General features: G+C 37.0%; 1 protein-coding gene across 1 annotated transcript; it reads left to right on the top strand.

Annotated features, from left to right (window-relative positions):
- Nucleotides 1-127,212: 127,212 nt before the first annotated feature.
- Nucleotides 127,213-548,427, top strand: pclob (piccolo presynaptic cytomatrix protein b). Its single transcript, XM_051920046.1, has 27 exons — nucleotides 127,213-127,676; nucleotides 131,157-132,207; nucleotides 144,926-146,230; nucleotides 320,391-321,002; nucleotides 323,157-328,335; nucleotides 328,702-330,665; nucleotides 355,418-357,626; nucleotides 361,404-361,430; nucleotides 364,504-364,625; nucleotides 368,690-368,770; nucleotides 387,440-387,566; nucleotides 412,629-412,737; nucleotides 415,632-415,699; nucleotides 417,019-417,230; nucleotides 440,276-440,326; nucleotides 447,159-447,289; nucleotides 452,307-452,333; nucleotides 456,838-456,931; nucleotides 460,100-460,171; nucleotides 462,586-462,766; nucleotides 464,761-464,955; nucleotides 466,721-466,903; nucleotides 469,800-469,935; nucleotides 491,004-491,089; nucleotides 536,585-536,719; nucleotides 539,435-539,580; nucleotides 543,918-548,427. Exons 1-27 carry the CDS (start codon nucleotides 127,495-127,497, stop codon nucleotides 544,059-544,061), a joined length of 14,829 nt encoding a protein of 4,942 aa, XP_051776006.1. The 5' UTR covers nucleotides 127,213-127,494; the 3' UTR covers nucleotides 544,062-548,427.
- The last annotated feature ends 7,010 nt before the right edge of the window (nucleotides 548,428-555,437 follow it).

Raw genomic sequence — 555,437 nt, 5'->3', positions numbered from 1 at the left:
AGCCTACTCATACGCCCACTTAGATGTAACTCGTCATGGCAGAACAGGTCTCATCTGTTCCAAAAGGAGCCCTAATGCCCCATAAACCTATACCCTTCTACCCTGCACTAAGATTTGAGCCACGCATTAAGCCTTCTAATCTCCTCAATCTTAACTGGACCATTGCGTGGCACAGACAGAACTTCAAAGATTGACTATCTTGTCAGTTTTCCTCCCCAGCCTGGCACCTAACTCTTTGAATTTAGATCACAGAACTGACAGACTACTCTTATATATCATTTGTTCCAAGTTGGACAATGACAACTGGACCCACCCCCACTCTGGTCAAGAGCCTATCCACCCTTCCAGGGAGGTCCCCCACCTGTGCACCTGGAAGGCAACACACCATCCGAGATTCTCTCTCTCTCTCTGGAGCAAACCTGCGCTTCACTTTCTCTAAGGACTGAGACTCTCATCCCTGCCTACCACCTCAGAATCATCAGAGACCCTGTCCAGCTCCACAAGGACCTGAAAGCGATTTGACACTTCTAATTCTGGGGTTAATGCCCCCAGACAGTGTGCACCCCTTTACCTTACACTTTGTGACTGTCACCCACTTGTCAGGTCTAGAATCTCCTCCGCCATCTTAGGGGTGCACACTATCTCTCTAAAGGACACATGGGCCAGGTCCATCAATTCTCTACTATAATGCAGGCTAGCCAACTCCTCCTTCTGTTCAGCAACCCTGAGCTCAAGGTGCTGGATCAGCTGGCATCTCCTGCAAATTTAGCTCTCATAGACGAGACCCTCTTCTCATAGACGAAAGCAAAAAAAGTTCTAAAGGGGAAAAATTTTAAAAAATTCCCACAAGGTTCCTTAGCAGCTACCAAAACCCAAGTTTATAGGAGCAAAATATATTTTCTTAATTAAATCTCACACCACAGAAAACACAAAATCTCACAGCAATTCCCAGCATCCTCTTTCATTTGTGGTTTATGTAAACCTGCTAGTTTAATTCCAGCTAATAAGGAATATTACATGGGTGAAGGTAAAGACCAATTGAATTGTAAAAGATGACAGACAGGACAAGACTCTAGTATAAAAAAAATCTCAAATGAAAAAAGTAAAGTTAAAATCAAAAATTGCAAGATAACGCTGTCATACTTTTAAAAAAACACGTGAAAGAGGAAGTTATGTTTTTATTATTGAATGAATAAAAAGCTATTCTATTTAGGAACCAGTCTGTGTAAGACACAAGCTATAGTGATTTAATATTTTATATTGTATTCTTCTCTTCTTACACTATTTAATGTTATATCTGACCAGGGAGATATGCAAGCTAGCAATCATCAGGCTTTGTGATTCTGTGCATTCTTGGAATTGTTTTTGCCATTTTCTGTTTTCTCTTTTTTATTTGTTTGGTTCTTTCCCGTTTCCGGATCTTATGACTTGTAATATAATATCTAATGTAGACGTAAGAAAACAACAATTCTCGAATTAAATAACTTCACCAACAATGACACTAAGCTGACACCTAACCCACTTTAGCAAATATAGGATAAACATGAGCCTGGTTATGATCTCTGGCTTTTGTTAAAAATGACTTAAAATATCTTGCTCTGTGCACTAATTCATTCCTTGATAATCTTGTGACCAGGGCTAATTATGTAACTGAGAATGTTGAATGAGATTTGAGAATTGTGACAGATATCTGACAGTTATCAGAAAAATATTTTCCCTGAACTAGTTTATGTCAAAACATCATATACAGTAATTGTAAGGGATTGTTAAATTAGTTGAGTCTCCATTACAAATCTGTGTGCCATTTTATAATTATCTCTTTTAATACATCTTTACAAATGCTTATTTTTATTTTATTGCGTGCTGTAACATTAAGAGCTTCTTGATGTAAATCATTGAAATTCCTTATTAAGTCACTGGGGTGAACTTGTAGAGGTGAAGAAAATGTTGAAATATTATTAGATGTTAAACAGATAATAGGTTTGGAATGAACAGGTCAAAATATAAGTATTTAAAGAGACATAAACAATAAAATTGTAGAAAATATGTAAATGATTTAGAAACGGATATATTCCTTTTTAATATATTCATATTCAGCCTGAAGAATAAAATCCAAATTGTGACTGTACTTTTGAGTAAAGTCAATAACAAGTGGCTTTATAATAGAAGATTCAATGAAATTTAAAAACTGAAATTAGTAATTTTCCAACCCGCTATATCCTAACACAGGGTCACGGGAGTCTTTTGGAGCCAATCCCAGCCAGCACAGGGTGCAAGGCAGGAACAAATCCTGGGCAGGGTGCCAGTCCACTGCAGGACATACACACACCCACAGGACAATTTTAGGATCGCCAATGCACCTAACCTGCATGTCTTTGGACTGTGGGAGGAAACCGGAGCACCTGGATGAAACCCACACAGACACGGGGAGAACATGCAAACTCCACACAGGGGGGACCGGGAAGCGAACCCAGGTCTCCTTACTGCGAGGCAGCAGCACTACCCACTGCGCCACCGTGCCACCCGAAAACTGTAATTAATATTCCAAAATGTTAACACATTATCATGCTTTCTTATTTGCCCTTTAATTGGAAGTTGATGACTTTTTGCTTAGTGGGTTCCATTACAATAGGTGATGGTACTGTGATTTCTGTCTGTACAATCCATTTTGTATCTCATAGAAGAGTAAAGGTCACTCTTCAGTAATGCAATAGCACTTCACTCTTACCTGGTGGAATGCAAGATAATTTTTTTCTATCACTTGCATAAAAATAATAGTACCACATATACGAATCAGCTCAGAATTTATTTGGCACAGAACAATACATTGCCATGACTAAAACAGTCTACTGTAACATCTGACCATGTAGGTCAGCAATGAAGTCACATGTAGAGATTTGGAATAATTTGACTACCCCGATCATGACATACTACCTCTTGGTAGCTCTTAGGCACATTAAAAAGCTAAACACGTCTACTCAGAAATAAAAAAGCTTAGAACAGTTTCTAAAAAAAAGTTTTTTTGTCCTATTATCTTCCCCTGGCCTTTGACCAGGCAACACCAAATGTACCACTCAGTGTTACGTGATGCTTTTTTTTTCTCATTTTCTCTGCTTTTTCATTGTTTTGTAAGACTTTTTGTGTTTTATTACATGAATACTACACTTACATTATTTATTCTTTTGTTCTAAGTGAATTTTTGATTTTGTATTTTTATTTTTCACTGTTTCTATCACCATTTTATTTTCTATGGAAGCCTCCATTTTTTTAAAAGACATGTAATAGTTTCAGCAGCAATGTTTTTGCAATAGCAACATATGACTTCCTTACACAACTGGATAAAATATCATCTTTTCCATATGTATCCAAGACTGAGAATATCAAAATTTTAAAGAACCTACCTTATTTAGTGATTTCTTATTTCTTTCAACGTATCTTTTCAAGTATGGTTTCTGTGGTTTGTTCTGCTTCTGGTAATTTTCTTATTGATTTCTCTTGTGTTTCATTCTTTGACTCAGTCTCATCTTCTGATCCCTAAAAACATTTGCTGCTATTACCATCGTAGCAGTACACTGGGCAACACTGTTTGACTGCATCTGGTTACTTGGAACCCGATTGTTGAACTAATACCAGTCTATCTCATCCTTACTTTTACCAAGGAACTCTACTTTCTAGGTTTTATCGACACCCCATGAGTATATTATTCCATAACAATATAAACGAATGCTATGTATATCTCACCTAACCATCAAGAAAGGAAAGGTACATAATATAGCAAGTCAAATACTACAAGTAGGTCACACCAATAACATTTGCCTCCATCTAATCGAGCATGTTTGCAATAACCATAATCTATTATGTGTATATGCTTTCCAGCATATCAGATGCAATTAGCCTTTTCTACTCATAAACTGTTGCCCTTTCTGTAAATGCCTCTGAACATAATGGTGTCTGTTCTGTCTTTCTCACTTGAGAAGATACAATTGAGATTGTTCTAAATATTGCATTTACTGTAATTTTAAGTCAGTACTTTGTGTCTTTGCGTAGGGACAAATACTTTTGTGCACATAATGCTTACCATAGATTTAGAATGCTCTTAAAGGGAGCTATCCTAGCCACTTATTATGCAGAGCCCTTATGATATAATGTGTAATCGCTATGCACATGTTACACTGTGTGACTGTGAGCAGAATCACATCCTTTTGTGTTGTTGTATAATTTTTCATTTATTTTAACAATGCTATATTTGAAATACGAACAGTGCTTTCAAGTTGTAAATTGGAATGTGCTATATAAAAAAAAACTGAAATTATAAATGATGCATATGTTAAAAGAGATCGTATTTGAACAATTATTCATTTAATTTAGAAAAATTACAAGTAAACAATGGTTGTAATTCTTTCTTATTTATTGGCAACAGTATTAGCATCCACCAAAGATGCTAAGAATTATTTGTAATTCCTGTAATACATACAAAACTGGAAATAGATTTTTGGTGTAAAATACATTAATCAAGAGAAGTTGTCATTGTGTCAACAGAAAACTGGTACTTTAAATTGTAAGATAATATGATATGTTAATAAGTGTTAATTGAACAACGTGAATTCAGAAGAGTGTAATACTTGAAAAATTAAATTTGTAAATAATATGGATCAAAAAAGTCACTGGGGAGAACACAAATGACAATCAATTTTTGTCTTCTAGTCCTGTAGCACGTCTTTCAAAACAGCCCCCCAGACTGATATTTACCTATGCTGACTTTTTTGTAAGTCATTTTGGAAAAGAGCGTCTGCTACATAAATAAATATAAATGTAAAAAAAGTTAAGCCTGCCCTCATGTGGAGATGCTCTTCCTACCTCACATTATAGCAATGAAAGAATGAATAATGCTACCAATGACATTTGCATGTAAATAGTGATACAAATTGTAAAGAGTTTTAAGTATGATGGCATTTCATCTATAGCAATTAAATTCAGATATTTAGCATCACATCTAGAAAGAGCCAGTTTTTAGTTACAGATGTGGAGATATATCACTTCATCCTTTTATTTTTTTAGCTCATTGAACAGACCCTGTCAATATGAATGAAATCTTACTTCATGTTTCCTGAGATGCCTTCAATTACACTTATTATTGGCTAGCTAATTAATGTTTTCAGTGCCCATCCAGATTTGCATCAAGATCCTTGATTAGTGCATTTTACAAATGCGGAAGTTGCATTTATTATACAGACAAGTATGAAAGAGTATTCCTTTATACATGTCTTTAGTTAACTGTTTTGTTTTAAATAAAAACAACTTTAAAATATCAATTTAATATGAGGTTGCTAGGGCCATTGTCTATCTTTATTTTAATATGTGCTTCTTGATTCTGAAAGAAATAAAAAATTGTCCATTTGGCGATTTGCAATAGTAACAGTAACAGAGCAACTAACTGGGTGCTTTAGTCAGCAAATTTTTGTAGCCTACATTCACCAACATATAGGCAAAGTTTTTTCAGATTCAACAAAATAGCAGCATAGCATGACATATCATCTTGAGGTCTGCCAGCAGCTTCCACCTACAAGTAATGAAGGGCCTAACGATGCTACGACTAAGAGATTAATGGCAAAGATGAAATTTCTGCTTTGATTTGACTGTTACAAAAAAAATGGCTTTACACTTTAAAGAAAAATAAAGTTCATGTTTCCTTATCAAAATGTAGGTGGGTTCATAGAACTAGCCCATGACACCCACGTATATTGGCTGAAGCATGTGTGCATACCTCCAGCTTTCCACTTTTAGATGGTGGTAGCCAAACCAGCACTGAATTGATTGCATACTGCCATTAGACTTTATACTTGGACAAAGTCTCTGGTGATTTGCTGCATTGTGCCAATAACCACATTATATTGTGCATACTGTTATGGGAGAAGGGTGAAATTGTTTTAGATTTGCTCCATAAAAAGCAATCAAAGATCAGCTCTAATTTGTTTTTTGTGATAGTAAAAGAAAAAAAATGCATGAAGCATTGCTCCAAATAAAATGTAATCAGAAAAAGAGCACAGGTTTCAACATATAACATGAGGTGACATGAGTAATTTAAACACATGTATTTCCTCTTCTATTGTATTCTATATATCTATTTAATTACTGAATACGTTTTATCCATTTCACAGAACCTTGAAGCATTTGGAACCATTTACAATTTAAACCACTTATTCTGAATACATCATTAAATTTAAATTAACTATATGAAAAATGGGAAACATTCTTTTGGAAACATGAATGTGTACAGGAAAAGCATGCCTCTGCCTCTTTTACATGAGCATATAAATCTTGGAGTGACATTCAAACAAGTGCAGCTTACTATATTTAGAACAAAAGGCGCAGAAAGCAGTTTACCTGCTTGACCTACATCAACAGATGCTTTGTGTTAGGCTAGCTGACACTCAAAATGCAATCAGTGGCGGAGTGGTGCAAATCTATTGATTTAGGAAACTAAAGTGATATTTTTGTTCATTTCAACCTAGAAGCTAAAACAATAGTGAACCAACTGCAGCACAAACACTCTTGAACATTCTAGTGAACATACAGAAAAGCTTCTTTTTGCTTTAGTGGATTGTGGGCAGTAGATAGGTTAGTTCTCTGCCCCATTCAGGCCTGGTTTATGCATTGTACCTGACTGTAATTAGCAGTCAGACATAAAAAAAAGGTTTGGGGGTCCACAATGGACAAATCCACTTTAATGCCATCAGAAAAGAACAAAGGGAAACAAATCAAAAGAAAAATAAATACGTTCTAGAAAGTTGATTCAGTTCATCTGGACATAGTTCTTTTCCAGGGAGATACATTACATCACTCATCCAAGTGACTTCCTCAGTTAACTGCAGGTTACGCAGTTAAGTGCCAAGAGGATTGCTGTGAATTATACATCGGGGAAACCAAACAGCCACTGGCGAAGTGGATGGCACAACACAGAAGAGCGACCTCGTCAGGCCAGGACTCCGCAGTCTATTTACACCTACAGGACAGTGGTCACTCAGTGATGAAGATGTACACATCCTGGGCAGGGAGGAACTTTTATGTTATGTCCAATAGTGTGGAGCAGAGGCCAGATTTCTCTATTGATGGCACCAATTTGGATTTAAATTTGCTTTTAGGAAATCAAGTAAAGCCCCTATGTGGAATAAATATTCATCTAAGGCAATGTAATATACAATAATTTGCCAAAGTAGGCCTAAGTAGTCTGTTCATCAGATTCTGAAAGGTCCCTGGAACCCATGCAGCCCAAAACATAGAACGCAGTACTACCAAAATCTGTCAAAGAAATCTACCAACACTTCTTAGTCATATCTGTGGTTAAGAAATGCATGTTACCAAGGTTGTCAATGAGACCATTAACCTTAGGCAGTGGGGTAAGCATCACGTCAAGAAAGTTAATTGAACTTCTTGAATCATTACATCATTACTATCATTATTACTTGAAATCATTACTATGCTCCTTCTTCACTTATGATTGTGTGGCTGAACACAGCTCCTTAAATTTGCTGATGACACCACCATCTCCGGTCTGATGCCTAACAATGGTTGGACACAATTGCATCCTTTATAGCAGGGGTGGCATTATTATATAGCAATAGTAAAAAAATTCAGAGACTAGGGCCAGATTGGTTCCTCACAAAAATCCAATCAATTGTTATCTGTATATGATAAAATATCATAATCATTAATTTTATTCACCTTTATGGTACCATGTGAATATATTAAAAAACAGAATTGTTACAGTTTTTAATATTTGTTTTAATACAATAAACATTTTTTTCTAAAACACTTTTATATTGCATATGACTAGGATATTTACTGAAAAAACAGGGGTATTAAACATGCTTCATGACAGCTTATACAGAATCTTCCCAGATTGAATGGTACACTATATATATCATTATATATTCAATAATAATCATGCCTAAAATATTCTAAAAGCTCAAACTCACTTTGTTAAATTGTATGATGAATATCACTTCTGTATGAAGAATATAATATAATCCATATAACTGCCATTAGAGTTATAACATTAGGCTTCTACTTAGAAGACCCCTGGCGGCTTTTGGCTTTAAGCAGCTCTTCAATATCAAGGGTGAGCCTCTGAGCAATGCCAACTTTCATAATATCATTTAAGTGTGTGTGTGTATGAGGCAAGTACGCAATTTTGACTTATTTACAGTATATTCATAATTGCAAATGCCTACTCACAAATATAAGTACTTCCAAAAATGCTAAAGATTGCTGAAGCAAAGGCTCTCACTTGTGGATATTTTGGCAGAAGATACTAGTAAAAGGTGTCCAGACATACAATGACAAATTTGTTTCTCAACACAGAGTTGCACTCTAAGTCAATCGATTCTATTTGCAACTGTGGGTGCATCACACTGGCTGATGATGAAACACCTTGATTATCGTAGCGAGTCTGTTCAAGATCTGAAAATGCTGCTGAAACTCAGTTTACAGTGATGTTATTTTGTTCTTATATTGACGCATGTTGTCATTCACTCCTTCGGTACTCGATTCTTTCAAACAGGAAAAATGTACAGGATTGTTAGTTGCAAGCTGTGTCTTCCACAGATTCAGTTTCTGTTGAAATGCATGGATGCTATCAAAGTACTCAATTACAAGTTTGTTTTGACCTTACAGATCTGTATTTAGAACATTTAAGTGCTCAATTTTATCCCCCATAAATGCCAGGTCACAAATCCATCTCAGATCATCCAGTTTCCTCACCCTGTTCCCCTTCAGATTTCCATGCACAGTTTGTAAAAACACTTGAGCACAGCTCTGTGCCTTAACCTCTTTATTGTTGTGTGGTACTGTAGGCTATGTCTGACATTGTGTTCATTAAGCAAGGCATCAAACTGTTGGTGGTTAAGCTTGTTTGTGTGGATGAAGTTCACAGTTTTGTTAACTACATTCATGGCATTATCCACTTTAAGTGATGTACTGTATAATGCTTATTGATGATTTCACTTATTCTTCGAATTTGCCGACAACCCCTGCTTTCTTTCCACACATCAATGGTGCACCATCGGTAGCTAGTATTAAAGCATGAGACCAGTTCATTTCTAGCTTATAAAAGCATTTGACTAAACATGTGAAAATGTCACTGGAAATTGTTGTGTCTATCATGGGAATAAGTACAGCAAACTCCACGTAAATGTTCAAACATTCATCAACACCTCTGAAGTACTAGGGTGTTGTACCGTGTTAGCCATTATGAATGTAGAGAAAAGCCAAGCAAAATGACACCTTTTATTGGCTAACTAAAAAGATTACAATATGCAAGCTTTCGAGGCAACTCAGGCCTGAAGAAGGGGCCTGAGTTGCCTCGAAAGCTTGCATATTGTAATCTTTTTAGTTAGCCAATAAAAGGTGTCATTTTGCTTGGCTTTTCTCTACATTCAACACCTCTGATAAAACATCAAGCCGGGCCATATCAGTCACATGGTGTTCTCATCTATTATGACAGAAAAACAAATAAATGTCCTTACTTTCTCCTTCAATTGCCAGTGCAAGTCTTGTGCCATATCCATAACTCTCTCTGCAACCATTTGTCTCGATAAACTTATATTCGTAAAAGCCTGTCGTAGGTCAGGGCAAACAAGTTCAGCTGCATGCTTTAACCATGCATGTTTTAATGAAATCTCCTTCAGAAAATGGCTTTTATGCCAATGCAGTTTCACTGGCAATAATAAAACTGGCCTTTACGGCTGCATTGTTTTCCTCACGACTATGACTGGAGACAGACTGTTGCTTTTTAAGAGCAGCAGTTAAACATTTGACCTTAACTAGTCACAAGTTTCCAGTATATTATTCTACTTTTTTCCATGGTTAGTTTTGTAATGTCACTTGTTGGGTTCAACTCATAGAAAAAAATATTTTGTCATGCATTCAGCATCCATCTTGACTTCTCGTTTAAACTGCAAATGAAAAAATTTGAGTTCACACATCTAAAAAAGCAGGGGCGCCAGATTTATAAGATGGTTTCCAACAGAAAGACTTGTCAAAGCAGCCACATTTATAAAGGACAGCTCAACCTACATTGAATTATATCCTAAGACACTCTTAATCTGCTGTTACCAGCCCTCCCCAACCCAATTTACCCTATTTTGTCAAAAAAACAAACAAACAAAAAATATCTGGCAACATAACAGATGCAAACCAGAACTGCCATCTACTGGATAAATTAGAAACTGCAGCTTACAGGAGCCAGTCAGTTTCCACCACCTCTGCTGAAGCATATATGACTATGCAAATGAGTACACATACTGTACATAAACAGTATTTCACTCATCAGATCTGCATCCCTGCTTTACAGTGTCAGGTAAAACTAAAGAGCTGGTCATTAGGACTTCAAGATGCTGAAGGCAGACCATATTTGATCTATGCTGGAGGGGATACTGTGCAGAGGGTCAGCACCTTTCTTTTTTTTTTTTTGGAACTACTATTTAAAATAGGCACAACATATTTCTGCTATCGCCAAGAAGGATCACTAATACCTCCATTTCCTCAGATGTCAAAGGAAAGCACAGGTACTGTATCTAGAACTATGCTCACCAACCTCAATAGGTGTGCAGTGGAGTTCATCCCCAATGCATTATATCCTGATAAGGCACCTTTTCAGCTCAGGACTGCAAAACATAACAGATGGTGGTGAAGCTGACACAAAATATCACCAGTACACAGTTCCCTTTTGTTTACAGCATGCCATCTTCTTATATAATATGCTACCGTGGCTGTCCGTTTGTCTGTTCAGAATGTTAAATCACCTATAGCTTGCAAACCGTTTGAACTATTGACCTGAAATTTGGTACACATATACTACGTGACGTCTACTATTCACTTTCAGGGTGATGATTGACCTCCAAGGTTATTCCTCTTTTTATTTTTATTTTATTCTATTGTAGGATCAACTTTCGGCAGAGGCCAGTAGTGCGGCCATGTGGCGCATGCATACAAGTGCTGTTCTCATTCCCTACCACCTTTGCCGTCACTTCCCCTACCTCTTCATATCTTAAATCATTCTTGAGGCAGATTGGAGACTTAAGTACCACCTTAAGTGAAAAATTAAGGAAAACGTACTAAGCAATTGCAACACAAACACTGACATAATCTGTTTTAATGCAAAAAGATGCTGAAAAAAAAAGAGAAGAAATAGGCCGCTAGAGTGGAGAAAAGAAGAGCTGCTCAGGAAGTAGCAAGCGTATCAACCTCTGAGCAAACAAATGCTAAACGTACAGAGAAAGAGTATGAAATCTATGAATGCTCAAGTCAAATGTATTCACTGCACGTTATTGGTAGACAGTATAATACATGCTCTCTTAACAATATTTTTAAAGATATCATCTATCTGGCACAGTCACTTCTCTGACTCCTCATTCAGCAGACTGCGTTGTGTTGTATGCATTGCTTGCTGTTCATATTACAGTGATGTGACTAGTCTGTGACATGCAAGTAAAACTTTCATTTTCCAATTTACACAGAGGCCTAAAAATCTGTACTTGAACTAGACTGTTTCTGGCAAGGCTTTGGATATAAACATAACTCATTCACACTATTTAAGGAAGGGAGATGTTTTCTTCAGAGCAAAGTAAGGGAATGTAGTATTGATTGTTGAAATCGTGCTGAATGAAACATACTTTCATGATAAGCTCTTGAACTGCTGAGAAACACAAAAATTTAAAGGTGTGCCATTATTTTAAATTTTCAGAGTGTTTGTATGATAATTCAGTCATTTAAAGATGAGTGCCATTATTTAAATTTTAGAGATGTCTATGTGATACATAGATTCTAATCTTCTATCACAGCTCCGGCTTATTCAAAACTCAGCTGCAAGAGTCCTTACTCAAACCAACAGCAGCGAGCACATCGCACCCATCCTGCTCCGTCTTCACTGGCTCCCTGTGTCTTACAGAATCGAATACAAAATCCTACTAATAACCCACAAAGCCTTAAATAACCTCGCGCCAAACTACATCAGTGACCTTCTCCATCACTATGTGCCTGTCTACCCAATAAGGTCCTCTGATTCTGGCACACTAATCTGCACTCCATGTGTGACAGGGCCTTCAGCTGTATAGCGCCCAGACTCTGGAATGACCTACTGAAATTAATCAGGTCAGCTGACTCCATGAATTCTTTTATAAAACAACTCAAAACTCATCTGTTCAGGAAGGCTTTTAGCTCTACTTGACTTTATTACCCTTCTCTCAGTTTACTTCTCTGTCAAGATGCTCATGTAACCTGTATGTGTGTGTGCTAGACCATCAATTATGTTGTTTGTTAGGCTTTTTGTCTGAATTCACTGTTGTAATCTTCTTTATTTATTTATCTGGTTTGTACAATGCTATATACTGTATACCCTGCCGTTCTTTCTTATATTCTGTAAGTGCCTTGAGCATGGGAAAGACGCTATATAAATAAAATGTATTATTATTATTATTATTATTATTATTATTATTATACATTAAGTTAATGCCTGTAATTTACTTTGGAAATGATATTTCTATTTTTCTAATATCATACATTTAAAATAAAGTCTTAGTATATTTTGCTTGCTTTTACTTTAGTATGTTTTTTTTTTTGGCATCACCACCCTACAACCTTATTTCATTTGTTTGGTGTCCATAGGTGATATAACACATATGCTAATGATGCTGGATAATGATATATGCTGTATGTAATGATAGCAACGGTACAGTGCTTTTCTCATTTAATGTGTGCCTGCATATGTGTATCTATTTATGTACCCGCGATCTTACCTGTCTAATGCAGGTTGAAATCTAAGTAATCAAATGCAGACCTCAGTGTTAACATTTGCAGTGCACCATCTATTGAAATGTATTTTGTAATGCATGTAGTAGTAAAATGCATTGCATTTGTCATTTCAACAGAAGGTACATCACAAACATTTCTATTAATAAAATTTTAAAATGGTTGTCAAATCAAATCCAAATGATTGTTATTTTGCCATGTCGGAATGACAGAGATTTAGCCACCCGATGGACAAACAAAACCACGACACTTATCATTTTAACAGGGTGGATACTATCATCTATTTCTATGAATTTTTGATTGGCAGTACACAATGCCTTGTAACTGGAAGCAGACACCTGACTCAAGGAGTGAAACTGGAATACCACTCAGAAATGATTTGAGACATTCATCAAAAAAAGGAAGGCATCAGGCTACTTTAGACTGCTTACAAGAAATTACGTGAGGAGTGTGGCATCTTGGAAGACAGAAACATTCTAGCTCCTAGGCTATCTATGGGATAAACCATCAGACTGAGATGGAGTAGAGGGGTCCTTTCATCGGTTTGGCTGGCCCAGCACTGTTTCAGCTGTGGAATGGTCAAATGGGGGAGGCAGCTTGATGGCTGGGGTCTCCAGGATTCTAAACAAATCCAAATAATATTACGTGATATCATCTACTGTTAAATTCTGGTCCGTACTTGTAAAATTTTTATTTTTATACTGTATTGAGGATTTGTTCTGTTCTGTGTCAGAGGTGTGACCAGAACATCATGTGTGGGTGGGCATTTGGCTTGTCTGGGGGGGCAAAAAATATCCATCCATTCATCCATCCCCATTTTTGTAGGGGGGTCAAATAATAATAAGAACATAGTTTTATATAACATAAAAGCAAAAATTGTGGCATAAATCATAACCTATTGTTCAATAAAATTAACAGAGGCAATGGAACTTGTATTATTATTTTTTGTGAACAAATATAGAACTACATCTACAAGGTAAATATCAAAAAAGTCAAATGTATACAACATATGAGAGCAAGAACAGAAACGTGGCTTATTGTAGTCATGGGAGGCTATAGGACATCAGTTTCCAGTGTTTAATCTGGATATTATCTATAGGACCGGTCTGCGGTTACTCTTGGCAAATTCTGAAATAAATTCATTCATGTCTAGATTTTCTGTGATGTTTTTCTCATGTGCCAGAATGACTAAATTTCTCTTCCTTGAATGCAGCATTGTTCGGCGGAGTGGAGTGAGAATGCGGTTCAAAGTAGAGAAAGAGCTTGCATGCAGCTGAAGACACCACCAATGATGAGTACTGTGATGCAGACATGGCTCTGATGTGCGGGATACTAGACGCGTGTTTGTACTAGACACCGTCTTTTTCTAGAGCTTTTTTCCAATCAGTGTAGCCGAGTTTGGTGAATATGTCCTCGCGGTCCGAATTGGAAACACTAAATTTGTGGCAAGCAAAGCAAAAGCTGCCATCACGGACAACAGAATATTCAAGCCATGGTTGAGACTGATACCAGCTTGCACTAAAACATCTGAGTGTCTTTCCGAATGCGTGCTTGGGATAATTAGTTAAAATGGGCAGGGATGGGCTATCCATATTTAAGTCAGGCAGACCAGACTGAATATTTTGTTGAAGGCAGAGGTTTGGAGTACCCGACACGGGTGCAGAGATGAAGGATTGTGTAGGCTTATACATCTTTTGGAGTTTCAGTTCCCGATGTGGGTGCGCTATGCTCTGTGTTGGTAGCAGCGGTGCTGGGCTCAACCATGGAGCCAGCTGCTTGCAGAGGGACAGAGGTTGAAGATGTCTGCTTTTTAATAAGCCACCTATGCATAGCCTTTGGTGTATATAAAAGAAGCAAAATAAAAGAAGAATGGAACTTATATGCTGTTTTAATTAAAGAATGCGGTCAACAGGTTCAAAACGTGCTGCAAAATGTGTGGCAAAGTGAGCATTTCACAGGGGGGGCACAGCTTGTCTCTGGGGGAGGCAGTGCCCACCCCAGCCCCCCCATGGTCACGCCTCTGATTCTGTGTATTGTATTGTATTGACCCCCTTCTTTTTGACACCCACTGCACGCCCAACCTACCTGGAAAGGGGTCTCTTTTTGAAGTGCCTTTCCCAAGGTTTCTTCCAGTTTTTCCCTACAAGGGTTTTTTTGGGAGTTTTTCCTTGTTTTCGTAGAGAGTCAAGGCTGTCAAGAGGCAGGGCCTGTTAAAGCCCATTGCGGCACTTCTTGTGTGATTTTGTGCTATACAAAAATAAATGGTATTGTATTGTAATAAAGATATTTGTGCATTCACTATGAACATGTGCTGTCAAACGGTGAACAGGCTTGTTTGTATGGAAATGTTACTTTTCGTTTACGAGAAATTTTATGGAAACTGTACTTTGGAGCTGCTAGGAATTAAATATCTGAGAAAAGGTGGATAACAGGTGGGGATACCTGACCATAGGTCACCTGTGATATTGTAGATTTAGACTCACTAAATCAAATGGTATGATTGGTATGTCCATTTTTGTATATTTTTTTTCCTGCTGGGCTTTTTTGGGGGACCATCCAGTTCGGACTGTTTATGTCAAATTTACATATGATGTAACTGCACTGTACTGCTGAATTATGGTTCTGAAGGAAGGGGTTATTATCTCATGTCTATACTGTAATTGTTAGGATTTGAGTGTTCATTGTTAAACTGATGGGATCAATGGGTTTGAACTGTTGCATATTTTGTACACAGTGTTAAACAGAGTTTCACCGTAGTCTCTGTCTTGACACTTATTCTGAATACTGAATTCTTATCCACTTATTTGGTTTCAGCACAGGAGACATTCTTGTCAGCCACAAGTGCAGGAAGCAGGAAGTTCAGCCAGGCAGTGAGGGTTCTGTTTTGCTTCTAGAGACATGGTATTAACTTATTTTTATTGAAGGGCAGTGTTTGAAATAACTAATTTGCCTGTACTTCAGTTACTGATAATCAACTGTAAGATTTTGTCTGCTAAGGGAATTAATGTTTGGCATTCTGGGTGGATGTTATGCTGTCTGTCAAATGTGCTGAAGTGAAACAAATCATGAGGACCAGATTTATCCTAGAGTATATAACAAGGTCTGCGGTGGGTTCGCACCCTGCCCGGGATTGGTTCCTGCCTTGTGCCCTGTGTTGGCTGGGATTGGCTCCAGCAGACCCCCGTGACCCTGTGTTCGGATTCAGTGGGTTGGAAAATGGATGGATATATAACAAGGTTATTGAGTATATATATATATATATATATATATATATATATATATATATATATATATATATATATATATATATACAGTATATACTGTACGTATAACCTTGACACTTATATATGAACATGAACATTATTATTGATTTCTAGATCTCTGACACAGACATAAAATTGATCAGCTGGTCTGAGGGGTTGCAGGTTGTCGGACGGTAGATAACCTGCCAATTAAACTAAAGAAGAAAATTATTTATTAATGTATAGGTTATATTCTATTGTAGGCACTTTAAAAAAGAATGAGTCTATTACAGTATCTACGTCTAACTACAGGAGACATATTGCATGTCCTCCTTCTTTGTTGGACTACCTCAAATTACAAAGTACCAAGTTAACCTGTTGACACATACTTTTATCAAGCAGACTAACAGAACACATAATGGTACTTATACAGAACATTTCAGGGTAATATTTGTATTCACAGAGCATTTCAAAATTGCCTCAAATAATACATTACAGTATGACCAAATATCGATCTTATAATAATTTAACTTTAGTATAAAAGGAAAATGGAGGTTATCCCAGTGAAACTGGGTATAGGCCTGTATTGAACAGGGTGTCAGTTTATCACAGGAAACACTCACTGATGCACAAACACGCACCAGGCCTATACATAGTTGCTAAATAGCTTAACACACACATTTTTGTAATGTGTAAAGAAAGCACCCATGCTAAACCCACAAGAACTCAGGGAAAGCATGCAACCTTCATACAGACAGACACCACACTATTGTGCACTACCCCATTATTTTATCAAATGCAATTTATTTTTATGGATGTGGTGACAGAGGACATGCAGGTGATGGGTGTAACAGAGCAATATTCAGATTACAGAAAGATATGGAAAAAGGTGATCTGCTGTGGCAACCCTTAACGGGAGCAGTAGAAAGAAGAAGAAGATTATTTTAAGACATGGAAACCGTTTGTTGTGTTTAATCGATTATTCAAATAAAGTATGTCTTACTATGTAAACACTATTAAAATTATAATATAGTGTGCTGCCTTGCCCCCTGTGTTGGCTTGGATTGGCTCCAGCAGACCCCCGTGACCCTGTAGTTAGGATATAGTGGGTTGGATAATGGATGGATGAATATATTTTGCTTCTTACTTGCTCAAATAAATGCTGTACAGTCATTACTAACTGTTATCAACCTTTTTCTATATTGCTTGGTAACATGCTCTATTATTTGATGCCACTGCTGCTTTTATAATAATAACTAGCAAAATACCCGCGCTTCGCAGCGGAGAAGTAGTGTATTAAAGAGGTTATGTAAACATATATATACATAAACATATATACTTATATACATATCTACATATACACATATCTACATATATACATATATATATATACATATAGACATCCACATATATATACATATATCAACATATATATACACATACATATACACACATACATACATACACACATATATATATATATATATAAATATATATATATACACATACAGACACATATATATATACATATAGCAAAATACCCGCACTTCGCAGCGGAGAAGTAGTGTGTTAAAGAGGTTATGAAAAAGAAAAGGAAACATTTTAAAAATAACGTAACATGATTGTCAATGTAATTGTGTTGTCATTGTTATGAGTGTTGCTGTCTTTTATATATATAATATACACACACACACACATAAACATATATATACATATACATATATACATATACAGTATATACATATCTACATATACACATATCTACATATATATATACATATACACATCCACATACAGTATATATACATATATATATACACATATCAACATACATACATACATAGATTGACACATATATATATACATATCTACATATATATATATGTAATTGTGTTGTCATTGTTATGAGTGTTGCTGTCATATATATATATATATAGCAAAATACCCGCGCTTCGCAGCGGAGAAGTAGTGTGTTAAAGAGGTTATGTAACCATATATATACATAAACATATATACATATATATACATATCTACATATACACATATCTACATATACATACATATACACATCCACATATACATATATATATATACATATACAAATTTACATATCTACATATATATATCTATATATATAAAAATGGAATGGGTGGGTCGTCGGGTGGGCCTTTTTTTCATTCCGTCGTTTTTTCGACGTTTTAAAAATGTAGAATGATTATTTGATTTTTTTGTTTTTATTTGATCGTGTCTATGTAGCCGCCGTCGTAATAAAGTATCGCTAAAATCGTCATTTATCGTAATTTATTTTTGACGTATAACGTCGCCGTCGTCGAGGTCAGTGATACCACTGCACAAAATCTGCTTACGGTTGAAAGACACGCCCTACTCACTGGACAGTTAAAAACACCAATCAAACTAACGATGACATCAAGTATTACCCAATCAAAAGTAGGAAAGGAGGCATCTTCATAAAATGCGTGTGGGATGATTTGCATGAGACGCTGCTTTAAAAAAAAAATTATAAAAAAAATACGGGATAAATCCCGTCCAGTATTGATTCAAAACGGGACGCGCAATTTCATTCTCAAACGCGGCACGATTCCATATTTTAAAGGACGGGTGGCAACCCTACAGTGCCAGGTAACCACCCATACAATCACATTGTGATTCAGACTAGGAATGCAATGAATGTAATTACCCCGATCTACATACAAGGCGAAAGTCTTGCAACATTCAAAGATGATGGTTTGGGATAAGTACACCATACAACATAAAAGAGCTTATGAAGCCTTGAACCGAAAAAAGCAACATCTCAGAGATCGTAAAAAAAAAAATTGGAGCTAATGTCGTTTTACTTGCTGTAGATTTTAGTCAAACATTACCAGTTATTTCACGAGGGAGACCAGCACATCAACTCAACGCGTGTTTAAAATCCATGCTTCTCCCACGCTCGGTTATATGTCGCGTGTTCTCGGGTAGGTGCACCAAAAAATGTATACATTTAAGCATGTAATGGGCAAACAAAAAATGAGGTATACCCGAAGGCACAGCAGTAGTACTTAATGTAACTTTACTTCTTAAATGTTAATGTTTTACTGTTTAATAATTTATACGCTTCTTATATGTTGTTCAAATTCTTTTAGCAAAATACCACTGACAGCGCAATGCACGATAACATCGAGTGAATACACCATACGCATCCGCCCACGGCTGCCCTGCTGTGCGCAGATAGGACTTGATTGTACAATAAAATAAAATAAAGATAAAAAGACTAAAACAATCATCACCCATAAAGCGGATAGTAGACGTGACGTACTATATGTGTACCACATTTCAAGTGTATAGGTGCAACGGTTTGCGAGCTACAGGTCATTTAAAATCCTGGACAGACACACAAATTGCCACGGTAGCAAATTACAGAAGAAGATTTTACTGTTTAATAATTTATATTTATATGAAATGTGCTTCTTATATATTACTTCATATTCTCATATGATAATGATGTTAATGTTTATATTGATTTCTGTGTTATTAAAACTGCATGTATGTGTGTATATATATATATATATATATATATATATATATATATATATATATATATATATATATATATATATACGAGCTGTATATACCCGGCGTTGCCCGGGGCAGAAGTAACCTAATCGGTCAAACACTTACATATATACCAAAGTAAACCTAATCGGTTAAACAGCTTCATATATACAGAAGCGAACCTAATTGGTCAAACAGTTATGAATGTGCAGAATGATTTTACAAACATTATGCGTGTTAACAATCATTAAAAAGAAAAGATTGAGGAACTGTTCTTCTATATGTGATGAAGCCACTAATCAGACAGATTTTTTTCAGGACCCAGCTGTTTCATAACTAAACTACTGCCACCCCAAAGTAATGCCTAATAGTGGTTTTTGGGGTAGCTGTGGAATAAAAAGGGTGTTTTTTAGTCAGTAAGAATCTGACAGTACCCTTCAGTACGGGCTGAAGGGTGCCTATGTAAGGTTTTACATCCTTCCCGTATGGAAAAAAAAACATACTAAACTTTTTTTTCATCATTACAGATAATCTCAGTCAAATCGAAGTACGCATTCTCAATTTATTTTTATCTAATTTTTACTTTTTCACAAAGCCATCCCATGCCAATTTGTATGAATAAACTTTTGCTAGAGAGTTACCAAAAGTTTATTCATGCACATATTTTAATACGGATAATCTATCTCTAATCAAGGTTCTCATTTTCATTCTAATTTAAAATAATAATAGATACTCATTTTTTTCTTCTGTTTTAGAAAAACCAATCTATGCCACCTACGTCTTCGTCAAGTCAGCTTCATCCAGCTTCATCACATATAGAAGAAGAGTTCCTCAATCTTTTCTTTTTAATGATTGTTAACATGCACAATCTTTGTAAAATTATTCTGCACATGCATAACTGTTTGACCAATTAGGTTCGCTTCTGTATATATGAACCTGTTTCATCGATTAGGTTTGCTTTTGTATTTATGTAACTGTTTGACCAATTAGGTTTGCTTATGTATATAGATTAGCTGTTTGTCCGATTAGGTTCGCTTCTGTATATATGAAGCTGTTTAACCGATTAGGTTTACTTTGGTATATATGTAAGTGTTTGACCGATTAGGTTACTTCTGCCCCGGGCAACGCCGGGTATATACAGCTCGTATATATATATATATATATATAGATATAAATATAGACATACATATATACATACATTTACATATATATATATATATATATATATATATATATATAGATATATATATATATATATATATATATATATATATATATATATATATATATATATATATATATACTGTATATATACATATCTACTTATTGGCTCCTGTATTTAGGATATAGCGGGTTGGATAATGGATAGATGGACATCTGTATGCATAGCCCTATTTGCCCATTTTCGTTTTTTTTCTTTCTTCAGTAATATTTCAGTAAACCCGGAGCTTGTCAGTTCAAATCCTGGTACTGACACCATTGTGTGACCCTGAGGAAGTCACTTCACCTGCCTGTGCTGCAAAAAACAAAAGTAATGTAAGAAATTGTACCTCAGATGTTGCAAGTTGCTGGAATAAAGGCATAAGTAAAATAGATAAATATGTATTATACACATAGGAACTATTAATTTATTTTCAGTTAAGTCATCTGCAGCAAACTTTTATAAATGAGGGTTTCTCATTTTTAGATAGTGCAAACTGTTTCTTCTTTATTGACGTTTTCTCTTGGAGAGGTTTTTTCATTTCATTGAAAATTAAAGCAGCAGCTGCCAAAATATGTAGCTTTCTTATTAATTTTTCAACATTGTGTAAAATAAATTTATAAAGTGACATAAAAGGTTTAAATACTGGTTATCCTTTTACACTAAAATATTACTAAAGAGAAACTAAAAAAGTAAAATGGATATGTTCTTTTTCTTTAAGAAGATTAAATATTACTGAAGAAAGAAAAAAAAATAAAACAGCCATATGGGGCTATGCATACGAACTTAAAAGGTTTAAATAAAACAGAAATATATATTTTATTTTTACTTGCTTAACTTGTGGAGGGTGTATCCTGTAGCAAAGCCCTAACTTTTTTCGTGAAAGCCCGTTTCAGTCAATAAGTCTTAAAAAAAGGTGTAAAGATATTGACAATAAGCTAAGCAAACCCAGGAAGACATGGAATCGTTTAAATCAAGTATTATTACATCTTCCTTTCTTAAAGAGAAGTAAGGCAGTACTTATAAGCTTACATATTTATATATAGACATACATACATATATATATATATCTATATCCGAAGCCGTGCAAGCACATTCTTGAGAATGCAACGTATAGTTGTACAGAAGAAAAGCAATCTTGCCTCAAATGAATGGCAACCTTTTGTAGGTCTATGAACTTAATTTAAACTTTAGGTTTACACGGTGCTTTCTTTCCGAAGTACCTGCACTCATGAATATGTCTGTATGTGTCAGTCGGTCAAATCCACGCGCTTCGCACCGGCGAAGTACCGCTTTTAAATTTTTATTAAGAAGAAAAGAAAACCTTTTTAAATTGAGGGAAAATATACTAATAACAGTTTGTTAAGGATCTGTTTTTTTGTGAAGCTGCCTTCACTCGAGTGATCACTTCGAGCTGACTTGTTGGCCAACTATAAGCGTTACCTGGTAGGTAACCACCCATACAATCAGATTGTGAATCAGACTACGAATGCCGTGAATGTAATTACCCCGATCTACATATTGTCAAATAAACGAACCACACGCCGTGGCGCAATTTTAGGGGCTTCGCCTGTAGCGCTGACGTCCGAGGTTCGATTCCCGTAAGGGAGTGAAGTGAGTGGCTGGTTACCTACCAGGTAACGCTTATGGTTGGCCAGCAAGTGAGGTAACATCAGCCACGGTGCCTTCAGTTGTGAGAAGCAGATCATAGAATGGTTGAAAATAGTTTACTGTCAAATAATGCAAAGAGTACGCGACACGTCTTTCCCCCTTATTCTTGGCTCATCAGGCGTACACACTCACTGCACTCGCTTACGGTAATCGAACCTCGGACTTCAGCGCTAGAGGGGCTTCGCAGCGGTGAAGTATTGCTTTTAAATTTTAATTAAGAAGAAAAGAAAACCTCTGAGGTTCGATTCCCGTAAGGGAGTGAAGTGAGTGGCTGGTTACCTACCAGGTAACGCTTATGGTTGGCCAGCAAGTGAGGTAACATCAGCCACGGTGCCTTCAGTTGTGAGAAGCAGATCATAGAATGGTTGAAAATAGTTTACTGTCAAATAATGCAAAGAGTACGCGACATGTCTTTCCCCCTTATTCTTGGTTCATCAGGCGTACACACTCACTGCAGTCGCTTACGGTAATCGAACTTCGGACGTCAGTGCTAGAGGGGCTTCGCAGCGGTGAAGTATTGCTTTTAAATTTTAATTAAGAACAAAAGAAAACCTTTTTAAATTAAGTCTTAAAAAGAGGTGTAAAGATATTGACAATAAGCTACGCAAACCCACCAAGAAATGCAATCGTTTAAATCAAGGCGCGAGTCGAAAAACACCATCCCATAATATTAGTTAACGATTAACACATTTCTATATGTATTGTAAGCATACAATACAACTGATAATATGTTGCGCTTATTTATCTGGTGTACCGACATTTTTGCGCGTTTAACGTCTGAAATCTAACGTGGTTTGTGCCCTTCAGAATGAAAACAGTTCGCATTTACCTTTTTAATAAAAGGCGAGCTTTTAAGCCTGAGAAATCACCCCGTAAATGCACATGTTTAATTGCACGTGTTAATATGTATGCTTACACAGTATTAAAAGACACTGAAAAACGTCATTTACCTTTGTTCCCGCGTTTGATAAAAGGCGAGCTTTTAAGCCTGAGAAATCACCCCGTAAATGCACATGTTTAATTGCACATGTGTTAATATGTATGCTTACACAGTATTAAAAGACACTCAAAAATTAACGTCATTTACCTTCGTTCCCGCGTTTGACTCGTGCTGTAAATCTCTTCCTTGTTTTTAGTTCACGTGATTACGTAGGAGGCGTGATGACGCGATACGTGACTCCGCCTCTTCCATTAGAGTATATGGACAAAAAACAGGTTCCAGTTATGACCATTAGGCGTAGAATTTCGAAATGAAACCTGCCTAACTTTTGTAAGTAAGCTGTAAGGAATGAGCCTGCCAAATTTCAGCCTTCCACCTACACGGGAAGTTCGAGAATTAGTGATGAGTCAGTCAGTCAGTCAGTCAGTCAGTAAGTCAGTGAGGGCTTTGCCTTTTATTAATATGTATAGATAATAATTCTTTACATTTATATAGCCCTTTTCTCACTACTCAAAGTGCTTCACGTAGAGACTGGGGAGCCACTTCAACCACCACTAATGTGCAGCATCCTGGAAGATGCTACAGCAGCTATTTTGCACCAGTACGCTTAGCACATATTAGCTGTTAGGTGGTGAAGGGGTGAGACATAATTAGCCAATTATAAACAGGAAATGATTAGGGGTCTAGAAAGACTAGGCTGTGGTTGGGCAGTTTAGCCAGGACATTGACATACACACTACTCTTTACAAAGGACACCCAGGGATCTTTTATGATCACAGAGAGTTAAGACATCAGTTTTGCACCTCATCCGAAGGGCAGTACCATTTTTACAGTGCAGTGTGTTCATCAATGGCGCATTGGGATTCACATTCAGACCACAGGGAAAATGCCCCCTGCTGGCTTTGCCAACAACTTTTACAGCAGCAACTTAAGCTTTTTCTCATCGGTCTACCATCCAAGTACTGGCCAAGCCCGAACATGCTTAGCTTCAGGTGGATGACCTGTTCTAAAATGCATGTGTTGATGAAACTACTGCTCTTGTCCATGGAATGAAACATCAGAGTGACTGGGAACATTTAGCAACAACAGTTAATGACCCAGGCCATCATAATTTTTTACGGTTACACTTTCAGTGTCGTTGTGGACTTCAGCATGAGTCGTATGAAATCACAGGATATCTGTATGGGGAGAAAGTGGTCAGCCGGCGTAAGTCAGCAATGTCTTTGACATCACCTGATACAAAAGACAGCAGTCACCCCAGAGGATAACTTCAGTTTTTATTTTCTTTTGCTCTGCTTTTAACAGGCCATATCACTTCTTGTCTGGTATGTAGGATAATACCTTTCATTAAAATCTAAACAAATGCATGCCTATAGCTGTATTATTTTTATTTATTTTGGTATATGTGCTTGTGTATTTTCCGTCTATATGCATTTTTTTGTTGTTATGTCCTATCTGCAAATAAGCGTGTCTTGAGCATGTTATCACTGAGAAGTGCTATACAGGAATAAATTAAGGTGAACTGAATTGAATTTTCAGAAACATAGCCACTCCAGTCCTAATTATACTATAATTAAAATATGTAAAAACTTTTTTACCCATCCTGAACCAGAAAAAGAAACACCCTGCCATGACCCAAGTGCAGACCCAAGTTTGTGTTCTAAGAGCACAGTGGCAGTGTGTAGTGTACAGAGTGTCTCCTGAGAGAAGAGGACTCAATTACATTGGATCCATGACCCGGATCGATCAAGGAGATGTGGCATGAGAAATAGCACACCTTAGAGGGTGAGCTTCTGTAGAGGTACTTAAATGGAGCTCGCCGTCTGTAAGGAAGAGTCTCCCTTACAGTAAAAAAAGGTATTTAATGACTTTTAAGCAACAGTTTTCTTTTGGCTCAAATTACTTACTCAGTTTTTTTTTCTACGCTCTGTGTAGGATTTGACCAGGAGCCCATGCGAAGAGAACCGTATTACACCTGGTGTCTTGTGTGCACTGGAGTTCTGTCTGTGCACTACGGTTTCTTTATGTATACCAAAGCCATTCACTGTCTTTAGATCGATACAATACATTTAAATGTAGGCAGTGGGTGCATCTAATAGCACGCTTTGATGGGCCTTTGTGTGAGTGTGTAATTGCTTTTGTTCCTGCCTTACTTACACTATATTCTTCTGGGATTAGCTCCAATTCCTGGCAAGCCTGTAATGGAAAGACCAGGATCAAAAATTTTATAAATGGAAGGATCAATAACTGAAGCATATTACTACTGTATATATCATAACAAGTAGCATGTCACTAAAAGATATGGGCCTCCTCTGCAAAACTGAGATCCTCACTGTAACTGGAATTTTTGAGGGTCTACCTTAGGGTACTTGAGGCGCAGGAATTTTTTTGTATTGTTGTTTCTTGAACACACTCTGGACCTGCTCAGTGCCCATATGTAGACCACATAGATTGATTAATTTGTTGCAGATTCCTAGAAATGTATGCAATTTGTAAAGATTTTAGATTTGGACATTCACAAATGTATAAATACAGGTAGCTAATTTATTTAGAAAATCAAATTATTCCAATTTAAACATTGAGATGTTTGCTGTCCAAAACACCCCATCACCACCGAGCTGTACATATCCTTGATTAGTCCAAATGTTTACCATCAGATTTTATTTTCCTGCTCTTGTCTTTCATGGTTTTATTGTGGAGCATGTTATCAGAAGGCTATTCATAATCAGCAGCTGAATTGAGGTTAGGGCAGTTGTCAAGATTTGTTTTGTGCTTTTAAGAGTGAGATTAGAGCCATTATCTGCAGTATCCATAGTAACATGTTACCAGCTTCCGAGTTCAAGACACTCCACAATTGACAAAAATACACTCCAGTAAAATGAGCAACAGGTAAGTGACATTACATTTGTGCCTCTTTGACAGCAAAAGATTTCATTGTAAATTGTAAATTTCTTCTGAAAATGAATCATGATTAAACAAAAAAAAGGACAAAACTGAACATGAAGCTAAAAAAAATCTATCCTGGGAAATCAATAGTATTTGATTACGACAGGAAGAGTACAGTATTCCTGACAGTATAAGAGGATTTATTCCATCCATCCATCCATTTTCCAACCCGCTGAATCCTAACTACAGGGTCACAGGGGTCTGCTGGACCCAATCCCAGCCAACACAGGGCACAAGGCAGGAACCAATCCTGGGCAGGGTGCCAACCCACCGCAGGACAAGAGGATTTATTACTTTGGTTAAAAAAATCTAATGCAACAACTGATTTTTTTCTGAAGAAATAAAATTTTATTAACTCCTAGAATATTGTTCGGGATACCTGCATAGTGATTAGATTTTCTTTACTGTAAAAGATGGTATCTACAATCTGCAAATGTCAGCACTGTGAGGTTGCTTTTGTAATGTATATTTAATATATTCATCATGTATTAAGTTTATGTTAATTTATTGGATTATAGCAATAGGTGCTATATAGAAGAAAGGCTGACAGCTATTTATCTCAAAAAACCAGCAGGGTTGATTGTAAGTTAAAATCTAATCTTTTATTTTAAGCATACAAGTCACACCTGTCTAACTTCACAGCTCAGTACATCCTCCGCCTCTTTGCTCTTCTCTGTCACCTTGAAATCCTCTCCTCCTCCTCCATCCTACTCCTAATTAACTGCCATTTCAAGATGCCTTTGCACATAGTTTTTTTTTTTTTTTTCCTTGAGGGAATCCCTCGAGTGTTTATTTAAATCATCCTATTCAGAGAACAGGTTGGATCAATTTTTTAAGTTTTATTTGATAGCTCTGCCATTCTCCAGCTACACTCCCAAATTAAGAGCACTAGTAACTAAGCCTTTGCAGTGTAAAAGAAATATTCACAGTCATATTCTGAGTCTGTTCTCACTGAAGAAGGCTATACAAGAATAAATCAAATGCTCCTCATGGGGACTACTTTTGAGGTATTTTGGTAGCCATTGATCCCAAGTAATGTAATAGATGAAAGGACACGAAAAACAAAACATCCATAAAAACGACAGGCAGCATGCTCTTATAGAAGATTACATTTAGAGCTGGGATGCCTCCTGTTTGGAGTATACAGCTTTACCCTGCTTTAATTCATTTTAAAACCTGGTTTATTCTGAATGTAGAGGGTCATTTTCAGAAAGAACAAATAGCATTGACTTACTCTTATGTGAATACCTGCTTGGCTGCTTTTGTTTCTACCTTGGGATTGACTGGGGTCCTATTAAATTGGTTTTCATTCTGGTAGTTCCCTGTGATTCTGACCCTACAAACAGCTGATATTTGGCATTATACTGTGCTTCTATAATATACCACACATTGAGAAAAAATACTGTCTACTTTTTATCATAACATAACATAAAATGGCCTAATGCAACTCAGGATTAAACAACTAACATAACATAACATAACATAACATAACATAACATAACATAACATGGCCAAATACAACTCAGGATTGCACAGCCTTTTTTTCTCATTTTTCTTTATTTCCTGTTTTCTTCTCAGAATTTTCTTGAGACTTAATTGCTACTTCTATAAAATGAGAAGCACAACTGAACCAAAGTTAATTGTTGATATGTGACATGTATTTCACTGAAAGAGTTTAGATATTTTGGAAAAATTATAAACTTGTTTTTGATTTTGACAACTATGCAGATTGATCAGTCTTTAGGATAAAGTGCTGGTACAATCCAGTGCACTGACTCAGTAAGTCAAGTTGCATAGAAATATGGAGCCAGTTGTATTCATATCTGAAAGTACCGTACATCTATTTTACAAAACTGCTCTCTGCATTGCAGGGTTCTGGGCACATGGATGATATGCTGGCTGCATTAACCATTGGACTATACAGAAATCCCCTGCAGTGAACAATGATGAAAATAAGTCATGCTGAACCAGGTTAAATTCACCAATTTTTATAACATGTACTGTGCATCTTTGGGATTTGATGGAAAAATGAAAGGACTGGATATAAAATCCATGCCCATGCTGTATGCAGTTTTTACAGCTGTGAGGCTACAGTGCTATTCACTATTTCACCATTGTGAGCCACTAGGGGGTGTACCGCCACCCTAAATCGGACACAGACAGGCAGGAGACAGGTTTTGCCACACTACACATGTTTAATTTACAGCTTAGACGTGCCCAAAATACCAGTCCACACAACACGCCAATACCATTCAGTCCCTTCTTGCCGCCAGTCCTTCTCCCTCCATTCCACTTCAGGCTTTGTCCTCTCCTCCTGACTCTGGCCATCCTATGGCGGAAGCGTTACCAAATAAGGCCCTGGAAAGGTCCATGCGCCCCCTGGCAGAGGCCACGGGTTCCAACAAAGTTGAGCTCCCATGCTCATAACCCGTGGCCCCACTGGAAACCAAGGGGGCTGCCCTCTATCGGCCTGGGGGAGACACTGTCCCACACATACTTTCTCCCCCGGTCTTTCCACACTCTGGCCAGGTAAGGATTCCGGCCACCCGCCACACCATGTTGTTCTACCGTAGCCAGTTTCAAGTCACCAATTAGACAATCATGCATATATTTTGAATATTTAATAAGAGTAAAGTACATGCCACAACGCCATGTAGAGAATGAGTAAAATCCACATAGACATCTCTGGAGATACGAGGGAGCAGCAGTAAGTACTGTGTCATCCATTTTGAAAATCAAGTTGTATAATAGCACTGGCTAAATAGTCGACCTTGAATGTTTTCATTTGTTGGGTTAAGACAAACAAAACATTTATGAGTCTTTACAGGCAGTATGGTAACTCTGGAATTCATAAAATAATGGGGGTGGAAATTAAATCTAATAAAAGTATATCTTATAGTTTCACTTTCACCCGACAATCCAAAGAAATTCAGTCAGGTTGACAGGTCATTCTAAACAGACTTGCTGTGTATGTGAGAGCCCTGATGTCATGGACTGCTCTTGCAGGTTGGTTTCTGCTATTAAATTGGTCCATAAAGGGAAAGTGTGGGGGTGTACCCAGTAGTGCCATGGTGGTCTGTTCAAGGTTTGCTTCCTGTTTTTGCTTATCTTTTTTTGCCTTCCCATCTTTTTCTCTATTTTTGTATTTTTTTCCAGTGATGTTGTCTGGCAGGCTTTGATCCATCATGTCCAACTGCTGGAGTTAGTGGGGTTAGAGTGTGGAATTTAGAGTGGATGACAAAAAACTTGATGCAGCTCCTTTATGAAGACAAAAAATAACTTCTCCCTAGGATAATAAAGTCTTTCTAACCTAACCTTCACACAGGGAACATCATTCCAAAGTACTTTACGAGTGCTCATCTATAGAAAAAAATATTTTCCACGCATAAACTTTTCAAGTTCCTGTGGGTGTTGTTTATGGATGAGAGTAGAACTGCTTGATAGGCTGACTAATGCAGTGGTGCAGCAGCAGCAGTTTGATGAACATTTTACTGGACTGTGATTTTGATTCAGGAGATGTCAATTTATTGGTCAGTCTAAATCCCCATCCTTAACTATTGTCATAATCACTGGGGAGTGACTAAAGGAATAAAATGGCAAGTACTGTACAGGCAGCTGCAGTGTGCTGCTCACTTTTCATGGCAGGGACAGCAGCTCATAGTGATAAGGGAAGCTTGGCAAATATTGATTTGCACCCAGTTTTGTGAAACTGACACTAAAATTAATAGTGCAGGTGATTTTGCAATTGCAAAATTCAAAACTCAATAAAAAGACTTTTAGATGGTTTTAAGCTTTTTTTTAAAGTTGGAAAACAATGAATACTAGTACCTAAAACCCTATGCACACTTTCATGTTTCCCTGTGAAATATGGGACACTCTTAAAATCTCTCTCTATATTACTATATATATAAATTTATACATGACCCCTACACACCCAGACCTATATATTATATAAAAGTAGAGACATACGTTAAAAACATAAAAAAAGGATTTTAATGGGTTATGAGGAAAACATTTAATACAAGCTAAAAAAAATTCTGTAAAAGTGAAACCATTTGAAAATATTTATTTAATACAGACATCACAGAAATATTATTATTATTTAATACAGACAGTTAGAAAAAAAGTGGGCCATGACAAGTAGTAACAACACACTTTATTGACCCTGTATGTTGCAATGCTGATACAGAACTACACAGCAGCGCAGCTGGAGAGCAAAACGGTAACAGTGTCGCTGTCCTCAGCCAACCATAGCAACTGAACAAGTTGCAGATAGGCAGCAAACACTAGTTTCCTCGTTACATTTGGGTTATTTTCATCAAGAGAATCTGAGAAAAGAAAGTATAATTACTTACAAAGTTACAACTAAGTACCGTAAGAAGGTAGTAAAAATATATTTTTATTACGAAATTTGAAAATAAACAAAATACGGGACATTTGGGTGTCCCTGAAAGGTCAGTACAGGACAGGGGACAAAATTATCAAATATGGGACATGTCCCATATATGTAAAGGATGAAGTCTGTACCACACCAGCAAAATCAATTCTTTTTATCACCATGGAGGAGTGCAATACATTATTAAAAATAAGACATGGTGCATATTTTCCATATGAAAACAAACAAATACACATGATTATGAACACCACATTGTCTTCTCCATGTTAAATTTCACTATATAGAAAGTTGCCACTTCATCCTTTCTGTTCCCACGATGACCTAGGTATTGACTTGTCTTAGTTGAGGATATGCGCACTTCCAACGATTTTATATTTTAGCACTATAAATCTTTATTTAAATAGTAAATGACAGTTAGGCACATGCAGAACTAATGTATGAACACACTTCCATACAGAATCAAAGCATCTTTCTTCTTGTGTGAATGGCACAATTTTCTCTGAAAGTAAAACTCAATGTATTTTGCTATTTTTCACTGAGAATTCAGTTTCACACAAATTGTTTTGCTCATCATTAGATGCTTGGTAATATGGGAGGTCCTGAGAGTAAAGCTGTTGTTTCTCTGATATGAACCCAGCCAATTTAGGTAAATTAGACATACGCATTCCAAATGTGCCCAGGGAGTCTCTCTTAAAAGGTATGTAAGGCATTCCTCATTGAGATATGCCCAAGGGACAGACTAATGCCATACTGGAGGGATTACATCTCTTGACTGTCCTGGGAGTGTCTGGGTATTCTCTAGGAAGGGCTGGAGGAAGCTGCTTGGCATATTGAAGACTGATCGGCTCAGATTATAGTGGTGATACTCTAATCCTTATTGGGAAGCAGAATGTGAAAGTTTAACTGAAGGAATGAACAAATCTTCACAATTTCCAGGTTGAGTAAGTTGCAAAGAGACACTTGGTGGGAGGTAAAGCAGGAACTAATGATTTAAACCCCAGTGACTTTTCCACCCTGCCTTGCAATTAATGCATAGTTTATCGACTACATAATGCATTCAAAATCTACTCATTATGTTTTGAGCACTTCGGTGGAGATGTCTGAAGCACACTTGACAGTCACTTTAAAATCTCATTACAGTTCTGCACCAGGAGGGGGCACTAAACATTACTGCTTCTCATCTGCATACAAAGAATCTTGCATTAAGCACAAATGAAAACATGTCCATTGTATTCCAAATTGTTTTGTGTAAAATAATGTCTTTTTAATGCGAATATACTATAAAAAAGCTCAGTCTACAATAAATGTTATTTTAACAAATATGTATCAGTTTAGAAAATTGTATTTGATTGTTGTAATATTAATAAATAATTTTGCCTAAGTGGAATATACAAAAGAACACATATATTTGTTAGTAATCGCAACCAATGCAAATATCAATATCAAATGTCACAGTTCAATTCCTTTTCTCATGCCAAATGCTTCAGGGGGTCATGGAGAGAGCACTATAAAGGGGTATAACAATTTCTAGACCCATTTAGATATGTCCTTCTCATTTCACAGAAATGCCTAGGCATCCCAAAGAAAGGGATGTAGAAGCACTGGAAACGTATTAACCACCCACAGGGAGAGTAGGACTGCTTCTTCTGATTAAACCTTTCCCAGGAGTATAAAGAGGAATGAATGCAGCCAGAAGGACCTTCTTCTCTCTTAGGACCAGAACTCTTCCCAAAAAAAATGCTTCACATATGTCAGAGGGACAGAAAAATGAATGGGGGTAGTAAATACTTGCTCTTATTGAAAACAACAATACTAGGTTGCTTGATTTCAAAACTTTACAGAGTACAGTACTCTAACTTATCAGTTACAATTGCTTACAGCTACATTTGTAACGGCCAAATTTTATACTTCTTTAAAAATGTTCTTATGTTAGGTTATAAACTGAATTCAAGGAGCTTTTTCTAAATAGATGCCTGTGTACTTGCACTCATCGGATTGCTGGGGAAAAGGCTTTGTAATCAATGGCTCAAAAAGATTTTCCTTTGTAAAAGGTATTTAATTTATCATTATATCTTTTCTTTAATTTTGCAGTGATAAAAGATGCATACAAACCAACAAGGATAACTGGTAATTTATGTAGAGTGTTCATTCGTGTTTTTAATATGTCAACTTTTTGATTTAGTTAACATGCATTCATCATCTTTTTTTTTTGGTCTTTTAAAACACATTCAAGATGACACTGTATGACAGATGCACTGTACATCTGTATTAAAAATAAATATATATTACATCAGTGAATTGCAACTGGTAAGATTTGATTTGTGAAGTACTGGAGACCTTTCAAATAAATTAAAAAGCCATTAGTGTTCTTGACCTCCAATTCCTAAAGCATTCTGGCTTGCACTTCATAGTATTTTATCTTAACTTTCCATGCCAGACATATTTTAGTGAGCATTTTTATTTTAACTGAAACATTTGCCTTTAGAGACAAGTGTTCACATGACACACTTTTTTGCTAAATGGATAAAACCTGAAATATGAAACTGAATTGAAATAGCAAGTGTTAAGTGGATGAATTGGCTTAAACTGCATGGCTGCTTGCATAAAGCATCATTCACATTAGCCAGCACTGGGATCCTGCCACACATAGAGAGCAGGTGCCAAGGACAGCAACTCCAGCAACCTGTGTGAGCTGATAAGTTAGCTATTCTTAACTGAAATATCTGTCATATCATTTTTGAGTTACTTCCATGACCAAAAACAGTATTTAGCATGTATTAACATACAAAAGGATACATAATGTGGACTGATGGATTCATAAGTATTCAGTATTTCACGTGTACTTGTGCATTCCAGAACATGCAAACACTTACATATACATGCAAATTTACAGAATTATGTACATAAACGTGAATATCCAAATACAGACTATCTAAAAAGCCCAACATAATTCAAAGAAGAAAAATATCCTACGCAAAATAACTAATACTGACATTATGATTAGGAATTGAAACTACAGAAAATAAGGACCTGTACATTTAGCATCTCTTTCAGCCTCTGTACTCTTCACCTGTATACATGTGTATATGTTGTTTATTTCTTGAGCTGGCTGAGTGATCCTGAAACAAAAATAATTTTTTACAAAACTGTTCTGCTAATATTAAATGATAAAACAAACTAAAGCATAATAAAATGTAATTGCTAATCTAAAATAACACGAAAGTATCAGCTTGCTGGTGGTAACCATTATAACTGCACACATCTCTTAATTATATACACTAAGTGTATCAACAGAGGAAGGCCTTCCTCTTTTGTCTTTCTAATGTTTTTTGGTCAAAGATAAAACGGAGAAATGGCATTAATGCTTAACATAATTTGTAAAGAGTAAGAATGGTAAACAATCATGCTATGTAAATAATTATTGTATAAATAAAAAGCCATGAATAAAAGTGTGGCAAAACCAATTGTCACTGTAACCCCTGATCTCTTCATCTGTCTCACCAATTTATTGTAGTTAGTTCATTTAAAGTTTATATTATTAGGGGGCGCTTTGTTTGCAAAAGGCTAATAATAATAAGTGCCTTTCATGACAATCAAGGACACTTTACACAAATATATTTAAAAAAAACATAGAAACATGAAACAAATAAGACAATCAAAATTTAAAACAGATAACTAAGAAATACGTTTAGCACATAAATGCTTGTTTAAAAAGAAAAGTCTGTAGTTTTTAAAAACAGCAATTGAAAAAGACTGTCTAAGATAATGAGAGAAAGAGTGTCATAATTTGGCCACTACAGAACTAAAAGAGTCATCACCCAGAGATTTGCATTTATTGTGTGAGACAACAGGAAATTAAACATTGCATGACCTTAAACTGTGACAGGGTATAAAGTATTGTAACATATTTGATCTTTTAAGAGATCTGATCCTTAACAGGAAGCCAGTACAAGGAAATCAATGAAATGGTCATATGTTCCCAAGGTTTAGTATGTGTTATTCTGGTTGCAGAATTCTGTATATGTTGTAATATATTCAGCACTTTGCTTAAAGCATGAAAGAGCAGAGCATTACAATTATCAAGCTGAGAGCTGATAAAAGCATAAAAAAGTATTTGAAAAGCATGATCAGTGAGAAAAGGTTCTGATTCATGGTATGTACTTCAGATGAAAGAAAGCAGATCTGGCAACATTCTTAACATGAGGCTCAAATGATGGACTAGAATCTAAAACAACCCCCAAGTTCCTAACTTCTGATGAAGGAGAGATGGTTCAACCATTATTATCAATGCTAAAGTTGCCAATGGATTTAAGAAGAGTTTTAGTAGCTGTCAGTAACACATCTGTCTGTTATGTTTTGACCAGGGTCCCCATTGATCACCCCGGCAGCAGGGGTTTAAATTCCTCATTTATGTTTGTTTAATTCATTTTTTATTCTTTTGTTTATGTTTTGTTAATCATTTCTATGTGTTTATGTATTTCTTATTGTGTTCCATGTATCTTGTGGGCTACTCACCAAGACATGGGGCCACTTGCCCATCACTGTTAAGGGACTGCCTGGAGCCTATAAGGTCTGGTGAAAACTCAGTCCTTTGTGGTTCATTGAATGCACTCATGGTGTTAGTAAGTTCTAGTGTTAAATGCTTTAATTATGATTTATTGTTCTGGTTTTTGAACTTTTGCTTTTTTTATTTATGTGTTGAGACATTATTTGCTACAGGATTGCCTTCTTTGTCTTGTGTGCCTCTCTGAGCCTTCTTTGCTTCTACATTTGCACTTTTCTTTACTAGCTGGGGGTTGACTGTTCTACTCCTTCTACCTGGCATTTTAAGGTATTTTGGGACTTTGTATGATACGGTTCTCTCCTTGTTCACTCCACTGTCTTGTCTTCATTAAGATTTAAATAATTATGGCACTACCAAATATCAATGTAACTAATGCAATCAACTAGCGAGTTTGGTCAGAAATCAGACGTAGCCTTAGTGTGCACATAAGTCTGAGTGCCATTTTCTAAGAGCAAAGACACCTGTAGCATGGTACAAGTTCCATCAGAAACATCAACATGGAAAAAACATCAAGATCCTTTCCAGGGTTGGCTCCTGACTTTCATTTAAATTTGTCAGGAAGAAATCCTGTGATGACCGGGTCAGCTCTATGCTTTCTTGTCACTTCAGGGAACCTTTTCGACCCATAACCGTTGATGCTCATAGACCAAGATGAGTCAGGCAAATGAGGACACACACTTACAGCAAGGGATAGTGTAACAGTGCTCTGTGATTTTATTAAAAATCAAACCAAAACCAAACAATGCCCAAACAGTTCAGTGCATTCAAAAAGTCTTCTATAAACAAATAATGCATAAAAACAGTGACAATCGTGGAGGATAAAATTCCTATAAGTAAATCTATAAAAATGTGGTTAAAATCCTTTAAAAAAACAAGGAGACAACTCCTCTAAAAAGCCCCAGTGCTTCCATCTAATATTAACATCTCCACTTTCCCCAACTGGGCTCTTGCAGCCAGAGGAGATGTCCACCTAAGGACCAGTCAACTATCTATTTCTGGCTCAGGTCCCCATTGCTGGGCCTTTGGCAACCATGGGGCACCATGCCAAACTTCACATGTCCTCTGACACCTGTCCCTCGCGTCTATGGGAGACAGCACACATCAGGTTGCTCCTACTCCCTGGAAATTGCAGAGGTGGAGAGCCTGTTTTTCAGCCTCAAGTTCCTGCAGCCCTGAGGCTCACACCTAACCAACTGCCTCCGTTCTCTTCGGCATGGCTTTCTGTCCTTTTCCCTAGTCTTTATTCCATCTCCTGCCTTCATCGGGCGCAGATGTAACCCTTTGCCCACTCCGAGGCGTGAATACGCACATGAGTGCCTGATCGTCCAAGCTACCACAATTAACCCCAGAATGGCACCATCTTACAAGCACACCTGCGCCCATTCTGAGAATGCACATTTTGACTATATATTTTAAAACTTGCACAACACCAAGGACCACTTATCACAGATCCAGATCCAGATCTGTAAGCTGAAGAACACTGTATGGATTTCCTATTTCTGACCACCAGCTTTCATACTGGCAATCCCAGTTGGGTTTTAAACCACATTTTTCCTTCTCTTTTTTTTTAAAACTCTGTCTAATGTACTGCGGTGGGTTGGCACCTTGCCCGGGATTGGTTCCTGCCTTGTGCCCTGTGTTGGCTGGGATTGGCTCCAGCAAACCCCCGTGACCCTGTGTTCGGATTCAGCGGGTTGAAAAATGGATGGATGGATGGATGTCTAATGTATGGATGAAATGGGGTCATCAACAGTCACACTTATACAATTTCATAAATATGTAAATTAAAAATTAAAGATCCACTGACTCATAATTATAAAAGCTCAAATAGTACAAATATTTAAACTTTTAAACAGTAATATTGATCTGTTTCCCATCCAACGAATCAAACAACAACAGCAGCAAACAGACCTTGCTTATTTATCAAACTTATCATTTATCAAGCACCTGTGCCTTGTGATCTTGTTTGAATGTATATTGATGGCAGGGCTGCAGGAATAAGTTAAGTTGTGCTGTGGACTAAAAAGACTATACAGTGTGCATACATGATCCTAATAGGTCTACATGACCTACATACACACATACATACAAGCACAAGAAATGCGTTGTTGTGTCTAGCTCGACTGTAGCAGTAGCCACCATTAACCCCAATTATCTACTATTATATATTAATATTATCTGAGAAAGCTAAACATTCCTCATTGTGGTCCCATAACAATTACACAAACAGTTCAATTCCTTGAAAAAACAAATACTGTAATATTCAGTGAATCGTTATTTTGTTGCCATTTGAGACTGCCCAACCACAACCACACAAGCTGCTACTATTGAGGTGGAAGTAAGGGCCCCTCAACTCAGTGGCATCTTTTTCAGTCATGGAAGAAATACTAGTTTTGGTCACCTTTAGTGATTCTGCAGCAAAAACTAAACTTGGAAATTCTTTTTGTGACATTTTGAAGGTAGCACAGGTAGGTGACTGGCTGCCTAATCCATGTACTTTTCTTTTAGTTGTTAAACCTAAAATGAATCTCATTCACAAAGTTATTTGAAAATTAATATGGAAGCATTTTATTTATTTAGTACATTAAGGAAAACATAATGCCTAATACTCTATTATTTTTCCAGCCACAAAGGGTCCTATATCACCCTCAGCATCCCCCTTCCTGTGTCCTTGTTTGATGATGATATTTGTAAATTATAACTGACAGAGTGATGGAGTTCACGTTAATCAATCAGTGGATGATTACACAAAAATGATGAATCTTAGAGGTCAACTGTATGGTGGATGTACTTAAAATAGAAGGTAATTTTTCCAAAATTGTTCTTAAGTGACAACATTTTGACCGAGTATAAAATAGTACTTTGTTAACCCTGCTGGTGACAAGGCACATCACAGATAGCCTTGTAGATGCTTGTCTTTAACTTTCTGAGATTTTTTTTCTTTCATTAACCACGGTTTTCACTTGCAGTCTTGCTGGGGAAGGGGTGGTGTTGCTAGAAGAGTAGTCAGTGGGGGTCATCAACAGCATATGGATGGATAGAAATATTTGAATCATGTGCAATAGTAATTACACCAGTTCCTATTCTGGACAGTAGGTGCCATTAAGAAGCAATCTGGATAATGGCAGTTTGCTCTGAGGTGCTTGCCTATAAATGACTAACAGCTTAAAAGATGGCATACAAATGGACATACATGGCATGTAACTCAGGAGAAAGAAGCTTCAGAGTGTCAGATGGCACTCCTTGGGGGTTTTAACAGATGGCAGCAGTGTTCGTGTTTAGTTTCGGTTAGGACAGGAGCTATTGGCAATGGTCAAGAGATGATGAATAAGCTATGTACTAGCAACCTGAAATTACAAGGAATGACACAAATAATGAAATGTAAAGAAGGTATTTGATTACGAAACCTAATAAACAAACCAAAATAAGTAGAGCTATCAACACCAACCTGCAGAAAAGTATTTAGCTTTGTGGTATAAAGAATGGTTTTTTTTGTATTTTGCAAGTAATTTCTTGATATTTTTCCTCTGCTTTTGGATTACACAATGGACTTATTTGCTTTCAGCTGTCTATTTAAGCAAGCCATTTTTAGTACCTTGTGATTCCTTTTTTGTCTCTTTTGCCTGTTTTGTTCTTCCTTTTCTTTTTTTAAATACATTTTTGAAACATATGGAACATTGTTTCAATTTTGTCTACAAGGCCAAACAGTTACACTGTACCCTGAAGGACATTTTGGGTATTTTGAAATTACTCTACTTTAAAAGCCAGATCCCCATTATGGCCAAATGCAGGCTGGACATTTGAGTTTGGGGTTAGACTGATTGGGATGAGGCCTGCTTCTGAACCCCACAGCTAGTGGAGCCCTGGTCTGGCTTTTGTTTATTTTGAGACCTTCTTACCATTTTTTGCTGTTTTGGAGTTACTGAAACACAACACCTACATACCATGTGTTCTGCTAAAAATAGTGGAGCCAATTTCACTTGAGGAGCAGAAAATATGCTAAATTCTAATATCAAGAATTCACGGTAATTTTTCATCAAACTAAAACAAAAACCCAAATCATACCTAGAAAAATGTGAAAGAATGAAATACCAAGAAGTAAGTGCTAAGAGTCACTTAAAATCACATAAAGAAGACATGATAAGCGCAACTTTTATACCATCACATGGCTGACCTCATGTGTCACAAATTCCAACTCGATTATCATAGTGATGGTGTAACAACAAAATGATATATCACAAAAAGGTTGCACCTGTAAAAAACAAAATTGCATCAGAAAAATAAAAGAATTAGAAATAAATTGTCAATATAAAAACAAATAGAATATAAACATTTAAATATTATTACATATTATATTTCTATATTAATAGAAATAAAAACAGAATAGGATTCAGTACCTCAAAAAGTCATAATACCAAAAAGGAGTAAAAATATTAAAAAGAACATAATTACAACAACATTGCACTAAAGAAAATGATGATAACTGAAATAAATTATTTTTTTTCATGCTTCAGTAAATTGTTATACCACTGGTCTCTTAAAATAAAGGAGAAAACCCTTGGTGTCCACTTTGCTAATTGATATTGCATTACCACAATCATCACATTAGGCTTGCATTTCATCAAGGTTCATGAATGATCTAGCTCAGCTATGATTTCTGTCTTTCCAGTCTGAGATTATTCTAAGGAAATGATGTCAGCAGTTAGGGAGCTTGAAGAATTTTAACTATGGAAATTAACTCAGCCCATTCTTGGCTGAATTTTACAGGCTCTGCTAAGACCACAACTCCCAACAATCTCAACACTCCTTTAGACATAAGTACCAGCGATAAAGATCCATATAGATTCATGTTCACATACACACACACTCACACAAAATTATGTTTTATACTGTAACTGATTCATGTTTTTGCAGAGGTAGGATAATGTAAGTGAAAATAGAGCACTTCTGAAAAAGTGAAGTGAAAATAGAGCACTTGACTGAGCACTTTTAAGGTGTGCTCATTTAATTGAACAGACTCATATCTAGAGACTAGCAAAATACCCGCGCTTCGCAGTAGCGAAGTACTGCTTTAAAATTTTAAATAATAAACTGAGGGAAAATATACCAATAATTATTTGTTAAGGATCTCTTTGTATACCATGTTGTCAGTTCGCCCCTCCAGTTGTAATATGACCAAGCTGTGCGCTGAGCTTACTCTTGAGCATGTAAGGTATAGTTGGCCATGTGAAAAGCAAATCAAGAACAGCAAGACTGCGTCAGCTGCTGAGTTCAGCTCGAAGCGAAATGAAGTGAATGAAATGAGGTGAATGGGAGGGGAGATGATCATGTGACTCCCCCACCCCCCCCTTAACTCTCCATCCCTCCAAAACACACAAAGACAGTCTCTCGGATCCCAACTCTCCTTTCGCACACCGCGTCTACTAAACACTAAGAAACACTAAGTAGAAACACTAAAGGAAAAAATACTATTCAGTAAGTAGCGCGTCTACTAAACAGTAAATCAGTAAAGGAGAAAGGACTAAACACTAAGGAAAAAGAACGGCAAGACCGCGTCAGCTGCGGAGCTCAGCTCGGAGCGAAATGGAGTGAATGAAATGAGGTGAATGGGAGGGGAGATGATCACGTGATTCCAACACCCGCCTTAACTCTCCATCCCTCCACAAACACACAAACACAGTCTCTCGGATCCCAACTCTCCTTTATATATATAGATGGATGCATGAGAGTACAAACTACCAAGTTACTTGTTAGCTCTTAAGCTTTAGGACGGTAGAAAATAAAGTGTCTAGGTTTACTATTGCTATAGCTAGGAACTGTGCCATTAGTTGAGTTTCCTAGAGGAGGACTGTTTGTCTACATGACTGTTAAGATAAAGTTTGACCAGCTGTCTTTAATGATGGAAATGTTCCTTAATCGGTGTTTATTCAACAATTTATTCATTACAATATTCTAGGCATTAATATTTTAAAATGCATTAAATTGCTGCCTACCTCCACTATCCAGTTCAGAGAGCAATATGAACAAGTCCATTATGACATAGTATTTCACATATATTACAATATAAAATTTAAGAATAGCATTTACTAGATTCTAATGAAGCTTTCCACCATTTTTCATAAGAAAAAAATCAGATTAATTCTAGTTAAAGATAATAAAAGATGTTGCTTGCCTATGGAGTTATGGAGTCTTCTTTCAGTAAAGTAAAATATGTCAGTGCATGAGTAACGTGATATAGGAGATCACAATAGATTTGGCATTGTGTAGTCAGTTTGTAATCTTGTATTATTCCAACTAAATCTATTACTGAATTAGGAATAATTGTATGATCAAAAACATCTGTCAAATAAGCAAATATCTTCCCACAAAATGCAGGGCAGGGCAATCCCAAAACATATAACCTAGTCAGCCTGGTCTTTGATTATATCATACACAGACAGAATAGATTTTTGATCATTGTAGTCATAATACACGAGGGCAGTTTACAGTTCTAACATTAATTTCCTTTGTGTGCTTTGCACAGTATGAAGGCAAGTATATATAATGAGATAGACAATTTTAGCTAATGATAGGTAAGTTACTAAGCATATGCATCTTGAAAGTAGCCAATAGAGTTGTTAAAATACTACTGAAATGCTTCCTCATTACTTTCTAGTATATTTTCAGGCGTGAAAACTAATGCAATATAAGGGTAGCTGTCAATGTTATTTTTGAAAAGCTTCTAACTTGTTTATAGAAAAGGTAGAGTGTTACTGGAAGATCAAAGATACATGCACATCATCAGTATAGCAGTCTGTGTGGTATGGACACCTAATGATTACGTAAGTTAAAGAAAACTGGAATATACAATTATCTGTCACTGAAATATCAGAAAAAAATCTAGAAGCAGTTATTAATGAATGGAGTGCAACACAAATCTAATAAACAGGAATAAAAACAAGATTTCTTTTCTGTGGTTAACCAAGGTGCTGCTTCATTACGTTCACTCAATATTTTGTAGCCTCAATGTACAAACTCTTGTGACCCAGTAGTAAAACAAAAAGGAGGCCACTCTCTCTTTTAAATCTTTCCAAAGTTGTATTTTTTTACCTGAATAGAGTGACTATTCTGCATTCCAGATGAATGAAATTACAAATGAATTAAATTTTTTTAAAGGAATTTGTTAATATATTGTCATACAAGCAAGTCTGGAGTGGGTCTCAAAGCTAATGGTTTGGGTTGTCTCAGGGGGATGAAAAAGAATGATGAACCATCATTAACATGGTTTCTATATCCTCCAGAATGGAAGAGAAGCAACTGGGAAGATAAATATCCTCACTTCTGGAAAATTGCCACAAACCCTGTCCCTTCCAATCACGTAGATACTTAAACTGCTCCTCTATTGGATGTTAGCATTTTTGTTGGAGTGCATGTTCCTTTTTATTTTCCTTTATTTATTTCACATCTTTATGGTTTTAGCCTTTGGTTTATTATTTTGATTTTGTGATATCTCCTGATATAATTTAAAACTGGGACTCCCCAGTGCAGGTAGTTCATTCATTAGCTTCAACAACTCTTCAGTTCTAACATATTTGGGAACCTGTAGTGACCTAAGGAGAGAACCTGGATGGCACTGGGCAAATCTATCTACTCAAATCATTTTATTCATACTTTTAACAGAGTGTAAACCTGATTTGAGCAACAGTTCAAACATCTTTAACCTTACCGGTTTCTTGGGGTCAGAAGCTTAGACGTTTCTGTCTTTCACAAGAATGAGACACTGAATATAATTAGCCAACATATTCTTATCTAAATAATAGCAGGCACAGAGGGCTTCTTTAGACAAAAATAGTGCAAGTAATAATACCAAGAATCCATGTGGCTAGAGAGATAAAAGGGAGTTCACAAGTATGGTTAGAAAGGCATTCACATTGTCAGTAAAATTGTTTTTTTGAGGACATTACATCCTCCTTAAAACAGGTATCCACCATACAGGCACAGCTTTCATACAGTGTCTGCAGGTTGGTGAGTTAATAATTTTATCTTGCAGCTACAGTATTTATTTCACTTCACATTGTCTTTATTAAAATATTTTGTGGTATTGCCTGAAATATGGCAGAAAGGTTAATACAAATTGTTTGCAATCATAGTGGAAATAATACCTAGCATTACTAATATTTGCTTACAGAACAGCCAGCAGTTTATATAAATTAATGCCTGAGCTGTAATATAAAATGTATCTGCAGATTATTTCTTTATTAAAGAGTTCAGATTGCAAAATAATTGAAACATGCTTTCAAAACTTCATGACAGAAAACATAAGTAATATTTTTTTGAAACTTTAAGCATGTAGTGATAGTGAGGCTGAGATGCGAAAAGCAGAAGTGTTATTAATGTATACAATTGAGTAGATACACATTAATGAACAAAACATTGCTCCTCAGTTTTGTGAACTTTTGTCATTTTCTGTTAATTTAGTGTAAAAATATTCGCAGCCCAACAATAAAACTAGAAAGTTAGGTGTTACCACTACCTTCAGCTTTAGATCTTTGTAGAATTGCCTTTTTGATGCAGGCCATTTTGAGTTCCAGATTACTGAGTCTAAAATTGAGTCTAACTTGTAAAAGGGATGGATTAAATTTTGGGAGTGTGAGGTAGTGATCTTAGGAGAGAAGATCAAGTCATTATTTGTATGTCATTAACTCCACCTTATTATTCTTTAATTTATATAATGCTTTATTGGTTTCAATGCCAACAATTGTGAAATTGGTTATAAAGATAAAATTCAAAAAGTCTGTTTTCTCATTTAATTGTATAAAATGTTATCTAGAAAGCAGGCAATAGTATAATACTGATCAATCAGTAAAATTTGTAAGCTGGAATGTTAAAGGTTTCAGTTACAATCTTAAGAAGGAAAAGTGCTCTTAAATCTCGCCTTCTTATGGGCAGTGATTTTATTATCACAGGAGTCCCAGATAAAACATAAGTATCAATTCTGGCTGAAAAAATAATTGGGTCCGTCACATTTTTCATTCTAACTATGATAAGAAAACCAGAGACATGGAAATCTTTAAAAAACAATTGCATTTGTAGCCTTTGATGTTGCCGACTCTGAAGGGCAATATATTATGGTGGTGGAGAATCTATATGAACTTAAATTAATTCTGACTAATATATATGCACCCAGTATGGATAACAGAGAATTTATGCTTAAGGCTTTTCACTAGTTCCCAGTATGAGCACTCATAATGTTATAATGCCTAGAGATTTCAATTGTGCACTAAATCCAGGTTTAGACAAATGTTCAGCAACTGTAACTATAACCTATAGTAATTTCACAGTTTATTGACGATCATAAATTCTCTGACCCATGGAGATTTCTATATCTAAACTCGATAGAATGCCTTTTCTTTATGCCTGTATATCATAGTTATTCAAGAACTGATCATTTTTTTATAAACAATAACTTACTAGCAACCAATAATTCTTGCAAATATAAAGGTTTTATTTTCCCTGAGCATGCTTAATTTATTTTGGGACTTAGATCATTATGAATCACAAATTTAAAACTCACAAATGGTTACTTAATACATTAATGCCATTTGATGAGGACTTCTTAAATTGAATTTCCATGTAAATGTATATATTCTTTGAAATCAACTCTTCATCAGAGTTTTCTGTGGAGATAATTTATTCCTATGTAGAATAGAGTCTTTTTTAACTACATAACAAACAGAGAAGCTTACTTTTAAGTTGTATTATCACCATTATGAACACAGAGAAAAGGCAAGTAGCATTTAGCACAACCGATACATCCATCCATCCATCCATTTTCCAACCTGCTGAATCCGAACACAGGGTCACGGGGGTCTGCTGGAGCCAATCCCAGCCAACACAGGGCACAAGGCAGGAAACAATCCCGGGCAGGGTGCCAACCCACCGCAGACAACCGATACATAAAGTTGAATTTCAGAACAAAATTATATAGATTAACATCATAGTTGTAAATAAGATCAAAGAGCACAAAGAAATAACTAACACATTTAAGGAACACTATAAATCATTTTATTCCTTGTGGTGTAAAGAAGGGAGGTTAAAACAAGGACTTTTTGATCAAATACAAATACCATAGTTGATATTCTCTATATTACAGGTGCCCCAACTCCGATTCTGGAGGGCCACAGTGGCCACAGGTTCTTATTCTAACAATTTTCTTAATTAGAAACCACTAGAAATCAATCATTTAATTGATTTGCTATTTAAGACTCAAACCCTTTAAATCTGGGGTGAGCAACGTTGGAGGGCCACAGTGGCTACACGTTTTTGTTCCAAGCTAATTATTTCATGAGAAGCAATTTATTGCTGACGAATCATTTATTGCTGAAGTGACATTCTTCTGCTTCATTTTAGTTGTCTCGCTTGTTAAGATTTTGAACCCTTAATGTCTCCTTTTAGTCTTAAACAACTACTTTCACTAGTTTTAACTGCTCCTTATTAGCAATAAGATGCAAATGACAAAGGAACCAGCAGTTCTCCATCAAGCTTGTTTCCATTTACACTGGTGTGTAGTCATCGTGCACTATTTGGTTTAATTGAGTATTCAGAAGGAAATTGAATAGAATGTGAAGAATTGAAAATGACTCATCCATTTTAAGTTTCAAATTGTTTAGATGATATTAGAAAGGAAAGAAATCCACAACTTAAGAATGACCTGACATTGCAGAATTAAAACACTAACAAATTTGATATTAAATCAGACCTGTTATTGTCAGGGATTATTTTCTAAATACGCAACTGGGTTGGAACAAAAACCTACAGCCATATGTAGCCCTCCAGGACCGATGCTGATCACCCTTGCTCTGCACAGAGGGGCTTGATAGATATTCAAGGTTCTCTGAAATTCAAGATGTTATAAACTCACCGCAAAGGTTAAAAGCTCCAGGCTCAGACAGTCAGCCAGTGATATTTTATAAAAGGTTAGTGCCATTACTTTTCTGAACAGGGAGAAAAATAAAATATTTCCAAAAACATTATGCCAAACATAAATCATTCTGTTTTTTTAAAAAAATAAACACATAGAATGTCCAGTTTCACTTCTGAATAATGATCTTAGGGTGGCACGGTGGTGCAGTGGGTAGCGCTGCTGCCTCGCAGTTGGGAGACCTGGGGACCTGGGTTCACTTCCCAGGTCCTCCCTGCGTGGAGTTTGCATGTTCTCCCCGTGTCTGCGTGGGTTTCCTCCGGGCAATCCGGTTTCCTCCCACAGTCCAAAGACATGCAGGTTAGGTGGATTGGCGATTCTAAAATTGGCCCTAGTGTGTGCTTGGTGTGTGGGTGTGTTTGTGTGTGTCCTGCGGTGGGTTGGCACCCTGCCCGGGATTGGTTCCTGCCTTGTGCCCTGTGTTGGCTGGGATTGGCTCCAGCAGACCCCCGTGACCCTGTGTTTGGATTCAGCGGGTTGGAAAATGGATGGATGGATAATGACCTTAGGATCCTAGAAAAAGTTTTACCTATCAGAATAGATAATGTGATTCAATCTATAATATTGTCAAATCAAATAAAAGTTATTAAAAAACTGGTACTTTACATATTTTATGTAACTTATTCTTGAGAATGTTGAGGTGGATGTGTGGAGTAAAAAAAGGACCCAATAAGAAATGAGACAGACAGTCAGAGGTACAACAAAAGTGGGACAGACATCTAAGGAACAACAGGGAAGTAGGTTGAAGTAGTATGCATATGTGATGAGGAGAAACAAAGAATAAGAGGGTAAAAGTGATGGGAATAGAAGTACTGGGGAAGAGAAAATACTATTAAATCTTTTGCTATCCATTTCTAAAACCAATAAGATAAAGAAGGGATCAAAAGGAAAGGACTTGAATAGAAAATATCTTTCTATGGTGTTATCTGTTTTAAGGCCAGATTCATCTTTATTATTGATTTGAAATTTGCAATTAAAATTAATTTAAATAAGAGCCAGCTTTTTCCAAATAAAATAATGTTAGAAAAAGCAGATGAAGAAAACAAAAAGATCTATTAAAACATAATTTCAATACTATAATGTAAAATATTAAACATATACCCATAAATATTAAAAGATGTTAATAGATGGTCTTCCTGTCATCTCCTTTTAGGTGGAATAATAAATGTGAAAAATCACTCTATCAGAGGTCCCTTAATTTTTTGAGCAGTGCACATTTTATATACACACACACGCACGCGCACACGCACACACACACACACACACACACATATATATATATATATATATATATATATATATACAGGTGCTGGTCATAAAATTAGAATATCATGACAAAGTTGATTTATTTCAGTAATTCCATTCAGAAAGTGAAACTTGTATATTAGATTAATTCATTACACACAGACTGATGTATTTCAAATGTTTATTTCTTTTAATGTTGACGATTATAACTGACAACTAATGAAAGCCCCAAATTCAGTATCTCGGAAAATTAGAATATCAATTAAGACCAATGCAAAAAAAGGATTTTTAGAAATGTTGGCCAACTGAAAGGTATGAACATGAAAAGTATGAGCATGTACAGCACTCAATATTTAGTTGGGGCTCCTTTGGCCTGGATTACTGCAGCAATGCGGCGTGGCATGGAGTCGATCAGTCTGTGGCACTGGTCAAGTGTTATGAGAGCCCATGTTGCTCTGATAGTGGCCTTCAGCTCTTCTGAATTGTTGGGTCTGGTGTATTGCATCTTCCTCTTCACAATACCCCATAGATTTTCTATGGGGTTAAGGTCAGGCGAGTTTGCTGGCCAGTCAAGAACAGGGATACCATGGTCCTTAAACCAGGTACTGGTAGCTTTGGCACTGTGTGCAGGTGCCAGGTCCTGTTGGAAAATGAAATCTGCATCTCCATAATGTTCGTCAGCAGCAGGAAGCATGAAGTGCTCTAAAACTTCCTGGTAGATGGCTGTGTTGACCTTGGACCTCAGAAAACACAATGGACCAACACCAGCAGATGATATGGCACCCCAAACCATCACTGACTGTGGAAACTTTACACTGGACCTCACGCAACGTGGATTCTGTGCCTCTCCTCTCTTCCTCCAGACTCTGGGACCTTGATTTCCAAAGGAAATGCAAAATTTACTTTCATCAGAGAACATAACTTTGGACCACTCAGCAGCAGTCCAAAGGCGAGACGCTTCTGACGCTGTCTCTTGTTCAAGAGTGGCTTGACACAAGGAATGCGACAGCTGAAACCCATGTCTTGCATACGTCTGTGCGTGGTGGTTCTTGAAGCACTGACTCCAGCAGCAGTCCACTCTTTGTGAATCTCCCCCACATTTTTGAATGGGTTTTGTTTCACAATCCTCTCCAGGGTGCGGTTATCCCTATTGCTTGTACACTTTTTTCTACCACATCTTGTCCTTCCCTTCACCTCTCTATTAATGTGCTTGGACACAGAGCTCTGTGAACAGCCAGCCTCTTTAGCAATGACCTTTTGTGTCTTGCCCTCCTTGTGCAAGGTGTCAGTGGTCGTCTTTTGGACAACTGTCAAGTCAGCAGTCTTCCCCATGATTGTGTAGCCTACAGAACTAGACTGAGAGACCATTTAAAGGCTTTTGCAGGTGTTTTGAGTTAATTAGCTGATTAGAGTGTGGCACCAGGTGTCTTCAATATTGAACCTTTTCACAATATTCTAATTTTCCGAGATACTGAATTTGGGACTTTCATTAGTTGTCAGTTATAATCATCAAAATTAAAAGAAATAAACATTTCATTAAACATCAGTCTGTGTGTAATGAATGAATCTAATATACAAGTTTCACTTTTTGAATGGAATTACTGAAATAAATCAATTTTGTCATGATATTCTAATTTTATGACCAGAACCTGTATATATAATGTGCACTGCTCAAAAAATTAATGGAACCCTTAAATCACATCAGATCTTGATGAACAAAATATTCAAGTGGAAAATCTTTACTGAGTAATACTGTGTATGTTGTTGAGAAAATGATGTAATGACACACAATTGAAACCAAAATCACCAGCTCATTGAGAGTTGGATTCAACATCACACCGAAAATCAAAATCAAAAACTGAAATCACAGGCTGATCCAACTTACGGCAACTCATAATGTGACTCAGTAGTATTTATGGCCCCCACAAACCTGTATGCACTCCCGACAATGTCTGGGCATGCTCCTGATGAGACAGTGGATGATGTTCTGGGGGATCTCTTCCCAGACCTGGATCAGGGCATCACTGTGCTCCTAGAAAGTCTGTGACAGTACTTGGCAGCATCAGATGCACTGGTACATAATGTCCCAGAGGTTCTCAATTGGATCCAGGTCTGGGGAATGTGCCAGTCATTAGCATCTATGCCTTCGTTATCCAGGACCTGTCTACACTCTCTGGGCACATGAGGCCAGGAATTGTTCTTCACCAGGAGGAACCCAAGGCCTAATGCACCAATGGCTCTGAGGATTGCATCCCAGTACCTAACAGCAATCAAGGTACTGTTGCCTAGCACATGGAGGTTTGTGTGACCTTCCAAGGATATGCCCCCCCCCCCCAAACCGTCACTGACACACTACCAAACCAGTTATGGTGGATGATGGTGCAGGTTGCATAATGTTCACCACATCATCTCCATACTCTTTCACATCTGTCACATATGCTCAGTGTGAACCTGCTCTCATCTGTAAAGAGAATGGAGTGCCAATGGCGGAGCTGCCAATTATGGTATTCTCTAGTGATTGCCAGTCGAGCTGCACAGTGATGGGCTGTGAGCACAGGTCCCACTACGATGTCAGACCCTTAAGGCACCCTGAAAGAGTCTGTTTCTGACAGTTTGGTCAAAAACCTGCACACCAGTAGCCAGCTGAAGGTCATTTTGTAGGGCTCTAGCAGTGCTCCTCCTGTTCCTCCTCTCTCAAAGGAGTAGATACTAGTTGTGCTGCTTGGTTGATGCTCTTCTACGACCCTGTCCAGCTCTTATCATGCACCAGCTTGTTTCCTTCTTGTGACAGTACATATAGATGTCCCATTCTGGAGGTGCTGGACTACCTGGGCAGCGTGAATCGACTGCAGTTACCACCCCATTCTCTCAGTAGTGACAAGGAAACTAGCAAAATGCAAAACTACAGAAGGATCAGTCGGGAAGAATAAGGAGAGAGCAAATGTTTGTGGCCAAACACCTGCAAAACCATTCTCTTTTTGGGGTTGTCTTGCTGTTGCCTCTCCAGTGCACCTGTTGTCACTTTCATTTGCACCAAAGCAGGTGAAGTTGATTCAGAATCACTTATGCTTCCGAACTGGACAAGATTGATATCTCTAAAGCTTAACTGACTTGGTATTATTAGACTGTAATGGTTGTGTTCTCTTAATTTTTTTGAGCAGTGTATATATGAAGACACACATGTGTGCCCAGGCGTCCCCTGGCAAGCTCGACTAAGGTAAGCACTACCACTCCAGGATGAGAGGGGGCACTCTTGCTAACAGTGTCCTTTTCTTTTTCAACAGCAGGTAGAAGACACCCAGTGAAGGCGCACTCGACTGGCAGTGATGTTTCGAACAAGACCTGGTTTTGGACTTTACATTTCAATTGAACAAGATTACCAGGGTGGTACCCTAACTTTTCTCTCTTCTCCCTACTGCCTCCTTGCTGCTGTTCACAATATATATATGTATATACAGTACTGTGCAGGTGTGAAAAAATGCTGTAAACAAAGAATGCTTTCAAAAATGGAAGTGTTAATCATTGATTTTCATCAATCAACAAAATGCAGTGAATGAACAAAAGAGAAATCTAAAATCAAATCAATATTTGGTGTGACCACCCTTTGTCTTCAAAAAAGCATCAATTCTTCTAGGTACACTTGCACACAGTTTTTGAAGGAACTCGGCTGGTAGGTTGTTCCAAACATCTTAGAGAACTAACCACAGATCCTCTGTGGATGTAGGATTCCTCACATCCTTCTGTCTCTTCATGTAATCCCAGACACACTCGATGATGTTGAGATCAGGGCTCTGTGGGGGCCATACCATCACTTCCAGGACTTCTTTTTCTTCTTTACGCTGAAGGTAGTTCTTAATGACATTGGCTGTATGTTTGGGGTCGTTTTCCTGCTGCAGAATAAATTTGGGGCCAATCATATACCTCCCTGATGGTACTGCATGATGGAAAAGTATCTGCCTGTATTTCTCAGCATTGAGAACACCATTAATCCTGACCAAATCTCCAACTCCATTTGCAGAAATGCAGACCCAAACGTTCAAGGAACCTCCACCATGCTTCACTGTTGCCTGCAGACACTCATTATTGCACCGCTCTCCAGCCCTTCGACGAACAAACTGCCTTCTGCTACAGCCAAATATTTCAAATTTTGACTCATCAGTCCAGAGCACCTGCTGCCATTTTTCTGCACCCCAGTTCCAAAGTTTTCGTGCATACTTGAGTCGCTTGGCCTTGTTTCCACATCGGAGGTATGGCTTTTTGGCTGCAACTCTTCCATGAAGACCACTTCTGGCCAGACTTCTCCGGACAGTAGATGGGTGTACTTGGGTCCCACTGGTTTCTGCCAGTTCTGAGCTGACGGCACTGCTGGACATCTTCCGATTTCGAAGGGTAATAAACTTGATGTGTCTTTCATCTGCTGCACTAAGTTTCCTTGGCCGACCACTGCATCTACGATCCTCAACGTTGCCCGTTTCTTTGTGCTTCTTCAAAAGAGCTTGAACAGCACATCTTGAAACCCCAGTCTGCTTTGAAATCTTTGTCTGGGAGAGACCTTGCTGATGCAGTAGAACTACCTTGCGTCTTGTTGTTGTGCTGAATCTTGCCATGACATGAAACTGTCTTCCACAACCTCACCTTGGTAGCAGAGTTTGGCTGTTCCTCACCCAGTTTTAAGCCTCCTACACAGCTGTTTCTGTTTCAGTTAATGACTGTTTCAACCTACGTGTGACATTGATGAGCATTAGCACCTGTTTGGTATAATTGGTTGATCATACACCTGACTATAATCCTACAAATTCCCTGAGCTTTGTGCAAGTGTACCTATAAGAATTGATGCTGGTTTGAAGGCAAAAGGTAGTAACACCAAATATTGATTTGATTTAGATTTTTCTTTTGTTCGCTCACTTGTATTTTGTAAATTGATAACAATAAACAATCATAATTTATATTTCTGAAAGCATTCTTTGTTTACAGCATTGTTTCACACCTGCCTAAAACTTTTGCACAGTACTGTATATATTGTCACGCTTGGGTCACAGATTTGCACAGAAACACAGGAGACTGTAGAGATAGGAACTTTAATCAAACACTTAAAATGAACATATGTCTCTTTCAAAAGTAAAACGAACTCCATGTGAAGACAGAGGTGAGAGTTCCGTCTCTCAATTAAAAGAATGTAAAAATATCTTCCTCATTATAGGGGTGCGCGTCAGGAGCGGGACTCCCAACAGGAGCAGAAGATGACTGGAGGAGGAGAGAGAGAGAGACAAAGCAAAGAGCCAAAAAGGACAGGTGCTGTTCAGGCTTTTAAGTATGCAAAGCGCTGCATGAGAAGCATATCACGTGACAGAGCGGCAACACCAGTCCAGCAAGGAAGGGAGCAAAGAGGAGGTAAACTGTATTTATTCCCATTGTATCAGCATTTAAGAGGGGGTTTTGGAGGAGCGTCCATGTCTTCTAGGGGTGTGTTCAGCCGCCCTGTTCACAATATAAAGAGAGAGAGAGAGTAACTTTGAAAATTACATTTTTGGCAATATTTGGTAACCTAAACTGCTTTTTTAGCCTTTGGCAGCATACCATTTATTTTTGCACCACTTTTGGTTATTCAGTGGATTTAAACTGATTAAATTTAAACAAATATGGAAATATTAAGGTGCTTTACAACTTTTGACTTGTGGTACAAAAAACCTCCACACACACAAACACACACATGCACAAGTGTGCACACGTTGTATGTATAGGTTGAAGGGCTACATATAGTTTCAAGTATGACCTGTAATTCTAAAACACATTAACAGAGAGTTGGATACAACACAACACACTTTTAAGGTTAAAAAAAATAAAAATAAGTAATTCACTCACATGAAAATAATACATCACAACAACAATATTTATTTATATAGCACATTTTCATACAAACGATGTAGATCAAAGTGCCTTACATGATGAGGAAAGAGAAAAAAGACAAAATAAATCAGAAAAAAACAAAAAAAAAAACAAAAAAAACCTGCAGGGGTTCCGAGGCCACGAGACCACCCAGCCCCCTCTAGGCATTCTACCTAACATAAATGACCTCAATCAGTCCTCTTTGTATTCAGGGTTCACATGGAAGAACTTGATGATGACGGTCATGTGATCACATTACAATGTTACACTATATGTTGTACTTTTTAAATTTTATATTATATGCATTTATAAAAGGTTAAATATCAGTTTTAAATGTAATACTTTAACAGCATAAACTTGAAAATCTAAACTCAAACAGCTGCACCAGCAACTGAACAGCCCACTGTAACAGCTTTCAAATGCAACAGCAACAGAATCATAAATAATAATCTTCCAAATTGTTCCTCTATAATCATATGTTAACAGAATTATCTACTTTTATCAAACAAGTGCTTCTTCTTTTTTTTGGCTGGTCTTCCATTTTTAAGGCACTCTACAACCTTGAAATCCCAATTGATCCTTTGTTTACTGGGACTTGAATCCAGGATTTAGAGTCTGTGAGACTGCCACACCAATGGCTGCACCACCGTTCAACTTGTGTCTAAACTATTTAAACTTTTTTTGCTGAGGCCATGTAATTTTTTTTACAGCCCACTTTTTGGTACATGCTTTATATTTTGAGATGCACTGAGGAACTAGAACAGACACAAAGAAAAAGGAATAATAATAAAAGAGAAGTGAAAAATCACAGTATCCATAAGCTCATTTAACAAGACTTTCTAAAGAAATTGCTTGTGGCCTATCTAAGGCTGTGATGGTATGAGAAAAGTATTATAAAATAATGCTGAGGCCAAAAATAACTTTAGCAAATGGAGTGCCGGTCCGCAGAAGCAGGGTGCATCATCAACATCACAATTGACTCTGCATGAGAGTCAATAACATTCTTTTCTATGACCATTTGAGTTAGCAAGTAGGGGTGGTACATATGACATTTCATAAAAAACCAAGATAGTTTAAATGAAGTTTAAAATAATGAGAGCGTAGAAAGATATTCTTTCTGCTGTGAAACAGTTATTGTATGACAGTTGTTAAAAGTAATTTATAAGATTAAATTTACTACAAATAAAAGTTTGCATCACTGTGGGATGACAATACATTGAATAGGCCTGAATCTTGAAGACAGTCTTGCATCTTATTTGTTGGTGCCATGAGAAATAATGTGTTATTTATTTGTACATTAAAATAGAATATAACAAAATTACATCATTACAGTGCACAGACAGACTTTTATTTATAATTTATGAAAGGAAGGAGCCTTTGTGGCAGTCTCCAGCACACTGATCAACACACAGGAGGCAAAAGGTAGAAAAAGATGGGAAGTATTCAACACATAAACCATAGCGACAGATAAATATTGGGACAAAATAAAAATAAAAATGGGGACAACATAACTAAATATTGGGACAAAATAAAAATAACATGAAAATAAAAATTGGGACAAAGTAAAAATATTGCTCCTCTGGAGAGAACTAAATCATTCCTGTTTCTGCCTACCACAGTAAACACCAAGCACTCCCTTTAACTGCCATCACTCTCTCTTTGTTTCTCTCCCTTGCCTCTCTTCCTGCCAGCTGTTTAGTGTTCTGCTCAACTTCCTAATGACTTTGCATTCTATGGACCTTTGGTTGTGAGGCAGCTTTATACCCCATTATGGAGTTACTCACGGCCAAAGCCCAGAATATTTACACCAGGCTTATAATGGTTATACCTGTTCAGACGGTTGTGGCGCGCGCCCTCTTCTACGCGGTGGTGTGCTGGGGAGGCAGCATTAAGAAGAAAGCCGCCTCACGACTGGACAAACTGGTGAGGAAGGCAGGCTCTATTGTTGGCATGGAGCTGGACAGTTTGGCATCTGTGGCAGAGCGACGGGCGCTGAGCAGGCTCCTATCAATTATGGAGAATCCACTGCATCCACTAAACAGTGTCATCTCCAGACAGAAGAGCAGCTCCAGCAACAGACTGCTGTCACTGTCCTGCTCCACTGACAGACTGAGAAGATCGTTCCTCCCCCACACTATGCAACTCTTCAATTCCACCCCATGGGGTTTGGGGGGGTAAACATTAACATTATACATACTTATTGTCTGTTTTTACCTGCATTATTATCAATCTCTAATTTAATATTGTTTTTTGTATCAGTATGCTGCTGCTGGAGTATGTGATTTTCCCCTTGGGATTAATAAAGTATCTATCTATCTATCTATCTATCTATCTATCTATCTATCTATCTATCTATCTATCTATCTATCTATCTATCTATCTATCTATCTATCTATCTATCTATCTATCTATCTATCTATCTATCTATCTATCTATCTATCTATCTATCTATCTATCTAATGTCCTCCAGCTGTTCCTTGTTTCACTAGACCCTTGAGCCTTCTGTTTCATTTAAACAGCCAGCTCCATCGTCTGCTATATTGGTAAATATGGCCCATAGGTTCTCTTCTGGGACTGTGTGCCATCTAGCAGTCTTTATTGTCTCCTTTTAGAGTTTTGGGTGGACATAGCTTGCTTGTACTAATACAGGTGCAGTTGCACCATGCCCATCAAGGGGACACAGCATACAGTACATATGACGCATTCCATTCAACAGTATCCTTGCTTTTCCACAATGCTGAAAAAGATTCTGCAATAATAACAGGTTTCTGATGCCTTTCAGCTCAAGGCCTGTCTGTGAGACCTACACATTCTCCTGATTTATGTTTTTGCTTAACCCTGGACACTCAGGATTACTTCCCTGTCTTAAAGATGTGTGTGTATGGTTGTGGGATTATGGCTGTTTTTGAAGTTAAGATGTTGTTAAGATTCCACTACGCGACTTGAGGGCACAGGCCACTAGACTTACTTCAGACTTACTGAAATCTAGTGCAGCTTGGGGAGATCCTCAAGAGTACCAGGAGACATTTGAATAACATGGACATATTTGTGAAAGGGTTCTGGGACTGCCACTGCAAATGGCTTGATAGTCAAAAATGTAAGAAGAAAAGTGGAAAGGCTCAAATGGTGATGTAAAGCAAGGGGTAAACAGGAGGCATAGGGTTTGCTATTTTTAATCCTCATGTGTGTGTTTTTTTTTGGTGGTTGATTTGATTGTCCACCTTCTGGTTAATAAAACCTTTTTTCTCTTGTTACTTTGGTCCTTCTGGTCACCATATGGTGGTTAGCCAGCGCACAGGCTAACTGCTGTGAGCATATGAAAGCCACAGTATAAAACACAAGTTTAATACCCAGCTTAAAGAACATGAATCGAAAGATTGCAATTAATAAGCTATGTGCCTTTATCTGTGAGAGAGAAAAAGATCTATCTAAACAAGAGATAGAATTCCTAAGTTTTGTTTTATGCCTTTTTCTATAGGAGAGAAAAGGTTAAACTAAGCCTTTGTAATTTTATGTTTTGTGCTGTTACTATCTTCTGTGTATTATATATAAATATATATATTTTGGAATTTTTGAGACTCCAACAGCCCCCAAGTATGCTGTGCACTGAAACGCTGTTAACATAGGCAGGGATTGCTTATTTGCCGCCGGTGCAACCACAAATTCGCACACCAACCACGTAACAGTTCTGTCACCCAATGGTTGATGGAGGAAACATTTAAAACCGGCCACTTACCTGGCCTTGCTCTTTTTTCTGTCTTCTCTCCTCCAGAAAGAGTTGGATCCAGCCACTGATCAGCAGCCACTGAACCTACCTGATGAGGGATGCTATTTGTTCTTTTAAAACAAGGAAGGGAGCTAATGCAGGACGACCCAAAACACCACTGCCTCATTGCTGTGTTTTGTTTGTGTTGAAGTGACAGCTCCCATGTGAATAAAAATCTGTTCCTGTTTTCACTGTAATAAAGGTGATTTTCTTGGAAATCTAGACTTACCTCCTTCTCTCTTGTGCAAGTCAGTGACTCACATATCACAATATATTTGTATATATCCATTATCTCTTATCCTTATATTATAAATAAATTGTTTTATTTTGTTTATTTCAACAAGCATAGCTGGGTATTTGTGAAAGCAAATTTTTGGCTATGTCTGAATCCTAACATATAAAGCAAAAGTGTTAATGTAGGCTTTCACCATTTCATAAATTGTACAGATCACTTCACATTCTGGGTATCCCTGCTGAAAAGCGAAACAGAGACCCCTCACTCAACGTACATATAACCTGATGTCCCTTGAGGGTCGTCTATTTGACTGTTTTAACTAATTAGTGTCATTGCCGAAGGTGATACTGAGAATTAATTAACTCTGTGATAATACGCCCCACACTATTTGAATTTGCCACCCTAGGGTGGACAACTTAAATCATTCCCTTTCCTACAATGCCCCAAGACCTGTGCTTCATGTTTAAGTTCTATATTTGAAATATGCAGATTCATTAAATTCATGAAGAGATATAAGGTTGGTTATGAAAGAAAAGAAAGAAGTCGAAAGAAGTCGAAGTCGAAAGAAGTTTTGAATTTTGAAAGAACCAGAAATGATGATTAAGTTGTGAACTTTGTTTCCTGCTATTTTTTTTGTTGCTTTAGCATATTTATTAATAAATGGGGATCTTGGGAGAACCCTAAAAATTTATCTTGTTGTGTCTTGTTTTCTTCACAGAGTATTTTAAAGAACTGTGGAAAACGATGCAATGATATATGAATTCATGTGTTTGAATATGATTTAAAAATTGACACTAATATTAAGTCCTTCTTTTGACTAAATAAAGAACTGCCCAACTTAAATGATATCATTTGAGGTGATGTTCTAATCTACTTAAGGACTCTAACCAAAACAATATAATTATTCTTAGTGGTTATGTTAAAATCATGTTATTTTTTAGGTTCAGAATCACTTTTGTCCTTTAAATGTGTTCTTCTATCCATAGCCTAGCACTTAAAATTTCATGTCACATGCAACTTTCTTTAATCCACAATACTTCATTCTACTTCTTCTCACTGAAATTAACTGAAGATTGTTTTTTTCCCAGTACTTACTAGTCTGAGATTTTACTGAAAGAAACCAAACTATTTGTGCCTTAGGAAAAAGCAAGGCCAGCTTATTGAAGAAGTCTTCTGGATTGTTCTCTTTCATTGTAGAATATAACTTGTTAATTCTAGGGAGGAAGACAGATGATGTAAAATTTGGTAAACTGATTTTACAAAAGGAGAAATTTATTACAGGACCAAACCGATATTAGCCTAGGTCTATTATGCAATTTTAAACAAAAGTCTTTGTAATAAATCTTCATAGGAAGAAATGAAAAAGCCTGAGAGGCAAAAGGAAATTGCATGAGATCTAGTGAACTGAGTGAAAACTAATGCCTACTGCAACCAATACAGTGACAGTTTTTCCTGTCAGCATAAAGCTCATAAAGAAATGAACTTCCACTTTCAAAAGTAAATCTTATGCACACAAACAACACCCCATTAATATAGGATTTACAGTGATCTGTTTTTGAGTAAATTCTCTACATTTTAAGATAATTATCTGGAAGAAGTTGTCTATATATCTATATAAATATGAAAATCTAGAATGAAATTTGCTGCAATAACATTATCAAACCAAACATTATAAATTCCTGAGCATTTGTGATGAGAGGAAAAATATGTGTTGCTGTTTAACTCAAATTTTTATTTTTTATGCAGATTAATGCAGGAAAAAAGGAAAGGAGTGTAGGCCTACACTGTGTGAAATAAATAGTCTTAACACACAGAAAAAAAGGTTTGGGGCAGCCACCTGTATACTTGAGCCATGGTTGCAAAAGGCAAAATAGGTTGCACAGATATGTACAGGATTGAGTCCAACATAGAACTGAGGGAACATAGAAAATGGTCTGAGTTTTAAGGCAGGGAACCGGAAGTGATGTGAGGGAGGCCAGAACCGGAAGCGATGTCCTCATAGCCGGACCTGGAAGTGACATCATCGTAGTTGGAACTGGAAGTGATAGCAGGGTGGCCGGAACCGGAAGTGATGTCTTCATATCCAGACTCAGAAGTGACGTCTCCGTTGTTGGACCCGGACATGATGTCATCGTGACCGGAACTGGAATTGCCATCATTGTGCCCGGAACTGGAAGTGATGTCATTGTGGCCAGAATCGGGCAGAATTTCCCGTGTCTGGTCTTCAGGGATAACAGAGAAAGAGTTAGCGCACCAAGTCACCGCCTGGCCTGGTGTGGAATTACCTTCATTTGGTCCTTTTAGCTGCCTTCCATGCGCACGTGTGTGAGAAGCTGATATTAGCAAATAACTAATACTAATACAATCCACCCATCCATTTATTACATCAGCTCAATCGCGTTTCAGAGTCACAAGAAACAGGCACCTTTCATGATAGGATTAAGCACAAGATTCCCTAAACCAAATCTATAAGACAGCACACAAAAGGTATATGGTGACAGAGCTAAAACCTAAACTACTACCCACAAAAAATAGACCAACACTGAAATTGATTCCCACAATACTAATAACGATATAAACAGCTATACACCTTGTTATTATTCCTATTCCAGAGCCTCATCTGTTGGTATACCCCTCAAAATTAGGTAAAGTATTACATACAATTTATTTAAAAACTTCTGTTTTATGTCTTGAATAATTTCAACAGCCTAATGCCCATCACTTTCATTTAAAACAATGTTAGATGATTAAACATGTTTTAAATTGCATTGTAAGAGGAATTGAACGAAAAGTTGACTGTCATTGCCACCGTATTGCCTTCTATACTTCTTGTTTATGTTGTTATCTACATATAACAATAATAATAATTCTTTACATTTATGTAGCACTTTTCTCACTACTCAAAGCGCTTCAGTGAGTGGGGAATAACTTCAACCACCACTAATGTGTAGCCTCCACCTGGATGATGCGACTGCAGCTATTTTTGTGCTAGTATTTTCACCACACATTACCTGTTAGGTGGTGAACTAGTGAGAGAGAGATAGCCACTTAGAGAGAGGGGATAATTGCAGTGGTGGGCAACTTAGCCTGGACTTTGGGATATACCCTACTCTTTATGAAGGATTCCCAAGGGTTTTTTATGACTACAGAGTGCCAGGACCTTGTTTTTATGTCTCATCCGAAAGACGGCACCATTTTTACAACAGTGTCCCCATCACTGCAGTGGGGCATTGGGATCCACATTCAGACCACAGGGTAAGTACTCCCTGCTGGCCTCACCAACACCTCTTCCTGTAGCAACCCAAGCTTAACCTATATGGTCTCCCATCCAAGTACTGGCCAGTACTTGACATTTACATCACAGAGATATAAAGTTTGCATAACAATTTTATATGAAAGGTAATTTAATGAAAAATGTTAAGGTTAAGTTCCATATAGAAGTTCTCCAGTTTAAAAATATGAAAATTCAGGGTCCTCCATATGAGTAGTTTTTATATTGCAATTGCAGTCTTTTAAATTAAAGGCTATATCTAAACATATTTAGAAAATAATTCTTAGTAGAACACTTACATAGCTAAAAATGTGCACATACAAAAGTCACAGTCGGAATTAATGCTATTTTGATAGATAGAACCTTTAAAGAAAAGATCAACATTTTTGACATATGGGAGCCCCTGTGCTCTGTGCGAGTGATCTTTAGTGTTCTCAGTGGACAGCCCCTCCTGCACCACCCACAGTATATATCTGCTTCAGTCCCAGCCTAGATTAACATGACGATTTATTAAACAATGGTACATACCAATTTGCTTTGATCAGCAGTAGTGTAAACATATTTGCATTGTTTAAACAACAGAATCAAAGCAGGTAAATATCTACAGTACCTCCTGTAGACAACTAGCAATAATACCCTGTACCACAATTACTCAGGAAATTTGCCTTAGGGGAAATGGAAACCAACCATTATACAAAAATGTTCCCCTTCTGACACCAAAATGTTCCCCTCTGATATATATGAAACACTTGCACTGACAATCTTAGGGGGTCTTTGTTTTATTTTAAACTGTTAACACTAAAATATATGTTTTGGGAAATCTATTGCCAGCATTACACAGGCTATTAAAACTATATCATTTAATACTAGAATAAGGCTTTATTTGAAAAAAGGTTAAATTCACTTTAAGCTCCCACTTTATACATTCCTTATTATTTTTGAAACAGTACCTAATTTTGTTATACTGTACAATATTAAATGATATAATTTTTACTCCATTTACTTTATTTTATTGTATTTTATTTGATGCAGAAGGCTGGTCAAACTTGGATTATCTTTGAGAAACATTCTGCCATGAAGGGATTTTGGCCATATGAAGATACATGTACTTAACCTCTAAAGGCATATTGTTCTCTAGCATTAGAAATTTGATAATAATCTCTCTAGAAGGGAACTCTGTTGATTCCCTGAACCCGAAGAACACCAAGAACCTAAAATAGAAAGATAAGAAACATTTCTCATTAAAAAATGTAACAATACAAAAGGGTATGGGACTTTGGAAGCAAACAGTACAAAAATAAAGGAACAGGTAGAATGAACCCTTTCATAGTCCCCTTCTTACTCTTTACATCTTTTTTCTTTCTAGGAGCTCTCTTCCTCATGCTAGCGAAACTCTTGCTTACTGTCTTTCCAACTCTAATTTCAACTGGCACATGCTCAGGAGGGCCTTATAAGACCTTCATAGAATTGCTTCCAGGGGTAGGCCAACCATCCCTTCCACAGCCAGAAAAGACCAAAAGAGGATCTAGGAGGATCTATTCTGACAGAGCCCACCCACTGGAAGCCCCATGTGTCTTATTTATTCCTTAATTTCAGCTTTCTTATATAGGGTTAAGGCAACTCCTTGAACAATTAAGAATTATATGAGGGTGCAAAAATATGTGTGTTAGATAAACAATTTCCCTGATTCCACCTAACCACATGGTAAACGTCACATATGCCTTTTTGGCCCCCAGTACCCTGGGCTTACATTGGAGTCTAATAAGTACATAATGCATAATATTGGGGTATAGTGCCCCTATGGATAGTGGTCTATTGTCACTGGCAATGAAAGTACTGTCCGTTTATCTGGGCCTCGTACTACCCAGCTCCTATCAATGCAATTGTTCCTGCCAGGCCTTCCTTTGCACATCATTATTGATTTTTGCTGTTTTCATAATGATCAAGCACAAATGCTTAAAACTTATAATTCACATAATTTAGAAAGACAAGGTAATCTTTGTCTACACTTCGGAATTCCCATATCAGGTTTAGGCTTAATTTTGATCAGTCGTAGTATGTCCACTGGTTCATTTACAGAAAAGTTTTTTCTTTTTGTTTTTTCTTTTTTTTAACATTTATGTACTTGTAGCAGCATCTGTAGTGTGGTTTGCTTGGTCACACCATCGGCTTTCTGAATTATTCACTTTAAAACAACCACACTGTAATTATACATCTGTCAAAATATATCTGAATATAATCCTGCATTAACTTACGATGATCTGCATTCAACAGAAGACAAATTACATGTTGAAATGTAATTTATTTAAAATATCTTCACCACATTTTCTGTAACACTCTTAACTGTGATAGTCACACTATGCGCTAACAGACTTATCAGAGTAGGCCAGACTTCCATATCCCTAACGTTATTTTATTAAACAAATCTTGGGTGAAGACTGACCAGCAGATAGAAAGCACATGAATTTTTAGAAATTCCAATAGTCTGATGCACATTAACCAAGTGAATCTTTTAATAAAACCTAAACACTATTCATAATTTCTCAGTCTGAAGTCAAAGTGAAACTAAAAGAATATTTCTTTTGTTTTTTAAATCTCATACCTACACTAAAACGGCATACTAATTTCTCATCCCAAAATCAATGCACAGTCATTATCATTTGTGTTACATTTGCTCTGTACTATTTCCTCCATAGCTTAAGACTCTGAACTTCATTAAAGTATGATGTTTTTTCACCAGGATATTAGCTAAGGACACTGAAAGCTGGTGATTAACCCAGCAGTACTTGGGACAAGCTGGCAATCAATCCTGGACATGGGCCCAGTTCATCACAGAGCATCTTCACACTCCTGTGCTCACTCTCATGGGGTCAATTTAGCTATTGGCCATAAGAACAAAATCCTGCCCTTGGTTTTCTTCATCCATGCTCAGATAACTTTGCTGGTAATGCTGCACAAGAACAAGTTTAAAAATTAAACAACTGGAAACTGTGCCTCTGAGACAACTTTAGAGGTTGTCAACTTGCAATTCCTTCTTGAGCCAAGGGATGGTGCTGTTTTTTAATGTTTCTCCTTTCCTTCCCTCTGCAGATCCAGGAACCAACACCTTGCAGGCACATGATCCACTTCCAATTACATGGCTCCAGCACCTGTCCTTTCCTCCTCACCAACTTCTTAACCAGCAATCCCACCATCTTTCTCCAGTCTAATGATAGACTTGCATCTGTGAAGACGCTTCTCACACTGCACATTAAATCATGTTTATTATTTTGTTCCATAATATCCAAGGTTTGAGTGAGGATACCCTAAACCTTTATCTTAGTTCTCTGTTTCATTTACAGTGCACTGTAAAGACAAAAGAGAGCAGAAAAAGGTTTGGGGAACTGCCCCCTATATTGTACAGCGTACAATACAACAAACATCACAATTTCAAGAAATGGCTCCAGAATAATGTCTGGTTCCGCATCTAAAATGGGACAAGGTGCTGGGCTTTTATAGTAGCCAGGAAAGAAGAAGTGGGGTCCAATAATTGAGGCCGGAAGTGACCTTGGTAGGAGGCATGGTTAGGAAAGGGAAGCAGGAAGTGGAGGAACTTTATGCTGGTTTATCTTTGGGGGATCAGTTGGAGAGGGAGAGGAAAGGTTAGTGCATTTCGAAAAAACTCTTGTGTTCCGCCCTCGGTTAAGCCCTTAGCCTTCTTCCCAAATGCACGTGTGTGACAGCACTTATATTTTCTTACTGTGATAAATACAACACTGAACGCTTAAGATATAATACACACCACTGAGTCCACTGTAACAGAAATATTATAACTTGGCATTGAGGATTTAGTAACAAATATGTTTCTCTTTGTTCAGATGGGGTTGCCGTCATGATGGGCAAAAGATTTGGAGTTCCTAGCAGAATGATATCTCAACAACCTGCTTTTCAAGCAATACACTGCTCATCATATTGTTTACAGCCTGCATATAAAAGAGGATGAAAACAACTTGGTTTTGAAAATAGGGCTGACATACCTCTGACAGTAGTATTTTTCTTTTATCACAACTGACCTAAAATGTGAGACAGAGGGTCCAGATATCCCAAGGAGGGGGTGGCACCAGGAAGATTTTTCATACGTATTTAGCAATAAATATTATTTCAAGCAGAATATTATGCATTTAAAAGATCAAAGCCAGGCTTGCTTCCAACAAGATTGACTCTGGCAAAGTAATGGTTAACCTAGCAAAGTCCCTGGAGATTTGTGAAATGTCTCTACAAGGTGTTCCAGAGGGTGTTGATTGAACTTGTTCAGACATGCTAGGAACACATTTAGTTGGTGATATACATGCCCTATACTCACAGTAGATTCATGCAGTTGCAAAGAAAACAGTTTTAACACTATAAGAATATCCAGAAAGATTGCTGGGTTGGACCTGTGGAATCCAAAGCCAGGCAGTTCACTGTTCTGAAATGATAATGTTTCCACCTTACATCATTAGGAAGATGGTGTGGTGAAGGCAGAGAATGAGATGGATTCTTTGGCTGTTGAATGGATTAATTCAAAAACAACTGTATACAAGTTCTTTGAAACTTGTAAAGGAAATGACTTCATGGAGAGCAATATAATTAGATGACACAGAACTGTCATAGGAATATTTTGCCATTAATTGATCTAATTTTAACCATGCATTCTAGCTCAACAGAATGTAGAAGGGGCTTATCTTTTATGAGGTTATTCAAAACTGACTGGAGAGCAGACTGCCTAATGAAACAGCCAAGACATTTGACTTCAGTAGGTCAGTTAATCTGTGGTATGAGGATTCTGTTCAGCTACAAAGACCAAAGGTGAACAGATATCAAAAAAAAGTATCACCATATCATAGTATGTAAGAGGAAATTATATTTGCGCAGCTGGCTAGTGATCACTTTTAGTTTTGCACAATAACTTTGAAATGGCCATGTTTTGCTCACTTTGAAATGTACGGTCAATTATTTGAAAATTAGGGCTGTTGCCTTTCCATGTATTTAAAGTATGCGCATGTACAATCTATCTTACTAAACCACAGTTAATATATGCACGGCGGACGCACCGAGGCACATGCGCACTGCGGCCTTGGTGCCCGCCCCAGAGTCCAGAGTCAAACGCAGCGGCTTTCCAAAACTCAGCGGCTTACCAGAGTCAGTAGGTGGCGCCCAAACAACACAACCTCTGAGCGCCCAAACAACACAACCTGTACAGTCAAACGCAGCAGCTTCCCAAAATGCGGCAGATTCCCAGAGTCAGTAGGTGGCGCCCAAACAACACAACCTGTAAGCACCCAAACAACACCACCTGTAAACTACACTTGCTCTAATCCACTGTGCCCGTAATGTAGATCACATAACGGTCATTCCGTTTGGCGCCTGCCCCAGAGTCTATAGTCAAACGCAGCGGCGTCCCAAAGCGCGGTGGCGCCCACCCCAGAGTCAAATGCAGCGACTTCCCAAAATGCGGCGTCTTCCTAGAGTCAGTAGGTGGCGCCCAAATAACACAACGTAATGCGCCGTGGTGCCCGCCCCAGAGTCAGATGCAGCGGCTTCCCAAAACGCAGCGGCTTCCCAGAGTCAGTTGGTGGCGCCCAAACAACACAACCTGTGAGCTACACTTGCTCTAATCCACTGTGCCAGTAATATAGATCACATAATGATCACAGACTCTAACCCAGCGGCTTCCCAGACTCAGTGGCTGGCACACGAACACCATAACCTGTAAACTAAACTTGCTGTGCTCCACTCTGCCAGCAGTCGGCGTCAGTAAAGGCAACGGAATCACGTCTCCACAAAACAAAACCGCTTTAGTACAGATATGCTTATGTAATTAAATGACATTTCCCCAGACGCACCCACCCTCCATGATATGTCATCCATCCAGATATCGGACGGAACAGAAACTGATTGCCATTCTTGGATTTCCAATTCGCTAGCGAATCGCGGGCTTACTTGTCTATACATAATGCAAAGCTGACTGACTGACTCAATCATTCATTAACAAAAATACTATTTTTTCGTTTAGTTAAAAAGCAGAAAATTGTCAGTTTGGTGCAACTAAGGTTGTAGGTAACTGTTAAGAAAGGATATTTCAGTATATCAGTATTTAGTTATAAACGCCCACCAGGGTCGTCTTAATGCATGGGCACGCTGGGCAGTTGCCCGGGGGCCCTACAAGCATAGGAGCCCCATACTAATCTATGCATGTTGTGACTTGCTGAGTGGTTGTGTAGGTAGGGGCCCCAGTGCATTGCTTTGCCCGGTGGCCTATAATGCTGTTAAGATGGCCCTGATGGCCACAGTAGAAAAACTATATAGAATTGAAAGTTGGTGAAGAAAAAATATTAGCCAGCCTGTTTTTTTTATTCCTGTATATTTTTGGTAATAATGGTGTATCGAGTGGGGTATTCTTAGGCAGTACAATCTTTTTTTGTCTCAGAGGTGATCATTTGGAGAAACGGGGTGTGCACTTCATGCCAATAAACACTACAGACAGAAGCTGCAACTGTAGTTGCACAGATAAATGAGGCTGCCAGTAAGTGAAGAAGAGCAGCTGCCCTGCAAAGAAAACAGAAATTCGTGCAAAATGAAATGTAATGTGGAAGAAGGAAAGTTAGGTGAAGCTCAAAGATGATGTGGTTTGCAAATTGACTCCTTGGGTACACACAGTACCTCCTAATCTTCAGGCTTCTTACTTCTCATAATGCAGTATAAAACACATTCAAATTCAAGCCAGATTAGATTGTCAACCGCGGTTACAGTATATACATTGTGGCAAGCGGCTGGGGGTGGTACCCAGTCGGGACGCCTGGAAGGACCGGAGGAGGGATTACGCCTCCTGCAGACCACGAGGGGGGCGACTACCCTGGTGGCTATGGGGACCACAGGAAAGGAGCTTGGAAGCTCAACCCTACAGGGGCCTGTGGTCACCGCCAGGGGACGTCCCGATGTCTGAGGAGCCCTGGCCCTCAGCACTTCCGCCACACCCGGAAGTGCTGGGGGGAAGAACACCAGGGACACTCGGAATGCTTCTGGTTGCACAGCCGGCACTTCTGCCACAATGGGGAGTGCCAGCAGGCGCTCATTGGGACGCACCTGGAGCACATCCGGGTGAGTATAAAAGGGGACGCCTCCCTCCAGAAACGGGAAAATGCTGGTACAGCATACCAACCCACTTCAAGCCCGATGAACAACAGAGGCCCAAACAGACGACATGCCTTGATCAGTGTAAATGCTTGCAAGGCTCGGTAAAGGGTATCCCATGGACAGAACATTGGGAAGATGGACATTGTGCAAAGTTCACTATATTATTTCTTTCCACCTGTTCTTTTTTGTACAATGCTTAAAATGCTTAGTTTATTACATGGTCACGTAAATGTTCAGCCTGTAAACATCATTACTGCATATAATAAATTAAAGCAAACCACTATTCAGCATGCTTTTGATCTACAGTAAATACATTCTAAAAGTTTACAACTGTACAAGATTACAAATCAAAGTGTTACATTCAAAGACACCATTTTTTCAGGATGTGATACTTGATGAAATTATATTTATATCCAAAATTCCCATTATTCCTTCTATTTACATGCCCAAATTCAAAAGAATGCAGTATCCTCTAAAATCAAGTTTTGCAATGACCATTAATAAAAGCCAAGTAACTAGGATAAGCAAAGACTGCTCTATGGCAGGAATGTTTTACTTATGTGTAACTGCATGTAGTATGTTCAAGAGTAAAGCGCTCCAGTGAGCGAATCATATTAGCCCCTTGGCAAAAAAAAAAAAAATCAACTACAAATATTGTACACAGAAAAGTACTCAGTTACTTACAGAGTTTTTCTTAAACATTTAATCGGGAAAGTTCTGGGCTTTTTCAGATTTAATTTTGACCACTAGTATGGGGAAATTTAATTATATAATTCTTGTTGGTATAGTATATTCATTATTGTTGTCGCAGGTGGCCAGGATTATTACCTGGCCGGGATGCCAGAAAGGACCGGAAGGTGGCAAGAATAGCTTCCGGGCCACGAGGGCACAACCGCCATGGAGCAGGTGAGGACCACGGGAAGGGAAACAGAACTGTCGGACTTCTTGGGACCCGTGGCCACCGCCTGGGGGCGCTTTACACCTCGTGGGACCTGGATGTTGTTACTTCCGCCACACTCTGCAAGATGGCGGAGGGATCGGCCAGGGTCGCCCGGAGTGTTTCCGGGTCAAAGGGCAGCACTTCCGCCACACCAGGAAGTGCTGCAAGATGGACGTCATCAGCCACCTGGAGCACATCCGGGCAGGGATAAAAGGGGCCGACTCCTTACAGTCATTGAGCCAGAGTCGGGAGTGGGAGAAGGACAAAGCTCCCTGGAGGAGTAGAGGCAGCAAAGGACTGAAATAGTGAAGGGTCATTATTGCTTAGTGCTTTGTGGAGTGTGAGAATTGTTTATTTAATGTTTAATAAACGTGCGTGTTTTATAAAGATGTGGTCTCCGACTGATGGTGTCCGGGCAACTATCACATTGTTTAAAAGGATTATTCAGCTTTTTAAATTGTAATTAACCGAATAGGGGATATTTCTTGTTCAGTAAATCTGAAATAGCAATTAAAAGAAAACTGTACCTTAATCAATTTTGTTTTACACAGTTCACAAGAAAATCAAACATGTTTTTATATCTCTTCCCCATGAAAACTCATGCAGTGTTGACATAAAGGCAGAAAGTGCTTTATAAATATTTCTCTAGTGCAAATACTGTATGCTCGTTGTATTAAAAGACTTTTGCTTTCAGAATCATATTAGTGTACAAAGCAAAGCAAAATAATTAATTTTAGTAGGATAATAGTTTCTGTGTGTTATGAAGACTATATAGTTAGCACTGCTTCCCTACAGCTACAGCAACCCGGGTTCAAATCCTGGCCTATACACTTTATGTGTGCAGTTGGCACTTTCTTTTTGGTTTCTGTATTATTGTTGTTTTTTTTTTCTAACACTCCAAAATATGTTAGACTAATTGGTCCGGGGTGAATTTTATTTCTCAGGGACTGGCATCCCATCTAGAGTCGGTTGCCAGTTTGCACGTGGTGCTGCCAGAATAGGTACCCGCTCCCTGTTATTCTGTAGTGGATAGTTGGATTAAAAAATGGATAGATAAATAACAGGTTCTTTAAGGACCCTTGGATTATGTTGACAGTAAGTGATAATAGAGAGAGAATATTCTTGGGGCACTAGCAATACAGTACTGGATTAATTGCATACCTTATTTGTATTGTTTTATCTCTGAGCCATTATATTAAAATTGTGTGATGACTACAGAACAGCTGACCTTGAATCATTTAATACATTTTGCCTACGAATCTAGTGTGAGTTACTGAGCTACTGCTGTGTAGATATTCTACTAATGTTCACAAAGTGATTTCAACACTTTTACTGGGACAGACACAGTTTAATAATATTGTTAGTAATGTTTGTATAGCACTCCGTTTACAATGTAACATTTCTTTAAAAGAATCTAACTGGGAATATCATCTTTGCACTGTGACATGACAGCCCTGTTATATAAAAAGAAGCAACTGTATAATGGTAACAGTTTGTGAATATTTAATAAGACATCTTATCTGCTTGATATTGCACAGTGCCTCAGTTGAACTCTACAAGCTGACATTTCTGTAAAGTACGGGTGGCCCTCCTGTTGAATAAAGTGTTTTACTCAGTTAAACTAGCACATTTTTCAATTCCAACTGATTTTAATGCACTGTCACTAAAGGTTTTAATATTCACAAACAAATGAAAGCCTCTATAAAACTGTTTTGTGACATGTAATGCAAACTGAGTTGTTTCTGCTAGAATATTCAGTTCAGAGGCCTTCTGTACCAGAGCACACTCCAGAAATGGCCAGGAAGGGACTGGATGGCCTAGTATACATACAACTTGACTAACATAAATTAACATAACAATATAACATAACACAAGGGTTTCAAATTCAGGAGCCTGGAGCTCATCCTGTCAGTACTGACAGCAAGGCAGGAACAAACCCACTTTTGAACCTGACACATCCACAAACACTTGATATGGACTTTCCAGTTTCCTAACAAACACGTTTATTGAGATGGTGGAGGAAAACTACAGAAATAATAAATAATATGTATTACTTATATAGCACCTTTCCCATGCTCAAAGTGCTTATGTGGAGCACATCCATGTAGATGTGCAGAGAAGGTGCAAACTGCATACAGACAATATCTTGTTCCAAAAATTGCCCTCTGCTTCAAGTCAATTAAAACTAAAAGTAATAGACATGTAAACAGTTTCTTTCTTAGTGCCATAGCCATCGCAATCCAGTAATTCTGCCTGTCTTTGCTTATTTGTATGTCCTTTCTTACGTATATGAAGGTGTGAGTGAGTATCTATGTATGTAAGGTATATGTGCATAGATATGTGTATGTGTGCATACACACTTTACACTCTCATGCTTTCATCTGCACATCATTTGCACATCTCCTTTATAACGGCATGATTCAGCAACTGTTTATAATGTATGTTGTTTAAGTTATGTTGTTTGTGATGTTGTGTTATGTTATAAGAAACTATAAAGTTACCAAGTTAAATTCTGTACATTAAGTACTGGCAAATGAAAATGATTTTGATTCTGATAATGGTCAATGGTACAAAGAAGTAAATTTTTCCAGGATTTGTGTAGAATTGAGTTGACAGCTTGCCAAAGGTTAGTACATTTCTGCAAGAAGAAGTGTTCTTGTCCCCACCCTCTTGCCCAAAATAATGCCAAGGATTAAAACATATATAAAATGGTATGTTTGTTGAGTTACATAAACACAAGGGGAGGGGGGTTTACTAAAAGACAGCACACCAAGCAACAATTTAACAGAGTAGGGAAATTAAAAGCTGTATCCTCTCTGTGCCTACCTGAACGTGCCACAAAACAATGTCCAAAACCGCATCTGTCCATTTTTCTTTTCACGTGTGTCTTTCTATCATCCATCTAGCCTTTCATCCCTATTCAAGATGAACACTTGTGCAAATTCAACTTCACTGTTTAGACTCATTGAACCTATGGACTCCAAGTAGCTTTAGTTCCAAAGAGGAATCACCTCTGAGAAGCTCTTCACTACTTTTGCCACAGGGACATCAAGCTAAAGCTCCTTCTAGCTTTTCTCCTGAGTTAGTTCACTTTCAGTAGATCACATTTCTAGGGAAACCATCTTTTGCCTGTCTTCTTAAAGAGAAATTATGGTCCCCCCACAGCTACCTTGAGACTATGTGCTTACTTATGTCCGACTGGAATTTCTCCATCCTCATTCTTAATTTTTGGAGGCCTTGATTTTTCTTTCTGTCAGGAGAGTCGGGCATTCCTGGCAACTTCTGCTACCCTGTAGTGCTCTAGCATAATTTTACATGCTTTTGCCCAGGCCACAAAATTTTCTAGGACATCTAACATGGTTACAGGGTTTACTGCACCCTGGCAATACCCTTCCTCCTGCAGTGACATGACAGTATGTACAAGTATTGTTACTGCTAGCATGTGCTTTGAATTCTGTTCTAAGGCCTTGCTGGACCCGGCAACCACCAACTCACCCCCCTCCCCCTCCCCTCCTTTTGTCATATTTTCCTGCCTGCAGTCCATCAGGCCAGCCATCACAACATTACCAGTTCGTTATAATTTTAAAAAAGGTAACTACAGAACAGCAAGTTTCATATGCATCACCAGTAAATTGATGGAAGCAGTCATTATGGAAAAGATCGAGAAGCATATGACAAGAGCAGGAGTGATAGTCAGCATGGGAATAGATGGGAGGGATTGTGTTTTACTAATATGCTGGAATTCTAAGAGGAAGCAACAATTGCATACAATAAAAGATGTGCATATGTAATTATTTATCTGGACATACAGACTGCTTTGATAACATACCGAATGAGAGATTGATGTTTAAATAACAAGAAGTAGGAATTCAAGGTGCATTGTGTAGATGGGTGGAAACTTCACTTAAACACAGGGAAGAATGACTTATGGTGAGAGAAACTTTTTCAGAATTAGGCAATATTAAAGGGGTGTCCCTCAAAGTTCAGGACCGGGGCTGCTGCTCTTTTTAATTTATATAAACTAGTAGTTATCAGCTTATTGTGCATTTACTTACCGGTGGTCCGTAAGGAGTTATACAAAATAATAAATGTTGGGATTGGTAAGCGTGTGCAAAGGCAGAGAGAGAGAAAAAGGACGTGCACAGGACAAGACAGACAGACCGACAGAGAGAGAAGCTGTTACTGTTTCCATTATACCCTTAAGAAGCAAGGTAGTTAAAAAAATTTTTAACATTTTTATCCATTTATGGAACTGGTTAAGAAAAAAAGAACAAAAAACAAAAACTAATTTGTGCATTCTTTGAGAGTGTGATGATGTGACCAATCAGTTTTCAGTTGCAGTGATTTTAATTCCTTGTGTCATGCATCTGCAAGAGGGAGCTGAAATGACAGTAAGATTAATAAGCTTGTCTTACAACACCATACAAAGCCCTGATAAATGATTGGAGACATCATATTCATCCTCTGATTGTAATGCACGTGGTTACAGCTGTGAATCCAGCCTCCTACCTATTTCATAACTAACTTATCCAGTTCAGAATGACATAAAGTGCATAATATTAAAGATGCACAATTAGCAGGACTGCTAAAACAAAATATAGCTATCCATAGACTTATGAACAGGTTACATTCCAGCACTGTGAACACAAGGCAGTATGGGTGTAGCTCGATAATTATAGGGGAGATGTGTACACTGCACAATATAAGGTAAAATAATATCACTTATACTATATTCAAAATTGTCATTATTGTAGAGTGAGATGAGCTAAAGTTGTGTGCAATAACATTCCCTGTTTTGCTACTTTCATATTGTTTGACAACTTTGTGTAGCAACTCAATCTGTGAGAGAACAGGCAGGTAAGTCTCCACAGGGGCAGATCAACTCTTCAGGGACGAGCTGTGTATGCTGAAAAAGCTGAAAAAGAATGGTGAACAACGTGTCAGGTCAGATGGTCCAAGATGGACCCGTCAAAGCAAAGAAGGAGGCCAGTGTAGTGTGAAGATTCGTGAAAACAGTGATCTCCCTTGAAGATGAACAGGATGAATGCTGGACTGACACATTTACTTAAGAAGCTGTTTAATGGCTGAAAGGACTGTTTCAATCTTGTTGATCTGCTCCTGTTGTGAGCCTTGACAGATGCCGATCATTCTCTTTGCCTTCAAAGGGGACTGTAGTATTCAAAGGTCTTATCCATTGCACATACACAAGAGACGCAAGTGTATAAGACTGAGTGCAAAGAGCTGGTGCCTGATACGCAATGAGACTGGTAGCAAAATGTTGTACAGTATGTAGTGTTCATTTATTCTTAGTGAATACAGAAAATACATATTAACATATAATGATATGGAATACATACATATATCTGAAACATATTTTTGTCATAGCTGTTTAAGCATATAGATGTATTATAAGTTAGATATGTACTGTACCCTTATAAAGCTGGCAGTGCAAATGGTTTTGTTTAGGACGCACTTAGTGGAAGAAGATAGATAAGCCCACTATGGCTGTCAGACATAGGTTCTATCAGATGTACAATAGATACCAGTTATGGGCCTTGGACGTAAGTATAACAGAATATTACTAGATAGGATGTACATCGATGGATACTTGTACTGAATTGCTGAAATTGAATCAAAAAACACTAAGCCTTTATGTCATTCATTGTTTTATTGAAATCAAACAATGTCCAATACTATAAAAATTAAAATGTGGTAACTGGGGTGAAAGCACAAAAGTCATATTTCTGGACAGTATGGGTCATAGCCTCCAGTTATGAGTAATTACTGCTATCCAATTCAGTGGTAAATTCTGGACTAATATACAGGCATAAGTCATTGAAATGTCTATTACATGAGGTAGCTTGAAAACAACAGTACAAAGATTGGTTTAAATGAATTCTGAAATAATGCTAATCTTAAATTAACAATTGTAATTAATACATCTTCACAAAGATAACTTTGAAGTAAGAACAAACCTAAAATGGAAGAAAAGATTTGTAAAATGAAAGCATCAGGCGTATTTGTGGCAGATGAAATTTAATATAAGTAAATGTAAGGCATTTTAATACACAATGGAAGGTTTGAACCTTTAAAATACACCAGATGAACCTAGGAACTGTAGTGGATTTGTCACTGTCTACATTCAGACAGTGTACACAAGTCATTATAAAGGCTAATAGGATGTTACATTATGTATGAAGTACAAATCATGGTAGGAAATACTTGTTATATCACACACTAGTGAGGCCTCAACTGTAGTAAAGTTTTGGTCTCCATATTACAAAACAGACATAGCAGTGCTACATGAAGTCCAGAGAAGAGCAACTGGAGTTGAGCTAAGAAGAAAGACCAAAAAACTAAACATTTTCAGTTTATGTCTACATAAATTAAGAGGTGACATAATGAATTTTTTTAGTACCAAATAAATTAGTATGGTGGCTGGCAGTTATTAATTTAAATTAAGTTCTTCAACAACAACCCAAGGGCACTGTGAAAAACTTATTAAAGTTAGATTTGTTTAAATAAATATATTACAAAGTAGTCTGACAGGCATTAGACTTTCAAAACTCAACTCAGTGTTATTTTAGAAAATTGTTTGACTAGGATTGGCAAGCTTTTTAGGCCTGAAAGGTCAAAATTGGAACTTGATATACTGTGTATTTGTGCATATGTATGTGAATATTTACTGTATGTTGATAGAAATACCGTATGTAATGTATGCAATTGAGTGAGTATGGGGGTATGTCTGTAAGAATGTCCTCTAATAGACCACCATCCTATCCAAGGTTGGCTCCTGCCTTGCACTTTATAATTCCAGGATAGTGTTTGCCTCCCTGTGATCTGGAACTGCAGCATGTAGGCTAAAAATAGACAGATGGATGTATGGATGGAAATATAAACTTTCATGATATTTTTACACATTATGTAACGATTTTTTTTACTATACACATAAGTGTACATGGCATTCTGAAGTGTAATAATTTGAAATGTGCTACAGTATATACAAAAGGTGGAATGGTGGAAGGCGGAGTGGTGGCTCTGAGGCTAGGGATCTGCACTGGCAATCGGATGGTTGGCGGTTCGAATCCTGTAAATGCCAAAAGAGACTGTGCTCTGTTGGGCCCTTGAGCAAGGACCTTAACCTGCAATTGCTGAGCGCTTTGAGTAGTGAGAAAAGCACTATTTAAATGCAAAGAATTATTATTATTATTAAACTTATAGAAACTATAGAAAATGATTGCCTTAGTTTTACTTCAGAGCATTATTATGAAGTTTTTATTTGGATTGGACTTTGCTTCCCTAATCAGAGCATCAAGAAAGCAATTAAAAAATGTAGTATAATTTGAAATGAGTTGTTACAAAATATAAACAGATTAGGAATAAACAAGTGAAAAAAGTTGAGGATATTGATGAACCAATCTTGAAAAGAGTGCCAATCTATCTCATAGATCTCAGAACACATTCACGTACATAACCAATATTCATTCACAGCCCACCAATTAACTTAACAGGTTTTTCAGAATGTAAAAAGAAAGCCAACATATATAGTAAAAAAAGCTATGAAGACAGTGGTTAAACTGGAAAACTTCACAGAAAGAATAAACACTCTCCAGTGGCTACCACAGAAGCGTCAAAAACTGGGATAGAAGATTAGTGAGAAGAAGAACCTCACAGCGGTGAAAAAAAAAACATGACCCCTAAAGACATTTAGTTAAAGAGGCATAGTGATCTAAATATGTGATAAAAGCAACAGTTAGGGGCTGGAACAGGGGCTGGAAGTGAGAATGTTTAAATTATGAAATAATGAGATAATTTGCAACATCGGTATTGGAAAAAACTGTAATAAATGAAGCATGCATGAAATATACAAGAAAAATAAAACCCTATCCCTGGACGCACATCTGAACAGCAATAAGAAAAGGAAAAAAAAAATATAGCAGTGATTAAATTGTTTATACATGCAATACATTCTTCAAAGTGTACAAATAAATCTGTTAATGGCAACTGTGGAGTGGAACTATGTGGAATATTCCCTACCAGTGACACAAGTGCAGAAGGGGAAAGGTACAGTAATATCTTACTAATGAGCAGTAAAGGTATTCAAGAGATGTTCCTTGCCCAGTATCCAGGGACTGATTACCTTTGTCTTTGTGTCATCCTAATTCCTTGTCTATGACAATTTCTACATTGTTAACCACATACTCTATTTGTATGAAAGCAGACTGAGTGCTCCATTGTTGAATCCCTGTTGGTAATTTCATATTATTTTTATGCTATTTTGGTGCTCTCTTGTTAATTTATTTTCTAAATTTGCTTTAAATTTCATTTTTAATACACATATTACCCTATAGTTGTGTCCTGTGGCTTTACTTGTACCTTCTAACCAGGGTCATTTTGACAGTTTCTAATTACTAAAGGCATCTACCTTTAGAAAATGGTGTTTTGCACTTCCACTGTTGGATTCAATTGAACTTTGAGCTCTGTCATTTGCCACTTTCATCTTCTTCTCATACTACATTATTTTCTGTCCTTTTGAAAAGACAAGGCTACAGAGGTGGAGAGATCTGTGTGGGAACAGCAATAGACAGACATAATGAAAAATCTGTATAGAATTCTGTGATGGGCATCAATCAAAAATGAAAAACAAGTCAACTAGACAAAAAAAAACCACGTTCTCTTGCCCACTTGTATTTTTAAGGTAAGAAAAGGAAATTTATTTTTTATACAGATGGTCAGAATGATCACCCCTTCATATGGTGCTATCTTTTTGCACAGGTTTGGTCTCTCTGAAAGTGATGTCAATTGTCCTCTGCTGATTTCTCTTCAAGTCTTATAAGGGTATGACGTTAAACGTCCTGGGTATAACATTAAACTGCATCCAGCCCTGCAAGCAGTCCTCCAACTTGCAGGGAAATCATGGGGGTTGGTGGAAGGATTGGCACTCCAGCCACCGTAAAAAAAAACTTCACAAAGCTCAGTGACTACAGAAAGGACTTCTTTTTGCTCTCTGCGGGAGTAGCTCTGCTGTAGCCGCCTATAGGAAGGCTGCTCGCATAATGAAGGGGATGGGGGAAAGCCCTCGGGAGCCCCATCCCCAGAATGAGTCGAAACAGTTAGAGAGCCAATAGGGCAGGTCTGTTGGGAAACTGGTGTGGTGCTAAGGCGTCGCCCGCTGCATGGCAGCACTCGGGTCCCAATTTGAGGCGGCCCATACGGGTAGGCGCATGAAACGTCTTGTCTCTTCGGCAAGATGATCATCTTCCTTTGCTGTCGGAGGAGCTGCGTAAACTCCGCATTTCAGTGGTGGCACTCTCTGAGGTGTGCAGACCGGGGACTGGCCAAATCTCTGTAGGTGGATATACCTTTTATCAGTCTGGTCGGTCTGATGGCTGTCATATTCGGGGAGTAGCTGTTGCTGTAGCGGATTTGCTTCTTCCAGTGGTGTCTGATGTCACTCCTTTCAACGAGCATATTATGAGACTCAGATTACGGCACTCTCTGGGTACCTTGTCTGTTGTCTCAGTGTATGCTCCGACCGTGGTGAGTGATGTCTTGGTGTGGAAGATATTTAATTTGCAGCTTCGCTCGGTGGTTGATGGGTGCCCATGAGGTGACACTCCTCTGGTAATGGATGACTTCAAAGCAGCCACTGCCACTAACAGGGCTGGCTATGAGGATTGTCTCGATCCCAATGGGTCTGGTGACCGTGGTGAAAGTGGCTCCATGTTCCTTGACTTTGCAAAAGGTCAGGGGCTATGAATCGCTGGATCCTGGTTCCAACGCCCTGAACTGCATCGTTGGACTTGGTACTCCAATACTGGTGGTACGGTGAAGGAGATCGATCACATGCTCGTGGGCAGATGCTGGAGGCTCTTGCAAAACTGCAGAGTCTACAGAAGTGCCCAGTTTGTTAATTCTGACCACAGACTTGGTGTTGCTACTCTTAGGATCCAGCTTAGGTCCAGTGGGTTACCACCTACTAGGAAAATGAACCTGGACTTGGCCAGACTCCAAGACCAGGCTGTTTCTAATGAGTTTGCACGCAGTTTGTGCGAAGAACTTTTAGATTTGGGTACAACTGCCGATCCAAATGTGATGTGGGAGACCTTCCGTGATAAGACCCTGAAGGTTGCTGAGGGTTGTGTTGGTGTTACCAGTGTTCCCAGAAGGAGGTGTTTCATCTCACAGGGCACCCTGGATATCATTGAGAGGAGATAAAGCTCACAGCTCAATGGCATCTCTGGTCTGTACTGGGAACTGAGAGGGACGGCTGCGAGGGCTCTGAGGACAGATAAAGAGGTGTTTGTTAGAGGAATCTGTGAGCAAGTGACACACCATCTGTGGTCTAGTGACCCACGTCCTTCTTACAGAGGAATTGAAGCATTACACACATCTGAATCTGTTCCACGGAGAGTCACAGTCAGGGCAGCTGATGAAACGGTCCTTATGGATGACACTGCAGTTGTGACCCGCTGGGCTGGCTACTTTGAGAAGTTGTTCAAAACTGATCCTCCTGCTAGGACGTTAAATATCTCTGGGTCCACAGTTCTTGAGGCTGATCCTCCAATTAGCTGTGAACCACCCAATCTCACTGAGACTGCACAGGTGGTGAACCAGCTGAGGGGGGGAAAGGCTGCAAGGATCTGTGGTATCCGGGGTGAACTTCTCCAGGCTGGTGGTAAGGCTGTCCTCCTGGCATTGCAAGCAATCTTTGCTTCCATTTGGGAGACTGGCATCATCCCAGCTGACTGGAAAACAGGAAGTGTCGTCCCTATCTGGAAGGGTGATCGCCTGGATTGCAGCAACTACAGGGGGATAACACTGCTCTTGGCGGCAGGTAAGGTCATTGCTAGGGTCATCCTCAATAGGATCTGTGATCACTTACTCACCTACCAGTGATAGGAACAGTCTGGTTTTACGCCTAAGAAGTCTACCATCGACCGCATCCTGGCACTGAGGGTTCCCATGGAGCGCAAATGCGAATATTTGCAGAGTTTCTTTGCAGCCTTTGTTGATTTTCGCAAAGCGTTCGACTCAGTTGATTGAGCTGCCCTGTGGGACATCCTGAGGACTCGCGGGATCCCCTCAAGGTTGCTGGATATCATGGCCAGCCTGTACACTCATACACTGGTACTGTGAGTGCTGTGCAGAGTGGTGGCAGGACCTCTGTGTTTTTCCCAGTTGATTCTGGGGTTCGTCAGGGGTGTGTTCTTGCTCCTACTCTGTTCAATGCTTGTATGGACTGGGTGTTGGGGCAAGGTCGTGGGGTCCAGCGGCTGTGGGGCATCTGTTGGTGAAGAAAGGTTCACAGATCTTGACTTTGCTGACGATGCTGTGATCTTCGTGGAGTCAATGGAGGCTCTGATCAGGGCGCTCGAGAGACAGAGCGAGGAGTCTGAGTGTCTGGGCTTGTGAGTGTCCTGGATAAAAACCAAGATCCAGGCCTTTAATGACCTCTTGGGCACAGCCATCAGCAGTGTGTCTGTTTGCGGAGAGAGTGTTGACCTTGTTGAGAGGTTTACTTACCTTGGCAGTGACATTCATGTCTCTGGTGACTCTTCCTATGAAGTCAGTAGATGGACTGGGAGAGCATGGGGGGTTCATGAGGTCACTGGAAAGGGGTATGTGGCACTCCCGATATCTATGCAAAAGGACCAAGGTCCAAGTCTTTAGAGTCCTGGTGCTTCCTGTCTTGCTATATGGTTGCAAGACATGGACGCTATCCAGTGACCTGAGATGAAGACTAGACTCCTCTGGTACTGTGTCTCTCCGGAAAATCCTTGGGTACCATTGGTTTGATTTTGTGTCGAATGAGTGGTTGTTCATGGAGCATCAGTTACGACACTATGGCCATGTGGCGTGTTTCCCCGAGGGTGATCCAGCTCGTTAGATCCTCATTGTTGGGGACCTGAGTAGCTGGACCAGACCAAGGGGTCGCCCACGTAACACCTGGCTGCGGCAGATAGAGGGTCATTTCTGGAGGGTGGGACTGGACCGCGTGTCTGCCTGGGAGATTGCAAACTGGGATCCCGAGTTGTTTCGTTGTGTAGTGGGTGCGGCAACGCACTGTACCAGTGCATGCTTCCCAACTTGACTTGACTCATAAGGGAAATGGCATTAGTATTTGTCTTAATTCAGGCTCCTTTTCCTGGAGTGAATTACAATTGACCTTTGCAAAAAATGAACCATACCTGTGTGGTTGAAAAAAAAATTAGGAGATGGTGGTTAAACTTCCTATTATTACTGGGGCATTCCGTATATAAACCACACTTTATCCATCCATCCATTATCCAACCCACTATATCCTATCTACAGGGTCACGGGGGTCTTCTGCAGCCAATCCCAGCCAACACAGGGCGCAAGGCAGGAATCAAACCCTGTGCAGGGCGCCAGCCCACCACAGACATTTTAGCTTCTTAAAAATATATTTTCTAATTCATAACGTCCCTTACTCATTATACACTGGTGCTCTTTGTTTAATCATCAGACATATCCATTCTGTTTAAAACAGAAAACTTCTGACCAATCAGATGTTCTGTAGTTGTGAAACTCACACATATATCATTGTTTGGTAGCTAGCTTGTTTTACCTCCATAAACACTCAATGAAATGTTAGTTTAATTAAAAAATAAAACCCTCAGACAAAGTGACCTGTCTAGCCTATCTAAGAAACAGCATTTTAAAATTATGTTTTTGTAATCTAATCAATAGCATTGTTGAGTGGTTTTGATGCAAAGGTAGATTGTGGTTAGTGGTCTGCATCAGGTCTGCTTTGCTTTTTTTAACATCATTGTTGGTTTGATATGCATCTACAGTACACTAACAAAGTCACCTATATAATTTTGTTGGCTGTGTACGGTTTCCGGCTAGTGTTATGGAGTTGTAACCGCAAGTGGTGTTAGTGAAATGAATGATGATAGTGTGAGATTTAACACATGAACTATAGCAGTAATTTCAGGAAAAATATTTATACATAAAAATCATTATAAGCAACCCAACCAAGCAACACTATCGTAACACAACAGCCAAATCCCACAAGCCATACATCTGAGCACTATCTCCCCCACCAACCCCAATAGCTAAAAGTAACCCATGCTATACCACCCACCCTATAGTGCTTATTGAGAATCTTGTTGCACTAATATGAATTCAGTCCTCTAATTTAAAGACAAAGCATTAGGAATTACAACATTTAACAACCATAAGATACTCAGCAAATTTTGTGCATTGGGTTGTATTAAACACTTTATAGCATCATATAGGTATTTCAAGCCAAATGCAGAAGTCAAGAAGTGAACCAGTGTCTAATTGCTGTGAGGTGGTAAAATTACTCAGTGTACCACTGTGTTGACCACAAATACATGCTATAACCACAACAGGACCCAACTAAGCCCCAAACTTCAGACACAGTAATGCCCAACATGATTCTGGGTTTAAATAGATTAAACCAAAGCACACTTACAATAACCATACGTGCAAAGATCAAAGAGCAATACACAATTCTATCAATTTCTTCCTCCTTCCTTTCTCCAAGAGTGTCACCTACTGCCTCCTGACTCTGACTCCCCGATGTATAGCGATGGACTCCTTTTAAGCCAGACCCGGGGAAGCTTCTGGTGGCATAGCTTGTCCTCTTGGAAGCACTTCCGGGTCATATGGAAACCAGGGATGTTCTCCCCTGACAGTACACTCTAAAAGCACCCAGGGACCCTGAGAAGTCTGCACTTCCTGACTTCAATTCCCATGTATCCCTGAGGGTGTCCAAACTAGGATCCCACGGGAGGACCACTGCCACCTGTCATATGGGGGGATGTAACTGCTTCCGACTTTTTCTGGCCCATCATTTATATGAGTTCACCCGGGCAAGGGCCATTTCCTCTTCTAGCTGGCATATTCATCTGTTCTTCCATTCCTTTTTTTTGGCACGTACAGTGCTAAGTTTAAATGTAATTCTTTTTGTTCTTTTAAGGTGCACTGACAATGATTTATTTCAGATAGGAAACATAATCATAAGATCTTTCAGAATTTCTTACACTGCACTGCCTCTGAAGCACTCATTGGAGGAGTTTCTCCATTGAAAAAGGATATCCTTGTCTTATTGTGGGCATAGCCCTCAGTCAGGCCAGGAGCAGACCTTGCAACATCCACTCTAAGAGGAACTCCAATAATGAAACTCACATACTGCTGGTCCTCCCATACCATTCTAACACTCTATATCTCCTACAGGTCATCAAAAAAAATCACCATTTTGCAGACTGATCCTATCACAGGATTCAAGAACCCTTCTTCCTTACCTTCACTTATAGTCTCCTTTTATCAATCACATAACCTACACAAACTTCTCATTCAAAAGAAGACAACCACATTCACCACCAGGCAATCTGAGCTGTAGCAGTAGCCACTCAGCCACTTGCAAATATGTCGCCAACAATCCCATTACAGTATATCTGGTCCCTCTGGTAAATTTAATATTAAACAACAAGCCTCTTGCCAAATCTTATTTACTGAATTTCTTATAGAAAGTGTCCAACCATCTACATTCTGTAGAAAAAACAGTGAAACGATTAGTAGTTAGCAGACCATTTCAGGGAGCACATTAAGACCAAGCTTACTGTAGAACACTTTACATCTCTTTATCATAGTTACTCTGTCTGTTTGAGTTCTTTCACAGGGCTCCAAAAACATTTTTCAAAGAAAATCAGAAGAAGCTTAGTTCATTCTCAGCCTGGGATCTCACAGTTGTTCAGGTCTTAATGACTGACTAACCTTTTTCCCTTCATCTTCTCTAATGTCAGCATTTCTGAACTTTTCTCCTTTCATTTGACCTGGATTTGTTCCCTTATCCCCCCCTATTTATGTTACGTACCCCTTTCTTTTCAGCAGCACATCTGATGAAGGCTATACTGTCGAAATGCCTCTTTCACTTTCTTTTTTCAGCTTGTAAATAAACAACCCTTTTTTCTTTTGCAGGTACACACTGAATCAGACCTTTACTAATCATAGGATATATAAATACTCATTTTGTTTTTCTTGTAACTTTCATTGTTATGGAACATGCTTTGATCCAGGGTAGTGCAGTGGCTAGCAGATTTCGATGTCTTGGTGGAGTTTGCATTTCCTCTGGATATTTTGTGTTTCCTCCTACATACTAAGTACATTAGGCTATGATGGACTAGTGTCCCTTTCAGTGTTGGTTTCTGCTTTGTGTCTGATGTTGCCTGAATAGGCTCCACGTCCCCATGACCCTGAACTAGATTAAACAAGTTTGATAATAGATAAATGAAAAGATTAAAGTCTTACTGCGGTGGGTTGGCACCCTGCCCGGGATTGGTTCCTGCCTTGTGCCCTGTGTTGGCTGGGATTGGCTCCAGCAGACCCCCGTGACCCTGTGTTCGGATTCAGCGGGTTGGAAAATGGATGGATGGATTAAAGTCTTACCCAGATACAGAGAGCATGATTGTCATGCATCTGAATTTTGGAAGATTAGAAGTCTAAAATAGGGGTCTTGGTAGTTTTAGTGCTGTTTCAGATTTAGAATCAGCAGGAAAAATTATCTTTCCCTACTCTCCAATAACTTTTGATGAACCAAGCTCTCAATTTCAATAATCCTCATTAGGTGGAAATCTTCACTTCATGAGGCAGCGTTTTTTTTTTTTAGTTACCTGCTGTTCACGTTCATAGTAGGCTAATGCAGCGAGGATAATGCGTGTTTAATGTAGCATGTCTAGGTGAGAGCTGGGGGTGGGGAGAGTAGGAGGTCCTCCAAGGGATCAGTGTTTCCTGTAGTACAGCCATGGCAACCATACTCTGTTTCTGACTGGGGACTGGTGTGTGTGAACAGAGCAGTGCATGAGAAAGCCAGTGAATGACTGAGACCTGCAGAACATGCTTTCAGCTGCTAAGTGCTGCCCCTGGGTGCATTCAATTCTGATTGGATAAATTAGCCTCTGCCTACTGTGGTGATTTCTTGGGTTACTTGATTATGTAATGGGGGATGGTTGGACTCTTCTCTGTAGACAAATAATGGCCTAAGGCACAGCATTTTAAAAATAAGTGCACGGATTATGTCTTGTGCATGTGGATGATATACAGCAACTACAGCATATTCTGAATTACTTTTACAACAAATTCTCTAGTCTGATTCACTCGTTAGAACAAAATGAAAGGATGAAAAACAATAGGAACATAGAGCTGATCTTAGTTTAAAACATCTCTGATTCAAATCAGAATCGCACTTTGAGCTTTGCTTTGAGTCTTAGTATTCTTATGAGAAGAGATTTTACCTGAACATTGCAAACAGAGAATCTGAGAAGTACAAATAGAACAAAGACTATGGTTTGCTTTTCCTATTTGTGTTTGGGATTATTCAACTGGGGCATTGATTGCTTTGAAAAAAATCAAAGTAACTATAATAAAATAAATTACCTACCACGGAATCTTTGCACTACTGGAAAAAAGAAACAGAATCATTCAAATAAATATATGGACTTAACATGTTTGTGTGCACTGTGTAAAAAAAAGATGTCGCTGTTAAATATTAAATGGTTCTATCAAGCAGCGAGAACATAAAAAGACCCAAGGCTACAACACCAGTAATTTAATAATTTGGTCTAGACAACATCTTAAAAATTTAGGAGGTGTAAAGGAAGATGGGCCTAGGAATAAAATAGACATTACGTGACACCACAGACTTTTACCAAAACCTACTGTTTGAGACTTTATGTTGAATGCATGACTACATTGCTTTATACTGTTTCCTGGGAAAAGAACAGCTGAAAACACCACTGCAGTCTTATACTGTATATATATATAGTACATGTTTTATTTATATTATGTTATAAATATTTAATACATTTAGAAATAAGAAAATTCCTTTGTATAGAGAGGTGCCTAAAATTTTGACTTACAGTTCAAGGGCCCTTACACTCACTCATACACACAGTAAGAGAGGTGGAAAAATGAGTTGTCAATGATAATCAAATTATGAAAAAAATGAGCCAAATTATCATCCTTTAGGGATGTTGAATTTCATCAGAGGTTGACATCATCAAAAAGATTCTACCTTAGCAACGAGTGTTGCTAAGGATTTTTTGCTTTACAGTGTTTGGAAAACAGCCAGTTGTGCAGAAGATATTTTAATCCCTGAAGTCACCACAAGCCACCTGCTTGGTATGTTTTTTTTTTTTCCTCTCTTATCTCCTAATTAGCTTCTCACACCCAATTAAGTGTTTCATACTGGGGAAAAAGGGAACTTATCTGTTTTGCTTGTAATAGGGGTTGAGGCATGCTGCCCTTGGGAAGGTTTCCAACACTGTGCTTGGTTATTGTAAACTTGCATTAACCTCATTCATAAGCAGCACAAACAGGGTATTAGTTCAAACGCACATAAATGTGAAGGTTGCACATACAGGAAAGATTAAACATACTGTAAACATTTCAGTTGCTGAATACAATATACGTAAACACATACATTTACAGTATGCTGCTGCTGCACCATGTACTCTATAGTCACTGTATGTTTAATGTTTTTACACCAGCTTGATTAGCAAAAAATGTTTCATTGTATTGTATAATTAAGTATAATAATAAAGTGAATGAAACCAAAGTGAATACACATATACACAAATAAAACAATAACACAAGAATATACTGTATATATATTGCAATACACATATACTGTATCTACAATATAGGGCTGACAAATGCATTTTCATTATGTTACATGTGACTTTAAGGAAATTATTAGAATATAAACAAAGATTTCTAGCAGACTCTACCTAACAATTTTCTGGAAATTCACAGAATAAAAATAAATATACAGATGTGCATCCTTCTAAGCAACCATTATACTGTATATGCATACATGTGTGTGTTTCTGGCTTTTCTAGTTGCATATAATATATACACACTAACATTGTACAATTATTCCATTTAATGTCTAAATACACTTCTGCTTATAAAATGGTGACTGGCAATTTAAGAGTGAGGCAGGATCCATCACTTGATGGCAGGCCAGCTCATGAAAGGCACACAAACGGATTTAATTTAGTGTTAATGTAATAATACATGCATATCTCTCTAATAAGAGAACAAAACTTGAGTACCCAGAGAAAATGGACAAAAATATAGGAAGAAGGAGTGAACTTCATATAGCCTGCAACTGAGTTAAAAACTAAACTTTAGACTTTGGAGTGCTTAGACCATTGACCCAGCTAAAGGTTTATTGCACTGCCATCCCCTTCCCTAGTAAAAACTAACATCCACTTACTCTCCATCTACTTGTCCTGTTCAGCACCACAGCAACATTATACTGAGTTAGCTAGCTCAGACCACCCTATCTCAAATTATCATCTAGGGAATAATAATTTAATAATAATTTTTTGCATTTATATAGCGCTTTTCTCACTACTCAAAGCGCTTAGCAATTGCAGGTTAAGGGTCTTGCTTAAGGGCCCAACAGAGCAGAGTCCATATTGGCATTTACGGGATTCGAACCGGCAACCTTCCGATTGCCAGTGCAGCTCCCTGGAATAGAGTTCTGGTCCTAAACCTTAGTCTGCTCCCCCTATGGAAATGTATCTTTGTGCCATTCAGGGGCATCTTTACCAGAAACCCTGAAGAACTGACGTGGCGCAGTTGTTCTTAAGATCTCCAACACTGATGAGTGACTTATGCTATAGATAATGCCACTTGGAATAAAAAATGGTATGTAGAAAATTTAGAATAGTACTGACAATAGCTTCAAGAAAACTTAAGGTCATCGCTTGTCATAGAGTGCAATATACTTCTGAAGATACCTAATATCAATTTGGTACATTTATTAGTAAGATGGCCATCATTGATGTTTTATATTTATTTTTTGTTAGACATATATGATATGACTGCTGCTCTGTTCTAGACTAGATCCTGACACTAGGTTCTCTAGTCTGTGACCCCGAACATAAATTAAAAAGCTGTGACAATATAAATGGATGGATGCTTGTTGTTTGAAAGCATTGCTATGTAAATATGTATTGCAGATGCTTTGATAATTTAGTCATACAAATATTTTGAAATTAGTGTTTCTCTTTAATGAGAACAGCTACAGTACAGTTGCTTAAGTCATTTTTTATTACTATATTTACTATATTTTGATTATTATATCTCAACTGTGGATGGGACTGTTGTACAGTGGTAGTGCTGATGCCTCACAGTAAGGAGGCCAGCGTTCGTTTCCTGGGTCCTCCTTGCATGGAGTATGCATGTTCTCTCTGTGTCTGTGTGAGTTTCTTTTGTGTGCTCAGGTTTCCTCTTACAGTCCAAAAACATGCAGGTTAGGTGAATTGGTGACATTAAATTGGCTCTTATGTGTATGTTTGTGTGTGTTCACCATGAAATAGACTGAAGTCATGTCCAAGTTTTGCTCCTGCCTTGCATCCTATGCTAGCTGGGATAGGCTCCAAATCCCCCTCCCCACATGAGGATTAAGCAGGTTAGAAAACAGAATGACATGACATGTCTGAACTGCAAATTATCTTCACAAGTTCTAATATAATCATATGAAATTCTACTTTCACTTATTATGAATGACCTGTACACTCTTTTAATGTTTCTTTTTTCAGTAACAATTATATATCTGATGTTTTGCTTTATGACAGTAAGGGTGTACACATCCCTATAGAGCAGAATGAAAAAAGTTGCACTGTCCCTTTAAGAATATTTTTAGTTCAGCCTTTATCACTGGTCACTGGTCAGGAAAATACGTGTTAAGGGCGGCTTTAAGAAGCTCAGTCTTTATAACAGGGATGTGAAAAGATTAACGTTACTAATGAATCACGAATTAAACACAAGAACAGGATAACAATGTATGAGAATGCAGGCTTATAAACCAAAGAAGATATGAAACTGCTGGACGCTCATACAGGTGACACATTTGAGGTATGTGTTCTGTTTGTCTTTTACATTTAAGAGATATTTTTAGTGTGTATAGTGTACTGGTTTAGAAGCATCTTCTTTTTTGGTTTTCAGACTTCATACCCTGCAGCTCTATGAAATGCATGCTTTTTCATTTCCACTGGGACATTTTTTAGCAAACTGACAGGAGACTTCATTAAGACCGTCTAGATAGAAATGTATTTCTTCTAAAGAACAAATACCATAGTGCTTTTTATAGTTAAAAGCTTCAACTTTATTATTGTTTGGGTTTTTTTTTTTTTAATTTCTGCAAATGCACCTTTCTTCTTTGACAAGCATATTTAAATTTAATGAAACTGGCACTGTCAACCTGATCAGGTTGCTGGATTAATTTCATTATGAAAGTGTTTTGCTGTAAGCTTGAGCAGCTGTTAAAGATACCATAGATGATTTTTGATCTCAAATTTGTGATACAATAGCCAGACTAAATAAAATACCTGCAGGGATGTAATGTGTACATGTGTTTTTGTCTGAATAAATAGTTATATTAGTAAGGATGGACAATAATGTGTGTTTGCAAGAATAAAGAGTGTTTCAAATTAATAGCTTGGACCACTACACCAGAGAACTAAATGGCTTAGACTTTTCATATTGAGTTAAAAGCCAAGTTTATTAGTGTATGCTTGAGTTGGCAGAACAGAGTGTGCCGAGAGTCCATCAAACCAATGTGGTCATTTTTCACTTGGACGTGACTCCACTTTCGACCTGCTCACAATTTTAACAAAATGGCAGTCACCTATAAACACACATTAGGGTTTTTGCAGAGAAAAAAAATTACTACTATAAGCAACTATAGAATATAAACAGGGGTTAACAATAAATGGGTACATCAATATATAAATACAAGGTAAATCTATTTTCTACTATTCATTTTTTATTCAAGTAATGTGTAGTTGTAGTCCTTTTTCTGCAGGACAAACAGCCTTTATTGTTTGTTACTTTATTATTTTATTCATGCTTTCATTCATTATTATTCCTACTTAATCTACTACAGACAGCATTGGCCACAATCAGAAACCCTAGACAGGACATCATTTAATTTCACTATTTTATTCCCACTAAAATAATGGAGCTTCTGATTCTACAACATGCATCATACTTTACTAAAATCATAGCTTTATCAGCTAACCAGTCAGTCTTTATTGTACAAGTATATAGTGCCATTAACAGCATGCACCATCACAAAGTGCTTTACAGTATAAATAAAATTCTATGTAATATTGAATATGCAAAGCAATCCTTCATCTATTCATTAAGTGTTGATCCATCTTAAATCTGATTTCAGGTATGGTGGGTAGAAGCTATCCCAGCCCCACTGAGAACAAGGCAGGGATCAAACCTGGCCAGGATTCCAATATACATTGATCAGTACAATCAAAGTCAAGACTTGCAAATACAGTATAAATTAAAACGAGACCTGCAGTACTGAGAGTTAACAAAAGGATTATATACAAGACAGCTTTTAAGATGCTTATAGCATTTAAAAGAGTTTAAAAAAATCTAAAATATTTGTTTAAAAAGGCATCTAACTTACCCCTGATATTCTGACACTTTCAGCACACCCTCTCTGTTCAGGTGCTCAGGATGATATACATTTGTATCACCAATTACTGTATGCTATTTGTTCATAGTTTTCTTAGAGCATTTTGTATTTTATTTCAGTTTATTTTTGCTTATTCTAATTCACAGCTTTGTTTTTCCTGTATTTATCTTTTATTACGTGATTTATGCTGATATTTTTTTGTACCCTATGTTGTGTATTATTGGCGATTCTAAATTGGCCCTAGTGTGTGCTTGGTGTGTGGGTGTGTTTGTGTGTGTCCTGCAGTGAGTTGGCACCCTGCCCGGGATTGGTTCCTGCCTTGTGCCCTGTGTTGGCTGGGATTGGCTCCGGCAGACCCCCGTGACCATGTGTTCGGATTCAGCGGGTTGGAAAATGGATGGATGGATGTTGTGTATTTGATCTTTTCATGGTTCTTTTTTCCTATTGCTCATTTTGAATTTTTGTGAAATGCTTCACGCTTAGGAAAGATGATATATAAAGCAAACATGATTACTGTTAAACACCTTTGCAACATAAAACTATGAAGAAGTGCCAAAGGCAAAAGTGATATAGACAAAGTTACCATACAGGATACAAGTTGAGAAAATATTTTAAAGCTAGCACAGCAAATTAGTGTAGCATATTATGCAACACTATGAGACTGAAAAGAAGGGGACACTTGAAAGCTGTCAATGAAGGATAAAGATTAACAATCCACAGAGAATATGTTGTCTTTGATGTGGTTCAGAATATCAGGACAGATTGAGATTCACAAATTAGCGTACACCAGGAAAACAGTTCTAGTGGGTAGGAGCCACAAAACTTGTTTTTTGCCCAGGGTTGTGTAATATTAAGAAGGCCACTATCAGACGATCTGAGTTGTTTATTAGGATTCTGTGAGGTAAACAGGATAAGTCATGATATGGGAATGCACTGTATAAGGAAATAGCTTTACAAGTCAGAAGTGTTTTAAAGAAGATTTGATAACTAACTGGCAATCCATATAAATGAGCCATCTGAGAGGTATTGTTGTCTAATCTGTTATATTTTGTTATGAATCATTTTATTTTGATGTAATATCAGAAAAGACAGAAGAGTCTAACAAGGCTTTGTTTTTCAAACAACATTAACAGAAATCTTCAATAAATAAACTGTACAAAGTTTTATTTACTTTATACAGTACATTAGTGGTGCACTGTACCAAAGTAGAAATGAAGTACCTATATAAACTGAGAAGATTTTTCATATATAGTTTTTACCGTGGTTTAGCACATCAGAACGAGTTTAGTACTCACTGCAAAACTGACACATATTGTAGTGGTGAGGTGGGAGGTGTCATTCCGTTACTTTTTGACATAACAAGGCTTGTGGCAGTACAACTAAGAAGATAGAAAAGGCGAAAGTGAGGCAAAGAATGAACAGTGGGCTTTCTTTGTGGAAAAAGAAGGACTGATAGGATGGCCAGAATGGGGGCCTTTTAAAAATACGCTTTGAGTACAGCTATGCTAAATTGCAAGTACATGTACTGAATCAAATACAGACACTCACAAGTATTGTATGTTGCTACACCAATTAGAATTGCTGCCTCACTCCCCTCCTGGTGGTTACATAATACTCCCAAAAAAATCACTTATAATCACTATTTTTTTCAGTGTATGTAATAAAAAATATACTAATCTGAAAAAAAATCAGTGCTTCAGTTATTTTAGTTAGCTAAACAAAAAGTATAAACTCTCATGAAATTGCATTGCAGTGTTTTCAAAGATTTGGAATACAAAGTACACTACCAGCATCAATTTCATGTGGGAAAAGGAGAACATGTGAGGTGGCAAATTGTGGAATGAGCTGTATGTAATAAACACAGTGGAAACTCATTTGCAATGCTTCTGTAGACCTGACAATGTATGCAGATGCAAAAATGAACAATGGGAATTTCTCGTCAACACAGAAGGAATGTGGTACTTGGCCATGAATGCACTTGCATGTGTTGAATCACATGCACACTCTCGCACGTATTGAATCACACACGCACACACGCACACACACACACACACACACGCACACACACCAAGTTGTATTGCAGTTGTGTACACAAGCAAAGAAAGCCAACTGTTTACTCTTGCTTTTTGCATATGTTGCCAGGTATGCTGTCTGTACATTGAAATGTTTTCACACACCTTGGAATACAAAGTACACAGCCAGCATCAATTTTACATGTGCTGTGCTTTTCCACACTATCCTCTTTACATGCAATTTATTCCGTCCACAACATCCCTTGTGTGTTCTCTTTCCCCCCTATGCCACACTGGTGCTGGCTGTGTATATTGACAGCTTTCCTGGTCTCAGACACATGGCATATTATGATGATGGCTGCATACTTTGTATTCCAAGTTATGTGAAATCATTGTACGAGATGTGGTACACTACGGACTTTTCATTTAAGAGATTTTTGCACTGCCGAAAGACAGGTATCATTCTAAAGCACTGTTGATTATTTTGTAGACTAGGGGGCTCTGCCTCCTTCTACACGATAGCCACCTCACGGCTCTGTCGCTAGCGTACTGTATGTGGAAGCGGATGTACAATTTAAACAGATTGTTATTTTCATGGGAATTATTACATATGCATAATAGACATAACTAACCACCTGACCATCGCAAATCCATGCACATACTCATACACACTCCCATTGGAAGTAATTTAGAGTAACCAATTACCTAACCTGTATGTCTTTAGGGTTGTGTGATGGAAAACTGGAGTACTCATGGAAAAACCTGACCTACAGTGGTAGAACATACAAACTCAATACAAAGGTTGGGCATTGAATTCACTCCATTACACTGGACCATGACACAGCAGGCATGTTAACCACCATGCTACCATAACAACATAATGTAAAATATCCAAGCTTAACTGTATAAATTTTAATTATCCAAATTATCTTACATTCAGGTCAGGTCAGGTTGGGGAGTATGCACTGGTACAGTGCATTTCCGCACACACCACACGACAAAACAGCTCGGGTTCCCGGTTGGCAACCCTCCTGTCAGATACAAAGTCCAGTCCCACCCTTCGGAAATGACAATCTATTTGCTGCAGCCAGGTGTTACGTGAGTATCATCTCGGCCGTGTTTAGCCGCTCAGGTCCTCAACAATGAAGATCCTGAAGGCCAGATCACTCTTGGGGGATCACACCACATTACAATAGTGTCATAACTGTCGCTCCCTCACAATGCAGGTAATGTGTCTCATTCAGGACTCCATGAGCAACCGCTCGTTTAACACAAAGTCAAGCATTCTCCGAAGAGATACAGTTCTGAAGAAATCCAGTCTTCGTCTCAGGTCACTGGATAGCGTCCATGTTTTGCAACCATATAGCAAAACAGGAAGCAACAGAACTCTAAAGATTTGGACCTTCATCCTTTTGCAAAGATATTGGGAGTGCCACACACCCCTTCCCAGCGACCTCATGACACCCCCATGCTCTTCCAATCTATCTACTGACTTCACAGGAAGAGTCACCAGAGACATGAATGTCGCTGCTGTCATAAGTAAACCTCTCGACGAGGTCGACGTTCCCTTTGCAGACAGATACACTGCTAATGGTTGTGCCCTAGAGGTCATTAAAGGCCTGGATCTTGTTTTTTATCCAGGACACTTGCAAGCCCAGACATTCAGACACCTCGCTTACTCTCTCAAGATCCCCGATCAGAGCCTCCATTGACACGGTGAAGAGCATAGCATCATCAGCAAAGTCAAGATCAATCAATCTTTCTTCAATAACAGATGCCCCACAGCTCCTGAACCCCACGACCCTGCCTAACAACCAGTCCATGCAAGCATTGAACAGAGCAGGAACAAGAACAAACACCTGACGAACTCCAGAATTAAATGGGAAAAACACAGATGTTCTGCCTCCACTCTGCACAGCACTCTCAGTACCAGTATACAGACAGCATATGATATCCAGTAACTTCGGGTGGATCCCAAGAATTCTCAGGATGCCCCACAGGGCAGCTCACTCAACTGAGTCAATTGTTTCACAAAAATCTAGGCTGCAAAGAAAGTCTGCTGATACTTGCGTCGGCGCTCAGTGTGAACCCTCCATGCCAGGATGCGGTCAATGGTAGACTTCTTAGGTATTAAACCAAACAGCTCCATTCATTGGTAGGTGAGCAAGTGATCACAGATCCTATTGAGGATGACCCTAGCAATGACCTTACCCAGCACCAAAAGCAGTGCTATCCCCCTGTACCTGCCGCAATCCAGACAATCACCCTTCCCTTTCCAGATAGGAACGACAAGTCCCATTTTCCAATCAGCTGGGATGAGGCCTGTCTCCCAAATGGAAGCAAAGATTGCTTGTAAAGCCAGGAGGACAGCCTTACCACCAGCCTGGAGAAGTTCACACCGGATACCACAGATCCCTAAAGCCTTCCCTACCCTCAGCTGGTTCACCAGCTGTTCAATCTCAGTGAGATTGGGTGGCTCTCAGCTAATTGGAGGATCATCCTCAAGAACCGTGGACACAGAGATGTCCAGCGTCCTAGCACCTACCCAGATGGGCTGCCTCAAATTGGGACCCGTGCACACAATCAAGGGAGAGAGTTAGAAGTCAAATGGTTGCTGGACAAGGGCCAGGGCCCCCTTTCAAGTCTTTAACTGTGGTATAGCGGGTCCGCGGCTTCCAAAAAAAAAGGTTGGTTTTTAAATCGGTATAGCCATGCCGTTCTCCGTGGGCGTGATTGCACGACCACGGGGAGTTAATGAGGTGATCGGAGAGAGTCGCACCTGCACGTGTGGATGCGGTCGTTCTTGTTTGTCTCATTGGCTTCCTGCGGCGTGTAATTAAGGCGCTGCGCCCATGGAGGCACCCGTCGGTGTGTGTATATATAGACAGATGTATACGAGAGTGGGGAGGATAAATAGGAGAGAGAAATCGTGGAGGATGTAAGGGAAGGAGAAAGGTTGATAGAGAGAGAAAAAGCGGATGCGGTAAAAGGTCGGAAAACAGCAGTCAGGTGGTGACGATCTGGCCACCTGGAAGGTGGAGACACCATGGGCTGGTGCCCCGCGAAGGAGCATTATGCTGATGCACTCTGGGGGCTGGTTCGCCACACTGAATTGTATAAGTGAGTGGGATAAGCAGGAGAGGTGCCCTCCCGAAGGATCTGAGGAGCGACTGCGGGTGCGCGAAGGATCGAGGGAGGAGAGTTGACCTTGGCGGTCTGGCAGTGACATCCTGATGGAGGCCAAGACGGAGGTTAACTGAAGGAGCTTGTGGTTGTTGGATCTCCACTGGCAGAAGGTGCAATGGGAGGAGGGCTGGAGAGTAAGGAGAGACTGCGTTTTAACTACTGCATATATTAACCTTGTGTTTTATGGATTTATTTATTGTTGGTTTTTATCCTCAATGGACCTTTGTTTTATGGATTTATTTATGGAACTTTGGACACTGCACTTTTGCACTTTGTTTTGATTGTTTTAATAAAAGCACCTTTTCACCTTTGAATATATCCCCTGGCTTGATGTGAGATTTGTCCCCATTTGTCAACTCATCTCGGTGTTGGGTTCAGGGCTCCCCTAAGGACGTTGGGAGCCTGAAGAGAACATGCATCGTCACATTAACTTCAGGCCAAAATACATTTACGGTAAATGATCAATCCAGAATTTCTAAAGGATTTATACATGTACATCCAGAATACCAAGAGAAAACCAAGGCAGACACACTTGCAGTGAGATTTATACCCTGTCTACTGCTGCAATATGCAGCTGTTTGAACTGTGCCACCCTGTCACAGGCAACCTATTTTGGCAAAGTTAAAAGTTTGCTTTCATACAAAATTTAAATACACTTAACACTATATTACGTAACAGCAGCACAACAATTAGGGTTCCAATAAAGTAAATACTACTGCAACTGCATTACTTCCTATATGTTAAAGTTAGCATTAGCTCATCACTAGGGGGAGCTATCCTATTATACATGGCCGAGAGTTAAGAGGTAAATTGAAATGGGGCAAAGATATGCAGAGTGAAGCAGGATATTTATGTTTCTTACCTTTTTCATTTGACCTTTGATCAGCAAAAAGGGTTACTATTAGTGAACAGTGTATAAAGCCATTAACAGTACCTTTTAACCCTTTGTGGTAAAATATGTGGCCTATAACCACTTATGTCAATTCTTTTTATATAGCACACTCATTGACATGCTCAAAAAACTGCAAACATTTCCACTGTAAGGGGGGAATGTCTATATACCAACTTAATATGGAACAAAGTACAATATAGTTTAAATTTATAGCAATGACAGTGTTGAAACGTATGATGACAAAAATACAAAATAACAAAGGAAGTGAAAGACACAAAAAATAAAATTAAAAAAAATCCTTTTCACCCAGCAAACAATGTATGTACCATTTTTTGCTATGTGAAGATTTGAGGGAACAAATTTGGCCTTTTGTGTATAAATTATTTTCTCTATCTTTAACAAACTGTACATTTTTACTGAGGCACTATTTAAACACCTATGACACACTGCCCCCTCTTAGCTGTTTTACAATACTGGCACTTGTATTGGCTCTTCAATTAAAAGTGTGCTGGTTCCTGTTTTAAATTATGGACCCTTCTAGCCTGTACTGGTTCTGCAATTTTTTGCCAGCCAGGCAAACTTTCACAACTATTATAAATTAAGTAAAATAAAACATAAAAAATTACATTGAAAAATAAAGTCACCATTCAAATTGTAAACACATATAAATATGATCAATGGCATGAAGTAAATTACACCATAATACAGAATGTGCTTTGTATTAAATGGGAGAAGTAGTACTTGTACATTTCTTTGACAGGCAATTGGACAATTCATATAAAATGATAGGAATGGGCAGCTTTGCCTGTTTGATTTAGGCTGTGTAATATTTCTGTACATTTTTTCATCTTCACTTGTGTTTTTTATCTTTTTCATATTTTTATATCTGTATGAAAAATTTAAATATTTGTCTTCTTGCATCTATCACTGTTCAAATTTAGTGTCCCTCCATTTACTGATGGATTAAAATGTAATTCATCTGCTGCAATGCAAGAAAGTGGTATTTTTTGCTTACCCCCTGTGAACATACATATTTTGGAAAAAGCAGGTGAAGAAAATGGATCTATGAAAGAGTGGATGAGTAGATCTTTAAGAGTGCTTTAGATCTTAAGCTCTAAAATTAATTACATGGATGTGCTATCTCATAACAATGACAATATACTGAACACATTTTCATAGAGAAGTGCCTTACAGATGAAAACAGATAGATTTCAAAAGAAAGAAAAAAGTCTCCAATTGTTATAGTGGATATAGTGGCCAAACTAAAAATATACCACTCAAAAAATTTAAGGATCACTTTTTAATCAGAGTATAGCATCAAGTCAATCAAACTTCTGGGATATTGATCTGGTCAGTTAAGTAGCAGAGGGAATTGTTAATCAGTTTCAGCTGCTTTGCTGTTAATGAACTTAACAACAGTGTACTAGTGAGGCAACAATGAGATGAACCCCAACACAGGAATGGTTTAACAGGTTGAGGCCACTGACATTTTTCCCTCCTCCTCTTTTCTGACTGTTTTTTCACTAGTTTTGCATTTGGCTACGGTCAGTGTTACTACTGGTAGCATGAGGCAGTACCTGGATGTTACAGAGGTTACACAGGTAGTCCAACTTCTCCTGGATGGCACATCAATACGTGCCATTGCCAGAAGGTTGGCTGTGTCTCCCAGCACAGTCTCAATGGCATGGAGAAGATTCCAGGAGACAAGCAGTTACTCTAGGAGAGCTGGACATAGCCGTAGAAGGTCCTTAGCCCTTCAGCAGGACTGGTATCTGCTCCTTTGGACAAGGAGAAAGAGGATAAGCACTGCCAGAGCCCTACAAAATCACCTCCAGCAGGCCACTGGTATGAATGTCTCTGACCAAACAATCAGAAAAAGACTTCATGAGGGTGGCCTGAGGGCCTGACATCCTCTAGTGGGCCCTATGCTCACTGCCTGGCACCATGGAGCTCGATTGGCATTTGCCATAAAATACCAGAATTGGCAGGTCCACCACTGGCACCCTGTGCTTTTCAAAGATGAGAGCATGTTCACCCTGAGCACATGTGACAAATGTGAAAGGGTCTGGAGAAGCCGTGGAGAACATTATGCTGCCTGTAACATCATTCAACATGACCGGTTTGGTGGTGGGTCAGTGATGGTCTGGGGAGGCATATCCATGGAGGGACACACAGACCTCTACAGGCTAGACAATGGCACCTTGACTGCCATTAGGCATCGGGATGAAATCCTTGGACCCATTGACAGACCCTATGCTGGTGCAGCGGGTCCTGGGTTCCTTCTGGTGCACGACAATGCCTGGCCTCATGTGGCGAGAGTATGCGGGCAGTTCCTGGAGAATGAAGGAATTGATACCATTAACTGGGCCCCACGCTTGCCTAACCTAAATACAATAGAACACCTCTGGGACATTATGTTTCAGTCCATCTGATGCTGCCAGGTTGCACCTCAGACTGTCCAGGAGCTCAGTGATGCCCTGGCCCAGATCTGGGAGGAGATACCCCAGGACACCATCTGTCATCTAATTAGGAGCATGCCCCGACATTGTCAGGCATGCATACAAGCATGTGGGGGCCATACAAACTGCAGAGTATGATTCTGAGTTGCTGCAATGAAATTTCGGCAAAATGCACTAGCCTGCCCTCTGTATATTGATAATTTTCATTTCCATCAAATGGTATGGCATCCTTTCATTCCTAACACATTTCCTAGTCCTTATCAGTATACATATCCATCATGATTTTTTTCCCATTGAGACCTGATGTGTTTTCAAAGTGTTCCTTTAATTTTTTGAGCAGTTTATAAACTATTATCAAATGTTCCAGGGATTAGATGTAAGCCAAAAACTCCAGACAGCTAGGAGGAACCTGCCAGGGACGCCTGGAGTGCTTCCGGTGCAAAGGACAGCACTTTCGCCACACCAGGAAGTGCTGCTGGATGGATGTCATCAGACACCTTGAGCACATCCGGGCAGGGATAAAAGGCGCCGCCTTCCTACAGTCTGGGAGCCAGAGTCAGGAGTGGGAGCAGGACGAAGCTCCCAGGAGGAGAATAGAGGCGGCCAAGGACTAAGACAGAGAGATATTGGGGTGATTATTGCTGTGTGCATTGTGTGCAGTGTTGGGACTCGATTTATTTATGAATAATAAACGTATGAAATTGATAAAGGTGTGGTTTCCGACTGGTGGTGTCTGGGCAAATCTCACAATATATATATTCAAAGTTATTAATTAATATCTAGCTATGATGAAACACTCTTGTAAATTTGATGTAGTACTTTAGGTATCATATTAGTTGTAGCCCCCTTCACCCTTTTAAACACTAAAAGTGTCTGCAGAGCACTTTGGCCAGGTAGCAGCATGGTAGAACACCACTACAAGATATGTGAAACACAAAAAGATGGAAATAATGATTAGTAACAGTTAAAATTAAACCTGAATAATTAGAACTACTTGATATTTGTAATCTAGTTGTACAATTTAGTTGCTTTACAATTACTGTACGTGCATTTTAAAATAATTCCTAAAGGATAAAGGCAACCAATGTTATAAGGCTAATATAGAAGAGTTTTTTGTTTTGGTTATCGTGATAGGAGTATATTACAATAATATTACTTAATTGGCTAAAAATAAAACCATATGTAAAATTTTCAGCATCTTGTTGTGAAACAAACAAATCAAACTTCTTTTATGCTTCTTAAATTAAAAATGCAGTAATATAGTTCATATGTGATTTAAAGTTAGCGCTGAATTCATTTTGGCTTAATTTGCAAAGCTAGATGGCTAAGTAGAGTAGAATAGTATACATAACTGTAGTATAACTGCTTAATCCGACTCAAGGATAAAACTAGCAGGAGCTTATCATTGTAGATTTAGGCTTGAGGCTGGAAGTAATGACACTTCTTTGTAGGGCCCACTCATCCACTCCTACTGCAGAGGGTGCTCTGAAATTAAGTGAATCTCATGCTCACCTCTAAAAGTCAGCACCCTAAATGGATTTCATCTTCAAAATCAGCTAAATGCTTAATTGATTTTTATTAACATTCCTACTTTTACCATTATTTTGGTAAAAAGAGTTGTAAGGTCTTTAGAATGACCTTATTGATGGCCATCCAATATCCTTAGCTTTTCAAACGTTCCTAATGATTCTGCATTACCCAAGTAGCCATTGCAACAGTGATAGCATATTACATCATCTTCATAGCTATGTGAATTATACACAAACTTTTAATAGCTATCATATTTCCTGTAACAATTACTATGTTAATTCTATAAAAACTATATCCTTGAATTCAAGTAATATATAAATTATTCCCAATCGGAAAAGTAAAGCAGTTGTTATATACTGTAAAATAAAACTGATTTTTTTTTTTAAATATTTGTGCATATTTAGCCTTGGATGGTAATGTGGTATAGTGATTAGTGTGGTTCTTATTTTTTGGAACTACTACAACGTTGTACTTCAAACTTATCACTCCAGAACAGTCACTTACCTTCAACAATTCAGCTTTAACATTAGAGCCTGTGACTTCATAAAGGATACATAAATGTCCAACACATAAACTCTTTCTCTGTGCATCCACAGTTAGATGTCACACATATGTCGCTACTTTTGTTTGCCTATTCTTACACTTGCCAGATATAGGGATATACAGTTCACAGTTGCAATGCACTTACACTAAGTACATCGATTCACTACCTTCTATTAATAGTTACTGTACTCAAACGTCTTACAGGTATGACCACCACTGTAGCTTATCTGTTAGAAGCATTCTCCCTAACTCCTAATTGACCTCCAGGAGCTGAGAAAGAAACTCAGTGCCCAGACCCCAGCGAAAAAAAACAGTAAAATCAAAAACTAGCAATACAAAATGACACAAAGTTTTTTTCTTTAAGTAATTCAGTCTTGGATTAATTAGGTACGTGTGGCACTGGCTTTTAAAAATGTCACGCACACTAAATGTCATGATGCGCAACCTCCAGGAACTGTCTCCCAGCAATGTGGCCATGCATCCTAGCAACCAGTCTCCAATATGGCGACATCTATAGGAAAAATAAGACATCACTGTGGAAGGATGTGGATTGTTTAAACAGAAGAAAGAAAAAGATGAATACAACCAATAGAATATATTTTGAGGCCTAGGAACAGTTGTAAACCAGATTATAACAGTCAGTGAATCAAACCTTTTTTGTTTTAACTCCCATTGATTAACTGTTTTGCATGACCTTATATAGCTACATTTAGACAGAATCCTTTTGTTCAGAGCTCATGAATCATGACAATGTGCCTTTTCTTGGGGAAGGGTCGGGCTCATATAACTAAATCCTGTCCCCAAAGTGGCTTTAACTGGAGCTGGAGCTCATGCATCTATGATCCTGTTTCAGATATCCAGAATTTATAAAACTAACCTAAAATTCTAACATGTAATTATACAACTCTGTTCTCAGAAGCAGGAAGTTGTATCAAAGCTCACTTATGAAAGTACATTAAAAGTGGGATGCTGTTGCGAAGCAAAGTGTGCTTGTGAAACTTTGAACTGTGTATGTGCAGATCTTATCGATAAAAAAAATTACAGCCAAGCAGAAAAACAGTATTCCTAAATCCCTAGACTTTAAATGCCTCAGAGGTTTTGAAACAAAGTTGTGTAACAGTCCATTGTTACTTTTTACAATTTAACCAATAAATATCTAATTTATTCATATCTTCAATACCTGTCATAATCATAAATTAAAGAAATAACACCATACCATTCCAAACCATTTTCCAAGCCCACTTAATCCTGAGCAGGGTCACTGGGGGCTGTAGCTTATACAGACAAGCACAGAGTGCAAGGCAGGAATAATCCATGGACAAGGCACCAGTCACACATTATTTATATACTGTATATTTATATATTATAATGGATAGCAAACATGGACTAACATCCTGGCTAAGATTGAACAAGGATGCTTACCCAGCTGGGAAGCCAGTGCAATGGAAGAACCATGGGAGATGAGCATGGATGGTTATTTTCTCCTCCAATACGCTAGATGGCAGGTCTCCTGCATAAAGTTTTCAAACATGGTTACCCATAGGGCATGCTGGGAACTGTAGTCCAATGAGGTGGCCCTGTTGGGTTCCATGGGTGTGTTTTTTATCCGATGGGATTCTTAATCCTTACATTGTCAGGAAACAGGAACAGCATGGTTATTTATTGTAGCGGGATCTACCACTCTCCTATACACAGACACAGCAATCAGGCAGGGTCGTGGCCAAGTAATACTGTTCCCTGCATTTATAATGTTCCTTGCATCACCCAGCGATGGTAGGTGCTTATAGTGAGACCGCAATGTTTTCGGATTTGCTTTCGTGGTGAGCTGTTACAGCACTAGGAGCCTGCGGTTGCACCAGCATCTGATAGGCTGTCTTACACAGAAGCGGCAATCACATTTCAGGACTCTCTTCAGTGTATCGTCCCATTGAGGGGGGTCCAAATGAATTTACAAACCTTACTATATATATATATATATATATATATATATATATATATATATATATATATATATATATATATATAATATATATATATATATACAGTATATATATATATATATATATATATATATATATATATATATATATATATATATATATATATATATATATATATATATATATATATATATATATATATATATACTGTCTATATAGTGATCCCTCGCGATATCGCACTTTGACTATCGCGGATATCGCGGATTTTAAATGTAAGCATATCTAAATATATATCACGGGTTTTTTGCTGGTTCGCGGATTTCTGAGGACAATGGGTTTTTTAATTTATGGTACATGCTTCCTCAGTTGGTTTGCCCAGTTGATTTCATACAAGGGATGCTATTGGCAGATGGCTGAGAAGCTACCCAACCAGAGCTCGTATTATGTATTAAGTAAAACTCCTCAATGATATACAATATGCTTCCCATGCGGTGCTTCGCATACTTGAAAGCCCAAACAGCACGTATTGATTTTTGATTGTTTGCTTTTCTCTGTCTCTCTCACTCTCTCTGACATTCTCTGCTCCTGACGGAGGTGGTGTGAGCAGAGGGGCTGTTCGCACACTGGCCTAGAGGATATGGATGCTCCTCTAAAAAATGCTGAAAGACTACCTTCACATTGCTCCCTTTCTTGCAGCTGCTTTGTCCGGCAGTGCTTCGCATACTTAAAAGCCCAAACAGCCCTATTGATTTTGATTGTTTGCTTTTCTCTCTCTCTGTCTCTCTCTCTGTCTCTCTGTCTGACATTCTCTGCCCCTGATGCACACTCCTTTGAAGAGGAAGATATGTTTGCATTCTTTTAATTGAGATGGAACTGTCATCTCTGTCTTGTCATGGAGCACAGTTTAAACTTTTGACTAAAGGGTGTTATTTCATGTCTAGAGGGCTCTAATAATGTTAAAAAACGTATTTAGAAGGCCGTAAACAGGTTTTCTATGCTCTAACTGCGAAAATATTCAATTTATAAATAAAGAATACTACTTCGCGGAAATTCATTTATCGTGGTATTGTCTGGAACGGATTAACCGTGATAAACGAGGGTTTACTATATATATATATATATATATATATATATATTTATGTGTGTGAGTGCTGCTACTTTTAACTATTAGCTTCTGTATAGTATTTATAATATTTAATCATTAATATTAGGAAAAGAAAGTCAATATTCACATGTATACAGACTACTAAGGAGTTATGCAAACAAGTATGGTCAAATCATGCATCGATCCATTTTGTGAATGTGCAGTTTCCAAAAAGGTAGTCCTGTTCAGACTTTCCTGTTAGAAACAGGGAAAGGGCAGTAACAGGATGCCAGACTATCCAAGAATGTGCCCCATATACTGTAGATTCAATATACTGTAGAGTTGCTAAATAATATAACAGCATGGAAGATGCCATCTGTTGTTCAAAGTTACGTTACATTTTCTCCCTTTTTTTACAATGGACTGGTTGTAGTTTGGTGGGTTATCAATGCTTTACAACCTTTACTTTATATGTTTCACAGGCTGGTGATTGTCACTTTACATATAAACTGGAAGGATTCACTTTGAATTCTCCTTTGACTGTGAAAGAAAATACATACAGTTGGTGAACCAGTCAAGAATCAAATGAGCATCCAGTCAAAGTGAAGCATCGCTATTACTTGTTATATCGTTGTGCAGATCAAAAAGTCTTTATGCTTAGATCAGTCTTACCTGTCGGACAGCTGGCAATGCAACCAGCCCTCACTCATCTAGTAGGTGGTGAACCCACACAGTAATTTCACACAGAATTTTGGCATGGGTCTGACTGGAATACAAGAGTCACCTGACTATGGCACACCTGCTTGCAAGAACCACTCCTCCAGGCATGGGTTTAAATGTGTTTTCGGTAGCCCAGGTATAAGAAAAGTTTGATTTATATAGAACCATGATAAGAATCAATTTGTTTAGATTGTCCCCTCCTTGTAGCCAATTTCCTGTTGGGTATCTCTATTAAGAGAATATATACTTACTGGTCAAAAGTTTTAGAAAACACACCAGTTCTAGTTTTTGTTGAAATTTAAGCAGTTCAAATCTGAAAAAAAGGTTTTGAAGGTTAAAAGGTTAAAAAAGCTTAGGTTACCATAAACTGAGTTATACACAAGGGCCTTTTCAGGAAACAATTAATGGGTTAACAACTCACAGGTTTGCTGCAGCAATTTAAGTGAGTTAAGGCTTGAAAGTTAATGTAAGGAACTCCTACAGTTGTCGCAATGTTTGTTGGTTACTTTCAAACCCTTTGTTTGTAGAAAAGCAGTGTTGTAAAAAAACTATGTTGCTACACACTCTGCAGCATTATTTGGACAATAATGCACTGCAGGAAGTACTAAATTTCTATCATAATGGCAAGGAAAAGGCATTTAACCAAGAAAGAGAGACAGATCATTATAACCCTTATAAAAGTGTCAGTCTTTCCTTCTTAGTGTCTTTGAGACCCAGCCCATGATGATCGTCAGTTCATGTACCCCTTGTAGAATCGCCACCGAGCATCATAGCAGAACAATTGCATAAACTGCCCATGAGAAACTTTGCAGTCTGTACGCATCTCTTTCCCATTGAAAACAACAATGAATCACGACCCTACACAATCTAAAAAGAGGCAACCCTTAAGAACTATGTTTTACAGAAATTGCAAAGAAAGCCAAGGTGTCAGTGAGTTCAGTTTCTACCCCATCAAAAGAAACTTGGAAAGTGGAGGAAACTCTGACAGGAACAGGTCTGGCAGATCCAAAGCCACAACAGAATCAGAGGACAAGTTTTGAGAGTCAACACCTTGCATCACAGTGTAAGTCACACTTTTTAAACACTAAAAGAAAAGTGCTGCTCCTTCCTAAAAACTTCTGGTTCTTCCTCCAACAGACTTTTTCAAATAAAGACTAAAACAAAAAATGCCCTTTTACATATGAAGAGCTGTTGCTTTCCAAATCTCCTGCTGTAATAAACAATAAAAGATTGCACTAGTCTGCTCACATGAAACATCTTGGACTTTGTTCTATAATAAATTGGTGCTTCTGACATATCAATGGCCTTTTGTACCAAATAGCAGAAACCATTTGAACACTCATTTCTCATATTGTCATTTTAAAAGTAGAATGCTCTGAAAGTAAGGAGATGCAAAAAGGAGAAAAATGAATGACAGCAGGTATATTCAGTCATTGGAGAGTCAGTTTTGAAATCAGCAGACTAGAAGTAAACCTAAATATATGTTTGAAAATGGATAAAACTGCAAAAGCAGAAAAATACAGAGAAACTGACAGAGCGCAGATACCAAAAGATCACTGAGCACACCCTAACCTGAATATACCAACACACTGGCTGATGATGATGGCTTTTTTCAAAACATTGGACTTTGATAGCTTTTGTTAGCATTGAAGGTCAATTTTGTGAAATGCAGAGGTAGCGGAATCATCAAGGCAAGCTAGTAAATTATTTGATTTTTCTTAGGCATTATTTTAATGAGTATTGTGCCAAGTGCTAAAAAAGGCGTATGGTGCTATTCTGCTTAGCATGCCTATCTCACTGCTACAGAGTCCTGGGTTCAAAACCCAATGAAGGCTCAGTCTGTATGGTGTTTGCATGTGGTCAGTGTAGATTTTCACATAGCATTCCACTTTCTTCCTAAACTTATGAAGAGCTTATTGATTATAGCTCAATGCAAGTTCTGAAACTACAACATCTGTGGGCATCTCTAAAGGCTTATTAAGCTTTGACTTTTATAGGTCTAATAAGGATGAACATTTATTTGATTTTCAGTGAAATGAAGTCACCTAGATTTTTCTTTTTACCTTTTTTAAGTATCGCCCTACACCATTCTATCTTTTCAAATACATTGCACTGAAGGTAGTAATTATGTTTGCCAAAGAAACTGTAACACAAGAAGTTGCTTTCAGACATTTTTCAGGCTGTTTGTTTGTTTCATTTGAATAATTAAAATATAACTGAAAGAATGACAAAGTATAAAAAGTAATGGTATCTGCCAAAACCACTTATTTGTATAAGTTGTATTGTCAATCCTTTTTATCTGTTTCTTGTAAAAATTCAGGCAGTGTAAATAAATGTACTATAATGATTAATGGTGCAGGTTTAGTTGTGCTGGAAAACAGAAGCTCCCTTTGTCCCCTAAGCGTGATGTAGATAAGCTTTTTTTCACACAAAGCTCTGGGCCTGCTACCAGCACCTACTCAGTCTGCTCTTTCTGTTCTTGGTATCCCTTTCTAGGTTGAAAATCACATTGAATAAAAAATAAAAAATAACAACTTGGACATTTCAGAATAAACAATTCAACTTTAAAAATTAATAATGTTTGTCAGAAAACTTTAAGCCTTAAGAATAATGCATACAGTTTTAGTTTTTCTGTTATGGGCAAAAATGGCAAGCAGAAAATTGTAAATCATCTTTGCATATAATGTTATACTGTCAGCAGCTTGATGATATAGTACTTTGACGTCCAAGCTTATAGCTTCTGAGATATTAATTTGATGCCTAGACAAGTTTTTGTGGAGTTTGCATGTTCTCCATGTTTCCTCTATGTCCTCTGGTTTCCTTTCCATTACAGCAGGCACTCATCCTGAAGTCATTTTCCAGTGATTATCAACTTACATGCACTGTGATGCCCTTCTATATTATGTAACTTTAAGAAGAGGGTTATGCAGCCTCTGTGACTTGATTTAACACTTGACTTTGCACATACCCTCACGCTCTCTGCAGCTTAGCACTTCAAGTGGAGTCGTGAAGGCTGTGTGATACTGCCGTCTCCCACTTAATCAGCAATATAAAGCCCGCTGGCATCAATGTCTCTTGGTGGAGTGGGTGGTGTTCAGCTGCAAAGAGTACTGTTCTTTGTTCTTTAAACTGAGTCGTGTGCATGTGGAGGTGGTTGAGCAATATATGGCAAACACCCATTCCCATGTTACCCTGAAGTTATCTCAAAATAACGCATGCTGAAAACCTTTCTGTAATGATGTGTCTTGAAGAAGTGAGTAGTGAAATGTCGTGCTCCAGGCACCTTTGATTTGTGCTTTCTCATTACTTTTGAACTAGCACATGCTCTCTGGCATCAGACCAACAGATTGTACGCCTTACAGAAATTCAGAGGGAGTTTCATAGAAATAGATAAATATGCTGTTTATAGTGATAGTAGAATATCTAGTAATAGTGGGAAGATATAGAATATTTGGTAGTAGTAGGCAATACATTTTTATAAATTTAATCCTTAAGCCTTTGTCGCTATTTCAATATATGATACCACTTGAAACTCAAAAAAACTATGGAGGTTAAGGACTGACAAACATGCAAGTGGCATTACTGTGGCACAGAGCAGAGAAAGTGTCCATCAGGGGGCATAGTGACTAGATAGATAGATAGATAGATAGATAGATAGATAGATAGATAGATAGATAGATAGACAGACAGACAGACAGACAGACAGACAGACAGACAGACAGACAGACAGATAGATAGATAGATAGATAGATAGATAGATAGATAGATAGATAGATAGATAGATAGAGCTCTACAGAAAGAAACACTGTCCCTACTGGGCCAGCTGGATGTTAGCATATCTCCTCCACAATTAAGAGAGATCAGATTTGGCACTGGTGAAAACTCCTGATATTAATAAAAGTGCATACCATAATCTGTTTTAGAGAACTGACATTAAAAGTGAATTCTGTGTTCAGGAGGGGACAACAGTGGTTATTCTGATATAATGGCCCAATAACTTTGTGGAGTGGCTTCGGACCCTGGTGGTAATTCTAGTGCCTGACTCAAAAATGACCTCCAAGTTGATCTTTAAGAACACACCCTGCAAGACAGAAGGTGATTGCACAATCATCAGGGGCTGTGTCTGTTAAAAAGTTAATTGATGCCAGAGAGACCTGTTGTAGCCTGAGGTGATTAAAAAAATAATATTATATTTTGTGTTACTTTTATTTTTCCTCGCGTTTTCCATTTTTATTGGTAATGAAACAGTTGCCACCATTGTTTGCCAAAAGAAGCTAGAATGCTATGTAGGAATGCTCTGATTAGGTTTTTAAGTCCGATACCGTTCATCAATGTCAAGTTACTTGATCTACCGATTCTGATACTTATTTTTGTTTTTCCCTTTAAAAAAACATTTTACACTATGCTTCTGCGTAACCAGACATAAAGAAGCCTTATGTCGCACATAACTGACAGCTCCATACACTTCATCCAGTTTTCCTGCAATTACCTTAACCCCTTTGAAAAATAATCTTCTCTTTGACCTTCAAACCAGGATGTCACAGTTGCCTTGACTTCTTCATCACTTGAGAGAGATTTCTTCAAAACATTAAACAGAAAATAATCTGAGGGAGCCAAGTCAGGACTGTAGGGTAGATGGTTTAGCTGCTGGGACCCACGTTCTCAGATGGCAGCCTGTGATTAACGTGACATGTGAACCGGTGCATTGTCGTGAAGAAGCAGCACCCCTGCTGTGAATTTACTTGTCTTTTCTCCTTGATTGACTCCCGCAAAGCAATCATTGTGTTGGCATAACTCTCCCTGGTTATGGTTTTCTTGTGTGGCATGAAATCCAGGAGCAAAAGTCCTTCACTATACAAGAAGACAGTTGCCATGAATCTGCCTGCAGATTTTTCTGTCTTGAACTTTTTTGGGGTGGGGATGACTTGTGCTTCAATTGCATTGACTCCAAGTCTCATTTCCGGTCAATAAACATTTCATCTGTCTGACAAAATTAAATCCTCGACTTTCTTGCACATTTCTGTGGAAGTTGCTTCCACAGGCCGTCCAGTGTGAGGGTGATCATCAGTGGACTCTCTAGCCCACTTAAACTGCTTGCTGTAAAATTTTACTTTGTAGGATGATGGGGCAGGCTCACTATATAATGAATTCACACGTTCATGGATCTCCTTTTGCTTTTTCCCTTCTTTTGTGAGAAATGTTATCACTGAATGTTGCTCCAAATCTAGCACATTCTTACTTGATTCGCATGAGGACTCTCCTGACATCCTGCCTCTTGGAATGTTAGACTCACACTGAGGCACAACTGTGCATGAGTAACCTTGAGACATGTCACAACGTTTCCTACTTTCTTTCATACTCAGGTACAGTAGGTAAATTATTGAACACCCTTTGTAGATATACATATAGATATATAGATATATTTATAGCTAGAAATCCACAAAGGGAGAAAATGAGTAATGTATGTATAAAATAGAGAGAGAGCTAGCTGAATCGTAGCTATCAAATGAAAACACCATTAACAGACACTTGAACATGAACCCAGCATATGCAGCCTTAAAATATAGAACGTCAAAATAATTAAAAAAACTTTAAGACCAACACCCTCCGAACCCCACCTTACTAATCCAACCCTCTTACACCCACCTATCCCTGCTATTTGCTATATATTGCCTTTGATACCTGTATGTCTAATCATTTTCCTCTGATGATGACTCCTGATATATGTTGAAGCACAAGAATAACAGACAATTTTAAGATATGTGATTCATTTTCTCCTTTGTGGATTTCTATCCTTAAATATGCAAACCGTATCACAGACCTTCGCTTTTATATATTTGTGATGGACAGCTGTAGCGCTTTCCCAGCCAGGAGGCTGATATATGGGGAAGTCCGGGGGCACAGATGTGCACAGGACACTGTCTCCCCCAGAGCACTTGAGGGCAGCCCCGCTGGGTTGCTGTGGCTTAATGGATTCTTGAAGGGCACGCTGGGAGTTGGAGTTCGCTACAGCCCTGTTGGGTTCAGTGGGGGCCACCAGGTGGAGTTGCAGAGACCTACTTTAGGTTTCCACCACACCTGGGAGTACTAACAAATAACACCGATGAGCCACATGAAGTGCACCCAGGTGCAGCATAAAGGGAGCCACCTCACTTCACTCAGAGAGCTAAAGACAGGAGGAAGAGGGACTAGGCGTGCAAGTAGATAAATGGAGGTGAAAAGGAGAGGAAGAAGATAGAGGAAAGAAAAGAAAGTGCTGTGTACTGTTTATGGTACTATGCTGTAGGGGGGATGAAAGACAAGTGTTTACCCTTGAAAATAAAAAGTGTGTGTTGCAAAGACTTGTGCCTAGAGACTGCCTGGGTTGGGCAGCTGATGTACCCCCTGGAGGCCACAATACATACATGTACGTATCTGTTAAGCATGTTAGTATTGTGTCTTCTTGATAAACAGCTTATGAATCTTTCATACATTTGCGGCTTTTAAAGATTTGTACTGTGTTTATTATTAGTTGCTCTATACAATGTATACAGAGGGTCCTCGGTTTACAACGTCTCGACATATGACGTTTCGAGTTTACAACGCTCACTCCCATAAAAACTTTAAAAAAATTGAGACGTGAGAAGGAATAAAGGTTAAGTAATTTTTTATACACTCATTTTTTCTGTTACTACAGTACAGTGTACAGTACAGTATATTTATGTCCTTTTCCTTTTCTGTAGCTGAGTTGTGTGTTTATGTTCTAGATTATGATTTTGCAAATGTGTTAGGATAGGTAAGTGACTTAGGCTAGGGTGTGTTTCGACTTACACCAAAATTCGGGTTACATCACTGTTGTAGGAACGGAACTGTGTCGTAACCTGAGGACCCCCTGTATATACATATATACAGTGGTGTGAAAAACTATTTGCCCCCTTCCTGATTTCTTATTCTTTTGCATGTTTGTCACACAAAATGTTTCTGATCATCAAACACATTTAACCATTAGTCAAATATAACACAAGTAAACACAAAATGCAGTTTTTAAATGATGGTTTTTATTATTTAGGGAGAAAAAAAATCCAAACCTACATGGCCCTGTGTGAAAAAGTAATTGCCCCCTTGTTAAAAAATAACCTAACTGTGGTGTATCACACCTGAGTTCAATTTCCGTAGCCACCCCCAGGCCTGATTACTGCCACACCTGTTTCAATCAAGAAATCACTTAAATAGGAGCTGCCTGACACAGAGAAGTAGACCAAAAGCACCTCAAAAGCTAGACATCATGCCAAGATCCAAAGAAATTCAGGAACAAATGAGAACAGCAGTAATTGAGATCTATCAGTCTGGTAAAGGTTATAAAGCCATTTCTAAAGCTTTGGGACTCCAGCGAACCACAGTGAGAGCCATTATCCACAAATGGCAAAAACATGGAACAGTGGTGAACCTTCCCAGGAGTGGCCGGCCGACCAAAATTACCCCAAGAGCGCAGAGACGACTCATCCGAGAGGTCACAAAAGACCCCAGGACAACGTCTAAAGAACTGCAGGCCTCACTTGCCTCAATTAAGGTCAGTGTTCACGACTCCACCATAAGAAAGAGACTGGGCAAAAACGGCCTGCATGGCAGATTTCCAAGACGCAAACCACTGTTAAGCAAAAAGAACATTAGGGCTCGTCTCAATTTTGCTAAGAAACATCTCAATGATTGCCAAGACTTTTGGGAAAATACCTTGTGGACTGATGAGACAAAAGTTGAACTTTTTGGAAGGCAAATGTCCTGTTACATCTGGCGTAAAAGGAACACAGCATTTCAGAAAAAGAACATCATACCAACAGTAAAATATGGTGGTGGTAGTGTGATGGTCTGGGGTTGTTTTGCTGCTTCAGGACCTGGAAGGCTTGCTGTGATAGATGGAACCATGAATTCTACTGTCTACCAAAAAATCCTGAAGGAGAATGTCCGGCCATCTGTTCGTCAACTCAAGCTGAAGCGATCTTGGGTGCTACAACAGGACAATGACCCAAAACACACCAGCAAATCCACCTCTGAATGGCTGAAGAAAAACAAAATGAAGACTTTGGAGTGGCCTAGTCAAAGTCCTGACCTGAATCTAATTATGATGCTATGGCATGACCTTAAAAAGGCGGTTCATGCTAGAAAACCCTCAAATAAAGCTGAATTACAACAATTTTGCAAAGATGAGTGGGCCAAAATTCCTCCAGAGCGCTGTAAAAGACTCATTGCAAGTTATCGCAAACGCCTGATTGCAGTTATTGCTGCTAAGGGTGGCCCAACCAGTTATTAGGTTCAGGGGGGCAATTACTTTTTCACACAGGGCCATGTAGGTTTGGATTTTTTTTTCTCCCTAAATAATAAAAACCACCATTTACAAACTGCATTTTGTGTTTACTTGTGTTATATTTGACTAATGGTTAAATGTGTTTGATGATCAGAAACATTTTGTGTGACAAACATGCAAAAGAATAAGAAATCAGGAAGGGGGCAAATAGTTTTTCACACCACTGTATATTGTCACGCACGCAGGTTGAAGGACTCCTCTGCGGGCTTTGTTTAAGTATGCAATACCCCACCAAGACTGGGGGGGGGGCTACCGCTAACCTTATTTTCTTGTTCTTCTTCGTTCACAGTGCTGAGAAACCACCCAATAACGGCACCTAGTTCCCGCCCCTTCTGGTCCGGCCGCAATAAAACAAGGAACTCCCAGGGAAGGCGTCTGACAAAGACCAGAGCCTACTGTAGGACAGACCACTGTCTTAGCAACGCTTAAGCAGAATTATTTCTGTTTCCATTTATGAGAAATCTCAGTCTAGGGAGCAGTGCAAAGTCATGCATTTTCTTTTCAGTTTTTCCAAACTTTTACGTTCATCTGGAGACGAATAAATAGGGCGAATCAAAATTTCTTTGTTTTTTATATATACTAGGGGGCTCTGTCCCCTTCTCGCTTCGCTCGCCCACCCCCAGTTTGGTTTACCGGATATACAATTTAAAGAGATTGTTATTTTCATGGGAATTGTTACATATGCATTATTTTCACTTTAACTTTACAACTTTTGTAAAAACTTTATATTCGGCCCAGGGTGTGGTTAAATCTTTCTCGCAGGACGTATAACGCTGCTCGTGTTGTGAAGGGGGGGCGTCTGAACGTACGCTAAGGAGATGCCGTCGGATCATCTGCTGTCTTTCTGCTGCTGCTGTGGCTGGCGAGCTGCGTGTTCTGTTTGTCATGCTGCACGTCGATCATTTAAAAGTCTGTACAGCAGCTGTCCTTTTGCCACTTCGTGTCTCTGCTGCTCGCGTTGTGAAGGGGGGGCTGAACGCACGCTAAGGAGTTGCAGTCGGATCATCTGCTGGCTTGTTGCTGCTGGTGAGCTACGTTTTCTGCTTGTCGCGCTTTTTGTCGATCATTTCAAAGTCTGTATAGCAGCTGTCCTTTTGCCACTTCGTGTCTCTGCCACTCGCGTTGTGGGGGGGGGGCTGAACGCATGCTAAGGAGAAGCGAGCGGATCATCTGCTGGCTTCCTGCTGCTGGCAAGCTGCGTGTTCTGCTTCTCGCTTGTCGTTATTTTAAGAGCTGGGAGCACATGATGTCTGTCTGCCAGAAGCATTCCAACAACTGCTTGGTTAAATGTCCGTGAACTTGTTTTAAATGTTGTCTCACTGCCTTGTCTCACGTGATGTTAACGTGTCTCTCGCGGGACGTCAAATTGTTTTCGCATGATGTTAAACTGTCTCTCGCGGGACGTCAAATTTTCTTCCGAGAAGATCATGTCTCATCTCCCTAGTCTCCCACCCAGGATTTTTTTTTATAATAGAGAGATACAGTGCATCCAGAAAGTATTCACAGCGCATCACTTTTTCCATCTTTTGTTATGTTACAGCCTTATTCCAAAATGGACTAAATTCATTTTTTTCCTCAGAATTCTGCACACAACACCCCATAATGACAATGTGAAAAAAGTTTACTTGAGGTTTTTGCAAATTTATTAAAAATAAAAAAACTGAGAAATCACATGTACATAAGTATTCACAGCCTTTGCTCAATACTTTGTTGATGCACCTTTGGCAGCAATTACAGCCTCAAGTCTTTTTGAATATGATGCCACAAGCTTGGCACACCTATCCTTGGCCAGTTTCGCCCATTCCTCTTTGCAGCACCTCTCAAGCTCCATCAGGTTGGATGGGAAGCGTTGGTGCACAGCCATTTTAAGATCTCTCCAGAGATGTTCAATCGGATAAAAGTCTGGGCTCTGGCTGGGCCACTCAAGGACATTCACAGAGTTGTCCTGAAGCCTCTCCCTTGATATCTTGGCTGTGTGCTTAGGGTCGTTGTCCTGCTGAAAGATGAACCCAGTCTGAGGTCAAGAGCGCTCTGGAGCAGGTTTTCATCCAGGATGTCTCTGTACATTGCTGCAGTCATCTTTCCCTTTATCCTGACTAGTCTCCCAGTCCCTGCCGCTGAAAAACATCCCCACAGCATGATGCTGCCACCACCATGCTTCACTGTAGGGATGGTGCCAGGTTTCCTCCAAACGTGACGCCTGGCATTCACACCAAAGAGTTCAATCTTTGTCTCATCAGACCAGAGAATTTTCTTTCTCATGGTCTGAGAGTCCTTCAGGTGCCTTTTGGCAAACTCCAGGCGGGCTGCCATGTGCCTTTTACTAAGGAGTGGCTTCCATCTGGCCACTCTACCATACAGGCCTGACTGGTGGATTGCTGCAGAGATGCTTGTCCTTCTGGAAGGTTCTCCTCTCTCCACAGAGGACCTCTGGAGCTCTGACAGAGTGACCATTGGGTTCTTGGTCACCTCCCTGACTATGGCCCTTCTCCCCTGATCGCTCAGTTTAGATGGCCGGCCAGCTCTAGGAAGAGTCCTGGTGGTTTTCAACTTCTTCCACTTACGGATGATGGAGGCCACTGTGCTCATTGGGACCTTCAAAGCAGCAGAAAATTTTCTGTAACCTTGCCCAGATATGTGCCTCGAGACAATCCTGTCTCGGAGGTCTACAGACAATTCCTTTGACTTCATGCTTGGTTTGTGCTCTGACATGAACTGTCAACTGTGGCACCTTATATAGACAGGTGTGTGCCTTTCCAAATCATGTCCAGTCAACTGAATTTACCACAGGTGGATTCCAATTAAGCTGCAGAAACATCTCAAGGATGATCAGGGGAAACAGGATGCACCTGAGCTCAATTTCGAGCTTCATGGCAAAGGCTGTGAATACTTATGTACATGTGTTTTCTCAATTTTTTTATTTTTAATAAATCTGCAAAAACCTCAAGTAAACTTTTTTCACGTTGTCATTATGGGGAGTTGTGTGTAGAATTCTGAGGAAAGAAATGAATTTAATCCATTTTGGAATAAGGCTGTAACATAACAAAACGTGGAAAAAGTGATGCGCTGTGAATACTTTCCGGATGCACTGTATGTATATCTCTATATATATAAAATCCAACGTCTGTCTGTCTGTTTGTCTGTCCGTCCGCTTTTCATGAGAGAACTACTTAACAGATTTAGATTGGGTTTTTTTCTATAATTTGCTGGAACATTCCGGTTGATTTTTGCAACTTCTCTCATCACACTAAGTATCATAGTTTGTTTGTGGTACAGATTTATTTGCGTTAATCTGAGAGACATGCAGCGGGCCGAGGGGAGGGGGCAGGGTCCACCTCATTCACTCTCCAGCCTCAGGGCATGTACCTTACCTCAGTTTAGCTACTGAATGAGAGAACTACTTCACGGATTTAGATCGGGTTTTTTTCTATAATTTGCTTGAACATTCCAGTTGATTTTGCGATTCCTCTCATCATGCTAAGAATCATAGTTCGTTTGCGGGAGCGATATATTCGCCCTAATCCGAGAAGAGGCTGTGGGCCGAGGGGAGGGGGAAGCGTGACGTCAGGAGTGGGGAGCAGGGCAAGGCCCTCTTCACTGTCCTTTGTCATTAATATGTGGGCGGAGTCATTCGGTCAGGGCTTGGGCATATATATATGCATATTTGCAGCTGGACATCCACAAAGGGAGAAAATGAATCACGTATTGGACATAAACCCAGCATATGCAAACTTAAGAAAAACATGCTCATAATAAATAAAATGTTACAACCAATACCCCAATACCCCCCCCCCCCCCCCGCCACCCCCCCCAACCCCCCCAGGCTGAAAGCTCAGGAATAAAAAGTACTTTATGATACGTGATTCATTTTCTCCCTCTGTGGATATATATATATATACTTTCGGACAATAATTAATTTATATATGCAATTAAACACTGGTTAAATGTAAATATATTTGCAGTTACAGGTTTTAATCATTTTTAATCATTAATTGCACTACAGTTTTTACGCTATTAAAATATATAGTTACTCTGTTTAAACAGGTGTGTTTTATTCTTCAGTGTATCAGCTAGACATTCCTAACTGTTAAGGTGTAATTATAAATATGGACTACCATTTTACGTATGTTGGACTTATTTCTTACCAAAACGTATACTGTATGACATATAGCAACAAATAATAAACATAGTACAAATATCATAAAAAGCCACAAATGTATGAAAAGTGGGTTGGTGCCCTGCCCGGGATTTGTTCCTGTCTTGCACCCTGTGTTGGCTGGGATTGGCTCCAGCAGACCCCCATGACCCTGTTTTAGGATATAGCGGGTTGGATAATGACTGACTGACTGTATGAAAAGTTCATAAGCTGTTTATGTAAAAGATACAATACTAACATGCTTAACAGGTTTATAAGTAAAAGACACATTTTACTGTTAAGCTAACATTGTTCTTTTTCCAACTGAAAATGTAAGTTGTACTTTAAATAACAAGGTCTGAATTCATTAAAGCAGCTTTTCTTGTCATCTACTTGCACAGGACGACTCCTCTGATTTCTTTTTCTCAGTTTATTACTCCACTTTCTTTGACTACCTACTCTTTGTTGACACTGCAGTACATTTGCTGCAAAAAAAGAAAAGACTTAACTACAGTAATATCTTGCATAAAGGAGCACCACAACTAAATTATTATAAAGATTAGAAAAACAGGTTGACAAGATCGGTTTTTGTGATCAGCCAATTTACCAATCACCATTTGAGTCTTTTTTTGTGAAAATCATCCTATTTTCAGCCAGAGCATCCCTAATACTATGAGCTGTAAAGCACATGAGCGACTCTTTACACATTGTTATGATGGCCTTTTTGTGATCTTAAATGACATCTCAGGTCTTCTTAAATAAGGCAGTAACCTTGTGAAATAAAAAGCATTCTTGTGAAAAATTAGTAAAGGAAAATCTTTTATGACTGTGAGCTTTGAATGCCATGTGAATTAATTTAAAGGTTTCTAACCAGTGCTTCCTCTGACTACTTGATGAAATTTTCCTTAAAAATCTCCGTTACCATTTTGATTAGTTTAGATGGACAGTTTCCAGTAATTTTTGAATACACACTTCTTCCACTTTCTACATCCAATTGGACTATTACACTGTACAAACATGTTAATAATGACACATACAGTATATTACATCTACATATAAAATCCATTCAGTACTGAAGATGGAGCTTGACAAAGCACAAGCTCACAACACACAAGCTAGAGACCCACTGTTGTTGAGTGAGAACTCTGTGGCATGCCTATGCTGGAAAGCAAGGAACATTCAGGGATGGTAAACTCTGCCAGGAATGCTGCCTAGAAAAAGCAAGCGTCAGACAAAACCATGCAAGAAAGAAACAGTGACTTTAATAACAGATAGATATACAGTATTCTCCAGTGTATTTAAAGGTAGGTAATGCAGTGAAGTATGAGAGAGAGAGGGAGAGAGAGAGAGAGAGAGAGAGATAGAGGGACAAAGACAGAGACAGAGACAAAGACATAGGGATGAAAGAGAGTGAGAGTATGAGAGAGGTGATGGAGTCTGAGGGGATTCCACCAAGGTGCTACAGAGCACACAATCCAGCAGGTGCCAGAGTTTGACAGGCCCTTTGTTTAGAGTGACTTAGTAAGAGTGAGGCCACAGAATCATAGCAGAAGGCCAAAACATCTCCAGACGAAAAGTAAGCAGAACATGTTCTTTAGCTAGCAAGAGTGGTCTTTTAAGAATGAAGACTAATATGAAGCTAATCATACCCCTTCAGGGTTATTTTCTGGTAGCAGATGGTCCCAATTAGGGACAGTGGTACCCGATTTTCCTTTTTAAGGCACATCATCCAGCAGCTGCCTGAGGAATTTGGTCATTTATGTAGTTCATAGGTCTTTAGGTGCAGGGACAATAAGGTGCCTGTATGAGGAGTTTTAGCCTGATGTAAGTATCGCCACAAACGTTTTTTGGTTTTGTCATTTCCTGCCAAATGTTTTTTAAAGCCATCTCACTGCAAACTGTTTATTGGGTTCTGAAACAAATGGAGAATTAGGTGAGTAGGATAACTAGCAAAGGTTACTAAAGAAAATTAACAACAAAATTGGGTCCATCCATTCATGTGTGCCTCTCTAGTAGTATAAAGAACAAGCATCAAGCCAAATGCTTCCACCTGTCACTTGAGATAAAATGTTGTAGTAAAGGCAGACATAATTATACACAAATAACAATGTTTTATTCTATGTAGCACGTTTCATGTCATGACAAGACACTTTACAAGTTCACATATATAGTACAAATATTTACATTTATTTTTTTTTTTACATTAAATGGCATGGGAAAATGACTGTGTCTATGTCACACAGTGGATAACAGTAAAGTATTTAAATGAAAAACCATTTCCTCTGCACTGCTTGGGTAGTGATAATGATAACACATTAGTATTGAGAAGCCCTGACCTAAACTTCCCTGACAAAAGTTAATTTCTAACTAAATGTTTCTACTGACCATGCAGCCTAATAAAATGAATACAATGTTTCACAGTCTGAAGTAGTAATGAATAAGTGGCACATATAAACAGTAAAATGATCCGCTGTCACTGTGTATTTGTTTATCCATCCAATCACCCAACCTCAGGACCTGCTTATCCAGAGCAGGGTCATGGGGCAGCTCCTGCCATTCCCAGCAAACAACATGATCATGGCAGGAAAAATCCCTTGCTGGGGCACCAGCCCATCGCAGAACAAACACTCACACAGACCCACACACTAGGGTCAACTTACTGTAGCTACTCCAATTCAGCTAACCTGCATGTATTTGAACATCGAGTACCCAAAAGAAAACCCATGCAAACAGGAAGAACGTGAAAACTCCACATTGAGAGCTATGTTTTGTTCAGTCTATTGAATCTTTAAAAATATGGTTATACATACCTTTTAAAATAAGACTGGATTCTTGGTTCCTGACTATTTTTGAGAATTCTGAGGTTGATCAATTAGAAAATAGCAATACAAATAAATGAGTACAGCAATTCAATCCCTGTTTTTAAGTGGCTCTTTTTTCTAGGCAGGTAGGCCTGTTTTCTTTTGCTATGCCCAGTCTGACCTGAATAATTTATTTAGCCTAATTCTAGCTCTTCTATCTTAGGATAAGCACCCCTGCTGCTAACATTTGAGCTCTGATGGAATAAAAAAGATAGATTAACAAGAATTTAAGAAAAACACTTTTTTGCACAATACTGACTGTTAAATTATTTGTAGCTACACTCAGTGAAGTGGACAAGGGTACCATTGACTCTGTGACTTTATAATAGTCATGTCATTTTCTAGCCTGCTTAATCCAAGGGGAGTTGGGGGTGGGAGGGGGATGGAGCCTATCCCACCTAGCATAGGGTGCAAGGCAATAACAAACTCCGAATAGGGTACCTGTCCATCACAGGGTCATCACACACACACACACAGACCACACATTAGAGCCAATTTAGCACTGCCAACTCACCTAACCTGAATGTCCCACAGAGACATGGGGAGAACATGCAAACTCTACGCAAAGAGAACTGGGACCTGAACCCTGGTCTCCTTACTGTGAGGCAGCAGTGCTACCATTGCACCACCATGCCACTCTTTTTAGAACTGTTTTTAGTGAAATGGGTTAAAACCTTTATTCACTGGGTTTCAAAACAAACTTTATCATAACAGGATCTAAACAGAGGGCTAGGTCGAAAATGGTAAGTTTTATTTTGTTTATTTAGTGTATACTGAAGGTATCTGGGAGTGGAAAGGGTGAAATTGTGTTTATAACTTCTCCATAGTGACATATGGCTGCCTTTTCTTCATCCTCTCAGATCTAGGAGTCATTCAGACTAACTATATACAAACTTGTTTCCAGGCACTTTGTAAAAATTTCCTCTTGACTCTAGAGGTAGAATTTCCCATTCCGCCACAGAATTTGTATGTTGCGGAAAAGAACTTAGCTGAAGAATAGCTGAAGATGGTTCCTAAGGGCAGCATTAAAACATCCTTCAATAAACATCAACTCAGTGTTCCACTCTGCTGCACAGCAGTCCTGGCCTTAACACTGCACACACAATGTTTTGCAATTGCCTTCAAGCCATCATTGTGCAGCTTATCTTCAGCCATCACCCTTTCCCAAAGTTTTGTGGTTCAGTTAAATTGCTGGGTATGTGATTAATCTGAATGCAAAACCAGTCAAGAATATGGACCTTTTAATAATCTAACAAACATGTAGCTCTTCATTTGATTTATTTTTGGAATAATCTGAGATATCACCGGTGCCATTTTATCCCAATCCTGTGGCACTGCAGCATATACTAGATTCTTGTGTATAAAGGCATATTTTTTTTATTAAAAAAGTGTGATTAAGTCTGTAACTAGATAGGAAAAGGATTTAAAAAAATGATCCCACTGAAATCAAAAACATTTTTGTGTAATATCAGTATAAAAATGCATTAGATGACTACAGTCATAATTCACTTTACAGATCATCTAACATAAATCTGCCAAACCAGATTACTGGCAATCTAGTTTGGGGTTACAGGAAGCTGGAGCCTATCCTGGTAGCACTGGGTATAAGGTAGGAAGAAGTCCAAAACAGGATGTCAGTCCATCTTAGGAATCACTCACACACACACACACCCCCCATAGAATCATCAATTAACCTCTTTTGCATATCTCTGGAATGTGAGAGGAACACTGGAATACTATAACATTTTAAAACCTATTCCCTGTCTTTGGTGTGGGAACAGATCTTACCACTGAAGCTCTGGATGCAAGTCAGAAAACAACCCTAAAGGACAGAGCCGGTTATACTTCCTTAGAAGGCTGGCGTCCTTCAACATCTGCAATAAGATGCTGCAGATGTTCTATCAGACGGTTGGTGTGCTGGGGAGGCAGCATTAAGAAGAAAGACGCCTCACGCCTGGACAAACTGGTGAGGAAGGCAGGCTCTATTGTTGGCATGGAGCTTGACAGTTTGACATCTGTGGCAGAGCGACGGGCGCTCAGTAGGCTCCTATCAATTATGGAAAATCCACTGCATCCACTAAACAGTGTCATCTCCAGACAGAGGAGCAGCTTCAGCGACAGACTGCTGTCACTGTCCTGCTCCACTGACAGACTGAGAAGATCGTTCCTCCCCCAAACTATGCGACTCTTCAATTCCACCCGGGGGTGTACACATTAACATTATACAAAGTTATTGTCTGTTTTTAGCGGCTTTATTATCAATCTTTAACTTAATATTGTTTTTTGTATCAGTAAGGTGCTGCTGGAGTATGTGAATTTCCCCTTGGGATTAATAAAGTATCTATCTATCTATCTATCTATCTATCTATCTATCTATCTATCTATCTATCTATCTATCTATCTATCTATCTATCTATCTATCTATCTATCTATCTATCTATCTATCTATCTATCTATCTATCTATCTATCTATCTATCTATCTATCTATCTATCTAAACAGGGTTCCAGTTTAACACACACCCACACTCATGCATACTCAGTTTGTAATGGCTAATAAATCTAATAAATTCAAGTGCATGGCGCAGGATATGTGAGCCAGTAGTATTATCCATTGTACCACCCAAATTTAATGCATGTCAAAATCAAATTAATTTACAATAATGCTACATAAAGGCGCTCATATTGACAAAGGAGGGAAGATACCTACCCACTAATGCTGGAGTCTAAAAAGCAATTCACTTCTTTATCTAAGCAAGTAGCTTCTATATTAAAGCTGTTTTTCAAGACAGCATTCTACTACGCATAGTAAATGTGTGAATTACTGACCAGTAATAAATGTATTAGGTTTAATATTCCAAACTGTTTTGACTTAAAATATCTTGGAAACAGGCAGGTGACTTATTCTCTGTCTACAGGTAAACAGGGAAGATGGAGTTTCTAAGCATCTTCATCCTGGAATGTTTTTTCAAAATTTCAGTTCTTAGGGACCTAAAACACAGTTTGCGTGTGGACGAAAGGCCTAAAAATGCATAAAAAAGATACATTTTAAAAAATATCCCAGTATGGGTGGCCTAAGAATTATTGCGATAGTTGGTTCTCAACAGGAAAAAGAGAATGATGATGCCAGCTTACTTTAAGATTTTCATAAAGCATATGTTGCAGAAGGTCCCAACAAAAAACTCAGGAAACAAAGTATTGAGGCAACATGTTGTCTTACACTGTATCTCCAATGTACTAATATGTCAGGGAGTTTAGGTAAAACAATTGTACAGCTGCACATTAATTAAAGGTGTTGTTTTTACAATGGCTCACTTCTGATAACTATCGCACGGTCTATTGTTACTTATTTTATTCAGACTAATTAAGAATCAGAGACCTATATCCACGCTAATGACACTGTAACTTCAGTAACCATAGTTCCATCCTTTATGGACTAGTTACTTTAATTTCTGTTTTTCACTAACCACTATATTAAATGATTATTTACTTGTGTCCTAAATTTCAATCACCTCAGTTAAATTATGCCCACTTACATTTCTTACTTATCTACTAATAAGTATAACCCTTAAGAATAAAACATTCAATAAGTTATTAGATGCCACTGATATGTTCACTGGATGGCTTACGTTTGTCAGTGTTCAACTGATCCTATCTTCTATGCAAGTTAGGATATAAAGGCTTTCATTTATAAAAGTAATCAAATAAGCGAGTGCCACAAACAAACATTTTCATCGATGAAAAACTGTTTACATTTCACTATTTATGTTTTACTTTTTCATCTTTACAATCTATTCTATATATGTAAAATCCTAAGATTAAAAGTGCAACGATTTTGTACAACGATTTTATGTGACGTTTTAATGTGATGTTTTTTGTCACGCTTTAAATCAGGTTTATTTTAAAACCTACATATGTATGTTTGGTATCATTCTTTTCAGAATTTATCTAACTTTAATATGATATTGTTAGATTTTCAGATTCTTATTTCATTTTTAAATTATAAACTAAAAATATCAAGAACTCACATCCCGCAAGACGAGACTTTGTGCCAACAGATTTAACCACGCCCAGGGCTGGAAATAAAAGACAAAGAGTAGATGACAAAGACAGCTGCTGTACAGGCTATTAAATGTTTGAAGCACTGCACGAGATGCAGATCACACAGCACAGCAGCAGCAGCAAGCCAGTAGCTGATCGAGCAAAGAGGGGGGTAAAAAAAAACTGTATTTGTTTCCCATTGTATTACCGTTTAAGAGGGGGTTTCAAAGGAGTGACCGCATCTCCTTGGAGTGTGTTCTGAGACCCCCTCTTTACAACACAAGCGGCAGAGACGCGAAGTAGCTGGCATGTAGCGCAGGCAAAGGGGGTTGGTGAGCAAAGTGAGCAGAGGGTAAGCCTTCTAGTAAAAAATAAACATAAAATAAACAGGGCTGTTTAAGTGCTGTCCAATCAGTGCTTGAATATTACAGCAAACAGAAATCTTGCTATTAAGAAATAAGACATTTCTGACTATAAATGTAGCCTTGGTATCATATATTCAAATTGACCCAATGAATTAGTAAAGCTGCTTGTCAAGAGTGTATCTTGTGTATGAAACCTGGAGGCAGATGGTCACCCCAATTGTAACACTTTCACTTTTGAATATCTTTATACTTAAATTGATAAAATCTCTTAAAAGTGAATGACCGAATCAAGTAATGGAGTATACTGTAACAAATTATCTGTAGTGACTTGGCAGTAAACTACACAGTGGATTTGAATCACCAGACTCCCATAACTAAAAGTTAGGCTAGTGCACTAGACATACCCTTGTCATATATTTTATTTACATTTTTATGATCTTGATAGAAATATTACTGAAAACCTGTGGCAGTCTATTGAAGAAAACAGCTGTGAAAAAAACACCATATTGAGACTGAGCAAACAAAACACCTTTAATGAGTTACTGTAGCCCATTAAATAGGTAGGGAAAGAAACTAAACAATTATGTTGCCTTCTTACACCATTCTAAGTCTCTAGGTCTGCCTATACAATATACAAGATACAATAGTACAGGGCTAACCCCCTGAAAGAAACACGGACCCAGGCAGCACTAGCACGTAGCAGCATCAGGCAGAACACCCACACATGTACCACGTATTGGAAAGCACCAAACCACTTAAACCCGTATCAATCCTTCCATCTAGCACACCACAACAAACTTACTAAATATCCACTTCTGGCTCCAGCTATACACAGTAGTTCTACTGAATTGCACAATGTCACTCTAACCGAACCCATAACCTTTGTTTTTCTTCTGATGGTAGATCTTTGCTCTGTAATTGGTTTGGCTCTACTGTTTGGAATAGCACCACCTTAGCTCAATATCTGTCTTCTGAGAGCACTTCCCCATGATGCATTGTAAAGAAGTCCCATAGAAGTAGATGAATTCTGAGGCTCGCATGAAGCAGTGTGTGCACTTTTCCTGTAGATAACTGTGATGCTTACTGGGTTACAGAGGGTCTAATTTAGCACAGCAGCCTAGGTATTCAGTTTACAGTGGCCTGTAACAGCTTGTGAACTAGGATTGGGGTGGGGCAATAGGTAGTTCGTCCAATCTTTGCTAACAATATCGAGAAGTAAAACAAGAACTGAGCACTCTAGAGCCCTTTAGTAAATTTTGCAAAGTTAATGCTTGCATATTTACTGTATTACTACATGTTAAATCATATTTACTTTCTTTTAAATATATTTGTTAACCTGCTTATGAAAATAATCACACGCACGAGTTAAGACACTCTGAATCTGATAAGGTTTTTCTCTAAAGGACTGTGTTGCTGGCGTTTATCGAGTTTTAATAATCCATGCCAGTCCTAAAACTGCCAGCTAAAGGCGGACATGGTACCCACAAGGAAACCTTTCATATATCTTCATTAACTAGCCTATTTATCGAGATGTATGTAAAACATTATACAAAAATTGTTATCCTGTCAAAGTGACCACGAAAAGAATCTGTGTACGAATATGTTTAATTAACCATAAAAAAAATGACTTATGTTAGACGTAAGTCTGGGAGTTCAAGTCAATCCTCCTAGAGCCCGAGCATTTACGCGACTCCTACCTGAAAGCCAGTGAGGTGTACGCGCATTTGTGAGTCGTTAGCAGTCCAGCGTGTGTGCACGAGCCAACCCGCCCGCGCGCAAATGACTGTGTTTGCCTGTGACAGGAAGCTTGAACGCTGCCTTCGTCTCCCCGCCTACTTTTCGCTCGATTTTTGTTGTTTTCGTGACAAGAAAAGACACACGCTACGTGGGTTTTACGGCTATAAAAAGAAACGCGGTCATAAGCTTTTCATACTTTGTGGAAATTCTGCACCTCGTTCAGTTACAAGTTTATGAATTAAATAATGGTAGCAATAATACCTGCTTGACTGGCCTTGTTCCTGGGGAATAAAAATAAATACTTTTATTGGAGGCAATATGATTTGATTAGTTTTTCATATTTTCATTCTGCATAGTGAAAAATATATCTGTTTGGAAAGAGTGCATATGTGTAGCCTACGTGCGTGTGTGTAAGGATAAACAGGCGGTTAAAAAATGAATGAAAGATGAAATAATTTACATGTAGTGTATCTTATAGCGTCGTACTGAAAGCCTCACCAAAGTAATGTTGAAACCTATAGCACAGTCTGTTTGAATACTGTATGCGATTAATGTATGGATGTATTTCAATAACCCCGTATAAAAAGATGCATCAACAATCCATAACACGCGTTTCTATGCACTACACGTATATAAAACCATCTAAGGAATATACAAATTAGAAGGGTTCGAATTAACCAGCTCATGGCATACTTCAAATTTGGATTGACTGTAAATAATGAGTGAAAATGTTTTAGATCTGTGTAAACATGTTTACATTTTCACTCCTCTTGTCATACTTAATCTACTACTTACAAAAAATACTTTTTAAAATACGCTGTCTTAATTTATAATTTTTTAAAATGCTGATGCTTTCTTTTTTAAGCCATTACGTATCGTATTCAAAAGTACTTGCATACGATGAGCAAAGGTTTAAACAAATTTAAATTTAATACCCGATACGTAAGATTGCATTTGAAATCCATTGTAGAGTCTGTAGTAGAATTTTCCAAGCCCTGGTTTTCCATAATGAAAATTCTTCTGTCAGGTCCCTTTAAATTCAATTTTAATGCAGTGATGTGTGCTGATCACCTGTCAGAAGTGGAACATGCGCGTTGGAGGGTGAGAGGGACGCGGATTGGACTCCTCAGATCTCGGGTAACCACCATCCTAAGCAGAAGGGATGAGAGGGATCAGCAGGCACACACACAGTGGAGTGCTGATCAAAGATGGAGGAGCGACCCGTGAAATAAGCGAGCAGCTTTGCGCACTCTTAACTAGGCTGTAGATTGTAGAAAAGAAAGGAAAAAAGTGAGGGAGAACGAGAGAGAGAGACACACCACCGAGAAGGAAAGAGCACGAGCGGAGGGGAGGGAAAGTAAACCAGGGTGAGCGATCATGGGGAATGAAGCCAGTCTGGAGGGTGGAGAAGGAGGGGGGCTTGCCGGGTTACCAGAAGGGGTTGCAGGGGATGGGAAAGGGGGATTCATCCAGATTCCTGCAAGAATGGAGGCGGATCTGAAGCAGCTGAGCGAAGAAGAGAGGAAACAGATCGCAGCTGTAATGTCAAGGGCGCAAGGGCTGCAGCCAGGAACTGTCAAGGATCCTCCCATACAAAGGCACGGCGTTATGATTATTCTTTTATAATACTATTTTTATGATAACAGTTCGCTTCTCGTGTATTTTAATATGCTTTCATGTTGTTGAGTTAGTATATAGTGTTTAGCAGTTTTTGGCAATTACCTGTGAAACTGGCAGACACTGGGTGAGCCATACACATTACGATAACTACGCCGTTATAGCAGTTATGTTGATGTAGCAGAGCGCCATACTCATCGCACGACTGTTAGAAATACGAGTTTTGCGGGAGCAGCTTGACATCAGTTCGTCTTGTGTGATGTCTTGCATCGTTATTATTGGCCTACAAGGCTGTTATAATAAATAAATAAATGGTGGGCACGTGCTTCAACGTACTGTAGTCTGAAATATGCAGGTCTCATGTATAATATTAGAGACTCGCTTTGTCAACTTAGTAATTAATATGAGAAATGTAAACGAGTGGTGACTTAAAAGCAAATTTTAATCTGTTACAGAACAGTTCATTATCAAACCTGCTAATTCCTAAATACCTTAGTGTTAAAAATACTGTATCATCTATCTATCTATCTATCTATCTATCTATCTATCTATCTATCTATCTATCTATCTATCTATCTATCTATCTATCTATCTATCTATCTATCTATCTATCGGTCAAATACATTGCGAGCAAAGTCTGAAATAAGTTGCCTTTCATTTTAGAATATTTGAAGCTGCACGTCCCTAATTATTTGTGTGCTTTTACTAGTTAAACTGGTCTTGTATGCATTATATTTTGAAATAATTAACCCAAATAAAATAAATGTTTTGTTTATGTTGTGCACTTCATGTATAAATGAGAAAAATGTGTAAAATTTGCACGTATAGCATTATTTAAATATTTTTGCCTTCAAGTCTGATAAATAGTACATTGCCCTTTAACGCACATGCATGTACATACAACGTTAAAGTGTTTAAATAAACAAATAATCGTTGTATTAAAATGCAAAGTAAGACGAAGTATTTTGCATTCATTAACTGCTTAATGTTTTAATAATTATATTGTTTGTGCGCCCGTGCATGTATATAAATATGTACGATATGCAGCTTGAAGTCTATTACTTCTTTCTGAGTAGTGGCGAACCATTCACAGATCAATACAGCGAGTTGTAATCAAGCCAAGCCTGTAATAAGGAGTTTCTGTCCATGGTGCTGAAAAGGACTACAATTAGAAAACGCTTCATGGTTGAGAGGAGAATTAATTTCTTACAGGTGTTGCAAAGCTTCTAATGTGAGAGCTTTAATATTGTATATTGACAACACGTTAATTTTTTTTCGCATATTATTTTTCTTTCTATGAATAATGATACACTGGAGATTTGCTTTTTGTTTTAAACTGTAGATTGAACAAAATGTACAGGGAATGCTAATTACTATTATTTTTCAAATTAAAGCATAATATGCATTATTAAAACAACTCAACATATTATACAGTTACTAATTAATAGATAACTATTAGGTGTTTTAAAATTTTACAATTTTTAAAATTTACAATTTAATACAATACAATACAATATCTAAAATAATACATGTATGCTTATAAGAAGTCTGATGTTATTTTTGATATTTGTATGCCACATTATTTCTGGCTATGTTTGATATTGCTCTCGTGTTATGCTATGATTTTGTGCTAAAAAATTTTCTCCTCCTTATTTATAATTTTTTTCCATGTAGTTCATTAGTATGCTCTAAATGCAATGACATTCTTTCATTTTTTAAAAAATGTTGTGATGGTAAAACAGCTTAACTGGTCAGATATCCTGATATTTTACAGTTTGTAATGAGGAAACTTCAACAGTACAAGTTCAAATTTTTCTTTTTCCACAATCATCAGATGTACATTTTAGTAATATCAATATGCTCATTATCTTTTCAGTAGCACAGTTATTAGTCTTACTACTTCCAGCTCCACGTGCCTGTGTTTGTATCTCACCCCTTTCTTTGGTTATATAAAGACTGCACATTCCTCTCATGTCCATGTGGAGTTTTTCCCTGTTCTCTTATTTTCCTCACACATCACAAACACATATTTTTAGTAGACTGGTGATGAGCTATGAGCTATGAGTATGGGAATAAGTTTTCATGTGTGCAGGAGTGTATCTGGCAGAGTAGCTGCCTTTTCAGGGCTGGCTTCTGTCTTGTACCCATTGCTAATGAGCCCAGTTTCCATCAAGCTTGCATTTAGAGTAAACAGGTCTATCAAGTGGATTTGTAGATTATAGTTTTCTTTTCTGTGAGTTTATTTATGAAGATTGATCTATTCTTCAATTATTTGAGAAGATACAAGCATTTTAAGTATTAACTTCTAATGAAGAACTTAACCTGATTCATATATAAGTATTCCTAAAGTATATCTGACTGATTGTATTTGAAAACATTTTCATAATGGATTTAATATTTTGGTTGTAAAATATCTGTAAGACAGATCAAAAACCTGGTAGCACAATACTTCTATGATAATATACATGTTTTGTGTAAAATGAATGTTACTGTTTTTCATCTAAAAGATGTATTAAAGTACTTTCTATGAGACTGCCAATAATAATAACACTTTTGTTTATTATGATAGTGAAGTCTTTTTTTTAAATTACTTTTAGTCAGTCAGTCTAGATATGTGGCTAATCAACTTTATTGCATTATATACTAAACTCAATGAATATTAAACTTTAGGACGAAGGAGATGAAAAAATATAATGAGATAGAGTTTTTGACCTAATTTTGTTTGTTAATACACACATATTGTAATATATTCCACTGATTAGGAATTTGATACATGTTTATTTGAAAAGTTTCTTTTACTGGTGTAAGAGATTTATCCTACTTGCATACATTAGATACTGTCAACAATGGCATTTGAAATTACTAGATTTCAAATCACACTCTGAACAGGTATAAATACATTGCAGAAGTGAATAAAATCACAGTGTAACTGATAATTGCTTTATCATGTTTGGCAAATCAAGTTTTGCCATTTAGATAGATATCTTTGCATTAAGTTACACCAATCAATGAAATATAAGACAAACTCTGAATGGAAAACAAAAATGAGTGAGTGCTTTAAATTGATAATAGTTATGCATGAATTACAATAGGAAATCCAATATGCGTATTCCTCAACATACTTGACCCCTTCTATAAACGGAATGCTGAAAAAAATATACAATGTTTATCATTTTATATAAAATTACCTTTGCATAAAATGTTTAACTTGATATTGCAAACAGAAGCATTCTATGATTTTGGGCCATCCTTTAATCCTTGTGTCATAATCTACTTAACTTTTAAGAATTGCGTGCAATAGTTTTTCACAGAATTACTATCTCTAGTAAAAGGTAAACACAGCTATACATTGTTCACTAATTGAAATATTAATAACTTTAAATGTCAATTTTGTTTTTCAGGAGATTAGGGGAAGATGCAAGTCATCCACCTAGACAACAAGGAAAACGTCCAGATCATGCACCTACTGGTATCAGTAAAAGCCAAACTGTAGATGCATTTAACCAGGAAAAGATAAAGCCTGGAAGAAGTCCATCTTCCATCAGTCTTTTGGAGTCTCAGTCAAAACCTGAGGTCAAAACAGAAACAAAAGCAGCCATGATGCCCAGTTTCCTTAGTGAGGGCAACCCCCTCAGTGCAATGTCATCTGTTGTAAATAAATTCAGTTTGTTTGGGGATTCAGATGAGTCATCTGATAAACAAAAGGGACAGCAACAGCAACCCATGAAAGCATCTGCACAGCCTTCAGGATTGGCCAAAACTGGGTTAGGCTCCCCAAAAATTGGACAGCAGCAACAAGCACCCAGCAAAGCTGGCACCCAGCAAAAAACAGATACGACTCAGAATAAGCAACATGGATCTCCTAAAACTGGTGCTCAGCATCAGGGATCTACTAAGTCAGGTGTCGAGCAACAAGGACCTTCTAAACCAGGGCCACAACAGCAAGGAGCAATCAAGACGGCTCTTCAACTAGGGCCTGGTAAACCAGGTGTACAGCAAGAGACTACAGTGACAGAATCCCAGAAACATGGGCCTGTTAAGCCTGGCTTTCAGCAGCAAGGTTCCGCACCAAGTGGCCTTCAGCAACATGAGCTTAGTGGGAGGCAAGACCCACCACTCAGTGGACATCCACAAAAAGGAGCTGTTAAGGATGGAACTAAACAACACAATTTGCCAAACGTGGGGCCCTCTACAGCAGGCAGAAGTAAAGAAGGACAAAAATCACAAATCTCCATTCCTTCTGGACCTCAGCAACAGGAACTTGTGAAACCTGGACCTAAAAAAGGCTCTAAGAGTCTTAACCAAAAACATCTCGATTCAAATCCTCCCCCTAAGAAAACATTATGTCCCATTTGTACAACTACTGAACTATTGTTTCACAGTCCAGAAAAGGCAAACTATAACACTTGCACACAATGTAAAAAAGTTGTGTGCAGCCAGTGTGGCTTCAACCCTAACCCTCACATTACTGAGGTAAGATATTGGTTTCAAATTAATGTCTTGTATTGTTAGGAAAGAATCTAGCACATCAATGTTCCTAAATGCTTATATATATATTTATTTACTTTTAACGGAATCCAAATTAAACTATAAGGCATCACAGAATAGCACAACCATTAAACAAAACAGAGTAATGAGGAAAATAATGAGATGGTTCCTGTTCAAAAGTTTGCATACCCATAGTTCTTAATGCTGTTTATTGGTCTTTTTAGCATCAATGAAGGCATGCCATATTTTGTGATAGTTGTGGATGAAGCCCTTGATTATTTCAGGTTTTAGAGCTGCCCATTCTTATTGGCAAAAAAGCCTCTAGGTTCCATCAGTTCTTGGATTCTGTTGCATGTTTGAGATCTCCCTAAAGTGGCTCAATGAAACGGAGGTCAAGAGACTGAAATGGCCACTCCAGCACCTTCACTTCTTTCTGCTATATTAAGTAGGCTGCTTTTTGGCATTGACAGTAAAGGCCTTTTTCTTGTAACTCGACCATGCACCCTATTTTTGTTCAAGTACCTTTTTATTGTGCATCTTGAAACAGCAACAACAGTTGTTTGCAGAGAAGCCTGTATCTCAGTTGAAGTTGCTTGTGTGTTTTTCTTGGAAGCTCAAGAAGTGCTCCCGGCAGTTGTGGCCGAAACCTGACCTTGGTTTGGTAACAACAGAACACCTAACTTTCAACTTTCTTAACCAGAGTTTGAACATTACTGACAGGCATTTTCAGATCTCCAGATATTTTTTTATATCCTTTTACTGATTTATCCTTTGACAGTTCTTTTGCTTTCCCCGTGGCTTGGTATCCAGCAAAGTCAGTGCAGCTCTCCCCAAATTTTAATTGACTGTGACACTGATTACAATCAAAGAGGTTACAGGTGTGGACACTCTCCCTTAATTACCCTTAATCTGAACCTGTTTGTGTCAACTTGTGTGTATATTATGAACCCCAACATTCAAGGGTATGAAAAAGTTTGATCAGGTCCATTTGGTTGATTTTAGTTATCATTATGATTTAAAAAAGGCACATACAATTATGTGATAATAAATTGCTTCTCTTGAGCACACTTCCAAATTAAAAGGAAAGCTTTCTGCATGATTACTTATATTTTCCAAACAATGGCTAATATTTCACAAATTCCTCCAAGGTATGTAAACTTGTGAGCACAACTCTATGTCTATCTATCTATCTATCTATCTATCTATCTATCTATCTATCTATCTATCTATCTATCTATCTATCTATCTATCTATCTATCTATCTATCTATCTATCTATCTATCTATCTATCTATTTTTTTTTTCAAATTAAAGAAGGCAAATATAGAATCAGTTATCAGAAGTGTTCGAGCTACTGGTTACTCTTGTCCAGGCACTGCTGATAATGGGAACCAATGGATTTAATATCACAAATCTTTTCATTTGATATGTGGGCACATTTTCTTTCACTGACTGTTTTCAATGTATTGATTGTTGTGATTCTGTGAAAGTAAACTTTACATTTGAAATGATGCCCTTAAAAAAATCCATGAGGTCTGCTGAACATGAGGGCTACCTCTTTGCCCAACCTGTTTGCTTGTTTGTTTGTTTTTCTTTGGTTAATTTTCCTGCAAATATAATCAAAGGATGACTACTCTCTGCAGTACCAGTACTGTGCTTCTGAGAGTAAGTAATAGTTGAGGTGAGAAATCTCAGTACTTATACTGGTTCAGTAAATGGGGTGTTGAAGGCATACCCCCAAATTTTGTGCATTCATCCATCCATCCATCCATTGTCTCCCGCTTATCCGAGGTCGGGTCGCGGGGGCAGCAGCTTGAGCAGAGATGCCCAGACTTCCCTCTCCCGGCCACTTCTTCTAGCTCTTCCGGGAGAATCCCAAGGCGTTCCCAGGCCAGTCGAGAGACATAGTCCCTCCAACGTGTCCTGGGTCTTCCCCGGGGCCTCCTCCCAGTTATACGTGCCCGGAACACCTCACCAGGGAGGCGTCCAGGAGGCATCCTGATCAGATGCCCGAGCCACCTCATCTGACTCCTCTCGATGCGGAGGAGCAGCGGCTCTACTCTGAGCCCCTCCCGGATGACTGAGCTTCTCACCCTATCTTTAAGGGAAAGCCCAGACACCCTGCGGAGGAAACTCATCTCAGCCGCTTGTATTCGCGATCTCGTTCTTTCGGTCACTACCCATAGCTCATGACCATAGGTGAGGGTAGGAACATAGATCGACTGGTAAATTGAGAGCTTCGCCTTGTGGCTCAGCTCCTTTTTCACCACGACAGACCGATGCAACGCCCGCATTACTGCGGATGCTGCACCGATCCGCCTGTCGATCTCACGCTCCATTCTTCCCTCACTCGTGAACAAGTCCCCGAGATACTTGAACTCCTCCACTTGGGGCAGGATCTCGCTACCAACCCTGAGAGGGCACTCCACCCTTTTCCGGCTGAGGACCATGGTCTCGGATTTGGAGGTGCTGATTCTCATCTCAGCCGCTTCACACTCTGCTGCGAACCGATCCAGAGAGAGCTGAAGATCACGGCCTGATGAAGCAAACAGGACAACATCATCTGCAAAAAGCAGTGACCCAATCCTGAGCCCACCAAACCGGACCCCCTCAACGCCCTGGCTGCGCCTAGAAATTCTGTCCATAAAAGTTATGAACAGAATCGGTGACAAAGGGCAGCCCTGGCGGAGTCCAACTCTCACTGGAAACGGGTTCGACTTACTGCCGGCAATGCGGACCAGGCTCTGGCAACGATCGTACAGGGACCGAACAGCCCTTATCAAGGGGGCCGGTACCCCATACTCTCGGAGTACCCCCCACAGGATTCTCCGAGGGACACGGTCGAATGCCTTTTCCAAGTCCACAAAACACATATAGACTGGTTGGGCAAACTCCCATGCACCCTCCAGGACCCTGCTAAGGGTATAGAGCTGGTCCACAGTTCCGCGGCCAGGACGAAAACCACACTGTTCCTCCTGAATCCGAGGCTCGACTATCCGACGGACCCTCCTCTCCAGGACCCCTGAATAGACTTTTCCAGGGAGGCTGAGGAGTGTGATCCCTCTGTAGTTGGAACACACCCTCCGATCCCCCTTCTTAAAGAGGGGGACCACCACCCCGGTCTGCCAATCCAGAGGCACTGTCCCTGATGTCCATGTGATGTTGCAGAGGCGTGTCAACCAAGACAGTCCTACAACATCCAGAGCCTTGAGGAACTCCGGGCGTATCTCATCCACCCCCGGGGCCCTGCCACCAAGGAGTTTTTTGACCAGAGATGGGGGAGCCCACCTCTGAGTCCCCAGGCTCTGCTTCCTCATTGGAAGGCATGTTAATGGGATTGAGGAGGTCTTCGAAGTACTCCCCCCACCGACCCACAACGTCCCGAGTCGGGGTCAGCAGCGCACCATCCCCACCATATACAGTGTTGACACTGCACTGCTTCCCCTTCCTGAGACGCCGGATGGTGGACCAGAATCTCCTCGAAGCCGTCCAAAATCTCGTTCTCCATGGCCTCCCCAAACTCCTCCCACGCCCGAGTTTTTACCTCAGCAACCACCAAAGCCGCATTCCGCTTGGCCTGCCGGTACCTATCAGCTGCCTCCAGGGTCCCACAGGACAAAAGGGACCGGTAGGACTCCTTCTTCAGCTTGACGGCATCCTTCACCGCCGGTGTCCACCAACGGGTTCGGGGATTGCCGCCACGACAGGCACCGACCACCTTACGGCCACAGCTCCGGTCAGCTGCCTCAACAATAGAGGCACGGAACATGGCCCATTCGGACTCAATGTCCCCCACCTCCCTCGGGATGTGGTCGAAGTTCTGCCGGAGGTGGGAGTTGAAGCTACTTCTGACAGGGGGCTCTGCCAGACGTTCCCAGCAGACCCTCACAACACGTTTGGGCCTACCACACCTGACCGGCATCCTCCCCCACCATCGGAGCCAACTCACCACCAGGTGGTGATCAGTTGACAGCTCCGCCCCTCTCTTCACCCGAGTGTCCAAGGCATGTGGCCGCAAGTCCGACGATACGACCACAAAGTCGATCATCGAACTGAGGCCTAGGGTGTCCTGGTGCCAAGTGCACATATGAACACCCCTATGCTTGAACATGGTGTTCGTTATTGTGCATTCATTCTTTCTGTTATTCTGCTTCATATTAAGTACTAATCATCTTGTTGTTGAGTTAAATCATCAAAAACTGCCCACATGGTGCATGCTATAATTGTGAGTAAAGTTAAGTCATCCACCTTGCAGGTTACACAACCAAAATTATATTGCTATCTTCATATTTCTGTAAATACCTTCAAAATGAAGACTCTGTTGGCAAGACTGAATTGGAAGTACAAGCAGTACATATTCATATCCAACATTTTAGGGGAAAGATTTTCCTATCAGGCTTAGGAAAGTGTAAGATAGGCAAGCTTGCACTCTGGGCATTATGTGAATTAGACACTAATTCATGTTGCTTTCTGACAGTTTAGGGGCCTCAATAAAAAATATTAATTTGTAGAGGTTATAAGAGAATCTGTCCCATCTATAACATTGTGCTGTCAACTGGGAATAAAACCTGTATCTGCAAGGGGCTCAAAAATTTTAATTTAAGGAGGTACTAAGAGGAACAAGCATGACCTTAGATAAAGTCCCCAAAACTAACCTTCCTGGTAATGGGGGAGCAGGGACCACAAGTGAGCTAAGATGTACTGAGATGGCCCAAACACTTGCCATGTTGTGTGGTTCAAGAAGGTTAATGTTAGTGATCACTGAAAGAGTGGTCAAAAGAGAGTGACAGAGAATCTAGGAGATTAAAGAAACAGCTGGCCGATGTTTTGAATCTGGCAAATGGATCTCATAGATTATGCAGCGAATAAAATAATGTTCATGTTGTCAGACTAGGACCAGTGGGCAGCTAGTGCTTTAATATATACAGTATTTGTTGGATGAATTTTTTTTTTTTGCATACATTTGATCTTTCTGTGCCTTTCTGATCTAGGCCGGTTGGCACTGAATTTGTGAATTTTAGTTTACAGAACTATATTGCTTCTACGTGATGTGATTTTTAAAAACTCTCTTTTTTTTCTTCAAAAAAACTGTTAAAATTGCATCCATTTCTGTGAAAATCCACCAGGGCGTAAGCAGTGTCCTGTGGTGGAACAACCCATCCATTGTTAATTCACACCAGGCCTTTTTCAAAGCCATTTGAAAAAAATAGTTATGCATATGCTAAGAAGCCAGTAAATGCTGTTTTAAGGAAGTACATTTCACAATATTAATATACAAACTTACTAAATGTCAAGCTGTAGCTTAATTTAAAGAATGAGTGAAGAAACATGAAGCAAAATTGCTATTTAATAATGGAGCTCCAATATAACATGCCATTAATCTCAGATTAAGAGATTACTTCCAGTGAAAGTCTTTCTCTGACCTTCTTGTATTGAAGTTTACAGCCTTAGTCACAAGGCAATGGTCTGTCAGCTAATACCACTCATTCTAAATTTGATACCAGCAAATACCATGCTTCACTCTGTGGTTCCTTCAAGCCTTTGATATGCAAATCTCATTTTTTCACAATGGCAGATTTATTGCATCCCTGATTTTTTATTTCATCATTGTAATAGCACTGTGAGTTAGTTTATATTATTTCACACATCAAAATGTATGTGTTTCAGCTTTTATAGTATACATTATATTTTTACTATATATATATATATATATATATATATATATATATATATATGGTTGAAATAGTTTACTGTCAAATAAATGCAAAGAGTACACGACACGTGTTTCGCCCTCATTCTGGGCTCATCAGGTGTACACACTCCACTGCACTCCCTCTCGGGAATCGAACCTCGGACGTCAGCGCCAGAGGCGATGCCCCTAACGGTGCGCCACGGCGTGTGGTTCATTTATTTGACAGCATGTAGATCAGGGTAATTACATTCACGGCATTCGTAGTCTGTGTCACAATCTGATTGTATGGGTGGTTACCTACCAGGTAACGCTTGTGGTTGGTCAGCAATCTGCTAACATCCGCCACGGTGCCCTCAGTTTGTGAGGAGCAGATCATAGAATGGTTGAAATAGTTTACTGTCAAATAAATGCAAAGAGTACACGACACGTGTTTCGCCCTCATTCTGGGCTCATCAGGTGTACACACTCCACTGTAAGAAAGGCGCTATATTGCGCCCGACCCGACACAGATTGGACACGGGAGGCACATGTAAAATAAAAGAAATACTTTTCATTTTCTTTGTCTGTGGGATATGCCTTCCTCATACACACAGACACAACACAGTCCCAAATAAGGCACACCACTAATCCACCACACTTTCTCTTCTTTGGCACCACCACCACTCTTCCCCAACAACCTTGTCCTCCTCCACCCGACTCTGGCCGCTGAGTGGTGGTCGCTGGCTACTTTTATAGTTCTCCCGGAAGTGCTCCAGGTGCTTGATCACTGAGTTCCGGCTACACTTCCGGGTGTGATGAATCTGCTGCCCACACAGGCTCAGGAGTCCCAAACACAGCACCCCCTGGCGGTGCCTGATCTATCTATCTATCTATCTATCTATCTATCTATCTATCTATCTATCTATCTATCTATAAAAATTTAAATACAATGCCTCCGGAAAGTATTCACAACACATCACTTTTTCCACATTTTGTTATGTTATAGCCTTATTCCAAAATGGATTAAATTCATTTTTTTCCTCAGAATTATACACACAACACCCCATATTGACAATGTGAAAAAAGTTTACTTGAGGTTTTTGCAAATTTATTAAAAATAAAAAAACTGAGAAATCACATGTACATAAGTATTCATAGCCTTTGCTCAATACTTTGTCGATGCACCTTTGGAAGCAATTACAGCCTCAAGTCTTTTTGAATATGATGCCACAAGCTTGGCACACCTATCCTTGGCCAGTTTCACCCATTCCTCTTTGCAGCACCTCTCAAGCTCCATCAGGTTGGATGAGAAGCGTTGGTGCACAGCCATTTTAAGATCTCTCCAGAGATGTTCAATCAGATTCAAGTCTGGTCTCTGGCTGGGCCACTCAAGGACATTCACAGAGTTGTCCTGAAGCCACTCCTTTGATATCTTGGCTGTGTGCTTAGGGTCGTTGTCCTGCTGAAAGATGAACCATTGCCCCAGTCTGAGGTCAAGAGCGCTCTGGAGCAGGTTTTCATCCAGGAAGTCTCTGTACATTGCTGCAGTCATCTTTCCCTTTATCCTGACTAGTCTCCCAGTCCCTGCCGCTGAAAAACATCTCCACAGCATGATGCTGCCACCACCATGCTTCACTGTAGGGATGGTATTGGCCTGGTGATGAGCGGTGCCTGGTTTCCTCCAAACATGACGCCTGGCATTCACACCAAAGAGTTCAATCTTTGTCTCATCAGACCAGAGAATTTTATTTCTCATGATCTGAGAGTCCTTCAGGTGCCTTTTGGCAAACTCCAGGCGGGCTGCCATGTGCCTTTTACTAAGGAGTGGCTTCCGTCTGGCCACTCTACTATACAGGCCTGATTGGTGGATTGCTGCAGAGATGGCTGTCCTTCTAGAAGATTCTCCTCTCTCCACAGAGGACCTCTGGAGCTCTGACAGAGTGACCATCGGGTTCTTGGTCACCTCCCTGACTAAGGCCCTTCTCCTCCGATCACTCAGTTTAGATGGCCGGCCAGCTCTAGGAAGAGTCCTGGTGGTTTCGAACTTCTTCCACTTATGGATGATGGAGGCCACTGTGCTTATTGTGACCTTCAAAGCAGCAGAAATTTTTCTGTAACCTTCCCCAGATTTGTGCCTCGAGACAATCCTGTCTCAGAGGTCTACAGACAATTCCTTTGACATCATGCTTGGTTTGTGCTCTGACATGAACTGTCAACTGTGGGACCTTATATAGACAGGTGTGTGCCTTTCCAAATCATGTCCAATCAACTGAATTTAACACAGGTGGACTCCAATTAAGCTGCAGAAACATCTCAAGGATGATCAGGGAAAACAGTTTGCACCTGAGCTAAATTTTGATCTTCGTGGCAAAGGCTGTGAATACTTATGTACATGTGCTTTCTCAATTTTTTTATTTTTAATAAATTTGCAAAAATCTCAAGTAAACTTTTTTCACATTGTCATTATGGGGTGTTGTGTGTAGAATTCTGAGGAAAAAAATTAATTTAATCCATTTTGGAATAAGGCTGTAACATAACAAAATGCACTGTATGTCCGGATGCACTGTATGTGTCAAAATTGATATTCTTCTTCTTCTTTCGGCTGCTCCTGTTAGGGGCTGCCACAGCGGATCATTAGGAATTTATCATTCCTAATAAAAGTTTCAAAATAATAAATCATTTAAATAGTTAGGTGATGCATTTGAAAACAAAAATCATTATAAAGATGCTTACTCCTAAATGATGATTGGTAATTCAACTCATTTGTTTGGATAAATGCAGAAGATGCAGTGAAGTGTCTGAAATTAAACCAGAGCTTCAGGTACCATTCTTCCACAGAAAACAAAGAATACAGTGAATTGCCCAGAAAGGAAGTGTGCTGATTAAAAAGTATTAAAAAGTGTTAGTATGTAAAAGATGAAGATGAGGAATAAGCAGGATAATGAAAAGTAAAAATGGCAACAAACAGTCATAAGCTTCTTCAAACCGATCATTTCCTGAAATGTTTATTTCCTATATTAATTTTTTTCAGTTATAATTTTATTTTTGATGCAAACAGTCCATGTTGACCAATAACTTTCAATTCTGACTAGCACTCATAGTTAAAAGTGAACAGGCAAAAGAAAGCAGTCGGCTGTTTATCTGTTAAATGTAAAGTGTATAAACTGTTCCACTCTGAGAAAATATTAGTAACTGTGTTATTTGCTATTTGTTGCAGATAAAAAACATTCTGGGCAGGTGTGTGTGATTAGAATATTTTTTATGAGTAGCATTCGTGATGGTAATGAATTTGGATGAGATAATCACTTAGCGCTTCTGTATTCTTTGCCCTCTACATATTTGTGGAGAAATCATTGATGTTAAATATGGTATAAGAAGGTGTCTGCATGGCTAGCATTACTTACAGTACCCAAAGCAGAACTGCCATTCCTATGTATGAAGTAAAGTCAGTTACTGTAGTTCCATGGCTCAAAGTCAATTGAGGTTTACCGTTCAATATATATCCTGGAAACGCAAGAATTTAAGATGGAGGAACTGATCTCTGTTGGTATCCTTTCCTGCAATTCTCACAAGAAATCACTGTCCTAGCACAATGATAGAAATATTAGATGCAGATAATACAGTATAAATGCAAGGGAGATTAAACAGTCAAAAACTAAAGATATACTGTGTAGACATTTCTTCTTCAGGAAATAAATTTAAACTAGGCAGAACTTTTTAGCTAACCTTTCTCATGCCTTGAGGAACAATTAAACTCTACAGCTGATCACTTTTTCCTGTTAAAGCATTTTCAGAACAGCATTTCTTTCTTTGTTGGCATAACACAGGAATTTATTTGAACATACTACAGCCTAACTCTTCCCTGGGGACATGACTGTATCTAAAGTTCAGGAATCCTTTTTATGAAAATGGTGACAGCCATTCACACACCCAAGTTTGGAAATCTGCTTCTCTGTTTTAACATTAAAATATCACTTAGTACACAATAAAATGACATCCTAATAAGTGGCAACACTAAATGTACACTAAGTCTCTCCTAATGAAACAACAAAAATTGCTACCCTTTCAACATTCTAAAGATGTATATGTTAGGTTAGTTGGTGAAACTCAAATGGTTTAGTTTGTTTACGTGTGGGATTGCACATGACAGTTTTCTTCATTGGAGTGGCATTAGATTGATGTTGGCCCCTGACTTGTACCAAAGACTCTTGGCCTTTTTGTTCCTAATAGTTGATTAACCAGAATTACTGTAGAAAAAAGGATAATTGTACGGAATTATCGCCTAGTAGAGTCCTGATCAAGGCTGGTTTTTTCCTTATGCCTTTTTGTTGTTGTTGTCGAATGAAGGAAAGTACATCAAATGTATTAACACTAAAAATCACCAAAGGTTTAATATATAGGCTGCTCAGAGCCAAGAATTGAAGCAAGATAATGTATTCTTCAACTCTCCTGGGATATCCTAGTTACATATTCTTCAGCAAGACAGTAACTACTGTTCACATAATTCAGCTCTTTAAGTAGGACTTCCAAGTGTGGCACTTCTCATTCTACACTTCATGAGATACAAGTGTTTCTGTTCTGTCCTAAACTATTGGTGCTGCTATATCTTATTACTTTATTTGCTTTCTCTTTTATACATCTCTTTTCAATACATTTGTTAGACAGAAACAAACAACATTGTAATTGTAATATGTATGAATAATTTCTGAATTTGTTGCTTTATTTCACCCAGGATTTATTTTTTTATAACTCATTTGTATTGTCAGTTGTTTATAAATGCATGTGCGATGAAAACATGCTAGTAGTTTTAACTGAACTGATCCTTAAACATCTATTTGTCATTTGCGGAAAAATGGGTTATAGCTGCTGCCTCGTGGATTGAGACTCCTGGGTTTGAATCCTAAACCATGTTACTATGTTTATGAAGTTTACACTTCCTTCTTGTCAATATGATTTTTTCTTTGGGTACTCCTGTTTTGCATCCTAACTCCAAAGATATGAAGGTTACTTTAATTGTGCATGAAGGACTTATGCTCTGTGACCCTAGGTAAACACCAAGTGCCACTGGCCCTAAATCTAATTAGAATTTTGATAATAGTTTATTATGTTTACAATCTGTAACCCAATCATACTTTTAGTCCAACATCTATTATAAAGTCCTTTTGAATGTTATGCACTTTAACTACATTTGCCTACTTTTAGATTGGTAATTTTTTATCTGAAGACTGAAGAACAGTCGTAGACTACTAAGCACTGTTGTAAGTTGCTCTGGATAAGAGTGTCTGCTAAATGATGTAAATGTAAATGTAAATATCATATTTTAAGTAACCATGCCAGTAACCAATAAAACAATACACCTGAATAATCTTCATAATAATTATGAAACTCCTAAAATGTCAACTTCAAGGGTTGAGCAGTTTTGCTGCAGAATATGGGTCACTGATTCTTGTTTCACCCACACATATCTAAAAAAGAAAAGATATATGAAAAGTATTGTATGTCTCATTTGCTTGTGTATAGTAAGCATTCATGAAAGTTGAGTTGATTTCAAAGTTATGAAATTCTCTTTTTTATTTCTGTGGTAGAAAATTGATTTAACAGCTGTTAGACAACTGTCTCACTGCTACTATCAGTCTTTTAATGTTGCCTTACAGTGCTCAGCAATAAATCTGAAGCTACTGTAAGATGTGATAGCTTTAACAGAATACTAATCATGCAAAATAATTCAAATTTTGTGTGCTGTTTAATTTTTAATTGAACTCAGCTAATTTTTCAATTTTGAATGCGTAGTTATTATTATGAGTAAAGGTTTCTTTTTAGAATATCATTGTGGGTATTTGAAATAAATGCCCAACAACCAGCATGAGTGCACGTGCATTTGAAATCCTTGTTTTGTCATTAATATTTTACTCTTTTGCTATACTCTGTAGAACTAACCCTTGTATGTCTTTTCTTATATACATTTTTTTAATTCAACTACTAGGTAAAACATTGGCAACTAGGCAAATAGAACTGCAACTTTTTTTGTTAAGTCATTAAAATAGTTTCTCTTATTTAGTTTTTCAATATGAAAATATACTTGGTTAACTAGACAAGGGCACGTAATGAAGGGATGTTATGTAATATGTTTAAATGGAAATAGTCATAGGTAAATAATATATTTTATCCTATATGAAAGTTGTACTTTCAACATAATATTTAAAATGCATGGAAAATAAAGTAGGGTTGTTTAATGAGACAAGAGTGCATACATGTGAAAAATATTCAAACAAAAAATCTAAACACCTGCATATTATAGCAGATAATGCAAAATGTACACAGTGACATGTACAAGTTAACAAAAAAGCCCCTCCTTCATTTTACATGAATTTATTAATATATTTAAAGATAAAGTTCTCTTTTTAACACAATTTCAAAAGTGCACTTGTTTTTTTTTTTTTTTTCATTTTCCAAAAAGAAGTATCTGAAACGTGGAAAAAAACAGAAATCTTCTATGAGATAAATGATCATTATACAATGAAGACAGGTATCCTAAAAAGGCATATGTAGTAGAGACATTAAACCTACAACCTCTTGGTTTTCACTTTCTTGCAAATACAGTGTCCACATTCTATTTTTATTTCTTAGTTATAAAGTGTTATTACACAGTGTTTCTACACAGTTTGTACCTGTCAGAAATTGATGGTTTAATCACACACAACACTGGTCATGAAATAACTTTATAACTAGCAACAAACTTATTTACAACAGATTAGAAGACAAAGGAAATGCATTTAATTGAGTTTCTTTGTACAGGATTAATCTTGCTTACAGATGGTAAATTTTTGATTCACAATAATTCTTTTTTTCTGAATTCTTCATAAAGAACTGTTTGCCTGTAAATTACCAAGAGTTTGTTTTACTTTATAAACCTTTCTTGCTTATAACTGTATGTCTGTAAAGATATGTATGTAGCATATGTCAATCCAATATCAGTGCTATTATTTTTCTATTCTAATCCAATGCTTTAAACCCTTTTTTTGTGAATTGACAGGTCAAGGAATGGCTTTGCCTGAACTGTCAGATGCAAAGGGCCCTAGGCATGGATGAATCTGCCCCTAGTACAACAAAACAGCAGCCTCATCCTCAGAAAATATCAGATTCTCCTCAGAGAGGTAAACAAGCTTCACCAATATCACAGCTACAGAAAACTGAACCTACAAAATCACCTGACCCAAAAAAACCCTTGAATGTAATTAAACAGCCCGTCACAGAATCACCACCTTCAAAGCCAAAAGAATTTTTGCCTAATTCTTCTGTTCAACAAGTGTCAGAGCAGAAGGCTCAGGTTCCAAAGACTGATCAGCATAAGCCAGCAAAGCAAGATGCAGAAGTAAAAAAGCCTTCAGATTTTACTGGCCCTGAGATTAAGCAGACTTTAGCAGGCTCCCATGATTCCGGATCTGCCCAACAGAAAGAAAGTCAAGAAACTGCCAAACAAATCATGCAGGCCTCACCGGTAGTAAGAAAAACGGATACACAGATAGCCTCACAGCAAAAGACAGCACAGCAAACCACAGAAAAGTCTATGGAAACTAAAGGTCAGAAGCTTGTCAGTACAATAAAGCAACCTCCATCACAAGTCAAAGATGCTTTATCAAAACTGGATTCAAATGTTAATCAGCCTGCACCAGAATCTGCAAAATCTGAGCAGCCAGTGCAGAAAGTTTCCACTGCACCACCTGCCTCAAAACAAGTTCAACCAGACAAAGTACAATCAACTCAACAACCTCCAAAACAAGAGCAAACTAGAAGATTTAGTTTAAATATTGGTGGCATAACAGAGACACCTAAGTCACAACCAACAACTCCACAAGAGTCAGTAACTGGGAAACTATTTGGATTTGGCTCCTCATTCTTTAGTCAAGCCTCTAATTTGATATCAACTGCTGTCCAACCAGCAGATCACCCTGCTCCTGCATCTAAACCACCTGTAATTCCACCAGGTACTCAGCCTGCACCCAAGGAAGTTAGTTCAGCCCAGTCTTCACCAAAACCATCCCCAAAACCATCCCCAGCAAAAAGGGAAACAAAACCACCTGTGGCACAAAAGCCAACATCCACTCCTGAGAAAAAAATACCAACAGAGCATGATGTGAAACCTCCAGTGGAAATACCGAAGGTTGCTGTGAAGGGCACTGAAGTAATAAAGGCTTCATCACAAAAATCTAACTGTCCTCTCTGCAAAACTGAGCTTAATGTTGGTTGTAAGGATCCACCTAACTATAATACCTGCACAGAATGCAACAACATCGTATGCAATTTATGTGGATTTAATCCAATGCCTCACCTTTCTGAGGTAAGAAATTTGATCATTTATAAGTTATGTTGGTTTCATATAGACATAAGGTTTTTCTTCATGAGGTAATAATCATTTTTAAAGAAACATTCTGTGCTCGATATTCTTGGCATAGTGTATTGGGCGAAGTGCATTTCTAAAATGGAGTACACTGCTGAAGATCCTAAATAATTCTGATTATAGTACCAGAGTGATATTTAAACCAAAAAGTAATTACAAGTCATTTGTTTAAAGGCTGTCCTTCTGTAAATAATTTTAGAAAAAATATATCCCTATGGCTTACTAAAATAAGAAATGTGTAATGGTGATAGTAAATGTGCTCATAGTTACATGCTGAAACAGTAATTTAAATTTTTCTTCTTCATTGATTGAATTTACAGTTGCTGTAGTGGTCATTCAGGTGCCATTCTTGATTCACATTATCTTATAAGCAATGTATTAGATTCAAACGTTTAAGACTATTCTGCCACATGGCGCTATTCAGTTGACACAGCTAATCCTAGTAAGAAGTAGGATTGTCCTAGAAGTGCCAGAATGTTTTTTTTTTTGTGAATTAAACATTAAAATGTTGGAAGGGTTTCACGATCATGCGAAGATTAAAGATAATGCTTGACAAACATGAATTTGTACTATGCGAAAAGTATTATTGCTGTGTTTTAGTTGTAACTTTTGTTTGAAATAGAAAACAATGAAAGGTTTATTAATATTATAAGCTTTTGCAACTCTGAAGGATTAAATATTAATCAAAATCAATCTCTACAGAGATAAGATTTCCTTTTAAGTTATACTGTGTTACATAGCTTTTTACATGTTGTGGTTTTTAAAGTGTAATACAACAGAATGTACAGTATAATGTTTTTACTTTCTGTACTTTTACATTTTATAGAATTTTGATAAAAGCATTATGTTTCTACAATGTAGATGTTTATAATAAACATATATATATATATATATATATATATATATATATATATATATATATATATATATTTTTTTTTTTAATAGACACAGGATGCGTTTGCAGGTGTTTAGCAACCATATAGTACACGTGTGCTCCAAACCACAATTAAGCCAAGGAAAATGTACCAACAAGTCAACACTATGTGTAATTAGTGGGCTCCTAAATCCTTGTCTATAAGTAGGGTGGCCTGGTCAATTTCATCTCACTTCCCACATCACACATCTACTGTTAATGGTTTATAATATCCAGGATAAATCTTCTCATTTTCTTGTTTTAATTTTTTATTGATTAATTCTTGAAGGTTCCTGGGTATCCTGGCACCAGTGACCAGGTGTTAACCCTCTGGAAACTCCATATAGCAATTGGAGATGGAATTCAAATTCAGCTTTGGAGCTGTGAAACAGAAGAGCTAATCACTGCACCCCATGTGCATTGCTTTCTTTTTGCAATTATTACAGTACCATACCGTGCTTTTGATTGAGACTGAAAATGAAGTATGTTAGTAAGATAAATGTGAATACTGAACTACTAGCTAAAACTGCACACTATTGGGCAAACACACTGTTGGGTCTATTTATACTGTATGTGATGTTTTATCTTTCAAATGATTAATTTACTTGTAGCATGACAAAGCATCTGTTTGATGTATGTTGTTTTCATTTAATATTTCTGTGTACATTGTTTAAAGATACATCTTAGATTTAGCTAATTACATTTTTATCAGATACATTAGGAGTGTCCCCTGTAGCTAATAACAGGTTGGCTATCTAATAAGACAGAGACTACACATTCAAATAGTATAATTTTAAGAATGAATAATGGTTCACCAGCTAATCCTATGTACAGTAAATCAGTAACATAGGGCCTGAGAAAAGTGTATTTTTTGTCAGCAATCATATATAAAAATGCTTGTTTATAGCACTGATTCTAGAATGGCTTTAAATTGTTTGACAGACTAGTTTTACAAACAGCATTGTGGCATAGTAGGTTGCACTTTTTCCTGAGATTTTCTGCCTTCAATTTCATTCCTTACCTGGATGGCTTCCGTACACCTTTCTCCCTTGGTCTAAGTTTGACTTGATTGTATGTAATGTTACTTTCTTTGTTGTTAAAGTAAGTTTTGATTGTGTGGAATGTTAATGGCTTCAAATAATTTTCTGTAGATTTAGAAAATGTACATATATCATAGTCACAAATAAGCTTAATCAGATTTGTTGTTACCTTTAAAATAAATGGTCATAAATCTGTATAAACACTGAAGCTGCATTAGTCTTTATTTATTGAAGTGAATAGATAGAAATACAAAGTTGGGGACTGTATTAATTAGGATCATTGAGTTTTATGTTAATGGTGAAAATGAGTGGTGTCCCAGAGAAGGTATGGAAGGTTCCTAGTACTTGAAATAAGGCAAAAGGTGCCACTAGACAAACTACTTGTTAGAGGTGTGAATTAAGACAGTAAATAGTAATTTTGTGTCTGATCTGGGAATCGTGGTTCTACAGTAGGTGGTGGTAGCACTAGAAACAATAAAGTTTGGTGTGGTACCAACATAAAGGTTTGCTATAGCCTACTAGAAAGTATCATGCATAACTGGTATAGAAAATGTATGACTGGCTAATCCTCAAATGAAAGAAAGACTGAAATGATGGGGGTAGGCTAGCTGCTGCTACTGATTACTGTTTGTGAGGTATACTCTACTGATCAGTTACAACATTAAAACCACTAACAGGTAAAGTGAATAGCATGCATTATCTTGTTACAATGGCACCTTTAAAGGGGTGGGTTATATTAGGCAGCTAGTGAACAGTTAGTTCTTGAAGGTGATGGGTAATTATCTGAGAGACCTTGACAAGGGCAAAATCATGATGGCTAGACGATTGGGTCAGAGCATCTCCAAAATCACAGGTCAGGAGGGGTGTTCTTAGTATGCAGGGGTTAGCACCTACCAAAAACGGTCCAAGGAATGACAACTAATGAACCGTCAACAGGATAACGGGCACCCAAAGCTAATTGATGTGCTTGGGGAGCTCAGAAGAGCTACCATAGCAAAACCTGCTGAAAAACTTAAAGCTAGCCATGGAAAGAAAGGTTTAGAACAAACAGTGAATTGCAGCTTGCTGTCTATGAGGCTGCATAGCTGTAGGCCACAACGAATGCACATGCTGACCCCTGTGTACCACTAAAAATGCCTACAATGGAACTGGACCATGGAATTATGAAAGAAGATGGCCTGGTCTGATGAATAACGTTTTCATTTAGATCATGTAGACAGTCAGATGCATACATGTCCTTTACCTGGGGAAGAGATGGCAATAGGATGCATTAGGGGAAGAAGGCAAGCTAGCAGAGGCTGTATGATGCTCTGGGCAGTGCTGTGCTGGGAAATTTGGCATTTATATGGATGTTACTTTGACATGTACCACCTACCTAAAGATTGTTGTAGACCATGTGCACCCCCTCATGACAACGGTATTCCCCAATATCAGTGGCCTCTTTCTTCAGGATTAATACTCCCTGCCACATTACAAACATTATTAAGGAATGGTATGAGGAAAATGTCAACAAGTTCAATGTGTTAACTTGGCCTCCAAATTCCCCAGATCTCAATCTGATTGAGCATGTATGGGATGTGCTGGAAAAACCAGTCTGATCCATAGAGGCCCCAACTTTCAACTTACAGGACTTAAAGGATCTGCTGCTAAAATTTTGGTGCCAGATACTACAGGCACAAGACACCTTCAGGGGTCTTGTGCAGACCATGCCTCAACAGGTCAAAGCTGTTTTGACGGTACCAGAGAGAACCTAAACAATATTAGGCAGGTGGTTTTTATGTTGTGACTGATCAGTGTATACTGGCTTTTATCCAACACCATTTAAATAAAGTCTTTATTTTTTAAACTTGCTAACCCACTGCTATTTTATATGGGATTCTTGGTGGTACTGTTCCAGCAATAACTCTATATGCTGTATTGTATAGGTATACTGTCAATGTACACTGTGCAGTAAATAAATCTCCAGATATACAGTAGATGTACTGTTCTCTGGCCTCAATACAAGGGTAATGTTGGCTAACCTTTTGAATATTTAAAATATGAATTACTGAGTCCCAATTTCAATGTTTCAGTTTTCAAGGATTTTTTCATCCTGTGTTTTAAATGACTTTATTGTACCTGTATCTGTCCAGGATTGGTTTGTGCCTTGTGCTTGGTGTTTCTAGGAAGGGCCTTGAATTGGAGGTTTTAGTCATGAGAAAACTGTTATAAAATATTATGTATTTATATGAGGTAAATGAAGCTGTTTATGTTTGCTTGCATTTTTTTCCATCAAGTATGTTTCAATATATAATGAGGTAACATATAGCAATTTAACAATCATATCTTTAATAAGACACCTTTTTTCAACACTTTCACATTTGTTGCAAAGAAATGGTGCAATAGTTGTGTGAAAGCTTTCAAATGCAGAACATTTAATTTGTGTGTGCTGTGTGCTTATTGTCAGAGGCATAGATAGCTAGGGTTTTCAGCACCCGGGACAACTGAAGATTTCGCGCCCCCTCCTGTTTGCCAAAATGCAATGGGGAACATCAATTTGGCGCCCCCTGGATGCTGCGCCCGGGGACAGATGTCCCCCCCTTGCCCCCCCTCCCCCAGCTACGTCACTGCTTATTGTGAGTGGTATGGCAAATAATAACAAATAATTATCAAATGTGGTGTACTTATACTTTTCTTTGATAACAGTGAGCAACCTGAAAAAAAAGAAACCATCCGGATTTTGAAATTTACATTAAAATAAAAAATATTGTGATCCCCAAAACATGTGGTGCATTTGGTGCAGCATGTTCCAAATATGTGCACTGTATTTGTGCAAATATTTTTCTCTTTTCTGCACCTTTAGTATACATTATTACTTAATGGGAAATAATGGCCTAGTGGAGGTAAATGAGCCAAAGAATGTTCCAGCAAAAGTATACTGACCTATGCAATGCTATTTCAATTTTTTCATCTCAAATGTATCTTATTAATTAGTGTTTAAAGCCAACAGTTATATTTTAACCCTACATTAATTAGCAAATCCAGTTTCTATAATCACCTGTCCATCATCTCACATTAATAGATGACAAGTTACATGCAATAACTGTATTTCTTGAAAACAATAAAAAATACAGTGCAAAGTGTTTATATTTTAATATTCTAAATATGTATGGGTAAGAGAATATTAGTTAATTGCCCCATTTTTCAATGCCTTGTGGGCTGACATCTTAAAAACAGATTATTAATTGCATTTGAAGAAAAAAAAAAAAAACTTAACGGTACATGTTGTTGAGGACATGTAGAGTGGGTAGTTGGCTACATGCATGGCAAATCTAAATACAAACTGGTTATGAGATGCGATTTGTGTTACTTTCTAGTAAAGCAGAAGCATGTAGCTCCTGACAGGCACTCTCGAGTCTTTTTGAAACAGGATGAAAATAATACAGATAAAACAAGTATTCATCTCTTAAAACTTAAGCCATAATCCCAAAGACTCCAAAGCTAGCTTTCCCCTTTCAGAATAGCTCTATCTCTTTGAAACAGTAAATCAAAGAAGAATGCATTGATCCAATATATAATCAATGTCTTTTCCTAACTTCAAAATTTCAGAGCTTTCACATACAGTACTGTTTTGTTTTTTTAATCAAATCACAGAGAAATACTTTTAAGGGCCTACAAAATAGAAATGTACTGATTGTAAGAGCAAAAACAATGCCAGCACAGTAGAGTTAATATCCGTATTATGGCTGTTTACAAAATGGTTTTTGGATAATAAAATAAACATAACAAATGAAAGATGAATTTTAAAGGTTGTTTAGCATAAACTAACATAAACTGAATTATTACCCACCAAAAACAGAGCAATATCCTTTTCTGGTGCAGTAAGTTCATCTTTTACATTCAGCAGAGTGTTGATATCATATGGAAAGGACCTGAGAAAAAACAAATTGTTCTCAAAATGATGACAAGTTACATGTAAAATACTTAACAAGAAAAAACAATGAAAAGAATATGAATTATAACCTTCTGGAAAAAATCTCTATACACATTACCATTGCACCTTAAATCTTTGAAAAGATGTCAATTTTTCCAAGATCTTTTTTTTCATAATGCTATCTGAATTCTTACATCTCTACCTTTGAGTCACATTTGGACACCTGTAAGTCAAGTGCTCTCTATCAGGATCCACTCCAATGCACCTGAGACTGCCATATGCTTCAGCTTCCTGCCCTGGCAGGCTCATCCTTCATCTATTTAAAGGGTGTAAATCCTAGGTTTCTAGCTGAGCTGTCTGTCTTACAAGAGGACCTGTACTGTACAGAACAAATAACTGGGCTACTGTTCAGAGACCAATTCTAATAAAGCAAAAAATACACAGCTTTATCCAGAAAAAGATATGCAATAATCATTAATCATAACCAATAATCATCTGAATAATGAATCACCAAATGCACATGATGGTCTGAATTTATAAAAATATTAATTCAAAATTGGTTTTAATCTATACATGCAGAAAACTGAAAATGCTCAAGTAGTTATATGCAGTTTTTTGTTATGGGGCAAAAATGACAACATTTATGTATTCTGGCAAACAGACTTGTGATCATGTTTAGGTTTAGCCAAGAATTGTGGAAGAATTATTATAGGGACAAGGTGATTCTACCTGTATACAGATTACACAGCTGTAGAGATTGTAAAAATGCAAGTCTTCATTTTCTGTTAAAATTCAAATATTAATTCCCTTTTTTTGTTTTTTCATGTTGCACAAGCAATAACAGTGATTTTTATAATACGTATGAATTAATCATCTCATTAATTTGTTTCACTTGAGTCAACTGTGTTTACCACCTGGAGACTGTAAATATTTATTTATTAACAAAATATATGACAGGGTCTTTATTGTGCTGTAACTGTAAGATTATCTAATGGAAAAGTTTAAATATGACATTAGTTATGTAGTCCGCAAGAGATACAGCATAACAGGCTGGATGTCATTTATTTCACTTTATTTCACTTTTATACTTTTGCAGATTTATATTTATTATTCCTACTTATCTTTAGTGGTTGATCAGCAAATATTGAATTGATAAGTAACACATATTTAAAGGAGTTCCTAAATATGCTATGTTTAATTTTAAAGGTTATATCACTTTTTTACAGTTAACATTTATCCAGATTTTTATAAAGTCAATATAATGTTTACATTTTATTTAAAAAATGAAACCTGGTAGGATCTAATCAATAACATTTTAGAATAAGCATTTAAATTGAGGAAGCAAGTTCTCTCCCCTCTTTTACTCCATTTATCTTTATTCATTTATTATTTTATCTATTTACTTATCTTTACTAGCATAAAGTCTTACATTGCTGGCCTACAGTAGCTCTCTTTCTCAGGGTGGGGGTTGATTTGTTTCAAACCCTTTTTTTTCTTTTTTTTCTTTTTGTAAAACTTGAGTTATATGTATGGAATGTTATTTGATTTTAATAAATTCAATAAAATAAAAAAAAAATGAGAATTGGGTTACACTGCTTGCAAAATTCAGCTTTTCGCTTCCTTTGTGAAAGGCTTCTCTATAGCACGAGAGCTACTTTCTTTTTCCAAGACATGAACGTGGGTTCATGTGCAGCTGGACCCATTTTTAAAAATAATTCTTTACATTTACATTGAACTTTTCTCATTACTCAAAGTGCTCTCCACACAAGGACTGGGACATGAACACATGATCTCCTTACTGCAATGAAGCAGCACTACCACTGCCCGACCTGCATGGTTAACATCTCCAAGAGATCTTAGCACCTCCACACTTCTCCAAGGCCAAGAAATGAATAACTCCACACACTTAAGCAAGAACAGGAACCTGTTACATACTGTTTAACATATCATACAGCTGAGAAAACATAGGTCCAAAGGAAGACGAAACAGGCCTGGGAGATGCCTGAAAAGCATCGGAATGGCCCAAATTAATGCAATAAGGGACTGGACATGTAATTTGTCCTGTACAAAAAAAAAAAAAAAAAAAAAAAAAGCAGACTTAGAAAATATCCTTACACAGAGCAAGACAATACTCAAGAGATCTAAAACTTAATATGAATATGCGCTTTAGACATTAGGTCATATATAAAAAATAATAATCATGCCTGACAGACTACCACTCAGCAAACGATGGAGAACATCAGAGTAGCTACATCAGTCTGGACAAAGTTTTTAAGATTTTTTGGATGATCATTTCATGTGAGCAACATCACAGTTATAGTCAAATACTTTTTACCTTTAAAAAGTGCACTATTGGGATATAATGGTATCATTACCAATTTACATATCTTGAGATCATACATGCTTGGTTCAATAATAAATAAAGGGCCTGGGGGAACTCACAGTCTTCATAGTGCCCTAGTATTTCATCTGAAATAATGCATAATGTTTAAGTAATAGTTTAGAACAAGGCTTACCTATTAGTTAGTTACTGATATGGTATGTAATACTTTAAGGCAGGTGCTACCTGATAGATCAATAGGAATTTGCTTGCTTCAGCAGCAACATATAACATAATTGTATATAAAATTTGCAACTATTACATAAGTGCAAGACCCCAAACTATATAGATAATATAACAATTAGTGTTACATAGTAATCTATGTACTGTATAGATAAAAAGTATGTGCTTGTCATGGGATTACTCATGAACCACTGAGGCTACAACCTTGATCTTGGTCTTATTTGAAAGCTCATAATGTGATACATGCTGTTGAAGGAAAACATGTGGCTAGAGAGACTGAGTGAACAACCGACCAAGACAGTGACAGGCAGACAAGCTACACTTTCATTGGTTGAAGCCAGAAAGGTGAATACCTGCTATCAAATCCATTTGAGTAGCAGAGCGGTAACAAGCATTTCAACAGTGAAGAGGTGCACCTGTGTGCACTATTAATCATTAATACATTTGATAATAATATGCATTTGAGTCGGAAAGGCATATATTAATTACATTATACTGCTACCTAACAAAATTGTTACAATGTTTAATTCAACTGTGATATGGATTTTTGGAGATACCACCCACTCCTACCTTGGTTCTGTGTCCTCTGCCTGACTATCTCATGAGTTTTAATCTGTACAGAAGCACTATTTTCTTTCATGAACATGCCATCGCATTTTTCAAAAAATGCACTCCATTTGTGTAGTTCTAAACACTTAATCGGAGGTAGTTAAACAAGGAAAGTATCAAAAGAATACAGTTCACAAACAACAGCAATGTGATGTGTACAGTTATTATCATGGCAGTTTTTTTCTAAGCATTTTGGATTTCTATAGTAGTCAATAATACCACCTGGGTGTACAAGTGATAACTTATCTTGGTCCTTTCATTTAAAAGTGAGGAAGGTGGATTGTTACAGGGCAGAGATGTAATTCTACAGTAAAAGGCTGAGTAGGTGTCTTCAGATGAGTGGCTTTTTTTAGCTGGGTTTGTCTCATCCTACGTTACTGACACAACAAAACTTTGGTAACGCTTTAGACAATTACTAGAAAAATGTGGACCTCCAGTCCCGCCAAGATAAAGGTTCCGGCTCTAGTAGTTTACAAGTAGCAGCAGGTTGCTGTCATTCTTCTTCTTTCTATCAAGTAATCAGCTTTTACAGTTTGCTTCACACATAAGATCTCACTGCTCTTTGTTTTCTTTCCACATTGAGCACACACAGGACAAGGCATGATTTTTTCCTGTCCTCCCTGTTTCAAATCACTGGCTTTAAACATATGAATATTGTCACACCAGCCTAACCCAATACAATAATATGGACTGGCAGAGCCATCATTGACTCACTAATCAGTTTGAACTGCACATCACTTTTGGCAATGTTCTTCAAGGGATAAGCTCACTTGCTACATACAGTTCACATACACGTCTAAACACAAAGATATTACATTTTGGACACTAATAGAATTACATTAAATTACATTTTCTGTTTTTCTTTGGTTGCACAAGTTCACACATTTTGTGACCAGACATGTTTTGAATTCAAATATGTTCACAAGTTTGTTTTTTTTAACACTAATTTTAGCATAATGGTAAAATGGTCTTTCACAATACAGTTGCAAGAAGAATTTAATCCAGTATACTAGATAAACCCATTTATCTCCTATTCCTAAAAAAAGGTGGAAAAAATAATGGCAAGAGGGCAAAGGAAATATTGTCCTCTATAGATTTGTGAAAAAATGTGCAAGAAAAGCATATAGAATGAAGAGTAAGTATAACAAACAAGGTGTCTGACAAAAATAACTGAGTTAAAGTCAATGTAAGAAGCTTCCCTGGATACTAAATAAAACACAAATCTAATGGATCTCAGGTGATGCTGAAATACCTTGTTCCCTTTGCCTTTGAAACTTGCAGTGGGGACCCCCAATCAGCACACGGTTAGCCTACTGAACTCTGAGATGCTTAAATACGAGGTAAAGCCATTTTTGGTTTGCCTCCAAGAGTACCTTAACTTTCCTTGTTTTGCCAGGCTGTCTTTATCCATGACAGTCAGTTGCTTCTTTCCCAGCTCCATGGCAGTCATATCCTACAATGAAATTTAAATTCGTCAAATGTTTATTCTTGACAAGTCATGTTTTTTAATTTACCAAAGAGCCCTGAAACAAAAAAAAAAAATAATGACGTCCAAAATTTGTGGTCCCAGCTCAGATAAATCATGTTCAATTCACCTTGGAGCAAAGTTGGTAATTGAAGGTAAAACATCTTGCATTTTTATGGTGTCAGAGAGAGGCCTTCTCCATCAATTGCCAGTTCTGATATCGAACCCCTACTTCTAGAATTGCACTTCCTTCTATTTAGTAATTCTGAAAAGAATGTGACTGAAAGTAATAGTTTCACACAGATTCTCGCCCACTGTAGTGATTTAAAAAGAAGGCATGTTAGTATCTGTACAACCCTGTCTCTTTCTTCCCCATTTCTGTGAAACTCTCACTAAGCCCATGTTTCTGACAGCCATGTTTCTTTTGTGATATTTCTATGTGCATCAGAGGTGTTTTTTAACATTACAAAAGTACAGTTAGATACAGTATATGGTTTTATTTCTAATTAAACTTGGATTTTAGGATTACATTGTGATGCATTTACTTTTCATTTCCAGTTATGTTCTGTACTGTTACTTTTTTCAAAATTCATTTCAACAATAGCCACTACTTATATTTTTGTTAGATTAATCCATCCATCCATCCATTATCCAACCCGCTATATCCTAACTACAGGGTCATGGGGGTCTGCTGGAGCCAATCCCAGCCAACACAGGGCGCAAGGCGGGAAACAAACCCTGGACAGGGCGCCAGCCCACCGCAGTAGATTAATTAGATATGCATTTAATACTGGCTGTATCCCTACAGCATTGATTGGAAAACCAAATGTCTAATGGTTATTAAGTTAAATATTGAAAAAAAGACCTTTTTTTTAAATATATATTCTGTAAAATTTTTTAATGCAAAGTTGTGGAATTTTCTTCCTTAAATTGTATGTACTATGGTACATACCAACTATAATAAATGGACTTTGGGGTAACTGAATGACTTTGCCAAAGCAGGAAATTCTTGAACTTGCAGGCATTTGAAATTGAAAGATACCTTTCTCTGATAAGAAAAACTCCCAAAAACAGTTATTGTATTAGCTAAGAGGATGGGGTAGGAACTGTACATATCAATGTTTTTTTTCATTTGGTAACCCTTATTTAAGGACTCTTATGGGTCTTTCTTTGTCCTGTGTTTAGGTTCTTTTGTGTTTGGGCTTTTGGATAGTTGTTTCCTAGCATATCCAAGAAATTTAATGTGATGGTCTGGCAAATGAGCTGGGTTGGCTTTGGTGGTGTGGAGATACTGCACTGCTTCTAAATAGAATCAAGTATTCCTGAGGTTCAGGCATATGTGAAAATGACTCTTTTAAGGAAACATTTACTGCTTTAAACTTAGCATTTGGATGATAATGAGCATTGGAAAAGGTCTCCTTGCATTTGGATGATTAATGAACACCAGAAAGGATCTCCTTGCAAGATTGTGCCTGTTTTGCTTACCTAAGAAATGGTAGAATACAACAATGGATTGGCAACTTATGAACAGATTAGAGTTTCAGACAGGTCCTCTGGAGGTGTAAGCCAGTATTCCTAATCAACGATGTCACCAGCCATTCTTCTTCTTATTATTATATTTGTCTCTGAGATTAATGATTATTATTTTTTCTGTTTTGCAGAAAGTTTGTTCAGAAAATGAGTAAATGAATTATTTCACAGATTCTGAATTTAGTGTGTGTCTGCTGACATAAAAAGCCTTTTTCTGGGTTCACCCAGTTTGACTGGTTGCCTCCCTTTCAAAGTTGCATATTAGAACATAAATATTTACAGGCAGACACCCTAAATGCTGCATCCGATTACTTGTTTTTACATTCAGCTAATTACATTCAAACAAAGTTGTTACACTGTCCGATCGGGCTGATAATTTGGTGGGTCAGGGTCTGGTTCATCATAGCGCATCTGTTTTAGGTACATGCTTGCACACTGCGACACACTTTCTGTGCACTATAGAGCAGCACATTAATAGAGTGGAAATGCTTTCTATTTACATAAGCAAATTTATTCTCTGAAAGTGCCTTTATAGCCATAGGAACAGCACCAAGTGCCACAACAGACTGATTCTGTGCTCTTTACTTTGAGGTGACTCGCTATCATTAAAAGGACTGCTTGCCCTTTGCCACGCTAGTTGGAAAAAGCACCTGCAACTGTGCAGAGCTGCCATTTTTATAGGTTTTCCAGCTATATACGATTTAATATCAGCTCATCCTTTTGGTGATTCATTCCTGGCTGATGTAACTTGTTCGGCACCACTGAAACAGCAATGTGCATGTAGTTGACCACTCCGATTACATTTGGAAAACTGGACATTGCTGCGAATTGTACTTTTATGTTTGCCAGTTCAACCAAAGTGTAAGAAAATCTTACTTATCCGTATGACAAGTGGATAATACAGCTGGCATGGTGCGACTCAGTGATTTTAGTGAAATACCCGATTGACAGCAAGTTCACGTTGAAAAGCTCCTGTAGCTAAAAACCTGACAGTGGACAGAACTTGCAAAGGAGCAGGTAGAGCACAATTCCTCAAAGTCTGCACACAGCTCCAATAGGATAGCTCCAAGCTAGGATAGCTTACACCAAGAAAAGATAGACAAGAATTTAAAAATATCAGGAGCGAAAACCTTTACAGAAAATAAATACACAGTCTACACTCTGAAAGTCAGTTACAAATGTAACAGTGGAGGATACAACCTTTAATGGTGCGAAGTCCAGTACGTGTGCTGTGTAACAAATGTTCATGGAAACACTCTGTTTGCTGGATGCTTGTTTCCCAACAGAAGCTTTTCTGAGTTGTGGAGTCCCTGTCAGTGCCTCTTCCTTGTAGAGTGAGTTTTTTTCACTTCTGGGTTCCTTATGTTATTGCAATGACCTAGACATGCCTTTCTTCTCGTCAGCCAGCTTCTCTCTGTCCTTTCCTGAGTCTTCCCTCTCTCACTGGACCCACAACCAGAATTTCTCTGCTGGAACTGTCTCTTCCTCTCTGGAGGTAGGTGTCACTGTCTGTGTGCATTGCATCTTGCCAGCTACGTACCTTCATCTGCCTGTGAGCCCCTGTGCTCTGTGCAAGTGGTCTTGACAGTGTTCTCAGTGGACTGTCCTTCACTGCACCACCCACTGCCCAGAAGTATATATCTACTTCAGTCCCTGCCTAAATTAACATGATGATTTGTCTAACAATGGCACATACCAATTTGCTTTGATCAGCAGTAGTGTAAACATATTTTCATTATTTAAACAACAGGACCAAAGCAGATAAATACAGTATTTGCGTCCTTTAGATAGCCATGAACAATAATCTTATTTTCCTTGCTTAAGCAACAGTATCAAAGCAGGTTAATATCTATGGCCTATAGACAGCCAGCAACAATAACCTGTAACACAATTACTCAATAAATTTGCCTTTCCAATTAACACCCCAGTCCCAAAAATGAGTGCCTATTGCCCCTTCATCTACTGGATTTTTAAAAGTTTCTTTACCTAAGAGAAAAAAGAAAAGAACCCAGTGTATAAAAATGTTCCTTTCCAACACCAAAATGTTCCACTCTGACAAATACCTAAAATATTTTCTACATTAAGTTACCAGAGATGTGGTGTTTTATTTTTAACCTTAAATAGAAGCAAATTAATATCAATTGAGTACATGGCAATCTAGGACTGTACATAATAAATTAAGGAATAACAGAAATTGAATTTATAGAACAGCTCCTGAAGCCAGCCCCTAATCTCATGTGTGTTGCTGGCTGTGAATGGAATTTATTGGAATCATTTTGACTGTTATTTATTGTTAATATTCTTTTTTGTTACTTTGTTGATATTGTCAATCTTTGTGCTACTATGGATGTTTACCTGTTGCGCTTAAGTGTCCAGTTATGCATTCATACCAGATTCTGAATTGAGCAGTAAATCCACAATATTTATTTTAACATTGGTCTCTTAACAGCATGCTTGGCTCTTATGTTCTATAGAAAAAAAGCCATTTTAAAGCAACTGAAACAACAAACAAGGTGGAACTTATAGGATTAAAACAGATTCTCCAAAAACAAAGCCAAGGGCACAGTGTTAGATTTGTTACAAGCTGGTATCAAAAAGATATGAGAAAGGTTGTTTACACATAAGGTTCAATTGAGAGAGCAATGTCAAGTAAATAAGCCACAAGGGATTTGCTGTGATTTTGTGCTAGACAGACAAGCTGCACTGTTGGTTCATTACCTTACCAATACAGATCTTAAAATGCATTAAATTAGATTTCAGCATATCATGTGGTATAATGTAACTATGTGATTTTTTTTAATATGTGTCAATTCTGCAACACATTTAATATGGCCATAGCACTTACCTTTAAGTGTATTGTATTAAAAAGCATTCATTATTTATTAAATAACTCTCTGAGTTCCTTTTACAGTTAAAACAAAAATTAAGCAAGCAAAAAAATTAACAAAGTTTTGTCTGAAGTTTTTAAAAACTTTTTAATCACAAAGCATGAGCTACTTTCTGAGCATTAACTTGTTTATTATTTATATGAGAAATTTCAGGAAGTGACAAAACATTAATTATAGTGTCTTTTCTTTTTTAATATTAGGATTAAAGTCAAATTTCAATTAACAGAGTGCTCAGGGGAATAACACCTATGGCAGACGTTTGTGTAAAGCACATTCCTATATCGGGCGGCACGGTGGCGCAGTGGGTAGCGCTGCTGCCTCGCAGTTGGGACACCTGGGGACCTGGGTTCAATTCCCGGGTCCTCCCTGCGTGGAGTTTGCATGTTCTCCCCGTGTCTGCGTGGGTTTCCTCCGGGCGCTCCGGTTTCCTCCCACAGTCCAAAGACATGCAGGTTAGGTGGATTGGCGATTCTAAATTGGCCCTAGTGCGTGCTTGGTGTGTGGGTGTGTTTGTGTGTGTCCTGTGGTGGGTTGGCACCCTGCTCAGGATTGGTTCCTGCCTTGTGCCCTGTGTTGGCTGGGATTGGCTCCAGCAGACCCCCGTGACCCTGTGTTTGGATTCAGCGGGTTGGAAAATGGATGGATGGATGGACATTCCTATATCAGCTATATACACTGTTCAGTTTGGATATAAAGCTGATTTTATGACCTGAAATGCAAATTAATTTTAGAATGAATGCAACACGTTCATCATTTTAGAGTTAATGTAGCGTTGTAACATGCTGTGACTGGAAATGATCATATGCAAACAAAGTAAATATTAAGACTGTAGGGACAAATGCTTGCCAATATGTAGTATAATGACAAAGTAATCAGAAAAAACTGTAATGTCTAAAACTGACTAGTAGTTTACTTGCAGTATTTTGAAAGGTGGCATTGTCCGGTGATGTTTTTGTAACTTCATGTAGGAAACATTGAATTAGTGGCCATTTCTTATACTCATACATACAGTGGGGGAAATAAGTATCTGATCCCCTGCTGAATTTGTAAGTTTACTCATTGGAGCTCCAGACCGAGGGCGATTGATGGTCATTTTATATTTCTTTCATTTCTGAATAATCACACCAACAGTTGTCACCTTCTCACCAAGCTTCTTGCTGATGGTCTTGTAGCCCATTCCGGCCTAGTGCAGGTCTACAGTCTTGTCCCTGATGTTCTTTGACAGCTCTTTGGTCTTGCCCATTGCGGTGGAGAGGTTGGAATCTAAGAAATTGATTCTCTGGACAGGTGTGCTTTATACACATAACAAGTTGAGATCAGCAGTATCTGTAATTGATCGACTGATTGATTGATTATAATCTGTGTGCCACATGGGCACACAGCCAATCTGTAGGAGCCAGAATTTTGGCTGGGTTTTAGGGGATCAAATACTTATTTCACCTGCAAATCAATGTATAATTATGTAATGTGCTTTTTTCTGGATTTTGGTTGATATTCTGTCTTTCTCCATTAAAATGAAACTACCATAAAAATTAGAGAATGTTCATTTCTTTCTAACTGAGCAAACTTACAAATTTAGCAGGAGATGAAATACTTATTTCCCCCACTGTATACAATTGTTTAACATAATTGAACTATTGATACATAGTTTGTCTATATATTTTAATTTATCAAGATGTTATTTAGGATGGTCTTCGATATCTATTCATCAGAATCTTTTAGCCAGCCATTGGTCTTCTTTATAATACACATGCTGTTCTGTTGTGTATTTCTCTATAATATGTGATGCTGTACAATAACACTTATTTCTTCTTAATCCCCAAAGTGCAAGGTACAAAATAATTTTCAAAAGTAAGGGAATTTCAGGCAGACATAGGAGGTAGAGGAAGTTTGAAAAATGGCTAATTATTTGGTAGAAAAAAAATCTTTTATGACTTTCCATAAAGGTCTGGTTAAAATACACGGACTAATTACTATAAAAATCAGCAACTTAAGCAAGCTAGAAGGACTCTTATACTTTCAAATATTATTCAAGTAGGTGCTTCATTATTTTAATATCAAGTGCACAGTATTATAAATCAATTATAAATTTGTACTTGGTTTTCCCTTATCAGCCTAAATCTGTTGTTCATGTAAATGACTCCTTTGGAAGTACTTATCCATTTAGAAACAAGTAGTGAGAACAGTGACCAGTATTGAAATTTTAACATTCACTAGATTAATAATGACCAAATGCTATCATTTCTTAACCAGTTTAAATCTTTTTTAGTTATTCTAATTTTAATTTTAAAAGTTGTATTATCCATAATACAAATGTTTGCACACCCAGTCAAAAATCTGTAGACTCAAAATTGCTTGTAGAAGACCATAAAAAATCTTCTACAAACTAATGTGATCCTTGTGTCAGTAAGAAAATATGCAAATTCATCACAGAATATATGTTATTTCTTCAACTAAATTTTAGACACCATTAAATGGTGGTGCAATGTATAGATTTATTGCCTTACAGATCCAGTTTTCTGGATTCTATGTCTATACTTTATGCATCCTTCCCATATTTGAATAGATTATTTTTCAGGTATACATCCTCAAATTGAATTAATAAATGGTACTAAACTGTCCTGTATGGGTGAGTACAAGACAGGGTTCCTTGATGGGCTGGCTTATTGTTCAGGGTTGGTCTATCCCTAGCTCTAAATAGGCTTTGTCACTCCTTGATGCTGAATTGGATTACACATATTTGAGAATGTTATTTTAGTTCATGTTGAGTTATTGTCTTAATATTGTCTAGTGTTTCTCTGTGGGCACTGATAACTTTGCACATCTCAAAGTTTGTGGTAGTCTTTTTAGCATTTCTAAATTATGTGCAATCCGAGTGAATGTAAATATGCTATATAAAGGATGTAATGTGCCCATTTACACCAAGATCAAGATGCTTCTAGGACCATGTCATGAAAAAAAGAAAAAAAAACTTCTGAAATTCAGATCTAAATGAAACTGTGGACTGGCCATTACTGAAAAGTAAATAGTCTTCAATATGCAGTACTGCTGTTCTTGGAAATGCAATGGTTTGCCTGAAATGATCAATGCTTGCCCTTGCATGGCCCACTGCTATTATGTCATAATAACGATCCTGACACTGCACACATTGGAGACCTACCAAATGTCAGATGTGTAGAATAAATATGTTTTTTGTCACCTGAGATTGAATTAGTAATGCAGTTTTAATAGGGAATGTGGAATAGAGCCTGGGTATTATCAAATGTGACAGAAGCAAACTAAATAAGACCAAGTACTGTGTTTATTTTGATTATGTAAAGGACACTGAAAATGTTGAAAAGATATTATGTGAAGGTAGTTCAGAAGCAATGTCTAGGTTAATCATCATTGTGCCTTCTTCATTTGCTGTAGTAGAAGGGTGCTACTCCATCACAATGATTTGAACAGTGGACCATACCATAGTTAGTAAGTCCATTCTGCATCACTCTGCATAGAGAGAAGAAAATGAAATAGCCGGAGAAAATACACACTGACAGATGCTTAAAACTGGAACCATCATAGGTGTGTGACAGCTTTGACATAACAGGGTGTAATATGCTGTCCAGTTTAATTTATATTCTGTGGGTTGAAAGGGAAATTGTTTAAGGAAATAAAAACTGTCATTGCAGTGAACTGAATGGATTTTTATGGTTATTACTAGTGTGTTATACTGTTATAAAAATAGAAGCAGACCATGACCGCATTGTGACACACTTTAATTTAGTAAAAATTGAATAAGGTTATATTGGTTTGCTTTAGCCCTCAAGGGCAAATTAATTACTTACAACATTTGTATTAAAAATAATCAAAACACGATTTGGATAGAAAAATAATATATGAATATCCTTTTTTTTTTTGGCTGGAGAGATCAGATTTGTCCTGTGACTGTAACATCCTTTATTGCTTCTGTAACTTGATTTTTAATGCAGTTTCTTCATGCTTCTTGCAGCCAGTTATTTTTTCAAATGTAAGCACACTGTAGCTGTAAAAGATTTTTAAAAAAGGAAAACAATCATAATAAAATGTAGGAGAATTGGAGCATTTAATTAGAACTGACTGGCTGAATGGTGAAAGATCAAAATTAATTTACTGTAGGAATGCATTGTTATGGTTGTGCTATTTCCATCTGACCACCCATTTTTCTGAAATCATTTAATCCACTGCAGGGTCAAAGGGTGACTGGCAAAGCCCTGGGTATCACTGAAGTGCCATTTCTAGATGGTCGGTTTATCAGAGAATTCACACACCAATGGTCATTCATATCAAGATAATTAACAGCTGTCAATTGATCTAACACATACATTTTTAATTTAAGAGACATAAGCAGGGCACCTGGAGAAGAACCACAACCACACAAGTAGAAGATGCAAACTGTGCACATTGTATGGCTGTGAAGCAGACCTTTGAAACAGTGGCATTAGGAAATGTTTTAATGGTTTTCTCAAATCTTATAATACAGAAATGTAACTTGAAAATATAAATCAACTAAGGGGCTTTGCCCCCTGCTCACTTTGCTTGCCAAAACCTCCCCCCCCCCCTTGGGGGCTGAACGCACCCCAAGAAGACATGGTCGCTCCTCCGAAACCCCTCTTAAACAGTGATACATTGGGGATCAAAAAGGTTTTTTTTTTTACCTCCTCTTTGCTCAATCAGCTGCTGGCTTGCTGCTGCCACCATGTTGCGTGATTTGTATGTTTCAAAGCCTGTACAGCAGCTGTCCTTCTGTCTCACTGCCTTGTCTCTCTTCTCCCCCAGTCATCCTCAAACACTATTCAATCTCTTTTTCGCTGTTCTGTTATTTCACCGAGTAGTATTTTCCATTTGTTTGCATTAATGTGATCTTTACTATAATTTTTTGAGACTTTCAAATTTTCCTACTTCCATTATCTCTAACCTGCTCTGTATGTGTATCACGCCAATGTTTTTGAACTCTTTACGACGTTCTACTTTGTCATCTACTCTTTGTCTTTTTCCAGCCCTGGGAGTGGTTAAATCTCTTGGCATGTGAAAGTGTCTCTCTGAGAAGGTCACGTCTCGTCTCTCTGAACAGGTCTCGTCTCGTCCCAAGTTTTTTTATATAATATAGAGATATTTCTCTCTTTAGTTTTTTAGTGTGGGTTCAGTCTTCATAACATAATGGACTACACATCACAACAGACCCATCTGTCAGCAGCTACCTCTCTAAGTTTATCAAATCAGTAATGCTCTACCTTAGCCTTTTATTACTCTCTTTGTCTTTAGTGTTTGATTTTTAATAGCATTAGAGTCTTTCCAAGGGTTACCACTATACCTTTGTATCAGGTAGACAAAGTATTTGAGCTTCATGTTCATTCTTACTAATTCTTACAAATTTTTGCCCACAACCGTATCATGCACACTTCAGAACAAGTAATCCATCTGAAGCTAAGCATGTTTAGGCCTGGCCCACACTTGGATGGGAGACCAACCAGAAAAGCTTGGGTTGCTGCTGGAAGAGGTATTGATGATGCCAGTAGGGGGTTACCTACCCAGTGGTCTGTATGTGGATCCCAATGCCCAAAGAAAGGGTGTATCCTGGTGTTCTGGCTATAATTGCCCACCATGGCCTTATCTTTCTGGCCCTCTAGTTATCCACTGTCTCTAATTAGCTAACTATGTATCTCTCCTTCACCACCTAACAGCTAATGTGTGGTGAATATACAGGCACAAAATGGCTGCCATCACATCATCTAGGTGGATGCTGCACATTAGTGGTGGTTGAAGTGGCTCCCCTCTCTGTATGTAAAGCGCTTTGAGTAGTAAGATCAGCACTCTATAAATGTAAAGAATTATAATCCTACAGCATCATTTACTATTATTTTGCTGTAAAATAGATTCTGGTAAATTTAACATGCTAAACTAGGATTCTGATTTTACTTGTGTAAAGCACTATTAACATATGCTTGTAAATGAATGTGGAGCAACAAGGTGGTTAGCATTATAGCCTTAGGTCATCTAAATTCTGGCTCTGATTCCAGGCCTACTCAGTATTTGTGCTGAATTTGAATGTTGTTCCCATGTCTCTATGTATTTTCATTGTATTAAAATACTATGTTTCTATAATAATAACAATCTATTACATCTTGCCTGAAGAAGAAGCCTCGAAAGCTTGCATATTGTAATCTTTTTAGTTAGCCAATAAAAGATGTCATTTTGCTTGACTTATCTCAAAATTTGCAAAAAAAAAATTACATTTCATTGAACAGTGTGCTGGTGCAGTGTTTGGTGCTGTTCTCTCTATGTCTCTGTGTGGGGTTTTTCTCCAGATTCTCCAGTTTTCCTCACATATTCCAATGTCATGTGCTGTCGACTCAAATTTATGTATTATGCACAACTGACTGACAACTATTCAAGACTGGTACCTGTCTTTTGTTCAAAGCTGCCAGGATAACATATGGATACAAATTTTCTTGAACTAATCATTTTAATAGAAAGATGTCTTTTCTTTATTAGACACATCTAGACAGTATACATCTTTTCTTTATTGCCTTCATTAGATACATTTGGAAAGTATAAGTAGCTATTATAAACGTAGTAATTAAAAAACATTATCTAAAAGTGCATTAAATCCCTCCACAATGTCTTTAATAATAAGGGTCTATCAACAGCAATTTCCTGCAATGCTTGATGTTCCGTGAAAGCTTTCTATTTAAACTGCCAGTCAGGTCTCATTTATGTGAAATGCTAAAGGTTCAGATTCCAGGGCAATGAGGAACAGTGACAAAACAAAACATCTTTTTAATTAAGGATAAAAATTAGCAAGATGCATTTGAATATTTGATTAATTCCACTTGCATCAGTCTGTTTCTTCCATGATGGGAGTCAGCTTAACAGTTTGGAGGCCGTGAAGCTGATGAGAAAAAAAAAAAAAACAACCAACGTGGTAACTATTTTTAGATCTTTCTAAGCCCATCCTGCTTTTTCAAATGCTTGCTGCTAATAATGATGCTAGAAGAGTACAAACAAATAAATGTCATAAAAATGTAATTAAGGAAGATTAATAACACATAAGCCTCATCAAATCTATAGTGAACCATTTAATCATTTTGATCATTTCAGAACATATAATAATAAAAAATCATATCCAGATTTAACCCTCATTTTGGAGCTGCAAAAATTCTACATTCAGTACTGTCTTTATCCATATAATCTAAGTTAAAAGATAAATTCTCAATAAAGTTGATAGTGAATTAATTTTACTCCTGAGATTTATAATCGCTCTCCAACCACCGCCATCCCCCCAGCTTGACTTAGGCAGATGTTGCTAGTGCAAAAGATACTGAAAATTGGATTTTTGCTAACCATCCTGTTTTCTAGCATTTTTATGTGCTTTCCACAGTGCAAATGGCTGCTGATTAGGCAAAATGCCTTTGTTTCAACTTACACAGATGCCTTTCTTTTTTATAGCAATCCATAGGTAAGTCTTTTTTTTCACCAGAGCAGTTCTAAATTTAGCAGTGAGTAAAATCCTTTGTTGATATTATAGATGCCTGGCACTGACAGATACCCAACTAAATTGTCAAGTCTCTCTCTCTCTCTGTCAGACTGAACCTCAAAAAGGCCAGGCAGTTAATCTTATGAAATATATCTTCTTTTTCCAGGTTCAAACATAATATCTTAAAACACTGCTGTTCTTGTTCTTGTTTTTTTTTTTTTTATAAGCTTGCCCTGAATAATAAAGCAACTAATTTGCTGTTCATTTCAGTACTAACACAAAGCATAACCTTAGAACAAATTATTTTATAATTATGTGGCCATATTCAATTTGTTATACAGATTTCTTCCGGTTTTGTGAAGCTGTCATGAATTCTGTATTATTCCCTGAACATGCTGACTCATGTTTCTATCATATTCAACATGCAAATCCTAAAAGCATTATCTGGTGGAAGTTATTTCTGTAGCTTTAATTTAAAGCACTGTTCTGTGGTAGAAATTAGATATGAGACAGGGAGCCATTCCAGCAACCATATTCATGCTGAAAGCAATAAAGTGATGATTAATAGCTCATTGTAGTAGATGTGAAAAGCATGGCTTTCATTACCTGTCAACGAGTGCAGTGTGCACTAAAAAAATATTGGAGGAATTGTCATAAACTGGAAGGTTTGTCTGCTAATGTTGTATCAAACACATCTAGTAAAGTTCCAATGGACTAAAGTTTTCAAAGTTGTAAAAACATTCTTCATTTCAACTCTAAATGAGTGTGCACATTAAAATACTTGATGCATGGTGCATAAACCACTTCTTACTGCTCAATACAGATTTGTACCTAGATAGACTTAATTGCATAGAATTACAAAACTGGGCTTCATTGTTATGTTTTTATGAAAAAAAAAACTTGCAGAGGAGTTAATGCCTTTTAATATATGATATATATGAATAAATAGCTACAACGTTTAGGGCATTTTAAGAACTCACAAATGTTTTTGCAGTGATTGTGTTTTGCCTGAGTTAGCTTTCAAAGTTTCTGGAGCGCAGGCCCAAAAAGTTGTATAAGGATTAAGTAATTTCAGATGAATGTGTATGCAGTATGCGCAACACACATTTAACAGAAAATATGGGAATAGCACTTAAAAAATCAGCACTTTAACTTACAGTAACCCAGAATGTTCTGAGGATTACTTAAGTAAAATGAACCACAGTGTCCCATTGGATACACCTGACAGAAGCAATAACACTTTTTGTGTACAGTAAGCTACTATACGCATTATTAAAAATTACTGTATGCGCTACTGGGATGTAGTAGCTAAAGGTACTGCATTTTAAAGATGATGATTTATTTCCCACTTCTACGTAACTGCGTGAACCTGAGCAAGTCAATTAACCTTCCTGTGCTTCAGCTGTTAAAAACTGTTAGATGGAAGTCATATATCCTGATCTTAAAAGTCATCTGCTAGATATACAGCAGTAGTAATAATAATACTCAACACTCCAGTCACCGTGCTATACATACTTAAATGCATGTTTCATTTATTTGTTTTTGTTTTATGTTATCAAATGTGTATTAGCCAAAATAAGACAATGTAATATCATATACATTCAAATATACATAAATCATGTGGCCAAGAAAGAAAACAATGGAATATAACAATATAATAATCAGAAACAATAATAATGCAAAACAGCCCCCTAATGACAAAACCTTTCCACTTCAACCCTGCCCAGAAAAGTGACAAACAGAGAGCTTGTTTCTTAGGCCAAGGGTTACATAAGGTGCAAGTCGTCAGGGGTGTTTTTGCCATTAAAGACAGAAACATACTGTAGAGTTAGGGAGTCAGCAAGATAGGACCAAAGAGAAGCTACCGTGGCACAATCTCAGAACATGTGGAATAAGGTTCCAAGTAAAAGTGACATAAAGGTTTGGAGGCTAAGCCCATTACATGGCAAGTTCATGGGATAGGTTGTAATCAATGTACAACTTTAAATTTTGTGTGTGCTGATGGTCAGGATTTTTGAAGAATTTTTAATGTTTTGGAAAATAGAGTTCTGTTGGGGAGATCACAAAGCTGATAAAAAACAGCAGGGAGATTTGGGAGATGCTTTTAATAAGTGGCACATATAGAACGGATACCAGTTTGAATTTAGATGAAAGGGATGAGGCAAAAGAGAAAAAAGGGATGGGTGAAAAGGGAGCAGGTTAATGAGACTCCACAGTTCCTAAAAACTGACCACAGCTAAAGGAAAAAGATGAAGGAGATGGAAGCAATTGAATATTCCTAAGTGATTGTAATCTCTCGATTCCTCCATTACCAAAGACACAGAGTTTGTTAATACCCTATTCAACCCATGGGTAAAAAGTGATGGGAAGTCCTCTAACATTAAAAGCAGTGTTGTGGAGTAAGTCTGTGCCACTTTAATGAATGGCCAAATGTTTTTCAATGTGGTGCCACAAATACAGGGTGTAAGACAAGATGGGACCAAATATGGTGGCCAATGCTTTTATCTTAATGGAAATAAATGGGATATTGGAAAGGGAGTATTGAACAACCAATCTCTATTGGAAGCCACAATGGAGGATATGAGGCTTGATTTATCTGATTTCAAGTGAAAATGGGTGAACTGATCCAGTTCTAGACTGGTCTGAGGGAAATTCTAAGTGATACATTTCTATGGCTAGAAGAGAGACCTCTCCATTCAACCTTGATTATTAATTATTAATGTAGTGTGTCTTAGGGATGTTTGCCATTCTTCGAAAATAAGAAAAACAGCAATATTGACCTCAGACGAGTATTTGGATGGGGAAGGCAGGGGGAAATCATGTCACTAACAAAATTAAAACAGGGAAGGACATTCATCTTTATAATTGAAAGCCTGGCTTAAAAGTAGGGATGCACCGATACCACTTTTTTGGAAAACGAGTACGAGTACTTGCATTTCAGTACTCGCCGATACCGAGTACTTGCCAATACCGAGTACTTAATAAAAACATGATTTAAATTTATAGGTAACAGCTTTAGTCATATAATTTAACAAAAAAAACAAACTCTCGTCTATCCACTGGGAGGTTAGGCTAATTAGCGACACGGGGCTAACACTGCTTGTCCAAATATCCGTGGTGAAACTAAACGCAGAGGAGGCTTGCAGTAGGCTGTGGATATGTTTTTTCACGGAGTCGTGTAGTTTAGGCAGCTCCGTGTCAGTCATGTAGCGGCGGCTTGGGACATCATATCTGGGTTCCAGAACATGGAGGAGACGCAGGAATCCCACATTTTCTACCTCCGAGAGTGGCTGGTCACTCAATGCAATGTACTCGATAATTGCCTGTGTTATTTTCACAGCACGTGGATTGTCTCTGGACATTTTCTCTCGTCTTGCAAGTGTTTGCTGCAGCGTGGGTTGTGTTGGTTTAGAAGCGTGGGTAAACTCTTTGTACTCGTTGTCGTGTTGGGATTTTAGGTGCTTGATTAAATTACTTGTGTTAAATGTGCTACCTTTTGAGCCTCCTCTGGACAATTTCGCTGAGCACAATTTGCAGTCCGCCTTTGTTTTGTCGTCTTCATTCACTTTGAAATAGTTCCACACGGCTGACATGTCTCGCCTCAGCTTCTCCCCGCTCTGAGCTGCAGCCGGGGCCTGGGGGCGGGCACTCGGCGCCTGTGATTAACCCCTTACACGCCGCTCAAACATAGACATTTCTCAGACCGTGGTATCGGTCCCCGGTATCGGGGGACTTTTAACGAGTACGAGTACTTTAGAAAATGTGGTATCGAGGCCGATACCAGATACCCGTTTCGGTATCGGTGCATCCCTACTTAAAAGGATAAAGAAATGTGCGACTAGGAGGAAAAAGTGTCTTCAACATCTTTAAAGACACTGTAGAAGGTTTAAGCTGTGAGAAGGCAGAGAGTATCAAAACTCTTAAAAATACTCAGAACATTCTTTAAATCAAAGGAAGCATTACTTAAAAAGAATAATATATCATCAGCGTACAAAGAGACTTTGTGAAGGGAACTATTAATATGAGTTGTGGAAATGTTAAAGGAGCAGATAGCAGAAGCCAGGGGTTCATTAGAGAAGTTCAAGAGAATTGGGGATAGGGGGCAGCACTGTTTGTCTCCTTCGCTAACATAAAAAGCTGAGGAAATATTCAAATTAGTAATTAGGTGTAAAGAAAAGAAAGAGTACAGAGTTTTTGTCATATTTATAAAATAAGGGCCAGAGCTCATTACTTCTAACACCCATTGAATGCCTACTCCGCATCCAAAGAAAGAAGTGATAAGGGGTGAGACAACAAAGGGCAGCATATATTACATGGAGTAAACTGGGATTTGATAAAGCCAATCTGGTCAGTATGTATTCAGTTCTGAATCTCCTGCATTCAGCGTGCAAAGACTTTTGTGAGTAGCTTATTAATCAGGGGACAGAGGTCTATCCTTATCATTAGGGTTAAATCTTTAGATATCTTCTAAGCATTTATCTCTCCATGTGCCTCCTAGAAAATGCTCTGGCTAATCCTTTATTGTGTACCTAGGTTCTGGAAGTTCAGTCCCATTCCCCAAGCCTCTAGTGTATTACATGTAATGAAATTGTTGGACTGTCTTGCAATGTAGCATGCTGTCCTGCTTAGGCTAGTTGGCTTTTACTAACAACAAGAACAGACAGCTGCCATGCAATAAACTATTCTTTATTTCACTCTTACAGTTAATTTAAAGCTTGTTAGCAAAATTCCATGCTTAGACTTTATGGTCAGTTTTGGAATACCATTCTTTATGCAACCTTTAGTCCTTTTTTACTCAGGCTGTTTTCCTTAACTTGATTTTACCATAATGTTTTAAAACAATGGTACTTGCTACTTTTCCATAAAACTGTCAATGCCATGTTGATACAAATAAGTCTGAAACTACAATTCAAGACTCTTCCAAGTAGAGGAATAGGACTTGAGGGTGGTCTGAGCATACTGAAATTAACAAGGGTTGTTTTGGAAGGTGGAAAATTAGTGCACTCTTGGACATCTAAATTGTTTTGTGTCCTATGTGAGATTTCCACTTGGATTTGCACTTCATTGTTTCCCTCTAATTGACTAGTCTCTTAATTTTAAACATGTCAATACTAGCTTACTGTCAATACTAAATTGCTAAGTTAATGTGTTGCTTTCTAACCAAAGTATCGATTATTGAGATTATTAGTTAGTGTGGAAATGACTTTATAACTGTCTTTTTCTAAATCAATGCAGGACCATTATTGCATTAAATTATAAATGTTAACAACACTTTGTTTTCAAATTAATTATTCTTTTCAGGCAAGAGAGCTCAAGGAAACTATGAGATAATAGTTTATAAACGAGACATGTGATGTGTCTTGTTGTAACACTGTTTTTACCACAGTGTGATTGTCGGCTTGCACTGGCTTCATAGAATATCTTGCTTAAAAGCAGTCTTTTTTATCAAAAAGCAAAAGTATCATTTTGGTACTGTGCACTACTGCAATAAAAGATAGAGCATACTATGACATTTCATGTTTGCAGCATGCAAAATTGTCAATATTAGCTATGTACATTATTTAAGCTTATGGAATACAATCAATAGTTCTTCAACACAGAGTGCCAAAGTTGTGAAAAGTTCATCTTGCCAATAGAGGCAGGGTCAATGCATTCATTTTTCCACTTGAATGATTTACATCATTGGTAAACATAAAGTAATTTAGTTTGAATGTACAGTATATAAATGGAAACTTCATATAATCTTTTTGAGTGTTTAGAAAACTTTGCAAATGTATTATAATACTGACAATACGTAATTAAATACTATAATTTAATATGGTTTCAATGTCGGAATTTAGTTTAGTTGAGTATAATGTAATTTAATGTATATTTATTTCATCTTGAGTTTAGGTAAAATGCACTAAGGTGTTTCTTTTTTTAAACAGTGACATTATCTTTTTTCAAGCTGTCATTGTTAACAATAATTGAACACTTTATATTTGTTTATTTAGAAAAATTTAAATATGAGGAAATATATCTCCTTCTTTACCCTGGCATCACTTCTACCACCCGATTCAATATAACCAAGACATATGGGAGAAACACACAAAGCAGAGAAGACAATATTTAGTAAAATCACAAACAATAAATCACAATTTGAAGCAGATATATTGAAACCAATGACATTCAACGGTATTTAAGTTTTCATTTATGTCCAATCTTGATAAAAATTCTTGCAAAATCATTAATTTAATTTAAATATTTGATAAAGGATGCCCAGATTTCCTAAAAATGTAACAAATTAGAAGCTGTAATTTTTTCTATTTAAAATATTGTCTGTCTATATTCAGATATTTTGTTGTGCTGAGTGTTTTCCTTTAACTTTCAGTTTAGATCAATGATCTTCTTGGCTGCAATAATAGAAATGAGGATGAATTCAAAAGTTTAGGTTGGTTATTTCATTAGTGGATGGTGCAGTGGTTATAGCTACTGCCTCACAGGTCCATTGTTGTTGGTCTGAATGCTGCTTGGTTATTGTCTATGTGTTGTTTGCCAATGTTCCTAATATACTGTATGTGTGGCATTTTCTCTTGAGTTTTCCTCCCATCTCTCCAAAGACATTCATGATAAGTCAAATGACAATTTTAAATTGGCCCTGTGTGAATGTGACTGCGAATGGGAGTGTGAGTGGACCCTGCTTCAGACTGGTACTCCATTCAGCATTGGTTCCAACTTTCCCCCCCTGTGCCAGGCTCTGGACCCTTATGATTGCTCAATTGGATGAAGTGGGTATGAGAATGGTATGTTATATATTTAGTGAGAGATCAGTTAGTAAACAGAGTTAACACTATTGGAAAGGTAATTCTCAAAACAGGGTACAGTGTTACTGTGATAAATAGGAAAGAAAACCACACAACATTAAAATAGTTATCTGAGTAATCCAGTGAACAAAATGAGCATTTATCTGTGTCTAGTAAGTCCTAGTTTATAAATCATGACATGTGTGATTAATAACCTTTGATTTTATTTGTATTCAGTAACTTTTAAATTAGCATGGCTGGTGGTTCCAAGATAGTAGTTTGATGATGATTTTCATATGAGCTGTTGCTTTGTTCATTTGTTCAATCAGTAACGATGGATGTACATTATTATATGCTGTATTAATTTTAGACTATATATATATATATATATATATATATATATATATATATATATATATATATAGATATATATATATATAGATATATATATATATATATATAGATATATATATATATATATATATATATATATATATATATATATATATATATATATATATTGTGAAAGGGTGCTCCCGGACACAGGCAGGCAGACACGTTTTCCTCCATCACCACACGTTTATTTATACAATTAATATAATACACGTCCAAGTGCACCACACCAACAAACCCCACAGTCTCCCAAAGTCCTGGCTCTTCACAGCCGTCTCTCTCTCTCTCTCTCTCTCTCTTCCAACACAACACTCAGGGCCTCTCCTGCCGCCTCCTCTGACCCTGTCCACCTCCTCACCCGACTCCAGCCTTGATTGTAGGGAGGCGGCTCCTTAAATAGGCAGGCGGCTGTGGACCACACCCGGCCACCTGCCACAAAATATATATATATATATACACAGTCATATGAAAAAGTTTGGGAACCCCTATCAGCCTGCATAATAATTTACTCTACTTTCAACAAAAAAGATAACAGTGGTATGTCTTTCATTTCCTAGGAACATCTGAGTACTGGGGTGTTTTCTGAACAAAGATTTTTAGTGAAGCAGTATTTAGTTGTATGAAATTAAATCAAATGTGAAAAACTGGCTGTGCAAAAATTTGGGTCCCCTTGTAATTTGAATGCATGTAACTGCTCAATACTGATTACTTGCAACACCAAATTGGCTGGATTAGCTTGTTAAGCCTTGAACTTCATAGACTGGTGTGTCCAATCATGAGAAACGGTATTTAAGGTGGTCAATTGCAAGTTGTGCTTCCCTTTGACTCTCTTCTGAAGAGTGACAGCATGGGATCCTCAAAGCAACTCTCAAAAGATCTGAAAACAAAGATTGTTGAGTATCATGGTTTAGGGGAAGGCTACAAAAAGCTATCTCAGAGGTTTAAACTGTCAGTCATATATTAAAAGGAAGCTGCTACTTTGAAAGCTCAGCCAATGATAAACAAATATCCAAAGAATTAGAGTATGGGTCATGGACTAAGATGTATAACTTATGAGAAAATGTTTACGAAGTGTTGAAAATGTTTTGAGGTGTACATATAATGTTGTCTGCTGAATCTTCAATTTTGGAGACAAATCATGAATTAATTTATTAAATTACATTTTTTCTTTGTAGACCAGATTCTGCATTGAAGACTGTTCTTCATTTACAATTTTACTTGCCTTTGCAAATTTTTAATTCATTATTGGCTTGTGTGTGGGGGATTTTACGTACACATTGTTTAGCTCTTGTTCTATGTTCCTTGTGTTGCTTGTGGTATTTTCCTTTCATTACTGCTTTCTATTTCTTAGTGTAGCCTTACTTTATTTGCAATGAAAGATTCTCTCTCTTAATTTGATGTTGAGTGATATTCAAATCATTTTGTGTCCTATGTGAGATCCCCACTTGTATTCACCCTCCACTTTTCTGTTTTAACCGATTAAGTTGAGCATAGACTCTGTTGATTTATAATGTAAATTAATTTTACATATCTGCCATCACAGATCTCTTGCTTCAAACATTGTAATAGCAGTAATGTGTGATTGTTTATAATTTTAGGGTACTTTAAACCAATATCTTGCTTGATGTGCTCAGCTATTAAACAATCCTGTATAGCAAGGAATATGATTCATTTGGGATCTGAGCAAGGAGTAACAGTCCACAGAGATAATTTATGGATAACTGAAAAGGCAAAGCAGTCAAAAGTTGCAGGGTCATAAACGCTAAATAGGCAATCACTTGGTGCCTAATGCAAAAGGCAAAACAAAGTTGTCTTCACTAAGTAGATAACAAGTCAAAACCGAAACCTTACACCAGAAATAAAATCACTTGAGAATCTAGTGTTTTCTATTCAGTGTGTCTTTATTTTAATTACAATGTCCAGTTAATAATATAATATACCCATAGCTAAATAGTCACCATGTTATCACATTAATGCAAATGCTGTTAGATCTTCCCTTAGTGATACTTTGCATTATACTCCCAATGACTAATCTGATATAATTATGTGACACATAATTCACAAACATCATCCAAATTAACCTGAAACATTACTTTTTGGTTTTATTCACCCATTTCATTAAGCCGGTTGAGAGCACTATACTCATTTTCAAATGCAATTGCAATAAATAGAAAATGTCCTGAAGTTTATGCATGAATGAATTCAGATATTCTTTCTATTTATTTATGTATTAATTTCTGCAGTTTATCCATTCTTTGTAATTCCTGAAGCTCCTAATGGAAAAGTGACAATTGAAATAATGAAAGTAAAGATGAGCTAAACTAGAGACTAATGCAAACAGTGCGAAAAGCAAAACTCCATACAGGTCCAGAACAAATAAATCTCTATGGGAAAATGGACCTTGGGAAAAGACAGTCATAATTTCGTTCACCTTGGTTAACTCCACACCCCAAGAAGGAGAATGAATGTGTGTCTATGATGATGGTTTGGCACCTGGAATTCCAGTGTGATATGTACAGTATATGTTCTATTCAGCTGTTCACTAGGCCACAAAGGATATCTCAGGTAGTTTATAATAGATACCAAGCTCCCCAGCAAAGCAGTGAAAAGGAAATGAAAAATTGTAGTGGCTTTGAACAACTCTTAATTTTTGCCATAGTTATAGCCCAGACAAGAAAGACACATTGCAATTTAGAAGCAGCAGACACATCAGTTACTCAAGCAAGTTTGCTATGATAACATTATAATCCTTTACTGCTTCAAAAAATAAAACTCATTATCTGTTAATCATAGTGTTTATTATGCAAGGGTGTGAGGGGCATACAGATAAAATTTGCAATATGTGCATCAGTTGTTTAGTCTCTCAGCATGAACAAAGAGAAAATACAACCTAGTTTAAAAAAAAACCTTTTTGGTTTACTTTTACAAATTCTTGCCCTATCTGTATGGTTGAGTGTCTTCCTCACTTTTTTATTTTGGATGTCTCCTCAAAGTATTCCTTTTAATTACTATGGATTCAAAGTAGGCTATTAAGAGAGATGTCAGCCTTGGCTAATGAGGAATACTTAAAATAATACAATTTATTGGGATTGTTTTTAGAGAAATCTTTTATTAATATCATTCATTTTTATTTTCATATTCTTAGAGTACTTTATTGCTTTATTGTTCATTTTAATGTATTCATTCATTTATTCATTGTCTATTACCACTTGTTCTATTTGTTGCAGTGGTAACAAATATGGTGTGTTAGGCTGCCCTTTCCACAGTAATACTTTCCAGATCCTATTACAGGCTTTATAGTTGCCACCAGGTTAAGTCTACTTGTGGGTCCCTTCTTAGTGGGCGATACTTGGTATACTGGAAATTAAAATCTCCACAACTGTGTTCCCTTTTTCTGATGAATCTGTAGCTCTACTCTATTCTGATATCCTCCTGAACCACCAGGTCTCATTGCCACAGTGGGCTCACTGGGGATTTTTTTTTTTGCTTGTATCAGTTTTTTCATTCATTTACTACATCTTGATTATAAGAAAGAATCGGGATGTAAGATGTTGTTCCTGTGCATTGGTCATCTCTTTCAACAGGTGAACATATCTGCAATGTAGTTAAATGCAAGTAATATAAATTAAAGTAACATCCTGGAAATGGATAATCTCAACCTCACATTTTCTTGGACACATTAGTTGAATAGGAATTTATGAGCTGCGTTGGGCTGACTGACCTGTCCTTGACAAAATATTCTTAAGAATTAGCTTCAATTATGTAGTTACAAAGTATTAAAATAAGTTTATACTGTACAAAAGGTGGGTGCTGTGGTGGTAGCACTGCTGCCTTGCAATAAGGAGACTGGGTTTCATGTTTGGGTGCTACCTGTGTGGAGTTTCACATTTTCTACCTATGTTTGCGTTGGTTTCCTCCCACAATCTAAAGAAATATAAATTAGGTTGATTGGTAATGCTAGATTGGGCCCTAATATGTGTTTGTGTTCACCCAGAGATGGCCTGGCTCCCCAGGCAGGGATTGTTTATGTCACGTGCCTGATGTTTGATTTGATATGCTGTAGCTTCCCTGTGAACCAGCTCATTTTCAAACTGGATGGGTGTACCAAGGTAAAACATCTAAAATTCAAGAGGAAAAACATTGTTTTTCAGATATGGTTTGTACAATCTATCTGCCAAAAATGTATAATGCTGTTTTGGAATATTATATTGGTCATTAAAACTAGCCCTGCCATTGTGCTGGGTAGAAATGTTAACTATTTAAATTTTCCTTATCGCATTATATTTTGAGAAAGCAAGAAAGAATCTTAGCACTAATATAGTCTGTGGTTTTAATCTCTTTCTATTTTGATTTCCTAATTCATGATATCAAGTAACAAAAATAATCAATTCATTTTGAGAGATAACCAATTATCCCAGAGAGATTTAGGGAAGTTAACATTATGGATGCCTCCTTGGTGAACGGTTACTGGTATAAACAGAATTAAACTTGTTTTACTCTAATTACTTTTCTTGCAATATCCTTTATAAAAAATAACAAAAACAACTTAAAAATAATCATGAAACAATTCCAGGTGGGAATCAATGATTGTTTGGAGTAAACTACCAATGTAAGTATAGTATTAAACATGTAACATTTTAAACATTGGCATTAGTAGTGAAAAGACTATAATAATAGGAAGCATTGTAGGACTGAAGGGATTAAAAATCCACTATACAATGATATCTCCATTTTATCCAACCAGTGAGTCTTGCCTGCCAGGAAACTTTCCAGATCTTCATTTACATTTGTGGCTCTGAGACTCACAACCTTTGTGAAGTAATCTAATTGGAACATCAATCTGGTGGAAAGTTTGAACCCTTCGTGTGGGAACCCCGCTGGAATTAAATGACAGGATTATGTAGTTTTTGGGATGCCTGCTTTCAGTTTTGGCTTGGGTAATATCTTGAAGGACTAGAAATTTTCACAACTTTTTAAAAAGTGTCTGGGTGAGGTATTGGTATGATAGCTATTAGTTAACCAGACAAGCATGATGGACTGAATGATTTCCTTTTGTTTAATCTCTTTGGGTTTTTCTTCTTAATATGAGTGTGACTTGGTTGTCTGGGAGGAAAATCTTCCAGTTCTAAATACAGTATATGTTCTCAGCACGGGTTCTGAAAAATCTAGATAACAGATCAAGAAAGAAAGCATGGGCCATGTTTTCACAGACAAGAATAGAAGAAAAACATCCCAGTAACCTGGAGACAGGCCCCTTTGGAGTATCATATAATATAATAAAGTGAAAGACTAAATACATTTTGAGTTTGCAGCTGGATGAGTCCTCTAACTAGGCAGAAAAGAAATTAAGCATTTTAAGGTTATATTCATAGTGACAGCCTGGCATATTCTTCATTTATCTGTTCATGTATTTGAGCAGGAGGCCTGTAACAAAATGCAAAAGTGTTTGATTTTAAACCTTCCACCAGTGGGTGGATGCAATTTACAAAGTTAAGTTATAGTTATCAATGGCTATTTTGAATAAATATATATTTAAATTAAGTGTGTTGATTATATTGCTTAAAAGAGACACCACTCAAAAATGAATTTTTTTTAAAGGTTACTTACCACGTGTAGTTTATAGTGGATGTCAAGAAAATTTTTTAATCTGTGTTTTATGCATAATGGAGAGAAAAAAGTTTATAATATTTAAAAAGCCAATAGTGACCAATACTGTATAATGATGAACTATCTGAAAAAACATCTTAAAAAAAAAAGAAATAAAAACCTCACGTTACTTGTGTTGCAAAATCCACTTGTCAGTTATCCAGTCGTATGCACAAAACATGCAAAAATCCATGCTTTTTTGGCTAAAATATTGGTAAATAGTTGCATACAGAATAACCAGAGCAAATCAAAAACTGTAAACTAAAGCCTCAAGGGAAAGGCTTTTTGAATTGAAGGTCTGCTTCTCTCCCTCATTCATTGGTTAAGATTCCTGTCTTCAATTCTTTCCCATGTGGCTATAGGCTCATGTTTATGATTTTCACTGTTTATTCCAAAAGTAACTATTTAATAATATTTTCCAATTGACATTTTTCACATCATTTGCCATTGTATAACATTGCTCACTGTTGGCATCTTTTATATATATTTTTCTCACCATTCTGCATGAAAACATGAAATCATGACAAGTTACAAAACCATTTTATAACCACAAAGTCTGATTGCACACAAATTGTTGTTCATAAAAAACACTTGAAGGAACAGACAAGTAAGTTTTTTTAAGGTCATGTCTCTTTCAATGAAATGATACAATCTTTGTGGTAAAAGGACATGGAATGATATACAGTACACCTATGGGATATACTGTAAATGATGTTGAAAAGTGTGGCACAATATATCTTTTCCCAGAAGAAGATAAGCAACTTACATGTGTGGTACTAACAAAACCTTTATGTTTCAAATATGCATTTGGTCTTAATAAAATACTGTATTATTCAAAATACAGTAATCCCTCGCTATATCGCGCTTCGACTTTCGCGGCTTCACTCTATCGCGGATTTTATATGTAAGCATATTTAAATATATATCATGGATTTTTCACTGGTTCGTGGGTTTCAGTGGACAATGGGTCTTTTAATTTCTGGTACATGCTTCCTCAGTTGGTTTGCCCAGTTGATTTCATACAAGGGACACTATTGGCAGATGGCTGAGAAGCTACCCAATCAGAGCACGTATTACGTATTAAATAAAGCTCCTCAAATATATTGTGAGCAGGGAGGCTGTTCGCACCCCTAGAGGATAAGGACGCTCCTCAAAAAACGCTGAAGACTACTTTCGCATTGCTCCCTTCCTTGCTGGGCTTACTTGTGGTTGCTTTGTCAAGTGATATGCTTCCCGCACGGTGCTTCGCATACTTAAAAGCTCAAACAGCACCTATTGGTTTTTGATTGTTTGCTTTTCTCTCTCTCTCTCTCTCTCTCTCTCTCTGACATTCTCTGCTCCTGACGCACACTCCTTTGAAGAGGAAGATATGTTTGCATTCTTTTAATTGTGAGACAGAACCGTCATCTCTGTTTTGAGAATTCTTTTACACTGTGTAATATTAAATATATGTGAGATAAATACCTAAAAGTCAATTTAGTATTTAGTAATTAGAATATTCTCTACTATGTACTGTAATCTAAAGATTTAAATAAAAGTTTGCATGTGTTTTTTCATATGTATGGGCCCACAAAACTCCAGGGGCCTCATGTATAAATGGTGCATACGCACAAAAATGTTGCATACACCTGTTATCACGCACACTTTAAGATGTATAAAAACTAAACTTGGTGTAAAGCCACATGTATTTTCACGGTGCCCTCAGACTGTGCATACGCAAGTTTCTGCTCAGTATTGCAAATCGTGTTACTGAAAGCAGTGCTACTGTTTCTGTGTGGTCTCCCTTTTTTCAATTTGCATCAATAATGCGGGATTTATCAAATACACCAAAATTAATTGCATATTGTTTACAAATTTAATTCACTTGATTGTAATCATTCTGTAACAATATAATGGAGCACAGAGTGGCCAAACTATTCCAAATACCATAGCTGCTTTAGCGTTGTTAAAAGACATCGCAAATGGAAGAATTAGAAGAGAGTGTGTATTTGGAGATGATGATGATGACTGGCTTATAAGCCAGCTGCAATTTACAAGAGTTATCTTCTTGTAGCTGTGTGCTGAACTGGCGCCAGCTTTAAAAAGGCAGACTTTGAGGGATTGTGCTCTACCTGCTCCTTTGCAAGTTCTGTCCACTCTCTGGTTTTTAGCCACATTAGTTTTTCAATGTGTACTTGTAGTCTGATCAGATATTTCACAAAAATCACTGAGTCGCTCTATGCCAGCTGTATGGATTGGTATTATTCACTTGTCATCCAGATATATAACATTTCCTTACATTGTGGTTAAACTGGCAAACATAAAAGCGGAATTTGCAGCAACGTTCAGTTTTCCAAATCTAATCAGAATGGTCAGCTGCACGCACATTGCTGTTGCAATGGTGCTGGACAACTTACATCAGCTAGGGTTGAATTGCTAAAAGAATCAGCTGGCATTACATCATCTAAAGCAGGAGAGCCTATAAAAATGGCAACTCCATATAGTCGCATGTACTTTTTCCAATTAGTGCAAGAAAAGGCAACAGTCCTTTTAAAGATAGCGAGTCACCTCAAAGAGCCATGTAAAAAGAAGAGAATCGATGTGTTGTGTCACTTGGTGCCAATGCTACACTATAAAGATGCCTTCAGATAATTAATTTGCTTATGTAAACAGAAACCATTTCACTCTTTTAATGTGTTGCTCTATAGTCCACAGAAAGTGTGTAGCATTGTTCAAGCATGTAGCATGCTGCATAGTAGCACACAATTGTGTTTTGCCCATACCTGAAGAGATGCGGTATAATGAACTTGACCCTGACCCACCAAACAATCAGACAAATCGGATTGCATTACAACTTCGCTTAAATGTATTAGCAGAATGTAAAAAACAGTAATCAGATGCAGCATTTATTTTTGAAGCAAATCATTTAATTTGTGGTCAATATCACATAGTACAGCACTTATATATGTTCATTGGCCACACCTTTTACAGTATCTACTATTGCATTTTTTGACTCCAGAACAGTGCCCGTCAGCACACAGCCAGATGGTCGCCCAGTGGTTTCTAAAGCAGAGGTGTGTGTGTAGCCCGAGCCCAAAGATGTGCTGAGCACAGCAGCACCATCATCGTATCCTTGGCATGGGGGTCAGCTTTTGTAATATTGTCTGAAACAGAATAAAACAGACGGTGGGTTAAACTGTCTCCGCCATGCTGTATCACTCCATAACTTCCTTTTGTTACTTGCACTACTGTTTAAGCCAACAAATAATACGTTTTTCCTTGCCTCCACTTTGCATTCAATGATATTCGCCTTCTTTCCACGTGCTTTGGCCATTGTCTTTTGACAAAGCACTGAAGAGAAGGGGCTAGTTATATTGATTTACGTATTCAAATATGCAAAATTACCGGAGGAGTTGGGGTGGGGCTGTAGGCACGTACATGTACTTTAAATTTCACTTTCATTGAGATTTATAAAGGGGAAGTGTGTGGAACGTGCCATACACACAGTTTTTTGCATCTGGATTTGTTTCTGTGTATACACATTTCCAGTTTTGTCTTCAAGCAATGTTTTAGTGTGAATTCTACACACAGCGTTATACATGAGGCCCCAGGTAGTTAAACTTAAAGTAGGTCTCAAAACTCAAATGTAGGCCTGTCCCTGAAACTCAGAGCAGGGCTGGTCCTGCCCCCTATAAAGCCTAGGCCTATAAATTCCAATAAGGAACAGGGGACATGATCTACCTACTGTGCTTAGAAGTATACTGTATATAGTGTATTGTACATGCTTGGATTCTAGTTGGCGCTTTGATAAAGTAAACTGTAACAACTATAGTCACCATGACAGTAGGTCAATAAAATATGGCCAGATATGCTTGACCTAGTGATGAAGAGAATAGATGTTGATAAATAACAATGAAAATATTACTTGTTTTTAAAAGTAATTGATTTTTAAAAGGTTTAATAATTATCTTTAGATTAATATTACTTAACTACAGTGGATCAGATTTACTGTGCTATGAGTTTGGGATGATTTTGTGCTGATTTGATTTTAGTACCTATTTACAGTAACAAGAATAATTTTTGGGTTTAGGGTGTGCCCTGGAGCTGTGGACTAAGAGTCAGAGAAAGTGAACAAAGTTGTGTACTAAATTACACTACCTTGTAAGCAGGTTTAACAAACTTATTATGGTGGGAAATGTTACAAAATGAATTACACATGCATCTGATAGTTTTTTACAGACATGAAAAAGCACAAATATGTCATTAAAAATATGGATGCAGTATTTTATATTTATATTTGGACTGAAGAATAGTGTGATACTGACTCAAATAAACTGCTCAAAAAATTAAGGAACACTTTGAAAACACATCAGATCTCAATGGGAAAAAAATCCTGATGGATATCTATACTGATATTGAGTGGGTAATGTGTTAGGAATGAAAGGATGCCACATCGTTTGATGGAAATGAAAATTATCAGCATACAGAGGGCTGAATTCAAACACATCCTGAAAATCAAAGTGAAAAAATGATGTGGCAGGTTAGTCCATTTTGCCAAAATTTCATTGCAGCAACTCCAAATCATACTCAGTAGTTTGTATGGCCCCCACGTGCTTGTATGCATGCCTGACAACAATCTCCTCCCAGATCTGGACCAGGGCATCAGTGAGCTCCTGAACAGTCTGAGGTGCAACCTGGCAGCATCCGATGGACCAAAACATAATGTCCCAGGGAGTTATATTGGATTTAGGTCAGGTAAGTATGGGGGTCAGTCAATGGTATCAATTCCTTCATCCTCCACAAACTGCCTGCATACTCTCACCACATGAGGTGCTTTTCCCTTGCTACTTTTGGTTTTCTTTCATTTTCTGAAGATATGTTATGTCCATGGAAGTAAGAGTGTTTACAATTATATGACATAAAAATAGACAGATGTATAGATGGTACAAACACTAGCGTTCTTTAGTGCTGCTGCTTTGCAGTAAGGAGACTGTGGAAGATTGTGGGTTCGCTTCCCGGTTCCTCGCTGTGTGGATAGCGCTTTGAGTACTGAGAAAAGCGCTATATAAATGTAACGAATTATTATTATTATTATTATTTGATCACTGTTTTATCATTCATTATTATTACAACTATTTTCATTAAACTTTCCAGATCTGAACCAAGATTGATTGCACTATGATTGATAATAGCAGTGATATCCCAAAACCAGTTAACTTTTTGACTATGAATAATTATATCAAAAGATTAATAAAACATTGTTTCATCTGAATGTTGTTGAATACTGCTGACTGTTGACACTGAAATTTACATTGTTACCTAAGCTTTTGATTAATCTACATTTTAGGGAAATTTGTTGATCATTTTTTGACATGTGTGTCATTTACCAATGCATTCATTTGATGTGATTTACTCTCCTCGCATAGACTGTGTTCTTCCTAATTTGCTTTTGCTGTTTTACAATGCTGTTATCTGTAATTGGTTTATTCATAAGATTAGATATGTTAAATAGTGCTAGTTAAAGCGATACATTTTAAGGTTACAAGTATGCAGTTTATAAGATGAAGAGCATTCTAATTAAGCAATCTTAACAGGTAACTTGTTAGTTTTTCCTCTGACGTTTAAGAAAGGAACATACAGAATGAAAATTTCAGCACTCAAAGAAAGCTTGAATAAATGAAAAGACAAAAGATAAAACAATCTTATATCTCTGCTATTGCTAAGTGTAACAATTTTTGAAAAATGAAGCCCATTTACAACAATCAGAGAGAAATATGATAAAGAATAACAATGTATGAGAAGGCCATTCACAACATACAGTGCCTATAAAAAGTATATTCACATTTTAATATTTTATAACATTGAATCACAGTGGATTTAATTGGGCTTCTTTTACATTGATTGAAAGAAAAAGCATATTTAATCTCAAAGGGAAAACAGATCTCTACAAAATGGTATAATTTAATTACAAATTTAGAACATAAAATAAGTGATCACATGAGTGTTCACCCCATTAAAGTGACTCTTTACTAGATGCACCGTTAGCAGCAATGAGTGCCTGTGTGCCTAGGTCTCTATCAGCTTTGCAAATCTGGACATTGCAATTTTTCCTGGTTCTTCTTTGCATGGAAGGTTTTAGTTTGAAATTAAAGAGTCTTTTTTCTGTTGATCAGGCATTACACATACCTGTGCAGTAGTGTTAAGTTCTAATTTGCTAGTTTTGATTAAATAACTGCAATAACACAGAAGAGAAACAGTAGACAGGAAAAACTGTCTTTATTTTGAAATTGCCATGAAGCCTGTTCGTAAAAGGTGTTCAATGTATCATATCTATTGACATCTAAAATGACAGAAACTAGTTATACCATCAGATGAATAAAATTAATGGCAAACAAGAATGCAGATAGATTAATATGCTTTATAAAACTGCTTCAGCTGAATAGATATTCCCAAAACTTAAATGTGAAATTTGCAATTTAAAGTTATTAAATTTAGCTTGGAACAAAATATAACATCTCCTTCAGGCAACACATTTGAGCAGATTACCCCAGAGAAGCAGATCCAACTAGCCATGTTATTTGCTAGCTCAGCTGTCTAATACTCAGTTAAGCTCAAAATAATTTCTGGAATGAGGGGGTGGGGTCAACAATAACATGTAAAAATCAGCAGTATATTTTATTTTAAAATGTATTTTACTGTATATTGTACATGGGCAGGCTAAGACTATTTAGAAGATGAATATTATTGAGCCTTGGGACCTATAGGCTGTATATGTGGCAAAGGGCAAAATATCTCAACATTTTGAAAACTTCATCAGAGCTGGTTTTGAAAAGCTCTCTTTGTAAAAAGTATGCTTAATTCAAAGCTACTCGAAATATCCAGAAAAAAAGAATACTATGCACAGGACAATACATAGAAAAAAATGCATGGAAAACAGTTTTCAGCTTTATCAAATCGGTTTACTGTATGCTTTAATATAGCCGGTGGATTATGAATCATTTTCCCACAAGGGCTGACATGCTAGCAAATGATTACTGCACATGACAGCTTTTTCAGAGTATTCTCAAAGGGGTGGCTGTGTTTGACAAACATTAAGGTCACAAGGACAAGCTTTTCATGACAGTATTTTTAAAGGTTCAGTTCACACAGAGCTGAATAGGGTTACAAATGGCATTCTAATAAATTTCTCATTTCTTCTATCCAAGTGCTGTGATGTACATATAAATCTGTTACAATTTTGTCTATTACTAAAAAACTCCTGTTGGACTACTTAGGTACTGCTTTCATTATTATTTTATATAAGTATCATGTCAGTAAGCACATTCTGCTTCAAGAAAATAAACAGTTCAACAATATTTAATGCATATGAGTCTATTACAGCCTGCTTTAGATTAACTTTGGGTAGCTGGTAAAGGCTTGCCACTGAGTTCTGGATGGAACAAATTGCTAATAGAAAGACACAAAAGAGCACACATTAGTATCTCTTTATCATTTAAGTGTATAGACCATATACTGTTCAGGTATAACCATACTATGAATTATAGTCAGAGCACAAATATATTGTACATGCCGACATGAAAATTAAAATTCCAGGTGGCACATTTTTATGCTGTTTGCAAGAGTGTTACAAACCAATGCTGTCCATTTTTTTACTGCAGTGCCACTTGTATGATTTATTTCAAGGTTGAAATATGTTACATGGGAGAGCTTAAAAGATTAGTGTTACTTTTGGCTTTATGTAGCCAAAAATGTTTTATTTTTCAATTAGACTCCCATTATCTAGTAAGTTAAGACTTTCCAATATTGACAGAAGGAACCAACCGGTTCATTCATTTTTATAACGTCTTTGATGTCCTGGATTTTAAGCCTTTTTTATACAGTACACATATATATATGTGCAGAAAACATTATCCCACTATGTCCAGCATGACACATACATGAAATGCATTTGTAACCCAGTAGTAATAATTGGTAATAATTTTGTAGCCTAAAACATCTTTAGAAAACTGAGCTCATAACATAGATTATAGAAAGTAATCTATATATTGTCCTACATGGCTGGAGGTCAGACCCGGCCGGGACTCCTGGAGGGACCGAGAGGTCGCATATTTGTCCTCCGGGCCACGAGGGGGCAACTGCCCTGGAGCAGAAGAGGGCCATGGAAGGTGAGCAGGGAGGCTCAAGTCCGTGGAGGCCCGTATCCTCTGCCAGGGGGCGCCCCGAACCTCACGGAGCCCGGGGCTTATTTACTTCCACCACACCAATGGACGTTGATCCTTCCAGGGTCACCCGGAGTGCTTCCGGGTGCTCTCCTGATGCTTCCACCACACCAGGATGTGACGTCAGGTAAAGCACCTGGAGCTCATCCGGGTGAGGATAAGAGGGGCCGCCTCCCTCCAATCACAGAGCTGGAGTCGGGAGCAGAAGCAGGACAAAGCTCCTGGAGAGAGAGGACAGGTGGCTCAGGGACGAGGAGAGAGAAAGCCCAGGAGAAGGGTGACTGGGGCTAGAGGCACTGTGAGTTGTGCGGGACTGTGTTGTGTTGTGGAAATGGAAAATAAAGAAGAGATTTTGTATAAAGATGTGGTCTTCGACTGGTGGTGTCTGGGCAAATATCACAATATGTAAAAGTCAATGTATGTGTGTGTGTATGTATTTATGTTCCAGCATCACTTCTGAACGGCTGGAGCGATTTTCATGAAACTTGGTATTCATGTTTCTCATTGGTTGACTAAAAATACTGTAGGGTGAAATCAACCCTAACCCACCCACTTCTGGATAGGGTGGGGGTGTTCTTGTGGCCTTGTATGCATGTTATCATCCAGTTGAGACTCGGAATGACCACCATAGGGTGAACTGGAGGTGTCTGCCAGCATTCTTTATGTTTGAGCACCACCACACCCCTGTTGCTTTTGAAATTAAATAGAGTTGGCCGGTTCCGAGCGTCAACTGGATGATAACATACATACAAGACCGCAAGACAAGCACATTAGTGAGTCTTCATTGTTTGTTAATTTTTTTTATTTTTAAAGTTGTGTTTTTTTAATTATATTTTTCTCAAACAATTTAAAAAAAAAAACAAAACGTTATTTTCCTCCCAAGCAACGCTGGGTGTTTCAGCTAGTTTTAAATAAAACAGTACTTTTTCTATGAAATGATCTATTTCAGAATAAGACTAACCTGAGACATTTTGACTTAATACATTCTGTACATAAGTTTATTTGTATATTTTGGATAATGTTTGCTTACTTATGTTTCAATATTTTATTCTATACTTATATTTACTTCTCATTTTTTTGTACATTATGTTCATAATTATTACATAGTGTTCTGGGCTCATACGCTTAAAAAGAACATATTGAATTGACTTGAATATTTACAGTCATCTACACATGATACAATATCTAGTGTGTAGATTAAATTTGTATGCTTATTTAGTGCCATTCTTTTAGATTTCATAATTAAAAGATGTATATAATTGACATGTCATGTTAAGTTAAGTTATAACTTAGATTAAGCCGCCTCAGAGCACCTGGAGAATGGTTTAAATCCTGACCTGATCACTGTCTACAGTATGTGGAATATGCACAATCTCTCTGAATATGTGCATGTTGTGTGCAGGTAAAATACTTTGGTATACCTTCTTACATCCTAAATATGTACTTAATGGATCATGGGGCTAGTTTTAATTTTTCTGGCATGAGTGAGTGTGGATGTGTGCCTGAGGGTGGACTCTTATACGTTCTCACTCAACCCAGCTTTGTCTCATGCATTGTGGTCATTTTAATAAGAGTAACCACTTGGTCTTTCTATAACTGAGTTGTAAGTTCAGTAAATGGATAGCTGAATGGAAGTTACAAATGAATGTTGTAAGTCAAAAAGGGGATATAGTTGTTAGCAGTGTCACCTTACATCAATGGTGACCAAGACTCATTTCTCATCTCAGTCACCATTTTACTGCATTTTGCATGTTCTTCTGTTTTTTCAAGTACCTGTAGGTTTCCACATGAATCTAAAATATTTTTTTTTGCCAGAGTAATTGGATGTTTGTAAATATAATGTACTGGCATTTGGTCTGAGGATTGTTTCAATGCTGGGGAGCAGACTCTCCATAACCTTGTAATATAAAAACCTTTTTCTGATCATTGATGGATACAAGTCAGAAATTTAGTAATGTGTGAACCTGACAAAATAACAAATTAACAGTTATGTACTTCCATCCATTAATTTTCCTACCCAATCTCATTAGATGTAATAGACACAAGGCAGGGAAATAATATAAACAAACTCATATTTAAATATAAATAATATCAAACAATTTTATTTGTATCTCACTGAAATACCTAACAGTGGGCTAGATCAGGTCACAAATAGTGCCTGAAGTAGGCCGAAACACATTATACACGGCAGTATACCATTTCAGTGGTTGAGTACCTGCAGTAAGTGAGTACATACCCAGCATGTTCGAAACATGAAGGGACCTCTCTCCACACCCTTCAATGTTTACATATACCAATGCACTCAAAAGTCTGGATGGGACTCAATTACAGAATACTGCAAAATGCACACTGCATCATTAGGAGAAACAGGAACCAACAAATACTGGTAATTATTTGTTTCTGCTTCAAGCACTGGTCACAAATACTATATATCCTAGGAACATTTATCAGGCACACTTTAATGTGACTTAAACTTTAAAAAATTACCATTTTTAATTAGCTAACTAGAAAGATTACAATATGCAAGCTTTCAAGGCAACTCAGGCCCCTTCTTCAGTTTACATCTTGCCTGAAGAAGGGGCCTGAGTTGCCTCGAAAGCTTGCATATTGTAATCTTTCTAGTTAGCCAATAAAAGGTGTCATTTTGCTTGGCTTTTCTCTACATTCATAATGGCTAACACGGTACAGCACCCTAGTACTACATTTTTAATTAGTAACTTCTGGATTTAGTTTTCACAATTATTAATGAACTTTGGAATTGGAGATTTGGTCACATTATTCAAGATTACTCTGGGAAAGGCAGTTTTTCGTGTTTCTTTAAATAGTGATATTAATATTTAAGCCTGTAATATGTATTAATGGCCTTATGACATTAACATATTTAATATTACTCAACCATTTGATGACCTATTAAAGCTATGAATATAGCATCAATGAAAAAGATCTCCAAGATTTTAAAATATTATTACTCCTTAAATACAAAACTAGATTTGGCTCACTTTTTTTTTTTATAAGATAAGCAAGCCTATCTGCCACTCTTCCTGAGCCATGGCCCACAGTGCATGAATAAAGTGAAGCCCCAATAGGCTGTTGGTCTTTTGCATTTTTCCTGGGGAAAGTTGCATTCAAGGATATACTATATTTGTAAACCAAATTAAATACATATAGATTTTCCCTGTATAAAATCTTTCAAATTGAAAGTCTTCCAATTGTATGTTGCTACTCGAATAGTGCTCCAATAATAGAGAACTGTTAATTTAGATATCTAGAAAATTGAAAAATCCTGAGTTATGTCTAACTCATGCATGTTTTTCTAAAAACAAGATACTTTTATGTTTAAAGAAATATAACATTTAATAATCCCAGAGAAGTTAATGCATTACATAATATGTTGGCATTCAACAAAAGAACAGCAGCTGTTAATTTTTAGAATTTAACATTTATCTTCACTATTTTTTAAAACATTTTACTCAATCTGTTCTTTTGCCAAATACATTTTTCTTTTATCTGATTAAGAAGCAGCGAAGTGATTCACTAAATCTGAATAATTAACAGCTTCATACATGGATTTTAATAGGGGCAAATCAACAAAATATGAACGATGCTGACATCAGAAATCATAAGTAGCTGACAGTGTAAAGCTTTATATATATATTTAACACATCATAGTCACCCACTTTTAGTTCACACTTACATAATGTTCATAGGTAACTTCATAAGAGCTGGAATATGCTAGTCACCATTACATTCTAACTGAGAAGCTGAACAGAACACAATGGTAGAAACTTTTTTGTAGTGCAGACATGCAAATTTAATTAAATACTCTTTAACTTTTTTGAGAAATATTTATAAAGAATATTGTGCCCAGGGTTGGTTCCTACACTGGTTGGTTTCCAAACAAGTAATCTGAAAATCATGTTCAGAAACTGAATGGTTTTAAAATATCTTTTTATAGCAAATTATTGATATCCAAAAAAAAAAACTAAATGTAAATTGAATAATTGGCTTATGTTATTTTACCTTTGTGCAGAATGTCATACATCAGCACATAGTTACTTAAAACAATGAGTGCATTTGTCCAGCTTGCCAGTTGGCCTTGAATTTGCTGCAGTCATGGCAGTGAAGTCTGATGCATACATTTCCACTCTATAAAAGGCTCTTCACATCCGTTCCCTGACAGAAGTCCTGTAAATAACATATCTGAGGTGAGGAATTTTTCTCCATCAACTGACTTTTCTCTGTGCAGTGAGGGAAATTAACACTTTCATAGCAGAAGAAGAAATAATGCGAAAGACTCAATTACTGTAAGTTAGCTGTAAATTTATGAAAATAAAGAAGGAAAGTATTTCATACATTTTGGTGTTTTGATTAAAAAGACAGACTTTATATTTGCTTTATTTTTGCTATTTTTACTATAGACCAAAGAGAGTTGTCTTTTTAGACACAAAGAAAGCAATATTTACTTATTCATTTGTTTGTTTGTCTTTAGACGATTTACTCATTACAAAATCATGATTGCCCTTGTAGACATAGGTGCAAGGCTGCAATTTGGGTTACCAGTCACATGCACTCTGGGCCACGTTAGAGACACCAGGTAACATGCCATGCACATTTAAATGCAATTAAAAAAAAAAACGCCTGTGAACATTTGGAAAATTTACAGATTTAGAGCCTTTGATCTGTGAAGCAACAAGGCTAACCTCTGAAATAGTGTGGCCCCAAGCAATTCCAAGCAATTTCCTAATATACCAAATAGTGATCTTTTACCATTTTTCACTTGTTTACAGAACCCTAAAACCAATACAAGGGTACACATCTTGGTAGCAATACAGGAGTGAAGAAGTGAATGGCCAGCCCAATTAATGATGTAATATTTTAAATACTTAATTTTATTACCATATGACCCCAACCAGGATAATCAGCATTAGAAAATATCTTGTTATCTAGTTGGTTGAAGAAAGATTTGATTTCAAGTTAACAGTTAAAAGGTCAAATACAATGAACTTCTTATCTGCATGTCTCCTCAGAACTTTTGAAAACCTTACAATAAGAAAAATAATTGAGTACATAATAATAGAATGTATAACAAGAAACATACAATTACATACAATATGTACTTGCAAGAATTATATATGTATAGTGTATTTATGTGCATATATACATATATACACACAATACAGTTTGTCGTGTTGCAGTATTTGTTCTTAAGGTTGAATATTCAGCAGCCTTACAACTTACGAGTTCAGTCAAACTTTTCACAAAAGCTGTTATGCATTTGTCCAGTCATCAGGAAATTTCCCACCACTAACTGAAATCTTAGCTTTATTTTTACAGGATTGCATCAATATTCTTTTAGTCTGTTATTAATTATTTTAAGAATACTGTTCAGGGGGTGGTATGGTGGTACAGTGTGTGTGGAGTTTGAACATTGTTAGAAACGTACACTTTCTTCCTGTACCACCAAATATGGTCAAGTTAATTTAATTAGCAATTATAAATTGGCCCATTGTCTATGATTTAAGGGTATCCCATCCAGGGCTGGTTCCAGCTATGCTTCTGATGCTGAGACTCTTGACCCTTGTATTTCATTAAGTTGACTTGAGGGTAAGAATGAGAATGGACATTACATCTTCACATCTAAGCATATGCCAGCAATTATTTTTTTATCCTAATTCTAGCAAAGAACATATATAGGAAATTGACTTCCCTCACATCTTTAATACCAGTATCAGTTGATTAATATCAACAAGTTCTGTTTTATTTGTTTACAGCAGTTGTAATAATGGAACTGGTGGACATCATATTATATGAACAGGGCACAAAAGGAGCCTTTTAGCCTAGTGCTTCGACGTGGATGCCATATACAATACAATTTTAAAGTGGAGCTTATTTGTGAAACCCCGAAGTCAGTGAATCATGGCTGAGCTCCATGAAATGTCTAGTTCCTTTTGAGATGATTTGCACAAGCTTACTCTTCCTATCTATCCTATATTTCAGCTGTTACAAATTTATTAGAAAAGAAAAAAGGCAAGTGGAATGTATTTGTTTTCTGCTTTACTTGCATTCATAATTGACCATGGACAGTCATAGTGCCTGAAGATATTTATTGCATCCTTTTTTAATTGCAGCCTGTTTCCTTCCTCATATTCACATCTTTCTTGATTGAACTTCTTATCAATCTTTGTTGTACAATCTCTCATGTAAATGTTAATTTATACCATGGTGAATATGTTTTAATACATTGGAAAAAATAGGAGGCTCGAGGACAGAATTCAGTCTAATTCATAATGCTTAACTTTTTTTTTTTTTGTTTTTGTAATGTATATATTTTTGTTAACACTTATTCTAGAAATGTAGCTACTTGAAGCTATGATGTTGCAACCTCTCATGAGAAGAGTTATAGAAAGATATCAGGGATCATATTCTAGACATTCTGAAAGTACTGATGAAGTTAACCTTGCATGCTTTTTCAACTTGAGTGGTTAAATCTGAACCAGGGACCTCCAGTTGAAACTGATGGCAAGTACTTTTAAAACTAAAGGTTGAAAGCACTTGTAATTAAACACAGGGCTGCTGGAGTATGGAAAATTTCCCCTGATATTGAAGCTGCCACATCCACCGTACAGACCAGACTAGGTCAATATGGATTTTAGCATAGGAATGATCTTGATGTCTTTGCTCTTGTTTCATACCATTTTGTATGGTAGTCTGGTGAATTAATTGTTTAAGTTATATTTAAAAAACAAAATAAAATAAAAATATTAAATATTAAAGATAAGAAACTAATCACTTTAGATTAACATTTAGACATTTAATGGAGTGTCACCAAATACTTCCTCTTCTACCTTGTAGTACAGAACCACATAACACAGATTGACAATTATTTCAAAGTTGCTTAATCCAATTCATGGTCATGGTGGGGGTGTGGAGGGCAGCATAGTGGCATAGTGGGTGACAATACCACACCATGGTTCCAGCATGATGACTTTGAATCCCACACCCTTTCATTGTTCACATGGTGTTTGCATATTCTCTCCATGCCAGCATGGGCCTTCTTCAAGGTATTCTGGCTTTCCTCGCACATCCTCATAGATATGCATGTTAGGTTAACTGGCAATTCTAAACTGGCCCTGTGTGATGGTCAGTGTGGATGAGAAACTCAGTGAGCCATTCAGTGATTGACACCCTGTTTCCCGTCTTGTACCCGTTTAATTATTAAAAAATAACCTTTCAAACTAGAGGAAATGGATCAGTTAATCTAACTCACTTTAATAAATACATTTATTTGTGAAAATTACCTGGTCATTAACCTGCTGCATTCTTTTTCTCTTCAGAAATGGGTGAGATTTTGCTTTAAAGCATTGTACCTTCTTTGGAAGGAGCACTCTCATACACTGAAAGAAATTAAAGTCAGGTGAAATATAATTTATTTGTGACCCATTTGTCTTGATCTAAATGAGAAAAGAATGGATCAGAAGATATTTTAATGGCAGACTCAAACAAATAGCAAAACATGCCCTGTATGTGTATGGCATACAGTGTGCATATTCCATATACAGTAAACATAGCTTGTGAATTAAAGTGCAGTAATTACAAATGAAAATCATTCAAAATATAAAGAATAAAAATCATAGTTAAAGTGGTAAAAGAACCTGCCTCCTTAGTAATATGATTAAGAATATTATATTTTTTACACAATTGAAGATTAGTCTTCCTAATCTTTTACAAAAACAAATGGTCAAAGTAAAAGTGGCTTCATTTTCTTCATTAAACTATATGCTATGCTGTATATTGGATTAGGTGATGTTTGAAAATTTTTCACTGCCTGAGAAGAACTTCCATTCATCCATCCATTAAGCAACTCGCTATATCCTAACTACAGGGTCACGGGGGTCTGCTGGAGCCAATCCCAGCCAACACAGGGTGCAAGGCAGGAAACAAACCCTGGGCAGGGCACCAGCCCACTGCAGGGTGCGCACACACACACACACACAGCACACACTAGGGACAATTTAGAATTGCCAATGCACCGAACCTGCATGTCTTTGGACTGTGGGAGGAAACCGGAGCACCCGGAGGAAACTCACGCAGACACGGGGAGAACATGGAAACTCCACGCAGGGAGGACCCGGGAAGCGAACCCGGGTCTCCTAACTGTGAGGCAGCAGCACTACCCACTGCACCACCGTGCCACCCTGGGAAGAACTTAACCCACTGAAAATATGGAATAATCCTTGTAAACCAGAGGATCTAAATAGAGGAAAAATGTGAAATTGAGAGAGTGATAATTTCAAGTGAAATATCACTCCAGTCCCTTTGGAGCACTTGCCAGTTGTATGAATAAAGACTGCTATTTGTCGGAGATCTCCAAAGCAGGTGGTGAAATTATAATAGAGTCAGGAAACCTCCTGTGGGAATTTGGGAAGAACCTAAGGAGAGAACAAACAAGGTGTTTAAAACACTGCATTGCTCTTAATCAGCAGATATTATTCAAATGTTATTTCATGCAATACCCTGCTGCATTTTGAGAGGTAATCATTAATTATCTGCGTCTTTTTAAATATAATCTGATTTTCCAATTTCAAGTAGTGAATAAAAACAAAATGTGTAAAAATAGTACATTTTTCAGGCAATGATTTTCATCTAGGAGTGTGCTGTCTGTATTTTTGCAATTCTTCTAACTTCAGAGTATACATTCTTTATAGAGTTACAGACCTGACATTTATTGCTAAAAATAACTAGGCATGAAGAAATAGGTTTTGTTTTTGCAACTTGGTGCTGTCACAGCGATTTAGTGCCAAGCAGAGTTTTTTCTTGCAAGTTGCTAATAGGCATGTTGGCACAATTGAAATAAATATTTATTGTCGGTGGAATTTCAAATCTATTTATAATCTTTTGGTTGGGTTAATTGGTGACTTTAAATTTGGACCTACAGAGTAAGAGTGGGTACATGTATGAGTGTGCGCTAGGAATGCCCACTTGCAGAGCTTTATGATGGGTAAAGCAGTCAAAAAGGAAAGGAGACTCACAGTGGGCCTCAATGTAACCAAGAGAAAAATTAAACAAATGTCTACTTGACATTTTCTTGTAATTTCTACAAAACTGTCTTTTTACCTGATTGGATGGAATTTTAAAAGCAAAGAGCAATAACTGTCATCTCTAGAAAGCTTGAAGTCTGCAGTAAAGAAAGCCAGTAGAAATGCAAATGACTGCTAGTGCATTGAAATGTGATTTCAGGCCATTTTCTATGTGTTTCAATCACATCGGAAATCTTTTAAGTTTCCAGTTTACTTTTGATTCCTTTTCGCCAATGTGTATTTGCATGTTGATGACAATATTAGTGTCACCAGTTTAGACCTGGATGTTGTTTTGTCTCAGGTAGAGTAATATATCACTCTACTTTCCCCTTTTGTATTATTAATACGTAGCCTTTGTCAGAATGCCTCAAATCTCACAGACTTTCCACTGTTTATAAGGTATTGTACCATATAACTTCTCCTTTCCTTTCCCCAACCTCCCTTCTGCATTTATAACCTCAGGCAGTTAAGTGTAGTAAAAGTCAAGCAGGAGTTAAGTTACAATTTAACTAATATATTATTGACATTATTCACAAATAATGACAATATGCAAAGTACATTTGAATATTGGCAACCATACAACCTGATAAATGTTGATGTGTAGTTTCAGGCACCACACACTTGTTAGTTACTTAAAATGTCTCTAATTAAGTCATCATTTGAGGTCAGCTTTCATCAGAACATGCCTGTCTCAATATGGCTGCCAAGCTGTGCTATTCATTGTGTTGTCCTCTTCAGTTTATGGTGTGTGAGATGGTCTTCCATCAGTTTGGTGACAGAGAGAGAGCTGGGTAAAGCAAGCAAACTTATAGGTTTCCTGTCCAACCCCTAGAGCCAATAGGGCGTCATGGTACTTAAAGACTTTTGATACAAGCCAAATCCAAACAGCCATCCTTCAGACCAATGGGACAGAGAACACCTTAACACCTGCCACCCCCAAAACCATTTGTTGAGCTAAAGTTTGCCAGCTAGGCAGCCTGGCTTTCCTGCGGGGGTTGAGAGAGAGACTTTAGTAGAGAAACACTTGCCAAACTGGTTTGAGGCACTTCCCTCAACTGTCATAAAATTACATAGAGACTCGGTCCTAAAGGGGTTCTTAAACCATCAAACCATTGCTGTTATTATCAGTAATGTATCACTAATATTACATTGCTTTGTCTAAGTTACAAATAAAGACAAACAAAATATTTATCAACTTATATGCAAAATTTCATATCACAACACTTGCTATGATACCACTCACAGTCCATGAAATTATTGTTTTCTATTTAACCCCTGCAAGTGATCCACAATCTCCCGGACATCATTCCTGACTACCAAAATATGTGCTGGGAACATTCATGGTCAGAAAAATAATCAGAGGGAATTATGTAAATATATAAATGTCATTTTATTAAGACGTTCTCCTTGTTCATAAGCCTATATGAGAGGGATAATCATCCCTTTTTTAATTTAGTAGTTGTGTTTTTATTCATGGAAACCCCTTACAAAAAAACTGTTTTTCAAGAATGAGACGTCTGCCCTGTGTTGTAAAGGGATGTGCCTTAAGCACATTTCTCTTATGTCACAGGCAGGTGATTACATGGCTTTGGAATCCATTTTACTTAAGCCCAGTAATTATATTTCTGAAGCATCTTCATTTCAGATTTTAGGATTTTATATTGACACTTAGCCACATTTGTTATTATGATTATGAATTTTATTTTGCTGACCTATTTAAGTAGAGCACTGACACATTTGACTAGTCACTGTTAAATTGCATTGCATTACATATACTATAATTACAATTATAAACTGACACGTTTCACTGCAACTAGATGATCTTTTAGAACCATCTTGACAATTTGTTATAACGTAAAGGTCTACATTATTTGTCATTTCTAATGCTGTGTGTACAGTGTAGTTGCTGGAAATTACATAAATAAAGAAACAAATATAGCAATAAATTGCTGCAGTAAGTGGTTACTTATTGCTTTCCTGTCTAGTTTTGTTGATGTAAAGGCCTAGTAAAAAATCTAGATCTCCTCCTTAACTTTCAGAGCACCTGCCCAGAGAAGCAATTTCACCAACATCTGTAGATAAGTAGGGTGGATTTCTTTATTTAGATAGCTCTTAATAAGCTACTAATAATTAATTAAATTAGTTATCTAATCATTGTTTATAGAAGAACACACATGTGATTTTCATAACACCTTTTCCATGCTTAATGTGCATCCAAATGAAAATTCATAAAGATGTTTGCAAAAGGTCAGCAGAGAACATTCAAAGGTGCAGTATACAAAGTATAACATTCATTGATTTTTGCACTTAAGAAGCACTCAAATGGTACTGTCACTTTGAGGAATTATCTAATTAACAATGGGTATGCATGAATGATAATGATCTGAGATACCTTTAAAATAATTAACTATTCATTCCTTTAATTTATATTTCAGAACACTGATAATTATTCCTTACACAGTTTAGCTTTCTCATTTGTCATGTAGTCAAGCAAAGTAACTAAAGACCATGTTCTCTGTACAAAAGGAATCAACAAATATATTACGTGACTCTTTCACAGAATTCCACGTGGATGTCAAAAATCTACACTCTCTTCTTTCAGGTTTTTGTTGATACAAAGAGAAACCTATTATTTTAATAATTTAACATAAGTCAATAATTTTAAACAGAAAAATGCTTCTTTAATTTTTAAGAAAACAATGCTTCATTTGAGAAATAATGCTTGATATGCACTGTAACCAAGTAGGTCTTTCCTGTAATTTAACACTTTACTTCAGTTTGAGCTTGAATCTTCAAGCAAAGGCAGGGTTTATTAAATAGTTACTCTTCTATTTAGTTGTAGGGTCTAAGATGTTGCAATTAAATTTTTGAAAATTGTATTGTATTTAAGTATACATATTGTGATGGTTAGATGCCACTGAGTATGAGACTTAGGCCACTTTATTTACCACAGTGGAAAATCAAAGTATGTATACATTTTAAATGTATTTTGTATAGGTTTATTTAGATATCTCTTACTTTTTTATAAAGTGCATCAAGTACAGTGACACCCATAATCACTTTGCAAAGTTTTTGTGTGTAAAAAGTTATGTACAAATTATAAGAGAATAGCTGAAGCATTGTCAGTGCAAGCAAAAGCATACAATAAGCAGGTTTTGGCCTTAATAAGAAACCTTGTGAAATTGAAACATCTTAGCTGATATTCCATGCTCCCAACTAATATATATTAAGTTGTTAGCGAAAATACTCAGTAAATAATATGTATTTATATATATAAATAATATAGATATATATTTATATATATATATATATACCTATGCGTCTTCATTGCAAATGAGTCCAAGATGGATATCCTTTATTTACACCAGAGTGGTGGAACTGCGATGTGTTCTTGCTTAGTGCAGCATGGCAGACTAATTTATCATAAAAGAACAGCAATTCAGGTTCATTTACATAACATAACTAAAAAGCATTTTAATTACACCAGTCAGAAGCCTGATAAATTCTATGATGCTTAAACCTTCCTATCCAAAGGTCCCAAAATAGTTAAACAGATTAAAACTCTTGAGTAAATATCTGGATCATTGAATATAACATCTTATATATAAATTATCATCAGAGAACAAAATAAAAAGTTAAAACGTGATATGATCTTATCTCTATAATGATGTAGTTTCAGAATCACCTAGTTTAACAGGTACAGTAGGTGCACAATTTGTAGTACCTTATAATTTTATACAGTAAGTTTTACCTTACAAGGTATAACATACTAACCTGTATTAATATATTAAGGGTAACTTCAAAATGTACATTCTGCCATCAGATATGAAGGGTAAACTGTTGCTAAATTAATTTCTTTTATAATCAAAGTAAATATGAGGTGGGTCTAAAATACTGCATGCATAACTTATTTCATGTCATTTTCTTTAACAGTTTTAAAAATTAACCTGCCTGTGTCCTTCTAATGTCCATGTAAATTTCTCTGAATAGTCAGGAAGTAAAACAGAATAAATATAAATCTATCCCTTTCAAGTTTAACAAGTTAGAAATTATACACATGGTGTAACATTTAAGGGCGTTTGAGGACTGTGCAGCCACTATAACCCTTAATGAACTAAGTTTAGTAAGTTTGTTCTAGAATTTTCTTAATCCATTTTAAGGTCGTAAGAGCCAGAGACTATCCAACTGGGACTGGGCAAAAGGCTGAAAAGAGGCCTGGGCAGGACTCTAGTCAGTTACAAGGACTACTCTTACTCACATATAAACATAGACACACACCATATTCACACGCAGCATCAATTTGGAAGTGCCAATTAACATAAAATAAATACATAAAACCCTTTTTGTACTTCCTTCTGTACTTGAGCATGTCTGGCTGTAGTAATTTTCATATAATGGGACTTGCAAAGCTGTTCAGTCATGACAAATTTTAGGGAGTAAAAGAAGAGAAGGGCAAACTTTATTACAGCCACTGACCATTATGTTTATCGGGTGAATGTGGCACTCTAATGCCAAGTTATAACGTTATAACGTAAGATTTTAAAAGTCCCAAACATGGACACTTAGAACTAAGTGTCTATGAACACTAAGAAGTATCAGGGCATGGAAACAAAGTCAAAACAGTTTCACAAGAAAATACATATAATTGCACACAGTGCTTGAAGTGGAAACAAATGAATGGCTGTGCTATCTGTTTTTATATGCTTCTCAATCGTCCTCATGATGCTGTTCAAATTCATCACAAGATCTTATTGAAGCTTTCCCTGTTGGAGTTGGGGTTTTGTGCCTCTTGAGGTTTCATAAATATATTCTAAATATAATGTGCGGATGCTTGCGTCAACAGGTCAATGTTCTGTTAGATTGGCAGCCTGTTAAAACCCAGTCATTTTGATATTCTTCAGTTATACACTGTATAGGAATGCATAGCCTGTCGATGTCACCAAAATGTCTAGTCAACCTAGTAAAATATAATGTCAGTAAAATAATGAATCATTATAAACTGCAGGTAATGAAGCTGTAAGGTTGGTTTAGTGTAAGGTAAATACTAAAATAAATGTTTTTTGTTTTGTGCAATAAGATAACATGCCACAGGGTGCTACATTCATATCTAGACAACCTTTTGCTTTCTGTGCTTGCATTTTATACTTTTAGAAAAAAATCATTTAACTTCCATGTTCCAACTTAAAGCATCCAGAGAAGTGAGATGCTGATGTACTGCTTCTTTTCTGTTTGTGCTCAAGCTGTTGGGAACACTTCATAAAACAGAAACAACTTGCTGATGTATGGGGTTTCCCAGTGCTTGCCCATGTTGATTTGCTGAAGGGGAACTGTCGTTCCTCATGCATGTGGGCAGCTAATAAAAGCGACTTCCCACACGTGCATGCAGTCTGCAGCTATTGGAGTGGTAAAAGAAGAAAATATACAAAACATACAAGTTGGTGTAACTGTTGGCAAGGTAGAATTGAAACAGTAAACTAATTTGTAGTTGAAGTCTCACAGAACGTTATTTTGTTTTAAGACAAGCTCACAAAATTGAAAATGCTTTTCAATTGGAAATTGAAAACTGTATAGCAATCGTGTAAAGGTATCTCCGTGAAAACTGAACCATCTTAACAATTTTCCTTGAAGAATAAGTGTGCTACATTCCAACAGAATTCGTCCATGGTGGGGATGGAGGCATAGGAGCAAGTTGTTTCATGCAGACAGACTGATGGACAGGCAGACAAACAGACATGGGCTGTTGCAATAAGTGCACCTAAAAATTTGTATTGATTAAATGAATAAAAATATAAGGGCAAATCCATGAACTTTAGACATAGGCTAACAGAGGGTGTTATTTTGTTATACTTGTGTACACACATTCCTTCTTAACACATGTTTTAACCAAATTATTAAACTTGTGTTACTTTGCCATAGATTTTCTAGATTTAGCCATTTTGTTCATTAAGAATTGTTATTGTACTCTAGTAGATACTCTACATTATCTTCAAGGGCTCAGTACAATTACCAGTTTGATGGGAAAAAATCACTAGAATGCATAGTCAAGGGTAACACAGTGAGTTGCATGTTGAGACACAGTATAATGTTTGAGGTTATACATGTACTTGAACGTGAACAGATAAGCTAGTAGTCAGAACCTTTTTATTAGTTGCTATAGGTGTTTGTAAAATGGTAATGCAACACTGTCAGAAAGACTACTGAAACAATATGTAACTCACATCTTCCCAAAACTAGCATAAAATATATCCTCGCGATAAAGTCAATATTAAATTATGGAACTAATAGAACTGTAGCCTAATTTTTTGACAGATTTCTGTATTTAATTACATAAAGATTAAATATGCACTTGTTAGGTTAATTTATGACACTAAATTGGCCCAGTGATTAGTGAGTGTACCCTGTGATGGCCTGGCATCAAGGTTGGTTCCAGCTTATCACATGATGCTGCCAAGATAGCCTCTGGCTATCCCTAAAATTGAATTAAACAGGTTCACTAAATAGACTGATAGATTAGGGGAAAATTTTAATGCACAGGAAAAAACTCATATTTAGAATAGCTCTCTGTTGACTGCCATTTTAGCACACTATGAGAAAGAAATGTGAAATTGTGTTATTATCTAGATAAATCATCCATAATATTCAACTGTAATTTGAAGAGAGGAAGCAGAATAATACAACTATATCAATATGTTATGCTCATTTACCAAAAAAACAACACAGGTAAGGTGAAAGAAAATCCTGTTGTTCTTCTGAGCCTGTCTGTACAAGTTTCTGTTCTTTTTGTCAGATGCAACGGCTTCCCCACATTCCCACATCCAAATTACCATAAAGCAGAGTCCATTTCAACCTTCTCTCTCTCTCTCTCTCTCACACACACACACTTTCCCTATTCCTTCTTGACTGTTAACTATCCATCCATCCATTATCCAACCCGCTATATCCCAACTACAGGGTTACGGGGGTTTGCTGGAGCTGATCCCAGCCAACACAGGGCACAAGGCAGGAAAGAAACCCCGGGCTGGGCGCCAGCCCACCACAGGAAGTGTACACACACACCTACACACCAAGCACACACTAGGGACAATTTAGAATTGCCAATGCACCTAACCTGCATGTCTTTGGACTGTGGGAGGAAATCAGAGCACCTGGAGGAAACCCACGCAGACACGGGGAGGACATGCAAACTCCACGCAGGGGGGACCTGGGAAGCGAATCCAGGTCTCCTAACTGTGAGGCAGCAGCGCTACCCACTGCGCCACCGTGCCGCCCGACTGTTAACTACCTCTCCTTAATTCATTGCAACTTGTACGGGATGGTATTTAAATTCCACATGGAAATGACTTTCAGTTCCTTTCTTAAAATCATCTCCAAGGTTAGAACTGGGCCTGTGAAGACATGGCAATCAAAGTGTCTTCTGATGGTCATTGATGCTAGAGCTTAAAAAGAGCATTACAATATAACAGGCTGAAGGTATTGCATTTGCTTACTAGGAGCTCCCCACAAGTATAGGTTATGAGGCAGTGAAAAAAAAAACAAAAAGAAAACATTGCTACTCTCTGCTGTCCCTTGGTAGTTGAGTTTGTTTATACTGGCTTAGAGAGGTCAGTTGTATTTCTGCAATTAGGGCCACAGGGACACCATTTCACCAAAGCAGTGCTGTGCATTGTTTTCGGTTTACCCTTAGGTATGTGTGCACCTGTGCAACATGAGCTTTCCAGTTAAGCGATGGTGCTTAAAGGCACTTATTCTCAGCATTAAATTGAGGAGTGTATTGATTGAACACAAGACGTTAGGCTGATGAGACTGAGCAGTATCTTGATCTTCACCTTCTCTGAAAAGGATCACCTGATAGTGCCGAATTTGAAACCTTATGTGTGCTCCTTCCTCTTTGTGGAAAAGTAGCCAGTAGTATAATGCTCCTGTTTCAAAGAAGTGCGGAGTCCTGGTACTGTATAAAGAAAATAGATTAATATATAGTTTCAAGTTGTCCAGTAAACATCAGCCTGCACTGTAACTACCAGACAAACCCAGAGTCTTGTGTTCAAGTCAAGCAGACTGCACACATGGACATATTCGGTCCATATTAGTATTTTTTGTCCTTTATCACTTGAAAGGCATATGACTACAACAACAACAATAACAATATTTACTGTATTTATATAGCACATTTTCATACAAATGATGTAGCTCACAGTGCTTTACAAGATGAAGAAAGAAAAAAGAAAAAATATAAAAATTAGGGAATACTAATTAACAGAGAATAAAGTAAGGTCCAGTGGACTGGGATGACAGAAAGAAAAAACTCCAGTGGCCTGGAGAAAAAAAAAACAAAATCCACTGGGGTTCCGAGGCCACGAGACCGCCCAGCCACCACTAGGCATTCTATCTAACATAAATGATCTCAATCAGTCCTCATGGTTTTCAGGCTTCACGTAGAAGAATTAGACGATGATGGTCATGTGGACCTCTGGCCTTCAATCCATCAATGTGGGGACCTCACGGTGCTTTGATCAGGTGGTGGTGGTGCAGATCGTGACTGGTGTGGCTGAAGTGCTGCATGGGCACCTGGAAGCACTCTGGGTGTACCTAGTTCTTGTTCCGGCAGCACTTCCTGGTGTGGTGGAAGTGCTGCAGTCCATGGCTCCGTAACCATTCGGGCGCCTCCTGGTTGTGGCCACAGGCCTCAACAGGGCTGAGCTTCTATGCTCCAATCCCGTGGCCTCGATGCAAACCAGGGCAGCTGCCCTCTAGTGTTCTGGGTGAGGTATTGTCCCAATCCCGGTCCTTCCACCTTCCAAGTGTCCTGGCTGGGCAGGAGCCCCTGCTGTCCACCACAGTGCATGTAATAACACAAAGAGAGGATGTTTCATGTTTACCATTGGTCATGTAGCTGTGTACTACCAAAATGACAGAATTACAATGAAGTTCAACAAAGGTAAAGTTTGTTCCTTGAACATAAGAAATGCTCCCATTTTTCAAAATGATAGTCCTTGCATTCAAGTGTCATTATAGGATATTTAGTAGACTGAGTTAGTCAGCTCAGAGATGATGATTTTTCTCACAAAACGAAGTGCTTTTTGAAATATGAGGTCAGTAATTAAATGTGGGGCTCTTATTATCAACTGCATTTATATTTCAGTACTGTGCTACTTACAAAGAATTACATATAGGTTAAACATTGCTGCATTTTCAATCAATGAACAGTCTATTTTTTAATTATATTTGTCATAGCAATGTTTTAGAATTAACAGGATGTAAGTAATGCCAATGGGTGAGTTTGAATGACATACCTAGTCACTGTATATATGGAATTTGAATGTTCTCACTATGCCTGCTTGGATTTTACTCCAGGTACTCCAGTTTGTGTCCCATATCCCAAACACCTACATGGTAGGTTATTTAGTGATTCTAAATTTTCCCTATGCAGATGTATGCATGAATGGGCTCAATGATGGACTTGTGTCCCTTCAGGATTTGCTTTGTCACTTGGATTGGTTGCTGATTTGGCAGATTGTCACTCCTCATGATACTGATGTAGAGTTATCGAGGAGGAAACCACTATAACTTGCAACAAAATCAAATCTGTTAGATTTTGTAGTGTATAGTCACAGAACACTTTGACTAATTTGCACTATATAACACTACATGACTGGAAACTGTGGTCATGAAACACAACCATCCTTGACTTCCTCAATGTGCTAGTACAGCACAGCTAGCTTTATAGTGCTAACCTAAATAGTGATTGCATAATTTATTAATACACTGTGAAAAACTTTAAAGCCAGTATTAAAAAGCAAATGTGTAGTACTTCCTTATACAGTAAAATTCTATTATTTTATGCTTGCTGAAATGAATGCATCTTGTTTTGTGTCATAAGAATAATAGTGCTTCATAAGTAGCCTACAGTGGACTTATACTAGGTGGGGTTTACATGGAGATAATACGATGAACACTAGAGCAGAACAACACGTTGGCATGGGACATGAATGTAGCTAGGACTGGGATTGCTTAGGTCCAAAATTTTAATTGATTCTACTCTTGGAGTCCACTGCAACTGGCTTTGCTTGTGTCAATTAAATTAAAAAAAAAATCTTTAATTACTTTACTCTCATTCTCTAAATTTATGTGTCTGCAGAATCAACCTTATTTAATAATAATAATAATAATAATGGAATACTGCAAATTGTACATAGCATAACTTTAGTCTGCAATTTTCTTCACTTGCTGCGGACATCAGTAAATATCACTAACCAAAGTGTGGTAACTCTGAGAAGTACATATGCCTCAAGAGCACAAAAAAGGATTGAAAATATTACTGAAATAGTCTGATTTACTCTAATGTGTATATACAGTATTATATCTGCTTTTCTGTATTTATATGCTTCCTCTTGGCTATATTATCCGTAGTTATGGATTGGGTTATCATTTTTATGCAGATGATACTCAGCTCTACTTCAATGTTAAAAGTGGAACTTCTTCAGAGCTTTCTAAGCTCACAACCTGCCTTAGTGAAATTAAAACCTGGATGGAGCAGAACTCTTTAAAATTAAATTGCAATAAAACTGAACTCCTGCAAATTGGGACTAAAATGCAACTTAATAAAATGAGCTCCTTCCCAGTCTATCTTGGCAGTGATCTCATCAGACCTGCCTCTACTGTAAAGAATCTTGGTGTCATTTTTGATTCCTCCCTCACTTATTCCGCCCACATAAATCACATTAAGAAACTTTCTTACTTCCACCTCCGTAACATATCCCGTGTTCGCTTTTTCCTCTCCTTCTCTAATGCTGAGAAACTTGTCCATGCTTTTATCACATCCCGCATCGATTATTGTAATTCCCTACTGGCAGGTGCCCCTTCTAATCTTATATCACAGCTCCAGCTTATTCAAAACTCAGCTGTAAGAGTCCTTACTCGAACCAGCAGCAGCGAGCACATCACACCCATCCTGCTCCGTCTCCACTGGCTCCCTGTGTCTTACAAAATCGAATATAAAATCCTACTAATAACCTACAAAGCTTTAAATAACCTCGCACCAAACTACATCAGTGACCTTCTCCATCACTATGTGCCTGCCCGCCCACTAAGGTCCTCTGATTCTGGTAATCTTGTTGTGCCCCTCACTAATCTACACTCCATGGGTGACAGGGCCTTCAGCTGTATAGCGCCCAGACTCTGGAATGACCGACCGAAATTAATCAGGTCAGCTGACTCCATGAATTCTTTTAAAAAACAACTCAAAACTCATCTGTTCAGGAAGGCTTTTAGCTCTACTTGACTTTATTACCTTTCTCTCAGTTTACTTCTCTGTCAAGATGCTCATGTAACCTGTATGTGTGTGTGCTAGACTATCAATTATGTTGTCTGTTTTTTTTTCAGAATTTACTGTCTTAATCTTCTTTATTTATTTATCTGGTTTGTACAATGCTATATACTGTATATTCTGCCGTTCTTTATTATATTCTGTAAGTGCCTTGAGCATGGGAAAGGCGCTATATAAATAAAATGTATTATTATTATTATTATTATTATTATTATTATTATATCAAATGGCTAAAAGATAAAGTGCATCTAATGCCTATTTGAAAAGTAAACTTTTTTGTTAAATCCTAAAACAAAATTTCAAAGATGTTACTATTTATTTATTTAACAGTCAGTATAAACCTGTATACAAAATAATCTATTCTACAATGAAAGGCTAATATTAATTATGACAGTTATTATATTAAATATATTTTACCCTTTTTGATGAGTATGTTTTTATCTTGAATTATCAAATGACATTCCTATTAAAGGAAATAACGTCCTGTCTGGAATTATTCTGTATGAACCATATTGCTACAAGATGGAATTGTTTATTCATAGTTGTAAGATGTATTCTATAGACATTTTAGAAAAATTAAGAAAGTGTCTGGATGCAATTTTATTTTGTTTTGTTTTTGTTTTTTAAAGGACTAGCTCATAAAAACAAAAAAGGAAAACCAGAATCCACTCACAGTGCTGCACCAGTGATGTATCTAACTACATCAAAATCTCATTTACTTTCCTTTGAACAGCTTGTTGCAGTAAAATTGCTTTAGCAGATTTGAAGTGACAGGTAAATCTACAGCACTGTTTTATGTGCTTTTTAAGCCAGTAGTTTTTAGATAAGCTCAAAAAAACATAAATTTACTGCCACGAATACTAAGAGCAAGTAAAATCTTTACACATTTAGAGAAGACTTTAGATACATGCATAAAGATACATTTTTTGTGTGCAAGTATTCCTTGCATTCAAATTATAAACTATTTCAATATTAACATACAGTATACAATATTTGACTGAATAAGAAGTAGATATTCATGATCACTTGAAACAAAGATGACACCTGTAGCAAGCTACTGACGTGTCCTTAGATGGCTGAAGATCTTGGGACATTTTGGACAGGTGGTTCTACCGAAATCTTTTTTTCTACTACTCTGGTTCTTGTCTCTTAATCTTACTTTTTTCTGCCTTATCTGCCATTTTCAAAGTCACTTGCAGTCTGCATGGTCAGGGCTTCTCAATGATCATTACTATTAATATTTTTTCTGACAGGATATCTATGATAGATTTTTAGATTGTCATTGTACTACATTCTGTGGCCTTTGTGGGTTCTTTTATTTTTTATTAAGTACAAATAGAGGACTTGTCTTGGCAGAAAGTAATCAGTCACTCTCATTCACTGGTACATAAAGGTGGCACTACAAATTCATGTCTTCCTTGTAGGTCTTTACCAATGTTTTTTACATTTTTTCAGTAAAGTTGTGCAGCAGCTAACATCACCAAAGAAAGATGGACTTAGAATCCAGAGACTCACACTTTATTGTGAAGTAGAGATTATAGGAGTATCTTTTCTAGAGGGACAGAGAGTCGAAAAATAATAGGAGATACGCTAGTGAGACTCAGAACACATACAGACAGTCTAGCTGCATCATAGTGTCTTGCAAATGATGGGGAACAAGGATGGTGATCGATCAGTTTTCAGTTGGATTTGAAAGACTGCTGAGTTGTTATCTTCACAGAAACATGGCTGAAGTGAAGCATCCCTGATACAGCAGTTAAAGTGGCAGGATTTCAGATCATTGCATGGATTGCACTGATTCAAAGGTGTAAAGAGTCAAAAGTGAACTAGTGAATAGTGAAATGTCTTTCTGCTGGTCAAGGGAAATTGTATACTAATTGTAGTCTATGTACAATGTACATCTAGGACAGTAAATTTAAAAGCATTCACCAGAGACTCATCCTACTGTGGAAGGTTAAAATAATTATTATCAAAAGGCTCTAGAAACTCAAGTGTATTACATACTCAAATATACTCTATTGATGCTAAACATTAGTTTATTGTTACTAGCTTTTTTTCTGTTGACTCATCATTTCATAGTAGCTAAAAAAGCAACCATGTACTGTATTTATTCTTGTATCCTTTGTTTCACTGTGCTGTATGCATTCCACAAAATAAAATAAACTTAACAGTGTCATGCAGTGAATTAAGTTTAACAATTGTAATGGAACTTACATGAGGTACTAATGCCTAATGGTTTATATAATATTGTGTAAGGCCTGCTCTCAATCTTTAGTATCATTTTGCTGATGAGCTGTTTATCTTTAACTGAAGCTAATCTCTAAGATACAACAAATGCCAAGTTGGTATTTGGCACTAGATGTCTTTCACAGAGGCTGCAAAATAAGGAAAAAATTGCTTGGCATTTTGCCAGCTTGTAGGATGTTACCCATTGCTCTGCCCATCTGCTTGCCAAAAAGGAAAGAAAAATTATATTCTTTTGCAGTTAAATGCTCAGGGCCTTTAAATGCAAATGTATCCTTTGATATTGTTTAAATAAAATGTTGAGTCATGTTGAAATGAAAAAAGGCATTGGTGCATGTATGTATATATATATATTCAGTGTATACAGTAATATATATTTTTATAGACTAATTGTTCTATCCTTATATATAATACATATATGCTATGTACATGAAAGACGTGTTGAAATATATGTAATCAACGCTGATGTATTTCGCAATGCACTACAGTTATTTGTGGTACACCAACTGTTGGAATGACAAATGCAATGTAGATGTCTCAGTTGTACATGAATGCCATTTGGTGTGACATTCATAAAAGCAGTGTTAATGTTTCTAATGCTCCATACTGTTGGAATGACAAATGTAATGCATTTTATTACTACAAATGTTTTTATACACTATCTGTTTGAATGACATATACATAGCAACTGGATTTACACACAAATGCACAAACAGACACTTATCCTTTTCATAAGGTGGATGTAAATGTAGATAAGATAAAATGTAGATTTTTTTTGTTGTTGCACTTATACTGTTAAGTTATACATTTAGTAGCCTAGCTATTGACAGTATTTGTTTGGTATAATACTTATAAATACTTACATAATCAATTATTTTGTGTTTTATATTAGTAATTAATGTACAGTACACTGCTTTACAAACATGTCTTTTCACTTTGACATTAAGGAGAATTTTTCTGTTGATCAGTGTCAAAAATGCTCAATTAAATCCTTTCTATTTCAATGTCATATAACAGTAAAATTTGAAAACCTCCAACGGGGTAAACACTTTTCTTGTGTTGTATATTGTATATATCCCGAAGGTAATGCAGATAATGTGTGAAAAGCACAATGTCAGATTTTATATCTGAAGGAAGAGAAATCACCTGGGTGTGTTGATAGCATGTGCAGACTAGAGTGATATATTGCAGCAATCCACCCACTGAATCCCTGACATGAATTGCAAGAACTATGAAGGAAATAAAAAAATGACAAGTTTCAACAATAGGATGGTGCCTGTAGGCCATGTCTAATTATCACTTAGTATTTTGAGATGTTGACGGCTTGGTAGCCCAGATGTTAGTGATACCACTTCATGGACTGACTGCCCTAGACTCGAATCCTTTATCTCAATGTTTGTACATTTGTCAAATGACTTTGGGAGGTTTTCTTCCACATCCTCAAAGACCTTTTGGTTAAGATAATTGAAATTAGTCAACACTAGAAGTGATTCATGCCCTGTCCAAGGGTGTTTCATGCCTTGCACCCAGTTCTTCTGGCATAGAGTCCACACTCAATTGGATTAAGTGAGTGTAAGAGTGATGTGATATGATTATGAAGTCTGATTTACTCTCACTAACTAACTGTTGTTTTTAATTGGATAAAAATCATAAGAAAAGGGTGTCATCACATCATTTTTAGAACTCAGAACTGTTATGTTCTTAAAAAAAAAAGAAAAAAAAAATTTAATTTACAGATCACAGTGAGGTTAAGTTTTCGACTTAACTATAATAGGGATAAAGGAAGCAGTGGACATACAGTAAATGTTACAGGTGCACATGAGATGGTGAGTTATTATTACTGATTTGAGTAGGAGTTCATGTTTTTAGAGACTGTGTTTGGATAGTGGCCACAGTGGCCATATATCTGTTAAGTGATGAGGGGGAAGGAAAAAAGTCTAAATATATGTGCATATATATTTGTGGTTCAGACCTGACAAGTAAGATTAACATTTAGGGGGTTGCATATTCACGGATGCCAAAAAAACATAAATCTTTAAATAAGAGTGAAGAAATTGTCTGTTTTTATCAGGATTCTAACTGAATAAATCACATACAGAGCTTCTGTAATGTACTGTAGTGTATACTGCCTAGGAAACTTAATAGAAATGCAGGAATTTATCTTTCTGTTGCATTTTACAAACACAGCATACTATACTGGAACATCAATGTGTTTGCCTCATAATCAAGGTGTCTTCAATCTGATTTTTAGCCCAGGTGCTGTTATTGAGTAGTGTGCACGTTTTCCCACATCTGTGAGATTTTTTCCTTAGTGCACTTAGATTTCTCATCCATATCCTAAAGGACTTGTGTATTAGAATTATCGGCAACTCTCAATTTGCCCAGTGTGGGTGAGTATATGTGAGTGTGTCCTGCAACAAACTACTACCCTGTTCTGGGTTGCCCTGTTTTGTCGAGATGGGATTTGGGAACCAGCTCACTGCAATCCTCAAATGGATAAGCAGGTTTAAAAGTGAATGAATTTATAATTTATTTCTGCAATATTTTATTTTTACTATATGTTAGAACTGTGCTCTAATGAATCATTACACCAGTATATTTCCTGAGTAAAATCCAAAGCATTGTATAGAAAATAAAAACAGTAAGATTATAAAGAGTACATTACTTGTAATCAGAACGTGTAGTTTACACTTTACTGTTTTGAATACATTTTCATTAATTGTTATTGTTTTAGACCCTTTTTGCATTTTGGTAGACAATTTGATTGGATAGCATTTTGATAGGATTAAAGAGCATGGAAAAGGTGCTGTATAAATAAATGTAAGATCACCATCAATAGAAAATGGTACCAATTCAGAATAGTCAAGTCAAGTCAAGTCAACTTCATTTATAAAGCACTTTACATACAACAGCCGCTGACCAAAGTGGGGTTACCTAGGTAAATTGGAATGGACTGCCAATACTGATTCTCTGTGCAAGAGAGGACAGAGCCGGCTATACTTCCTTAGAAGACTGGCGTCCTTCAACGTCTGCAATAAGATGCTGCAGATGTTCTATCAGACGGTTGTGGCGAGCGCCCTCTTCTATGCAGTGGTGTGCTGGGGAGGCAGCATTAAGAAGAAGGACGCCTCACACCTGGACAAACTGGTGAGGAAGGCAGGCTCTATTGTAGGCATGGAGCTAGTCAGTTTGACATCCGTGGCAGAGCGACGGGCGCTCAGCAGGCTCCTGTCAATCATGGAGAATCCACTGCATCCACTAAACAGTGTCATCTCCAGACAGAAGAGCAGCTTCAGTGACAGACTGCTGTCACTGTCCTGCTCCACTGACAGACTGAGAAGATCGTTCCTCCCCCAAACTATGCGACTCTTCAATTCAACCCTGGGAGGTAAACGTTAACATTATTCAAAGTTATTGTCTGTTTTTACCTGCATTTTTATTACTCTTTAATTTAATATTGTTTTTTGTATCAGTATGCTGCTGCTGGAGTATGTGAATTTCCCCTTGGGATTAATAAAGTATCTATCTATCTATCTATCTATCTATCTATCTATCTATCTATCTATCTATCTATCTATCTATCTATCTATCTATCTATCTATCTATCTATCTATCTATCTATCTATCTATCTATCTATCTATCTATCTATCTATCTATCTATCTATCTATCTATCTATCTATCTAGGTGTATGTATTAGTCAGTTATTGCTGTGTAACACGGTTTTTACAGATGCTTTCTTTGGTCTCAATACAGCTAACACAGATATAATATATCTCAGCCATGTAACAAGACCTTAACAAACTTATTTTTGTGTTAAATAGCAATACATTAATAGATGCAGGCACTTTAAACCCTTATTTTATAGTAGTTCCAATAAAATACTTCTATTAAGGTGGGTCTGCATCCTGGAGACTTGTTCCAATGTGTTGCACAAAGATTTGTTTGGTTAGAAGAATAACTTCCTAGCAAAAGTCTCTTCCATATCAATTAAAATTCAGGCTGCATTCAGCAGTGGAGTTTAGATTGACACATACATAGTGATCATTGAATCATTATGGGAACATTATGGTAATGAAGTTCTGATTGCTTTCTGTCACCTTCTTATCCATTAACTAATGCAAGCAGAAACGGCTGCATCAGCTTGCCTATATGTGGGGCTAAGGGTGACAAAAGAATATCAAGGGAGGAAATTGTTACTTTCTAAGGAAGCAACTCAAGCTTGTAAACGTGTTTCTCAAAGGAAAAAGGCCTTGATTGTGATCAATGTTCAAAGCACAAAAAGTGCACATTTTTATATTAACCTATGTCAAATCTACATTGGTTTTTCATTTGCAGTATAGACTGAGCTTCTTTGTGTTATGAAATATAAAATGCAAAGCTAAAGAAGTGATATGAAACTGATACTTACTGAGCAGCTGAGCACGCAATATGACCTATTATCTAAGGAACTGACCTATAAACCTCTAAAGTAATAAAACAATTGCAGTACAGTTCCATGTTGTAAAGAGCACTGCAATGGTATTCACCATAGAAATTAGTGATGTTAAAACAAAGATGTCAGTTTGTTTGGGGTGGTACAGAATCTTGGTCCCTCTGTTTCTGTGAAGCCAGAGTCCAGTTGATATTTGATATGCTGTTAGACAGTTGTTCCTAATTTTCATCCTGGTGTGTTGGATAGCACAGCTAAAGAGTTCTTGACCAAAATTCCAGCTTTGGCACTGTCTGTGTAGAGTGCGTGTTTTTCCGTCTGTCTACATATGTCTTCTTTGTGGTACTCTAGTTTCCTCTAGGCCAAATAGTCACCCGCCACTTCTGGCCATTCTGTTATTATAGAATTTTGTGCTGGACAGTCTAATAAGAAGACTGAATTATATCATCCTAATGCACCCAATATCTCTGGTATCTTTCCCATGAGCAGGAAAACAGATAAAAAAAAGTGACGACAAAGTTCCACTGCAAGATACCAAGACAAAAAACAGAATAGAGGAGAGTCAGTAATAGTTCTTAATTAAAATACTTGTTCAGCTAATCTGAAGCTTTAATCTCAGAATGCAAAACTAAATTAGTAAATCTGACACCGAAAAAGTATCTCTTATACAAGCAGGCAGATGATACCACAGCTTTGCCGTCCTGTAAATAAAAGCTCATCTTTCCACTATTGTTTTTATAAATTCTGAGAATCTTTATTGGAACAGGATCTTGAAATTATAACAGACAAACCAGTTTGTATGTAATTATAAGTTCTGATAGGTAAATGGGGCCTAGGCCATTTCTGTCCATTTATTTGTAAGAAGGTTCAGGTCAGGTCAGGTGGGGGGGGGCATGTACCGGTACAGCGCATTGCTGCACTCACCACATGACGGAACAGCTCAGCTCCTAAGCTAACTGGAAGGTAATGTAATGACTTAATAGCAGGAGTTAAGTGGTTATACTTTCTAGACCTTTAACTTTGTTGCACTCCATCTACACTCTAGTTTTTGCCATTTTAATTTAAGAATGTGGGTACAACACTTAATCCATTGCAAGTTTCTATGTGCTTCCTTCACTTTTGATTTAAAGTTAAGCTAGTGTTTGTAAAGCCTCTTTCAGAGTCTCATTACAGTCATATGTCAGCTAGTCTAGATTGTTCTTAATAATTAAATTTGAGTGTCTCAGAATATACACAAATTTTGATTTATGAATATTGACTTACGGCTTTCTATAGACATTTGTGAATGCATGTGTGAGTATGCATTGTGATGAATTGCAGTCCTGTCAGAGATAGCAGCTGATGCTTCCAGCTTCCAGAAAAAGTTCCATCAACCATCGCCCACAGCTGGATTAGTCAGATTCTAAAATAGATAGCATAATGAATCTTTGTGAAGCAGTCGTGAAATGCACACATGAATGTGTTTTTAATTCCTGCCATTCTGTTATAGTACTGAAAGCCAAACCTGAGGAGCATTGAGAGAATGTCATTATACTCCATATCTAAAAGTTGTCATATTTTCAGCTATTTTCATTTTTTCTTCCAACCTTATGTGGACCTATTATTTATTTTTTTTAAAGTACAGGGTCATGAGTTAAATAAACCCTTCTTAATGGGAAATATACAGGAGTATTATACTGTAGTCCGTATTTTAAGAGTTAATTGGACTTTAGCCCAGTTGATTTGACTTTTGAGATTTTGCTGCCAGACAGTGAGGATCTTCCCGAGTTTTACAAATCTCTCTAACAGTGCTGTGCGTTTCTCTCTTTATTTACTATTATTTTGGTCTTACTTGGTTGAATGCATCTTGAGTGTAAGGAAAATGGATCTAATTTCTTATTTCTTGCTAAGCAGCTGCAAGGCCTGAGGAAACAGTTAAATGCAGTGAAGTTGTGCAGCTTTAAGTGTATGATTTTAAGATTAAGCAATGTAGACAGATGCTACTTTGTTTTTTGGAGTGCATTGGAGCTCTGAGTGGCTAACCACTGCACAGTTTCTATGGGGTCACCTGCTTGAGCTGTCTTGGTGGGCAAATGGTACTATAGCAGTGTGTTGTGCAGCAAGATAAATTTGTTAAAAAGTCTGAAAGTCAAATTTGAGGAAGACGATATTCAAATTTAAATCCAAACATTCTTAACTTGGTTCAGTGATAATCTAGATTTTGAATACACTAACAAAATGATGCATTATAAAATAATACAATTACAATAATTTTATTAAATAAATTAAAGATACACCTAGTCAATAACAGTTGGCACAAATTTAAGGAAGACGATAGTCAAATTTAAATCCAAATTTAAATCCAAATATTCTTAACTTGGTTCAGTGATAATCTAGATTTTGAATACACTAACAGAATGATACATTATAAAATAATACAATTACAATAATTTTATTAAATAAATTAAATATACACCTAGTCAATAACAGTTGTCAAAAACCATGAGGTCACAGTGTTGTAACTTTTTCAACCTATTTCTACCATCTCTGAGTCTGCCAGATTCATGTTATGTCACCTAATACAGTTTGTATTAAGTAAAGCATTTGAGTTTTATAATAATACTAATAATAATAATAATCTCTCTATTATAAAAAAAAAATCTAGGAAGGAGACGAAATGTGATTTTCTCAGAGAGACACTTTCACGTCCCGCCCAACGAGTCTTTATGTCAAGAGATTTAATCACGACCGGGGCCGGAAATAAAAGACAATCTGTAGATGACAAAGTAGAATGTCGTAAAGAACTCAAAAACGTTGGCGCGGTACACATGCAGAGCAGGTTAGAGATAATAGAAGCATGAAAATTCGAAAGTCTCAAAAAAAGAATAGTAAAAATCACATTAGTGCAAACAAATGGAAATTATTACTCGGTGAAATAACGGAACACCGAAAAGAGATCGAATATATTGTCCAGATTTAAACTTTAAGTCGGAGACTTGTATATCGTCTAATTCGCATTGCCATCGGGAAAAAAAAAGTAGTGTTTCTTCCCAATGAAGAGGCGTATCTGCAAGAATTAAAAGATTCCAAAAACGTTGGCACGGTACACATGCAGAGCATGTTAGTGATAATGGAAGTACGAAAATTCAAAAGTCACAAAAAAAGGATAGTAAAGATTGCATTAGCACAAACAAACAGAAATTATTTCTTGGTTTAGTTAAAAGAGATCGAATGTATTATTCAGATTTAAACTTTAAGTTGGAGGCTTGTAGATCGTCTAATTCATGTTGCCATCAGGGAAAAAAAAGTAGTGTTTCTTCCCAAGGATTAAAAGATTTGTTGTTTGGTGAAAGTGAAATCCCACGAGAGAAAATTTCAAGCCCCAGGTGATATGACAGAAGTGTGGCACACGAGATGCAGATCACACTGCACGGCAGCAGCAGCAAGCAAACAGCTGATTCAGCAAAGAGGAGGTTAAAAAAAAAACTGTATTTGTTTCCCATTGTATTACCGTTTAGTGGGTTTCGAAGGAGCGACTGTATTTCTTTGGGGTGCGTTCAGCCCTACTCTTCACAATACGAGCGGCAGAGACTCGAAATGGCTGGTGCATACAGCAGGCCAGGGGGGTGGGGATTTGGTGAGTGAAGCAAGTAGGTGGCGAAGCCCCCTAGTAATAATAATAATAATAATTATTATTATAATGTGTTTACTGCGGTGGGTTGGCACCCTGCCCAGGATTGTTTCCTGCCTTGTGCCCTGTGTTGGCTGGGATTGGCTCCAGCAGACCCCCGTGACCCTGTGTTCGGATTCAGCGGGTTGGAAAATGGATGGATTATAATGTGTTTACAGTTATATGAAAAAGTTTGGCAACCCCTCTTAATTCTTTGGATTTTTGTTTATCATTGGCTGAGCTTTCAAAGTAGCAACTTACTTTGAATATACTGTATGACATGCCTTATGGAAACAGTAGTATTTCAGCAGTGACATTAAGTTTATTGTATTAACAGAAAATATGCAAAATGCATCATAACAAAATTAGACAGGTTACATCACTACTTAGTTGAGCCTCCTTTTGCAAATATAACAGCCTCTAGACGCCTCCTATAGCCTTTGATGAGTGTCTGGATTCTGGATGGAGGTATTTTTGACCATTCTTCCACACAAAATCTCTCCAGTTCAGTTAAATTTGATGGCTGCTGAGCATGGACAGCCTGCTTCAAATCATCCCATAGATTTTTGATGATATTCAAGTCAGGAGACTTTGATGGCCAATCCAGAACATTGTACTTCTCCAACTGCATGAATGCCTTTGTAGATTTCGAACTGTGTTTTGGATCATTATCTTGTTAGAATATCCAACCCCTGCGTAACTTCAACTTTGTGACTGATGCTTGAACATTACCCTGAAGAATCTGTTGATATTGGGTTGAATTCATCCCAACCTCGTCTTTAACAAGGGCCCCAGTCCCTGAACTAGCCACACAGCCCCACAGCATGATGGAACCTCCACCAAATTTGACAGTGGGTAGCAGGTGTTTTTCTTGGAATGCGGTGTTCTTCTTCTGCCATGCAAAGCGCTTTTTGTTATGACCAAATAACTCAATTTTTGTCTCATCAGTCCAAAGCACTTTGTTCCAAAATGAATCTGGCTTGTCTAAATGAGCATTTGCATACAACAAGCGACTCTGTTTGTGGCATGAGTGCAGAAAGGGCTTCTTTCTCATCACCCTGCCATACAGATGTTCTTTGTGCAAATGCGCTGAATTGTAGAACGATGTACAGATACACCATCTGCAGCAAGATGTTCTTGCAGGTCTTTGGAGGTGATCTGTAACCATTCTCACAATCCTGCGCATATGCCACTCCTGTATTTTTCTTGGCCTGCCAGACCTGGTTTAACAGCAACTTTGCCTGTGGCCTTCTATTTCCTGATTATATTCCTTACAGTTGAAATTGACAGTTTAAACCTCTGAGAGCTTTTTGTAGCCTTCCCCTAAGTCATGATACTGAACAATTTTTGTTTTCAGATCTTTTGAGAGTTGCTTTGAGGATCCCATGCTGTCACTCTTCAGAGGAGAGTCAAAGGGAAGCACATCTTGCAATTGACCACCTTAAATACCTTTTCTCATGATTGGACACACCTGTCTATGAAGTTCAAGGCTTAACGAGCTAATCCAAAAAATTTGGTGTTGCACGTAATCAGTATTGAGCAGTTACATGCATTCACATCAGCAAAATTACAAGGGGACCCAAATTTTTGCACAGCCAGTTTTTCACATTTGATTTGATTTCATACAACTAAATACTGCTTCACTAAAAATCTTTGTTCGGAAAACACCCCAGTACTCAGATGTTCCTAGGAAATGAAAGACATACCACTGTTATCTTTTTTGTTGAAAGTAGAGTAAATTATTAAGCAGGCTGAGAGGGGTTCCCAGACTTTTTCATATGGCTGTATATAGTACTTTTACACACTACAACAACACAAAACACTTACAGATTTAAAAATAACAAATGCATAACATTATACAAATATTTGTAGAGAAGAGAGCAAATAAATTATAATTATGGCTAAGAAGAAAAAATAAAAGAGAGAAAAATTTCTCAGAAGGCATACTAATTCAATTCCAGTTTAGAAAGATATAATTGAAAGATTCTTTTAAAGTATCAATTGAGGTAGTATCTTTGAGATTTTCTGGCAGAGAGTTCCACAGCCTAGAGCAGGGCTATTCAATTACAATTTACTTTGGGCCAGATTTTCAAACCAAGAAATGTAGCTGGGCCAGACATTTTCAGCAGCTGATAGGCAGCAGATAATGACAAAGTTTAAATCAACACAAATGACTGTTTTTAAAAACAAGTAATGTTCACTGCATAAAAAACCAGGAGTGGTCTCCCATAGACTTTCTCGTATACTCGGATATGGGGATGGATATTTGAGGAGTAAATCGCAAGGCAATGATTATATTTTTATATTATGTACATTAAAGAACCATCAAGAACAAATCAAATCAAATTAATAATATATTGAACAATAATTATAAAAGTAAATTTGAATAAATCGGACTCTGCAGCTGCATGAATAAAAGGTAAAGTACCATTTCCGGTTAACGGAAATAGCCCAAAAGTTGATAGAAATCTACATTTTGTAATACTTGTATGCAAAATTTGGTTGACCTAAGTGAAAGTGTACTCAGGTTATCGTGTTTACTTACACCCACACACACACACACACACACACAGACATAATTCCAAAAATGGTATTTTCAGACTCAAACGTCGAGGTTCATCAAAATCTTGAAATGGAATTTTTGGAGGATTCCAATACTTTCCCTATATTTTGTTTACGAGAAAGAACAAAAACAACATAAAGAGTATAACTGAACAGAATCTGAGGTACTGTAGTAGCAATACTCTTTTCCACTTTTGAAATAAAAAATAAATGTTTTGCTCTCATCTGATCCAGGCACATTTCAAAGTTCATAATATTAGTTTCTCTTTTGAAATATGAGATCCTTGGTCATGACAGGCAAGGGATTTTTTTTCATAGAACTTAAACTAATTCATTCACACAGTTTTAATCACTCATATGACAGAGGTTCAATTTGAGTTCCACAACAAAGCCTTTCCTGTTCAAATTGTTTCCCTGGCCCCCAGAAAAAACTTCCTGAGTAAATGTTTAAGAGCAAGGCACCATGTATGGCATGAAAGTGGATTGGTATATTTATTTTAATGTCTGTACAGAGTTCTTGGGTGTCAAGTAATGAATTATTAATTATAATTATTACTATTATTATTTTTTTACTAAATCTTATTTTCCATTTTTCTTTGTTGATGAGCTGCCATTGAAGAATTTATTGGTAACAGAACATATAGTGCACACACCAAAATAGATAGATAGATAGATAGATAGATAGATAGATAGATAGATAGATAGATAGATAGATAGATAGATAGATAGATAGATAGATAGATAGATAGATAGATAGATAGATAGATAGATAGATAGATAGATAGATAGATAGATAGATAGATACTTTATTAATCCCAAGGGGAAATTCACATACTCCATCAGCAGCATACTGATAAAGAAAAATATTATATTAATGAGTGATAACAATGCCGATAACAATGCAGGTATACAGACAGACAATAACTTTGTATAATTTTAACATTTACCCCCCCAGGTAATGTCCCCAGGGAAGGAATGATCTCCTCAGTCTGTCAGTGGAGCAGGACATTGACAGCAGTCTGTCGCTGAAGCTGCTCCTCTGTCTGGAGATGATACTGTTCAGTGGATGCAGTGGATTCTCCATTATTGACAGGAGCCTGCTCAGCGCCTGTCGCTCTGCCATGGATGTCAAACTGTCCAGCTCCGTGCCTACAATAGAGCCTGCCTACCTCACCAGTTTGTCCAGGCGTGAGGCGTCCCTCTTCTTTATGCTGCTTCCCCAGCACATCACTGCGTAGAAGAGGGCGCTTGACAAAACCATCTGATAGAACATCTGCAGCATCTTATTGCAGATGTGGAAGGACATAAATGACTGAAGTAACATCCAACAAAGTGGCATTTTTGATACCATGTTAACAAAGCTTACTGTCTGCTGTCAATCACAGAGCACCCCGGTAAAAATACTGTACAGTGATCCCTCGCTATATCGCGCTTCGCCTTTCGCGGCTTCACTCTATCGTGGATTTTATATGTAAGCATATTTAAATATATATCGCGGATTTTTTGCTGGTTCGCGGATTTCTGAGGACAATGGGTCTTTTAATTTCTGGTACATGCTTCCTCAGTTGGTTTGCCCAGTTGATTTCATACAAGGGACGCTATTGGCAGATGGCTGAGAAGCTACCCAACTTACTTTTCTCTTTCTCTCTCTTGCGCTTTCTCTGATCCTGACGTAGGGGGTGTGAGCAGGGGGGCTGTTCGCACACCTAGACGATACGGACGCTCGTCTTAAAATGCTGAAAGATTATCTTCACGTGCTACCTTCTGTGCAGCTGCTTAGTGAAGCGACATGCTGCACAGTGCTTCGCATACTTAAAAGCTCGAAGGGCACGTATTGATTTTTGCATGTTTGTTTTTCTCTGTCTCTCTCTCTCTCTCTCTCTCTCTCTCTCTCCCTGCTCCTGACGGAGGGGGTGTGAGCTGCCGCCTTCAACAGCTTTGTACCGGCGGTGCTTCGCATACTTAAAAGCAAACAGCCCTATTGATTTGTTTGCTTTCTCTGTCTTTATGACAGTCTCTGCTCCTGACGCACACTCCTTTGAAGAGAAAGATATGTTTGCATTCTTTTCATTGTGAGACAGAACTGTCATCTCTGTCTTGTCATGGAGCACAGTTTAAACTTTTGAAAAAGAGACAAATGTTTGTTTGCAGTGTTTGAATAACGTTCTTGTCTCTCTACAACCTCCTGTGTTTCTGCGCAAATCTGTCACCCAAGCATGACAATATAAAAATAACCATATAAACATATGGTTTCTACTTCGCGGATTTTCTTATTTCGCGGATGGCTCTGGAACGCAACCCCCGCGATGGAGGTGGGATTACTGTATTACACCTTCAACCTTAAAACGCAGATTTCATCACATCACTGTGCGTGACAAAGCAGTGGCCAGGCGACTAATTGTACATATTTACTGACATACAGGCCAGCATTTTGCATGGAATATGCATTAAATCAAAAGAGAAACGGCATGCAAACTGTGCCACGCCATCTCAGAATGGACAACTGGATTCCACAGGGCACTGACATATTCATAACAGGAGACCTATATGATGGGCAGATGAATTTCAAATGTTGTGCATGCCCTGCAGTGGGCTGGCGCCCTGCCCAGGGTTTGTTTCCTGCCTTGCGTCCTGTGTTGGCTGGGATTGGCTCCAGCAGACCCCCGTGACCCTGTAGTTAGCATATAGCGGGTTGGATAATGGATGGATGGATAGATGTTTTGCATGCCTACCTTTTGTTTTGATGGCCGGTTGCGTCATATTCAGCCTTTCATTCATTATTCTGGCACAAGCGTAACCAGCTTGTCACTGAAATTCACGTCTGTCCCCTCAGAAGTGCTGTATACTTAGAAATATTTTCCCGCTCGCATCTCCAAGTCTGACATCATTTTCGACGCAACTCCCTCACACCCAGCACAGGATATAAGCTAGCTTTTATACAGCTCAGGGAAATGCAATGGGTAGCCCGTATCGACACAAATGTTAATGGCACATCCGCTTAACAAAACAAAAAAAAAATGGCCATTTGCAAATGTTACAATACAGTTAGTTTAAAGTTTAAATGATTTAATTCGCAAATGGCGAACTAAGTGCAAATAATATTCATCAAAGCCTGTTTTTGGTTGCATTTGAGACCAGTTTAGTTGCAGTCTGGAGCCTTTGTGGGACCATGGGCTGGGCCAACTCGGAGGTTGCTTCTGTGCCACATGTGGCCTGCGGGCTACCATTTGAATAGGCCTGGCCTAGAGCCGTAACATCAGAAAGCTAATTCCTCAAACTTCAGTCTAACATTAGGAATAATCGGGAGTAGACTATTTAATGGTAAAAAGACATGACTAGTAATTCTATTACTAAGGTAGGGAGGAGCTGCCACTGAGACACTTAAAAATCAATAAGGATCAGTATTTTAACATCATTTCTGGCAGCTTCTAGTAGTGACTTGAGAGTAGGTGTTATTTGTACTCTAGCTGCAATATTTTGCACATGTTTCAGGACAGCAGTATTGCGTTTTGGAATATCAGAGAATAATCAAGCCAGCTGGTGACATATACATGAATAAACCTTTCACTGGCTCTCAAGGAAAGAATATTGTGAACTTTGGCTGTGTTTCTAAGACAATAAAATGCAGTCGTTTGAAATGGTACTAATATGAAAATTAAAATTGTGATAGTCATCAAAAGTCAGATCATCTCAGTTAACTGAGTATTTTCCTTTTTATAGCCCAGAAAAAAGATAAGCTGTTACTGAATCCCTCTTCATTACAATTTTTTCCTTGTTTATTTGAAGAATGTTTGGGGGTACTCTGAATTGATTTCTTAATCACCCAAGTTATTGGATAAAAATAAATAAAGCTGTGTGATGGAAATTAATATTGTATTTATTAATTAGGCTGGGGGCATATAAACGTAGAATAACTATGGCCGAAGGATTAAGATTTGAGGAACTCCACTGGTAAGACCATGTTGCTGCAAGAAAACATCCAGTGCAACATGCTATTCATGATTGCTTAACTAGCATCTAAACCAGTTAAAAAAAACTTTCCAGAAAGGTTAACATAATCATGAAGGTGGCTTAGCAATGTTTCATGGTCTACAGTATCAAAAGGTGTGCTGAGGTCAAGAAGAACCAAAACAGAAGGTTGTAACAGAGTATTTATACATTCTCAGATTATTTGGTGGCACTGGTTCAGCACTGTGATGCACCCAAAAATCAGACTGGAAGATTTATATATATTATTTTGCTTGAAATAGTCATTAAATACAATGGAATAGTCTTTGAGTGATTTTACCAATTAAAGTAAGATTACATAATGGTCTGTAATTACAAAGGGCCAGAGGGTGACAGTTACCAGGTGACATTTCTTTAGTAATGGATAATTGTTGTTTTAAGACACTATAGATAGATGTCTAGTGCAAGTCATTGGTTAGGTGTAAGTAAAATTGACAGATAATATAGTAAAAACCTGTTTCTAAATAATGGTGACAGCTAGAAGAATTCTATAATTGTTATGTATGGGTCTGTTTTTTGTATGTTTTAACTTTTATTGTTGTCTTTCTACTATTGTTTTTCATATTTTTATGTTATTTCTGTTAGTGTTGTTTGCAATAGATAACTACAGGTATGTTCTGTGGTTTTATATGTGCCTCTTTTCCTTGCACTTTGTGGGTTGAACCACAGGGAACGAGACCACCCTGACATTACCATTCCTGGGCCCTCTATCTGGTTATTTAGGCCAGAGAAGAGAACGCTCATCAGAAGATCATTACATTTGTTGGGAGTCTTTTGATTTTGTAAGTACTGCTTTTCTTCTTGTTTGATGTTCTTACTGGCTTTTTTATTTATTTCTGCTTCTGGTCTGGGTTTACTGTTACTGAATCATGTATTGGGTCTTATTTGCTGTGGTTTGCCTTTTTGGCTCTGTTGAGCATTTTTGCTTTTCTGTTTTTTTCTAATCAAATCCTTTTATTTTAAAGATTCTTTGTTTGCACCTCTGTGTACAAGATGAGATTTTCTTGTTTTCCTTATTCTTTTGAGGCTTTCTGGATATTTTGAGGTAGTTTTTGTTATTTTGTCAGTTCCATATGTTTTGAGCCTGCTAGGCCAGAAACCAAAAGGTAGTAGTTATGGGTAAGGTGGATGGGGCAAACCTTCTCTGGCCAGGGAAGTTCTTGGCCTGTTTTGTATTTTGGAGGCCTCACACCCATTTTGCAATGTTTGGGACGTGATTTCATAACAGTAATGAGATTATTGTCATGAGTTTACCAAGATCAATAGCCTGGATGTTGGACAATAAATAAATAAACTGTTAACAGATAAAAGAACTGGCAGAGCACCAGGGTTCATACTGGCTATGTTTTCTCTAAAGACAGAGATTTTATTATCAAAGTAAACTTCTTATACTGTACAGATTTCAGATAGGATACTAAATGGTAAATCAAGTAAGTCTATTGAGAGTGGGAAAAACAAATCTTTGGGTATTTCTGCAATTATAGTTAAGCTTAAAAAATAAAGTGGCCAAATACATGTATCTTTTATTTCATTATTGAACAACTTAAACTTTTTTTTTTGTAAACAGCAAAGTACATGGATGATTTAGTTTTTTGCCATCACCTCTCAACTTTTCTTCAGGCTTTTGTAACTTTAAGGCATAAGGGATGTATTTCTAAGGAGTCTTAAATCTATATGCCAGTTTCGTCCTGCCAGAGGCAATAGAGTCAATATAAGAAGTCTATCTAGAATTAAAGCTGCCAGCTAATATGTCATGAGAGATTGGGGAGAAGTCAAGGGAGAGAATTAAGAACAATGTTTAACTGTCCCACCATACCTGGGGCAATGTAACACTTGGTTACCAGCCTCTTCCTAGCTTTAGCTCTATGCTGGGATAACACATTAAAAACAGACAGAATAACAATATGAGATGGCATCATCAACAGCCTATGTTGCCCTGATGTCTATACACTGTGTTATAACTAAGTCAGAAGTATGCACATGTTTATGTGTTGGCTCTGATACAAGCTGCATCTGATTAAACCTTCTTGAAAGTCTCACAAAGTTTTTAGTTATTGCATCATAAGACATATTCATATGAATATTAAAATCGACTATAAAATATAATCAATGTTAAATTTCAATACGGGAATTCACCAAAAGAAAGTTTGCATATTGCTTTTGTGGACAAAAGACTATCAATAGAATGGCAAAAATGAGAACACTTAAAATGCCTTGCAAATTTATTAAGAGCAGAATTCTCAGGGAGAAATAAATTCACAGCAGAAAGAGTCTGAATAGAGGCAAACAGCACAACCACCTTTCTGATTCATTCTGGAAGCACTAAAGTATTTAAAATTTGGGGTGTGTGGGGATACATACAGTTCCATCATTACTGTCAAGCCATGTCTCGGTAAGAAAGAAAAAGTCCAGTTCAAAATCATCAACAATTTTTCCAATTAAAACAGATTTATAGCACAGACTAGCAAAATAACCGCGCTTCGCAGCGGCGAAGTACTGCTTTAAAATTTTAAATAATAAACTGAGGGAAAATGTACCAATAATTATTTGTTAAGGATCTCTTTGTATACCACGTTGTCAGTTCGCCCCTCCGGTTGTAATATGACCAAGCTGTGCGCTGAGCTTACTCTTGAGCATGCAACGTATAGTTGGCCATGTGAAAAGCAATCTTGCCTCAAATCAATGCCAACCTTTTGTAGGGTCTGTCCCTGAGACTTATTAATTGTCATTGTAAAGCAGAGCCTTACTGGAAATTGGAGGCGTTTGAATTGAAATGGGAGATCAGAGGGTATAACGGGGATGCAAGGAATAAAAACTCTCTCCCCTGAGCCACCGCCAGTAAAAATAGTTGCCTCAATTAGGTTCTTTTGCAGGCATGTGACCTGAAGTCTCGTGCCATTACAAAGTTTCGGTGGCTGTAAGTTTCTCAGTAACATTATTGGTGCCCCAACCTTCAAAATTAGATTATGCTCAGGAGTGCCTGGAGGATTCAGAGTGTGGACTGAGCTGCAGGCTATGGACGTATATATGTATGTAAGTACGATTCAGTTAGCGTTGGGAACCCGCGTACCAAATTTCTTGAAGATGGGCCCATTAAGTAACAAAGACTGTTGGAAAGTTCAATATGGTGGCCGACAGTGGTGTCATACCACCAAAATAAGTACGTACATCGGTTTCGGTTAGCGCAGGGAAGCCGCCTACCAAATTTCGTGAAGATGGGGCCATAAATAAGAAAGTTTAACATGGCTGACGTTGTCGACTGTTATGATCGTTACGTGTAGAATTTTGAAATGAAACCTGCTTAACTTTTGTAAGTAAGCTGTAAGGAATGAGCCTGCCAAATTTAAGCCTTCTACCTACACGTGAAGTTGGAGAGTTAGTGATGAGTGAGTCAGTGAGGGTTTTGCCTTTTATTAGTATAGATGTATATGTGTGTATGTGTATGTATATATATATATATATATATATATATATATATATATAATATATAATATATATATATGTGTGTGTATGTGTAAATATATATATATATATATATATATATATATATATATATATATATATATATATATATATATATATATATATACACAGTAATCCCTCCTCCATCGCGGGGGTTGCGTTCCAGAGCCACCCGCGAAATAAGAAAATCCGCGAAGTAGAAACCATATGTTTATATGGTTATTTTTATATTGTCATGCTTGGGTCACAGATTTGCACAGAAACACAGGAGGTTGTAGAGAGACAGGAACGTTATTCAAACACTGCAAACAAACATTTGTCTCTTTTTCAAAAGTTTAAACTGTGCTCCATGACAAGACAGAGATGACAGTTCCGTCTCACAATTAAAAGAATGCAAACATATCTTCCTCTTCAAAAGAGTGCGCGTCAGGAGCAGAGCATGTCAGAAACAGAGAGGAAAGCAAACAAATCAATAGGGCTGTTTTGCTTTTAAGTATGCGAAGCACCGCGGTACAAAGCTGTTGAAGGCGGCAGCTCACACCCCCTCCGTCAGGAGCAGGGAGAGAGAGAGAGAGTGAGAGACAGAGACACAGAGAAAAACAAACAGTGAAAAATCAATACGTGCCCTTTGAGCTTTTAAGTATGCGAAGCACCGTGCAGCATGTCGCTTCAGGAAGGAGCTGCACACAGAAGGTAGCAACATGAAGATAATCTTTCAGCATTTTTAGACGAGCATCCGTATCGTCTAGGTGTGCGAACAGCCCCCCTGCTCACACCCCCTACGTCAGGATCACAGATAGTCAGCGCAAGAGAGAGAAAGAAAAGTAAGTTGGGTAGCTTCTCAGCCATCTGCCAATAGCGTCCCTTGTATGAAATCAACTGGGCAAACCAATTGAGGAAGCATGTACCAGAAATTAAAAGACCCATTGTCCTCAGAAATCCGCGAACCAGCAAAAAATCCGCGATATATATTTAAATATGCTTACATATAAAATCCGCGATAGAGTGAAGCCGCGAAAGGCGAAGCACGATATAGCGAGGGATCACTGTATATGTATATATATGGTTTTGGCAGCCAAGCGCTTTTTTTCCAACCTAGAAGACCTGTCTTGAGATCCGTTTAATCGCCTCATAGATTGTATGTCTTCCAAGGTAGTTTCAATACCCATTACCTGCACCGAGTCATCTCCCCTTTTATGAGTGACTGTGTTAGTGGCCGTACTTCGTACAGGTCTTTGAACGCACTGAATACTTGTAACTGGTGTCGCCCATCGGCTACTTTCGACAGGGAATGGAAGCAATTGTCGAGTAACAAAAATTATTTATAAGTGATTTCGCATTGAAGAAATAGTAAAAACTTTATCACTTGGGTCAATACCTAAAGAAATACACACAGCAAATGCAATTGAGAATACACCAGAATCTGTATGATTTAATTGTTGCTGTGCGTCTTCATAAACTATGGGAGGTTTGTAAGGAAACAAAGCATGAAGGAAACGAAGTTGCTCTTCGGTGAGGTTGAATTTTTTATCAGCGTTTAAACTGTCATAGACATGAATTACAGCACCATCATAATAGGTACACACCCACTGAGTCACTCGTTCAGTAGCAGCAGAAGGTAATATTTGAATATGTTTTGCATTTTGTGGAATGGGCATTATAGGTATGTCAGGAGTCCACATTAGCAAAACCTCTTGAGGTTGGAAAATTGTATGCGCAGCTAAAATTTCATCGAATTTGCTCATGTGATCTGTTGATAAATAATCATTATTTACCAACTCATTCATTGCAAAATCTGACAGTGGTAAGATCACTCCTTCCATAACACTAAACACAAACACTAAGTAGACACTAACACTAAAAAACGGCAACACTGCCAGGAAGAACACTAAATGAGATAAAGTAAAAGTCTACTAAACTTCTTTATTATAACTGCTTTATTATAGCAGGTGAGGGGACGCTGGCGTACGCTTGTTGTTGCCGCTCCTCCCTGTTAACAACACTTTTCGCAAAATTCGCCTTAATTCTTAATTCTTTCTTACGCTTGTTTTATTTCGTTTATTGTACGTATAGTTCTTGGATACAGCTGACTTGAAATGCATGGATTTGGCTTAATATTTACAGATTTTATGGACTCCACTTTACTGGGAACAGCTGAGTCTGTGGATCACGGGACGAGACCTACGAACATTTCTTTGTACCTGGCGATCTAGCACCTCGGGATGATCTGTCTCCGTGATTATATTCGTTATGATGATCTGGTCCCGTTTCATCTTACAGTACTCTATGACCGGGAACTGATCTGATGTTCATACTAACCTGGTTTATGGCTTATGGCTCCGGGGCGATCACGCCTGAAATTACCAAGCGTTACTGTTTATGGCTGTGTATTGGAACATCCAAATCCTGCTTCCTCCTCCTGCTGTGCTTTCTGCTGCTTGCTATCGGCGCTCACCTACGCTACCACACCTGCCTGTCCTACCGGCTCCGTTGTGCCGTGCTGCTTCTACACTGCTATCAACTAAGTATCACTCACTATTTTAGCGCTTTGAGTACTGAGAAAAGCGCTATATAAATGTAATGAATTATTATTATTTATTATTAAACACTAAAGTACAAAAACGAAGTAGAAAGTAACACTAAACTGCAACACTGCCGGGAACACCGGCACACCGCGTCTACTAAACACTAAGAAACACTAAGTAGAAACACTAAAGGACAAAATACTATTCAGTAAGTACCGCGACTACTAAGCAGTAAATCAGTAAAGGAGAAAGGACGGCAAGACCGCGTCAGCTGCGGAGCTCAGCTTGGAGTGAAATGAAGTTAATGAAATGAGGTGAATGGGAGGGGAGATGATCACGTGACTCCAACACCCTTCTTAACTCTCCATCCCTCCACAAACACACAGTCTCTCGGATCCCAACTCTCCTTTATACATATAGATTAAGAATAGGTAAAGTGAGTTTATGGGATGGCTCAGCAAATCAGCTGTCACTGTCCTGCTCCACTGACAGATTGAGGAGATCGTTCCTCCCCCAAACTATGCGACTCTTCAATTCCACCCAGGGGGGTAAACGTTAACATTTAGCATTATACAAAATTATTGTCTTTTTTTCACCTGTATTATTATCGTTCTTTAATTTAATATTATTTATTGTATCAGTATGCTGCTGCTGGAAAATGTGAATTTCTCATTGGGATTAATAAAGTATCTATCTATCTATCTATCTATCTATCTATCTATCTATCTATCTATCTATCTATCTATCTATCTATCTATCTATCTATCTATCTATCTATCTATCTATCTATCTATCTATCTATCTATCTATCTATCATTTCTTAGTACATTTTATAAAAATTGTTAAGATCAGAGTTATTAATAAAACTTTTGCTAAGACAGCAGTGCTACAAAGGTAGCATGGAATCATATCAAAAATCATATCAATTTATTTAAAAAAAATGCATTTTTTTTACATTTTTTACTAATAAAATCAAAAAGAAATCCACATGACAGAAGAAGAAGCAATCAATATATGAATAAAGTGTAAATGGTGCCCCTTTGCCACTCTCCCCATCCCAGTCCGATGTCCAATGCCATGCCACCAGGTACCGCAGCAGTGCTAATAACCCAACCAAAGGAGAGACTGCATATGTATATGCACTCATAAAAGATTTCAGTTTGGAAACAGCAAATTGCCAGTCATGCTGGAGATGCTGGATGCTCCATTTTTAAGTGAATCAGATTATAAAAGGCAGACATCCAGTTCTGTATTCTAATTTTGTTCAGGGTCTTCCAAGATTTACACTGGGGCACAGAGATAAAGAGGCCTGACAGGTCCAAGAACATAAGAATATATGACAAGGGAGGAATAGGAACTGATAGCACTGAAGATGTAGAGCAGGAGATTGGACACCAGAAAGCCAAAACAGGAGGGCAAAACCATTACATGTGCATAAATCTCCCTGGAACATTAAGTGGGTAACAGTGACAGAAGGGATTTGAGCTAAAGCCAATTATTTGTGCCTTATGAGGATTAAACAACAACAACATTTATTTATATTGCACATTTTCATACAAATAATGTAGCTCAAAGTGCTTTACATGATGAATAAAGAGGAAAAAAAAGACAAAATAAGAATTAAAATAAGAGAACACTAATTAACATAGAATAAAAGTAAGGTCCGATAGCCAGGGAGGACAGAAAAAACAAAAAACTCCAGACGGCTGGAGAAAAAATAAAATCTGTAGGCGTTCCAGGCCACGAGACCGCCCAGCCCCCCCTACGCATTCTACCTAACATAAATGGTATCAATCAGTCCTCATTGTATTCAGGGTTCTCATGGAAGGACTTGATGATGACGGTCACGTGGACTTCTGGTCTTTAATCCATCAATGTAGGGACATTATGGTGCTTTGATTAGATTGTGCGCCACTACAGAAAACCGGAAAAAGAACAGAAGAGAGAGTAGGGGTTATTACAGATTTTGGAATAATAATGATAATTAATTGAATATACAGAGCATCAGGATTAAACTAAAATGAAGCTATGGGAAAGCCATGTTAAAGTAATGTGTTTTCAGCAGTGTTTTAAGGTGCTCCACTGTATTAGCCTGGTGAATTCCTATTGGCAAGCTATTCCAGATTTTAGGTGCATAACAGCAGAAGGCCACCTCACCTATGTAAGTATAGCCTATGAACAAATCTAAACTGAGTAGACTGATGGTTGGGGTTTCCAGCTGAAAATTTGATATTTTGGAAAATGGTATCCCAGAAAAGAAGGAGAGGATAATGTTAAATCCCACAAAACCACTGAGAGATAATTGGTAGACGTTTATAGGAAAATTACAAAAACAATGAATAGAGAACTGGAGGAGGCATGTTGAGAGGAGCAAAGGAACTAGCAAGATAGAATAGAGGATGAACATATATAAGGGTGATATCACAAGCCTTAAGTACTTAAAAAGGCTGAAAAGTTGGAAGAAGGATGGCCAAAGTGAGATAGATCACCTAAAATACGCTGCATCCAGGTAGACAGAAAACTTGGGCGACCACCTAGTAGCAATGCATTATTGTTAAACATGGGCAAGAGTATATCTCATTTGGATATGTTGTCTAATTTCCTTTCAGTTATAGGCCTATGCCAAATGTGAGTAGCATATGTCATAATGGGCCCCAGGTGAGGTTCGGCAGCCCTAAGATTGAGTTTATTACCTAAAATCAAATTAAATTTATATGGTAGCATAATCACAGTCTCAATGGGAACCATGCCGGGAGACTGAACAGCTTAACAAGCGCTAAACCGGTCATAACAAATAAACCCAGTATTACAATTCAAAATCTGGAAGCAAGACACCTGCATAACACCTATCCAAGATTAAAACAGTATGCCATTCCAAATAAAACTGTAGAGCAGACAACAAAACACTGGAAAATAAGAAGGGGTAGGTAAGAATGCTGAAAAAAACATAACTGTTTACAAAGATAAGTTTGAACTGAAAAGACTTTGGGATATTTGTCCATGACTGAATTGAGGATTTGAAGTCTGAAAACTCATGAAAAAAGTTTAATTTAGAAATTTAATCCACAGAGGAGAATATGTCAATGCCCAAATATTTTAACCGGTCATTAGTGGGAATAGATGCAGGCAAAGTATCAGAATGGACAGGGCATTAAGTGGTAATAAAGAGGATTTTAACCAATTTATTTTATACTCTGTCATAATTTAAAAGGATTTCTAAAACATGTGGAAGATACTTAGGAGAGTTCCCTAGATATAGGAGTATGTCATCAGTGTAAAAAGAAATTCAGTGGTCCATTTTATGTACAGTGATTGGTGTAAGTAATTTAAATGTATAAATGGCCTCATGATAAATTGAAGAGAAGAAGGGAAAGTGGACAGCCCTGACTGGAGCCCCTGTTATTAAGAAAAGGACAAGATTTGTGTGAGATTTGTAAGCAGCCCAGCTGATGGAGTGAAGTATAATATTTTAATCATGCCTACAAATTCAGCAGTAAATCCCATCTTGTCCAGAACTTGTCAAAGAAATGTCCAATTTAACTGATCCAATGCCTTTTCAGCATTGAGGGAGAGTAAAGCTGCAAGGGAACAAAAAAAGACTGCTGCATTGATTATATAAAGCAGTCTTCTGAGATTACCTGAGGCAAAACTGGAACAGATAAAAAAACAGTTTTAGCAGGATGGATCAATTTATGAATCACAGACTAAAGTATGTATGCCAAAACTTTAGCAAAGAGTTTCCCATCTGAATTAATTAGGGCCAACATCCTGAAATTATGGCATTGGGTAGGATTTTTGTCTTGTTTTAGTAGAAGAGTGATAACTGCAGCATTGAGTCTAGGATTTAAATTCTGGGAGGAAATGGCTGCATTCAGCATTTGGAAGAAAGGTAAAGAAAGCTGTTCCCAGAACAGAGAAATTAATTCAAGCAGAATTCCATCAATTCCTTGTGCTTTGTCTTTATTCGTTGAGTTTACAGGTTTCTTTGGCTCCTCCAGAGTAATAGGGGGTGCCCAAATGCAATCCTTCCTCCTCTGAAAGGTGAGGTAAATTCAACAAATCTAAGAAAGATGAGCAAACTAAGGAGGGTGAAAGAGGCACCTCACAAAACAGAGTGGAATAGTAGTTCAAAAACTTTATTTATTTGCATAGGGTCATTGTGATTGTACCAGAGTCCATCCTGATAGCAGAGATTATAGCAAATGACTTATTGCAACAGAGACAAAGGACAAAGAGTTTACCAAGCTTGGCCCAAAAGATGTAATAATAAACCGTGGTACAATGGATCTGAAATTCTGCTCTCTGCAAGAGGAGTGCATTTAGCTCAACCCTAGCTGCTAATATTTTAAACTCATAGTTTTAATTTAATATGCAAGTGCAAGAATCAAGTTCAACAGTGTTTTTATTTTTTCGGCAGTTAAGGTATGATGAAAAAGACATTGAAAAGTCATGGATACAGTCTTTGGTCTCCTCTCAGAGGATTCCTAGATCTAACACTGAGCCAGTATTTATTTCTAAGAATTCCTTTAATTTAACAGCTAATTGATCACAGAATTGTTTATTATTTAAGTGTGAGGTATTGAAGCTCCATCGGCTGGCATGGGGTTCCCAGTTAGGATGATGGCATTTAAGAAGAAAACTGTTATGGTCTAAGATTGGGGAGGCCAGCTGACAGGAATCTAGATTAGGTGGACTTCAAACTCTGGGGTTGTTGATTCTGATCCCACTACAGACACTGTGTGACCATAAACAAGTCATTTCATCTGCCTGTGCTCCAAATGAGACAACAACAAGTAATCAAGTGTTGTAAGTAACCTTGGATAATGGCATCAGCCAAGTAATAATAAATTGGACCAAAGTTTGAGAAATAAGTAAATCATTTTGTGACTTTGAGTTATGACGTGGAGAGAAGAAAGTGTATTTTCTAGTATGTGAATTTAAAATATGAAAGCATCTATGTGACTGCACTCACACTTTATTCCACAGAAACACCATGCATAATAATAATGTAAAAGTAAACGTTAACATTTAACATTATACAAAGTTATTGTCTGTTTTTTACCTGCATTATTATCAATCTTTAATTTAATATTGTTTATTGTATCAGTATGCTGCTGCTGGAGAATGTGAATTTCCCCTTGGGATTAATAAAGTAGGGTGGCACGGTGGTGCAGTGGGTAGCGCTGCTGCCTCGCAGTTAGGAGACCCGGGTTCGCTTCCCGGGTCCTCCCTGCGTGGAGTTTGCATGTTCTCCCCGTGTCTGCGTGGGTTTCCTCCAGGTGCTCCGGTTTCCTCCCACAGTCCAAAGACATGCAGGTTAGGTGGATTGGCGATTCTAAATTGGCCCTAGTGTGTGCTTGGTGTGTGGGTGTGTTTGTGTGTGTCCTGCGGTGGGTTGGCACCCCTGCCCAGGATTGGTTCCCTGCCTTATGCCCTGTGTTGGCTGGGATTGGCTCCAGCAGACCCCCGTGACCCTGTGTTCGGATTCAGCGGGTTGGAAAATGGATGGATGGATGGATTAATAAAGTATCTATCTATCTATCTATCTATCTATCTATCTATCTATCTATCTATCTATCTATCTATCTATCTATCTATCTATCTATCTATCTATCTATCTATCTATCTATCTATCTATCTATCAATAGTGTCCAAATAAATAGTGCAGTGCATCAATACCTTAAATACATAATCCAATAAAAACAGAGGTGAAAAGTGGAGGTTAAAATCCAATAGAAATAAACCTTTAAAAAAAAACAACGAGGTTAAAACAATGGCTGGAAGCAGTCTCTTTAAAAACACAAAACCCGGTGCCTTCTATTACTGGTGACTCCCCCCGTTTCTCCCATCCAGGCTATGCACCAGGGGAGTTGCCCTACATGAAGCTGACCTTCTCTTGCTCTACTGGTCTGGTGGCCTTACGATCCCTGGCTCTGGTTCTGCTCACCTAGACCGAGGACTTGGGCTCCCCAGTGACCAGGATGCTCACACTGGGGCTTCTATTCCAAATCTCCGACTCCCGCTGCCTTTGCTGCGGCGGCCAACCTTCTCCCGGTCATTCCTGCTCCAAACAATTGCTCAGCAGGAGCGACCACTACCGTCGGCCCTCAGGTGCTGGCCAAACACCCCACTCAGGCTTGCCTCTCCCAGTTGCCTTGTTATCAGCACGAGCCTGCGCTCGCTCATTCTCCTTCTCTCCTGCACCTGCTTTCTCTTTCCTGCTGTCTTCTCCTCCTTAACCTCCGTCCATCTTTTCTTTCTTTATCCTCCCCTACTAGCCGCCTCGTGCTTCTATATATTATGGAGACGTGGTTCAGCTGTGGCAATCAGCAGACTCCCGGGAACAATTATGGATGCAGACAGCTCCTCACCTGTGCACATAAGTGAGAACCGCCCGCATCATGAATTCCCTGGGAACTGCTCGGCCACACACCACCATGCTCCCTCGCTAAGCTGCGAGTGTGGTGATTATTTATTTTAAAAGTGTCCTTTGAGACGTGAGCTGTGGACCTGCTACACCACAGGGTTGTGCAGCTATACAGTTAGATTGATGCAGTTGTGGAGCATCGGACAGCATAGACCAGGAATTGTTACACCAAAGGTTTTGAGGAATGTGATGCTTGAAATGTTGCAGAATTAGGCTGCAGTAGTTGAACAACAATGAGCTCTTCACAGGTGAACATGGCTCAGACAGCCTAATATGTATTACTGACTCTGAACATTCTTTTGTTTTCTCTTTATAAGATTGTCTGTTCTAATTTTTTCCCCTTTAACAGTTGTCCCGGACTGTTCTGGGTGTTACCTCTATGTTACCTCTAAATATTCCTTCTGGTAGAACTATCCTAGTGAGCAAAGACATCCCAGTTAACATTCAGAGGATTCCACACTGCCTGTGTTCCTGGAATTGTGATGAGTGATTGTGATTGAGTCCAGCAATTTTTCATTCTCTTTTATTTGATGAAGAACAAAAGTCCTGCCCTCATGTTCATCAACTTTTTTTGTTAGCCGTAGGAAATAGTGAATTGTTGATGAAAGTGTTTTGGAGGGATTGCATTACTGCTGCCATTATATAAATTATATGTAAATTCTAATACAGCTTTTCTAGATAAAACAAAAGAATTTAAATGCAGAGAGGCTTATTTGGGACTTTAAGATTTTTCCGGTCAGGAAAAATAAAGAATGTTCCAAATAATGCTTCAAAGACTCTGCTTTGTTATTAATTATTCCTGTCCTGAACTGTTTCTTTCTCCCTCCTCATTGTTTCGACTCTCCCTTTTTACATGAGCAATATGGCTTCTGTTTCCTGCCTGCCCACATTTTTGGTGTCATCTGATTTTAATGGCCAGGCAATGGCTACTGAGGTTGTCTTATTTTAGTTCAGGTTCTTTGTCAATTGACATGGTTTTAGAGTTTTCTGATTTGTTTTACTTTTTACAATTCAGTTATACAGCGAAAACTTTGTAATTCATTTCCTGAGTGTTCATTGTTTACTTTGTTTTAGTATTTGGTGTGAGCATTTTTAATTGAGGTGATTGGGGTGCTCTATTATAGTTATTTGTTTCAACAAGTGGAGTTTGAGAACGTAGTCTTGTTAAGGAATCTGGTGAGGTGACAGTGTGTTGCTCTGCATTACTTTATAAGGCTTTTTCTTTATCGAATGTAATGGAACAGATTTTGCCTGCCGTTGATGGGCACATTAATTCACTGCTCTCTTTTTATGTAGTGAAGGTAGGAGAAGCAGGCAGTCAGGGCTCTGCAGACACTGATTACTGCATTTCCTTCCTACAGAAGGATGCTTCAAAATTCAAAATGGAAATTTTGGGTGGGCTCTAATTTCCATAAGTTTAATTTGAATAGAGTGCTCCATCTTTTGCTGCCATGCAGGCAGACAGGCAGAAGGACGCTGTCATAAACTTAGACAGCCTTTGTATTAATTCATGTATCTATTTTTGCTTCTTTTAGAAATATGCTTTAATTGTAAGTTTTTATTTTTTTCAAATTGCTCCAGTATTTGCCCTGAGATAGAGTCGTGTTTTATCCAAACTCGGTTCCTGCCATGTGCCCATTCCTGCATTGATGGGCTCCGGTTATGGTAAACTTAATTGGACAAAGTGGTTTCAGACAAAGAAAAATATATTTATCTCTTAAATAATGCCATTATATTATTTATTCCCAAACAAATTCTCCATTTGCTGTTTTAGGTATTGTTCAGCATTGTTTCTGTCTTTTTGGTATTCTCTCTAAATTTGTTTAGAAACTCTTAAGGGAAAGAGTGAAAAGCGGGATATGAAATGCTTTACTGTGTTCTTTCTTAGCAAATGTAAATACATTAAGTAATTCTGGGTGCATCAACAGTTTGAAATAGAGTAGTCCACTGTGATGTTTCTGAGAGCCTTTATATATTAACAGTAGCACGAAATTTCTTTAAATGAAAAAGACAGAGTGAGTTGTGAGAAGGGGAGTAATTTGTTGTGGTACAATAGTGGGCAAGTGAGCAAGCTACACCACATGATGAACAGTGGCCTAGTATCTACTTTGGTTAGCTCAGAAATTTTTTATGTTTGTTAATTTCCTTCATTTTATTTTGTACAGTGTGTTCTCCATGTATTCATTCCTCCCTGTGACAAAACATGAGAAGTGTATGATGATATGTTCCATACAACACAGGTGCATAAAAACAGAAGACAGAAATTACAAAACATAATTATTCAGTCCAACAAATAAATGCATATATAGGGGTCATAGCACATAAGAGTACTTAATTGTTCAGTTATTGCCTACAAATAGTGTATGTACTTTGAAGCAAGGACCTAAATATGTGTTTTTAACTGTTACCACAGGTTATTTAACAGTGTTCTTTGGAGATGCAGATGTTTTTTGTTTGAATAAAATAACAGCAATGGGAAACTGGAGCCATGGAGGCATCACTGATCTTTCCAGCTTACAATACAGTTTTGTGATATGTCAAGGACACCTTAATAACTGATATTTCCTACTTACCAGGATGTCAAAATAATGAGTGAAACCAACAAATAATTTATACAGTGTATGGTTACTTTTTTCTTGCATTACCTTCAGCACACAATGGAATATCCCATTCTCATTTAATATATTCATTTGATCATCAGTTCACTCTCTTTGACTATTTTGTGCAGTCACACTGACATCCTGATTAGCATTACTGCCTCAGTCGTCTAGCATCCTGAGATCAAATCCCATGCCTAGATATCATTCATGCAGAGTTTGCATGTAAATGTACAGCGGATTCAGAAAATATTCAGACACTTTATGCACACCTTATTGTGTTATAAATTAAAATTTTATTTAAATACATTTGCCAGTTTTTTCCCCATCTGTTTACATTCAGTAACCCATACTGACAGAAAGATTTGTAAATTACCTTAAATCTGCAAAAACTGCAAATGTATCCATTTAAAATTCACTCTGCAACACACTAAACTGTGCAGAACGTGAAGAGGTCTGAATAGTTTCTGAATTCATTGCAAGTGTGGTTTTCATTTGGCCTGCCCAAAGATGTGTAGAGGCTAGGTTACTTGTAGTTTCCAATTTGGCCTTGTGAGAGTGTAATGGACTGGCAGCTTGTTCAGGACTATTTCTTGATTTATGCCCAGTGCTGCTAGGATATCCCGTAGGCCTCAGTAACTCTGAATTAGATTAAGTGGGTTTGATGCTGTGTTATAATATTCAAGTCACATTTCTCCAAATAGTGTCCCCAGCATTGTCGGATCTAGTTTATTTATTTAACAGGTATCCACCTTTGTTTTTCACGGGAGTGTTCGGGTTCTTCCCATAGATTGGCATCTTCAAACTAATTGTACATAACTGCATCCCTTAATGTGCTTTTATACAGTCCAGGGCTGGTTTCTGGCCTTATTCTTCCTGAAATTGAGGTAGGCTTGTTGTTTCTGCTACTGATTTTTGGATAAAATGGGTTCATAAAATAAATTAATGCATATTATGAAATAACCAGTATCGGTGCACTGCACGACTACACTTGACTTGAGCATTCTTAGTTTTCATACTCTTTCTCTGTATGTTTAGCATTCCTTTGCTCAGAGGTTGATGTGCTTGCTGTTTCCTGAGCAGCTCGTCTTTTCTCCACCCTAGCGGCCCACTTCTTCTCTTCTTTCGTTGGCATCTTTTCACTTTAAAACTGATTAAGTCAGTGTTTGTGTTGCAATTACTTATATGTTTTCCTAATTTTTCTCTTAAGCTGGCACTTAAGTCCTTCATTCTGCCTCAAGAAAGTTTTTAGATATGAAGAGGTAGAGAAAGTGATGGTAAATGTGATAGGGATGAGAACGGCGCCCGTACACATACATTGCACGACCGCCCTGCTGGCCACTTCCGAGAGTTGATTCTACAATAAAATAAATAAAAATAAAAAGAGAAATAACCTTGATGGTCAATCATCACCCCAAAAGCAGGATAGTAGATGTTACGTTAGTATATGTGTACCAAATGTCAGGTCGATAGGCCAAACAGTTTGTGAGCTACAGGTGATTTAAAATCCTGGACAGACAAACAAACAGCCATGGTAGCATATTATATATAAAGATAGTGCTTCAGCATTGCCTTGTTATATCGTAATTTTTCTTAATTTAAATTTACCAGCTTCACAAGATTTACTATGTTTACCTTTTGTTTGATTGTTCTTGAGAAATCAATAAAAACTTTAGTGAAAACAGTTTTCAGATGATCATTCATGTTGTTTGTACAGAGGCTTCTATGGTGTAATATAAGCTCAAACCTGCAGTATGTTGGAATCTATTCTGGCAGCACTGGACACAAGCCAATAACTAACCCTGGACATGTTGCCAATCCATTGAAGGGCCCGATCACGCAAACAAAAACAAATGAAGCCAATCTGCAATCCCCAATCAACCAGCCAGCAGCCATACCACCCGAATTTCAGGATAAGTAATCTACCTTAATTAAGCATGTTTGGGCCCAGCCAGTACTTGGATGGGAGACCATCTCATTCATTGGCAGTGCAATTTTCTATGGTGTAGTGTGCTCGAGCTGAAAGCATCATTTCAAACGAGGCCCACTAAATCAACAAGCTAATTAAAAGTAGAAGCTCAGTTATAGGACACACTCTGGACCCACTGGAGGTAGTAGCAAAGGAGAGAGTTAAAACTACACTGAGTGCTGTTATGAACAATGCTGCACATCCTCTCTCTGAAACCACTTACACTGAGGACTTTTCAGAATCGAATCATTCAACAGAAACACAACTGAGGCTCCTTTATACCAACAGCAATATGCCTTACTGTGACTGTGACATCCAAGGCATAACGTTTTCTTCTTTTACTTTTCCCTTGCTTTTTAGTCATTCGGGCGTGTGTTCACGACCATAGTGCTAATGTGTGGTGAGTGTACTGGTAGAAGAATGGCTGCTGTTTGCAACATCCAGGTGGACGCTACACTTTGGTGTTGGTTGAAGCGACTTGACACTCTATATGTAAAGTTGCTTCGTGTAGTTTAGAAAAGTGATTGACAAATGCTATTAATAATTTAACGAATCATGTATTGGAATATCAGAGGAAAACTGGGCTACTCTGATTAAAACCCACGAAAAACATAGGAAGAAAAGTAAAATTCCACATGTAGAATGCCTGCCCCACAGGACAGATGACCTGCACTACCCCTCACTGTAGTATAACATTTGAAAAAATGATAAAATGCAGGCCCCCTTTCTACAGGAATTAGTTATAAATTGCAAGTCTAATTAAATCTTGAAATACCTAAAAATTCTGTCTTGATTGCAAATTCCCTATCTTAACAACAGATTCTTCATTATTTTTTGCAGCATAATGCTCTTTATACTTTACATTAGTGCTGAATGGCAAATGTCATACTCACTGACAGCACTGAAGGATTTTGCCAATTCTAATCCACTCTTCTTGTCGTCACCCGTTAAATATTAATGTGGGTTTTCTGTTGTTAATGCGATCATCCTGAAACACACTTGTTAGACTTAAACATTTGTTCTACTTATCCACTCGATTATAGCCTATAATTATGCCTATAAAAATGTTATACATTTCTGCTGTTAAATTAAGCTGGAATTATTGCAGAGTACAGAAAAAGATTATAACAGTTGTTATTCTCCTTCCCACTTAAACAACTTACTCTTTAATAAAATAGCTTGTATAAAAATGTACCAAACAAATGAATTTCTAACCAACAACATTCTGCTTATAACAAGACTAGTTTTTAACAGGCAAATATGACAAGCAACTGAATCCTAAATCAAAAAGTTTTTTAAAGGTATAAATGTTTATAAACCATGTCAGTGCAATTCTGTTGCAAATAATGTTGTTAAGGATTGTAAATAACATAATATACTGGCATTTTCTAGTTTTATTCCTAGCTTTATATGCAGCCTGCACCATCACAAGCCTTAGTAATGTATCCCTCACATTTTAGTTTTGTATGGTATTGCCTTCTTTGTATTGATTCAGTGGCATTTTATTTTTAGTAATAATGATAGTCTTTGCTACTCTGTTTACTTTTTTAAAATAAATCAAAGCAGACCTTAACAGCCACACAATTATTCATATTACCCATAATAATCAGCTTTGTACTCATTGCAAGTAATTAAATAACATGCATGACTCATTATGGGTTTAACAAGCCATGTCTGTATTAACCATTTTGAAACATAACTTTTGAAGGAACTTTGTATCTTTTATTATCATCACTAGTTATCTATGAAGTACATTTTGTGAAATTATTTTAATTGTGAATGGATCTGTGTTGCAGTAGTTAGTACTGCTATATCTCAACTCCCAGATCCCTGCCCAGTTATTGACCCCTGTGGAAATCAGAACATTCCCTTATATCTGCAAGGTTTTTCTATAGGTATTTTCTAAAAAACAAACTCAATACTCTATGCATTATTTTGACTGGTGATGCTTATTTGTTTCTATATAAGTGTGGCCATATCATGTTATCTAATTGAACACTGACTTTTACCATTTTAACCATTAGACACTTTACAAAGTAGGGATTATTTCTCTTTACCTTTTTTATAATTTCTATTTTTCATTTTACTACTTTTTAAGCATTATGAGATACACGTATGTATGAGAATTGTACTGTATTAACAAATGTGTGTAACTGTACCCTGCAATGGACTAATAATACCTTGCTCAGCGGTTGGTCCCTGCCTTGCAAGTAATGCTAATGTGAAAGTCTTTGGCTCCCCACCACACTAACAGAGTAAGGGAGGGATGGTTAGCTCTTTATTAGATTATGTTGTAACATATGTAATGAGACTGCAGTGAGTGCAAGCATGTTTTTAAAAAAAAAAAAACTACTAGAAAGGAAAGGGATTTTTGATAATTAGATAAAGCAATGAATGGGTCATTGTTTTAGTACTTTAATTCAAATTATTAAATCAGGCATTGTTCTTAACCTCAAGAAGCTTTATTTGATTGAATGTAGAAGAGAAAAAGGGAGTATAAACTATAATTATTTGAGGCTTCATACTGTAAATGTGTAGATTTAACTTACTAAGTTAAAGTCTAAAATAATTTAGATAGGCAATGTGGGTGGACTGGTTGTGGCATTAGACCAATAGCTGCTGCTTCAGTAGTTCTTACTCACTTAATGACTCTTAGAAATTTACTTAGCCTATCAGGGGCATATGTGAAAAATTAACAACAGTCTGTTAAAATCTATCTAAAGAGTAAGGAATATTTTTAATGACCCAGACCCAAGAAGAATACTGTTTAAAATATGTACATTTTTTGATGTTAGAAGGGAATGCAATACTTCAATTGGTAAATATATTGCATGGATGTTTCCTTCCATGTTTGCACTATGTAATCAGCTAAAATGTTTTAGTCCTACTTTGTCAGAGAAATGGGTCTTGAGTCCAATGTCACCATCACTAACATTCAGTTTCTTAAAAAAATCATATTTGTATATCTCAGTGAACACTCTGATCTTGATTATTTTCTTTTTTTCAATTGCTCATTATAACCTATTGTAAGGTTTAAGCATCAATATGTTTCTTGTGCTAAATATTATATCTTTAATTTGCCTCCATACTGTTGGAACTACAAACCTGATTGTGCTTTGAATTTATAAACATTGACATAACCCACAAGGCAAAGTGTGCAGTGTCAGTCAGACGAAAGGCAACAGACACATTCAGAGATACAGGAACTAGACTGGAAATATTTAAATATATTCTGATTCACCAGAACATACTAACACAATTCTATTTCAGACTAAGACTGTGATTGTCATTTGAACAACATCATTATTTTTCTGAGTCACAATTTATTTTTCTTGTGGATAGTTTACATCCTCAACATATCTTTCATACTTTTTAATTCATGAATTGGCAACAGGTATCAGTTAAGCATTTAACGCTTCAGACTTCAGGGCCAAAGAGGTATTTAAATAAACATCATGCATACAATTTAATTACTAACACTGCGAAGGACAATAAATCAAAATATAATGCAGACAGTGTTACAGTATAATTGTCACATTGCATTTGCTAAGCTAATCAGATCAGTTCAGTTACTATTATTGTTATAACCTAATGCAACAAAGAAAAGCCGCTTCCCTACTGATGAAGAAACAGTGACAAAACAGAACATTGAAAGAATGATACAGCCACACAAATCACATAATACAGAAACTGAATATACAGAAATAGGATAAATATAGTAAATATGTAAATATTACAAATGAAGATACAACGCTGTAAAACTAAGAATCAGTGTAAACCAATGTTTCTTTAACTTTATTTTTCTCACAACCTAAGGAGGAGGAGAATGGTGGGTGTGGTCCCTTTTGGAGAAGTTACTTCCAGTTATCCAATTTCCTCCTTGCAGTGACCCATAGTTTAAGCCCTTTAAAAACTGAGTTATGCTTGCAGGTCCAGCAGATGACCACAGTATATGGGAATTAACAATTTAGTGGCATGGGGTCTGGTGGTATGCCATTATTCAGTGCTGTGAATTTGCATGCTGGATGGCTGCTCGGGTAAAATACAAGGGGTGTGTGGAGTCTGCAGAATGGCAGGGTCTTTCTTCAGGCATCTTTTGTCATAAACGTTGTATACACTGTGATACACTGGACCTTTCTAACCACCCAATGCAATGTCTTGTGTTCTGTCACTGTTCAGGTGCCATGCTGCGCAGCTCCATTGTGTATTTGTATAAGTTAGGGCAAATGAATTTTCAGACATGAATTGCACAAATATTCCAGTGAAACCATATAGTATATTCAATTAAGCATTAGTGGAACATGCTATATTATACAATGTTAACCCATACTTAATTATGAAAATATGGCAAGCATACACAGGAAAAGAGCAATGATTATAAAGCTTAAGAAAGTACTTATACTCCAAAAATATTGTGAGAAACCATATTTTTATGTAGATTTATTCTATGTAATGAAGAAAAAAACATGTATCCCTCAATTGTAATAAAGTAATGATCTGTCAACTTCAATCTTAACAGTGTAATTGAATACAAAGCCAAAATAATTGTTGTAAAAGAGAAACTACTACTTAAAGCAAAATAACAAGTAATGGAAAAATATATTTAAATTGTTGCAATTTATTCTTATTCCATTTTTGAATGATTCCATTTGACTAGAAAATTGGCTGTATTCTTCATCTAATGATACTGTCAAATAGTAAAAAATAAGATGTGGGTAGGTGGGGAATTCTTTCATTTGACATCTGAAGAAAATAAAGAATTCATTTATCCTGTCTTATGTGAGAAAACATGGTATTTTAAGTTTTCAGAAATTCTCCACAAAGTAGCTCTGGTACTTATAGTTTGCTAATTCTATAATTAATTCTATAAGTAATTAATTCTAAGTAATTCTAATTTGTAGCGGTGGGGGGACTTGAGTGTATCCTTCCAAAATTATAAATCAGGTCTAGTTGGGTGCCAAAAAATGTGATCATTTTTGGAGTATGGGAAGAAACTGGATAACCCTCTTACAATTCAATTCAGATCAATTTATTTTAATATAGTGCACTTTCATTGAGGTCATTGCTCGAGTTTACATGTTTTCCCTGTGTCCATATCAGATTTCTTTGGTTACTGGGATTTCATTTAGCATCCCAAAGATACATGCATTAAGTTATTTGGTAACTAAATGTGAATAAATGATTATGGGAAAACCTTTTGCTTTTTATCACGTGCTTTCTCCAATGTTGGGTTTGATATTGTTTAGTAATATTGCAAGGTCAGACAAGCTAACTGGATCAAATTAGCAGTGCTACCCACAACACAATGAGAAGAGAGAAAGAATATAAAATACTTAGTAAACACCAATTACAATGTTTTCCAAAGTTATTAAACATGGACACAGCTTTCATTTGAATGCCAAGACTATTGGAGCAACTGAGCAACTTATATTTTAGAAGATAGATTAATACCAAGTGGGGTTCTGTAACTAATTTTTCTGGCTCATAAAGACTCCCTGTATCTTGTAATCTGAGTGTATTTGCTGAGAAATATACTGACATTGAGTTCATTGAGGTGAAGGGGTCATAGCAGGTAAAGGGATCAAAGCCTTGTACGACTTTATATGTAAAAAAGAGAATTCTAACAATAAGTGAATAATAATAATAATAATAATAATTCATTACATTTATATAGCGGCTTTTCTCAGTACTCAAAGCGCTAAATGCTAATACGTGTATAGATAATTAAGAACTGCAATAATATACAGTAGTTGTACAGTAATTCTTAGTACTACCCCGTGATTACAGATAAAGCGTCTTGGATAAACAGTTACACTGAAAGAATAATCTAAGATGCCTCATAGTATAGCAATGCTATAGTCTGTTCTTATTGACACAAACATATTAAACATTTTTTTATACTCTGGTTATACAGAATACTCTAAATTTCAATCTGTTTCTAGATGTTTGTGTGTTAAGATGGTAACTAAAGGCTAGATCAATATTAAAAATAACACCTAAACATTGTGCACATTCTTCCAATCTTAACTCCAAGCACCAGAGAAATTGTTAATATATCCTTACTATCTACAGGAATTTGCACCCACTAAATTAACTTCTTTTTTCAATATTTGAAGAAAGGTTCCACTGAATATGGTATATATTAGATATAGTAGATAAGCACATTATGTGTTAATATAAATTAAAACATTTTATAATTGGAACTAAAAAATGATAAAATAAGTCTTAACAAACACAAATGGCATATATTTGTATTCAGTAAGGTATAGTAAGAAAGATTATGAACACCTTAAAAGATAAATTGCTGATGTACAGCTACTGTATATTTGCTTCTAGAATGTTCTTAGCAAACACATTTGTGTCAGACATTTATTATTTGTTAAACCAGATCACTATACTAATGTAGTTTGTGAGTTACTCTTATAAAACTTGGGAGCACAATAAAAACTTTATAAAACTTGATAAATTAGGTAAGTGTTAGACATTAACCGTTTATGAGATGAAAGAGTGAACAGAATTTGTACAATAGATCTAAAAGTATAACGCTTCCGCTGAAGATTGATCACATCCTTTATTTCACAAATGACACGCACAACATTACTTTTTCAAATCCCGTACCAAATGGCATATAAACATAGACATATGCATTGCACGGTGCACTCCAAATGTTATTGTGCCACAGAGTGGCAAAGAGGATGTAGTAATTTTCAATAACAGCTCTGTAGAAAAGAGTCATCACTTTCTATGGCATTTTAAACTTTACCTGTCTCAGGAAAAACTGAGGTTGTTGAGCCTAGTAAATGTTTTGACTTATTGTGATAGAATGAAATAAATCATGGTGTCCAGATGCTTGAAGTTCTCCACTACTTCAAGATCCTGGCTATTGAATTACAAAAGTGAGGATCTTATTTTCAGTCACTACATGTGAATTTTCATCTTGTTTTATTTTACTGAAATTTAGTTCTACTTTATTACTCTTTGCCATTGGACCATTGGTTACCTTGTGTACTCAGAGCCATTATAATATGTGATAAACCCCAAAAGAGTAATTACATAAGAAACTGTAATCAGCCTCACAGGGTTTGCCTTTTAAATTACAATGTACAGTTAATAAAGGAGTTGTTATAAGAGGTAACCAAGAGGTGCACCTGTACACATGTTGAGAGGCTTATAGATAATTTCCTACAGTAGCAACACTCGGATTTTGTTAGAAAGTAAATCCACTAACCAGTAACACAAGAGCTGGCTGGTATCCATGTCTATCATTTTATCAAAAGTTCTGAGAGGGATAATTGATTGATAAAGATTATCCAAATATATGTACGTATGTACCAGGTGATTCTCCATGTTTTAGTATCCCCATGAAACCCAAGCCTTGTCTTCCCTATTTGATATATAAGAAAACTGGCATAGATGTTAGACAACAACTTGGATGTAAATTAGTCACACACCTTCATTATGTTTGATGTCATGGTGACAAATCTGTAATCACTGAGGCAGCACTTAACCAGATTTTAGTGCATCAGTTACCAGACTCTAAATAGACAATGTTATTGTAGCAGGATTAATAAAATGATACTGCATTTGAAGAGGAGGACTCCAGAAGCTGTTACCTTGGGAAATCCATGAACATCTTAGGAGAACATTAAGCTCCTACCTAGACATGCAGTCACTTAACCAAGAACATTTTTACAGAGTACTTGCCACAAGTCTATTTTATTGTTTGGAGACAATTGCTGATGTTTTGCTTAACATAAACTTGGCATGTATAATACAAGATTGCTTTAACAGAAGGTTAAATTGAGTAAAACTGTCAAAATGTCAAATCTTAGTGATCCCAAGTGACGCTGGCTGTTGTTTACTGACAAATTTAAAACAAGGGTTGTCAAAGAGATTAATAGTGATTCTTCATTTTAAGGGGGCCTTATACAATGCTATATAAAGAGTAATCATCATACTTATATACTTCTCATTATGATGTCTGTATATTTTACTATATACCTTTCATGTCTAATCTGCATTAAATGTTTTATTTCTTTGGCAATGTATGTCTGAATGTAATTAACTGTAACAAGATGATCTACTGACAATGTATATTTTACTCTAAGTTCAGAGATTTGCTTACATTATTCCAAACATATGTTGTTTTAGCGTATCCGTTCTTTAATAGTAAAGATACCTCTTAAGGCAGTTAGCATGGGTTTTGCTGAAAATAAGAGTTTCTATTAATGAGAGGTCTGGTACACTATTATATTCTGATTTTCTGATGGAGCCATTTTCAATTTATATTTTGATTGAACTGTTTTTTTTTTCTTATGGTAGCAAAGAAACTAAGAAATACTCTATGTATGTCCTCACAGGTGGCACAGTGGTAGTGCTGCTGCTTTGCAGTAAGGAGACTGTGGAAGATTGTGGGTTCGCTTCCCGGTTCCTCCCTGTGTGGATAGCGCTTTGAGTACTGAGAAAAGCACTATATAAATGTAATGAGTTATTATTATTTTATTATTATGTTGTACTATTTAAATAGAAGAATATCTTAGTTTAATACCAGTAGTCTTTTAATTTTGGTAGAATCATTACTCTCTCTGTGCACTGTGCACAGGCCACCATACCTGTAAGGGTTTTCTCAGGGTTCTCCAGTTTCTTCCCATACTCCAAAAATGATCACATTTTTTGGCACCCAACTAGACCTGATTTATAATATTGGAAGGATACACTCAAGTCCCCCACAGCTACAAATTAGAATTAATTACTTATAGAATTAATTATAGAATTAGCAAACTATAGAGTACCACAGCTACATTCCAGTATGAAGCTAAAGTATTCAAAGGTTTGATATTTACATACTGTATATTAAATTTAGAGGTATTTACACCATGAGAATCAATATTTTTTGCCATATGTGTTTTTACATTCACAAAATGTTTCAATTCCTTCCCAAAATGGCAATTTTAAAGGCTTTCACAGTGTTTAGAATTTCATTAATTAGTCATGTTTTCCTATTCACTGCTTACTATAATTCAGTAAGGAGTACAAGATGAGGTATTTTACATTGCTGGTTAACCAATTAATTACTGAGGGTCATAATATTTGAATACATTTGTTACACAGCATCAGTTCTAATGTTATTGTCCTTCTTTCCCCACATAAAAAAAAATGAAAAAGAGCGAAAACATAGTAATACACAAACCAGCAAAACTTAATTAGGCAGCTAATTTTTTTAGCAATTGAATGAGAGCATTATATGAAAGAGTACTGGTTATGGAAGGTGTTGATAAGGGGCTGCCATACCACGCCATACACTTCTGCATTGTGGGAAAGTTTATAGTGTTAAAGAGCATGTATTGACTATAATGAATAAAAAAAAGGTCTGTATATTCTAATCAGTGAATAATGCCATTAACTGTAGAACATTGTGTTTCAGGCCTACACCACTCTGAAAAAACAAATGTTAGGCTGCCATGATTAGCACAAATGTTCCTTTTTAATTATTGTAAATAATTTGCTATTACTTGCAAATTAATATAAAATATTTCACTCACTAATGTGTTTCTTCTCATTACTAGTTTATAATAAATGAAGCATTATCTACATCAGGGGTGTCCAACTCTGGTCCTGGTGGGCCGCAGTGGCTGCAGGTTTTCAGTCTAACCATTTTCTTAATTAGTGAGCCGTTTTTACTGCTGATTAACTTGTTTTGCCTTAGTTTTAATTGATGTGACTCAGATCCCTTAGTTGTTTCTTTTTCCTTAATGAGCAGCCAAACAATAATGAGACACAAAACAAGTCACCATATGACCAGCTAACCTGAAAATAAAGCAAGGTGAAGGTCATGTTGGTCTGCTCACGTCATCAAAACATCTTGATGGTGGTCTTAGAAAAAACAGTCTGCTATAACAGAATGAGAGCAGCAACAAGTCATGATATTCAATAATGGCTTTAATTAACAGGAAGAAATGGCTTCTAATTAAGAAACTGGTTGGAGTGAAATTGGCTGGAGTTTGACATTACAATTTAGCTGGTCATCTTTGGTCGTTTCACAACTCATTTCTTTTTGGCTGCCATTTAATGAAAAAACAAATCAATTCAGAGGACTGAATCCTTAAAAACAGGGGCTTTTAAAATGAAGGGAAAAGGATTTAATTAGCAGTGAAAGCTACTCACTGATTAAGAAAACCTGCAGCCACTGCAGCCCTCCCAGGACCAGAGTTGGACACCCCTGATCTACATATTTAAGATTTGGAGATCCACAGTTTGTTCTCCATCAATAGTGCATAAACAAATTTATTTCAGAGAGCCTTTTCAAAATTCTATCATATTTATTGTTTGTGAAACCACAGTCTTGATTTTGTAGTGGCAAAAATTTTTAATGTGATAAAATTGATAACATATAGAAACTATCCAATGTGACATTCAGTTTATCCATCCATCCATTAACCAACCCTCTATATCCTAACTACAGGGTCACAAGGAGGAAACAGGAGTACCCGAAGGAAAACCCACGCAGACACAGGGAGAACATGCAAACTCCACACAGGGAGGACCCGGGAAGCGAACTTGGGCCTCCTAACTGCGAGGCAGCAGCGCTACCCACTGTGCCACCACGCTGCCCACTTTTTAACACAGGGTCATGGGGAGCCAATCCCAGCCAACACAGGGTGCAAGGCAGGAACAAACCCCAGGCAGGGTGCCAGTCCACCGTAGGGCATACACAACCCACAATTTAGGATCACCAATCCACCTAACCTGCATGTCTTTGGCCTGTGGGAGGAAATCCATGCCGACACGGGGAGAACATGCAAACTCCACACAGGGAAGACCCGGGAAGTGAACCCAGGTCTCCTTACTGCTAGGCAGCAGCGCTACCAGTGCGCCACCGTGCCACCCTTATTCAATTTATTATTAAAAAAATCAATAACAGATTCTAGCAAACATTTTCAAATGTTTCATATAATAAAAAATCTCATGCTTGCCATGCTGACGATAAGCAATCTTATGTTTAGGTAGTGAACATAACAGCCAGTGTCTAGCAGTAATCTCTAGTAAAAATATACACAGTAGGACATGTTATACTGTTCTGTAATAATATAGGGGTGTCATTTTTACAACTAAGACTTTAAGTGAGCTCTCAGTGACACTTTGGAATTTCAGTCCTGAAGTACCAAAGTTGAGTTTGACTGATTGCCAAAAAACTTATTTTGTTTATCGGGACTATAATGGATATACAAAGAACTGTGAACATGGAGAATAATGTGGACAATCCTCAAGAGATTTCACCAGCCCTCATATATCTCTGTCTCACTGGTTCTCATGTTAAGTTGTGGGGCTGGCTTTGACAGCATGTTGACAGTCCAACTGGCTTCTCATATTATTGTGACTCCTCTCTCTCATTAAGCAAGGTGCTGTTTCTTAGTTTCTAATTGATGTTTTGGTGTCAACATAGCAATTACAATGGTGGTTTGCTAATTTTTTTTGGGAATGTAGCAATCATTTCTGTATGTTGCATGTAGATAATTTAGCATTTTTTATCTTTGTTTTAAAGGTTTTCATCATCATCATCATAATTTTCATTTCACTTGTCCAGGTTTTCTTGATATTTAAGTCATTATTTAGTAATGTGTATGCTAGTGGACATGACTTGAAGTAGCTGCAGCTTTTCACTATTTCATGTTGTTTGTCCCCGTGTCTTTTTCAGTTATTGTTAACTAGCTGTTGTGGTCAAGTAAGCTACTGCAGGTTCCCACAGGAAAAAGTTTGGGGTGCCAACCTGGTCATCCCTGTTTAATAAAGTCAGAATGTAACAAAAAAAATGTTATTATTCACACCTCTACAGAATCAAGAAAAGGAATGGCAGATATGCTGGTACTTTCCCAATTAATTGTTTTGGGTTTGGAGCTCTGTTCTCTGGTCCACTCATTTCAATGCTGACCACCTCCTTCTAGCAGTGGAGGGGGAGGTGGGAGACCGGAGCGGGCAGAGTCAGTTGCCCTCAGTGGATGATCTTCTCAGTGCTGCTGAGGAAAAAGAAGAGGAGAATGTCATTATAAGTGCCCCCACTTGGCCCGGTGTAATAATACCTGCTTCAGACGAGCCACAAATGATCCACAGACGCACAGGGTGTAACATTGTGCTACCCATCTAAGATGGGCTAAAATCTAAGTAATCAATGTAGACCCTCAGTGTTAACATTTACAGTGCACCATGCTGTGCATATGTCTCTTTTATATACCACTAGCAAAATACCCGCACTTCGCAGCAGAGAAGTAGTGTGTCAAAGAGGTTATGTAAACATATATATACATATACATATATATACATATCTACATATACACATATCTACATATACATATATATACATATACAGTAATCCCTCGCTACTTCGCGGTTCACTTTTCGCGGATTCACGACTTCGTGGATTTTATATGTAAGCATATCTAAATGTATAACGCGGATTTTTCGCTGCTTCGCGGGTTTCTGCGGACAATGGGTCTTTTTACTTCTGGTATTTGCTTCCTCAGTTGGTTTGCCCAGTTGATTTCATACAAGAGATGCTATTGGCAGATGGCTGAGAAGCTACCCAATCAGAGCCACGCAGTTAAGTTCCTGTGTGCTGCTGATTGGCTCAGCGACGGAGTGTTGCATTAACCAGGAAGTCTTATCTCACTGATTCAGCATTAACGTGCTACTGCTTCAGGGGCCGTGTCCCAAGCGCCAACAGAAGATGCAAATGATTGCAGAAAAGGTAAAAGTTTTGGATATGTTGAAGGAAGGGAACAGCTACACCGCTGCAGACACCATTACAGCATCAATGAGTCCACGATTCTTTTTATTTAAAAAGGAAGAAAAGCATATAAGATCTACGGCCGCAGTGTCCTTTAACCAGGGCGCAAAACGAGTTGCAAGTGGACGTGATAAGGCAGTAGTCTGGATGGAATCTGCTTTAGGAATCTTTGCAACAAGGTTGACGACGTCATGACCGCCTACAAGCTGCTACGTGTACTTCGCTATACAGTAAGTCTAAACTTATCTACCGATTTCATATTGCTTAGCAGTTGTCCCTGTTATTAATAGAGTAAGGGTGGGATGTAAACAATACAGGGAGGGTTTAAAAACGTCCAAATACACGTTAAATAATTAAATAAATATGGTGTCCCTACGTCGCGGAAATTCAGTTATCGCGGTCGGCCTTGGAACCTATCTCCCGCGATAAGTGAGGGATTACTGTATATATATATATATATATATATATATATATATATATACACACATCCACCTATATATACATATATATATATACACAAATCAACATATATATACACATACATATACAGACATACATACACACACACATATACATATATACATATACACATACATACATACACATACACACATATATATACACACATACATACATACATACATATACATATATATATATATATATATATATATATATACAAATGCAGACACATATATACTGTATATACATATACATATTTACATATCTACATATGTATATACATATCTACATATATATATATAGACATACATATATACAGTACATACATACAGTTCACATATATATATATATATAATATATATATATATATATATACATATCTACATATATATAATATATATATATATAATATATATATATATAGGCAAATCCCCCCGCGCTTTGCAGCGGTGAAGTACTGCTTTTAAATTTTTATTAAGAAGAAAAGAAAACCCTTTTTAAAGTGAGGGAAAATATACCAATAACAATTTGGTTAAGGATCTGTTTTTTTGTGAAGCTGCCTTTACACAGCCTCTCCGCTGTTTTATAAACGAACGCCATATAAGGCCGTCCTTTCTCCTTGCTTAGCGTTCTGTATTGTTTTTGTGTGATGTTGCGATGTCCACGGCTTTATTTAATGTTAGCTAAGACCCGGCACTTAAAAGTTTCTCGCTAACGGCAATTTTAACTCCGTTACAAAGTGATCCAAAGTCTCGTCTATACCTCGGGTCTTCTCATTAAACTTGTATGTCGTGAATATGGTATTGCAAACGGCAGCGGGAGTGTTTCTATAAACTTAATTTAAAACTTACGGTTTACACTGTGCTTTATTTCCGCAGTTGCTGCACTTACTGTATGAATATGCTTGTATGCGTCACTCGCTCGCTTCTTATTGTTTCGCTGCCTTCTCAATTGTGTAATGAATGTTTTTTCAGCGCTCTTTGGGGCTCTTCCTTGTTTTCTGCGTACTGCGTTCACAGTCAGTTCACTTGATTACGTGGGAGGCGTGATGACGCCGATACTCAACTCCGCCTCCCACGGCCATCGAGCTGCAGTCTATTACAGTATATGGACAAAAAAGCACGGTTCCAGTTATGACCGTTTCACGTAGAATTTCGAAATGAAACCTGCCTAACTTTTGTAAGTAAGCTGTAAGGAATGAGCCTGCCAAATTTCAAGCCTTCCACCTACACGGGAAGTTTGACAATTAGTGATGAGTGAGTCAGTCAGTCAGTGAGTGAGTCAGTGAGTCAGTGAGGGCTTTTGCCTTTTATTAGTATAGATTTGATATGGGATTTCTAAAAGCAATGTTTGTGATAACCATCTTTTGAAATGATAAATGCAATGCATATTATTTCTAAAAATATTTCTAATGTGCCATCTTATACAATGACACAGACTAAAAGCAACTGGATGGCCACACAGACTGAAATAGAGACATTTATCCTTTTATTAAGGTGGATTGTCATAGTTAAGATACAACTAAGGGAGCAAAAGGTTCGCAGAAAAACGCTGAAGTAATAGATAACAATAAAGGATAGTTTAAGTTATTGCAAAATGTATCTTTCTAAATTGTTTTATACATGTAAAATTTGCTACACTTTTCCGAATGCAGAGCCAAGAAGAGGCTCAAGATAAGAAGTGTATTTTATACACCTGTGATTATATTGCAAGTCAAATTGTGATAGAACGAACTGTTTTAACGAAATCCTCGTTTTTTGTTCCTTGCCAAGTAAAAACAAAAAAAAAAGAAATACTTGCTATAGTTTCCTCAAAAATCGCGATTCAGGTGCTCCGATGAACAGCCAGTTACAATTGCACATGTGTCACTTGGTTTACTCAACAATTGTCACACTGTTGCCGCTGCAGAGTTTGACAAGGGGTTAATGCAGACCGGAGGCATTGTGGGTGTATCTACGGGCGAGCTAATTCTCAATCAAATTGACCCCTTCAGCCGTACTGATGGAGCCCTGGAAGTTCGCCGCAGGTAGATTCTGTCTCTTATTTCTGGGTGTCTCGAGGTGTCATTTGATTTCGCTGGGCATATTGATCAGAGTGAGGATTCATTGTTGGTTCACCCATCAGCAAAGTGCTGGCTGTTGATCTTCAGGTCGATCTTATGCTTCTCACCCAGTTTTCAAACATGTTTAATACATTTGCTGAGATTTTTACCCTGTGAACACCTGCACACCATAATCTTTAATAAAATCATGCATTTGAATTGTGATTTAGAATTTCGTGGCTCTCAAATGTATATACCTAACGATTCTTATTTGTGAATGTGACCATTATATCCCCCAAACTTTTTATTATGATCTTTTTATGTAAGTTTTATCCAGGTTAAAAAAAAAAGAACAGGCGGCCTCCAGAGAGAGCCAGTCAGTCCATTAGGAAATGTCAACCTGAGGGGTGTCATTTATGAAAGTTAAGGTGCGCACGTTATGGGGACCGTGGGGCGTTTTTTTTTGTAACTCACCTACCCGAGGACCTCGAAATCTGACTGCGCGCTATGGACACAGAGGGGCACCATTTGAAAACAAGAAAATTTCGGAACTTCTCTCTGCTATTAATGCTAGCAACAAGAAAATAGACGTTGTCATCAAGTTTGCAATCCCGCAGTACGTGCAGAAAGGCAGTGTTTCAATTCCATTATAAGGAAATCCTTATAACTGTCGTTCTGACAGAATTTGACTGCAGGGGTAGAGTTGAGGTCCTCCCTGCATGGAGTTTGCATGTTTTCTGCATAGGTTTCCTCTGGCTGCTCAGGTTTCTTTCCACAGTCTAAAGAAATGTGGATTGCTCACATTTGTAATCCAAAATGGGAATGAATGTGTGTGTCAGGGTTTGTTCTTGCCTTGCACCCAATGCTAGTTGGGATAGGCTCCAGCAGACCCCTTACAACCCTGTACAGGACCTAAGCAGGTTGGAAAATAGTTTCTGACTAGGGCCTCCAACTGTTTTAAACCCTTTGAAAATTTGGCTTATCTTAAATTAAGATTCTTTGCACATAATGTCTGTGAGACATGCAGTCATTTGATCCTTTCTACCATTCAGTAATTCTGGCTATAGAGATTTCTCACATGGCAGTTCACCAGAGCCATTTCTATTTATTTTGAGCCCTAAGATGTGTATCATTTCGGGGCTGAAATGTTGGGGTACACGTAAGGGTAAGGATCGCCAAATGAGATTTATACCTGATGGTGTCATTTAACTTATCAATGACAGGAAACAATCTCCACAGTTCATCTTTGAGCATCAGACAGGTATGCCACCTTTGCTTTATCATCCTTGATTCATATTGTATTTAATTGCTACACCATGTTCTATCACTAACCAATTTTATTCTACATGCATCTAAAACTGCCCATCCATAGCTCCTGTGGCCATTTGGATATATTATTGTTTTAGTGAGTTTTTTTTACTTTATTAGAAATATAATGCAGAGAATAAATAATTCTCTCTGTTCCTTTTGAAGTACAGGATAAAAATAATTAACTCACAGAACTCTGGAAATTAGCTTCACAGCAGCCCCCAAGTATGACTCATTTCGGTGCTCAATGAAAATGTATTCCCTTATAAAAATATATACATCTACCAGATGGAAGTAGCTGAAACCTTTTCATCACTGGTTATTGCAGTTTTCTTCATTTTTCAGTCCCTATGGAATTTTCTCATATTGCAGCACTAGTTTTTTTCTAACTGCAATTTTTTTTTTTGTGATTAATGAAGCAAATTCTATTCTCGTCTTTGGCCCTTAACAAGTTTGACGTTGGTGAACACATGATATGTTCTTTCTACACAGAGTGAAGACAGTCTCTCTGCTCGAAGCTGTGCAGCTAAGGCTATTTCTTACATTGATTTGTAAATGGTAGTGTTTATTAATCTAAACAACAGCAGTATTTCTGAATCTTTGAATTTCTTTCTCTGCATCAGTTTAATTCAGGAAGATCCAGCGTGGAAAAATGTTAACCTTAATATGAGCAAAAGGTTTATGTTAGAATATGTTTTATAACGAAGCCTGCATTTAAATTACCTATCCCAACTTCAATATCATTTAACATTATATGAATGATAGCTATTTTTATAGACATAACTGAACAGATTATCTTTTATACCCTGCCCCCTTTATGAAATCTTTCTATTCTGATATTTTTATAGACAGAGCTGAACAGATTATCTTTTATATTCTGTCCCCCTTCATGAAACTTTTCTATTCCTTCTGCTGCCCAACACTTTTTTCCATTTTTGCCTCCAGATGACTATTCGTGTGAAGCTTTTGAGTGAAATAAGCATCACATCCACATTGCATTCTAGATGAAGTAGAACTCATGCACAAAATATGTAGAACATACTGTGTAAATGTCAGATAGGCAAGAGTAATGGTCTTTAGGGTTACAAAATGGCACAGTACTTAATGCCAGTGGCTGGCAAATCCAGCACCCCGGATTCAGACCTTACACCAGTCATTATCTTAGTGGATTTGACATGTTTTCCCATGTCTGGGTGAAGTTTAAATTTATTGGCATGTGTATATAGTACAATGACGTTTTACATAGACTACAGACTGGTGACATTAGTACAGTACAATATCAACAAAAAACAACAAACAAACACAACAAGAATTCCACTGTAATCTGTACATGTAGCAATAATGATCCTGCAATCCTATAATGTTAAATACAACATCTAACAATATATACAAGCAACATTCATCTATTTGTTAGTAAAAGTGGATGTTGAGTAGCAGTTTGACTAGTGGATTAAAACTTTCCCTGAAAATAGTGGTGTGATTGAAACCCTTTGCCAGAATACCTGAGGGAGAAAATGTGTCTGCGCTAGATGATTAAGATCTTTAATAATGCTGTTAGCCTTCCTAAAGCAGAGTGTGTTTGTACTGTACATGATCTGAACAGATGGCAGCCAGGCATGTTCTCAGTCCAATTTTACCACCCTCTATAGTTCTTTTGTGGTTCTGAGCTGAGCAGGAGCTATCTCAGGGTGTCATGATGCCAGTCAGGATGGAGTCCACTCTCCACACATAGAGTCTGGAAAGACATCTGGGATTTCCTCAGATATCTGAGAAAGTAAAGGCCTTGGTAAGCCTTCTAGTCAAGGGATGTTGTACAAATTTTAGGTCCTTACTGATAGTGACACTAAAAAAGTAAAAGCTTTCCTCCAGTATGGTCTGAGTGCTTTTTTCCTGAAGCCTATAATCAGTTCCTTGATTTTGCTGAAGTTAATGGCAAGATTATTGTCCTGGTGGTATTGTGTTAGAAGGTAAATCTGTTCTGTTGGTGATAAAGCCTAATATTTTGTTTTCAACAGCAAATTTAATGGTTAAATTAGAGCTATGTCTGCCCACTCAGAAGTGAACAAAGGAATACAACATAGGACTTGGCTCACTGGTGGGCTGCTTGTCTTTAAAATAATTGTGAAGTGATACTACTAATCTGTACATGCTGTAGTAAGTTAGGAGTTCCAACATCTAGTTTCAGAAGATAGCCCTTAGTTCCATGTTGAGTGCTTTGATGATCAGTTTTGATGGTGCTGTCCTCCTCTCACATCCCCAAGCAATTGTTTCTTGAGCTTACAGTGGTTGTAGATTCCAATTTGGTGTTGTGTAAGTGTGGGTGAGGTTGTGTGTGCATGAGTGAGCCCTGCCACACACTGCTGCCCCATCTAGGATTGGTTCTTACATTACTTGTAATTCTACCACAAAAATCTCGGTTGACTCCTAAATTAGTTTGATTAAATGAGTTTAAAAATATTATGTTAGTTTCAATATCTAAAGCTTGTCTTCTTTAGAAATAATAAAAAAGTATAGATGACATTTTATACATGATTATTGTCTAAGAGGTTATCCCACCTGTTTTAACTTTGTTATCATTACAATTGAGCATTATTAATGACATTTAAAGGTCTGCATATTGAAATGTAGCCAGGTTACTGACAATGTGTACATTCTTCTCATGTCTTTTTTCCCATATACAGTACTCCAATTTTCATGTAAAAGATGGGCATGTTAGGTTAATTGGTACCGACAAGGAAGTTTTATGTGCACTGTGATGGATTGGTACTGCCAACCATTACATATTTTTGCCTTCACCAAATGCTGATGTTTCAGTTTTTTTTAGTATTGTTTATTATTCAATTCCATTTTTGTCGGCTGCACACTTGCACATTTCCTTATGACTTACTGTATTGCCACTTTTCTTCTACTGTCTGTTATGACCACAAAAAAGCACAAGTAAAGCAGATACAGTAAGGTCTAGGGTCACTCATACTAAGACACTTCTACATTGTTCCAGACTGTATAAAATTTGTGTCACCAATAACTGTTAATAGAATTGTGCCACATGCTTTGAAAGCTTACAGCTGGGCTCACGACTCAGGTTGCCAATAGACACAGATGCAGTCAGTCTGTTCAGCACACTATTAAGAGCTAACAGGAAGATGACAGTTTCTATAAGTGGTCTGAGAGATGTCAGGGAAAAAGACACTTTAGGTAAAAACGTGAAGAGGACAGACAATTTAGGTAGGCACATCACACTGACAGGCAGTCTTGGAAAAGCAACTCATAATTTCATAGACGTTGGACTGCTTTACTCACTAAAATTAGAGAGACCACATACAAGCTGACACTGAAAGGCCCCAGAATGAGAAACAGTCAATGCTGAAAAGAGTAGCAAGCAACAGCTGTTAAATGTATTTATGGATGATAAAAATGCGACATTGGGACCTGAACAGAAATACAAATAATAGGAAAGGTGCATGATGAAAGGTCTCAAGTCATCCAAATTGACCTAACTAGGAATCTGGGATAGTTCAGTTTAGTTTGTTTTCTGTACTTTTTCCTTTCTGCTGTCAGCCTCCCTGCGGTCCATGTATGAAGAATTTAAAAGAGTATTGCTGATTTATAAGCTTTTTTACATGTATGCGGGTGTGTAATTAACATTGTGATTTTTATAAAAATATATAACTACTGTCATAATTATTTTCTTTTTACTGTTGTTATTGGTAGTACCTTTCAGATGGAAACATCTCTGTCCTGTAACCGATTCAGACTTGTGAATGTTGTGAGTTCTTAAGTGGATTATGTGAAAGAAGATAAATGGATAAGAGCGTTAAGCACTGAAAAATTACAGTTTTGTCACATTTGCTCAATTAATCTAAGTTTTGCATAGGTATGGTATAGCATAAACTCAAGTCAAATAAAAACGTAGCCATGTGAAAAATATCATTTGCCATAAGAGTTGATTAAATCTGAAGAGTTTTGAAGGTTTTTGATTTAAATTAGCTTTTGTTCATGGTGTTGTGCTTTTTTTTCCTCAGCACTAAAATACGTGAGGAGACAGACAGGCAGCATATATTTATCTGCTCTCTAGCATGGCAAACAACCAAATAATTCCTCTGAATTAGTTAATAATTCATTTCATATTATTGAACCTGAAGTTCAGGAGATTTGGCCCAGTGGAGATATTGCATCAATAATAAATTTAGCAGCAAAGCTTCTGATCACAATATGCTGTTACCACATTTTCCAATCAAGGGTGTAATTGATCTTAATCTTAGTATTGATATGTTTCTTTGTAGGTTTATATGCTCAATATTGTCACATGTACTGTGAAATTCTTACTTACATGTGCTATTCTACAGGCACCATTTTGCCTCTTTGCCATGATTAATGAGTATTATAACTTTACCTTGAAACTTTTGACTTCCTTACCTGATGCATTAAATATTATTTATAGAGTTTAAGTATCACACTGGATGTCAGTATGCAAGCCTTTCATTTTCTGTATTGGCCCGTGCAGCAGATACTTATCAGGTAAAGAAAGCTTTTGTATGGGAGCTATATGGCCATTTGGCAGCTGTAAAAGTTACCTCTAAAAGTATCCTTTTTTTAATTGTACCTGTTACTATGTAGGAGTCTGTCCTGAGAGGTGTAATGATTTCTCCACCAAATATACCCTTTTGAATGATATTTGAGGCAAGGATTTGTCTGTGAAGGCTTACAAACTCAGGTTTATGGTAATAGAAATCTGTCTTTTTTTGATGGAAATAGGTCAGATGTTTGGGCTACTGTGCATATTTGGTAAAGCCCTTTCCACCAATCCCACAATTAAGCCTGTTACATGCATAACAAATTCCATCTTGTCTGATGGGAGCTGATGTTAAAGTGTAAGTCTTATTTACCATTCCATTGACAAATGCCACCTTGTTGACACTGTAACCTTCCTGTCACAAGTCAATATTACCAAAGTTTGAAAATGTATATGTGGCATTCTATTCTGACGCGTTCAGTAAACTGTTTTGAAATTTGGAGCATTTTATTTACTTTATCAAAGACAGAGATATCACATTATTGTTTAAATGTATTAAAAATAACTTTTATAATAGAATGTAATTACATGCATTACAAAAAACAGCATTTTACAATATTGTGTAATTAAAAGCTGAGCCCAAGTAGGCTTGTGATGGATGCAATAGTTTTCATAGACATTAGATTTCAACTTAACTGATGTGAAAGTAGCATCGATTGATATACTATTGCTGTTTCTTGGTTCTGGAAGGACTACCACTACAGTAAATGTCTTTAATACTTCTTAAACATACCATTTTTGAAAGAGGAACCCAATGAAGTATGTTGAAGCTGACTTGCCAGCGAGTTCCTGGCTGCATACATGACTCTGCTGGCATTTCAGTAACTTGTACCTGGATTTTTTTTTTCCATTTTATTTATTTATTTATTTGAGTGGCTATTGAACACGTTAAAGAGGAAAATATATAAGTTAAAATAAGCTTTCTCAAGGTAAATCTGTAAGAGTAAATCAATTAGTAATTGAGGTTTCACTTTGTGTTTCTCTGTTTTATGATATACAATTTCAAAAAATCACCAATGCATTTAAAATGGGTGTTTCTGAAATTTCTGAAATTACTACAATGTACTCTGTTTAACATGTCTTAGTGAAAATGGGAGATTCCTGACAAATGTTCTTGAAGAGGAAAAGAGGTTCAAAATTCACATTCTAAATAAAACAGTTTATGCGTTAGTTCAATGTTACTTTAATAGGTTCTTGCCAAGTTCTGAAAAATTCTAAACAGATCTTTGTAAAGAGAATTTGATTTTTTTTCCAGTTCTACGCAATAGAGAACATTGCTTTCACATCAAATTGTAAAGAATGGTTTAGGGTTGTTCTTGTTGAGCAATATAGGCCTTCATGCAATATGTGTGCATAGGCTATTACAACCAATTTTTGGTGGCACACTTTTATCCCACTTGGTATCACTTTAAATATTTCTAATAAGGCATTAAGTGCAACTGAAAAATCCAAGGCTATTTGAGAGAGATATATATAAATATTGTTGCTCAAAATGCTTTTAAGTGTGGGACATTTTGTAAGACATGTGACCTAACGATAAAGGCTATTAAAGACAATGTTCACAAGTTTCTTCCTGTCCTGAGGTTATTTTAGACAATGTTAGGTGAGATATTTGTGTATAATAATCAATTTTTATTTGGATTAATGGCATGCTGTGTGCATGTTAAAACAGTATACTTTATGAATGACTGAAATACATTCCTTTTTTACATTTTAATTGGGATATTCATTTACCATCATTCCCTAAGATCTTTAATGAATAAGTTCCCTGAATTTCTTTGATATGCTCAGGAGATGTTGCCTGAATCTTTATTCACATATCTCTCTTTATCTTCATCCAGTATCTCTTCAAAAATAGATATATCTGAAACGTGAGGAATAAAATTTCTGATTTGTATATTGAAGTAAAATGACATCGCCAGAAGATTAAATTTGGAGGTTAATTTTTCAAAAGATGTAAATAGTTTGTGAAAAGATCTTTGGCAAATGGTGAACCACTAAGTTACTTGTAAATTGAAGATAATTACACTGGTGTGAATTTATCTTTTTTTTTGCTTCTATCAGAAATTGTAGGTTTCTGTTATATATTTGAGGGTGCTGAGTCCAAATATGGCAACAGAATTGCTCTATTATATCCAGCTTTTGATAAAGGTTTATCATGAAAAACACCATTTTAGAGAAAAAGTAATGTGCTTATTAAAATTATTTGCAATTGAACAAAATTATAAATTACAAATTTAAATGTTTGAATATAATTATTAATTTCAAAAATGACTCACTAGGTAGTTTTTCTCCTCTTATAATCCTCCGAAGTTGTTTAACAGTGTAATGACCAACAGATATCTGCTAAGACAGCCTGACTCCATTTTCCACTTTAGCGTCTCTCCATTTGAGCGGTTGTTTGCTTATTTGTTACCTGGTGAAAACACTGGTTGGATCAACACAATCTTGTATATTTCTATAAAAATATACAACTTCAATTCTTCTGAACAATAAAAAGACACCTTTCTAATCTTCTAAATGTAATTTCATGACTATTTTTAAAGGAATAAGAAAACAGAAAAAATACGTAGCAAATGCTTGATTTAGGGTTGTTTTCATCACAGTTAATGTTAAGAATGAGGAAGGCTGCCAATTTCCAGCTCAAAATATACTTCAAGTAATATTCTGAGCATGAAACATACTTATCTTTAAAAAAATCAAAAATATTTTCAAAAGAGTGTTTTTTATTAATTCTGTTATCTTATGTAAATGTATTGTCATAAAATATATATAGGGATGCTTCGAAAGAGATACATATTCTACCTATCTTCTGTACATTTTTAATCAAGTGACCACTTAACAGAGATTGCTAAAGCAAATCTACCAATTGACAGATTAATATATTAGAATAATAGGAACTATGGAAGAGGTAAAGGTGATTATAAGGGGACAAGGGGATAACTAAGTCACTCAGTCATAATGCTTGGTGCTCAATCTGTGAACACATGGGCAAAATTCAGCTGTGTTAAAGGTTACTGTATATGACGACTTTTGACACTTTAAAAATATTAACATTGAATATTCTGCCTTATTGAAGCCAGAGAACACCATACTGAAAGGTCTTTTGAAGTTATGTAATATAAAATTATCACTTAAGCATCTGGCTCTCTCCCTGGGTGAAGAGCTTCCTAGGCATATGGAGGAAATAGAGAGTGGGCATGCTGGTCATCTGGTATCATCACAAATTCTATTTCTACCAGAATTAGAGGATAGGAAAGAAAATGGGAGGAGGAACTGTAAGAACTGGCACTGGACAGTAGTCTCAGTAAACGCTGTCATAATAAAAGTAGGCACAATTGGTTTTAGTTTGAAGTGTAAAGATGCTTATAAAAATACACAGTAAAAAATAGTGTGCCCCTGCTTTAAATGCACACATCTAAATTTAGTCAGTCAGCCTGTTCCAGAAGCATGAGGCACAAGATTTGAACTTTCCCCTGAATTTCCTTGCAGCCTTAAATTCCAGTCAGTAATTACCCTAATGTAATGATTCCCACATTCAATCATGTTGGACTCCTATGGCTGCAGGGCTTTATTCCAATCAGTTTCACAATCAAAGAGTCTTTCTTACCCTATGTCATTGTTCACTGAGCTGACCTTTTCGTTGTGTTAGTCTAAGAAATTTTCAAATAGTTTTATTTGTGCCAAAACTTTAAAAGCTTGATTTTCCATTGTTATTATTAATTCACCATTTTCTATTACATTTGCTCCCTTAATTGTATTTAGGTGCTGATAGTACTGAAGCCTGAAGAGGAACAATTACTTCAGTGCCATATTCACTTGTCTGCTCATTTAGAGGAAACATTTCTTAATAAGCAGTACATTAAAATGGTAATAAAGTAATTGCTGTCCTTTAGCATTCAGTGTTTTTTGCACCTGTGTCTGCGCTGGTAACTGCTACTCATCAGCATATAATTACAATTAAGAAAGCAAATTCCAAAGAAAAGAGTACATTAAAAAGAAAACAGGAAAAGAAATGTAAGCATTTAAGCTTTGGCAAAGGATACAAATATTTCTTAGAATATTTATAGGTCAGAAAAATAGACAAAGAGGTTAATGAAAAGTAAGAAGGAAACATTGGTTGTTGTCTTTTTGCATAAAAACTTGTAGCCATGGGGGTCCTCCAGGATTTAATTTGAAAACCACTGACCTCATGCATAGGTCTTTGAAAATGATGGAAAAAAACCAGAGCACTGGAAAAAAAACTCAAACTTTTTACATTATTAATGTGCAATATCCATCCATTCATTATCCAACCCGCTGTATCCTAACTACAGGGTCACGGGGGTCTACTGGAGCCAATCCCAGCCAACACAGGGCGCAAGGCAGGAAACAAACCCCGGGGCAGGGCGCCAGCCCACCGCAGTAATGTGGCAATAGTTATTTAAAAATACCTCTTTCAATATTTTACATCTGTATAGCCATGCTGGGTCTTGTTCAGAAAGCAGACGCCACTTGAGACGGCCTTCCCCTCGCCCAAACACTAACCTTAAAGCCAATAAAATATGTCCCTGATGTTAAGTCACTATTTTAGGGCTAAAATGATAACAGAAATGTGAAACCTACTTATATACCTAATCTTAATTATTGTGAAACAACCAAGTGGCGTCTGCTTTCTGAACAAGAGCCACCATGCTTACCATCATGGTATTATTCTCATAAAAATAACAGTTGACACTCACTAAGTGTTGAAATTAGATAAACCTGTCTTTAGATGAAATACAACACATAACAGTTTTTAATTATTTATTAAACAAAACTTGCATGAAAACTTCAGTGAGGCCCTTTGAACAATAATCTTCAAAACTCACTTGTTAATTCATGTTTCCAGTAGCTCACTAAAATTGTAAAATAAAAGCTATGGCTGTCTTGGATTTGTTGTGTATCTCTGTTGGATTTTGTTCAAAATGCAAAAAAATTAAACCACTAGTTAACTGACATCCATGTAAAAATAAATAAATAACAGAGAAGACATTGATCCATCAAACAAAACTCATGCAAAGGTGCCCTTACAAAATGAACGTGAAACTCATAAAAATGTATAAAGAGCTCCAAGGCAGAAACCGTTTGTTACAGCTCGGGTTAGCTCCACTCTCCCTTGTCATGTCCGGGAGTATCTTCAACCCGGAAGTCATCAACTGAGATGAGGGCAAATGAGGACACACACATCCAGCAAGGGGTTGGTGCAAAACAGTATCAGTGCTTTTATTTAAAATTAATCCAGAACAAAGTAAAAATAGTGCAGTGATTCAAACCAATTAATAATCCATGAAACAAGTGCTGAAGTAAAGCTTTAAAAGTCCAATAAATAAACAATTAATAATCCATAAAAGTGAAGTTAAAATCACAGCCAGGAGGCTATTCCTTAAAAACACATACTGTAAGCCAAAGTGCTTCCTTCCAAAACATGACATCACTTCCCCTTTATCCTGTCCGGACCTTGCAGCCAGAGGAGATGTCCTTCCGACAGGTGCAGTCTACTCTAAATACCAGGCTGGGTCCCCATTGCCTGTCCTTCGGCATCTGTCGAAGACACAACATCACGGGCCACTCCTACTCCCCAATATCACTCAATAGGAGTGCCCCTTCTTCAGCACCAGGCTCATCTCACTGGGGCTTGCTCTTTCTTCCTTTCGCTTTAACCTCCATTCCCTCTTTTTCATTGTTTTCATTTTCTGCCCACTCCAAGGGGTGAATGAGGCATCTGACTGACCCGCTTGCATTTATTTCCACGGGATCAGCCAAGCACCACAATCAACCCCAGAGCAGCACCGGCATGTGCACACCCGTACCCATTCTGAGCCTGCAAGCTCCCGGGACTCAATTATTTATTTAATAACATGTACAACGCCATGGATCTCTTATCACACCATCTCAGATTAGATGTGAGTCCATTGCAGTACACATGTACATACAACCAGGGGAACTTGAAAGTCAGCAATTAACGTGACTAGCATGATTGAAGGATGTACAGTATGAGGGAACCCAACTCTGAGAAAGTCATGCAGATACAAGGGGCACATGCAGACTCCAAACAAATAGGCTGGGAATTTGAATCCAGGCTCCTGGAGATGCATGCCAACATTGAAAAATGTGCACCATCATACCAGCCCTAAATAATTCTTGTTTTAGTCCATATTCCTGGTTGTGTAATGACTTCCTGTACCTTCTTTGTGAAATTACAACTTGTGTTGTGCAGTCTAGTGCTCTCATGGAATACAGCACACTGCTCTCTGGTGGAGGTATAGTTAATCTCCTTGAAAACTGTAGAGCTATATACAATTGAAGGCATCACTGCAAAACACACATTAAGTTGAACTTACTTTGCTTTTTTAATTTATATTAATTCTCTTCCACACCATAATCTTTAGGGAACAGATGTTGATCCATGTTGAGTGTTTTCTTTATCTGTTAGCAAAGAGTTAACTGTTAATCTTGGACGTTAAATAACTGTTTCAATAAGTGAGATTTAGTCATCTCCTGACACACTGATTTACTTTGAAAACATGTGCACTAGCAAAATCCCTTGGGTCAGTGCTTCAAGCTCCTCAAGCAGAAATCTGTAGCTTGCTTGACTTTTTCTGTTATATACTGGCAGCTGATTCTGATCTTATCTGTGAATTATATTTGGATTTGTTCTCTAGTCAAGGTTTAATATACTGTATCTATCTCTCTACACACACACTATATTATGGAAAGTTGACTGACTTATTTACTCACTCATTCATTCACTCATCAAAAAAAAATCCTGTTTAGTTAAATAGCTGAAATATGACTTGATTATTTCTCAGTAATAAAGATGTAATAAAAAGAGTATTCTTAAGGAAGAGCATTCTTTTTGCTTTAGCTGTGAGTGTATGGAGAAATGGAGTGCACAGTTCATGTAGATGAATGCCACAAGCTGAAAAGCACCACCGTACAAGCTGGAGCTTTAATCACACAGTGAGTCAAAAAAGGGTAGTTGCCCTGTAGAGGAAAAGGAGATGAGGTGGTGAGCTTCATGGAAAAGGAAATGTGAAATGAACATTGAAAAATGAGTTTAAACTCAAAGAAACGTGATTAAAAGTGGCCTCCTTAGGTACACAAAGTATTCCCTATTCTGTCAGCTTCTTATTCCTCAAGATACATTCTAAAATACATTCAAATTCAAGCTGGATTGGATCATAGAGAGCACTTATATGCATAAACTTCAAGGAACGGGAATTTGGGGGGTAGGTTGGTGGTAAAATCAATACAATATTGCATAAAATTGGGGTGTCCCTTTCAAGGTCAGGCTTCAATGTGTAGCTGCTCTCTCTATGTACAACACAAGCTGGGAGTGATGGCATGCCGTGGTCAGTTTAAACACTTGCACAGCTCAGTCCCCAATGGACATAACATAAAGGAGGGGGATGTTGTACGTACATAGTTCACAGTATTATTTTCACCTGTTCTTATCTGTACAATGCCTAAAATATCAAGCCTGTAAATGTCATTGTTGTACGAGTATATAATAAATTAAAAGAAGACACAATTCAGGGTACTGCATATTGCTTTCAGTCTAAACCTTACAAAACTTTGCAGTGGTACAAGATTACAGTACAAAGTGTTGTATCCGAAGCTGAGTGAAACTACCACTTTTACAAGATGTGCTACAGGGTAAAATTGTATTTATACTAAAATACCTGTTAGAATTAAAAAACAAAACAATCTTTCAAACATAACAAATGCTAAGCCAAAATTTTGTTTTAAGTACCAGAATTAAACCGAAAGAATAACACACTGAAAACTGTCAAACTCTCAAGATCTCAGATAAATATGGGATGTGAGTGTAGACCCTGTAAATGGTTGCTCCAGTGACGTCAATGCAGAGCATCTCCTAATGCTTTCTGGGTAAAATCCCCAATGGAAACTGTAACTTTGATGGTGTTGCAAAGTACAAATAAAAATTATAACTATTTTCAGGTGGGTTTAAACACAAAATTAAAGTCAGAAATGGATTTTATAAGACAAAAAACCCTACAAGATACAACAAAGTCATTAATAAATGAATATATAACATCAATAATAACACAAAAGCAACATCCATCAACCCATAAAACAAACACCTTTTAAACAGGTTCTGGGCCATGTAGACCTAACAGTATCAGGACAAAGACAAGATCCTTTCCTGGGTGCAATGGACAAAGGAATACTCTAAGCATATTCAAAGTAATATTAAAATGATCTCTGACATAGTACGGTTGATTATATATATGAAAAAAAGTGAAACTATTTCATTCCTGTGAATCTGCAGTATATTGAAAATGGTGACCTCCATAATCTATAAAAGAAGCTATTGCAGCTCTAAAAGAATTATAGTTTTGTTGCGTATTTTCCTTTAAATAATATTTGAGATCATTCCTGCAATGGTTTCAGTGGATATCTTTTGTTCAATAGATCTGGGGAAGCACTGACATGTGAACACCTTAGTTCATTATGACAAATTGCAGATATTTATTGGGAGAGCTGAGCTTATAACAACTAAAATAATTTGCATAATACAATTGTATAACATACATTACATGTGTGGAAAGTTACTTAAACAACTACGGTATCTTAGGAGTCTTTGGTAAATATCTTGTCATTAGATAAGAACTACTTTATGTGAGTAACATAGTCAATACCAGAGTTAAATACTTAAAGAGCAACACATCATTTGAGAGATTAGGTAGAATGCCCAGAGGGGACTGGGCGGTCTCGTGGCCTGGAACCCCTGCAGATTTTATTTTTTTTCTCCAGCCGTCTGGAGTTTTTTTTTGTTTTTTCTGTCCACCCTGGCCATCGGACCTTACTCTTTTTTTAGGTTAACTAATATTGTCTTATTTTAATTTCTTATGTTGTTATATATATATTTTTTTATTTACTGTTCTTCATTATGTAAAGCACTTTGAGCTATTTTTTTGCATGAAAATGTGCTATACAAATAAATGTTATTATTATTATTATTATTATCTTACCATCACCATCAGTGGGCAAGAACATCTTACATAGAGAAGCGCAAAAAAATAATACATAAAGATTAAACACAGAAGATGCCCTTTACAATTTTCAATCACTAAATCAGAAAAATTTTACATTTGAAAGCAACTGGCTGGTTGTCTAACAAACCTTTATGGTAGAGTGGCAAAATAAAAACCAGTGTTTAATTGAGTTTCCATTAAAGCTAAAGTCTAAGAGACTCCAATAGGCAATCCAAGGTAGTGCTGAGTCCAGAACTATCCACTGGTGGTTTTCTTTGTCACCAATGTAGTGCTGCACATCATTGTAATGTGAGGTCCAGCAGCTGGCTATTTTTTTTTCCTTTCTGTTAACTGGTTCTTTTAGTTGTATATTTTGTGTTACCTTTCCTATTAGTCATGTCATTTAGTTGTCTGTGCAGTTATTTTAGGGCTTGTAAGATCACATCTGGCAGCCATTTCCTCAGCACCTGTTGCCCTGTATACCTCACGTACTCCCCAGAGTTTGTAGGTGACTGTGTGTTTGGTAGCAGGTGGCGATCGGAGAAACAGGATCTTGTTACAAGTTAGGTTGTCATTGTAAAAAGAAAGACCATATTGTTGCTTGTGATTCTTTTACCAGAGCATTTGTTTTTTGTGCCATGTGAATGCAGCTTCTTCTTATTTAGCTCAAGAAAACTATTGTTATTGGATCTATCTTACAGAAGTTATACTGTATGGTACAATGGATCAATACAATACAAGGTATATGTGCTCAATTCTCACACAAGAGTTTGAATTTTCCTGTACGTCTTTATTCTAAGTGTTGCAATGCATCATCTCCAAACATCTGACATTTAACTTTAGGCAGGAATGATGTATTATACAGGAGCTGTGGCTAAATATGCCATATGATAACACTGGGCAAGACAGTCACTTGCTTTGCCATTTTTTTTCTTTATGGAATGACAACTTCAGATCAGGGTGCTGTTTCTAACAGGTGTTTTTTGTGGCAAAGCACCAACTGGCCACTCGCCACTGATTTTCATCCATACAGAAGTTAGACTAGGAACATCATTTCAGTAATGAAGAAATTCATGCATCTGTACAGTTAAAACTATTTACAAGTTCAACTATTTACAGGTCTCTCTTTGAACTTGAATCCTGTCAATGGATGGGCAAATCAGGTGTATTTGCTTCCAGTTATATTTTTTATGTTTTATTACTAGTATGCACTGCGGTGGGTTGGCACCCTGCCCGGGATTGGTTCCTGCCTTGTGCCCTGTGTTGGCTGGGATTGGCTCCAGCAGACCCCCGTGACCCTGTGTTCGGATTCAGCGGATTGGAAAATGGATGGATGGATACTAGTATGCACTGCATAACCACACTTGGGATTTTCTGTTTGCCTTTAGAAGTCTGAATATATATGTATATATTTTGTTCAGACATTTTGTTTATGAGAAGCTACATGATCATTGCATATATATTTTTAACACAAATGTTGCAGGTAAAAAATGTGTACAAATAAAAAAATGTATGGAGCTTTCTATGAGAGCTTTTTTAAGAGCTTAGTGATTGTCCTGTTAGTATAGTCTTTTGACATGGGAAAGTGGCACATTGTACACATATAAAATGTGCCACTTTACAAAGTTAAAAAACTATACTAACAGGACAACCACTAAGCTCTTAAAAAAAGCTCTCATAGAAAGCGCCAATATATTTTTTTATTTGTATACATATTTATTTGTGCACATACGGAGAAAGCATTAGAAAGATCAACACTTGTCTACAGGAAGAACACAAAAAATGCTTTTTTTGTTCTTCATATATTTTTTATACTTTTTATTTAAAATAATACTGTTGTAGAGGTTAACAGACTACTACAGTAAATGCTATAAGCCTATAACTGGATTAAAAGCCTACTTTGAATCATCCATCCATCAAAACCTGCTTAATTCAATGAAGTAGTTGTTGGGACCTAGCAGCATTGTGTATAAGACTGATCAGCTCTACAGGAGGCAACGTTCCATCATAGGGTACACTCTCACATCCACACAAAGTCACTCACATCAGGTCACTTTAGAGGGTTCAATTAACACGGCACCCTATGGTTATGGGATGTGTAAAGGAAATCAAAGGATGTAGAAAAAATCCATGCAGATCGGGCAAAAAAAGTGCCAAATACAAAAAAGGCAGTGGCAGTCCTCAGATCTGAACTCATGAATGGTGCTGCTCCACCTTGATTCTGTTCATTCCCATGCCATTTTATAAAAGAAAATGAAAAGAGCAAAGCAATGAGAATTTTGACTACTTACAAGTGTTCTAATTTATATTGTCTGAATCTTGTTCTGTTATTACAAAACTAGCTAATACCCGCCGCTTCGCTCACGAAGATCTTCTTTAATAAATTTGCTGATTTACAAATATGGGCACAATTTTATTTCAGTTTTTGATTATGTACCATGTCTGCACTGTATATGAAAATCACACTAAAGGATCAAATATGTTTAGCAAGGAACTACAATACTCCTCTGTATATACAGTAACACTAGATGTAGCACCCCCAGGTTTCAGAAGGGAGGTGAACTGACTCTGGAGCACGCCACATAAAGCTAACTATGAGAAAACAATCATCCCTCAAATCCATTCCCACCTCTTTTAGGGATCGACCTTGTGCTTTATTAATAGTCATTGCAAATCACACTTTAAATGGAAATTGCAGGTGTTTGAATTGAAAAGGTAAGTCAGATTAGTATAAGAGGAATACATGGTATAAAGACTGTTTCTCCCTAACCAGAGCCAGTAAAGATACATGCTCCAGTTACATTTTTGTGTAAAGCTTTTATTTGCAATCTTGTGCCATTGCACACTTTAGGAGAATTTAAGTATCTTCAAAATAAGTTTGTGCGGAAGAATGCCTGGAGGACTGAGCCTATGCAAGAACTCCACTGGATAGTGTACAGCTTCTTCAAAGTCTACTACTCAGTCAACTGAATCATATGTCATCTTGTGTGTATTTAGCTTTGCTAAAAGACAGTTATCGATTTCTGTATCTTTGTCATTTTTAGGCGTTAATATAGCTTGTTCCTTTATTCAAGATATGAAACGTCAGTGACCAGCAACGTAAATATATTAGTCAGTGTATTTTAAACAGTTCAATTCACACTAACCGGCAACGTCACATACCGTCATGGTAGAGGAACACCAAACTTTATCTGGAAGAGTGTTGTTTATTGTAATAGCAAAAAACAGCAAACCATATCAAGTCATCCAGGAAACAAATCTCAGTTTACTTGTGTGGTATTATCGATATGTTGGATATCCATACAAATGGTCACAAACATCTCAGACACACGCTCAAATGAGAATGATCTTTTGAGTTGAAGATCCATCTTCCCCCTCATTCAGTGGTCAGGAGTCAAGCCTAGTGGTAGCTCATTGGATAGCATTTTCACATCACCTCATATCGATTTTTCATGATGTAGTCTAGAAAAGAGCAACAATTAGAAAAGAAAAGTTAGTGAAAGCATTATCAGGTAGAAAGTATGCCTCTTACTTGTGCATATCCAAGATGCTTTAGCAAACCCAATTGCGCGGTTTCACCTGACTGCTGTTGAAAAATCCAAAGATGGTGTTCTAACAACCATCAAATAGGGTGAGAGACAGGTCTTCAATTCAAGCACTTGTTCTTGTTTGAATGCACTCCCCAGCTGTTCATGAGAGGATTTTCCAGAAGTAGTTTATTCAATGATATTTTAGCCAAAATGCATGTGTTTGGGATGTTGTGAGTGTACCATTGGATATCTGTCATATGGATTATGTAACATAAGTAAATTGAGATTTTGTTATTGATGTTTTGACATTGTTTGTTGTTTGTTCAGAATTGGTCCCCATGGAAAGTTATTGTGTCAGGAATTTTATTAACTCTGTTCTCCATAAAAGCATGATTCTTTTTAACTTGGCCATTACTACAAAAAACATATCAGAAACTCCCCCTCCCCTTCCCCTCCCCTACTAGAAAAAACCTTGCCCACTGATTTTTGTTTTAAAGGTCTGTCGATGCTAGTAAGGCAATACATATTCATGCCCAATACTGTAAATGTTGTCACCTATATTCTAATGTAATGGTGATTCCCCTAATTTACACAAAGCTCAAAACGCTGATATGTTAATAATATCAAGAACGGAAAATGTGATAATAGATAAAAAGCCAAAAATGATATTAATATAAACAGACAAAGAAACAAGCTGCTAGTTAATCCAATAGAACAGAAACTGTGTGCCATGAGCTATGCAAACTATTAGTCACTCAATTGCTTTAATCAGACCGAGTTTGTGGGATGATTTTTAGAGCCTCTTGAAATTCATTGCTTTATAGCTTCCTACTCATCTGCCGTGTTGCAGCAGCAAGACATGCACTCAACTCCCACAACTTTTTTCATATCTATCTTTGTTTTAAAGTTGACAAAACAGTCACAGCACGATAAGTCTTGGTCTGACTGCAAAAGAATAACTGTTTGAATATAGATTAGGCATTCTGTGTTTTCTGCAAATTCACATTAATATTTATTATTTTCTTTTTTTATTCATTGAATATTATGAATGGTTCAGACACTACTGTTGGCATCATTAACTTGTGTATTTTAAAATGTGGATGGAATAGAGAACACCTGGCAAACAAAAATACACACACAAACACACATATGCATGTACACTGGGAGAGCATGTAAATTGTACACAGTTAGCAACCTGGTATAGGACATAAACCTGTGGCTGGGGTAGAGTAGTATTAACCACTGCAACACCATGCCATCATGTATATAGTTTCTAAGTAATTCTATATATATAAAAGTCAATGTATGTGTGTGTGTTATGTATGTATGTTCCAGCATCACTTCCAAACGGCTGGAGTGATTTTCGTGAAACTTGGTACACATGTTTCTCATTGGTCGACTAAAAACGCTGTAGGGTGAAATCATTCCTAACCCATCCCCTTCTGGGTAGAGTGGGCGGTGATCTTGCGGTCTTGTATGCATGGTATCATCCAGTTGACATTTGGAACGACCTCCAGAGGGCGAACTGGAGGTGACTGCCAGCATTCTTTATGTTCGAGCACCACCGCACCCCTGTTACTTTTGAAATTAAATAGAGTTGGTTTCAACTGGATGATAACATACATACAAGACCGCAAGACAAGCACATTAGTGAGTCTTCATTGTTTCTTAATTTATTTTTAAAGTTGTGTTTTTTTTTAATTATGTTTTTCTCAAACAATTAAAAAAACACACTTTATTTTCCTCCCTGGCAATGTTGGGCATTTCAGCTAGTTAGAAATAAACAATTATTTGAAGTTCCCAGCTGAGGTTTTCCAGATATTACCTGAAGACATTGATTTGAAAATATAGAGGCATGGTACCAAACAGCTAGCAGTCACAAAGATACTTTCAGTATTCCTAGCATGATCATTCCTTGTCTCTCTCTCTCTCTTTCTAAGAGCCTGGTCCAAATACCATTTGGGTCTTCAGGATGCCGTGTTCTGGAAAGGGAAGCTTTTTAAAAGGTAACAACAAGACAGAGTTAGAGTATGTATCCTGGCTCTTCTTCCAGCTGTCATAACTGGTTACTAAGGTGGAAATTGACATCTGTAACTTGCTTGTTTATAGCTCAACATGTGTTAAAATGTTTTTATTCCCAGTAATGGGAGTAATATGCCTAATATTGTGTAGGTCCCCCTTGTGTTGCCAAAACAGCTCTAACCCATTGAGGCATGGACTCGACAAGACCTCTAAGGGTGTCCTGTGGCATCTGGTACCAAAATGTTAACTGTTAAATTCTATAAGCTGAGAGGTTGAGCCTGCATGGATCGGACTTGTTTTTCCAGCACAACCAACAGAAGCTCAATAGGAATATAAGATTTGGTGAATTTGGAAGCCAAGTCAACACATTGAAATCTTTGTTGTGTTCCTCAAAATTATTCCTGAACAATTTTTGCGTTGTGGCAGGGCACATTATTCTGCTGAAAGAGTCCACTGCCATCAGGAAATACTGTTGCCATGAAGATATGTACTTGGTCTATATTAATGTTTATTAGATGGTACGTGTCAAAGTACCAGTCTCCGACTATGCAGCCTCATATCCGGCAAACTTCTTACATCTTTCTCTAATGGCCAGCATTAACAATAACAATTACAATTTATTTCTTGTATAGCCAAAAATCTCACAAGGAATGCCCCAATAAGCTTGACTCCGTAAGAAAACAAGAAAATCTCCCCCCAAAAATAACATTGTAGGGAAATAATGGAAGAAATCTTGGAAAGAGCAATTCAGAATGAGACCCCCTTCCAGGTAGGTTGGGCATGCATGGGGTGTCAAAAAAAAATACGATACAAAAAACAGAACACATGTACTCTTCTTCACAGAGCTAGATGGCCAATCCATCATTGCCACCTCAGAAATACAATACAACAGTGCAAGCAACGTTGTTCTTGCACAGCGCTCCTCAACAAGTGCAGACACAGAGTGCCATGCCAACTCACAGTGCAAAGTGCAAGAAAAGATTTTATTAATTATATATATATATATATATATATATATATATATCGATTCCCGAGAGGGAGTGCAGAGTGTGTACACCTGATGAGCCCAGAATGAGGGTAAAACACGTGTTGTGTACTCTTTGCATTTATTTGACAGTAAACTATTTCAACCATATATATATATATATATATATATATATATATATATATATAAACATCTACACGTGGAAGTCTGTGTGTCTGTCTGTCCCGGAAGTGAGAGGTGGAGTCGGGGTAAGGGCTCCACCTCTGAAGGAACACAAAACTCTCTTAGCCGCTAATAACACAAGCAGGGCCAGCACATCAGCAAAACGAAACCTCACAAGAAAGACAAAGTCATTAAGCTGCTAACATCGGCAAAACGGTACCCCTTTTACTTTTCCTCCCGCCGCTAATACACAAGTGAGGTGAACACGTCTGCAAAACAAAACCTGCAAAGAAAGACAAAGTCACTTAGCCGCTAACATCAGCAAAACAGTATCCCTTGTACTTTTCCTCCCGCCGGTAATGCGTAAGCAATGCAAGCACGTCGGCAAAACAAATCCTCCAAGGAGAGAGATACCCAGAGTAGTTCCTTTCAATTACCTGACATCTCTACATTTCAGTTTTTTTTCTGAAGATTTAAATAGTTTCTAGGACTCCGGGGATTTTTACAGCACGGGCTTACACAGCTGGTATATATATAGTATATGTCTGATAAGTGGTAATAATCACTGCTTAGTCATAATAGCATTTTATATGACAAGCAGAAGAAAAATAATAACTCTTAATGTTTGTCTTACCAATCATCACCAGAACAGTGGGGTTCTCCACTTGTATGACTTATCTTGGGCAAATTGTCAAATCTGAATACCAGCACAATAATTAAAGTTGTTGCTGTGGAGTAACTATACAGGGTATTAAGATTTATGTGTGCTGTTCATAAACTGTGTTGCTATTCTATTTCCAACAAATCATTGTATTACCCATTAAGAACTACAGTGTGCCTGAAAGTTCATGTATATTCAAATCTCTGATTCAAAAAGAATTTAACACTTTCAGAAATGTATTACTTTATAATTAAACATCATTTGAACATGTGTATGCACCAATTTGTAGCATTGCCCTTAATTGTTTTTCCAGACTTTAGCACTTGAGGTAATGAGGAAGTGATTTGTGGCTGTTGTGTTAAAAATTGCCAGATATACCGTATGTTACCAAAGGATCTTGGTTGAATCAGACAATAGGATATATGTCTGCAATGTGATAAAAGATGTGTACAATGAGCATTTGTAAGATTAAGAAAAAATGTGAGCGCTCTTTTACAAATCAGTTTGGACTGCATGTTCATAAGTCTTTTAAATTACCCTGTATTTTGTGCTTCAGCATGTGAAGAAAATACATGTTGACGGTTGTCTAAAGACCCTGAAAACAAAAATTAGATCATGCATTTGCTGTCCCTTGGAAACAGAATTTAATATCAATGTGTACATTTGAGGAGTCTGTTTTGTGTTATACAAAGTTTTTTTTTTTGTTAAGGACAATGTTACTTAGTAAGATAGGTGCACAATACAGATAGACTTAAAGGGATTGGAGAAAGAAGTGGCTGTTTAATGGAGTACATCTGATGAAAGAATAACAGCTTTGACCTACAGTAGATATTTAAATACTTTGTTCAGAGCAGCTAACACTGCTCATCCTCCACAAACGTAGTAGGTTTGATAATAGATCAATGACCTCCTAAACTGCCTTCCCTCACTAGCAGTGTATTCATAAATTTAGGAACTTGGGCTTCATGCATATAAGTAGAGGACATTTATCAGACTAATTTAGCATTAAATACCACATAATTTCATTTTACAGTTAGTATGGACATTTATTAATGTTACACCATAAATAAAAAGGCAATTGAATTTTTGTTGTTTAATATGCTAAGTGTTTAAAAATTTAGTCTGTGTGTCCACTTTATTAAGTATTTAGTATACCTATGGCAAGTTAGCCTACTGTTTGCCAAAAGAGCTCAAATGTATTTAGATATGAACTAAAGAGCTCAAATGTATTTACTGTAGATATGAACCAAGTAAGGTGTAGCACCAGAATGTTGCCCTGTGTTACCTCTACATTAGCAGGCTGTGGATCACTACACCAAATAATTCATTTCATTCATCTCATCCAACTGATGCTCAATTATAATGAGACCTGATGCCTGGGGAGGCTACTGCATTAAGATTAATTCACTGTCATGTTCCTGGAACCATTTCAGGAGTTGTCCATGCAAAAAAAAGCTAATCTGCAAATGGATGCATGGTAGTCAGATATCCCAAAGCATTTAAACGTTGCTGTACTCTTATCGCAAAACCAAGTTGTATCACGAAAACACATTTATCACGATTACATGATTCCCCATGTTTTCTGGCATGTAGCAGGAAGGGATTCATTACTCTATGACATGTTCACCATATCCTTCCCACTCCCTTAAGCATGGATCAGCAGGAATAAAAATTCAGCAGATCAGGCAATGTTGTTGTTGTTTTTTTCTTCAGTGCACTGCAACTACATCATCAAGTTTTTCATTGACAGAAATGAAAGTCAGATGTGTCAAGGTACATTAAGTTATAATATCTGTTATGCCAGTTTTAGCATTGTTGTATTACCCACCTCATGTATTACCCACCTCTTAGATGACTGAGTGAAGCCCGTCAGCTGCTTTGCATAAGTCTCTAAAGCTTCTGTCGGTTGTATTCTTCAATAGTCATGTTCCAAACTCAGAACTCACTGTCACCTTGATATTATTTAGGAAGAGGCCAATTCCTCTGTCACCAGTGACACAGTCATATGTGCAAACCCTGAAAGGGCTGCTTTTCTTCATACAATCCTGTTTATATGTCTAGTGCCTACCACCAGGCCTCATTCAAAGCCCCTTTGCAGCATAGTCAATGGACACAAGCCTGGGGCCTCATGTATAAACGGTGTGTATGCACAAAAATGTTGTGTACGAACATTTCCACACTGAAATCGCGATGTATAAAATCTAAACTTGGCGTAAAGCCATGCACATTTTCACGGTAGCTCCAACCCTGGCAAGTTCTCCTCTCAGTTTTGCAAACTGGTGGCACCCAGCGTCAAAGCAGTGCTACTGTTCCTGTGTGGTTACCCTTTCCTTTTTAGATCCACATCCCTGATGCGGCTTTATCATATACACTGAAACTAACTGCATATTGTTTGTTAGTTTAATGTATCTGATTGTAATTAACCTGTAACAATATAATGGTCCAGGGAATAGCCGAAGTATTCCAAATGCCATAGCTGTTTTAGCGTTGTTACTCTCAGTGCACCTTCTTCTTCTTCTTTCAGCTGCTCCCGTTAGGGGTTCCCACAGCGGATCATCTTTTTCCATATTACTCTCACTGCACCACTCAGAGTATTTATATCACTATATCTGAGTGGGGAATCACAGATCTACAGCAGCTGATTGGAAAGAGAATTATCGGTATACAGCATCAAGCACACACTGCCCCAGCCATGCTGTCTATTGAACTGCTCTCACACGGCGAACGCTTCAAAGCCTTTCCTGTATGGACCTCGCAGTTCAGAAACAGTTTCATCCCAAGAGCTATAAACGCAATCAATCAGTCCATCAAGTGCTCCTTGTAGAACTGTTTGTACTTATAAGTACAATTACCTCACTGTAAATTTGCACTACAGTTATAATGCACAACCTGAGCCACTTTATAAAGCGCGTATTTACATATGATGACGATATCATTTTTAAGATGAAATGCAGCAAAATATGTTTAGTATATTATACAGATAAAACTTTAACTTCATTTAAATAATCTATATTGTTAATAATTAAACATGTGAGGACACGGTGCCGCAGCACTAGCGAGCATCTGGCGCTCCGTTCACGGATTGTTCCTGCCTCATGCTGTATTCTTGCTGGTGCTGACGTGACACTGAAAGAATAGATGGACAGAATAATTTAACATGTACTACGAAGATATTTCAATGTTCCTTGAAAGTTTTGAAGAATCGGCATTCTAAGCTTACAGATGGCTTAACGTCTATCACAGAGCTGATTATGTGGCGATTGGGTATTTGGAGAAAGAAAAGTAAGGACAGGAATTGGAGGTTAGTACGTTTGAAAGAGACAGTACTTCTGTAATAAATTATTTCATCGAAGGTCGCGCATGGCGCAGCAAGCATCTTGTGTGAGATATGAACAATTACTGCACCACCATGTTCCCATGTTTAATGACATGCTTTCATCCCTATCATCATGAAAAAGATATCACGTATACATCTCAGTATTTTAATTATTCAGAGGGCTGTAATATCACGAATGAAATGGATTCTGTGTCCTGTCGGAGAAAGAGAAAGCCCGAAAACACGCAGTGATTCACACACATAGAGCACATAGAAGATCAAATACAAAACAAAGCATTTAACATGCTACTTTAGTTACAATGGGATTTTAGAAACTAGTAAATTAAACAATTTTAAGATGAAGTTTATAATGTTCTACTTTAATGACAAAATAAACTACGTGATTAAAGTGGAAAGTTTGAGATTAAAGTTGACATTGCATGCTTTTTTCCCACTGTGTGCCTTTTTTTTTCTCTGTACCCTAATAAGCTTTCATATGACACTCAGACAGTGGACTACGAGTCGCCTTTTCACGGCGACTTTGATATGTGCCAACTTCTTTTTTATTTCGGGCACTGTGCGACTTTGTGAACTTGAGCTTTCGAGTTTCTCTGACACGCTATGTCACTCGATCAACTTTCTTTTGTTGTTTATACCACTGTTTAAACCAACAAATAGTACATTTTTCCTTGCCTCCACTTGGTATTCGTTGAAATTCTACTATTTTCCCTTGTGCTTTTGTCATTATCTTTTCACAAAAGGCCGAGCTTAAGGGCTATTTATATTAAGTTGCATATTCAAAGAGGCGTAATTCTGGGAGGAGTGGGGGCGGGACAACAGGCGCGTGCAGATGCGTTACTTTTCACGCTGACCGAGATTTATGTAGCGGAAGAACGTGGAAGTTGGCATTCGCACAGATTAATGCATCTGGATTTTTTTGTGCGTACGAACATTTCCGCTTTTGTGCTTACGCCATGTTATAGTGTGAGTTCTACGCACGGCGTTATACATGAGGCTCCTGGTCCTTTGGTACGTACTTATCTGTTTTAAAAATAATTGCCTACATATATTCTTCTGTCATTTATATGAAAAAATAAAGTTTACATCAAAAAGAGGGCACGAGGTATATAATGACCTACAGCTTAATAACTTTCAGAAAGGAGCTTTCCTTGAAAAGTGGTAGAAATACTTTTTCAAAATGCTACAACAGAGCATGTGAAAATAAAATATACTTCGTGCCAATTTTTGTGAGTGTTGGATTCTTCTTTGGTTAATCTGACAATATCCAGACTGATTTAGTACTTTTAGAGTTAATCTGCTTCTGAGGGGAGATACTTCAATGGGGGTCATACATTTTGATTTTTCATCATTAGTTATTAAAAATATTTTATAGGTTTTTTGATGAGGAGCTTTAGTGGTACTTTATGAAGTTTCTCATTCAATTTAGATTCAGTTAATTCTTACATAGTGCTCTTTACTGAAGATAATCTTAAAGTATTTGCATAATTTTATAATTAGAAAGCCATAACTGACAAGAAACTATGCAGCATTTACAGTCATTTACATGAATATGACTGCACACTTAATAATTTTCCTAAACAATTGCACAATAGTTTTTTCTAAACATTATACAACACATTATGTCTTTAGGTATTTCAAGGTCTTTAATTTGAGCCCATTTCATTACAAGAGTGTACAAGAAAGGAACCAAACCTGGAGGACACATATAGGCATATACCCACACTCATTCATTCGATGTAAATGTATAGTCATTAATTCTAGGTCTGCAGGGTCATTATTGTCATGTGTATGGAGACAATGAAATTCTTACTCACATGTGCTAATTAACATGAATCATATTGATTAACATAATGTAGATTTCTTCATAATGTAGGAAAAAACTGTAGTACTCAGATAAAACCTACTTGAATACTAGAGCAATGCGAACATCATCTTATGGAGTGCCTAGGCTGGACATCGAACCCAGTTACCAAGATATGTGAGGCCTTGCACTGTGCATTTTTACCACTGCAAGTTTAAATAATTAAACTGAACAACACTGAACCTGAAAGCTTGAACTTTGTCAGTGATACTGAAGACAGTTCATTTCATGCTGGTTGGCACTCACAAGGAAAAATCATTAACTGTAATATATTTATGACTGCTCAAAAGACAGAAAAACGTTGGCTTTTTTTGTAGTACCAATGTACTTAGTCATTTTTTATGTGGTTTGGAGTTCAGATATATTTCTCAGGAACATAAAAATAAATGTATAATTAATTGATTGATTCATTCATTTAATATTAAATATTAAGAAGCTGACCACCAGAAATTATAATGAGATTTAATTGGTATAGAGTATGTTAGGTAGGTAACCAAAGAATTAGTCATGGTGTTACAGTTTGCTCCTAAATGCTGTGTTCTGTTGACGGGAGTAAACTCTTTGCATCATTTCATTCATGTCTTGGGCTTCCTTTTCCCACTACAGGGTTGAAGGTTCCAAGAGTAGATAATCAATTTAAAGTAAACAAATCTGTGTGTGGGAGAAAAGTGGTGTGCTGTTTAAACACACTACTTTGGAAACACATCCGATTTCAATGGGAAAAAAATCCTGCTGGATATCTATGCTGATATGGACTGGGTAATGTGTTAGAAATGAAAGGATTCCACATCATTTGATAGAAATGAAAACGATCAACCTGCAGAGGGCTGAATTCAAAGACACCCCAAAAATCAAAGTGGAAAAATGATGTGGCAGACTAGTCCATTTTGCTAAAATTTCATTGCAGCAACTCCAAATCATACTCAATAGTTTGTATGGCCCCCACATGCTTGTATGCTCCTAATGAGACAATGGATGGTGTCCTGGGGGATCTTCTCCCAGATCTGGACCAGGGCATCACTGAGCTCCTGAACAGTCTGAGGTGCAACCTGGTGGCGTCGGATGGGCCGAAGCATAATGTCCCAGGGGTATTCTATTGGATTTAGCTCAGGCACGTGTGGGGCCCAGTCAATGGTATCAATTCCTTCGTCCTCCAGGAACTTCCTGCATTTTCTCACCACACGAGGCCGGGTATTGTCATGCACCAGGAGGAACCCAGGACCTACTGTACCAGCACAGGGTCTGACAATGGGTCCAAGGATTTCATCCCGATACCTAATGGCAGTCAAGGTGCTGTTGTCTAACCTGTAGAGATCTGTGTGTCCTCCCCAGACTATCACTGACCCACCACCCAACCAGTCATGCTAAACGATGTTACAGGCAGTATAATGTTCTCCACGGCTTCGTGTCCCTTTCACATCTGTAACATGTGCTCATGGTGAACCTGATCTCATCTGTGAAAAGCACAGGGCGCCAGTGGTGGACCTGCCACTTCTGGTATTCTATGGCAAATGCCAATTGATCTCACTGGAGGACGTCGGGCCCTCAGGCCACCCTCATGAAGTCTGTTTCTGATTGTTTGGTCAGAGACATTCACACCAGTGGCCTGCGGGAGGTCATTTTGTAGGGCTCTGGCAGTGCTCATCCTGTTCCTCCTTGCCCAAAGGAGCAGATACCGGCCCTGCTGAAGGGTTAAGGACGTTCTACAGCCCTGTCCAGCTCTCCTAGAGTAACTGCTTGTCTCCTGGAATCTTCTCCATGCCCTTGAGACTGTGCTGGGAGACACAGCAAACATTCTGGCAATGGAATATATTGATGTGCCATCCTGAAGAAGTTAGATTACCTGTGCAACTTCTGTAGGGTCCAGGTATTGCCTCATGTTACCAGTAGTGACACTGACTGTAGCCAAATGCAAAACTAGTGAAAAAACAGTCAGAAAAGATGAGGAGGGAAAATGTCAGTGGCCTCCACCTGTTAAACCATTCCTGTTTTGGGGGTCGTCTCACTGTTGCCCCTCTAGTGCACCTGTTGCTAATTTCATTAACACCAAAGCAGCTTTAATTGGTTAACAACCCCCTCTGCTACTTAATTGACCAGATCAATATCTTAGAAATTTGATTGACTTGATGCTATACTCTGATTAAAAAGTGTTCCTTTAATTTTACAGCACAGGAAATTAAACAAACACAAGGAAACAATTCAGTCTGTCAGGCTTTTTAGGTTAGCTAAAAACTATGCTGTTTCAAAAGCTTATCCAGATCCTTTTTTAAAAGGTGTCCATTTGTTTGCTTCAACTAAATGACTCAGTAGTGCATTTTGACCCTTTGCTGAATTGCTGGATTCTGTCTTGAATGCACTTCTACCTCATTTCCACCCGTGTTCTTGAGAACACAATTCACTATAAAAATTAAAGAATTGTGCTGAGTCATTTTTATTGGTACCATTGAAAATTTTGGAGACCTTGTTTACGTCTCTTTTGAGAATAAAAGAAGCCTAATTTCCTTATCCTGTCAAAGAGGGGCTAGTCAAGACAAATATCTGAATAGCCTTCTCTGAACAGTTTCAACAGTTGCTATGTGTTTTTTTTTGTTGAGTAATGACATAAGTTTTATACGGTGTTGCAGATAATGCATTATATATTCTGAGTATAACCTCCACTAATATATATTTGACAGGTTGCATGTAATTTATGATTTCACAGCACCATGAAAAGTATTTGCTCCCTTCCTAATTGCCTCTATTTTTGGAAATTTTTGACAGTGAAAGATTTCAGGTTTTCAACCCAAATCTAATTTTAGATATAGGGTACCTAAGTAAACAAATAATACTTTCTTTATAAAATAATTTACTTTTACGTATGTTGTTAATTGAAAAAAGTAAAAAAAAGTAGCTGCCTCCTTACCCATGAAAATTAACTGTGTAACTTTTAACCAAAATGACTATAACCAAAAGATTTTTGCAGTGCCATATCATTCAGTATCAGTGTTTCTTATCACAATGGAGGAATTTTAGTCCACTTCTTATCAAATTCCATTAATTCAAAAGCATTTGTAGGATTTCAAAGCTGAATTGCTTGTTCCAGTTCCTGACTCTGTCAAGACTGAAGCTTCATTTTTATTCTTTTTAGCCATTCTGATTTGGTCCTACTTTTGTACTGTGGTTTATTCTCTTTCTGCATAACCAAACTATTTTTTGGCTTCAAATTATGAATGGACAAACAAACATTTTCCTTCAGATATATCTATACTAATAAAAGGCAAAGCCCTCACTGACTCACTCACTCACTCACTCATCACTAATTCTCCAACTTCCCGTGTAGGTGGAAGGCTGTAATTTGGCAGGCTCATTCCTTACAGCTTACTTACAAAAGTTAGGCAGGTTTCATTTCGAAATTGTACACGTAATGGTCATAACTGGAACCTCTTTTTTGTCCATATACTGTAATGGAGTGCAGCTCGATGGCCGTGGGAGGCGGAGTCGCGTATCGCATCATCACGCCTCCTACGTAATCACGTGAACTGAAAACAAGGAACAGCCACAAAGAGCGCTGAAGAAAACATTCATTACACAATTGAGAAGGCAGCGAAACAATAAGAAGCGAGCGAGTGACGCATATGTAAACCGTAAGTTTAAATTAAGTTTATAGAAACGCTCCCCCTGCCGTTTGCAATACCATATTCGCGAGATACAAGTTTAATGAGAAGACACGAGGTATAAACGAGACTTTGGATCACTTTGAAACAGAGTTAAAATTGCTGTAGCGAGAAACTTTTAAGTGCCGGGTCTTAGCTAACATTAAATAAAGCCATGGACATCGCAACATCACACAAGAGAGCGGCTCACGTGAACTGACTGAACAATTGAGAAGGCAGCGAAACAATAAGAAGCGAGCAAGTGATGCATATGTAAACCGTAAGTTTAAATTAACTTTATAGAAACGCTCCCGCTGCCGTTTGCAATACCATATTCGCGAGATTCAAGTTTAATGAGAAGACACGAGGTATAAACGAGACTTTGAATCACTTTGAAACAGAGTTAAAATTGCTGTAGCGAGAAACTTTTAAGTGCCGGGTCTTAGCTAACATTAAATAAAGCCGTGGACATCGCAACATCACACAATGAGCGGCTCACGTGAACTGACTGAACAATTGAGAAGGCAGCGAAACAATAAGAAGCGAGCAAGTGACGCATATGTAAACCGTAAGTTTAAATTAACTTTATAGAAACGCTCCCGCTGCCGTTTGCAATACCATATTCGCGAGATTCAAGTTTAATGAGAAGACACGAGGTATAAACGAGACTTTGAATTACTTTGAAACAGAGTTAAAATTGCTGTAGCGAGAAACTTTTAAGTGCCGGGTCTTAGCTAACATTAAATAAAGCCGTGGACATCGCAACATCACACAATGAGCGGCTCACGTGAACTGACTGAACACAGCACGAGTGATCACTTCGATGAATCAAACCTGTTCAAAAACCACATTACACAATTGATAATGTAGGAAAAGAATATGAAGCGACTGACGCATACAGGCATAAATTAAGTTCATAGACCTACAAAAGATTGCCATTTTTCTCCTGTACAACTATACGTTGCATTCTCAACAGTAAGCTTCCACGGCTTGGTCATATTCCAACCGGAGTGCTCAACTGACAACGTGGTATACAAAGACTACTATAACAATCGTAATAAACGAACAATGAAACAACGGAGAACCCGTGCATTAAATAAAAAGGCCGCTTCCTTGGCAAAGCAAGGAAAAAGGATGGCCTTATATGGCGTTCGTTTATAAAAACAATCGTAATAGACGAACAATAAACCACTACAGAACCGCGAAGCAAGCAGAAAGGACGGACTTATATGGCATTCACTTATAAAACAGCGGAGAAGCTGTGTAAAGACAGCTTCACAAAAAAACAGATCCTTAACAAATTGTTATTGATATATTTTCCCTCAGTTTAAAAAGGTTTTCTTTTCTTCTTAATAAAAATTTAAAAGCAGTACTTTGCCACTGCAAAGCACGGGGATTTTGAAATACATATATATATATATATATATATATATATATATATATATATATATATATATATATATATATATATATATATATATATGTATATATATGTGTCTGTGTGTGTGAATATACATATATGTATGTATGTATGTATGTGTGTATATAAATATATGTATGTGTATGTATGTATGTGTATATGTATATATGTATATGTGTATGTGTGTATATGTATGTGTATATATATATTGATATGTGTATATATATGTGTATGTGTATCTGTATATATATATATATATATATATATATATATATATATATATATATATATATATATATATATATATATATATATATATGTGTGTGTATATATGTGTATATGTAGATATGTGTATATGTAGATATGTATATATATATATGTATATATGTATATGTCTATATATGTTTATGTGTGTCTGTGTATGTATATATATATATATATATATATATGACAGCAAAACTCATAACAATGACAACACAATTACATTGACAATCATGTTATATTATTTTTAAAATGTTTCCTTTTCTTTTTCATAACCTCTTTAACTCTCTACTTCTCCGCTGCGAAGCGCGGGTATTTTGCTAGTTTCATATATAGCTGAATTCATGGTTCCTTCAGTTGTGGCAAATTGTTCTAGTCTTGAGGCAGCCAAGCATCCCAATCATCATGGTAACTATCAAGTTTGACTATTTGTATGATGTTTTAAATTTGTAATGCTTTGTTTGATTTACAGTAGACATAATAGGCGCCATCTTGTTATAAAACATTCACCCAAAAACCTTGGTCAATAGACAGGTGATTTCTTGCAAATGAGAAGTCAATGTTTATGATTTTGTGGTTAGCAGTGGTTTGCTGCCATGTTAAACTGTAGTGAAGGTATTTTTGTCCAATGACTTTTTGACTGTGGAGCCATGCACACTGACCTATGCCAAGCAAAGGGAAGCCTACAGTTCCATGGCTTTTTACAATAAGTTTTGATTTCCTGAATAGTTTTACACTGCCCCTCTTGAACTAATTTTGGAAGGCCAGTCACTCCAAGGAAGATTCACTTCAGTTTCAACTGGAGATTGTGGCACTCAAGGTAGTTTACTAGAATGCCTGAGCAATTAAAAAGGCTTTGTAGCCCACTCCAGAGTGATAGATATCAACAGTATTTCTCTGATCTCTTCAGAAATCTCCTTTGATCATGCCATCAAGTGTTTGTTGACTCTTTGTGCTCTCACCCTGACCCTGATGGTAAGGGTCAAAATAAGTGAGATGTAGTGTGTATTCAGCAGGATAGGCTGCAATCAAGCTTGCTGTGTTCAATTAACTGTCTGATTATCCCTTTTCTTAAGTTGATTTCAGGGCTATTACTTTTTTGCATATATTGGGTAACTTTGTTCATTAGATAAATGAAATAAGTAAAATAAAAACCATAATTTGTTCACAACTTATTTAATATCAGATTTTGTTTGAAATCTTATAAAAATTTAGCATCAAAAATTTGCAATAAGTGTGGAAATCAGGAAAGGGGCAAATACCTTTTCACAGAACTGCATTTGTGTTTGTTAATTCCTTCCGCCTGCCCTTTCAAGCCTGAGTTTAGACTAGTTCCTCAGGGTATCAAGGATTCATACAGCATATACCTAGGATACAGATTACATAGAGAGAAAGTCACATTTATTTCAAAATAATGACATTTACAGGTAGTCAGAATTGTGTGAAATTAAATTCTTTTACTATTTTTTTCTACCACCCCCACATTCTGCTTTTTTAACATGTATCACTGGGGAACAAAAATAGAGAAAAATATAGAACAGGAAACCAGAGAAAGAAAAAGTTATATAAAACAGTCTCTGAGCTAATCTGTATCCAAGTCATTAAAATGCAGAACTTTTAAGGGTGATTTACAGCCTGCTGAAAAGCTTTTTGTCACCTCTTTGTACTTTATCCCTGCTCTCGAAAATGACAACAAAGAGCTTGCTTTTTCACACCCTGTGCTATTTTAGAAAATCTGCATAAAGTTGTAAATAATTATATTATTTTTAGTATTACTTCTGTTATTACTTTTTCATTAAACTACATTTCATATAAATGTAAGTCACAAACATATTTAGGATGAAAACTAGACTACCAGCAAAGAAAAATAACACAACGACACAAGAAAAATAAGCAGACTTCACACAGCCAATGAAGGATCTGTAAGCAAGGTTCTGTAAACAACATGAGGCTTACCTGTGTACCACTGTGCTGTATACTGTCTCTCTCTCTCTCTCTCTCTCTCTCTCTCTCTCTCTCTATATATATATATATATATATATATATATATATATATATATATATATATATATATATATATATATTTATATTTATATTTATATATATATATTGTGACAGATAGGGATGCTCTCGCTCCCTTGAACCCTCGGACACCACGCCAGACACCAGGTAAAAGTCCAAATATTGAATTTATTATAATAATAATGTGCACAAAGCACCCTCCACTCCACAAATCTCCAATAAACAATATTCAAATAAACAATCCTTCACTCCCAGACACTTAGCCACCCTGCCTCCCAACTCAGCTCAACGTCTGGGATCTCCTAAAGTCCTTTTATAGTCTGTGACCCGGAAGTGCTTCTGAACCCTCAGTCCATGTGACTTAGCACTTCTGGGTCAGATCAAAACTCTTCTTTTTCATCCCGGAAGCACGTCATTTCTTCTGCTCATGTGACTGTGACATACTTCCGGGGTGTAGGGGAAATAGTCCTTACTCCTCCCTGCAGCATCCTCTGGCGGACCCCATGGTATCCAGCAGGGCTGTGAATTAAAAATCCACTGTCCATAATTCCCTGCTGGCATTAGGGGCACTTCCATGCTATAAGGAGGGCTCCCCTAGCGGCCTGGGGGTATTGGCCGCCGAGAGTGGCAGCTTTTTCAGCAGCTCCGTGTACCTGCATTGCTATCAATATGCTGCTGCTGGAGTATGTGAATTTCCCCTTGGGATTAATAAAGTATCTATCTATCTATCTATCTATCTATCTATCTATCTATCTATCTATCTATCTATCTATCTATCTATCTATCTATCTATCTATCTATCTATCTATCTATCTATCTATCTATCTATTGACCGGGATGAATAGCCGGCCATATCCCACTATATATATATATATATATATATAAGAGAATGACAAGACAATCAAAAGGATATGGGTCCAACCCGGAATCCCGTATACATGGTTTGCAAGTGAAAATCAAAAGAAAGAAAATCAAGCTTCTGCTTTTCAGCTTTCCAGACAGGAACAGGTGAGCCTAGGTGGACAGATTCTGGAAGTGACATCTGCGATGTCATAGCTGTCAATCGTCTGGTCTGCGGATGGATAGAAGATAGAAAGGCATTAAAACACAGATCCAACCCCTGGTGTGGTGGTACATTTACAGTCACTAGAGCTTGTCAGCTGTCCCCAATGCGCACCCGCATGACAAAAACCTCCCTACACTTAGCCCAGAATTGTCAGGTTGAGCAGTCTGAACTGTGAGGTCATGAGCCCGAGAAAGAGCATTGGCTTTGGTATGGAGAGAACCATAACAATAGAGGACTTTAAACCAATAATGCTGAAGATCCAAAAATAATCTGGTGACCTACAGATTCGACTCTTTATGAAGAGCCATCCACTGTAGGGGTACAGGTAGTATCTCGGTTAATAGCAAACTTTATCGCCAAGGCTTCCCTTACCACCAGCTTATACCTGGTCTACTGGTCTAGTAGTTTCCGGTACCTGTGGACAATCCCACTTCGTTGTTGTTAGATATATCTGGTCTTCCGAGGTCCTCAGTCTAAAGGAGAATACTCAGAAACCCCATATCTATTTGCACCTATGAGTGGAACCAAGGTGGGGCTCAATAATACATTTTACCCTTGCATTTTTCTTCATCACTTATATAGAAAAGACAGACATATTAGACTACAGATTTAGAATCAAAGACTTTTCTCATTTGTATGATTTGTTATAAATGCAAAACTGTGATCAAATGTATGACCAGATTTGCATGACTATATACTGTATGTACACATAAAATAATAGACCCTATCATCCCAAATATTACAAGTCATGCAAGATAAAAACTGCTAGAGTCTCAAGTAAATAAAGTGAAAACAGAAAGCAGACATTCGTAGCATTGAGTTTTCCATCCTGATATAACAAATAAGACCTTTAGCAAGTACACTATTTGTTTGTACACTTGTTCTTTGTTATGAACAAAAAAGATGAAAATAAATCAGTGTATTTGAACAGAAAAACCCAGCTCTGTCCGTTGAATGCTGTAAATTTACAGTTCATCACAGTTGTAAGCAAGCTTAGATGGTAGAAAAATGAAGAATGTTGCATGAATGTGAGGAATATACTATTCTGTTGGGGATACTATGGCGTGACTGTGGCTGCTTTAATTTTCTACTGCTTTGGGAACAGAATGTACAGAGAGGCATTATTCATACAATATTGTAGCATCATTAAAGAGGGTGTCGGCTAAAGATGAACCGACCAGGGAATGTCATACTTTAATTTGTAAACCGCTGTGTTATACAGAGGAGATTTTAATTGAACTTCTTTTTTTATCTCTCTCCCTCTTGTTGTCCTCTAACCTTTTTCTTTCATATTTTTCTTTTGTTACTTATTTCCCACTTCTGCCACCTCATCACAAATGCATTCATATTCTTACAAATCAGATAAAGCCTGTTTCTCAAGAACTAGGTTGGTTTTAAATAACTGTATCACTCACACATTCAGGCTCAGCAAATGAGGAAGAAATTACAATTGGCAACCTCACACACTCACAGGCACACCCAGTGCAGCTACAATTTTTCAATTAGCTGTAAACAAACAAAGCACTTTAAAACTGAAGAAAATTAAAAAAGCAACAGTGGTAAACAAAAACTGAAATAAATTAACTTACATATATCAAATAAGCCAAGTGTTAAAATACAATATTGTAAAATTTGTGAATTCTTAATGTACAAAAATTTATTTAACATTACAGAAAACTGATCACTATACTAAATTTTGAAAAAAGGGAATGGTGCTTCAGAAGAGTCATTAGAGTTCATTTATCTATACAGTGAAATCAATCGCATCTTCCTTTTTTCACTCAGTGAGATCAATTGTGTCTCACATTTCCCCCTAAGTGAAAGCAATAGCCTCTCCTTTATAACACTTTTTAACAACAGCTTAGCTCTGCAGATCCAGTAAAGCTGACAAATCCCCTAAACTTGCAAGACACAGCATCTGGCAAGTATGATAAAACCTTAACTTTAGAAAAGTATGTCTAGCCGGAAGTCCACCACCACCACATCATATGGCTGCAGCTAGGAGAAGAAGGAAGCTGTACTTGTATGCATGCATATAGTACATACATTCTCAAACCTGCGTAATCCATTTCAAGGCTGCAGGGGTCAGACAAATCTTTATGTTTTAAAAAGGAATGCAAAATCTTTGAGTCTTGTTCAGCTTTTAAATTTGACAGCAGTCCTGGGTCCACTCATCTTCCTAATATATATTAATGATCTAGATAGAAAGTTCATTAGATTTCCTGATGACACTAAACTTGGTGGATGGATACAGTAGAGTATGAACCTGGGGAAAATGCAGATGCGACAGCGGAAAATGAATGTAAAATATTACACATAGGAAATAAAATTGTGTAATAAAATGAGAAGGGTCATAAACTGGAAAGTACACCTTTTGAGAAGAATCTTGGAGTGGACTGTATAGAATCAAGAAGGATATTAGGTTACATAGCACAATTAGTAAAGTGAAAGACAAGCAGTTATACTTATGCCTTCTAATGCACTTATGAGGACTCTTCTCAAACAAAGACTCTATACCTGCAACAACATGGGGAATTATTTTCAGTTACATCAAGCGAAAGTTAAAAGAAGGCTTAACAGAAGTGTTCATAATAATAAAAAGTATTAATAAAGTGGATGTCATCTGTTATTTTAAAATAAGTTCTTCATCAAGAACATGGGGTGACAAATAGAAAAGGGCAAAATTCACACAAACACTTAGAACCTCTTAAGTTCTTTTCTTAATGGGGTCTGTGGAATAGTGGGTCTGTGGCTAAGCAGCATGAGGTCCGTTTTTAAATAAATCAATAATTAAGTAGCCTCCCTGAGTGGGGTGGGGGGTATAGATGTGAGTGCTTACGTGGCTCTGTAAGGTTGATGGGGTGATTGAGACAGCACATCTGCATGTGAGGGTGTGGCCTGTCTTGATTGCTCCTTTGGCTTTCTGCGGTTCGCAATTGAAGCACCGAGCCCACAGAGGCATATAAGGGGGAGCCTGCATGGCAGAAGGAGGATGAAAGAGAATGAAAGAAAAGAAAAAAGGAAAGGATGGAGAAAAGGAAGCAGGCAGATGAGAATGGATCCCCGGGAGAGGAGCATGTGGCCAGAGCTCAAGATGGGGCTGAAGGTTGCTTCTGTTGAGCATGGCAGCAGGAGAAACATTACTCTGGAGGGACTCATGTGCAGGGCCGTGGAATTGCAGCGGGAGTCAAAAGAGTGGGATGCCATGGGATGGGCAGCGGGGACACAAGTAGGTCTGAAACTTATCTGCGCCTGTTGGTTGACATCTCTCTGTACTGTGAGATCCAAATAGGATAATCCGAAGAGACATCGGTTTTAAAGGGATGCAGCAGTGTTTGAGAATTTAAAGGCACAGCTTCCTGCAAGTAATGTCAAAACCAGCTATAAGACTGGTACCTGTAACTTCTTACCTGTTTTACTGTCCATGTAGTACCCAGAGTATTTCACCCCTTGGACATCTGATAGCAGTCTGCTTGCTGACTGGGACAAACCTTTACGTCAAGCCAGTTTTACCAGCAATAGTGTGCTTCACAAAAGAGACTTTTTGAGCCCTTAACACTCGAATTACCAGTGCCTACAAAACAACTTGTATATCCGGCCCACCTTAAATCCCTTTGCACCTCTCCATCAGTGTCTTTTGTCTTCTAAATGTGTTGATAAGCCCAAGCAACAAGCAGCCTGCTATACCATCCTCCCCACCACCTCAGAACAGGCAAGAAGTTCTCCCAGTTCCTGCCTTGATTGATTATCTGGGAGTGAGCTACCCAGAATTGTAAGGGGGAATAATTTGATGTGTGTTTTGTGTCTACAACAATCTGTGTAAACACATCGTTAAAACAGAAAAGTTTTTCATATTTTCGTAATAAATAACAAAATGTAGACATGCACTGTATAATGTGTGAAGGCTGATGGCCAAATGTCAAATAAACACTTTCACAAAAGGTGCAAGAACAATATGACAGCTTCTGTGGTGTAGCAATAAGATCCGCTGATTTATAATCCAGAGGTCGTGAGTTCAAAACCAGCTCCTTGACAAATTTCCTGTTTTGAGTAGTGAGCTGCTCTTATTGTTAATATTATACAATACAAACATACATTTGATTTGTGTCTGTAACATCCATCCATTATCCAACATGCTATATCCTAACTACAGGGTCATGGGGATCTGCTGGAGCCAATCCCAGCCAACATAAGGCGCAAGGCAGGAAACAAACCCTGGGCGGGGCGCCAGCCCACCGCAGGTATCTGTAACAGCCGGTATAAATTTATAGTACTTGTAAAAGTTAGCACTTTTTTTATTTACTTTTATTCTCTCAGTCACGATCATGATACAACATTCAACCCCAATATCTGACTCAGTTACTTTTTCTCTGAACTGGGATGTGAGTTGGGGGGGGGGGGGGGGGGGGGATGTGATATAGCAGGCTGCTTGCTGCTTGGGCTTATGGACACATTTAGAAGACAAAAGAGGCTGATGGAGGGGTCCGAAGGGATTTAAGGTGGGCCGGATTTACGACTTTTTTCGTTGGCTCTGGTAATTCTAGTGATAAGGGACTGCAGCTAGACAAGGAATGGACAATCTAACCTCCCAATTGTACTATTAATAATTTTAAAATGATATTGACTTTCAAACTTTTACTTGTAAATTATATTTATTTGCATTTAAGCAATTTACAGTAGATATATGATTATACATAGAATCATACAATTTGGGAGCTTTAAGTCTTCATTTTCCAAGTAAATCTAAGAAGATACTGGTAGCCATTCCACACTGATTGTCTGCTTTTCTTGCAGATTATGTGTTCTTAAACAAAACAAACATCAAGTAATAGATGACTCTTTAGTAGTTTTAAAGAGGCATCTGAAAAAGGGGTTGTAGTGGGTTCTCCTTAGCATCAGGTCTTGCCCAAACAGGAGGAAACACACACTTACTAGGGCATGTTGATGTTATCTTTTGCAGTTATTCACGACACAGTAAATGCTTCAGACATTGTTTTCATAAAGCTCAAGGTTAGTTTTATGATGTTGCCACCTAAACAAAAGTATAAAATATTTAATGTGTTCCTACTTCCTCACCATGCATTGCACTTCTGTTTAGCTTGATAAGGCTTCAGACTAGAAGCAAACAAGCTCTTACCTGAAGAGGTTAAAGAATCTCCTATACGAATGCCACCATTTTTTTTCCTGTGCAAGAAAACTATAGATATTCTTATAACATTATAGTTAACCATTGTTTTAAATTCAGTGACCAGAATGTTATTCCTCTGGTCTCCATAATCCTGGATATCCTTAATCGTAGGATCCAATCTTTTCATAATGTCTGACACCATCTCCTGCCACATCTTTAGCCTTAGTAGGTTTTGAGAAGTAGTGGATTGTTAATTGTAATAAAAGACAAGTGACAGCGTATAGGCCATACAGCCATTTTTAATAACTTAACATCTGGCTGATGTCTTTACTGAAGGCATCTTATAGAAAAGATAGAATACTGAATTGTTTACATTTATATTTTCTGCAAAAGCAGCACTGGAGGATTAAGTGACTTGCACAGGGTCACATATAGGTAAGGATTAAATAGGCAACCTCCTGGTTTAGCCAGCATACATTTTCCCTGCCCATATCTAAATTAAAGAAAGGTTTTTCTTAATAAAGTGTAAAATAAATTCTGTGCAAGTAAAATGTGAATGGAAGAGATGAAACAAAGCACTAATGAATCAGCAGGACACCTCATAAATTATTAAAGTTGAGTGGAGCACAGATATAAAAATAAAAAGACTGAAAAATTCAGAAACACAAAAACAGGTTTTGAAATGTGAATAATCTGAAATCAACTAAAATAATGTCCTTAAATGGGCAAATATTACTGTGGACCCATATTTATATGGCTGACCACGGGTAATTAAAGAACAGTTACTACAGATGGGTGATTGTTTTTGCCATTTTATCTCTCAGCCTAATCATTTCTAGATCAGACACTGAAACCAAAAAGCATATGAAATGATTACCCAAAGGAATAATTTATTTTTGGTTCTCAGATTAGTATTGGACAAAAGCGTTAAATTTAATTAATTGAAGAACCCTCAATAAAGACCAGACTGGAAAAGAAGGTGAAGTCAATCTATGTCTGTAATATAACTGAGAAAGAAATCTTTGTGTTGTATGTGGCACAGCTAGTGTCCTGACATTCCATTTGAATTTATGTTTAAAGGTATATACTGCCTTTTGCCCAGCACTCTGTTAAGGCTGCACCCCAGTGAACCTCTACTGGTTTAGTAGATTTGAGATTGTAATGTTTAGATTTTATGTTGGAAGAGAATAAGAAGCATGGGTGAAGTAACAAAATCATGAAACTGATAAAATTAGCAACAACAATTTCTGTACATTCATTTTTACGGAGGGGTGAACACAAAGAGGTTTATATTAAACAGAGAAGACTCAGAAAGGAAAACATACAGTAATTTCCATTCTGTAATGAAGCCTTTAATATTCTTCACCGAGATATACATACATATTTTATACAATAATTGTCTCTTATTCCATATTTATGGTTTTATTTTTAAAGAATAATTATTTCCTGATGATAGATTAATTTTTGCAACTAAATAAAATAATTTAATAGTGAGGGGACATTTGGCCATGAGTATTTTGCGTGTAACCTGTCCAAATACTCAGTAAATTATGTGAACATATACCCCCTCATCCGAAAACCATAGTGAGAGCTTTTTTAATGTATGCGATGGGCAGGAAAATGGTCAGTCAGTCAGTCATTTTCCAACCCACTATATCCTAACACAGGGTCACGGGAGTCTGCTGGAGCCAATCCCAGCCAACACGGGGTGCAAGGCAGGAACAAATCCCCGGGCAGGGTGCCAGCCCACCGCAGGGCACACACCCACACACCAAGCACACACTAGGGACAATTTAGGATCGCCAATGCACCTAACCTGCATGTCTTTGGACTGTGGGAGGAAACCGGAGCACCCGGAGGAAACCCACACAGACACGGGGAGAACATGCAAACTCCACACAGGGAGAACCCAGGAAGCAAACTCAAGTCTCCTAACTGCGAGGCGGAACCGCTACCACTGCACCACCGTGCTGCCCTCAGAAAAATGGCATTTATTGTATTTCAAAATGCCTGTATTGAACACAACATACTGACCTCTTTTGACATTTTTTTTCTAAAAAGCATTCTATGTGTATCCTCCCTGCGTGGAGTTTGCATGTTCTCCCCGTGTCTGTGTGTGTTTCCACCGGGCGCTCCGGTTTCCTCCCACAGTCCAAAGACATGCAGGTTAGGTGGATTGGCGTTTCTAAATTGGCCCTAGTGTGTGCTTGGTGTGTGGGTGTGTTTGTGTGAGTTCTGCGGTGGGTTGGCACCCTGCCCTGGATTGGTTCCCTGCCTTGTGCCCTGTGTTGGCTGGGATTGGCTCCAGCAGACCCCTGTGACCCTGTGTTCGGATTCAACAGGTTGGAAAATGGATGGATGGATGGATTCTATGTGTACTGTTCACCAAATATCTATTTATATTCAATGAATATTGTGTGCAGATTAAGGGTGTATTAGCAGTCAGTGGAGTACTCAGTATGTATATAGGACATGTTTGAAGTTGTAATGTATAGTTGCTCTCAAAGTATTCACTACAAAGTAAACAGTAATCCACTGTGTGAAAGTAGGATGAATTAATTAGAACATCTTCTAATCACTGTTCTTAAGATTGATTAAGCAGTGTTTGAGGTGCACTGCTGGCTTGATTTATTGATGTGCCAAAATGCTGTCTGAAGCACAGTATAAACTTAAAGGTTCATCATGTTTATTTAGCCCTGAAAGTTACCCTTTTCTATAGCATATTGATGAAAATTTTAATGAATACAAAGTCAAATCAGAAACACATAATTTAACATCTCTTGGGACTGAACACTTTGATAATAATTGTGTACTTGTTTACATGTATTATCTTTATAAGTAAACTGTAATTGACAAGATCTGAAACTGTCAATATTTAACAAATTATGTCATGTCAGTTACTGACTTGACACAACAGTAAATGAACAGGTACATGTTTATGTGTGCATCTATACTCGTATGTACCAATACACATTTTCTCCCAAATCAGTTCTATATAGCGCTTTCATAGTTTGACTAGTGATTTTAATGGTAGTGATCAGAAGTAGTTTCACTGGATTTGCAATCTTGAATGATCGCATGATAATTCATTTGAAAAGCAGATTAGATCTGATGTACAGAAATAGCAAGATAAGGATCATCTTCTTGAGGGAAACCAGCTCTTTAAATGTCTGTGATTTGTTGATAAGGATATTTTACAAGTGTGTAGTATGTAGTACTTTGTTTTAAGATGTGGTATGCTAGGGCAATAGCACCCAGAAGAAGCCGATGAGAACGCCTAATTATATTTTTTGGGATTGATCATGGATTCACTGGAGGCATTGCAAAACAACAGATAAAATAAAGTAATTATTAATTATGCTTTTCATCCTTTCCATGTTGTGTGGTACTGGAACAGTTTTAGGCAATAGCTCATTCCATCACTGTCAACTAAGGCGTTGCTGGGGTTGATTTCTACCTGTATCCCTTAGGGACAATATTTATGGAAGGGCATGATACATTAGTATATTGGCCAAGTTTTTATACAGTTCTAGGTCTTCACTTTTGTGTTGCTTTGTACTTTGATTTTACTGTTTTCTACTATAAATATATATATATATTATGTATACCTTATGTACCATACTTTATATACCTTAATTTAAATTCCATATTGCTATGGATATGGATTGCTATATGCTCCCAAGAAATGGCATGACAATGTTTTTCACCTAGCCTTTGAACACAAAATACACAGCCAGCATTAATTTGAAATGTGCAAAGGAGCATATGGGGCATGGTAAATTGTTAATGTATCAAGCTGTGAGTGAAGAATACAATACTGAAATGTAGTTCACTCACAGACACGGTAGTCTTGACAATGTATGCTAATGCAAGATTAAAAAGTTGACTTTCTTTGTTTGTGCTAAATAAAGATTCTAATTCACATCCAAGATTTTAGCCTCCTGAAGTAGGAAGGACTGAAGGAAAATACAGTAGGTCTTGGCCATGAATGAGGCCATAGCTAGGAAGAAAAATCTTATGATTTAATGACAACTATATAGAAATCTGGTTCACATATTTTATCACATACTCACATATTGGATTGATGGCAGATGCATACTCAACTTATATTATTTTTTGTGTGTAAGGTATGGATTTTTCTCCCACCTGTGCTAGAGACAATGTGCTATATATACAATCTACTATATCACAATGGCAAACTCAGAAGTTGTCAGAAATGATACTGACTGCCCATATGGCTAAACCATAAGGTGAAAATATTTTTTCTTAACTGGAGATGCTCTGCTGATCATTGTCTTTCTGAGGACCATGTTTTAAACCTGAAGCTAGTTGTCTTAGTTATTTTGTGTCTCAATACTGCATTTTTCATTTCAAGTGATCCTTCACTTGGTACATGCAAAATGAAGGAAAAAAATGCAATAATCACTCCTAGCAAAAATATGGGTGTGTGTAATATTATAAATACACAACATACATAAGGGTAGTCTGTCAGTTCTGTGATCCAAATTCAAGGAGTTAGGTGCCAAGCTGAGGAGGAGAACTGACAAGGTAGTCTTCTCCGAAGTTCTGCCTGTGCCACGCGCCAGTCCAGGTAAGACTGAGGAGATTCGAAGGCTTAACGCGTGCCTACATCTTGGTGCAGGGTAGAAGGGTACAGGTTTATGGGGCATTGGGACTCCTTTTCGAACAGATGGGAACTGTTCCGCCATGATGGGTTACATCTGAACTGGAGGGGCACGAATGTATTGGGGAGGCGTATGTGTAGGCTAGTTGAGGATGATGAGCCCCATCTTAGTGAGGACATGTGGCTTCGCCTGGAAAATATTAGGGAAAGAGGTCTTATTTTAGTAGTGTGTTATAGACCACCCAATTCAGACAGTAATTTCAACACACATCTTAATAATATCAAAAAGGCAAGTTTACAGGGAGATATTATAGTTATGGGGGACTTTTATTATCCAAATATTAACTGGGATAACCTTGCAGATGGAGGAGCACAAGACCATGGGCCTCATGTATAACACCGTGCGTAGAACTCACACTATAACATTGCGTAAGCACAAAAGCGGGAATGTGCGTACGCACAGAAAAATCCAGATGCAACAATCTGTACGTACGCAAACTTTCAAGTTCTTCCACTACATAAATCCCGATCAGCGTGAAAAGTAACGCAAGTGCACGCACCTTCTGTCCCGCCCCAACTCCTCCCAGAATTATGCCTCTTTGAATATGCAAATCAATATAAATAGCCTTCTGAGAAAAGACAATGGGAAAAGCACGGGGGAAAATATGAGAATTTCAGCGAATACCAAGTGGAGGCAAAGGAAAAACATACTATTTGTTGGGTTTAAACAGTGGTATAATTAACAAAAGGAAGTTGATCGAGTGACAGAGTGTCGGAGAAACTCGAAAGCTCAAGTTCACAAAGTCGCACAGTGCCCGAAATAAAAAAGAAATCATATATCAAAGTCGCCATGAAAAGGCAAGTCGTAGCCCACTGTCTGAGTGTCATATGAAAGCTTATTAGGGTACAGACAAAAAAAATAGGCACACAGTGGGAAAAAAGCATGAAATGTCAACTTTAATCTCGAAATTTCCACTTTAATCACATAGTTTATTTTGCCATTAAAGTAGAACATCATAAACTTCATCTTAAAATCGTTTAATTTACTAGTTTCTCAAATCCCATTGTAACTAAAGTAGGACGTTAAATGCTTTGTTCTGTATTTGATCTTCTTTGTGCTCTGTGTGTGAATCACTACCTGCTTCTTAAACGGGCTTTCTCTTTCTCCAACAGGACACATAATCCATTACATTCATGATATTACAGCTCTCTGAATAATTAAAATACTGAGATGTATACGTGATATCTTTTTCATGATGATAGGAATGAAAGCATGTTATTAAACAATCCCTGAACTAGCTAGCGTTGCGGCACCGTGTCCTCACATGTTTAATTAGTAACAATACAGATTATTTAAATGAAGTTAAAGTTTTATCTGTATAATATAATCAACATATTTTGCTGCATTTCATCTTAAAAATGAATACCGTCATCATATGTAAATATGCGCTTTATAAAGTGGTGCAGGTTGTGCAATATTATAACTGTAGTGCAAGTTTACAGTGAGGTAATTGTACTTATAAGTAAACAGTTCTACAAGGAGCACTTGATGGACTGATTGAGTGCATTTATAGTTCTTGGGATGAAACCTTTTCTAAACCGCGAAGTCCGTACTGGGAAGTCTCTAAAGCGTTTTGCCGTGGCTCAGGCAGCGTCTGCTTCATGCTGTATACCGATATTTCTCTTTCCGATCAGCTGCTGCTGTGATTCCCCACTTAGATACAGTGATATAAATACTCCGAGTGGTGCAGTGAGAGTAATATGGAAAAAGATGATCTGCTGTGGCAACCCTTAACGGGAGCAACTGAAAGAAGAAGAAGATGCAGTGAGAGTTACAACGCTAAAGCAGTTATGGTATTTGGAATACTATGGCTATTCCCTGGACCATTATATTGCTGCAGGTTAATTCCAATCAGATGCATTACACTAATAAACAATATGCAGTTAGTTTCAGTGTATTTATAAAGCCGCGTCAGGAATGTGGAGCTAAGAAAGAAAGGGTGACCACACAGGAACAGTAGCAGTGCTTTGACGCTGGGTGCCGCCAGTCTGCAAAACCGAGCAGAGAAATTGCGTACGCCAAGGTATGAGTTACCATGGAAATGTGCATGGCTTTATGCCAAGTTTAGGTTTTATACATCGCGATTTGATCGTGGAAACTGGAGTACGCAACATTTCTGTGCGTACGCACCGTTTATACATGAGGCCCCAGGAGTTTTTAAAAGTAATCAGTGACTGTTTTAAACACAGTATGTTAAAGCACCAACAAGGGGTGAAACCTATCTGGATTTAGTATTTTGTAATAATCAGAATAGAATTGAGGGTGTAGAAGTGATTGAACCACTAGAGTCAAGTGACCATAATGTAATACAATTCTCAGTATTTTGTAAGAGTACAGATGCAAAGACTAAAATTGTTAAGTTGAACTTTGGTAGGGCTAATTTTGAGCAGATGCTACAGGATACACTGGGATAAGCTTTTAAGTGTGGAGACAGTCGAGGAGCAGTGGAACAGGTTTAAAAATGTTTTAAATGTAATGCAGGACAGATACATACCTAAATTTGGAATTACTAGGAAACTAAAAAAAACCCACGGTGGATTAATAAAGATTTAAAAAAGAAGTTGCAAAGGAAAAAACTGCTTTATTAGGCATATAAGACTAATGACTGCAAAGTGAATTGTAGAGCATATGAGAGCATGAGGGCAACCATCAAGAATGATATCAGGGAGGCTAAAAGACAGTTGGAGAGGAATATAGCAGTTAAGGCGAAAGACGACCCTAAGAGATTCTTTCAGTATTTTAGTAGTAAAAGAACAGTCAAGGAGGAGGTGAAATGCATCAGAAATAGTAAAGGGGAATTAAAAGATACAGACAGTGTAATAACTTATGCCCTAAACTTACATTTTTCTGAGGTGTTTACAAGTGAGCAAGTGGATAACCTCCCAGAGGTAAACGGGACTTCTAAGGAGGTACTGAGGGATTTGGAAATTGTAGAGGGAGAAGTGCTGCTCAGAATAATTAAACTGAAATCAAACAAATCATCAGGACCAGATAATATTTACCCTCGAGTTTTTAAGGAGGCTAGTGAGTACATATATAAACCATTGACACATATTTTTAGGAAGTCACTGCACACTGCAGAGATTCCGAAAGACTGGAAAATGACAAATATCATAACATTATATAAAAGGGGTGACAGGGCAGATCCAAGCAACTATAGGCCAATAAGCTTAACATGCATCACAGGAAAATTAATGGAAGGAACTATTAAGGATAAGATTGAGCAACACCTGGCAAGGACAGGAGTTTTTCTGAACAGTCAGCATGGGTTCAGAAGAGGGAGGTCGTGTTTTACTAACATGCTGGAATTCTATGAGGAGGCAACAAAATGATACGATCAAAGTGGAGCATATGATATTATTTATCTGGACTTTCAGAAAGCATTTGATAAGGTGCCACATGAGAGGTTGGGCATCAAATTAAAAGAAGTGGGAGTTCAGGGTGATGTTTTTAGATGGGTGTAAAATTGGCTCAGACACAGGAAGCAGTGGGTGATGGTACGAGGCACCTCATCAGATCTGGCCGATGTTAAGAGTGCTGTTCCACAGGGGTCAGTGCTAGGGCCGCTGCTATTTTTAATATATGTAAATGATTTAGATAGGAATATAAGTAACAAGCTGGTTAAGTTTGCAGATGATACCAAGATAGGTGGATTAGCAGATAATTTGGAATCCGTTATATCATTACAGAAGGACTTGGATAGCATACAGGCTTGGGCAGATTTGTGGCAGATGAAATGTAAATGTAAAGTATTACACATAGGAAGTAAAAATGTTAGGTTTGAATACACAATGAGTGGTCGGAAAATCGAGAGTACACCTTATGAGAAGGATTTAGGAGTCATAGTGGACTCTAACTTATCGACTCCTAGACAGTGTACAGGAGCCATTAAAAATGTTAGGTTATATAACACAATGTGTGGAGTACAAGTCCAAGGAGGTTATGCTCAACCTTTATAATGCACTGGTGAGGCCTCATCTTGAGTACTGTGTGCAGTTTTGGTCTCCAGGCTACAAAAAGGACATATCAGCACTAGAAAAGGTCCAGAGAAGAGTGACTAGGCTGATTCCAGGACTACAGGGGTTGAATTATGAGGAAAGATTAAAAGAGCTGAGCCTATACAGTTCAAGCAAAAGAAGATTAAGAGGTGACATGATTGAAGTGTTTAAAATTATGAAGGGAATTAGTGCAGTGGATCGTACTCATTTACAATGAGTTCATCAAGAACATGGGGACACAGTTGGAAACTTGTTAAGGGTAAATTTCACACGAACATTAGGAAGTTTTTCTTTACACAAAAGAACGATAGACACTTGGAATAAGCTACAAAGTAGTGTGGTAGACAGTAAGACGTTGGGGACTTTCAAAACTCGACTTGATGTTTTTCTGGAAGAAATAAGTGGATAGGACTGGCGAGCTTTTTTGGGCTGAATGGCCTGTTCTCATCTAGAGTGTTCTAATGTTCTAATGTGTAAAAGTCTTAGGCCATGCAAGAAATTTAAATTTAAAGCTACAATAGTTAGCTGCTGCTCAGTGTTTATTTGATTAGTAAAATGTTATAAAACATTAAACACAGATAAACTTTAATGGTATAGAAAACAACAACAACCATGCATTTTTTGTATAGCCCTAAATCACACAAGGAGTGTTGCCGTGGGCATTAACAGGCCCTGTTTTTTATAAGCCCCCTAGCCTTGACTCCCTAAGAAGACAAGAAAAAATTCCCAAAAATACCCTGGTAGGGAAACAAAAGGAAGAAATCATGGAAAAGACAATTCAGAGAGAAACCCTTTCCGAGGTAGGTGGGGCATGAAATGGATGTGAAAAAGTGGGGTAAATACAATACACAAAACAGAACTCAAGTAATCCTCTTCACAGAGCCACATGGCCAATCCATAATTACCACCTCAGAAATGCAGTACAATAGTACAATAGTAATAGTACAAACTACAAAGCAAAATTCAAGAATCGATTATAACACTCACTAAATACAGAGCTATCACATATGAGGATACAGATGTGTGCAGAGTCCTGGAGACCTTAGCCAACAAGCTGTCCCCAACTGGCTATTCCACAGCTGAGTCAATGTTGGGGGTCTTGTTTTTAAAACAGGTTGGTATTTTGTGTGACATCCCTTAGAATGCAAAACTAAAGCGATCTACTGAAGCTAGCCCTGTGATAAATTCTCCCAAACTTCTTTCAGAATTTGCAATACCTCTCCTTTTAACTTTGGCTGTTTTTTCCCCTTTTCCATTTTTTCTTGTTTAAAGTGATTCCATGGAGCTTTTATTATGTTGAGGTAGGGGCTCTCAGATTGCCATTTTATACAGTTAGTGTTCCAGTCCCCAGTCCAAGGACCTCTAAATCGTGTTTTCTAGTGTGTTTGGGACTATGAACCTGCCAATAAGTTGTTTTCCCAAAGTTATATCATGATGATTCAAAATCTGTTCAAATTTTTAAGCAGTTATCATTCCATCAATTTTTTCAACTTAGTGTACACTGTTGTTTGAAATGCTCTCCTCAATCATGACATGTCCTTCACTGTACTCCATAGAGTGCTGCAGAAAAGCATGAGTGTGCTCCTCACCAACTCTTCTTCTAACATACTGGCAACATTCTAAACTAAAAACTTCAGATTTGGACACATTTCTACATACAGTACGATTTTCTACTGCTAGTTGTTATCTTTGCTTTCTCATTTTTTGTGCACTGCAATCAATCCTGCTTGTTCCCCTTCTGCAGGAATGGTTTCTTAGCAATCACATGTCCAAAGGCCCATTTAAGACTTCTTTGAACTATTGAGGCACCTACTTTTAGGTGACACTACTACTGCTGTCACTACTGATAACTACTGCTACTTTTATATCAGATGACTCTGTGTAAAATGCATGGCCTTGCTTTCCTGAGTGATATTCAATGAATTCTGTCTGATTCCTGGAAGTTCTCCCAAACTACTTTATCCCAAAGTATCAAGACACTATACTGATACTTTTCCCCAAATATCATGGGAAAGAGAACATAAGACAAATAATGGCCTTACTTCAAAATAAAAACAATGAATAAATAGCTCAATGCACATTGAGAACCATGGTGCTTAGTAACTACATTTTAAAATGCTGAAACTGCCTATTACCATAGAGTATTTTTATAATGTCATATTTAAATTCTGAAAATATTTTCCCTTCAGTAGAAAATATTCATGCATTATAAGAGGTAAATATTTGACAAAGTGCAATACAGTGAGTAACACCTGTCAATAAATATGGACAATTCTGGCTAGATACATATGATTTTTGATGACACTGCAGACATCAACAGCTAAGTTGTCTCTCATATTTTGAATACTTGTCTCATTCTGGCTTGGAGCATTTTTCTGAAGCATGAGTCAACTGAGTTAGTGTCTCTCTGGTTGCATGCAGTCTGTTTTCTCTCCGGGTAGAGGAACTTGCCTACAGCCTCACTGCTGTGTTGTGCCTGCACTTTCTGTGCTTGTCACATTGCTATTCAATAAATCCATTTATTTCTTAACCCTTTATGTAACAATTTCAAGGAGAGCAAGAACCCATCCCTGCTGCATCAAGTACGTAGCAAGGCATGACCACAAAATACTTAAACATGTCAGACCAGTTTTGACATCACGATTAACCAATGCTTTAGCCTGTTCTTAATAGTAACAAACAATCCATTTTTGGGAAATATTTGTTTGTACGTATATTGCCTATTTGTTTTTTTTAGTAAGGACAAAAAATCTCTATATTGTTATTTTTATTGGAAGACATACTAATCTAAAGTATATACTGTGTATATATAGTGTAAAAAAAATAAAATAAAAAGCGGTAGGGTACCCAAATGTTTATGCCATGCAGTGAAAATAAAAATACAAAATGGCAAGTGTACACAAGAAAAATAGACATTAAAGGCCATCACAGTTTAAAAAGGTTTGCTCCTGGATTCAGAAAATGACACACAGAAGCATATTCTACTACTGAATGCTGACTTCCGTGATCACGCCCTTTATATACCATTCTGGGAGGAAGAGGTGGGACTTTCTGTTTCCCTTGGGCAGAAGTTATGTCAATTTCCTTGGGAAGGATCAGTCCTGGAGATAAAAGAGATGAGGTTGTTACTGACAGTGCCATCTTTTGTTCAGAGATGGTATTACCCTTTTTGTAGCCAAGTAGAAGCTCCCTAATCAATTGTGTTTGACAATAGGTTTAATCATTTGATATTAATCAAACAAATAACTGTCTTTTTTATAATAATTTATATTTACATTCATGTTACATTGAATCTGGAATTAACTTGTGTCTTTAGTGCACTTACTTTAAATGTACTTTACAAATTAGAGGGGGCTCTGAGAAGAACTCCTCTGCCCAGAATGACCCTAAGTGAACCTAAACATAGAAAAATAAGGGATTTACTGCATACATAACTAAACACAATGGTAAAGTGTGTATTTTCCTCTAACATTCCTCAAAGTATCACAATTCACCCCCATTTTCACTTCTTGACTCTCTAAGCAGATCTTGTCCTCCCTTCCAGTTTAATTAATGTAGCAATTTATTGTGACAGATTAGTCGAATAGTATAAGATCTCATTTTGCCACATTGGCTTCAGCACCTTAGAACTATGTTAAAGGTTTTATAAAGAAAAATCCTGTAATGCACGCAATGATAAGAGATGAAAAAATGACAAACATACAGTATATAAATAAGTTATCAACAATAAAAAAGAATAGATTGAAGAATAAATCAGTATCATATTCCTCATACAATCAATCATCTGTAGAACATAATATTTTAACCAGTACTTATTTTAATGTTTACTGTATATAAAAAGATGCAATGTATATAATGTATAATAAGGTTAGCCTTTGCTTGCGGGATACAGGAAGAGAGGGACATTCAGTCTTGCAAAAAGGTGCCATCTGTTTCAGAGATAATTGCATTATCTGCAAGCTGCGGCTACTAATTTCAAATAAACAAACTTAGCCTTCCTGCAGCTTAGCATTATGACTGTTGCTCATCTTGTGTGAAATGTCTTCTCCAAAGAAATACTCACACTGTTTTGGAGCAAAGACCATTCTTCTGTAAGATTAGTTAATAAACTAGCTATTGACTTAGAAGTCAGTTCAAAGAATTATTAAGTACCAGTGTATGAAATGGGTGCTATTAGACAGGCAATGTGGTGTAGTGGCTAAGGCTTCAGTCGGTTCAAGTACTGGCTCTTAACAGGTGACCCTGAGTGAGTCACTCAATCTGTCTGCATTCCTATTGTGATAAAATGTTTGTAAACAAAAATGTATCTTAATCTCATTAAACGGTTTCGACATGCGAAAGGTTATTTATAAAATAACAGGTTTTATTATTCATTCATATTATTATTCATTTTTTTATAAATCCACATACCAAGACTTTTCAGTAATACAAGTAGGTGGATAAAACATGTATTTCAAAAACTTAGCAAACATTGCCAGGTATTGTATTGATTTTTGTTTTATTTCTACAGAGGGGTCCAAAAATATGTATACACACATTAACAGTTGTTATCTGCCAAACAATGTGCACGTGAGACAAGATTTAGCAGATGAAGTATACAATGCATTATTAAAACAGCAAAATAAAAGTTTACATCAAAAGCAACTTAAATACATTCTTTTAATGTTTGTTTTTCTTTTGTTGAAGTACGAATATATTTTTGCCCCCCTCTGTTTAATTATATATGTATATATATATATATATATATATATATATATAAAATGTGTGTGTGTGTATACGTGGTCCCAAGTTATGCCTGTTATTTTTTATCTTTTTTGTACTCAATAGCATTAGAAACACATGGATACACATGTAATCATCCATTTCTAAATCTGTACAGGCCCATCAGTTCCTGAATCTTAAATTAGACCTGAAAAAAACCCTTGGCAGAACAAAATCTTTTAAAAATGAAGAAGCAAAGATAGTGTTTCAGTTGTTAGAATGTCTGCTTCACAACTTTAGGGACCAGAGTACAGTTCCTGACTGAGTCATTGTCTGTACGTAGTTTGTACATTTTCTCCTGTCTGTACGTAGTTTGTACATTTTCTCCACGCCTTTTGTGTGGGTTTTCTCTGTGCTCTCTGGTTTCCTCACGCATCCCAAAAAAGTGAAAGTAGGTTATTAGCAAATATAGAATGATCCAGGTTTACTGAATCAGGATATGTGTGCTTGTGCACCTTGTGATGGATTATCGCATCTGCCAGGGTTGATTTCTGTCCCATGCTCAGTTTGCTGGGATGGCCTTTCAGATCAACAATAATCTGTAATGGACAAGGTGAATTCACAAAATTGATGGATAAATAAATAAGTAAATAAGGATACAAATGGGAAAAAATGAATCTCTGGAGACCCAAGGCTTATCGATTCCCCCTCTTGCAAGCATCAAGAAAGTGACATGATGGTTCTGAGACAGAGGCAAAGATTACCAGGGAAACTATAAATATGGGCTTCATTGATCCTCTAGTCAGACATTCTAAGAAGAATATCAAGTCTTTCTGAAACACCAAGATCTGCATTTGTGGCTGGAAGTGACATGTTTAGGCATGCAGGCAGGCTATTCGCTGCAGGAAAAGGAATCAGAAAAAATGTTAACATCAGACTGAATGCTGTCTTTTAAATGCAAATCTTCTCTCGATTGTAATTTTGTAGCCTAATGCATTAGACGCATTATAACGGTAGGAGATGATCAGAGGCTGCAGCTACATATACACATTAAGTTTTCATTCTTACCTGAAAACTGAGACCAATGGGGCCTTCATGATGGTGCTGCTAGACTTCTTTGGAACTGATAATGAAATAAGTGTAAATATAATAGGTGAGTGACACCAGTTTTTGAGTGTAATTCTAAAAACTTGCTAAGAGCAAATCCTTTGGAACAAACACAAAAAAACACATTAGCTGCAGAGCCTGAAAAGATAGAAAATTCAATTTCTCTCATGAAAAGGCAGGTAACCAGACAATAGTTGCTAAAATGAGTGATACAGTATGCCTGCTTTATCGTACAGACATTGTGTTTCTCATTCTTTCACTATGGATTCTGACACGTGAAGAACAATTTAACATGCAGTAAAGCAGATAGCCTCTTATTGATGACAGGCTGGACGAGCTCTTCTGAAACAATATGATAGACTGGAAATTTAACAGAAGAAAAATGAAAATGTAAAAACTCTTCTCTTTGACTGTATTCCTGAAAATAATCTAAGCATTCCATTAAGGTGAAACATATGTTTGATGTAATTTAAAACAAGACAATATGTGCCTTTATGTGAACTTTATTCCACTAACCAAACAATAAACAAACATTAAATGATTTCACCAAACCCCTAATGAAACACTCACCATACTACTCTGATTAAACTCAATGACTACAACTATCCACATTTTCCAATCCAGTCACCCAACTGCAGATTCTGCTAACGTATGCCTATGGAACCACTTCATATCTTGTAATCCCAGTCTCATCCTTACTTTGGTATTAAGCAAATTTGTCAAATTTTCCAATGCTTTTCACAGTTGTAAGAGCTAGGCTCATTGGACTTCAATGAGTTTTACTCCCATGCACTTGCAGGCTAGTTGGAACATATAACCCCTTCATTGTATCCTCGGAAGGAGTTTGATATCATCACATTGAGGGGGAAAGACAAAAATGGACTTCCATAATGATTTGCATACAACCCAAGAGAATCTTATACAAAGCTAAATAGGGGCTATAAAAACTATTTCAAGTCTTGAGTACAGTGGGCCCACCCTCAATAATGTGAAGAATGGAAATTAGATACAATGCCTGCTATATTATAGGCATGTCTAGATCAGGATTAGAGAGCATTTTTTCATTATATGCTTTTTAGGAAGGGAAGAAAGAATAATAGGGTAGGAGCAGTTTGGCTTTAACCCAGGAAGAGGAACAACTGATGAAGTCTTTGGACTGAGACAGTTAATAGGGAAGGATTGCATATGATGTTTACTGTTTGAATGACGTCTTATGATAGAGAGCCATGTCAAAAGGTTTAGAGGTGCAAGAGGGAAAGGAGTACTAGAGAAGTATGGGAGGATTGTCCAGGATATGTATGAGGGGGTGAGGATTCAGGTTAAAAGTAGTGTTGGGGTAACAGACAATATCCTAGTTAGAGTAGGTCTTCATTAGGGATCTTCTAAAAGTCCTTACCTATTTGATCTAGTTATGGATGTGTTCAGTCTTAAGAATAAGAAACCAATCCCTCTGGTGCATGCCTTTTTTCTGATGACATTGTGTTGTGTAGCACACAGACGATAGATAGCAGCTTCCCTGGACTGCAGCGGTACCCCAGATGCCTGCATTGCACTATGGGACTTGGAGTTCGGTAGCATAGCAGTGCTGGGTACCATGGGTGCCACCAGGGGATGCTGTGGGAACTTGGTAGTAGAACAAATTCTCCCTGGCTGCAAAATGCTTTACAGTAGAACAGAGTTGTTCATTCGACTAAGTCCAAGATAGAACTGACTCATTGATGTTAAGATGGCAGCTTTAAAGGCACGTATGGGAAGTAACCTCATTGAGAAGTGACATCATCGAAGGAGCCGGAACTTGGCAGGTTTTCTCAGGAAAGGTCTGCAGGGAACTGAGAAAGACAGTCAGTGCACTCCACCGCCCCCTAGTTGGATATGGTATTACTGTTACTTAAGCCTTTTAGCTGCCTCCTACTCGCACATGTGTGACAGTATGTTGCATTATAATTTAAAAATAAGATTCCATGATTTAAACTTATTGGGATTATTTCAAAAGGTTCAGGTCTAAATTGTTTAAAATTGTCGTCTTATACTCAAAGTAGTGTATGTCCTCAAAAGCTTTATTCACTGGCCATATAATCTCTGATATTAAAGTAAGGGTTTGAATCAGTCTAATTAAGATAAAGCAAACTTATGGCTAAGAAATTAATGCATTGTTTAAATGGTTCATTGAAAACTGAATTAGAAAGCATAAATGGAAAGGAATGGACTTTAAACTGAGTGTAAATTTCCTCTACTGGAAATTAAATGATACACCACAAAGTATATTCATACCACTAATGTTTACTGTAAGTATATTTTAAATTGGCCTGTTTTAACTGTTCATTCATAAAGTGTAAATTCTACTGATCTTCTTTATTTTTATTACATTTAAATTAACTTCAAATTACTCTCTTGCCAAGGAAAATATTTTTGTTGATGAAGAGATAAACTACTATTAATGTGACATCATTGACACAGAATATCCTCTAGTGAATTCTGGTTTAATTTCAATATATGCTGTTGATTTATTGAAATAATTACAAACCAGAGAGATTATTATGTGCTCTCCACTGAATCTGATAGAATATTTTTGGTGACAAGGTGTCTCAATCCAGCCATCGAAGCTACATCTTTCCAGTATGTCTCACCTTTTTCATGGGGATTGTATTCTGGGGGCTTTGTGTGTCATCAGTACATCCATTCTAAAATCTATTTGATTTGATTCACTCATTGAGGGCTAAAATCTTTTTAGGTGCAAAGAAGGAACAAATACTCCTGTATACCTCCATACTTACTCAGACAAGGCCAATTTAATGTTGACAAAATACATAATTTACATTTTTCTGGGATGGAGCAGCAAAAAACAGAGTGCTCATGAAAAAGCCCACATAAACAGAGAGAGAACATGCAAACTCCATGCAGACTGTGTATGAAGTTGTGAGCTTTGAGACACCAGAAGCACTAGCCATTGCACCAAAGTGCTATCTACATTTGAGTTTTCTATGTGTTTTCTTTTACTGTCATTTTAAAAACATTTTATGGATCCCAAAAAAACTTAATATATTGTAAACTTCCTGAGGTGCAGTTTTTATGCCATTTTAAAAATGCAGATTGAAAATTTACATAAAGTATGCAACCCTATTTTTCTTTCTGGCTTATGCCTTATTAAAACTAATATGATCTTTCATTTGGTTTAATATTTTTCAGTTTCATTCCTTCCCACAATTTTGGCTGCAAGCATAATATAACAAATGAAATGCATTCCAGACATTATTCAATAGTGGCTACTGTTTTGCCTCCAGTGCTGTTTTATTTTTTTTTATAAGTCCCTTTTGTTTTATTTCTCTCACAGTACAATTATATGGCATTAAATTTAATGAAAGTGATACTTTAACATCTTATTGGACTGTTGGGTTAAAATAAAATAAAAAAATAATAAACGTGACTTGAGTTGGGAAGCAGATAAAGATGAGGAGAGTGACTCCTGCATCTTTTAAATATTCAATGAAGTAGAAGAAAACTTGTGGACTTCCACTTAATGCTACCATCCACTGCTTAAATCTGACATGAACTCAAACACCATGTATTTTTTTTTCTTCTATTTTCTTATTTATTGAGTATTGATTTTGTAAAATTGCATTATAGACAGTAAGACACAAATCAATCAAGTATAAAATAAGTACTGCATCTGTTACATTTATATTTTGAAGTGCTATGTGATTGTAAAAACCTAATTAAAAAAAAAATCCTCAAAGATGTCAAGACATCAAAAAGGTTAACAGAGGATTAGCTGTTGGTTTATTTTTGAAAAAAAAAATCTTGTTAGATTCTAAAAATAAGTACCATTCTACATTGAAAAAAAAATTGATATTTTTTATTTACTATCAAAGTAAAATATTTAAACCTTCTCAAACCACCCATTTTGGAGAATATAATTATATGTGTAACTGGAACATCAGTACTATTGTGATGAGAACAGGCCATTCAGCTCAACAAGCATCATCCATCCTATTCACCTAGATTGTCCAAAATAACATCAACTTGAGATCACCACCTTTTGAACATCAAGCATGACCAAGAGTGATTTTACTGATGCCAGTGTTAACAGAGTGCTTAATTAACTTTTATTAAGTTATGTAGTTATGGCTGATTATCATGCTCTGTAGGTAGTTTCCTAAGGGCCTGTGTTCATTTGTCTTATGGCAATCATATGGGGTAGCACCTGCTACGAGGGCTTGTGTGTTTGATCCGTCAGCCGTTGAAGTTTAAAAGAGGCAGGTGGTTACAGGTGGGTTGTCAGCTTTTAAGAGCCTTGATTTATTCCTGACAATGCAAGAAGTTTACAAACTGTACATTGAATAGTATACACAACAGTACATATTGAAATACTCTTTATACTGAAATTGTCTTTTGCTGTGTATATGCATACTGTATATTTAATGATGAGCATTTATTGAATAGACAATAACAGATATGTGTGTTTACATTTACTTGGTTTTCCAGGTATTGGCAATTAAGAAATAGTTATTAAATCCAGGGGATTGTGAATTTGTGTGTACTGTGTTATATGTATATTTTTAAAGCGGTTTCACAGTATAAGGTGTGCAATATGTACTTTTAATCATGCAAGCAGTGCCTCATAAGCTTTCTTCTGATTGTTTTTGTGGAACTTGAAACTATCTATGTTCTGTTCTGTGTATTGTATTGTATTGACCCCCTTCTCTTTGATGCCCACTGCATGCCCAACCTACCTGGAAAGGGGTCTCTCTTTGAACTGCCTTTCCCAAGGTTTCTTCCATTTTTTTTCCCCTACTGTGTTTTTTTTTTTTGTGTGTGTGTGTGTTTGGGGGGGGGGGGGGGTGAGTTTTTCCTTGTCTTCTTTGAGAGTCAAGGCTGTCAAGAGGCAGGGCCTGTTAAAGCCCATTGCGGTACTTCTTGTGTGATTTTGGGCTATACAAAAATAAATTGTATTGCATTGTATCTTCATGGCGTTCTTTGCTTCAGTTTCAGAAGGCAGTTTTGTTTATGCTTGTACCTCCTGCTTGCCTTTTCTTTTTCAATTACCTTGTGTTTTTGTTTTAAGTATATACAGTACTTCTTAGGTTTTTCTTTATTACATTTATTATGTTATCTGGGTATGTAGCATTTTGTTAAAACAATAACAGATTTGATATTCTGTCAGAAAAGTAACAAATTTCCCCCATTTTCATGACAATTTACATTTTTTTAGATTTACTTATGAAAATTGAATGTTTCAATATAGAATTAATAAACTTGTAAATATTTATTTTGTCAGTATTTATTATGTTTAGTCACAACAAAAACACTTATTTTCTCCCTTTGGCAAAAATGGATATATAGTAGTTTTGTGAAAATCTTCTAATATATTTTATATGTAGTAGTTACCCATGTCTAATGTGAAAATTTAACATCAGCATATATTGAATGCAAAATATTTTGCAGAGTTAATATAACAGCTAAAGCATGAAACAGATGTGCAGACTTAAAGAAAAAATAGTTCAAAGTCAAACTATATGTACTGAGGTTATTTTAAAATAAATAATTATAATGAAATAGATTTAAACTGTGAAGAGTATAATGCTTAGAAGATATGCAATAAAGTGATAATGTTTATGTTTTCTTTATCTGCAGAAAGAATGGCTCTGTTTAAATTGTCAGACACAAAGAGCTCTATCTGGGCAGCTTGGAGAAGGCATTGAGAAAATGCCACCAGCTTTGACACACAAAACTGATCCTGCATCTAAGATATTACCTGCCTCTCCAAAAAGTATGAAAATTATTTCAGAAGCAGCTGTTATTAAACCTGATCAAGAACAGCAAAAACAAGGGCACGTGAGCCAAAAAGACGTGAAATCAAGAGAAACCACCAGAGAAAAGCCAAAGGAGTTAATAAGGGAAGCTTCCCTTCAAAAGATGCACACTGAGACACCAAGCAAACCCCTACAAGCAGAAATCAAGTTAGAGGAAAAAGGAAAATTATCCCGTATTGAATCTTTAGTATCCCAACCCCTGAAAGGAGGTCCTTTTCATCAGGTAGATGACAAAGTATTACCTCAAGTACACAAGGAAATTGAAAAGATTGTCTCACCTTCTCAAGTCATAAAAAAGGCAGAGGTTGATTCTTATGTCATTGACTCAAAAAGCACTACATTCCAGTCTTCTGTGAAGAAAGATATGGTGGAGACTCCATTAGAAAAACCCCTGCAAAAGCCGATCCAAATGGAAACTGTCAAAGAAAAGAGTGTAAGTATTAAATTAGAAGCTGAGCTTCTTGGAAAATATTACTGACAAATCATCTAGCTGCTCCAATGTTTACAACAGGTGTCACAGAATCAATAAAACTGTGCAAGATACAGTACATATCCAGTCTGAGGCATTTTTTGTCTTATTAAAATCACTTTACTTATTTAATTAAGAGTTAGCCAAATTTAACCAGTATTCCTTTTAATGTGCTCACAGCTTAATTGAGCTTTTGTGATCTTTTAAAAGTGATCTTGGTCACTTATATTTTATACCATGGGTTAAATTAAAATATCTCATTTTCAAAACGTGCTTATTCCAATGGAGGGTCCTAGAGCGCTTGAGCCTATAATGGCAACATTACGAACAAAGCAAGTACCAGCCTTGGACGTGGTCTCAATAAATTAAAAGCACACACCTAAACTCCCTCATGGTGAGATAATATAGAGTTAGAAAAATGGGTAGTAGAAGTAATCCACACAGGAACCTAAAGAATGTGCCAGGCTTCAATATGAATCCAGTGTACAGTATGTGTATGTGTGTGTGCGGGTGTTCACTCTGATGGACTGGCGCTCTGTCCAGGTTTTCTTCCTGCCTTATGCCCAAATGATTGCTGGGATAGGCTCCAGCTGTCCTGCAACCCTGCCCTGGATAAGCAGTTTAAGGGATGGATGGATTCATTGCATTTAAATGTGTTTAATCAAACTCAGTTTATTCTTATATAGTACTCTTGACTGAAGACTGAAGACAAACTCAAAATGCTTTCATGATTTACAAATAAATAAACAGAAATGGATACTTAATATAGTCATAAAATATTTACACATATAAGTAATAACATTATAGATAAAATTAAGATAAAGTGTAACAGAAGTCATGTTAATAAATGGTTTGACACAAAGTAAATCGGTCAATTTCGTAACACATGCCAGGAAAGCCCAAAGGCTCATTTAACAGCTTTCTTGCAGAAGGGGAGCCACAGCACATTGACATAAGCCAAGTTAAAGTCTGGTTGACTTCAATCAACTGGCTGAACTTCATAACTGTAGAATAGTATTATTGTCATTGTTTCTAAAGGGTTTTAACCATACTGAGGTCTTGCTCTATGGCCAAAAGTAACAGCTTGATTGAGGTAGGAAAGGAACTGAAGGACATCCTAGTTAAATAACTACATTGTCATTAGTGTCTTGGCTGACATATGGTTGCCAAGGGATGAAGAGGCACATGCAAAGAGAAAGGCATTCATTTTGGAAATCAGATAAAGTTTCCACAGGCCATTGTGTATGAAGAGGAACATGTGGAAGGTTTTTAAAGAAAATCTTTAAGGGACACTTTATTATTTTTCTAGTATTATAACTTGTTATTGATTTTGTTTACTGTATTATGATTATTTTGATGTCATTTTGTGTATATGTTTTTTTTACAGGCGCTGTTTTGTGTTACTGCATTTATTGGGTGTTTCCATGGTGTTGTGTGGCTTGTCAAACACATGATGCACATGCCATTTGAACTATGACATCATGGTGTTCATGATATTCAAGATGACCACGTTAAAGTGTATCTTAAATTTAAGAAATTAAATCAAACTTTTTAGGAAAAGATTAAGGAATTTGGTTTAATTTTGCTTTAGCCGTGGAACATACAATTTGTCCTATTTGAAAACAACATAATCATAATGATAGAATTTCCCAGGTAAACAGACAAAGTCTGTGTACCATGGTGAAGAGTAGGTAGCCTTATATTAATTATGAATTCTTGGTCTTTTAAATATACTGTAGATCAGGATTTAATATGCTTACTGAAAAATAAAAATATGACCTATTAGTCTTAACACAATATTAATATTCCTTTGTTATTTATCATTTGATTGACATGTTTCATAATAGAAGCACTTGAGATATTGATATTCAGTTCCATTGGTCAATGTAACATGTTTCTGAAATGAGAAGCAGTTAGAGAATGTTTATTATTCCCACTGGATCAGTATATTACTAAGGAAACATGAAATTTGTCTTTATAATGCAGCAGTTACATTTGATACCATTGTACCAGACTCTTAGCAATGTTAAGCAGAAATGTAGTCCTACTGTTCTGACAAATGAAAATTGTGTTTTGGATGATAGAATCAGTTTACAACATTGTTTACATTACTTACAGGAAAAGGAAGATGACAAATCTGAGATCCTTGGTTCCTCACAGCAGAAAAGCCCTCAAGGACTGAGTGACACAGGCTATTCATCAGATGGTATTTCAAGCTCACTTGGTGAAATTCCAAATATTGCACCAAGTGATGAGAAGGAGTTGCTAAAGGGGCCTTCAAAAGAGGAAACACAATCACAAGAGAGTAGTCCTTCAAGTCCATCAGATCTGGCAAAACTAGAAAGCACTGTACTTTCAATATTAGAAGCTCAGACAGCCACTGTTGAAAAAAAAGGAGAATTTAGAGACTCATATGATGGTTACAGAGAAGAAGAGAGAAATCGGACTAGAACTAGAATATTACCTGTTACACCTGAATCATACAGCTCTGATGAAGAAGATCTTGAATATATACAAGAGAAAGATAAAGGGGCTGTGGAAACTGCCATGCTTCCTAAAAAAGAAAGACGAAAATTAACTGAAATTAAAGATTCCTCAAGGCAACATCAGTATGATTCTATTGAAGACAGCAGTGAGAGTGAACACTCACCACTTCCACAAAGAAAACGAAAGGTTAGTGTTGGTTCATCCAGTAGTGATGAATTTAAACAAGAGGACAGTCAGGGATCTGGTGATGAAGAGGATTTTATTCGAAAACAGATCATAGAAATGAGTGCAGATGAGGATGCATCTGATGAGGAAGAATACTTTCAAACTCAGATCAGAGTGGTCAGTGGAGAACAGAAGAAATCTCAGGAGGAAAGAAAAAGCAAAGTAAAATCTGCATCAGGGAAAAGCAAACGACTAAGCAAGAAAAGCAGCACAAGCCAAGATGATGAAGCTGGCCGAAGACATTCTTGGCATGATCATGATGAGGAAGAATACGATGAAAGTCCTGAATCCAAATTCAGGGAAACCAAAAGCCAGGAAGGTGAAGAATTGTCTGTCTCAAGTGTTGGAGGTCTTCGAAGATTTAAGACTATTGAATTAAACAGCACTACATCTGCTACATATAAAGAAACTTCAGAGCAACCAGGGACTAAGTTATACTATGAAGAGCCGGAAATTGAAATGGAAAGTTTAACTGACTCTCCTGAAGACAGATCAAGAGGGGAAGGTTCTTCTAGCCTGCATGCTTCTAGCTTTACACCTGGCACATCTCCCACATCTGTATCTTCCCTTGATGAGGACAGCGACAGTAGCCCAAGTCACAAAAAAATAAGCGAAGAAAGTAAGCAGCAACGAAAGGCCAGGCACCGAGCACATGGACAAGTACTTCCAACTATTGAAGATTCTTCTGAGGAAGAAGAACTCAGAGAAGAGGAAGAACTTCTTAAAGAACAAGAAAAGCAACGGGAAATAGAACAGCAACAGAGGAAAAGCTCCAGCAAAAAATCAAAGAAAGATAAGGATGAACTAAGAGCGCAAAGAAGACGAGAACATCCAAAGACTCCTCCAAGTAATTTGTCACCAATTGAGGATGCTTCACCTACAGAGGAGCTGCGTCAGGCAGCTGAGATGGAGGAGCTTCATAGGTCCTCGTGTTCTGAATATTCTCCAAGTATTGAATCAGAACCAGAAGGGTTTGAAATAAATCCAGAGAAAATACTTGCAGTTCAGAAGGTTTATGAGTTGCCAAAATTAGTTTCCCTATACTCTCCTACTGAAGAGAATCAAGAGCCTGCATCTCCAAAATCACTAAAAAGTGCAGATGAAGTTTATGAAGAAATCATGCAGAAAGCAAAGTTACTTCAAAATCAGCCAGAAACAGATGAGACAAATGAAAAAGAGCCTTTATATGGAGGAATGTTAATTGAGGACTATATCTATGAGTCTCTAGTTGAAGACACCTACCAAGAAACAACTATGACTACAGATAATGGATTTTTGTTATTACATCAAGATGTAAATAAAGAGTTTGTTCAACAATCAGAAAGGAAATTAAGATCACCAGATGAGGTTTATGAAGACTTGATGAGAAAAGCAAATTACATAACAAAAGATGATTATTATTATCCAGACACTCCCAAAGCTGTCTTATTAGAAGAGAATGTGGATTTACCTCCTTATGCTACTGACCTGAAGCATACATCTATATCTTCTGCAGATGTAGAAATTCTTATTAAAGATGAAAAAACCTTGTTAGATGCTGATGCTGCCTATGAAGAGCTTATGAAACGTCAAAGAACAGTTCTAACTCCAGGGATCAGTCCAACTCAGTCTGTTCCTACTTCATGTGAACCCCAGCAGAAAGCAGTGTCAACTGTAATACATATAAAAGAAGCAGACAATACCTCTGTAACTCTTTTTTCAGCAAAAGAGGAAGATATAGAGACTCAACCATCAGTTCAATTGAGTAGCCCAATGTATCCCATTCCCGATGTAACAATTACACAGCACTTTACAGCAGAAGAAGATATAGAAGACCAGTATATTAGTGAATATTTAAGTGAGTCTCAGGAAATTTCTGATGCTGAATTTTCAGAAAAGAGAGATGATATAACAGAAGATTTTGCCAAACAGCCCTCTACCACCATGGAGAGTTCTACCATGTCATGGACAACAATGGAATCCTCCTCAGTTGTGTTTGACACTATACAGTCTGAGGTGGGGCAAACACCTGTACCAATAAGGGAAATAAAACAGCCAACAGCTCCAACATCTTCTTTCCAGAATGCAACAGACATCATCCCTATCACGGTGCCAACAGTTGTAGTGACCACCTCTTCACACACAGATTCAGTTATAGTTAATATACCAATTAAATCTGAAGTCAACAACATATTAGAATTAGTAGCAGCGAAGACAATAGTCACTACTTCAGATTCAATAGCTACAGTAACCCCAGTCTCCACTGTACCCTGTGAGTCAGCCGTTGTTTCTAATATAAAAATTGTGAGCTGCACCACACCTTCAACAGTTTCATCCAGCAATGGTCACATTGCCATCTTTGTTCCTGGGTCAGATTATGCTGTACCAATTACTCCTGCACCAGTAAAGAAGCAAGATATATACAAATCTCAAAAAGATGAAAAATTGAAAGATTTGCATGACAACAAAGAAACCTCAACAGAACCTTATTCAACAAATGTTGCCTCATCACAGTCTGTTTATGAAAGTGCTAGTAAAGCTTCAGTCACCTCATCATTTTCTATGATCCCACCTACAGCAGTTGCAAGTACACTGCCTTTCTCCACTGTTCCTCAGTATACTTCCTCAATAAGCACTTCTGTCTGTAAAGCTGTGACCACATCAACATCATCCCCAGCACCATCAATTACTTCTAAAGTGTTTTCATTCTTTAGGAGCTCCTCTCAGGACTCTGCTGAATTGCCACCCCCTCCACCTCCTCCACCACCTCCTCCTCCCCCACCACCACCACTGCCTCCACCTCTTTTACCAAAGCCAACGGTTTACCCTAAGAAAAAAGTTGCTATGAGTGTTCCAACAACAGTTTCCACATCAGTATCAGTAACTCATTCTACAACAGAAGTACATCCTGCAACTTCTGTGATTAGAAGTGCACCAACAGCATCAGCAAAGTGCACAGTACCCTCTGCAATAAAAACACCAGTACCTCCACCTGTTCCACCCAAACCAACTTCTATTCCAGCAGGCTTGATGTTTAGTCATAGAGCGACAGAAGTTGTTAAACCTCCTATTGCTCCTAAACCTGTAATGAGCCAGCCTACTTCAACTTACCAGAAGACAGATGATACACTGCCAAAATTGTATACTACTCCTAGCACAACATCTATGACTTTGAATTTAACAACACGAACAGAATGCAAGATGACATCTCCCACATCTCCCATGTCTCCCTACTCTAACAAGTCTTCTCCCAGATACACAAACTCTCTTCATGAAACCTATGTAGTTATTACTTTGCCATCTGAACCTGGAACTCCAACTGATTTGGTAACAACACAAGCCCCATCCATTCTTCCTTTAGGCTCTCCATCAAAACAACAACACCAACCAGCCACAATATCTGAGCTCATTACTCCTTGTACAAAATCACTTAATGGCCTTCATGGAAAGGGTCCAGAGAAATATGTTTCAGGATTGAGTCACATTTATTCTTCTGTTTCATCAACTCAGCCTAATCTAATTGCACAAGTAGTGACTACAGAGGTCCAAAGAATGATGGTGTCTCTTGTTCATGAAAGGATATCATCTACCATTGCTCCTGATGTGCCAGTTACAATCTCTTTGGATACAGCTAAACAACAACCAAAAAGCACAGAAAATGGAAAAATCTGCAGTGTTGGTGATATAATGGATCTAAGGACTTTGACAAAATTAGATGTGGAAATGCCTGATAAAGGAATGGATTTATCTACCAGTCTTACAGATATGCGACGCCTGTCCTTCTCAAGTGATGGTAGCAGTCGACAGATAAGTGCTGTTCAACCATCTGTTGTTAATCTGAGCACAGCATCAACACCAGTATCAACTTTAGCTGTTGTGACGGAGAGCATAACTATTGTAACATGCACCGCTACTATAACATACAGTACTGCAGGTGATAAACCTCTGGATTTAGGTAACGCAATGTCAGTACCACTACAGCTTACAACATCTAAACCATTTGAGCCTGTCCATCAGATAACTTACAAAACCGTATCTAGTCAGATAACAGCTGCCAATAATGTAGAATCCCCCATAAATCTGTCATTTGGAGCAACTTCACAGGCATCTGTAAAGCCTATCACAGTTGCTCCATTAAGTGTAATAAATGATATTACTGATGCCTCCACAAATCTGGACCCGCTTCAGAATGGAGCAGTGGATCTTAGTACCACAAAACCACTTCGTACCATGGTAGCTGTTGATGAATCTTCTTCATCTGTCGTTACCACAGTGATAGAAGATGATGAAAAACCCGTTGATTTGACTGCTGGGAGAAGAACAGTTTGCTGTGATGTTGTTTATAAATTTCCTTTTGGAAGTACCTGTACCCAACAACCTGTGACCACATTGCCAGAAGATCGTTTTGGCTATAGAGATGATCACTATCAATATGATCGTGCTGGACCTTATAGTACACGAGGTATTGGTAGCATGAAACCTTCAATGTCTGATACTAATTTAGCAGAGGCTGGTTTATTTTTTTATAAAAGCAAACATAGCTTTGACTATCGCAGTGATGTGACTGATGGTGCAGTAGACCTAACATCGACAAGAGTATCAACAGGTCAGTATGAGACAGCAACAAATCTTTCACTGAAATACAATTACCATGAGTTACCTCAGCTTATACATGGCTGATTTAATTTTTCTTTTCTCCGTTTTGAATCAGTTTATGTTCTATTTTCCCATTTTCCATCATTTGTTGGTATGCATTTTTTTTTTACATTTTTTTCTTTGCAGACAGTGCATGTTTATGCCTGCATGCTGCCTCACATTGTTTCGCTTCACGTCCTGCTAATTTATCCACAATGAAGATTTTGCATGCTTCTTGTCTTTTTTTATTTTTGCTTTAAAATCATCTGGATGGCATGGCTTTGAAAAAAAACTCATGGACAGAACTGAGCTATAATTATGATGCTGTTATTTTCAGGTGAAGTAATGGATTATTCAAGCAAGAGCTCAGGCTCATATCCAGAAACGAGGCAGGTGATTTCAAGAACTGGAGCAAGTGTTCCTCAGTATTCCCAAGCAAGAATAACTCCAGCAATAGGAACGCAATTTGGTGTGAGCAGTGTACTAAGGTCATCCAATGGTGTTGTATACTCCTCTGTGGCAGCTCCAGTTCCAACTACATTTGCCATCACAACTCAGCCTGGGTCAATCTTTAGCACGACGTACAAAGATATATCAGGGCAACACACAATTGATACCCTGCCTTCTTTGTCAACACAACAAAGCCAGACAGCTGCCAGGTCATATGGTTTCTTAACAAGTACAACTGCTGAGCAAGAAAGAGTTGCTTCCTCTGAAACAAGTTTGCAAAACAGTGCAACCGCAGAACTGTTGAAAGTAGGGCAGTCTGACCTGATTCCAACGACAGCCTCAATTTCTGAATCATATGCTGATGCCTCTCTAGAGGCTATTGCATCTTCCCTAGAAGCTTTGACCTCACCTCTTACATCTAGTTCGGATGACAGCAAGCAACAACAATTCCAAATGGAGCGGGAACTCCTTGAGCTTGAAAAATTAAAACAGCTACGCTTAGCTGAAGAATTAGAGTGGGAGAGACAAGAGATTCAAAGATTTAGGGAACAAGAGAAACTCATTGTACAAAAAGAACTGGAAGAGCTTCAAACAATGAAGCATCAACTACTCTATCAACAGGAAGAGGAGCGGCAAGCACAATTAATGATGCAGCAAGAAACATTTGCCCAACAACAATTACAGCTTGAGCAGATCCAGCAACTGCAGCACCAGTTGCAGCAGCAACTGGAAGAACAAAAGATACGCCAGATTTATCAGTATGGGTATGACCCTTCTGGCAGTGTGTCACCACAAGCAAGTTCAGAACCGTTATTGCTAGATGCACAATACACAGTGACAGAAAATGGTCAGTATTGGCCTGTCCATGATGAAACATCTACTACAGCTGCAGTTTCTGGGATTGACCTTTCACAAAGTGCAACATGGTATACTGTTCCTTCAGAAGGAATTGCTCAGTTTATCACTAGTCTACCCAGTTCCATCTCAGATATGACTCAGAAGGAAAATGATGTCCAAAGTCACTATGCTGAACATGATACAGAGCAATTGGACGATGGAAGAACATTTAAAAAAATTGTAGACAGTGGTGTCCAAACTGATGAAGAAGATGTAGTAGATAGGACTTATACAGGAAGACGAAGAAGAACTAAGAAAAGTGTAGACAGCAGTGTGCAAACAGATGATGAGGACCAAGATGAGTGGGCACTACCTCCAAGGTCACGAAGAAAGTCACGAGTAAACAAATATGGCGAAGGTATAAGTGAAATAGATAAAAGTAAGCAGCTGTCTAAAGTATCTAGCATTGCTGTCCAAACGGTTTCAGAAATGTCAGTTCAAACTGAGCCTGTTGGAACTATAAGGACACCTTCAGCTCGAGCAAGAGTAGACTCCAAGGTGGAAATAATAAAACATATTTCTGCACCAGAGAAGACTTATAAAGGTGGGAGTTTGAGCTGTCAAACAGAAATGAGCACAGATAAACAAAAAGGACAGTATTCTCCACAGAAGGACAAGAAACGCCCAACTCCTTTAGAAATAGGCTATACAACCCATTTGAAAGCAGATTCCTCGCTGCATGTTGCACCATCCCCACCTAAATCCCCTAAAGTCTTATACTCACCCATATCTCCTGTTTCCCCAAGCAAATCTTTAGAATTTGTTCCGTATGAAAAATCTATCAGTGATGAGGTTAGTCCGCAGAAAATTCTTACCGCTGAATCATCTAAAGCACCTCCTCCAAGCCCAAGAACAATGAAGATGATGCAGCGTTCAATGTCTGATCCGAAACCACTGAGTCCTACTGCTGAAGAAACCAACAGAGCTCATTTTCAGTATTCCGATGGCTATTCGGTAAGATTGCATTATGTTTATTGTCTTTGTTTTTCTATATTTTATGAATGAAGGAATAGCAGCAAAACTGGTACCTGAATAAACTATATTCACAACATGAAGTTTAGCTTATCATTTTAGCAGTTGATTGAGCAAGTGTTCTTCTCAAAATATAATGTATGTTAACAGTAAAGTGTCTAAGAGCATTATGGTATAGAATCAATAATCTGAATCTAAATAATTAGATTAATTATTTTTAACTAGTGTTTTTATGCTAAAATATACAATAACAAGGGAATTTAACATGTTTTCCTAGTTATTTATAGAATAACACTGACTCTGAATCAAAGTATAAAACAGCTTATATTGTGAGCATGCAGTTCTAGAATTTTAAGACTTTAAGCTTTTCCATAAATTACTTATTCCATTGCTCTAACGGTCTAAAACTACTAAACAAATTCAATTATGTTTTTGTCAGAGACCGTGTCATCTCATTGCATATCCTGAAAGTAAAATCTATACTTTTTTTTATCTGTTTGATTTTTACTCCTTTTTTGTTTGGTCTAGATAGCAGCTTAGTTTATATCACAGCAAACAAAGGCCAACTGATTTCCTTTCTTATCATAAAAAAATAGAAAATAACTTGCATAAATTCGACTTTCCTCTTGTTCATTTAACATCTTTAAAATCATAATTCTTAAGAGACTCTTTATTGAGGCCAGGCTCATAGTAGCTGCTTCTGCCAAAAGGCATTTTCACACTAATTTAGGCATAACTTGCTGCTTGACTGTAGCATAATCCCACTGCTTGATTTGTTTGTTGGCATACATTACTTAATATAGCATGCTGTATCTTAAAAACAATGATTATGATTTATGTAGCAACTTGAAAAGAGAAAAAAGATTTTAAAAACTCAGTTTTTCTAGCATCATATTCCTTGATTGCTCACTCCCAACCACAGCACTAAACGTTCAGTAATGTGCAGGTCTCCACACCATTAACTTAAAAGTTCAAATTTACAGGGGAGTGCTACAAGAGCTGACTACAACATACAAGTAATGGTCAAAAATGTTGAAGGCTTATTGCCACCAGAGAGTTTGTTGAAGAATATTTTTTCAGAGAATGCTTAGTGTATACATGTATGTTCCTGATAAAGCTAATATTTTCAAACAATGTTGCCAATCACTGGAAACTATGACTCACTGCTGTGACAATAGGTTATGGACCACTGCAGAACAGCAAGCGTAGCACACCTTTATGAAATGTAAGTTGATGACTGAATCTGAAAGCTGCCATTGTTTTTCATACTTTTCAGCTGAAATAATAGTTGCTTATTCAACTGGGGTGTTTTACTGAATAAAATAGGCTTTACTGAATGAGGTACAGTATTAGTCAGTTTACTTCATTGCAATATGATTAAACATCAGTAATCTGTTTTAATGCAATGTTGAGAGGATTATCTAGAAAATGCTTGAAAAGATAGAGACAAAGAACCATTACGCTAGGCAAAACCCCTACCCCATTTTCCACTTTCCAGTTACATAAGGCAATACATTTTGGGCATCCCTGCTCTAATCCCTGCTAGCCCAAGACCCCCAATCCACCCCCCCCCCCCCCCCCCAACCCCTAAACATGAACATTATAAGCTAAATGTCTACAGGTTAGAAAGAAGCCCGTAATGTATACTGTGTAATCATGAACCATGTACAGTTGTTCATTCTCATAAACAAATATAACCACATTAAGTTAATCCACTTTCAAATGCATTTAAACATTCTGAGAGTACAGAAACCAAGAAGCTATATTTATATATATGATTCTTATTGTGCAATGAGTTAAAATGTTACATCCTGAGTTTTTGTATCTGTTAGATTTGTCAGACAGAGGATAAATCCTTCCCACCAGTTAATCAAATCTAAATGGTTTTGGGAATGCTGGAGGAAAACTGGAGTAATGAGAAGAACTCCACACAGCCAGACTGGGAATCAAACCTGATGCTGTTGTTACAAAATATGCAGCCATATACTGTATAACAAAAACATTAATAAAAGACTAGCCCAACTTCAATAAAATATTAAGTTGAGTTGATTCACTTTTTAAAAAGCATTCACAATTTCAAACATTTATATGAAGTGATCTTACTGGCAAAAACTAAATTGAATAATCAAATTTTATACAAAAGATGCTTGATTTTACTAATACAGAATCAACAAACCATTGTGTTTTTTCCCTTTCTTTATTTCAATTACAAAATAGTAAGTATTTTGCAAATAAGTATATGCCTGAAAATCTCACATTCTCATAAAATGCTGCTGAATCTTCAGTTGCAGGTTAAAATGGCAATAGGTAAATAAGACTCTTAAAAGCTTTTGACAACTTTAAGTGACGGGACAATAATAAAAAAAAATACCATATTTAAAAAGTCAGTGTTTTATTTCCTAACATGCATGTAGCCACTGTGGCACATAAGCTCTTGGCAAGTGTAAATCTGAGCACAAAAGAGATGCACAGTTTTACAATGTTATTGTCATAAATATATTTACTGCTCAATGCCAGGGGAGAAATTATAGTAACAAAATAAGGGCTTCCAAAACATCTGTCCAATCAATCACATCAGCATCAATTCAATTCAATTTATTGTCAGTTTATCTTTTATTGTTTACAGTACAATAAAAAAATATTTGTTACTACTCCCCACACTGGTATAGAAGCTGCAGCAAAGGTGCACTGTGCGACAACACAGCAGACACAAATTAACAGTGCATTGACAATCTTCTTCTTCTTTCGGCTGCTCCCGTTAGGGCAGCATATCTCAACCTTAAAGTATTTGCGACCTGAGTTTTCATAACAGTTTTAATCGCGCCCCCCTAATGTTTTTTTAAAAGGAAGCTACTAATACCAATTTGTTCTTTTTTAATTAATGATATATCATAGATGCATATTTTATTATACCTACTTAACTTTTATCGACATTTATCTAACTCTATATTTATTTTTCTAGTATCAGAATGTAGTTTAAGTTAATTTGTTTTGGTTTCAATAAGTGTATTTTTCATATTTTCGATTCTTGCTTTCTTTTTTTCACATCTTCGTGCTCCCCCTTTTTGTTACTTCGCACCCCCCTAGGGGGGCCCGCCCCACAGTTTGAGAACCACTGCGTTAGGGGTTGCCACAGTGGATCATCTTCTTCCATATCTTTCTGTCCTCTGTATCTTGTTCTGTTGCACCACCTGCATGTCCTCTCTCACCACATCCATAAACCTTCTCTTAGGCCTTCCTCTTTTCCTCTTCCCTGGCAGCTCTATCCTTAGCATCCTTCTCCCAGTATACCCAGCATCTCTCCTCTGCACATGACCAAACCAATGCAATCTTGCCTCTCTGACTTTGTCTCCCAACCGTCCAACTTGAGCTGACCCTCTAATGTACTCATTTCTAATCCTATCCATCCTCGTCACACTCAGTGCAAATCAGTGCATTGACAATGAAAAAACAATAAGTACAGTATTTAACAATATCAAATTAAAAGGAATGTATAAATAACAAATGCAAGCATTCAACATTTATTAGATAGAACAAGTAAAATTCAGTTAATTTATGTAACTCTATTATGGATACTCAGTCACACTGAAGTTCACACCTATCAATGGTGTAGGTACTTCCATACTGAATTTTTGCTCATAGGAATAGCAGATGACTGAAGTCCACATTTTAATGACCAGTAGGAAATATCTGTTTGTAAGTGTGCTGGTACAGTATCTTAGTGAGGGCAGCCCGGTCCATCACAGGGTACAACCATGCACACCTGCACAATCACCAGGGCAGTTTAGTTTCTGCAGTTATTCTAATGTGTCCGCCTTTGGGACATGAAAAAAATCTATTAACTACTGCATCTACTGAATCTACTGAACTACTGCATTTTAACGTAGTTGTCCTTCACTTTATTACAACTCATAAGTGGACATCACAGTCAGAAAGTTGCATCTAAGACTTTAGATGTTAGAATAAATTAATGGATAATATGCTCCCATTATTATTTATTTTTGAAAATACATTTACCATTAGGGGAAGAAGGTGGCACATTGGTAGTATGGCTGCATAACACTAAGGAGACGCTGGTTTGCGTCCTGGGTACTTACTGCATGGAATTTGCATGTTCTTCCCATGTCTGCATGGGTTTCCCCCAGATGCTCCAATTTCCTTCCACTATTCAAAGACTTGCATGTTAGGTGAATTGTCAATGCCAAATTGACCCTAGCGTGTGTTTGGTGGATATATGTGTGTGTGTTTGCACTACAATGAACTGGTGCCCTGTCCAGGGTTTGTTCCTGCCTCGCACCCTGTGCTAGTTGGGAGAGGCTCCAGGCCCCTCCCACAACCCTGGTCTGGATTAGGCGGGTTGAAAAGTAGCATGACACTTACCTTTGCTATTACTTTAGAATTGACATTCATGTTTCTAGACATTTCTATTTATTTCTTTTTGGCATTTTATAAACTTTTGGTCATTTTCATTTAAGCATGATTTAATTTGCTATGGCAATACTGTATCATTAGTTGAATTCTGCCAACTATTTTTGAGCCTTTTTTGCCAGCTGCAGTGCAGAAGGAAGCTAGTGCCCATCTTAGCTAGATCACTCTCTGATTCTGAATTTCTGGTCTATTGAATCCCTATACTTTTTAGACCCGTCCAGTTTTATACTCATCCCTGCTTAGTATCCTACAAGGGGGCTCCGCCCCCTGCTCGCTTCGCTCGCCTACCCCCGGCGTTGGGTATCCTGAAACACATTGTTTGTATATCTGTTAGTCGAGCTCGTTCGTTTTGAACCCATGCCTGCTTTGCTTCCGCAGTTTCAGACGCGTGTTTACTTCACTCCGCAGTGGTGCCACTCACAATATGGCGGTTACGCCTGTGCCTTCACTCCGCAGTAGTGCCACTCACAATATGGCGGTGAAGCCTGCGCCTTCCGTACTTTATGGACCCGTGGGACCTCCGTAGCCTCTTCCGTTTGAATCTGGGCTGCAGCGCAGAGTCCTCTTATTTGTGTGGCTGTGTCGGTAGTCGTTAGCCATGGGCGCATTATTGCTTCATTACTCATTCACGTCAGTTGAGCTCTTTCGTTTTTGGGCCGTGACTCCTTCGTGCGCGGTGGATAAGACTTCGCGTGCGGTTTATGAGACACGCGCTGTACACACCTGCGCAGTACGTCTCATGGTCCCATCGCCGTGTCCCTGCGTCCATGCCATCCGGTTTACCATTCTCGGTTAGTAATATGGATTGAAATATTCTTAAACACCACTTACGTAGTCACAGTACGCTTGTCAATCAGCTTTCAGCACCTGTTCAGAAGCATATAACTCATCAAAGACGTCCTTGAGGCGAGCAGCAAATGCCTGTGAATCTGAGTCCTTGCATTGGTAGATGACAAAGAATCTTCCAATGTAGCAAACAAATACTTTGAAAAACATTATGCTGACTCACTTTCCTGATTTGAAAGTGAAAGTGACAATATCAGGTCAGAACAATCTGAAATTAAGAAAAGGTACACCCTCTGCACTCCATTGTTTTCAGAAATGATGATGAAATTGGATACATGCACAACAAAATCGCAACACATACAGTGCAATAAATTGAAGCTCCAATACCAGAAAGAAAGGCAATTTTGGAAAAATATATTAACTGAGGGTCTTCCTAAAGGCTCAAAGAAAGAATTAAACATTTAGTTTTTTTGTCCAAAGTATGGCTGACATGGTTTCCTACATTAAATTGCACCACCTTAAAAAATGGAAAGGTAACTTTTTTAATTTTAAAAGTTCAGTTAATATATAGTTATGGGTGTGATCACTGTTAAGGAGCTGCTTATTGATAACTCTCCAACTCCAAATACTGTGAGCACTTTCCTGACTAATTCTTTCATTTTTTATCTTCTGTGAAGATATCTGTTTTGCTGTTAGTTTGCGTCAAGTAGTAATTTATAGCCAAGGAAATAACTCTTTTGTTTTGTCTATGCCATAAATCTTAGCTTCAGCTTTATTTCTCAAGCAATGTTCCCATATATCTAGATGTTGTCTGATCAAAAAAGCTTTCTTAACAATCTATCATCCTTACTTGCAATCCCAATTCCAGCAGATGAAGAATAAACACATTATTTTATTCTCTGAACCTAAATAATCAAGACACAAAATTTTTGACCCCACTCTACCATCCAATCATGATTAGACTTTGTACATTGCATTTTTAAATCCAGATCTATTTTGGATATAAAACAATCTGCTACTCCCCAAAAAACAGATAAATAACCTTTTATTATTGGGCCAAAATTCAGAAAGTGTATTTTTTTTAGCTTTTATACTAAGTAATTTGTTTTGTTTATTTGTTTGGTGGTATCTATTGGTGTGTAATAAAAGCTTCTATTTCAGAAAGACAAATTAATGCAGTAGGTAACCAAGAAAATTCTTAAGATAGGACCACATAAAAACAAATATTTTAGTGTGTTTTACTGATAGAAAAAAACAGCAAAAACTTTTCAGTAATATAATATTAAACAACCAGTAACGGCTCACTGCAGGATAATGTGCATTGAATACACTTGACTTGAGCATCCACAGTTTTCATATTCTTTTTCTCTGTATGTTTACCATTTGTTTGCTCAGAAGTTGATACGCTTGCTTTTTCCTGAGCAGCTCTTCTTTTCTCCACCCTTATTCTCTTCTCTCGTCGGCATGTTTTTGCATTAAAACTGATTAAGTTAGTGTTTGTGTTGCAGTTACTTAGTACGTTTTACTTAGTACGTTTTCTTTAATTTTTCACTTAAGCTGGCACTTAAATCTTCAATCTGCCTCAAGAATTATTTAAGATAAGATGATTTAAGAGGTAGGGGAAGTGGCGAAGGTGGTAGGGAAGAGAATGGCTGCCCGCTATCAAGAGTTGATTCTACAGTAAAATAAAATAAAAAGAGGAATAACCTTGGAGGTCAATCATCACCCCAAAAGTGGATAGTAGACATCATGTAGTATATGTGTACCAAATTTTAGGTCACTAGGTCAAGAACAGTTTACAAGCTACAGGTGATTTAAAATTCTGGACAGACAAACGGACAGCCACGGTAGAGTATTATATATAAAGATATGAGTCAATCCATTGACAATACAAAAATTGCTTCCAGCAATATTCTTATACTATCAAATTGCACACTCTCACAACTAGAGCGTTACACTAAATATTACGCAATCTCACACTAGCAAATTCTACTCATTGCAAGAATGGCTGAAGCTGGAAACTTTTAATGCAGGGCATTAGCAAATGTATTTTCTACAGATATTGCAAAATGTGCTGGTTTGTTAGACCTTTTCTCTCCTTTTGATGTGACTTTCTGTGTCACTTCAAGCTTGTCATGGGCAGACTTTTGCATTGCACTTGCAAGTACTGCAGCTTATGGTGTGAGAGAAATGTGCTGTTTTGTGTTTGTATGAGAGGAGATACTAGTGCTTTTTCAAGGTCCTCTGATTTCTCTTTCTTGTCTTGCAGTCAGAGTTTAGCTCCCTTGCCATCACAAAGTAGTTTTAGGTATCAATATATTATAGAATATGGTGTGGGGCTGCATGCATTTGTGACTTTGTCAAGAATTTTCTACACCTCTTTTCCTGATATTGTAGTCAGTTAAATGTTTGTAATATTTTCAATGGTTGGTGGAAAGAATGGCAACAAAAGTTGGAACAATGCCTGATGCATGGGACATAGCCAGTATTGTGGGCTCCAGAAATTATTTGTGTGACACTTTCTGCTGCCATCCTGCTTGCTCTCTCCTGTGGTGTTCTGGACCAAATAACAGTGCTATTTTTTGACATAAATGGTTCTCTTGCTACCTGATCCTTTTCCTCGACACTGTTTTCACCCTCAGCAAAGAAGCAGTGATTAGCCATTTTCCTATAGGTTGTCTTCCAGTTCTGCTATTTCTTCATCCTTATTGTTTTCTGGCTTTTACTTGATATCTTCATAAGGTAATACTGTATGTCAGTGACATGTTCTGCAGAAACCTTATCACCATGGCTGCAGAAAATTGGTGGTCAAGAGTATTGGGAGCACAGGCAAGTATCCACTTATAGGTGAATGAATCCATCTGCTGTGAATTTTATGAACTGGAAGTTGATGAGATTGGTATTGTTTTGTCTGGGTGTGTGATATTGAATTATTGAATTGTTCACAAAACAAATTCAAAACAATTTATTCTGTAGTGTTTTCTCTTAAATCATTATAATACATGGTAGTGTTGTCTTGTATTAGGTATTTTCTTGAAATAGACACAGCCTGAAATAGAAACTGCTTTTTCACTGTTTTTGCATTCAGACACATATGACACACCTTTACTGCTTCAAGTTTTCTACATAACCAGAATTTTGTTTCTTGACTTCTGGTTAATCTAATCAAGACCAGACAATAATTTGAATTGAACAGAATATTTGTGCAAAACATGTAGCGGCTATACAAAAATAAGAAATTTGATAACATTTACATTTCTGTATATTGTTGGGTGATTTTAGGAAATGTTTTAGGATGAAAAGATTATATTCATAGTGCATTTACTGCTGTTAAAGTTCAAAATGGGTCAAATTTTAACAGTCTGTAATGGTATCTATATGACTAAATTAATTGTTAGAGATAAACATTGGCTGTGGGAAATATTTGAGAATTTTCACTGTCGTTTGCATCATATTTTAATCCTGTAAAATTATAAACATTGCTAAATTTGAACTCTGTGTGTTTGAAAAGTCACACCCCTGCAGTGTATAAAAAATATGAACTTACAGTTTCATATGTTAGTGCTCAGTTAAACACACACTTGTTGTAATAAACAGAATGTCAGATCTGTCTATCACAACATTACACATTTCTATTTCTCTAGGGTTCTGTTTCTCTGGGGTTAAGTCCAGCAAGCTCTTGGCACCCGTGATGAGTCATTTGGTATTATTTGGTACCATTTTTTCATCAAGGCTTAATCACATTTAAACACCAATAACACAAAAAAATTAATAATTGGTATTAAATTTACCATACCTAATGATTTTTTCTACAATATTCTTGCAGTCTTCTTGAATTTGTCCCCACCTCTCAGAAGTGGTAGCTTTGCATTTCAGTTATTACTGTGGAAGAGTTGACAATTCACTCCATGAATAAACAAAACCCCCCAGAGCTCCTATCTACCATCTTGAACTAGCTTTCTCTTCTACTTTATCAAATGCTGAATGCAATCATTTTCTGTCACTATTTAAATTCCAGAATTAACACAGAAATTATCGTTTTTGTTTTAAAACAAGATAAACACAACATCCAGGGCCATAGTTCAAGACCAATGTTTTAATGAAACTAGCTACTAAACATTTTCCTGGTGCAAACCAGTCCACTGAGGTCAGACTGGTTTTATTAACTCCCATTTAGCCTGAGATAATTTGCAGAGACTCTTTTGTGTCATTGATTCAGCTTTCTCCTTTAAGTTGTCTGCAGCATTTCTCTCAATAGATGGTGAGCTGGCAAATGATTGGTTAAACTGGCACATTTTGGACAGGATAGCCTTTGGTGCAAAGTCCTTCCATAGGACTACTCGCAAATTCAGACAACTTTTACTCATTATGAAGGGATCCAGACAACACTGTCTTCTCTTTCTCCCGTCTTCTGTTTAATTTAGCTTTGGCTGGTGTGCTCTATAAATCTAAGCTGCTTTCGCCTATTTTTATACTTATTACAAATCAGAGACTCTCTCTCTATTTTGCATTACCTACTCTAGATATCTTTCTGTATCTACAGTAGGTAATGTTTCTAAAGATCTCCCTCATGTTTAGACCTATTTCAAATCCTTTGAAATCATGTCAGACTATAAAGTTAAAATAATTGGCTGAGGGGTTCTTGCACCTTTTCAAACTCAGTCTCCAGTTTTATTTTATAACTTATGCCACTTTTACTGACCAGCTCAAATTTTTGGGAATTTGTTGGCACTCACCTTCATGTGATCTATGATCATTCTATTATTTATGAACTATGAATTTTGTCCCTTTAAATGAAATGCAATTTTTAGTGTCAATTTAAATCTGAAGACCTGTAAGCTTTGCCTAGGGTCTTTCTAGCATATTCCATCCAAATGTGTTGCAAAGCCAACCAAGCACCAGAAAGACCGTACACCCAAATGGCACACGCATGCACCGAACATTTAATAATCATGCATTACTGATAGTTGGTCACTGAATTGCAAACCTCACCCATACTCACACTTTTACTCACTTCTGTTTTGAATATATTTGGTATATCACAGCACCTGACACAAAAGCAGGAACCAAGGCTGGAAAGGAGGCCAGATCACTGACCGGCTCAGTCACATTCACATCCATGTTCACTTCTAACACACATGCATTTGGGTTGAGAGGAATCAGGAATAAATGGACAAGACCAACGTTGGCACAGTGAGACCACAAATACCCTGCATGGACAGTGAAAATTCTCTAATCATTGCACTTCTATGCTAATCTTTGAAATACTCCTTAATCTTATTTTTCAAAGAACATGCCTTTAGAATGTGCTTTAAAAACACACTAGTATATAATTAAAAACAATAAAATAATGAACTGTATAGTAATAAAATACACAAAGCTGTGTGCCATCTGCATTTACATCAGAAAGTTGTGTGATCTGTTTGGTAAATGAATCATTATAAAATCTTCAGTTATCATTGGCATTCCTTCATCATCCTTTGTCTTCAGTTGTGCTCAGCACTAAGGTCCATTGCAAGCCTCTTCTCTCTTCTCAAAAAGTAAGTTTTTGTTCTTTTCTTTTTTCTACACACAGTAGGTCTTAGTATAAAACTTTTCTCTTTACTGTGGTTTCAGGATATCACCATGCCTTTATAATAACTTCAGAAATATTAGATACCAGTAACGGCACACTGCATGACAACGTGCAGTGAATACACTTGACTTGAGCATTCATAGTTTTCATACTCTTTCTCTGTACGTTTAGCATTCGTTTGCTCAGAGGTTGATGTGCTTGCTGCTTCCTGAGCAGCTCTTCTTTTCTCCACCCTAACAGCCCACTTCTGCTCTTCTTTCCTCAGCTTCTTTTCCAGTTAAAATTAAGTCAGTATTTGTGTTGCAATTACTTAGTACGTTTTCCTTAATTTTTCACTTAAGCTGACACTGAGTCTTCAATCTGCCCCAAGAATGATTTAAGATATGAAGAGGTAGGGGAAGTGACAGCGAAAGTGATATGGATGAGAATGGCGATGGTTGATTCTACAATAAAATAAAATAGAAAGAGGAATAACCTTGGAGGTCAATCATCACCCCTACGTCACGTAGTATATGTTTACCAAATTTCAGGTCAATAGGTCAAACGGTTTGTGAGCTACAGGTGATTTACAATCCTCGTCAGACAAATGGACAGCCACAGTAGCATATTATACTGTATATAAAGATTAGAAATATTAGAAGAACACTATCAGTCTACTAAAGTTGAATATTTGAATGAGTATTTTCTCACACCTGACAGACTGAGTTTTTGCTTAAGTCATCTCTGTCGTATTTCCTGCCTTAGAGTTCCTGGCATGTTTATGGAGATGTATTGGTTTTATCATCCTATTCTGTCTTTCTGGTCTGTAATTTCTCTTTTGCTTTCTTTGGTGTTTAAGCCAAAGTTTCGTTCTGTCACAAATTTGTATACTCTTGGACCTTTCTGTCCTTAATTTCTCTGAGAACTATCGTACGTTTATTTTCTTGGGGACAGTAGCCTCTAAATTGCACTTTGCTTCCACCTGAACTAATCACTTTGAAGAAGCTGTACCTCAAATTAACGTAGCATCCAGTCAGCCCACTGAAACTTGGATTTTGCTAGTTACCTGGCAAAATATTTTATTAGGAGAAATTTGAAGTATAGTGGTTCACTTAGTTAGGCGTGGTCGTGTGGTGAATTGGCATGGCCAGTTTTTATAGTGGTATAGCATAACATGGGTAGGATCGGTGAGTTATGGGTGCCATTTAGGTGTGTTATTTTTATTATATAAACTCATTTCTTGCAATTACATTTTACTTATCTTACTTTACGTCATCATACTTTATTGTTGGTTATTAGTTTACATTATTCACAAGACACCATGCAAATGATTAATGAGTTGTAAAGGCATCTAAGTCAGCACTTAGTTTATTTCTGGAGTGCAAATTCACAGCTCAGAATAAATGCATAAATATGACTTGACAATGTTAAATATAAATATTACATTTAAGGAACTAAGGTGTTATTAGGAGTATTTTTGCTTCCACTTTTAAACCTATCAACCAGCATAATATTTATAGCTTAAAACAAAAATTCTAAAAATTCAAACTGTATATTTGTGTTTTAAAAATATAATGCTTCAAGTTAAGAAAATACTTTCTCAATCTCTGGAAAAGCATTTTTATTTATGAGGTCATCACTCAACCACCAAAAACAAAGAACTTAATTAATAATTTTTCTTCCTTTAATTTACTTAAAAGGTTAATTATGTTCGGTTAAACGTGAACATATTTTCAGTTTATTCATTTTGAAGCAATATTAAAGCATAATGGAAAAATGGAGAAAATGCCAGATGTGGGAAATACCTTCAATAGAAATAATAATTGCCTTGTCATGCAGTGAAATACTAATACAAATTCTTTTATACATATGTAGATTACTTTAATCATGATATTATATTTTATTGGAATTTTATTTTCTTCATAGATATGGATTTATTTAATTACTTCACATTTTATTATAATTTGAATTACAGAGCTGCTTGATACATTTTATTTACTTAAACAGAATTTTGCCTCTTTAATACACATTTTTCAACATCTCAGATGTTCTTCATCCAAACAGTTTTTGCTGTCTGCATCTTGAACATAACTATTTTTGCCTTTGCAAGCACTGTTGTAAGTGCATTTCTCGCATAACAAGTGTTTTAACACTCTGTGACAAAACTGTTGATTAGCCTGAAATTGTGCACCACATACTAATTTGAAAATTTTCACTTAACTCTCTGCTTCTTTCTGTTACCATCTCCCAATGTCTGTTTTTCTGTTAAGAAATATGATGCAAGTAATTTGTAGTAAATGGTAAAGTGGCAATTACATATTCATACAGCATTGTATTATTTTTATAATCTTTAATCAAGGCTGAGAACGGGGACAAGTTAAGATCTGCTATAGCATGGTAAAATATGACTTGTTGACCACCTTGACAAGACTGACCCCTATAAATACAGTAATGTAAGGAAATCTCATGCAAAGTCCCAAACACAGTATTGAACATACAACATACTCATACTCATTTCATTGCATATTGTGCAGGCATCACTGCTTTCATTTTCTTTTTGTTAACTTAATTTTTACAAGATTTATTTAATGCCAAGCATGCTTATACCCTGTCTCCAAAAATAACAACACAAAGGTGTTAACAGCTATATAGGCAGCAGCGCTTCAAAGCAGAACACAAACAACTGATTAGATGCTGATTCTGAAAACTGAGAGTCCATGTTTAATTATACTGACATCATTTCATACAAAATAGGAAACAACAATGGATTGCAAACCTCACTCACATTCACACCTAAGCTCTCTTCTATTTTACATTTATTAAGGATATCAGAACAATTGACCCAAAAACAGAAACCAGCACTGGATAGGATGCCAGATCATTGACCAGCTCAGTCACATTCACATCTACACTCACATTTAACACACAAGAATTTGGGTTAGGGAGGAATCTGGAGTAAATGGACGAAACCAATATAGACACAACATAATACAAGAAAGAGTAATTACTGTGAAGAAGAGATATTTAGTTTACAAATAGTGTTATGAATAGATAAAACATCCCTGTCTACAAATTAATTAGTTTAATAAAACTGCTTCATTTTTTTGTTTAAAATGAACAATTCAATTTTTCACAGAATCACATTTAAATGTCACATCCTTCACCAAAATAACTATCATTATAAAGAAACATGCATTGAAAATGATGTTTGCTAAAATATTATTTGAGAGGAAAGTCAGTGTTCATGCTCAATGAGACGTGAAAATAAATATCGGTTGGAATACTATACTAGTCTATAGGCCACAGCCTGGGCAGACAAATCAGCATCTGACCATTGAAAACATATAAAGGTGGGCTACTGGGGAACCCAAAGATTTACTTACCCCTGCATTCAGTAGAATAAGTCCACTAATGAACACTAGAAAGGCCCACATCTTTGGTAGGGGTGGCATGCAAAATCCACTCTATAAGACCATCCACAGAATGGCTATATCACTATACTCTTATCATGTACAGCTCATGCATTGTCTCCATTTCTACTGACAGAATGTATTTCCAGAACCTCCCCTCATGGCATATAGACAACCACCAAACCTGCAGCAACTAATTGTCCGAAGAAGTAAACCAAGAGATAATGGTACATCTCCCTGTCTACAGAAAAGATGTAAAATGTATGCTTACATTTATGATACAGATTGTGTAGTTATACCACACTGCCAATTAGAACATCACATAAAGGGATCATTTTCTTGCAAATCATTTAGTGCTGTCTAACTAATTCTCTGTATGAAATGTTCAGACACTGCCCTCTATGTGGGAGAAACTGGGCAAACACTCAACCAAAGAATGAGTTTATGCAAGTTCCATAGATAGATAGATAGATAGATAGATAGATAGATAGATAGATAGATAGATAGATAGATAGATAGATAGATAGATAGATAGATAGATAGATAGATAGATAGATACTTTATTAATCCCAATGGGAAATTCACATTCTTCAGCAGCAGCATACCACATTAAGCATGGAGATAGGTATGTTCCTATAGGAGATCACTTCAACAGCCATGGACACTGTGAGACAGACTTTAAAGTTACAGTGCTTACGGACAACTTCGGAACTAGGGGTGTTGAAATTAATCACATAATCAATGCATCGCGATGTAGACGTGGATGATTCTGCATCAATGCAGTGGCAGAACATAATCGATTACAGTATATCATAATGACATTACAAAGTCGTCCGGTAGTGACTGCGGCTGCCAGATCTGAGTACAGCGCTGATCCATGTAGAGGTAACTCATCTCACTGACGTCACTCACTGCATACTCGCCGGTAGAGCATGGCGGAGAGAGGCCGAGAGATTAAAAACGCTCCAAACATTTTAAAAGCTGATATCTGGATTCATTTTGGATTTTACGAACAGATTGGGAAGCATGAACTGGACAAGTCATATGCGGTGTGTAAAGCCTTACACACAAAAATTTAAATATGTTGGGAACACTACCAATTTAAGAAATCATGTTAGCCATTTCCACCCTGAGACGCTAACAACACCGGCCAGAGAAATCCCAAACCCAGCACAGGCTGGAATTTACGCAACTCTGTTTATAATACCGCACAGCTCTGAGAAAGGGAAGAAAATAAACCAGGCTGTGGCAGCCTTCATAGCGAAAGATTTACGGCCATATTCCATTGTGGACAATGCCGGGTTTCAGCACCTGTTAAAGACGCTGAAGCCACGGTACAAGGTCCCGTCGTACAGCCACTTTACAGAAAAGGTTATACCGGCTCTTTACCACGAATCCAGAGCTCAGATAACAGCATCAATGAGCACATTACATTAGTGAGGACTGGCAGATCATGTCCAATGTGCTGCAGACGACAGATGTGTTTGAGTCTCACACAGGCGCGCATCTAGCGGAGGTACTGTCTCATGCTGTGGAAGAATGGCAGCTATCAGATAAAGATGTGGTGCTCATGACAGACAATGCTTCAAACATGTTGAATGCAGCTCAAGTCGGAAAATTCCAGCATATAAGATGCTTTACCCATACGCTGAATCCTACCTCTCAGCGGGCACTTAAAGTGGCCACACTCACCTTATGGGAAGAATCCGACGTATATCGACATTCTTCCATCGCAGTACTACAGCCAGACACCTTTTGAAAGTGAACCAGAAATGCCTGTGGTCACTGCAAAAATATCCACTCTCCAACCAGAGCACGTAGATCAATTGGTGTTCTTGCACAAAAACCTACAAATTCCCAAATGCTAAAACCAGTGCCTGTGATGTTTTGCACATTCAAAAAGTCCCCAGTGCTGATGTTAAAGATTTTAGGAAGGAATTGTGTTAAAAAAATGCTTTAGTTGCCTCACATTTTTATGCAATAGTTTTGTTCACCCTACTGAATTAAAGCTGAAAGTCTGCACTTCAACTGCATCTGAGTTGTTTCATTTAAAAGTCATTGTGGTAATGTACAGAACCAAAATTAGAAAAAAGTTGTCTCTGTCCAAATATATATGGACCTAACTGTATAATGCGAAAGTTCTGGAGTAATAATCTTTGGAATCATATAGTTTTTGCAGAATCATACACATTTGAATCAATCTGCAATGTTACAAGTTCATAGCTTCAAAGCATAACATTCTCATTTGAGGGGATGGGGATCCAGAACAGTGCATAAAAAGGCCCAAGACCACTTTTGTCACACTTATTTTTTGTTTTTGTCTAAATATAATATGCCGGTGAGCAGAAGAAGTGATAATTGTTCTTTTATCTGCATTATTCAAATCTAGTTTGCACAATATTCCTGAATCATAGAACAACAGTCAAGTCATGAATCAAACTATTCATGATAAAGTGGAAAAATGCTTCTTCATATTTTTCTCTACTGAGGAGCCAAAGATGCTTCCTGCTATATTTTTACCATTCTTAAAGTAGCACAAGTCTTAGTTCCTCTATATTAACATAGAACATCATCCATTTCACTGCTGCTTCAGTTATACATGAGTACACCACCCTTCAGCTGGTGTAAATTACAGACATTTTAATCAAATGGAAGTGAAACAGACAGTGTATGTTTATGTTCACTGATAACCTGGCTCAAGAACATTCAAATGGCTTAAGAACTCAAATGGAGAGTAGTTTCTACAGTATAATTCACAGTATGTGCAAGGTGTACTTCAAATGTCTAACCTTATAAAAGAACAAACATTTTCAATTGTTTCTGAAAATAGATAGATAGATAGATAGATAGATAGATAGATAGATAGATAGATAGATAGATAGATAGATAGATAGATAGAATACAATGTAGAAATGTACATAATACATGATGATCATTTTATTTACATATAATCAGATCAGAAAAGTTCCAGGGAATTAAACTAAATATTGTATCAATTTGAATCAATTGAATGGTACCATCATGGCTTGCTGTTGGGCAGGAAACCTGTATTTAAATTAGTATTCTACATAATCTTTAGTTTTTGTTTAAGCTTTTACAGAAATGTTCTGTATTTCCTGATATTGTATGCAACCTATAAAATGGAAACCACTAAATGCTTTTGAATTGAATGGTATCTTGAATGCAAATATCTTCCACTGTTGCAGAAACCAGTTTTCTGCCTGACTGCTTCATGCCTGGAGAGAGTGTTCCCAATACATGAGATGCATTAAAAAGCAAAACTGAAATTGCACTGAAATATTGACTTCTCAGAAATCTATTGAAGACTAATGTGAAAAAAATTACATGATCTACAGCTGTTATGTATAGTTTTCAGCATTTCTATCCTGGAAGTATTAGTGTAGCATTTGCAGGGTCACTTGATTGACACTGCTAATGTGTAAACAAATGTTCTGATAAAGATATTTGGTCATATGGAAGCAGATCTTTTAAAGTGACATCTTTTTATTGTAGTATGTTTCCACCTGGGTGGCACGGTGGCGCAGTGGGTAGCGCTGCTGCCTCGCAGTTGGGAGATCTGGGGACCTGGGTTCGATTCCTGGGTCCTCCCTGCCTGGAGTTTGCATGTTCTCCCCGTGTCTGCGTGGGTTTCCTCCGTGCGCTCTGGTTTCCTCCCACATTCCAAAGACATGCAGGTTAGGTGGATTGGCGATTCTAAATTGGCCCTAGTGTGTGCTTGGTGTGTTTGTGTGTGTCCTGCGGTGGGTTGGCACCCTGCCCAGGATTGGTTCCTGCCTTGTGCCCTGTGTTGGCTGGGATTGGCTCCAGCAGACCCCCGTGACCCTGTGTTCGGATTCAGCGGTTTGGAAAATGGATGGATGTTTCCACCTTTAAGTTATAATGATATTCTTGGTAATCTATTAATTGATTACATCTTGCCTGAAGAAGGGGCCTGAGTTGCCTCGAAAGCTTGCATATTGTAATCTTTTTAGTTAGCCAATAAAAGGTGTCATTTTGCTTGGCTTTTCTCTACATTGGTAATCTAAATAAAAGAGCTGCAAATGAAGCAGGATATGCAGTAATTTTAAACAACAGAAGTCAAAGCAACAGTCACATGATATTTTATTATTTACAACCACCTACATTATATCACTATAATTCCTCCAAATGCATTAGAAGAAGAATTAGTTTTTATTAGTTTAGGGTAATATATTAATAGATTGCTTTGTGGAATACATGAACATAAAGGCAGATCAATGTTGTTAAAATGTGGAATATTGTAATAACACCATTGTTTTTAAATACATTCACAGAACATATGGTATATATTCAGAATTATCAGGACTTTATTCATTTTTTAAATAGAAATTTTGTCCCTTAATTAATGGAGCATGGGTCATTGAGTAGAAGCAAACTATAAATATTCTTTTACATAGCAAAAAGCAAACCAATTCTAAAACCTCTTTCTTTCTCTTTTCCTGTGTATATTTTTAGTCTTTTAGTCTTCCAGTATGCACTCTGTGACACCTTGCTGGCTGAGTGAATAAAAAACACTTATTTAAATAACACTTATTAAGTCAAAGCAAAAACACCTGAATTTAATTTCCGAGGCCTGATTTATGAAGATCAGTCAGTTATGTTTGTCCTTTGCTTATTAATGTATTGGTGTTCCCTATATTACCGCAGTGTAGGTCTTCTTAATTTAAACTCTGGGGACTACTTAAGATTTATGAATTTAATTTTATGCATTTTTTTAATCAATGGCCAAATTCTTCTTCTTTTATGAATTATTTTTTTAATCAAATTATTTATTCCACGTTTTCAGTGTTAGACACCTTGTGCATTCTATGATATGATTTTCAGACCTGGGAATGGTGTTTACTATAAGTGCCTGATGGCCAGGTGTTGGCTCATCCTGCAAAAGCTCTGTGGACCAGCCATGTGGGCTCACCAACCCCAAGGTGAAGTGTGAGAGTCAGGTTTAATGCATTTGTTGAGAGGCAAGAATGGGAAGGACCCAAGCATACTTTGGCAATTAAAAGTGGCTCTCTGTATGTGGACTTCTCTGTTGAGAAAGGAGAGGCAATTTACAGTATATAATAGGCTAAACAATGCTGGCTTGAATTAGTCAGGGTAATCTCTACACACTGCTTTGGTTTTAGAACTAAACTTATCAGTCGAGGGTTTTCTTTCTTTCTCTCTCTCTCACGGTGGGGGTGAGTTCAGTTCCATAACAGCTTCTCCTTGCTTCTCATGAGAGGTCAGGAATGTAGATTGTGTTCAAACTCTCATTAATGAAGTTTGCAGCCAAAGGCTGTAGCCAAAAGGTTGGTGGTGTCTGTCATGGTGGCAACCATAGAATCTCTCGGTAAACACCATGAGGAAAGTGAGGTGTCAAGTTGAAGAAGGATGTTTTCTGTGTAGTTTTAACAGGAGATCTCTCAAGATTTGACTGGATAGCATCAGCAGGACAAAAATGTGGTAGTGATCAAAACAAAGGAACATGTGTTGGTGGAGTTTAGTGAAGCATTAGGGAATGAGTTTTGGACCGCCTCAAAGAGCTTCCGTTCAACCATTTGGCAACTCAGGAATGGTAGACTGGAAAGCACCCAGGCTTTCCTCAGCAAAGGTAAGGACATTTGACTTCAAATGGAGACACTGTTGAGAGGTATAAAGAACATTTTGAGAAATTCCTAAACCCAGTGAATATACAGTACCCTCCTTAGCAGATAATACCCACAGAATTGGTTGCAGTTCGAACCACTTCAGTTGCTGAACACATGGTAATTAAAAATCTACATAGTGGAATGCCTGTGTGAGTGGAAAACATCTGGTTGGAAATACAGAAGAACATATTTGTTGTTGCAGAAAAAGCAGAGTAGTGCCTAGTTTGAAAATCTAAGGATTGCATATCTGCTGATCACATATAATGCTGTCTATCCTCTTGGTCTTATGAGATTGTGATCCCTTCTGTACCCAGGAACTGTTTGTTTCACAATTGACTGTGATAGTTGATATGAGAATTACCACATCTACATTCCAGATAAGAATGGTTTGATCCCTCCCCGTACAGGGTGAACAGCTGTCCAAGTGTCCAAGTTTTTGGACCTTTGGGTCTTATTGACAGGTGAGGGTAGAGTTAATCTAGGAAGGCCTCAAAGTACTACTGCTTCTCCCATTTCAGACAAGCCAGTTAATGTGTTTTGTCCATTTACTGAAGAAGCTCCAGGATATCACTGTCAGAAGATCTAGATATAACTCACTGGGAGAGGAATGAGGGGTGGAGCCTCCAGGACATGCTGGAATATTATATCTCTTTAAAGTTCTAGGAGACTCTACGTATTTGCCAAGATGGACTGTAAGAACTTGCAAGGAATAAAGAGACCTGTTTAGCTCAGACCAACTTGTTACTACAATGACCTTCAGGAAAAGCAAAATGAAAGTTGTGTTGATGTAATTTAAAAAATATATCAGCACTCTGTACTGAGTTGATTAATGCGAAAGACGATCAAAGCTTTTCATCTTACAGTGTGCAGGTCAGGCCATCAATAATCTGGCTCTGGTCTTTATCCCAACGCATACTGGAATGTGTAGAAGTAATTATTAAGACTAAATTATACCAGGACACAAAGTAGTAGGAAATGTATGATAGTGACAGGTGTGAAAATGAGGCTTGAAGTCTGAAGATCAGGCTCTTATTTGTACCTGTTTAAACATACACTTTTATTTTGGATTAACCATGTCTGACAAATTGTTCAAAATCTGTGAGAATGGTGCAGTAAACATTACAAACTGTGTTTCACTCATAATAGGCATAATTAGACATTCAGTTAATGAGAGCTAGTTGCAATGAACTTGACAAATAAAATGTGAATAAATTTGTCACAAGATGAAATTACATTTTCATTACCACAATTCTGCTGTAATACTGCACAAAGTACATATTCATACAAAAATTACACAATGTGTACATTAATGCCACAAGGTTTGAAAATAGAGGAGAAAGAATGTTGTATAGGCTCAGTTATAGTATTTGGATGTCATGCTTATGTAAGCTATTATTTGATGTACATGTGTGAAATGAGCCCTCTGATAAATTGGAAAAGTTGGCACCTATGGCCACAATAGATCTGTAAAGATAAACATGAATAGAGGCATTAAGCCACCCCTGTGCCAGTCTGTCACTATATGTAGCTTGTTTACTTCATTTGACCCGCTGTGTTTAGTTTCAAATTAAATATTAATGAATTTGTTCACTTGATTCAATTTCCTGTTCATTTTACTCTGTATTTATTGGTGTTCGTAATAAATGTTATATAGGGTAATGTACTTGATTTTATATTACTGTCCTTTAGAATTGGATGTATTGTATTATAAAATCTTCTGTTGAGTGATTTTCCATTATATCACTAAAGTGAAATTTGCATGGAGCTACTACATGGATCATTCCATACCGATTATTCCTTCATTCCATACCAATTATTTCTTTATATATAGTAGCAATCAAGGACATAAGAGAAATTATTAGTTATTATGTATTATCAAAATGCTTTGGACATAACCAGAAAGCAAGTTAAAAGTGGTTTTAAACTATAAAACAAATGCTAGAAACACACTAATTTGTCTGTTGACTCAAAGGGTAATAAATTATATTTCCAGTCCTAAACTTTCTTTTTTGGTATGAAATTACATTTGTTCTTTTTTTCGCTTTTAATTTATTTAACATTACTTAGTAAACTTGTGAAATTTACAAGTTTAGATGACACTAATTCTGGTGGGATTGCAGATACTGAGGAGGCAGCAAAAACAAATCAAAAAGACCTGGAAAATCTTCATAACTTGCCAAGCACTTAGAAAACTCAAATTAGAGTAGAAAAGTGCAAAAAGTACACATTGACAAAATGAACTTTGGTTACAAATATAGGATGAGGGACACTGCCTTGCAGTAAGCAACCTCTAAAAAGGATTTAAGCATTTTATGTTGACTAAACATTTTCACCATCTAGGCAATGTGCAGAATTGCTTAAATAGATAAAAGTTAAGTTAGATTGTAAAAGCTTCTGAATATAAATAAATGGACATCATGCTCAGAATATATCATACATGGACTCAGCCTGTAGTGCTGTGTGCAGTTCTGGTTATCCCATTATAAAAAAGGCAGAGTTAAAGAAGTCATTCAGGGCAGAGAAACCCTCAGATTTTTTGTTTTTAATTTTATTGATTTTATTGTAATCATTCCATAGAAATAGATCAATTTTTACTAAAAAAAATAGGACTGAAAACAAATCAACCCCCACCCCTGAGAAAGAGAGCATGGCCAACGGACTAAAACTTAAATATAGTAAAAATAAATAAATTGAAGAGTTTAGTAGGTGGATACAGATAAATGGAGAAGAAAAAGAAATGGGGAGAGAATCTGCTTCCTCTGTGCTTTAAGAGCTTATTCTAAAATATTATTGATTAGATCCTGCCAGGTTTTGAAAAATTTCTGCACAGATCCTCTAAGTGAGAATTTGATTTTTTCCAATTTCAAATAATATATAACATCAGTTACCCACTGACTTAAATGAGGAGAGTTAGGATTCTTCCAGTTCAGCAAAATAAGTCTGCGTGCCAATAGTGTAGTGACGGCAATCACAGTTTGTTTGTCCTTCTCCACTTTAAGCCCATCTGGAAGAACACCAAACACAACTGTTAATGGGTTAGGACGGACTGTGACACCAAGGCTGTCTTAAAGGCACTTAAAAATGTTTGTCCAGAATGATGTTAATTTGGCGCAGGCCCAAAACATGTGACTTAGTGAGGCTGGAGCTTGATTGCAGCGTTCACAGGTTGGATCTTGCCCTGGAAACATTTTGGACAATTTCAAGCGCGCATATGGAGCTTGAATGAATTCTCTGCATTGCTACCTTCCACTCCTTTTCTGATATGTTGAGTGAGAGATCCTTTTCCCATTGTCCTGTTGGATCTTTGAAAGGGAGGGACTGTAAAATATTTTTATATATTGCAGAAATGCTGTCTGAGTCCTTGAGACCGAGCAATAGTTTTTTCCAGCATAGAGGAAGGTGGGAGATGGGTAAAATCGGGCAGGTTCTGTTTCACAAAGTTTCTTATTTGAAAATAGTGAAAGAAATGTGTTGCTGGAAAATTAAATTTGGAATGTAATTGTTCATAGGATGCAAAGATGTTGTCTATATAAAGATCTCTAAGTAATTTAGTCCGAAATGTTTTCCAGATATTAAAAACTGCATATATTTGCAAGGGTTGAAAAAGGTGGTTCTCATGCAGAGGTGCCACAGATAAAAGATTCTCCATCTTAAAATGCTTTCTACATTTGTTCCATATTCTGAGTGAGTGAAGCACAATTGGGTTATTAGTACTGTAAGTGGGCAGCATGGTGGCGCAGTGTTAGCGCTGCTGCCTCACAGTAAGGAGACCTCAGTTCACTTCCTGGGTCCTCCCTGCATGGAGTTTGCATGTTCTCCCCGTGTCTGCGTGAATTTCCTCCCACAGTCCAAAGACATGCAGGTTAGGTGCATTGGTGATCCTAAATTGTCCTTAGTGTATGCTTGGTGTGTGGGTGTGTGTGCCCTGCGGTGGGCTGGCGCCCTGCCTGGGTTGGTTCCTGCCTGGGATTGGCTGCAGCAGACCACCGTGACCCCGTCTAAATACTTTCCAGATGCACTGTATATTGGCAATAACTTGCATTTATTGGGGCACAAAGCAGGGAGTATGGAGAAGTACTGCAGGATTTTATTTCCATTGTGGACAAAGCCTGTGTATGTTCATCTATTTGTGTCCAGGTTTTTATAGCTTGTATGTTTGCTGCCCAGTAGTAAAACTGAAAGTTAGGTAGAGCCATGCCACCTTCTGTCTTAGGTCTTTGTAGAGTCGCTCTTTGGATACGTGGATGTTTTAGGTTCCAAATAAATGAGGTTATGGTTGAATCTAATTGCTTAAAGAATGATTTATTGATGTATATTGGAATGTTTTGAAATAAAAAGAGAAGCTTAGGAAGGATATTAATCTTAACAACGTTAATTCTTCCAGCTAGAGTGAGATGGAGGGTTGCCCATCTATGCAAGTCTTGCTTAACCCTCAGAGTTTTTGCACAAAGAATTGTGGGAATTTGGAACAAAAGTACTAAGCCATAGTTGAACATAGAAACCTTGTCAACTGAATGGTCTCCTATGTTCTTATGCTTGCTAAATCAAAAATACCTCATCAGCTCTCACACTAATACCAAAATTATTCCTTAAATTAAGAAAATGTAGAAGACTACCAAACATAAGCAGCCAGTAAGACATCTACCATATGATGCTTTTGTATGTGGTGCCTTATAAAATGCTACTGTATTTAGGCAGTTCCTATCAGTGGCTACAATGGCATTATTAAATAATTTAAATGTAAATTTTGGAAATATTTTACAGGTTATTTGTTTATTATGTCTATGGCAAATAAGTATTGAAAAAGTCCAGAAAATATTAAGTAATTAATCAGAGTGTAAAGCATAATATAAAATAATATTTAAATTTATACCTGCTCTTTTTCTTTAGACCAAAGTTTCTCCAAGTGGGACATCTACTGGAACTCAAAAGAAAGTTAAAAGAACTCTTCCAAATCCTCCACCAGAAGACGATGCAGGTGGAAGTCAATCAAGTTACACAGCTGTTGGTTCAGTTTCCCGTAGGCGAATATGCAGGACTAATACTATGGCTAGAGCCAAGATCCTCCAAGATATTGACAGAGAGCTAGATCTTGTGGAGCGAGAATCATCTAAGCTTAGAAAAAAGCAAGCAGAGCTTGATGAAGAAGAGAAGGAAATTGATGCCAAACTGAGATATCTTGAAATGGGTATAAATCGAAGAAAAGAAGCATTACTCAAGGAGAGAGAAAAGAGAGAACGAGCATATTTGCAAGGTGTTGCTGAAGAAAGAGATTATATGTCAGATAGTGAAGTAAGCAATATCAGAGGGACTAGAGTAGATGGCCAGCATGGTTTGGAAAGACCAAGAACAGCACCACAGTCAGAATTTAACCAGTTTATTCCCCCACAAACTAAACCTGAATCCCAATATGTTCAGCCTACAAGTCCTTATTCTCAGTACCAGTATGCTGCGCCTTCACTACCAACACAAGCTTCTACACAATATTCCCAGCAAACACATTACCAGCAGCAATCACTGTATCATCACCAGGTTTCACCTTACCAAACACAGCCCAGTTACTCTTCTGTAACAACAATATCATATCCACAAACTCCCCCTTCGCAGTCCCAACAGACCAATTATCAGCACCCATCACAGATGTTGTTAATGCAACAGAAATCTAGGCAGACAACACTTGCTGATCTAGAGCCAAAGATAACAACCAATTATGAAGTAATACGCAACCAGCCCATCATGATTGTTCCTTCTTCCAGTGATACTACGTATGCAGTTCCTCACCTAGGAAGCAAATATAGCAATCTTGATTTAAGAATAGGCATAGATGAAAGAAGTAGTATAGCAAGTAGCCCTATGTCAAGCATATCTGCTGATTCTTTCTATGCAGATATTGAACACCACACTCCGAGGAATTATGTTCTAATTGATGATATTGGTGAGCTTACCAAAAGTTCTACATCATTATCCTCAACATTTAACATTCCCGATAAGGATATTTCGAAAGCTGATCGCTTACTTCGAACTGCTGATGTACGAAGGACTCCAGAAGTTACAGATTTTCTTGGACCATTGCAGTCTTCTTCAAGGTTGCATGCTTATGGAAAAGCTGATGAAGAATCAATGGAGGATCCTTACGAGTTAAAATTACTTAAGCAGCAGATTAAGCAGGAATTTCGTAGAGGAACAGAAGGTCTTGATCACCTTTCAGGTCTGTCTCACTATTATCACGGTGATACCAGCTACAGGCATTTCCCTAAATCTGAAAAGTACAGTATCAGTAGACTTACTCTTGAAAAGCAAGCTGCAAAGCAGCTTCCCCCTTCAGTATTGTATCAAAAACAGAACAAGCACAAAAAATCTCTGATTGATCCCAAAATGTCTAAATTTTCACCTATTCAAGAAAGTAGAGATTTAGAGCCAGACTATGGCAGCTACCTAACCTCTAGTACTCCTTCAGTTAGTGAACTTTCCTCAAGAGCTCGACTACTGCAGGATGATATTACTTTTGGACTGCGAAAAAATATCTCAGATCAACAAAAATATCTTGGGTCAACATTAGGGGCAAATCTTGCACAGTCTCTAGGACAGACGCTTAATTTGTGCCCAACCTTGAGATCTTCTATGCAAGATGATCTTGATAAACCTTACCCAAGTGGTAGCAGGTCACGGCCATCATCAAGACCCTCCTCAGTTTATGGACTGGATCTTTCAATAAAACGGGATTCATCTAGCACATCCTTAAGGCTTAAAACACAAGAGAATGAGCCATTAGACGTTTCTTACTCTCATGCCACACCATCTGTAAGAACAAAACCAACTAGTCTACCAATTAGCCAAAGCAGAGGGAGAATACCAATTGTGGCTCAAAATTCAGAGGAAGAAAGTCCTTTAAGTCCAGTTGGGCAGCCAATGGGTATGGCTCGTGCTGCGGCTGGACCACTGCCACCTATATCTGCTGATACAAGAGACCAGTTTGGCTCAAGTCACTCTCTTCCCGAAGTCCAACAGCATATGAGAGAGGAATCAAGAACACGAGGCTATGACAGAGATATAGCATTCATTATGGATGACTTCCAACATGCAATGTCAGATAGTGAAGGTAAAATAGGCCTACGACTGTTATATCATCACCATAATCCAGATGCACTTTTCTATGCATGCATCTAATTTCAGTATGAAGCTTTTGTTCTGTTTCTGTTTCTGCTGTTTCTTCATGTATATTCAGTGTATTCATTGTTTCTTACTGTACTGCTAAATGTACTGTTCTGCATAAAGCATGCTTAAATCCCTTTAAAAAAACTTTTAATTTTTCTTATTTTTGATTGTGTATGAACTGTATGTTTTTATGTATCCATCCCTAAAAAATTATTCTTACTGATTTATTATTGATTATATGTCATTTTAATTTTAAATTGCATGAAAGTTTTTAAAAATGGTAACACTACATGTAGAATGTGTATTGAATACACTAATGTTAACATAAATTGCTTCTTAAATTAAGTGTGTTGGAGTATCTGAAAATGTAAAAATATAATTTGCAAACAATTTTATTATGCTGTCAACATGGTAGTACACCTTTTTTGTTTTATATAGCTTATTTAGTGAATGCAGAGATATACATGTTAGAGAAATATCAAAGTTAATTTCTATATTTTAAGTAAGCCCATTTTTTTAAAGGTAACATACACATACATTTTATAGTTACAGTATGCAGAGCTATATATATTGACTTAACTTTGCTATTATTTTCTTTAGTGTTTTGGAAATGGAGAAACCAAAAGGTTTTTCAAATTTAATTTACACATATAAATGTATACAAATATTTGTTATTATCCTATTTTATCATCACAGCATACAGTACATTAAATCTGTATTATCTATAGAAAGTTAAAGTGTGAGAGAAGTAGGCTAAAGAGTTCAAAATTTCGTTTTTTAGGTCCTCCAGAAACATTACATATTTTTACACTAAGAAATGGTGCAGTGGTGCTAATAAAATTATGCACTTGAAACATAACAAATGTATGCATGTAGATGGAAAATTTTATATTTTTTCATACAGCTCAAATTAATCATAAATAACTGCTATATGCAAATTAAAGTAGGTATTCTTATATAATAAGAGGTACTGAAACACAATTTAAGCATTCATTATGTAGTACATTCTAGAGTGAGATTCCAGATTATTTAAATTGATATTTTTAGAAATTTAGATAATAATGTATTCATGTTCCTTAGTAACCACACTTCTGTAATCCCTTACCTACAAAATGTTATAGATATAAGAACCTTTTCTACTGTTTCTTACTTTATAATTTATAACGTATTGTCTTCTGACCGCATGCTTGTATATTGTGATTAAATGTATGTTCATTTAAATAAAACAGCAATAATTTGCATGTGTTTGACTTTGTATAATGACTTTAAAAGAGCATGGCATTTGGCATACATATGCATGGCCTGTTTGATATTTTGTTCTAATAATTTTCAACAATTAAATTTGATCACTTTTACACTTTAGACTTACACATTAATTATACTCTCCAGTATCTGCTATAGCATTTTGAAACAATGTCTGTCAGACAAAGTATAGATTATCAGTCATTCGCTAAAGCTATTATTTATCTATTTATTTATCTACTAATTTAAAACATTGTAACATTTGTGTGTTTTAATATATAAATCGTCAAGAAAACTATAAGGTCACATGAAATATATTAACTAAATAATACTTACTAAATATACATTATAACATTGTGGGATGTTAAATAGAGAAACTAATTGGTGATAAATTAAGATTTACAGGAATAGACTTTTTTTTACAATAGTTTTATTGACAAAAAAATATAAATTGTACTCAATCTCACATCCCAAGCAAACATATTGCTGTTTTTGAATTTAACAGAACTACTGTTGCGCACAATTAACAAAATTAAGTACACAATTAACATCTGACATAGCTGCATAATAACAGGGAGATGGGTTTTGTGTTTTTCATTTTTTTTACAAAGAAACTATAGTAATAAACATTTTTAAGCTTAGATTGGAAAAATGATTAAATGATCATACTGAAGTCAAATAATGAAACAATTCCATCTATCCATTTTTGAAACCACTTATGTTCCATTTCCACTTATAACCCACAACTGCACTATCTCTGTACATGATAGAAAACCTCACATCCCACTTTAAACTGAAATCAGACTAATTTAGATAAACTATGTAATGTAACACAGAGATTAAAGGGATATGAAATGAAAAATAGAATACCTAGACAGCTGACTCAAATCCCATTTCATGGAGATTATCACAATACCACAGTTATGTCCATCTATAAAATTAAGATTTCAAAAACAAACTGCTCAAAGAGTGCACTAATAAGTTGTCATATAGATGAAATACAAAAATGAAAAATGTATATTTTTAATGTTATTATGCCTAATCATTGAAAAAGCACTGTCATTTTAGGAGAGTGACATGGTGGTGCTGTAGGTGGTGCTGACTCAGCATCCCTAGTTTGAACCCTGTGCAGACTTTCTCCTAGTTAAATTTGGACATTGTCAACATGTCTGCTAGGTTTCACCCTCTAAGTACTCTGGCTTCCCTCTCACAACACCAAACAGCATGAAGGTTAAATTGCTTGGACATTCAAAAATGTCATGTCTGGGCCTTACAATGGGCTGGTACTGTGTCCACTGCTGTGTCCTGCCTTGTGTGGACAATCTCTTGTCCTCCTTGATCCTGAATTGGACTAAGTGGGTTTGAAAATGCTATTTTCTTTTAGTCTTTAATAATTTGATAGAAATAAGCCAGTAGATACCTATTGAGTCTTTTAGTAGGTTAATTTTAATGATCAGCAATAAATTAATAACTGATAACATTAAGAGCCCGTAAGAGTTTAAACAGGTAAATAATAATACAATTTGACTGTTGTGGAGAGTAAAACATTAAAACTGAATAGATTAATCCTAAAACAGTCCTAACCTTAATCAATCTTAAAATGCAGCATACCTAAGAAAAAAAAAATGTTTCTCGGAATATACAATACTGGATTTTGTATCAATAAAAACAAAAAAAGTAAAACTTTAGTATTTACATATGTGCACATATCACAATCACAATACTGAGTATGGTATGATCTCTCAATAAACTGTTGAACACAAATCCACTTAACCCATGTGGTTACCTCATTTGGTACCTATTGGTCCATTCCTATGGGACCAAAATTTGCATATTGATTATGTTAATTTAACAGAACAATGACACGTAGACTGGTTGCAGTAACAATGTTAAATGCATAGTTTCAATTCTAATAAAAATACATGTTAGGGGAGAATTATTGAAATGCACTTCACTTCTTCAGAGTTTAAATAATTATAGTTCTTACAGTACAGTGTATTGTCCAAAGATGCTAAATATAAAAATAAATAAAGCAGCACTTTACAGTTGAATAACTGAAATGTAAACTAAACACAAAAACAAACTCAACCAAACTCTTTGGAAACATGTTGGCTTTTGCTAATTACTTTTTTAACACAAATATAATGTATACTTATAAAAGATGCACTTAAAGCTAACCTGACTTCCTTCAAAATAATTTTTCAGCAATCATTTAAAAGATACTCATTAGTCTCCATACATTGTTCTCTGTTTAATTTAGGTAATTAAAAGTGGGTTTAAAATAATTTGCTTTGAATGTTTTAATGTGTGGAATAAACAGTAATACATCTTCACATGTAGGACATGACCAGCGCATCTTTTTTATGTAATATAATAAACAACTTATTTCATGGGCATAAAGGAACATCTTTCTTCTTTTTCTGTAACTTTTTTAATCATGTATTGGATTTAGATTCTAAATTTTAATTTTGCACCACAGCAGGAGGCACTAGCTGGGATTTAGAAGGTGAGAGCTAACTAAATTTATAAAACTCATAAAACATAAATATATATTCACCATATTCCTCATGGTTTGAACAAATCATATGAGTGGTTCACTTTTGACCCCATTAGTTTTTTCATCTTCCATATGCACCATAACTATCGTCCTTTTCAAGATTCAGGTATTTTGTGAAGCATGATATGTCTCTATAATTGTATATACTGTAGAATGTAAAAAGTTTTCATTGAAATATACTTTATTACCTAAACCATTTAAATAAAGATGCACTTTCTAAAATAACACTTAAATTACATTTAATTATTGAATCATGTTATAGCCTTTGAACCTGCACTGTTGCTGTTACTGGTGCGTCTGTACTACATAGCATTAATAGATGTTTGAGGTCCTTTGGTACAGTGCCTATCATGAACAAGTAAACCCTCTAAATATGACTACACATTCTAATGCACTGTGCAAACTTTAAGGAAAATGTCACAAAAATCCTAAGAAACATATTAAATAAATTATGTCATACATTATTACAATTACTTGCATTTTTAAATACATTAATTTGTATTTCAAATTACGAGCTGTCTTTTAGAAAAATTGTTAAAACCTTTATTATATACTGTTTCATTACAAAAAATAGTACATTTGAATACACTTTTTCAGGATGGATTTATTAATTATAATAGTGAGCATTGGTAGGGAGGTTTTTTTTTTGGCTCAGCTAGATTAAATAGTAGCCTTCCACACTATATATAGGTTTAGGATCCATGCAAGTGTCACAAAGGCATTGTGAGGATGACATAGGGAAGATTGGTCCCACTGAAAGCTTGAAGAAGAGAGACCTTGGAGAGAGAGAATGAAAAAGGAATGCAAGAAAGAGAGACACTTGACACACTTGTTGCAGAATTGGACTCCCACATGCAGTGCCAGTGTGGGAGTAAAGGAGTCACAAGGATAACAGCCAGGTTCTCCAGTGTCTGCATGAGAGAAAGTGGGCCGAGCTTAGATCACTCCTTCTAGCAACAGGTGTACCTGGTCCCCTAGGTAAAGAGAGACAGAATGAAACCAAAAAGGAAATGGCAAAATTGGAACTGCCTGTTGAGCACTGCAGGACATATAGTCTCAAAACGGGTTATGCCCAAGAACTGGCTATTGAAGGGCAACAAAATGGTCAGGAGTCCAAGTGCTAGGGTTAGATCATGTAGCTTGGTGTCTGTATACTGCAAAAGTTGAGGTGCCCTCAAGTGATTTCAGGACTTGACTGGAAGTCCTTATTATGGCTAGAGCCATACCGAGAACAGAATTAGGAGTGAAGTGGGGTAAACAGTCTTGGAAGGAAAAGTGGTCAAGTTCCAGAGAGTAAAATAAGAGTGTATAAGAAAGAAGGGAAGCAAGATGTATGTTTACCTCTAATTATCCATCCTTTTAATCTAGGCGTTTAATAAATAGAAGCACCTAAGTATATTCTTCTTCCTATATACTGTATTTATATATATATATATATATATAGAAGAGAAGGTCTGTGATACGGTTTGCATATTTGCAGCTGGAGATCCACAAAAGGAGAAAAAATGAATCACGTATCATAAAGTAGTTTTCAGGAATAAAAACTACTTTATGATACGTGATTCATTTTTTCTCCCTTTGTGGATCTCCAGCTGCAAATTTATATATATAGCTGTCAATGCTGTTATTTTATAAAACATTTTGTCTGAAATTAGGATGTTGCTAAAGAAACATGTTAAGAATTAAATGATGAAGATGAGTGTTTATTTTAGATGATTAATTACAATTTTATGTCGTTCTTATTGAAGAATTAATGTAAAGAAAATTGTTGCAGACTTCCTTTTCATAATATATTAGGTATGCTGTACCTGCTCACCTACATTAATTTCATTGCACAGTAAATGTGTAATATTTTATTACAAAATACAGTAATTACCACATAATTCATCATTCAGTAATTTTTAAAGTATAATAAAAGATATAATTTTAAATGAAAAGTTAGCTGCCTTTTGTTTTAGAGTTTGTTTTAGAAAATATCACTTAAATATATTATCAAGGCAAGTAGTTAAGAGTTAAATAAAATTGTAATTGGAGGTTGTTTATTGCAGTAGGATTAAACTGAAGCCTTTAAAAGTGGATATTTGTAAATAATAAAAGTTTTTTTTCTGTATATTACATTACAAAAAATAGTTATCAAAAGTGTTTATTGGATTTTTTATCATATAAGTCAATTTACAACATGCTAATTTAATTTTAAAGAAAGTCTAAATTGCCTGTACATTTAAAGCTGTTTGTGCAGATATTGAAAACAAAGAATAAAAATATTTAAAAATAATATTCTTACAATGTCAAATGTGTATGTTTCAGTTGGCTCAAAAAATATTTATATTTATTTTTAACCAAATTATGCTTATTATGTGCCACATGGGAGATATTAAGGAAATGAACTAATAATTAGTAATTCAGCATAAATCCCAATTTTTTCTGCAATGACTTTATTAGGTTATCCCATAGATTTTTTTTTGTTTGTTTTGATAATCAGTGGTCAGAACAGTGGACTAAACAACCATCCATCCATTTTCCCAGACCACTTTATCTATTACTGGATTGTAGTTGTGAATTTCTGCATATTTGTAATTAAAGTCAGGTTCTGATTTCATTTAAGAAATATTTTGTTTATTAGAATGCACTGATTTTAGAAGTGTAGTTGATGCAGAGAACATTGTGTAGAAAAAAATATTAAAAAATATCAACTTGTATATATAGATTTTAAATGAAAAATATATTACGCATGGGAAAAGGTAAAAAAAGTATAATAAAAAGTAGTATTAGTGTACAACCAGATATTCTTAAATGTTTTGACATTTTCTTTTTTTTTCAGTTTTTGCTCCACTTTTTCTGTTCTTTTGTTTTCATCTGCTACTTATATTTTGGCAGTCTGTTTCATTCTTCTCCTGCATGCACAACTAGCCTAGCAGGTCTATCATCCTGTACACTGTATACAGTGGCTCTGCGCATGTGCTGCTCTAAATGATATTTTCTTGACTAGTTAGAACCACTGACTTTAACTTGCTTTCCAAAGCATATCACCTACGCAGAGAGGAGACTGATTGGTTCGACAAACCACGGGAGCCCCGCTTGGAGAATGGGCACGGCTTGGACCGGAGGTTTCCAGACAGAATGTCACACATTAAACAGAGCGAGGTAAGCAAGCATCATTTTACTGTAAGTATAAAGGGCAAACAAAAACATAAAGGAGAATTGCATGGAATTTTTTACGTTAAAATTACATTAAATTGTTAATGCCATTTAATTTTATAGATTATTATTTGGTGTTGAGGAGCTGTTTTGTTTTTATGGTAATATCCTTTAATTTGTAGGATGTCACACAATATAGTAAAGCTGTAAATTTTCTTCTAATAATTGTTTTGCTTTCTTCTTAAAATGTATTTAATTTGCTCTATTTTATTTTCTTGAAAGCAGACCGTTTAGTCACTCAATCACTCCTTTGCCACAGTGCAGTAAAGTTACAAAAGGTTATACACAATGTGGTTTTTTGAATTGGCTCAGCTAGCATAATCCTGTGGCCACTGGGACTTTTGATTTACAGAACCTCAATATCATAGTTGGTAACTCATTCCTGCTCTCATCAAATTCCTTGTTTAATAACCTGGCTCATACTGATCTAATTCAGCTCTGACATAGACACTGTACTGCAGAGGTGTGAAATGCAGAGCTTCAGCAATGGTTGAGGATTTCACTAATGGAACGGACATGTTTGGCTTCATTTTCATGGTCTTGCTTTTTAAGATTAAGAACCTTTACAAGTTTCTGCATTATTTTCCTTAACTAAGCAGCCAAACAGCAATGAAACTCAAAATGATCCAACAGAAGACCAGCTAACTTGATCAATTTTTCAGCTGAGCATTCATCATACAATGTCTGTTTGAATTAAATATTTGAATAGAAAAAAGTGAAGGTGTAAGAAACATTGCTCTGCTCTGGTTCACATAACATGCTGATAGTGGTCTGTTTCATTGTGTTATGAGCTCACCTAATGTGAACAAACATCCTGCATTGTTTTCTTAATGAGGGATATGAATAAATATCAAAATCAACTATATACCTGTTACCTGTAAGCACCTGACTGTACCACTCTCAGTATTATACCCAACATATTCAACCTGAAGCATAGCATGTTTGGGCCTGGCCAGTACTTGGATGTGAGACAAGCAGGGAGAAGCTTGGGTTGGTGTTAGAAGAGGTGCTTGGGAGACCAGCAGGGGATGCTTACCCTGCGGTCTGAATGTGGATCCCAATTCCCCAGTGCAGTGATGGGGACACTGTGCTATAAAAATGATGCTATCCTTTGGATGAGAAGTAAAATCAAGGTCCTGACTCTTAGTGGCCATTAAAGATCCCTGGACATCCTTCATAAATAGTAGGGTGTGTCCTGATGTCCTAGCTAAATTGCCCACTTCAGCCTAGTTATTTTTTCTCCCTAATTATCCCCTGTCTCTAATTGGTTAACTATCTCTCACCCCTTCACCGCCTAACATCTAAAGTGTGGTAAGTGTCCAGGCAACAAAATGGCTGCTGTTACCTCTTCCAGGTGGATGCTACACATTAGTGGTGGTGAAAGTGGTTCCCCTTCTTCAGGAAACTTGGGGCCTAAGCTGCCTCAAAAGCTTGCATATTGTAATCTGTTCAGTTAGCCAATAAAAGATGCAATTTTGCTTGACTTCTCATTGCATCCATTATGGCTAACAAGGTACAACACCCTACTACTATTAATATTGAAAGAACTTCTAGAACTGTTTTAAAGTGCTACAAATCCAAATGTCTTGGAGATAATTAACAAGTTAGGCACAGTATCTAATACACTAGAATTTCAAGCACAATGTTTAATCATTAGTCTATGTTACTGTGGGATTCTAAGCAAGTCAGTTCTTTACCTGCCTGTGCAATGGATGCCAGTCTATCACAGTGCCCACTCCTGCTCACATTAACACTGAATCTCACATGGAGTCAATCTTCGAATCAACCTAACACTTATACTTTATAAAGAAATGGAAAACCCAAGCAAAATACACACAGATAGGAAGAACATTCAGACTCCACCCAGACAATAGCAAGGCATATATTGCAACATAGTTTGCACCTTTCCTAACAGTATGGAGTCAAAGAAATCCATAAGTGAGGAGACATCGATCCTGTTACAAGTGCTGCATACCCAATACATTTTTACTTTTTGTTTACATATTTCTATACCATGCAACTGAAAGTACTAAGCAGTAACTTTAGAACATTAGAAAAATTTACACAAGAACAGACCATTCAGACCAACAACGCTTACCATCCTATTCACTTAATTCTTCCAAAATAATATCAAGTCTAGTTTTGATGGTCCTTAAAGTCCTACTGTCTACCACACTACTTGGTGACTTCAATAAGACTTTTAAAAATTATGCTGTACCCTTCTAGTATAGTGATCTACTTATCAGTAATTTATATTTTTATCTAGTTACATTATAACTGTTTTAAGTTTACTAAAAGTATTTTATACCCGCTAAAGAACTTTTCTGATATACTTGCTTAACCTATAAGCTGTTTGACTCTCTACTCTCAGGTTAATATTATTCTGAATCCATGAGCCAGACATGGTCTCTGACAATGAGGGCTACTCTACTCCCAGCTAAAGCTCACTGGATCACTTGGAACCTGTTTTCTTAAAAGAAAGATAATGAAAGGGAAGAACCTTGGAAAGTCACTGTAGACCAGGGGTGTCCAACCCGGTCCTGGAGGGCTGCAGTGGCTGCAGGGTTTCATTCTAACCATCTTTTTAATTAGTGAGCCATCTTTGCTGCTGATTAACTTGTTTTGCCTTAGTTTTAATTGATGTTACTCAGACCCCTTAGTTATTTTGTTTTCCTTAATGAGCAGCCAAACAATAATGAGATGCATAACAAGCCACCACATGACCAGCTAACCTGAAAATAAAGAAAGATGAAGGTCTCGATCATGTTGGTCTGCTCAGGTCACCAAAACATCTTGACGGTGGTCTTAGAAAAAACAGAAAATCGACAGTCTGCTGTGACAGAATGAGAGCAGCAACAAGTCCTGATATTTAATAACAGCTTTAATTAACAGCAAGATTTGGCTTCTCATTAAGAAACTGGTTGGAGTGAAACTGGCTGGAGTTTGACATTCCAATTTAGCTGGTCATCTGTTGGTTCGTTTCACATCTCCTTACTGTTTGGTTGCCATTTAATGAAGAAACGAATCAATTCAGAAGACTGAATCCTTAAAAACAGGACTATTAAAATGAAGGGAAAAGGAGTTGATTAGCAGTGAAAACTGCTTGCTGTTTAGGAAAAGGGTTAGAATGAAAAACTGCAGCCACTGCGGTCCACCAGGACCGGAGTTGGATACTCCTGCTGTAGACCATTCTATAACAAATATCTACCTTCAATCAACCCAACATAGTCTTTGGGATTTAAGACAAAGATAGAATAGTCAAAGAAAGCCTGTAATTATCAAGGAACATGTCCAAACACCACGCTGCTTGAAGTATGATGCAGTAGAGTAACCAATGTGTCACCATGCCACAAAAAAAGCAGTGGTAATGATTACAATGTACTAGTCAAACATAACATATTTTCCAAAGTTACAGCAATTAGACAATTGTACCAAGGAAATATTTTTCTGGAAAACAAAAATGTTCTACAAGATTAGAAGCAGCTTGATAGTTAGATAGATAAAATGAAACCCCACCACATATAAAAGTCTCTGTAATGTGTGGATCAGATAGTGACTTTAACAAAGTCTGTTGAAAATGTTATTTGAACTTTTTGTCCATCAAACAAGACACCAATTTTGACATAGGCCAAACACAGCATATTATCAAAAACACACCATCACCACCATGAAGTATCATGCTATGGAGATGCTTCTCTGCAGCAGGTTCTGGAAGGCTTGTGGGGGGTATAGGTTAAAATGAATGCTGCAAAATATCTCATTATCATTCGTTTGTAAGTGGGTTATAAAAACATTTTGTTTCCATATATGTTGTCTTTCAATGGTATTAATGGGCATAACAGTACTATACCCTTATGTTTGATTAGATAGAAATTCAAAGATTTTGTAAGGTTTTAATGGAACATTTCTAAAACATGCAACACAATAAATCAAAGGTAGTTAATTATTGTTAAGTATCATCAAAGTTAAGAAAGGTATTTTAATACTAATTTCACTTTTCTTACTTTCAGCTCAAGCCAGTTCATTACAACTTTCCTCATACCAGAGTCAGGTTACTAAAGGATGCAAAAGACCACAGTGTGTCAGGTACAGTCAAAATAATTTTTAGAATATTATTTCTTTAATTTGTTATACAGTTTTATCTCTTGGTTTAGAATATTTTATTTGAAGTTTGTTCAATGGCAATAATTATTTTATTTTATCGGAAGAAATAAGTTTAATTTCATTTACATATCTAATAACACTGAGCGTATAAAATCTTAGAATGGAAGTAAGTGCTATTTAAAACCTTTATTATTTCATACAAACTACAGTAAAACATACAACAGCCAATATGTCAAAGTGATACTGTAAACACAGTATAGTAATCATTTAAAGTACTAGCTTGATAATATGCAGTATTACCTGAAGTTCAGTCTGTTTGTGGTAGTGCTCCTGATCAGATGGCCACCTCCAGAGGACACGTACAACTTAAAATGGCACATTAAGGATTTGGCAAAACATATGAACCTTACCAAATCCTATAATCCTATACCATATTGTTCAAGTGCAAATGTATTCTGTTATCGGATAGCCTAAATCAGTGGATCCGCACACAGAAGAACTGCTGTCACATGCCTATACCCCAACAGGTGGGTGGAAAGTACAAAAGGCATCTATATTTCTGTTTCACAATGTTTAAAACCCTATCTCCCAGTCTCTTAGTTTCGTCTGCTTAGTTGACAGCACACAAAATACCACTTCACTGCTCCCAGAATCCCACAAGTTGAACATTGCCTGATGGAAAGGTGCCAAATGGTAGGTGGTGAGCAGTGCCAGTTCAGAAGAACAGTATTGGACATATATGTTCTGCCCATCTCCATGGAGTCCATGGTCAGAACCAAAAAAAGTGCAGAAACCAGGAAATACCAACCATCATGGGGGAAGTCATGCCTTGAGATCCTCCACTTTGTTTTAATGCTTCAGGAAGAACACAGTCAACTGAGCTGGGATGAATCAAGATTAGTCCACTGTGATCTGCAAGAGGCCAAGCTTGTTGCTTGCCATGTGTCTATTTATGAACTTACTGGATATGAGTTTTTCAACCATTTGCTCGTTTTATTCACACTCACTCAGTAATTTAAGTAATAGTTTTAATGTTGCAAGCTAAAGGTGCTGCAGTTGTAGAATATAAATACATTATTTGTAATAATTATTCACTGTTACAAATTTAATAAAACACGATAGGTTAGTATTTTATCCAGCTGAGTTTTCATTAATATTAACATAACTCACAAAAAAGCAGGTGCTTCTCATCAGTGTTCTTTCTTTACATCTTCAGCTCCTTAGTGGTCGTTCTGGCAATCTGAATGGTATAAAAGTGAAAGGTTACTATCTAAAGGGCACAGCAATGTTATGCTTACTTTCTAATGAATATTTACTTGATTATATTTGTCTCAGAAGTGCATCCTTAACTAAAAATATTATACATTTTAAAGCTTTTTTTCAGTTTCTGAATATTACTGGTACTACTGCTCAGAGTCTTACTGAAGACTGTCTTGGCCAAACAGTAATCCACAGTGTCCAATGGGATTCATTGAACAGTATATCTTACATAAGTAAATATTTACTTAAATATTTACATATGCACATAATTAAGTGGGCAGCATGGTGGTGCAGTGTTAGTGCTGCTGCCTCACAGTAAGGAGACCTGGGTTGACTTCCTGGGTCCTCCATGCATGGAGTTTGCATGTTCTCCACGTGTCTGCTTGGGTTTCCTCCCACAGTCCAAAGACATGCAGGTTAGGTGCATTGGCGATCCTAAATTGTCCTTAGTGTATGCTTGGTTTGTGGGTGTGTGTGTGCACTGCGGTGGGCTGGCGCCCTGCCCGGGTTGGTTCCTGCCTGGGATTGGCTGCAGCAGACCACCGTGATCCTGTGTTAGGATGTAGCGGGTTGGGAAATGACTGACTGACTGACTGACTGACTGACTGACATAATTAAGTATTCCTCTGTCTAAACATTTGACTTGATTAAGATTTTAAGGTCACACTTTTGATCTCCCATCACCAGTGCAGATTATTCTGTAAGGTATGATATTACTTACCTACTGCCAATAAACAAATTTAGGCCAATAATATAATGTCCATGCTTTGATCTGAAGTGTGGCTGACTTTATAGCATGCATCAAGGTCTTTTTATCCAAAACTACTGTTCCAAGCTGGTTAAGCATGAATTATGTCTTTAGTCTATATCCATTTATCTACTAGACCTGCTTAATGATTTTATATTTTTATAATTTATTGATTTTAAGAATTATTTTACAATGTGCCAATTACAAATCAGTAAAACATACAGCTTTACATTCTTTCAAATTAAGCCTGATGCCCACCTCCTTTATCAGTTTAAAAAAGTAGAGAAAGAAAGAGACGTATTTAATATGAAGGAATGGCCAAATGTTAATGAAATAATAGCAATAATTTAGGATACTTGATTAATTGAAGACAACATAAATAAGTGTCTATCAGGTTCTAAAACACTTGTGAACTGCAATTTTTATATATTTCTCATCTCATTCCTATTGTGTTATGGTATGGTGGTGTTCTTTCAGCTGAGCAAGATGAGACAGTGCCTGAGTGGAGCTGCATCACATCTCACACTCATTTACGAACAGTTTATCTTATCAAGGACTGACCCCCATTCATTATCTGAATTTTTTTTGATATGTGCAGTGTATAGGCACTACCTATATCAATGTCACAGATAGACAGTAATAATATATTCTCAGTTTAGAAAGTGCTAAATGTAAGACATTTGTATGATTTCGAAAACAGAAACATTTATTTTTAAACATGTATAAAGTAATCTCTGTAACAGATTTAAGTATGCACTTCTCAGAAACTTAGAAAGTACTATACTGAAGCAAAACTGAAATCAGTACAGAAAATGGGAAAGCAAACATAACTGGCAAAAGCTTGCAGATTATATAATTAACAGTATGTCCATTATGTCAGAAATCATTTTTATTGAACATTTTCAGGCTAAAGCTAAAAGCCAACATAGCAGCCAAAATTTGTTTCACAAAACATATTTGCACATGGATCAGCTGCATTTGTGATTAGATATTTATAGTAATCCTTTTTTAAAATGAACCTGTTAAACAAAAAGGTTTAATTATTCTTCAGTGTTTGCATTTCTTCGACAATTTGTTTATAAAAAAATATATACAGAAAATTGAATTTTTTTTTTACAGTTTAAAGATGACTTTGTTTAGTACTCTGTCAACATGAGTGTCTGTCTGTGCACAGCAATAAAATTGTTAGCTGTGAATTGACAAGCTTACTGGTGCTTTTTGAATTTCCACTCCTGCTGAGGAGCTGGCATGCTGCAGGCTCTAATTTTAAATGCATATTTTTTCATACTGTCCTGTTTTAATCATGTATAATGCTTTGTTAATTTTTTTAATAAGTGAGAATGCACAATTAACATAAATGCATACACACAGTGTATATATATATATATATATATATATATATATATATATATATATATATATATATATATACAGTATATATATATATATATCATTTATGTATGTATTACTGATCCATCCCTTTTTCTCTCTTACAAACACCTACACCCCCACCTATGTATTACCTTTGATTCCTGTATGTCTAATCATTTTCCTATCGTGATGACTCCTGATAAGGTGTCGAAAGCTCAGAAATAAAAGGCTATTTTAAGATATGTGATTCATTTTCTACCTATCTGGATTTCTAACTATACATATGCAAACCATATCAAAGACCTTCACTTCTATACACACACACGCACGCACACTCACGTACACACAGTCAATTTTTTATTATTTGTGTGGTTTACTTTTCTGGAAAAAAAATGCTACAGGAGCACTGACCCTGTTGAAAAAATTGGGCAAGGTTCTAGAGGGCTCATTTCACAATACTCTTTTACCAGTTGCCAAAATCAGCTAGGCTCATCACAATGCACCCACTCTGGGGTCCTGTCTTATGCACCCCCCTGACTCTGGGGTGCTGAGCTAGGTCAGGACCAGCAGGGGGTGACAGGGTCAGGCAGAAAGGCCGGCCCTCCGCTGACATACCCTCAAGGCTCGGTAATGATCCCCCTGGAGGTACACCTACAGCAACTTTGTTACGACATTTACTTCCTCTATTTAGTCAAGTTCAGTCATCTTCTTGGAGCTCTGCCAGAGACCACAAGCGATCTCAGAATTGCCGGTAGGAGGACATAATTATGTAATCAGTGGTAGCGATGAACAGTATGTTCAAAGAGCATATGCTTAAGCAGTACAAGCTTATGACCCACATTTACTAGGAATTTTTCATTTATAGAGAACAATTGCCAGCCCTAACCTCGAGTCATAAAGAGAATAAAGTGGCTTACCTACACCTCATGACACCGGATAGACACTCATTGATCAATTATGTGCAGCCCCTAGCATCTAAGGACATCACGGACCTGTTATTGCTCAATATAAAGTGTTGCTGATTGGCAAAAGTCATTTCAGATTTTTTCTTTTTGATTTCGTATGGCCTCAAGTAGGTGGGAGTATATATTTTGTGTATATACATATATATATATATATATATATAAAAACAAAGAATCATAAAATAAATACATTGTCAGTCAATCATTGATCAGAAATCAGGGACATGTTGCTTTAGACAGAGAAACAAAGAGACAAAGAAAATGTATCCTTGCTGAGGTCTGTTCCAGCTGTTCTGAGCTGAAGCAGTGAAAAAGATTTTAATTAAAGGATCAGGAGATGAAGCAAGGTCAAAAAATACAAGCAAGGGGCAATACCAAAAACACAAACCAAACTTTCTCCAAGCCAGAAACATTGGCCGAGAATCAGAAATGAAAAGGAAGTCAAAATACTGAGATAAGAAAGTTACATAGAACTGTACTTAAAGCATTTTTATTCAAACACAGATAAGTGAGACTGACACAAGCAGAACATATAGGTTACACTGATGATGGCATGCGTTGAACACTCCCATAAAACTCTGGGTGCATTGCCTTGGCAGTGGCTGACACTCCAACTGCACTCCTACCACAAAATAGCGGTGCCCAATAATACAGTAATCCAAATTGGTGTCACTGGAAGACAATAAATGGATGTTAGATTGAGATAAACTAATACTAACATCAGATTCTCAGTGTATAGAACACCCAGCTTAGCTGCCTATAGACCACAAAAAACCATCAAAGGAAAGGCACAAAATATTAATAAAATGTAAAAATCATAACAGCAGCAGTATGAAAGGCCAAGGTTAGCCAGTTGACCAACCCAGCATCCTTTAGTTGCCTTTAATGATTGATATGTATTCCCGGATTACTTAACTAAAATCAAATGCACTACAGTACCAGAGTTAAGTCTGTACAGTTATGCTCCAGACAATTTAATTTTATTTACAAGGAGAACATATTAACAATTATAGGTACAAGCAGTAATTCCTGATCTGACAGGTCAGTGTGCAAGTAGAATGTCATTAACTTATATTTTTGACAAAATTAAACAGTACCATCTCTTAGTTTGACTTAATTTCACAAGCAACTTGATTGACTGTATCTTTCTTCACTTTCAACTGCTGGAAGAGAGACTGCAATATGGGGGTCTCAAACTCAGTCTCTGGAGTGCTGCAGTAGCTGCAGATGTTTGTTCCAGCCATTTTCTTGATTAGTAGCCAATTCTGCTAATTCTAATAGAACATACTTTATTGAACTGATTTTAATTGACTGGCTTGACAAGATTCTCAAATCTGTATTGCTTATTTTCTATAATCATTTTATAATAAGTAATTTGCTGCTTCAGTATCTCCTACTAAAAGTTGCATTGGCTTCAGGTTTTCTCTGTAAAACCAATTTTACAATTAGAAGCCAATTTTGCTGTTAATGTTAAGTGTTACTTTATTAAATTATATGGCTTGGCAAAGCAAAGTGTTTTTTTTGTGTTTTAGCTGTAGCAATTATCTCATAATTAAGAAAGCAACTGAAATGAAAAGCTGTAGCCACTGTTGTCCTCCAGGAACTGAGTTTGACACAGATGATCTAATACTTGTTAGTGATCTTAGTGTAGTGCTTGAAAATTCTCAAAGGTTTTAGTACTTCTTTTTATAAATAAATGCATTTTTGGTATGGACTGCTGCTCCATCCAGGTTTTTTCATCTTTTAGGATAGGTATCAACTTCCTGCAACCCTGAATTAGAAAACTAGGTTAAAAAATGGATCGGCAAGATGGGGAGTGGGAAATAAGGGAAAGATGGATCGGCAAGATGGGGAGTGGGAAATAAGGGAAAGACAGTTATTATTTCCATATTTCTTTTACCCTTTCAGTTGTAACTGGGAATTTTATATGCTAGCTTATTAACCACAACAACCAGCAATAAACATTTGAAATTAGCGTTAAAGCTGAAATGTGAAATAACTCACTGCTTTTAAAAAATATCACCTAATGACCAATGAACTTTGTAAACTGGAATGTCAAAGGTCTCAATCATAACCTAAAGAGAAAAAATGTTCTTCCATCTCACAGGTTTAAAGGCTAAGACTTTGTTTATACAGGAAACTCAACTGACAAGTTGGGACCAGTTTCAACAATAACAACATTAATTTATATAGCATGTTTTCATACAAATGATGCGGCTCAAAATGCTTTACAAGACAAAGAAAGAAAAATCTAAAAATTAGATTAAGCAATACAAAGTAACAAAGAATAAAGTAAGGTCAATGGCCAGGAGGACAGAAAAAACAAAACAAAAAAAGATCAGTGAGCTGGAGAAAAAAACAAAATCTGCAGGGGTTACAAAGCCATGAGACAGCCCAGCCCTCACTGGGCATTCTACCTAACATAAATGATCTGAATCTGTCCTCGTGGTTTTCAGGCTTTATGTGGAAGAATTAGATGATGATGGTCATGCGGACCTCTGGCCTTCAAACCATCCTTTGTTTTCTCAGTATTGATTTTGTAGTAAATGGCTTTATCGTTATGTTATTATTATTTGTTTGACTAGCATGCCATTGCAATGTTCTGGTTTCCAAAAGAAAAAAAAAGAAATTGAATAGATGAATGAAAAGTAATCTCAAATGATTAGGTGAAGACATATTTAGAGCATAAAAGGCACAGTGGATTTGACCAATGTACTCATTTCTGTTGTATCACTTAGCAGCTGTCTGTTAACATTATTTTTAAACTACTCTCCAGTATCAAAAATATGAAGTCTTTGTGTCTAAAGATTCATCTGCTTAGGGGAGATACTTAAGATTTATACACTAATATATAAATGTATACTATATATTTCCGATGTGTCACATAACTGTTGAATATAATCTATGGAATAAATCATGCATACTTTCACCTGACATTATAAAACCCACTGAATTAAATGATATAACATGACAGGCTAAGAAGTTATTATTCAAGATACATGTGGGAAAGGCCTTCATTTTAAAATACTATGATACATTCAACCATCCTAAATCAAAAACAGTTCTTAAATATTCTTTTTACTAGGAAAATTTACGTGTACTACACACCATAAAACCTGAAGAGCAGCTCACATTCTTTGGTAACACTATATTAATGCCTAGCAGTCTTTTGCTAACATGAATACAGTTATAATTAAACTGGGACACATGAATTGAACATTTGTGGAGCAATTTAATGACAGAAGACAAATGTGAAATTGTGTTCTAAGGGTCATTTTTATATACACCTTGTAGTATTTTTCATTCATAACCTTTACTCGTATTGTAAATAATTATTATAACAGCATGCAATGTCTTTTTCATATTCTAAGAAAGGAAGTGATCTATAAGCTAAACATCTGTTTAGCCTTTAGACAGATTTATTGATACTTTAGAGCACCCAAGAGTTTAGAGTACATTAAAAACCTTTTATGACTAAATAATTGACCTCAGACATATGAAGTATTGTCCATTAAAAACAGCTTCCTGGAATTTACTGTATCTATTACTTTATAATAAAAGCTATGCTGTTTTTCCAGAATTTTTCAAGGTGTAAATTCACAAACTTTAATACTAGTTGACACCAAAAATAGTTTTTAAGGTAACACACTTTACCGATTTACAATTATTGACTCATGTACTGTAACTTTCAAAAATAATGATCATTTCCCATCCTCTCCCTTATTTGATGAAAGCATATTTTAAATATCATTTGACTTCTTGATTCAGATATAATCACATCATTACAAAACTCATCATTTTTCATTTAATTATCTAAAGAAGTAGCTCTGATTTTTTTTCTGTATCCATCCATTTCCTGAACATACTTATTACATTACAAGTTGCTTTAAACTGGAAACTTTCTTGGCAACAGGCAAAAAGCTACCTGGAGAGGAATGTTAGGTTATTGTGGAGCAAATCCCTAACCCCCACACTATCACTTATACTGGGACAATTAACTTAAACCACATGTTATAGGGAGTAAACTGGAGTTTATGAAAAAAGAACTAACACAGATGTAGGGAGAACTTTCAAACTCCATAGACAGTCCTTAGTAAATGGAATGAACCCAAACCAGGAGTTGGGATACTGCAGCTCTTCTCATCCCTGAATCATCTTTACATAATAAAAAAATACACCCCCCCACCAGTAAAAACCACCAAATAACTGGAAGAGGTTTTTTTTAACTTTATAATTTCATTTGGGGTGGCATAATGAAAGAAAGCATAACATATGAAATTCACCACACTCACGTAAAACTCAATCTTCTATTACTAAATGCTCCTTTTTATATATTAATGTTAATTCCAACTAACCTAATTCATTAAATCTTATAACTAGTGTGGTTTGTGATCCAACATGGACATGCATGGCATACAAGAACTGATGATATGAGATTATAGAAAGGTAATATGCACTGGCAAAAACTGAGTTGAAAAAATTACTGCAAGGGGATGGCCTATCCAATGTCTAAAGTAAGTACCCTGGAAATAATTGCTGCAACAACCCAAAAATGGGAGAATGGTTATAGGGAATAAAACAGAAATTAAAAGAATTTCTACAGACCACCAGAAAGTAATGGTGGGTGGGGGAGGAGATGGATTCATCTGAACATTAGCGTTTCCTGTCCCATTAAAATAATTATATTCAAAAATGATCCCAGAATGAAACTTAAGGTCAGAGGTCCACTGAATTTGGCATCAGAAAATTTAAGAGAAATGTTTCACTTTGAAGACAGGCATTATCAAGGAAAGAGTACAAGAGATGAAAGTGGAGTGTTTCATTGCAGTACTGGGTAGTGCGTAAGTAGGCAAGCCACCCCACCTGACAGACAGGAATAAACACCCTGTTTTGGAAGGCCTGGATGGACAGTGGATTTTTTTGTTTCATCTCTGCTTTTTTCATTCTTAGTAATCTCCATATGTTCATTTTTGCAATATGTTTATTATGCATGAATTAAAACATCCTTCTTGAATATGTTGGGTTCTTGAGCATCATTCTGGGTTTCGGTATACCTCAAAATTATGTTGGTGATCATTCCTCTGGAGCTGTATGATAAGATTGAATTGTAAGAATTCAGTATTTCATTTCTGAGTTACATTCATTATTTGGAGAGTTATTCCTTAAGTTACATTTATAAACAAAAGAGAATAACAGATCGATCATTTAAATGTTGATTAAATTGTCATGCTTTGGCAGTTTTTGCTAATTTCTAATTCATTTTCTGTGGCTATTTCAGTCATTATTTATGCTCATTCAGGGGTTCTCATTCATTTTTGACACTGTTATATTTTATCTTGGTCTGTTTAAATGTTAGTTTTTAATATTTCATTGTGGGCTCCATCATGTATGTGTGATTCATTGCCAAAACAATGTTTCCCAAAATCCCCTAGGGCTGCGCAACCATATAAGCTGATGTCAACTATGCGACTGTGTAAAAGTCACACTATCCGACATTGTATAATAACCCATGAATTATTGGCAATCTTTTCTTTGGTGTATTTCTGGTTAAAGGACTTTTTGTTAATGGATTTTGCTTTTTTAATTTGTCCCTTGGTTAAATGAAAGATGGGCTTGATTTCTACTTAATGATTCTGACATGTCTTTTGTTTTGTCTTCTCTCTAAAAATGACATACAACATAAATGTGCAAGGTTGGTCCTTAATTTGGTTTTGGCTAGTTGCTCTATTAGGAGATGATGATGTGCTGATTAGTTTTTGTGCCAAATTGTGCCAGAGAAAGAGACAATCTAGAGGAACCCTCAAATGCCATAATTCTGCAATTAATTATAAATTCTTCTCGTCAATTGCTATCCTAATGACCTATTTTATGATCAGAAAGATCAGCATCAGAGCTGTAAATTATTACTAAAATTTTATAGAATAGTTTGTGTAACATGGTTCCTAGAGTGCAAAGCCTACTGATGCTCACGTCCAATTTTTTTTTTTAAAAATGGCATGGTTTATGTCGTTCCCTTCTCAGGTCCTCCCTGTGTGGAGTTTGCATGTTCTCCCCGTGTCTGCGTGGGTTTCCTCCGGGCGCTCCGGTTTCCTTCCACAGTCCAAAGACATGCAGGTTAGGTGCATTGGTGATTCTAAATTGTCCCTAGTGTGTGTGCTTGGTGTGTGTGTGTGTCCTACAGTGGGCTGGCGCCCTGCCCGGGGTTTGTTTCTGGGGCTTGCGCCCAGTGTTGGCTGGGATTGGCTCCAGCAGACCCCCATGACCCTGTAGTTAGGATATAGCGGGTTGGAAGATGGATGGATGGTTTATGTCATGACTTGTCTCTAACAGTAGGGACAGTGTTATTTCCCACTGGGGAATCTCATTGACCCACAGCCACATTCCCACTTATATTTTTATTCTAGCATCTCCAAAATATAGCCCAAAGACCTCATTAATTTTGTTATAAAACACACAGTATTTGAAAAACTGGACATTGCTGAGTAATGTAGTATTTAACTCCTTCCAATTCTTATCTGGAGTATATGTCCCAAATGTAGCGTCAAGATGCTGGCGATCCTATTCACATTAAATACAAAGCTTCACAAGAAAACTGTTCAAATAAAGTTTTTAAAAATTTAAATAATACTATAATAATAAATAATATTCATACTTAAAGAGATGACTTGCCCTCCACAATGCAAAGTTAACTTGTTGCATAGTGGTGTGGCCTACAGGCAGGACACAAGTTCAGCACACATACTTTTATGTTTTTTTTCTTTCCCCCATTTACTACCTGTACAACACAGTTCCAAAGCACCAACAGACAGTACAAAGCACTTTCTTTTCTTTCCTCCCTCTCTCTCTTTTTCCCTGTTCACCTCCACTCCCCCTGGCAAGCTTCATCTCCCTTCCTCCTGACTCTGGCTCTCCGAGTAGTGGTGGCTGGCTCCTTTTATAGGGCACCCGGAAACGCTCCAGGTTCTCGATGACCTTCTTCCAGTAGCACTTCCGAGTGTGGAGGAAGTGCTGCAACAAAGGGCTCAGCAGTTCAGGCAGCACCCACGGAACCTAACAGGGCTGCAAGCCGTACTCCAACTCCCATGGAGCCCTGTGGGAGTCTGAGGCATTGCTGCAACCCAGGGGGCTGCAACTTTAGAGCTCTGGGGGAGGTAATGCTCTGAATAAGATCTCTCTCCCAGTCCTTCCACTAGTGAGGCGTTCCGGCCAGCCGGGCAAGGGCCCTGACCATCCACCACGATTGTTAAAAATTGATATTTATTTTATTACTCCTGTGCATTTAGTTTACAAAGCATTTTCTTTTTGTAAATCATATCTTTATTGATGTAGTTTAAAAACATTGGCAACATTTTACATTTCTTTCATAACAGTGTCCTAAAACTTTAATAACACAGTAATTACCTGAGTGATGGTTACCGTGTAATAATATTATGGGTACAGTATGTACACATTTCTCATTCTTATTTCATATCTTATTGTGTATCTATATTGTTGCTCAAGTTACACAGTAACTACATGAAGATAATCCCTGTTTACACCATAGGTATGCGGGTAGTTAGAGTAACTACTGTAATTATAGAGCAATTACAGTGTAAATACACCACAACAACAAAGACTTCATTGTCATGTCTACCTCTTTTCTTTCAAATTATTTGTGACCATTGCCTAGCACCTTGTCCATTTCCTTTTAGCATTAAAAGGGTAAATTAAGTTGTTATCATTCTTTACGCAGCACAGATCTCACTAATGTCTAATAAAAAGCAGACCCCAACCACAGGGACCACTTAACACCAAGGAATCAAGAAGACTGAGTTGTGTTCACAGACACTTCAAAATGTTTAGGTAATATTACAAAGGACAACATTTTCTATCAGCTTCACACTAATTCATTATAAGAGGTTAAAACAGATAATGATCAATGGATTTAGTTTTAAAATAAAATATGGAATGTTAAAATTGTTACAAGTAGAGAGTACTGTCGCAGCACTTTGTCAGCCTATAATTATATCACAAAGGCGTAAATAAATACTCTTACATCAATTGCCAAATAAACACTAACCTTGCAACTCATGCAGGTGGAAAGCTGTGGTACCCACTTGACAAATTAAATGTTAATGTGGTATTCACAAAATGGAAGTCATTGTTATTGCAGCTGTTTGTGCTTGTTTTTCAAGGTTAGGAAGCATTCTAATTAAGTAGTCTCAAAGGCGTTGAGCAGCAAAAACATGCAGATTACTATGGTATTATTGCTCTGTGTAAATGTACAAACCAAATTCTAGACATTTGCCAATGACCAAGCAAGAAAATGTGAAAATATTTGCTTTAAAAATCTGGTACTGCAGACAGTGTGAGTAATAGCTAGGGGATTTCAACCCAAAGAACTTGATACTCTTAATGTTTAAAGTCTGAAAGCCAGGGTTGTCAAATAAATGTATTGTAACAAAATACATACAGGTATTTTATGCATTGAATGGTTCAATTTGCAGACTGTTAATATAAAAAATTACAAATTATGCAAAAAAGGCAGAATAGAAACTTAAATACAGTATCTGTGACATTCCAGGTCAGCTCCATGCTCCCCGTTTCGTTCAGGAGCTTCTTGAACGTGAACCATTGATAGTCATACTGAGATGAGCTTGGCAAATGAGGACACACACTTAAGCAAGGGGAAGGTGCAAAAAGTGATAAGTGCTTTTATTAAAATTTAAAAAACAAACAGTGATTCAAACATTCTTCTATAAATAAATAATCCATAAAAATGATCTAATAAAACAAGGTTAAAAATGAGAGACAGTTCTTTCTTCCTAAAAAAATCAGCCTGCATGCTTTGTTTTAAAACTGACGTCTCCTCTGCTTATCCCACACAAGATCTTGCCACAGAGGAGACGCACAACAGACAGGTGCAATCAACCATCAAATCCCAGCTTGGGTCCCCATTGCCAGGCCTGCCCCATCTGTTGGGTGCCACACCGAGCCACACACCTCTATCCCACCACCAGTCCCTTGGCATCCTCGTGACACACCACATAATGGGCTGCTCCTACTCCCTAGCAGTATTCAATAGGAGCTCCCTTCTTCAGCCCCAGGCTCTTTGCTCTGAGGCCTTTCCCCACTCACCTGCCATCATTCAGCTTTAACATGGGCTTTTTCTCAATCCTTCCTCTCGCTCATTCTTCTTTTCATTCTGCTTTTCTTTAACCTTCATTCCTCTCTTTCTGATCTTTCTTTTTTCTTTTCTCTTCATATCTCTGCCATGCAGACTCCTTATATTGGCTTGATTGAGCACAGTTGTGGCCCTTAGCTCACTCCGAGGTGTGAATGCAGCACCTGACTGACAGCCAAGCACCACAATCAACCCCAAAATTGTGCCATCCTGCGCCTACCTATGCCCATTTCAAATCTGCACACTCTTGAAAGTTGATTATTTAATCAAAATCCTCTTACTATAGTATTATTTTGTTTATAAGTATCTCTTGCTATTTATATTTACAATTTCCCACATTTAACATCAGCGTAATGTACAATATATACTATATTTAAAATAAAGTAAATAATCACTACCAGTTTCAGTGTTTAAAGTCATAATTGATATACTAAAATAAATTATGGTATACAGATGTGGGTGCAGTTGATTAATTTCCCAAACTTATTAGTAACTTATGCTTTATAGTAGATAAAAAATAATATTTAAAATTCTTTAGGATAGTAATTTTTCAGTTTTTGAACAAAGGGATTCATTCATTCAGATTTTTCCGTATCTTTTTTTTCCCAATATTCTGCCACTTTACATATTTAACTTGGATTTTCAGTAACCCCCAATGCATTTATGTACAAGAACATATAAAATATTTGATATTCCCAAGAACAATTGCGCTTTTTCTCTTAAAATAATACCAAGCAGGGACTTGTAGAGCTAGGTGGCTTTAGTGGAAGATACCCCTGCCCCTTTGTCCACACTGGCCCAAATGCCCTCATATGCTTGTTAAAAAAGTCCAGCCATTTGGCCAATTTAATGTTTTTTCACCCCTTATAATTGTGCCTCAGTGTTTAGTTTGGATCTCCTTTTAGAATCCAATTGATCTCTTCTGAGCATAAGTGTCCACCTCCAATTTGATGTAAAAAACAGAAAAAAGGCAGAATAAACAATAGAAGCTTCTACACCTCAGGAGGCAGTGTTAAACATATTAAACGGTCTTTTCAGAAAGACTGTACAAATACAGCATAGCAAGACTGTCATATTTAACATTTAAGACAGACTATTTTCAATCAGTTCTGAAAATTTATGAACTCACCACATCATTGTCTGCATTGGCTAATTAGCTATCTACATTAGAGATTTGCAACCCAAACCAAATGGGACCTAGCAAAGTATTGGTTTTGGGTCCAATTCAGGAAGGTTTTCTTGTGCAACTTTAAGATCAGGCCAGGTTTAGGTTTGTTTCTGATAAATGATAATCAATTACAACAAGACAAGACAAACAGCAATTAACCACAGGGCTGAAGAAAGCATGGAAAGCAAAAAGAATATTAGGAATGCTTAAAGGCACTGGAGAAAAATATTGTAGAAAATGCATAAATAGCTCAAAGAAATACTTAAAATTTTAGTAATAAAAGAACAGTCAACGAGAGGTGAAGTGTATTAGGAATGGAAAGGGTGAGGTAAAATATAAGGACATTGAAATACTAAATGCTCTAAATTCACATATTTCTTAAACTTTCACATGTGAAGAAGTCAAAAAGCTCCCAGTGTTACAGAGACTATAAAGGATGTACTTATTCATTTGAAAATTTCAAAGAGAGAAGTGCTGATTGATTACAAAAGCTGAAATCAAACAAAGCACCTTAGCAATTTCACAATTATGAAACACAACACTTTCTAAAATTAGGTTTTTGAGGAGATTTAATTTTTTGAGGGGGTTAAAATAAAGGAAGAATATTGCTCCAAACACTCTCATCTTCCAGGTGCACCATGTACCTGCACATTCACACTTCTGGTTCGTCCTCACACTACTCACTTGGGATCAAAGGTAACACATCTGTGTTCACTTCCCCCAACTCCATAGCTGATCCAAGCCAGGATCCTTCAATGTGCTCATCAGTGGCCATAAACCCAAACCAATGGATTATAGTGGCAAAGCATCTCCAAAATGAATGCCTTTGAATTCTTTCTAGCTGGGTTCCCCTTTCTATGCTGTGCACCAGAATAAATTTTGCCATGCTTTTGAACAAGCAAAAAAATGTTTTTGATGACAATACATGTGCTAATGACACAATTTTTAATACTAATGAAACACCAATTGTTTCTCTAACTTTTTTGTGAAGCACCTCCGATTCAATTTTGTGTGAATCATTTCACTCATCACTAGATGTAATCCTTACTGAATGCCCTAGACTTTCTCAAAAGTGTCCTCTATTAGGCTATGCACAGATACGCTTTGCAAGGAAAGCATCAGAAATTATTTTCACATTTAGGCTTTTACCTTAAGGCTTTTGTTACTGATTCACTTAGATCTTGGCTTGGTAAAATACCCATAGAGAGTATACCACAATCTTATTGCAGTATCATCAATTTGTCCACTGAAGCCCATACTCTCATTCTTCCGAGTGCTAACTAAAGTTTGTGTCTGTACATAAGGATAAGGTATTAATAAACTGAGTAATCAAGACCTGATTACTACCTGCTTTGCCATCACTATCCAGTAAAACATCTGTCCTTTTGCCACCAATGAACCACTCTGTTGATCAGCGTCATGATTCCTTTTTTCCCTCTCTTGTGATCAAAATTACAAGCAGATTTCCCATATTGACCTTTAGTCTTTATATCTGTCCATTAAAATCAGAAACAGAATGGATTTCATGGAAAACATTTAGGGACAGCTCTTATTGTTCAATTATGGAAGTCAAATAGCACATAAAACTGAATCTAGCAACCAAAGTATTCCAGGATATGCATTTATCAGCCTTTTCATTGCTCAAGCACAAGTAGGCAGGTATAACAAGGAAAAATGTTGGGCTGTGGATCCACAAATAGGGCTGAAACTGCTCGATTGTAATGAATATGGCAGTATATGACTAATTGGAATGTGTAGATGGAAACTACAGATTAACTACTACAGAGACTTAAGAGACTAAAAAGGATCTTGTTCTAACAATTGTAAATGGCAATGCTTCATGAAAAGGATGTGTCCAGTCTCCAGGAATTATCTGTTTCTTTTTCATAAAATTTAATCAGCATCAAAATTCATTAAATAGTCTATTAAAATCTTCAACAGGCACTAACAAAAGGCACTTTGTATCGTCTGACTTCCCATCTCACCTCTTTGTGGCCTGGAGAGTACCTGTTAGTCAGATTTGACAAATATTTTGCTGAATTGTCATTTATCGTTAGATCTTCATGATTAATAGTGGATTCTAGCAGCAAACAAATAGGGCCATATTTTGCAGTCAGTTGTCTAATATACTGTACTAAGGAAACATAAAAAGTGTTAATTTACATTCCATTACCCTTATCACCAAAGAGATGTTGTAAATGCTTACCTAGAGTTGAATCCTGGGCATTGCCCTATCAGAGTCCTGAAAAACAGTTCTTCAGACTTGAGTTTGCTTGTTTGACTGCACTCACCACCAAGTAATGATAAGCTGATAGCTTACCAAAGTGTCCAGAACAAATGGTGTCAAATAAGATGACATGATTACAAATTAGATTCTTAAAACTTTTTTATGAGAATAAAAGTATTATGAACATAATTGTATCTTTTTGTTCCTGAGGAGAGAGAAGAGATACCATTGCCTGAGTTATAACAGATACGTGACATAGTTTGTCTGCAACAATCCACTGTGTCTGTACTTGTCAAACTCAGTGGAGTGATACAGTGACTACTGAACTTGATCCTCACTTTCTCCTCATAATCAGATGCTTGTTTAATTGAACATGTGTATTGTAATTTGATTGAGTTGCTTCAGTTTAGTTTACTTTAGTTGCTTTATTGCCATATGTCACAAAGACAGTAAAATTCTTTTTCACACACCCCAAGTAAAGCATGCTAACAAAATATAATAGCTCACATGGTAAGCATTTAAAAATACAATGTAAATGACTAAGTACAGTAACTGATAAATAAAATGTCTGGTAAGGTGACAGAGGCTAGCAAAGACTCAAGCTACAGGTGCAGCAATTTACAGAAGGACCAGAGTACATTTGGAGTCTTAGGTCAACAACATCAGGCAGTGGCAACAACTGAGCCCTTAGTGCAAATCATTTCTGGTCCAGAGGCTCAGAAACAACCATATTCACCATTTCAAACATCAGTATGGATCCCATTTTTTGATGATGCTCAAGATTTGGCTGGGTGAGGTGTAGAGACTTCCAGTTAGATTAAAGTTCATGGAAGACTAGTTTCACAATAACCGTGAGGCAAGTCTAAGTGACTACAGACATTGCCCCAGAGACAGCTGCTCAGTGCATACATTTTAGTAATTAAAAGTAAGCACAAGAAATGAATTAAAAGAAACATTTGGAATGCAAAAGGATTTGATGCAGAAATATTCAACACATTTTTTTAACTTTTCAAATAAATATATCACTTGTATTTTTGAGTGTTTATTCACAAGAAGAAATTTGTTTTCACAATTATACTTTGCTAAGACTTAACTGGCTTCTTTCTTTCTTTCCTTCCATATATCAACAGTTAAGGCAGCTGCCTTAAAGGACTAGCACACAGGTGTGAAATAATACCTTCAGTTCAGGGACATACCTATGTTATCATTTCCATTTATATCTTCCTTTGATTGTTAGTTATGTCAAAACTGTGAAAGTGATTTTTTTTAATTAAAAGAAAACAAATAAAAAACTATATATAGATCTGAGTGTTAATAATTATAGTCTATTACATTAATTTAGGAATAATATATAAGTGTTTTGTCTAAGTTGTTTTCAGGCTACTGTTGTCCTTATTTTAAATAGTTCTATTAATGCTATGTTTGTATTTAGCACTAATAAATCAAATGAATCTTTTATGGCAATAAATAAATACCTGTAAATTCTAAACATTTAATCCATGTATTTCCACGACCTGCATATTTTAGACAAAGTAACGGGAGATCAACACTCCACATGTAATCAGTTCCACACTAAAGGCTGTGCCTGACTTGATGAGAGGTAATGTATGACAGCAACTTCTGAAGAAGAACCTAAAAACAACATTCACCATAATATTTAAAATTCAAGTTTGGGAACTATGGTGGTATGCAATTTAATTTAAAGATTTAGATTAAACTTATAAGTTTTGTGTCTTATAAAATGTACTTCTTTTTAGGTAATGGTCATGGGCATAAGAATTGTGGGTGGAAAAGATATTCCAGGAAACAGTGCAGAAATAGGAGCCTATATTGCCAAAGTTCTACCTGGCGGAACAGCAGAACAGACAGGAAGAATTATTGAAGGTAAGAGTTAAATTTCCATCTATCCATTTTCTGAATTTGCTGTTGTAGTGGTCGAAGGGAGTCACAGCTTGTCTAGGCAGAGCTGGTTATAAGACAGGGACCAACTGAGCACAGATCACTAGTCCATCCACAAGGTGGACACTTTTACAACAGGCCAGATTAATGTTGCCAGTTAAACATAACACGCGCATCTTTGGAGGAAAACTGATTTACCCAGAGAATTCCAATCTTCAAACCTAATAAACTCCACGCAATAAAATGGATAAGATCCGATCCTTGGAGTAGTGAGACAATATCATTATTATCATTTTTAAATAAAACTATAGCATTTATTTCAAATTAGTATCTCAAAATAGTCACATTTAAAAAAAAAAAAGGTTATAATATGACATTTCCATATCACCAAGTCATGGAATAATAATCGTATTGTATTTTTAAAGAGATTATTTGAACATGTAAAACACTTATAAAGATTCAGCAAAGTAATGAAGCAGTGTGAATATGCAAATGTGAGTTGTAGAAAATGTTTAACAAGCATCTAAATTTATTGTGCTACCAGTTTTTGAGTTAAAGCAAAAATTAACCTTAAATGTTTACAGCAAAAAAAAAGGAGATCTGAACAATTGTAAACATTTCAGTTGTAAGTGGTATTAAAAATAGCATTCATTTTCAATTATGTATATGATTATGTTATATTAAATGGTATATGCATAGTGTTTTGTATTTTTATTACATGAGTGATGCCATTTTCTGAAGTTTCTTACAGGTGCATCGAAATTGTTTAGTGCAACGACATAACAACTGTTGCCCGATATGTTGTTCGTGATATACAGTATGATGTCACATAGACATATAACACGTAATGTCATGAAATCATGGTCTAATTAAGGTGTGGCATGCAACAGATGCTATCCTAGTCTGGGATATATTAAAAAAAAAAGAAACAGTGTTACTGTGTGCTATTTAGGGAATGGGCTATTAGACTAGGAATTTGAAATTTGGGTTTGTTTTATGAGTTTGATTTTTGCCTACATTTTTCAGTTAAGATGAATGGTTTTCCTGTGCCTTTTTGTGCTGGTTCCTTTCTGGTCTCTGCCTTTTTTTAATTGCATTTAAAGCAATACTTCATTTCTCTGACTTATTCTACTTGAAGTAAAAGCCTGTGAGACTTTCCATAACCTTTTGCATTGTGGTCATAATTGTAAGTAAATTTGGTTATTTTTTTAGAACTTAATAAACTTACATTAGAAGCTTCTGTGTTTTGAACATCCTCTACAACCATTAGGATTTAGTTGACTAACAATACATATGGAACACTGCAAATCACTATGGCATTCTGGGGGCTTCTGTCTTATTTAGAAAAAACTAATATTTTACAGAGTTACTCATATCAGATTCACTTCTAATTATTTTTATAGTGCTTTTCACTGAAATGTAGGCTCAGAGTGGTGTACCACACTTCCCAGCCTAAAATAGCCATTACCATTTAAAAACTACTGATTAACATAATGCACATACAGTAAACACACAGTAAAACAAAGCAGCATCTGTCCTTTAACATCATCATTGAACTAAGGCCAGTTGATAACAAGAAAGAGGAAAACAAAAACTCCATTCAGCAGCATACAATGGAGACAATAAATCTCTGGGGTGTGCACAATCAGTTATAACAGCAATGTCAGTCACAGTCACATTCATAAAGACCTAGGCCACCGCATGTCACACCATTTCCAGGGCATTCTCCAATATACAGTAAGTTTGTGCTTAGCTTCTTAGTTTGATGACAGAATCTGTCCACTCATTAGTTCCACAATTCCCAATATCTCAAGTTCTTTCCATGTGCAGGAGTACAACTTTGAAGTAAACAGTGGCACCAGAGCCACAGCAAGATGCCGACAAGAGAAACAGTATAGGGTAGGGATAGAAATGGTTTCCATAATTATTGTAATACTTATATTTTTTATGCAAATGACTAACAAACAGAGATTGCAATATGCATAGGAAATCAACAGCTGTAATCAGGGTATGCTAGACTAAAGTAGAGAGTCATCAGCCTGGATTTAAAAGCTGAGACAGAAGAAGCATCTCTTATATAAGCTGGCAGATTATTCCACAGCTTTATGGCCCTGTACCCTAAATGTGCAACCCACCACTGTTATTTTATTAATCCTTTGAATCTTTAGTAGGCCCGGCATCTTGATTTCCTTATGCATTCTCTGGTTTGTAAATAATGACAAATTCAGATAAGTAAGGGGAGCCTTGGCAATTCAAAGCTTTATATGTAAGATGGAGAACTTTAAAATCCGCCCTAAGCTTAACTGGAAGTCAATGTGGACATACTTTCTTATTCTTGTATGATTTTTACAGCAGCACTTTGAATTAACTGGAAGCCATATGTAGAATGGGTAAACTGCCAGTGAATAACTCATTGCAGTAGTCAGGCGTACTAGAAATAAAATGCATGAACTAATTTCTACTATATCCTTTCTTACTTAGAATACCATTTTAATTTTCCAACAATTTTTATGGATGGGAAAAACAAGTTTCAAATAGAGTTGCAATGTGAGATTTTAAAGATATACTACTGCGAAAGAAAACACCGAAGCTACGTGCTATCAGTAAAACTAATGTTAAGACCAAATGAATTAAAAAAATGGCAGAACATTATTTTGTTCTGCCATTATTCCCCACTAAGTAAAATCTTTATTGTCTTCTGTATATCAGAGACAAGTAGTTTTTTCATTCATCTACCCATTCTTTTTTCTCAGGACACTATCAAAGAATTGTCATTTGATATAAAAGAAAGGTATAGGTGGGTATTATCTGCATATGGGTGAAAATGAATGTTAGCTTTTCTGACAATATCTCTCAGCTGCAGCACTTAAAGTGAAAATAGTTAAGGTCTGAGTACTGAGCCCTGCAGGATCAAGTAGTTGAATATTTGAATATCTGAATATAATGACATTATTGTAGGGACACAGTGCATTTTTGTATAGACTGAAATCAATTTGGTAAATGTGAACTATCACAGAAACACATAGAGGGTTGGCCTACTGTATATAACAGAGAAGTACTAGATGTTATGTGTTCTGTATGATTATAGAGGTCTAACCTTTTACATTGGGCAAAAACCCAGTCTTAAAGAGAAATAAATAAATAAATAAACAGAACTAACATCAAAGATTACCTTTTAATGATGAAGCCTGTAAAAGATGATGAAATTATGTACTGTGGCTACATTCCAGAAATGATAATGCATTGATCACAGCTATGTGTGAGAAGTTAGAACAAGAAGACAAGGAAAAGCTTGAATGCAAGCACTTGAAAACTTGCATAGTCCCAGCAAATATCAGCGCCTCCTGGTGTTATACCCAAAGTCCACAATCAGTGCAGTTCACCCTTTCCCAGATGTAAGGTTTAAACTCCCATGTACCATTACTGGAGAATGTTTGCTCATGTTCATTTTACTTGCTCTAAATCTTTCATTTGTGTCATACTAGATCTAAAGGTTTCAGCTTTGTCCATTGGGGTTACTGCATTTCAAAGACAGATAAAATATTTTACAATCATTTCTTTGACCTAAAGCTCTCTTTAAAGAGAGATGCCCTCTGCCCTTCTTTTCTGCAGCTTCTCAGCTCAACTCCCTGTGACACTGTTAGACTTGTAACCTCCTGCATAAACTACAGAGCAAATCAGCCCATGATAATGTAGCTAAAAGTGGTACAAATTATTTTTCTTTTCACATCTGTGGTTATCATGTATACAAGCATGTAATTGTGCTGTAAGTACTACACTATAGAACATTAGCAGAGTTTTTAAAATAAGTAATATTTTTAAATAAATTATAGCTTATTCTATGAATTTGTTTTTAAATGAATAGCTAGCTACAAAACTGAAATATTTTGATAGCAGCTGAATAACTCAGTGTATAACTCAGTAAAGTATGACTGATAAAAAGCTAATTAAATAACTAATTATCCTTCCTCAATTTACAAAATATTCCAAAATAGTACAGTTTTGTGAATGGTATGGGCTGTTTCCTGTCTCTGTGGTAACCCAAATACTGTATATATCTTTCAGTGACTTTCTCAAGTAATCACATTTCTTTCGGAACTTTGGAAATTACTTCCTGATATAAATGAATGTGTCATTGTTTCCTTAGGATGAAAAAAGTGTTTTTTTTTCTCAGGGATACAATATACAGTGCATCCGGAAAGTATTCACAGCGCATCACTTTTTCCACATTTTGTTATGTTACAGCCTTATTCTAAAATGGATTAAATTCATTTTTTTCCTCAGAATTCTACCCCCAACACCCCATAATGACAACATGAAAAAGTTTACTTGAGATTTTTGCAAATCTATTAAAAATAAAAAAATTGAGAAAGCACATGTACATAAGTATTCACAGCCTTTGCCGTGAAGCTCGAAATTGAGCTCAGGTGCATCCTGTTTCCCCTGATCATCCTTGATATGTTCCTGCAGCTTAACTGGAGTCCACCTGTGGTAAATTCAGTTGATTGGATATGACTTGGAAAGGCACACACCTGTCTATATAAGGTCCCACAGTTGACAGTTCATGTCAGAGCACAAACCAAGCATGAAATCAAAGGAATTGTCTGTAGACCTTCGAGACAGGATTGTCTCGAGGCACAATGCTGGGGAAGGTTACAGAAAAAATTCTGCTGCTTTGAAGGTCCCAATGAGCACAGTGGCCTCCATCATCCATAAGTGGAAGAAGTTCGAAACCACCAGGACTCTTTCTTGAGCTTGCCGGCCATCTAAACTGAGCGATCGGGGGAGAAGGGCTTTAGTTAGGGAGGTGACCAAGAACCCGATGGTCACTCTGTCAGAGCTCCAGAGGTCCTCTGTGGAGAAAGGAGAACCTTCCAGAAGGACAACCATCTCTGCAGCAATCTACCAATCAGGCCTATATGGTAGAGTGGCCAGACGGAAACCACTCCTTAGTAAAAGGCACATGGCAGCCCGTCTGGAGTTTGTCAAAAGGCACCTGAAGGACTGTCAGACCATCATCTCTGGTCTGATGAGACAAAGTTTGAACTCTTTGGTGTGAATGCCAGGTGTCACGTTTGGAGGAAACCAGGCACCGCTCATCACCAGGTCAATACCATCCCTACAGTGAAGCATGGTGGTAGCAGCATCATGCTGTGGGGATGTTTTTCAGCGGCAGGGACTGAGAGACTAGTCAGGATAAAGGGAAAGATGACTGCAGCAATGTACAGAGACATCCTGGATGAAAACCTGCTCCAAAGCGCTCTTGACCTCAGACTGGGGTGACGGTTCATCTTTCAGCAGGACAACGAGCCTAAGCACACAGCCAAGATATCAAAGGAGTGGCTTCAGGACAACTCTGTGAATGTCCTTGAGTGGCCCAGCCAGAGCCCAGATTTGAATCCGATTGAACATCTCTGGAAAGATCTTAAAATGGCTGTGCACCAATGCTTCCCATCCAACCTGATGGAGCTTGAGAGGTGCTGCAAAGAGGAATGGGCGAAACTGGCCAAGGATAGGTGTGCCAAGCTTGTGGCATCATATTCAAAAAGACTTGAGGCTGTAATTGCTGCCAAATGTGCATCGACAAAGTATTGAGCAAAGGCTGTGAATACGTATGTACATGTGATTTCTCAGTTTTTTTATTTTTAATAAATTTGCAAAAACCTCAAGTAAACTTTTTTCACGTTGTCATTATGGGATGTTGTGTGTAGAATTCTGAGGAAAAAAATGAATTTAATCCACTTTGGAATAAGGCTGTAACATAAAATGTGGAAAAAGTGATGCGCTGTGAATACTTTCCGGATGCATTTGGTACTTGCAAGGTTTTTAATTTGGATATCTTTTTGATAAAACTAATTGAAAGAATGGCAAAGGCATTCCAAAGCCTTTATTAATGCAAGGAATACAAAAACATATAAATAAATCTAAATTTTTACAAATTATATAGAAGAAACTAATACAAATGTGAATGTGAGATACCATTTGTAGCAATGATAGAATATTTACAGGTCTAATTAACGTATTTGGCATGCTAACATGTGTGGTACATGGGAGAGAACAGGGGACCTGCAAAAAACCCAAGCAGATGCAGAGAGAATATGTAAACTGTACAAAGTGAAGAAAGGTTGGCCTAAAACATTCATTACATAAAAGTGGTTAAGACAGATATTTAGCAAGTAAGCACTCATTGTGGACTTTAGTTACAATTTTCTACATATGTACAGTATAACACACAAACGTTCACCTATAGCTCCACTGTGCTTTGTAATTCACTCTGTTTGGAGTACTAGGGTGTTGTACTGTGTTAGCCATTATGAATGTAGAGAAAACCAAGCAAAATGACACCTTTTATCGGCTAACTTAAAAGATTACAATATGCAAGCTTTCGAGGCAACTCAGGCCCCTTCTTCAGGCAGGATGTAATAATTATTATGATTTGCCTTGAAATCTTGCATATTGTAATCTTTTTAGTTAGCCGATAAAAGGTGTCATTTTGCTTGGCTTTTCTCTACACTCTGTTTGGAGAAATTCAAGCCTGTTGACTCCTGCTTCAATAACGTAAGATACTGTATTTTGTAACTTGGCTTGGCTATTATCATTGACTCAGCGACATTCAATATGCAAAGCTCAACATGCCTTCACACAGATTGCCTTATGTCTAATCTTTGCCATTCCTGCCCTGTATGTGGTAATGTTTTACCCCGTTGAATGACGTCAAGTTCCCATCCTCTTTGTTAGCAAAATTTTCAAACATGAGTGAGAGCTCAGTAGTGTTTAATGGGGCTTGTGAAGTTGACAGGAAAAGTTAATAAATTTAATAGTAACGTAATTAAGAGCCATATCTAAAGAAACTGCATTCAAGGTTAGTACCCATGAATCTGAAGAAAGTAAAGGCTGAAAAAAGAAAGCAAATAAAACTCAAAACTGATATGCAGACAAAAGGAAACCTGAGAGATTCAGTAACTCGAAGCACCCTGGAGATGACATAGCAAGACTACTGATGATCCTGCTTAAGTTTCTCTATTCCTATCCAACACATGGCTGGCAAATAATTTATGTTACCAGGCATGAAGAAAGAATGGTTATAAGGAATCTGCATGATACAGTGGTGTGAAAAACTATTTGCCCCCTTCCTGATTTCTTATTCTTTTGCATGTTTGTCACACAAAATGTTTCTGATCATCAAACACATTTAACCATTAGTCAAATATAACACAAGTAAACACAAAATGCAGTTTGTAAATGGTGGTTTTTATTATTTAGGGAGAAAAAAAAATCCAAACCTACATGGCCCTGTGTGAAAAAGTAATTGCCCCCTGAACCTAATAACTGGTTGGGCCACCCTTAGCAGCAATAACTGCAATCAAGCGTTTGCGATAACTTGCAATGAGTCTTTTACAGCGCTCTGGAGGAATTTTGGCCCACTCATCTTTGCAAAATTGTTGTAATTCAGCTTTATTTGAGGGTTTTCTAGCATGAACCGCCTTTTTAAGGTCATGCCATAGCATCTCAATTGGATTCAGGTCAGGACTTTGACTAGGCCACTCCAAAGTCTTCATTTTGTTTTTCTTCAGCCATTCAGAGGTGGATTTGCTGGTGTGTTTTGGGTCATTGTCCTGTTGCAGCACCCAAGATCGCTTCAGCTTGAGTTGACGAACAGATGGCCGGACATTCTCCTTCAGGATTTTTTGGTAGACAGTAGAATTCATGGTTCCATCTATCACAGCAAGCCTTCCAGGTCCTGAAGCAGCAAAACAACCCCAGACCATCACACTACCACCACCATATTTTACTGTTGGTATGATGTTCTTTTTCTGAAATGCTGTGTTCCTTTTACGCCAGATGTAATGGGACATTTGCCTTCCAAAAAGTTCAACTTTTGTCTCATCAGTCCACAAGGTATTTTCCCAAAAGTCTTGGCAATCATTGAGATGTTTCTTAGCAAAATTGAGACGAGCCCTAATGTTCTTTTTGCTTAACAGTGGTTTGCGTCTTGGAAATCTGCCATGCAGGCCGTTTTTGCCCAGTCTCTTTCTTATGGTGGAGTCGTGAACACTGACCTTAATTGAGGCAAGTGAGGCCTGCAGTTCTTTAGACGTTGTCCTGGGGTCTTTTGTGACCTCTCGGATGAGTCGTCTCTGCGCTCTTGGGGTAATTTTGGTCGGCCGGCCACTCCTGGGAAGGTTCACCACTGTTCCATGTTTTTGCCATTTGTGGATAATGGCTCTCACTGTGGTTCGCTGGAGTCCCAAAGCTTTAGAAATGGCTTTATAACCTTTACCAGACTGATAGATCTCAATTACTTCTGTTCTCATTTGTTCCTGAATTTCTTTGGATCTTGGCATGATGTCTAGCTTTTGAGGTGCTTTTGGTCTACTTCTCTGTGTCAGGCAGCTCCTATTTAAGTGATTTCTTGATTGAAACAGGTGTGGCAGTAATCAGGCCTGGGGGTGGCTACGGAAATTGAACTCAGGTGTGATACACCACAGTTAGGTTATTTTTTAACAAGGGGGCAATTACTTTTTCACACAGGGCCATGTAGGTTTGGATTTTTTTTCTCCCTAAATAATAAAAACCATCATTTAAAAACTGCATTTTGTGTTTACTTGTGTTATATTTGACTAATGGTTAAATGTGTTTGATGATCAGAAACATTTTGTGTGACAAACATGCAAAAGAATAAGAAATCAGGAAGGGGGCAAATAGTTTTTCACACCACTGTATATGCAAAGAAATTAGGATGATTGAATCTTTAGAATGACACTTTCTCACTTGTGTTTATTTATAATAAAATTCCAAATAATTAATTTCCAAGAAGGCAATACACATTAGTCTCTAATAGCCATTTTCTGGGTTTGACCCAGCTAGTTGATTGGGCCATGAATATTACCTTTCCACTTTCTGGGCTCTTCTGTGCATCCTTTAAAGTGAGGACAGTGCTTAGTTACAGGATGAAAAAGAGTTGTGGCAAATATCTCTAAAATTTTAAAAACCACTCCAAAAAACTACACTATTAAGACTTCAGTAGATTTCTGTTTCAGCATAGTCATTGTATTCAGGTGCTAAGAGACAGATGGGAAATTTCAAGTGGATGCTCCACAAAAGTGGGACATGTGCTATCTTTCAATAGTATAATTTTTAAAAAAAAATGTCAGACCAAACAGAGCAGCATTAGAGTGCTCTAATTCCCATCACAATGAAGCACAAATAGGAGAGCACGTCTTTTAAAATAAATAAATAAATGAAAGACTTCCAGAATAGGTCATACCCATGTACCCTAGTCCCAAGTTCAAATTGCAGGTTTTCAAAAATGCCATTTTAGAAGGCTACTAAATGGTTAAAATGTCCAGCAAGGATGAAAAGAAAAGCAAAGGACAAAAAAATCTCTTAATATTTAAAGAGTTTATTTTAATTAAAGGAATCACAAAAAGGCAAAGCAAAAAAGGAGGAAAAAAAACTAATGCAAACAAATCCAAAAACAGAATCCATTACCTTAATCCAAGATCCAGGGGTCAAAACCAGAGAATCCAATAAAATACAGAAAACACCAAAAGCAGAACTAAGAAACAACAATACAATTTTGAAGATCCATTTACCCCAGCTGTTTGATTAGGTGGCCCCAACCACTTTGGCTTTACATAAAGGAGACAGGGCAAACAACTAACAGCTCTACAATAAAAAATAAACTTAAGCCAGGGCAACAACCCTGGCTGTAGCATAACACAGCGATCTTCCTAAACCCTGACTGTAAATGTACATAAGTGTAGTGTTTTTTCATTTTATATTGGGAAGCAACAATGTTCCCCTATTATTTGAGTTCTGTGCTGCATTTAAATGGAATTTGTCTGAAATGTAAACCCAGTATGCCAGATCTCAAGTAAATTAGGGATCTGTTTTTCACTTAAATATATCTTTTAAAGTTGTGAATATTTGGCCGAAGAAAACCACACACTTGCAGATGTGTTGACCTAATTGTGAATTTGCAATCACAGAAGTTGACTGGTGATTAAACTCTAGTACACAAGACACCTGTAGGGTTCTATTGGCAATGATAAGCAGAGTGCAATATGTACATAATTTACTTTACATTTGCCGCACCATTGCACAGGCAAGTATCCAACTCTGCCCCTTTGCCCATAACCATCACCTTGGTCTTTGCTGCATTTACCTTGAAGCATTTTGCTTTTCCATTTCATATGTGATTATGAACACAAAAGAGCACCCATGGAAATCCTACATGTACTTCTGTGGTCAGCGCTTTATTTAGTATCATAAACAGCAATGGACTTAGAACAGATCATTAGAACACCAACAATTGTCTTTGATTTTTACCCATAATACATTGGAAATTATTTTATATGTTCTTGTTTTCCTCAAAAAATATACTTTTCCAATAATTGCGTTACAGCTGCCATGAGCTTTGGAAAGAATACCATGTGTGCTTATGTTTTAATGACACCTAGCAAACAGTAACACCTTTATGGTGTGTCTAACGTTTGCATCAATGCATAACACCATCAACATAAAACCATATGAGACAAAAGCAAAAACTAAAAAAACATAAAAGGAAATATAGTCAAATACCCCTACATCCTGATATCATAACAGGTTGTCAGCTATAGACCAAGTAAATGTTCTTTATATTTGTGTACACTTTCCTTACAGACATGTTAATATATATTTGTGTATATCTGTATAACATATATTTGTAATGTGTGTTCTATCCCTGATATGAAAATAAACAAGTAAGTAAACAGATACAGATTAACACAATTCATTTAAGGACACAGGCTGCTACAAACGATGGCTATTATTTCTACTAATGAAACCTACCTTTTTAACTAACTTGTTTAGATTCTTGCTGTGAATCAGTGGTGAGTCAAACCTATACATTTTTAAAAAGGTCTGTAAAGATTAAGGCAAGATATAACAATAGAGAAAGGAAGACATTAAATCAGGCTGGTACTGCAAATATGGCCATGTTCACAAGGCCAGTGAAGACTGATTTGAAGCACTTTACAATTTATGTATATGGAGTTTACCAGTTTGCCTTGAATTTAGATACAATATTTTTCCCATGTGTTCTTTATTGTTGTTTGACTACAGACCTACATTAATTATGTATAAGACAGCAAAGTTAGGATTTTATTAATAATGTATGTTGCACTTCTAAAGATTGTACGATTTATACAATGCTCAATGAAATATATAGATACTTGAAGGCAATAGATCAGTACTTTGGTGACACATTGCAAGTTTTTACCCACAAGATTTCAAATTAATTTCACTTAGTATTGATTTGGAATTTTCATGATATATGGAAAGCTTTGAACTGTGCTTTTGAGCTCTAGTAATACTTTGTCATTGTTGTTCCAAACAGATTATTTCACTTTACTAATAGTTATTCCTTTTTTACATACATTTTTCATATTTTTTCTTTAAATCTTCCAGGAAAGATCATAGTGCAGTGCACTTTATAATCAATGATTGCAAACAATTAGTATGTATTCTTCATGTACGTATGCATTTTCATGGAACTTTTAATTAAAATACATTTTTCTATAAGATAAACCAGATTAAATAGAATAAAATAATACATAAATGAAACTGAAATATAAAATGTGTAAACAATATTAGGAGACAAGAATTTAATTTTTCATTATTGCATATATTCATTTAATATGCATTCATGCATCCATCTAACCATTTTCTGTTAGCTTATTATCTATTGCAGAAGTAACAAGGTGCCAAAGCCATCTTTGGCTGCAGCATGTGCTAGGCAGGAATTCATAGGGGACATGATCTGAAGCCACTGCATATGCATAACACTTCAAAGTTCACCCTGATATGAACATATAAACACACACAGTCTGTTTAACTTATAGTCACCATTTTTCCCCAAATACGTTTAAACTGTCAGAGGAAACTGGAACCTGAAAGAGTTGCAGACTTGAACCTGGGGCTCAAGCTATGAATAGTGGATAGACAGAATGACTATTTATCACCTGTCACCATCAACCCTGGAAAATTTCAGTTGGTGGTCAAAAATAAAAAAGAGTGAGAAACCAGAATATAGAATACTAATACTTAGATATGGACTATCTTACAGACATACCTCAGTATGTGCATCTTGGGAACTGCAGGTCTGACATTGTGGTCAGCAGCACAGGAACGCCACAGGGGACTGTGCTTTATCCGTTCCTGTTCAGCCTACATACATCAGACTTCCAATACAACTGGGAGTTCTGCCACGTGCAAAAGTTCACTGATGACACTGCTATCGTGGGCTGCATCAGGAGTGGGCAGGAGGAGGAGTATAGAAACCTAATCAAGGATTTTGTTAAATGGTGCAACTCAAACCACCTACAACTCAACACTACCAAAACCAAAGAGCTGGTGGTGGATTTTAGGAGGCCCAGGCCCCTCACTGACCCTGTGATTATCAGAGGTGACTGTGTGCAGAGGGCAGAGACCTATAAATACCTGGAAGTGCAGCTGGATGATAAACTGGACTGGACTGCCAATACTGATTCTCTGTGCAAGAGAGGACAGAGCCGACTATACTTCCTTAGAAGGCTGGCATCCTTCAACATCTGCAATAAGATGCTGCAGATGTTCTATCAGACAGTTGTGGCGAGTGCCCTCTTCTATGCGGTGTTTTCTAGGGAGGCAGCATAAAGAAGAAGGACGCCTCACGCCTAGACAAACTGGTGAGGAAGGCAGGCTCTAATGTAGGCACAGCGCTGGACAGTTTGACATCTGTGGCAGAGCGACGGGCACTGAGCAGAATCCTGTCAATCATGGAGAATCCACTGCATCCACTGAACAGTATCATCTCCAGACAGAGGAGCAGTTTCAGCGACAGACTGCTGTCACTGTCCTGCTCCACTGACGGACTGAGGAGATTGTTCCTCCCCCACACTATGCGACTCTTCAGTTCCACCCGGGGGGGGGTAAACGTTAACACTACACAAGATTATTGACTGTTATACCTGCCTCGCACTCTCCATCTTGCATTTTTTAACTTGCACTGCATTTTTATCACTCTTTAATTAATATTGTTTTTATCAGTATGCTGCTGCTGGAGTATGTGAATTTCCCCTTGGGAATTAATAAAGTATCTATCTATCTATCTATCTATCTATCTATCTATCTATCTATCTATCTATCTATCTATCTATCTATCTATCTATCTATCTATCTATCTATCTATCTATCTATCTATCTATCTATCTATCTATCTATCTATCTATCTACTTAAGAAGAAAGTTGTATAGTCAGGATTTATGTCCTGGAAGCTGGAATAGTGAAAAAATTTGTAGGAATGAACCTTAAAGCAATGTCGTTTTAACTTTCTCTACAGGCAGATGAAATTCTGTGATCATATGGGAAAGTGGTGCTGAGATCCATATGATTTTTAGGGTCTTTCAGAAGCAGGGGCAATGTTTTATCTTCCTTAGGTGGCTGTAGAGAAATCAATAAAAAGTGATGCACATTAGGAATAGTTTGGGGTATCTGGAAATTTAGATAATGTTGCTGGGGATCATAGTTATAATATGAACATGATAGTTCAGTGGGTGACATGCTTCTGCAACTGTGGAAAAATCAGAGTTTGCACTTGACCCAAAGAATCAACACCATGATGTGCTTGCCACAGATCACTAGGTTTTCACAATGTGCTAAAGTGTAAAAACTGAAAGTTGAGTCAGTACTAAAGGAATAAATAGGGCAATGAAGATTAAAAAAATGTTTCACGAGAACAGAACATTCAACCCAATGTAGAAAAGTGATATTGATCAACTGAGTAATCAAGGGAAAATGGATTATCATTCATAGTAGACAGTTAAATAGTGTGCTGTTAAAATAATACATACAGATTTCATATTAAGCATTAATGATTTAATTGCATTTTGCATCAGTAAGCTTTAATGGATAATAAACGCACTCTTGTGTATTATGTTCTCTTATGCACTCTTTATTTTAGGCTCTGTATTCTATACTGTTAGAATATATATCAGCTACAAGTACAGTATATAAACACAGGTCCAGCACTTCACATTTACGGCCTCAACCACAGCACAGAAAATATTCATTTTAATGTTATTAGGACATTTTGTACATAGAATTTTATCCTGTTCATGATTTTTAACATTAAATATTTTATTTTTAACATTAAATATTCTATTTTTATTCTTGTTTTTATTGTTCATGTGACACTCTGAGTAGTGTCATATTACCAACTAAATCATGCTATTAACGTCAGAGTTTTAATATCACTCGAAGTCCCTTGGTGAATGCACTTAGCAAATTTATCACTTTCAATTCAATTAGGCCTTATTGTAAGGTTTTGCGATTTTTGCTTTGCTGTTTATCTTTGGTATGTTGATCTATTTCTGTCTTCGGTTTTGACCTTGGCCTGCCTTTTGACAACGTTTCTGGTGTGCATTTTTCATCTCCTAGGTCATATTTATCAAAGGTCTCAGAATTACTCCTAGAAATTGCACTAAAAGTCACATTAGAATAAGAATTTGTCTTACCCCAGAGTAGGACATGAGAAGTATTTATGAAGCAGCCTAGTAACAATCCCAGTCTAAGTTAGGGGTAGAAGGCCATGTCTGAAAATGAATGACATCATGATTTTACAGCACCTATTGTCAGAAATTAACATGATGACATTTTATAGTTTTCTGATACTAACACTGAGACTTTACCACAATTATAAAAATAATCAAAGTAGAAAAAGAAGGAAAACATAACAAGTTAGGATACTGAGCTAAGCTGAACATAAGTGTTACCACTTTGCAACATTATGAGTAATATTGTAGCAAGAACGGAGATGGAAAGACTGAGACAAACACACCAAATGAGATATGAGACCAACAACGGGCATGTTTATTTTCCAGAAGAATCACCTCCCAATGTTATGACATGCAGGAAACACCTAGCAAAGTAACAGTTACTGAAACTATTCCTGTAATGTTACTGAAGTTGTGTTCACTCTTCCAATGTTCCCAATTGCCTTCCAGAGTCGCATGCTGTGTCCCCCTCCATAATGCTCCCCATATCTTCAGCATGACTCTATTTATCCAGTGCCCCAGGAGTCTCTGCCTGCCCTTTTAAACCTTCCTGGGCTTGTAAGGTGTAAAGTGAATGTGCCAGGGGTTTATGGAATGCAGAGCTCAGAGTATCTGTGTGACATTTCATTGTCATTTACCCATCCAGCCTGCTTATCTTCAGCGTGATATGCTGGCTACTACAATACAATTTGCACCCATGAAAATCTGTGTGTTGATACTGTAATATCGCTTGCTATTCACATATTCATGTTCACCCACACTTGAGGCAATGATCTTTATGTGCATGCCAATTTGCATGAATGCAGCTTGCTTTAACACCACCTTGTGTGGAGTTGTGTGTAAATATATAATCTGTATATTACCTCATTTGTTGTAAGGGCATTCAAAGTTTTGAGAAATGCTTGGCTGTGACAGACCCAAGTTATTGCTATTACAAAACTACCTTTTCTCAGTGGCCAAAAAGCCTAACATTATCAACATTTTAATTTCGGCTGACAGCCCAGACCTTCTCACCGTAGATGAATCAATCACGTAACGTACAAGAATATTACAGTTTTATGAATATTATTTATTATTATGGGACATGGTTCATATTCTTCACTCACATCATAATTTTAATCTGTCAAACTTTTTCCAGCTGATTAATTGAACACTTGCCTAGAGAATGAAGGTGGAAAGAATGTGCATTCAAAACAGAAATATTAAAATACCAGTAATGGCGCACTGCACGATAACGTGCAGTGAATACACTTGACTTGAGCATTCACAGTTTTCCTCCTCTTTCTCTGTATGTTTAGCATTCATTTGTTCAGATGTTGATGCGCTTGCTGCATCCTGAGCAGCTCTTCTTTACTCCACCCTAGCGGCCCACTTCTTCTCTTCTTTCATCTGCATCTTTTCGTGTTAAAACTGATTAAGTCAGTGTTTGTGTTGCAATTATTAAGTACGTTTTCTTTAATTTTTCACTTAAGCTGGCACTTCTTCAATCTGCTTCAAGAATGATTTAAGATATGAAGAGGTAGGGGAGGTGACGGCGAAGATGGTAGGTAATGAGAACAGCGATCGTACACATTTGCCATACGGCCGCCCTGTTGAGTTGATTCTACAATAAAATAAAATAAAAATAAAAAGAGGAATAACCTTGGAGGTCAATCATCACCCCGAAAGCGGATAGTAGACGTCACATAGTATATGTGTAGCAAATTTCAGGTCTATAGTTGAAATGGTTTGCGAGCTACAGGTGATTTAAAATCCTGGACAGACAAACGAACAACCATGGTAGCACATTATATAAGAAGATACTTTCAAACACAATTTTATAGACTTGATTTAAAAATAATATTGCTATTATTTTTCATAATTGCATGATTTCTTTTACCCTTTTGATGGTTTACTGTTGCTTTCTGTATGTTCTTCATGACCTGAATATAGTTACATTAAGCTTTATTTTTCAGATGTGTGCCAAATTTTACATTTCATGTAAATCCTGCTAAATATCACGTAAGTTAGTCCTCCTTCTTTAATAAGATCAGCACAATTTACCAACTTACTTTCTGAGCCTATATCTATCTAGGTCATTAAATCTTGACAAGAAAGAGTGGATCTACATTTTGTACTGTAGAGTCCTTTGACTTAGCACACAATTCCCTCAGTTGTCTTTTTTGGAAACTTAACCAGACTTCAGCCTTCCTGCCCAGCCATTTTTCTCACTCCTTCATTCGTGGTAAATGATATAAGGCCACTAGCACTCGCACCAGCAGATTCAGAGACAGTTTATATCAACAAGTCATATGATTTCTGAATAACCAATTATTGCAACAAATACTGTAACATTAAAAACACTATGTGTATTATATATGCATAAATATTTGCAAAATATTGTACCAACCTCACCGTGACAGGTTTGAAAAGGAGAAAAACACAGCAGGTTAAAGAAGGGATTGCAGATCAGTTTATTCGGACTGTCAAAAAATAATAAAAAAAAATTACACAAATGTGAAAGCAAAATGGAATGACTTTGAAATTCAACTTTTTACAATTATCTATGAATCTCTCATTGTTATGGCCCTGAGAGACACTGCCAACGGATCAAAAAAAAAAAACACCTGCGCTTCCACTTCCATAACCCACCTCAACTCCTCCCTCCTCTTTCCCTTTACACTTTCTTAGCTGTTCTTCGAACCATCCAGAAATCTTTGCCTCTCTTCCCCGTCACTCCATTCAGAGTGCCACCCCTTTTTTTCCCTTTACTGTCAATCATATCCCCGACCTCAGTCTAAAAAAGTAATGATAATAACTAATTTATTCTGATATATTATCTATATCCTACCAAAGCAAAAACAATATATTGTATAAAGTAACGTACATAATATAATATACTCAAACCTGCATAATCCAGTTCAGGTTTGCCAGTAGCAAAAGTCTGCATCAGCAGCAGTTGATACAAAGCAGGAAATAACCTTGAACAAGATCTCATATTATTGCAGAACCCATTCTCACAAATACACTTAATGTACAGTATGAGGAAATAGGACTGCAAAAGGGGATATTGATATGTTTGATGTGAAGGAGGAGTTGTGCCAGGGATCTGCCTGTTGATTTTTGTGACTGTGATTTAGGGGGTGATTAGAGAAGTGTGTGAAGGATAGAGTTTAGATGAATTTAAGCAGAAGATACTCAAATGGAATACTAGTTTGGAAGCAAAATGCTGTAAGATAAATGTATGAAAGGTGATGATTGGAGGCAAAAGGGCAGCAGTCATAAAGAAGTGGGGGCATGGCTATGTGGTGTGCACAGTAGATGTGTTAGGAAAAACTCAGTCCTATCAATGGGTTGCCAAAACTGGGTGCATTAAAGACAGTGGTATAATGGGTAACCTGCAGTTAGTGAATGCAGCCTTTGTTCGTAGAAAGAGTTTGAGAATGCTGATGTAGTAAGTGTAGCAATTTAGATATCAGCAATGAAGTTGTTTTGCCAGTGTCATGTTAAATGTAAAAGTAGGTGCAGGTACAGTATTTCAGTAACAGAAAGGTCGTAAGGTGTATGAAAAAATCCTGGAAAGTGTCCCCCATTCTGATTTTTAAATATGAGAAGTAAAATGCTGTATGGGGATGAGAGATGGCTGATGAAGACAGATTGTGAAGCAATGCTAGATCAGATGGACGTAATGGAGTGTCACAGATTGAGAAGATGACAAATTCAAAAGAAAGGCCTAGTGTGGAGGTGAAGAGGCGAAGAAACAGATTAAGGTAGTTTGGGTATATGGAGTGAAAGGCAAAGGATGGCTGGATGAAGAGGTATACCAAAATGGAAGTGAAAGGGAAGAGTTCAAGAGGGACGGCAAAAAAGATGTGGCCATAGATGGTGTCATGTGATATAAAAAGAATGTGTCTCACTCTAAAGGATGCTGAGGTCCACAAAGAATTAAGAAAAAATATTTTGAAGGGACAGTGAGCTACCTGGAAAATGGCCATGTGATTACGATGATGATCAACAAATATCTGCAAATCTGACAATGCAGTGAAAAAAATACAGAAAAATCAAGGTCTGCTCCTGTATCGGACACATCAGTGTGCCATCAACAGTCTGTGTCTCAAAGGCCTAAAGACCAGAAAGTAAAAGCCTGTGCAGGGAGTCTTTGGTGGTTTCCCAGAGACTTACTTTGGATAGTAGACAGCCGAAGAAACAAAGCAGTGCAACCCACAAATTATTCCCTGGTTTTATCGCCTCCTGCTCGCTTTGCTCGCCCACCCCCAGGTTTGGTTTACCAGATATACAATTTAAAGAGATTGTTATTTTCATGGGAATTGTTACATATGCATTATTTTCACTTTTACTTTAAAACTTTTGTAAAAACAATATTTGGAATTAACTTTTCTTCAAGATCGCATTGAATTTTGATTCCGTGTTTGTACTTACATCGTGACAACACAACGTATAACTGCCTGTGAGTGAATTTCGTTTCTCTCTAATAAATAAAACAACTTTCTCGAATGTTTGTCCATGCTCTTTCTTCTTCACTTTGTTGTTGACGTGTCATTTAGATCATATAAAATTATTGTCCTGATAAAATTTATAAGAGCTGAGAGCACAGGAAGTATGTCTGACAAAAGCATTGACACAACTGAGGTTAGATGACCGTGGTCTTGTTTGAAAATAGTTGTAAGTAGGGCGTGACTTGAAAGAATCTCATGTTAAAAGTCTCTGTCTCACGGGACTACATACCGCAACAACATTTTTGGAATCTTTTAATTCTCGCTGGCAACACGAATTAGACGATCTACAATACTCTGACTTAAAGTTAAAATCCAAACAATATATTCAATCTCTTTTCGCTGTTCCATTATATCACCAAGTAATAATTTCCATTTGTTTGCACTAATGCGATCTTTCCTATCCTTTTTTGAGACTTTTGAATTTTCGTACTTCCATTATCTCTAATCTGCTGTGCATGTGTAATGCGCCAGCATTTTTTAATTCTTTACGACATTCTACTTTGCCATCTACTCTTTGTCCTTTATTCCCGGCCATGGGCACGGTTAAATCTCTTTCTTGCGGGACGTATAATGCTGCTCACGTTGTAAAGGGGGGTGCTGAATGCACGGTAAGGAGTTGCGGTCGTATCAGCTGCTGTCTTGTTGCTGCTGGCGAGCTGCGTGTTCAGCTTGTCACTCTTCGTGTTGATCATTTAAAAGCCTGCACAGCAGCTGTCCTTTTGTGACTTCGCGTTTCTGCTGCTCGCGTTGTGAAGGGGGTAGGGGGGGTGTTGTGGCTGAATGCACGCTAAAGAGATGCGGTCGGATCATCTGCTGGCTTGCTGCTGCTGCTGTTGGTGAGCTGCATGTTCTGCTTGTCGTGCTGCGCGGCAATCATTTAAAAGCCTGTACATCAGCTGTCTTTTTGTCTCACTGCCTTGTCTCATGTGACTTCAAAGTGTCTACCTCCCCAACCCCCATGTTTGATTAATCGGATATAGAATTTTAAAAGCTTGTTTTTTCCTTTGGAACTGTTTCAATTTCATTATTTGCACTTTTACATTAAAGCTTCAGTAAAAACAATATTTGGAATTACCTTTTCTTTCTTTCAAGATCGAATTGAATTTTGATTGTTTTTGGACTTACATCGTGACAACGCAACGTATAACTGCTCATGAGTGAATATCGTTTATCCATCCATCCATTGTCCAACCTGCTGAATCTGAACACAGGGTCACGGGAGTCTGCTGGAGCCAATCCCAGCCAACACAGGGCACAAGGCAGGAACCAATCCTGGGCAGGGTGCCAACCCACCGCAGAATATCGTTTTATTTTTCTGTAATAAATAATCCGACTTTTTCGAATGTTTGTCCCTGTGATTTGTTAATTGTCATAGCAAAAGCTATTCTCACAGGAAACTGCAAACATTTTAATACGAATGGTATATCAAGGTCTCCTTTAGTGTCTAATGCTATTCGCGGAATATATACTACATTACCTTTCTTTTTGCCTGTTAAAATTTGCATTGCTTCTCCGTGATCATAAATATACACCTGACTGAACTGTGGTTTCTTCAAAATTAAACTTGTTGCTTTAATTTTTGCAGGACCACAGATTCTCATAGCATATGGCCCATTATTGTGTAAATCTATGTTTTGAGCATTGAAAGTTGCGAAGGCGAGAAAATTATTGTAGTGTTTGTGGATTCGGGCGGCAGTGCTGCTGCCTTGCAGTTCGGAGACCCGGGTTCGCTTCCCGGGTCATCCCTGCGTGAAGTTTGCATGTTCTCCCTGTGTCTACATGCGTTTCCTCCAGGTACTCCGGTTTCCTCCCACAGTCCAAAGACATGCAGGGTAGGTGCATTGGCGATTCTAAATTATCCCTAGTGTGTGGTTGGTGTGTGGGTGTGTGTGTGTGTGTGTGTGTGTGTGTGTGTGTGTGTGTGTGCGTGCGCCCTGTGGTGGGCTGGCGCCTTGCCCGGGGTTTGTTTCCTGCCTTGTACCCTATGTTGGCTGAGATTGGCTCCAGCAGACCTCCGTGACCCTGTAGTTAGGATATAGCGGGTTGGATAATGGATGGATGGATGTTTGTGTATTATGCGGTGGGCTGGCGCCATGCCTGGGGTTTGTGCCTGACTTGCACCCTGTGCTGGCTGGGATTGGCTCCAGCAGACCCCTGTGACCCTGTGTTAGGATATAGCGGGTTGTAAAATGACTGACTGACTGATAATTTGTGGATTTACGCCTCCTCATTGTGTAGAAACACTACTTTTCCCTGACAGCAACACGAATTATCTATAGGTCTCTGACTGAAACTTCTAAGCCTTACAATATTTCCATACTTCTGACATATCACCTATGTCCATATATTCAATGTCTATTCACCTTTCCGTTATTTCAACGAGTAATAATTTCTCTTTGTTTGTGCTAATGTGATCTTTACTACCTTTTTTTTGATACTTTCCAATTTTTCTGATTTTATATTCTGTAACTTGCTCTGCATGTGTATCGCGCCTACGTTTTTCTTGTGTCTTTTGAATTCCACTGTTTTCATTATCTCTAAACTGCTCTGCATGTGTTTTGCCCCCTCAGTTTTGAACCTCTTTATGATGTTTTACTTTATTTTCTACTCTTTGTCTTTTATTTTCCTAGCTTTGTCCTGCTATTTTTTCAATTATACCTGGTCCGTGATGATTATTTTCCCTTTTTTTGAGTAATAATTTCCATTTGTTTGCGCTAATGCGATCTTTACTATCTTTTTTTGATACTTTCGAATTTTACTGATTTCATATTCTTTAGCTTTCTCTGCATGTGTGTTGTGCCATCATTTTTTTTTTTTTAGCCTTTCGAATTCCACTGCTTTCATAATCTCTTCTCTGCATTCTTTTCTCTCCAACGCTTTTGGTCTCTTTTCTCAGCGCTGCTCTTTCTTCTTCGCTTAGTCGTTGATGTTTCATCTAGAACATACTGTCCTTATCCGATTTATATGAGCTGAGAGCAGAGGATCTGTATCTGCTAATAGCCTTTACATGACTGAGAGTTTTGATGATCGTGGTCTTATTTGAAAATGGTTGTAAGTAGTGCGTGACTTGCAAGAATCTCATGTTCCACGTCCCCGCAAGACGGTCCTGGGACAATCTCTTGGCACCAAGTCTCATGGTTAAGGTCCACGAAAGAGATTGGGCACGGAGCGTCTTGCGGGTCTTTTAAGTGTCTTCCGAGAAGATCACGTCTTGTCTTCCTGGTCTCCCTTCCAAGATTTTTTTTTTATAATATATATACAGTTGTGAGTATGCAAAACACAGAGTTTACTCTTGTATTATTATTTATTTCTTGATTATTTTATTATTTGTTTGTATTATTTGTCTTACTATTATTAAAGTGTGTTTGAGTGTAGCAATCATAACTTGCATGTCTTTTTTCCATACAAACAACTGTAACCTTCTTTTGCCCACCCCTATATATATCCAGTTATATTTGGAAGAAAGTACATTTTCTAAAAATTATTTTATAAGCTTCACTTCTGCTGCTACAGATAAGAAAAATGCTTACTCTTAGAGAAGTTTTTTGTATTTTCATATTACTCAAGTCAAGGGTAATGAAATGGATATCACTGCAGCCTCACAGATTCAGTGCCCAGTTGTTATCTATGTTGAGTTTGAAAATTATCCTCATACCTCTGTGTTTTTTTCCAGGTATTCCTGTTGTCCTCCTCATTCTAAGGACATTAAAGAATAATTGTAGTTCAACATTTAGCCCCTGGATGTATGCGAGAGTACACCCACTGATAAATTTGTACTCTGTCCTGGGTTGGTTCCTGCTTAGCACCATGTGCTGTTGGATTAAACTCTGGCTCCCCACTGAGCTTGATGAATTGCCTTGAAGAGCAATAGGTTATTATATCACTGGAGTTAGCAGTAAACTTCTTAAATTAGTTTTCCACGCCATTTATTATGGAGTTTTTCTCATGATACTGGAAGTTTGCATGTGAAGTTAACTGGCAACTCTAAATTGGCAAAATGTGAGTGAGTGGGGGTTTGAGTGGTAGCTAGTCCCACAATGAGCAGGTTCCTGATCCTTGGACTCAGTTGAAATCTAATTCAACTTATTTGATTCTAAATAATGGAAATTTGAAGGTACATGGTACATATGAACATGTGTGAGATGAGAAACAAGTAGAGTCTAGTAAAAAAAACTTGAACCTAGTTACAGCTGTGTCAAGGAGAGAATTCCGTGTCAGAGACTGTGATAGTCTTTAATGTGTATGGCACGTTACATTCATGTGGCTTTAGATGCCCAGAGTAAGCTAGGTGCATGTTCCAAAAATCTTAATTACAGTAAATTATTATATATATATATATATATATATATATATATATATATATATATATATATATATATATATATAATAGCAAGTAACCCCTGCTGATCACCTATTCTGTGTTGCTACTGATCTCTGTTTTTTTTATCCCAGATTACTATATTTCAGATGCTGCTTTTTCAGATCATGTTATCTATAACTACATTTCTGTATATAAAATTAAAATTGAATCTGATATCAAATTGTAGTTTCAGCATTGACAAAGTTCAAACATTTTCTCCTTCATGTTTGTAAATGTGTGCTCAGTGGATTCACAATAATATTTTTAATGTTGTTGTTCTACAGGTAATTTGACTTGTTCATAAAAGTGGTAATATTAATGTTAGTCCCTTGAGTATTACTTATGAAAAGTGGTTTATTTGATATCACAGTATTTGTTGCTCCTCAGTAGTATTATAACCAAAATATGGTGAAGGTGAGTTTCAGTGAGCAATGAGTAGAAAACAAAATAATTATCAGGTAAATATACAGGGAAACTTAGTTTGCTATGAGTAACAGCATCATATAGTAACTTTCAAGTGAATCTGCTTGTATTTTATACATTTACAAAATGTGTTAATGTTTTAAATGAATATGTTTACTTATGTTATGTTTTCTATTATAAAATTATCATTCTTGTTTTATTATGTATCACAGCTCATGATTATCATCTTAAATAAAAGCCATATCTGAAGACTCTGTTCCACTGGTGTAAGTGGTGTGTAAGTGGTTTTATAGGGTGGTGATTGCTGTGATTCCTGTTTTGAAAATAGTTAAAAATGTGTGTTTTTCTCATCTGTATTTACTCATACAAAGGGAAAGCTTGCTCTTTCAACATTTTTAAAAATTTTACAATGTTATGAGAGTATATTCTCATGAGAATGCATGTTTATTCCTACCTGTTTTAGATTTGTTGCCAAACTGGCATGCAGTAAGGATTATTATACAGTGCATCCATTCATTATGATTTATGATGTTTAATATTTATAATATTTTATATATGATTTACAATGTTATAATATTCTTTTGTGCATGCAAGTTTATTTCAACCTGCTGTGAGTCTGTTGCCAAACTTTCTTCTAGTAAAGATTATCATATATTGATTTATTATTTTATTTCGCTTATTTTTTTGGTAACATTAATGCATATTCTTTTTTTATAAATCAAAATTAAGGTATCAAAATTTATATCTTTCGTTGCTATGGCTCTGATAAATCTAACCTTGGAACATTCAATATTTAATTAACATAATCTGCAAATTCTAAATCCTCTATCAATTTGATTAGTGTTTTGCATTAATTTAATTCATTAATCTGAACTTTGTATTCAGAATTGAATATTTTTGTACAATTTTTGCTATGTTTGTTTTGTATCACACAAGTCCTGAATCTGTCATATTACTTAACAGTTATGTTTAGCTACTGCTGTACTCCAGCTAATGTATGTGTCTTTGGAGAACTTCTACTGGCAGGAAAAGAGACTCTAAGATGTGACATTAGTCACAATAAATTAAATTACATTGTTCTGTTTTAAAAATGTTGCAAATGACCTGTCTTCAGTGGTATGAATTTTAAATCATAATTTGATGGTCTAGATGAATTCCAAAATATTAATTTTTGGCAAATGATTTGTTCTAGGGATGCAGGTCTTGGAATGGAATGGGTTCACTCTCACCGGTAAAACCTATGAAGAAGTGCAAAGTATTGTCAGTCAACAATGTGGGGAAGTTGAAATATGTGTAAGACTGTGAGTTTTTCTCCATCTTCCTTTGACCATTTAGTTTTTTCATTGCTCTTTAATGATCATCAAGTATTGAAAACTTACAAGAGATTAAACATACAGTTATTTAGGTTTATTAAACAATCCCAATGCATTTAAACTGAGTATTTAAATAACAAAAAACAATCATCTAAATTTATAAATATATTGCATGAGCTTGAAGATAAGTATGTATACAATATATTTATATACATATAACTTCTTCTTCTCTTGGCTGTTCCCGTTAGGGGTCTCTAGAGTGGATCATCTTCTTCCATATCTTTCTGTCCTCTGCATCTTGCTCTGTTACACCCATCACCTGCATGTCCTCTCTCACCACATCTATTAACCTTCGCTTAGGCCTTCCTCTTTTCCTCTTCCCTGGCAGCTCTATCCTTAGCATCCTTCTCCCAATATACCCAGCATCTCTTCTCTGCACATGTCCAAACCAACGCAATCTCGTCTCTCTGACTTTGTCTCCCAACCCTCCAACTTGAGCTGCCCCTCTAATGTACTCATTTCTAATCCTATCCATCCTCATCACACCCAATGCAATCCTAACATCTTTAACTCTGCCACCTCCAGCTCTGCCTCCTGTTTTTTAGCTAGCGGTACCATCTCCAACCCATATAACATAGCTGGTCTCACTACCATCTTGTAGACCTTCCCTTTCACAATTGCTGGTACCCGTCTGTCACAAATCACTCCTGACACTCTTCTCCACTGATTCCACCCTGCTTGGACTCTATTCTTCACCACTGTTCCACACTCCCCGTTACTCTGTACTGTTGATCCCATGTATTTAAACTCATCCACCTTCGCCAACTCTATATGTATATACTTAGAACTAATTATGAATTTCTTTACAAAGCAACCAGCATTTAAAATTAAAAATATCATAAAATTAAAGTCTGCTGTAGGTATATTAATAAATGTGAAGACTTTCTTACTTGCCAAAATCTTTGCTGAACAACAGTTCCACCGTTGTAAAGTAATGCCAAATTGCATACATATGTACAGTATATTTCTGCATGAGTTTCAAGAATTCTGTAATGCACCTTTTTTATATCTGCTGCCTCGCAGTAAGGTGACCTGGGTTCGCTTCCTGGGTCCTCCCTGCATGGAGTTTGCATGTTCTCCCCATGTCTGCGTGGGTTTTCTCCGGGTGCTCCGGTTTCCTCCCACAGTCCAAAGACTTGCAGGTTAGGTGCATTGGCGATCTTAAATTGTCCCTAGTGTGTGCTTGGTGTGTGGGTGTGTGCCCTGCGGTGGGCTGGCACCCTGCCCAGAGTTTGTTCCTGCCTTGCACCCTGCGCTGGCTGGGATTGGCTCCAGCAGACCCCCGTGACCCTGTGTTAGGATATAGCGGGTTGGGAAATGACTGACTGACCGACCTTTTTTATATTGGGTGAATTCTATTTTGAAAGATTAATCTTTACTTTACAAATTGTGGAATACATTCAAACCAATGGTGTTTTGTCATTGGTCTCCTTTTATTTTTTCAAGCATTAAATATTAGCATTTTTTTACCTTATTTTCTAATCGAAAGGCATATATCTAGTTAATAATGATAAAAAATGTGGACTCATAAGTAAAACAAAAAAATGGCAACTCTGTGCTGTTGACTTTTGGTCTGGATACAGTCTATTAAGTCTGCAGTTACAAGGACTCAATCTTCCTTAATCCAAGACGTCTTGAGGTGCAAGGATATGTATAGAACAGTACAAAAATATTAGGCAGTTGAGCCAGTTCACAAAAATATTTGTTTTAGACACGTATTTGATATATATCTCTAAAGAAACTTGCATGTTTCAGAGATCACAAGATTTCTTTTGCAAAAAGCAAAATTATAGATATTCAAATATATCTCTAAGATATTAGAGGAACTACCATATGAAATGATGATGTTTGAGAAAAAAAAACCTGAGATCTTTGTAGGCAAATAGACCAGTGCTTGACTAAGAAAATTCAACAGACAGGTACTAATGATCAGTGACATCATGTGTATGCTAAACTAATAAAATTAAGTGAATAAAACTGAGCAAGTGCCAATCATTCTAAAAAGGTGAGGTTGCAGATGTGGCATTTTGACCTAGATCAAGGGCAGAAGTGAACATAGCAACAAGATATAAGGTGGTCATCCTGCAAATGAAGGTCTCTTGCAAGCAGAAAGTTTGTAGCAGACAGGTGTTTCTAGATGTGCTGACCAAGCTCTACAGAAGTACAAACGGACAATCCTGAGGACTTGGAAGTGCAGTGGTTGGTCAGAGTAACTGAGTGCAACAAGAACAAGAAGTTCAAGCCTACTTCCCATTGAAATTGTAGATTTCTAGTGCCACTACCAGCTCAGAAGTTGCAGAAACCAGTGAGATTACTGGCAGATACAGAAGCAAGTAAGATAGCCAGAGTCTGCAGTTGAACTCTGACAAAGTTTTCCAAGAGGCTTGGAACAGCCTACCTAGCGAATGCTCTCAGAAACTGCAAGTGGACCTAAAAGAATTGCTGGGATGCTCACGCCAAATATTGACATCATTTATATTTTTTATGTTTATTAAACTTCCTAGGAAATATGTCAAATAATTAAAAACTACTTTGTATGTGTGACATTATTTTTGAAAGCATTTCCACTTTAGGCTAAGACTTTTGTGTGTGTGTCCATATATATATTAATATATATATATGTGTGTGTATGAATTAGTTATTTCTTCTTCCAAACTTACTGGACATCCTGTATATTAATGATTCCCACATCTGTACCTTTGCTTTTGAGCCTTCACTTGTAAAATTAATAATTTCATTAATCACACTTCATATTTTCATACTTACATGAACCATAAAGAAATGAGGTAGTTTTTTGTTAAGTTGTTTTCTGTCTTTTTAAGGGACGTGAATATGTTGTCTGACTCAGAAAATCCACAACATCTGGATATCCAAGAACAAATAAAATCTGGTGCGTCACAGTTAGTAACTGTTTAATTTCAATGTTCTCAAACTGTCATACTGTGCCTAATAAGTATTTGTTAAAGTTCTGTCGTCACTATTACATAGACGTATGGTTAGTTGATTACACATTTGGTAATTATTGTTAATTTGTTAATTAAATCTAACCAGATTTTAGAACATGCTGCCTTTAATAACAATCTAGCACTGTATCTCATGGGTCATTATTAAAGATCTATTTTATTTCAAAGATACTTTCTTATAATATGATGCTTTTCTGTAAAGTCCCCCAATCAAGGCTGATGTACAGTTTCACAACTTTAGTATAATTGTAGATAGATAGATAGATAGATAGATAGATAGATAGATAGATAGATAGATAGATAGATAGATAGATAGATAGATAGATAGATAGATAGATAGATAGATAGATAGATAGATAGATAGATAGATAGATAATCTATTGCAATTAGAGTACAGTCAACTTATACTTACTGTCACAGATAGGTGACAGTATTGAACCAGATGATGCCTTATCCATTAAACCCATACTTCCTGGCTTGTTGTAAAATCCTAAAAGAACATACCTAAACAAGGCAGTCTACTTGATTCAAAATACTAATTCCAAAACTTTTTTATGGATATTGAATACGGTGGCTTTGACTTTATACTGCTAGTTTGCTAGTCCAGTTGCTCTTTGTGAAACTGCATAATTCAGTTAATGGGTCTGTGCTTCAGTTTCATGAAATATATATAAGCCATTGTGCTCTGATAATAAAGTGACTCATGTATGTACAATAAAAAAGTGATGGGTGTTTGCTTTATTGTTCAGTGGTTAACACTGCAGCCTCAAATCTAAAGAAGCCACGTTTGAATCTTTATCAGATAGTTGTCATTTTGGATTTTAAAAGTCCTTCAGACCGGTTTTTATCAGATGTTCCGGGTCCTTTCCTCTACTAAAACGTAGGCATTTTATGTTCACTAGCCACACTAAATTGCCCCTATGTGTTAGTGTTGTGTTTTGCATTGGAGTACTCTGTGCTGAACAGTTGCCTCATCCAGGGCTATTTTCTGACTTGAGCTCTGGCTCTCTACTCCTTGGTAATTGGCTAAATAGTTTAATTTATGAAGACAAAATGGAGTAAGAATACTCATGACTAGTATAGTACAAATACATAAGACCATAAAATGTTAAACTGATGAGGGTTTGACAGCCTTCCTCAGTATTGGTATGGCTAAGACCCAAACTTTTATTCAGTATTAACCATAAAAATTGACATGGCATAAGACAAATGGCTTTTTTATCCTGTGTACTTTATCTATTTCTAGGAGAAATTCAGAGGTCTCCAGGGGTTGATCCCAAGCAGCTGGCAGCTGAATTACAAAAGGTTTCTCAGCAGCAGACACCTTCTTCTGTCATATCAGGAACAGAAAAAGGGGGACATATTCACTCTGGTACCACTTCTGCAGCCTCAAGTGCTGTTCCCAGTCCTGGTCAGCCTGGTTCTCCTTCAGTCAGCAAGAAACGGCACAGCAGCAAGGTAAACACATTTAGAAAGAAGTCATTTTACCAAACAGACTGTAACATTCCCTTCATTGCTCTTGTACAGTTAGCTGATAGTGAAGATTCCCTCAATAAGCATGGTAAATGCAGCATATAAATAAAATGGATTATTATTGTGATTATCTCATCCAGATACTTTATAAAAATTGTCCATGTTTTCTTCTCAGCTACATGACTTAGACGTTTGTCCCAGATTCTTAAAATCCTTTGCGTTATAAAGTGATTTCTAACTTCTGTCTTGAATGCACACAGGTACAGTACATTATTCATCAATTAACTGAAAGAATTCTCTTGGATCAGCGTTTTTGGAATCTTTCAGAATTTTGAAGATCTGGACTTTTTTCCAGTGTAGGCTTCTTTGCTGAAAACTAAACAAGCCTAATTCCCTTAGCTTGTCAGATTAGGACAAATGATTTAATCTTATGCAACATTAGATTCTTCATTCCTGCACATGTCCAATTATCGTGTCTTTTTTATAGTGTGATGATGATAACAGCACATAGTAAGCCAGATTTATTTATGGTGCATAACCTATTAATAATATCCCAAAATGTATATCCAGAAGTCTAAAATTCACTAAACATTTTTTTTTGCTTTTTAAATGATTAAATGATTGCTTGGAGGATGAGATAATCCATCTTAGGTCAGAGTCACCCATCTTGTATTTGTAATTAAAATGAAAAATCTTCCTTTTGTCTGCATCTATTACTGTGTAGTTGTTCAGAGTCAAGTTTGTTTTCCAAGTATTCACCTAGTTTTGAAGGCCATTGGGTCATGGCCTGATTAGTGGAAGAGCAAGTTTGAATACTGTTTTATTGAAGAAAAGAAAGAAATCCCTTTGGAATTAGGCAAAAGTGATATCAAATTAGATAAATGTAGAAGACATCTCAAATGGGATAGGCTTTTATTGTGGAGGATCTGGCCATCTTCATGTTTACTGTATGGGGAAACTAGTAAGCTCAGCTGAATCAGAGGTGGCTCCAATGAGCACTTTTTTTTATCCCAGTAGATAGATAGATAGATAGATAGATAGATAGATAGATAGATAGATAGATAGATAGATAGATAGATAGATAGATAGATAGATAGATAGATAGATAGATAGATAGATAGATAGATAGATAGATAGATAGATAGATACTTTATTAATCCCAGGGGGAAATTCACATATTCCAGCAGCAAAAATATTAAATTAAAGAGTAATAAAAAATGCAGATAAAAAAACAGACAATAACTTGAATAATGTTCAACGTTTACCCCCTCTGGTGGAATTGAAGAGTCGCATAGTTTGGGGGAGGAATGATCTTCTCAGTCTGTCAGTGGAGCAGGACAGTGACAGCAGTCTGTCACTGAAACTGCTCCTCTGTCTGGAGATGACACTGTTTAATGGATGTAGTGGATTCTCCATAATTGATAGGAGCCTGCTGAGTGCCCGTTGCTCTGCTACGGATGTCAGACCGTCCAGCTCTATGCCAACAATAGAGCCTGCCTTCCTCACCAGTTTGTCCAGGCGTGAGGCATCCTTCTTCTTAATGCTGCCTCCCCAGCACACCACTGCGTAGAAGAGGGCACTCGCCACAACCATCTGATAGAACATCTGCAGCATCTTACTGCAGATGTTGAAGGATGCCAGTCTTCTAAGGAAGTACAGGCGGCTCTGTCCTTTCTTGCACAGAGAATCAGTATTGGCAGTCCAGTCTAATTTATCGTCCAGCTGCACTCCTAGGTATTTATAGGTCTGCTCCCTCTGCACACAGTCACCTCTGATGATCACGGGGTCCATGAGGGGCCTGGGTCTCCTAAAATCCACCACCAGTTCCTTGGTTTTGCTGGTGTTCAGTTGTAGGTGGTTTAAGTCGCACCATTTAACAAAGTCTTTGATGAGGTTTCTATACTCCTCCTCCTGTAGATAAACAGTTTAAAGATCCATGTCAGTTTCTTAATTTTTGACAAAACTTTCATTGATGAAGCACTTTATTTTGTAAAGTTCTCACCTTATTCAGCAACACCATTTACCAACAATATGATCAAAGTCATTTTTTCAAAGTCAGACTACTGATGATGGTCTTATTGGTTCTGATAAAAGAATTGTCTACTGCTTTAAACATTACAAATGGGAACTTCCATAATGAAAAGGCTTTGTTTCTGGTTATTGACTTCTGCTTGTTTAAGCATATTTCACTGTGAGATGGGACTAATAAATACATGAGGATAAAACAGTTTCAGTTCCTGTAAAGAAAAAATAAATAAGCCACTATCCTATTTTGGTTGTTTATCAAATCAAATTTTATTTGTCACATACAACTTATACATGAAGCACAATAAGAAGTGAAATGCATAGTGGTCTAACTACAATGACTGTTTCCAAGAAAGGGAAATAACAATACATGCTCCAGCAGACCTCCGTGACCCTGTATTCGGATTCAGCGGGTTGGAAAATGGATGGATAGATGATTTAGAAAAAATATTCAAATATCATTAATAAAATTTAAAATATGTGATAAATAATAAATATTAACCAGTTAAGTAACTTAGTAGCTTAAATAATGTTAGAAAGTTTATCAGTAGACCATCATGTAATTCTAGACACTCTCCTTTTTCAACATGTGAACAGACTGCATTAAAAAAAACTCCTCAGTCACTCTGAGATGGACTTTAGACAGTGGTAGTGTTTATGAGACCACAGTACAGAAAATAGGCTGTTGTTGGGATGGCTAGTGTCATAGATAAATTTTTCTTGTGCTGTCCCTACATTGTTTGGAACAGAGGTTAGGGAGTGCACACTGAGTGATGTGTTCAGTTGACTGCACAGCTCTCTGAAGAGCCTTGCAGTCCTGCTGCGTGCTATTTCCTAACCAGGTGGTGATACTTTCTGTCAGAATACTTTTGAAGCTCTTTTATATCTGGAAGGTCAATCTGAAATCCCAGAGGCATCTGAGGTGGTAAAGATGTTGTCGTTCCTTCATCACCAAGGTCTCAGTGTTTGGTCCAGATCACCTCCTCAGTGATGTGGACACTGAGGTATTTGAAACTGGCCACCTTCTCCATATAGGTGCTGTTAATACTGAGGGGATGGTAATGCATCTACTATTTTCTCCCAAATCCACTATGAGCTCCTTTGTCTTGCTGACATTCAGGAGTAGACTGTTGACCTGACATCAATGTGACAGACTCTCAGCTTCATCCATCCTGCACATTGTTGTTAGATATCAGGCCTGCCACAGCTGTGTCATTAGCAAAATCGAAAACAATGTCAGGCACCTGCAGCCATTCAGTTGAATGTGTAGAGGAAGTACAGCATAGGGCACAGAACACAGTCCTGTGGAGCACCTGTGTTGAGAATAAAAGATGACGAACTGTGGCCACCCACTTGTGGTGCTCATGCAGTGGCACTGTTGCACAGTTTCAGAGTCCAGGCTGTGCCAGTAACTATTTACAGTAATGTCTTAAAAATATATACAGTTCAGTGCATGAACATTAACAAAAACAAGAAAATAAGTGCATGTGCTACATACAATAATTAAAGTGACTCCATAAAAACAAAAAGTGAAAAATATTATGCACAAAGAAAATTATGAAAAAGTGAGTTACCCATGAATACAGTTTACTTCCACCGAAAAATATGTACAAATCGGTGTAAGCTGTCCTAACTAATATATATGGTAAAATCTCAATTATCTGTCAGGGTTCGGGACCAAGGCAGCGACATATAAGAGAAAAGACAGATAACAGAACAGCTACTTTAAAAATAATATACAGTAGATTAGTTTAGCGAATATTCATATTCATTTATTTACAAGAAAAGTAAATATATTCACAAAATATAGTATTAACAACATTACTTAATTTATATAATATTGTAATAACCAGAGAAACAGGCAAATACAACTCATAGGTACTGGAGTTTTCTTTTACTTGGAGTCTTCATTCAAAACAAACGGTGCTCTGTCTTATACTCCATTATCTGGGTTATAGAGCACATCTCCAAAACAATAAGAGAAAGCTGTCCCTATCAATGATTATCTCCTGCCACTCATATTCTCCCACATCAGTATTACTGAAGGTCACGGAATGCAAGTGAATAGAAATGAATCTTTAATCTTGTTTTAAACAGTTCAATTGTAGACGACTCCTTTATATGATAAGGTAAAGAGTTCCACAGGTGATGAGCAGCAGCTGCAAAAGCCCTGTCCCCCTTAGTTTTTCACTTGGTATGAGGGACAACAAGAGACAACTGACCAGAAGATCTAAGCACTCTAGATGGCTGGTGTAAAGCACACAATTCAGATAAATAGGAAAGAGCAAGCTCACATAAAGATTTAAAAACTAGCAACAAAATTTTAAAATCAATTCGAAAACTGACAGGCAGCCAGTGTAAAGAAGCTAATATTGGAGAAACAGAACCAGACTTTCTTGCCTCAACCAGAAAGCGAGTGGCAGCATTCTGGACCAACTGTAACCTGCATATCAGGGATTTGCTTATCCCAGAATACATCGAGTTGCAGTAATGAAGGTGAGAAAAGATAAAAGCATGAGTAGCTTTCTCGAGATCCCTAGAAGATAAAAAAAGGCTTGATCTTACCTAATAGACGAAGCTGGATAAAGCAACTCTTGACTACAGAATTAATTTGTTTTTCAAAAGAGAGGTTACTGTCAATGATAATACCAAGATTGCAGACTTGAGGTTTGCAAAAGACAGAGATAGAGCCGGGAAGTCCAAGACTAATTTGGGCTTTAGCTGATGGACCCACTATAAGCACCTCCGTTTTATTTTGATTCAGATCAAGAAAATTATTAGCCACCCAGGATCTCAGTTCAGAAAGACAGTTGTGCAGTTGATTCATTGCAGAGTTGCAGATAGGAATATAAACCTGTGTATCATCAGCATAGCAGTGAAAAGAAATATTAAATTTCCTAAAAATAGCTCCAATAGGGTGAAGGCATATAGAGAATAAAATAGGACCCAAAATGGATCCCTGAGGAACACCACATTTAAAAGGAGCAGTAGACGAAAAAGAGGAATTTAAAGTCACAGAAAAGTGTCTACCAATTAGATATGACCTGAATCAGTTAAGAGCAGCCCGTTTAAGCCCAACAAGATGTTCAAGCTGCAACAGCAATGTCTCACGGTCAATAGTGTCAAAGGCAGTGGACAGGTCAAGGAGGACAAGGACTGCAGCGCCACCTGAGTCAGTAATAATAGAGATGTCATTGAATACTTTAAGGAGGGCCGTCTCAACACTATGATAATGCCTAAAGCCCGATTGGTAGATCTCAAATAAATTATTGGAGTTAAGGTGATCAGCCAATTGATTATAAATAATTCTTTCTAATATTTTAGCCAGAAATGGCAATTGGGAAATCGGACAAAAATTGCCTAAAACTCCAGGATCTAATTCAGCCTTTTTTAGACAGGGACGCACCGCAACATGTTTAAAAAATGAGGGAACAACCCCCCTCACTAACAGAATCATTGATAATGGCTAGTAAAGGTGGACCCGGAACATCAAAGGCTTCAACTAAGAGGCGTGGTGGTACAATATCAAGAGGACTGAGAGTTGGTTTAAGGGTGTCAATAGTACTGTTTAACTGTGAAAGTGAGACAAAATCAAAAGATTCCTAGACAATGCCATGATTAACAGTAGGAAGTTCATAGCCAGTTGGAACAATACCACAGTAGATTTTATCAGTTTTACTGACAATGAATGAAAGAAACTGCTCACATTAAAGAACAGTACTATTTAATCCCATCACAGAATGAGGGTGAATGACCGCATAAATTGAATTAACTCTTTTAGGGCTATTTTTTTTTTTGTTTTGTTTCTTTTCTCCCAGGGCTGAATATTTTTCCAAAAACTAACTTTTTTAAAAAAAAAGAACACAAAGCAATTGAAATCAACAAAAAATATTTACTTTTGACAAATGTTACTGTCTTGCATGTTGTATGAGCCTGCATACTCTATGATTTCACATACATATCACATACATTTTACACAGCAAAGTCCTGCAAAGTCTGATCTCACTCAAAACAGACAATTTCAGTCATTGCCACATTGCACTGCTTACAATATGTGTTGCTTTGGTGCCTACTTTTCAATTGTCTGTTGCTGCACTTTCTCACATATATTGTTAGTGTGTACTGTAGAGAGACAAGTCACCCGTTTGCCATCGTGCCATGCCACTGCCACCAAGTTTTCTGCCGGCATGAAAACCGTATTGTCACCTCTTTTCATCTTCAGCCTGTCTGGCTTCATGTGTATCCTGTTCACCCTCACTGTGCCACAAGCTCCAATTCCTCTGCTCTGTAGCTCCATGAACAATACTGGGCATGTATAAAAATTGTCCAAATGTACACAACATGACCCAAATGTTCATAGCCCTGAAGCAGCTCCAGCACAACCTGACTTGTCAAGGGACAGTTCTCTCTTTAAAAGAAATACCCTAAGTTCTTGTCTATAAGCCGGACTCATGTATTAGCCGGAGACCAAAAATCATACGAATTTTTAAAATAAAATCGTATCATAGATAAGCCGGACTCATGGATAAGCCGAACGTACTATAACCTATAACTAATAGAAGGGAGGGAGGTCAGTGGTCTCAATCGCGCCCATTTAATTTCTTTAAGGGGGGAGAGAGTGTGAGATATTGCCGTCTCTCTCACTCCCCGCATGGCGCGGTTGGAGCGGCCGGAGCGCGTTCTTTCTGCTCTGCGCGTCGCCGAGTCAACACGAGCGCGTAGCGGTCATTTAAATTGTGATTTTATATGTAAGCATATTTAAATATATATCGCGGATTTCTGCGGACAATGGGTCTTTTAATTTCTGGTACATGCTTCCTCAGTTGGTTTGCCCAGTTGATTTCATACAAGGGACGCTATTGGCAGATGGCTGAGAAGCTACCCGGCTTACTGTTCTCTCTCTCTTGCGCTGACTATCTGTGATCCTGACGTATGGGGATTGAGCAGGGGGGCTGTTTGCACACCTAGACGATACGGACGCTCGTCTAAAAATGCTGAAAGATTATCTTCACGTTGCTATCTTTTGTAAAGCTGATTCCTGAAAAAACATGCTGCACAGTGCTTCGCATACTTAAAAGCTCGAAGGGCACGTATTGATTTTTGACTGAAAAACAAACTCTCCCTCTCTCTCTCTTTGTCTGCTCCTGACGGAGGGGGTGTGAGCTGCCGCCTTCAACAGCTTTGTGCCGCGGTGCTTCGCATACTTAAAAGCCAAACAGACATATTGATTTGTTTGCTTCACTGCTTTGAAGAGGAAGATATGTTTGCATTCTTTTAATTGTGAGACGGAACTGTCATCTCTGTCTTGTCATGGAGCACAGTTTAAACTTTTGAAAAAGAGACAAATGTTTGTTTGCAGTGTTTGAATAACGTTCCTGTCTCTCTACAACCTCCTGTGTTTCTGCGCAAATCTGTGACCCAAGCATGACAATATAAAAATAACCATATAAACATATGGTTTCTACTTCGCGGATATTCTTATTTCGCGGGTGGCTCTGGAACGCAACCCCCGCGATGGATGTATAAGCCGGACTTATGTATAAGCCGATATTCTATTTTTTCATTTTCACAACTTTTTTCCTTAGATAAGCCGCGGCTTATTGACAAGAACTTAGGGTACTTTCCTGTATATGTAATTACTTTCAGGCAGAAACCAGTGTTTGCTTCTGCCAGTACAAAATCCTTTATGCCATACTTTGTGGGCTTGTCTGGCATATATTTGCAGAAAAAAAGGTGTCCCTTTTATTTTATCATAGATTCATGCACAGACAAATGACAGACAGGCTGATAAAATTGTTTCTATGTTGGTTCCACAGTGTCAAGCAGGGGCTGAACTTTATGCATGGTGTTATAGCCTGGCTCACCCCATGGGATTTGCTTCTGTTTATTACAGAAGTGAATAAAACTTTGCAGCATCACGTACCTATCATCACGCTGCATAACCTGTCCAAAGCCACCAGGGGACAAAGCACGTTTGGACCAATGCTCCCTGAAGTTATATCATCAGTTCTGTCCCATCTCTATTTGTAATGCCACAGCGCGCTTCATCTCGTCTTTTGTTGTGGGTTTCCACTTTGAAAAACGAGAATGCGATGCAAGCGCAGCCCGTGATTAAAAAAATTTCTCTGCCTACCTGTTTGTCTCGTCTGACAGTAGCTGAAAAGCAGCATCGGGAGAGAGCAGCCTGAAGTAGTTCAGCAGCTGGTAATCTGTCGTGTCCAACAGCAAGCCATGCCATCTTGTGAAGTCCGGTAGCCAGTTCGGCTCCCACGGATCAATGTCTGTGTATTCCTCCCACGTGAACCTTGCCGTAGATGCATCGGCTGCGTGAATGCGCTCAGCTGGCAGCGGATCAGCTGGCGCGGCATTGGCTGGTGTCCAATCAGCTGATGCCGGCTTCTCACTCTCTTGTTCAATCTCCTGATCACTGTCAATAAAATCAGAGTCTGACTCCGCGATAATGCGCAAAACATTGTCTGCCGAGTGTTTTCTTTTCTGCTCTCACTTCGCTCCCTTGTGACATGTCGATGCCATCTTGCCATTGTTTACATTTCGCAACTCACGCACATGGAAGGATTAGTTGCCGAGTCAACGAGTCTAGCATTCCTCCAAGCACAGAGGGAATGCCTGCGACGTGACAATGAGTTTTGTCGCCATTAACAGCTGATTGTCGCCCTCTATCCCTGGATGTCGACTTTTGTCGACATTCGCCCTCAACCCCTCCTGTCGACAAAAGTTGACATCCACCCTAAAAGAGTTAAATAAGACTCTAGGATTCTTAGAATGACAGGATGCTAAATCAGTGAAGAAATCATGTTTAGCTTTCTTAAATGCAACCTGGAAGTTGAATAAAGAAGTCTTAAAAATCTGTTTGGAAACATCTAACCATCTTTTTTCCAACGCCATTGTAATTAACACTAGAATTACCACAGCCTACGAAAAAACGCGTAAATCCGTCCCACCTTAAATCGCGTCTTAAATCCGTTTGCACATCTCCGCCAGAGTCTTTTGTCATCTAAATGTGCTGATAAACAAAAGCTACTAGCAGCCAGCTATTCCATCCCCCCAGCGACGTAGAATGAACTTCTCCTAGCTCATGCCTTGCCTTGATTTGATTATCTGGGATTGAAGTGGAGTTTTAGAGTGGAAATAATTCTAGCGTTATTTGGAATACACGCATTTCATTTGTGTGCCGTTTCTATAATAGTAGTCTGTGCAAACACATTTTTAAAACAGAAACGTTTTTCATATTCTAATAGTAAATGACAAAATGTAGGCATAAACTATATAACGTATGAAGCCTGAAGTCCATATATCAAAGAAACACTTTCACAAAAGGTACAAATAAGAGAACACGTGCGCTTTTATTCAAAAATATAACTGCACAAAAAAAAAAAGTCGTGTTAGCATGCCACATTGACACTCTTACTACAACTGCCGTGGTGGTGTAATGGTATCAGTTCTTGACTGGGAATCAGAGGGTGGCGAGTTTGATCCCGCACAGCTCCACTTCGAGAAATGAACTGTTCTTATTCTTACAATTTTAGAATAACAACATAAATTTGATTTCAGTCTGTAACAGCCGGTGTAACTTATGATACTGGTAAAGGTTAGCTTTTTTTTTTTTTTTTAATTCACTTTTCATTCTCGCAGTCGCATTCAGAATCAATCCATACAACCACATCTGACATAAAGACACGCTATAGGTCTGCAGTGTACCATGATGCATACTACCTTCTTGAGATGGAGAAATTAAATCCAGTATCCAGCGCCCATGGACCAGGGATGGAGTCCTGTGCAGGAGAAGGTGGGTCATAGACGACTCGCAGGCATCTGGAATCCAAGCTCTGGGACTTGAGTCAGCGTTGTTTAACAACAATACCGGCTCTTCTTCCACAGCGGTGACAGGTGCGTTTGCGTCTCCGAGAGGCATTCAGCTCACTGATACAGGTGAACACCGGTGTCCAGGTGAAGAAGTCAGGAGATGAATAAAACAAAGGTGGAGGTTCAGATAATATCCCATCAGGAGATGAAAATTGAGAGGAAAGCAAGCAAGAAAATATGTATAGAATCACGATCATAGGACAGTGGCCTTTGAGATAAACTAATACATAAAAATGAAAACATAGATTAGCGTGATGAGTAGACGGCCAGCCACACCAGTCAGCGCCATCTTTACTTCACCACCACATTACCACATCGACCACATTACCATCAGTAGTTTCCATTTTCGACACGTTTTTTTCAGTTTTGTTAGCATCACACTTTACTGTATATTGATCACTGTTGTTCTTCCTACTCTGTAAATTGAAGCAATACTTGAAGCACATTTGCCATTTCATAAACATTTAATAATTTCAATTTTTTGTGATAATTCCAACACCACATGCATATGTTTATCAGCCATAACAATTTTTTTTTTTTTGCCATCACAATTAATGGAGACTGACGGTTAATTGAGTGACAGATAATCGAGGTTTTACTATACAAACTTTAAAGTTGTTCTCTTCTGCTTTACCTTTTCAGCAGTAAACAGCCCAGAAACTGGTCAAAAGATGACCCCTGAATGCTAGTTCATTTGCCTATCCAATCATTATTTACATCTTCCAGGGATCCCCCAATAGGAAACGATATTGAGTCCTTCCTTTCATTTCGCACATGTACTCATTTGCAATCAGATTGTGGCAGCTGCTTGTTCACCTCTATAGGTAAGCTGCAGAGTGAACTTTCTTTCTTAGCGTGCATTCTCTTTCTTCTGGCAGCCTGTTACTCGCCATGCTCTGCTCTTCCTTCTCACAGCACTTTGGGCACGTGCATTACCATTAGCTTCTGTTTGAAAGTGTGCCTGTGGATAAAATAGCGGTTTTGAACATGTGACACTGAATAATGTCTGCGGACTCAGATTATCAAACCACTTGAACCACCTGGGGTCTTCCTGTCAGGCAATTAAAAATCCAGCTGCACAATGAAGTGCTCAGGCACAAGTCCCTTTCAATGGTGAAAGCTTAGAGGTGTTTATTGTGTTAAATACAGAGTCTATAAATTTGCACATAGTTCCCTCTCTTGTTGTCCAGGTGGACTAGTACTGTATAAAGGATAAAGGTGATGACATTCTCTGTGGATCTACATTATATGCAGAATATAATGGATATCTTTTGGCAGAGAAGAACATATGTAATTCTTGACATGCTTTTTAAAATACTTAATTACTATAGGCACTAGTGTATAGTTATTTATTCAGGCTGGATGTGTTTTCTGAGGTACAGGGACAATGGAAGATCTTTTAAAGTATGTTGGTATGACAAACTGGGTTAAGGAGAGACTAAATATTACTTTGAACATTGGTAGAAGCTGATCAGCACAAATCTTGAAAAAATGTCCTGGAAAGCCATCTGGACATGCTGTCTTCCTGGTGTTCACTTTCCTGAAAGCTTTCCTTACATCGTGTTCCAAACAAAGAGAGCACTGTGTCCTCACTGAATGGTTCTCCCAATGCATATTTATTGGACTGTTGGCTGTCACTAGTGGAATTCATATCAAAACACTTGTAGAAGTTATTAAGCTTGTCTGCCACAGAGGTGTCTGCACTCACAGTGCTTGGAGTACTTGCTTTATAGTCCGTTATTGTCCACAGACTTTGCCCCAAACAGGTGCAATTGTCTTTTCACTTTCTCCCCATGTGATCGCTTCATGGCTGTCCTTAAATTTTATGAGGCAGCTTTGTAATCGTTCATATTCCTAGACATGAGGCTTGTGTTGTATGTAGAAGTGTGAGCATTTAGAGCATCAAGAATGGTTTTGTCCACCCAGTGTTTCTAGTTTGGGGAAGTCCTGATGATGACTTTTGGTGCCATTTCATTTATGAGAAACCTCTCGTAAATACCCTGATGCCTTCATCAGAGCTACCCTTGAACAATGCCCAGTCAGTAAAACTAGCTGCATCCCGGAGAATACTCTCTGATTGGTCTGTCTAACGTGCAACCTCATGCATGACTGGAGCTTCCTGCTTTAACTTTTGTTTGATTCTGGGCATAAGAAAGATGGCAGCATGGTTAGATTTGCTAAATGGAGGCAGGGTCTTTGTCTTATAGCCATCCTTAAGGAAATCTTTGAATGATTTAGGGCTATTGAACTTGAAAAGATTTCAAAATTATCATTATTTTCTTTCCATACTTAGTGATCACCAAAGTTAATTTTGAATTTTATTTGTATTTTTTTTTACTTGTGAGTTCTGCTATTAAGAAGTGGATTTCATTTATTACATGATAGCAGCTGCATCATTTTAAGTTATAATCCTGTGTCTCGTTAGGCTCCATGTCCAAGATTGTGGATACTTACTAAAAACATTCTTAATGCATTTTTGATTTAGAACTCTTGATTTTCAGACTAATTTTTGAATCTTGTTTTACCTTTGGTATTAGTGACTTTTCATTTCCTGGTTTATGAATTTGGCCTGTTATTTTTGACTCAAGATCCAAAATTTCATTATTACCTGTGTAAGTCTTTCAAAATCAAACCAGGCATAGCATTGTGTGTTTAATAATGTATTCAACAATTTATTTTTTTATGCTTGTTTTCAGCATAGCACTTTTTGATGGACTCACTTAGTTCTTTTCTGCAGTGCTATAAATGAAACAAATCTCCTTTTAAAATACAGTAAATTATAGCATATTTTAGGTCTTACTATTTGTTTTCATGTTCAAAATGCTGATTTATTCGAATTATAAAAATGCAATAATGACAAAGACCAATGAATAATTTTAGAAAAGCAATATTACTGTGCATACAATCTAATTAAAACTAAAATGTGCTCAAGTAAAGTCCCCACTTGGGGTAGGCCCAGAATATAAAGATAAATAGCCGCAACAAAAGTTACATTCACAGCTCTATTAAGAAAACTAAAAGTTTAACAAAAAGAAGAAAAAAAGACACTCAGCTTTAACAAGAATTCCTTGCTTATATTTCTGTAGTGTGGCTCATGTGGTGCTTTCTTACAGTCTTTGATAATTAGAAGCTCAATTTTTCCTTCAAATATTCTCATAATTCTTTTTCACGGCAAGCATTCTTCTCTCTTTAATTCTCTGCAATTGAGTTCTGAAAGGCATAGGAATGCATTTGCTAGTCAGTGCCAGCCAACCTGCCTCGCCTGTCTGTTGTGATCAGTGTGATTTAATTATTAAACAATTCCACTTCATGGATTTATACAGTTCCTAGGATTACTCTGTAAAAATCAGTCTATCCTGCTTTCAATACTGCATGACTATTGGAGTAGCAGTAGTATGGAAAATGGACACAATACAATCGGGGGAAGTTATGAAAAATCTAACATGAACACTTCAGTCACCCGCATTTAATTTAATAGTCCTCAATTAATGCTTGTCTTTAAGGTGCAGCACCATACCAGACCCACATGTTTTCATGTGTATAATAGATGTGCTTTTAAGAAGTGCCAAGTGACGACATAGGAAAACTGTTTCTTTATTTGGGTAATTATTTGAAATAATGAAATATAGGGATCCCTATATGTTTGATGAGCAGTTTAGTCATATTTTAAGTGCCTGAGGTTATACTACAACTGTTTCAACTTTTAGCAACTACCTTTTCTATCTATCAATTTATTTCTGAGTAGAGTGAGCTCTTAAAAAGTCTGAAATATTTTAATTATAGTTCATTTTTATATTTAACACATGGATATGCTAATCTTTCATTATATTGTCAGCTGACATTTTCTTCATATTCATCACCCACATAATACAGAATCTGTGACTGCTATATACTGTATGTCAAAAATATATTAGATTTATTGAAGGTTAAATATTTTACATTTGGAAGCTAAGAATGGCAATCAAAATATTTGAAAAATTGTACCTTAACACTTAAATACAGTAGCTAAAATCATTTTAATATGTTTTATTGCATTAATGAAGTAACATGCATCTGCATTAAAAAACATATACTGTAACTCTGAAAATATATAATGGATCATTTCCCTGTAAAGGTTATAGTGAGAAGTCAAGCAAAATGACACCTTTTATTGGCTAACTAAAAAGATTACGATATGCAAGCTTTTGAGGCAACTCATGCAATGAACCTTTCAATTAATCATTAACTGTTTATATTCTACATTAAGTGTACAAGTTGCACATAATGCCTGCTTTTTCTCTGTCATTAAGTCAATTGACCATTTAACACTTTCTACTAAATATTCCTCTTTGTTTTGCACTAATGCATCTTTAGCTAGGTAAGAGCTTGTTGTCTTCCCAGTCACTCAAGTCTTTTAATGTATGTATGCTTAAACTAATTTTGATTTTGAGTCAGAATTCAATATGATATTCCTTTAATGTCTGTAATATTCGGCTTTACAGAATTACATATATAGCAGTCAAGAGAATCCTATATGAATTATATTATATTAAGAAAGCTAAAATGTTAAGTTGCTCTTCAGACTTGATAGACATTCCTTTGGGTCAAGTCACCTCGAAGAATATACTGTATTTGTTGCTAGCTGAAGTTCTCCTTTTTCATTTGGGGTTCTGCATTCTTCTCTCTGTATGAGATCAAAGTGACATCATCTTTAAGCGTAGGTCTCTCTTGCCCTGGAGCTTCTCTGTCCTTCCTAATGGCAGCACATTACTCAATTTCATTTGTAATGGACACTCATTGATAATCATTTATAATATATATACTTTCTGACTTAGGCGAGCATTCCGTTTTTTCTCTTATGATAGTGTTGAACTGAGATTAGGTCATTTATGAGATGTACCATAACATTTTCAGACCAGCTTAAGCCATTAAATTTAGGAGGGAGGCTGAAGTACCTGTACAAAAACTTTGAAGAACAAGGAGAACATGAAGATTCCATATAGATAATATCTGTATGCAAGGTTTGAATCCAAAATACCAGATCCATGAAGCAGCAGTAATAGCCACTGTGCCACCCTAGCTTTGAGGTACTGTTTTAAAATTATAAACTGACAAAATGTAGCAGTTTTTTTTCAACACAGTTGATGTCAATTTATTTATAGCACACATTTAAAACAACATCAGTAGTGCTGTAGCCAAACTGCTTTACAATAAAATATACAATAAACATAAATAAAATAAATATAATAAAATACAATAAAAACACGATACAAACCAGAAGTAAATTGAAACAAACAAATGACTATAAGGAAGGAACCATCAGTATCACTGAAGGTCATGTAAAGCTAGTGAATAGAATGTGTCTTCAATGTCATTTTAAACAGTTCAATGAAGGTGACTCCTTAATCTAATTACATAATGAATACCACAGATGAGTTGGAGCAGCTGCAAAAGCCGTATCCCCCTTAGTTTTGCACTTAGTACGAGGCACAACAAGAGACAACTGACCGGTAAATCTAAGCACTCAGGATGGCTAGTGTATACCACACAATTCAGATAAATAAGTGAGAGCATACCCATGTATTTATTCGAAAACCAGCAGCAAAATTTTAAAATCAATTCTGAAACTAACAGGTAGCCAGTGTAAAGAGGCTAAAATTGGAGAAATAGAATCAAACTTTCTTGGCCTGATCCAAAAATGGGCAGCAGCATTCTGGACTAACTGCAACTGCATATCAGGGATTTGCTGATCCCAGAATACAATGAGTTGCAGTAATCAAGCCAAGGAAAGATGAATGCATGAATAACTTTTTAAAGATTCCTAACAGATAAATAAGTCTTAACCTTGCCTAAAAGTCGAAGCTGGAAAGCGCAACTCCTGACCACATAATTTATCTCTTTCTCAAAAGAGAGGTTACTATTAAAAATAATCCCAAGATTCTGAACATAACGTTTTCAATAGTCCCAAATTCAGCTTTGGCAGGAAGACTAGCTATCCGTACTTCTGTTTCATTTTGATTAAAGATCAAGAAAATTTTCAGCCATCCAGGATCTTAATTCTACAAGACAATTGTGTAGCCGATTCATTGCAGTTACATACAGGAATATAGACTTGTGTGTCATCAGTATAAAAATGAAAAGAAATATTAAACTTCCTAAAATAGCTCCTATAGGATGAAGATAAATAGAAAATAAAATATAACCCAGAATGGATCCCTGAGGAACACATTTAACAGGAGTAGTAGACGAAAAAGAGGAATTGAAAGTCACTGAAAAGTGTGTATCAGTAAGATATGACCTAAACCAGTTAAGAGCAGCCCCTTTAAGCCCCGGCAGATGCTGAAACGGCAACAGCAAGTTCTCATGGTCAATAGTATCAAAAGCTGCAGAAAAGTCTGGGAGGACAAGGACTGCTGCCCCACCTGAGTTGGTAATAAGAGAGATGTCATTAAATACATTCGGGAGGGCTGTCTCAACACCATGAAAACGCCTAAAGCCAGATTGGTAGATCTTAAATAAATTATTGGTGTACAGATGATCAACCGATTGATTATAAATAATTCCTTCTAATATTTTAGCCAAAAATGTCAATTGGGAAATTGGGGCGAAAATCAAGACAGGGTTGCACCACTGCATGTTTAAAAAAGAAGGCACAACCCCCTCACTAACAAACCCATTTATAATAATAAATATAATGCTGGACCCAAGATATCAGAAGCTTCCAGTAAGAGACGTGATGGAACAACATCAAGAGCATAAAAAGTAGGTCTAAGTGTGTCAATAGTACTTTTTTTGCTGTGAAAGTGAAACCATATCAAAGGATTCCAAAGCAATATCATGTCATAACAACTGGAAGTACCTAACAATGCCAGAGCGGAGAGTATTGATTTTGCTGACAAAGAATGAAAGAACTGCTCAAATGAATGAACAGTACTATTTAATTTTGTCTCCGAATGGGGGTAAATGGCTGCATTAATTGCATTAATTAAGACCCTGGGAAAATCTGTTCACATGTCCTAAATGCCTCCAGGAAGTTGAACGGAGATGTCCTAAAAATCTGTTTAGATACAGTCAGCCTGTCCTTTTTGCAATGCCATTCAGCCATCCTGCAGGCACAGCGCTGTTGCCATATGGTGTCATTAAGCCATGGAGCAGGTCTTCCCTTTTTACAGTGTATGTTGAAGGGAGAAATAGAGTCTAAAATCGTTTTACATGGTGAATTTAAAGCTAGGACAGAATCATCAATACTATCACACTGGCCTTGTAGATCAAGACTGGAAAACATGGTTTTAAATCCGATACAATAGAATAATTTAAAAAGCGAGAACAGCGTGGAGCACAGCTTGCAGTTGCAACATCATCAGTAATATTCAAATCCATGATTAGAGAAAATTGATCAGTAAAAGGAACATCACATATATCAATGTTATTAACTGAAATATCATGTGTAAGAGCAAGATCAAGTGTGTGACAAAGAGAATGAACTGGGGCATTAATATGCTAGATAAAATCAAATTAATCCAATAATGATAAAAAAGTCATTAACCAAAGGTTTAGATTGACAAGAAACATGTATGTTAAAATCGCCAATAATAAGTACTTAGGAGTAGAGTAATATCATAAGTATAAGTAGGAGAGCGTAATATCAGCTACAAACTTTTAAAAACAGTGGCGAGCCTTCCCCACCACTACGAGGCAGCCAAGGAGACTTCAAAAATAAATAACCAGGTAATACCAAGTCGCTCCTAAAACAAGAAGAGTTTCCACCATGTAGACAGAATGCAGACTATCCATTGTCTAAACTACAGTCCTGCATTGGGTCAATTGCCTATAAAACAAATGCTTGTACGTTTTGTTTTCGGACACTTTTAGTTATTTTTACAATACTGGGTGCAGACCAAAACTTTAAAAATGTGGACCAGGCTGGGAAAAAAAACAATATAAATCAAAAATATTGTTGGTTTCTGTTTTTTCTATTATTATTATTTTATTTTTTTCTCCAAAAGCCATGCTGTGTCTTCAAGGAGTGCCTGTGGGGCCAAGAAAGAAAGTAACACCATTTGCTCTGTTTTAAAATATGAAAGATATTTACATATTTGGCCAGGCACTTCCAATATCTTTTAAGACACATACTAGCTGGTGTTGTGAAGGCAAAATTAGGTACTTGGAAATATCAAAAAAATGGTTATCTGGTTTGAGTTAAGCTAATTGTGTGAAGACACCTTGGCATTATTATTGATTAAAAAACAGTAATGCCAGCTTTATGGTAATTATCAAATTTGTACAATAATTAAGCTCATTATACAATATAGAATCAATTGATGTAGAGGGCAGCAAGTAATGGAACAAGATGATCTGCTGTGGCAACCCCTAACGGGAGTAGCCAAAAGAAGAAGAAGATACAATATACAATCAATACTATTAAAAATGGCCAAATGTATGAGAATTTAATTGCTTTAAATGTGTTTGGATGGGCAGTTAATAACATGCTGTCACTAGGAGGCAGGAAGTGGACATATCTTTTGTAGTGTCCCTCTGGAGCTGCTCAATCAATACTAACAATTTTCAAGCAAATATGGCACAGTTTATTAGCTGATCACTATAGTATTCTATTGCGCATGTATGTCACACTTTGTTCCAGGTTTCTAAATAGAAATTCCCTTTCATTTAGAAATTGCTTTTTTGTGAAATGTATACAGTATATTGAATGGAAATGATAAAATATATTTGAATCTCATAAGACAATTTCAGAATGAATAGAGTGGGCCTGGGTGAAAGAATAGCGTCTTGAAAGTGATAAAGGGAATGTCCACTGGGCGCTGCTAAACATTTTGTACAAGCTTATTTAAAGGAGTAAGAGTCAAATCATTTTGTCATAGGCAAGCTAAAATCTATTCCTGGGTTTGAGACAAAAGAAGCATGCTGTTGTTGTAGTACTTGCATGTTCTCAGAAATGACTGTGTTGAAAAACTGTATTAAACACGCAGAAAATACTAAATGGCTGACAAACCCCAATGCCTAAATCCATACTTGTCTATAAATTGGTAACACCCAGAAAGGAAATATTTACAGATTAAGGAAAGATGGGCATTTTTTCAATTACCTTATGTGACATTACTTGAGCCTGTTACAGCTGGGATAGACCAAATCACAAATAAGAGGACTAGAAAGCAGCAGGAATGGTATTGAACATGTGAGTACATAGTAGCTGAAAGTTATGTATTTATTTATCTTTATTCATCACTAATAATACATTTTTCCAACACTTTAGCCTAAGGCTACATAGTAAGCTACACACAAATGCCAGTTAGTTATCGTGGAAGCAGAGTGGATGTCAGAGACTTTCAAGACGCCAAGTAGACAGTACTGGAGAATCAATGGGGGAAACAGTAGCAGAAGACTGTTAATTTAATAAAATCTGGAGGGGTTGGGGGGCATTTATTTAGATATTGATGATTTGCATGTGCAAAAAAGTTTATTTAACTACATGTTTAAAGTGTAAATACTACATTGGGACTCATATTGATGAACTAAGATTATTACACTATATTACAATGTGCAGTTTATTATCTTACATTTATATTCAGTGTTTATGGGGTTGTATATGCATATATGAGTGAAAATTTTATATACACATTTGTATTTATAATATATCTGAAGCAAAATATTAGGCAGCATAATGTATTTACTTTGAAGTAAAAGATTTAAGGAACTCCATTTGTATCCTACTACAATTGCAGAGGGGCACTCATCCTCCTACCTAGAGGCTAATATGGAGTTATCACAAACTTCACAGCCTTTGTTGTCAACCACCTTTAATATGTTGCTGTTAGATATTTGTGCTTTAAATTAAGAAGACATTCACAAATGGTTATTCACATACTCTTTCATTTGTGCCTGTTCTAAATAATAAATGAATGTGGGCTTAGGACAGTTTGTGGGTCTTAAATCAACAGGTCTGCTTGGTTTAAGATAAACAGACACAATTTTATTTATGTAGATTACAGCATAGACTGATAGCAAAATGCAATATTTGGTTTAGCTCAGCCATTATGTTGTTCAGTGTTTTATTCTTCTCTTTCTTTTTTCAGGTCTTCTCATTTTCTTTCCTTCCACTGATTTACAGTTTCATTTGGGGTTTTATTGCAATACATTTAAACCCTGTAATGTGTGTGTGGTGTGTTTTTTTCCTTCTGTATACTTCTCCTCCGGCCTTGCACCATTCACCCTGAGTTTTGCATTTTGTAATTGGTCTGCTCACTTGCTGGGTATGATATTTCTGATTTCTAGTTTTAACACTGGGATTTATAGCTTGGGTGGCACAGTGGTGCAGTGGTAGCTCTGCTGCCTTGCAGTAAGGAGACCTGGGTTCGCTTCCCGGGTCCTCCCTGCGTGGAGTTTGCATGTTCTCCCCGTGTCTGCATGGGTTTCCTCCCACAGTCCAAAGACATGCAGGTTAGGTGCATTGCTGATCCTAAATTGTCCCTATTGTGTGATGTGTGTGTGCCCTGCGATGGGCTAGCGCCCTGCCCGGGATTTGTTCCTGCCTTGCACCCTATGTTGGCTGGGATTGGCTCCAGCAGACCCCCCGTGACCCTGTGTTAGGATATAGCGGGTTGGATAATGGATGGATGGATTTATAGCTTTCCTAGTAAATGTGGATAGCTGCACAGCAGAAAAGTACAAAACCAGATAAATAACTGCATGCAAGACCTCTGCCCTAAATAAATAGCACTGTTTAAAGCATATCACTTCTTTGGGAAACCAAATTACATTATGATACACCTATTAATGGAGCAGTGTGCAGAGTCAACAAAATCACAAAATTGTGTTCCGCTTTTTAAAGCTGTTCATACTGTATTTGCATTATTTGAAAAATAAATAAAATATTCCAATGCACCAGGAAAACAGTCTTGCCTGCAAAGTCTGACAAGTAGGACATACCATATAAACTTGACTAAAATGGTTATTTCTGAGTTGATAATAAAATTAATTATGCAAATTCCAGCCTTTTAACTTTACACTTTCTAATGGTATATTTATGGGCACATTCCATTTTTAGCGCATCAAAATAAATTAAAGGTTAATTAATTTATATGCTTCTTAATGTTATATCTTGCTTACTGCAGTTTTTTTTAAATGTTTGCTTGTTTGTACCTCTTTAAATTACATGGACTCCTTAAAAAATAAATTCATGAAATAATCATTTTTAATTTTCTGGATTATTAAATGGCTGAAAATATTAGTATTTCATAGCAGCTATATTTTTCAGTATAACAAGTAGTAGGTTTAGAAGTAGGCGGTGTGGTATAGTAGACATTAAACTACAAGGCTGCCAGTTCAGTTCTCACACATGGTTTAATGTGTGAATTTGTGATTTAATTCCAAAAAGTAAATATACTGTATGTAAGCAATTGTGCTGTATCCTGATGCACAATAGTATTAACAGTATTTATTCCTGTTTCAGATTAAAGTGCAACTTCATATTTTATACTGAATTGAACTATTATTATTTTACATGAGTAAGAATCAAACATGTCAGATAGATGAAAAAAATGTACCTAAAATAAAATGAAAAATATTAAAGACGTGTGCTTTGGGCTCTATGGTACAATTCTCATTTCCTTGCTTAACAGTAAGACACCTGATCCACACACCCACCTTCTTCTCACCAGTAGGCTAGCATTTACTATCACTGAAATTTAGGTTCCATTTTCTCTTGAAAACAGTATGACATAACCAAATACATGCTACACAGGTTACTTGAATTAGATGTATTTCAGATGTTATGGCTGCACTACACAAAGGTCCTTCCTTGTATAACAATTCCAGCCATTAAATCAGTGTCTAGATGTGATATTGTTTAATGGACCAGACTCACAAGATAATCTTTGTACAGTGTATTGAAACTGGCAAAAGTCTAGGCAGAATATCTTGTCAACGTATACAGCAAGATGTTTCTAAAAATAAAGACATAAACAAATGAAAAATAAATACTTTGTATTGCATTCACATAGCTAGACTTTTACTTCCGAGATGATTTGCAAAGATCTTTCATGTGTTAGGATTGCTTCAATGCCTCCTCTTTCCATATTTTGTTGTTTTTCCCCATTGTTCCTTTGCTGGTTGTTTGTTTTCATTTTTTATTTTTTTTTTTTGCATTTTAATTTATCTTTACTCTTTGTTGTTTTTAATTTTTTAGTGGGGGAGTGTTTCCTGAAAAAAAATGACAGTGTCAAAAAAGAAAGTAAACATCGTATTAGCGCAAAAAAAGAGAAATTATTACTTGGAGAAATAACTAAAAGGCAAATAGAGATCGAATAAATGGACACAGGTGATATGTCAGAAGTATGTAAATATTGTAAGGCTTTGAAGTTTAAGTCAGAGAATTTCAAAAACGTGTTTTACCTCACATGCATTTATTGGTTACTTTGCAAAAAAAATATTAACTGCTGATGATGTAGATCACTTTGTCTGTGCTGAAATTCAAAACAGAGAAAACTATCTTGAATTATGGTACAAATTCATTAAGCACATGTCTAACTGACCTCATTTAAAAGATTCAGCATATTGGGACTCCAAAGATTCCAAATATTGTTGTTACATAAGTTCTGAAATAAAAGTGAAACTAATGAAATAGCAACAATTCAAAGAAAAAAAAATCTAAAAAATGTGTATCCGGAAAAACAAAAACGGGGGTTGGCGAGCGAAGCGAAAGGGGGCAAAGCCCACAAGTAATTCTTAAAATCATTCCGATTTTCATTTTTTTCCAGAATCTTAGCATTTTTTTTTAAAATAATATTGTTATTTGTGTTGGTGCTAATATAGTTACCAAGTAAAACAGTCAAGTGTACTCTGATAGTGGAAAGTAAAGGCTGAACCACAAGTAAAGGAAAAGAACAAAGCACACTCTTATTTCCCTATTGTGAATGATATACATAGTGATTTACACTTACCTTTCATACATGTTTCTTGTCCTTCAGATTGTTAGTCATAAGCTGATGTCTAAACCCTTAAAAATGAAAAAAACTATACTTTCTTTTTAATATCATTGTATATACATATCAATTTTTACTCTTGATTTATTTTAAATTGCTTCCAGACATATTATTTAATAACATATATTTGTTTTGTTGTTGCAGCCTACAGATGGCACAAAGTCTCATTCACATCCAATCACAGGTGAAATACAGGTATGTAAAATGAAAAATTGTGTCTTATTAAAAACAATGCAAATAAAATGGTTGACATAAATTATAAAAAGGACATTCTCAGCTTAATTTCTTGAAAACTTCTGTTACACATCACTTTCTCGGCATTCTCAACATCTCTTATCAGTTCCCCTAAAATCATGTTGAAGAATCAGCTCATCCATTTCTAACAAATTTACCTAGTCAGGTTGAAGGGGGGCCAACACCTATCCACCCACCACTTCGATCAAGAAAGCCCTGAGTACCAAACTATTTTGAAAGTAAGTTTTAAAATGTTTACCAAAAAATGACAACATGTTAATTAGGTTTATTTGACATTTAAAATTAGTAAATGGATGCAATTCCCAAATAAAGTGAAGTATGAAAAATAAGGAAGAACAGATAAAAATCTTTACTAATTAGCTGCTCCTCTCAAAACACCTTCTAAATCAACAAGAGAGTTGTGATTTGATTGAGTTGTACTGAACAGGTAATGAATTGTGCTTAAAAACTGAAATTAAATAAATGGATTTTTGTGGAAAATGCAATGGCATAAAAACTGTGAGGAACAGACTATGACTTGCAATAGATCTCTTTGATAAATCTTAAAATAATAACGGAAGAAAGTTAAAAGACTTCTAGTAGTTGACAAGCGGCACAGGACATTAGGCTATTAATTTAAGCATCAAGGCAAGAGACACCACTCAAGTTAGGTATCTACTTTCATCACACATCTGTTGCACAACAAGGACCATTATAAACAGTTTTATTATTACTTTTGGTTATAATAAAATTAAACGTGATGACACACCCACACATAGGCAATTTTATTTTATTTTTACCTTAAACCAGTAAGGTGATGTTGAGTACACAGACATTCATTTTAAAAATGTTACTTCACTTAAAGATATATTATGTATTCTTTCATGTTAGGTTCCACCATTACCTAAATAATTCATAAATACTGTATGTTTTAGTCAAAGTACTGTCTTAACCTTGAGTACAATATATAAATACGGTAACTAGTCAATACTCACCATTTAGAGAAATTAAGGCATGATCTGGTTCAAGTGTTTGTAACCTCACATTAAAGTACACGATTGACTCTCTAAGAGTTATAATACTAAAGGATGCTCCCCAACACACATTTACTACTATGAAGGTTGTCTTGCACAGCAATTTTTGGTAGCTGCATTTTTGAACAAGTTGAACTGCCATGTTTATGCAGCACATCTTCTAATTCAATGACATAAATTAACACTGCACTTTATTCCATTATGGATGTCATATTGGCTGCTTACACCAGTTGAGTGACACTTATATCGATTCATTATTACATGACTGCAGAGTTACAAGTTCAACTGACCATACAGATCAGGTGTAGTCATTATGCTTTTATGGATATTTTGCTTCCTCACCAGGTTCTAGATGTTATTTTCTAAATAAGCGTAAATTAACAAGCAAAGTTAAAAATGTTAACTGTTTAGTAGTCATATAAATATGAATGATCATGTAAATTCCTGTGTTAACACAATTAAAGTTCACCCTGTGAAATAGAGAAGTTCAATTAAACAAGGGAATAGGTTGGAATGAAATCCTGTGACCATTTTGGCCCTACAGGACCATGATTGCAAAAGCTGCTCCTCCAAGCTTATCCCATTTTCCCCTCTGAACAAATGTGCACCTAAAATGTCATAAAGGATATTTTAAAGACCTAACTCAAGAGTTTAGAAAACTTGACATTATTGAGTTGGGCATAAGAATTGAATCATGCAGCATGTTAAAAACATTAATAAAATGTCAAAAGAGAGGAAATTTTTACCATTGCAAAATAAGGGTGCATTCCTGTCATTAAAGCTGAATTTGTGCTGCTTACTTTATTCTGACATCCAATAATATATTTTTGCAATTTTACAGGTCTTATTAGATGATGTGGTTCACTGACTGCAGTGTTCCTAAAATAAAATATCCGCACAAGCTTGTACTTGGATAAAAAAAAAATGTAATTCTGGTTTTTAAAGATGAACAAAAGAATAGCATAGCAGTTAGTAAAGCTGACTAACAGCTCTGCCTGCTTAGATATTGATGAAAAAAATGGATGGATAATATAGGACAAAGTGGGCTTCCTCTCTTTTTTCTGTAGAATGACACATAACACCTGTACTGCAGCTCCCAGCCCTGAGCTAGAACCTTCACATTTAATATCTCACCCCAACCGCCCACTCAAAGTGAAATGGCTAATGAAACTAAAAGGTTTTTTTGTGTGTGAAACTGAGTGCAGATTTCTGGTATGCAGTGTTTGACTCTCTCCATTTCATGAGGCAGTATGAACCACAGTTAAATGACACTCTTGCAAGAAAATACCAAACACTATCATGGAAGAATAACTAAACCAATTGAATATGACCCAGTGAAACCTTGATACTTTTGAAATAAAGCAAAATTTAATTTTACAACCATGTACCTCCAAATGCAATGAAGTAGGAGTGGCTCTTACGTCAAGCAGCCAATGAATGCAAAGTTAAGTAAACTTTGTGCTCAGGACATTGAAGAAGAGTATAATGTTACGAAAATCAAAGATCAGAAAAACCATAAAATATATTTTTCTCAACAAATGATTTAATTAATTTTATAAATCAAATAAGAGTGACCATCATTGGCCTTTGCCTACATTGATGGACAGTCCTGTTGACCACTTATCAACCCAAAGGTTATACTTATATGTGCCAAAGAAACCCAAGGAAAATTGTCCACTCATCTTCTTCTGTCAGTGATTAAGTCCCCATTGCTTTGGGTGTGGTGTGCAAAGGTTTTATGAACTATATTTATTAATTAATATGCTCTTATTTCCCCACAAAAGATTCAGCAGATGAGTCAAAATGGAAACTACGATCCTAGCTGATATGATTTTCTTTTGTTCTTCATTTTTCATAGCCTTCTGTTAGAGATTGCTCTTTAATCATCCCTTGTTAGGGTTTGAACTATGACAATTGAAAAAATGTATTTGTTTTTTCCATTAAAAATGTATTCTGCAGCCATTTTGTGAGCTTGTCAAAGCCAAGCTTCCTGGTTACTGGGGGCATGGTCTCAGGGGTCGTGACCTGTCATCAATAACTGATAGGTTAAGTGGTTGACACTAGTGACCATTTTCTGTCAGAGTCTATAGATAACTTTGTGAAAGACTAGTTCAGTTCTTTCTTTTCTTTCTCTCAGGCATATAAGTTTTTGGCTAAACTTTTTGACCACAATATTTGGATTTTGGTTTTTTTTTTGGATTTTTGGTAGTGCGGTTCAGCCTATGATTTTATTGTGCATATTATTTTCTGCTCTTCTTCTTTTAAAAAAATACTGTCTTTCCATTTGTAACAGTACACTGGCCCAGTCAATGTCTATGTAGAGTTCCTATGTTCTTCTAGTATGTTTTCTCAGAGTAAATCAATTTTCTCCCATATCTTAAAGATGTGCCTGTTAGTTTGCTTGGTACACTAGCCTCATCTGCGTGATTATACTTTGGGCATGTATGAGCCTTGCACTTGTCGTTAGTCCCTGTCTTGTGCCTAATATGTTCCTTATCTCTGTCACCTTGTTATTAAAAAAATAAGACAGGTCCAGCAAATGGATGGAGAAGGGTATTTAATGCTAACTCTCAGATTCCCCCTATAAAGACTATAACCTACCAACAAGTAAGAGCACTAATGTTGTCAAAAGTCTGTCTAGTTCATACCCTTAGTGGAAATCTGACTCAGATTTTATGTCCATAAACTCTGTAGTGCACTCACAAGATATATCAGACCCTTATATCATGTCCACTTTTTTAATAGGTGTCAAAATGCTTTAGGAGACCTTTTTATTTAATTGTAAATTACTTAGATATTTCACAATGTTTAGTATGTTTTTAAGCCATTTTATAATTTATAATTTGCAGCATCCTTTTATAAAGCATATTTCATTTAATTTTCTGTTCAGTTCTATAGGTTGCAGATATTGCTTTCAGTTTCACAGTGTATTTTAATCCCTTGTTTCTCTGTAAAATAAATAAATAAATAAATAAATAAAATTCTGAAAATTATTATCATTCTCTGTATGCGCACTTCACTGATTTAAGACACAGATCCTTTGAAGTACTTGACATCTGAGAGAGTCTGATCTATACATCTCCAAATGCTCTGTGATTTTGTTCCATTTCTTTTCCTGTAAAGCATACTATTGGCAGTTATTAGACTCGGCTCAATTCATACCACGAGTTTTTGATTACAGCTTCATTCTTTTTCAAGTTTTTATACACCACAGTCAAGTCAGCTGCAACAGGAGATATGGAGTACTAGCAGTTGCTGCAGTGTTAAACTTCTTACATTCACTTAAATCTGTATAATTAAGACATAACTTTATACACATGCATTCAGAGATATTAAGTTAAATTGAATTCAGGCTTGTGTTACAAAAAATATTCTTGTGAGACTGTTAAGCTTGTCAACTTAATTCCATTTTAAATACTTGGTAAAATATGATTGTAAGCAATGTATAGTCTGAATGTATGATCATAGAATAGAAATTAAAAACCAGAAATGAATGAAACAAAGCATTTCTATCTTGTGTTTCTTGTTATTTGCTAATATATTTTTTCTTTTGACTGTTGCTATACACATTTTATGCTTAAATGGTTACACACCATTTTTTTATTTGATAGAATTTATATAAAATGTGTCATTTTGCTCGACTTTTGTGAACATCATAAGAACAGAGACAATCAACAATCATTTACTTGTACAGGTTTGCCACATGCTATTTCAAATTTCTCTTGATTCACCCTGGGAGAACATATAAACTCCACAAAGGAAGTGACCGAGTTGAGATTCAAACCCAAGGCTCTGTTGGTGTAAGAGTGATCCATACTTGCTTTACCATATTGCAGTTAATGATAATCCAGTTGCATTCTTTAAGATTCCTTGTAGGACCTGGTATGGTTATATGCCAGTGACATACAGTATGGTTGACTATTTCTAAAACTGTCATCTCGTTCTTAGAGGCTTTGTTAAACCATTTCCATGTGGTATCATCATTCTTTATTCAGTCTATTCCCATTTTAACCTTCAAACTGCAAAGATATATATGATATTCTAATCTACAAAGGTACAATGTTTAAAGTAGTTTGTGAATTCATCAGTTGGGTCAATGACAAAAACACTACACACCTCTTGTGCATAAAGCATTATTTATTCATTGTTTCTGCCATTGTCAATCACAAAAAAACAACACACAGATAAAGAAATTAGTATGGAGTTTCAAGAATTTCAATTCAATCTTGGCAACAATTAATAATTGGAAGAGTAAAACCATAGTAACTTCTGATATGTAGTTAAATCCTATGCTGTTTGGGTGCTATACATTTTTGTATTTTGAAAGTCAAATCTGATTATTTATTTAGTCCATTTTAATATATATAAACAGTCAATTTACATTCATATAATTTCATTTGCTCAATAAATTAAGCTCGCGCTAGTGCATGCTATAAATGCTACTATACAAAATCAACACTGAATGAAAATATGGAGTCATCTTCTATATGCTCTGCATAAAGTCTAATTTAATATGCTGTGTATACTGGATTATTAATTTCTATACATGCAAATTTAAGATAAATGAAAATGAGCTAGATATTTATATATAGTATAAATAAGTTTCATATATAAAAGTACAATAATGAAGTTTCATATATGAAAAAATATTGAATGAATGACTGTATACTGCTTTTAATATACTTAAAAAAGCTAACTTTACAAAATGACAGGCTGTCACAGGTTTAACTGAAAATAATTTTACAGAAAAGATTGAGAGTGCTTACAGACCTTGTTATTAGCTGATTTCATGGCAATTAACTGTGTAAGATTTAGCATTATGTTAAATAACATAACAGAGCATCAATTGAAAACATCAGAGTCCTGAATGTGAGCAGAGTTTTCTTGGGAAGAGACCTGATGAAAGCCCAGGATGTGTTCAGAGGCAGAAGTCCTCTTTATATCCTGGAAGGTTTTACAAATTAAACCCTAAATTAGTTAAATTTTGGACAGTGCAATTATCAGAGTTCATAGATGACATTACGGTATAGGAATTTGTTTGGCTGATTTATTCATAACAGACAAATAGTACAATGGGAACAATGAAAATATTAATTTCACAATCCAATTTACAATCTAAATGGGAAATGAGTATACAATATATCAAACAAGACTTTGTACCAAGGTGCAATTCCTATGATATACTGTAAAACATTAATTATAACTAAAATTTATTATAAACTCTAAAACACCATCTTATGCCCTTTTATTTACAAAAACAATTATTTCTGTATTGTGAGGTTATATGTCATGTATACATTCTGAATTTTCTGGTTCTAATCTTCAAAAATGTCTTACAGGTCTCTTAATGAAGCATCTTCTAAAAATGTTAACTGGTCTGAGCTCAGAAGGTGTTCCATTTCTATATTTCTAACAAATACGACTTAAGGCCTTCCTTGTTTAATAAATACGTGTGCCACAACTACTATATATTATGATGAAAATGTAAAACTCTAAGGAGAAACTGTAGTGGACAAAATTATAATATATCATTTCATTGAAATAGTCATTTGTTTGTAAATAAGATACATGTGGAAATTTAGGTTTTCTTTAAAAAAAATTGAGTATGGTAGCATTCGTATTCATTTTTTATAACCTGTAACAAATAGTCAATTTTGTCTCTAACATTCTGAAATGTATATAATGCCCTTTAATTACAGTGCATTTGAAATACATGTAATTGGTTAAAGCAGCTGTTTTTGCTTTATTTTTCATATTAGCTACAAGTAAACTATGACAAACATCTTGGGAATCTTATTGTTCATGTTCTTCAAGCCAGAAACCTTGTACCCAGGGACAACAATGGATATTCGGACCCATTTGTTAAAGTCTATCTCCTGCCAGGTAGAGGGTAAGCACTGCTTCTTTTTTGTGTACCTATTCTCACAGATCTAAATTTGCATCACTATTGCATAAATGAAATTTCATCTAATCCTGCTTGTTACTTCTATAAAGCAAACACCACTAGAGTAGCATTTAGTAACTCATTGTGGACTTGGCTGTGCATTGTCTATTATGTATGTATGTATGTATGTCTCAGGTTTGTCAGGGCTAAATCTCTTATTGTACGTATGATTCTTTGTTTTGATTTGCTTTACCTGGAGGGTGAGACATATGTATTATAGCATACTTAAATGTTTTTTTTATAAATACAGAACTTGTCAGATAAAATTAAATGAGTATGTGACCCCAAGGAAGTCATTTCTCCTGACTGTGCCCAAATTGTACAAAGTAGTGTACGCATGGTCAACAGCTTTACTACAGCTATATACTTGTAAAGTGCATTCACAGGTGATCATTAGAGAAATATGTTATGTAAAATACACAGATTGTTTATTCATTTGTTTTCTTTTGTTTGGACAGATACCGTAGTCAAGGTCAGAGAAACTATGAGTCGGGCTTAATAAACCACTGATTGCTTTCAGAACTTTATTTTCGTCTTCTGCACTGCAGGTTCATGCACAGGACAGTTCATTGATATTTACTGACCACTAGCATGGGCCTTAAAAAAATATATGAAAGTTCAGATGCAGTATGTGTGTATATATATATATATGTGTATGCACATACTGTATTCCATGGTGTTTTCTGAATTTTGCTAGATAGTGTTTGTATTTCCTTGAGTGTTATTGTTTCTTTTACTTTTTGTGTTAATGGATTTGTAATTATTTACAGTGTTCTGAGCTTGTCAGTGCAAGTTTGTTGTATAAAATGAAGTTCAGTTGAACTATATTCATTATGCTTGAGAAACCATTTCAATAAACTCTCAGTAAGTGCTGCATTGAGATCCTGCAAGTATTTGACGAATAACTGTCTCACGCCTGAACGGGGCAGATTCATAGACACCAAAACTTACACACAGGAACCTGAACAAATTATTTAACATACAGTAGTGTTATATTTCTAGAAACATTATAACTGTAGTAAATGGCTAATGTTATTGAGTGTAGTAGATTATTTATATTCAAACATTTTCTTACTGTACATTATTGACTAAACAAAAAAAACAGCAATTTATTTCTTATATTGCCCAAAATCACACAATGAATGCCTCAGTGTGCTACAGACCCTGTTGTTTGACAGCCTTTCAGACTTGGCACTCTAAGAAGATAAGAAAAAAGTTTAGATTAGATTTTAGGAGGCATGGTAATGCAGTGCTTAGAACTGCTATTCTATAGCACAAGACTGGATTTGATTCTTGGTCTGACTACACTCTCTGTGGAGCCAGAACATTCTCCAGTTGTTCATATTTAGACTTCAAAACTTGGCACTTGTAGCATAACCTCCCAGTGCCAGATGTCTCAGAGGAAAAGGCAGACTGTGTTGCCATACTATGGTCACTCTGCGATCAGTTGTGTGTTCCATAGTGGAATGCAGATCTTGGTAATCCAAGCAGGCAGGGAGGTCCAATGCAGCAAAAAAATTAGGCAAATGTTTTCAAAATGCACAAAATAAAGGACACTTAAAATTATTACAGAAACTAACTAGAAAATAATATTGCATTAGTGTGACAATGTTTTCTGATTGGTACTATTCAGGTCATAAAATAATTTTTTCAAAATATCCCATATATTTGTCTCTTTCTTTTTTGCCCGGTGCCACGTTGACATCGTGCAGCAGAAGGCGTGAGCTTATTCAGTGCGAGCAGGAACACACAGGTGACCAGTTGCTTATGCTATAACACGCTTGACTTGGCGGCGATCATCGCACATGTACTGTGCAAGGCATTCACGGGGCCGCTGAGAAAAGAAGAGTATTCTTTGCTCACCTTGCAGAGGAGCTTAGTCGTTGCTTCTTACAAGAAAAGGCGATGGATAAAGCAAAAGAGGATGCAACATCGACAAGCTTCTGTTCCAAGACCGCTGCTCCCCCCAGCCTCTTCAGTGTAATAGTAACACAGCACAGAGAGAAGTGTGTACATTGCAACAGGTACACATGTCATAAACGTAGAAAGGATGGTCCTTGGGTGTGTGGGAACTGTTAACATTTGAATCTGATGATTGCATGTAGCGCAGAACTGACCACTCTGTACTATTCTTTCCTCTGCATGTCCTGGAGTACAAAAGAAACACCACCATGCACCCAAAAGTGGAGACTGGCAAGATTGAGAAAAAAAAACGCGGTCACTGATTATAAGTGCAAGAAGGTGTTTGAATGAATATGAATAATATGAATAATGTTGCATCAGTACCACAATGTTTTCCCAAATGTACTATACAGGTCATAAAATGAGTTATTCCAAATATCATATATACATATGTCTCTGCTTTTTTTGTCAGTGTGGCTTTGACATCATGGACCATAAGGTGCATACTAATTCAGTGTGAGCAGGAACACTCAATAACACTGAATAAAAAAAAATTCAAGTGATGGTGAGATATGAAGAAGGCAGATTCACCAGCATTTGTGTGTCAGCTTTTATCCCTCCAGATCACAGAGTTTCCAGTTCCAATGTCTCAAAACACCACTCACATCTACAATTATTTCCAGTTTCACGATAAAAAGTAACAGCCTCAGATCTGGGGTGGGGGGTGGGTGTTGTATCGTGATCGTGACTGAGAGAATAAAAGTGGAAAAAAAACGCTAACTTTTACAAGTACTATAAATTTACACCGGCTGTTACAGACAAATGTATGTTTTAATTGTAGTATAATATTAACAATAAGAGCAGCTCACTACTAAAAATGGTAAATTTGCTGGGGAGCTGGTTTCAAACTCATGACCTCTGGAATATAAGTCGGCAGTTCTAACCACAGCACCACAAAAGCTATCGTATTGTACTTGCACCTTTTGTGAAAGTGTTTATTTGATATTTGGCCATCAGCCTTCACACATTATACAGTTCATGTCTACATTTTGTTATTTATTACTAAACCATGAAACACATTTCTGTTTTAACAATGTGTTTACATTTTGTGTAGACACAAAACACACATCAAATTATTTCTCCTTACAATTCTGGGTAGCTCACTCCCAGATAATCAATCAAGGCAGGAATTGGGAGAACTTCTTGCCCGTTCTGAGGCGGTGGGGGGATGATATAGCAGGCTGCTTGCTGCTTAGGCTTATTGACACATTTAGAAGACAAAAGACGCTAACGGAGATGTGTGAAGCGATTTAAGGTGGGCTGGATTTTTTTCGTAGGCTATGGTAATTCTAGTGTTAAGGTTGGTTTCCGCCTTGTAGAACAGGCTGCAGTTCCAACCTTATGTTTATATGTTCATATTGTTAGTGTAGTAAGGTTTATTTGGTACAGAAAAAAATCTTTTTGAATTCTTCCACACGGGATGATACAAACTCAAGGTCTATATTTGCTGCATAGAATGAAATACAACCCTCTTATTTGAGCGAAACAAAATCTCATTCTCTTTAAGTGACCATGGGGGTAACTGTAAAATGTGCCGTATACTTTCACTTTTTCCAAAACATCTTTAAAAAAATAAAACTAGATATAGGAATTGGTTTTCTTCACGCACAGCACCACAATATATTAAATAAGGTGGAAAGCTGTAGCAGAGCCACATAAGGGGGTTTTGTTTCTATGTAAGTATGTCCTTACACCCGGTGGCTGAGCACCATCCTTCTCCAGTACGAATGTCCAGTAACTGAAAAGTGTAGGAGCTGCTGCGGATGATGATGATTAGAAAATGGTCCAATCAAAAAGTCCCGCCACATCCTTCTCTTCCGGTTTTATTGGACAGTGCATACAAACTACAAATCCCACAAGCCCCTCCGCATCAGTGCAAACCTGTTTAAAGACACAGACCCCAATTTACAAACAGAAATCAGTGCACCCAGTGTTGTCATTCACATTTAACAATCACTCAACTGGACATACTTACATAGAAACAAAAAGCCCCTATGCGGCCCCGCTACAAAGTAGTGGGGTAGATAGCAGTACTTGGGGATTTTAAAATGCAAAACTTAGGTGAACAAGAATTGATGAGCTATGTTGGGCTGAATGATCTGTTGTCTTCAAAACATTTCTTAATCCCTTATTTAGCTAAAATATAAAAGTATATATTTAAAAAGAAAATGTCATACATTACATGTTACTTTTTTAATGGCATCTTAAAGATTGATGCAACAAAATGCAGTTTGGGTATGCTATGCTTATACAATGAAGATTGTTAAAACGTTAAGAAAAGCAAATCAAAACAAAGGGATGTTAAAGTCTGTTCTAAAAGCAAAATGGCTGGTAGCTGTAGGGAAGTAACACTTTAGTTTAGATACATTGCAGTTGAATGCTCAGCCCCCTTGGAGTCTTCATTCTAGGACAGAAAGTCAGCTGGAATCTGTACATTATCAAACTGAGTAGGTAAACAAATGTCAATTAGATTTGTCAAGTTCATTGGAGCAAGAAACTTCAAAGCCTTGAGAGTCAATAAGAAGACTGATTTTAAATTAAATTCATTGTTTCAGGAGCAGTTGGTCTAATTTTATTTTATTGTTTGCAGCATGGAATATTATTAGGCTCAGTTATGTTGAAAACAATTTGTGCCTTGGGGAAAATTCAGTATCTATTACTGAATCACAGTTATCAAATCTTAAGAAAAGAAGGGCATAACCTAGCTTTCCAGTACCTGAAAAATGAGCAAGTGAAAATAAAAAAAATAACCGTTCTTATCTGTTAATTACATTTTGAGAGAAATCTATGTCTGGATCACTTTGAAAATTATCTGGTTTACAGTAGACTGTATAGCTAATGCTTAGACATGTTAACACCCAAGGTTTATTCTTTTTCAACCACATCTGGCTCTTGCCTTGTTTTATGCTCTGATTTGTTATTTTGGCTTTTTTCCTCTCTTTGCTTCTCTGCCATCTTCTCACCTTTTCTCATATCTGCTGCAAACATTGGACTTACACAGCCAAGTCATGGTTGTCCAGAATGCCAGGTAGATCCTTTTTATTTTTTTATTTTTTCCCTTTTGGCTGTGTGACTCAAAGTCTTGCTGTTGAATCTTTATTCCTCTCTCTTCGTGCATGTGCTTTAATATGAAACAGGAATCATCTTTTTACTGGGCAGTTCTATCATACTATTTGAATTGTGTGGAAGGAATTCTGAATCATTTAATACTGCATATGTGAAGATTTTTTTTCAGTAGCTATACATTAATATCTTATTAAGTCAATATTTAAAAACTTTATATACTCTAGATATGTTATAAGTTTGGGTGTCTTAAGTGTCTACAGCTACTTCCTAGCACTCAACCCTAATGTAATTTCCGGAGAGGGGGTAATTTGTGCAAATTTCAGGTGTTCCTCACATCCTTGTGTTAATATCCTCGAGGGACTTACTCAGGATACTCAGGACTGGTGACACTAAATTGGGTGCTTTTGCTGCATATGTATAAATGTGTCATAAGAAGGACGGGAGCCTGACCAATGTTTTGGAAAGCCTTGCACCCAATGCTGTTCGAATAGTCTTCTGACCAATTAGAAAATGGATGGAAGTAGTAAATACTGTGGCTGATAAGATCCTCGTAGGTTGCCATTTATTGTTTAATCCGGCATGAGGAAAATTGTCAGTCTCATGTCAGTAGCAATTGTTAGTCAATCATTAAAAAGTTTTCCTTGGATGTCTCTTTTTATTTATTTATGTTTTTTTGTTTACTCTAGATCTAGAGTCTGTAGGATACAGTAGTAAAGTTGTGTAGTTCATATAAGACCTGGAGATAAGACAAGTAACCAAATGCAAAATATCAATGATGTGCATTTTCATTAAATCTTAAAGTCACATGGTACATCCATCCATTATCCAACCCGCTATATCCTAACTACAGGGTCACGGGGGTCTGCTGGAGCCAGTCCCAGCCAACACAGGGCACAAGGCAGGAACACACCCCGGGCAGGGTGCCAGCCCACTGCAGGGCACACACACACACAGCCTCACACACCAGGCATACACTAGGGACAATTTAGAATCACCAATGCACCTAACCTGCATGTCTTTGGACTGTGGGAGGAAACCGGAGTACCTGGAGGAAACCCATGCAGACTTAGGGAGAACATGCAAACTCCACACAGGGAGGACCCGGGAAGCGAACCCAGGTCTCCTAACTGCGAGGCAGCAGCGCTACCCACTGTGCCACCGTGCGGCCCTCACATGGTACAATTCTACTAAATACTTTGGAATTTTGTTCATCACTCGTGAATTGGCCATATCAACTTATTGAAAAAATAGACTGTGACAGAAAAAGTATTGAAATCACTGCCAAATGGGTTTCAGGTACTATTTTTATTAAAATCAAAAAATTAAATTAACTGTTAAGTGAAAGCCAACATGGAGGCAAAATTAAAATTAACTACATGTTTGCTCAGATCAAAAGCAAATAAATAATAAATATATAAATATAATATAAATACTGTTGTTTTTCCAAGAAAATTATATTTTTTTTATGACAGCAGAGTAGGGTTAGGTTCAGGCCTCAGTTCAGTCACTTTCTATTTAGAGTTTGCACACTGTCCCTGTGTATATGTACATTTTATCCGAATTCTCTGGTTGTCTCCCATGTCCTTGAGAGACAGGTTAGGTAAATTGGCATCTCTAAATTGTTTTTGTACTAGTATTTATAGTTTATGTCAGTGAGTATGCCAGTGGGAGGAACAGTCCAACCAAAATTGGTTTACTTCTCTGTGCTGCTAGGAAAGAGACAGCTTCTCTTTACTGTGTTTCTAATGATATTGATTCATTGTCAACCCTTCTTCATCCTGATAATAGTAGCAGGGACAAAACTTATCAGAATCTGCCTCTAGGCAGGAAACTGATTGGGATGGTAATCCATTGGGGGGCACATTTAGGCACACACCTACAGTCATACTCCCATTTACACTGGCTCAGATTTAATGTCACCATTCACCTTAACTCACTGATATTGGAGATATTGGAGGAAAACTAGAGTACCCATAGAATAAAATGATGGTGATGTATTGAGATTGTGTAAACCCAATGACATGAGTGATAGTGCCCAGGTAGGGGTATGAACTCCTGGAACCATAATGCAGCAGCACAAACATGCAGTCCTTAAAAAAGTTTATTTAGAATTATTAAGAAATACAGAGAAAAGGAAGGTGCAACTGCTTGTAGCAACTTAAGTGTAAAATCTTGTTTAGATAATGGCATTTGAAAAAATAACTACAAAAGAAAGCTGAAATAAACTGGAATGTATAAAATATGAACAATTATAATTGAAACTTGTGTATTTTTGTTTTAAAAAATTACAATTTTCTTTTAAATCTTTTTTTCTTTTTCATTGCATTCATTTGTCTGTGTTATGTATTGTACAGTGTCATATATTGTAAGTGATAGGCAGTTCAGTCTACAGGCTAGATAGTTGGACTGCAGTGCATGGCACAATGTAGCCAGTTCCATCGTCTATCTGATTATTTTAGCCTTTAGTTTGTTCCTTTACCTGCCTGTGCTCAAGATCTGCACATGACTGACACTTTGTCATATTCCATCCATCCATTATCCAACCCGCTATATCCTAACTACAGGGTCACGGGGGTCTGCTGGAGCCAGCCAACACAGGACCCAGCAGGCAGGAAACAAACCCCAGGTAGGGCGCCAGCCGCAGGGCACGCACACACACACCCCCACCACACAAGGGACAATTTAGAATCACCAATGCACCTAACCTGCATGTATTTGGACTGTTGGAGGAAACCGAAGTACCTGGAGGAAACCCACGCAGACACGGGGAGAACATGCAGACTCCACGCAGGGAGGACCCGGGAAGCGAACCCAGGTCTCCTTACTGCGAGGCAGCAGTGCTACCCACTGCGCCACCGTGCCGCCCACTTTGTCATATTGAAATATGTTATTCGAAGCAGGTTCCACCAATCCCATATTAACTATTTGACTCCACAGAAAAAATAAAGCTATTCTTGTCAATTATAGTCTATAAAAACTATTCAGTCCTATGCAATACCATTGTAAAGACATCATTAAAAAAATTTTCTTTAAGACATCATTAAAAACTGTTCTATGATTAAACTGAATATAGGGAAATGCTGAAAGCTTATAATAAAAGGTAAACACTACATACTGTAAAATAAACTTTGTACAAATAATTCAAACCACCCTACATAGTGGGGACCTGTGTTCAGAATCTGAAAAGCATATTAAAGGATGAAATACACAATTTCTTAACTAATGACTGATTTAAATTAATTTGCACCATGTAACCTACTTTTGAAATCTGAATAATCAAGTTTTACCGTACAGCACATTCCATAAGCTGCCTTGTTCTATCTTTAGATTCATCATCTGCCCACTAATGATTTAAATTGTCTCTCTGGGAAGATTTTTATAAAACTTTTCCTCCTCAAAAATGAGACCTCTTTTTCTCTTCCAAACTAAATATCAAAGATGTTTTGCCTTAGACAACTTCTTTTTTTAAAGTAACTTCAGTAAAATGGTGTGCAGGGACATGAAGAATGACGTTCACATACTGTAACTATTAGAGAAACATTTCTTCACACAAATTGATAAAACATAAGTAATTTTGTAGCTTTCTACTTGAGTATAGTACCATAAGGATCTTTAAGTTTCAGTTCAGTAAGATTTTACTGAATTAAACTACAATAATCAAGAAGTAATGGTGTGCTAAACAACCTGTTTCCTTCCGTTTGTAACATTTAATATTATTAAAGCAGCCAGTGTCTTCCAGGAGTGTTCTGAAATGAAGACACAACTTTATGTTTCCTATAGTTACCAAAGCATTTCCAATGTATGATAGTTATTTTTCTGTGGTTGTTCATTTCACAAATGATTCCGCCATTAGAAACACTTTGAACACTATGAACATTTATGCTTTTATGAAAGGCTCGATTGAAACAGACAGAATACTTAAGAGGATTATCAATAACGAAAACTAGAGGTCTATCTGTATTTGTATTCTCAATGGGTAAACCTAGGCAAGCTACTCTTTACTGACTTTGCTTCATGAACCTGTAAGATTATACATTTAGGTAATGAACTAACAACAACAACAACATTTATTTATATAGCACATTTTCATACAAATGATTTAACACAAAGTGCTTTACAAGATGAACTAACTAGACTCTCAGTAAGTTCTAGTTGAGCTAATGTCAGGTTGGATTCAAATATTATATTTTGAGCATTTAAATCAGGAATGCAAACAATATTAGTAAGTACTTTTTGTAAATAAAAACTTTGGTCAATTAATCCACTGCCTTGCACAGCAGTCTCATTATTCTACAGTGTCAGAATCCCAGTTTATATTGACATTTTTCTTTCAAGTGTCAGGCAATGTATATCCTGTTATTGATTTTCCTATTCTCATTTCACTAGACTTGTAAATATAGTTAAACGAACTCACTGTGACTTTTGCAAAAGCTGCTGTTCATGACATAATGTATTTTATTGTTTAGTGCGGAGAACAAGCGAAGGACAAAACATGTGCAGAAAAGCCTGAACCCAGAATGGAATCAAACTGTTATCTATAAAAATATCCACTTGGAGCAGGTACCCATTTGTCTTGCTTCATATTATTATTATTTTTACTTCACTTTAATTTAGTGTGTTTGGTCAGAGGTATCTTTTTAGAATTAGGGTTAATCATTGAGTGGTGCAGGGTATAGCACTGTTGCCTGACAGCTCTAGAAGATCCTGGCATTGTCACTGATTGTGTGAAAGTTGCATGTTCTTATTGTATCTATGTTTATTTTCTCCTAGTACTCAATGTGAATGTGCGTGTGATTTCTGGCATTTTTGGTGGTATTCTGCCTTATGTGATACTGTCAGGATAGGCTTTGTATTGCAATCCTGAATTTAAATATGCAAGTTTGAATGGTTGTATAGTATGATTTAATAAGAAGAAAAATGTTTGGCAGGACAAACATGAAATCTTGATCGATCTTCCATTACATAATGAGGATAAAACTAGGCTCAACACCACAAAACAAGAGAGAATTGTTTTTTGCTTGTTTGTTTTTCAAGTCTTATACTCTAACAAAGGCCTGTTCTATGTTTAAAAGTAAAGTTTATATACTTTTTTGTAAAAAACTTAAAGGTTGACTTACAGAAAGGTGAAAGGATTGAGAGACTTTTGCCAGGCTTAATAGACTGACTTGTGGTTGTACTTCCTCTTAAATTAACCTTAATAAGATCTAATTAGCATAAGCTCTGCGGCTTTTAGTGGGAATTAAAAAAATATTAGCCCTGCTTTCCAACACTTTTAAATTCTGTGCTGGAAGCAGTTTATGGTGTCATATAATTCAAATACAGTCTTTACTCCAACTTCATTCTTTGCACTGAGCTTTCTTTCTGTTAATTAAATTAACACAGTTATCAGTCAAGAAACACATACCAAATGAATGTGAACAGCTGGGACTATTTCATGATATATTGATGCATTTGTAAAGATTCTGAATCAAATCGGCACCTGCTTTAAGAAGGCTACTACAGTTTAGCGGTGCCAGAATGTTTTTCTGCTTTTGCTCAAGCAGACTAGAGGAGAACACATCAAATCTACACAATGGATAAAATATTACACAGTACACGAATGTCAACTTTTTTTCCTAGATCAAATCATGAGACCAACATTGGTTATCCTGAAGCCAACCTGATTGTTGCCTTTCTACATTCATTTATATTATCAAGGATGAATGACTCCCTCTTGATTTTTGCTCCATATTTTTGAATTCACTACTGCAGAATCTTCTGCATGCTGAGATGTCCAAAATCCCATAAATACCCACTTATGGCAGCTCCCTTACTTGTTTGCCTCATTTACTGATATGCTGCTATCTGCTTTCTCAAAAAGTGCATCTAGCTGCTAGTTTCATTTTCTGCAATTGGTATTTCACTAGCCACAAGGATTTCATGTCTGTCTCTGCCTCTGCTACTGGCACTTAGCAAACTGCAGCAGTTGTTGCCTCATTCGATGCCTCTATGTAACACTGGGGGCCCTACTCTGTCCCTGGCCTTAACTGTTAACACTCTGTCTACTTCTGAAACTAATTTTATAATTTTCATAGGAGTTTTAGTCTTACTCAAGTTACTAAGTGTAGAATGTCTATTTATATCTCTAGCATTAGCTGCAAATTAATTCCGATTTTTTGATTCTTTCCACAGTTTTCACTACGTACTGAATTTCTACTCCCATTTAGTTTTCTTTGAGCTAGAACATCATATCTCCATAACTTTTTGTGTTTAACTCAAATTAAGCATCTTCCAAAATCTGTTTTTACTGCTGCAATCTCCTGCAAGCACAAGGAGATCTTTCACTGTGAAACATAAACCCGAGTTTTAATTATCAGGATAGTTCTGAGACAACTCTTTTAAGTCTGCTGATGACGTGCTGATGCAAAACAACCTTCAATAAACTGAATACCTCATTCTCCACATGTGATTAAGCATTTTTTCCTCATGAAAACCTACAACTAATTTGGCCTCCGGAGTCAAACTGAACCCTCATAGAAAATATTCTTATTAAACTATGCCAAAGAGCAATAACACGTCTGGGGTTTTGAAGCAAGCACTTATTTGCAATCCTGGATTTCACAAAATAATACCTGATTTCATCCAGAAAACTCGTACTCCCACCCAGTGATGCTTCCTTCTTTGGTGAAACACAGATGCATATCTTTGATGATGCATGCAGTATACAGAATGAGATTGGTAAAGTAAGGCCACTATGCCACTGATGCAAGAAGAATTGCAGAGATAACAGGTCAGGAGCAGAGAAGCTCATGAACCGTTAAAGTAAATTTAAATCTGTGCAATGAAAGAAAGATTTTTGAAGAAGGACTATACTCTTGTTGGTAGCTACACAAAAGTTTAATTTGACTTTGCAGGCTGAGTTTGGAAACAGTTAAGGAAAGCATTAAATCATCAATTTCAAGCTAATCTCCACATGTGATTAAGAAAGTTTCTCTCATGAAACTACTTAGGTCACTTTTAAAGTTTCATTCAGTCAGCTTTGAGAATTTATTTCTCTTAGAATACATTTTTCAAACAAAAAGTATGAGAACATGAGTTTATTTACTTCTGGAACATTTCTGTGTAGTTACTTTTACTTTATAATTTTTCCTGATTTTAGTGATTACTCATGGTGCCGCAACATTTTTTTGTTTTGGCATATGGGTGCCTCCATTTTAGGATTCCTATTGCCTATTTTTGGATTAAAAAAACACACAATTGAACATAGTTTGCATTTCATACTCAACTTTCTGGTTTTTGAACTTACTATGTTCCACCCGACTCTGATTACTGACTAGCGATTAGTGTTCAGCGCAAAAAGTTCGACGTGTTTCTGGTTTTGACTATGTTTCATCTCCTGGTTCTCTTCCAGCCTTTAGGTAGAATAGTCAGGAGTTTAAATGACTCCATTTGGTAGGGAACTCCACAGGGGCAGAGAAATTCTGCAGAGTTGTGTTTATTTTTTGTTTATCTGAATGTTGTATAATCTCACTCAGTTTGGATTCCATTGGTGTCAGTTTGAGTAAGGTAATTCCTTGTGAGTTTTCACTATTCTGCTACACAATTTAGAAAGTTTTTAAGATCAAAGCCGTTGGATGTTTAGTGTCACATAAAACTGGTTTTATAGGTGTGAGAGAGAGAAAGTAATAAAGCTAACAAATGGCACCTTTTGTGAAGATGCATATTCATTTTTATTTGCTTAAATTGTAGTTGAAGAAGAAGACTCTTGAAGTCACAGTTTGGGATTATGATAGATTCTCCTCAAATGACTTCCTGGGAGAAGTAAGTTTTTCTTTTCTATTTCTATATAATTATATATCTATATATTATATCTTATATTACATGTTGTTACTATATTATATATTGATATATTATATGGGTATCATCGTGGAATGCTCAACCATGATTCCAGATAACAGGGACTGTATCCCAGCAGACATCAGAGCTACCTACCTCACTGGCTAGAAGCTCATTATGGGTTTCAAAGATAGGACTGGAAACATTCCCCCAAACTGCCAAATAGAGGCACGGGATAATTCATGGGAAGGGTAAAGTCTTGTACTCTGTGGCAGAGAACAAACAAAATTGTCCAGCCCTTTAAACAATTGTTGAACTCTGATGGAGCTCTGTTGGGATAGCCTTAGGAGTTTTATAAGATTTTCCTGACCTTGGAAATAGTTCCAGGTATTTTCAAATAGTAATCGCAGTGTAGAATTTAAAGTTCCGCCTGTGGTACAATGAACTTAGAGCCCAAAGGTGAGTTTCAGAAGGGTACAGTGCCCAGAGCTTACGGTGTAGGAGAAGGAGACATTGCGAAGCAAGCCGGAAAGGTATTGGTGTTTACTGCACAAACTTTCAGAGTGTTTACCCTCATTGGATAAACAGAGAGTAAACATCTGTGCAGTGTGGGTCACAGGGGCAGCAGAGCCTTTCTTTTCTGTCTATTATTTTGTTATTTTGTGTCTTCCCATTGTCTACCCCTGCTTTCTATTAGCTTTGTATATTAAATTATTTTGATAAACAGCTTTGTTTTTGAACTTCTTTCTGGGCAAGGGCACACAGAGATATCCCCATCACAATAGCAAAAACAACAATAGCATTTATTTATATAGCACATTTTTATACAAAGAATGTAGGCGAAACTGCTTTACAAGATGTCAAGGAGAAAGTTAAAAGAAAAGGAAAAATAAATAGGATTAGGTAAGAATAATAAAAAATATGTTATAAAGAAAAAATATATCCATACCATCGTATTAAACACAGATACTGCATATAATTAGTAGACTGGCAGCATCCTTATATATAATTCTAAATCTCTAACGATGAGTCTGGAGATAAGGTCAGATGTCCAGGAGGTCAGAAAAAAACTCAAGTTAAGCTAGAGAAAAAAAATAAGTAAATAAATAAATCTGCCAGCAGTTCCAAGGCCAAAAGACCACCCAGCCCCCACTGGACATTCCCACAACATGACTGACGTTGAGGGCATTTCATGATGTTGGGGTGTTACTTGACTGACCTCACATTACACTCTGTTGGCTTCTAACGTTACCATACCTTGCAGGACTATGGAACATAAAATACAGGAACATTTGTCATAAATAAATATTTTATGTTAATTTATGTGTAAAACCATTGATTTGTGATTTCCAGAAAACTGAGTTTTTTGGAAAAATTATTCAACCTTGGGCCAAAACAGAAAATAACTAACCCTGAAAAAGTTAAATGTTACTTTGCTATAAGTGCTAGTAATCAGCAATTTTCTGCATTTACTGATAAAAATATGAACTTCAGATGAACAAACATCTTTTAAAAAGTGAGTTCTTCATGAACTATATTTACAAAACCAGCTTTTAAAGCAGTTTTTATTTACCAAATATAAAATATGCATGAGTAACTTTGGTATGTGCACCCAGAAAGGTCAATAAGGTAATCCATGATGATTAGTGTTTACAAAGCCCCCATATGAAATCCCTCCCAAGCCTGTAACCACACCATATTTACTGTATGTGTATTTACATTACTGTGGATATTTAATACAAGTAAAAGCAGTATGAGCATGACTTCAAACTCTTCTAAATAAAGTTTAATTTTGGCATTTCAATCTTGATTTTTATTACCCCAGCATAATAGAATCTGATGTCTGATGTGCATTGTCATCAGGCACCTTACCTCATCATTCAGTTCACTCCTGCAGCTCCTGTTTAGCTTACCGATTGTGGCCTGCTAGGTACTTGGCATTCCACGTCAGCGAACCGGGATTCTGAACCATTTAAAGTTTAAGAATAGATTGAGATTGTTTCAGCCTCAATCATTCACTATACCAGTTACCAGTCTGAAAGTAATTGTGAGTGAAATTTCAGAATGAACTAGCTACTAGCTAATTAGAGACCATATTTTTAGTACAGTATTTTTGAGAGCAAGCAGTTTTTTTTTAAATCGAATATGCACACCTAGCCACTAAGGGTTAAGACATTTCTATCTAGCATTTGGGTCTTAAACACAGAGCTAATTTTCAGCACTTATTTTAAAGCTTTGAGCATAATTTATCTGGACATTGATAGCTTTTTTATTAAGAAAGTAATTATACAGTTACATCCAAAAATATCCACTTTTCTTAAATGAACTGCTAGATATGATAATTGGACTGAGCTTTAATGTGCAGCCACTTTAGCTACCCTTTGGCTTTTTCATTTTAGGTGTTAATTGATCTGAGCAACACCTCTCACCTTGACAACACTCCAAGATGGTACACTTTAAAGGAGCAAAGTGAAAGCATTGACCATGGGAGACCTCATTCTGGACAGAGCAGTCAACAGTCACCAAAGCCATCTGTAATCAAAAGTAGAAGCCATGGGATTTTTCCAGATCCTTCAAAGGGTATAATATGAAATTAACATTTGAATTATATGTTTTAAACTAAAAATAGTAAAGTTTTTGATGTTGTTTTTTCTAACTCTGGTTACTAAATACCAAGATGTGTTGTTTTTGAAAGCAATGTGTGTGCAGAATAAATTAGAACATTAAAACAGAGCAATCTAGATGAGAACAGGCCATTCAGCCCAACAAAGCTTGCCAGTGCTATCCACTTAATTCTTCTAAAAAAACATCAAGTTTTGCAAGTCCCTAAGGTCTTACTGTTTACCGCACTACTTGGCAGCTTATTTCAAGTGTCTATGGTTCTCTGTGTACAGAAAAACCTCCTAATGTTTGTGCCAAATTTACCCGTAACAAGTTTCCAACTGTGTCCTTGTGTTCTTGATTAACACATTTTAAAATAACTTTCAGTATATTGTAAGTGGCTGGCAACAGGCTATTAATGCAAGAAGAGGCATTATGGATTGGGAGAGGCTAAGGTCCCAGTTAGAGAAGTGTGTAGCAGAAATTCCACCACAGATGCTGAAGAAGATCCCTATTAAAACTTTAATTGAAACAAAAGGGTGCTTAGATTTTTCAAGGGTACACACCTAAGAAACACACCTTGAAGCAGTGTCAGGACTCAGCATTCTTCCAGGGGGCAACTGGTTAGCCCAGTAAGAAATAAAGAAATACTATTATGTAGTAATAAGGGTAGGAGACTTCTTGTCACTTTCAAGAAACAAGAAGATTAGGAAGTGTATTTGAATCTTAGCGAGAGTAGGGAGCAGGTTGACATGACCCTGGAGAGGTGGAGATATACTCCAGAGAGAAGAGGAATGAAGGTCAGTAGGAACAAGACAGAATACATGTGTGTAAATGAGAGGGAGGTTAGTGGAATGGTGAGGATGCAGGGAGTAGAGATGGCAAAGGTGGATGAGTTTAAATACTTGGGATCAACAGTACAGAGTAATGGGGATTGTAGAAGAGAGGTGAAAAAGAGAGTGCAGTCAGGGTGGAATGGGTGGAGAAGCGTGTCAGGAGTAATCTGTGACAAACGGTTATTAGCAAGAGTGAAAGGGAATGTCTACAGGACGGTAGGAGACCAGCTTTGTTATATGGGTTGGGAATGGTGGCACTGAACAGAAAGCAGGAGACAGAGCTGGAGGTAGCAGAGTTAAAGATGCTAAGATTTGCATTGGATGTGACAAGGATGGACTGGATTAGGAATGAGTACATTAGAGGGTCAGCTCAAGTTGGACGGTTGGGAGACAAAGTCAGAGAGGCGAGATTGCATTGGTTTGGACATGTGCAGAGGAGAGATGCTGAGTATATTGGGAGAAGGATGCTAAGGAAAGAGCTGCCAGGAGCATGTCCTAATCAAATACGGAAAGACTAGCTGTTGTAACAAGAAAATGTGTAAATGTTCAGGATAAGCAATGTATGTATATTTGCTTTTCATGAAAGTTGTAATGTAAATATAGATAAAACTCAACTTTCCCAAGGGGGGAAATTTAGCTTTTTATCCATCGTCATAACATCCTGTTGTTTACTTTTGCTTACCCAGAGTTTTCCAGGGGTCATTAATAAAGAAAATAGTGCTATCCAAAAGTGTTCACACTTCTTAAACAGAACTATATTTGAACTTGATCGTTTCCCTTCGATTTCCATAAGGATTAAAGTGAAAGGACAAATCAACCAAGAAAGTATTTATTAATTTACCTCTCTGAGTCTATATTTTGCATAAGCTTAGAGTCTTCATTTAAGTATCTGCATGAATTTATCCATATTTGCGAATTCATATTTGCTTTCTGAAAGATCAGATCTATTTCTCTGTTTTCTTAAAACATTTTAGAAATGGTATTTTTAGTTATGCAATCTGTCTTTCCCACATGGCATAATGAAGAACCCTAATTTTTGATTAGTACTGTAAAAATATGTAGAACAATATGTTGGTGAAGGAAGGTTTTAAAGGTACTGTAGATGCAAATGTGCATTCATTGAAATTACTCTTTTAGATATGCAGGTTCCCACCATTGAGAAATCTCACAGCAGCCCCGGAAGCTCCAAGTCATCCTCTGAAGGACATTTACGTTCTCATGGACCATCCCGCAGTCAAAGTAAAACTAGTGTCACTCAGACCCACCTTGAAGACGCCGGGGTTGCCATTGCAGCAGCTGAAGCAGCCGTCCAACAGCTTCGCCTTCAACCAAGTAAACGACGCAAATAACTTCCTCAGCATGGCAGCTTAACTCTCATCTGTTGCAATCTTTGTTCTGTTCCTTTCCTTTCTTGTTCTGCCTTATAATTAATGTAAACACAGTCTGCTCACAGTTTTTGTTTTATGTTTTTCCTCTATTTGTGTAGTTAAGATTTTTCACTGACTCACCTTCCTATAAAACCTTCTTTTTTTGTTTGTTTCTTTGTTTGAATTCAGAAAAGGGGGGTTAAACTGGCTGTTTGAACAAACCCTATTGTTCTCTCAGTTCAAGTGGAATGTCAAAGTTTCGCAGAAATTTAATTTATAAATGACTTTTAACCATTTGTCCGTTAGAATACAGATGAATTGCCAAGGTGCACATATCTCAGAAAGATAAAAATTTCAGATCACCTTATCACTTGGGCAGACATAAATTAAATTACAAATCAGATGGCTTAGCATTTACGTTTAAGAGCTAGTATCAAGGTTCAACATTTAGCTGCATTTTAGAATTTTGTCATACTTTACATTACAGAAGACATATTGTGTTTGGTTATTCAAAAAAAAATGACTTTGTAAGTGACTATGTTATTTGAACTCATATAAATCAAATCTGAGAATTGCTTTTAAACTGCAGACTTAAATATTGTTGTATATTTAACAGAAAATATCTGTTAAAATATTCACGTTGATGAAACTTGTAATTGTTAAAATGTCATTCAAAAAAATCTCTGCAGACTATATAGCAATGTATATTGAAAGTCAAGTGCCCTCTTATTAAAAGGAAAATGTAATGGCTTCACCAACATCATTTAACTATTTCAAATAAGAGGCTCAAAACCATATCTGCATTACTGCAGTGTCACATTTGCTTGGCAGTGTCATATGTGAGGTTTTTGTCCATAAATGATCATCACAGTGCAATATAATTGACCAAGCATCTTTTTAAGAATGTCTGCCATTGGAGAGAGTAGCATTAAGGCATCACTAAGCTACTGACTTCCATCTTCAGGATTCTGGGAAGTGTAGCCAACTGAGTTTATGACCCATCAGTGAAAATAATGATTGTTTCTTGAAGCTTTATGCAACAATATTTAGGCTTGTAGGTGAACACATTTACCAAGTCACCATAGTCTATGTAGAGAAAAAAGTCATTTTCATCCACTGGAAGAACTGCTGTAATCTATATATAAATATATATATACAGTATATATATATATATACACAGTCGGCTCTAGCAAGATCTGATTTTTATTTTTTCCATCTGCCCCCAGCTCATCTCATGCAAATGCAGTGCACCTCCTTTTGTTTCTAAACTATTAATCCTTGTCTGTGTCTTCCATTCCCTGGTTTAGAAACAAGTCTGGGATTGTGCAGACAGTGGATACAATGTGGAGTTTCTGCATTCCATTCAAAACGTATGCAGTCATAGCCCAGTGTATCCACCTCAAAATGTGAGCTTCCTAAGTATCCACTTTTCATGAGAAATGCATTTGGACATGCGCTCCACAAATTGGAAATTTATGTATGTATGTACAGTATGTATGTATGTTTGTACAGTATGTATTTTTTTATCTATGAAACAGCCAGTTTTTCAAAACTCAACCCTTTTAAATGATGTGCATGCAATGTCTTTTGGTGTCCTTAAACATAACCTTTTAAAAGAAGACAGTATACAAAAGATGCAGAAAACACTTTTGTTTGCATGAATAACACTTAAGCTGATTCCATGTGAGGATACATATTCTGGGTTTCCATTTCACCCACACTTGCCGCAGCAGTTCATAAAAGCGGTCTGACAAGTCATGTCAAGAAGCAGCACAGACACAGCATAGCTGGAGTCCTCCCAATTCACAGAACTCAGTCTGACAATCTGCCTTCACCAGCCAATGAGAGCAAAGATGCAAGTCAGCTTGCCATCAGGAAAGTGATGTCTGAAGGACCACCTAAGTCTGAAGGAGGTGAGAATATTCACTTCTAATCTCACAGAGGGATAAAGTAGTGAGCTTGTACTCTGCTTAGAAATGAGTCATGACTTTTTAAGTGTTTACTGCGGGAATAGGAATGCCTATTATGGACCAGTAATGCTTGTTTCTAATTAGTATTCTAAAGACAATGCCCACGTACACTGGGTAAAATGACTATACTGTATATCTTTTAAGTTGTGTGGGTTTAATATGCTTTTTATCAGTTCACTGTTGTTAAATTGTTTGTGTGTGTGTGAGAGAGAGAGAGTATTGCAAAGTCATTCCAATGTGATGCAAAAAGATCATGTCTGTTTGTGACGTCCATTAACATTAACATACAACTGAACGCCTTCAAATACATTATCTTTTGTGTATTAAGGTAGATCTCTGCAAGTAAGTTACAGTAAAGATTTCTACAAGAAAACAGTATTCAAAAAATAGGTGGCAGTGGGAATTTCAATTATTCTATCATTGCAAACAGTCTTTAAATTAGTAATTCAAGGCGGAAGTAGGGTTAACTAATTGGAATTATGACTTCAACAATACCCATTCCACACTCTTCATAATTCTAATACTAAGAGAGCTTAACAACTGACCAAAAGTAAAATTTGGTGTTTATGCAAGGAAGTAAGCTGAAGCATAAATGCCAAAAAAGGTAAAAATTCACACTTGTGTAGGTTTCATATAAAACACATTGTACAGCGTGATAATACATAATAATAAGATATTTAATTGTAGTGTAGACATGTCTGCCACAGCAAATTTGAAAAAGAAAAAATATTGAAATATAAAAAAAAAACATTTTTATACAGCAACTTAAAGGAAGAACACCAACTCAGAGTTTTTCAAGTCTCCCCAGCCATCAATGATCAATAGTCATTATTTACTGTGTTGGATTCTGAAGTACAAGCAATTAAATCCTAAAAAGAAGCTCAAAGGTTGATCGATGACTCCAAGTTTCCTCGTACTAGTAAGTGTGGGTCAAGGCAATGACGTATAATTGCAGAGGCACTGAACTGTAAGAAATAAAGCTGCTCATTCCGCTCTTACCCTTGCCTAATTGTTTGAACATGATTGACCCATCTGACTGGTTGTTCAACTGTTAAAGTCATATTGCAAAAATTTATCTCATTTCAATTAGTCCATGTTAATGAGACAGAAAATTTGTATTTTTCAACTAGACTAGGATCACTGCAATTAAACTACTTGAGATCACTACAATGCACTTACGCTGTTTGAAAAATAACCTCTAGGTTAACTGCAATAACATGGATTTTCCAATTCAACATGACATATATAAACGTTTTTACTGAATTCTAATTCTGATTAGAATCATCACTATCTTCCACATATAAGATACTAATCTTTACATGAATATTGGTTTTGCTGTTGATACCACAACTACTGGGAGAGGGTATGGCTCCCCATGAACCTGAAAAGTATAAGGCAAGCATACACAATGGATATCAGTCTTTATAATAATACAGAGTGGATTCTGAATGCATTAACAAAAGCATCCACTGATTAATTATAAAACTGTGTCCATTCCACCGACAGTGACTGTGCCTTATCTCTAAGTCTATGTGATTAAAGCCACAAAGATACTGTATATGGGAAACACCCCTGTGGCTCTGAACATTTAACTTAACACTATCCATCCATCCATTTTCCAACCCGCTGAATCCGAACACAGGGCCACGGGGGTCTGCTGGAGCCAATCCCAGCCAACACAGGGCAGGAACCAATCCCGGGCAGAGTGCCAACCCACTGCAGGACACACACAAACACACCCACACACCAAGCACACACTAGGGCCAATTTAGAATCGCCAGTCCACCTAACCTGCATGTCTGGACTGTGGGAGGAAACCGGAGCGCCCGGAGGAAACCCACGCAGACACGGGGAGAACATGTAAACTCCACGCAGGGAGGACCCGGAAAGTGAACCCGGGTCTCCTAACTGTGAGACAGCAGCGCTACCACTGCGCCACTGTGCCGCCCAACTTAACACTAGTGAACCATTTATATGATAATACTGTATAGTGATTTAAATATTTTTTAAGTATGATGTATATTAGGATGTTTGTTCAAAAGTAAATGTTCTATTTAAAATAATCATTTATAACACAAAGTTCAGTGAATGTTATTATATTATTTAGTGACAGATTAATTTATTTTTACTGTTGCACTGTTCTATACAGTATGCATGTCTTAATAGATCTCAGATAATACTGAGAATATTGCCGATAAAGCTGGAATGTACAGAACCACCACCAGAGATCTGCGGTCACTTAATATTTTCTTTGGGTGTTTTCTTAAAAGTAGTGATAATTATGCAGTGTGATTGTGGAAGACATTTGTTATGTTACATTCATTCTTATAAAAATCATTTCTTGCATTACTATTTTTGGTCCCTGAATTTCAAAGAACCTACTCTTGTTATTAAAAGCAAAAACTGTAGCTGTCAAAATTATGTGAGGGGGTCAGGGAATGCTATGAATGAATTTGTTATCATACTCAGGTAATCTGACTCCAAGGTAGAGAAAAAAAGTTGATTGACAAATCTAAGCTTAAAGTTAACACTTCCTTTTTCGAGCATTTTCAATGAGGAATGTAAAAGGCAAGTTGTGCTTTATTTACTTTTGCCCATTTAGTCTTGTATAATCTACTGATTTCCGTAAGTTTCAAACTTTACCAATAGATAAAGTCGATTGTGTTGTATGGTGAATCTGTGGCATCTGTCCATGCAGACTTTTAATTTGATGTATTGTGCTTTATTTGTTTTGCTCATGTTGTCCTTATCGTGAATGTTTTTTTACATGCAAAGAATTAAAAAGCTCAAGTGTGCTTCTCTCACAATCCCTCTAACATATTATGGCTTTTTTGAACAGCAAAGTCCAACCACAGAGTGACAGACTCCTCTGTGTCAACTGCCTCATCTGTCAGCAGTTTTGGCAGTGGTTACAGTGTGGACAGCGAAGGCAGCACCGTTGCTGGAGACAACAACATCTTCCCTGTTCCACGAATGTAAGTGCCTCATCATGTTTTATGTCTGATTCTCTTTAAGTGAGCTGTCCCTGACTGATTAAACAGTATACCACTGCATGCATAAGCATTTTCTACAGTGGGTTTTTATATTAGTCCAAGAAGATATTGTAGCCATCAAAGATGATCTTGCCTTAGTTTATTTTTATTTGAAGTGGGCCTCAGATTGTAGACAGGCTTGTCTTTTCAATTAGAATTGAGAAATATTTTCCAATAATATTTATGATTAGTTAAAATTCAATTAAAAAATGGAATAAAAGGTTTTTTTGCTTTCATAGAGACCATGCATACCTTCTGTTTTAAGGCTGGAAAAACAGGTTGCGATTCAACAAGAAAGACGTTATAGATAACTCAGTGTACTCATTGTACTTATTTACACAAGATATAGCTTATTTGGTGGGAAATGGTCAAATTTCCTTGTCACAGTAACAGTCAGAGATGGTCTTTGTGCTACAGAAGTGTAATAATAATGGATAAGATTTGTGGTTTCACCACTCAGGGCTTTTAGCAGGAAGACTATTTCTTTTCTCTGTCAATAAAACCATGGTCTTATCAACAGGTGATGTTAAAAATAATAATATATTTGCATTCTAACTTAATCAGGCAGCAATTATTTTGTTAAAATCCATTTGAAACATGAATTCCATCAGGGACAGAAAGACCCTGAGATGAAACATAAAAAAAGTTCAACAATTTCCTGGGCAAAGTGCATGGTGAATACTAATGAACTCTGTAGATGTTGTCAGCTGTGAATAAAGTGATTAAAACTAGATTAGTTCTAATAAGTGTTACTTGATCAGAATTTTAATTTCAGAAAAGAGAATCTGACTCTGTCTGAATAAACTTTGCCATTTTATTTCACATACTAATAGCTGACAGTCATGTCCTCTCCTTTGAAGTAGTCTTTTGAGCATAATTTATTGATGGTGCATGTTATGAAACTAGGACCTAGTTACTATTGATTTGATTCTCCAATCAGTACTATAACAAATAGCATTTCATTCTATTATTTATCCAGTATGAACAGAAATTCAAGAATCCTGCTCTGAAATTGGGTTTAAAGGGAAGGGATGCTGAACCTCCATATGGAGTGGATTTGTAGGCTACCTACCTTCAAGTGCAAAGGGGGTGATTTGGGTAAGATGGACATGAGTGGGATAAGATCACATGGACTAGACAAGTGCAATATGGCTCTGGAGATGTTTACCAGTGTTGAAATCAGGTGATGCAATGAAAGTCTTTCAAAATTGTCTTTGAGTAGGTTTGAACATTAGTGGGGCAGTTAAATTAGATGCAAAATCAAAGTCTTAATATTTCAAATATATATTATAGGCATTATACATGATGAAATAAATGTGTCTATTTTTAAGTTTTGCATTTCATGCACATACTCAACACTTTTCCACTATTTTGATAGAAATCAGCCTCTGGTGTCCTTGTACATTCTCAAAGTCTCTCTTCTGCTTTGTTGCATCTGCTGACTCTCCCTCCTCCTGCTAAATGTGCTAAAAATGGAGACATGTTCTCGGTTCTTGTTAACAAGCTGTAGAATTATCATCCTTTGACTAACCGAAATGCTGCCAGTCTATGAAATTGTAGGTGTCTCTCAACAACCTGATGCTTTCTTTGGGACTGCTTGGGCTTTCTATAAAACAAAGTCTAGGATGTGGCCATTTAACACAGTTTTAAGTGCTGCTGTTGCTAGGGTACTGGTAGCTGTCTGCGTGGAGTTTGCACATTCCTCAGAAATCTTCCTGGGTTTTTGTTTGGGTGCTGTTGTTTTCCCCCCACTTCCCAAAAAACATGCCTGTCTGTTAGATTAGTAATACTGAATTGGCTTATATATATAGTATGTGTAAGTGTAGGTGTGTGCATATATATAATATACAGTGTCCTGTAATTGACTGATGCCAGGTCCAGGGAGAGTACTTACATTGTGACTGATTCTGCCAGGAGGAGCCTATGGCATCCTGCAGGAGCTGTATTACTATGAATCAGGTAATGGATGGATTTGGCCATTTTGTCCCATTAAGGGACTGAACATTGGAACTGTACAATTTGGGCTTGCAACATGCAACATGTAGCAGAGGTAAAATTTTAATTGTCATATTGTAGGTATGTACTAGGGGTAAGAGAGAGGCATTTTGTTTCTTCTTCTTCTTCTTCTTTTGGTTGTTCCTGTTAGGGATTGCCACAGCAGATCATCTTCTTCCATATCTTTCTGTCCTCTGCATCTTGTTCTGTTACACCCATCACCTGCATGTCCTCTCTCACCACATCTATAAACCTTCTCTTAGGCCTTCCTCTTTTCCTCTTCCCTGGCAGCTCTATCCTTAGCATCCTTCTCCGAATATACTCAGCATCTCTCCTCTGTACATGTCCAAACCAACACAATCTCGCCTCTCTGACTTTGTCTCCCATCCGTCCAACTTGAGCTGACCCTCTAATGTACTCATTTCTAATCCTATACATTCTCGTCACACCCAGTGCAAATCTTAGCATCTTTAACTCTGCTACCTCCAGCTCTGTCTTCTGCTTTCTGGTCAGTGCCACCGTCTCCAACTCATATAACATAGCTGCTCTCCCTACCATCCTGTAGACCTTCTCTTTCACTCTTGCTGATACCTGTCAACCACAAATTACTCCTGACACTCTTCTCCACCCATTCCACCCTGTCTGCACTCTCTTTTTCACCTGTCTTCCACAATCCCCATTATTGTGTACTGCTGATCCCAAGTATTTAAACCCATCCACCTTTGGCAACTCTACTCCTTGCATTCTCACCATTCCACTGACCTCCCTCTCATTTACACACATGTGTTCTGTCTTGTTCCTACTGACCTTCATTCATCTCCTCTCTACAGCATATCTGCTCCCTACTATCACTACAGATCACAATGTCATCAGAAAATGTCATAGTCCATGGGGACTCCTGTCCATCACTATTGTAAATAAGAAAGGGTTCAGAGCTGATCCCTGGTGTAGTCCCACCTCCACCTTGAATGCATCCATCACTCCTACTGCAGACCACACCACTGTCACACTTCACTCCCTTTTTTTTTCTAGTTTCACATTATATATAATAAAATTTCACTTTCCCATTGAGTTATTAAGGGTTCATTTGATTTTTTTTAACATTATGCAAAATCAGTTGGTTTAGTGACTATGCAGTAAAGACAATCACCGTGACTTTATGTGTAATTTATTTAGCACAATCCAATATTGTGACGAAGAATGCCATTTGAGGATTAGAAACATCGGCAAACTTTAAGGGGCAACCTGTTCTCCCTAGAGGATGCACTATGTTACTTAAGTTTTTTCATTTTTTTTGAAAGCCACAGCTAATATAACTAATTAATATTAATATATTAATATACAGTAACTGTTAATAATCAATGAATATGATCATTAAATCCATTCTACCTAATCAACTTTCTATTGCATATTTCCTACTCTTAGAACAAACAGAGAAACATTCTGTACTATATAAACTCTGGATTAGTTTACTGTTAGTTTACAAATTTAGACAAAACAGGTCACTATAACGTGTATATTTTGTGTACAGGATGTAGATACCAGGGAGTGCTCCAGCTCCCTAAACACCCGACACAAAGGCTCGGACACAAGTATAAAATGAATGAAAGAGTTTTATTGTGGGAAACTCTTGTAGAAAGCATTTCTCTTGCTGCAACCACAACACAAGACACAAGCAGCACACAGCAGTTCTTTCTCTTTGTCTTCCTCTTTCTGTCTCCCTGTCTCAGTCACTGCCTCCTCTGCTCCTCATGTAAACTTTGTCTCCTTCTTCCCAGCTCTGTCTCCTGGAGCTATGGCAGGCATTTCCTTTTACATTATTACCAGAGGTACAGCACTTTCCGGCATTCCCAAGGCTTGGCCTGGGAGCACTTCTGGGTAAGGCTGGAACCCCACAAAGTAGGGCTCCACAGTCTCTGCAGCACCCTTTGGGGGCACCCATGGAACTCAACAGGGCTGAGCTGACAAACTCCAAGTCCCATGATGCTCTGTGAGAATCTGTGGCGATGCTGCAACCTAGGGGCTTTACCTTCTAGTGCCCTGTGGAGACAAAGCGTGTGCAAGTTATGGGTATCCCAGCCAGGTAACGTTTCCGAGCAGTGCCCTTCACAAGTATTTTCTCTTTTACATGTCAGATATCTGCTCCTGTTGCTCCTATTTTAAAGATCCCAAAATCTTGCACACTTGTCTCTGTGGTTGAATTTGTCAGCTGTACAAACAGCAAACAGCATTCATACATCACATGCATCACTGTGGAAAAATATTTAATAAACAAAAAAGTCTCTGATGAAGTAAATAAAAAATTTTGAATGCTTCAACTTTCTAAAAGTCTTTTTAAAATTTGGGTTGGGTGAAAATGAAATCTACTGTGTTTAAAAGAATGCCTTCCTTTAAACAAAATGTAGTATTATGCAATGCATACCATATTAGGTCATCTAGGTTTAGATTAAGTTAAATATCTTTATAATCATTTTTTTTCCCTAGCTTTTATCCCACGTTCGTGTAGCATCAGCTGTTGAGCAGGGCATTTACAACTTGTTTCAATCAAGGGTATCTTTGGGGGCAACGTCGACTTGTCACATATATTCCTTGATTCAGTTGAGCCTGTGCTTTTTTGGTCTTTGCCGTGGCTGCTTGCCAGGCAGGCTCAATAGTAAAGCTGACACTGGACACTAAGTTGTTATCACTGCGGATGACATGGCCATACTATTGGATGCATGAACGTTTTCATATGTGATATGCTCAAGTCTGGTTAGGCCGAGAACCCACTGCAGCACTCACATCTCCTTGAAGTGTAGCACTCGCTCATGCTTGGTGGAAGCTGGCCAACATTTGGCCCCATACGTGCACACTGGGAGGATGACTGCTTTGTTAATCTGTGCTTTGAGATATTTTGGAATCTGACCCTGGTAACCTGTCGCCACTTCACCCAGGTCTTGTTGGTTCAGTCTTGGATGACTGGCAGCACATCACAGTCATTGCAGATGAGTGATTCAAGGTATTTAAATTTGGTGACCTTTGTGAGTTCCTGGCCATCAATCTGGATAGTGCTGTTAGTCTGTGTGCAGCATTCCATGTATTCTTATTTTCTACAGTACCTCTATGCTAGGTTTTCTAGGGCCTGTCAAGTTTCATCCATGGGTGTGACATCTGGAGATCAGTTATAGCCGCGTCCGTACATAAATTGAGGAGTGTGGGAGAGAGCGCCGATCCTTGGTGAATGCCCACATTGATGATGAAAGGCAGTGAAATGCTTAGCGAGCATGATATGACACTGGTGGACCTGTCACAGAAAATCTTGGTCCACTTGATGTAAGCTTCCAGCACGCCATGAGATCAGAGGGCTTGCCATATAAGATTGTGAGGGATATGGTTGAATGCTTTCTCCAGATCCATGAAGACCATGTGTAGCAGTCGGTTCTTTTCTCAATGTTTCTCCATCGCTAGGTGTAAGGCCTGTATTGCATCTATTGTACCACAGTTGTGGACGAATCCATACTAGTTGGCTGTGACGGTCGTGATGTTTTGTGTTTTTCTATCTAGCACTCATTGAAAGATCTTCATGGTGTGGCAGAGCAGGCGAATCAGGCAGTAGGTTGTATTGTCACTTACGTCTCCTTTAACTTTCCATATTGGGATCGTGGTGCTGGTAGACCAGTGTTTGGCAGCCTTGCCTTCATCGACAATTGGATTGAAGAGCATTGCCAGTAGGTTGGCACCACTGTCACCAAGTCGTCAGATCCTGTGGCTTTCTTGCTCTTCAGCTTCTTGACCGTATATTCGACTTCTTTAACTATTATCCATGAGACTAGGCCTTCAACCGGACCAACCTCTACTATGGGTGTGTGCAGAAACTCTTCGTTGGTGATCTTCGAGAAGAATGCGTTCCAATGCTTCAGGATATTGGTTTGATTATGTAGGAGTCACCTGTTCTCAGCTTTGATGTTCTTGACTTGTTTTTATAATCTATGAAAAAATTATTCACAAGTAACAGGAGAAGATGTTTTCCTTGAAAATAAGGGACAAAGCAGAAACTCATGTGTGATTTGTGATATGGGCAGCAGCTGAATTAAGTACTGCTTGTCTGTTATTTATAAAGAAAAGAAAAATACTACTAAATTGTAAAACAAGAAACTAAAAAAAAATTTTTGCTTTTTTTTTTCTTGGAAATTTTGAGGTTGCTCTGCAAAAATGTAAAATATTAATAAAGGAATATTATGCTTATATTTTGTAAACTAAGACTATATGTGCAGTATTTCTTATCATCACTGCAAACAAAATCATAACAAAGAAGAAGCAGCTAAGTAGAAAAATGCATTTAAATGCATACTGGTACTAAAGGACCTTCCTTACTCTCACATTCTAAAGAAATGAAGCCTTTAAATCTTGAGGAGGCTACATGTGGATATAATCCAAATATACAGAATTCTCAAAGACATTGGTAAAAGTTGATCCAGCCGAAGTACAGTTTAATTTATTCATTTATTTTAAATCAAGTCAAGGAGTCTTGTGGATGTTAAGAGGAGTTGATGTAAAAGCACAAGCCAGGAAGCACTTCTTTCACACAAAGGGTCATGGAAACTTGGAGCAGACAAGAGAGTCTTATAGTTGAAGCACAGTCCCTGACTGCTTTTAAAAAATGTCTGGAAAAATAGTTCAACATTTTAGATAACAGCTAACCAGGCACCTTTGATCACCTGATAAAAATGTTACCATTATGTGTAGCTCAAAATGATTTGAAACATCCACGGAGCAGCTGGTCAATATATGCCAGATGTTTTCACATCTGAGGCCTAGAAAGACCTTCTTAAAATAAGTTTCCGCTAACAGCATCCTTTACATTTGAATTTGATCTTGGATGTGACTAAAACGTCACATTAAAATGGGTGGGCTTGAGATCAAAAACTGTGACACTACAATCTGAATTGGCATCTATGGCTGTTTTAATTTCTATCAAGTCTTCTGTTCTTCAGGTTTCTAGACTAATTTAAGCATCTAATCACATTTCTAAGGACTAAACATTCTTTTACATAAAAAGTGCTTTTAGTGCAGTATTTGTAAAATTCAAGGTTTAGTGCTTCACACATCATGTTCCGATGAAACGCAAAGAATATTTACATTTAACCTGATGTTAAATTCTGAAATTATCCTTAATGCAATCAAACTGGCACCAAATTTAGATTTAAAACACTACTCCAGCACTCTAACAAATAACTATTTTACAGGAGACTTGCTTAATAAGTAAGGACCAGTCTTGACTGCAAAGGGATGGAATCAGTCAAATTTTTCATTCTCACTATAAAAAGAAAACCAGAAGTGTGGGAATGTTTCTACATGAAGCAATCTAATTTTTAGCTTTAGACATGGTATCCAACCCTGAAGAGTGTTATGTCATGGTAATGGGTAATTTATTCAATTCAAAAGTACTGTCTTCTTCTTCTTCTTTTGGCTGCTCCCGTTAGGGGTTGCCACAGTGGATGGCTCTGAGGCTAGGCATCTTCACTGGCAATCAGAAGGTTGCCGGTTCGAATCCTGTAAATTCCAATAGGTACTCTGCTCTATTGGGCCCTTGAACAAGGCCCTTAACCTGCAATTGCTGAGCGCTTTGAGTAGTGAGAAAAGCGCTATGTAAATGCAAAGAATTATTATCTTTCTGTCCTCTGCATCTTGTTCTGTTACAACCACCACCTGCATGTCCTCACTCACCACACCCATAAACCTCCTCTTAGGCCTTCCTCTTATCCTTTTTCCTGGCAGCTTAATCCTTAACATCCTTCTCCCAATATACCCAGCATCTCTCCTCTGCACATGTCCAAACCAACGCAATCTCGCCTCTCTGACTTTGTCTCCCAACCGTCCAACTTGAGCTGACCCTCTAATGTACTCATTTCTAATCCTATCCATCCTTGTCACACCCAGTGCAAATCTTAGAATCTTTAACTCTGCTTCCTCCAGCTCTGTTTCCTGCTTTCTGGTCAGTGCCACCGTCTCCAACCCATATAACATAGCTGGTCTCACTGCCGTCCTGTAGACCTTCTCTTTCACTCTTGCTGATACTCGTCTGTCACAAATTACTCCTGACACTCTTCTCCACCCATTCCACCCTGCCTGCACTCTCTTTTTTACCTGTCTTTCACAATCCCCATTACTCTGTACTGTTGATCCCATGTATTTAAACTCATCCACCTTCACCAACTCTACTCCCTGCATCCTCACCATTCCACTGACCTCCCTCTCATTTACACACATGTATTCTGTCTTCTTCCTACTGACCTTCATTCCTCTCCTCTCTAGAGCATATCTCCACCTCTCCAGGGTCTCCTCAACTTGCTCCCTACTGTCGCTACAGATCATAATGTCAAATGCCAGCAAAACATCTTGGTCCATGGGGACTCCTGTCTAATCTCGTCTGTCAACCTGTCCATCACCATTGCAAATAAGAAGGGGCTCAGAGCTGATCCTTGATGTAATCCCACCTCCACCTTGAATGCATCCGTCACTCCTACCACAGACCTCACCACTGTCACACTTCCCTCGTACATATCCTGTACAACTCTTATGTAATTCTCTGCCACTCCCGACTTCCTCATACAATACCACAGCTCCTCTCGAGGCACACTGTCATATGCTTTCTCCAGATCCACAAACATGCAATGCAACTCCTTCTGGACTTCTCTATACTTCTCCATCAATATCCTCAGAGCAAACATTGCATCTGTGGTGGTCTTTCATGGCATGAAACCATACTGCTGCTCACTAATCATCACCTCCCTTCTTAATCTAGTTTCCACTACTCTGTCCCATAACCTCATGCTGTGGCTCATCAGTTTTATCTCTGTGTACTGTAGTTACCACAGTTCTGCACATCCCCCTTATTCTTAAATATCAGCACCAGTACACTTCTTCTCCACTCCTCAGGTATCCTCTCACTTTCCAAGATTCCTTTAAACAATCTGGTTAAAATCTCCACTGCCATCTCTCCTAAACACCTCCATGCTTTTACAGGTGTGTCTTCTGGGCCAACGGCCTTTCCATTTTTCATCCTCTTCATAGCTGTCCTTACTTCCTCCTTGTTAATCCGTTGCACTTCCTGATTCACTATTGTCACATCATCCAACCTTTTCTCTCTCTCATTCTCTTCATTCATCAGCCTCTGAAAGTACTCTTTCCATCTGCTCAACACACTCATCTTTATCCTTTATCACCCTAACCTGCTGCACATCTTTCCCAGCTCTGTCTCTCTGTCTGAACAATCGGTACAGGTCCTTTTCTCCCTCCTTAGTGTCCAACTTGTATTGTTGTCTGCATATTGATTTGGCAAAATTTTACACCGGATGCCGTTCCTGACATAACCCTCCCCATTTATCTGGGCTTGGGACCAGCACGAAGAAACACACTGGATTATGCATGCCCTGTGACTGGGTTATTCAATTCTAAAGTTCTGTAATTATTCAAAATATATTTGCATCCATTACCAGATTAAGCACTCCTAAAATTATAAAGGCTGGAGATTTTAATTGTGTTTTAAATCCAAACCTAGATAGATCTTTAACACAGTGATGATTACATCTCCTACAGCCAAAGTCTGTAATGGATCATAATTTATTGGACCCAGGTAGATTATTTTATCCAAATTCATTAGAGTGTTCCTTCTTCTCACCAGTACATCATTACACCTTAAGAATTAATTACTTTTTCATCAATAATAATTTACTGTCCACTATCAAATCTTGTAAGTGTTATCACGCTCCTCTAATCCTTCATCTTGAATTATTATGCCCCAAACACTCATCACATAAATGCCATCTTAACCCCCTGTCTTTAGCAGATGTGAACTTTACAGAATTCATCTCCAGAAAAATCTGTCATTTTTTAGAAACTAATGCATCCTCAGAGGTTTTCACAGGGACACTTTAGGAAACTTTAAAGGTGTTTTGTAGAGGACAGTATTACATATTTCTCTCATAAAAAATAAATTGGAGACCAAGAACATGTCAGAATAGATCATGTATATGCCTGGTCTCCAAATGAGGCACTTCACAGGAAAACACAGGCTTTACAATCAGAATTTAATCTGTTGACAACAAAAGAAATTAACTCATCATTAAATCGCAACATCATTATTATGAACATTTAGAGAAGACTAATAAGATTTTAGCTCAACAAATTCATAAGCATAAACTTCACAATGTAATAACAGAAATTACCAAGCAACTGAAGATAAAATCAGGGACTATAAAATTATAACTTACACATTTCTTTTTTGATATACTTTATTAATCCCAGAGGGGAAGTTGTCTTGTCATATGACGTTTGCAGGTTAGAGCACAAGGTCAACCATTACACAGTGCCCCTGGAAGAATTTTTAGGTAATGGGCATTGCTCAACAGAGTAGGATCCCTTCTGGCAGTAATGGGATTTGAACCAGCAACCTTCCAGATTACCAGTGAACATTCAAGGAGTGTGTATTCCTCTCAGTTTATAGAAGACGAGACACAATCTTTTTTTGATACAATACAAATACTACATGTGATAAGTGGCCGGGGCGCTGTGCTCATTTTAAATAAGTAATTGTACTCCACAGGAGTGCAGGCTCTAATCGGGAGCGAGCACACTTCACTCTGTGGATGGCTCAGGGTGCCTATGTGATTGTGAAGACACATGCAAGTATACATGTCAGGCAGGTGCCTCATTAATTCCTCGGAGGAAATGGCAAGTTTGCACCTGTGCTCCATTAGGATTATTGGTATTAGGGGAGCCTACATGGGACAGAAGGGGAGGAAAAAAAAGACAGAAGCAGAACCATGAGGACAACATCAGGAGTAGAAGTAGGATGAGTAGGACTATTTTAGTGCTAATGACTAAATACAGAGATGCGTTATGCAAAGTTAATCAGCAGCTCTAGTCTGGGTATGCTAAACTGAAGTAGTGAGTCTTTAGCTGGGATTTGAAAGCTGAGTTTATTTTTAATCTCACAGATTGTCACATGCTTTAATGGATTATTTATTTATTTATTGGAGTTTTTGAGCCCTGTACTATTTGAACATTTTTTGCCTTGATTGTTTTAATAAAAGTACTGGAGCACTTTTGCACCAACCCCTTGCTTTGTGTGTGTCCTCATTTGCTCGGCTCATCCCTCGGGTACGTTACAGGCGATGCGGGTTCAAGAGGCTCAGTGGTATCATGGGGCCAACGCACACCATTATACTATATCTCAATACTCTTAACACAGAAGAAATTGACAATCCTCCTACACTTTCAGAACTACTAGATGCTATAAATTTACTCCAAATTGGGAATGCATGCCGACCCTGATGGCTACCCAGTGGAACTTCATAAAAAAATTTTGACTAAGTTAGCTCCAGTTTTATTAACAATACTCATAGAAGCAAGAGATTTTACCTTACCTTACATTTGTTGTGAATTTCCCCTTGGGATTAATAAAGTATCTATCTATCTATCTATCTATCTATCTATCTATCTATCTATCTATCTATCTATCTATCTATCTATCTATCTATCTATCTATCTATCTATCTATCTATCTATCTATCTATCTATCTATCTATCTATCTATCTATCTACAATTACTGTTTTTCCAAAGAAAAATAAGAACTAAAATGGTCATTTTACAAACCAATTTAACTTCTGAATAATGATATTAAGATACTCTCCAAAGCTTTAGATAGATAGAGCTTTAGAAAAATTGAGAAAGTGCATTCTTTTGTAATATCCTAAGACCAAAGTGAGTTTATTAGCCTCAAACCTTCTACATCCTTTTTATCCATATACTCACTGACAAAAAGTAACTCAGCAGAAGTCTGGACACAGAAAAAGCCTCTGACATGGTTGAAATTCAAGCTTGGCTCAAATATATCTGCATGGATAAAATTACTTTATACCAGTCCAGAAGCCTCAGTTTGTATTAACAACACAAACTCAGACTACTTCAGACTAGAATGTGGTACTCAACAATGGTTCCCTCAATCACCATTGCTTTTCGCAATAACCAGTGAGGCATTGGCTATTCATTTTTGAAGTATATCAAGAATAAAGGGAATTTTCAGAGAAACACTCGAACAGAAGATACCACTATACCCAGATGATGCTTTATATATCAGACCCACAGATATTTTTTTTACTGTTAGTCTTTAATGTGTTTGCAGAATTTACAAAGACATCTAAGCTCTAAATTAATTTGAATAAAAGCATGCTTTTTCCAGTGAAATTTCAGACACATTATACTAGATTGGACATCTATCCTTTCATTCTATCGATACCGATTAAGTATCTAGGGATAAACATAACAAGTAAATATGAAAGTTGCACAATTTTGGTAACAATATGGAAAAAAATCAAGATGTTAACAGATGGTCCACACCTCATCTTAGTTTAGCTGGGAAATCAATATTGTCAAGGAAAGTCCTTCCAAAGCTTCTACACCTACTGGTATATCAGAGCATTCCTGTATGCATCAACAAAATATTCTTTTAGAAACTAGACTCAATTTATCTGGAATTTGAGACATCCATTATTTCAAAAGGTGACTCTACAAAGACCTAAAGCAGGTGGTGGCTTGGCTGTATCTAACTTTCAATTTTATTATTGGGTGGCAAATATACACACTATAAAGACTGGAAATTGATTCAAATTAATGAATTTACACCTGCCTGGTATCCAATGTAAATCCAATCATGGTCTATTACTTCTTTATATGCCCTTTTTTGTGTCCCAGTAAATACTAACTTTTTTGTCAATTTTTCAATAATCTGGTTGTTCACCAACCGCTCAGAACACAGACCCAATGCAGGACACACTTCAAGGCAGAGGAGCTTTTATCTGTTGCTCTTTTACACGATAATCACATTTTTCAACCATGTCAAACCTACTTAGTATTTAATCTTTGGAAAACACTCAGGATTAGGACGCTTAGAGAATTGTATCTAGATTACGTATTTGCAGCCTATAATCAATTACACTTCAAATTTCCAAAAACACAATTTGTCCACTATTTTCAAATTGGAAAATTTTGTTAAAAGAAACCCAATTTTACACACCTTCCAAACATATCTGTTCCAGAGCCAATACTGGTTAATCTTGAAGACACAGACAGCATCTCAACAATTTATAAAAACATTTCAAAGAATCTTTCCTTCAATGATCTTAGAGAATGTTGTAAAAAGGACCTTTTAATCAAATTTATCTGGAAAAAGAACATACAGCATATTCAGTTTATATTAATACATGAGCTGCAGTTCCTTTTAACATTTTGTGCAACTGGCTGTGTCACTCTCTGTTTTCCAAGGAGAGTGATAATTTTGGAAGAAATAAAAATGTTACATCTGCAATCTCACAAAATGAAGCATTTAATAGTTTTTTTTCTGTATCTATAAATCCTTGTTTAACTGGATAAATGATTATTAATGGGAGCAGTTTGCTTGCAGCCGGGCCTTTGTTGAAAGACTTTGATATGCAGTGTATACACTAAAAAATATTATCAAGGCCTCAGAAAAACAGGAGGGTGCCAGAATCTGCTTTGATGCAACTGAATAGAATGCAATTTGGTGAGACAAGTATTTTGTATACTTCTTTTAGTCTTTGAGATTCTGCATTGCTAATGCATCACATACACTTATTTTGAATGTTGGCTGCAATCATTGCTTTATTCAACAAGGTCTTCAAATGAGATCTTTTTTTAAAAAAAATTACGCTTTTATGCTCTTTTGTGAATATGTGTTAAATACGTGCTAATCTAGCCTTCTTATTTCCTACAAAGAATAACTCTTCAAGATCTAGGACTTTAAAATAGCACGTTTAATACATCATGCCATTATAAACTGTGGCTCAGCACAGTGGTATTTTCGGTGATCCATAAAAGGGGTATATGGAGTGAGATGACTTTTAATGCATACCTATGCACATATAAATCAATTTATCAGGCAGCAGATTTTTATTTTATATAATACTTGCTACATCACAATCTATTGCAAGAAGCTTTACAAATCAGATGAGGATTCAAATTGTTTCAAAAGGGTAAAATATACATGGAAATGCTCTTTGAAGAATCTACAAAAATAAATATGAACTGTGATGCAGTGGTTAGAGTTTCAGCTATACAGTTTCAAGAGACTGTGTTTAAATTATGACAAATCATTGTCCTTGTCTGATTGCTTTTCTTCTGATACTCCGCTTATTCTCACACACCTTAAAAAATGCTTGTTAGGTTAACAAATTAATCTAAACTGCCATATAAGACTAAGTGCGGATGTGTTTGTGTTCTGTGAAGGTCAGGGCTGATTCTTGCCCAGAAGTCAATGCAGCTGGAATATAATGCAGCTTCCACTGGCCTTAAATTCTATTAAACAAGTTTTAAAAATGGATGGACATTAGTATATGGGATATATATTGACATGACTCAGTTCTGGAAAAAGCTCCAGCTCCATTTTGACATCTATCATGGTTTTGTCCGTTCCTACATTGTCAACTTGGAGTTTTCTTCCTATTTTTGCATACCTGTAATTTTAATTTACTTTTAAAAAAAAACATAGATGTTGCTTAATCAATGTGGCACAACTGCACAAGCAGAAAACCATGCATACTCAAGTATTATACAAGACATTTTTATCCAAACACATTTTCATTTTAGCATATTCATGTATTATGCCAAATTAAACTGAAATAACCAAAACGTAATACACTCACCCGCAGAAGTGAAATTATGAATTGTATATATTACACTGAGGGTGACATTGGATCATTTATCAGTAGAATTATACACCAGTCTATTCAGGTATGTAACAATACAGCACATGGAATTTAAAGGTAACAGAAGTGGAAATTACCTCATATGGACCCTCCAAAGAAAAGACAAGAAACCCAGCCTCACAGCTTCAGTAGTATGGAGGATTGTTAGTAACAAGGCAACAACTCCCAGAGAAAATTTACAATATACAATATCAGCATCCTAGGCTAATGTAAGAGAAATTACTGTAAGTAAATCACTAGAGGAAGAAACAAAGGGTTACATTTTTAGTGAAGTTCCAAATACAAACAGAACAACTTATATAAATATATATATATACAGTATATATATATATACAGTATATATATATATATATATATATATATATATATATATATATATATAGTATATATATATATACAGTATATATATATATATATATATATATAGTATATACTGTATATATATTGTAAGCCACTAGGGGGCGTACCGCCTCCCTAGCCCAGACACAGACAGGCAGGAGACAAGTTTGCCACGCACCACACGTTTATTTACAGCGTTTACCTACACAACGCAACACCATACTTCACAGAAAGTTTTCCCCAGCCAAGGCCATTGCATGCACTGGTTTCCATTTGGGTCTAGAGACAAATGAGCAGACTGTTACCATTGCCTTTATAAATGTTGCACCACTGTATGGATTAAGGTCAGATTGAAAGTTCTTCTTCCATACTGGCAACTTCTGGGCTGTGGAAATAACAGATCCTGGTGTTTACCCCTTCGTTTGTTCACCCCTTCCTGTGTTCCCTTTACTATAGTCTAGGATTTGTCACATTTTCCACACTTGATAGTAGTGGAATCTTGTGGAATGGCAACAACTCCATCCATCTACTGGAGAAGTAGGTAAAATTCATCTGTGTGTTGTTTTGATGGACTGTGCTAAAAACACAACCATATAGTTGAATTTCTTGCAGAACTTTTGCAAGAATCACTGAATCTTTTCTTGTCAGCCTAATGTCCTGGTATTACAAGATACTTAGGCGTTTGCATTATTTTATCAGTTACCTGCATATCTGCCAGTAGTAAGGATAAATACTGCAGTCAAAATAACAACTCTTATAATTGCTTGAATTATTTTCAATGAATACCTGTTTATTTATCCATTATTTATGGTTACATCATTAATTTGGAATAAGCAAAAAGTTTATAAAAGTTCTACAGAAAGGTAAAACATAACTTTCAGTTAAGCTGCTGGAGAATTAATGCTCAGAGCTGGTGATTTTAGAATCTGTCAATGTATCATGTCATGGCTTATTATAGAAAAGTAGTCTAGTATCTTATCCTCACGATATATTCTATTATGTGCACTTCTCTCTGCAAACGAATGACACCAGTAATTTCTGAGGACTATTTCTTTAGGGTAGGCAACACTTTCACGGGATGTATCAATCACACCTTTAATTTCTTGTTAAGTATTTTTTCCCTTTAATGAAGCTTGCCATATTTTATCTTTGGAGCATTCACAGAAGCATTTGAGATTTATACACTGATAATGCCTTTACATCATTTAAGCAATGGATAAATATAAGGTAATGCTAAATACACCATTACTCAAAAGCTATTTTTTTCACTCTGTTTTATCCAGTAAAACACAAAAACACAATCAACATAATTTAAGCAACTGCTAGAAACTCCTTCACAGATTTCATAAGATATATGACAGTAATGTTCTCAGACAATTACTTGAAAGCCACCTTGTATTTAACCTTGAACTTCTTAGGATATGTCAGATTTAAAATTATAAGGATGAAAGAAAAGAAGACAACAAAGCAGTTTTACATATAATAGCATTTTTGCCATATTAACCTTTTTCATACTTAGAAACTGTCATGAAGAATTCATTAAATATTCTGCTCACTTTTTTCTGATTTGTGTTCCTTTTTGGAATATGCACAAGACGAACGTTTAATGAAAACTAAAAATGTACTGAACATTGTGTTTGTGTCTAATCCTTAATTTATTTAAAATAACTGTAATGCTTTTCAAACCCAGCCACAGGGGATGTACAGACCAGTGTGTTTCTTCATGCCGGTCCCAAGCCAGGATAAATGGGGAGGAAGGGCATCCGGTGTAAATTTTTTCCAAATCAATATGCGGACAACAATACAAATTTCCATACCGGAGCGGTCGAGCCCCTAGTCAACAGGGTGCTGGTGGAAATTGGGCTACTGTTGGCCGAAAAAGAAGTAGGATAAGAAGAGGGGGGATACATGTCCAGAGGCAGGAGGAGAGGAGGAAAGTAAAGAGAGTGGAACTGAGGGTAGGAACTTTGAATGTTGGCAGTATGACTGGTAAGGGGAGAGAGTTAGCAGATATGATAGAGAGAAGGAAGGCTGATATTTTTTGCATGCAAGAGACTAAATGGAAGGGGAGTAAGGCCAGGTGAATCAGAGGTGGATTCAAATTGTTACATCATGGTGTGGATAGGAGGAGAAATGGAGTAGGGGTTATTCTGAAGGAACAGTATGTCAAGAGTGTTTTGGAGGTGAAAAGAGTGTCAGACAGAGTAATGATTATGAAGCTGGAAATTGGAGGTGTGATGATGAATGTTGTTAATGCATATGCCCCACAAGTTGCGTGTGCAATGGATCAGAAAGAAGATTTTTGGACTGAGTTGGATGAAGTGATGAACAGTGTACCCAAGCGACAGAAAGTGGTGATTGGAGCAGATTTTAATGGACATGTTGGTGAAGGGAACAGAGGAGACGAGGAGGTGATGGGTAGGTATGGTGTCAAGGAGAGGAATGAAGAAGGTCAGAGGATAGTGGATTTCGTCAAGAGGATGGACATGGCTGTGGTGAATATGTATTTTAAGAAGAGGGAGGAACATAGGGTGACGTACAAGAGTGTAGGAAGATGCACACAGGTAGATTACATCCTCTGCAGAAGAGTCAATCTGAAGGAGATTAAAGACTGCAAAGTAGTGGCAGGGGAAAGTGTAGTTAAGCAGCATAGAATGGTGGTCTGTAGAATGACGCTGGAGATCAAGAAGAGGAAGAGAGTGAGGGCAGAGCCAAGGATCAAATGGTGGAAGTTGAAAAAGGAAGAGTGCAAGGTTGAGTTTAGGGAGAAAGTGAGACAGGTACTGGGTGGTAGTGAAGAATCACCAGACAGTTGGAAACTACAGCAGATGTAGTAAGGGTGACAGCAAGAAGGGTGCTTGGCGTGACTTCTGGACAGAGGAAGGAGGAAAAGGAAACCTGGTGGTGGAATGGGGAACTACAGGAGAGTATACAGAGGAAGAGGATGTCAAAGAAGAAGTGGGATCATCAGAGAGATGCAGAAGTAGACAAGAGTACAAGGAGATAAGGCGCAAGGTGAAGAGAGAGGTGGCGAAGGCTAAAGAAAAAGCGTATGATGAGTTGTATGAGAGGTTGAACACTAAAGGGGGAGAAAAGGACCTGTACTGATTGGCTAGACAGAGGGACTGAGCTGGGAAAGATGTGCAGCGGGTTAGGGTAATAAAGGATAAAGATGGACACGTACTCACAAGCGAGGAGAGTGTGTTGAGCAGATGGAAACAGTACTTTGAGAGGCTTATGAATGAAGAGAACGAGAGAGAGAAGAGGTTGGATGATGTGGAGACTGTGAATCAGGAAGTGCAACGGATTAGCAAGGAGGAAGTAAGGACAGCTAGGAAGAGGATGAAGAATGGAAAAGCCGTTGGTCCAGATGACATACCTGTGGAAGCTTGGAGGTGTTTAGGAGAGATGGCAGTGGAGTTTTTAACCAGATTGTTTAATGGAATCTTGGAAAGTGAGAGGATGCCTGAGGAGTGGAGAAGAAGTGTACTGGTGCCGATATTAAAGAATAAGTAGGACTTATGCTTATGCTTATTATTAGGAAATATGCAGGACTGTTGTAACTGCAGGAGGATAAAATTGATGCGCCACAGCATGAAGTTATGGGACAGAGTAGTGGAAGCTAGGTTAAGAAGTGATGTGATGATTGGTGAGCAGCAGTATGGTTTCATGCGAAGAAAGAGCACCACAGATGCGATGTTTGCTCTGTAGAGAAGGCCAGAAGGAGTTGCATTGCGTCTTTGTGGACCTAGAGAAAGCATATGACAGGGTGCCTCGAGAGGAGTTGTGGTATTGTATGAGGAAGTCGTGGCAGAGAAGTATGTAAATGTTGTACAGGATATGTACGAGGGAAGTGTGACAGTGGTAAGGTCTGCGGTAGGAGTGACAGAGGTATTCAAGGTGGAGGTGGGATTACATCAGGGATCGGCTCTGAGCCCTTTCTTATTTGCAATGGTGATGGACAGGTTGACAGATGAGATTAGACAGGAGTCCCCATGGACTATGATGTTTGCAAATGACATTGTGATCTGTAGTGAGAGTAGGGAGCAGGTTGAGAAGACCCTGGAGAGGTGGAGATATGCTCAAGAGAGGAGAGGAATGAAGGTCAGTAGGAACAAGACAGAATGCATATGTGTAAATAAGAGGGCGGTCAGTGGAATGGTGAGGATGCAAGGAGTAGAGTTGGCGAAGGTAGATTAGTTTAAATACTTGGGATCAACAGTACAGAGTAATGGGGAATGTGGAAGAGAGGTGAAAAAGAGAGTGCAGGCAGGGTGGAATGGGTGGAGAAGAGTGTCAGGAGTGATTTGTGACAGAAAGATTTCAGCAAGAGTGAAAGGGAAGGTCTACAGGACGGTAGTGAGACCAGCTATGTTATGTGGGTTGGAGATGGTGGCACTGACCAGAAAGCAGGAGACAGAGCTGGAGGTAGCAGAGTTAAAGATGCTAAGATTTGCATTGGGTGTGATGAGGATGGACAGGATTAGAAATGAGTCCATTAGAGGGTCAGCTCAAGTTGGACGGTTGGGAGACAAAGTCAGAAAGGCGAGATTGCATTGGTTTGGAGATGTGCAGAGGAGAGATGCTGAGTATATTGGGAGAAGGATGCTAAGAATAGAGCTGCCAGGTAAGAGAAAAAGAAAAAGGCCTAAGAGAAGGTTTATGGATGTGGTGAGAGAGGACATGCAGGTGATGAGTGTAACAGAGCAAGATGCAGAGGACAGAAAGATATGGAAGAAGATGATCCGCTGTGGCAACCCCTAATGAGAGCAGCCGAAAGAAGAAGAAGAACTGTAATGCTTTTCAAAGACTTTGTAAATGTAAAACTTTTTCAAGAAAGAGACACAGATAAAATGAATTACATAAAAGGAAGTAAGTAAAGGAAAAGAGATAAAAATTAGATACAACCAAAACAGGAGAGAAGATTAGTAGTATAAAGTTAGGAGTCTGGTCGAGATGTACTGTAAAACGTGATGCTGATATTTAACGTTATTAAACAGAAAATATTTAAAGATTTAGAATCAGCTTTTTTCTGCTTGGTTATTATTTGCTTTTATGTTATGCAATTTCTGCACAGACGGGAATAGCTTGATTAACTTGCTTATTATTTCCAACTAAGATATGATAACAGAACACTAAAAATAATAACAATAAAATATTTTTAATTTTCATTATGTGTATTCTTCAGTTTAGTCAGTGGACCATTGCATTCTTTTATATTCAGTAAGTGATCTTCGTAAACAATGACTTTAATGGACAAAATTCATGCAAAGGCAAAAAGAATCATGCTAATTTGAGGTTTATTATTATTCTTTATCATACATATTCTAGTTAATCAAAATACTTCAGTCAGCATTAGTTCTACCTTTAAAATAATTCAAAATAATCTTTCTGACGTACTGTTTATTTCCTGCTTTGTGAATTTTTTATAACTATTGCTGTTGTGCCAATAACAATAATACTAATTTGATGCCTTATTGTAACAAGGCATTACAGATTGAGTTGCTCTCTTTTTATATGGACCCTGACTTGACTTGTTGAATAACAAGTTAAGTTTAAAAAGTTAGTTTTCTGTGCATTATTTATGATTAAGAATATGTTTCCTTGTGATAACTAAAATATAGAGGCTTTAGTGGTGGACTGATTTTTCTGACATTTTGTACATACTTATACAGTATCTTCAATATCTGTGCACTAATTTAAAAATTATAGACTTTGTGTTATTTAAAAAAATGGGTTTAAATAAATTAGCTTTGTTAAACATTCTATATGTATATATAAAGTATATTTAGGTGATATATCAATCAATTGGTCGTTATTTTATACAGTGTTTTTTTACTTTTTCAGAAGGCATTTCCACTCAATCTATACTGTAATACTAATATTTTGTTTTATTTGTTATTGTCCTAAAGGGGAAAAGCTATTCAAAACGGTACTGACAAACCAAGAGGACAAGACCAGCTCAAACAACAAGGACTGGGCCTAACAGAAGGAGAAGGTAGGACAAGTTCTAAATAAGCTAGATTAGCTCACACATAAAAAGGGTGTGCTCTGCATATTCTGAGTAAAATGCTGAGTAAGAAAATAGGAAACCACAAGACTCACAGAATTCTACAGATGCTTACTGAGAAATCTCACTTCTACAATTGATCAATCGGTCGTTTCTGTTAAAGACCCCTACATTTTAAAACATAAATGTTAAAAACAACTAATTAGCATTAAACAGGAGTCAATTTGATTTTGCCTCCTTTGTCAACATTAAAATGCTCAGTTTGTAGTGAATGAGTGGCAAAAGAAAGAATTAATATGCCTAATAATATCATTTACTTTTTGGCATTACAATTACAAAGGCAACTGCCTGTCCTTTGGGGCACAAATTTAATTTGCTTCTGCCTCCTGATCCATTTGAAAAGGTTCAAATTCAATGTGATATATGTATTTGGGGATTTTAAAACAACAATTGAACTAATATTTGCTGTCATGATAGGAATTGCTCAGTGTTTATATGGTTAAAATTATATGTATGGAACCACTAGTTGTGATTACAAAATGAGTTGATGTTTATTTTTCTATCAGAATTGAAGGTATGCAAATCTTTGATATATCAAATGTGTTATACTTAGAGATGAATGAAACAGCGGGGCTTCATTTTATATATAGTTTTGTGAGATTGCACCAAAATCTTTTTTACAAAATGTAAAACTGGCTCAAATTCATCTTTGGGATTTTTAAAGTTATTTGGGGCTGTTCGCAAGGAACATTACTCCCTGTGGGTTATTCTGCAGACGAAACCACAGTTTACTTCCTTGGTCATCCTCCAATGCTGCTGCTGCTTTCCATGTAACCCCATGCACCTTTATTCACTTTCATCTGCCTTGCACACTGCCTGCCTTCTCCTTTGCAGCAGGTGAGAGGTAGTTCTAACTACACTCACTTTCTCCAACTCTGTAAGCTGATCCAAGCCAAGGTACTTCCAGAGCAGCAGAGATGTGTTTTTGTAGGTAAGGCCTCTTTATCTGTGCCTGCCTTTCCTAGTTCTACACCAGAGAACACTTCCCATGCTTTTGTACAGGAAGAAAAAGGTTGCACATGAGTTGGAAAGATATATAGTAATGGCACAAATTTCAGTGATTCCAAAACATAATTTGTTTAGCAAAATCTTTTGTAATGTGAAACTTTAAAGTTTTACTGCAAATACAATTTTACAGGAATTGCTTTGGAATTGCTTTTAGTTCTATTTTACTTTACATCTTAATTAATTCTGAAAAGGAGAATTTTATATAAAAAAGTATTTATGTAATATAACACTGGCTAAATCAATATATAGTTAAAAGCAGAGGTCATTTTAATTAGAGAAATATTCTCAGACACTAAGGCTTGAGCCAGGTGTCTGAAGGTACAAACAACAGTGGGTACAGGGTATATCATTCTCTGAAGATTACACATAAAACCATAGATAGATGCATATGAGCTGATCAAAAGCATATGTTGGCAACACAGTATTGAATGAAGTTAAACTTGTTGATTACTAAAATATGTCATTTTATTTATGGCAGGCATTTTAATTAAGCTATTTTGTACCACTTTGAACTCAATATGTGGTATTTTACATATAATTTTAAAACCTTTAGCATTTCAGTTTTACATAGGTTACAAACTAGAGCATTGCAAAGATTTTTGCCATTTTTGCCAGTATTGCTTTCAAGGAGAAATTTCAGAAATACTGAAACTAGCCTACATCATTTGCATTCTGAATAATGTCGATATTAATCTGGTTTATAAGGTCATGGAAAGTCCAATGACATTCACTGCTCACAGTGCACTAGAAAACACTGAAGATGTTTTCATAAACTAGTATATTGTATGTAGGCTGAAACTTTGTACATGGTTTGTGAAGGAAGAGATGTTGTATTTTAAGTAGCATTTTTTAAAATATATCTATACAGTATACACACACACCATTTCAGTTACCTGGCTGAAATGTGTTTGAAAATTGTTTGATGAATGTAATGTCTAAGTAACTTTCAATAATTAATGAAATTGTCAGATTTGGTGTTTAGCATAAATTACCTACTTGATTGAGTTGTTATTATAGTAGGTATATAATATGTCATAAAATATTATTGTTACGTGTACATCATTCATGTAGTTAATAGTCTTTAGTAATAGGTATGAGCTAAAAAGTAATTCACTTTAAATCAAATAAATAGGCAAAATCTAGATTTTAGGTTTTTGGGCTAATCTCAAGCTTGTACTAAAAATTAAGAAAATGTTTCGTATGTACTAATGGTAGTACTTTGTCTGGTTTTAATAATATTTGAAGAGACTAAAACATAATAAATTGTTGAAAAAGTATTGTTTCATTTAGAGTAATGATAAGGTGTACACAGGAATTACTCAGTGTTCTCCATTACATCTTGAACATTAAGATTAAGGTCCTATGTGTACATTTTTGAAAGTTGTCCCATGGCGTTGATCTTCTGTGAAAGCAGATGTAAATGCTATATATCTAAACTGTGATGAAGCACAGCATTGCTGTTACATAAAGTAACTAGTGAGTAATGAGAGACAGAAATACTCAAGTAACAAACTCATGGAGAAAAATGATGACATCAGTGTCTAGTGCTTAAAGTGAACTAATGTTAGGTTTCATATTATCACACATATTAGATACAATTTAATTTGCCCAAATTGGCCTTAGTTATCAAGTATGGAGCAATTCATAACTCATTGTTTTGTCTTGGTAAAGTAATATTTTGCTCTACTTTCCCCTATTGTATTATTAATATGTAGCCTTTGTCAGAATGCCTCAAATCTCACAGACTTACCACTGTTTATAAGATATTGTACCATATAACTCCTCCCCATCTTCCCTTCTATATCTTTAACCTCAGGCAATTAGGTATAGTAAAAGACAAGCAGGGGGAGTTGAATTACAATTTAAACAATGTATTATTGGTAATATTCATAAATAATAACAATATGCATATTACATTTGAATATTGGCAACCATACAACCTGATAAATTGTGATGTGTAGTTCAGGCAGCACACAGACTTGTTAGTTACTTAAAATGTCTCTAGTTAAGGCATCATTGGTGCTCAGCTTTCTTCAGAACAGGCCATATGTCTGTTCAATATGGCTGGCGAGCTGTGCTCTTCATTGTGTTGTCTTCTTCATCAGATGTTAGTAAGAGAGATGCTTCTTCATCAACAGAGGTTAGTGAGAGAGAGAGAATGTGGTTGAGCAAGCAGATTTATAGATTCTCTGTCCAACCCCTAGAGCCAATAGGACATGGTACTTAAAAGCTTCTGATAGAAGTCAATTCCAAACAGCCATACTTCAGACCAATGGGGCAAAGAAAATCTTAACACCTGCCATCCCCCAAAACCACATGTAGCATATGTGCAGTGGGGGGGGGTAAACATGAATGCTTCTCACTAATGTAACACTAAATTACATTGCTTTGCCTAAATTACAAATAAAGACATACAAAATATTTAGCAAGTTATATGCAAAATCTTACATCACAACACTCATTCTTACAGTAAGTAAAACAAGCACCGCTTCTTTTTTATATTCAGTACATTATCTTGCATCTCTTATGTAAGCTTCTCAATTAAAGGATGAACTATAGCAATATGTGTTTTTAAGGAAATCTAGACAATATGTTCTTTTCAAAGAGGAACTCAAAGCTGTCAAATAACCAACAATAAATTTTCATATAGTGACTGTTACTTGTATAATCACTCAATGTAGTGCTTCTGTAAAAGCAGAATCATTCTTCTCAATCAGCAAACTAAAATGACTGTTTTTGTAGCATTCCCCAAGAAGCAATAAAGAGAAAAGAGACACTTGTGAAAATTACATTCTATTAAGTTCCATGACATGAATTCAGCTAATGAATATTGAACATCAAATTTACAGCTAAAAACACTTAGTAAAATTTTAACCACAAGACTCCAGAAATAATGTAGACCCATGATTTGCCCATTGAGGAAATATAAGGAGTGCCAGAGAGGTACATAAGAGTTGTACAGGATATGTATGAGGGAAGTGTGACAGTGGTGAGGTCTGCGGTAGAAGTGACGGATGCATTCAAGTTGGAGGTGGGATTATATCAGGGATCGGCTCTGAGCCCTTTCTTATTTGCAATGGTGATGGACAGGTTGACAGACGAGATTAGACAGGAGTAACTATGGACTATGATGTTTGCTGATGACATTGTGATCTGTAGCGACAGTAGGGAGCAGGTTGAGGAAACCCTGGAGAGGTGGAGATATGCTCTAGAGAGGAGAGGAATGAAGGTCAGTAGGAACAAGACAGAATACATGTGTGTAAATGAGAGGGAGGTCAGTGGAATGGTGATGATGCAGGGAGTAGAGTTGGCGAAGGTGGATGAGTTTAAATACTTGGGATCAACAGTACAGAGTAATGGGGATTGTGGAAGAGAGGTGAAAAAGAGAGTGCAGGCAGGGTGGAATGGGTGGAGAAGAGTGTCAGGAGTAATTTGTGACAGACGGGTATCAGCAAGAGTGAAAGGGAAGGTCTACAGGACGGTAGTGAGACCAGCTATGTTATATGGGTTGGAGATGGTGGCACTGACCAGAAAGCAGGAGACAGAGCTGGAGGTAGCAGAGTTAAAGATGCTAAGATTTGCATTGGGTGTGAAGAGGATGGATTGGATTAGAAATGAGAACATTAGAGGGTCAGCTCAAGTTGAACAGTTGAGAGACAAAGTCAGAGAGGTGAGATTGCATTGGTTTGGACATGTGCAGAGGAGAGATGCTGGGTATATTGGGAGAAGGATGCTAAGGATAGAGCTGCCAGGGAAGAGGAAAAGAGGAAGGCCTAAGTGAAGGTTTATGGATGTGGTGAGAGAGGACATGCAGGTGATGGGTGTAACAGAACAAGATGCAGAGGACAGAAAGATATGGAAGAAGATGATCCACTGTGGCAACCCCTAACATGAGCAGCCGAAAGAAGAAGAAGAAGAGGATGGAAAATAAAAGTTTGATAATTACACAGAATGGTGAAAAAGAGGGGACATGCAATTCACAATGTGGAGTTTCATGTATTATGCTATGGGTATGAGTATAAACACTGCTGTAGTTATGATGTTTATTCAATGCATGTTTAAATATGTTTATTTCACTTTCACTTCCAAAAGAAATGCTTCCAAACATACTGGCCTCATCTACTTCCACAACAGAAAACTAATGTCCTTTGTTTCTAAGTGTCTACCCTGGCTGACAAAACACAGATTTCACAAATGAATCTCTTCCAGAGTGAAGAATAACATAAAATCTCAGGCCAGCTAAAAGAAGGAGTTTCTCCTAGAGGCCAATTGATGTGTTATCTCCTAAATCTACAATCCCCCTGTTGTTTCTCTATGTAACAGCCTATTGCAAATGTAGATCCTCTAGTTTACCTAGGAGAGTAGCACTACATATACTGCATCTTATGGGTGGGTTATGACAGAGGTTGGAAGTGGTGTTGTGCATTTATGGTGGGGGTTGAGTAGACAGCTAAGGTGACATGACCAGAAAGCACTCCGTAGTGTTTAGAAGCAGTATGTCCGTGGTTGAAGCTAGGCGTTTTCCTATTAGCTTAGACCAATAAGAGACTGCTTATGAGGGTCAAGTGTTTCAATGCTAATCTATGAACTGAGATGCCTTTGTATATACAAACCATGGTAATGCTTCTTCTTTTACTATTATGCCTTCCCAAGTCTCAAAAAAGTAAGTAGAAAAGGTAATCATATAAGCTCAAAGCTCAGTTTGTTACACTACTGCACTGTATGATATGAATTCAAGTTTGAGAATTAAGAATTTATCAATAAAGAGGCAAAATCACTTTAAAAGGTGTTATTATTGGTTGGAGAAGGGTATCTCGATTTTGTTAGATCATGTTCATGCAGACAGGTAGTCACACTTGCTAGGACAACCTGTTGATGCGATTCTTATTTAAAAAGAGAAGAGAAGTGCCAAACTGAAAGGCACATGTACAATTTCAAGGTATCATAATTGCAGAGAGTAGTGTCATGTTACATGTTGATTAGCACATACAAGTAAGAATTTCAAATACACCATACATGTGATAATATTGACCCTCTGAACCTATTAAATGTCTGTGTGTAACCAAAAAATGAAATCCAGAAGATCACAAAAAAGAATTACCCCTTAGTGATAAATCGCTTTCAATGACAAATGACCATTACATTGTTTGTTGAATGATGGACCACAGTTTGCAGAGTTGAATAGTGCATTTCAGGTGGATCTCTGTCAAGGTTTTCTCTCAAAAAATTCACGTTCCAGTATTTAGGGCATATAACCTTTGCTGAAAAAAAAAATCAACACAATACTAAACCAAAAGAATAAAAGAGAAACCTTACCAAGAAGAAGGGTCATACAAAAACAAGGTCTTCCTCAAACATTTATGTGAAGCATATAGTATGATGAACACACAGTGGAAATAGAATCAAGTTATTCGGTCATCTGTTGCCTCACTTTTCATCTCATTATAGTTTTGGCTACTGGTTAAAGAAAAATTAAACAATCAAGGGTTTGGAATTTAAAAGTAAATTAATTAAAATGAAGGCAAAAAAATCTGTTCCTTTAGCAGCAGTAATTATGTACTAATTAAGAAAGTGTCTGAAACAAAAATCCACAGCTGCTGTGGGCCTCCAGACTCTGAATTTAAAGCCCCGATATAAAAGAAAACCAGTGAGGACATAGGGAGAAGATGCAAACTCCAAATGTATAAAGATTGGGCATAGCACTTGAACCTAAGATACTTGATCTGTGAGGCAGGAACACAAACCACTGCACCACCACCATTATTAACTTAGGTATATTGATTTATGTTTAACAATCTATGGCATATGGAACTATTAAATTATTGCAGTTTAATTTTGCCAGATGTCATGTGAGTGTCTTTAGCAGAACTGTAATATTTCATAAATGTGGCAAGTTATTCAAATTAATCCTACCTTTGAAAAGTACAGTACAATTTAATTCAACATTGATATTACAAAATAACACATTTTTCCCTTTTTAATTCAATTTGTATGTATTCTGTATCTAGGGACCAATTAAACAAATTCCAGATCCTGCATTTTTCCAGTGTATGAACACTTTCATTGACTAATAGACTGAATAACAGTTGATACCCTGTTGCTATTAGGGCACTGAATGCCACCTAATCCCCTCCAATGCAACAGTGCAATAGATGACATCTTGTGCAATAGTGTTCATGTGCAATTAACGTGTTATGTTGAATGTTTGTGTTCTACCTTATTTCTTCTTATCCTTTCTTATTCTTTTTTTTTAAATTATATTTTATTTATATTTTGACACTGCAAGGGACTGCACCTAATTTCGTTGTATTTGTTTCAATGACAATAAAGATATTCTGATTCTGATTAATGACCCACCTAAGTTTTCTTCGTGTGATTCAATAGAGGCAGTGGTTCCCCATGACCTAAATCATGAGAAACCAGGTAAAGAAAATTAATTAGATACAGAAATAGAATTCTAATTTGCATGTACTGAAAGTGTAGAAAAAAAATTACTATCTTGAAATGTTCAAACTGAATGTAGCATCTACAAGTAATTAGCGAAAAAACAACACAACTATTGTTTCCTGGTGTAGCAGAGTCCTAAAAAGAAGACCTTGAAATAAGAACACACTTTTGCTCTGTGTTATATAAATTTATAAGTTGTGTTATATTTTATTATAAATTGCTTTGAGATTATATCTGTGAAAAACATTTTGAAATTCTCATTAAAAATGTGAAGATATGAAACTTCTTATATCTGCTTAAATGCTTTCTTCCCTCTGATTCATAAACCAGCCTATACTGTATGTGTACAATATATGTCCCTGTATACAGAACAAAAGCAATGCAATTCACAACTTTGAAATAATCGAGTAACTGTACAGTAATGATACAGGAATGGGTGGTCCATGTGCATATCTGCATGATCTCGTGCACATTAATAAAACAGTTCTTTCAGCTTCCATTACAAGTTTTCAAGAGCTGTATGAATATTATTAATACAGCTCTGAACTCTCTCTGATTGCCTTCATGTTTTTTCCCCAACAACTTTCCTGAGGCAACTTGCTTCTCTGAATGCTAATGTTAATGGAGATGAGTAACATATGGACCACAGGGCAAAGCGTATATGGTAATGGTTTTGTTTTTGTGCTTTATTGTACTAGTAGCCAGAGTTTTGTTTTTTTGTTTTCTTGCTGGTTGAGTAAGCAAACATAGATTGTTGCTTCATTATGGATATTAAATCAAATTTACTGGTGCAGTCTGTCTACTGCATTTTCATTAGAGTAAGATTAGGCAAATATATCCATCCATCCATCCATTATCCAACCCGCTATATCCTAACTACAGGGTCACGGAGGTCTGCTGGAGCCAATCCCAGCCAACACAGGGCGCAAGGCAGGAAACAAACCCCAGGCAGGGCATCAGCCCACTGCAGGGTGCACACACACACACACCAAGCACACACATAGGACAATTTAGAATTGCCATTGCACCTAACCTGCATGTCTTTGGACTGTGGGAGGAAACCGGAGCACCTGGAGGAAACCCACGCAGACACGGGGAGAACATGCAAACTCCATGCAGGGAGGACCTGGGAAGCGAACCCGGGTCTCCTAACTGCGAGGCAGCAGCGCTACCACTGCGCAAATACATTTAATGAGGAAATGTAATGACAATGTGGATTTTACTCTTTTATATCATACAGGAATTGTATAAAAATTCTTGCATATATGGTTGTGTCAGTGTGCTGCATAAATACATTCATAAAATTCAATGTGCAAATAAATGAGCATAAAATTACGTGTCTAGTATGACCATAATCAATTTATTTACAGTAGACAATAATTTCTTGAATTCTTTAAGATGGCATAAAGAACATAAATTTGACAAACAAGATGAGACCATATAGTCTGTTTGTTCAGCTAATAGTTAAGCTATCGCAAGATCTCATCCAGCCACTTCTTAAAGGTTTTCAAAGTTTCTGCTTTAATTACAGTACATGTCTCGATAGTTTGTCTCAACAGCATGAAGAAATGCTTTGTGGCTTAAATGCAGTTGTCCTTAATTTCCAGTGGTGTCCTAAAATACGTCATTCATACTTAAGTTGAAAGAATTCTGCTAATTTTACATTATCAATGCATTTGAGAATTTGAAATTCCTGGAATGCCTCCTATACTTGAGATTAAGCACGTTTATTTCTCTGTATGTTTCACAGTATGACATGTCCTTAAATCCTGGGATTAGATACACTTGGTTGTTCTCCTCTGCTCAGCTTCAAGTGCTGCTGTGTCTTTCTTGTAGCATGGTGACCAGAACTGCACACAATATTCCAGATGTAGTTTCACTAGTGCATTATGTAGTCCAAGAATAACATCTGCCTATTTATGTTCAACATTTCATTTGCGTTTTTAATAGCTTCTGTGTATTACTTAGATAACGGAACTGTTGTGTGTCAACATATACACTTAAATCCTTTTCAGAAGTTGCTTCCTTTAGGACAGTGTCTCACATCTTGTATTTATAATTGATGTTCCTTTTGCCCACATGTACCACTTTGCACTTTTCTACAGTAAAGTGTATTTTTGAAGCATTCTCCTTGTTCTGAAACTTATCCAAGTCATTTTGAATTGTTTCTGTTGCCTCCTCAGTGGCTGCTATTCCTCTGATTTTAGTATCATTTGAGAATCTCACAAGTCAATCATGTGTGAATTTCAAAAATGTGATCTCCGGGATAATAAGTGATGTTTTTCCAGAAATGCTCAGGAGTACCACTAGAATGCCAGATATTTTTAAAATTAATCAGAACTACATCAGATAGAAGATAAAACTGACTTGTGTTACATAGAAACTGACACTTAAAGGTAATCCTTGTTAGGGAGGAATAACACAAAGTCATGCATTATTTTTCTCATAGCTGTCTGCTCCACCTTATGGATGAAGAAAATATTATAATAAATATAAAAAGCCAAATGTTGGAACTTTGCCAAACAGGAAACATCTGGAATTCTCAAATAAGTTCAGTTGAGTACGCTGTATTGTCGAAAATAAAACATGAAAAACACCTCTATATATGTTTTAGAATATTGCAACATTATTGCAACTAAACCCAGATATATCCATCCATCCATCCATTATCCAACCCGCTGAATCCGAACACAGGGTCACGGGGGTCTGCTGGAGCCAATCCCAGCCAACACAGGGCACAAGGCAGGAACCAATCCTGGGCAGGGTGCCAACCCACCGCAGGACACACACAAACACTAGAGCCAATTTAGAATCGCCAATCCACCTAACCTGCATGTCTTTGGACTGTGGGAGGAAACCAGAGCGCCCGGAGGAAATCCACACAAACACGGGGAGAACAGGCAAACTCCACGCAGAGAGGACACAGGAAGCGAACCCAGGTCCCCAGTTCTCCCAACTGCGAGGCAGCAGCGATACCCACTGCGCCACCGTGCTGCCCACCCAGATATATGCAGCTGTTAATTACATGGATTAACAATATCAAACAGTTTTCAACTTTGCTTCAATTTGAGAAAAACATACTTTGGGTTGTGTTTACCTTTTGTTTCGTGATTAGATTTTATTGCTGCTAGTGTTTTTTTTCATTTAGAATGAAATGAAATTTTTAAAGGATGTTTATTCATTTGCATAATATGAAAGACTGATAAAATAATTTGTGACATTTGCATTTTGAATTTCTTTAAAACACTGGAATTAACGATTATTGTCTCACAACTGCTCCTCTGTTTTGTCTCTCACTGTTGTTACCCAATAATGAAAAAGAGCAAAATTGCCTTGACTAAGTTCCAACGACATAGAGCACAATTATGGCCAGACACCGTTGTCTGAACATCCATCAGCCAATCAATCCTACTGCTTCCTGTATCAAGTAGCATAACTCAGCCTTTTCTGTGGCAATTGTTCAGATTTGTTTTAAGATATAAACAATAGCGATGCAATTAAAAATTCTATGCATTATATGCTGAAACAACTATAGTATTTCATTTTCATTTAGTAAAATATGATTCATATGCATAGAAAAATTCCTACGGAGTGCATATAGGAGTGTTGGTCTTATTATTTAAACTTTGAATGTTATTACAATCCTGCTGGTTTTCTGTGCAATTTATATAATGCAAATGAATCAATAAATTCCTTTTAGCCTTGACCTGAGATAGATAATGTAAAATCTGCTAATGTTCTACTGCATTTCAGAAACAATTTCTGAAATTTCTGTTTCACCCAATACATTGTTGTACTGGACAATTTGCTGTGAATGTAAAGCAAATTTGAAATTAGTAGATTAGATAACAATAAGTAAATCCAGCAGTAAGCCAAAATAATTCAAAAATATGTTATTTTAATTACTATTGATATTAAAGAGTGCTCTGAAAGTGGAGCATTACCTTTTTCTCCTAAATTTTCGAAAAAAAATTAATTTCATTCATACTATAGTTCCATATCTCTTCAGATTGATTGAAATTATTTCATTTCACTTTTGTATAATAGTCAATTTACTAATTTATAAAGTCACATCATTTACCAACCCACTTAATCCAAACCAGGGCTCTGGCTGGAGCCTATCCCAGCTAGCATAGGGTGCAAAAGCAGGAACAAACCCCAGACAGTGTGCCTGCGCATCACAAGGTGAACACACACACACTAAACACACATTAGGACCATTTTGTGTCACCATTTCACCTAACCTGCATGTCATTGATAGTGGGAAGAAACCCATTTAAACACAGGGAGAACGTGCAAGCTCCATGCAGGGAGGACCTGGGACATGAACCCGGGTCTACCACTGTGAAACTTAACATATAAAGTAAAACAGCAAGATTGCACATGGGTTTCAGAGAATTCTGTCAGACTAGGTACTCCATTATTGATATCACAAAGTTAAACCAGTTTTATATATTGTTCTATTATTTTTATTAGAACTCAAACTATAGAACTGAACACATCGGCATGAAACAGTACAGTATTATTAAAAGAAACATTTGTGAGCTACTCAGGAGTTAAAAGCATGAAATTGCATGAAAGTATATTGTAGCTTCTGAGTGCATACTATAAAACTGTTACAGTCCTGATCACTCAGTAAAACAAGTCATCCGGCACAAGAACTGGAGTGTAAAAATCACCCAGAATAAGCATTAAAATACTACCTACACAGCAAAAAATGATCTTCCAAACAAGTTAAATCTTTATAGTTTCTGTTTCAGCCTCCTTACCAGCCTAAATTTATATCTGTAGGTTCTGTAAGTGGCTGGCTGGCAATTTCTCTTACAAAATACAATATATGTGTGGTATATGCTGGATACTGTGTATTATTAATTTATTTAGGAGGTGAAAAACCTGAGCTAAAAAGCAAAATATAAAATTTATAAACCAGAAAGCTGAACTGGTATGATTTTAATATATGTGATATAGAATTATGTATTTTGTTTTTCCCATATTGAATTTGGTTGCCAAAATAATCCTTGGTAGAATACCTTAAAACACCAACATTATTTAACAAAGAAACACACTAGTGACAATGAAAATACGTAGAAAGTCTTGAGCTGCATCTCAAATGATTGAACACTAAATAACTGAAATTGAACATTATGGGCCTTTCAGACTCAACACAGTTTGAAATACTGCCTTCAAAGGAAATGCTTACATAGAGTAACAGAAATAGAGAATAAGGATTTTTCTTGACTTATTGCCGGAGTGGTATTGAGTAAATATCATGGCTAAAGGATTTAGTGCTGTTAATGTAAAATGACAACCTTCAGAAGAGCTGATTTTACTAGAAGGTTTCCTGTACTGAATTGGGACTTTAACCTTTTTTACCACTACAATAAATGCAATTGTTGTTCACTTTTGTCATCTGTGTTAGTGTATGTAGAATTTCAATAACATCACTGCTAAATACATAGAAAACTAATTAAAATAAGGATGCATCAATCTATCTTTATAATACTAAACTATGACTGCCAGATCTTACCTAAAAAGCCTTCACTTAAAACTGCCTTGATTCTACTAGCTCATGAGTTAGGAAATTATAAAGATTTTTTTTTCTCTTTATCAATGATGGAGAAAAAAGATAGAAATGAAAAAATCAGGACCATGTCCTGCAGCCTCAGAAGTATAGTCTGTCTTCTTCATTGATTTGGTTTCATGGTGTCTAGTATTTAAGAGTTGAAAGGATTTTCCCTCACATAAACAACATTTAATCAAAACAAGCAGGTCGCATCTTTACAATAACAAATACAGAGCTACTGTATAAGTATTATAAGAAATCTTCAACTGGCAGACCTACATACATTTTGTTTGCTGTTATCGCTGGTTTTATCAGCTGCCAGTAGCCTGCTTCTTCGCTGGAGAATTCACAAAAGGCATCTTCAAAACAAGTTCTGACAAAACTAATCTTTATTACAAGCCAAGTGTGTGTTGCCATACAGGTTACAGAAATGAGAACAGTTTACAAACACATTATTATAGCAATATGTTGTTCAATTCAATTTATTTATTTACAAGTGCCCTTACTTTTCCACGCATTTGGCTGTGGAATACTGTATCATAAAGATTTATAGTGTATGCATTGTATGTGCTATTAATAGGACGTTTTCCATCAAGGATACAAGAAACCTCACAGGTCTATGCAGCTAAAATATTATTTGGTTCTTTTAAATTCACCCTAATCCCTTTCTAGCAGCTCCGTGTATGACTTTATATTTCTACCTTTTTCTCTATTTCTCTGATCACTCCTACCACTTTCTTTTATGTGATTGTTTTTATCAGTATGCTGCTGCTGGAGTATGTGAATTTCCCCTTGGGATTAATAAAGTATCTATCTATCTATCTATCTATCTATCTATCTATCTATCTATCTATCTATCTATCTATCTATCTATCTATCTATCTATCTATCTATCTATCTATCTATCTATCTATCTATCTATCTATCTATCTATCTATCTATCTATCTATCTATCTATCTGTCTATCTATCTATCTATCTATCTATCTATCTAATCCTTTGCCATATAGGAATAAAAAGTAAGAGGAAAACTCTTCACCGTCATAGGGAGCATCTCTGGAAGTGCAGCTATCGCAAATATTTTTACTATCAGTTTCAATTTAAAGCTTAAATTCACTCTCTTTTTTAACTTTTCAAAGGAATTTCTCCTTATCATTTATAGTTCCTTTTTTATCAGATAACTGGGTTGTGCACCAAACATGAAAGATACCAATATAACCAACATAACCTCTTAGTTTAATTTCTTAGTGAATGATAGGAAAAAATCTTAAAACCAGCAATGCATCTCTTACCTTTAACCTTTTACCTGTCCTTATTGTACACCATATATTCAAAGCTAGGGACCTCTAATGGCAGACTGCTCCCTGAATGGGGCTGTCTTTTGTACCCTTAAGGGGCAGCAAGCTAGACAAGAAATGATTGATCAGCAAACGGCTATGCTATTAAACAGTAATCGGACAGAGACATTGAAGTTAATCTTCTTCTTCTTCTTTTAGCTGTTCCCGTTAGGGGTTGCCACAGTAGAACATCTTTTTCCATATCTTGCTCTGTTACATCCACCACCTGCATGTTAAAGATTATATTTATTTGCATACTAACCAAGAACAGCAAATAAAATCAATTGAAAGAATCATAAAACCTGGGTCAGGTCATGCAGTCTTCATGCATTCCCAGATGAAAGGTCCCAGATGGCCTAGTTCCTCAGATTATAGATTATATATTTCTTAACTGAAATTTGAAATAAAAAGTTTCTTATCAGAGACAGCAGAGAGCAAACTTTATTTAAATGTCAGTGGATCTTGCCAAAGTTTCAGAAGGGCAGCAATGAAACACTCCATTTTGCTACAAAGCACCAACTGAACTATGATTAAATTAAATTTAAAACTGAACTCTTAACTGAAGTGAGAATTTTATTTAAAAAAATCTAAAAAAAAAAAGTCAGCAATGTCTCTCCCATTCCTGCCCAAATTAAACACACACCCATGGCTTACTCTCCGCTAGCTAAGCAGCTAATAATTTTACAGTTACTCAAAACACTGAAAATGGCCATCACACAAGCTCAAGGTCAATTTCCATGGGAATCAAATGCTGCACTACTCTGCAAACTGGCTAGACAAAACATTCAAAAGTCCTGCTTACCTTTTCAGTCTTTCCAGAATACACTTCCCTCCTGTTCAACCTAACAAGTCTATCAGGCATCGGCTGTTAACCTATCAATAGAAAAGGTTAAAGCGTCCAGCAAACAGTACCTTATGCTTTTAACTCAGGTTTGTCTACCCAACTACACCTGACAGATTATCACGAGTAATCTAATCTCCTAAATCAAAACAGTTTATGTAAGCACATCAAACTACTGTCACAACAGTCTAAGCACTAATAGGTTCATTCTAGACTAATTAGATTATGAAAATGGTGTAATGGGTTGCCAACAAAAAATTGGATACATTTTATATTATTGGATAATTATTTGTAGCTGATAAGTTGTTACAGCTTGTGATGCTTGTTCAAATCCAACTTTCTGTTTTCTTATGCTTCTTTAGTTTATATCATACATCCATCCTTCCCTGAAATGGGCTAATCCAGTTTAGGTTTACACAGAATGGGGATGATCCCAGCAGTAATAAAGGTTAATGCAGGAGCCAGCCCTGGATTTGGCCTTGACTTTTTACCACACTAATGCAAATAATCATCTTTAATTGTCTATTCCCTATTGCTTTTATAAAAATGTTGACTTTTACACCAAATACATATGAATAATATTTGTCAGTAAAAACATCGATTTTAAGTTGCGTTTATGTGAAAATATTTTTTAGAAAACACAAAATAATTTAGCCTACTGAAATGTAAATTTTTTATTACCCACCTTTATTTAAGCAGTTACTTGCATCTTTTCTATGTTATCCCAAGTATAGATTTGATACAAATTATTATTGCTTTAAACTTATAATTGTTGGCTGCAACAAAATCCTAACCATTGTCTTCTGTGATTCTGCAAATGCAAAGGTGTTGAAATGAGTTTCAGAAAAAAGAAAAGCCGCCTTATTTAGGGTGTTATGGTTTACTTCATGAGGTAGAAGTACAGAAGAAACAACAATAGTTGTAATATTTGTAATATTAAAATGTGTGCTTCAGTTTAATTGTTTAAAATCTACATTTTCTTGATTGTAATAAACATTTGTCATTGTTCACCCTTTTAGAGAGGTCCACAGAGGGGCTCCCAATAAAGGATCAAAAATAACATAATGTATTATATTTATAATCACTGACTTTGAAATGGTCTAAATCGATACCCTACATGCTTATGCTTGAAATCTGTCATTTTTTAATTTTATGGGTGTGGCTCTTAGAGGACCAGGACCACCAGTAAAGAAGCAGATGTCAAAAATGTTTTATTTGCGATCAGCAACCACAAAATAACAAAAAAAAAATGACAGCCCACGTGCCTATATTACCCATTCCCATTTTTTCTAAGTTTTGTGAAAAGACGTAACTTTGACCCCTTGTATCCCATTAGGGGATGAACCCCTTGGATCGACTGACATAACCTACACAATTTCAAGCAATTCTTATAATTTTTGATGAAGACGCCTATTGGTTTACTCTTTATCATAAGAAGGCTAAAATTTGGGGGAAACCCTAAAAAGTTTGCATAATTAGACATCAATACTAGTTGTAGCGTAAATTGTATGTGTGGTTTTTCTTGCATTGGTGAGTCAGGAGGCAACAAACAAAAAACTAAAGTGATTACAAAGCATTCTTAAGTAATTGTTATGAATACAATAGACTGAAGGTTTTATGATGATTTGTAACACTATCATTGTATTACTTGTATGTTAAACATGAGTGTAAGCAGGATTAATTTGCAAGTGAAGAAGAATCACAAATGTTTCAACCATTTATTTATTGCAATGTGCTGTTCAGAGTTGTTATTAGGTACCAGCTCCAAGGAATCATATACAGATTTTTTTATTTGCTCTTCCTGAAATCTAATTTTAGATTTTTCTTTTTTTTCTTTTTTGCACTTTCACTTCACAGTATATATATATATATATATATATATATATATATATATATATATATATATATATATATATATATATTTATGCCTGTACCTACATAGACATTTTAATTATACGTTGCATATTTTCAAAACAATCTGTCTGAATGTTGTTTTAAATTATGGTTTTTTTTTTGCCTTTAACAAGTTTTTCTTTTTATTTCTGGATCCATAAAGTGTTATATAAAACCATTTATACTGTGCATTTATTTCCAGTATTACTTTTCACACTTTTTTCTTATTTTATGGACATTTTATTTACAATGAATAATAAAACTTTATTTTATGTAATTATGTTTAGAATGTTTTAAGAGCGATCTGGCTGACAAAGGTTGGTAGGAGCAAAAAGTATTTAAAGGAAGCACCTACAGGTGTCTTCCTCTATCAGGCCAGTGCTGGAAAGTGAACATATTATACAAGCAAACACTTGAAACTGACTTTAAATCATCCAACTTAAAAATTCTAGTCCTTCTCTGTAGGAAAAAATGTAAATGGAATGATCTTTGTGCCCTGCAGGCAACAACTACAATATAATTCTTTAATGTGGGATAGGGCTTTCAGCTAATCATAGGAGATCTCATGTTAACTCAGAGATGTACATAACAACATAACATAAATATCCATCCATCCATCCATCCATCCATCCATCCTCTTCCACTTATCCAAGGTCGGGTCGCGGGAGCAGCAGCTTGAGCAGAGATGCCCAGACTTCCCTCTCCCCGGCCACTTCTTCTCCGGGGGAATCCCAAGGCGTTCCCAGGTCAGCCGGGAGACATAGTCCCTCCAGCATGTCCTGGGTCTTCCCTGGGGCCTCCCCCCAGTTGGACGTGCCCGGAACACCTCACCAGGGAGGTGTCCAGGAGGCATCCTGATCAGATGCCCGAGCCACCTCATCTAACTCCTCCTACTCTGAGCCCCCGGATGATTGAGCTTCTCACCCTGTCTTTAAGGGAGAGCCCAGACACCCCGCAGAGAAAACTCATTTCAGCCGCTTGTATTCGCAATCTCGTTCTTTCAGTCACTACCCATAGCTCATGACCATAGGTGAGGGTAGGAACATAGATCGACTGGTAAATTGAGAGCTTTGCCTTATGGCTCAGCTCCTTTTTCACCACGACAGACTGATGCAGAGCCCACATCACTGCGGACGCAGCACCGATCCGCCTGTTGATCTCACGCTCCATTCTTCCCTTACTCGTGAACAAGACCCCGAGATACTTGACCTCCTCCACTTGGGGAAAGATCTCGCTCCCAACCCTGAGAGGGCACTCCACCCTTTTCCGGCTGAGGACCATGGTCTCGGATTTGGAGGTGCTGATTCCCATCCCAGCCGCTTCACACTCAGCTGCGAAACAATCCAGAGAGAGCTGAAGATCACGGCCTGATGAAGCAAACAGGACAACATCATCTGCAAAAAGCAGTGACCCAATCCTGAGTCCACCAAGCCGGACCCCCTCAACACCCTGGCTGCGCCTAGAAATTTTGTCCATAAAAGTTATGAATAGAATCAGTGACAAAGGGCAGCCCTGGCGGAGTCCAACTCTCACTGGAAACAGGTTCGACTTACTGCTGGCAATGCGGACCAAGCTCTGACACCGGTTGTACAGGGACCAAACAGCTCCTATCAGGGGGTCCGGTACCCCATACTCTCGGAGCATCCCCCAAAGGATTCCCCGAGGGACACGGTCGAACGCCTTTTCCAAGTCCACAAAACACATGTAGACTGGTTGGGCGAACTCCCATGCACCCTCCAGGACCCTGTTAAGGGTGTAGAGCTGGTCCACTGTTCCGCCACCAGGACGAAAACCACACTGTTCCTCCTGAATCCGAGGTTCGACTATCCAATGGACCCTCCTCTCCAGAACCCCCGAATAGACTTTTCCAGGGAGGCTGAGGAATGTGATCCCTCTTTAGTTGGAACACACCCTCCGGTCCCCCTTCTTAAAGAGGGGGACCACCACCCCAGTCTGCCAATCCAGAGGCACTGTCCCTGATGTCCATGCGATGTTGCAGAGATGTGTCAACCAAGACAGCCCTACAACATCCAGAGCCTTGAGGAACTCCGGGCGTATCTCATCCACTTTGTGGTCGTGTCGTCGGACTTGCGGCCACATGTCTTGGACACTCGGGTGAAGAGAGGGGCGGAGCTGTCAACTGATCACCACCTGGTGGTGAGTTGGCTCCGATGGTGGGGTAAGATGCCGGTCAGGCCTGGTAGGCCCAAACGTGTTGTGAGGGTCTGCTGGGAACGTCTGGCAGAGCCCCCTGTCAGAAGTAGCTTCAACTCCCACCTCCGGCAGAACTTCAACCATGTCCCGAGGGAGGTGGGGGACATTGAGTCCGAATGGGCCATGTTCCATGCCTCTATTGTTGAGGCGGCTGACCGGAGCCTTGGCCGTAAGGTAGTCGGTGCCTGTCGTGGCGGCAATCCCCGAACCCGTTGGTGGACACCAGCGGTGAAGGATGCCATCAAGCTGAAGAAGGAGTCCTACCGGTCCCTTTTGTCCTGTGGGACTCTGGAGGCAGCTGATAGGTACCGGCATGCCAAGCGGAATGCGGCTCCGGTGGTTGCTGAGGCAAAAACTCGGGCATGGGAGGAGTTTGGGGAGGCCATGGAGAATGACTTTCGGATGGCTTCGAGGAGATTCTGGTCCACCGTCCGGTGTCTCTGGAGGGGGAAGCAGTGCAGTGTCAACACTGTGTATGGTGGGGATGGTGCGCTGCTGACCTCGACTTGAGACGTTGTGTGTCGGTGGGTGGAGTACTTAAGACCTCCTCAATCCCACTAACATGCCTTCCAATGAGGAAGCAGAGCCTGGGGACTCTGATGAGGGCTCCCCCATCTCTGGGACTGAGGTCACCGAGGTGGTCAAAAAACTCCTTGGTGGCAGGGCCCCGGGGGTGGATGAGATAACATAAATAATTAACTTAATTCCCAGTAGACTTTTTAGTCACATCTTCAGGTCTGTCCTCTTACCAATAATTTTAGATTTTACAATTAAGGGATCTGTGCCACAGATCATCAGTAGATACAGTGGGTCACTGTAACCAAAACTACAAATATTAATTATACCATAAAGCAGCCTCATGTTCACATAAGTTTCTCAAATCAGTTACTGTTTGTGGAGGGCTAGAACCTGTCCTGGAAATACTGGACACAAAGAAGGAAACACCCCTTGATAGTGCACCAATTTATCATAGGTCCCACTTGTACACACAATACTGGACCACTTTCGGGTCACTAGTTGTCCAAGCCTACATATCTTTGGGTACATAAGGTTGGAACCAAAAAACAAAATGGGGTGAACATGAAAGCACCAAGTGCAAGATTCAAATCCCAGATACTTGAAATATGAAGCAGTAGTGTTAACCACTGATCTATCATGCCTTCCACAGCTGATATACTAAAAATGTTCTTAATGACAGTGAATATTGACTTCCTCACTACATTTACAAAATACGAACACTAAATATAACAGAAATGCCTAATTAAAATTAAGTAATTTCCAATTAAACCACCATAATTCAGAGTTTCTGAATAGTTCTTGACTTCACTATTAAGAAACATTTGGCTTTTTTGTATATTTCATGGATTCATATTTTTTTGACACAGGCATTTTTACCTTCATTGTAGTCATCAAAGCCCTCAGAGTGGGCACAATAAAAGTTCAGCACAAATATACATACATGCATACTTTCCTTAATAAACATGGGTTTCCATGATTTGATTTAACTCTACTGTAAGGCAGGCCTAGAGAAGCAGAAGAAATAATATAGACAAAATAATATAAACCTCTTTTAATACAGAATTGTTTTTACTGTCCCTTCAACTTCCAATTTCTGAAAGTCAACATCAAATATGACACTTTTCTGAGAAAGCTATTGCAGATCATAACACCTCACCCTGTGAAACAAAAACAAAAGAAATAGCAAAAAGAAGTAGATGAGGGGCAGTCTCCAAGGTTCCTCTCTGCAGGACCCCTGAAAACCAAGCTTTGCTGTTATCCTTCTTTTCCATAACAACATCAATAAACCAGTAAGAAATCTTATTTGTGAAAATTGTCTGGGCATGCACAAGGTCAGCTTAGTCAATAAAGTCTTTAAAAGCAATATTCTCTGAATTGGCAGTGTGTTTGGGCTGTAAGATGCTGCCTAAACTATGAATTAACACAAAAAATGGTTTTGAAGCTGATAAAATAGCAAACTGAATATACTTTAAAATGTCAGGGGAAAGTGTTCATATATATATATATATAATCCAACGTCTGTCTGTCTGACTGCTTTTCACGAGAGAACTACTTAACGTATTTAGATTGGGGTTTTTTTATCATAGTTTGCTTGTGGTACCAATTTATTTGCGCGAATCCAAAAGACACAGTGGACCAAGGAGAAGGGGGCCGGGACTTTCCTCACTAACATGCAGGCCTCAGAGCATTCCTTACCTATGCTTAGCTAGCAAACAAGAGGACTACTTAACAGATTTAGATCAGGTCTTTTTCTATAATTTGCTTGAACATTCCGGTTGATTTTGTGACTTCTCTCATCGCGCTAAGAATCACTTGCAGGAGCAATATATTTGCGTTAATCTGAGACAGAGGCTGCAGGCCAAGAGGAGGGGGAAGCGTGACATCAGGAGTGGGGAGGCGGACAGGGCCCTTCCCACTGTCCTGTTTCACTACTATGCAGGTGGACCCGGTGGGAACAGCTGGTACATATTGTGATAGTTGCCCGGACACCACCAGTCGGAGACCACATCTTTATAAAACACGCACGTTTATTAAACATTAAATAAACAATTCTCACACTCCACAAAAAGCACTAAGCAATAATCACCCTTCAATATTCAGTCCTTTGCCGCCTCTACTCCTCCAGGGAGCTTTGTCCTTCTACCACTCCTGACTCTGGCTCAATGACTGTAAGGAGTCGGCCTCTTTTATTCCTGCCCGGATGCGCTCCAGGTGGCTGATGACGTCCATCTTGCAGCACTTCCTGGTGTGGCGGAAGTGCTTCCCTTTGACCCGGAAACACTCCGGGCGTCCCTGGCCGATCCCTCCACCATCTTGCAGAGTGTGACGGAAGTAACAACATCCAGGTCCCACGAGGTGTAAAGCGCCCCCAGGCGGTGGCCACGGGTCCCAACAAGTCCGACAGTTCTGTTTCCTTTCCCGTGGTCCTCTCCTGCTCCATGGCGGTTGTGCCCTCGTGGCCCAGAAGCTATTCTTGCCACCTTCCGGTCCTTTATGGCATCCCGGCCAGGTAATAATCCTGGCCACCTGCGACAATATATATATATATATATATATATATATATATATATATATATATATATATATATATATATAATGTACTAGCATACATATATATATATGTATGTATATATATATATATGTATGTATATATATACATGTACAGTATATATTTTTTAATTGTCTGCTTAAAATTTCTTTGATAGAAAGGTTAGAAAAATGATTAAAGGTTAATAGAAAGTCTGTGAAATGCCTGTTAAACATTAGAATACTATTAAAACAGCACTAACTTTGCCTAAAAGTATAAGGCATCTATTTTTATAGTTTTTTTCTAGTCTGTTTTCCATGTTTGATGAATTTCCTCTGAGAACTCCCACTAACAGATCCAAGGCATGCTGTTAGACTGAATGGTGACTCAGTGTTGGCTCATTGTAAGTGTCAGGAATGCCAGGAATCAGCCTTGGATCAATTCGTCAAAGACATAGTCATGCAACCACCCACACTTACCAGTCCCAAGAGATGCTTATGTCACTTCGTTAAGTTGAAACCACTGTACATGAAAAAAATCCCACATAGACCAAGAATGTCAAGACTCCAACAGACAACAAGCATGGAGTCAAATCTTAAATGTGTAGACAGTAAGCATTTCCCACTGTACTACAACTAATTTTATTACTAAGAGGATCTTAATAAATATAGTATCTGTAAAAGTATTTTACATTGTAATTCAGGTTTCTGGATCATAAACATTTTATTTTTTTATGCCGAAAGTCTAGGCTTAGTACCAGATGGAGGAGAAAATAAATCTGATTTGCATTTGCTTTGATATGAAATTTTGATGTTTAAGATAGAAAAATACTGCATTTGGTATTTCATGGGCACATGGCCCAACACTGTTTCAGCCGTGGAATGGCCAAATGGGGGAGGCAGCTTGATGGATGAGGTCTCCAGGAGTCAAAAACTATCCAAATCTTATTATGTGATATCATCTACTGTTAAATTCTGCTCCGTACTTCTAAAAAATTTTTAAATTTTTTTATTGAGGATTTGTTCTGTTCTGTGTATTGTATTGTATTGACCCCCTTCTTTTGACACCCACTGCACGCCCAACCTACCATGAAAGGGGTCTCTCCTTGAACTGCCTTTTCCAAGGTTTCTTCCATTTTTCCCTACTAGGTTTTTTTTGGGAGTTTTTCCTTGTCTTCTTAGAGAGTCAAGGCTGGGGGGCTGTCAAGAGGCAGGGCCTGTTAAAGCCCATTGCGGCACTTCCTGTGTGATTTTGGGCTATACAAAAATAAACTATATTGTATTGTATTGTATGTCTGTGTCTAGGTTTAAAATTTAGATAACAATTCTTGTCCTGTAAATTACCCCTTCTTCCCTTTTGAGCCACTGTTCATCAAATGGTCTGTGCATGTCAGTAATTCTAATGTACCAGTCATGTTGCAATCTGGGTGCCTGAACTTGCTAAATTTGAACAATTCTGTACCTCCTCTAGTTTGTAATTGCTCAGGGATGCACTATGCTATTGGAAATGGGAAGAAATCCATTTTAAAACACAACTATTTTAGAAACCTTTCTTATTTTCAAGTCACTTGAGAAATCTTAGATCTAAGATGTTTTTATTGGGCTCCCTGTATTCTATTTGATCATTTGTTGGAAAATAAGTTAAGAGAATAATACTCAATATACATTTCTTTTTCTATTTTTTCACCTGTTAATATTTCATAAATTATATCACGTCTTTCTGCTTTTAAAAAGCTGGAATGTGAAGGACAACTGCAAGCAAAATCCTCATGTGAACCTTATGCCTTAAATTTGCTTTCTATGCGCCCCCAGCAACAATGAATAATTCCTCAGAATGTAAACACTAATATTGTGTAATAATGCTTATAGATAGTTTTTTGCAGTGCTGGAGATGGCTGGTTGAGGGATGCAGATAACATATGAAAAACACTGAAGAACAGGAATGAGCTGTTTACCATAAAATTCATGCCACAAGCTTTTATGTGACTATACATTCCAGTCCATACAAGAGGCACAAAAACCTTCTAGCTGTACTGGAGCACTTGGCGTCAATGCGAGTAGTCATGTTTTTAAAAAACACAAAACAAGCAAGGTTTTAATGTCTCTTTTTGAAGCTATTCTTGCTGCCACAATGTCATAAAGAAGTTAAAAAGACCAGATGAAAAAACTACAAGGAGTAGGTAGACTAAAACGTAGTCAGAAAATAGGAAAATGTCAGAATGTTTTGGTGGAGCTAAAACAATACCAAAAAACTGCCAAAAATACCAAAACCACTGCAAAAAGTCAAAAAGCTATGGTAGAAAGTAGTTTAGCCTAGCCAAAAATATGTTTAAAGCACAATAATACTGACCTTACTGCACTGCAGTAACACATTATGCCATGTGGCCTCTCAGTCACGTAACTGGCAACAGGCAGAGTAACTGTAAACAATATTGGTACAGCCATGTAAAAACACTCACAAAATGGTAGTGACCATACAAAACACTGAACAGAAAAAGGTGTTGATTTTAAATGTGAACTAAATTTGTACAAAAAATGTATACCTGAAGTTGAAGTTTGACAAGTTTGTTGTTTGGCACCCTAACATTGGCCAGAAAAATACTAGATAGAGGAGGTCAGTTGCTGCATTTTGTCCTCATCTGGTCATCTCTCTTTCAGTTAATATTTCCAAGTTTTCTTCATCTGGTTGTCCCTGAAAGAATCAAGCTGATTGCCCTAGCTGAAGATAAAAAATTATAGGCTAAAGACAACTCAAAAATACTCATTCTGATGTCTAAAAGAGTTTGGAGATTATCTTATCTAATATCATCTAATACATAATAAAATACAAAGGTCTGTGGGTCCAGTCCCTCAGAGCAATCTGATCGGTCAATTTGGCTTTTGTGTGATTGGTCAGTTCAGCTTTGGTGACACAAAAAAAGAGTAAGTGCGAGTGTGAGATGCATGAGTAAAGTTACTTTCAAAGACAGTAACTATAAAGCTGCATAGGAGGCATAAAAGGTGCCTCGAAAATAATGAGACTTTAAGAAGCAGGCTTTATGGGAACGTGCAGAGTAAAGACACTGAAAGTACACATAGGGCAAGAGATAATTTTTTTTTTAATTATTTAAAAAAAAAATTCAGTGAGTTCTAACTAATAATCATTGAAATGGACCACACAAATAACGAAAACTTCTTCTTTCAGCTGCTCCCGTTAAGGGTTGTCACAGTGGATCATCTTTTTCCATATCTTCCTGTTCTCTACATCTTGCTCTGTTACACCCATCACCTGCATGTCTTCTCTCAACACATCCATTAACCTCCTCTTAGGCCTTCACTTTTCCTCTTGCCTGGAAGCTCTATCCTCAACATCATTCTCCCAGTATACACAGCATCTCTCCTCTGCACCCATATAACATAGCTGGTCTCACTTCCGTCCTGTAGACCTTCCCTTTCACTCTTGCTGATACTCGTCTGTCACAAATTACTCCTGACACTCTTCTCCACCCATTCCACCCTGCCTACACTCTCTTTTTCACCTCTCTTCCACAATCTCTTTTACTCTGTACTGTTGATCCCAAGTATTTAAACTCATCCACCTCCGCCAGTTCTACCTCCTGTATCCTCACCATTCCACTGACCTCCCTCTCATTTGCACACATGTATTCTGTCTTGTTCTTACTGACCTTCATTCCTCTTCTCTCTAGAGCATATTTCCACCTCTCCAGTGTCTCCTCAACCTGCTCCATACTATCGCTACAGATCACAATGTCATCAGGAAACATCATAGTCCATGGGGACTCCTGTCTAATCTTGTCTGTCAACCTGTTCATCACCATTGCAAATAAGAAAGGGCTCAGAGCCAATCCCTCATGTAATCCCACCTCCACATTCATATCCTGTACTACTCTTACATACTTCTCTGCCACTCCCGACTTCCTCATACAATGCTACAACTCCTCTTGAGGCACCCTGTGATATGCTTTCTCCAGGTCCACAAAGATGCAATGCAACTCCTTCTGGCCTTATCTATACTTTTCTATCAACACCATCAGCGCAAACATTGCATCTGTGGTGCCCTTTCTTGGCATGAAGCTATACTGCTGCCCACTAATCGTCACCTCGCTTGTTAACCTAGCTTGCACTACTCTTTCCTATAACTTCATGCTGTGGCTCAATTTTATCCCTCTGTAGTTACTACAGCTCTGCACATCCCCCTTATTCTTAAAAATAGGCACCAGTACATTTCTTCTCCACTCCTCAGGAATCCTCTCACTTTCTAAGATTCCATTAAACAATCTGGTTAAAAACTCTACTGCCGTCTCTCCTAAACACCTTCATGCTTCCACAAGTATGTCATCCTCTTCATAGCTATCCTTACTTCCTCCTTGCTAATCCGTAGCACCTCCTGATTCACTATCTCCACATCATCTAGCCTTCTCTTTCTCTCATTCTCATCATTCATCAGTTTCTCAAAGTACTCTTTCCATCTGATCAACACACCCTACTCACTTGTGAGTACGTTTCCATCTTTATCCTTTATCACCGTAGCCTTTTCTTTAGCCTTCGCCACCTCTCTCTTCACCTTGTGCCTTATCTTCTTGTACTCTTATCTATTTTCTGCATCTCTCTGATTATCCCATTTCTTCTTTGCCATCTTGATCCTCTGTATACTCTCCTGTACTTCCCCATCCCACCACCAGGTTTCCTGTTCCTCCTTCCTGTGTCCAAATGTCACACCAAGCACCCTTCTTGCTGTCACCCTTACTACTTCTGCTGCAGTTGACCAGCTGTCCGGCAACTCTTCACTGCCACCTATTGACTGTCTTACCTTCTCCCTAAACTCAACCTTGCAGTCTTCCTTTTTCATCTTCCACCATTTGATCCTTGGCTCTGCCCTCACTCTCCTCCAACGTCATCCTAGAGAAAACCATCCTATGTTGCCTAACTACACTTTCCCCTGCCACCACGTTGCAGTCTTCAATCTCCTTCAGATTGACTCTTCTGCATAGGATATAATCTATCTGTTTGCTTCTTCCTCCACTTTTGAATGTCACCCTATGCTCCTCCCTCTTTTTAAAATACGTATTCACTACAGCCATTCCCATCCTTTTTGCAAAATCCACTATCATCTGACCTTTTTCATTCCTCTCCTTGACACCATACCTACCCATCACATCCTCATCTCCGCTGTTCCCTTCACCAACATGTCCTTTGAAATTCACTCCAATCACCACTTTCTGTCCCTTGGGTACACTGTCCATCACTTCATCCATCTCACTCCAGAAATCTTGTTTGTCATTCATTGCACACCCAACTTGTGTGGCATATGCACTAACAACATTCATCATTACACCTCCAATTTCCAGCTTCATAATTATTACTCTGTCTGACACTCTTTTCACCTCCAAAACACTCTAGACATATTGTACTATTCCTTCAGAACAATCCCTACCCCATTTTTCTTCCCATCCACTCTATCATAGAACAATTTGAATCCACCTCCAATACACCTGGTCTTATAATAATATAATATATCATACAATACATCATCACAATATATCAACTGTCCTTCTCTCCATCATATCTGCTAACTCTCTCTCCTTACCAGTCCCACTGCCAACATTCAAAGTTCCTACCCTCAGTTCTACTCTCTTTACCTTCCTCCTTTCCTTCTGGTTTCGGACACGTCTCCCTCCTCTTCTTCGGCCAACAGTAGCCCAATATCTGCCAGCACCCAGTTGGCTAACAGTACTAGTGGTTGTCATTGTTAACCTGGGCCTCGAACAATCCGGTATGGAAATTTGTGTTGTTGTCCGCATATTGATCTGGCAAAATTTTCCTAACGTAACCCTCCCCATTTATCCAGGCTTGGAACCAGCATGAAGAAACATACGGGTTTGTGCATCCCCTGTGGCTGGTTTACAAATAATGAAAACAAGATTATATATGGAAAAAATCACTCAAGAAGTAAAAGATAAAATGCCATCCTTGTCCTGTACCAGGGTGAATATTATCTGAATAGTTGTATAATACCATATTTGAAAAACAGAATTGAGGATTCAGAGTTCATTTCACTATATAATTGGTACTGGAATAAGCCATCTACTGTAGTTGAAAAAGTAACTTGCTTATTTTCTTGCAGCCTTTGAGTGATTTTTTGAGGAAAAAAAATATATTTTTTAGTTTTGTCATCTATGTAGTTTTTCTCAGATAACCCTTAATGGTTCTGAAATGCAAAAATATGGGTACCTACTAAACATTTATTACTGCACACCCTGACAACTGCAATGCTCTCTCATATATTGTTTTGACATATTTAATGTTCAAACTAGTGTGGGCTGAAAAAATGCTGTTCATTCACAACAGAACAGACATATTGTATGTCTTCAGTCCTGTGGCACCCAATTCTATGGCACCTAATGAAATACTGCTTTGAGTACAAGGCTGTCATTTTAGTATTCAGGTCTTTCATCACCATTGCTTACTTGTACATTTTTTGAACTGTCTAACCTTACAAGGTTTTTTGACATGAAGTGACATATATTCCTATGACCAAATGTGACACAGCTATTTTAAAACTTGCTTTCCTGTGTTACAGTACTCAATTCAACTTACATTTTAAATAATGATTGAAAGGTCACAGTTCTTATACAAACAAGCTTATGTCAGTATTGGGTCAATAAAAAAGATGTCTGGGCACCCCAGTGAGGGTTGTTTATTGTCATATTGCCAATGCTTTTGGCATAGGTTTCAGCTCCTTTGAGCCCAGATTAGTTTATTAGATTTGGTAAAACATTGATGGATTTCTGCACTTAACATATTAATAAATTAGAGATATATAATAATACTTTTTTACTGTAGGATATATAAAAACTGACAATGATTTTATATAAAGTGAATGATAGGGGGTACTTTTAAACTTGAGTGGCGTCTCTATATTATTGGTAAGTGGGGCACCGCCCTCCCACTCCTAAAAGATGTTACTGCTTTGCAAAAAATTAAATAAGTAGTAAACATGTTGAAGTGTTAATTAGCAAACTCATCTTAGCTGGCATAATATTTTTTTCTAATATGCTTGACAAACTCAATGAAATTTTGTGTCTAGACAAGTATTTCTTTTTGGATTTTGAGAATTTTTCTATGTGACTGGCACAGCTAGCCTGTTTTCACGTTTGCCCCACTGACGGTTTGACCTCAAAGAGTTTCTGTATACGTTTGCTCATGTTCACATGTGCAGGTTGAACTTTTCTGCTCCACCTTGGGACTTGAAGAAGAGAGCCCTTTTAAGCAACCATGATTGAATTTTCCATGTCGCAATTTAAAGGCTGTGTGAGCTTATATTTGCTACTGCATTGGAATAGCCATCATGGACATTATTATAAATCATGATGATTATCTGAACACAATACAATTTAGCACTTTGCCCTTTGAACATAAACTGGAAATGACAGGTTTTAGCCTGAAGAATTATTTTCAATAGAAACAACAGAAAAAGGAAAATATCTCATCTACCTGACATTTCTTCCTCCTCTCAGTTGAGCTCTCGGTAAATCCTTATTCCTGCCTCCATACTCAACTAATCTCCAGCATTGAGGTGGCTTTAATCCACCTTATAGTCCAGCTCTGGAATCACTGCCAGGCCAGGGTTCACCTACCATTGCTCCAGGGACACCAGGCTAGGACACTGCAGAAAGTGGTTTCCCAATTACTTTGAGTCTTCCATCACCTTTAAAGCGCCATCTCTCCAATGCAGCTGTGTGGCTGCCTCTTTCATTGATGTTACGCATGTTTACTAGCAGTAAGATGTTGAGTGCAAACAAAACAAACTAAACTAGTTTAATTGACAAAATGAAAAAGAAAACTTAAAGCTCAGTGATTGTTTTATTTATATTACGAAACTAGCTGTGTAAGTCCGTGCTGTAAAAAGCCCGGGCTCCTCAAAACTATTGAATTCATTAGAAAAAAAATTGAAATGTAGAGATGTCAGGTGATTGAAAGAAACTATTCTGGGCATCTCTCTCCTAGGAGGATTCATTTTGCCAACATGCTTGCATCGCTTGTGCATTAGCGGCGGGAGAAAAAGTAAAAGGGAGACCTCTTTTGCCAATGTTAGTGGCTAAGCGACTTTGTCTTTCTTCTGCTGGCCCTGCTTGTGTTATTAGCAGATAAGCGAGTTTTCTGTTTCCTCAGAGGTAGAGCCCTTACCCCGACTCCACCTCTCACTTCCTGGCTGGACAGACACACACACTTCCACGTGTGGACGTTTATATATAGAATCACTCCTAGAGTTTTACCTGCCAGATTAAAGGAAGCACATAACATTCTGAAAAATGAAGCATAAACTTCAGAGGTGATGCCATTGTTATTGAATAAAGTAAACATATTACTGAGCTACATATAGCAGTGTTATACAAGAATTTTAGCCCCTTTTACTCTTGAAAAACTTGAGTTGACAGTTGTTTGTTGATTCTGTCGAAGTAAGGCACAGCAGTAAATGTGGAGAAATGTCTTCAGAAAAAGCATGCATAGTCTCCAAATAGGCAATCAGAATAGACTTTATTGCACACTACAGAAAACCATATAAAGCCTGTCTCAGTTCAATGAAGTGAGCCCCGTGCTCCGGGCGAGCCTCATATTTATTTCAATTCTTATCTCAAAATATCCCCGCTTCACACCATTTCTTATCATCTGCTTCTCATAATTTCTCATGATAATGACCTCGCTCCATACTTATTCTCATAACAATCACCCGGTCTTATAGAATTTATCATATCAGTAACCTTGCTTTGTAGACATCCCCATAACTATCATAACAATAACCTTACCTCATAGACATCCCCATAGCAATCTCCATCCCAGTAGACCTTCTTATAACAACTTTCTTCCTAATCTACACTTTCTCATAACAACCACTTTGTCTTGAAGGACACATTTGCCACCTGGAGGTGAGCATCAACCATTCTCACATTACTAATCCTGGGCTGTTAAGGATTGATTGCCATTTGGTTAATCAGTTCTCATCATTAAGTTGGAATCAGGATAACCCACAGGTGAAAACTGGACTGCTCATTTAATAATCACTTGTTGCACCAGCATCCCTTAATGCTAAAATCATAGGCAATTGTGTCAGTAAGCATCAATGTGCAGCTTCCCTGATAAGGAACTAAGCTGTGGATGGCCTTGAGCAGACAAGCCTGAAGAAAGGAATAATACAAGCTTTTAAAAGTTACTCTTATAAAGCTTAAAGCTAGCTAGTTTAATACATTTTGCTGTGACTTGATTTATTATTATAATGATTCAAAAAGAAGCATTGACATACAAACCCCATTTCCAAAAAAGTTGGGATGCTCTTTAAAATGTAGATAAAAACAGAATGCAGCCCATATTTTATTCACAATAGAACATAGAAAATATACCCAATGTTGAAAGTGAGACATTTTACCATTTCATGAAAAATATTAGCTGATTTTGAATTTGATGGTAGCAACACGTCTCAAAAACCTTGGGACGGGGACAACAAAAGGCTGGAAAAGTAAGTGGCACTAAAAAGAAAGAACTGGAGGAACATTTTGTAACTAATTCAGTTAATTGGCAACAGGTCAGTAACATGATTGGATATGAAAAAGAGCATCTTAGAGAGGCAGAGTCTCTCAGAAGAAAAGGTGGGCAAAGGTTCACCAATCTGTAAAAAACTGTGTCTACAAATTGTGGAACAATTTCAGAATAATGTTCCTCAACATAAAATTGTGAAGACTTTGAATATCTCATCATCTACAGTACATATTATCATCATAAGATTCAGAGAATCTGGAGAAATCTCTGTGCGCAAGAGACAAGGCCGAAAATCAACATTGGATGCCTGTGATTTTCGGACCGTCAGGCGGCACTGCATTACAAACAGGCATGATTCTGTCATGGAAACCACTGCATGGGCTCAGAAACACTTCTAGAAATCATTGTCTGTTAACACAGTTTGCTATGCCATCCACAATGCAGGTTAAAGCTCTATCATGCAAAGAAGAAGTCATATGTGAATATGATCCAGAAACGCAGCCATCTTCTCTGGGCCAAAGCTCATTTGAAATGGACTGAGGCAAAGAGGAAAATTGGAAAAGGCAAAGTGGAAAATTGTTTTGTGGTCAGACGAATCAAACTTGGAAATTCTTTTTGGAAAACATGGACGCTGTGTTCTCTGGACTAAAGAGGAGAGTTACCTCCGGCTTGTTATCTGAGCTCAGTTCAAAAGCCTACATCTCTGATGGTATGAGGGTGCATTAGTGTCTATGGAATTAGCATCTTGCATATCTGGAAAGGCACCATCAATGCTGAAAGGAATATACAGGTTTTAGAGCAACATATGCTACCATCCAGATGATGTCTTTTTCAGGGAAGGCTTTGCATGTTTCAGCAAGACAATGCTAAAGTGCATACTGCATCTATTACAATAGCATGGTCTTGTAGTAGAAGAGTCCAGGTTTTAAACTGGCCTGCCTGCAGTCCAGACATTTCATCAATTGAAAACATTTTGAAATGAAAAATACAACAAAGAAGAAGGACTGTTGAACAACTGGAATCCTATATGAGACAAGAATGGGACAACATTCCTCTCCCAAAAGTCCAGCAACTGGTCTCCTCAGTTCCCAGACATTTAAAATGAAGAGAGGATGCTACACAGTGGTAAACATGGCCCTGTTCCAACTTTTTTGAGATGTGTTGCTGCCATTAAATTCTAAAAGACCTTATTCTTTTCTTAAAATGGTACATTTCCTCAGTTTAAACATTTGATATGTTTTCTATGTTCTTGCGTGAATAAAATATGGGTTTATGAGATTTGCAAATCTTTGCATTCTGTTTTTATTTACATTTTACACAGTGTCTCAACTGTTTTGGAATTGGGGTTGTGCAAACTTAAAATATACATGCATGCTGATGTGAAAACCTGCAAACACAGGGAGCTGCACTGTTAGGCAGTGGCACACTGCTGCACATTGTCTCTGACTTGCTAGTACAGGGACTGAGGTGCTGGGAATGAAAGTAGGTGGCCTTAGGCCCACAGGCATCCATTTATAAGAGAGAAAAACCCTAGCCTTTAACACTAGAATTACCAAAGCCTACGAAAAAACTCGTAGATCCGTCCCAACTTAAATTGCTTCGCACTTCTCCATCAGCGTCACTTGTCCTGTAAATGTGTTGATAAGCAGCAAGCAGCCTGCTATCACATCCCCCACTGCCGCACAGTTTTCTCAGCTCAAGTCTATTTATCCTGCCTGTCAGTTGCTTAGAGTTGTATAGAGTGAGAATTCAAGCAAAATGACACCTTTTATAAATGCTATATCGTTATTTGGAACACATGCATTTCATGTTTATGTAAACACATCGTTAAAACAGAAACATTTTTCATGTTTTAGCAATAATTGACAAAATGTAGACATGAAGTGTATAATGTGTGAAGCCTGAAGTCCAAATATCAAATGAACACTTTCACAAAAGGTACAAATATAACAGAACAAGTGTGCTATTCAAGACTATAACTGCAGAAAAAGAACCCGCGTTAGTGTGCGACAGTGACACGCATGCACCAGACATTGAATACAAAAGAAAATCAGGAGCAAAACACTTTAATTCTGTTGAATTTAATAGCTTATGCGAAACATAGACATGAATAAATATGTTACTGTCAGTAAACATATAAATGTCTATTTCTCAGAGTTCCTACGTGATGCAGTAAAACCAAAACTATATTTGTGCATACCCAGTAGGTACCTGTCACAATCAGCAAAAACTTCTCAGGAAACCTTTCAAAAAAATTGTTGTGCAGTGAAGCCTTAATATACGTATACTGTACATTTAAATGCCATCTAAAATGTTTATTTGTTTGTGCACTAACATGAGAGCTTGCCTATTATTCTTAAAAATTTCAAGGCCGGTGAATGCTCAGAGAAGCTTGTTTAATCTTCTATTTAGTCTTCTGTTAGTCAAAAGCTTCAGCAGCAGTGTTCCCAAAGCAAAAATCTGCTTGTTTGCTTGCTTGCTCAGTTCCTTCAGAGAAAACAACATCCTTGACTCACAAGAGTTCAGAACAAAGTAAGTAAAAAGGCAGGCGGGCCAGCAGCCCTTATTCTAAAATAAATTATGACCTTTTAAGCTGCTTCATTCATAAGCTTTTAATAGCTAATAGCACTAAAACTAATAATAAGGCACATTGATACTTAATCTAAATTCTAGTTGCTTGTCAAGGTTAAACATATACCTGTTGTTTCTCTTCATATCTGATTACTGCTGCAAACATACTGCTTTTTGTGTCACCTACATGGGTCAAAGGAAGTAACTTAGTATCAATCTGGCTGTGTGATTCCCCACCAGAATGTCTCATATCCATGGTTAAAAAAAGATGAATTATAATGAAAATGTAATATGACAAGGTTAACTAAATATAAATAATTGTTGTTCTCGTCTCGTCTAGACACAATAACTTAGCAAATCACCCTTTATATACTGTATATTTGTTATTGTTTCATATACTCTTTGAGAAAAGTCTTAAAGTTTGGTCTGTTTCAAGTTGAAGTTATTTCTTCACAATCATGGTATATATTGATTTGCCTCATGAAAGTGGCATTCTAAAGTGAAGCATATTTTATACAGTAAATTTTAAAAAATGAGTCTTCTGTTGCATTTTATAATGGAGCTAAGCAGTGTTTCTCAACCTTGGTCCTGGGACTCACTGTGGCTGCAGGTTTTTGTTCCAACCAGCTTCTGTTTTTAATTGGACTCCTGGGCTAGTTAAGTGAACTGTTATTTCCCAAGTTCTGTGTTTTGGGAACAATATAGAAATTAGGAAACTAAGTTTGGTTAAAAAGAAATACATATATATATTAAAACGTACCAAGACGTTATATGGGAATAATGTACTTTTTTCTTTTTAACAATATTTTCATCTTGATTTTCATTCTGCTTTTCTAGGTGTTCTAATTGTTTAATTAATCCATTATTTACTAATTAGTGGATCTGATGCTAAAGTAGTTGCAGCCTTTGCTTATTCAGTGTTGTTTGCTAGCGTGTCTGCTCTGCTCATTTTTAATTCTCATTAATAAGATACAACAAAGGGGGAAAACTGCACAGAGAAAGGGCAAAATATGATGAAATCAACACAAGAGAATTAAGCATTTAAATCTATAGCAAAAGCAGACATATTTCTAAATGTCTTATAAATGTAAAAATAATGCTGCTGTGCTTTTCTGAAAGCAGAATAAAAGAAAAATAATACCAGCTAATTAAATGAGATCAGTGCTATCAGGTGTTGTCACTGATTAGGAATCTGATTGGAACAAAAACCTGCAGCCACAGTGACCGAGGATGACAAACACTGAGCTAAAGGCAACCAGGGTCACAGGCTCTGCACTTCACTTCACTTCACTGCTCATCTTCCTCCGTAGCAGCCATTCAGGGTCAGGAGTGTGTATTCACTTTGGAAAGTCATCGTCAAGTGCCATTACTGAAATTATTGAATATTAATGCCCAGATGTAAATTACTGTCTCTGTTCTGTAGACAACTAGACAGTAATACTTCGTTATTTCGCAAAGATATTGCCTAGTGACTGCTGGTATGATAATGCATGTGTGCACTTTGGTGGTCTAGCGAGTGAAAGATTGAGCATGTGCATAGCATGCAATCACATTACAAGAACTGAACAGACATTATAGAATTTAATTTAGTTTTAAACAGGCTGAAGTTTAATAACTTTAGTGCAGGTGTTAGCATAGACATAGTGGTAGAGTAGAGCTGTCATTCCTACATTACAGGGCCAGTTTCTGCATGATATTTGCATATTCTCCCCATGTATTTACAGATTAATTGGTATCAGTGAGTCTACTCACTCAAACACATTGGCCTTAGTTCATTTTTTACCATATCCTCATCGAAAGTGACTCATCTTGTGTATTATAATTATTTTGAGGGAATTCAACCTGTTTCATTCAGGTTGTGCTGAAACCGTTGCATGCTCTCTTCACCACAATGCTGCCACAAAACATGATTCTTAAAGTGGAAGTGGAAGTACAGGCTAGCTATATTTTTAAGTTTTTACAATATACTTCACATAATTTCACGTGACAAATTAATATATACTGTGCCATGACTGAGAAAGATGAACTTCAACTTGAAAAATACTTAACTTATCCAAACTTAAGCCAAAGTATAATTATGGCATAACTAACTACACTTAAATAATGCATCATTCTGGACACAACTTTCTTGTCTTTTACTTGCTGCCTACTGCTAAAACTGCCCTTAAGACCAGCCTTTCAATACTGTTCTATTAGTTAGTCACATCCTTTCAAGGGTTTCTATACAGTATATAGCAGCACTTTTCTGTTCATTCAGTTCATTGGGTTCTGGACCACTGTTCTCTCATATTTAATAATGCTGTTTTGCTTCCTTGCTATTACTTTGTATTCCACAGTTGTCTACATTGTGCAATTTAATCTGTGAGAAAATAATGCCTACAAGAAACTTACTATAAACTATTGTAGCCAATGAATCTGTATTAAATAACACTCCTATATCTGTCAATATTACCGGTATATATGATTATGAACTGAAATATAACACTTTTTCTTAGTACCGTCCATGCACAGTAAATTTTTTAGGTGAGTTTGTTTGTGCAGCAGAGCTACTTTACGGATTCACACTCTGCACAGGACTCATCTATTACTTCACACATTGCTGCAAGAATAGGTCCCAGTCCTCCATAACCCTGATGAAAAATAGTATGTTTAGATAGCACTGGAAAGAAAATATTTTTTGTTATTTTCTAGCCTATTTTCTTTAGAAATGTTAAAGCTTCTCTTTTGTTATTGATGAAAAAGGGCATTGTTGTCATATAATAAAAACACCTATGAATTTCCGGCTGTCTCCCACTGTGAAGGAAAAGGGAACAACACACCAGGTAGTAAACTCAAATCTTATTAGTAAACAACCCACACTATTGCTTTTATTTTTCTGTTTTCCAGAGTCTCCTTTAATTGCAAATATTGATTTTTTATTTTAGAAAATTATTGTTTGGGCTAATTAGCAGCTCCTTTCGCACAGCTAAGCTTCATCTACAGTTAGTAGTTATAGTCACACTATACATATTTTCATGTAAGGAAATGTGCCTTGGACCATATTGAACCACTACAAACCCAAAACTCTGTAGCTTGAAGTTAAAGATTATCTTAAATAGTAAAACAGTAGCCAGTGCAGATAGATAACACAATAGTTTCTGTATTGTCTGTTAAAATGATGTGTTGGCTTGAGGTGAATTTTATTCACAATTGCTTATCAGAGACAGCTATTTTTCACTTCTCAATGCAATAAATCCTTACTATGCAGTAAATTAACAGTGACATATGAACACTATTTTGTGGTAGTATTCACAATAAAAAGTGTTATGTTAAAATTTAATAATTGATTGGAAGGAATATCTGAACCTACACTTATCCTGGCATACTGGTACAATGTTTAGGAATCTGCATGTACATGAGTGGCCATGAGATGGGTTGCTACCTTGTTCAGGACTGGTTTCTGCCTTGCTCCTAATTATTTAAGGTAGACTTTGACCCCTGCAAATCTCAGCTGAGTTAAGTGGGTTTGAAAATGCATGGATGGATGGAAATAATTCACAAGCAGTTTTTTTATTATTGCCAAATATACACTTAAAATCAAAATGTATGTACTGCAAAAATGCATCTATTACTCATCTAAATGCTTCTTTTGATCTTCTTAACACTTGTAAAATGTCAGTAGATATATTATTCCTCTCTGTGCAGTTTATCATGGTAACATGATGGATAAATTACTTATTAAAATGAAGGATTTACTGATCTTATACTAAATATGTAATGTCAAGAGAAATATGTCTCAGTTAAGCCACCTCAGACCACCCCAAAGTAAAATTTTGTTAATAGGTCACATTGCAGAGATTAATAAACACTTTGCTTATGCTTTGTAAGTGTCATGAAAACACAAAGAAGTATTTGTTAAGGTCTTGTTACATAATAGTAAATGAGTAATAGATGCATTTTTGCAGAACTTAAACTAAAGTTTTACCAAAACATGCTTGGTACTGCATATTGATTGTCCGTATTTATTCTTTCACACATGCATGGAATCTAAATCAATAATGACATATTTATGATGTATTTGCATGATTCAAGTGGCTCTTCTAAATATTCAGTTTGCCACAAAAAATCTTTTAACTACAAATTTCAGATTTTTCTCATTCTCATATATTACATCTCAGTTTCTCACTCAGCCCTCTCTTATTTACTATCAGATGACTAATACATAGCAACCCCAGAGATGAAGAAGCAATGACAGAAGTACACAGATGCTTCCAAGACAACATTTCAATTCAAAATTTCATGAAGCAGCTCTTATAATCACACTCTCATAAAAACAATGAAAACCCACTGTCTCAAGAATGTGCTCATCTTCAGTCTAGGCAATAAGTAGGATGACCATTGCTTAGATTATCAAAAATATACTAAAGATGTCCAGCCATCCATTTTCCAACCTGCTGAATCTGAACACAAGGTCATGGGGGTCTGCTGGAGCCAATCCCAGCCAACACAGGGCACAAGGCAGGAATCAATCCCGGGCAGGGTGCCAACCCACCGCAGGACACACACAAACACACCCACACACCAAGCCAATTTAGAATTGCCAATCCACCTAACCTGCATGTCTTTGGGAGGAAACCCACGCAGACACGGGGAGAACATGCAAATTCCACTCAGGGAGGACCCGGGAAGCGAACCCGGGTCTCCTAACTGCAAGGCAGCAGCTCTACCACTGCACCACTGTGACGCCCTTGTAAAGATGTCCATTTCTGAAAAAAAATTAAATGGAATTAATATTTAAGTGGTTTTCAATGCAGGATGAAAAAAGGCTAGAGCCATACTGACACAAGTTTGTCAGGACTATTGACTCTACAAGGTTAGTTGTAAATTGAGCATGGGCCACAGTGCAAAAAAAAAAAACAGTGAGCCAATGACAGTCTTTTAGTTGTTAATTGGGTAGAAACTAAGAGGAAATATCCCAAACCCTGGCTAGAAAATACACATCATAATAAATATCTTGTCAGTATTAAAGCCACACCTGCTATCTGTACATCATCTACCTTGTCTTCAGTTTTGTAAGGTCAGTGCTTTGACAGAGTGAGAGCTGAGCATTAGTAGGAAAGTACTCAAGCCTATGAATAAATGATAGCAGTCAGTGCAGATGGCTCCCAGTGGGACTGGAGCCAGTTCAATATGTGGCCGTGATTCTGAAGCTGATTAAGGGACTTAATCCAGAAGAAGCAGTGAGGCACCTGAGGGGAGGCTTGTTGCTGATTAGATGTACAAATAGCACAAGACAGCTCATTAGTGAACTGCACCTAATTAAGTGTATTTTATACATTATGTTCCTTTCTACTTTCATTGTGTACCACAATCTGGTGATTTTAATATGAGACACTTTAACATGACGGAAACAAAAATAATAATAATGACTACAATGTTCAAACGATTTTTGATAATACATTTTTTGACATTGTGGAATACTTAATGGCTAGAAAGATGAATCCTGGAAACAAACATCATTTTTGTAGAAGTGTGTACAGAGAGAGTTGAGTGATATACTTTAGATTTGCTATTAGACGTTTGCTTAAGTGGTAATTTACTTGGCTAAACAAATCATTCACCAGTTTCATTATTTTATTTTTTTGTATTAGATGTCTTTATAAAAATACTTCTATCCATCCATCCATCCATCCATCCATTGTCTCCCGCTTATCCGAGGTCGGGTCGCGGGGGCAGCAGCTTGAGCAGAGATGCCCAGACTTCCCTCTCCCCGGCCACTTCTTCTAGCTCTTCCGGGAGAATCCCAAGGCGTTCCCAGGCCAGTCGAGAGACATAGTCCCTCCAGCGTGTCCTGGGTCTTCCCCGGGGCCTCCTCCCGGTTGGACGTGCCTGGAACACCTCACCAGGGAGGCGTCCAGGAGGCATCCTGATCAGATGCCCGAGCCACCTCATCTGACTCCTCTCGATGCGGAGGAGCAGCGGCTCTACTCTGAGCCCCTCCCGGATGACTGAGCTTCTCACCCTATCTTTAAGGGAAAGCCCAGACACCCTGCGGAGGAAACTCATTTCAGCCGCTTGTATTCGCGATCTCGTTCTTTCGGTCACTACCCATAGCTCATGACCATAGGTGAGGGTAGGAACATAGATCGACTGGTAAATTGAGAGCTTCGCCTTGCGGCTCAGCTCCTTTTTCACCACGACAGACCGATGCAACGCCCGCATTACTGCGGATGCCGCACCGATCCGCCTGTCGATCTCAATATAAAAATAAAAATACTTCTATACTAAGTATAATAAAAAATTAATAAAAAACAACTTATCTCATTTAATTAAGAGCATTTATGATTTTTAAAGTTACTCAAATCTGTAAATTTGAATCTTAAGATAACAGTATACAGTAGTAAACTTACTGTATTTCAAAATTGTTCTGAAATGTCACATACACGTACAACTTATAGTTCAATTCAGTTCACAATGTCATGGGTTATCAGTGTGGAGTTTTCGCATTCTTCCTGTGTCAGTGGGGGAATTCCTCACTGGGGCTCTGGTTTTCCTTCCAGGCTCACAAAGACATGCCCATTAGGTTAACTGGTGATTGCAAATCGTGCAATGATGAGTTTGGATGTGTGCATAAGTGGGTCAGTGACAGTTAGGCACTCTGTTCAGGGTGGTTTTTCCCCCACCCCAGAATATGTGTAAATTAGATTATTTTTCAATTCAACACTGACCCTGTGTGTGTATTTGCCTATTTAAGTAAATACCAAGTTATCCAAGACGTTTGCTAATATGTCCACCAGGTGGCAGTTCAAACAGTGTTTGTACATGCAAAGACCCTGATGAATGATTGCTGACATCACTAGGGTTTTCATATATGAGAAAGTGGCAGCTCCAGTAGTAGTGTGACTTAGCAAGCAGTAATATAGTGATTGTACCATTAATATTGCAATCATTCTTAATTGTTGACACTTGAACTAGATGATTTACTGAACTTTTATTTAGTAGCTAAGTAGTATTATTACCATAATAATATAATTTCATTGATAATTAATTTATGATTTGCATAAGTATGCACCTTCCCCAATAAAATATTTAAATATTATATTCTAGGAGGCTATGCCCCCTACTCGCTACACTCGGCCACTCCACAAGGGGGGGGGGGGGGGGGGGGCACGGTTCACACTAGCCACTTTGCGTCTCTGCTGCTCACATTGTGAAGGGGGAGAGTGAACACACGCTAAGGAGATGCAGACGGATCAGCTGCTGGCTTCCTGCTAGCTGCTACTGAGCTGCGTGATCTGCATGTCACGCTGTGCGTCGATCATTTCAAAGCCTGCACAGCAGCTGTCCTTTTGTCTCATGTTAAATTGTCTCCGAGAAATTGTTTGTAAGTAGGGTGTGACGTTGAAGTAGTCTCGCGGAACTTCAAAGTTTCTCTCCGAGATGATCACGTCTCAACCCAAGATTTTTTTTATATAATAGATAGATGTATATCTTCTACTGCCAATTCATAATCATTTCTACTGTTGTATGGGAACAAGGCCAACAGTATTGGTGGACTGCTTTTACACCTCTTTTCTTTGCACATGATTAAAAACAAGAATAATTGTAGTGATGTTATTTTATAGATTGTAATCACCGTCAGTTTATCTAATTTTCTTTCACAGCAGTAACTTCTGTGAATTCACTTGTAGACGAATGGAAGTCTCAACAATTGGAAGCTATGGGAAATTTGCATAGCCATCCCCTGATCTGTGTATTTTTCTAGGAAAAGTGAGCCACTTTGGCCAAACACAGTTTTAATACCTTTTTATTACTAATAGTTCAATGATTAAAAAATATTCCCCAAAAGTCATTAACAGCATTAAAAAATCTTTAACCAGCAGTACTGCATCAGGTTTCCAGCTGTAATTTTCCATTTTCTACTAGCGTGTATTCTATGACAGCATATCTCCTCTGTATTTTTCATTCTGTTATTTGCACTCTGTCACATCCTAGAAATCAATCTAACTGTATATTCAGGAAACACATTTTTTCATAATATATAATGTGGAATTTTATAAAGTTTATGAATATTTATAGCCAAGACAGAAATCTTAGGGAGAGTGAAGAGGTAATCAAAAGAAAGTAGTTTTTCGACATAATTACGAATTGATTTTAAAGATTTAGCTTTTTTCTTACAAGATGAATTGCTCAGGAGGAGATGTATGAGATTACTGTTTTCTTTACACCTAATTCACTTTACGGGGCCCCTAAGGTGACACCAAAGTAGACATACAAATGAGGCACATTTGTTACTTCAACTTTGTTTAAAACAGACTGGTGTTGTAAGTCATTCTGTAAAAAATGCCTCCTGGGAACATATTTGGATAAAACATATTGACCTGCTCTTTATTATTTCTTGTAGCGGTGTATATTAGTTGTACTGTGTTTTAGATTCTTTAAATCAGTTACTTAATGTATTTTGCTGTGTTAAGTCAAGTAGAACCATACAGGATTTTATTGCTCTACATTTAATTCACTGTAAAATGTGTTCCTGTGTGGAAACTATATAAGTCATAGACATTTAAGAATCATTTCATCTAATGAGCAAGTGACAATTGAAATAAACTTATTTTATCAATATGCACTTTAGTGCAGCAGAAATTATTACTGTATGTTGGTGACTTTATATTTACTTGTAAATTACAGCATTTATACCATTGATAAAAAGTATCAAAGTGCCATTCTTGTTATTATTGCCATCTCGGTAAGGCAGGGGACTTTGATTTAACTGTGGGGTGGAATGCATTTTTTTACAAAGTGTATTGTCAAAACATGACAACTACAGATTGGTGGGGAGCATTGTTCACATTAAATTCTTGAGGTGATTGGTTATAAAATGTAGTCAAAAGCTAGTTCTTGCAAAAAACAGTAGAGCACAGTCATGGTGACCAAAAATAGAAATATCTAACTTTGGGGTATCGTTTGTCTTTTGATAGGCAACTAAGTGGCTTGAGTATAAGGTATGTATAGGGGAGGTTCCGAAGTATAGGAAAAAAACTAGAGGATGAATTTTAACTGCAACAACTGATCACTTATTAAGAACTATAAAATTTTATTTCACATAAAATGCCAGTTTTCTAGTTATCCTTTCACCTGGGACAGTTGCTGTTTTCTCTTTATTTGCTGAAACAAGAGGATGTCACAGTTAGTAGATTTTAAATTTTATTTCCTATAGTTACAGTTACCAAAGATCTTAAACATTTCATGCTTTATTTAAGAAGAACACCAATATTCAAGCACATTTGGAGTGGAGTTAACATTTTTAGGCAAACATTGAACACAAGTTCAGTTAGGACTAAAACTTGAATTTTTTGTGTGTTAAATTTGACATGTTACTTAAAGTTTAGCCTATTGTAAAAGAGCGCAACTAGGCAGAGGAAAGGGGACAAACCAGCACTAGAACTAGTAGAGAGTCTGGGGGCAGTGTAGCATCAGCACAACTTGTGCTTTTATGTCAGTCATTATACAATATTACTTTACTTACAAATTAATAAGCAATGTTATGGATACTGAAATAGATTATACAACATGACCAATCCAGGTGGTGCGTCGTGTGGTGGGTGTGGCAACTCACTATCACCGCATGCTCCCAAGAAGTATTAACCAGGTGTTAAATGATTTCCTGCAAAAATATATCTCCAAATCAAAACAAATATGTTTGTTAAGATTTACTAAAATATTGTTAAATTAATAAATCTGGAAAATAAAAGTAGTCCACAATCAGGAAGCTCCTTCATACAGGATAATGCTTTTGAATTGAAGACAGTGCTCTTGACCAATAAATAAAAAGGAGAAGTGGGTCTTCCATTCAAAAGCATGATTGACACGTGCATTATGCGCCACAAGTAATATAAGATTTTTTTCATGGACATTTTTGACATGTTTGATGTAGTCCAGCATCGGTGACCATAGGCTCCTCTTCTGTGAAGAATTTGTTAGGTCCATTCTCCACAAAAATGTGGGATTAAAAATTTTTCTCAGCCATCACTAGAAATAACATCAGGTAAGTTATTTTTGGATTGAGTATTGTCTAAGTAGTTAGTTTACTACAGCAAAAGCAAGAAACAAAATCTCTTAAATACAAGTCACCAATATACATTAGGACATGATTAACATTCAATGTTGATGAAAAGCATAATTACCAAAAATGTGATTTAATTTGCTTTGGGAAATGTGCAGTTAAGTTACCATATTGCTTCAGGCTGGAAGATAAATATGAAACATGCTTTTTTCAAAATATTTTAAACTTAATTTATGTTTTACCTGAACAAGGTATGATAAGTAAAGTGACCAACACTTTTTAAAGTAGGGAATTTCACATGAGTTGAATAAAAAAGTAAATAAAAGAAGACCAACTCTAAAATCAAAATTTTTATAACCATGATTTCTTTGAAAGCTCTTTAATATTGTACTGTAGTGGTTGCCCTGCAATTCTGTATGCTATAAATAGTAATAAGGAAAATTAAGACTGACCGATTAAAAATGGACTTCAAAGTGGTGCAGCTGTAAGCCATTTACTTCACAGCTTTAGAAGACTGAGTTTAAATTCGGTATGTGTGCAGTTTTTGAATTCCAACCATGTCTGCATAGGGTTTTATCCAAGTACTCATTTTTTCCTTCCACATCTAAAGACATGTAAGTTTTGTTGACTTGCAGCAAAAAAATGCCCAGTATCAGAGTATATGCCATGTGACAGACTGTTAACAAGTCCAGGGCTGGTTTCTATCTTCCACCCAATGATATCAGGATAAACCTCAGTTCCTAGAAATTAACTAAACAAAAGGATGAATAGATGGCTGATTTGCCTTTGTTTCATTTATCATGTCAGTTAATCGAGCCTCATTTCCTTCAGCATTCATTACCAAAGGTCAATTGTGTGTAATAATCAATGATAAAGTTTAATAATGATCTGCAAAGGAAAGTCATTGTGCATTATTTTTTTTTCAACAGGCAAAACACAAGTGATGGGTGAGATTAAAATTGGGCTGAAGAAAGAAATGAAGACAGATGGGGAACAACTCATAGTAGAAATTTTACAATGCAGAAACATCACCTATAAATTTAAATCACCAGATCATCTTCCAGGTTTGAAGCACTGAGTTTACCCTAGATGTGTAGATAATCATTTATTTTTTATGTAACAATTAATGTCATCAAAGTAAATCCTTGCTATTTTTATCCTTGAAGTTATTTTCAGCTCCTCTTCCACCAAGCTCATCATTGTCACCAGTCCTGCAGATTTAATTTCATATTGTAGAGAAATAAGTGGAATTTCCAATAATATTGAAATATAAAGCAACAAATGTGATTGGGCCAATTGAATGTGCTATTAAAAACACTTTTAGTATATTTGTTTGTGAACATAAAAATCAACAATAGGAAAATGATTTTACTCTCTTGTGATTATTTAATTTTTGAAACTATACATAATGTATTAATATGCAGTAGTAGGAACATAACAGATACTTTTAGGTAGTATTACCCTACAGCATATAGCACACTAAGAGGTAGAGAATATTTGCTACCTACTGGTACTCTTCCCTTGCTATTTTAAGTCCTCATTGTTTTAATGTTTAGCCTGTATAACCAGATTTCCAAGTAGTGAAAATTTACATAAATGGCAGAGGAAATGGTGATGCTACAGTTTGATGATAATGACAACTTTAATGTATTTCAAATAATTTGCTGCAAGCAAGTTAGATGCTCAACATGTCCTGGCCACATTTAAACATTTCACTGCTTGTAATTTGGGATTAGAACATCTTGGCCTGGCATGCATTTGTTTTTTTGATAAGGTAACAAAATCATGAGAAATATACTGATGGTGTCTAAAATGTTTTGATGTATACACTCAACAGATATTTGTTCTTTACTTATAAAATTCAAGGCAGGAATACAGTGTTCTTTTAAGAAACTAAACATTTGGATTGCATTTAATACATTTTCTTCTACCTAGTGAATTGTGCAGCCATTGCCAAAAGTTTTGAGAATGACACAAGTATTGCTTTTCACAAAGTTTGCTGCTTCAGTGTTTTTAAATCTTTTTCTCAGATGTTTTTATGGTATAATGAAGTATAACTACAAGCATTTGTTTCAAAAGCTTTTATTGACAATTGCATTAAGCTTATGCTTAATGAGTCAATATTTGCATAAACTTGGCTCTTCTTTTTCAAGACCTCTGCAATTCACCCTGGCATGCTGTCAATCAACTTCTGGGCCCAATCCTAACTCATGGCAGATCATTCTTTCATAATCAATGCTTGGAGTTTGTCAGAATTTGTGGGTCTTTGTTTGTCCACCTGCCTCTCGAGGATTCACCACAAGTTCTCAATGGGATCAAGGTGTAGGGAGTTTCCTGGCCATGGACCCAAAATTTCAATGTTTTGTTCCCCAGGCCATTTAGTTATCACTTTGCCTTATGGTATGGTGCTCCATCATGCTGAAAAATGCATTGTTCAAAACCAAACTGTTCTTGGATGGTTGGGAGAAATTGCTCTTGGAGGATGTTTTGGTACCATTCTTTTTTCATGGCAGTGTTCATAGGCTGAGAAGCAACCCCACACATGAATGGTCTCAGGATGTTTTACTGTTGGCATGTTGACACAGGACTGATGGTAGCACTCACCTTTTTTTCTCCAGACAATCTTTTTTTTCTGGATGCCCCACAATCGGAAATGGGATTCGTCAGAGAAAATTACTTTACCCCACTCCACAGCAGTCCAACCCCTGTACCTTTTGCAGAATATCAGTCTGTCCCTTATGTTTTTCTTGGAGAGAAGTGGCATCTTTGCTGCCCTTCATGACACCAGGCCATCCTCCAAAAGTCTTTGCCTCACTGTGCGTGCAGATACACTCACACCTGCCTGCTGCCATTCCTGAGCAAGCTCTGCTCTGGTGGTGCCCCGTTCCCGCAGCTGAATCAACTTTAGGAGATGGTCCTGGTGCTTGCTGGACTTTCTTGGGCACCCTGAAGCCTTCTTCACAACAATTGAACCTCTCTATTCTAACTCAATCAGCATGACAGAGTGATCTCCAGCCTTGTCCTCATCAACACTCTCACCTGTGTTAATGAGAGGATCACTGAAATGATGTCAGCAGGTTCTTTTGTGGCAGGGCTGAAATCCAGAGAAATGCTTTTTTTTGGGATTAAGTTCATATTCATGGAAAAGAGGGACTTTGCAATTAATTGCAATTCACCTGATCACTCTTCATAACATTCTGGAGTATATGCCAATTGATATCATAAAAACTGAGGCAGCAAACTTTGTGAAAATTAAGATTTGAGCCATTCTCAAAACCTTTGGCCACAACTGTAAATCTGATTAAGTTATCCCACGTATTTATAACAGGTTATTTTATCATATGATATACTTGATAAACTTTTCCACAATAACAGCAACAGTTACTTTCTTATTGTTCAAATGTTGATGGCAGGTTGTCACATACAACAGTGGCAAATTGAATCACACTGTAGTGCACAACAATGGCAGTTACTAAGGTAATGGACTTGATGTAATGGCTAGTTATGCTTTAGGTTTGGGATCATCTGTGTAACATCTGTATGTACTTAGCTGTTTGGTCTCCTTGTTGTTCATTTATAAGAAAGGATTAAAGAAATAGGAAAGTATTTCAGCAAATCTTTAATGTCTAAAGCTTGTTTTGTAATGCTGTTTTTTGTAATGCAAGAGATGTTTAAGGATTACTCTTAGTAACACTTTCAAAAAACAGGAAGAACAATTAAAATGTATTAACAGACACTAACTGAGATTTAATTTAACATCTAACTTTTATGTGTTTCAGATTTGTACGTGAAACTTTATATTATCAACGTAGCGACACAAAAAAGAGTAATTAAAAAGAAAACGAGAGTGTGCAGGCATGACCGGGAGCCTTCATTCAATGAGACTTTCCGATTCAATATGTGCCCAGTAGGACACTCTATCCAGGTAAGAAAAGTTTATTTTCATTTAAATTTAGTATTCCTGATGTAATCTTCTTACTTTTTACATCCTATCTTTAAAAGATGTGCTTGTTGATATTTGTCTTGGTAAACAGCAAACTTAGTAAATACAGTATATGTTAAATGTCAAACACTAATAAACATATTTCTGAAAATATAAATACTAAATTGTAATACATTTGAAGCTAGGGAGAACAATCAGGAGTTCAGTATTTAAAAATACCATTTCAAAAAACATAAATTATGTTATACTGCACTAGTCTGAAATCAAAAATATATCCCCATGTAAAATAGAGTAAATATACCGCTTTATATAATACTGTACTTTTTGAAGTGAAATTATCATAAGGCACTTTACAAAGCAAACAAGAAAACAAGGTATTAAATGTCAGTACTTTAAAGAGACTTGTGCAGGTTCACTTACATGGCAAAATCCTCTCCTTTATATGAGATGTATATGTTGAAAGCATAGTCTGTATCTGTTATAAAAGAAAAAGTTGTCAGTATCAAACAAAATAGCATGCTCTGACAGATATTTTCAGCTTCTGGAAAATCACATCACATAGGTCATGTAATAATAAAGTTGTGAAAAATAAATCTCCCAAATCAAATAATACAATTCAGACATTGAATTTGTGTTTCTGTTCAATCGGTCAATAAATCGATATTTCATATTGCCTTTCTCAGTGGTCACTATGATACTGCAAAGCAAACATAACTACTAACACGAAGAAATAGAATACTGTATAGCAAAATCCTGTCAATTGTAAGATGTAGAATAAATTACTTATGACATGGTAGAGTCCTAAACAAATCTTCATTTCTGTATTATGGCTTTGTGTAGTGAAGTGTCATAACAATGTAATAATATTGCATTGATGAAGCATATTCCAAAATAGTACATTATTTACATATACAGTCACATAAACACAAGCAGCTTATACATTGTCTGCCTGAGAAAACTTCAGTAAAATTACAATGCCAAGAATATGCAGATTGTCAACAGCATATTGTAAATTTAGTAGAATCAACAGTAGCATTAATAGTAATAGCATTATCCTGTGTACAGAATATGTGAAATTTTTACGCCACTCTATTGTACCACGATAAATAAAATTGATTAAAATATGTAACTTGATTTTATTTACTAGAAAACACAAATTAGCTTACCTGATGCATTCCTTACACCTGCTTCTATACTCCCATTACCTGATACTACTTAGTGCTGTTGCCTCGCAGCTTCAGAAGGTGGGAAGCTTAAGACTAAAGTGAATGGGATTTATAAAGACACATCCACTGCACATTTAATATGCAACTAACTATATTTCACTGTGCCGTGGCTATGTGCTAGTTACAGCAATTTGGGAATAAATACTACTTAGTGTTGGAGCCTGTCCTGACAGTAATATACAGTAAATGTGTCTGTAGTCTGTATGCATCAATGTGTATGTAAAATTTAACTAAATGATTCTGTCGACACACAAAAAAAAGACATATGCCTGTCATCAAGTTCAGTCCTATGGCTACAGGTTTATGGTCCAACTGTTTTCACAATCATTAAATCATTTTATCTGTAACTGGTATCATTGTTTAATTTTATGGTGTTTTGTTCTTGCAGCATTCTGCATTCAGTAAAGCATAGTAGTATGAGATTTACATTTAAAACACATTTAGTAATATCTTTATTTTTGCCATACCTTTAGATATTTAACTCTTTTTTTGTTATTTTCCAATTAGTTCACTTTTTCTTGTGTGGTTTGGTCCCTTAATTGTACCCTAATAGTGACAATTAACCAGTGGATTAGACATGAGGTGAAATAACAGAGAATTCTCAAAGGGTACAGCTACTTCAGTGTCAGTAATGTCCTTATTACAAAATACAAATTAAATGGTGATGATGATGATCTTAGAAATCAGAACTAAAAATCAGATATTTAACAAAGTTAATGTGATTTCTGGACTAACACCAAAACATAGAAACTGGGAAATAACATCATGCTTAGTTAAGACAGGAGTCCAAATAAAAGCAGAAGATAATTGGGATGAAAATCCAAAGCCACAGTGGGTCACCAGAATAGAACTTGACAAGCACTGAGTTCTACCAAATCATTGATGACCAAATACATTACCAAAAAGACAACAAATACTGTACACAGTTAACAGCAAGTCACAGAAGGATAGAAAAACACACAGAATGTGCAGTGGAAAGTAGTAAGAAACTATTGTTCAACACACATGTTGGGAATAATTCATTTCCTGATTGAAATCTGTTATTAGATTTGAGCATGTGGAGAGCCAGGCTTTCCTGTCAGCACTATATGTAACACAACCAGAGTATGCCAGTCCATTCTTAATTACACAACCACACGCAATCAGAAAGGTCAGTCTCCTTTTGTATTTCAGTTTCCACTAAATGTTATTTTCACACATTCATTCTAATGCTTATTAATTCTGGCTTCCCAGAATCCTACGTTCAAATCCTGTGCCTTCACGTTGGTTCTGTGGAATTTGCAGATTTTCTAAATTGTCTGTATAGATAATTCTCCCACATCCTCAAGATTAGGTTTATTGGCTACTCCATATTGTCTTTGTGTGCCTGTAATGTGTGTGTGGGCTCTGTGATGGATGGATGGATGGATGTCCCTTGCAGGGCTCTTTCCATTGTTGTGCCTAATACCAGGATGGGCACATAGTCCCAGGAAACTAGTTGCGCAGTGTGACATTACTAGAAACATACTCTAATTATAGTCTGTGACTTGTGTGGCGGACGGCCGGGTCCCATGCCTGGCCGAGACGCCCCTTCGTTGTGTATTCAGGGGGAGCAGCCCTGGACAGTGCAGTACTTCCCCCTGGACGCTGGATGGCCGCCCCCCTGGGTTGGAGTGGGGCCTCAGTCTCTCATAGAGCTTCATGAGAGATGGAGTTCTCCACAGCCCTGTTGGGGTCTGGGGTGGCCGCCAGGGGGTGCGGCATGGGTCCCTAAGCCCAGCTGGACTAATCTTCAGCCCCACCCGGGAGTGCAACCGGAAACAGGTGATCAAGCACCTGGAGCACTTCCGGGTAGGCCATAAAAGGAGCCAGCAACCACCACTCAACGGCCAGAGTCGGGTGGAAGGAGGACAAAGCTTGTGGAGGAGTGGTGGTGGAAGAGAGAAAGAGAAAAGGAGTATTGTATGTCTTGTGCTTGGGACTGTGTTGTGGCTGGAGGGTTCACGGGGAAGATGTGCCTCCAGCTGAAGAAAATAAAAGTTTGGTTTATTTTTATATGTGCCTCCCGTGTCAAATCTGTGTCAGATCAGGCGCTATATAGCGTCTTCTTGCACTTGCAGCAACAAAATCAAACCTGTATGTCTTTTATCATGGGGGAAGGTTTGTGTACATGAGAGCTGACAATCAATGAATGTTCATCTGGAAGTACAATGCATATAATGTAATAATGAGGAATAAAGAACACAGGCTTTAGGACCTCACAAACAGAAGAGATTGTCTGTCTGAAGTCTTTTGTTTTACACACTACAAAAGAATGTAAAAAAGACAAAAATGCCAAGAATGTGGCTGAACCCTCTATCAGGCAGCACACTATAGGCTGTCAGAAAAAGGGACAAGCAAAGACTGTGCTGGAATATCAATATGCAGATGCTACATTTAACATGCCCAGTGATTTTCAGTCATGAAAACTGACATGATCTAGTGACATGTGGTCAGCAACTCTGACATACCACACAATTAGAAGTCACCTAATGTGACATCAGCTTAACCAGTTAAACTAACCAGAAAACACAATGATACCAGTACTACTAGCTTGTTCTTAAACTCTTATACTGTAGGCAAAGGAAAAAGAGAAGATGGAGGAAACTAGAGAAGTCAATGAACCACAGAAATAAAGAGAGAGACAAAGATTGCCAAGGCATCAGTCATTGCAATGTTTGTGTCATGTGGTGTTTTATGTTGATGTATATTTACAGTATATATTGTTGTGGTCATTCTTACTGTTGTAAATATGAAGTATTAGCTTGCTTGATTTAATAATTGTTAACAGACATCATAGCTTGAAAACCTAAGTTTACAAAAAAATTCAAATTAAATTTAAAAAATCAATGTAGGAATATGCTCAAATCCAATTTTAATGTTGGAGCACTGATGTGTTGTTAGATTGTCTAGTGGCATATTACTTCACTGACAGATGTAATTGATCACTGAAAAGACATTAATTAACTCAGAAAAGCAGAACAGAAAATATTGTATTTACTGTTTTATTTTTTGTAGTCAAGCAGTCAATGCTATTACTGAATTATTTTTATTCCCTATTTTAATTTTCTGTAGATTTTCCTGGTCTCAAATGGTGGAAAATTCATGAAGAAAACTCTGATTGGAGAGGCCTACATCTGGCTGGACAAAGTCGACCTAAGAAAGAGAGTTGTGAACTGGCACAAACTACTAGTCAGCTCCAGCCAAAGTCACTCATAATGGACGTCCAGTGTGTTTACACCACTTATAAAAGATAACTGACAGAGATGTACAACAGACATGGGGCCTTTGCTTTTGCACTGTTTAGATAGACATAGTCCACTGAAGGGTGGAGAGAGAGGAGGCCCCAGAATCCCTAAAGCTACCACACTTCAAAGCATACACTTCCAGGAACTGCTGTGCTGACGATTGAGGGTTATCAGAGGGATAGGTGTGTTCTAAGCAGACCGTATGTGGAACTGTTATCCTTGGCTGCGGTGGAGTCAGTTTAAAAACTGAGAATGCTTTTCCTTCAGTATTGTCTCCAAAGGGATTGATTATAACCCCATTGTGGAAAGCTGATGCCATTTGCGCAGTGCAAACTGAGCAGGGTAAATATAGAGAAACTTCGTAAATAACACTTAATCAAAAGTGTGAACTTTGTATGTAGCTTGACACCCACAGTTGTGACAGCACACAAGCAAAAAAAAATACTGTAGGATGTTGTGTTGTTTCATTGCTGACATTTTAATATTTTAAACACAGTATACTGAAAAATTGGTAAGTAGAGGAAAAATGTCTATATTTTTTTGTTTACACTCTTGTTTCCATTTATTTGACACAAGATGACAAGAATACAGCAAGCCAGTATGCAAATGAATTCAAGCAGCACATTTAGTCCTACTTTTTGCAGCCAATATTTGATTTTTTTTTATGCAGAAAATTAGAAAACACTATGTTCATACCATAAGTGAGCTGCATTTCTCTTAGGAAGTCTTTCTACTGAAGCTTGACCAATTTATTGTGAGTTGAGTGTAAATGCCAAAAACTCAAAGGAAAAACATTCATTTACATGAAGAAAAAAAAATGTACACCTCACATTCTTCAGGGTTGCAGGCATAGCCATTCTGCAAGAAAGACAATAAATATCAACTATATCCCTTCTAATACTGTTAAAAATTAACTGGTTAACAGCCTTCATTGTATAAAGCTAACATTTACTCATCTATAGATGATTTGGGTCCAAGTTCCTTATTGCTTTCTTATATCAGAATTCACTATTTCTAAAAGTGGTACAGTTTTTAATTGTTTCAGCTTTACAAAAAATGACTGAAAGTGACTGACATGAATTGACATAAACCAATTACATTTATGAGATCCTTTGATAAACTGAGAATAAATCTAAGAATAATCCCTTAAAATGAACAAAGTGAAATAGGAGCTTAAAACAGGGCTATAATCTATATGTAATTTATAGAATATGCAGTAAAATTGAGCCATCATATAACAGATATGGTGAATGAGGACATTTACTTCTTTTTGAATTTCGTTAAAGTACACATGGTGCTTTTAGTGTTGCTTATAATAAAGTTTTTTGTAAGCACTGCCTTATGAATTGTCACTGTGTTAACACATAGTGTTTATACAAAGTTTACCATTCTAAAACCAATAACCAAAACCGATCCACAATGAGGAACTTTATAAGTAAGGTAATTGCACCATTAAAATGGGTTATGATAAAATATAAGTAATAAAGAAGGAACAGAACAGAATGTGCTAGTGTAACATGCTTTGCCTTTATGAGCAAAAATAAATATATATTAATATCTGTACCTTTCCATCATCAGAGAAGCATGATTTTCAATGTCACAGAAATAAATGGAAAATCCTGTATGCTTAATTTAAGCAGAACAGTTTGTTTTTAAGTGAAGTATAAATGTATACAGTCATTTCAAAATCCTTCCAAATGAATTAGATATCAATTGATGCAATTTGCGTAAAAGTACAACTGAGCCTGGTATTTTTCAAAGGTGGTTCAAACTTTGTTATGGTTATCAGAGGAGACAGAATGTGCTTACGATCAGGGCACTACTTACCCTCAAATAGTATGTGACACCTTAGCAGCAGTTTGCAGGACTTCCTCTAATGCTGTTAACATTAAAAATGCTCCTTTCTTGGTGTACAGCATGTCTTGTCTGTGTGTGTGCGTGTGTGTGTGTGTGTGGGTATGTGCTGAAACATTCCTGATTGCTTCAGTCAAGTCTAAACTATAACATTAGAATCCAAAAGTGAATTGAATTGCTGTGGAGCTATCCTGTTTCAAGTGCCACTAGTCCTGTATAGTACAAAAGTATTTCATAATCTAATGCTGTATGTCAATTATGTTTCTCCAATTCTGAAAACAAATGACTACAAGTTTCTGTATTTGATAATATTCAGTTACACCCATGCAATTAATTATTACATGATGTACTCAAAGACAGACATTTCATTTCTTTTCAAGTGAGTGCCTAATGTTTAACTTTTTTGTTTTTTTGTTGTGGGAGGACAATTAGAGAAAAATATATTTATCTATATGTGTGTTGTATATATGCACACAGTATATAAATAATCAAAGATAGAGATAGTATATATGTATATATTAATGACTGAGAGACCCTTTTATGAAAAATTTATTAACAGCCTGCCAGGCTAAAATTCTACAGGACTTACTATTTGGAATACTTTAAAGCCTAAAAATAATGCAACACAAATCAATACCAGTAGTACAGTGTTAAAAATACAGGGTTGGTTCCTTTTCAAAAAGAAGTGTACATCAAGTGCCAACCTAATTTCAGTTACCAAATTCATAGGTTCTGTTGGAGTAATTCTATGCAACATAGACTTTGTGTTTTGAATGCTTTTAATTAGTATATGAGATGTAAGCAAACTTTTCGTCTGGGTATCGATATCGAGAATGATCTTTATATTCAGTTTGTATATTATTCGTAGAAAATAAATACCGTGTGTTTTTTTTTACTTCTGCAAGGCTGATGTTTTATGGTATAACAATGCAGTTTGTGCACTTTAAAATTTGAATTACCTTATCTTTTTTTCTCAGTTCATACATTCTGTTTTTAATTGTACAAAAAAAAAACTTTTTTTCTATTGTAATAGAAATTTAGTTTGTATCAAATGAAGGACAAATAGGATGGCTTTTAACCAACACAATAAAAAAAGCATGTGATTAGGCAGAAAGCACAAAATATTTGTTTACAAACTCTTTTCACATTCTAATAAGCATGTATGATTTTGTTTTATGGCAAATTCTTTTGTTGTTTTTCCTTCAATTGTTTTGTTTGTTAAGCATCTTCACTGCTTTAAAATTTTGAAATTTAGGGAGACAGCATCCATCATTTTTGTTAACAGAAACGTCTTGCACTTTTTTTTTTTTTTAACAATTGGTTTGTCTCATTTTCAGCTTGTTTTCATTTATACTTTATGTTGTTGAGTTAGGTTTGTACTGTTAAAGCCGTGCAAAAGAAATCATCATGTTATGCAGTGTTTCAAATAAATACGCTGTCAATCAATGGATATAACTTATCGGCATGAACCTTCATAGATAAAAAAGGTAATTATTACATTAGTCCAAAAACAGAATGATGGTAGTATACTGTCTCTTTAAATTTTCAGTTTTTTTATTAGTGTTATTTTGTTTTGTTAAACTCTCATTTGCCAGTAAATCAGAAACCAAGGGAGTCTAACAATTTCATCCATGTGACTTGTGAGAATGTGCTTTGTTTATTTGTAACCTTGTAAATACATATCATTTTTTTCTACAAATGATTTAAAAAATCTAAAACTTTTGGTCAGGTATTGAGCATGTGAATGTGAAAAAAATCTCTATGACTGTATCTGTATATTTTGTCCAGTGATGTGCTCAGGTGATGAATTCATTGACTGAGTAGAGTGTGTGCTGTTAAATCTGTACAGCTAACATGATTTTTGTCCTTACAGAAGACACACAAACAAAACCCACAAAGACAAAAAAATAAATGCTTGAGTAGTTTCAGGAGAATTTAAATGTTTCTCACTGGCTGTTGCATGTTTTGTTAGTGGTTTGTTAATATAATTTATGCTTCTGGAAATCTATAAGAAAAATAATATTGTATAAATTTAATTAAAAGACGTATAACAATTGTAAAAAGATATGCTTGTAAATCTTGTCTGAGTTTTCACTCCGTGTAAAAATAATTTAAAAACCTAATGTCTTGGTTTTGTGGTTGTACACAAGATGTATCTTGAACTATTATGAAATGTGTGCTGTACAAAAGGCTGTTTCCTTGAGTCTAAAGAATAAATATTTAAAATTATTGCACTTCTAAAGAGCATTTCACTTATTTCTTTATAGAAATTTAACTGTTTTATGGATTATTTAGATAAAATGGAAAAAAAATATTTTTCCTTTTCAAATTGAGAGCAACCATATCCATCAGTTTTCTGTTAGTATGAAATTATAACATTATGATTTCCTGTTGTGTTGCCCATGTTTCTTGATGTTCTCGTCCGTTTCTTAAATGGCCTTCCTCTGCTACTTGTCTCTAATAAATGATTATTGTATATTTTATTGGGCCTACTGTGTGATCTGTCTAGTTAACAGAATTATTCAACACTGGACCTTTTTTAATAGATTCTTCAAGGGCTTTGAATGAAAGCTAAACCAATATATTTAACCTTTGGGTTGCTAGCAACATGTGATGTCATGTTTACAACTCATATGATACAGTGTGGATGCAGTTCCCCAGGTATGCCTCATTCATTTCATCTGCAGCTATGTACTACCAAAAATATGCCAAAATACTGTGAAATTATTTGAATACAATCATTTACTTACCTAAAACATATACTGTAGGGTTGCTACTGACCCTAGATGCAGTAAAGTGTCAGTTTTCTTTTATACACACATTTTAACTGTTTGTAAACTGCACTCAAACAAAAATGCTTTTTTTAAGAATTTCTTTGTATCTGTATATGTTCATTACATTTGCATTTCTATCTTGTTACTTTTATGTGAAAAATGTTTACAGAGGTAAGATATAAGCAAATAAATGCCAAGCACTTATCAGCACAGCAAGCCCTTGAAAGTGCCCCAGTCATTGATAGTAGATTACAAGTCACAGAGAAACACAGTGCAGAGGGATACTTCTGATGCCATCAGATCATAAATGTTGTGGGCAAGAAATTGTACAGAACCAGAGCTCAGACAGGGAGGAGGAGAATGAAGGTAAAGTTCCCAAACAGTTGCAGCAGCTGCGTAGAGTGAAACAGCATAAGTCACGTCAGCTGAAACCACTTCTTAAAGAAACAAAAGTGGACACAGCAAAAACGCACAAGGTGTTATTTACAGCTGAGTTCCTATTACATTGCTTATTATTTAGGTATTTATGAGTTTACAGAGATAAGAAAAGAAGTGCAGATGATACTTATCAATATAGGAAGCTCTTGAAAGAGTCCCTGCCATTAATGGCAAATGACAACTCAAGAGGAAGACTGAGAGCCACACAGCAGGGAGACAAACAATAAATAACAGAGTGAGGCAGTGCAGAGTGATACTTCTACAGCCTTCAGATCATGAATGTTTTTTGTAGGGAATCATAGAGGGTCAGGGTTCAGACAAGTTGAAGAAGGGTAAAAGTAAAAGGGGGAAGTCAGCTGCAGGAGGCAGCACAGAGTGAAATGCCACAAGTCACATCACCTGAAACAGCTTCTTAAAAGCAAAAATGAAAAAAAAAAAATAAAACACAGAAGGTGCAACATATGTTTAGTACAAAGTAACTGGCCTCTGCATAGTGTGCCACGAGTCACATTGCCAATTTAACAGTGGTCTGGTATCATTTTGCTGAGAAGCAGACTATGATTGTGTAATTATTCATAAATTTTAAAATTAAAAGTAATTATTTTAAAAATAGTTTAAAAAGAAGCAGTGTTCAGGGAACAGCTTTCAATAAAGGTTTGGACAGTTATGGTTAATTGTGGCTTGATTAAATTTAAATATATGCCAGGCCTCTAAAGACATTAGGTATATACGTTAGTGTTTGTTGAAAGTCCCATGTATAAAAGGGTTAAACATGAAATTTGTAATAAATATGACAAATATAGTAAACTCACTCATTCACTCCCATTGGAGGATCATCTTTATTTTGACATAACATCCTCTTTGTCTGTTATCTAACTAAACAATGTGGAGTCTGGAGATAGAAATTGCATATTTTAAAGAATAGATCTTAGTCATAGTAAACTGTTAAATAATACAGAATATCCATGGAACTGGTAAATACTGTAGAAAGCAGAATTATAGAACACTATTTTGTAAATCTGTACCCTTAATAATACATTTTCGGTTTTCATAAAAAATAAAGACATAACTTCATTTGAGGAAGCCCAGAAAAATATTTCTAGACTTATTACAGATTGGGGGTTTGTAAAGATATACAGTAGCAGCTTGATCAATCATTTTTATTATGTACAACTTCATCCAGTCATTTCAGTGACATTACAATATAAAGAAATGCTGTGGCAAAGTTCATTATTTTAAATAATGTTTCTGTTAATCTGGATCTCTGCTGCAAGAACAGCTTAATTTCTTATTATTCCTTGTGCCAGATTATGAAGAAAGTGTTAAATCAGTAAACTTTTAGGTCTAGGGAAAATGAAATGTTTGTATTAAAATGGGGGAAGAGCATTTAAGCCAGGAAGCACTGCTTTACAGAAAAGTTTATGGGAATGTCAAACAAATTACTAAGCCTTGTTGTTGAAGCAGAAACCTTGGCAACCTATAAGAAGCACCTGCATGAGATATTAGGACAGCTTAACTATTAGTTACATGAGCTTGATGGAGTGAATGGTTCCCTCTCATTTGTCAAATTTCTTATTCTAAAAAGTTAGTTTCAGGCAATTTATTGTTGAGGCATTTGCTAATCCTTATACTATACAGTATTCTCCTTAACACTCTGTGTATTGGAGTTTTGTGGCGGAATCCTACTTTGTTTCAAGGCCAATTTGAAGTTGCCGCTTATTTTAAGATGCACATCTATTGTATGTGGGAGGAAAACCAGAGTACTGTGAGAAAAGCCCACAGAGAATATGGAAAAGGAAGCATACATTCCATCCAGTCAATAACCAGGCAAGGGATTCACATTTAGGATGTTTGATACATGTGATAGTAGGAATAACCACTGTGTCATTCATTTTTAAGGCACAGTGTAATGATTAAAAAGATTATAGAAATAGAAAATAGGCAAACAAAAAGGATAAATCAAATGTGACAAAGAAATATTTTTATCCCTCTGCCTTAACCATTCACTTGTGTTCTTTACATGGTATTGGGCCTGAATTCAAAAGGAGGAGTGATAAATCTAGTGTTCACAATCAAATCTGGGCAACATAAAATTATAAATATCATGATTTATGTCTACTCACACATTTTACGACTTGTATAATATTGTAGCTTGACTGTTTTTTTGCTAGTGATCATGGGCTATCTCATACCTTATATGAGTGGGTGGTAGTACTGTAGATCTTGGTGGCATCAGGTCCAAGCCCCAGTTTGGGCTGATATGAGAGTGTACACCTGGATGTGATTGGCTGATGTTAATTTATTATTTTTTTCCTTATTCTGATTATACTGTAAAGCTTAGTTTCTTTTGCCAAGACATTTTGTTCTGTATACTCCTGAAGAGGTTAGTGAAGAATGTCGGTATGAATTCAGACCTCAGTGTTTTTATAATTCAATCTGCTACTTCACAACAACTCTTTAGTGTCTGATAAAACTAAAAGAAATGTCATTAAATGTCCTTTAACAACACCTTTATTAGATGCAGCCTGTGGGATCTAAGCTTTGGGCCCTAATGCACTGTGCACATTCTGTACTGCTAAAGACTTCATGATGCAAGTGTGGCAAGCAGCATTCCAGCAACCAAACTCATTGTCTTGGAGTTTTATTCCAATTAGGAGGACAGGATGGTCTACACTAACATGCATGATCAGTTTTACCTGATGTTTGCTGTGCCATGCTCATGTCCACATCCATTCTTAATGTGATTACAATTTTGCAATATTAAAGTATAAAATGAAAAAACAATATCATGCAAAATCGTGTACTAAATTATAACATCTTTAAATGCACCACAAAATGTATTTAACAGAAGAATCATTTACTAAAAAGTGCATTTATCTCTCCAGGTTCTGAGCCCCCTTTGACCATTTCAGAATCAAGAATAATCCAAGCCTATTGCTGCAGATATCGACACAACCTTAGAAAAGACACTTCCTCATAGCAGGCTAATTCAGAGTTAACTAATACTCATGGCTGTGTGGAGAAACCAAAAAGACCAGGCATACAGTCGCTGCCTTTGTGGAATCTACACATTCTTTCCGAGTTTCATTTGGCATTCTGAAGTCCCTCCAAAACTTTAATTTGTGCATCAAAATTTTATCCTTGCATTGGACTAGCAAATCTTAAAGGTTCTTCCTAACCAGGTAATGAGCTAAAAAGATTAAGAAAATGGATGGATGAATTTTACTATTGTCTAGCAAATCTTTCCATTCTAAAATTCCAAATGACATACAATAATTAATTATCTTCCATACATACTGTACAAAAATTGATTGTAATATCTGGTCTTGAGGAGCTGGTTGCATTCTGCATCAGTTAGGTTTCTAAGAAACTTTGAAAAATGTGTATTCTCGCAGTCCTTTATGGAAAAGTTATCATATTATAGTCAATCATTACTCATCACTGCCTCTTCTTATTGTTTTCTGCTGTTTTGGAAGTGATTTAAACAAACAAATATGACCTGTATGGAATGATTCCTAAAAAATCATGAAATAGGCACTTTAGAACATGCTGCACTTCCTTGCATGAAGTTTTGCATTTACCACTCAATTCACGTTTCAAGTGTACTGCTGTGAACAAATAAAGATTTGCTTAAAAAGTGTTGTTTTTTTTTGCAATTGTAACTAGGTTCTCCCGGTAGTGATCCCAATTTGAGCCATCCCAGCTGAGTACCAGGGATATAAATTTGCTCTTCATTTCCACAAAAATAGCAGAAAACTAATGTCTTAGCTGGTCAAGGCATTGGAGAGTCTTTTCTCCACAGCAGACTCATTTTACTTGAGCTCTGCTACACAATGACATCAAGAAAACTTAAAATAGTTCTGAATTTTGCTCAAAATAAAAATGCATGTAATTTTAATGAGGAAAATGCATGGAATCTTGTAACTATACAAGTGACCAATATTACACAACATATGTGCCTCTGGTTTGCACTGACCCACTCTTAGCTCTCTTACTTGAGCTGTGTGACACTTTCTTACTTATATTTTCTGAGTAACTTGACTCTTCCTACAAGTAAACATTATGCAGCCTGTGTTTTACACAATATATAACTTAAACATGTACTTTCGATCCTGGTATTAATGTGACCTTCTTTATTTTTTTTAAATGAGTAGGTACGATTTATCAGGCAGGTTTATTTCAATGAGGTGGCCTTGATAGAACTTATCATTCATTAATAATACAAAACGAGGTGCATTGCCTGTTTTAACTCTAGTTTTCGTTATGTTTTGATGATGAGAGAGAACATTCTGGAACAGATCCAACAGTACAGTAGACGATATACATTGTACATGTATGTGGATAGTTTTGCTATGATTAGTGGAGCTGATGTTGACAAGTCCAGTCTCTTTGCTAGCCTGTATCATCTTGATGCCACATTGCTATTTCCCATGCTGTATCACATTCCTATATGTATTTATTTACTGTAGTGATGGCACATTAAATGATAGTGTATAGGGTCCAGCTTTCTATGACCCCCGGTATTAACTTGTATTTAAGGCAGTTGTCCACAAAGTCAACATTAAGTAGAAGCCTGAAAGTATTGTTAAATGTAGATAAACATCACCTTGAGTGGATTGTGAGATGAACAGAGTCTGCCATGTGGTGTATTACAGTTGAACTGTTATTCCCACAAAAGAATTAGGAGACAAACAGGAACATTTGATTTTTCGATTTGCCCTTGAAGTAATTGCCACTTTCCATCTTTGACAAGAAACTAAAGCCAGACTGTATAGTCTGTAGGAACAAGAAGAAAAACAGGACACCACCCATAAGGCACGTATTGCAAGCAATTTTTTTTAATTGCGTGTTTTTAATAGCATCTTACGGTTCACAAAGAGTGACTTTTCCTGAAAAAAATTCAACCTGTAGCCATGATAGGGAAAGAAATCGTCATTAACAAAGTTAAACTATGCATGTGTAGAAAATAAATGAATGAACAGATGGAGAGCCGAGTCACAGCTTTTGTTAAAACTATTTCAGTAAGTATGGCTTTTTTTTTTCAAGAAATAATCTGCAAGGAGTTTTGTTGCCCCCTTGTGGTCCACATTTTTAGAAATGTTTCCCCACAATCTTGGCTTATCTCATACCTTGAAATGCTGTCTTTCATTTTTCTCAGTTTGTAACTGATGAAAAGCTCATCTTGTTTATTCTTACAAAGTAAGAGGAGTAGGTGCCTAGAATCTTCCAACTATGTAAATCTCAAGTTTGCAAAATGCTTCTGTCTGTGCTTTATTATCACTTTGGATTTGCTAGGAGAAGGCGTGATAGACTTATTAGCACTTCACAGCAGAAATCTCAAATTAGCAGAACACGATTTTCTAAAAATGGAAGACTTTTTAAACTTAAAGTCATATGATTGCAATGTGATCAGTAACTAATAGTCAACATTTGTACATAGAAAAAAAAACTCATGAGGCTGAAATGTGCCACACAGTTGGTTAGTAAAGTAAGTAATTGTGAGTTTATATCTAGCTCATTTAGAGAGACTTGGTAGATAATGTTATTCGGACTCTTTTTTTATTTGGGGATGAAGATCAATGCCTTCGAGTGTAGGTATTAGATACTCTTTGTTATTGTTTGTACATAATGAAAGAACCAAACATGTTTCTGTCCTATTGGTATAATGTATATATTATATTACAACAAAATACATACTTCTAACAATAGTGTCTTTATTACTTAAAACAATAATGACATTTATGAACACAAGGTGCCATACTGAGACACTAATTCCCTTCTTAATGAAGCTAAATCGCTGTAATGACAAAGAACTAGGTGTAAAATCAAATAAAGTACTAAATCACAAACAGATATTGCCTTCATACATCAGCCTCATTTTTACATGAGAGACCATTTCCCATATAAGGTAGGATGTGGGGAAAGAAATTCCTGTTCTTGAATAACAATATCAAACCAACTTCATGTTTGTGGGTGTTTTGATTTTTCGGTTTTCAAATGTGGAGGCTTTTGTATTGGACATGTTTTGTGATATTCTTTTCATTTTTAGGTTGTGAGTAAATTTTAGCATTTTATTTATATTTGGTCAGTGCCATTTTGTATCTTGTTTTTAGTCATGGTGACAACATTCATTTTTTGTGCAATATGTCACAGCCGTGGATTTATTGTTGTTATTAACAGATCCCCCATTGTTACTATGTTGTTGCCAGAAGTTGAGATATGTGATTGTTGCTGAGCTGCCACTATTTAAGATGGCAAAATATCATTCTTAAATTTAAATG

This window comes from Erpetoichthys calabaricus, chromosome 1, assembly GCF_900747795.2.
Source record: "Erpetoichthys calabaricus chromosome 1, fErpCal1.3, whole genome shotgun sequence".
Taxonomy (NCBI): domain Eukaryota; kingdom Metazoa; phylum Chordata; class Cladistia; order Polypteriformes; family Polypteridae; genus Erpetoichthys; species Erpetoichthys calabaricus.
This window is presented reverse-complemented; position numbering and strand designations above follow the sequence as displayed.

Coding starts and splice junctions, on each gene's coding strand:
- pclob (XM_051920046.1), top strand. CDS start 127,495: ATGGGGAATGAAGCCAGTCTGGAGGGTGGAGAAGGAGGGGGGCTTGCC. Junction 368,771..387,439: donor ACCACAGTGTGTCAGGTACA/GTCAAAATAATT, acceptor ACTTCTTTTTAG/GTAATGGTCATGGGCATAAG. Junction 452,334..456,837: donor ATGGTTGTCCAGAATGCCAG/GTAGATCCTTTT, acceptor TTTATTGTTTAG/TGCGGAGAACAAGCGAAGGA.